Raw genomic sequence first — 576,716 nt, forward strand, 5'->3', positions numbered from 1 at the left:
CATGGAAAACTGAGTGAAGTAATGAAAATGCGATTAGTTCAATATTTTTGTATTGCATGATGTTAGTGTAACTGCGTTATGTCAAACAGTGGGAGTCTGACTGAGGCCTATGATGCAGAGCAATGACAAGACTCACTTGTCGGACATTACTCGCGGGTAACAGCACTTTGCTAAATGACATCATCATCACAGTGAGGTCACCATGGGCACACAGAGGTGCCATGATGTCCTTCTGTTTGTGCGGGGGAAAACCTGAACGGATGGACTGCAGAGACAGAGTTGGTGTGGGAAACGTGTTCATGCAGAACCAGTTTACAGTTTTTCTGAATAGGTTAACTTGGGGAAAGTGCATTAACTGTGTGACCACTTCATATAAAACAACATTATGGATTTTTATGGCATGTAGAAGTTGTGTTTTACACTCTTAATAATTGAACTATATGATCTACATTCAGTTTCCATAAGCTTAACAGGCATCACGTTCTCATGCATTTAACACTCTCACTGACTTGGCCTCTGTGTCAGTGCTGACAGCTACTGGGGAAGAAAACAGGCCCAGTTCATAGCTGCTTTAACTTCCAGATTTCCCCCTCTGCAGCTGCACAAAACCCTCAGCTCCTCAATGCAGCTCTACTATATATATAGAAGTTTTGTCATGAGTGAAAATGTCTGACATGTCTACAGATTAAATATTTACTTCAAATGGTTATGATTAATATTAGTAGTGTAGTTCAGTGACTAGCAGCAGCAGTGGTAGTTTCAACAGTGGTCGTCAGTGTAGTTATATAAATCATTGTTGTGTAGTAGCAGTGTAGTTTATAACTTCTTGAAGTTGTTAAGACTGCAATTATTCTTATCAATACTACTATTACAATGATCATAACTGTTATTTCTTAATAATTGGAATCTTGACTCTGATTTTCTTGGAGTAAATAAATCATCAAAGAGTTTAAAATCAGTCAGATAATTGTGACAACATCCTTGCAGATGTGAGCAGTGGTGAAAGATATGGCTTACACTTAAGTAGCTGTACCACCAAAGTAAGGGTAAAAGTATTTCATTGCAAATACAAGTCTCACTTAAGTAAAAGTACACATATCCATCCATCCATTTCCTGTACTCTATATCCTTATCAGGGTCGCGGTGGGTTGGAGACGGGGTACACCCTGGACAAGTCGTCAGTTCATCACAGGGCAGACACATTAAGACAAAAAAACACTCACATTCACACCTACATGCAATTTAGATTCACCAATTAACCTATTAAGTGTAAGTCTTTGGAGAACCCAAACAGACAGAGGGAGAAGATACAAACTCCAAGTACACACATGTTATCACTAAACTGTACTTAAAATGTCAAAGGTATGGTAATAATTATAGCTTTAGATTAAAATGAATGTAGCAATCTAAAATATTTCACTATTCAATGTGGTGAATAAAATACCTGAGCAGATGTACTTAGTTACTTTCCACCACTGGATGTAAAAAGCAGTGATACACAGTAGGTGGCGTGCTTCAGTCTCATATGTGACTTTAATATGAGGAGTTTTAATTGAAAGTACTTGCCAGGCCTGAGTAAGCTACAAGTACTCTCCACTAGATGTCGCTAACACGTTATCTTGCCTCAGCATCCAGAGGCTTCACATGTACCGTGTTTTGCCTCCTCCAGGCGAGTTATTAAAGTTTATGTTAGTATATGGGTATATTTGGGAATTAAACAATAAGGACTTAATATGTATTATATAACTGAAAGATGAGTCACTGGAGATAATCATGGATAATTACTTCACTACATTAAAATACCACAGAGCTTATACATTTCTCTAAAACAGACAAAAAAGTAAATAAATACTCCATGTATTCAGATCACACATATTGTGATTATACATGCAGATGAAGATGTCCAAAACAGGTTTGTAAGCATAGACTCAAAACATCACTGAAGAGCTGAATCCCAGCAATAGAATTAAACATTTAAGTTAAATAAATCGGTTCCAATCTAGTTATTGCAGCTTCATTAATATTCACAATTTAATTTGAATGTTTTTGTTGTTGTTGTCCCTTCAAACTACAACAGTGCACTAAAGCTTGATAAAACATTGTTTTTGTTTTTCTTACTATATTATCGAATAAATACTATTATTATATAGTCTACCAAACAGCAGTGTGTATTCATCTGATTCATTCCTGCGTTAATTTTAGAGTTGGTCTTTTTGTTCCTGCTGTACAAACCCGATTAGTCACTGATGTTGCACAACTAGCACAGCTCTTTTTTTTTTTTAATCATCAGGTAAGCATCAGTGCTTGTAAATGGAGAGACAGATCAGCTATCAACAGCCACTTGACAATGAGGAAAAGAAAAGACAGTCTGCCATTTAAACTCAGTGGTGCGGCCAATTTTATCGAATACTTTCGTTTGGGAATAAGAAGCAGCCTGACAGTTTGTCATGCCTGCAGCTTTAAAGCTGAGGCTGTGAACACAGCACAGTGCATGAAGTAAAAACATCCGAGGAAAAGAAAAACTTCCTTCATTAATATAATGCTCAAAGTGCGTCCTAATTTATGATCACAAGAACATTTACATCAGTTTTTGCTCTTTTAGAGTAAATCAAAAGAACACACAGGCAGCCTAAAAAGTTTATATTTGACATATTAAAGAATAAATAAATGCAATAGATGATCAAATAATTAGGGATTGCTTTGGAAACTTCTAATAGCAATTTATTTAGTTTATTGTTGATTCATCAGTCCGCAGATTAAATAAAAAAAAAACTTCTCAACTTCTAATTTTACATTCATGGCAAACAGGCACAAATAAAAGACTGCAGACCTTAATAATGGTCTCAAGCAATTCACACATATTTATTTCTGCATTTTAGAAGCTTCAAGCCAGGGAGTGAAATCCGGACAGGTTGTTATAGCTACGCAATCCACAGGGGTTCCGATGTCTATTTAAAACCCCTCAGACCCTCCCTCTCTCCTTTAAACAACATTATATATCACACACACTGCATGCTAATGCGACCAATTCTCAATGAGCACTAAAACACATCTTAAAATTAGCTCATTCTGCTGTCTGAGTTCAAACTGCCTGACAAGGCAACAGAGGGAACATATCATCAGAATTCCCCCTTTGGCAATACCTGCTGATTGGGTCCTAAAAAAAAAAAGCAAGCAGCTTTTAACTTTTAATATTTGGCTCCCGACTCCTGCCACGAGTAGTCGCGAAAGATAGATTCTCCCTCAATTGTTTTCTTTTTTTCTTTTCTCTTATTTTTTGTGGGATAGAAATAAAAAGAAAAATCATCAGCGCAGAATCGGGTTTTGTTCCTTCTTGCTCTTGAGTTAAAATCTCAGTGCGCGTAATGAGCGCGCATGCTGGCTTTCTACTGGAGAAGTTTTGTGAAACTTTAAGGATGATATACCTTGGATGTTTCCTGTTGCTCTGTGGGCTTACGCATGTCATGGCAAGTTATCCCATCTGGTGGTAAGTTTTCTTTTCATTATATCTCAAACGAAATGGCGACTTATTTGTGTGTCTGATGATCCGCTTCTGCCTCAGTTTGACTTGCTTTACTGTTCTTCTTATTTGGTTTCTGACAGCAGCAGCGGAACTTTTTTAGGTGCACTGATGGTTGAGTTGTTCCAGCTTGATTTCCGAGACGTTTGATATGAGTGTTAAAACTATCTGTGGTGCGAATAAACGCTTAATAATGAGAGAGGGAGAGGAAACACACGTGCGTAAATGACGCTTTTAATTGTAAAACAAAAAAGCAAAGAACAGACCTGTAGAAACCGAAACTAACCAACGAGAAAAAAAAATCACAATTTTAATGCAAATTTTTAATATTCTGACATTTACAACCATGAACGATGCAATTTGCCTCAGTGCAATTTTCATATTCAGAGTGTGCAGCAGGTGCAAAGTTTGTCTGCTCCCAAGTGTGTGTCTATATGTGTGTGTTCGCGCGCATCCACTCGTGTGTGTGTGTGTGTGTGTGTGTGTGTGTGTGTGTGTGTGTGTGTGTGTACCGGGGGGTCAAAGTGGCATAGAACAAATCTTACCCATGGTTGAGCCTTAATGCTTTGGGCAAACTGATAATGTAATATATACTGTATGTTATGCATAGCCTATTCTTGATGTCTTTTATATTACTTACGGTAATGTTATGAAAATAATAGGTATAAATCTTTTTGTTTTTCTTATCAAACCTCTTTCACTTTTAACTCAACATAACTGAAGCTCTAACAAACAGCAGCACACTGTGTTGGATTTCATAGGATATCAGTCTGATTCTTTTCCATCAGTTTATTCTAGGAAACTGGGGAGCCACATTTATTGTCACAATTTTATTTTTTGCATAAATGGACTCTGGAGATGTTCAGTGTTAATGCTTGATCTGTCAGCTACACACACACACACACAATCACAAATTATTAGCACTAAACGAACAAATGATGTCTGTCTTTATAATAAATCCTTCAATATTTGGGGTTGCTTAGATATTAGGTGTACCCTAATCTACTTCCCTTAATGGGTCCCCTGGTGGTAATACTGATGAGAAACTAATTACACGCACAGCTGGAAGGAAATCCTGATATAACAGTGGGCCCTCTCGACCCAGAGATGGAAAAAAAAAGCTGACCCAAATCAGGAGTTTCTAAAAGTTTGTGCATGCAGTTAAAATGATTCTTTACCAACTGAGTTGACGTTCAGTATAAATATATATATATTTTTTTTAACATTTGAAAAAGTTTGGAACTTTTTTTTTGTTAGATGTCAGTGTGTACAGTACCTGGTTGCTGTTGATTGACACACTCATACACACTGGCAAGGAATGCCCTTGAATTTCAATCTCCATAAGAGCTTCTTTTTTTTTTCATTTCTTTTTTGTGGAGCCAAGTATGAATGACACAATGGAAGGCAGGTTTCCATTCTGTCATAACAAAAATGCAACTAACTTCTTGTGTTGATGCTTTTGATGTTGGAGGGTGGGGAAGGTCTTTGATTGAAGAGTGCAAACTACAGAAGCCACGCAAGTAAACATAACGGAAGAGAAGTTTGCTGTATCACTCATACCTGATGTATTTTTTGTTTGTTTCATGGCAACTCATCCCAAGTCAAATAATGCAGCTCCTTTTGGACTGCGCTCAATAAGCCCGCATTGTCTCTCCGTTCTCAAACAGTATGTCGGCTATCTAAGAGCTATCGCTTCTGTGAAAAGCAACCTGTGATGTTTTTGCTGACAGACTCTGCTGAACTTGCGCTTGAAGTGGCCATCGGAGCTGCATCACGCTCAGTCTCTGCGCCACAGTAGTAGTCTCTGGGGATATGGATATGCACTAAGACAGGTTCATGTCTGTCTCTTCTCGACCTGCCATGACATAGCCTGGCTGCACCCGCCACCCCACCACCCCCTTCCCTAGTCCACCCCACCTTAGAAGATAAATACCTGGAGGTGAAAGCTTGCCGCACATTCCTTTTCCCAAACATATTCTCTTGATGTCAAAGTCGGCTCCAAGGCCCCAGGGCCCACGAGTAAAGTGGTAATTCTAAGGTACCCTGCTTGGGCTTGCTGAAATATGCATTAAACCTGCGCTGGATACACTTAGATGAGAGGGGGAAAGTCTGTACTGAGACAAAAATTGAATGTGATATATGTTTTGCTTAAGTATTTATTTATAGCCGTTTTTACTAAAGTGTTCATTTGACATCATAAACCTCAACACACAGTGTGTTTCTTTATCAATTATACTGAATATAAGATTCTTTGGAGGGCAGCTGGTGTGACAAGGATAAATCGATCTCTTAGTAGGAATTAGTAAAAATGAAAGCAAGAGCATGGAACAGATTTGTTGGATTTGGGATCCAACACTACAGTTTTCCTAACACAGGAAGAGGTGGCATGGATTACTCAGCTCCACTGAGACAGACACAGAGACGAGCGTGAGTGGAGCATCCTAAGCACACTGACTCATGATTGTTTTGCGTGACAAAGTTCAGGAAGATGACCTGGCAGAAATGTATGCAAAAAAAAGACCTTCACAGGTGTAGTCCTGATGAGTAATAAGGATAATTACAGACTCTGGCCAAAAGGAAACTCAAATGAGTTTTGTCCGTCCAAATCAGCAGATATTCTTGCCTTGATAAAAGGTCATTTGACCCTAATTCTGCTGTTTCCTGGTGCTGAGATGCATTTGCTGCTCATTCACAAATGCAAAAATCTTTTCAGTGATGGAGTTGATTTCAGAGAAGCCACATTCTTTTTCTGTAGAGGTAGTAGAGTAGTTTCAAGACCAGACTGACAGGGGACTTGTAAAACATGCAAGCCTGCAGAACCTGAATTGTCATACGTGGTTTTCTCAGCGTTTCACCTCTGCTTGTCATTCATGTTAGAGGCAAACCAAAAGTCTGCACCAGTCTGGGATGTGGATTCAAGTTTCTGCTGGGAATGATGTGCTTCAGGGTATATGGACTGACAGGGGACAAAGAGAGGTCAGCTTGTAATAGGATCACCCTTGTTTATTGATGGATGTTGCAGACAAACTGCGGCCAAATGCGATTTCCTCTGAAGTCATTTTCAACTTGCCATTGCTCGCTTACTGGATGTCTCATTCATGATTAACTAGAGCGGTCTAGTCTGTAGAAATTAGGCGAGGAATTCTATTAGAAACCAGCGTGACACGTAACGTTGACATTTGCTTTGGGGGAAATAACAGTGGTTCATCCACCGGGTCAACTGATGGCTTACACACACCTTGACACCTGACAGATAACATTAAAGTATCATATTGAAAATGAAATCAGCCTTTACATTTTGAAATATAATTGAGGTATTCACAGTCAACATGTTTTGCTGCCATCAGGACTTGTCAGCCAGGGGTCATTCAGCTGAGGAGATCATTTCTTGGGCTGTGAGGTTTGAAAGAAAGCAGCCTGAGGCCAGTGTCAGGAGTTTTGATAATCTTGTTGTGATCAGTGATTAGTCCTTGAACAACAGTGAACAGGTCAACAGATACTGAGCTTACTGAGTGGCAGAAGACTGCACACCTGCTCTGGCTCTGCCTTTGTGCAAAAGATACAGTAACTGTTATCAAGCCCATATCACTCAGGGGAGGATCAGTAGATTACTGCTGCCAGTGTTCAAGTCTTTAATAGACAGTTGAGGTGAAATGAAGTCTTGTCTCGATTGCCAACAACCTACTTTGTAGCTACTCTGCAGAGCATTTGCCAAAGATAATAGGGACTCTGCTATTAAATAATCAAGTACTCAAAATATTGCTGTTAGCTATGTTTCAGGTCAGCAGGTCATGCAATTATTAAGATGGTATTTGCTTATCTTATTTACCCATCACACGTTTACACAAGCTGCCTTTTATCAAAATCAAACGTTTATTGTCGCATTCACAATTTACAATACTATATAGAATAAGCCAGTATGATGAAGAAATACCTACAGAACGACTGACAAATGGCCATGTTAAAGCACAGTGCAACAAATGTTTCCTAAAATTGGCTAAATTGCACACTACACAGTGATACAATGGATAGCTCACTTCTATGATTACTAGTTACTAAAAGTCCTAATTGAGAAGACCCAGAAAATAAAGACAGAAAGACAGAGAGAAAGCAATAAAGGGAGCGAGACAGAGAGATGTAATCAGTGAACCAAGTTTGCACTTGTTGTATCCCAGAATACCTTCCTCAAAGGAAAAAGGGGGGGTTGGGTTCTGTGTTACACTTAATACACTCTCTGAAGTTTCAATGTAGGGTTTGCACTCTTATTACCCTAAGCTGAAGGCCTGTTAAGTATGCGGACAGTTAATAACAAGGTGTAGTTTTCAAGTTGTCAGCTTAAGGTCTATGAAGACCTCTAGATGCATTGTGGACTTTCATCTTAGACAGAAACATTGCCTGGTTCTGTTGTAGCAGGGCTGCAATTTCAATACACACAAAGGCCAGGTGTCTGCAGAGAGGGTAGTTGAAGGGATAAAGGATGGACGCCTAATGGTAGCATCTGATACAGCAAATAAACACAGACAATCAAACACACTCAGACGTAAAATTACACTGCACCTGGAGAGGGAAATTAGTCTACCGCTTGAGTGGTGTTAAATCAGTAAATAAAGACACAGACAAGCAGGCAAGATGCAATCATGAAAATGCTCTGACAATGTTGACTTCCTCTCTCCTTTTAGGTCACTAGCAGTGGGCCACCAGTACTCATCGTTGGGCACTCAACCTATCCTCTGTGGCAGCATCCCGGGTCTGGTGCCCAAGCAGCTGCGTTTCTGCCGGAACTACGTGGAAATTATGCCCAGTGTGGCTGAGGGGGTGAAGATTGGCATACAGGAGTGCCAGCACCAGTTCAGAGGCCGACGCTGGAACTGTACCACGGTCAACGACAATCTGGCTATTTTTGGGCCAGTGTTAGATAAAGGTAATGTTACAAAGCAAACAGTGAATTGTAATAAGATGTCACAATTGTGCACTTCCCTGTTCTTCATGCAAATAAGAGTGTACCTCAACACTCAACACAAAGTTTCCTGGTGTTTCCATTGCGCACCTTCTCTGGGGTTTACTTGACTCATTTGTGATTAGCAAATCATGTCAACCAAATTCACCTTTTCCAAAACGTTTTACCAGCTTTTAGAAGGTCAGACAAAACCAGTGTTTGGCCATAAACATCTACTTCCACATCTACATAAAAAAAACAAATGAATAGGCTTATTTTTTTCATGTACCAGCTTTTGTACAGACCGTCTAGTGTGTTTAATGGCTGCTAGTAAACTTATACTTTTACTGTGAGGAGGCTGTCTGACCTTAATGACCCCAAATTATGCTGCTATGTTTCTGGACATAATACCCCTCTCTGCTATAGCTAAAGTTCTTAGGAGGTCTTAGTTCTTCAAAGTACCTGCAAAAAGACTAGAACGTAAAAAAATGAAAGTGACTTATTGTACCTCTATGCTGATTAACTCTTCAGTTAACAATTCCATATTCTCTCCATCTTATATTTGCATTAGAAAAGCTGCACTCTGTGGTGCATCATCCATTATACTCATTCAAATCCTTGTTTAAATAGACATTGGACTCAACATGGTCTGTGCAGCCTGAATGCATGAAATAACGTAAACATATTAAGACGAGTGAGTTCTGTCTTGTTGAGTTTTCTTTAGGAGGGAATCCCCTGTGATTGTTCTGCTCTACAATCCTCTGAAGTGCCTTATACATAAGATAGTAATTGGAGTTATGGAGTTTTCCAAACTAGATTTTTCCCATTAGATTCTATAATGATGTATTGTGACTGTCAGACATATGTCAGTTCTGGTCTAATCATGGGCTCAGACTGCAGAAATCCCCACGGTACAATATGCAATTTAAAGGGGGAAAAAAACTCCCACAAATCCAAGAAAGAAAATTAGTTATAAATCCATATGTTAATGTATTCAGGAGCTGTTTAAGGAAGACATAATGTGAGTGCATGTAATGTGTAATGCACTTGAATGGCATGCATCTTAAAAGCAAGTTTGACGTTTTGGGAAATTCTTGCCCAGAGTTTGATGAGAAGATTGATACCACTCTTGCCATAAAAGTAATATTAATCTTCTCACCTGACTGTTGGCAAGAAAACAAATGATCATATTTCACAAAATGTTCAGAGTATTGCTTTGATGTCTTCAATGATTAGAGCAGATGCTTTTTATAATATAGTGTGCCAGGGCGCTCTTTTTGTAAGGTGTGTATTCATCATTTCTTGCTCACTCTAAAATGAGTTACAGGCTTCAAAATTGAGAATGAGTGGAAAACATAAAGGTTGAGGGTGTGGGATTTAAACCTGTCACCTAGTTTACGAGAGATTGATGCAAACGCAGGGGGTTGGAGGTTAGTCAGGGCAATTGCTTTTAATAAACTCCTGAGCCAGTTGATAGAAGGGGCTTGAGCTCAAGTAGGTGGCTAACGATAGGGGTTCTCAATCCGAGCCCCTTTGTGGTGCAAAATGCCACCACATCTCTCCCATTGCCTCCCCTCCCAGGCCTAAATTGCAGGGGTACTGAGTGGAAAGAGGAGGCAGCTACTGGGCTTTAGTGAATCATTTTGATTGGATTAAGGTCACTGAGGCCCTTAATAATGTGAGAGGTCAAAGTGGTTGGATTAAGTGCCTTTGTCAGAGGCCAAGGAGAGTGACTCAGGGGCTCACAGGCCTTTGATAGGGCTTAGTAGGAGAGGGCTTCCATTTCATTGGATTTGATTGATGCTGGTGTTTGTCTGTGCAACAGGGCCATTGTCCTCACTGGTGTCTGTTTGTCTGCGATTCAGACTGTTGTGTGTCGGTTTCCTCCTGCCTTTTTAGGGTCCGAAAGCTGAAAGGAAGAGTAGGCGCCTTTATAGGTTTCAGAGGCTTAGTTCCTATCAGTTAGCCCATCACTGTCCGTGTCCTCCTCACCTTCACTGAGGACATTAGAAGTTTGTTTTACAGAGGCGGATTAAGCAGAGTACTAGAGGAATGACATGGACCATTAAGGATGGAAAGAAGTTCTGTGAATTGAGTTGAGAATGCAGCTAAAGAATAAAAGTGTTTATAGTTTCTTAAATCACTTACAAGACCTCCTTTCAGATGCATATGCATTAACATACTCCAAACATCAGGCATCAATCTAAATGCCTACTGTCATGCATACTCATACCAACATCATGTACCAAAAAATAAATGAGTTAGAGTTACTCCTGCTCATAAAATGGACCCATGATTCTTCCATGTGCATGTTCTCTCTCCTTCACACATGGCCTGATCCTCTCTATGTTTCTCTCTCACTCCACACCCCAAATCACGAGCCCTACCTCTAGGCTATGTCTGCGTCAGCACTCATTAATTTACATTAACTAAAGTGTCAAAACATGCACTGCTGGAATCTGCCTGTGATGAAAGGTAATAGAAAGCTGTGCAGGTGTTCTTAGGCCACAGAGCCGATCCCAGAGTTGTTTCGGCATTCTTGATATTTACAGAACACCTACCTACTATATGAGTATAATCACACTCCAGTTTATGAGTCATATGATAGAATTATTGAGGGCAACTTTGCTACAATAAGTGGACAGTCACAATTTCACAGGTGTTACTAACCACACAGGTATAGACATGCAGGGTCATTTTTCAACTTGAAACCATTAAATTCGAATGAGGCTTATAGGAAATTCCTGTTACGTAATATGTAAAGCATGTGGAAGAGACAGCAAAGTTTCATACTATTGTATTTCTGACTTATCTAACCTATTCAGTCCCCGTAGGTTCCCCTTCCTTGCCCAAACACTCCATACCAGGAAATCCACCTAATAAATTAACCTAAATCATCAAGTCCCATCACATCTAACTAGGAAAAGGTCAGGGGATGTGGGTTACGACCTATGACCTGAGGATGAGAAAGTGTAACTATTTAGGATGAGCTAAGAGGTCTCTGCTTTTCATGAGACGTATGTCTCTCCATGCTGGGGGAGGGAAGCTAGCGCACCAGTATATCATTAACTCTGGGCAAGAAAGAAAGAAGGGGTGTGGTAAATGGAGTTGATGGGGGGACCTTAGCCCCACTCCCTGCTGGGCACTGCTCAGAGCACAATATCTTCGCAACCATGAGATTAAGCAGGAGAAAAAGTGCTTTTCCCCATTCACACGCCCTTTAGATTGTTTTATTAAACCATTTGAATAGGGATTTCCCCGTCTGCCGACAAGCGGGGTCCAGCCAATGCATAGTTCTCTGTTGCTATGACTTAACTTGGTCCCCACTAATCACTGGCCAGGGCAAATTTCATATAAAATATCTGGGGCCATTGTGGGACTAACACAGCGTGACAGTGGCAGCACAATAGGGGATTCAACCCCCCAGCAGGTTGTAGGGACCACTTGGCCTGCCAGGGTCTGGCAAAGTTTGGCGGAGGAGCATTGTCGGAGTAAAAGTGTCCTGAAATACCATAAATTGGTCATAAAACCAAGAAAAGCTGAGCAACTCATTGTAAGAGCTCGTGTTTACAGGTGGAGTAAATGCTATTGTAGGTATATATAGACCCAGAATGTCATGAAACATTAAGCTTGGTACCTAAGTAGTAGTTTGATAAAGTACTTTATCTTAAAATCTGGACACTATTTTTCCAACATAGAATAACTTTTGTTGGCTTTTTAATACAAGGTGTAATTACCTCAACCATATGTATCAAGAATATGCCATGAAATTGGTACCAATGTGGTGTTGAGTTGTATAGAGAGACTAAAACTCTTCTCATAAACCATCAGTGTTCTGTATTTCTTATTAGTTAGAATAAAAACAACCAATTATATCAACTAGTAAGTCACATAAGGATAAAGGCATTTGCACAGTTAGTAAGTATTTAAGTGTTTTATGGACAGTAGCTTGGCATAGTTTACCTGTTATGTGTTATCTGTCTCGTTAATGGTCCTGTAATGTACTGAACTTTGTTCCAGGCAGTTCATAGTCCCTGTATTTTCTTAAAAATCAAGGTATGCTATTAATGAGTGTTGGGCTATTACAAGATGTCTGTGACCTTAGAGACCTACTTAGCTTTTTTCTACTTTAGCCTGTCTACTCACACACAGAGACACCAGGACATATTTAATTTGCCCCAATCCTTCTCCTTTGCTCACTTTATCCCAAGATAATCCTCTTTTCCTCTCCCATTTAGACTCCTCCTCCCCCTTATGCTGTGCAGCATCAGCGCCAGTCATCCATAAGGTTACGTTTGTAAAGGAGTTCCCCAGGGTTTAGTTATAGGTCCACATTTCTTTACACTTTTTATAAATCAAGAGCGACAGTCTGTGACGCACTAAATTGAATTCTATTTTTATGCCGATGATACAATCTTTTATATGAGAGGATAATTGAATTAAACTGGCAAATTTAGGTTGAAATGCTTAAAATTGGTTGTATATCCAGCTAGAAGCTTTTATCCGGTTCCTCCCCTAAAATTACAAACATGAATTAATGACTGTCGGCAACTTGTTTGTAAAGAAAATTGTATAATGTTGATCTTTGGTGGGTGCAGTAGGTGGGATCTGAGGCAGGAGAGCAGAGGTTCAGATGTATTGTGAACACAGGTAACTTTGTGATCACACAACAGTAGTATGCAGTGGGTGGTTGAGGATGCCAAAAGACCTTTTCTCTTGCATCATTGTTCCTAATGCCCTTTAGTCCTCAAACTGGTTGGAACCTGCTGTAAGGGAGGAGCTCCTACTCCCTTTAGTTTTATACTCCTCCCTTCTTTCGTTTCTTTCTTTCCCTCCGTCGTTCTTGTTCTTCAAACAGAAGCATGCACTGCTTCTTTATCTATCTCATATGCACACATGCACACACAATCCCAAATTTCACAATTGATCTTTAACCCTCTATGTCTATTTCTTTGCTCTCTGCCGGTTCATGTTTACACCTGGTCTTTCACCTTTCTTTGTCTTCTTCTCTTTGTCTTTTTTCTTGTGATTATGCAAGACCATACAAGTACATATATTCAAGGCAACCTCCCTGTCATAATGAATTCTGTTACAGCAGGAATTGCAAACAATACCTCCCTGCCTATAACATTTAACGTTTTGCATATCTGGACACTACAGTCCCATCTCCATGTTGTGTCTATGATTTGTCCCCACAGTGTGAGGCAGTTTCCTAACCTTTCAAAAGCTTAATTGAGTCTCTTAATTATAGGCCTGTCAGGCTCGTCTCTTCCTCTCATCTCCCTGGAAGATCCTGATCCCTCTGAGTCATCAGTTAGCTATGCCAGATAGAGGCATAGAGGCCTTGCTGGCCTTATATAGAGACAGGACGATTGATGTCTGGGCTAAATGAACCCACACACTGATACGATATGTAAATACATGTAGTCAACAACACAAATGGACTTTATAGTATGTATAGTTTGTTTGATGTTGTCATGTTGGCTTGGATTGAGAAATATTTGCTTATGCAAGCATACAAGACAAACAGAAACTGATATCCAAAACAGGGGGTGATACGTTCTCTCGCAATTATAGCTACAACGTTTCTATAAATTTGATCCTGAAAATAATCATTAGTGTCACACACTCATTACTCAGGTGACAACCCATGATTATTTAATTCTGCTGAGGTGTTTCTCTGCAGGATGTTGCTTCCAATACTCTATGTCTTACAGATGTCTGAACTTCTCTTTTTCAGCAACTCGAGAGTCAGCATTTGTTCATGCTATCGCCTCGGCGGGAGTGGCATTTGCAGTGACCCGTGCCTGTGCTGAGGGTTCAGCCACCATATGCGGATGCGACACACGCCACAAGGGCCCCCCTGGTGAGGGATGGAAATGGGGTGGTTGCAGCGAGGACGTGGAGTTTGGGAGCATGGTGTCCCGAGAGTTTGCTGATGCAAGAGAGAATCGGCCTGATGCACGCTCAGCCATGAACCGCCATAACAATGAGGCAGGAAGAATGGTGGGTTTTCTGAAATCTCTTTTTGCTGATTGTGTTGTAGCAGTTTTTACAGTTTCAGTTTGTTGATTAACACATTTATATATTTTATCCTCAGTCACTCAATGACAACATGTTCCTGAAGTGTAAGTGCCATGGGCTCTCGGGCAGCTGCGAGGTCAAGACATGCTGGTGGTCTCAGCCTGACTTTAGAGTCATTGGTGACTACATGAAGGATAAGTATGACAGCGCATCAGAAATGGTGGTGGAGAAGCATAAGGAGTCCCGTGGATGGGTGGAGACCCTGAGACCCAAGTACAACTACTTCAAACCCCCGACAGAGCGTGACCTGGTTTATTATGAAAGCTCACCCAATTTCTGCGACCCCAACCCTGAGACCGGCTCCTTTGGCACCCGTGATCGTGTCTGCAACCTGACGTCCCATGGCATAGACGGGTGCGACCTCCTCTGCTGCGGCCGAGGTCACAATACCAGGACTGAGAAGAGAAAGGAGAAATGCCACTGCATTTTCCACTGGTGCTGCTATGTCAGCTGTCAGGAGTGTGTGAGAGTCTACGATGTACACACCTGCAAATAAAGACGTCTGGTTATCGCCTTTTCTCACCAAAATTTTAAAATCTTCAGTAGGCAGAAGAACAAATGCAGCTTATCTACAAGACATGAGAGACTGTGAAGCTGTCTGATCTGTTTATGGATACCAGTGGCAGACAAAACAGCCTTGTGTTGTTGTGCTGTGATGCTAAAAAGAGCCAGTCTCTGCCTCAATCAGCTGAAACAGTTAAGTAGATGTTGACATCACAAAAGCATCATCCATATGAACTGTGATGATGGCGATGATGACAACAATGTTGATATCTCTAGCGATGATGAAAGAGTTTTCATGTACTGACGTAGGAAAAGGAGAACTGTCGGCTAATTGACAAACACCATATTGGTGATTTTTTTTTTTTTTTGCTTTTATGTGTTCCATGTAGTTACTTTTGTTGAGAATAGTACAGCACTGCCAATGCTTTCAAGTCTGCGGGGCAAACAATGAAAATGTCACATTTTCACCAATGTTTAACCATCATTTGTTTTTGCCACAAGAAGCAATTGACACGATCAGACACTCAACAGCATGCATTCTCCTCAACATTAAGTATGTATGTGTATATCTGAAAACTAACATTATTGTCGTGTGAATGTGTTTTTTTTGTTGTTGTTTTTTTATAGTGTTAATATGTTACTGATGTTTGGGTAAGAATGCACTTGCACCTGAGTGAATGTAGTTATTATGCTGCAATGTGTTTACATATTCTCAAATTCTTAAGCTAACGAGTTAATATGTGCTTTAAATGACTAAGAGAGTAGACACGAGCCACATCAACTGAACATCGGCAAAACAAGAATATATACGGCCTGCACGTTTCCTGAAACACCTGAAAACACTGGACGCTTTTTCTTAGGAGTAACAATGCTTTGAACAACATCCAGTTATGACCAAAGACAAGAAAAGAAAACCTACTGTAAGTCTGTGGTGGTCAGAGAGAGCTGTAAACGAATCTGAAACGTCAGCACTTGTGTCCCGTTGAGAAATATGAAGCATGTTCTCCTTGTTTTTATCAGTATTAGCAGTGTCTCATGTGACCGGTTGTGGGGAAAACTGTTATTTATGAAAGGGGTATTCCCACTATATTTTTGTTTCATTTACACATATGATATTCTTTTATTTTGATATTTGATGAAATAGAGGTAAATTCTGTACTCCCCGGTAAAATAAAACACAAATCGCAAACTAAGCTGTATCATATAAGCTCTGTGTAATGCAGTAAAATTTGCAGTTTTAGTAAAATGATGACCAAAACCTGTGCATGTGATGACTCTCAGCTGTGGCTTCTTGTTCCCCAAACTAAACAACAAGCAGCATCACTGAAACTATCAATACTTCCCTTTTTTAATGCTGCTAAGTAAAGATAATATTTGTATGTATGTGTATGTGTGTGTGCATGTTTGTGTGTGTTTAGGTCCTTACATACAGTATGTCTTTGTCAATTTGTGTTATTTGTATATTCTTGCATGTATTGATTCTTTCTGTGAAAGAAATCTATTATATATAGTTTGGAAAAAATGTGAAGTTTTGACTAATTCTTCCATACAGTAATTCCCATTTTAACCAAATAGACCAAAATAGAGTTTATGTTATTTTAGTTGGTTTTGTAGTCATGCTAAACATCAGGGCAAAAATGATTCACATTGCTCTCCCTTAATTTGAGAAGAAATACAACACAGTATTTATTTATTTGGAAAGTGAAAAACTACTGAAAGCTGAGACAAGACGTCTAAACAAGAAACATAATGTTTATGAAAAAATGTGCGCACCATTTCACCGATAGCCTCGACTATGGAGAGATGAGTCACTGGTGAATTATTGTTTACAGCCATTGTAATGCTATGTCTCAGGCATGTATAGTTCTCAGATTTCAATCAAAATTGCCCACCTATGATTACTTTTCATCCTGACTGAAAATATTAATGAGCAGCCATAACCAGTTTCACATTTTAAGTCATCTTTAATAAACTACACAGCAATCATTATCAGTACAAGATCTGTCATCTCGCATTCATTACTGTACATTTTACATGTGATTTTTGCTTGTGTGGACAATTTGCTAATTTTTTTTGTTAAATCCAAAGTTTTGTACAAACTAGTTTTTTGTGTTTTTATGGATTTCTAAAAGTTGATGTTTTTTTATAATTATTTATTTCATGCTATGTACATATTAGTAAGTAAAAGTATATATTTGCAGAAATACATTTTTTAAACAGTGTTGTGACTTGTAACACTGTAGCCTTTTTACCTCATCTCTGTTTTTTCACTGACTGCACACAGGTACCGTTTGTCTTACTGCCTGTAGTAGATTTCTAAAGTTAACTCTGTAACACCAAAATAAAGCATCATAAACAACCAAACTGTCTATTTTCTGTGACTGAACTTTACATGTGATTAATTATTTTGTTGATTTCTTATTCATCATACAGCCAAAAATGGACTTGTGCCAACTGACCTCTGACCTCTGGGGGCTGAGCTGAGGGAAGGCTTGTGGACACAAGTACCAATTATCATACATATAACGTGTCTATATATGTAGCACTTGAATCTAAAGATGACAGCACAATGTGAAATAAATAAGTAACATTATTTTTAATCATGACTTGAAGGTGAAATAGTTGTGGTGATAGTAAGGTAAACTTACACACTGTAATTTTAGAAAACTCTTGCAAATAGACAAATTAGAAAAACATCTTCACCAGTTTGATGCACCAAAACTACCTGACGTCTCCTTAAACTAAAAGTTTTTGAGTTGAGCCTGTGCTGATACAAAAGACGTGCACAAAACACAACCAAATACAGGAAGGCTGCATTTTGAATCTAAAAAGTGATGCACATGGCTGGGACACACTTGTTATTGCCATGATTTGTGACTCATCAAGTTATTGTAAGTCAGTGTTTAGTGGTGTTGGGAAATGGGTTAATGAGTTTTCAGTGAGACAAGCATGACTCACCTGTTTATCACTTTTTATTGTTCCCTGGAAATAGATTTCGTTTCTGTGTAAAGGGTTTTGGTCTAAACGCTGCTCATGTGTTGTCAGATTGCTTAAGATGTTTTCTTAATCTGCTTGTGTTTTGTGTATTTGCATGTGTTTTCTAAAGTTGCAATGCTTTGAGCTCTCAGAGCCACTGTAGTAGGGAGATCCAAAGCATGATTGATCCAGGAGCAACCTAATTGATATACTCTTTGTGACAGTTCTGCAAGTAACAATAGTAGTAGTACTACTTGTCAACAAGAAAATATCAAAATAGAATATCTGTATTACAGACCACACTACTGTCACAAAACTCTCAATGACTCTCATGCAGGTACGCTTAGATACCACCATGTAAGGGCCAATGAATGAGCTGCAAGACTGCCTGATCTGCAGATGAAGGCACTGTTGCACCCAACCACAAATAATAGAGATGCTTTCCACTGATTTCTTTGGCGCAAAACGAAAAATCTAATCACAGTCACACACTTAGAATATGGACGAGCTGTCAGTCATGAAGACTAATAGATTTAGGCCATAATACCCAAACGTGGATTTGTCCTAGGACGAAAGAAGAAGAAAATAAAGCTGGATTAATAATTTGATTCCTTTGACAGAGTGCAGAAACCAGCTGTGCTTTTTGGAAAAACAATAATAACAGAAAAAAGAATCTCAGTGATGAGAGTTTAGAAATAGATGGAGCTTTGTTGAAGAGAAAGACCTGATCTCAAGATAGATTAGGGGTTGGATGTGAATAGAGCCCACCAGTGCTCCGGCTCAGCCGCTGGACCCCTGATAGTCTTTGAGCCCTGCAACAATGTCACCACCAGAGGCCAGGTCTCACTGCTATCTAACCCCATTATCTCACAGAAAGATTGATACACACCCCCTCCAGAGTGGAAGCACCACAAAAAGTGATACCCTTCCGTTCTCATTCATGTGGATTCATTAGTCTTGCCCACCCCCACATCAAACTATATTTTAAGCCGTCTTTCCTATGACTAAACCTCATTACTTAGACGTGCTTATTTTCCCAGACATACATAAAAATGCTATGGCATTTAAACCCTGCCTCGTGATGGGAAATGAATAAAGACTTGTTGAAGTGTATGAACTCCTGGGAGCCAGCCAGGTTCAGGTTTGGTTTAGTGACTGGGAGGCTGTCAGCAGCTCATTCCACACCTCGACCTTTGACACTTTTCACACCATCTGAATGGGAGAAAACAAGTACAAAACATGAAACAGATCACAGGATGGACAGAAACTCCGGCCCTGCAGCAACGCTGTCTTTTGGCTGAAGGAAATGGGCCCTTCCCTTCAACCAGACCCACCTAGCAGCTTTGTCACCCAAGTGAGATGAACATTGTTAGCAGATAGTTGCCAGAGGAGGCTACGGCGGCTCCAGTGAGGGAGATGGCATCCTGACTGTGAGAACTTCGACGCGACCAGACTGCAAGAGGCACCACCCAATAACCATATAAATGGGAGACAATGGGCCTAATTGCAATCAGTGTCCTCTTTTTATTTTATGTCCTGAGTTTCACCCTGACATTCACAAGAAGCCACTGCATGCATCTGAATAAAGCCATGCTGTTGTGGGCCAGACCGGAGCGACATATATACAGTGGAGTGGTGCAAAGGCCCACACTCAAATGACACGATGCAAATACTCCCACAGAAGTCACACTTTGGTTACAGCCAGCTTCTGTTTTGCTCTTCCTGAGGCCTTTTGATGTTTGGCTGAACACAAAAATCTAATGAAACAAGCTGGGATGATTAATGATACCTAATATGTTAAATTTTATGTTTTATCTGCATGGAAAAACTTGTAAAAGCAGAGTTTTAATGTCAAAAGATGATGGACTCAGCTGCTCTAATGATCAACACTTCAAAATGTGCCTTTAAAGAATGTGATTCTCAAAGCTCTTCTTGTTTATAGGTCATGCAAAGCAAAGGTGATGGACCAAAAATAAGGAGGGGAATGCAGTGTGTGGGCATTTTATTATGTAACTAACTTTGAAGCCAGTCTTTTGATGTCTTTGTGCTCTTCTGTCTGAAATTACATCACTCCCCTTGATTCAGTACATGTCTTTAACACACTGAATCCATTGGGAAGTCCAGGTCAAGATTAGTAAAATTGTTGTATGAATATTCCATGAAACATTGTCACTGCCACAGTTTGAACAAACTAACTATTATCCAAGTATTTTGCTTTATTAGTCCTGTTTTTATATGGCCTGTAAGTGATAATATTTCTCACTTCTATTTTCTAAATAAATAGATCCTGACAGCACTCACACCTTCACCCAACACTTCAGACACTAAATTCTAACTTAAGATTCACCATTGTGTTGTTTGTCACACAATACTAATCACGTTTTTGCCACTTTTGGATAAATATTAGACACAGACAAAATAATCTTCCACAGATAACTCAGTGCACTGACACAAAATAAACCTTTCTCTAATGGCTGTGTTGAAACATCTTAACATCTGCAGCAATCATGGCATTATGTTTTCTCTTTTACAGCCAGGGAGGGGAACGTGTGAAGTATGTCACCTGCCTTGAATGAGGATGATGGGTTATCTGCAAGATTTCTAAAGAGCACAACCATCATCAGAAGAGATGCGACACCTGTAAAGCAGCCTTATCCTCTTTTGAAGTGCCTGTTTGTATTGTTGAAGGCAACAAAGGAATTTTGCCACCTCTGTACTTACAAGAGAACATTAGTCAAACTGGGGAGATAACAAGGAGGGAAGGGGGGGTTGATATGGGAGACATACTAATGCACAGTCTACGTGTGTGTGTGTGTGTGTGTGTGTGTTTGCACATGTGTGTGTGTGCATTTGATTACCACACTGACTCTTCAGTTTAAGGAAGAGTTTCAGGGAAGCCCTCTGTGTTCAGGTATGCTTCTGTAAGATGTGGTCTGGTAGTGGTGGTGGTGGTGGTGGGGTGCTGAGCCTGGAGGTTGACAAGGGGTCATCATTCAGATCAATGTGGGCTGGGGTTGTAGAAGGGAGGAGGAGGCAGACATGATCACTCATTAGTCACCTTTTCACCTTTTTGTAGCTCAAAGCGGTTCAGCAGGTAGGATGAGCATGCACGTACTTCAAGAAGCAGTTTCAGTCAGATTCATTAATACTCCTATATTATAATATTAAAATTATTCTGACATCTCTCTGGTCTCTAATCTAAGTGATAAGGATTCAATATTTATTCTGCTCCTATGATATATGCTCCATGAAAACACTATTATATAATAGTTATATAGTATGCCTGAAAGCGCACAATATATGTTATCCACCACACTTCTTCCGCTTAATATTATTCTTACGACATTTTTTTGGCTCGCTTCTCCTCCCAGAGTTTTTGTAGCACAAACACAAAACAGGTATCAAAACGTGCGGCTCGGCCGAAAATCGCCAAAAACCACGGCAAAAAAATGAATGGGTGTGTATTGCGAGAATTTTCGAGAGCTAGAGTGAGTGATGTCATCGCTAGAGTGGAGAGGGAGAGGAAAATTTGTCTAAAAATAAATTCGTAAACTGCGATTGTGGCCACAAATGTCAAGCTACAGAAATCATTTATAGCTAGAAACGTAGGAAAATTTGTTGTCTCACTCACATTCGCCTGCTAAAGCTGTCAGATATATAGTTTTGGCGGGAGACGCAAAGATGCGGCAGCAACACCCATCGACAGCCTCATAGACTGCCATGTTAAAAAGGCGGAAAATTTTCTGGAGGAAAGCAGAAGTAACGTTTCTCTGAATTGCTGTAGATGGCACATTTCTTCATTTATCGACACAAAACGACTATGTAGACATTCAGGAAGGACTCAGGATGCTTAAAGTTAAGCCGGTTCAATGATTGGAAATACGGTTTGGCCAGAGATCCTTCCTGTTCGAGGGATGGTCTCAGCATTTTCTCTCTCTTTCTGTCAGCATTCCCAACCGACATTCTAACAGGTGCAGTAACTGCTCTGCTGATTAGAGTTGGTCCTGGTTGCTCGGCAACCTTAAGCCTGCCTGAAGGAGGATAGGGGGGAGGGGCCGGCAGGCAGAAGCCGAGCGGCGGCCATATTAGCAGTGATTGGCACTTAATTTGAACTTGTCTGTCTAAAATGACAGACAGAGACAGCAGAGCAGCTAGCGAAGGAGGGAAGGAAGTAAGTAAGTAAGTAAGGAAGGAAGGAAGAAAGGAAGGAAGGAAGGAAGGGAAAAAAAAACGATGGAAGGAAGGAAGGAAAAAATGACATGTTAAAAATGACTATTTGAGGTGTGCTTTTTGAATGACCTGACCTGCAGCTCACCCTGGTTGCTTGGCAACCTCAAGCCTGCCTTTGACTAACTTTTTTGAAATATCTGTATGATATCAATGACTATCAAGACTACATTTTCAATGTCGGCCCTTTTATCCTTGTCTCTCACAGACACAAACACAGACACATAGATAGAGAGACAGACAGACAGACAGACAGACAGACAGACAGACAGACAGACACACACAGACAGGACAAGCACACATGCATGCACACACACACAAACAGGACAAGTCTTTCAAAATAAGAGTCCCTTCAAAATAATTGAAAAAGCAATGATGACACAGCTTGTTGTATTAATACTGAATTTACTGAGCAGTGTCAGTAATAATGTATGGGGGCAACGAGGCCAGAGTCAGGCACACTCAAAATTTCTTTAGAAATTTTCTAGTTACGTGTTATTATTACAAACTTATGGGTAAGTTGCTCATGGACAGGGTCTGCCTGTGACTTCTTAGAGCCCTATAGAGAGATTTTATTGCATGGGTTCAAACCATGTTTTAAGTGTATTCAAATCTACATGACAATTCCTTAAACTGAAGGTTTTTAGAGTTGAGCCTGTGCTACTACACAAGACTCACAGTGAAGTAATCTATTTTTAATTTCTTGTTTTCTCCTAAAAAATCACCACTAAACCAATCAATGAAAAAATAATCATAGCATGGATGATAAATACTGAAATGGTCCGAATGACAACTTGACAACTTGACAAGTACATTCATTCAAGTATCACTAAGTATAACTTCGAGGCACTTGAGTTTTTCCATTTTATGCAACTTTATACTTTACAGCACTACATCTCAGAGGCAAGTATTGTACATTTTCAGATTACAGTTTTTCAAATCCTTCCTCTCCAGTAAAGTCAAGTATATCAAGTTTTCCTTGAGTTGAGATAATTCCCAACTTCCTAAGTAGCTGTTTAAAACTATTTAAAACCTCCTTATGGATTAGCTTTAAAATGTTGATTGTGACATTGTCACAAAGCTCCAAGAAAACAGGTCTGTTTTTCTGAGCTCATGGAAAGCTTACTCTTTTAGAGTACGCGGCTCTCAGCGGTATCAGTAGTGCTACAAAGATTTGAAGATCAAATAGAATATCATGTATCGCTGTACATTAAACTAGAATATATAAAACATTTCAAATTAACTCAACCTTAAACAACTACAGAAGTAAAGTACAGTATGTACAAAGATCATTTTTCTGCATAATGAGTACTTTTTAGATACTTTAAGTACATTTTGCTGATAATACTTACATATTTTTACTTAATTAAAGTTCTGAATGCAGAACTTTTACTTGTAGCTGAGTATTTTTACAAAGAGATATTAGTACTTTTACTTAAGCAAAAGATCTGAATACTTATTGCACTACTGAGTATTTCTGTGTAGCAGCAAGGGAAAGAGGTATTAAGAAGAATAGTGATGACTGACGGTGTCAGGACACAGTCAGCCTCAGTTCACACTCAGCATTTATGAAGTGTCAGTGTCAGTGTAATCATTATTTTATACATGTGCAGTCATCTGACCACCATTTTGATTGTCTGGTCTCTTCACTGTGAAACATTTTCAAATCAATCAAAAAATGTTCAAGTTAAACACTGAAAACAACAATGCCATTATTTGTTAGTTTGTCAGTCACATGTACTTTAATCATCTAAGCATATTCAAGCATCATCAGAGATGGAAAAATAAAACTTGCGAAACAGCTTAACAACAGAACTTGTGTGTTAATTGAGTAACACAGAACTATTCCACACTAATATTCTATTCCAATTTCCCATTTGGTTTCTATGCATTTTTCCATACAGTAGTTCAAATTGGGTAGGATCTCTCCTAGTATTTGGTTTAATGCAAATTGGTAAATGCTAGAATAAAATATTACCTTAATGTATGTGTTCACAAACTTTTTTTTATTGTGTATCCAGGTTTTTTTTTTTTAAGTTCCATTCCCGATGATCGAAAACATCGGCTTATTGTGGACAGAAGATCAAAATGAAGGTAGAAAAAAAAAAAGAAAGAAAGATGCATGTCCAAATTCATCCGCATTATTGTGGACATGTCCAGAGTGAGTGAGATTGGGTATATCAATTACAAGGTGGCTAGCAGGGGAGAGGAGCGGGGTTATCATTAGCAGGGACTGGCGCTGGCCTCTGGTAGTTCCAGTAATTACCTCACAAAGGGTGGTGCTTGCCTTCCCACTGCTTTTCCCACACTGCACTGCAGGCTCAGAATTCCAATCGGCCCCAGACCTGCAATCTCCTCGGTTTTAGACAGCAAATTACTGACAAGTCCCATTCTTCACAGCACTGTAATTGCTTTTTAGTGCTGTTTTTATTGAGGCAACCCCAACCCCCTTGCCCTTCCCTCAATAAAGCTAAGTCAGGGAAGGGGCGAAGGGTTAATATAGATAACATTAGTACCTAATTGGAAGGTCTCGGACCCCAGGAAAGTTCTGCCATTTTTTAAAAACTCTTAGCAGTTCTGGAGCGGACATAACTTTGTGTTTCTGTATTAGATCTATTTTGGAGTGATCAAGAAAGTTTTCTTTGAAATGTATAGCTAATTAGTTTCGATATTCGTTATGATGATACGTGCAAACTCTGCAATACTGCTTCCGCGTATGTCTGCTCCACAGACGTGATATCATTAAGGCTCTTCACATCCCATACAAAGAGAGGCACTGAGCATCTTGGCTACTCTACGACTTAAATCACTTCGTGTTGTCTTTCCCACCCCTGCGCATTACTCTCTCAATCTATTACTTTGTGGAAATCATTAGTCTCCATGTCAATACAAGCTCAGAGCAGAGAAAACATCTCATTATGGGACTTAAAGAGATCCGTAGCATTCTTGGCTCTGTCAAGCTGTTCTTCCTTTCTTCAATATAGTTACTTTCTTTTCACTCGGAGGACAAATTCTCAACGTTCCAATGCCGGACAACCAAACAGTTACCATTTGAAATGGGGAAAAAGAGAAAGAATGGAAAATGGCTGAGGGATTAGAGGATCTAAACAGGATAAAGGGATAGGAGATTCTTGGTGTGATCTAGTTTAGTTTGAAAGATGGAGAGTCTTAACAAGGATTTGAGACTTTAGAATTCATTGTGCCATTATTTCCATCCAGTGCAGTTTCAGCTAAATTGTTTGCCATTTTGTGGCCCTTTACAAGCCCATAGTTCTTCACATCTTTACATTAAAGTGTAGGCAAAATATTTATAATTATTGTGACATGATGTGATAATTAATTGATCATTTTATTCAGATGTATAACCATTCCAGTTTGTTTCCCAGATATATGTTGCTAGATTTTATCTGGATGTGCACAAAATGTATTTGAGCTGTGGGAAACATCATTGCAACTTCACCTTCAAGGGATTTTTTTCTTGTTTAAACCGAACACAAAGATATCATAAGGAAAATATCAAATAAAGAATAAAATGTATAATGCAAACATGAGTTAAATATGGTTTAAATGCTGCTCTACACACACTCCTGTTTTCTGTCCATGCATGAGACACGATTACATCCGGGCTTTATCAGCGGAGCAGCCCTAGGGCTACAACCTGCAATTGACTCGGGTAGCAACCTAATTCGCCTGTGCCTTTATGTGTCCATCTCCCTGTCAGTTTGAGCAGGTTGACACCTCTGACCCTGTCAGGGTGTCAAATAGCTTGTCAGAGGTCTTCAATAAAGTACAATGACAAGCCCTCTAATGCATCACCACACGAGTTCTAGCCAGAAATGAGAGGCTGTAGTCTTTCCAGCCTTAAGGCAGACAGGTGCGCTGTCAAGCAACACACACACCAAACACACACACCAATCACACACACACACAAAGAAGTCCTCCCTATCAAAGCAATGACCAGTAGTACAACAGTATAGTATAATATCGATGACACTGTTTACATGTTAAATATCCACGTGAACATTTTTGAAGTAAACAAAACAGCACGATATTAAGGAGGAATGATCAGTTGTCAGAATTCTCATCATGTTTCTTGGCCTGTGATGAACACACTTGGACGCAATGTTTAACATGCTTCCAAATTCATTATTGAATCACTTAAGGATTATCTTTGAGGGGCTTACGTAACCAAGAGAGATCAGTTGTCAGTAGCAATAAAAAACACCCTACCTGGACCACCTTGGGAGCATGTAAGGCCTGTCACCATTAGGGCCTCTCTAAAGGGCCCACAGGGCCACTTACAATCAACTTATCAATGTCATGGATGCCTGAATGTTGGAAGAATGAGACAAAACTGTGTTACAAATCCTTGGCATCAACATGACAAGTGAAAAATCCCAAATGCCAAATCTGGACACCTACCTGGTTTTGATGCCACTGGTTTTGGTTGGTGCTGGTTGTCCTCAAGGCCCTGCTTCGACATGCTGTGCATTCCAACCAATTATCTACCCCAAGGTGCAACAGGTTCACACTTTAATCTTTGATGCCTTTTCCAATGGGATATAGCTGGATTTAAAACAGGGAACAGGGGTGGGACAACCCTTAAAAACCTGTATACATAGCAAACATGAATCAACTTCAAACCAACCCACTGAGGGAAACAAAAAAGTCTTTCAAAGAAATACCTTTATCCTCACTATTGTTTCATCTTGCAATGGCTCGTCATAGCCCATGTGGATGGTTGAAGCAAGTTTCAAAGACAGAGGAGCCGATGTAGCATCAAATATTACACCTTCTATGAACCCAAAGGACATTTGGCTGGAGGAGGTGGTGAAATGCCCTAAATGTAGGTCATGTAAAGGGTGCTGAGAATTTGAAAAAATAGAGCATGGTAACCTCACGTCCAACCGAGTCATCCTTTACCAGGAAATCCAGTTCCCTGGCATGGACGTTGTGTTCTATGTGTACCCTTACACCTTGCCAGTATATCCACATCCTGCAAGTGAGCCATTCCCATTCTTAATGGATCCCCCCTTCCCACACCAGAGGCCCCCATGTCCTTTCTGAAGAAGTGCGTCCCTGAAGAGCTTGTCTCAACCATCTGTCACGGATGTCCCAGGACATCTCCCATCAACCCCAATGGCTCCCACATACACTAGAGCAGACGTCATTACAAGAGTTACTAGTATTTGAATTGCATCATATGTACAGTGGCACAATCTTCAATGTTTTTTGGCACCAACGATGATGAAATTTGTATTGCACAAGTCTGGTTAATGCAAAAGAGGCATGGCTTATGAACTACATCATCTTTCATTTTCTTGCTGTCCAAAGTTATGGTTTGCTATGCATTTCATACACTTAATTGCCATCCAATTTGATCACCTCATTGCCTTTGTTTCCATAAACCGTGCTGTCAAAATACATGAGAACCATCTTCATGCAGTAATGACTCAATATGGAATCAAACATTTCCGCATGTACCCGGGGCGGAGTGCAAAATGTTATGTAAATCCCCTTAACGACCTTTTCAGGCTGTCGACAATCACCATACAAAGGTGATTGGCAGCCGACACTGGTGCACATTTATCCTTTTGCCCCAGCCTGTCTCTCTCTGTAGCGCCCCCTACTGTGAGAGGCGTGGGGTAGGGTGCCCAATGGCACTTGTTGCCAATGGATAAAGCCAGCATGGATCCTCTCATGGCAACGATGCTGGTCGTTGTAATAATGTTCGGTTTGTTTCCTGCTTCACACCTCCTTTGGGATTTTGCCCGACCTATAATCCAGTACATGAGACGCAGAGGGAGGCATCCCATGCCTGTCCACCCGAGTTCCAGCACTGCTTAGCCCAAACCAGCCCCTTTGTACGATTCACACAGCAGTCTATTGGTTGCCTGTGGGCCATTTCATAATGTGAGTCTATTATCATGATTATTATGATTATTGAAACAACACACTATATACAGAAACTCCAATTTCCTCTAAAGTTCTTTAACATAATGTGAGGGCTCACAAAACTGAAGATAACACTTATTTCGTATACATACACACTTATGCGTACATTCGCATTCTCTCTCTCTCACACACACACACACGCACGCACACACACACACACACACACACCAGATCAGCATTCCCAAGCCCCTTACTGAGCGTTTTTATCCTTGCTAGGCCTCGTCTCAGAGGGGAGTAAGGCCCCTACTGAGAACCTTACCCACTTCCTACTGCGAAGCCTGTTTGGCTCCTTGGCAGGCCTCCTCCATTCACAAACTACAAGCCTCATCAGCCTTAAATTTACTTTGATTTGGGCATGACTGACTCAGCGACTTGGATAACATCTCTCAGGTGATAATGTAGTACGTATACATTGGCCATTGATTTTCCAAAAGCATATTTTACCTGCAGAAAAGGGGGTTACTTCTTTGAAAATCCCAAGAGTCCTACTGTAGCGGTCCCCTCTGGGGTCACAGCCCCTAGGTGGGGATAGGTGTTCTGGGGACACATTTAACACAAATAAAGAAGGGATTTAAAGAAAAAAAAGTGTGTCTGCGTGTGCGAATGTTTGTGCTTGTGTGGGAGAAAGTTGTTAAGCGTGTATACAAGCGGTGCCATCGCAATTTGTTTGTGTTTGTGTGTTTGTTCGTGTGTTTGGGGGGTGGGTGGGTGGGGGGGTGTAATATATACACCCCCTACTGTCCTATTTCTAGTCCTCTGTCCACACATCACAGCTGTCAGTATCTAGTGAGATATGAAGCCGAAAAGGGGAAAGGAAGAACGAGGAGAGCCCTTCAAATGGATATTACTGTTGCGTTTGCCTGTTGAGCATGGAAAGGTGGATTTAGCCTTACCCCTAGGATCGTAACTGTATCTTCGGCTCACTACAGGGTACGTTATGAATGTATATTATGATAATGTCAACCCAATAAAATCTGTTTTTTATTTATTTATTTTTTGCAAAGAAATTTTTTTTAAAATCTAAAAGGGAGTCAACTACTATAAGAGATATTCTTTATTGTGGAGATTATCCAGCAGATCACTGAGCATTATGTCGGTTTCATGTATCTCATTTGAGTTCAAAGTGAAAATCTTAGAGGAAAACAATAACAATTTGTCTACAAGGGTTTTCAGCCTGTGGGCATAATATTCCAGAAAAGGGATTATCTCAGATTTCAGATATGTGAACTGGCTACAGCAGAAGAAACGGCAGTTATAAAAGATGATTTTGACAGGTTTCATCGCACGTGTTTGCCCTAAAGAATGTGATTCTCAGCTCTTCTTTTTTTAATAAGTCATACACAGCAAAGGTGATGGACCAAAAATAAGGAGAGGAATGCAGTGTGTGGGCATTTTATTATGTAACTAACTTTGAAGCCAGTCTTTTGATATCTTTGTGCTCTTGTGTCAGAAATTACATCACTCCCCTTGATTCAGTACATGTCTTTAACACACTGAATCCATTGGGAAGTCCAGATCAAGATTAGTAAAATTGTTGTATGAATATTCCATGAAACATTGTCACTGCCACAGTTCAATTAAACTAACTATTATCCAATTATTTTGCTTTATTAGTCCTGTTTATATATGGCCTGTAAGTGATAATAGTTCTCACTTTTATTTTCTAAATAAATAGATCCTGACAGCACTCACACCTTCACCCAACACTTCAGACACTAAATTCTAACTTAAGATTCACCATTGTGTTGTTTGTCACACAATACTAATCACGTTTTTGCCACTTTTGGATAAACATTAGACACAGACAAAATAATATTCCACAGATAACTCAGTGCACTGACACAAAATAAACCTTTCTCTAACGGCTGTGTTGTCACATCTCAACACCTGCACCTGTGCTCTGTGCAAAGAGCAGCACTATGAGCGGGGGCGTACTGTTGATTCTTCCCAGCTGTATGAATGATCACCAAATAGTTTAGAGCTATAGTTAACTTCTTTTCTTGTTCAACTGTCTGTTTTTTTGTTTGTTTGTTTTGGTCGTTGTAGTATAGTTGTAGTATTTTGCATTGATTGGAGAATTACGGAACAGTGCCCATGTCTGCTTATGTTTTTCTGCAGTAATGTAACTGATACGGTTAAAACATAAAAGTAAAGATGTTCCAATGATGAGTGACAGATTTATAATAATAATAATGATATGAAAATAATAATGATAAACAATGTTTTGTTTTTATAAGTTGGTGTTACATTCCAGTATTTTAGGAGATATATTTGTTTTATATAATCAGAAGAATCAGATGTCACTTTCCAACCTTGTCAGTACTGCACAAACTTTGGCAAACGTCTAATTTACTAAACACTAGGTAGAGACAGACTGTACATACTGGTCTTCGTTTCTGAAAAGATAGAAACAGCCACAACTCAAGTGTAGATGTTGTGCTCTTCAAAATGCAACCTTTCCTAGAACTGACAAACTGTCTTGTCTTAAATTCACTACCCTTTTTTTAAATGTTGAATTGATTTTGAAACGGTTTTATGAACACATAAATTGCAGAAGTCAAACCATGATGTTCACTAAAACTGCATGTGTCAGACTTTTTCGCCTGAAGACATCTGAGGCTTTATGTAACTTTTCGTGCATATACAGGGTTTCCTTTTTTCTGTAGAAATCTTTTCTAAAGTTAAAACTATTTGTAATATACGTTTGGCAATGTACTCTAAGATCTTCTTCTCTAATTGTTTGAACAAAGTTATTTTGAGAGGATAAAGACAGAGAGAAAGACATACTATAGATGCTGAGAGCTTTGTGACAGTAAATCAGGATTGAAAAGGATCTATGTTTGATTGTAACACTGAATGAAAACTTGCATCAGTTTAGTATTGAAAACTGAGTTAAATGTGTGAATCTACTAGAATCTAAACAACTGCTACTCTGTAAACACCTTCCACACACACACACACACACACACACACACACACACACACACACACACACACACACACACACACACACACACACACAAAGACAGCAGTCGCTGTGCTGTGAAAATATGCTGAAAGTGATCTCTCAGGCATTTGGCAGGGCAAAACCACAAATTATGGTAGCAGGGTGAAGTAGCATTATGAGCCTTCACTGTGTGGTCCATCACCAACTATAGACCTTTCTCCCCTCTTGCTGTTCTCTTCTGCCCTTCCGCCCTCCTGCTGCCCCCTCTGCTGGGGGTAGCAGGCATAGTTGACCCTGGTTAAAATTCAACTGGTCCAACAATAACATGGTCAGACTCTTGCTTAATGACCAGGCCATGGATCAAAAGGAAGTGGAAGTTGTAGAGTTTGAAAACAAACACCTCTTTATATTTAAATGGACTTAACCTGTACAGTATGACAGATTACAGGGCATCACCAGGATGCTCCTTTGGTAATAAATGATTTCCACTTTATAAGCACCATCTAGAGTTTAGACAAGGAACGCACACCTATAATTCATTATGTTAAAGTATACCAGGAGCTTCCAGGACCCACTAAATTAATCCACATTAGACCTCAGATGCATGTAAACAGATTTAATTGTTCAAAAACCTAATTTTAGAAGTTTTAGATGTGTAGTTTATCTCTCTCTGTCATATATTCATTGAAATCGGAATATTATAGTGTTGCAAATTAGCTTCAGATATATATACAATCTATATCAATATATACAATGTGGGATTAGACTATTCAGTAAATAATCAGTAAATAATAATGTGTCAATAAGCATAAAATATCCTGAATTACGAAACTATGCAGCAAAACTATGAAGATGATGAAGAAGAAGTTTTTTGTTTGTTTATTTGTTCAGACTCACTTTTTGGGTTTGTTGTTATTTATTTAGTTAGTTAGTTAGTTAGTTAGTTAGTTAGTTAGTTAGTTAGTTAAAAGGTCTCCTGAATACTCTTTCACTCTCCATGACAAATAAGCACGAGGGCTATGATAATAATATAGTAATAATCGGACCTGGAGTTCAATATTTTATTAAATATTAACCTTCAAGATCAATATTAATAAGCCTTTGCAGATATTAAACCTGCTTGTGAATGAGTTGCTTATTGTCTATGTGTATAAATAATTAATCTAATATCTGTGAATACACTATGTGGAAGACGTCCTTCTGTGTGCAAACACATTGTGTTATACACAATTTATTTTATAATGATTTAATTTAATAATGGTAATTATCTCTTGAGACTGTGGTGGAGAGGAGGATGCTGAATAATATATATATGAAAAAGTTATCCATCATGGACAATGAGCAAAACCCTCTCCACCAGAACAGTGGACAGACAGCAGAGCACCTTCTCCCACAGGCTGCTACAACTCCGCTGTCGAATCTTTCCTGCCACATGCCATCACACTGTATATTTACAGCTAATAAAATAAATAAAATAAAAAATTCAGGTCATAATTTACAGTCACTGCACATTTCTCCTTTCTTACTTTGCACCAAATCAACACTGCCAATTTGCTGTATATACTTTTGTACAATATGTTTTATTTACTATTGCTATTTTGATATTTTATTATGTATAGTCTGTTCTTTATATTTTTATTCTTAAGTTGTCTATCATCACTGTGTGTAATGCAGCTGCTGCACTGTAATTTCCTAGCTTGGTATAAATAAAATCTATCTATCTATCTATCTATCTATCTATCTATCTATCTATCTCAAACAACGGATGCGTGTAATTCTCTCCTCGGCCACACGGGGCGACATCTCCCGGCGTGGCGATCACGGAAGTCTTGTCAAAGCGGAACCTCTGACGTGTCATGAAATCGCCATTTTCCTGAGGAAGGAAACGCCTTGAAGAAGGAAGCAAACACATCAACTGTGTACGTGAGTATGATACTCTTTAAATAAGACACCTTTATAGGCCGTTTTTACTGAATACAGTCGCACAAAAAGCTGCGTGTTTACAAAGCAAACCCGTGAGTGTGCCCGCGGCTCGGTTAGTCCGGAAGATGAAAGAGTGAGCACTCAACAGTGATTTTTGCTAAGAGACGGCTAACGCTAACTCCACCGATCAACTTATCTGACTTCTTCTGTTTTAGACTCGTTTAAGTTGGCATGAAACAAAAAGGGGCAACAAAAATCTAGTTTAAAACACTAAAGTTTCAGTAAACTGTCAATAAAAATCTGAACTGGTCGGACGAGTATTAGCATTGCACCTTTTAGGGAGCTAACGTTTGTTGATGCAAATGGGTCGGGCAACTTTTTTTTTTTTTTTTACCAAAATTGCCAAGTTTAGCGTCAAAGTGCTGCAGTGAGCCGCTTTTAAAAGGTAAAAGAGGTCTTACCTGTGTCTGCTTTTAAGATAACTAGTCCCATTTGTGACCGCAGCACTAAAATATAAACCAAGTTCGAGCATGATGCTTCAAATCCGGATTTAATCTTTATTTTGGTTATGAAAACTTAAAGAGACAGGTTTAAAATCAGCTGTTTTTCTGGTGCAGACTGAATGTTTTCTGTATATTCAATCAGAAAAGAGATGAGTGATGTTAAATGATCATGGGTATTTATTTATAAGGGGAAAAAACAGATATTTAGATGTATTATATGTGATATAATGAGTATTTTAGAAGCACTCGTGTACATTTTGGCATGTTACAGCAGGAAGCTCACAGGTGATGGCCACATTCCTCCCACAGGAGGTCATGCGACTGTGCTGCTGCTGCTGTCACTTGTTACTCTTATTGTCTCTGAGGTATCACTGTTTTATTATTATTATTTTTTTCTGTTGCGACAAGTCAAAATGTCTGTGCCGTGCAGCCGGTCTCATGCCAAAAACCCAATTGGCACGAGACCGGTTGCACAGCAACATTTCCACACACTTGACGTAAGTTGTGTTCCAGAATAGAAGAGGAGGAAACCTTCAACATTTTTTTTTTTAGTGGATGTAGAAACTGCATTGCCTTCAGGTGCAGCGGTTTAATGTCTCGTGTCATGTTTGACATGCTTTTTCCGTGTCATCCTAATTCCAACAATTGATTTGTTTTTCCACAGGTTTCTCTCTCTTTTTTTTTTGTTGCCAAAGGTAGGTTCCCATCACCGTTCGCCATGGGGAATATGTTCGCAGGGCTCTTTAAATTTTTCGGGAAAAAGGATATGCGGATCCTCATGGTGGGTCTGGACGCTGCTGGAAAGACGACGATTTTGTACAAGCTCAAACTCGGAGAGATTGTGACTACTATTCCCACAATAGGTACGGTAATGATGTTTTGCCTTGGGATTATTGCACGGCTGTGATGTGTTTACGTCACGCAATTTTCTTCTGTGTTCTGTGCCCTTATTGTTGTTATAGAGAACCTTTAAGCTCGTTTTTTAATGTTATTGTTTGTTTTTCTTTTAGGTTTTAATGTAGAGACCGTAGAATACAAGGGCATCAGTTTCACGGTATGGGATGTTGGTGGTCAAGACAAAATACGACCGCTGTGGCGTCATTACTTCCAGAACACACAGGGTACGTTCACTTGGGTCAAAACCTTAGTAGCTGCTACACAACTTCAAATTTCCTCTGCTTTAATTTAAAAGATACAACATACATCACACACACACTCATTTCTTCACGGTTTGCTCTTTCTCCAGGTCTCATCTTTGTTGTGGACAGCAACGACAGAGAGCGATGTGCGGAGGCCGCTGAGGAGCTTAAGAGAATGTTGTCAGAGGACGAGCTGCGTGATGCCGTCGTGCTAGTATTTGCCAACAAACAGGTATGAAAAACTTTGATATATCATTACCAACAAGTTTTTTCTTTTTTCTGTTGTGTTTACAGGGTTGCATTCTAATGTTTTCCTCGCTGTTTATTTGTAGGACCTTCCTAATGCTATGAATGCAGCAGAACTCACAGACAAGCTGGGCCTTCATGAATTACGTGGCAGAAACTGGTACATCCAGGCGACCTGTGCCACCACCGGGGATGGCCTCTATGAAGGACTTGATTGGTTGTCTCATCAGCTCAGGAATCTTTAATAATCTGCTATACATGACTTATTTACTCCATCCAGTCTCTGGCCTTGCTCTCTACTGGAAGCTGCCCTCACCTTTGCTTATTATTTTCACAAATACACAGGCCAGAGGTGGAGGTGATCTCTTCTTATAAATCTGTCAGTTTTTTTATTTTATTTTATTCTGTAAATATATTTGGTAATGGGGCAGCTTATTGCACTCTTACAAATGTTTTTTTTTTTCTTTTTCTGGTTGTTGCACAGCCATTTGTGTGCATTTATTTAAGAAAAGGGAAGAGAGGGAATCTGAATTTACCAGCAAATGTTGGCCCCAAGACCTCAATGCAACCTGATTACTTGTTATGATCCGGTCATATGTACTGTAGAGAAAGATCCACGAGGGGCTTTTCATTTTTTTTTTACTGAATTAAACACTGATGCACTACTTGCAGCTACTATAGTTACTTTAGTGACTACAAGTACCAGCACCACAAATTACAGATGATCATTTATTAAACACTGGCATTGATGATTTCTACTCTGTACTGGCATCACGTTGTCCATGTCTGTGAGCATTTACCAGCCTTTGTCATACAGTATGTTGGCTTTAATTGAGAAATGCTGCGATGATCTCACATATTCATGCTTTATGGTTGTTTCAGAGGTCTGTTGAGTCAGCGTTGGATTTTTGTATCTCAGAGTCTCAGGTTTATCATGTGCTGCCTTTGCAATATACTTCACAAAACTGCATCATGTGGTCTGTTGGTCTCTAAGGACATGCATATTTACTGGGTGTATCTCATTAGGCTTCACAGGTACTATTATACCCTACTGATTACTTATTCTTACGTCAGGTAATATTGACTAAAGGAGTTGCACACCACAATAGGCGTACTGTCTTCATGAAAACAAGTTACTCTTTATTTTAATCTGGGAAGTGGTGTTTTAATGGCAATACACAGTCTTGTTTAAGGTAATGCCAGTATTTCTTCCATTGCAGCACATTGTCCTTGGGGGTAAACAGGAAGCCTGACATATGCCGCCTTATCCAAGACGCGCGTTGCCTTTTGTTTTAAAGCTTCTTTTCTAAAAGGTGTGGGTGTTATCTTATTTTGCTCTGAAGATGTCTTGGAGATGCATTAAACATTTTTTTTGATTTATAATTGCTTAAATATATGAACATTATGTTAATCATGTACTTAGGTTTGTCTTTTTTTTTTAAATGTAAACATTTCATTTTGTGAGGAAATGAAACTGCAATTAAATTGATGGGATAAATGTTTGAGCAACTTGTTTTCTTCTTTCACTCTATGCAATAAAATTGCAAAATGTTATGGTGTGGGATTTTGTCATTTGGCAGGAACTCTCCTTTATGTGAACTTTATGTGCATCACTGCAGTACAAGGCTATCACTTACTGCACATCCACTCCATATTGTCATTTTTTATTCAGAATTTGCAACTTAAACATGCAAACAATCATATTACTTTTAAATATACCACAGTGCTGAGCTTAATCGTCACCCAACTGATAATTAAATAGAAATTTACTACATTTCCAGCCTCTCTCTTGTGTTACTTTTCTGTTGAACACGGTTGTAAAACATTCAGTCTAGCTAGAAAAATAAATGTTGGTTTTTGATCAGCTGTTGTGACAGAAACATTTGGAAGATGTCTCTTAAATGGACAGTTTATCTAATTATATGACTTTATCGACTCCATAAATATTAGGTTCAGTGATAAAATACCAAACTTTAACCACAAACCCCAAAACTGGTGTCATAGCAACCTGTTGGGGGCGTCACCCTTTGACCCACAGAGAAATGTAATGCCCCGAAGTGGTGTAAACCACCCAATGTTTGGGTTAAAGCAGTAATGTGAAGAGCACACCCTGTTTCACATTGTGTAGGGGTGGCAATCTAGGACAGCATTCTTGCAGGTTGATTAGGCTGCTATGGTTAATGCAGCCAAGCCTATAAAACATGGCAGGAGAGTATGGTGGTGGTGGAAAGGGAGGGAGTTCCGAGTCTTGGGTCCCTCATAGGGCTGCTTTGTGTGGCCTCCTCTCCTGCTGCTCCATCAGCTTGGTTTGTGTGTGGCGGTCTAACGGTACTCAGTCATATAAAAGGACCAGCCTGGTTTTTTGCACTCTTCTTTATGAATGCCTTGCTCTTTTTTAGTGCACCCCCCAGGTGCCAGCCAGCAGAATACCCTCTTTCAGACCAATTCAAGGCAAACGCAAACACTACACTCTATTATGACCAGTGGAGAGCATTCCAATGGTATCGCACCAGTCATGGAGCTGAACCTAGAACGGTGAGGGGATTAAGGAACGCTGGCGAGACTGAGAAAAGAAAAAGGGCCGGAGCTGCTGAGTAGTGCAAGAAGCACAGTGGGATGGAGGAGATGTGCAAAGACTTAAGTGGTATTGAGGAGCATCTTGGAAAAAACTCAAGAAAGGCGCTTGACTTCAAAATGTAGACTTATTTTTCCAAGAGACAGCTGTAGTGTGCTAAATGCTAAAAAAATACTGCAAGATGATACTTGATATGTTTCTATCAAGAATGACAATTCAATCTGTATCAGATTTTAAGATCTTTTACTGAAGATTTCCCAAACATTAACATCCACCAGGGCGAAATGTTTTATCCTGCATATTTTAAAATGTCCAGTGTGTAACATTTAGGAGGCTCTATTGGTAGAAATTAAATTAAATGTTCATAATTCATTATTCAGTCGTGTTTTTATTAGCTTAGAATGAGCCTCTCCCACATTTCTACCAAACTCTGGCTCTAGATAGGGCCTTTCATGGCCACTGTAGGTTTTACGTGCTTCAACAGGGGAAGGTGAAGCAAGCAGTACTGAGCTGGTCGCAATCCGCAACCTTGCCGCTAGATGCCACAAAATCCTACACACTGTAACTTTAATTATTGAGATAAAAACAGATCAGAATGTGTGACAATACAGAAAATATGAATGAAAAAAAAATTATTCAAAATCACAGAGTATCCCAACTGACCAACATACTGGGTAAAGAAGTTAAAACACAAGGCCTGTTAGACACGTCGAGCCGCCTCCATCCACGGTCCGTTTGGCCGTTCAGGGTAAATGAGGTCTTCAGGGGCAGTCAAGCTGCTGTAGAGCGTTCTGTCTGTGTTATAAGTCTTTGAATTGGGGGTGGGGTGGGGAGGACATTAGTCGTCCGAGTCTGTGTCGTGGCGCCGCCTGTGGCTTTGTGTGGCACCAGCAGGGGCCGTCTTGTGGCTGACAGGGTTACGGGGGACAGGAGACCCCCCATCAGAGGAGTCTGTGTCATGTCGCTGCTGCCGGTGATGGGGGTAGGAGGGCTGTCGCTCGGCCTTTGCACCCCCCCTTGAATGGCTGTCACGGGGTCTGGCTCCACTCTGACTATGGTATGATGGATTATGATGATGGTGGTCCTTTCTCTGCCTGAAGAGTAAAAAAGGAAACAAACAATTCATGACTGGGTCGCGGTGGATCGAGTAAAGGTGTTGTGAGGCTGGGGGACAAGACGCTGCTAGATGACAGCTGATAACTGGCTACTGTGTGGACACATTTCTGTACATTTAACAACATTCTGCACACTGCCATACAATCATACAATATGTTGTCACATCTAATCAGCACAAATTATATAATAATTACAAATGATTGAAGCACTTAAATTACTCAATCTGGTACTCTCATATACACCTGATTTACAGATTGTGTCTGAGTTCTTGTGATGAACACTAAGTTAAAGAAGGTAATACTTCAACATGCTGTGGTTGGGACAGTGCCTTGGTGCCCTCTAGTGCTGACAGAGGAAAGCTTTTGTTTCATAGCAAGCCTGTATATTTATAACTTCGGCTAAAATAGGAGGTGGACACAGTAACATGAGTAACATTTAAATCAATTTAAATACAAATAACTAATTAATGCAACCTCTAGGACTCTTGTGATAATTAATCTGGCTTGGAAACAGAGATGTTCTTCCAAATATGTATTCCTGATAGACATTAACAAACCTCTTTCTGTCGTCATCTGACTCTGATGATGATGACGAGTCTCGTCTTTGTCTTTTCTTCTTTTTTTCCTTCTTCTTTTTCTCCTTTTTGCTCTTTTTTTCTTTCTTTTTCTTTTTGCTCTCGTGTCTACAGAGTCAGAAAAAAGGTAGATGCAAAGATTATTATTAGGAAATAGGAAAACTGGATACAGGGTCACATTTTGTCCAGTAGTGGTTTATGTCATCTTTGTTTTGTCTGAAATAGTAGATATCTTAGTTGGTAACAAAATGCAAACTCACCGTTGTTCCACATCCCCTTTTTCTTCACTCTGAGATGTCTTTGTTGTTAGGGTTTCGGAACGAGCCTCTGTTTTGTGGTGCTGTGAAGAAAGCATTTCATTTATCTTTGCATCGAGTTGTAGATTCAATGAAATAACCTCTAAAGTCACCTTTGCACATTATCAGTCTTACAGAGTCTGTAACAGTTCAGCGACATTTGGAGGAGAAAACAAAAACTTACTGTGAAAACAGGCAATCCTATTTTAGCTGCCTCCTTTTCCTTTTGGGACAGCACCATTTTCCTTGACCCTACACTGTAGATGGAAACACTCATTTATAAACACTTGACAATCACAGAGCATTAAGAAAGGCTCTCTTGACCTAGATGTCAAGAGGGACATTTCAAGTACTTAACAGAACAAAAATAGAATGAGTGAAAGGCAGTTTGTTCTAAATGAAACAAGATAATCTTACAAACGTTACAGTATGACCTTAAAAAACACCAAATATAGCAGTTGTTAATGTTAGCATGTTCTGATTTTGTGATTGGGACTTTCCATGTAGATTTTTGTATATTCTCACATGTAAATTATGTATATTCAGTACAGGATTATTTTTATTTTACATTTCCAAAAGTTGACAATGTTCCTTAAGAAAAAAGAAAATCACCTGGAGCTTCCCAAGCCTGAGACACGGTCCACATTTCTCTCTTCGCCATCAGCCTCTTCCCTCCTGCAAACATCTGCAAGGTCCTGTTATGAAAATTGAAATCATTCAATCATCATCAATCATCATTAAAAAAAAAAGTTTTTTATTATATTTTCCAGCATAAACACAAACAACAGCACAATACAATACACTCAGAGAAAATCACCACATTAATACGCTTTGGGAGTATAACTATTGTTTTTCTTTAAGAAGAAATGTTCATACGTTTTTGAGTTCATAAACAAGACTAAACAAAGTGACATACCTCTTTGGTCAGACCGGTGGGTTGCCTCTTTATATTCTTGTGCCCTCTAGATGGCGAATGGAAAAGATAAATTGATTACATTTACTGGACAACACTTATCAAATATTTCTTTTACAGGAAGTTAGTTATACATACAGGGCAGCCATTAGTGCTTCGTGCTCTGCAGCCTTCACGGCGGCAAGTTCTTCTTCTTTGGTCAGAGGTCTGCTGCCTTTTTTATCTCTTGCGTACCATGTCAGATCTTTGCCTTTTTGCCATCGTCCTACTGGGGCCATCAAAGAGTTCCCTGAACACAAGACAGAAGAGTTGAGAAGTAAGTGTATGTGTAAGAAGTATGTGCAATATCCAATACCTGTGCATATATAGTATGTCATGTCTATTTATACAGCTCACTTCAAAGCCTGTTTATATGTATTAGAACACTTTCACACTTGCTTATATTCTATATTGGTATATTCTATATTTTAGTACATTTTTATTTTGTATTCCTATGTTGTTGCTTTTTACCTACAATTTTATAGCATTGTATTTTATTCTTCTGTAAAGTACTGTGACCCTGTTTACTGCTCTTATGCTGAGCTGACCAGTTCCTCTTGTCCAACACATTTCATTGTTTCGTTGACCCTGTGCTAAGATATTTAAACTTTTTTTTTTTTTTTTTAGATTTGAGAAACATTTTTGCTTGAAATTGTTTTTAAAGAAAGTCAAAACAGCCACCTCTCTCTTTTTTTGGTAGGTTTATTAATTATTGCAGCTCTATAATGATGTTGGTGTCTGTAGACAATCACTTGACTGTCCAAACTCACTGAAATTAAACTCATAACACGTGATTGAAATAGATTTTGGGCAATGATCTGTCATTATGAAAAAAAAAACCTAATCTGATCAGATTGGTCACCTGCTGAGTTCTCCATGTTTTAAAAGAAAAACTGTGCTGCTGTTGAGGTGACGAAAACTTTTTTAATGAACTCATACCACGTGTTTAGGAGACGTCACGTCCCCCCAAAAAATAATGACATTTGTTCGCGTTGTTTATTCTAGTTTATTTATTTTATGTAACAGCTGTGGACGCTACGTAGTCAGCGCATGCTGACATGTTGACATCGGAGTGGCTACGTGTGTCTGCCCAGCGCGTGGGGAGCACTGAACAGCAGGACCTGCTCTTTGAGGAGAGGACAACGGGACACAGCCCAGACACGGTGCGATGAGGGACTCGATAACAAAAGGTATGGGAAAGAAACAAGCGAGGCGCCGAAGCCACAGTGTGTAGTTTAAGTGTTTAAAAAACAAGTCTTGCTCTGGTGGTTGCAAGCCAGCTAACAGCTATTAGCAATGTCTCTACTCAGCGCCGATAACGGTAACTTAGCTGCTAACTTTTGAAGACTTACCGAGATAGTTTTCTCTGTGTTTATCTCCTTTCACGTCATCCCAGTTGAACTGGTCCTGTCCCCCCCTGACCCCTCCAGATCTCGAAGAACCAAACATCTTTTACGCCAGAGAAAAAGAGTCAGTCGCTTCAGTGGCAGTTAGCTCGCGTCGGTAGCCGTTAGCTCGCTTCGGTAGCCGTTAAGTCGCTTCGGTAACCGTTAGCTCGCTTCGGTAGCCGTTAAGTCGCTTCGGTAGCCCTTAGCTCGCCTCAGTAACCGTTAGCTCGCTTCGGTAGCCGTTAAGTCGCTTCAGTAGCAGTTAGCTCGCTTCGGTAGCCGTTAGCTCGCTTCGGTAGCCGTTAGCTCGCTTCGATAGCCGTTAGCTCGCTTCAGTGTCCGTTAGCTCGCTTCGATAGCCGTTAGCACAAGAGCAGCAGGCCTTCAGCTTTCAGTCATCCGCGGAGTGTTTAAGTTCCCTGTGCTGATCGTAACAACGTGTTCCCTGATAGTGTCTATGGTGGTGTTTACTTTGACTACTGCGACTAAACCCGCTCACTAGTTTGACTGTTTATTTCCACAAAGCGACAGAGGAGCAGCTGTTTTGTAGGCTATGCTACAACGCTAACGGCACTTTGAGGCCTAAAAAAACTTTAGTAATAAAGTATAATCTGTTAAGGAAGAAGCTCCAGCTACCAGCCTGTCACACACATATATATTTAAAACGAGCTGCGTGTGTGTCGCCTCCTCTCTTTTTTTGGCTAATGTTCATTAAAAAAAAAAACTCCACGTTTCTGTGTTTTTGTCGCGCGCATTGTCGACGCTCGCGAACGTAACGTGTTGATGTTTTGGCCCGCAGTGATGACGCAGGCAGCGTAAGTTTCCTTAATGGCTCTCTGAGCACAGAGCGGAGGAAGGAGCAAAGCCTCCGCAGACTGACCCGCAAAACTCCCGATGTACATGAGATATTTTTCCAGGCTATTGTCAGGTAGGAAGGAGGAGATTTGTCCTTTTTGTTTCTGTTGTTATTTTTTAAATCACGTGCCATCTTATTGCAGCTAATAAGTGCCATTCATTCCCAGCAGGGTGGTAGGGTTGTGATTGTTTCTGTTGCAGAAGGTTGTTGGTTGTTTTTAGCTGATGCAACGTTATTGCTGTAACACAGTGTTGTATGCTTTTTTTCCTATTGCTGTGCAGCAGTTTTAATGCCACCAACAGTATCTATTAATTTCTTGTAGATTGGAGCCATCAGTGATGATTGTTGTACTTCTAAGCCTTTAAAACAATCATTGTATCAGCCACTGTATATGAAGATAAATCAGAGCACCCACATATGCTCATTATGACCTGTAATGAGTTGTATAATTTATTTAAAACATTCACTCCTGCTGATTTTTTTTTTTGTTTACATGTAATTATAAAGTTATGCATAAATCCTGCTCATCAGACTCATATTTCCTTCATGAAATCTGTAGTCTACTTTGCATTTACTTCAGGTTTAAGGGCTACGTTATCGCTCCTGTTCAGTCAGTCAAAGTACACTTTGCAACGCCTGAGCTTTAGCTGTTAGATAATTATGGCACCAGATTGCAAACACTTGTGACACTCACTCTGCAATAATAAAACATGGAAAGTGCTACTCTGCATTTTGTCTGTGATATATTTGGATTGACAAATTAAGTTGAGCTGAAATAAGGATGAGAGTTGGTTGAAAATGTGTCCACACTATGGTCCAAATCATCTTTTTATTCAGGGGAAACTGACCTGACAACAGAAGAAATACTACTGCTACTTTACATGTTGTATTTTTCATGGCTGCAACAAATGTTTATTCTCACAGCTAACTAATCTGTCAGCTGTTATTTCTATTAATCAATAACCCTAATTGACTCATCGATTTATTGTTCCACCCCGCAGTCTGTATCGACCTCACATGATTTAAATCTTTGCTTCTAGCAAATATCAATCACGTGTGGTGTACTGCACATGGTTAAAGTTAAGCGCAGTGCAGCTTCCAATAAGTCTCTGATTGTAAACTCAAGTCTCTCATTTCCTGTCAGGCGGCTCAATGTCAAGAACGAATAGTCGACTCTTGTGTAGGCGTTTCAATTGTGTGTAGCTGCAAATGTCAAAAGCTTTTGTCAGCTAGTTAAATATTAACCTACTTTAAGAAAAGTTTACTTCCTCAGCCAAGACCTGGAACAGCTGATTGTTCTTGTACTTTCGCTTTGGCGTTGATAATGTTTCACACAGGCCTGCAGCTAACAACAGTTTCATTAAAAATCCGTCAATTTGTTGTTTTATTGTGTTGTTTGTTTTATGAATCATCATTCATAGTTATCTGTTGCCCAAAATGATTAATTAAAAGAGTATTTAGTATTTAGTCTGACAAGTTGTAACCTGTAAATAGATGCTATTATTTCCAACAATGCTAAGAATCAGGATTGATCAATGTTCCAGTACTAATTGTCATTGTTTAGGAGACCGTCTTTCTAAATCTTTGAAGCAGCGAACTTCTGACACTTTATTTAAATTTGTTTTTACTAATGAGTACACTTAGTGAATAATAAGCACTCCATGAAAATCATGGACATATGAATTAGTCAATTTTAGGTAATTTATCAAGCAACATTTTTATCTGGTTGCAGCTTCTCTGAGGTGTAAATAAGCATGTAATGTTCTGTTATTTAATATTGTAAATTAAATATCTTTGGGATGACAAAAGCAAGATGAAGTGGTCCTCTTTGGCTCTGGGACATTTTTCATTTTGATGTTTTATTGGGCCGTTAATTGAAACAGAAATCCACAGTGAACATGATCATTTGCTGCAGCCCTAATTGTTTCCACATGGTGACAGGAGGCTGCTGCAGGTTGCCCAAACAGAATGATGAAAAAAAATCTTCTAAAAATGTTTCTTCACTGGATTCTCCTGTGCCTTTAATTAGCCTTGTTAGCGTTCACAGGAAGCATTCAAGAGGTGATAGAGAATGCTTCTTGTCATTTGCACCTGGAAAGACCTCACTGTTTGTGGTTTGCCTGGAGACAAGAAGGCTGTGGTGTTATTCTTGGCTATAAAAAGAGTCTTGAGGCACAGTTTTACTAGATTACTAAGATGGAATAGAGCAGTATATAGATTTATTTTTTTTATTTGTAATTTGTCCTGATGTCTTATGGAATACCTCATTTTTGGACTGATTATCAATCTGTCTGATACCTGACATCGATGTAAGTCCGAAACCAGTAATTATGACTGATATCAGCTTTTCACTGTACTTCTATTAGCAGCTCAGTAGCACAGCTATAGCTGGTTTCACTTTGCAAATAAACAATGCTCAGAGATGTTAGATAAAACCAGCTGACTTCCAGTTAGACTGCATTTTTTTCTTCACCCATGGAAAATATCATATAAACATGGAACAATAGGGAGTTATTTCAGCCTTTGGACATTTTAAATCTATTTTTATCTTGGATGGACTGTGTAAAAGTGGCCCTGCCCTCTCTGTTTTACCTCCTCCCTCCTACATTTGCACACGGTGGCACCCTCTCTGTTTACTCACAGTTCCTGTTTGCTCGAGCTCTGTGTGTTTTCAGGAAAGGTAAGGAGGAACATTAGAAACATAACTTTGTTCTATAACACTTTATTCTCTAAAAACTGGTAATGAAGGAAACGTTATGTGGAGGTAGGTAAGATGTTGAAGTAGATATCAGTAGTAGTACTATGCTTGTATGTGTCTCTGTGATTTAAATGGATGCCTAATTTACATAAAGGGGGTTTTAAGTAGTTGTTTATTTGAATATGAGCCCACATCTCTATTTAAAAACTGTCTTTGCTCCCGTGTTTCTTGTATTTCTTAGCTGTTCTCTTCCTTTCTGCCATCACAAGCAGACTAGGGCTCTCCAATTAGTGAGTAATTGCTCCTCGACAGCACTATGGTAACCTTACGGCTTGCCAACCCGTTGCTTGCCTCTGCTCTTGTGGGAGATGTTTTATCCACATCATTTGATTCAAAAACTGCTGGCTTATCATTTTATCATGTTAATCCCACCGGAGCAATGCTTGTCTGAACGTGTTAGCTCACTGTATTTTTTTTTTTTTTTTTTAACTCTGTATACTCTACTCTAAATATGTGTGTGCACGGACAGATTTGGTCCTACTGTGACTCATGCCTTGAGATTCCAGTGGAGATGATGTGTTCCCTCCAACCTCGCCCTCTTGTTTTCTTTACTAAACCCTCCTCTCCGTCTCCGTCTTTCTCTCAGCTATGGCTGGACCCAGGCCTGTGGTGCTTAGCGGCCCATCGGGGGCAGGGAAGAGCACTCTGCTGAAGAAACTCATGAAGGAATACGACAGTGTCTTTGGCTTTAGCGTCTCCCGTAAGTGTGCCAGAGCGTCAAACGTTAAAGGTTCAGTGAGTGAGAATTATGAGGCTTTATTTACAAGCCTCTTATATTTCCAGATGCTGTGGGTGTTTCTACAATAGCCCAGAATTGGGACTTTCAGATACCACAGCACTGCTAGATGACACCAAATCTTACACGCTGCTCCTCTTTAACTTTGGTAGCGTTCTGACAAATTGTGATTCCTGTTATTGATGAGCATTGTCAAACCTGTAGGTCATCAAGTTTGTGTCACTCGTACAAACAAATGCAGTTTTTAAATACTCAAATACAGCTGTAACTTATGATAATTTATATTATTTTCTTAATTAATCAATTGATCCATAAAGTGGGTGATCTAAAACAGAGAAAAGCAGCAAATAGGTCCTTATACATTAAAAAATATGAACATCCTCTTGTTTCTCCCTGTCATATGAGATTTTGCTGTTTTATTGCTTTATAAGATTATAAAATGGAATACTGTTGCACTTTGGACTGCTAGTTTCAATAAAAACTTAGTAGGGTTGATCATTTTATAGACCAAGCGATTAATAAAAATTTTTTAAAAAAGTAAACAGGACACTGCTAAACAAATAAAATGATAGTTAGTTGAAGCCCTAAAATCGATGTATGAAAATTAATTAAATATTTCAGCTCTAGATTAAAATAAAGTACAGCCTTTCATCTCTTCTGATGTCTTATCTACCCTCAGATACAACAAGAAATCCTCGACCTGGAGAAGAGAATGGCAAAGGTACAACGAGCCTCTTCTTTCTACCAGCATGACCATGAATCACATTCTTTGAGGCAGCAGTGTTGTAACTCTATCTGTATTCTGTATTCTTTTTTTTGGGTTTCAGATTATCATTATGTCACACGGGAGGTGATGCAGAGAGGAATTGACAACGGTGATTTCATTGAGAACGCAGAGTTTTCTGGGAACATGTACGGGACGAGTAAAGCCGCTGTGCAAGACGTCCAGGCCAAGAACCTCATCTGTATACTTGACATCGACATGCAGGGTGTGAGGAACATCAAAACGACAGACCTCAATCCCATCTACATCTCTATCCAACCGCCATCCATGGAAATCCTGGTATGTACACAAGGAAGTGTGAATTGATACACTGTCCATTGTCTAGAGGTTTGTGTTTTTCCATCTGATATGACCTGGGTGTGACGTTTAGTTTTCATTGTACCATACAGACCTGGTCATACAGGTTTTGGATGCTCTCTTGTTTTGACTTCCTCCTGTTTGTATCATCACAGGAAAAACGTTTAAGAGACAGAAAAACAGAATCCGAGGAGAACCTCCAGAAGCGTTTAAACGCAGCCAAAGTGGATATGGAGTTTAGTGAGTATTTATTGTTTGCTGGCAAAAATGTAGGCGCATAAACTTTTAAAAACTCAGAACATAATTGTATCTTCTTCTAGGTAAAGAACCGGATATATTTGATGCTGTAATTGTCAACGATAACTTGGAGGACGCTTACGGGCAGTTAAAACATGCCCTTCTTGAGGTGAGTTACGAGCTCTCAACGTTACAGTCAAAATATAATCCTTTAATTAAAGATGGAAAGTTGAATTGACAGTCCACTAAATCCCTCCTGGATATAACAATTCCAGTAACGGTTTAGCAACCATAACTAAGCACAGCCGGTCTGACAAGCCGTACCCACGTGGGGTTGAGCGACCTCTAAAGACTTTCCAAAGCTAATTAAGTGTTAAAATGTCAGGAATGTGTTCAACCTTGTTTTTCTGCTCTAATGTTACCATGTCAGGTTACAGTAGTAACCCAGGATTGCCTCCAGGTAATCAAAAGTTAGCCTATCATTTGTTAATTACTTTATTTTGTGGGGTTAACATACAAGTAGAAAAAAAAAATGTTTATTAAGGATTATTTTGGCCTTGTATGGCCTGTCCAAAAGTGCTTAAAGTCGACCGTCGCCTACTAAAATTGAGTGGCGTGCTTTTGTCCACCTGAAATTAAATAGCCAGGTGCATCAGTCCTCATGGTTGTAAACTTCATATGTGCTGCGCGATAGGAAAGTTTGACACACATTGCGACAGTGTTTAAGAGTGGTGGTGCTTAATGAATGGATGATCCATTCTTAATAAACATGCTAAGTTTTAATACGTTCTGTGGTTTTTGCCTGCAGCTCTTCTTGGTCTGGTATGACCAGCAGCTTACTGTAGCTAATGTGAGCGAACTTCAGATCCAGATATAGATATCGCTGGTAACTAATGTTAATAAGTCGCCAGCTTGTATGACTTTACTCCTCGAGCTCCTGTTACAGTTAATTTTAGCATGTCACACTTAAACATGAAGTAACTGACAAGATAAATCCACATGTAATTACCACTTGTGACCACAGGGGGCGCTGTTTAACAGAAGTTATGTTGTATATTTGTATTTCCTGCTCAACATTACCTACTTGTTTCATATTTTCTTATATTTTCTTTCCTTTCTAGGAAATTAATAAGGTCAAGAAAATCAACATGTCTTCGTAGGAGACAGCAGCATCCTTTTTTTTTTTTTTTTTTTTTTTAAGACACATCCAGCCACTCCTCACCAAAACCGCAGACCTCCATTCCAGCCGTGAACATTCCCTCAGATGGTGGTCTGTGAACCTCAGACATCCCTCAGCAGTCACATGAATATGTAGGTTTTACAAGGTGTTTAGAAGTAGTTATCACCAAATGGCAACGTGCTGTAAAGTGGAACATTTTTTTTTTTTTTTACTGACAGGAAGCGCTTTCCATATTTCTATTTTTAGGATACTCCATTAATGCTTACTTGATATGTAACCTGTGTACAGGACGTCCTGTCGGAGGCAGTTTACTGAACACAAACCGCTTTGTCCTCGGCACCTAATACGAACATGGAGTAACATAACTTGTTCCATCGTGTGGATCAAACTGGTATTTCGAGGGTGTAACCAGCTTTTATTGATATATTGGTTAGCGGCGGTGAGTTACGTTAGAGAACAGAATGTGCTATCTCCATTAAAGTTTGTTTTTCTGGTTAACTATAAATATTGTTGTGTTTCAGCAGGATTAAATCCTGTGGTAGAGGTAGGAAATGTTGCTTAGAAAAATAAATAAGAATATAGCTTTTTTTATTTTTTGGGGGGTTATAACAGAACAATTTATTTTACAGTTGTAATTTTGTAAAACTTTTATACTGTCTCAAGTTGCAGCTTCACCTGTATAGTAAAGTGTCATTGAGTGGACTGTTTTGATTCTCAACTAAAGGAGAGGATTTCAACTTTAAAGGAAAATTAAATGGCACGTTATATTGCTTAGAACCAAGCACACAAATCTCCTTTTACTTGAAAACTGAGACTGATATTTATGACCCATCTGTAATTTGTTTTTCTCCCCACCACTGTTAAAAGTTTTACATTTTGAAGTGTGTATACAGTAATTAAAGGTTACATCGCACTCATTGAGACGCATGCAGTCTTCTGTTTTAACATTTAACCACCTCTTATTAAGATGTGCTTGTTGTGGAAAATATCTTTATGTATTCCATTAAACATCCAGCAGTACAACTATGTTATCTCTTAACTTAAATAAATGTTACAATACTGTAAAAAAGAATTATTAATTTCATTATTTGTATGTGTGCTGTGAAAGAATCTGACCATATCTATTATTTGCAGTACATTTATTTAATTCTGGTTGAACACAGAGTACTCAAACATGTTTCCAAAAACTACACATGTACAGTACAAGCAATTACAATTGGTTAGTGCTTTAAAATTAATACATAACATGATCTTTTTCAACCGACTAAAAGATCCTGAAAAACAACACAAACACCACCAAACTTATTCTGGATTTCTGTAATCTCACATTTCAAACAGGTAGTAAACTCTCTGAGCTCAGGTACTTTGCATTAAAGTTTACTCGCAGTCAAATACAACATTACAGCTCTGGTTACTCTGGAAGAACACATCTGCTTTGGAAAAGCAAATACATGCAGTCACTCTTCTAAATATCTATCACTTGCATATGCATATCCCTGCGATATCCTGTGACTTGACAGGTAATTGCACTGCATTAACAGTCTGAGCTGTCTGTAACAGTAGTAGATTTGTCTGTTTCACAATAATAAATGACATAAATGCAGTCAAATGCAGAGACCTGATGTCAAACAGGTCTGACTTTGCCAAACTGACTCTTACTTGGCTGCACATCTTCGATTTACCACAACAGTCAGCAATGTCTTGTTCATTTTACATAATCAGTGTTGCATATTCAAATGAAGAAGTTATAGAAATACTGAAGTAGAAACATGTAGACATGACTTCATTAACAGTCATTAACTCCCAACATTTGCTGCTCCAGGAATCGTAAGGCACTGCACAAGTGCAAAAGGCAACATCTCTTGAAAGGTACAAAAGTAAAATATATCAAGCTAAATATACCGTCAAATGTATTTAGCACGTCTCCACTAATGGTTAAATCAGTTAATATTGGTGGGTCAAGGTTCATGATTTCGTGCGAAAACCTTAATTTATTCATTTCTGCCCACTGTGTACATTGTACGACACACTGAGTGTGTCATAAAGCACTCGTAACACAGCAGTTTGGGTCTGATTTATAGTGACAAAGTTAAATCTACTTCCATCTTTTCCAACTCGCCTAGTCCAAAGAGACCATTTGTCAAGAAAAAGGCTCAAGAGGATGAGCCTGTTCTCTAATGGGCAGCTTCAAAATGGAATGGTTTGTCAAATGCAGTAAATATACTTCAGGTTAGGATATGTCTCATTCGTCATGTAAGTAAAAATGTCCCCATTTAAGACTAAGAGGATTTGTGGTACCAAATTAAAATCGTTTCTTACTGCTGGCTCTGATAAACGTTATCACTGATCTGAAGAGTGACCGGGTTGCCTACTGATGTGTAGCCATAGGTTTGAGTTGACACTTTGGTTTTAAAGCTCTGCGGCCCACCCTTGACTCTCTGCACCTCTGAACAGTACGACGGCTTCACTTCCAGCTTCGCGTGGCTCACTTGGATTGGAACGTGCCTTTCTGTCCTGGATCGGGCTCCACTTGCGTGGGGGACAGCAGATGAGAAAAGGCTGCTGGAGAGATGGTCCCTGAAGCGACTGAAGAAACTGCTCCTCTGCCTGGGGACCACCTCAGGATGCCCCACGTTGAGAAGTACCGGCTGTCCCACTGTGGACCCACCGATCTCCCTCTGCAGCACGGAGATCTCACAGGGCTTTTCTGCAACAGCGCTGTGAGCGTTGGAGGAGCCGTAGGTTTCTCCTTCTTCTGGGACGTAGTCCTCCAAGTCTTCGAGGGTTAGGACGCGGCCTCCTTGCGTCAGAATCTGAGGCTCCTGCTTTCTGATTGAGTTGTGATCATCGTCGTCATCATCGGGCTCAAAGATGACAGTTTGTTGATCATCCAGGTCGTCGCTGTCCTCTCCAGCTGGAGTAAGGACAGATGAGAGCTCATGTGGCTCTGCGGTGATTCCAGAGACAGAACCGGAGGCGACATTACCCTCCTCTTCCTCCCAGGGGAGCGGCTGGCTGCTGACGTCTCCCTGCAGCTGGGCCTGCTCTACCAGCTTGTTGTTGGAATTGTTAGCGTTTGGGTTTTCCGGTGGAGACCTTTTGGCTCTGGAGGGAGTTCCTGCACGATCAGACCCTGCCGGTGAGAAGCCTCTTCTCCTGGGCAGCCTGGGGGATTTATTGACCTTATACTCGATGACCTCCTCTACCTCAATCCACCTGGGTTTGCTCTCTGTGGTCCTGGCTTCAGCGCCCGCGGGTTCAGTAACATAGAGGGTCGGGATGGTCTTTCTTGGAGTGGGCATCCTCCTCGGCCTGGCTGTGGGCGGCTCTGGGGTGGAGGTCTCTGAGCGGTGGGCTCCTGTAAGTGTTAAGCCGGGGGACCTGTGCCTCCTCATGCGTGGATTCTTCACCACAGTGGTTATAGTTTCCTCACTGGCATAAAAAGACAGCACAGACATTATTAGATCTGCAGTAAGACGTGCTGGACTCAAATACAAAAGCTGTGTGAGCTGAAGCCGTCGGTTAAAGAAGACAACACCCTGGTGAAGACAGCCCATCCTTTCGTCATACTTGTGATAGAATCCTTTGCACTCAGGCTTTAAATAGTACACACCAATGCATACATGGGGCCCCAGACACACACACGAAAGAGCTTCACATTGCCCTTAAGTCCTTTTTATCTTTTAGTGGCCAAACTACAGAGGAAATCCATCCTAAAACAAATCCTGGCACTGACAAATGATCTCACGGTTAGATTAAAGCTGCAGTTACAAAAACATGTAATGCACAGAGGGATTGTCTACCAGTCAACCAGGTCAGACATGCTTCAGGCACAAGGATCATTTCAGCTTCTTCACACTTACATGATGATGGTTTTCTTTGGTATTCTAGTCTCCTGCTCAGTCACTAAGGGAAGAAACAGAATAAATTACATGTAATAGACAAAATAAGAGGATTAGCCTGAAAGCTAGAGTTGGAAATGTTGGAGATTATGAGCTGCATTAACTGATTATGCATCATTAAAACTCGATTAAAAGCATTATTATAAGGCTTAGCGTCTCTTTTTTGTAATTTTTTATCGTGTTCAGTGTTCATACCTTCAATTGTGATGGCCTGCTCACCAGTGCGAGCCAAAGCAGAGGCTGGAACTAAATCAGCAGCACACTTGGCAGTGCCCAGACGGTTGGACAGCTGGAAAAAGCAGAGAATATATTTTTAGAGTGTTAGAGGTTATTGCTAATTGATATCAAATGACTTGGACTCTTGGGTGCAAACACAATTATAACATCAAATTAAAATGATTGAGATTTGTATTGAATTTCTGCCCACGGGCAATGTTTTTGGCTCCCTCCTTTATGTCTGTTTAAATTCACGATAAGAAAAGTTGTGATTCAAGTGTCTTTATTGTCAACCAACCTCACACTCATAGTGTCCCAGGTCTCTCTCTGTCAGGTTTTTGATTACCAACACCACAACCCCACTACGGAGCTCACTGTAGGTCTGATACTTTTCCTGATCAGTCAGCAGCCGGCCATCTTTAAACCACCTTGAGCATGAACAGGAACACAAAGCCAGAGGAAGAGGAAGAGTTAACACACCGGGAAACTGAACGGAGTTAATATGTTTTAAATTTCATCGATGTGTGCGTACCTGATCTTGGGGGTGGGAGCGCTCTGTATGACGCAAGTGAACTGAGTGTCTTCACCAGCAACAAATACAGCATTCCTCATTTTATTCACAAAACGAGGAGGCACTACGAGAAATATGTCAAAAATATGTTTAAACAGCCTGTGCTTTAAAAAACTATTACATAATCCCCAAAAGACTTTAAATGTCAGCTACTTTTTTTCCATATTGCATTAAGTATAAGTGACACTATCACACTGTATGGCACTTACCCTGAACAGTGATCTTGCCAAGAGTGCTGGCATTCCCAGCTGAGCTTGTGGCAAAGCACATGTACTGGCCAGAATCATCTGCTGTCATGTTATCCAAGATCAGCGTGCAGGAACCATCAGGGTCCTCGATAATGATGTGATGAGGATCTGCCTCCACAGCACGTCCGTCTACATCCAACAAGTAAAACAATGCAACACATTTGGTCTCAGGTGCTGTTCGTATACAGATGTTAGTCTGTGGCATTGTACCATTACTCCCCATTAGTCTATTGTCTAATAGAGCAAATAGCTGAAATAAACATGTTGCAGATGACGTACCCTTGTACCAAGTGACTGTTGGTTTGGGTACTCCAGTGGCTTTGCAGGCCAGCTTAACAGTCTGTCCCAATTCTGCTGTGCAGTTTGCGAGAATTTCATCAAAGTCAGGAGGACCTGAAAAACGATGAATCATTAAAGGTTATGTTTGAAAGTAGTGTGAGAATATTAAAATAGATTCTGAGTGGTAAAAGCGTGTGTGTGTTTGTTCCACTCACTCCATGCAGGCATGCTGTATCGCTGCTGCAGTTCTCTGAAGTCTCTCAGCCACGAGTTCTTGATGGTAACAGTTCGGGCCTGCAAGGTGTATTTCCTCACAGAGTCCTCACGTTCATGCCAGATCTCAAAGGCACGGTCGTCACCCTCCACTGTCTCATTCACATCAATGTTATTCAGCTGCAACAGGGATGAAAAGATACAGAAAACACCATTTAGGCTGCTGATCAGGAAAGATGACAGTAAAGAAGGAAATATTAAACAGAAGAAAAATATTAAAGCCTTGCCTTCATCATGTTCTTAAAGACATATGTTTGTGTGTCAGTGTTGCTGTCTCTCTTGGGTTTGCAGATTATGCAGTAGTTCTTAAACAGGAAGACGTGGCGGTGGTGACCTCTAGTGGACGACCTAATTCCTGGAGCCCCTTCCCACACTTGGAAGGGTCCCTGGTTTTAAAAGCAAAACATAAATAAAAGAAACATACATAAACAATCAAACAAACAGAAATTCACACCTATGATTACCGGAATGCCGCAGTAAATGCACCCACCTGTCTAATTGGCTCTCCTAATACTTCCAGCGTAGCAGGATAGTTCTCGATCATGGAGACATGGTGTGTATTCTCAGAGCGCTGAGGGAGCGCAGACACCATGGCATACGCTTCTTCCAGTAGGCAGCAGTTCTGGCCGTTTCTTGCCTTGTTTCGAATGAGCTCCTGCAGATTTTGGAGAGGAGATTTTAATACCTTAGACATGATTCAAGCGATGTATTCCTCAGAGTTCATGCATACTTGTAGGTCAAAGCTGTCACCTTGAGGATGGCCTTGTACTTCTGAATCCTATCCAGTGGTTGTTGGAGGCTGGCGTTGATGCTGCGTACAGGGGGATCTGCAGGATCTGCACTGGCTTGCACTTTCTCTGTGTACTCCTACAAGGTAATGAAGGAAAATTCAGTAATTATATTGGTGATGAGTCCTTCCGCAGTCACTCTAATGTAGTGATGGGAATTTCGGCTCTTTTTGGAGAGCCGGTTCTTTTGGCTTTGCTTACTATAAGGAGCTCCCAAACGGCTCCCTTACATTTTATTAATTATTATTATTATTATTATTATTATTATTATTATTATTATTATTATTGTTATTATTATAATTTTATAATTTTCTATTTTTAAATGTTTTATTTTATTTTTGACATTGTAAAGCACTTTGGTCAGTGCATGCTGTGTAAAAATGTGCTATATAAATAAAACTTATTAACTATTTAATTAATTTACCAAAATAATGCAAAACTGCCTGAAAAAATGAATTACTAATGTAAAATACATACGTGACATCAAATGTTTATCCTTTATGGCTTTATTTTACAAACACACTCAACCTTGAAAAAATGCCACAAAATAAATTATAAAGTATAAAAATAAAGACCTAATTAGGCATGGCACCAGCGAGAGTGTCAGGGAGAGGAGACAGTGAGGCACTGTCGTTCATTTCAGAGAACCAGAGCTCTTAGAACCGGATCGTTCGCGACCGACACATCACTACCCTAATGACAAGTTTAAGCAAGGTAGCAAATACAGAAAGTAATAGTACATAGCAGTAAGATACTGAATAAATTAGGCTGGCAAAACAAACAAAACCCACCAGCAACAACAGATCTGGTGTTACCTTGAAGAAGCGGTGGACAGTCTTGTCGCTGACAGCAGATTCAGCCTGACCCTGACCAACAAGATACTGGAGGTACTTCTCAAAGCCCTCCTTGTTCTTCAGGAAGCACATGGCTACGTCATCGTCTGTGTCACAGTCGCTCAACTTCGGGAGGAATGCCCTAAAATAAATATTAAATGCATGCACTGAATCTTACCGTGAACCTTTCTCAGTGTCTTTTATGACAGAAACACATATTTACTTTCTTTTTTTTTAAAAGTCATCAAGAGGTGAGCTCACTTGCTATGGAAGGACTTGATGTCATCGATGTTCCTGAATATGGCGTCCTTCTGGCTGCTGACATCAGGCGGTACATCGGGGCTGTCGGCATGCTTCATGTGATGGGAGGTAAAGAACTCTACCTCTTTTACAAACTCTGATTCACCATTAATCAGGTCCTGGATCAGTTGGCTACGGACATGAAATATTAGTTATTAGTTATGATACATCCTTAAGTTCCAGAATTTGTTTGGAGGGTGTTGATGGTCATTACTTACAATAATTTCCTCTTGTATTCACCCTCAGACACCTCCTCTACACTTGTCTCTGGGAGGTCACCCGTATCAGCAGAGAGCTAGAAGAATACACAATTGAACTATTTAAGATGTTCATCCAGAGAATTCATTAATACTGGTGATAACAGTTTAGATGTTGGTGGATCAGCAGCTTCAGTTTTAAGACATACTTTGAGTTTCTTGTCCAGGTAGGCAGGTGAGACCCAGCCTTGGCGGGATGGTGTAGTTTTGGTGGGTTTGGTCCGGACTAACCATTTGAGTGGATGAGCTGAATCCAAAACCTCAACGTACTGTCCCTCTTTAAGAGAGATGGATTCTTTGCTCGCTATGGTGGGGTTGTAGTCAGCCGTTGCAACATAGATGTCAAACATCTGTGAAAATATGAAGAACACATGATTTCACAAAATCTATTCAAACATCTATGTGAAGCTAACATGAGGCTTTAGCAGTCTGAATTAGTTAAATCTGGCTACCTCTCCTCTGGCATCCCCCTCATCAGACTCAGAGGAGGAGTCAGCAATAAGGGAGGGAGGACGAGAGCGACCGTGATGAGGTGATGCAGAAGGGGTCTTGGTCTCGTCGTCACTGTCAACACCTGGTACACGTAATGAAGCTGGGGCAGCAAGATTGGAGGGAGGAAATCAGAGGAAGACCTGTCAGTAGTCCAAAGAACTAGACCATGTACCATTAAAATAATGTTATGTTATCACAAAGACAATGTTTCGGCAAAGGAAGGGATTATCATACTGTACTTTGATGAAATGAAATCAGTTTTTGTCTTGTATTTGGAGGCAGATATTAGTACCCACTCCACTCAGTTTGTCAGAGCTCGGATGAGGCAGGACCAGTCAGCTCAAAGTCACATTTCAAGGAGTAACTGACCTGAGCTCTGCTGGTATCTACCGGTGCTTTATTTACTTGGTAATGTTCCTTGAAGCATGGAAATCATTACCCCGGTGTATCTTTTGCTATGACTGTGTTAGTATTGTGACAACATGCAAGAAAAAGCTACAGTACAGACTACACAACACTGATCTGAGCTGTCCACATACATGTCTACATTTCTACATACATGTGTCAGTGAGCATGTATTCCAGCTAAAAGTTAGTGAGACTTCATAGTGATTTCAAAGTCAATGTAGAAAAGACTTGATTAATTAATGATGCATAAGGAGGTATGAAGGGGTACAGACAGCATGAAAAGGAAAAAGATGTTTTGACAAGATGGAACTGTTGTGACCTTAAAAAATAATACTTTTTTTTCTCTGTATGTAAAAGGAAAATTGTCTCCACAAGTCATCTGCCAATGCTACAAAAAATGGAAAAATGTATATTAATTGTGAAGCTGATGCACTTGGGATACATACTGGTAGCTTTGGGCCAAGATTTCATCCACTGGAGCACTTCGTGATTCTGTAAGCTGTCTGAATAACAAATTAATGATTGGATAAACATTTAATTGGTTGGGTTGCTAAACTGTTGGATGTAAAAGTGGTAAAGAAATGACGTCTGTAGGAAACAACGAAAGGGTTTTAAGTCATATAATATAAAGCAACACGTGCTGAACAACAAGCAGGGGAGGGACGCTCCTTTGTCAGGTTTGGTGTCATTTAAAATCTATAGGAAAGTGAATTCTTATTAAAGAAGTGAAGTGTTAAAGCATTCACAAAACAACACTTTAATTCTTGAATAATCCAATTGAATTCACTAAAATTCAACCAAACCTGACTGGCATGTAACAAAACAAGCAGTGTAATCAACATTATATGTGGATTATTTGTATACCTTGTGCATCTTTAGCATTAATAACTGGCAAAGCCATTCTTTATTTTTTTTTAATGCAGTATCAGAAAACTAATAAGTATAATTTAGTAAAGGCATGAACAACAGATAACAATAAACTACTGACAGGATGTTATCTGGTCATAGTTAGCTTGCTGCTTGTATGATGGTGACAGAATTGATTGTTTCACACTGAATAAAACAATCTGTCATTCTTCATCCCACCTCAACACTCAAAGATATCCAGTGCTGGATATTAGTTTGACATGCAGACTGAATGTTTACCGTTTATGTCCCACAGCTTTTCCCACCTTTTTTCATATTCTGAGCTAAATCTACTATTGTACTGGATATAAATTTGAACACCTAATTATTGTAATCCATTTATTTTTCCATCCATTTTTTTTTTAATTAGCCTAATTATGTTACTTTAAGCTTGGTTTGTAGAAACCATTAAAACTGAATTAACTCCTTTTAGTCTTTTTAGTGTTAATCCATCTTTTTTTTTATTCCCCCTGGACATATTCTTCCAAAGACAAAAAGGCAGTTTTTGCACCCACTTATAACCTCCCGTCACAGCCTAAAATACACACATTATTGTTGATATTGGATGTTCTGAGGGGAGCCTTGTGTGAACAAGCTGCTTTATGTGATGATGGATACACTTCCAACACCGCAGTGAATTATCATGCAGTTATGAGCTGCGCACTGTGTCAACTTTGTTTGATATATTTTGTTCTTTGGAAGGTATAATTGGGGGGGTTTGATTCCCTGTACCACAAAGGAGACCAGAAAATCATGTACATTTTGCTTTCTAATCACCCTGGACATATTCTAGCATTGCTCATTATTTCTGATAGAAAGTACTGACAACTGTAAGACCAATAACTGCATATGTAATTGCACAGACAGAATGGTCCGTAACATACACTTACCTTGTGTAAACTTTGCTGATACCATTTCAGTGATCTGGGAGGTGAGTTTCATGAGGAATTCTTCTGTACCCACTTCACCTAGGTAGGGCAGTTTACCCTCTAAAGGCACACGGAGATGAAAGTGAATCATAAATATTGCAGTATTTATCACTACAAATGATTTATGTTACTGTAAAATACAAGCAATATTACTATAATATATACGATGATATGTCTCACCTTTTTTTGTACTAGCCTCTTCTTCTGGAGGACTAACTGTAATTCCAAGAACCCTGAGGAAAAGTGTTTTTATTTTACACATACAGTATTTACATGTATTCAATATGTACTGTATGCACATGCCATTCTGTATATACAATCTCCAGAAAAGAAAAAAAACTTACTCTGAGGGTTTGGTCTCTTTCTTTGGTTGTGGTGCTGGGAAAGGGGACCACATGTACAATTACAATCAAATCCTGGAGACAAACTAAGGTGGTAAGAACTTTGCAACCTAGTTAGAGTTTCTGAATACACTCAAAGGTCAATATATTTTCTATATTAAGTGCTTAGATGACTTTCTTACTCTCATCGACCTCGAGGTGAGCAGTGCAGATGGACTGTCCTGCTCTGTTTGTTGCAATACAGGTGTAGGCTCCAGTGTATTCTGTGCCCACATCCATCAAGATGAGGCTGTGCTGGCGCCCCGAGCTTGCTATTTTGTATCCCTTGGTATCAGGCTTGATCCACAGCACATCTTCCACCTTCGACTCCTCCTTTAGCCAGGAGACCATAGGAGTGGGAGACCCTAGAAGCATAAAGGGGAGTATTAAGAGTTTTTAACAGAATATGTAACACACTTAAATGATTCGTGGTAAAGGATGTTACAACGATCACACAGCAAAGCAAACGAACCTTCTACTTTGACAGACAGAGTGATGCTGGCTCCTTGTTTCACCTTCCTGTTGCTGAACCTTTCAAGGAAGCGGGGTGGCACCAGGGGCTCCTTGGGGTCTGTGAAAATATGATGTAAATCAAAAGCACAGTCACTTATTATATACTCTTACAAAATAAGTTGCACACGTGAAAGATTTGTAGGATAAATGCCAAACTACCTCTTTTATCTTGAGGCATAATCTCTCCTGGACCTGTTACAAAACACAGTGCAATGTTACCAATAAACATCTTAACTGATCTCAAAGAAATTTAAATTACACAATCTCATGCTCTTTTAGAGTAGGCAGCTATTCAGGGATTTGATACATACTCAGGACCATCAGTCGGGCAGAGGAGTAAGCAGAACCAGCCGCATTGCTGATGTAGGCGGAGTACTCCCCCATGTCCTCTCTCTTTACCTTCAGGATCTCCAAGCAATGGACATCTCTCTCTGCTTTCAGCACAATCCTATCTGAAGATCGCACAGGGTGGCCATCTTTGAACCAGTATACTCTGGGTTTGGGGAAGCCTGGAAGACAAAGGGTATTTCAGAACAGCGACAAAAAAACTTTAGTCATAGACAACTGTGTGTCTGTTGCCTCAGATAAACCAACTAATATTGGTTTATAAACTTACCCTTTACTTTGAGCTGCATCTTAGCAAGAGGTGAACCTGGACTGACATGAACATCATGAAGCTCCTCCACAACTTGTGGTAGTTGATCATCTTCAGCTACAGACTCAAACGTCTCAGTTTCCCTGTAGAAGAAGAGAAGACCTCAAGAATTCAGTTTTCACTAATATAAACATACATAATAGAAATATTTATCTAAATATATTTTTTTGCCTTTGTATATATTTGTATATTGTATATTCACCTAGACATGTAGCCCTTGGCACTGATATAGGAAGATGTCTCAGTGGCATCAGCAGCAGTGTCATAATCTGAGCTGCAAGACACTGATGAAAAAGATGATGTACAGGATTATGTGGTGATCAGTGAAATCAGGGACAATGTATGTCTCAGTGTGTGATTGTAATGCTCACCGTCAACCCTGAGTTCAGCCTTAGTGGCTGCGATGCCGCTGCTGTTTTCAGCCGTGCAACGATAAACACCCATGTCAGTGGGCAGCACAGTGGTAATGATGAGTTGGTGGCAGCCCTCCTGGTCTTCGTTGATCATGTAATGGTCATTCTCCTCCAGCAGTTTGCCATCTTTATACCAGCGAACGGTGGGAGGGGGCTTGCCAATCACGACACAGTCAAAGCTGACTGGATAACCGTCTGGAACATCCTGACTTTGTAGTTCTGTCAAGAAGACTGGCGCAGCTGGTAAACAAAAGAATCAAAAAGGTTGAATTTGAGAGATATTTGTATCAGAATATTGATGATTTTAAAAGTGTTTAATCTCATACGTTACTTACCCAGGGATCCAGCCACCAATGCAGAATGCTGTCTATCTTGTGTGGGGGTCCGTGTGCCATCTTGCGTGTAGCCCATCTTTTTAATTCGCAGCTCCACTTTGAGATGCTCTGCATCCAAGATGGTGGTCTCCACAGGAACCCCATGGACTGTAAACATCTCCTGGAACCTCTTAGAGGCAACCTCAGCCTCTGTCCGTGAGTCAAAGCGAATGTAGATGTAATCGTCATCCTCCCGGTACGAGTGAGGATCTGGGGCACGCAGGTCTCCTTCATCTGCGCTGATGAATGGTTCTTCCTCGACATCTGGCGGGAGACGTGTGCGCAGCAGGCGCCGGAGACGTCTGCTTGCCTGCCTCAGTGACTCGTCCATCTCGCTGCCTGAGGAGCTCTCAGCTTCGCTGTCGGCGCTGTAGCCCACCGTCAGCGGTCGTCGCCCAGATGATTCTCTCACCGTTCCCACTGTGACCTTACCACTGTGAGAAGACACTCCAAACTTGTTGGTGACCTCGCATGTGTAAACACCGGTATCCTTTGTGGTGATGGCAGTGATGACCAGTGAGCAAGTACCGTCATTGTAGATATCGATATGGTGGTGCTTGCCATCCATCAGTGGTTCTCCATCCTTCAGCCACCGCACCTTATCAGGTTTACCTTCCGCCATACATTCTAGATGTATGGTGCCATTAGGTTCTTTGGTCTGGTCTTTGAAGGTCTCTTTAAAGACAGGGCGCATGTCTTTGCGGGCTTTGTAGCCCTTGAAGGCAGCTTGAATCTTAATAGCAGCCTCTCTGAGCTCAGGCTCATCTTCTTTACTGATCTCTATGATTTCAGTCTCCTCTGTTGCCTCCTGTTTTTTATCCGTCTGCTGAACTGTGGTTGTTTGCACTACAGTCTGCTGCACTGTTCTCTCCTCTGCCATCTGGAAATGTTTAAAGAACCTCTCAGTGGTCATAGCCTCTGCCTCGTTGGTGGTGGCTGTGACAGTAGTCTTACTGCTCTTCTTGAGGTAGGACACAAGTGATGGGGCCCCAGATCCAGACTCATCCTCGGAGCTGGTGTACAACTTGGACTCTGTCTGCTTCTTAGCCACAATGCCCTGCTCCTTCTCTGTTGATTTTATTTCCACTTTCTCTGACTCCTTCTGCACCTTCTGTTCCGATTTATTTTTATCACCTTTTTTGTCCTCTTCAGGTTGTTCAGAGATGGAATCCAGAGTGGGCTCTCGACTCATGCGTCGCTTCTTGGCTGATTCCTCCCACAGGTCATGGAGATCACCTTCTTCGGCAGCTTCTGGAGGCAGACTGGGCTGCCCCAGTATCTCACTCTCTACCTGTTTCGCCACTTTATCTATAACCACAAAGAAATTTTCAATGTTGCTATGTTGCTTTAAAAAGGAACTTGCAGGATAAATACCAAAAAAATCAAGACAACAAACAACACACAAACACAAAGTCTCACCTGGGCTAATAAGTGGCTGTGGGGCTGCCTCTGTGTAACAATGATAAAACAAACACACACATTGCATAGCAGTTTAAAAAAAAAGCTGTTTATATGACACCAAAAATGTAATAGTTTTAAATAATAATAGCACAATGATGCTTTACTATAAAGCCACTATAAAGTACTTTCTGTTTTTGATCTCAGCAACTCACAGCAACTAAACCACACATCCACTCACCAAGCTGCACAGTCTGAGGCAACTCAACAGGCTCTCCAGTCCCAGCGCTGTTGATGGCTGCCACTCTAAACCTGTAGGCACTCCCTGGGGTAAGATTTTCAACCAGAAACTCTGTGTTGCACACAAGTTCAGAATGACATGGGAGCCAGAGGGCACTGTCTACCAGACGCATCTCCACCCTGTAGCCCAGAATGGGACTCCCTCCATCGTGTAGAGGAGTGAACCAAGAGAGGCTGACAGACTGTTTAGTCTTACTGAGGACCTCAGGGTCCTCTGGAGGATCAGGTACAGCTGTTGAGATCGAAAAGAAACAGGAGTTAGATGATTTTTTCGAAGAATAATCATCAACTACATAGACTGCAATGTCACACTTACTGATGATGGTGAGTTTGGCCAAAGAGAGAGCATCTCTTGCAGCAAATGTAATTTCCTGCTGTGGCAAAAGAGGTGCCTGTCTCAGGACAAGGCGATATGAACAGCCGTCCACCCTCATACCCCAGAGGTCACTGGACTTGATCTCAACTCCATTAGCATACCAGGCTACTTCTGCTGCAGGGACAGGCTCGGTGAGCTCAACACAAAACTCAACCTTCTGTCCCACTGCAGCCACCTTGTCCTCCAGACCCTTCACAACGTCCAGCTGCCAGCCTTACGAGAGAAAATCCACAGAATGAAAATGTAAAAGTTGCATAATTCAGGCAAGATAGTTACGATTGACAGTTTCAAATTGTGGCCTCATTCGGATGACTCACCTTTGACAGAGAGCTGGGCAGATGTGGATGCTGTGCCAGCTTTGAAAGTCACTGTGCAACTGTCTTTCATACGTAGCTCTTTCAAGAGAAGCAGATGACGACGACCACTCTCAAATGTCACAATCTCAGCATTGGGGGATTCCTTCACTGGTTTTCCGTCAAGAAGCCAGCGGAAATCTTTGCCCTCAGGACGAGACAGGGCGCACTCAAACAACGCTTCGCCTCCATCAAAGGTCTCTATATTCTCCAGGCCCTGGACAATGTCAATGGGTTTGGCTGTTGAATACAAAAGAAAAATGAAGAAAGAGAGAGCACAAACAAAAAAGATTTTAAGAAGGCCGTAATGTTAAAGTCAAACAGCACGAAATTTGTGACGATCAGCAACTGATCAGTTTATTTGGCCCCATATGAAGGAGCAGAGGAGACTCCCTAAAGATTGGTGCTCTTTCCATGTGGAGGGAAGCTCACCTTCCACATGAAGTGAAGCGACCACGCAGGTCCCCTCTGCCTCACAGGAGTATGTGCCCCTGTCCTCAGAGGACACATGGCTAATGTACAAGCGAGCCACACTCCAGTCCTGCTCCACTACCACCCTTCGGCCATCAGGCTGCAATGGCTGCCCATTTTTCTTCCACTCAGCCTTGACTGGCCTTGAGAACTGGCAGATGAACTCAGCCGGTTGGTTTTCGAGCACCCGAAGGTCCTGCATCTCGTTCACCACTTCAACTGTGGGATCTGAGGTTGGGGTCAGGGGTCATAGAGTCAGGGATTGGCCATTAGATGTAAGGATAAGAACAGGACATGCCGAATGACTTATGGGCTTTATAACCCCCAAAACCACGTTGAAGTGACGCTCATATGTGCCTGATATTATATTATGGGTTCTCTGATACAAATTGTATGTGCCATGGTACAGTTAAGTATTTATCTCCACTGTGACCACTGTATGGTCCTATGTGACTCCTCTAAATGAATAGGGGGTCAAAAAGCCCAATGTCAAGGTTCGGGGTAATGGTCACAATCAAGGGCCAAGAAGTGCTGACAGATGTTGGGGTGATAAATGGATAGAAATGTCAAACTTGTAAGGTAGGTATAGGGGGGGTTAGAGGTTTTAGTGCTTGAAGGTTAGGGGACAGGGATGGATAGTGGAGGTTATTTAACAGCAGCCGGCCTGCAAGGATGGGTGGAGCAGCACTTTTCCTACCATAGCATTTCTGTTGTCACTGTTCAGTGGTTCACTAACTTTGTATAATAAAACTTGAATAAAACCTTAGCATCACCAAAACCAAGCCAACTATTCACTAAATCCAAATTTGTATATTCATCATTTACATTATCAAGAAACACATCAATCAGGGCTGCACCTTTAACCATATAATAATCACGATCATGCTTTTGGTTCCTCCTATTAAGCCTAAATAAATGCCACTTGGAAATTTAAGAGTCCATTTTCTGAAACAACGACTGGAGGGATCCCAAATCACAGATGCTGTGATTGACTCACCTCTTCTTCCTGCAGCTGCAGGTGATTAAATATTGAACAGCAATTAGCGAAACAACAGGGAGACGTCAATGACGTCAGTGTACGAGCAGCAACATCCACCAGGACTGCTAGCCTCAACAACAGAGATCTACTCAGCCATCAGGAAATCCTATCGTAAGGATGATTAAGACTTGATAAATGAAGATACAACTGAGTTTTAGTGCAAAGTTTGACACACAGATAGAGACAGACGGCCATTCACGGCCATCCTGATTGCACGTCACACCATATTTTGATGATAAGACGTGTACAATTAGAGCAAGCTTTATAATGTAACAGTGCAGGTAAAAGATTAAGGGCTACAAAACTACTTTGCTCCCAAAGATGGATGAATAGTTGAACAGTGAGAAACATAATCGTGATTATCATGATTTATCATTCAGCAGCCCAACATATAGCACACAGAGAATCCGAAAGAGGAGCAGAAATATCACAATTAATCATCAGTAACTCTAATAACTTTGCTGTGATGCTGCACCCAGTTGTATGTTTTGGTTATATCAAAGCATACAGCGTGGAACTCTCTACTGCCATTATTATTATTGATGGAATTAGAAACAATGCTGCTCATGCATGACAAAGCACTAGAATGTAAAAATATCCACGAATAATCTACTCGTGAAATTCAAACGTTTTCAGGAACCCTGCAGAATGCATCATAAGTCATGATATATTCATGACTCATATTCAGAAGAATTGCACCAAATTATATTTTGTTATTTGGCCAATCATTAACTAGAAAACAGAGGCTCTGAGGCCTACTATTTAATTCCGAATTATGATTAGTGTTGCACTGTATTAAATTGTAGTGACAACAACACAACCTTGGATTTAGAATACAAATATTGTTGTGAGACAGATAACAATTGTAAGAAATGTTTGTTCTGCAGTGTCTCAGTCTCTACTGACTGTCTTTACAATGTGATACCTTTGACTAAAAGCTTGGCTGTTGATGTTAAACTGCCAGTTTTGAACATGACAGTGCCAGAGTCATCTGTGGCCAGGTTCTTTAGGATGAGTGTGTAGATGTGGCCCTGGCTCATCCCTATCTCATTAAAGGAGCTGTTTTCCAGCAAGGTGCCATCCAGCCACCACTGCACCTTGCCTGGTGCCCTACCAGACAGCTGGCAGGAGAAGGTTGCCCATTCCCCAACAAAGACGTCGGTGGTCTTAAGACCACACACAATGAAGACTTCTTTCACTGTTGAGTGAAAAATACACATATGCATACACTGAGCCTCTAACGTACTCATTATCAGCATTACATACAATTTGACACAGCAACATATACAAGACAGACAGAAAATGACACCATGCAACAAGTTTACAAAGACGTAGGCCATTCCTAAAACAAACCTACTATTCTATTTGTCAAAATAGATATAAATCTAAGCATATAGTTAGAATTAAACTACTTGGCCTTAAGTTAACTTGAGGATAGACGCATAATATTAAGATAGGCTACCTTGCACCGCCAAAGAAGCTGTAGTGAGCTGGTCTCCTGCGTCACAGGTGTAATAGCCACTGTCTTCAGGCTCCAGGTTCCATATACAGAGCTTTTGAACGCACCCTTCCTGCCTCATCTCATATTTCTTACTGGGCTGGAGGACCATGCCTCCTTTCCTCCACTCAACACGAACAGCTGGCTTAGACAGCTTACAGCGCAGGGTAATATCATCACCCTCTATGGCATCCTGGTTCTTGAGCTCTTCGTGGAAGAACACTGGGGCACCTGGTAAGAATTTAAAATGGGAAAGTTTTGCATCAGCTGTTGAGATGCAAAGTTTAGGCATCAGATAGTTGAGATAACAAGACAAATATCTCTAAGTCTGTGGTTGAGAGAGTCGAAGTTCAAGAATATTTCAGCTGTTCATTTCAATTTCTTATCTCGGTCCACATTGTGGAGTCTGATCAACAGGAAAGGGACTGTTTTTTTTTAGAGGTGGCATCATTCTTTACCTTCCACAGTCAAGGTGACATCACACTGTGCATCTCCAGTGTCACATGTGTATGTTCCTGAGTCGTCAGGCACCAGGTTGTGGATATGAAGCTGGTGGAACGCTCCGTTGTTCCTGAGGTCATACTTGAGACCTGCTTTGATGGCCACATTGTTTCTGATCCAGGTGAGAGTGGCCTTGGGGTCAGAGATGGTGCAGGCCAGAGTGGCAGTTTCACCCTCTAACGCCACTGTGTTGTGTGGCTTCTCTAGTATTAGCACTGTAAATATGGGAAACCCAAAACTATATTTAACAATGGTGGCATTTATATGCTGCATTTTCCTTTTCCCTTTTTTTTTTAAAGCTCTGGCATCAATATTTTAAAAGCTCCAAAGACACATGCATGCAGTGATTATTCTATGCTATCACAAATACTGAATAAAGATCTAACAATTTCATCTGAAATATAACTAGGGTACTTTCAGGTTTGTAAAATCCAACAAAGAAACTAAGCTATAAAACTATAACGTTTAATAAATTGAGTACTGATTTTTATTTTTATTTTTTACAATATTTGTGTTAGCATTTTTATTGTTTCATTCATTTTTTTGTGCCAGCATATTTCCTTTTGCCAAGACAAAGCTGTTTGGTGGTTGATGGAGCTGGTGATGTCATCTCCTTTACCTTTGGGTTTATCCTCCACCAGAAGACAGGCCACACTCTTCTCTTCTCCCAGTACAAAGGCGACATCCCCTGATTCATCTGTTGTCACCATCTTTAGGGCTAAACGGTGCACTCTGCCATTGATGCTCATTTGATTCAGGTCGTTATTTTGGAGGTGGTTGTCTCCGAGCCACCATTCCCCGTTTGTCACGCCTGAGTGTGACAACTCAACCTCAAAGACAGCGTCTTGCCCAGTGATCACAGTGATATCGCAGAGTTCTCGGAGGATGCGCACATGCTCTGAGGGTGAGTGGGATGATGGGAGGTCAGTGATCAGATCTCAGCAGGGTTTCCAAAGGCATCAGTAAGAAGGTGACCAAGAATCTCATTTTAATAGTTACTTTATACTCAATGCCTCAAGTCATAGTGCATGTGGAAAACTAACTGTCAGTCTTCAGTAGTGCAAGATTTTAAAGAAAATACTAAACTAATCTATACCAAATAAAACAAATTGAACAGAAATGACTAAAGATAAATAGATGCTGAGCAGAAGATATGATCCAGGGCTTGTTAATGGAAAGGATGAGTGTAAAATGAACTTCAGGGGAGATTAAGACAAGAGGAGACAAGAGACATAGATGAGATGAAGCTGTGTTACCTTTCACAGTCAGGGTAGCAGTGCTTCTCTTGTCTCCTGTATCACAGGTATATTCTCCACTATCCTTCAGATTCAGCTTGTGTATGTCCAGGATATGAGTGGTAGCTCTCTGCTCAATACTGTACTTGTCTCCATGTGTGAGCACAGTTGAGCCCTTCAGCCAGGTCACCTTGCGGTCAGGGTTGGATGTCTCACAAGACAGGGTGGCCTTGTCTCCTTCAGTGGCCTCTTGACTTTCCAGCTCCTTCTTGAACAGTACAGGTGCGGCTGCCAGAAAGATCATCATAAATTAGGATGAATGAACGATTTCAAAAGTATTTTGGGTAAACATGGCCACCACAAAACACACTGTAACCACAAGGGACAATATATATGGTCTAATTCTACCAATTCTATACCACCAAGAAGCTTAAAACAGAGCATGAACAGTTCATTTAAAAGTTTGAGGTAAAACTCAGCAATCAAATCAATCAAGTAATATGTTCGTGGTCTGTGTGTGTGTCTGTGAGCACCATAAAACAACACAAAGGATTCATGAGTGTTAAAAAATAAAATACAAATACACTCTTGAAAATCAGAAGTAATTGTTTGGTTTATCTTTTGTTGGGGACAAAACAGAGGTGAATATGAGAGAGAAATGGTGGATGACATGCTACAAAAAATTCCTGGCAGAACTCAAATCAAAAGACCACAAGCCAAAAGCCACGACAAAAATGTTCAATTTCAATTACTGAATAATCTAAAGAGGTCAATCGCTTAGTGAATTTTGAGGACATGCGCAAAGTTATTTGAATAATGTGTACGGACAGTCAAGGAAGTCTATACTGCAGAAAACATGCTGTAGAGCAACAAGAATTACAGTTGATCAAGATGACCAATATGTGATTTGAATCATATAGTAGTTCAAGTTCAATGGACGAGAGAGTGAACATGCATATGTTGTAGGAAGTGGAAAGGATGTTAAAATAAAAAGTGAGACCACAAGCATCCATGTTTTAGGAAGATGAAGTAAGGATAGAGTGAAGTTGTGCCACAAGGAAGAAGAAATCATGGGTAGAAAAAGTCCAAATGTTACAAATAGAAGCAAAGTAAGTATTCATTCTCATTCCAAGAAAGAAAATGCTTAATATTTTACTAACCTCTGACTGTGAGAGAAGCAGTGGAAGTGTGGTTACCCACTGTGAAAGTGACTGTTCCTGAGTCCGCTTTGGTGACACCTCTGAGTGTGAGGCTGTGCACCGGGCCTTCGGTTTTGATAAGGTTCATTTCATTATTTTGTAGTGGGACATCTTGGAGTTTCCACTGGGCAAGAGGTGCCTCCTCATGAGAAACCAGACATTCAAAGCGGACGTCTTCTCCCTCGTATACAACACAGCTCTCCAGGAATTTCACTATGTTAACCTCAACCTCTGTTTGACAGATACATTCAAGCGGAATAGTTACATATTTGTCTGAAGTCACGTGCTCGACAAAGATACAGGTCTAGTTGTGCAGATTGTCATTCAAGTGGGATTAGATATATAAAGATTCATGTTGAGCTGTTATTGTGAGTACCAAGTGAAGAAAAAACACTATAGGGTGAATTAATGGTTGTGAAAAGAGACAGGCACAAATGATGAGATGAGATCAAGTGATCAAGCTCAACAGAAAAGTGATTGTGTGAATAACTACAAGTGCTTTGAAGACAGTGAACTGCAAAGAAAGAACACACGTGGGGTGAGACGAGAACATTTAGATGCAGTCAGGAAGACAGCAAAGATCTCCACATGAAAGGTTGATTCATGACATGCTCAAGTGTTGGAGTGACATAGGGCACGTAGAAAGACGTGGCTCCAAAGGGTGCATAAATAGGACTTAAATAGAAGAGTTCCTACCCTGCACAGTGAGGACAGCTGAAGTCTTCTGGCTGCCTGTATCGCAGGAGTATTCTCCTGAGTCAGCCCCCTGCAGTTTATAGATGACAAGCTCGACTACGGTTCCTTCCTGTTTCAGGTGATATTTGCTGCTGGATGTCAGTACTCTGTCATCGCACCTCCAAACCACAATTGCTCCGGGCTTTGTGGTCTCGCAGCGAAGGCTAGCGTTCTCCCCTGCCTCTCTTTCAAGGTTCTGCAGCTGTGTTTTGAAAAGCACAGGCTGGGCTGCAGGGGAGGAAATGGACCGAATTAGGGGGAAAAAAACTAAACCAGGAGTAGTCTGGCACAATTTATAGCCCCGCCACACACATAAATGTAAAAGTGAGTCATACACATCCAAGTCAGTCTCACATCTTAATCATCATCCAAGATGATATATGTATGCTTTTCATCAAACCCCGGTGTTACACAATAAAGCATTACAACCAACATTAACTGACTAATTATATAAGATAAAGGCTTATTTTTTCATAGAATTAATATAGAAAAAATATATTCAAGAATAAGTCTATTATTTTACAACTCAAGTATCTCCACTCGAAACAACAGTTTTAGCAAGCGTACCCTTCACAGCTAGTTGTGCAGTGCTTTGACGGTCACCAGTGTCACATGTGTAACTCCCAGAATCCTCTGGGTCTAAATCATTGATTATTAGTGTAGCCAGGTGTCCTGTTTGTCTGATTTCATACTTGGCACAAGGACAAAGACCAAGTTCTCCTTTCCTCCACTCCAGAGGAACACCAGGTTTAGAAAGCTCACAGTGCAGGGTTACACTGTCCCCCTCATCAGCCGTTAAAGAGCTTTCAAGCTCCTTTGTGAAAACAACTGGGGCAGCTGATGAAATGAAAAGAAGTTTATCAACAGTAAGGTCAAGAATGGTGGTGAAAAAATACAGTGAAATAAAAAAAAAGAGTGGATTTAAAAGACTGAAGACAAAAAAGAGATGATGACATGGTTCATCCTACCATTCACTACGAGAGAGGCTGAGCTTATTGTGTTCTCTGCACGGCATGAGTAGCTTCCTGTGTCCCCGGGTCTCAAATCACAGATGAGCAGCTCATAAGTGAATCCTGTTTGTTTGATTTGGTATTTTTCTCCACAACTCAGGACTTGAGTTTCCTTCTTCCACTCGACATGGAGTCCAGGTTTAGAAAGTTCGCAGTGCAGAGTGGCGCTACCTCCCTCCTCAGCCTCCTGGCTCTCCAGGTCTTGAATAACTACGACTGGACGAACTGGGGATTGAATCATTTTGATTAGATTCAATTTGTTTATGTGTGCTGTTCAAATTAGACACCAGATATTTCAAATTAGACACTATACATAAACTACAGTATGTTGTGTAAGGAAACAGCAGCACTGATGTACAGCCAATGATCCACACTCCACAGCTAAGTATCAAGTCTGTCATAGCCTTAATTATTCTGACCACGAGACAACAGAAATCCAGAAAAAAGCAAATCTGGCATTCATTAATGAATGAAAAAGTAAGCAACAACAAACAGGACTGATTAAACAGCACACACAAGTCAACATGGAAACCATGACAGAACTGAGGGGAATAAACAATGAGCGAGTGTCACAAAAACTTCTACCTTGTCCTTTCACTTTTTTGGGATGGCTTCAGGCGCCAAATGCTTTTCACTCTTTCTGCAGGTGTAATTAATTTAATAAGACTTTAAATATTTACTCTGCTAAAAACAAAGCAGCACAAAAGAGAGAATAACAGTGGAATTTTAGATGAATAAATCAATAAAGGATGTTGCCGAACTGATAAATTACACAAACAACAGCAATAATGAAACCAACAGAGAGGATTTATTGACTCCAACTAAATGCACTCACCAGTACAGAGTTTCCAACTAATCAGCCGACAAGAACGGATGTGCCAGGATGTTATGTCTCAAAATAACAGCTTTGAAGTGTAGCATCACAGCATGAAAAGGAAAAACTGAATAGTTTCTTTACAACACTTCTCTTTATACGTATCTCTTTTGGATACCTGCTTCTTAGGTGACTTCTCTGTTGCAATTATTTGTAGACATATAATGTAGGTTTAATTCACCTTACATAAACTGGAAATCTCCACCATTGTCTTGTTCGGTCACAAATGTGCCACACACGTTTTAGAGCCACAGTGTCCAGAACAAACAAAATACCATCAACACCTGACTGTTTTTCACTTGACTTGTCATACGATACAGAGTATTTATGTAATGTGCCCCAAGAAAAACACTATCTTAAAAAAAAAAAACGCACAGGCAGTCATGATCACTCCTTAGAGTGTAATGTCACATCTGCTGCAGCATTTGGAGTCTTAACCGCTGTGATAAAACATTTAAGCCTGATTATACCCTTAACCAGCAGCCACAAATTTGATGTTTAGAGTCTATTAATCCAGTGAGCATTTGTTGAGCATGTTCCAGCAACATATTATCATGATGCATTCCGCTTTCATCATCATCATTTATAAGTTTAACAGTATGGCATAAAAATAAACACGAACCGCACAGCACACCGATATACAGACTGAAGCATAAACATAGGGTCACAAGCCACAATATACAGCACGTCAAGCCAAACCAAACCAACAGGTCTTGAGTACCTCCTGTATCTTCTGTACAAATAATAACAGCTTCCAAATCTCTTATTTGAAACAATCATACCACTTCCAGGAGAAAACATAAGAAGCACAAACAATTAACAGACGGAAACACAAGGAACTGCTATCGCTTCACAGCTATGACCAGGCATTAAAAACAGCACCCAATGTAATCCAATATTTGTTACAACAATTAGGATTTATACTGGGGTTCAGATGTTTTGATTTTGCATGTCTCGTGCACTTCCCTTATTTGGACTGTGTTTTGCTGAGGATGGCAGGGAGAGATATCAGTAGTTCAAGGACAGGAGAGACAAGGACGTGAGAAACAGGCCTGAGAAGTGTCATTTTGATACATAATGTTCATTACTGAGCAGAAAACCAAAAAGGATTGTTACGATATTATCTGTATCAGGTGGGAGGTGTCCGAGACAGCCCATTTTTTAAAAATGTATAAGAACCAACTGTTAGAGCTCCTCAGGGAGCCTTTTCTCTGTAACCCACTGTTAAACACTCCTTCTTGTACAAGAATAATAAATTCAATTTAAACTTTAATACTTTGAATCTAGTCTTCCTTATTCAAGAGTTTTTCTACAATATTAAAGCCATCTATCCCTGTATCGTAGCCTTCTGTTACTCTAATCTTATAGGACCATGGGGTGTGTTTCATTCATCTGTTCGGAACTAGAGGAGTACCCTCAACATCTGTAGATATAAAGGCTCATTATGATTCATTAGTTATACACTAATGAAAACATAGTTGTGCGTATTATATTGAACATTAAATTAGTTGACCCTTTACAGCAGCCCCATACAACATGCTTGATACACCATAGACATAAGGAACATCAGTAGAGACACCCGCATTTGGCAACACAAAGACTGAGATGAATGTGGCAGGAGACAACGAGGACGGACACGGCCAATAAAGAGGATAAATATTTGCATACCTTCTATTGGCTCTTTGGTCCGCTGCCTCTGTGTATCTTGTTTGGCAGCTATTTCAGCAGCAATCATTTCAACTGGGATAAAACACAACATTAACCTCACAATCTTGCAGGGGTGAGTTCTATAAGAGGAAGATGACCAGAGCCAGTAAAGCACACAAATGACCCAGTACGCCCAGTCTACTGCCGCCTGTTTACAACTTACTGACAAATGTCCTTAGTGTCAAAATGAGGGTAAGTAACATCTGCGAGAACGGAGAGCAGTCAAAATCAATGAAGCTACAAGCAAAAACAATAAAGCCTCTCCGCTCATCATATCAATAATCCAACGCAAAGCAACAACCCAACACAGAACTGCCAAGAATGCAATTATAGCATCAAAATGTTTAAAACTCAAGACAGAAGAGGAGTAACCAAAGCATTAAAAAACAGAACAGCAACACAGACGAGGGCTGGCAGGTAAACAGCCACCTTTTTAATATATCTTACACATTCACCAGGCAACATAACCTACAGCACAGACAGTAAATCCAAAGTAAGCTGCCTCCATATTTATAGCACGTCTTTCTTGGTAAGTGTATTTTTCTGCAAGCTTGAAATTACATCCGACAAAAGAAGACCATGCGTACAGTATTGACAAATGTCATAGTGTCCGTTAAAAGCCATGCAAACGTGTCTCATTACCTTCACCTCCAACTTTAAGCTGTTGAGAATCTTTCTGAATCTCCTGTTTGAGTAGCTGTTGTTCAGGAGTCTGTCCAGTAGATGGCAGTGTCACTGCTATGAAATTGAACACAACATATGGACCCACATTTTAACCCACATTACCTTAGAATACCAGCACCAGCTGCATGTAATAACAGCATACCAATAAGTCAGCTTCCATGCAACAAAATGACCATAGAAATCCACAGATGTTGAGATTCGACCACAGTAGCACAAGGCCAACAGCTGACACAGATCACGTGACAGATGAATTAAAAAAAGCCACATTTAACAGCAGCCAGAAGAAATAGCCACAAGAAAACCATATTTAGTCTTGAAGCAAATTCTTGAAACAAGACACAATGTAAGCCAGTTCATGACCCAACAAGTTTCTGTCTCATAACAACCGTCAGCAGCCAAGACATGAGTGACAGTGTTAAGTACTGAATATCTTAATGTGTGTTTCTCACTTTTATTTTCCATTCAACAAAGCAATGCGTCGCACACATTGATAGCACATTAAAAGCCAAGAGTTTTCAGAGAATTACCTTCCACAGTCTCTTTTATCTCTTGCTTCTTGTGCTTGTCTTTAGCAGACAGAGCTTCAGGTGTCTTGGCTGAAATGTAAATATGATAGGGAAATAGAAATGTTGCTTAAAGTGTAATGACAGCAGCCAGTGACAATGCCAGACCAACACCAACACAGCTTGATTAACCCACAAATCCAAAGACCTTCAGTCTCGACAAACCACGCAAATGTCATGTAAAGGACAGTGAGCCATGCTACGCACAAGTAAATTATGCACATGTAAACTTCAGACAACGACAGATCTTTAAACCATCATCATGTTACGACCACAGTTAACACAAATACAAGGTTTCTTCTTCCTTCTTTCTAAATGAGCTGGCTATGCTACATATACTGGAATACAGCACTGAGAAAAAAGACCCAAGTGTAAAACACAAACGTACTATAAGAAGGAACAGTTGACACAACAGAGGCAAACAAAGCTGCTAAAAAATATGGTAAGCTATAAAGAAATAATGCCACTGGAATACATTTATCATAAGCTACATACGGCCAATATTTACAGGCACAATTTAAGGGCAAGTTGCACATGGCAACACAAAGGCCATTATCAGTATGGACAGAGCACATGAAGCTGAAAGTCAAGCCAGCACATTGCTATCTTTCTTCCATACCTTCCATTGTTTCTTTGGTCTCCTGCCTCTTAGATTCCACTTTAGTAGCTGAAGGGGAAGCTGGAAACAATTTGTTACATACTTGATCATCTACAGTGTTTAACTATAATAAGTGAAAACTAAATATAACCTGAAGAAATGGCTTACAACTTGTAAGTTTCAAATTTCAGAAATGAGAAAGCACTACACAACACAGCTGATAACTACAATACAACATGAACAGAGATGAATAGGTGTGTGTAAATAGACAAGAACAGTTAATGGACCTGCATACATTATCAATGTTCAACACTAGTATGAAAAAAAAGAAAGACAAAAGAGCAGCAAGAAGAAAGAGCTGCTAAAATGACAAATTGTGTGATGTAAAGAGAATTCGGCTTTTCTGTTTTGTAATTTCAAATGCACAGTAACAAAAAAGGAACAAAAAAAGGAATGAAAATCTTCAAAAGAAAAAAGATCAAAATTCAAACTCTGCAGCACAGCACAGAGCACACTGCAGAAAAGCAGTCCAGGCAGACATCCAACTGAATGATCCACCACATACAATGTGAAGGAAGCATCTGGTAAATCTCGTATTAGACACGCACAAGAATGCTGACATTTTATGAGCCAGCAGAGACAACAAGTGTGTGACAAAAAAGCAGTGACAAAAATAGCACAGCAAAAGCAAGCACCTCAGTCAAGACAAATTTAAAGTGTAGTAAAATATTCCTCTGATTAATTAAACAGATAGTTTGAAACCAGCTTACAATGAATCTCCTGCAGTGACAAAGATCACAAGTATATGGCACCATAACATGTATTTTTTGAATTAATACACCTAATACACTTTGCACATTTAAATTAAAAATCCTCCTACCCTTAATGTTGAGGCTGGCTGTGGTCTTCTGGTCTCCATACACACAGCTGTAGTCTCCACTGTCTCCAGGCACCACTTTGTTGATCAGGAGTTCATTCACAGAGGCCTTCTGCTTCATCTGATACTTTTCTCCAGACTTCAGGACCTGTGTTCCCTTCTTCCACTCCACTGGGACTCCAGGTTTGGAGATCTCACAGCGCAGAGTAATGTCAGCTCCCTCTTCAGCCTCCTGGCTCTCTAGCTTCTGTTTGAAGGTCACTGGTTGGGCTGAGCATGTATTAGTTGGTTAGCAATCAGTTGCATGCCATTACATAAAATATAAAAATATACAAAACAAAAAAAAGAAAAAACCCAAACTAAAATGACAATTTGCAATACACAATGACATGCAGACTCATAAACAAACATGCAATTTCTATAAAGTGCTCCATGAACCGACTCTTTGTAAATCCTCTTCCTACCCTTAATGTTGAGGCTGGCTGTGGTCTTCTGGTCTCCACACACACAGCTGTAGTCTCCACTGTCTTCAGGCACCACCTTGTTGATCAGGAGTTCATTCACAGAGGCCTTCTGCTTCATCTGATACTTTTCTCCAGACTTCAGGACCTGTGTTCCTTTCTTCCACTCCACTGGGACTCCAGGTTTGGAGATCTCACAGCGCAGAGTAATGTCAGCTCCCTCTTCAGCCTCCTGGCTCTCCAGCTTTTGTTTGAAGGTCACTGGTTGGGCTGAGTATTTATCAGTTGGTTAGCAACCGTTTGCAAGACATGAAAAGCAAGGTCACGCATTCATATATCACTGATGCAAAGCACCCAGAACCAGTCAAATCACCCAGTTGCAGAGCTGCTGTGCCAGCAGTTATAACAGTGCAGTTTTGGACTTGCAGTCCCAGTTCAACCTGAGCAAGAAAAGTACAACAGCAGCAGTTTAAAACTAAAGATGCAGCTATGGCCATGTGTGCCATTTACAGGCAATGAATGAAATTGCTGTGTCAACTTTGACATATGTACCACCTGTCTTTCCTTTGTCATAGTTGATGTTCATGTGTATGTTTAAGGTTTTCTATCAATCTTTAATGTGTATGAGGTGTTAACCCAAGCACACCAACTACTAAATCCTGTGTTCTTCAGGATAGTTCAGGAGGAAGGAAGATAAGTTTCAGAGGTTGAAAAGAAGTAAAGAAAATCTGATTTTGTGTATTTAGTCATAAAACCTCTAAAGCAAACACATGGTGTTCTACATCGATGACATACAATGTGTTTTCGTGTGGTTATGTAATAACCCGTGGAGGGTAGTGTGGTACAATGTTGGATGGCAGTAGGCAGCACTATGTGCTGGCACCATTGATTGCCTGCAGTTAGCATACATGTTAGAATTGCAGAAGCTATTACTTTCTTTGTCTTTGGGTTGTGACATTGCATATTTGCATCTATTAGACTAAACTGTTGCTGTTTTTACTCTTCTATAAGGGGCACAGGTTTGCATGTGCTGAACCGGTCTGACAATGAATGAACATCTCCCCTGATGTTTTACTTTCTGAGGTTAATGACATTACATGCCACCACCTCAAGGAGACTTTTACCTCAAAACAATACCAGATAGGGAAAAATGAAAATGTGCAACTTACTGTAGGGGCACTGACTCAGTTAGAACACAGTAATAACACGAAACAGAATACAAGAAATTTCCAAAATGAGGAGAAAGATACAGAACACAATAAAACGTTGACAAGATGCATGATGATAACATAATGCTGAAATCCTGCCTCTAAAACAAATATGAACATATGAAAATCTTTTGCATGCAGTTTCTATAAAGTGCTCCATGAACCGACTGTTTGTAAATCCTCTTCCTACCCTTAATGTTGAGGCTGGCTGTGGTCTTCTGGTCTCCACACACACAGCTGTAGTCTCCACTGTCTTCAGGCACCACCTTGTTGATTAAGAGTTCATTCACAGAGGCCTTCTGCTTCATCTGATACTTTTCTCCAGACTTCAGGACCTGTGTTCCTTTCTTCCACTCCACTGGGACTCCAGGTTTGGAGATCTCACAGCGCAGAGTAATGTCAGCTCCCTCTTCAGCCTCCTGGCTCTCTAACTTTAGTTTGAAGGTCACTGGTTGGGCTGAGCATGAATCCGTTGGTTAGCAATCAGTGGCATGCCATTACATAAAATATAAAAATATGAAACAAAAAAAAGAAAAAACCCAAACTAAAATGACAATTTGCAATACACAATGACATGCAGACTCGTAAACAAACATGTCTTAATATAAACATCTGAAAACCTGTTGCATGCAGTTTCTATAAAGTGCTCCATGAACCGACTCTTTGTAAATCCTCTTCCTACCCTTAATGTTGAGGCTGGCTGTGGTCTTCTGGTCTCCACACACACAGCTGTAGTCTCCACTGTCTTCAGGCACCACCTTGTTGATCAGGAGTTCATTCACAGAGGCCTTCTGCTTCATCTGATACTTTTCTCCAGACTTCAGGACCTGTGTTCCCTTCTTCCACTCCACTGGGACTCCAGGTTTGGAGATCTCACAGCGCAGAGTAATGTCAGCTCCCTCTTCAGCCTGCTGGCTCTCTAGCTTTTGTTTGAAGGTCACTGGTTGGGCTGAGCATTTAACAGTTGGTTAGCAGTCAGTGGCATGCCAGGATGTAAAACACACACATATATATATACAGTATATATATGTATGGAACACAAAAAACACTGACAATTTGCAATCCATGATGACATGCAATCTCCAAAGAAACATGTCTAAATACGCACATATAAAAAGACATTCTAGACAATTCTTTTAAGGATGTTAGTCAGACCGACTCTTTAATAATCCTCTTCCTACCCTTAATGTTGAGGCTGGCTGTGGTCTTCTGGTCTCCACACACACAGCTGTAGTCTCCACTGTCTTCAGGCACGACTTTGTTGATCAGGAGTTCATTCACAGAGGCCTTCTGCTTCATCTGATACTTTTCTCCAGACTTCAGGACCTGTGTTCCCTTCTTCCACTCCACTGGGACTCCAGGTTCGGAGATCTCACAGCGCAGAGTAATGTCAGCTCCCTCTTCAGCCTGCTGGCTCTCCAGCTTTTGTACGAAGGTTGGCGGCAATGCTGTACAACCAAGTTTTCATTATTTGTCAATGTCAGGTGAAATACAATTTAACGAAGGTGTTAGCAGAACATGATAAAAGCAACAGAAGTTTGGGGAAATACAACAAACACACATAAAACCTTTCCAAAACCTCATGAATCCATACCATTGACTTTTACAGTTGCAGATGTCTTGTTGTCCCCACACACGCAAGAGTACTCTCCACTATCTTCAATCTTCAAGTTCTTAATCTGGAGCTCACAAGACGTCTCCTTTTGCTTCATCTCGTACTTCTCTCCAGCTTTTAGAATTTCTGAGCCTTTCTTCCACTGAACGTCAGCCGCGGGTTTTGATAGCTTGCAGCAAAGCGTCACAGTCTCCCCTGTGTTTTTCTCTTGATTCTTGAGGTCCTCTTTAAAACTGGCAGGCAAAGCTAAAATAAAATGAACAGTGATTTGATTATATAAAAAAAGAGCATTTTGTTGGGTTGGGATGCTGGATGGACATTGATTAGAGGTAAAGATGACGTCTGAGTTGTCATGCTCCAGTCGTCCGAACCTTTTCCTTTCATGAAGGTTTAGTTACAACAATGAAGTTTATCTAAAAACAGAACAAACACTACAGAATGAAGTCCTTTTGAAATGCAACAAGGATTACCAAGAAAGGAAGCATTTGCTTTTACAGTGCACAGTTCTTGCATAACAAGACAATGCATTTGGGAACAGGTGACTCTGGAACATTTGCACATGCTGACTGATGTCATTCACAATTTGCGGATGTGCATCATACAGACCCCAAGACAGAGAATAGCGTAACAAAATGCCAACCGATCCTTCTTAATACACTCTCAACCCAAAATACTGAAAATTTCTATTCTTATCTGTGGTACTTTTGACAAATCTACACTAAGTAGACGTGTACATTTGACTATGAGTGGTGTCAAACACCTTTGACAACAAGGAATGCATATACTTTCTGATCCCCAGCAACCTCAGAGATTTTGTCCCTGAGAGTCCTCTCTATCAGTAAGAGAGCAGAAACCTCCCTCTAGAACATGAATCGTCAATCGAAGGCAACTAAAGGATTAACACAGAAAAAGCATGCAAAGGGAAAAGCTGTAGAGGGACACGAAGGCAGTGATTTTCCATTCATTAAATAACAAAATAACAGGGCTCTCATCATATAGACAAATATATTAAAGACAAACACCTTTAATAAAAACATTTAGATGCATGCATCGAGGGAGCTTTGTTGCAGGTATGATCTAAACACCGCTGTACATGAGGCAGATAAGTAGGACTGACACGACAAGCAAATTCTCAGACTGATTCTCCTTTAAAACCATTCACATCATGTGGTTTTTCCACTATAACCACCAACTGGCGTTCAAATTAAAACAAACCAATAAATTCAGCTTGGCATTCACACATTAACAGTGGAAATGTCTCAGGTTAATCGTTCAAAAGAATCAGTTTCAGGCGACAGATACTAATGGTGTATTCAACTAATGGATAAAAATAACGAGCACCTTACCAGCAATTATCATCGACCACACTGTACTCTATTTCACAGTATATCTTCTAACAGTAAGATGTACAGGACATTTAATATTCAAATAAATCTTCAAGCTCTGCAAGATCAAAACTTACCCCAAACTTGTATACATACATACTTAATTTCTTACCATGGACTGTCACCTTTGCCATGCACTTGGCAGTGCCGACGTCACAAGTGTAGATATCGGTGTCTTCCTCCTCCAGGTGTTTGATGGTGAGAGTTAAGACCCTCCCCTTCTGGGACATCTCATATAGGCCTCCAGCCTTGAGCTCTGTGTGACCTTTAAGCCATATTACATTGGACGGAGTTTGTGCGGTTTCACACTGCAAGGTTACGGAGCTCTTCTCCTTCGCTTCGCTGTCCTTCAGTACTTTTGTGAATTTATGGATTGGCTCTATAAAAAGAAGATAAGACATAGAGATGTTACAATTTTAGGTATAGTATTACATTGTTTTGTTTTGTGTTGTTTTATTTAGATGATAAAAAAGGGAATAAGGGAAAGAAAAGGGTTGGGAAACAGTTTTACACAGTCAAAGACAAAAAGTACAGTCAGATGGAAGAAGGTAAACACGTAATCTTCAGTCTCACCCTTGATCTCCAGCTTGGCTCTGGTGGTTGCACCTCCAACAACTTCACAGCTGTATTCTCCAGAGTCTTCAGCAGTGACATTATGGATGGTCAACTTCATGATCTTGCCCTCTTGACTAATGTCATACTTCAGGCTCTTTTTGATGGCTTTGCTTTCCTTCGCCCATTTTACAGTGTAACTAGCCTGTGTAACCTCACAAGTAAATAAAGCATCCTCCCCTTGAACAACACTAACATTCTGCAGTCCTTTGGACACAGACGAAGCTTTGCCTGCAACAAGGGATGATAACATGTTTATTTTTATACCTTAATGTTTTTGTCACACTTAAAAAAGAGATAAGATTTGTGTCTTACCTTCGACTGTTAATGTTGTTTTGGAGCTCAGGTCTTTAATGTTGAAGACCACCTCTCCAGCATCAGCAGGAGTGACATCCTGAATGGACAGCATGTACTTGCGTCCTTTACTGGTGACTTTGAAGCGGCCTCCATTTTTAATAGTTTGGCCATTGAGAGTCCAGGAACACTCATCTGTGCTCTCACGAGATAAGATGCATTCAAAGCTACATGTCTCTCCCTCATTCACTTCAGCTGACTTCAGCCATTTGGTAATTCCAATGCCAATCTCTACATTTGGGACAAGGATCATATGTTGGTGATGATGCCAAACAATACCATATGAATGAAAGCTAACACTGTAAAATTGTCTATCTCAAATAAAAGCACCAACCTCTTACGGTGACCTTTGCTTTAGAAACCTCAGTTCCAAGATCACAACTATAGTCTCCAGCATCTTCTTTTGTGACGTCCTTGATGATCAGACCCAAAGACTTGCCTGTGTGAAGGAGCTCATACTTTGGTCCAGCCTTCAACACTTTGCCTTCTTTTCTCCATGTGGGAGAAACCCTGGGCTTTGACGCCTCACAGGCTAGAGTTATCATGCCTTTCTCCTCTCCAATGACATCATCTAGAGACTTGAGGAACACAGCACGCTTCTCTGGAGGGGAATTGAGAAATTAAAGAACAATAAGGGAGAAATGTCCAAATGCTTGCATTAAGCATGACTTCCTGCCCTAACTAGATATTCATACAGTAATCTTTTTTTTTGTGTGCTTGTAAAGATAACACATGCCGATTCTTACCTTTAACCTCTAGTGTCACAGACTCTTTCACCTTGCGGACTTGAAAGGTGATAACCCCCCCATCCTGCGGTGCCAAGTTCTTCAGTGTGAGCTTGTGAACCTTCCCTTCATGAGTGATGGTGTTGACTTCATTGGTGAAGAGCACCTTGTCATTCAGAAGCCACTGTACCTCTTCATCAGCATAGTTAATCTCACTTGTGAAGACTGCATCGCAGTCTTCATCAACCACTGTGTCAGTCAAGTGCTTGGTGATCTTAATTTCACGTACTGGACAGAAGAAACAAGACAGAGTTAGTTTGTTGACAAAACCATTTAAAAACAGGTGGTGGTTTGCAGACTTGCTGTATTTTCAAAGGTCCATATCATACCTTCAACTGTAAGTACGCCTTTGGTCTTAGCAGGTCCGGACTGACAGGTGTATTCTCCACTGTCTTCCTCAGTCAACCCTTGAAGGGTAAGTTGAGCCCTTGTTGCATCTTGTTTAATGTTATACTTGTCCGATGCAGTCAGGGGTACCTGACCTTTGAACCACTTCACCGGCTCTTTGGGTGGGGCAGAGAATTTGCAGCTGAGTATGGCTGAGCTTTTCTCCTTCGCCTTCACATCTTTGATGGGCTCTGCAATCTCAAGCGGACGCTCTGAATGTGAGGAACAGTATGTGATTAGAGACATTTACTTACAACTCTTGTGGCCAACTGCTGTATAAATATGATTCAGCACATTTACCTTTGACTGTGAGCTGGGCTAAAGATTTGCTCTTTCCAGCTGTGAACTGCACAGGTCCTGTCATTGATGCTTTGGTCTTTTTGAATGTGAGACGGTGCATAGTGCCCTCCTTCTCCATTTCAACATCTGCACTCTCCTTCACAGCAACTCCATTCAGAGTCCATGCAGGAGGTTTTACCAGTTCCATACTGATTTCAACTTCAAAAACAGCTGCAAAAGGTTCTGTCACTTCAACTGAACTAAGCTCCCGCACAATGCTGATGGACTGCTCTGAAGGGGTCATAAAAAAAAAGAATGGTTAGAAGCCAACGATACAGTATGATTTCACAAAATAAATGCAGTGTTTATTTATAGTAGAGGGCCATACCAATGGTTTAAGCATTTTAAGATCCAAAACAAACTATCCTACTATCCTAAATCCTACTTTTCAGTACTGCATTAGTGCCCAGAACAAGAAAGATATTTTGTAATAATATTTTGTATACGCTGTAAAAAATTATCTTGCAGGAATTTAAACAAGGTTCATTGTATGCTTTGAAAATATTCAGTAGTAAAGTAATAAGTACAGTTTGACTGATACTGATTTTTGAGGCAAATACTGGATTTTGTGACTAGCAGGACTTTTTACAGTTAAAAAATAAACTTGCAGAGAGAGATAAGATAATATGGCAATAATAATAGCAACGATAATCCATTTATAGTTAGTTTACTAATACTTCATGCATGTATATATATGTAACTTCCTCCCATCTCACTGTTGATGTTTTTAAAACTTAAATATGAACTGGGGGACTTTGGTGAGCTATGTATGTAAATCAAGGTGTTTATTTTTAATACCATCTGCGACTGTGTTAATTCAATATTAGCAATATGTGATAATACAGTTGGTTTCAATTAAGCAAAAACTACAGATTATATATAAATTACATAGACAGGAATAACACTGTACAATGTAAATCCTCTACAAGGATAAATCAATTCATTCAAGTTCTTAAGGCCTCAAAGGGCAGCACACAAAATGACTTTTAATGGTAGGAAAGGCACAAGTGTTATTAATAAAATTAAAAACAATAACTCCTCTGTATTTAAGTGTGCCAGTTAAGATGACATGACAATTAGATTTTTCTACTGTGACATGTGCAAATATTTGTGTGTGTATGTATGTATGTATGTATGTATGTATGTATGTATGTATGACAGACGGGCGGACGATTGGACAGACGGACGGACGGACAGACAGATTTTCAGACAGTCTTATAGAGATATACACAAATACCTCATTGACTAGGAGTCTGATGGCGTGTTTGATGTAAATAGTTTGTAAATACTTTGTACCTGACATTAAGCTTACAATCAACCTTTGTCATCTTCCATCATGTTACCTTCCACAAGTAGTTTACAAGATGTCTTCTCATCAATGGCGTCACAGGTATACGTGTCTTCGTCATGCTCGTCCACGTCGTTGATTGTAAGTTTTCGGTACACATCTTCACTTTTGATCTCGTACTTCTTGCTGGGTTTGATCTCCATCTTGTTCTTGTACCACTTCACCTTTGCGCTGGCGCGTGACACTTGGCATTCAAGATGACCACGATGCTTATACATCGCTATCTTATCCCTGAGTCTCTTCACAAACTTGACAGGCAGCTCTATAGTAACAATAACATTAAATTAATAAAAAACTATCATGTATGCCACAAAGGAAGATTAAAGGCTATGAATGCCAAGGCCTTGCCCAAGCGCACCATAGGACAGGCAATGTTCATAATTCAAGTATGTAATAGTCAAAGCAAATGCGGCTCATTTTAATGAAACATTAATGCATCTGATGCACCATCAGTTTAACATTTTTGCCAAAGCTCAAGAAGATAAAGAATCTTGTAATGTAATTGTTTTTTGTTCATATATCAGCTGCTGTTAAATTGCAAACAGCGAGACACTGACATAGAAACAAGAAAATATGTGCATGTTAATGCAACTTAGAGCAATTTATGATCAACTGATAGCAAAGTATGCTAATATATCTCAGAATTTGAACCTCTAACTTCATTTTGAGATGTTTTTTTCTCACAGATTTACAATCATCAAATGACCCCAAAATGTTCAAGAATACTGAACAAATTGAGCCTTCTCTATAGACCGCTTCAATCAATCAACATAGAAAGCTATGGCTAATCTGATTCCTGAGGTAGGTCCTTTGCCATCAGGCCTCAATGAGGCACAACAATGTAAATCCATGTTGCAACTGGATTTTCTATCTCACCAATATTGTCAGAAAGATGTACCGAGTTTACTCTTTTAGCAAGACAACATTTCATCTAACTTTAGTGTGACCTTTTACATTTGACTCAGTAAACCAGCTGAAATGTTGAGGTCAGTTTATAAAATATTTCAAGAATCTTTTATGCAAATACTAATAATACAATAAAATAATTTGACTTCTGCATAAGAAGTAACTTTAAAATATGCAAAGAGGCAACTTTGTAACATCTTTTGACATAATGATTAGAAAGAATCCATTTGCAACTACAAATGAACATTGTAACATAATCGTGAGCTGATCCATGCAATACAATAAACAATAAACAGTATAAACTGTATTTACGCACACAAAACAGACTTGTTTACCTTTCACTTTAAGTTTTGCAGTTGAAGAGGCCTTGTCAGCTGTGAATTTAATCTCACCCATATCTTCTGGGGTGACAGACCTAAACAGCAGTACATAAGTTCTGCCTGGAATAAGAAATAAACATCTTGTAGTCATGAAAGCGATAAGTCAGCTAAATATTATAACATTACATGAATATAGGTCGTTAAATTACACTAGTTACTAATTTCTTGAGGCCTTACCCTCTTGTCTCATCTTGATGTTGTCACTGACTTTGAGTTTGGTACTTCCTTTGTACCACTGGCAGTCCACTTCATCATGGGAGATTTCACAGACAAATGCAGCACTCTCCTTCTCCATCACCTCCACATCCTCCAGCTTCTTAACAATCTTAATTTCTCTGGCTGTAGGGACAATATTTTTAGGATGTTTTATATACTGGAAATTCTTATACTGCACTCTAGGTAATAGTCTGATCTGTATGTTTCGTGACATGACTGATAATTACCATGAACTGTGAGCTTGGCAGAGGTGTTATCATCAGTAGTGCGACAAATGTAAGTGCCTGCATCTTCAGGTGTGCATTTGTTGATGACCAAAGAGCGCTTTCGGCCCAAGGAATGGATACCAAAGATCTTCCCTGGTTTAAGTTCCACATCGTCCTGCAGATTTAGCATTTTTCAAAATGTTACATATGTATTTTACACTTCTTAAATCTCTACTGTAATTTCAACAATAATTTCTCACCTTGAACCATTTAACATCTGCATTTGTTCTGGACACTTCACATTCAAAAGTAACCTTCTCCTTGTCAGGAACACTGATATCCAAAATGGGCGTGGATATCATAGCAGGAGGTTCTGTAGAATCAACACATGTTGGTCAAAAATTAAATAGACTATGACTCTTGTGGCAGAACAGGTGCTGTGAGTGGAAGAACACCTTACCTGTGACAATCAGTTTGCCAGAAACATGTACCGCTTCTGCTTGGAAGGCAATAGTTCCTGCATCCTCCCTCTTGAGATTGGACAACGTTAAGGCATGCTTCTTTCCCAGAACTGTGATACGGCAGTTTGCCCCTGGCTTTAACTTGGTCCCATCTCTGGTCCAGGAGCCTTCAACATCAGCCTGGCTGAGTTCTACCTCAAGAGTTACTGTCTCTGTCTCATGTGCCTTGGTTTCTGTTAGGCCTTTTATTACCTGGATCTTCTTCACTGAAGGGAGGAAGAGGAAGTGTTTGTGTGTTAACGTGCAAGCAGTGTTTCCTAGATAGTAACTCAAAATTTATACTGGACACAGAGGATGATATTCTCTTTCTAGAGTAAGAATGAATGAATGGTAAGTCTTGAGATGTGATTGAGGATCAGTCTTACTCTCCACGTTGAGTTTGGCCTGGGTTTTGTCATCCAGAGTTTCACAGGAGTAGACGCCCCGGTCAGCTTGTGTCACACTCTTGAAGACCAGAGCCTGCTTAGCTCCATTTACCCGAATTTCCATGTTTCCTGCAGGCTGCAAGACTACGCTGTTCTTCATCCACCTCACTTCATCTGACGGCTTACTGAGCTCCACTTCCAGCTTCACTTCACTCTGCTCCTCCACTGTCAGATTTTCTAACTTTGTCTTAAATGTCACAGGCTCATCTAAATGAGACACAAAGAAATGTCAAAGGTAATGAGACATCACTTAATACTTAATACTTGATATCACTTAACACATTAAGAACTGATATTTTGAAGAGAAATGTATGTTCTTACGTTGCACTTGAAGGGTGGCTTTACAGATTTTGCCTTCTGCATCAACACTGATCTCTCCAGCATCTTTCTGGGTGACAGAGGTGATGGTGAGTGCGTGACTCTGGCCACCATGCTCAATCTTATACTTAGGGCCAGCAGTGATAGGTATACTGTTGTGGAACCATCTCACGATGGCGTCCGCTGGGGTGACAGCACACTTGAAAATAGCGTCTTTTCCCTCCATTGCAGCCACATTGTTCAGTTTGGTGGTCAGTCGCACTAGTCTGGGTGCTGAAAGGAATGAGTCACATCAAATGAAGCAGACTAATATTCCCTAAATGTTTTGGGTTTAATAAAAATGATTAATTACCCTTTGAGGTGACTTTAGCAGAGGTCTTGTCATTTCTACATTCACAGCTGTATTCTCCTTCATCTTCTTTAGTCACACCAGTCACAGTGAGAACCCGCTTAGCACCATCTGTCTTCACACAGTTCCTGCCTCCAGGTTTAATCTCGCGACCATCACGCTGCCAGACAACATCCCCTGAGGCTTGATTCAGTTCACACACCAGACTCAGTGTACCTCCCAACTCCACTGAAGCAGGTTTCAAAGGTACGACAAACTTCAAAGCTGAATCTGAAATGAAAGTATGAAAGGTCAAAAACAAATATAGCATATGGCCTCTGAAGAGGTCCATACAACAAGTATCAGAACGTTATAAACAATGACTTGCCTTTGACTTGAACTTTAAACTCCAGTTTGTCATCAGCAGTTTGACAGGAGTATGTTCCACTGTCTTTGGATCCAGTGGATTTTACTATCAGGGTCCGAGAAAGGCCATCTTTTTTCATTTCATACTTGCTGCTCTCCTTGACCTCTACACCATCTCTGAACCATTTCACACTACCACTTTCTGCAGTCAGTTCAGTGGTCAAAACAATGTTTTCACCTGCTTGAACAACACATGTTTCCTTGACAGTTTTCTTCTGGAACTTCACAGCTACATCTAAAGAGAAATAAGAGCTTCTTTTGAGTGCTTTGTGCAGAGAATTATCAATCTTGTGGCAAAATGAATAAACTTCAAATATATTTTACCTGTCACCTGCAGCTTAAATACCAGCTTCTCCGTCCCAACCTCACATGTGTATTCTCCAGCATCTTTTTTCTCCATTTTTTCGATCACCAGCTCACGACTCTTGCCCTTTGACTCCATGTGGACTGCTTTGCTGGAAGTCAACAGCTTGCCGTCTTTGTACCATTTCACTTCTGTCTTAGAATCCGAAACCTCACAGCTCAGGGTGGCTTTCTGGGAGAGAGTGGCTTTCACCTCCTTCTGGACAGACTCCTTGTTGAAGAAGGCAGCTGGAGCTTCTGCAGAGCAAATGAAAAATTGGATGATAACAAATGACAACATCAGTCAATGGCAATGGATGAACAAACTCGATGTTTAAACATAAACAAGATGAGAACACATGCAAACATGCTTACACTTAGAAAATACTAGCAACATCTTTTTCATCCTACCTGCCACGTGCATCTTAAAAGCCAGCTTCTCAGTTCCAACCTCACAGGTGTACTGTCCAGCATCCTTCTTCTCCACACTGTCGATCACCAGTTGGCGACTCTTGCCCTTTGACTCAGTACGGATTGTCTTGCTGGAAGTGATCAGCTTGCCATCTTTGTACCATTTCACCTCTGTCTTGATATCAGTTACCTCACAGCTTATGGTGGCTTTCTGTAAAAGAGTGGCTTTCACCTCCTTCTGGACGGACTCCTTGTTCGAGAAGGCTGACTTGAGTTGAGTCTCTGCAAAAGTAATAATGAAGAATGTCACTGAACCCCTTTATTTTACTGTTTCAGCTTGATACAAGGCAAATTATGACCAGGAAATTTGCTTAAAATATCAAAATGAACAGATTTGAAATAAAGAGGACAAATGTGCAGCCAAGACCGGCAAACTGTCAAACCAACAAACTATTGTGTAGCTCCAAATATCTGTGATACTAACATACTACAGTGTTCACAATTCAACCCAGAACAGCAGATACACACAACTAAAAATCGCTGTTTTTGATCTATTTTCCCAAAGATTTTGAGAGAAGCCAACAAACACTGAAACCGAAACAAAACACACACATATCCAACATACTATTTCCTTTGATTCCTCATACCTGTCACCTGCACTTGAAATGCCAATCTTTCAGTTCCGACTTCACAGGCATATTCTCCAGCATCTTTCTTCTCTATGCTGTCAATCACCAGTTGACGGATCTTGCCCTTTGACTCCATGCGGACTGCTCTGCTGAAACTCAGCAGTTTGCCATCCTTGTACCATTTTACCTCTGTCTTGTTATCAACTACCTCACAGCTCAGGATGGCTTTCTGGGAGAGAGTAGCTTTAACTTCCCTCTGGACAGACTCTTTGTTGAGGAAAGCGGATTTAGCCCAGACTTCTGTAGAAGTAACTGTAAAGGAGTGTGGTAGCAGTACAATTACCCATACAAAAATGACTCCACAGCACAGGGCACAGCTTTGGATTTACTAGACAAACACAACCAAACCTTACAGATGCGACACACAGAGTAATATGCTATCAAAGCTTGTGAGACTGAGGGAGATGCAACATTGTACTTTGCAGTCATAAAGCAAAAGCAAACTGGGAATCTGCAAGTTGCCACAGAGAGGCACAATGAATACATAAAAAAACTATTCATTCAGAAAGAAAAAGACCAAATCCGTGACCAGGAACTGACAAACAACAGAGCCACAAGACACCAGAGCTGCCTCAGCAAAGAAATGCAACAAGAAATCAAAGCATAAAGCTCACTTGTGCACATAAGTGACCCATAAATTTCAAATGTCACATGGAACGCCAAGTCAGAATTGACTTAAGTTTGAGTAAATCATGTCAAATATCTCACAAATGAAGCGACCAACAGTTCAGCCAAGCACTGTGACATTTACTATCACTGAGCAGAGGAGACCACAGGCACAAATAGAAAAGCACAAAATATCCAGCAGTTTGACACAGTAAGTCTTTTTATATATTTATTTTAAAAAGCTTGCTTATACTGGACTTGGACTCAATAATAACTAAAGTAAATATTGTTTTATTCAAAATTTGACAGATTAATTAATGTAATTATGATTGCATCATTAAACTAAATATGTAAATAATAATAATAATAATAATAGAAGTTAATTTGGTATTCATTAAACATGCTGCATTCTCCTTACCTTCCACATATATTTTAAAGACCAGCTTCTCAGCCCCAGCCTCACAGATGTACTCTCCAGCATCCTTCTTTTCCACACTGTCGATCACCAGCTGCCGACTCTTGCCCTTTGACTCCATATGTATTGTCTTGCTGGTGGTCAGCAGTTTGCCTTCCTTGTACCATTTCACCTCTGTCTTGGTATCGGCTACCTCACAGCTCAGCGAGGCTTTCTGGGAGAGAGTGGCTTTAACTTCCCTCTGGACAGACTCTTTGTTAGAGAATCCAGACTGGACCTGTGCGTCTGTGGAGGAGACCATAAATATGGATGATGAAATGTGAACACATTTGATGACACCTGCAAGACCTATAAGGTAGATCAATCGACAAAAATGCTACAAGCCTGTTCTGTCCTTGCACCTACCTGCCACCTGTAGTTTGAAGACCAGCTTCTCAGTCCCAACCTCACAGATGTACTCTCCAGCATCTTTCTTCTCCACACTGTCTATAACCAGCTGGCGACTCTTGCCCTTTGACTCAGTATGGATTGTCCTGCTGGAAGTCAGCAGCTTGCCATCCTTGATCCATTTCACTTCTGTCTTGGTATCAGAAACCTCACAGCTCAGAGTGGCTTTCTGGGAGAGAATAGCTTTCACTTCTCTCTGGACTGACTCCTTGTTGAAGAATGCTGCCTGGGCCTCTGAGAATAACATCAAGGAGAAATGAGCATGAGTATAAGATCACCAATAACAAAAACATATTAAAGACATCTAACTGACACATTTTCAAAACTAGAAATATTTGTTATATATTCAATTAATCAATCGAGCAGTCCTACCTGTCACAGATATATTGTAGACCAGCCTATCCACTCCAGCTTCGCATGTATACTCTCCAGCATCGCTCTTCTCCACCTTTTCAAACACCAGCTGACGGGTACAGTCTTTTGCTTCTGAGTATATAGTCCGACTGGATACCAACAACTTGCCATCTTTATACCATTTCACTTCTGTCTTGCTATCCAAAACAGTGCAACTAAGAGTGGCTTTCTGGGAGAGAATAGCTTTCACCTGCTTCTGGACTGACTCCTTGTTGGAGAAGGCAGCTAGGGCTTGAGATTCTGAAAAAAAGAAGTTAAGAAATTTGGATATGTGACATGCAGTCAGCAAGTGTTGACCATTACTATAAATGTATCTTACAGTCTTACCTTTTATCTTGACCTGGAATGTGGCTTTGTCTGCTGCTGTCTCACAGGAATAATGCCCTTCGTCACTTTTCTTGGCACCCTTGATGATGAGCTTTCTTTGAGTCCCTTTGGAGATGATGGTACATCTTTGGTCCTCAGTGATCTCCACTTGATCTTTTCTCCACACAACGGGCGCGCTGGCAGGAGATACCTCACAGGTCAGCTCAAGATCTCCTTTAAGGCTCGATGACATTCCCACGGTACCTCTGGCTTTGTTCAGAAACTTGGCAGGTTCATCTTAGAGAAAACAAAAGACAAAAAGAGATATGACTTGAAATCCCTTTGACGACATGATGACAGATAGCTTTTTCCTCTGTTTGATGGCACATAAACATATTCTAGCAGCCATCAGAGCAGATCACATTTCAGCACATCACATGGTCTGAGACAAACTGTCAGCATTATGTGAGCTTGAGTCAGTACTGGGTTGCACATACTTAACCCAGTTCCCTTTCCAAAGTCATTTTCCTCCGACCATAGCAGACAGATTATTGAGTTTGCTCTGCGCTAAAAGTTTTGGTGAGCGTACCTTTAAGAGCGAGTTTCAGGGGCATTTTGTCATCAGCTAAAACACACTCGTAGATGCCAACATCTTCCTCTGTTACATTGTGTATCATCAGGATCCTCTTGCGGTCAGTGATCACATATTCATACTTCTTTCCTATCTTCACCTCCCGCCCGTTCCTCATCCAAACCACCTAAAGAAAAAACACAGAACAGATATAATTAGACATGAGTACTTGTGTTGACTGGTACTTTGGGTAGCATGAAATGGGAAATGTGGCATACTGTCTATATTCTGTGTGAATGCCTTTCCATATTAATATGTCCTACAATCCATAAATTCAATCCAAAGTGGTGACCATATTATATCCCCTGCCGTAATGTGGTACAATACCACATCATCCGAAAACAATTATTATATTTCGAATAGAATCAAATCAAGTACATTTTCCATCCCTGCACACTTGTAAAGTTAAGGGTACATTAAAAGAATTGGTGAAAAGCTAAACGTAAACTTGAAAACGATGCGTGCTCCCTTTACAGACCTGCGCATCGTAATCCGACACCTCAGCAGTCAGCTGAGCAGTGTCTTGGGCGCTGCAGGTCACCACCTCCAGCTGATCTGACTTGTTGGTGAACCTAACAGAGGCAGCTGAAAATAGAGTTGACAGGTAAGAAGCCATTATTAATAGCCTTTAATATCAAAAAGAATCTATAAAGTTGTAAAGCAGAAATAGTGGCGTAGTTGACAGTGCATACCTTTCACTGACAGGATGCAACTGCTTTGTGAGCCTCCACCCACAAACTTGACCTCAGCTCCATTCATTTCTATGGTCACAAAACGGATGAGCAGAGTGTGTATGTTCTTGGACCTGGTGATGAGGAAGTCAGATCCACTGCGCAGGAGGCGGCCTTTTAGAGACCAGAAGCCAGAACAAACAGCAGACAGCTCCACGGAGATAGAGAACTCTTCTCCAATGATTGCAGTGCTGTTCGTCAGACCTTTCCTGATTTCAGCAGAAGGTTCTAGAGACAACAGGCAAAGCAGACATGAAAACATCTGGATGCCCACTATAACAGATCATAAAAGATAAATGTCACAGAGACATCGGTCTTACCCAGGTAGAAGCTTCCAGGCACTTCCAGGTAGGGACTCTGGCCAAAGTCGTTCATAGCACAGATACGGAATTGGTAGCTGGCTTCTTCTATGAAGTTGGAGATGGTGATCTCTGTTGACACAATGGTTTCTCCAGCATTGCACCTCTGCCATGCTTGAGCACCAATCTTCCTCCTCTCTACACTGTAGCCCTTGATGGGCACAGGGCGGTCGCTGTCAGGAGGGGACCACTGAATGGTAATGGTTGATTCAGTCTTGTTCTGCACCACAGCATCGACTGGGGGATCGGGGGGATGCTTCCTTGCGGCTAGAGCAAAAAGAGTGATGATCAGATAAGTACTGAGGGATTTTGGTTTTACTTTCATATTTTGGCTATGATTCTTATCTTCTAGGCAAAAAACTACAATAAAACCGACGGAGGTGTTATCCTCACCAGTGACAGAGAATCGAGTGGAGGTCTTGCAGTCTCCAGCCACAAAGGCCACTTCTCCTGAGTCATCTGCCTGACAACCTCTTATTGTGAGTGTGTACTGTCTGAGCACACAGGCAATGGAAATACGTTTATCTTCCTTCAGCTTCTCGCCATTTCGGGTCCAGTAGGCATCTGAGCAGGGATGCTCCAGCTCCACACAGAAGATGACAGTGTCGCTGACAGGAACTACTGTCCTCCGGGGCAGTTTCTTAGTAATGTTGCCTGGAATATGAGAGGAAGTAGACGTTACATGAAGAAATGCATTTAGTAATATATTAGAAACATTGTTTCCTAACATTTAGTTGTATATTAAAAAGATTACATTAATTCCACAATAACATTTAACAAGAAATAAAGACAGAAAAACCTCAACCATACCCAGGACTGTGAGCTCAGCCACAGTTCGACTGCCTTCTTGCATCTCGCAGATATAAACACCGTCGTCGTTGGTGGTGACATTGTGTATGGTGAGACGACGTAGGGTGCCGTCCTCCTCCATGCGATATTTCACATTTTGCTCCAGCCTCGTCTCCTCCATGAACCAGCTTGCCTGAGTGGCACTAAGTGGCACCTCACACATCATTGTGGCTGATGCTTTCTCCTGTACCTCCACATCCTGCAGCTTCTTCTTGAATGGCACCTTAGGCTCTGACACAGTGAAAAATAGCAGAATCTTCAGGTTAGGCGACCGTATCCATGGTTTTGAACGATGGTTTTCAGTAACAAGTCACAGTATATCTTTGGTAATATTGTCAACCATTTTCCAAACAGTCTACATGCCTTTCTCTGGGATATAAGTTGTTCTTCAAGCTAGTGCAATATTAAAATCAAGGCAAAGAAACCCGCAATTTAGATAATCTATCACACTGGACATTTAATCTGTGTTATTTTTTTGTATGTTGTGTTTAAGGAAACTTCAGCACCAAAGATTTGAGGTTATTTAAGAACATTTTAAATAGCTAGTCAACAAGTCAAAAAATGTTTTTGGGTAGTAAAATGTGACATCTTCAACTTCTCAAAACTATTTTGGCTTGCAAGTAAGATAACATACTTTCTAAATTTAATGAGCTGACATATACAAAATGTTGTGTGCTGTAAAAATAATGTAACTGAAAATGGTTTGAACTAAAGGTTTCAATGTGCTCACTACACCCACTATTTCAATGGAGGAGCACATCTTGTATGTTTCCACTACGTCTCAGTTTTTCTTACTGAGCTCTGCAGTACAAACGAGGGTTACAGTTTCAAACTGTATCTATATCCATACTTTGGATCTGAGCCAAGAGTTTGTTGAAGTGTTGAAAATGTGGAACTCCACTTTGAGTTATGGGTCAGGTCCACTGGGATCAATAAATAACTCCAAAGTATCTGCGTAAAATATTTACAAGATTTCCTATAATGTACCTCGCAAAGACAAGTGAGCTGTTTTCATTTCGGCAGGCTGCACAAACACACTGGTCATACACTAAATCGAATCAAAGCTGGTGAGATACAGCTGCTAAACTCTGACTTTGACTTTTGGGGCTTTTGATATCTTTATTTTAAATAGTGACAGCCAGAGAGAGACAGGATATCTCTACAGGAATTTTAGCTTGTGATTTAGTCACATATACATACAGTACATACTAAACATTGATAACCTTTATTAGTTATATAATTTGTTATACAATACAGCTTTTTTATTTTGTTGAAAACTAATATCCCTCTTTTCATCCATTGACCATTGTTATTATATTGTTATTGTATAACAACAAATCACTATAGGTGTTGCATTTTGTGTATTATATATTGTATTATACATATCATTATATACAGTATATACAAAATTTGATAGATGGTATATTTTCCATTTCAAATTGTCACTTTAAATCCAACAAAATATCAGAAGGATCCAACACCGATAATCAGGTTGCAAAGCCATCAATAACGTACTGATTAACAACCAACAAAAATCTACAACTCCACAACTGTATCCCTTGGGAAATATTCTTCCCAAGGGAAGTCACACTAGCAGTGGTGCCGATATGCTCCAGTAAGTAAGTGCCCATCTTAGCAACTGCGAACTACTCATCACTAGCAGAAAATAGATGCAACACAACACCCTCCTTGAGTGGATGAGCCAGAATTCAACCTTGTTGTGAATAGCCAGGCACATTTTTAGAGTTTTAAATGAGGCTTTGGCATTGTAATTTGAAAAGTAGCACTTACTTAGCCCAGTTTCCAAGTGTGAGATAATCCTTATAACATGGTTTATCCCACTGTGCCAAATACTCCCATTATTATTGCTATTAAAAATACATAAATGAGCCCCACCGCTGCACTGGATGAGATGGTCCTCTATTGCGATGATCATAGACAGGCACTGTAGTTTATTTTGAGGAAATTACACATACTGTACAGCATCCTGGTGTTATAAATACAGACTTAAGCACCAAATGTGTATTAAATTGCAGCTCAAAATAGTCTCTGACAAATGGCTATTTATTCCTGTTTGATGAATGTTTGCTAATAACTACAGTGGCCGACTGGTTTGGGAATTATTTAGCCTGTATAGTTTATATTTGCAAGCTGTTTTTAAAGATTTATGTATTCAGTGGAGATTAACTGGCTTGGGGTCTTGAGGCTGGGTGCCTCAGATATGCAACATGGTAGAGATATAGAAAACTATTAGGAGACAGACTTATATATTGACATCTCTAATGATACTAAGAATTATCTTAAATGTGTACTTAAACATTATCAGTATGTAGCAAGTTTTTAAGACATGACCATCTTACCTTTCACTGTTACCAACACAGCACTGTAGGTCTGCCCAGCCATATTGGTTGCATTGCAGGTGTAGAGACCATTATCGCTCTGCCTGCAGTACAGGATCTTGAGGATGAAGTTCTCAGCTTGGTCCTCATAAATGACATGCCTGCGGCCCTCGCTGATGTTTATTCCATCCTTCCTCCAGATGATGTGGGGCTTAGGGTGACCCGTCACAAAGCAACTGAGCTTAGCATGCTTGCCTTCAGTCACCGTGCAGGTACGGGTGAACACACCTTTGGGCAGCCTTGCCAGCACTGATGCCCTCAGCTCATGTTCCAGACTCAGACCATCTCTTATGTTGGCTGTGGAGGAAGAAGAAACAGAGGAGCTGCTTTCTTCTGCGCGATAGATAGAGATGTCTTTCTTCATTTCCTCTTTGCGCTTTTGCAGGTGAGAAAGGAGGGAGGTGTTCTTGTCTACAGTAAGGTGACGGGAATCCTGGGCTTCTACAACAAGAGCTGCTGCAGCGTGTGCGCGGCCGACAGTGTTTTTGGCCCTGCAGGTGTAGGTGCCGCTGTCCAGGTTACGTACACTTTGGATCTTTAAGGTGCTGCTGTCAGTGTTGGAAACAATCTTGACGCGGTTAGACTCCCCCAAGTAGCGCCCATCTTTCTCCCAATCAAAGTTGGCTTGAGGAAAAGCTGCAACCTGGCAGAGAAAAACAACATCACCTCCCAAAACTACACGTGTAGAGGTAGGCTTAACCAGGAAAACAGGGGCCCTCTGAGCCATCTCTGTTGGCAGGGCCACATTCAGGGTTACAGCAGCATAAGCTTCCCCAACACTGTTTTTGGCCCGGCACATGTACTGGCCACTGTCCTCCAGTGTTAAATCATAGATGGTCAGGCGGTACACATTTCCATCCTCCACGGCCTTGAAGCGTCCTCCTGATGTCAGCCTCAGTTTATCCTTTTCCCAGGTGATCAGCGGGGTGGGGCTGCCCATGATAGTGCAGCTCAGTGTGGCATCCTTCCCTACGCACATCGAGAACGCCTTTGGGCGAGTGAGAAACCTGGGCACTCCTCCAAACAAGTTTGGATCCATGGTTTGTTCCTGTTAGAATAAAATAGGAAACAGTGTAGGATATTAGAATAAAGTATCAAGCCAAAAAGAAATTATGCAACATTAAACAGGATGGGTCACATTTGTTTAAGTCCTAATGATTGTCATAGCCTGCAAACGAGCAGGTAGTTTGTCATAGTTTTCCTATTAGCTACCAAACACCAAAATAATTTCTTAGTTACTAAACTGGGTAGAGTTCTGAATAAAATGGGAGTTTTATAAATGCATTTACTAATAATAACAAACAATTCAAAAACTGTAGAAAAAGGCTGTGTTGTTTTATTTATTGTATTTATTACTTTCTGAGCACACAATAAATCACATGCACCCAAACTATTGAGAGACGTGACAGTTTATTAAGTGTGCTCTGTTAATATGTTATGCAATGAAAATAGACATAAATCCAGCAGTTCAGATGGGCATATTTATGGCTGCCAGTTCCTGTCAACATCCCCCTTGTCCCAGCCCTGCAGACATTCATCAACACAAACACTTAAGATTTAAATCCCATGCAGCATTATTCAATTAGGAGATTGGTTTAATAAACTACAAAAAAAATGAACAAATTCCCCCGTGTAACAAGGTCAAACAGTGAAGATATGTGCCTTTCAAAGACTGACATTTACCAGCTTTGTCACCTCTTGTCGCTTGAACTGCCTGTCCCAAAAATAACCTCAGCTGTCAGACCCCGTCTCTGTCCATTGCCATTTGTAGAAGCGAAAGGGACATCAGCTGTTTGATAAAGCTCCCACTTCAGAAACACACTTCATTCTCTGTGCACTAAACTAACACATCTTAGATATAAAGTTGAAATTCAATTGCTCGTTTGTAAAACTGTGAAAACTGGAGCACATAACCCAAAGTGGAGCCCAACATCTGAACTGTTACAGGTGTGAACGTTTAGTATTTAGTTTTTCTTACCCACACAGTTTGTACTTTAGATTAATCATAAAACTGTTATAACTTCGGTAAAAATCACTAAATATCATTACTATTGAAACATTTTGTATTCTTGTTATTATTATTATTTATTAGTCTAACATTACTTTTTCACCTTGAGTCTTCAACCTCACAGGTAAAACGGTGAACGCTGAATCATGTGGGCTCACACAGTCAGTTGGCCGTCAAAGATTTCCGGATGATGGTTTATATAATCCAATATCAGTGTTTTAGAAATCCCCCCCTAAAAAAAAAGTCTTCTTTGTGCTCAAATATCCTTGAAATGATTGTAAATCCAGGATGGTGGAACATCCCCCAGTCTGCTACGGTGGGCGGTAGACTAGACTTATTTTTTCTTTCTTCTCCGGTACCTCATGATGCCAAATAGCTGACGTGCCTATTCTGGCGCAGCCTCCTTTCCAAAATAGATTTGTCATTTAACTGGGCAGATAGGAGATAGCCTGTTGGTGAGGTCGGGGAGGAGAGCACACTAGACTGGCCCCTGCAGGGCTGCACACTGCCGCAGGCTGCACACTACAACACGGTCGTAAACAAGTCATAATACTGAGTTTAAGTACCAAACTGGCTTACACCTGCAGAGTGGAAGCTTTCAGTAACTTTTATGTGTGATACAAATAAGTTAAATTTAATGCTCCGACCAAATCATATGATTAGGCACCATCCTGGTTGTTTTCTACTGCTTTATCATTAGATATATTGACATATAACCCAGTGTATTTGGATGTTTCATATTTAATCTATTCACATTTTCTGCATAAATGTATAATAAATACTTCTCCACACAATAAAACACAGAGCAAGGGAGATACTGAATTCTTTATTTTAATTTAATTTAATTTAATTTAATTTAATTTAATTTAATTTAATTTAATTTTATACATCAAATTCAGTTGGCAGATGCTTATGCAACTTACAAAAAGTTTATTCAAAACATGTATGAGCCAGATATCATTCATTATTTTTAATTAATTCAGGCTATGTGCTAGAGAGGGTTGGTGAGACGTAGTCTGAAACGGTGGCTTTATTTGTTTATTTACTGGCATAAAAGTAGCAAAATTGAAATAATAGTGAGTTTAAACTCACCAGATGTAGCATGCAGATTACCCAACATGTCATTGTTTCAGTTTAAATATGTCATTCCCCTCCAGAAAAATGTATAGCTTCTAACCCTAACCCTGCTTTTGTTTAAGTCAGCCTTAAATAAAGTGCTTTTAGAGTTTATTATATCTTTGCTCAGGGAGGTTGAGGTGATTTTTAACACACATTATGTATTCCATTTATGTAATTAAGGTGAGTTAAGGTCATTGAATACTCACTTGATTTGACTGGAGTAACATTATAGACCCACAGGCAGCTAGAAGTGCTGAAGATGTGTCTAGTATTGATGACTCTTGACACAACTTCCTACAAATCTGTCCTACAAATCAATCTCTGTCACCTCTCTCAGTATCTAATGATCCTTTGGCTCACCTTACTACAGGGTGTCGAGAGACCTGAGCCAAATTAAATGTGAAGTGCTTGGATGTGAAGTTAACTTTTGCACTGGAGTTGACCAACAACAGCTGGTCCCTATCATGTCTCATATCTAACACCTCATGAGGTTACCAGTTTGAGTGACTCTTGGAGTTGTTGTAACAATCTCTGTACTAAACGCACTGACATGAAATTGGTACCTGTCTTCTAATGTGGCAAATATGAATGTTTCCCAAAATATCAGCATTGCTTTGAAGTCTATGTTTTGTTCTTTTTGTTCTGTTGTCTCGCTAGGATCTCACCAGTGTGCAGTGGTGTATGATCTGTTATAATGTCACTTATTTTCTAAACTGATATTATTGTATTTTCTGTGAGTCTATGGTCATAACCTGATGACACTTTTTGTCTGTTTCCTCAGTGCCATTCTGTCCATATTCTTTCTTTCCTCTCTTGTTGGACATCATCTTCCATGTCAGCATCCACGTCTATATCCACATGTACATAGAAAGTATAAGTGTTAAGCCTTTATTTCGATTAAATGTAAATGTGATTGGTGTAACAGGAGAGATTTGCTGAAACTCCCCGCCCGGCACATTGTATTCCACAATCATCATGTTGACAGCTGCTTTCCCTGGCTGGTCAGCCCCATAATTAAGTTATGACTTCATAATGAACAAAAGCCTAAAATACAGTAATGTGTTAAATGTATCTGCCATGACACCTTCACACTGATGAAAACACTTTGCAATCGTTTAGATGACATAAGATACTTGTGATTATGTGTGCCAATTTCTACTTTGATCTACTTTATCACAGATTTAGAGACATAGTTATATATATTTTTTAAAATCTAATGCTTATAGTGTCTAAACAAGGGGCAGCAAGTGTTATCACTTTCTTCCCTATTCTTTGGCTTCCATGTTATTTTCTCGGCCTTTCAGAGTGGGCTTCCCCCCATTGCCAATGACTGACAGCAGCAGGTCGCCTGGACCCTGATTTAAACTCCCCCGAAACTCTAGCAGACGGTAATCCACTGTTGCTTGCTTGCCTCTGCTTCATCTTGTTCTGGCTACTGTGTTTGGTTTCCATACTCCTGAAAACATGCTGAAGAAAAGAGGAAAAAAAAAAATACAAGAAACTGACAGACAATTTTTTCATCTCTGTCCCACATTCATCCAAACCATTTAGCTCACATGAGTAATATATAAGAAAAGTAAATTAGTGTTTTCTATCAAATTTAATTGAACTTAACACTCCTTAAGATGCCAAAGCAGGTAGTAGCGTCAAATCACATCATGGAAGGTATTTCCACAACCTTTTGTAATCATCCAAAAAGTCACTCTCACAAGCAGTCACCTCCTCATGGCACCTGGGACACAATACAGAGGGCAGGAGACAGGCACGTTGCACCTGGCTACGTTTTAAGCAACTATAGAGTTGGGTTAGTAAAACATTCCTTTGTGATGAGACAATACTCACAAAAATAGTTGCAATGTATACTCACCAACATCTGACCTACATGGACCTGACCTCTTAGCCATTTCAAGAATAAGGTCACAGTTGTATCATGTTCACAGCTGAAACACATGGCTGTTATCTCGAAAGAACATGTTCATAGCAGATGATAAGTGAGACAAATGTGAGTCACACCGAGAGGACCAATAGCCAAGAATGAACAGCAGATGGCATTTATGTGCCTAAAACATTCTGCTGGAACTTGAACAATGAAAACAAGCAGCTAGATTAAAAACACAGATGAGGCAAAATATGTGTTGCAAAATAGAGGCATGTTGTGTTTATTTACAATACGGATAGCATTTACAGTATTGACAGAGTACCAAATGAGACAATAAAACAGCTCTAACCCACAAAATGAAACCAAACAAAGACATCTAACTAATATATTCAAATCATTTTCAAAATATTATAAAGGGAGGGACCCACTGTTAGACTTCACCTAGGATACCTCAATATTTACAGCTCCTTTGCACCATCAATCAACTTTTATTAAACGCAGTCTAAGCAAAGTACAGAGCAAATGTCCTTACATTTGGTGTCCAAACCAAAAAATAGACACCATTTCTGGTCTATTTCTGCCAGTGAGTGTTTACGCTGGTATGCGCAGGAGAAGTGGATCTAAACTCTGAGAGGAACCAGCTGATTACGATATCTGAAGAGAGGCAGTGAGCATGAGACACACAGCACAAAAAGAGATATGGCGTGCAGCAGTGTGAATGCGTCTTGAATACTTCGAGTCCATGTGCAACACTAAATTAAGTAATGAGAGCTTAAGAGGTATAAACTATGATGATTTGTTAGATTATATCGGAGACGTGTTTATGTATATTCTTTAACATCTCTTTTAGATGTCTGTCATTGGATATTAATAATTTTGTTGGTTTATTGTTCATGTTACACCTTCATTGTTGTCTACTATAGCCTTTTTTTTTTTTTTTTAAATGGTAGTTTTAAATACCACCACAGGGAGTTGCCAGAGTCCAATATTTCACAAAAAGGGGCTTTGAGTAACAACCTCTGAGTATTTTATGACATTTAAGACTCAGCCTGTCAGGCCTCAGATCCGCCTGTGTATGACAACATTAGTTAGCATTTGCCTCTAGATGGCATGTTAACATATAAACATCTGGATTTAGAGTTAACCAATCTGAAAGACGATGAATGTCTGTAGAAAATGTCATGGTATTCATTCCAACACTTATCAAGATACTTTCACTGTGGACCAAAATGTCGGACTGTCGGACTGGCATTGAGCCACGCTACATAAACACTTTCAGGAATCCATATTGTAATACAAAGCGCTTTTCAGTTCAGCCAATGGATCAGTGCCATTATCAGCGTCCATGCAGAGAAAATGTTTCACATTGTAATCTCATTAGCAATATAAAAACAGAGAGAAAATTAAAATATATTTTTATTTCAAATAAACAGAAATCAACCACACAAGAAATGATTAAATACACTCAAAATAAGATTTATTTGCCTCTCTACTCACTCACAGAAAACAACACATGTATTGTAAAGCTGTGCCGAAAAAGTTCTTTTGGCATGTTTCATTTTTCAGCTAGTGTTTCTTAATTTACAGAACAAAAAACAAACAAACAAAAACAAACAAACAAAAAAAAAAACAGACAGACAAACCTATGTAACAAAACAAAAAAAATGTCTTAAAACATAGTCAACATTTCAGGATGAAAACTTAGCACCTTGTTCCAGTCACTGTGATTCTTAGACTGGTGTATAGTGGATAACAAACCATAGTATGGTGAGAAGGTTGGCCATGATGACACTGCCAATTACAAGGCATACTCCTGCTTCTGTAGGACATCGAGGACAGTGCAATTTTAGACACCATGATAAGAAAGAGTGTGCCGTCAGATGCAACGGACTGACACAAGATCAGTCTGCAACTTCCAAGCTACATCCACAACTTCACTACATACTTGATGCTAGACACAATGACTTGCCAAATAAAATACTGTACATAGTATGTGCTGCTAACTCTGTGAAAGTAAATCCAATAGTTTACACGAGAATGGCTTCTATACAGAGCAAATACTAAACCTTAATACTAAGGCACTGCTGAAAATAAAATAAAAAATGACAAACCTAACAGTGAGGTGTAAATGTGGAGACTGTCAAAAGACATCAACTCTGTGCACAAAGCTGAGCTCCAGTGTCTCTACAATGATAAACTCACTGCACAAGTGGACAGTGGCCACAATATCTATGTAAGCATATTTAACAGTGTGACAGAAACACATAATCCCCCTACAGGGTGTTTTTTTTATTTTTATTTACTGACCAGAGGTAAGAGTGACCTTATGTGATTTGGCCACAGTGTTTCCAGGTGGCCTGCTGTGGACAACGACGATACAATACGTGCTGATGCTTTGCTTATATACAAACAATGAGAAGAGGTCACTCAGACTGACTCAGTGTCCCTTTTGAGACCTGCCCTTTCTAAACTGTTGTAAGTGATTTATTTTCTCTCAGTGCAAAAATTCATGTTAGCATAAATTACGCAGGTGTCAAAAAAAACGCATTCCTTCCACAGACACGCTCACAAAACAAAAGTGTAATACTTCCTAAACACACAGAGGGCAAAGACACGTGTGTGTGCCCTATGAAGTCTTGCAGTCGCGGATGATGATGATATATCTATATTGTTGTTTAGGATGCAATAAAAAGAAATGGGTAGAAAGATATTTTACGCACTGCATCAACAAGCAGATTTAGTCCAAGTTTATTTTAAGTGTAAATCACATTCAACATCATGCTGCTGGCCTTATCTTTTCATTAATAAATCTCAGAAATTCAGAATCACAATTTTTTTATTTTTTTTATAACTACTTTCAGTGGGGGGAGTGCATGCCTTTTTTTATTTTTTATTTTTTTTATTTAAATCAACAAGATCATATGCTTTTGTGAAAGTAAATGATTTGACAAAAACAATCAAAATATTTTCTTTTCAAATAAATATTACACAAATATCAATTAAATATCATTGGGGAAACGGGAAATAAATAAACCTAAAGCTAAGAAAGTATGCCGACTGTGGAAAGGCAGTTTTTTCTCTTTATGCTCTTACTTTTGAAAAGTATAAAGCCAACACTGAGAGGAACTGCTGCCTAAAAATCTTCAAAACCTAAACCTAAACAGTGCACGCTCTGAAATCAGCCCTTATAAGGAAGTTCCATTTTTATTGTGAGCATTTTGAGGGTAGCACATGAACTAAATAATGTGCACAACAACGATTTGTAAAAGCAATACACCCTGTTTTGTTCTAAAGATTTTTAGGACATCGACTCTGGACTCAAAAACATTTGCTGGGCAAGAAATATGAACAGAAAGTGAAAGTGATTCCATTTACACCTGCCATTAAAATCAAAATGCAGTTAAAAGATGCATCTGTACACTGCAAATAAACTTTTATGTACTGTATATATATTTACACAAGAGTAAATACACTGCAGAGGTATTGGTTGGAGTATTAGTTTTTCTTCACCACCACTGAGGTAATATGGAAAACCAGGATTTAAGTACATATGTTTTTTTTTTATATTGGTGTTAAGGCATAAAGCTGACTTCATGTCCAGCTTGAATAGACTTAAAAAGACATCTTATATCTGCATCAGATTTTGACGCCAAGTGTATTTGGGGCCCATGAATTCAGCTCTATTTTTGAGAAACAGTAATGTCTTGATACATCAGCTGTCTAAATATTAATACTGAATAAAATCTGTATTTAGGACTACTAAACACAGGCAGCAGCATTAAAGCATGTGTATATCTGGTTTAAAGACATGTTTTGTCAAGCCCAATAGGGTTTTCACCAGCTACACATGGTGTTTTAGTAGTACGGCTTCTGTACAGACGTTCTTTATCATAGCAATACTTGGTATCTTTTTCAAGGATTAGATCTGGTAGTAAAAATGTGGACCTTTAAAAGGATAAGTAAGATGGAAAAGTATATTTACACACCACCGGGGATCCAACAGCACAACTTGAAAGGTTGAGTTAATTATTTTCTTTCCAGGTGAAAAATTAAAATTGTTCAGGCAGCTACAATACAGTCTGCAGTCTTTGCAGATCACAGATCAAGACACCACTCTGTGAGAAAAGCACAAATGCTTGAATTGTGCACACACACAGGCTCAGCAGAAGTCACGACGAGCCTTTTTGCATTCCACAATAAAAATTGGCCACACCCACCATCACACAGTGATCCTATGAACGCACGCACTATCTCTCTGTCACTTCACACGCAGTTTTATCTGTACAGGTCAGTGACAAAAGTCAGGATGAGACGGACGGAAGACATATGGTTTCCCTGATGCCATAGTCTGCCTGATGTGACAGGATGAGGCGTGGAGGTGCAGAGACAGTGGTTATTCAATGACTCCTTCCTACAACAAACGCTGAACGATGTTTTTAAAAAGGTCCATGCTAAATTCTCCATGAAGATCATCTAAGGCCACAATGTTCATAGAAGAAAGAAAAATGTAAACACTATAAAAAAAAAGAGAGGAGAAATTATCATGGCGTTGTATCCCTTTGTAGGATAAAAGGCCATTTGTTATTAGTTTCAACAAACAAGAATGTCACAGGATAAAGAACCACGAAACATAGATCGCTGACATGTGTTTAAAAGAGAGCATATACCTTATGACATAAGGCACTTCAACAACTACTCCCAGCGCCCTGTTTTGGAGTAGATCCACTGTTAATCTCCTGATCGTTTTCATCCTCTTCTTCCTCTTCCTCCTCTTGCCATTGACCAAGGTGGACAGGCGTGGGCATGGAAATGCTGGAACTGAGGCCACTATGTGCCTGGAAACCTGATGAGAGTGTTCATATAAAAAGTCTGTCTTAGGTGTAGCCTACTTAATATGAGCTGTGTTTCTTGTTTTCAACGCTTCTGTCTTATCTCGCCTCTGAATTTAAATGATGCTAATTTTATGATTAGTGTGATTTTGGAATGTGTTTATATGTTAAAGCTTATAATAATGTATTTAATTCAGTGCAGTGATTTGCCATGTTTTAGCCCATTTACTACAAATGTTATACATTTACATACATTTTTTAAACCTTTTTAGCAGTCAGTGGTCTCCACTCTTTTCACTGTAGTTTTAAAATCAACTTGAAGAGATTTGAAACTTCTAATAAGTCACAGTGAGTTTCATATCTGCAGTTATGTTACTGTGCCAAATTATCAGCGCAGACTTGGTTTCTGTGCTTCATTACCATGTGGAATAACATAAGTTTGATAAATATTAAAAGCCACATAAATGCTTCTAAATCTATTTTAATTTAATCTAGAGTACTTTAAGCCTCTTCTCAGTGTGTTGTTCTGATCTGATTGGAGTATGTAATTAAGTGCTGCAGATTTGGGTCACAACTATGATTTCAACACTACATTGCAGTTATTTAATTCAATATAAACATCAAAAATATATAGAAATACAGGTCACTAATAAACGTAGAAGACAGAACTGACACTTGTTTTTCAGCTGTACTGTAGGCTGCAAGCTTGAAAATCGTTATGTGCATTTACCAGTATTTGTGTGCAGATCTCTCATTGGCACTGGGTTCTGCCACTGCCCAGATGCTCTCTGTGGGTGGGAGCTCTGCTGGTGGAGCTGGAGAGACAAACAGTTGTCAATGTACAGCAGAACAGAGTGGTGGAGATTCTGAAAAGTGTTACTCTGAGCACCAAATATACAAAATCTGTATGAGGATGTTTTGAAACTGGTCACCAGTGGAATCTTTTGTTATGGGTGCTATATAAAAACTGTGAAAGTATCAAATGATTCAATCTACGGAGAAATACGACAACTCTTCCTCAGAAACTGTTCTTTTAAACGAGGTGTCAGGACTTCTGTAAGGTTAAGTTGTCACAACTATACAGTCACTGCCCTCAGCAATGCTCCAATCCGTTACCTGTGGCTGACCTCACCGTGTGTCAAATAGCGGTCAACCAATCAGAAGAGGGGATCATTAATTTTAATGAGACAAAATGCAACACAAAACACCCTGCTTCTTGTTAGAGTGCCACAGAAAAGCACAAGAGAGGAGAGAAAATCTATATTGTTTTTTTGTATTTATCCCTCTGGGGTCCAAGCAATCGCCCACGATTGATAGGACCATTGACAGGACCCCAGAGGGTTAAAACCACAAATGTATCTTCTGATAGATATCAAAACTTAAAAAAAAAACAAAAAACAAAAAAAAACACACATAAAACGTAAAATATAGGACCTTTAGGGGGTGCATCTTTTATACTCAAGAGATACATTTTGGGGAGTATCACTTTAAATTCCAAAGAAAAGGAGGATAAATATATTAATGTCGACTGCTGTGCCTGGAGGCGGCAATTTGTGGTCAGGAAATTACCTCATGCAGATAGATTGCATGGAGACTCATCTCTGCCGAGGCAAACTCTGAGTGCAGTGTATTGCTCCGGATGCGAGAGTCACTGTTAGTCATACTGGAAAAAAAACAAAAAAACACAGTAAATATGTTAACCACAGCTAATAACAAAGGTTTGCATCTATTTATAATTTCCAATAGCTACAGCATGTAAATAATGAATGCATGTGTGTATGTAGTGTGTGATAAGTACCTGTCAATGATAGTGCGATCGCTGCGGTACATGGTGCTCTCGGGGTGGACGGATGAGGGCAGGAGGCCATGTGAGCGGCCGCGGCTGGGATGTGCAAGCTGCGATGTGGACAGAGAGGCCAGGACACTGGCAGCAGCAGAAGCAGTGGTGCTTGGTGGGATGAAGCGATGGTCTCGCCCTTGTAGTCCCGACGCAGTTAGAATGGGGTGGGCCAGTACACTGGCCAACAGATTATCAGTCTGGAAACAACAAAGGCACATCAGTACCGAGCCACTGAGTGAATAATTAATGAGGCTAATCTGAAAATATCCTGTGGTAATAAACATTCACTGTTAAAATGTATTACAGTTTCTTACATCAGCTGACTGATATCTTTAGTTCGTGTGGTACATAGTATCTGTGTGATTAACAAGGTCCTCAGGGTTTCTTACCCCAGTGGCAGACTCGTTGGACTGTAGTGAGGTGCAGAGAGGAGCCTGAGAGAGCAGCAATTGGGTGGAGGGGCCGCCCTGTGCATCGTGCTGCACCTTTTCCTTTAAGTGGCTGATGAACACTGAGCTCTCCTGAGGCGGCTGCCAGCGTGGGTTCTTAATGGTGAAATGCATGAGAGACAGCTCGGTCTTGCCGTTTTCAGCCTGTTGGTAAATGGAGGCCTCCGTCTGACCCTCAGACAACCACTGTTAAAAACGGTTAAAGATATATATATCAATTCAAGCAACATTCAAATAAATATTCACTACATTTTTTTTGCTCCTTGAGGGAAAATTGACTGGTTATGTAACAGAAGGAAGAAATCATACTGTTGGGTTTCCATGACGTCTGATGTCCATCTGCGCAAAGGAACAGATGTCTCCGACTCCAACCACCTCCACGGTGAAGTTCCTGAAGAAGTCAATGATCTCTAGTGATTTATTCCTCAGGAGGAAGATGAGGATGAAGGGTGTGACAATAGGGCTGAGCAACTCCTCCAAGATGAACACCTGATTTGGACAACGACAACACTGATTACATTTTACTGATTACAAGTCTTCATTCTCTCATTGACCAGGTGCCACATTAAAAATGTCATCAATCGCAGCAAAACCTCTCCCATATCTTTAGTCGGACGGTGACAAACGTGTTCCTATCCATGCCTCACCGCTTTGTACTGGAACAGCTGCGCCACCTCGTCACGGGTCTCGCTCTTGTTAGCATTGCCCCTCCAGTGGTCTGGCATGTAGTGAATGTGTGCCAGCATGCACTGCAGCAGCTGCTCTGGACACCACACCATATGCTCATCTGGGATGAAGGACCTGGAGCAGGACAGGTACAAAAATATGTACATTTTTCATCAGCACTGCTGTACCTGTATGTATGACATGAATTAGGAAAACAGCATCATTTTGTAGATCATAGTTTGATATCTTGAACAAAAATCTGTAGCCAATTAGGGACCTTAAAATTTCCCCATATTCATTAGTTAGTAATAAGGATGCAGGATGTCTACAGTGTTCTTTACAATTAACTTCCCCCCACAGCTTGAGAAAAGCTTCTACAGGCCAATAAAAGAAAACTGAAATGAATTACAACACCTACTGATAGCAATCCTGGAACGGCTCCAGGAGAGAAACCTGGCTCGGAAAGCTCACCTGGTGATAGTAATAACAACTCCCAGAACAGTGATAGCGGTAAGAATGTGCTGCACTGTCAGAACATCCTCATCATAGACTGTCAGTGCGATGAGCACAGCCAACACCGAGCCTGAGAAGAAGGCAATGTTCTTTGCCAGCACAGTCAGCAGTGGTGATGTAAAGGAGTTCATGTATTTGGAAGTGGGTTTGTAGCCACGGCCTAAGCGTCCGTATAGCTCATGGTTCAGCTCATTGAAATGCCGCAGGTATAGACGACCCCACAGGGACCAGCGTCGTGCACCCAGGCTTCCAGGTTCCCTGCGGATCACTTCGGTATAGCTGAAGAAAGCGTAGAGCACCTGCCACACCAGGATGAACGGACATAGCAGCAAGTTGGCCAAACCCATGAGCAGGATGACTCTACTGAGCTGCTGTGCGAGCTCCAGGCGGTTTCCACTCCGCTTGTACTTGGGGTGCAGGTTCCACTTATTCTGAAACAGAGAGCCGGGACCCCAGAAGAGGATGAGCTCAAAGTTGTACTTGAGGCCCTGGGTGAGGAACACCACATTGCCCAGCAGGGGGAGTTGCAGCTGCACTGGCAGCAGTGATTTGTTTATCATAGCCACCATGTAGTTCTTGAATCGCAGGATGCGGTGATAGATGTCAAGCTCTGTCAGCTCTTTCTTGTGTATGCACATTTGCTGTTCTCGTTGCAGGCTGATGAGCCGGCCCTGCACTTCCTGCCATGTGAAGTTGCATAGTTCGTCCTGGGATAAGGAGGCAAGGGGCACAAAGTAAACTCACTAATAGTACAGAGACGATGCATGAAAAATGACTCATCATTTTAGGCGTGTCATCATTTTATACGCACAAAATATTTGTCACAAGGTTGATTTGGATGAACTTTTTGCTGTATGTGATGTTCAGGTTTCATCACTCACCATTCTGATCTTCAGTGCTTTGATGTAGAACTGCCTGATCTCCCAGTAGCTCAGAACATTGCAAAAGACTTTGACAAGCCGATAGATCCAGAAGATGGCTGCCATGATGAGAAGGAATATAATCCAGCTATTGTCTTGAATTCTGAAGAGAAACGAAAGTCTCATTTAGACACAGTTTGCTGTTAAGTCATGGATTTTTGTCATTCAGACATGGGCGACCACAGACGCGTCAGTACAGCTGTATTCAAACATGACATTTACAGAAAGAACCACAATGCTCATGAGATATTTGAAAGTGTCTGAACACAGATTCAGAATTTCTGTAAAATTACAAACATCTAAAGTGACACTCTCTCCCCTCCTATGACATTATAAATGGATCTTTTCACAGTATTTACCTAATAATATGATAAGCAGATGAGAAAATGAGCAAATAACGCTCTCAGTATGTTTTGATCTCTTAAACTAACACTAAGCTCCTTTTTACAGCGTGTGGGACAGCCTGCTTCTTTCATTCTACAGTTAGGAAAATCTTCTGAGTGTTACATGTCAAAACGCAGAACACACTGGGCTATGGTCACCTATAAGTTAGCAGATATCAGTGCAATTACTGCTGCTCTTTTATATATTTCTGTATCATTTCACAAGAGGTCACTTTGAGATATCATAATCAAACGATCAGAGTGTTTTCAGGATCTGGCTTTACAGGGGAAATGAGAGACGTGCTATGAAGAGGACAGAGAGGATCCAAACTGAGGGACAAGATGTTCCCAAATTAGAATTCCAAGCAGTTGTGCGTCACTGACTTTCATATAACTGACTATTGAGCCACCGTCAGAACCAGGAGCAAATTGATGATAGGCCTATTACAGTAGCTGGAGAAAACAAGCAGGAGAAAAAAATATATGACAACATCGTGCTGGGGAGGGAAGGAGGGAGAGAGAGAGAGAGGGAGAGAGGGTCTGTCCCTTGTAGCCGGCTAGTGAGGTGTCATATGGTTGTCAGCTTGCTGGCCTAGCTGAGTTGTCAGTATTTCGACAGGCTAGTTTTACCTCGCCAAAGCTATCAGTTACATTGGCCTGTTCCCTAAAGTCAGTCCGAACACGGTACACAAATACCTTCCTCGATGTATCCATTAGTTGGAGGAATTTTGCAATTCAAAGCTACCAGTCTGAGGCAGGAATAAGTAAGAAAACTGAGAAAGAAATACATTTCATAGGAAGAGATGCCACTTGTAATTAGTTTGATTAAACCTTGTGCTATCACTGGCACCCTTTTCCAACATCAATTACTTTAATTTGGCAGAGGTCTTCAAAATGAACTGTAAAAACATTTAGAACTGGGTCCTGCTGTCATATTTTAGATGTGTGTTAAAGTTTCTAGCGACAGATATTCAGATCAGGTCAGCTAATAACTGAATGTTCCTGGTTTCAAATGATATAGATTAATTTGTGATACGACATAAAAGTCACCGCTCAGAGCACTGACAGTTTAAAAAAAAAAACAAGCTTGAAGAGTCACTGTCTTCCTGAGTCACTGTCTTCTGCTCAAAATACAAGAGAGTTCTCATGATTTTCTGGGGTGAATAAAGAAACCCACAGGGTACAGCTAAATAGGCTACTGTTCCATATTCCTTCCATGTGAATGTGTATGTCCTGCTGTCTGGTGGCTTCAGATCTGACACAAGCCAATAAGAAATTAAGACTGAAAGTCTGATTACAACTGTATTAAGCCAGACAAATTAAATCCCTCTGTAGGCCTGTCTCTAAAAGGGTTCTAATAATATCCAAGGCGATGTCTGCTTGAGAACAAAGTACCTAATCAAACTGACTGGAATGAAAGAACAGGCACATCACTTTATGTAAATGTAAAACCCTTTCGATTGATTTACCATGACTTTTCTACTCATTTCACGGCCGTCGGAAAAAAAAAAAGATACGAATGCGCTCCGTAATACTTTGTTAAACATGATTACCTCTGAGTGCACTGCTGGCTAGGTAAGATGGCATCTGGAAGAGTGACCTTGTTCCTGTCCAAAGGGTTCTGGCCCGGCCCGGTGTGGTTCACCGCTCGATTGGCAAACAAGACATCGTACTCCACACAGTTGACAAGGAACGTTGTGAATGTGACAACAAACAAAAACTGACTGTTAGGACGAGACAGAAAAAAGAAAAAAAGAGATTAGGCATCATACTTAATGTTCATCTCTTTTGTCATCATTATGTTTACTTGTGTTTTTACTGACACTGATAGATAGTATGGAGATGACCATATTTAATGCATAACCATCAAGCCACAGACAGTGCATTCAGCCTATACTGACAAGTGATTAATGTATAATAGTGCAGTTAAGACAGATCAACTGCAGTTACGTTAAATATGTTGAGAGGCTGAGATCTGTTTTGGGCTGTCATTGTGTGGACATATTTTCTTTAGATAATGGATAAAAGAGCCGTATATTAATAAGCCAACTGTAGCCAGATTCACACAAACATCAGACCAGCATCCAGCTTGTTAGCAGCAAAATAATGACCTCATATGGCAGGAAAATAAACAATATGTCGCACCGACACATTGGCCTGGTGACACGAGTAAGGCTGACAGAATAAATTATACCAGGAGAAGTTAAAATACATGCATTAGTGGAGAGATGTCAGAGTGATGGGGCTGATGTTGGGATTCAGTGACTTGTTCAAGGGCCCAAGAAGTAAACTGGCACACACACACACACACAATCTATAAAATGGTCCAAGCTGGGCTTGAACCGGCCACCCTCCAGTTAACAAGCAAAGTTCTTTACAGACTGAGTTAGTGCCACCCAGAAAGATATAAAAATAACAGTACTACATTAAACACTAAATAAAGAAATCATCAAAATTTCAGTGTTGTACAGCTATGAGTAAATTCACATGAGATTTTTAAACACAGCTGCTGTTGAAATCTGCCTGAACTCGTTCATGCTGAAGCCTGAGGCACACATGACTGTCACAACAACATGTAAAAAAATAATAACCAGTTACGTAAAAGAGGCCCAAGTCTTACTGAAACACTAAAAACACATCCCATTATAAAACACATTACTATATCCCATGATGTATTCAAGGCATCTGTTTTTTTTCTTAATACCATTTGATACTTACACAAGTTCAAAGAACTCTGACAACATCATACAAGCGAAGCCATTTTTTTGATGAAAATGATAGATGTGGACAGGCCGGTTAAGGAAAAACACAAACAATCTTCAAAACAATACCACATAATCAAACCCAAGACTCCCATGAGAAGTCACTCACCACGTGGTAACGCTGTAAAAGCATGCAGCAGTCAAGAAGTAAACATTGTGAAATCACTCTAAATATGACCACAGACATGCACCTTTAAAAGCATGTGTGTGTCAGCATAGCGTCATGCCAGTGACTTGCGCAATTGCAGTAGACTTCAGGGAGACCTGCTATTTAACTAGACTGCAATTATTATTATTATTTTTTAAAAAGGATATCCTTGTGAAGAAGTTATCCAGGTTCTTGATATGGTGCCATGAGTCTGCAACATAAACGAAAAGCATTAGATTCATGCACGACTTCAACCCGGCAGCTGCCAACGCATTTATTAGGCGAAACACTTTAAAACGTGTATTTAGTTAATAACATTCAAATATACTTTAATTTTAACGGCATGTTTACCTTTCAGGCCTTCGGGCACATGCACCAGTAAGTCCTCCTCCCCGGGTGGTGAGTCCTCCTCAAAGTCCTCGATTCTCTGATACTCCTGGTAAGCTTCAAAGTTAGCCATTGTGCTTCACATTCTTATGGTCGCTCCCGACTGACTGAGCTACTTAGTAGTTAAAAAAATAATAAACACTGAATGCAGGAGCTGAAACCTTCAGCACATTGTGCGAGCTAGCCCCCTCAGCAGTTCAAACCGGGGTAACGTTAGCAACGGCTAACGTTAGCCTGCTAACTCGCTAGCCCAACGGACAACGGTTTGTGGAACTCCGCCGCTGCTATGGTAACATGTAATATACTTGGCAGCGGTTGGGCATTAATACACACGATTAATCGGCGGGTTGGCTAATGAATGTCAGTTAACTTTATATATAATATTATAACCCAAGTGAACTGACAGCTGGCAGGTTAGCCTGTGAATGATTCAGCCTCTCCTGAAGTCCGGGGTGACACGGTTTGTTTTTGTTCCCGACTCGGTCCGTCCATCTGCTGATCTGGATCTGCTTTAAAAAAAAACATTAAAAAAAAAACAACAGAGTCCAAATCTTGACCGGAGTTTAAACACACACACCCGGCTTTGTTTTGATCGCGACACGGTGGCCTTCAAGTCTGTCCCCGAGGGGTCCCGTTTGTAGGTTTCCAAAAATACACCATCCTCCGTGTGTGTCCACTGTTTTTGTCTTTCACAAACAAATGTCAACAAAACGTCATTGACGTCACCTCCGGTTTAAACCCGTGCGTCATTTCCGAGTGTTAATTGTAGTTTTCTTGAGTTTTTCCTCAAAGAAACTCGTTTCTGTTTACTAATGTTGCACAAATCGCTTCACATGCACCCGTGTTTTTGCCTGTTGTGAAATAAATCATCAAAAACAGCAGTGACAGTAAAAAATGAACTCCTCTGCAGCTACAGAAATGCACTCTGGGTCAGAGTCAACATGGCAGCCTGCAGGTTGCTTGTGGATTACTGCAGGGCTTAGCGATTATTTTGATCTAATGAGCTTGTTATTACTGAAATAAGCGTAAAACATGTTTCAGCTACTCTGCTGTAGAGCGAGCATCAATGCTCCTGTGCGATCACTGTCGTTGCACCCGCGATGCAATAAAACAGCAGGCATATGGAAACTTTCACGGTAGGGGTAACGTGACCGGCACCTACTTTTAGTAAATGACAGCAGACCTGCATGAGCTATGTAAGCCATAGGTCAGTTAATCAACTCTGAGAGGCTTAGCCTACTTTGATTTTCTAAATAGTACATTTACAGGTCTGTAATCAGGAACAGACGATCCAAAAATCAACAATTTGCATGCTTATATTGTTTTTTTTTAAACTGTCAAACAAACAAAAACATCAGACATTTGCTGAATTTTGATTATGAATTAGTCACACGTCAGAAGGTTGAGAAAAGATTGATTAATAGTGATTAATTAGCAAATAATCATAAGATTAATCCCCTCTGTGCAGGGAGAGGAGGATACTCAATACTGACTCTTTCCCTGAATAAGCTGCACAATGCACATGTTTGCATCCTGTTACTGCACAGAGAGTTTATGTGTATATACTTTTGTATATTTTACATGGTTAGAACCACATGTTCTTCCTTCTCTCAGACTTTATTCTATTTATACCGTATCTACCTCATGCCTTTGTATATAACGTGTGCCTCTTTGTGTTTGTACTTTGTACGAAATCAGACTAACAACCCCAAATAAATATAGCCCCTGCAAAAGCTTTGTAATACTTGTTATTGAATGCCTGGTTATATCAATGTTCATGTCATGTCTTCATATCCAGGTTGTACTCATCTCCAGCATCTAACGCTTCCTCACAGCAGCCTGGAAATGCTGTTGGTCGTTTTTGGAGCCTCACTCAAAGAGCTGTCCGTCAGTCCACCACTCGAACATCTAAACCCCCAGGAGGGGCTCTGAAGTTCATCCTGGGGCCAGCAGTACTCACTGTCTCTGCACGACTGTTTTGTCACGTAGCTCACTGCGAGGCAGATGTGAATAACAACATCCCCGTGGAAGTTTTAGTCAAAAACCCTGTGCCTGAGTTCAAATGGCATATCCTGTGGGAATTTGTCAAACCTCAACTGTTTGCTCTGATCGGTGCTGTTGTGGTAAGCTTGAATCACTGCACTTAAATGTGATGTCAGTGTTTCTAAAATGAAATGTAATGTGACCAGTGGATAGAGTGGGATTTGGCAATTTGGCTAAAATTCTGAATAACCCTATGAGAATTTGCTGCTTTTATCATATTTATATAATCTAGAGGTTTTAGACTATTGGTCTGACAAATATGGAACCTAAAAACTGACATAGTCAAAATATAATTTAATACATTAATTAAAAAATAAAAGCTTTTCCTTTAAGCTCAAATCAGCTGATCAGTTGATCAAAAACAATTTATTTAATTCTAAGTCTTATATCCTAAGTCCTTCACTACTATTTATCTGTGTGGTGAGGGTTCACAAAGGTACCAAACACTGTATTTTAATTCCTGGATGTGACACACTGGTATGATTTATGCAACTAAATAGAGTATTTATCTTTTCAGCTTGCTTTTGGCGCAGCTATCTTGAATATCCAGATCCCCTTGATGCTTGGCGATCTGGTGAATGTTGTGGCACGTTTCCTGAGAGAACATACAACTAATTATGCCCAAGAGATAAGAGGACCTGCACTGAAATTACTTGGACTGTATGGTATCCAAGTAAGTACACAAAAAAATCAAAAGTCAATGTCCTGAGCAGTTGCACGACTTAATATGTGAGAGCTCTGACAAGAGCAAAGCACAATCAGCTATTGTTTTCTGTCTGTCAAATGTAGATATACAACATGTGTGATTGCCCAGTCAGGTGTTTTATTGACATTAAAATGTGTAGTTGTAATGTAAGAAAAAATAACAAGACATTTATTTCTCTGTTAATAACCTGAGAAGAAATGTAATGCAATAAAAGTAACACGCAAGCAATATAATGCATTCTCTGAACCACCTTTATGAAGCTTGTTATTGAATTACGTTATGAAGTGTAACTGTGGTGTTTCCTTTTAATAATTCTGTTCAGCGATGGTTTGCAGATCTCATTGTTTGAGAAAGTTCATTTTCTTTGAGTTATGATGCGTATTACCATAACATGTCTGAAAAAAAAAAGTACATTAAAACTTAGAAATGTCACGACTGTTTACTGGTAAATTACCTGTTGTTCCTCCTCCTATGTGCAGGGTCTGCTGACGAGTGGCTACATCATTCTACTTTCAAGGGTGGGGGAGAGAGTGGCCGCAGACATGAGGAAAACCCTTTTTGCATCCTTACTGAGGTAAATAATCACTCAGTGTTACATACAGTAAAAGCAATGGTCACAAGACAGGATGCTGTCCTTGTTCACTAATAAACTCATGGATGGACTACATCTACAGTCCAACAAACACTATTCACAGTGCCAGGTTTTTGTCTCAGGCAAGATGTGGCTTTCTTTGATGCCAATAAAACTGGACAGCTGGTGAATCGTTTGACTGCTGACATTCAGGAGTTCAAATCATCCTTCAAACTGGTCATCTCTCAGGTATGAAGCGCTGTATTTGCGTCGTAAACCTAATAAGTACTTCTCTATATAGCTTGAGCCTTCTAATTCCTGTGTTTGTTGTCTTGCATATTTGCAGGGCCTGCGGAGTTTTACGCAGACAGTTGGATGTTTTGTCTCTCTCTATATCATCTCCCCCAAACTCACAGGTTTGACTGTAGTTGTCCTCCCCTGTCTGGTGGGAGCAGGGGCTCTCATTGGCTCATTCCTCCGCAAACTATCCCGTTTGGCTCAAGAACAGGTGATGTAATGCTATCATTTTTTTGCTCTTGGCTTGTTTCTTGGAGACAGTTTGAGTTTTATTGCCAAAAAAACATGAACAGGCAGACTTTTTTTTTGAATGCGGCCAACTGTACAAATGTTCTTCTTGACTCCCTCTCTGACTCTCATCAACAGAGACATAAGTCTAGGTTAACATGTATATATTGTTAGACATGTTACTGACACTCCAATTAAGTCAGCAATGACAAATAAGTTGTTTTTTTTCAAATTGCTGACAGTTATGGGAAACAATCTTTGTACTGATGCCACTAGGCTTGAAGTATTTTATGACTCAACCTATTTAATTTCAGTATCTTGACTGTCGTGTGTACAATTTGATAGAACTTTTACAATTTACAAAATAAGTTTGATCTGTTGACTGTGTTTAATTTAAGGTGGCAAAAGCAACAGGAGTGGCGGATGAGGCACTCGGCAATGTGAGGACAGTGAAAGCTTTTGCGATGGAGGAGCGGGAGCTCCAGTAAGTCAAAGTATATTTTGATATACACATAGTGCTTGAAGAGCTGGAGTATGTTGTATGTCAGAGATAACATGCTTTAATATCCACAATCTTATATTCTCCCTAGATTATATGCATATGAAGTTGACAAATCATGTGAAATGAATGAAAATCTTGGTGCTGGAATCGCTGTTTTCCAAGGACTGTCCAACATTGCCCTGAACTGTGAGTGTGTTTAATTTATTTACGTTGAGCATTAGTAGTACTGTATCTCATGATATCCAGTATAATCATGCTTCTGTGTTGTGTGCTGTTAATACAGGCATTGTCCTAGGAACTATTTTTGCCGGAGGGACTTTAATTTCTAGCAATGAAATGTCCCCTGGAGAACTCATGTCTTTCCTGGTTGCTTCCCAGACAGTTCAGAGGTAAAATATATGGCTTGTTCCACAATCACTGCTCTTTGCTCTGCCCTAATGTTCAGTGTATATCATCTGTATTCTCTGTATGCTCAGGTCATTGGCCAGTATCTCTATTCTTTTTGGACAGGTGAGTAAGAAATGTGTCTATAACTGTGTGGCACACTTTATGAACACTTTTGTAGAAATCTGAAATATTATTCAAGGAGAAATCAAGGCAGTCTCTAACATTTGGTACAGATGGTGAGAGGATTGAGCTCTGGGGCTCGAGTTTTTGAATACCTGTCTTTGAAGCCCACCATTCCAATGTCTGGAGGAGGACGCATCCCGTACCATTCTCTGACAGGAAGAGTGGATTTCATGGACATTTCATTCAGGTTGATTCAACACAAATAGATTTCAAGACAAACATTAATTAAACATAAATATAAGAGGATACTGTTGATTTCATTTATTGTGTGTATTTATAGCTATCCAACAAGACCGGGCCATCAGATCTTGAAGAAGTTAAACTTAACGTTGCCGCCTGGTAAAACTGTGGCCATTGTTGGAGAATCTGGAGGAGGTAATGTCTCAGTTAATGATTCAGATTGTAAATAATAATGTAATGTGTTGGTGAGCCTCTAAATAAGTAATCCAATACATTTTAAGGAAAGTCCACTGTGGCGTCCTTACTGGAGCGTTTCTACGACCCGACTGGTGGTGTAGTCATGCTGGATGGACTTGACATCCGAACACTTGATCTGGCCTGGTTCAGGGGGCAAGTCATTGGATTTATCAATCAGGTAAAGACTGTTTATCATTAATTCACCCCACTTGATGAAACTATGATTTATATACATTTGTAGGTGTACCGTTTTCTACAGTATCTGCCACCCCATATCTTTGCAGGAGCCAGTTTTGTTCGGATCTTCTATCATGGAGAACATCCGCTTTGGGAAGCCCGGTGCCACAGAAGCTGAGGTCATTAACGCAGCCAAGCAAGCCAATGCTCACCGCTTCATTACAGGTTTCCCAGATGGCTATAACACCGTGGTCGGTATGTCTTTTCCTTTAGGCATTTATAAGATATTAAAGTTTGTGTGCCGTTTAAAGACTAAGCTCCATATTTCTAAATCCAGGTGAGCGAGGTGTGACATTATCAGGTGGCCAGAAACAACGCATCGCTATTGCCCGCGCCTTGATCAAGAATCCCAGCATCTTAGTGCTGGACGAAGCCACGAGTGCTCTGGATGCAGAATCAGAGCGAGTGGTGCAGGAGGCCCTGGACAGGGCCACAAGGGGTCGCACTGTGCTTATCATCGCCCACCGCCTGAGTACCATTCAAGGGGCTGACCTCATCTGTGTCATGAGCAATGGCCGCATTGTGGAGGTGAGGTAGCAGAGCGTTCAGAGAAATGGAGGTGGTCTTATCTCTTCTTAAAAGTCACGGCTAATTTATTAGACTACCTCGTAAGTTCAAAGAAGCACTGAAAATAATTGACTTCATACAGGTATATTGGTTGCTTCCATCTCAACGCACTGACTGTGTAATATAAGTCTTAATTATATCTAACAGCTTGCTCTTTTCTTTTAAGGCTGGGACTCACTTGGAGCTGCTGAGCAAAGGAGGACTTTATTCTGATCTAATCCGCAGGCAAAGAGCCGAGGGGCAGAAGTGAACACACTAAAACTCGATAACTGTAGATCTACAAGGAGACTACCACGAGTAATGGAATTTCTTTTTAATGAAATTCATAGGAAGGTCTTGCCTGAACAGATAAATTATGGAAATCATCCACTGTAAATTCACCAGATCTCTGTCTAGTTTTATGACAAACTCCCAGATTTATGTACTGTATGTAAATGTGAAAGCGGACCAACTGGATCAGCCTCTGATGATCAACAAAGCACACTACTGTACAGTATCAAACAACACTGGTTCTTTTATGTTGTATGTATGTGGTAGAAAAAAATAATAAAACTTTGTTTTTATTAGTGTATTCTTCCTTTTTTTATGGATCACAATACAGAGAATGTCCATGTGTTGTCACAAATACAGGGTTAAAGAAACACTGAGCCTAAATAATGAGCAGTATGTTTTGTGGATAGTCTTTTTCTTCTTCTAGCCCACTGAGGGATAGAGAAAGCAGAAATGTACTTTCCACTCTGTGCTCTCCACAATCATCCATTCTGTTTTTGTGACATCTGTGGAGGAACTGCTGTTTTTCCACCATTATTACCTCCCTTACTGCTAACTGCCTTTTAAACCTGCAGTTCCTCTGGATGTATGATTTTACTAACTATAAGTTAAATCTTTTGAGTAACGTTATGACACAGCTGCTGGAAGCTACAGACTTTTTTACAGCCACCTTTCAACTCTACAGAGTGTTTTATCTCATTCTGAAGTTTTTGGGTGTAGTATGCCTTTAATACCCCCTTTTTTAAATGTTTATTTTATCTGTCCCATGTGCGTCTAAATGCAGACATAAAGTCTTGCATGCTGGTGGATATTGTCCATCACTATTTATTTATTGTATCATAGACTCATTTACCAGATGGAAAAAGTGAAAAGCTCATTTATATCTCTTTTAAAAAAGTCTTTATATCATTAAACATACAAATTAGGCTGTCTGTACTGTTTAAATAAAAGTACACTGACATGTCGGCCTAATGCTTCCAAGGAGAATCCATATGTAGTTTGAAATTTGATTAAAAATGATCAATTTAAGCATTAAAAACACATTTGGGGCAGCAGTTTGAAGGTAGCTGAAGCCAACAGGATTAATAGATAGCCAGTGATGTTGTGGGGGTGCAGATGGATTCGCTGACTGTGGTGTTGGAAAGGAGGATGCTGTCTAAGGTGCGGGCTATTTTGGACAATGACTCCCACCCACTCCATGAGGTGCTGGACAGACTCAGGAGCACCTTCAGCCAGAGAGACACAAGAAGTCTTTCCTACCTGTGAGCATCAGCCTCTACAACTCCTCCCTCAAAATATCAGACACTCCAAGTCAAATCCAGTAGCCATTGAACTGGCTTGTGCAAGCAATTTTCTCATGCATGCATACTGCACTTTAACAATCAGTGTCTATTCTCTGTACAGTCTCTCAAACATTAAATTCTTTTATAAGGTTTTAGTTTTATATATTGTATAGTTTACTGTTACTTGGCTTTTATCTTACTGTTATTGGTTTTATTTATCCTATATAGTGTTAAATTGTATATCTTATAGGTGTATAGTGGTAAAGTTTTTTCTCGGGCTGTTATGTTTTTTGTTTTTTCTTTCTATTACTTACTATCTAACTTACCGTTTGGGAGCTGCTGTAACAAACACAATTTACCTGCGGGGATTAATAAAGTATTTCTGATACTGATTCTGATTTAAGAGGGTTCCTTTTTGCCTTTTCTTATTTTTATGAATAACATGAATATACAAATGCCTGGGAACAGATAAGTTACCAATACCTCTACAGAATGGCTTGAATCTTGTACCACAGCTGGGATGGTGACCATGTTTTATAACTCTACCTTAAACTGTCTTTTTAATTTTATTTTATTGTATACTTTTTCATTTTTATATAATGTATTTTATGTATTTTTAATTATGAGTATTATTATTATTATCTATTTATTTTTCTTTTCTTATGGACTTAATTACCTTTTTTCCTCCGAGAGAACTGTTGGTTATGAGAGGGTGAGAAGGGATTGGAAGGTTTGTTATTGTTTGTTGTGTTCATTATGTATTGTTTATTGAAAATGACCAAAACTCAATGAATAAAGTTTTGAAAAAGACTTTATTACTTTTATATATATCATATAGGCTACAGCAAGTATACACATCCTGTACAGCTTTGTAGTTTGCCTTCTTCTTACAGTCAACGTGTTAGTTTGCCTTCTTCTTACAGTCAAAGTGTGCCATAAAATGTCTTTAAAGAGAAGAACAAAGTGCTGGGCATGCAGTGATATTTTCGGATCACAGGTCTGAGTCTTCAGTGTGTTGCAGTTCATGTGTCGGCCTGTAGAGGCGCAGCAGCAGGAGAAGCTGCAGACCGAGCAGGAGCAGCAAGCAAAGTGCAGATAGCTCAAAGCTAACGCCAGCTATCACAACATTATAAACCCCCGGCTGGGGCTTTAATAAATCACCGGTTTGCTGGCTTGTTCAAAGCTGGCTTCACTGAGCAAACATGCAGAAGTATGAAAAGCTTGAAAAAATCGGAGAGGGTAAGTCACATACGCGTTTTCTTCTTTTTAAATAAAGTTAATATCAGCTACCTTCACTAGCATTCATGTATGTGCAGCGTTAGCCTAGCCGTGTGGTAAAAGCTTTGTATCTGCGTCAAATAAACTCCCAGTTAACCAAACGTGAAGCTTTATGTGCCTTCTTTACTCATACTAACATGTGTTAGTGACAAGATTTGTCAGATTGATTTATAGCTGCCAGCTTTTTTTACGATATCACCGCCGGCTAGTTAGCGAGCTAATGCTAAGGACTTGGTTTACGATGCTGTGCCATTCATCGATGATCTGCTCACACAGGCACGTACGGGACAGTGTTCAAGGCTAAAAACAGAGAAACGCACGAAATTGTGGCTTTGAAACGGGTCAGGTTGGACGATGACGACGAGGTTTGTTTTTCGGGAATAATAACATTTCATTAGCTGCTGGCATGTTGTTAGCAGGCAGTGCTAATCGAGCTGTTATTTATTTATTTTAATTTTTTAAAGGGGGTGCCAAGTTCAGCTCTGAGAGAAATCTGTCTCCTGAAGGAGCTAAAGCATAAAAACATTGTCAGGTCAGTCTGCTGGGAAATGTAGTTTTTAAAAAAACAGTTTGCCACATGATTGGTTTGTGTTCAACCCTGATCTCTCCTCTGCAGACTACATGATGTTTTGCACAGTGACAAGAAGTTAACCTTGGTTTTTGAATATTGTGATCAGGTGAGATCATCCCAAACCTACAGCTTTAAAAAAAAAAAAAATGTTTTAACATGTACTTTTTCTGAAGCTAATGTGTGTTTTTTTTTATCAACTCCAAGGATTTGAAGAAGTATTTTGACAGCTGCAACGGGGACCTAGATCCTGAAACTGTGAAGGTAAGAGACAGAGAAACATCAAGTCAACTTTATTATCAATACTGCTACATGTACAGGACAGTGTTACGACCCGGCTGGTTTGGTGAGCAGTAACATAGAAAGGGATGAGAAATGAAATAACAACATACAGAAAATTGAAATAGCGTTTCCCTCTTATTCCGGTGCAAACAGCACTAAACATGAAATATAAAATACAAAATACAAGTGATGATGTAAAAATAAAAAGATATAAAATAAAAATATATACAAGCTAAAAGACATCCGAGAATAGAAAAGACAAGCAAGTCTGGAGATATAAATAGTATAAATATGCCAATATTCTCTGTACAGACTAAATTCTTTATAAGGTTTTAGATTTGTATATTGCATAGTTCACTGTTACTTGTTTTATTTTATTGTTACTGGTTTTATTTAACTGTTATTTATACATGTGTATGTAGTGTTTATATAGTGTTAAAATAGGATATCGTATAGGTGTATATTGTTAAATTTTTGTTAAAGTATTGTTAAATATTGTTAAAGTTTTACCATTTGGGAGCTGCTGTAACAAAAACAATTTCCCCAGGGGGATTAATAAAGTATTTCTGATACTGATTGGAATTGGAATGAACAGTATAAACAGAATTATCAATATAAATATAATTATGGCAGTATGGGCAGAATATACAGTATAAACAGGTCTATAAGAAAATGAAATATGTATGTTTTTAAGTATTGCATTTTTTTTGAGTTAGTAAAAAAGTGGCTGGTGCCATTTGGTTTTTGGGGGAGGGGGCGTCAGCAGTGTCCGGAGTTTGTGGGGGCAGCGGGCAGAGAAGGAAGGGAGTTCAGCATCCTGATGCATGAAGCTGTCATGAAGATGTCAAACATCCTGAAAGACACATGAGGAGACCAAGCTCTTCTACTCTACATTGTCATCAGTGTGTCTGTGACATCTTGTGAAACTGCTATGATTTATCTCTGAACTCTGTGTGTTTCTCTCTCTCTCTGACGCAGTCGTTCATGTACCAGCTGTTGAAAGGCCTCGCTTTCTGTCACAGTCGAAACGTTCTTCACAGAGATCTGAAGCCGCAGAATCTCCTCATAAACAGAGTGAGTGTTTTTTTTTTGTTGGACTTTGACTTGGAAGGCTGGTAAATAATCTGTAATGTTAAATCCAAAAGCAAGCTATGGCTGGTAAATAATCTGTAATGTTAAATCCAAAAGCAAGCTATGCAAACACTGGAATCTGATGTGCCGTAGTGACTTGTGTCTCTGTCTATAGAATGGGGAGCTGAAGCTGGCTGACTTTGGGCTGGCTCGAGCTTTTGGCATTCCTGTGAGGTGTTACTCAGCAGAGGTAAGGTGTACTTCACAGCAGGCGCTAATAGTTGACTGCTTCCATCTTAAAAGGTATAACCTGAGTGACCTTCACATTGATTTCTGGCACCTTTTTTAAATATCTAATGAGAAACCAAGTCAGAAACTCATTTCTGAATGTTTCGGCTGCCACTGAGGGACTTTTAAATCACAAAATGAAGACATTTGTGCTCTTTAATCCAGGCTTTCGTAGAAGTTATGATACAGCCGTGTTGCCACAGATCTGGTGTTTTTAAAAAAAAAATCCAATCCTAGTTTTAAAACCAAATAAAATCTCATCAATAAGTTAAAAGCTTTCAGGCTTTTTTTTACTGATCTTCAACAGTAGCAGATATGTGCCCTCTCTCCACTCATTTGTACTGTTGTTATTTGGGTGAATGCTCAATGACCTCAATTTGTTTCTCTGAGATCCTGAAGCTGTTCATTTAATGACAGAGAGAGAGAGAGAGAGAGAGAGAGAGAGTAGAACACACAGCAGCATGTGGTCTTTATTTCTTGCTTTTTATTTTTATTTTGCTGATTCCATCAGAGAAATGACAGGCAGGCGAGTAGGCAAGTCTGAAATACGTTTAGTGGTTTGTGGTTGGATGACCTAAGGGCCCAACAAGCCCTCATCTCATGAGGGCGGCACTTGACCCAGGGTGACATCACAGATCGGACAATGTAATAAACAGAAAACCTTAGACGGGAACAGAGTTTGAAGTTAGGTCAGTTTCAGCAAGAAGAGATGAACAGTCCGACACTTATTTCACACCACATTTATATGCTGGATGTAATACATGCAGTATAAATAAAATATGAAGTTACTGAAGTTCTTATCATGATAGTGTGGGGATTCAGGACCTGTGGACTTGGTGGGAGTTTAGTATTTTCTGTTGACCATTGCACTATTCATTATCACGTTGCGCATCATATCGTATAGTTTAGTTTGTCACGTTATGCCAATTTCAGTTTGCTTTCATGCTTTTTGGTTAATAAACATCATAACACTCACAAAGTGGATTGTTTTTCGAGGGTCACGCTTCACAGCAGGAGCTCACTCAGCCTCTTGGCATCCGTTTTTAATGGAAAGTTGCCGCTACACAAGGAAATGGTTCAGAGCAGAACTGATCAGTGTTCTCTTTTTCTTTGTCGACCCAGAGTTGACGTGAAGCAGTAGCAGAGGTATTATTCAGCTGCATAAGTATTTTATATGCAGAGTTCCCCACACGAAAGGTATTCTACTCTGTAAAACAGTTGGCAGCTTAAAGTACAATTATGTAATTCCGGTTGGAGGATTCGCAAATATTACTTCTTTTTTTTTTTTCCTCTGTTACGTTGACTTGTTAGAAGTTGTTAGTGATCCTGTAGCAGGTGGTCACATAATTAACGTCTATATCCAACTGAACTTTTAAACTTTTGAAGCTGGAACACCACCAACTACTTTCAGTCAGCCCACACATTCTCTGCGTGAAACAGAACTTTTGTATAATTAAATTTTTTCTTCTTCTTTTTTTTTTAACTCTGTTCTGTCGGTGCACTTCACCAAACACATTTTCATACAACCTGGAAAAAAAAGGAGACACTTGACAAAGCAGCAGTTTGTTAAAATTGTCATGAAGGTGTAGTGGGAACCAGATGGCTGATGTGAGTTGACTAGTGTTAGTGACGGTGCCTCTAAATCTCTTTCTTTGTCAGATCAGTGTCAGCACATAGAGACACCCTCCACAGAGAACGAACATTACACTAAATGTCTGAATGTGTTAACGCCAGTTTGACTGTGATAATTGATGTAATCAATCTAATTCTCACACTTTACTCTGTGATTTGTACGTAGGTGGTGACATTGTGGTACCGGCCTCCAGATGTGCTGTTTGGTGCTAAACTTTATTCTACCTCAATCGACATGTGGTCCGCTGGATGCATATTTGCAGGTTTGTTTAATAAATGAGGACATGAGTCTCCTTTCTTACTTTGTTTTGTTACATAGCGTGACAAGAATACAGTTAAAACCAATAATAAAAAAATCATACTCCATCCTTGTAAGTATTTGGGCATACAGGAGAGACATTGCCAACGAGATATGGTACCTTTTGGAGCTGGTTGTGTGGCTAAAATGTGAAACAGCTCAACAGATGTTGTGAGATGGGATGTGGAATATTATTTTTCTTAAATGAGATGGACAGAGGAGAGATGAGTTTGGAGAAGCCCAGGACCACTTTGCAAATAAATCATTAACTATTAGTGTTTTTATCCTGTCATGCTTCAGATTTATGCATAACGTGTTATTTTATGTTGTTTATATATGTTGGATTGAGTAGGTAGGTTCTTTTAGAGCCAAATCATGTATAAAATATTAACCATAGTTCATTTTTATTCCATTCAGAGCTGGCTAATGCTGGAAGGCCTTTATTCCCCGGGAACGATGTGGACGACCAGTTGAAAAGAATCTTCAGATATCTTTTTTTTTTTTACTTATTTAGTAGTTATTTGGAAACATTGGTCTCCTGCTCATACAGTCTGGTGTGTAGGACCACAGTGGTTTGACTCTGTGATGAATGATTTACAAACAGTAAGTCTTACCTCTCTGTTGCAAGAAGTTTTTCTTTAACCGCTCGGTAAATTGTTGGGTACACCAACCGAAGAACAGTGGCAGACAATGACGAAACTTCCCGATTACAAGGTGAGTTATTACCCACAGTATACGCTGCGTGTTACTGATTTTCTTTCCCTACCAAACTATTATTCTTTTCCTACCTGCAGCCATATCCCATGTATCCAGCCACCACCTCCCTGGTGAATGTGGTCCCCAAACTTAGTAGCACAGGACGGGATCTACTCCAGGTACTTTAAATAAATGTTTAGCTTTCATGATGCACCCACTCATCCATTCAAATATCATTTTACATGTGGTCTTTTATTGTTCATGCAAAATAGTTCAGTAAGTTCAGCTAAAATAACTCAGCAGTTGTTGCAAATGCAGTTTTCTTTGCTGCTCACTTATTAAAATGTTTCCTTTTGATCTCACCCAGAACCTGTTGAAATGTAATCCTGTTCAGAGGATCTCGGCAGAAGAGGCCTTGCAGCACCCTTATTTCGCTGATTTCTGCCCACCCTAAATGCTAAATTGGCTCTTGCTTGAACCTCCAGCCTCCAGAATCAATCATCCTTCACTCTGCGGGGTCATTAGGACCAGTCTCAACAAGGCAAATCCCCCTCACCGGTTTTCAAACACTCCCCTGCTTTAATTCTGCTGTCTCACTACGTGGAACAAAATCCTAGTGGCTCTACAAGGTTTTAGGTTCTTTTTTTAAGTTGCAAGCCTGTTTAATGTGGTACATATTCACCTCCCAGTTAATTAGCACTAACGGGAGAGGGTGCAATATGTGTTGCATTTAATACATTTTATACCTGTGGAAATGGTTGTCAACAAGAAACTCCTCTGCTCCACAAGACTGAAATTAACACATGCAGTTTATCCCTCTTTAATGGTTGATGGTAAATGAAAATGGGCCCTCATTTGGTGAATTAGTTTGGGATACCTAAAATTCAAAGTGCTACCACACACTGCGTCAGTTACTCAAACAGCCTTTATAATGTTACGGCTTCTGTTCTTATTGTAATGTGTTTTTCAAAGCAGCTTTGACAATTTGCTTCCATTAGTAGAAGTCTTAAATTCACTGTAACCCCACCGAATACTGACGTTTGAGAGTTTAGAAAACGTAACAATGTATCGGCCAATTTTTCCCCCATACACCTAAGCATAGACTAATATTTTATCACTTAAATTAGGTTATTAAAGGATTGTGATTGATTGATTATATGTGGACCGACTATGTGATGGTGACACTGTTCCTAAATTATCAAACTAATTTGTGTGTAACAGGTTAATATCCGCAGATACATTGGCTCTAGTGGTGCCCTCAGATTCCTGGGGCAGCTAATGCTACAATGTCGCTTAATTAAACCTATCGATTTGTCAGTTTTAGAGCCACAAACGAGAATTGTAAAAGCTTAAGTCGATGTTTGTTTCTTTTCACGATTGGATGTTATTTTTGCAACACCTTTTTAAGTCTGTAATTAGGAATATATAACTACTGGATGTCATTTGGAACTAATTATTGGTACTAATTTCTTTCTTTGAAAGAACTTCTCCAGTTAAAAGTTGGAGTTTATATTCATAAGTTATTCATTTATTATTGGAAAACTTTATTTTCCGTATATTAAAAATTGTTTGTGTGAAAACAAACTTCAAATTTTTGCATGTTCATTTGATCATTTGCACTAGCTCTAAGGTTTGAGGTCACACTGGCTGTTAATTAGAAATGATTAATTAGAAATGTACCAATTGGACACAGTCTGTACTTTCCCTGTAATTAGTACCAAATCGCATGCCTCTTTTCCTGGAAACTTCCCATGAAATTATCAGGCAATTACAGACCTCTACAATACCCAGTTTTGTTTTTGTTTGTTTTTTCTTTACTTTTCTAGACCAGAACCGACTATAGACTTGTTAAACTGATGTTCCACATAATCAACAGAACAACTCTTTGTTCCACTACCTATTATGAGATTTTTTAATAGCATGGGAAGATAATTTATCTTTTTTTTTTTCCTCAGGCTTTTTATTTCTCCTCTTGTATTTGTCTTTTGTGCACTTTGTAACAGTTAAGTTTTATTTTAAATTGTTTAGTTATCAATATTATTAAATATGTTGAACACTGACAGCCAGGATTATAGCCGGTTATCAATTAAATGGGCCAATATATATATTTATATATATTTACATGTTAATGACTAATGGACCATTAGTGACACTTTTTTTTGTTTGTTTTTTTGACACTTCATTATTGTACTAATGTCTTTTAGCTTTTTTTTAAAAATGCTTTTGTAATAGTTAAATTAGAGATGACAAAATCCACTGATAATCTGTATTTTTATGATTGTTTTGCACCATTAGCTGTTTCCATTTTGGTTTCTTATATTAACGTGGCTAACAGCTTGCAGTGTTATTTTACTCCAGATTGTTACAGCGATACTCGACGCATAAAAAAAGCCAACGTAATGAGTTTGTTTGAAGTAACTGTGTCAATAGGGAATGGATTTATTTTCATTTTTCTGATGTAAGACAAGATAATGGATGCATGTATTTATTAATGATGGAATGTCTGCTCATGTTTTTTGCATTCGTTTAAATGTAGCACAACTTCATTTGGTACAGAAACTCTCCTTTTTGAATGATTTAAAGATACTCGGCTCACCAGCGTTTAGCAGGCTCTTTTTTTAGGATTTCAAATGTTTGAAGGTTGTGTGTGTGTGTGTGTGTGGATTAAGTTATAATGAAAAAAACAAACAACAAAAGCATATGCTCTCAGTATTTCATTATCTTGTGTAGACAGGACATTTAATACCAACTGCTGTAGAGTTATTTTATACAGCTTAAATTTTAATTTTGGATGAAGAGTGGATTTTGCACTTTGTTAGTATATTTGCTTTTATTGGTAGAACTTGGGACAGATGACTCTTTGTGTATATTTCAGCCAATACGACATAAATACATGTTTGCTTTTGAAACTGGAGGTTTGTTCTTGACCTTGGAGACGATAGTTGACAAATCTTCCTTTTGATTACATCACATGATCTTCCCCATCAGATGGTACATGCCTAGCTGTCATGGGAATGTAGATTTTCTCGTTCATGTTGTCTTAAAAGTTAAGAAAAACAATCTTGCCACAAGGCTCAATTATTTAGTAGCTGCTGTGAAGCTTTCGATTGTAACTGGGCAAACTAAATCTGATGGGAAAAGATTTTACGAAACGATTGAAAGCTCTAGAACAGCTACTAAATAGACCCTCATGGTGAGATTCATTCATAAATCACCATGACGATTTCAGGTTTAATTAAGCTGGGTGTCAACTTCGTGTAAAGCCCTTGAAAACTTGGTTTAGGGTATACTTTTCTCAGTAACAACAAAAAAAGTCTGAATAAGAACCAGTTAAGATTTTAGAATTAGAAACGCATTATTTGGTATTATAAGTGTGAGTTTAACACTAAAACTCATTTAAATCTCATAAAAACTCATTTAAATTAGCTCCATCAGGACTTAACTGTCGCTTGATTCGTATTTAAAGTCTGCGTGAAGGCAATTCCGAGATTTCTTTCAAAATACATTCAATATGTTGGAAAATAGTTGCTAAAACATGCAAAAAGGATCTATTACTGAAATGTGGAGTTAGAGGTTAAAACAGTTTTTCACCAGTTTTCAGTCCAGGATTTTGTGGGCGGTCCTACAGGGTGGCTTGATGACACGCTGAGGCCACCCGAGCATACCCCTGCACCCCTATCAGAGAGATAGAAATTAATTAATCTCACTCAGTGTTTCAAAGTTAGTCATGTCATTTTCTGACCTCATCTGACACGTTTTAGTCGCTTCAAAATTGCTGCTTGTCTGCTCCCATGAGTGGGCGGTGCTTAAGCACATTCAGTGGACATGCCCCCACTGGAGCTGAGTATACTGCTCGTTTTTGCCTCATTTTAACACTTAATTTCATAAACTTGTTAATATTTTTAATAATTTAAATTTGGTTGGGTGGTTAATAACACTTTCTTCTTTGGTCTGACAAACTCAGAGCACAAATTTATTCTTGCTTTACACAGACTTTAAATGTTGCAAGCAAAATTCAGATTGGTTCATGGAAGTCTGTGACATCACCCTGTACCAGGTGAGCCACGTGTACCTCTAACTAGTGAGAGACCCAAAAAACAAAACAAATACAAAAATCTCTTGCATCGAATAACCCCCATAAACTGTTCTAATTTTACAGGATTGTTTTTTTGTTCATGGCAGATTGTATCGCTCACAGTAAGAAGATGACAAAGACGTTTGAAGTCGGCAAACTGCTGACTTAAGACTGATTACGTTACACATAGTTAAGTGTGTATTAACTATTTAATGTACAGTATTCAGAGTTAAAATCACATATCTACAATAAAATGCACATAAAGCATGTAGAGCCAGATGAAGCAAGTTCAGTTCCCCCAGATGTTTGTGCGCATGAAAATCTTGATGTTACCTGTAAGAACCAGTCTTGAAGGCACATTTTAGTTTCGCTTCAAGCCACATTATGTTTATTTAATCCACAAAACTTAATAGAAAGATGTTGCAGTTTTTTCCACATCAGCACAATATCTTACTTTTTGAAGTATTGCACGATCCCAAGCCTGGTTTGAGGAGGATTTTTTTTTTTTTTTTTTTAATGTTATAAAGATTCAAGATGTATCACATGACGTGGAGAATACCATTTTGATTCATCTGGCTCCAAAAATACATTTTGGACCATACAAAGTGGATAGCATGGCTAAGATTACATTAAGAGACCAGAGATATAGGAATACACAATGGTCATGCAAGGAAGAAAATGGGGTGATGTGACATAAATTATTTACTGCAAGAATAAAATAGTTCAAATCTAGGTGTTGGAAATGTATATAATACTGTTTTCTACTTGGCCATAACTATGTGGTAAATATCAGTTAAAGACTACTTAATGAGCACAAACAGTTCAGTAATAGTTTCTGCCAGTTCACATACACTCTGCTGTTCTTTGACTGGTAGTAAGGCAGGGGGTGGGGAACGAGAGGTAAAGACCCAGGACATTTTCACAAATCCTTCATCCACAGTTTGCGGTAAATGCTGGGTCTTTTTTATTTTATTTTATGCTTTTTAACCCAACAACATGACACACACACTCAAAATCATCATGGTAATGCAGCATCATCAGAATAGCATCATTGTGTAATATGAATTGGCATTTGTGTCCCTTTTTATTTGGCTAATGATGGTTAACATACAATCGTCATATCATACATCTGTGTTGCAGTTGGCAGCTGTTCAGTCTACATCCATTCCAGCTGTTGAATAAGTCATGAATTGAAAATCGAGATCCCAAATTGTTATATTTTTTTTTATGTCAATTTGCTAAGAGTTGTATTTGATTCAATGTACTTATTGCTCATGACACAACACCACCGATTCACCTTTTTTCTGTTTCCTGAAAAAGTAAAATCTCCATTGGGATAAAGTCTCTTCAAAAGGTGATGTCTGGCTCCTTTTTAGAGTATACTCTTATTCCCGTTATGCTGGAGCAGTGAACACACCATGTGTAACAGTGTGTGCAGTTAAAACTAGAGCCACAAAAGGTAGTCACAACCATAGACGTCCAGTCATTGGCTTTCAAGTGATGGCTGATCTCCAAGGGTTTGTGCTTCACATCAACAGTCATCTAATACACAGAGTAATAAAGCTACAGTGTTATGAACACCATTTACTTGATTGGCATTATACTTGAAAGTTTCACATAATAATAATAAAAAAAACTTCTCTGAATTTTCAGTATTTATAGTGAGGTTATGTACCTACAAGTCCATAACTGTAGTGTCAAGGATTTAAATAACAGTGAACATTAACAATAGAGGAAGTAGACTCACACGGAGATAAGAAGGAAAAGTTGTGTACGTGAGTAAGATGGGTAAATATAGAGTTTATTATACTTGATCATTTATACATCACAAACTGTTATTTGTGACTTATTACATGTTCTGGAGTAATAATAATAATAATAATAATGATAATAAAAGGACACAATGGTAAAATTGTACAATGCATTTCTGTTATAAATCAAGTGAACTGAACGGGGCTGAGGTGCATGGTGGTTTTGATGTTTTGAGGCAATTCTCTTGTATCTAATAAAGTCTGTTTAGTTGTCAGTCATGTTATAATCGCCAGAAACTCAAAGACACTTATGGCCCACCCAGATGGAAAGTCCAAATTCCTTCTGGTGTAAGAACAGATGAAAAAAAAAAAAAACACTTTTTAAATTTATATATATATATTTGACCAATGTCTCACGAGAATTTCTTCATGGCATTTCATTGCGGGTATTTACAAATTTCTGTCAAAGTTTAGGAATGTCACCAACAAGCCTTTTAAAAGTACTTATGTTCCATAGAGAATAGATTACTATCACAGGGGATTGTGCTGATGAACACCTTTTAAGACACAGTAATGAAAATAACATAGCTGAGAATTATTAAAAAGGCAAAAATGAAAGGCTGATTGCTTCTCTTCTAATGAATTCAATGTAAATAAGGGCCAACTTTTAGAGCAAGCTGCATGCTAGCATTTTTGTTTTGTTTTTTGGGTGACAGCAGAGCAACACTATCCCCAACAATGGGAAAACAATGAAAATTGAAATGTCAGCTATATAAAGATAAAAAGATACAATCAACAGCCTTTCTTCGGCCTCCTGGTTCTCTTTTTATTACCCTTACTGTGTGTAAAAAGTGACCTAAGTTAACAAAAACATCCAATTCAGTAGTTTATATCATCCTGGGATCCACATGGAACAAAACTAGATACTTGCATATATACAAATAATCAAGTTCCTCTTCTGTTTTTAATTCGAATAAGCACAGTTGTCTAATTAATGAGACAATTCAAAGCCTCACAGTAGCAAAAGGCAACATTGAACACTCGTTTGGTGTTTTGATTGTGAGCAGCTCTTTTAACCAACAATCAGCTCATTAAAGTCGAACATATTTCTAAAAAGGCTCTACTGTTCAAACTGATGACAAGTATAAGGTCACTCAATACAGCATTGGTTAGATGCTGGAGACGTAACACTGATAAGAAACTCCAACGCTACACATACCAATCCATATTTGTTTTTGTTTTCTGGATTGATGTACAACCAAAACTAGCACAACAGTACTATGTGACTCATCTCAACACAGGTCAGAAACCTAATTTTGGACACATTTATCTTCACTGGTTTTTATACTCTCAAGTGGCCGCGTACGAAAAACAAATCCGCAGGATGAAACACGAATAAATTAACACTGATGCCTTGACATGGCAGTTAAACCTGAGTTCTGTTTTGGAAGTGGTCTCTTTTTCTTCTGATGATAGTATTCTATTTCTATTCAGGCATTGATAAACTCTACTATACGTTTTTTTGAGTTATACACTCGACCGTTTTCTGTTAAATACATACATTATTTCACAGTTTGCTGTCATGTTCCCAGATGTGCCACCCCACCCCCAACCCCTACTTTATGTTGTCAACAAGCAAACTCCTCAAAGTTTCCTAGAGTCGGGTGACGAGGTAACATGTTCGGCGTGAATCCGAGACTGTCCGAGTGACTCCGGAGGGTGTCACAGGTGCTCTGCAAAACAGAGGGAAGGGAAGGAGGGAAGACGAGTTCAACCGGGGGTTAAGGGAGGGGTGATGAAGGGAGCGATGATGACGGTGATGTGGGAAAGAAATGAGCCACAGGTAAAATGAGAGCGACCAGAACAATGAAGGGACACGGAGGAAATAAAAAAATATGCATGTGGTGATGAGAAATTGAGCAAAAATGGGGAAAAAAATGATTAACGCAGAATGATATAATGTATGTATATATCAAGGACGATGAATGACAGAAACATATGTGGACAATGATGAGGTAATGAACACAACAGATTTGGAAGTTCCAAGATCAGCCACATCGCATATGTTTCACAGGTAGTGAGAAGAGAGTTTGAAGAAAAGTCAGGGGAATGTGGGGAAAAGATAAATGAAAAGAGGGAGAAGAGAAAGAAAACATCATATTTTTAGTCCTGTTTTTTTTTTTTTTAACACTAGCATGTTAAATTGTTATATTTACGGAAATTAAAACATCCACATATGTCTGCATTTCCCTGTATGTGCTTCAATAGTAGATAACTACTGATATGTGGATAACAACAACCGGTAGTCTCATTGGCAAAAATGGCTATTCCAGCAGACATAGAACCATTTACGTTGTGTGTAAATTCACTGCATGCAGACCTGTGATAACATCACAAAGTAATGCGTCTAGTGATGTTATCTGGCATGAGCCTCAAATGCATTGCCTCTAAATGGACCTCTGTGCTGCAGGGAAACAAATAGATGTCATGTGCTTCAGCTTTTTGTACAACAATTCAATAAATACGTAATCTGTTTTCACAGGAGTACTGCGCTTTATCCTACGGGGGAAAAAAGCATCATTATTCAGTGGAAGGAGAATGATTTTGCATAGTGCAGAGAGTCAGATCATTATGCACTTGGAGAATCCAACCAACTCATGCCTTCTGTTGAGCCGATAAGTACAGAAACACACCAAACTGACCTATGACCTGATGTTAAAATGCTCACTGCAGTTGGATAATCACCCCTCTTTTGGTTGACTGTCTACTAAAGCCAACCAAATCATTTGTAGCCACTGAGGAAATGATGTATGAGATGGTATTAGGTATGTATGAAAGAGAGGGACAGCATGGGAGGGAGCATCTATTATCAATGGGGTGTGCTACCTGGGGGCATGATTAGGCGTGACACCAGGGCTGGTTGGGTTCTCTGGAAACTCCTGGAATAGACATGATGAAAAGAAAGATGGGTGAGGGTGACTGAAATGAAAATAAAACACAATGCAAATGCTAGTACTTAAAAAAAAACTAGCGAGGGAATACTAAAAGAGGGTGTTTTACCCTCAGTGATATCTGAAGTACTGTAGGAGGATGGAGTTTTTATAATAAGCAGGGAAAACAAAAGACAATTACTGTCAACCATTAGTGTTGACCATTATTAAAGGAGAATGACAGTTAAACTTATAGATAGAGAGTCTAAAAAACCACTATTATGACTGATTATACTTTATTGTCGGGTTGTTTTAGTGGAGATGTGATAATGGACTAGTTGAAAAACGGTTATTGAATATGAGAGAAAGGAAGTACAAAATGATGGTTTATTGTAAGCAGGTGAAAATATGACATGAATGGGGCAGAATACAGTAAATATCACACTATGTAAGGCGCCATCAAAAGCATGACATACTATAAATATCAGCCCACTAAATAAATGCTTCTTGTACTGCCACTTTTAATTTAGAAAAACTGATCTTCCTAAAAACCAGACTGACTAAAATAACCTCCTTCATAACTGTGCTGCCTTAAATTAACATATTTCCACTTCTACAAAAGAGAATAAACAACTTCTTTGAATCTGTTCCTCCAAGTCAGCCATCAAACCAAATCCTGAACCTGAGGCAACTGAGCATGCAAGAACAAAATCCACATGCAGAGACAAACCCATGGCTTTTTCACCAAATTAAAATAAGGAGATCTTTTCTTTCTTTTCACATAATGTTGAAAAAGTCTTGGGCTTGCGTGACACACAACAAAGAATTAGAGCTTGCAAGATTCTGCCAATAAGACTGGATGCAAATTGGTAGATACGGTATAATGTGGGACAAAAGGAACTGTCTGCACTTAACAAAAATCTGCTTAAATGCTTTTAATTTAAACAGCATCAAAAAAGAGTAAAACTTTCCCTTTTTTCTTTGTGCTTTCAACCCTACAATGAGCTGCAGAGGGGGATTAATGGCTTTAGCTCTTATTTGGCCTAGAGACAGGACCAGAGGTCCCCATGTGTTAAAGAGAACTGGATGTGGAAGTGGTAATTACAGTTTATACTTTGCAAAGAAAGTTTAGTTAGTATTTGATACATTTGATGCTATTTATATTGGTATAGTTAGACACCCGATTAAACACCTTTCAAGATAATGGTGGTTAGCATATTTCAGACAGAAGAAGCTCTACAGAGAACATTTCTCATCATGCAATTTGTTTGGAAACATGGCACTGTCAGGCAATGTGTTACACCTATGACAAAAAACTGTTTTATTATCATAGGTTCTGACCCACAAAGACAGGTTTTAACCAGCCTGCACAGTTGTTCAATGTCAATGTATTTTTACAGCATGTCTTGGACAGACACTAGGCAAAATATGAAAGTGACTAATCATCACCCACATGATAGACATTTGCTTGAAACGTGCCCTGATGATCAGACAGTAAATTAACTCCCGTGCCCCGTCAGCTGTTCAAGAGACAAATTAAGCTGAGTAACACTATTACTTCAAGTATTAATACATTTAGCTTTAGCTCAGTTCCTTGCTGATTATTTTTCATACATTTAATATTTTGTATGTAGTTCAACATGTGCAGTACAATTAAGCTACGTTAAGGAGACTGTCTACATACATCTAAAACTAAATGAGCGGTTTTGAAAACTAAAAGTGGAAAATAAGAGTGGAACCGAGCAACTTCCCTGTGGGACTCCTCAGCAGTTATCTATCTAGAAAAAATCTGAGAGGAGCTGATTTTTAAGCATTGCACTATAATCAAGGATATCAGTTCAAAATTTGACTAATGAAAGCACTCAAGTATTTTCCTCAGCACAGGGAGTATAATAACGGTTCCATAACTGCAGACTTTCCATCTTTTGGTAAAGGTTTGATTCAGCAGTATGTGCTGAACATTTGCTGATTACTGATATTAAGAAGGTGCATTTAAGATATAAATAATTTCTTAACTGCTCCATATAAAGCTTACATAAGAGTCTGCAGGGGAAGTGGAGGTGCCTCCGAGACGCAGTGTTAAACCACTGGGCTCGACAAAATGCAGTGATTTAGAGCAGAAATGCCTCGCATTACTCTGGGTTTCATTTTGAAGTTAAAATGGGTTTTATTGCCTTGAAGGCTCTGAAAATGAGTTGATCATGAAATGTTAATAAAAGCTCCAGACCTTCTTAAACATGTTCTGCTTTCAGGTCATTATTCTGCTCTCACATGAATCTGTTCTGAATTTGTTTTGATCATACTGCCAGACACAAAGTAGTGAAACCTGAGTAAAAAACATTTTTTCCTGCTCTAAGTGAACCATAATTACATGACTGAGCGTGACATCGAAAAGCTACTGTGCTGCATATTGTATAAACACTGAAAAGTGGGTTGTGTGTGGATCAACTAAGGAGATCATAAACTGAATGGTAAGGGCAGTTTATGAGTCATGATGAAAAGTTCATCGAGACCAGTCAGACAATTCACGTCTAGTTATCCATGCGCTGTGAACACAAACCAAAACAAAGCTCTGAAAATAAGCTTGCAAAATTCAGTGTTCTCCTCGGAAATACTCATCTGTATTCCATCTGTAAAACTATTGTAGATTTTCGTCACAACAAGGAATAATTTGTGCTGATTCTCCATAATATTCAATATGTAAATAAAGAGTACTGTATGTGTATACTATTAGAATACACTGATTGTGTATTCATACAGTGCAATGAAAACAGCATTTATGTATTATTAATGATTGTGTTTGCGAGCACAATACATCTTTTCTGCATGGGGAAATTGAAACTAATGATGACATAATGTGTCGCGGCTTTGTTTTCTCTCTGGTGCTGTTCATTAAAAGCATTTCCAGTGTTAGCAGACATTTTTTTTGTTGTTATTGTTGTTTCCAAGCTCATCTAATATCACATCACACTCATTTGATTCATTAAAATGCATTCTGAGAGGCTAAAATTACCAGATTGTCGCTCTGACAACGCTGTGGTCGTTTCTTGCGTAGGAAGTAACCCAAAACCTTATCCTTAAACACCTAAATGCAAAAAACATCAGACACCAATTATTAACACATGGAATACAACATGGTCAGTGACATTAAGACCAAACGTTAGCAGTACAGACATATTTAGATATTCTTGTTTGAGAGTCAGATGAGATAATTGATACCACTTCCATATCTGTACAGTAAATATGAAGCTACAGCCAGTAGTTAGCAGAAAGACTGCAAGCAGCAACCTCTCTGGCTGTGAAGTAAAGCCAATGGAGAAGTGCCAAAAACTGCAGTTCCTCAAACAGCCACTTGAGGCTGGCTACAGAACGAGTCAGTCTCCATAGGTCCCCATGTTAAAATATCTTGGTACAAAAAACTGTTTTGCTCTCTATGGCTAATTTTGCCTCTTTGTGACAACTGTACTGAGTCTGAATTTATATATAACTCAAATGTTCAAATTATAATAAGGCTTAAAGTTATGCATAATTAACACCATGACCGCTTTGATTAACAGGATTAACAGCTTGTTTGAGCATATCTGTATTTACACTGTCCATGCTTTTTAAAACTTAATTTATCCATGCAAAAACTGGAGTACAAGTAGTACTAGTTGTGGTTTAGCTGGATGTTATTTGCTGGACTATTTCTTTGGCTGAGGCAGGTTTTTACTACTCCTAGCACATTTTTTACACTTGCACATTTTTATATGGCTGAACCAAGTAGGTAGGTAGTTCGACTTTATTAGCTCCAGACAGCTAACTGTTCCAAGTCTTTAGACTAAGCTAAGTAAGCGGCTTTAGCTTCATATTTACTAGGCCAGACACAAGAGTCTAAATAACTTTCTTTCGAACTACTCCTTTAAGACTAAACACAAGCAGTACAAATATATTCAAAGGTTAGCTATGACTTATTTAACCAGGTATAAAACCTCAAATAATTAGCTGGTAGTTTAATAAATAAGTAATTATTTACCTTAATATACATAAAGACAAGAATGAACTAAATTAGTGTTTGAACCGTCACATTACCTCATATAGGTAGTCAAATATTTCCAGTATTGTTAAAACACTGGCTCCGATAAACAGCCCCATCTGACCTCCAATGTCACCTAGAAAAAGAGAGATTAACAGATATGGGCAGGTACAGTGACTGAACAATGGCGTGTGAAACAATTCCCTACGCTGTCACTTCCAACTCAGCATCACGCCGAGTAATCTGAGCAAAATTGTCAAAAGTGTCCATCTAGCTCCAGCTTCTCATCAGACCCAACCCGAGTGCCCTTGCAAGAGCATCAGATTATGAAAATGTGTTCAGCCTGTTTCACAAGTTCAAAGAGGAAACCTCAAAGCACCAGGCGTGAACACGCCATGTGAAATGTGCAGCGGGGGACCGCTGAGAGTGCTGATACAGATTTGAACCACAATTTTTCTGTCACAATGAACCTGCAAACTGCGAGAATCTTACCGAGAAGCCCTGCAATTTCATAGGCCTTCTTCTGCTCAATCTTCTCATAATTCAGAGCTTCAAAGAAGATGTCCAGGACCAATATATTTTCTCTGGAGAGAGGATAGACAAGAGTACACCCAAGAGAGTTTATTTCTGGTGATATTACACAACACCAAATGATATCTCACATTTCCTGTATAACTATCTTTCATTATTGTTACATTGAAGGTGAACGATGGAGACCCAGGTCATACTATGCAACAGTACATCCATCCAACAACAGAAAAAAGAAAAAAAGGCTGATATCTATATAACTGACTGCTACCAAAATAATACTTACCCAATATATTGCTCAGTTTTGTTGAATTTCTTAGCCAGATATTTAGCAGATGCCTTACTGGGGATCTTAACCATGGACAGCTCCTTGCCATAGCGAGTCATGTTGCAGGGGGTCTGACACACACAGTAATCGTTGTCTTTCTCTACCAAAAAGTCTGTGGATGATCAAAGTCATTTAAAAATGTTGTGATCACTGCGAAGAATCAAACAAACCTGCATACAGAGGCTCTCAGTTTCTGTTAAAAATGATCTCCAGACACAACAGTAAAAAGCTACATGCGCTGCCATCGTTCACTTTCCATGAAAGCAAATAATGACTGAAGCTATGATACAAAGGGAGGGGAAAAAAAAGCTCCATGGGATTTATTTGATATCAGCGAAGCATAGACACATCACAAATCTTCCTAATGGAATTTTTAAACAATAATTTTACTTTATTATTTTTGCTTCAGCACTGTCTGAGATTAAAGCAATTTCAAGTTAAAGCTACAGAGATATTACGTAAAGGATGGAGTAGTCTCATGGCTCTGCTGCTGAACTCAGACATTAATGCAAAACTGTCACACTAACATTTCATACTTAAGCAGTAAAGTGTGTGGGCTCACCTAGAGCTGGGTCAGCACAGTCTTTGTACTGCTCAGGTGTGCAAACTGTTGAGGTTCCTGTTTGAAATAGCAGTCAAAACAATTAAACACATAATATACACATATATATATATATATATATTAAAAATAAAAATAAAACGACACCAAGGCACGTTTTAACTGGTCAAGCCTAGCTGAAATCATACCAGGCATGTGAACCATCCTGCAGTTGCAATTTTCCAGCAGGTACCGGGTTTCACAGTCAATGCGGCAGGCTGTAATGCTGTACGTGGAGAAGAATTCAGAGTCTATGGGGGTAGACTTGCAATCTCCCCAAGGTGGTGGGAGGTACTGAAGCTGAAAGAGCAAACAGCACATGTTTTCCCCTCAGTATAGCAATGCACAGGGTTACAACGGAAAACATAATGCAAGCCCAAGTACAGCAAGAGTTACAAACAAGCTGACAAAACTGAACACAAATGTCATAAGACAAACCAAAAAAAAGAAATAAATCAAATATAGAAGCCTTTAAATGAAATGTGCACTGAGACATTATTGGCACAAAATGTACAGTTGGACCAACATTATTGCCCATGTATAGCAGCAAGCAGGCATCATGCAAAACATGATGACTGATGTAAGTAGTCTAGTCTAGCAGAATACCATGGGAATAAAGACAAGCGAAGAGAGAAATCTGTAAAATACACAGTTTCAGACAGGACACCACAATCAATGGACACTTTTGTACAACCCCCGAGAACAAAACTCAAAACAATAAACAGTTTACAGATTTTTAATGAACAAATCAATGAACTGGACTGAATTCAACAGACATTATACAGAGCATCACATCCTATTTTGTAGTAAATATAGATGAATACATTCTAATGAATAAAAAACTCTCCAGAAGCTTATAAAAAAGCCTTTTTTTACTGCTGATTAACTATTTAAATATTGTAATCCGAGCCCATGAGAGTTTATTACAAAACCAACCCTGACTGCATATCGCTGCGAATCCAACAAAGAAGTGAAAATGTAGTGTATAGTCAGCTTGCAGTCTCATTAGAGGTAAAACTCTCATTAAAAGGTGAATAGCAGGTCATTACATTTATGAGTATCTCAGGGAACCCACTAATGAAGAATGTTTAATGCCTGAATTTTAAGGTTTTGGTTCACACACATTAGAGACAAGCTGCTCCTCTTAGCAAGCAATGTGCCCCATGTGTGTACGTGTGCAATCTGTTCAGAGATCTCTTTTTTTAAAGGAACCGAACACACTGACGTTTCACCACCAACAAGACCTTCTGTCCACTTTTAAGGTCTTGTTTCAAACAATGTATGGTAATGAGTACCTACTACTCATTTTCATGACAAAAACTAACCAATTATTTATGAAGGCCACTGATGCTTGATTGGGACATTTCAGCATGAAGCTGCTAATTGCAGTCAACAATCAATGCTAAAGGTTCCTTCCTGACAAAGTTCTCAGGGAAATGACGACGCTGTTGTCACATTAAGGCTCACTGTAATTCCCAATCATCTCCACGAGCTCTAACTAGGCTTACCTTGACAATCTGATGGTCATTTAGTCAATAAAGAGTGACAGAGATTGAGTGAAATTCTCTGAAGGAGTGGACTTAATCTGGTAAACAGGATTAAGTCTTTATTGAACTTCATTTCTAGCCCACAGTCTCTCATAACGGGAGATAAAACCTTAGTGCAATAAATGCTGGACTTCAAACTGATGCCAGAGTCCTCATGGGTAATAAAACCTAATGAATCACATTGTCTGGTCCTTTCAGATGACATTAAGTAGCGGTCCAGTGGATCGCCCCGGGAATACATAAAAGCAAAACAGAAAAAAAAACGTGAAATGTGAAAAGAACTGTACATGTTAGTGAAAGGGCAAAGCCATACAGCAGCTTTGATGAAGATACAGATGGATTAAAGCTGGAATGAAACACGTTAGTTGCTTTTTACTGTTAGTGCTTAAACAGAGAAGACAATGGCGACACGGAGAGACTGCAGATGCTGTTGCATGTTGTTGCTTCAGCTGCACAGAGGAACAGATGGATCCATTCCTCGGGGAGGGAAGGTGGGGGCAAGCAGATGAAAGTGTGGAACGTGATCATGGGTGTGTAGCTGTTTGACAATACATTATCTGTGGCATGCAGCAAGCCTAGACAGTCATACGCTACCCTCTGCACTTGGGTGGAAACGAACGTTTGGAAGCCGGGGGCGACCCCGAAGCCCAGCTCATGGAGGAAAGGAGGCTCTGACTGAGTGTGAAGTTGTACCTTTATGCCGGCCTCATAGGACGTCTCATCTAGGGCGAGGGGTGAGGGAACACAGCCCACATCATTATCAAAATAATAAGAGGAGTAACAGTAAGGCAAAGGGACAGAAAGTGGTCGAGACCTCCGGGCAGAAAGAAAGACTGTTGTCAGTATAACAATGAAAAAGCTACAGCTCCCAGTGGGTGCGTGAGGACTTGAAGTATTGGTGTAGTGGTGGGATGTCATTCAGCCATTCTCTTCTTACATCCGCTCAAGTTTGAGTGAGGACACAGATCCGTTTTCAGCCATGACGTCAGTGGAGTCGAGAATTTGGTGGTGTAGTCTTCATAGCTCATGGTTATAGCCCCCTATCAAAGATTTAATTCTTCTGACAGAAGCTTAACAAATAAAACAATCTTGAAATCCTAAGTGTTTCAGCCAGCTGTCTATTATTACACTGAGAGCCGTGTCACTGTACTCGTTGGAGACTGACTGAAATTAATACTGGCCCGACTTTAATGACAGGCGAATTAATTCAGCCCATTTTTTAGGCCATAAACACGTCTTTTAGCTGTCACTGATGTCGGCCTTATTGTCATGATTATAAATGACAATTCACGCATATTTGCTTTCACACGGAAACTTTGTGCTGGTGATTAATAGAGATCAGATTCACTTCTCGGAGATGGTTGAACGATGATACACTTGGAGCATTTTACAACTTTGTACAGAGAAAGAGAAAGAGAGTGAGACAGAGACATTACATGTTTCAAAACCGCTTCCCATAAACAACATTTATCATGTTTGTGGTGTCCAAGTGTCTGTTTTAGGAGAACAAACCCTGCCTCAATCATCCCATGTTATTCTGCTAAGACAAGGGTGGAAGATTTTATGTGATCATTAATCTCATGCTCATGAATTGACCAAAGACCATTAACTTTAGGAGCAAAATCATTTAAATTAGGCTTGATTAATTGCTAAAATAATGAATTTGATTAGCTGCTGGAGTATTCATTACTTGGAGACTTCACAAAGTGAAGAATATGCGGCGGAAATTTGAATGAGCCTGCAGCACAAGACAAAAATACACTTGATCTCAAAGGTAATCATTGCAAAAATCTTAAATCCTTTGTGGCTCAGGCGCCATTTTCTTGCGACTTACTATAATATTTCCCCACTCTGTCGTTGTCTCTGGACGTGTGTGCTATTGTAGCTCAGACAAAAGTATTTCAATTTGTTGTCTTGGCAACGTCACATAACTGCTTACAGTTTCATTAAATTTGGAGAGGAAATCCATGTGAGCTCAGTGGTTATGACCTTGCGCATAGGCTTCCCGATCAATTCTTACTTTTCATCCTTCACGGACGGCAGCGAGGGGATATTTGAGGACTAGGAAATCATTTTAGAGTTTCCGCTTCCCTTGATATTACGTGCTACAACAGTAATTTTACCGTGTCCCTAAATCATAGTAAAATATCTCTTCAAAATAGCTGTGGGTCATCTTTTTCATCTAATGGCGCATCCCTTTAATGTCGGGAAGTGAACGAATATGCTGACAGGAGCTTTTAGTCCACTTTAACATAAAAAACATGATAATTTTAACATCTTTCCCCCCGAGACACAGTCAGTCTTCAGAGGTCAGTTATTTATTTTAAGTGAATCTTTAAAGCCATCTGTTGGCATCAGCGTTTAGACCTCATTTATTACATTTAATATCACTTACTAACAGTTTCTTTAAAGGGTGTTAATTATAAGAAATTGTTCATTCTCTCTTCAGACACTTCTTTAATTCTTGCTCCGATCCTTAAAGCCTGCTAACCATGGCTGAGTCTGAATCTTCCTCACAGTTTTTTTTCTGCATTCTCTTTGAAATCGCCACTAGAGACCATTTTCACAGCATTCAAATACGCTGTATTCCTCCCGCCCGATGCTAAAAGTAGTGAAGACTCGATATGAAAAGTAAAACAAACACTCTGAGCTGCCAGATATTTTTGCATGCTCTGTAGTCTGAGTGTCTTTTGGCTCTGACAAGCACACCGTGCTTTGTATGCTTGCATTCAATCATTACTTGGCCCTGCACTGTCAATATTCTTTTGGCTGCTATAATTCTTGTTTTTCTAAAACTGGGTGTTTATTTAACACCTTAACCGCACATTTCCCTCACACGGTAAATCAAACATCTGATTTTGCTCCAGGGCTCTGTGACACAGAGGTAATGGGCACTGGCTTGGAGAGGATTTGGGGACAAACACAGAATGAAAGTGGAGCAAAAAAGGTCGAGGTTGGAGGGGAAGAGGCTGAACATTAGGTACCAGTTGCTGCTGACATGACACAAAAGTTTGAAAACCAGGGGCCACACCAAATCCCAGTTGGTCAATGAAGGGCGGTTCGTCCTGGCTGTGGATCTGAACCTTGATGCCTGCTTCGTAGGAGGTCTCATCTGTGGATACAGCACGCCAGAAAATATAACAACAAGTACGGTCGCTGATGGAAACCTGCTTTTTTGATCTGGCACTGATACCGAGTGCTTCCAAACCCCATGCTGAAAGCTAATATCAGAGAGATACTCATATGTTAGTGTGGTGGACGGGTATTTAACAGATTTACAACCAATGATTAATTACATGCTGTATACTTTCTGAATGTACGCTTCACTGGCGTTGTTGTCTGCCATAAAGTGAAGGCAATATGTCAACGAATGCATTTTATTAGACAGGATGTCAGTTGCAGACGTGGACGAACATATCAAGATAATATGCTATTAAATATGCCAGTACATCACTTCTGTTGTGCAAACATTTAGCAGAAAAGCGAACGAGAAGACCTGTGAAAATCTTTCTTTTTGTTATCTATATCAAACGATGCATCCACATTTTATAAAAAAAAAAGAGAGTAGGTGGGTTTTCCCAACAAGATGGAAGGAAAGGGTCATACAAGTTACAATGTTACCATAAATGTCTGCACTGACCTGTCTCTCCCCAAACAGGCAGGTATTCATCCTGCTGAATATCCAACATGATCTCCAAGCCGTTCCCCGTGCCGCCTTTTAACGTCGTCAGCAAAGGGTTGCCGTCTAATCCCGAGTTGAACGTGTAGCATTTTCCATAACGTGTGTAAATCTGTAAAAAAAAAATAAATAAATAAATAGAACACACACAAAAAAACAACAGCGTGAATGAAAAGTCAAACCCTTTCCTTTGTGCCGTGGTAAATTGTGCACCTGTACGAGATGTATTACATGCCAGAATGTAATTGTGCAGGACAGCTAATCATTGCAGAGGTTTTTGTGATTATCAGAGAAAGCAGCACCGGCTTTAAACAGGCACCTGGCTCTGATTTGAGAAATTAATGAGCTTTGCTTAGCAGCAGCAGTAGCTATCAATCCTTATCCAATTTCACTCCAAATTTCCCCTGAGTAACTTAGTGTGAATGTACTAGTTTGCCATCATTAAATAAGAAACATCTGAGGTGGAAGCTCTCGGAGCACACAAACACACTCGGAATTGGGTTTGTAAAAGACATTTGTATGTCTTGACTTACAAACTGAACCTGTGCCAGTTAGACTCAGCAGTACTTAACGCTTGATGTGCAATCACTACAGTAGGTCTGCTCACACCAAACTCCTTTCTGATTTAATTAATCCAGTTGGCTTGAGTTATTTATTTACAGCTTTTGCTTCAGCACCCACCGCTCACGGAGACATTTTTCTTTCGGTTTATTGGTTTTCCTGTACGATTGGAAAATTCTCTATTCTCTGCAAAACAAGTGAAAATAATTCTATATCACGATTAGAAATTGTGATATTTTAAATTGGGTCTCCAGTTTGGCTAAAGAAAGCTTAAAATTCTGAATACACCTTGAGGGGGCTGTGTAAATAAAGATAACTCTAGCATTTTGAAATTAAACTATGAAACTGCAGAACTGATGAACTGCAACTCAGAGGAGCATGTAATGCAATGTCTGTTTCTTATATTTATTGTTCATGCATTTCATCAGAATATAAAAATCTGCTGTATTAAAAACTGCTACAAACAGCTGCCATATTAGTTGCATATAGCTTTTAAAGTTCTGACAACAACTAAGTATGGTTTACAAAAAGTCACACACAAGTTCATCAAATTACATATGCAACATGTTTGTCTTCCCAGCAAACACCTACATATTTAACTACATATAAGTGTAAACGTGTCATGACTGTAGTGGAAAATGATAAATCCCCCCCAAAAAAACTACGGAAGATTTTGATTTTACCAGCAACTGAATTGTGAAATGTAGTCACTTCATATTACAGGGTTGCCCACTTTAAAATTTAAAGCTTCAAAGTTTCACTTTCTAAGCTTCACAAATTCCAATAAAATAAAAATAAAAAAAATATATTGAAGTTGCTTCAAGTCAGTTGATCATTTTTGGATTTCAATGCTAAGAACAAAAACAGGTTGTTCAAATTGAAGTGGTTATGTTTCAGACACCAAAATGAAAATTTGAAAATTGAAAAAAAAAAACCATCTGCGAAATTAAGCGTGAATGATTACGAAATCCAAAATTACCTTCTGAAAATTTCAAAAAAAGGGAATTTCGAACCACACAAATTCCGATATATGGTTTCTGAACTATGTAATAAATTCAGTTGTAATTTCAACATGAATTATTAATGGTTAACTGGCTATTAAAATGCTCATAAAAGAAAACGATTCTGACCTTTTTTGCTCTCATATAAAGCCCTTACTGTAAAGGTTAAAAGAATAATTTTCTACATTAAGCCACACTTCCTACATTAATGAACATGGTTGTCCAAACATTCACTTTCAAACAGAAAGAGGTCATGCACACACTGGAACACTCGGACATTGTGACTGCTGGGATGGTGTTTTTGCTGTCTGACTCAACAATCTGTCTGTCTGCGTCTGTCCTCACTAGACATACACAACAAGTATCACAGTGAAGGGAGGAGATGTCATCTGATGGTTCATTTTCACCATCCACTGTGACGAGGTCGTAGTAAGGGGGCTGCTGGCAAGAAACTCAGCCAGTATTGCAAAGCTGATCTCAAGAGATCAAAGTCAGTGTTCCATGTCCAGACTCATAGAGACTTAGGTGCAGCTCAGACAGATAAAACAGCTCTTTGGTCCTTTCCCCCCTGCTGGCTATATAATGAGGTCTGCAAAGTAACTAGAAACCTATTTTTAAAGATTCAGATTAAAGTTAAGATAAAAACAGGAGCTTCCTTCAGGCACATTTGCTTAAGATGTGAGCACACAACACAGTTCAAATCCCAAATGATCCCAGTCTTCTGTTCTTTAAGGTTGTGGAGGCTCTGCTCTGAGACGCCAGCATGGACAGCTGTCATCTTATATGAAGGACTTTTTGTATTTCACACTGCCTCAAGATGAATTGAAGTTATCACACATTTTTCTTCTGGACTTAAATCGAGATTCTCAGATCTACAGCAGGCAAGTGGTTAGACGTGATGCCAGTAAGAGGTTAGTGTTTTAAATCTACAAAGGTCTCCCAAGATTTAAATTATTCTCAGTCAATAAATGATTCACTCTGCATGCACACTTCTCACTGCAGGAGTTCCTCCTTTTTTCTCGGCTTTTCTGGTGTTATTAGCGGCAGGTTTATGTTTGATTTGATGGAAATATTCGGAACGATTTGCAAGCATCCTCCACTTCCTCCATGCAGCATTCAGTGCTTACTCACAAATTAATGGGTGTAATAGTCTTATGTCTGGTGTTTTAAATGGGGAAACTCAGCTGCATTTCTCAAACGAGTCCATACAATGCCACACACTGATGCATGTTTAATTAGAGAAGCTTAAAATTTTAATTCAAACTGATTTACGACATGTGAATTAATAATGGCCCTAATCTTTCTTCCTTAATATTGCTGTCACAGGTTGTAAAGCAAAAAGGTGTGAAAGCAAGTCAGGAACTCGTCGGGGTGAATATAACCAAATGAGAAACAAAGACACACACAATGAAGTCACTGATCATGACATGACATTGATTTTCCACCACAACATGACGGTAACAGATGCATTTGTTTGCTTCAGTGACTGTTTTGAAGACAGCAAGTTTAATGAGGAAAAAATCTGTCATGTCTGAGAGTTAAAAACAGCGCAGGCTTGTTTGCAGCTTTCAAACGTCAACACCTTAAAAAACACCCTGCTGGAGGGTGTGTCGTCAAATGCTTACATGAATTATTAATACCACTTGCAAACAACATTCAAATCCACACCTGACAAACACCATCTTTCTTTTCTTGTACATACAGTGCTGAAGTTTTTGTAGGTGCAGGTTTCCCCACGGAACCTGCACTCCAGGAGCATGTCCTCCAACTGGTGACCGAGGCGTCCCATCATCTCGGTGGTGTTGATGCGATAATCGGGGTGCGGATTGTAGTTGTTGAAGTCCAGCAGGCTCAGGAGACTCTGCTTGTGGCTGTCTTTAAGGATGGACAGGCTCCTCTCCATCACTGTGTGATTAGGATACATGAGGTCCATCCAGTAGCCGCTGTGATACAGGTCATCCTTGGTCAGAGTGGATACGCGGAACACATTTTTGTTGCAGATGGTAACAGCTGGGAAGGACATGTTGTGAGCCCACACCATGTAGATCTTCGTGATAGCCGGGTAGGACATCAGGTACAGGATTCGATTCCAGGACCAAGTGACGAGGAGACTGAAGCAAACGAAGAAGGCCATGATCCAGATGACCCGTTGCGGTTTCGACTTGTCCGGAGAGAAGACAAACTTTAAGCCATGGATCTTTGTCCTCATTATGAAATTCACTGTGATCTCTTTCCATGTTGGCTTAAGCGAGCTGGACTCAGTGTTTTTCAGAGGGGTCTCTTGGGCATCATTTTGTCTGTGTGGCCCCAGGGCGACTGACTCAGATGTGGGTGCTTCAACCATGATTACTTGTGGCAAGCCTTTTACTAACTGCTGTGTCCTAGTAGCCCGCACTAGGCATCCCCAATTTACACACAGTGGCTTCCTCCACAACCATCTCCAGGTTTGTGTATCACAAATTGCAGGTAGCAGCGACAGTCCTAGTCCTAATTTGCAGCTGTCCCACTGTTCAGGCTTGAAAATCCTTTGCCGTGAAGATATAAACAAAAAGCAACTGATCTCCTTTGGGGAGGCAAAACTGATTTACATAATGATTCCTTTATGAGAAAAACAGCTGAATCACTCCATTAACAAAATCCATCAAGCGTAACCATCACTTTCACCTTCATCAATGGATAAATGGACATGATAATTGCAGATGTAAGCGACGACTTCACTCCCAGAGGCAATCACTTTGAAAATCCGGAGAGGCTTACCCCTGTTGCTCAGATCTTTCACTCCTCCATCTCTCCTCTCCAGTGCCAGACAATACTTGCAGATTTCGGTGGTTTTCCCTCTTTGTGCAGTAGCTGCCCAGAACCCAACTCCTCCCTTTTTCCACAGATTGAAGAGATTCTTTTTAGTCTGTTGACTTGCAGCCTGCAGAAAGGAATATAAAGCTTGTTGCCTCCCCTACACACTCTCTCTACAGTCGAATGGAGAATGAGGTGGAGCCAGTGGATGAAATTGTTTTCCTCCGGTGATGGAGACCTCCAATGGTATAGAGAGGCGGGGGGAACGTATCAATCAAAGTAGAAACAATTGTGATGAAGAAATTCTGCAACAGGGAAAACGATGAAGTCTTTAATACTGAAGAATCTGCAGCTTGCTCGTAGATCAATATATCTATATAATTGATAACTTAAAGGAGCCAGCCAGTTGGAGAAAACACTGAAAAATCCCCTTACAGACACGTAATATCCATTGTAACACAGTTTCTAGATCTTCTTTTGTGCCAGTATCAAATATAATTCCACAAATGCAGTGTAACAAGGGTTGATATCCTGCTGCATGTAGATGTGTCTCTGGCTGATATTAAAGGTGCTTTGCTCCATTTATGTGAGACTATCACAGGATTCGGCTTGGCAGGCTCAGCTCTACACTGAGACGAATTTTTCATTCATTATGTTAGCTGAAATCTTTTTCACTCTGTAATGTGAGTTTTGGCCGAGTAACCGGATCACAGCTGCGTCGGTATATGGTGGTAAAAAAAAAAAAAAGATTCTGAAAAGTGAAAAATAGCTTTAAATGTTCTATTATTACATGTACTTGGAGGAGACGGTATAATTTGCAAGTTTAGAAGGGATGAATCGAGCTAAAATAATTAGATTCGAGCTAGTTTAAATACAGAACACAGAGCAGAGAGGGGTGGAAATGACTCATGGGCATCATGGGGTCCCTGTCTCACTGAGTGATGCAGAGATGTGAACTAACTGCCAATTTTGAATCTACCATCATGTTTTGTTCTCCCCATTTCCACTGGAAAATATATAGTCATGAGTATTGAAGTGAAAAAGGAAGTTTTATTTGAGCAAGTGCAACATTTTGGGGAATAAACGTCTTGGGGAAGATTGACACTCACTTTCAGATGTGTACTACATACTGAATATGTTATCTTAGCATAGACTGGAAGCAGCAGGAGTTACTGTACCTTTCTGTAGTTACCTCAATGCATCTGTATAGTATACTACAGTACATTTTTATACTTTCTTTTATGTATTTAACAGGAAACTTTTAGTTGTTTTGTTTCCACCTAAGGTTTCTGCTGTTCAATAACTATAAAGCCTGCTTTAAGATGTCCAAAATGACAATGATATTCTTTTTTTATTTACATACATTACCTTTTTAATTACCTTTTACTGAGCTATAGTGTAAATACCCAGGTTTTTGTAGGTAGTCAAAAGAAAAAAGAAGAAAAAAATAATTATGAATAAGATAAAAGTTGCTTTGATTACGGCACAAAATGTAATTGAATGTACAAAGTGTGACCTTCACACTAAGATCACACTGTTATTCAGTCTTGTAGGCAAACCTTTTTTAAATATGTGACACAGATTTCTTGTCTTTATTCAATAGAAATACCAAAAAGGTCAAACTGTAGACTTTAATTATGCACTGGGAGTCTCTTTCTCTTCCTACCAGCACATTTGTTATTTAACTAACATTTGTTACGGTATTTAACTGCAAACCTTAATTTAGTACAAAGATCATTTCAAGACCTTTAATATTATCTCCAGCCAATTCAATTATAGCCAAAAGTTATTAATTCATAACAAAGAGAGGATGAAACTATGCAGAGCAGTTTTTTTTCTGTGTTCAAAAGTTGTGGTAATAACAGTCTGAAAACTGAAAAATAAGGGGGAGCAAAAGTACCAGCTCCAATACTGTTAAATAGTTATTTTCCCTCCGTGTGCTTTCAGGCGTTTCCGGCAGCAAAACAACTAAATTGATTGCCTGGATCCAGCTCTGCCGGCAGCTACTGTATGTCATCTCAACACCACGCCTATTTTTTTCTGGCTACAAGGCAAGACAAATGCCTGCCTTCTTTCTTTTTAGCCTTAAGCTCAAACCTTTTTATTCCTAGAAAACAACTGGATAGGATTATTATCTCTTTTTTTTCGTTAGGGACGAAAGACCCAATAAAAGTGAAGTTTCTATTTTGGCATCAACAGGGATAACTACCTCAGACCCCGAAAACAAAGCAAAACAAAGAGGAGAAAGATGCTGCATGTGTGGCAGGCAAGCAAATTACTCCAACAATACCACCATCAGGGTTATAGCTGACAGCCTGGTTTCTCCGCTGGCTGACCAGCTGCATTGATTTCCTTTATTCTTGATTTCTTTGGAAACATGTCTATAGATATGAGGCACAATTAACTGCTGTGTTAAATGCTTGAGCTCATTTGTTCTATACAGGCTCTGTGTGGAAGCGAACGTGTCTCCTAGTCTCTGTGAATCGTCCCTCGTCAGCAGTTTGATCCAAAGCTCAATTTCATTAAGCTCCAGAGGTTACACAGGCCATGCATGACAATCATCATTAGTCTTTCCAACATTTGCTTTCTGTCTTTAACAGTGCCTCTCCACCAATAGACACTAATGTCAGCCTTTTACTGTGTGGTGGTTTGTTTCCATGGCACCAAGTATGCATCGTTTCACTGGAGCCATTTCTTTAATTTTACATTTTTGTTTATGTATACACATTTTGTGTGACTGGCCATGTTTCTGTGTCTTCTCTCTGTATATTTATCTAAAATTTACTTCATAAAAACAATCGGTCAACTGATTAGACGATTGAGCTGTGCACACAACACTGACGTTTTATCACCCTTAAGGTTGAAGGTGGGGAACTTGTTAGCAAACATCATTTAGAGTGATTCATGTGAACTACTTTGCACCCCAAAAATGCAACACTGACATATTATTAATTCATAAAATCGATGTAAGAAGAGTTTCCTATTTACACCTCCAGCAGACAATATATTAGCATTGGAGCTACAGTGTATTTGCATTCATTTGAAGTGATGTTTGTGTCCCATATTTCTTCTCCTTTGAGCTCCATTTTTGGTGTTTACCAAGAAAGAAAAGCATCTTTCTTTAGCTGCTAAATGATCATCACTAATTTTGCCTGCTGCCGCTGCTGGGAATGAGGTAGATGAACGAATGAGATAGAGTGAACTGAATCAGTTAAAGGTCCAGTGTGTAAGCTAAAGCTATATTTTCATATGTCATATGCATAACTATATTTTCATTAGTGTATAATCACCTGAAAATCTTTTTTGTTTTTATTGCTTTAAAATGCTTTAAAAACAGACAAACTCTACAGGGCCTTTTCGCTTTTCACCACTGTCATTTCGCTGTCACACTAGTAAGGAGAGGCTGAGGCGAGGAGATTGTAATGCAGCATTTACACCACGTGATGCTACTAAATCCTGCACACTGGTCCTTTAAGTTGTGGGCCTGAAAACCAAACATGATAAACTGAAATGTGCTCAAACACTGCCAAAACGATCAGGTGATAATTCTCTGTGGGTTCATCACTAATAATCATTAAGTGACTCTTTTCACATCACACAATAATTTTTCTACTGTTAATATAGCAATATTGACGACTGCAGAGTTAGTTATACATTTTGTTTTCAGCAGAATCGATAATGCATTGAGCTAGAGACAAAAGAACAAAGCAGTGGCTGCAGAAAATCTGTATCTACCCTGCACCTGTGTTACTGGAAATGAAACCTGACCGTATAGAGTATTTCCAATTTACGGTATGAAACAAAAGCTTTGAAAACTGGTGTAACAATCCCCTTTCTGCACTGCGTTGTTTCAGAACTTTCCCTAACGTGACTTACACACTTACTGTGACTAACTTTCTTAAACTATGTTTATTTGTAAAATCATTTCACAAAATCATTAATTTAATTAAAAATAAACCCTCCAAGGCTGTGCGGAAATCACTCCAGAATAAAAGCGCTCCGGGCAAAAGTTAATGATTTTTCTTCTGTAAAAATTGCTATCATCCTTATTGAAATCACATTTCTGCTGCTCACACATTTCCATTGTTATCTTCCTGGGGATGCAAACACATTTCATCTTTGTCTCAGCATTCAAGCATGTAATTAGAGGATCATGGTGTAATAACATTTGCCAAACTGAAATGAGCAGATGATTGCTGTTTTGATGGAAAAGAAACTAACTATCTGAATGACATATTTGTAGATATATTGCCCAGTTTTAATGGTACTATATGTAAGAACTGAGACAACTTTCCACCTGTCAGATTTACACCGGCTCTGACCACGACTCTAACTCCAGGGACGACAAAGACATGGAGTTCAGACAGGGACAGGAGAGGCATCATGCTCAGGAGGAGCAAGAGGAAGGTTGGACATCAGAGCAGCAGTGGCAGCATTTAATATTTTCACATCTAACTCGATGCATTAAGGATTTATTTTGACCAAACCAGAGTTGGTGATTGTTGGAACAGTGCAAAAACTAACTAAGATGGTTTCGGATCTAACATATTGCACCTTTAAGACAGCTCAGTGATCCTGGAGACAGTCAGGGAATGACACTAACCAACCTCTTTCATGTCAAATCCCAAGCTGAGCCCCAGCGGTCTCATTAGAGGAGGAGCAGAGTTTTGAGTGAGTACAGGGAAAAGCTCCTTCAAGGGCCAGTAAGAATGTTCAGCACCAAATGAAATACTGGCAGCAATTAGATGCACATCAGAAAGGCACACGGCACCGATAGAGACAGACGAAAATGAAAACACCCAACATTACTGTCTGGTTACTGGAGAGCCAGACTGATTAGGTGATCAGCTGATTAGTAGACACAAATTTAAAAAAAATTAAGATTATGTAAGTATAGATGCCGAAATTCAATTGTCTCTACCATCTCAACTGTATTTAATATTGTGAATATATTTCTTTATATTTCTGCTAAATAATTATTTAATTGAGAGAATAATTGATCAATAATTAAAATAATTGCAGTGTTTAGGATTTCTCTCTCCCTGCTAGCATGAAGTAGAAACCACGGTGCCTACTAGACGTCCTGTCTAAAGCCGGTGTTTAGTTTGTCCATTCTGAGCTACCGTAGAAACATGTGGTTCAACATGGCCCCCTCTGTGGAAGAGGACCCGCAGCATCTGTAAATATAAAAGACTCATTCAAAGAAAACAAAACAAAACTATTCTTAATTTCATGTGATTAGTGAGGTGAGGGTTAGGGTTCGTTAACTTTTGGGCTCTGTTAATAATATTATATAAGTGAGAAGTGTCAAGAGACAACTTCTGTGACAACGTGGTGCTATAAATAAATAAATTAATGAGAACATATCATATATAACTTATGCATATCATATTCCATTGTAGCCTCTTAAATCTGGACACTGGATCTATAAGTTACTGCTCACTGAACACACATAAAAATAGAGCTGCAATTAATGATAATTTTCATTATTTATGAAATAATTTTGAATATTTCAAATTCCTTCAGTCCAACATATTTAGTTTAATATAAATTCAACTAATTAGCATTTAAAACAATCAACAATCAATTAAATAAAATTCATATTTTAGTTTCATATAGAAATATTCCCTTTGTTGGCTTTGTACTGTATTTTACATTGACAGTAATACATTTGATCAATCTATTCAATACATTTAAGTTTGAATGGATTGACCAAATAAAAATAATTTACATACAGTACATGTAGTATCCCTTCCTAGCCTTGAGAATTTTAGACCAAGATCTATGAAGTTCTGTAATATTTAAAGCTTGAATAAATAAAGCTGATTTGTTCAGTATCAGGGAAATATTCCTCATATATTACACCAGAGTTTCTCAACCATGAGTTCAGGATCATTACTTGATATGCAGCATGTCACACAGCTCGCCCTCTCAGAGAATTTCCAGACCTATCCCTTAGTCCTGTGTTACTCTGTAATTCAAAATGACACACAAACAAATGCAAATCTGGAAGACACAGACGGTCAGAGGAAGAAGCATTTGCAATCAGAGACGTCACTCTGGTGGACGGGCGGCTTCTTTAGCAAAGGGAGACATCTTGTGGCCTGCCTCTAAATGAAACAAACCTTTTACTGCCTTGAAATGTAACACAGCCACTCTGTATGCAGCTCAAGTAAAGCAGAGGAAGCAAGAATGGATTTTTTAGCTAAGGGGGAAGCTTGTACTTGCTTCATATGCTTCATATAAAATGCATCAAAAGGGAAAACATTGGCATGTACTTTATGAAAAAACAAAAACAAAGCTGGTTTGGAGGTAAACTGTAAATTTTATTGGTCATAAATCGCTGTAGCAGGTGTTTTCAGCTTCAGTAAAGGTAAATGCAGCTTATATGAAATGTACAATAATGTACAATCTCTGACGCAGCACATATATACAGCACCCCACCCTGGCAGACCAGGTGGAGGGCAGATGCAGTCTGTATCAATGAAAAACAGATGCTGCTGGCCTGTCATCTTGTTTGCCTTCATGGCAGAATCCAACTAAAAAAAAGAAACATTAGTTCACTGTCACTCAAGCTTTCAGTTTGAAGCCCCGCAGTCACACTTTGATAAACTCACTCCTCAAATTCTCTCACTGCTGCCTTCATTTGCGAGGTTAATCTTGTGATTTTTTTTTTTTTTGTGCATGTTCTCATCTTGTTTGGTCAGCTGGAGGCTTTTGGTATCCGTTCCTGAATCCATTTTGCCCGCTTGCCCAGAAATTAAGCCAAGTAAGCGTTTGCCAGAGGCCTAAAAGTGCCATTGAGTAACAGCATCCCATCAGGAATTTCCCCTGTGTCAGGTGAATATATTATAAATTCAAATCATACCCCTAAACATCTGCAAGGCTGCACAGACTATATCTCAATCTGACTTTCAAAGGAATGTTATTACAGAATCTAAATGTAAAGGATTTCTTTTTTACATTTGAAAGTGGATTTGAACAGTCATACTTCCGAAAATAAATGATCTGTTGTTTCCAGCAATCTGTCATACCTGGCTTCCCCTGTAGAATGACTTGCAGTGTCGAGGGGGAATCTCAGTTTACTTGAAAGACGATAGCGATAGAATACTTTAGGAGGTGCGAGGCTTTGCTTTTATTGGCTAAGAGAGCACGATATAGATCCCAGAGGCCATTAGTGGAAACTAAAGCTAAATATGAACATGGAAGTAATCTAAGATCAAACAGACATGTGATATGAAACCATGAGTCATTTTTTGGACTTGTAAAACATGAAAATCTGGACATACAAAGACCTAACGCATGCTTTTCTTTGGATATCAAATAATGCCAGAAGGTTGGTAAGCTACAACATAACATAATGGCAGTATTGGTTTTGGACAGAGCCATACACGTGTCCAGTGTCTCCACCTAACAAGCTCATTTACTAAAGAGGTTTTGTCAACTGGCACCTCCAATGTCTGCCTCTGGTAGTATCTGTTCCCCAGTGTGCAAGTCAGCAAAAAAAGCACGCCCCCCCCTGTTATGAATTCCTTCACTATTCCTCATCAGAGCCATTGATCAGACTGCCAATACTGCACTTACAGTAACAGTGGCTCCCACACTGGCCTTTACTGACACGGAGTAATGGAACAAACATATTACGTATTTGCTTTTTGGCCTGTCATCCACGCTCATCGCCTCAGATTTGTTTATTTCAGTGTTTGCACTTTGGAGCTTTATTTTATCTCTCCACTCCATTTTCATGCTCCAGGCAGCACGATAATTTTGTGCTCCTTCACACACCTCTTCCCTTCATCTCTCCTAATGCTTCCAGTTGTGCATCGCGGCGCTGGCTCAGCTCCAAAAACAGGCTGAATCACAATGATGGTGTCAGTCCTCAGCTCAGTCCCAGTCCCACCTCAATCTAAGGACAGCACAGCTTCCTCTTCGTCTTTCTCTCTCTCTCTCTGCTGCTGCTGCTTTCTCTTTTGTTTCCACTCTGTCATTGCTCTCTCCTTCGATTCTTGCTTTTCTCCATCTCTCTTGTATAAGCTCCTACTTTTCTCTTTCCCACACTGCCTCTGCCTACAGCCGGACTCATTGTTTTTGAACAGGTCTAACACTCGAACACTGCCTTTTCTTTGACCTCCAAAACCAACTTCACTCTCCAGACTGTACTGCAGTGGATGAAGCAAAGCACCACACATCCTGCTTCTGTTTTGGCAGACCCTGAACAAATCCACAAACACCACAGACAGACCATAATGTAATATATATATGAAAAGGCTCCTGGTTTTGTTTCAACACAAGCGGATACCTCAACAGGAAGTTCAATTTCAACACGAGAGATCAACAGTAAAAAGATAAGTGTGTTAGAATCAAGTCTCCGCATTGGCGCAAGCGAGCTTAAGGGCTAAGCTGGTTATCGATTGAAATGATATCACTCCAACATTCAGCATGCATCCTGCATATACACACTGACAGATGATTTATTTAGTCAGCACCAATCTTCTGGGCTTAATCCACAGCAGTGAGTTGTGCTGTGTGTTGGGGTGCTTACGCTTTTGAGTATTAATGAGGCAATCAATCACACACCGGTTCACAGACAGCGTGTGAGGCAACAAGATGGAGGCATGAGATTAATTTTTAATAATAATTAAATAAATCCTCCACTAAGAAACGTATTTGGCCCGGTTTTCTTTAATAAAACGTTGAGTGAAATACAAAAATGTATACATTTCATACACACGGAGGCGTGCAGAAGCACAGACATCCTCAAGTGTAATATGAAGAAATGTTATTACCAGTTCACTCGCAGATTGATACAGGGACATTCAAGGCTATGTTTCTGTATATATTTATAGCACTGGGAAGAAAATTTTCAGCATGTACCATCTGCCAGCCTTTTAATATCTGAGACTTGTTCTCCTCTAGTGAATTACAGCACCCCCCCCCCAAAAAAAAATATTTCATTACTTTATGCAGAGGGAATAATTGCACTTGGGGGCCCTGATATTTCCTCTCCAAGATTTCTCAATACCACTGCACCCATATCCAGCTCATTAGTTGAAACATCTGGTCTTTCCTGTCACTGAGTTTCTTCAGCCACTGTTTCTTTGCCTCTGACTTTGACACAAAGACGCAGGCGTAGCACACCAACACATGTGCGTGTACACACGTATAAAAGAATGCCTAAAAAATAAGTATCATACAGGAAATGTTAAATAGGAATATATAATAGTGTATTTATTCTCATTGTCTACTGTTTTTGTGCCATATAAACACTCAGAAGTCAAATTTATGAGCAGAGGCATTTGAAGGATTTCGTGCATATATTTTCCACATACGGAGAGCTAATTGTCAGCTGTTGACCTTGTGTGAGTCATCGTGCGGTGATGTTGCTGAAGTATATAATGGGTGATCTCAGCTCCATCGCATCTCATCTTCTGTGGAGAGAACCTGCCTCTGAGCCTCCCACAGTAAGATCAGCAGGCCGAGGAAGGGGAATTCAGGCAGCTCCATGAATCTTTAATTAGTCCCCTCTATACTTAGGCCCTCGGAGCATCTCCAGTTTCTGACATTTAGCTGGAATTTGCCCTTTGTGTGTGGGGATGAGAAAGAGCCAAGGTCACCTGACTGACCACAGCGATATCAAAATCTGCCTTTATAAGCTTACATGTGCCGTTTTGTTTTCGGAGCGGCAGATCAAGTCTGGCGCGCCGTTCTCATAGAAAGTCCGTCTGAAGCGCCGGGTTTGGTGTGGGTCAAAAAGACAAACCTCATCTTTCAATTGTCTCTCACACAAAATAACAGTATTGCCACTGTAGAATTACTAAGCAATTAATATAAATCATTTGCCTTTGTTTCACTGCTGCTGGTTTGCAAAGAAATTGTGCAGCATGACAAGCCTATCTTGGTGCTAGGCTTTCATCACTCAAATCAATGGCCCATTTCATCGAAATACAATCCTTCCCCTGTCTCTGCAGCAGGACGATTAAGTTCCATTCAAATTCTGCTGACGTGATTTTATCTCTGTGGTAGAGGCCTGAGAATTGAGGTGAAAAAAATGGATTTCACAAAAAAACAAAAGCACATCATTTAGGAGAGAAAATATTTTTTCGTTGCAAAAGCCGTGCTGTTCTGTTTCGGCGACATTATGTGCTTTTGGTTTTGTATAGATGAGAAAAAAATACACCCGAACATTTGGTGCCATTGCTACTAAGATCATTCTTATGAGGCGCTTACAAAAAACAATGACGTATGAAAAACGCTACTGGTCTTGAAAACAGCATATGTTTGCTTCATAATGCATGATGCATGATGTCAGCAGAGATTTGTTGAACCATATGGCACCTCGGCACTTTACATTTTTCTGAAGGACACGTTAAAGGAAGTAACTCACATTTCTCCTTCAAGAAAAACAACTATTAATAGGCGTCACGAAATGAAGAATTGGACATAGTATAAATATTGGCATCACCATAAAAAGGCCATGAAATATCTGTCTGCTTTTGATGCCAGTCCTTGTAAACAAAAACAAAGCATTACTTCATTAGTATTCCTCAGAAATCTTTACTGTCTTACACCTCCATACCTGTTGTTTTCCCTAGAGCTACTTCATCTTTCCAACAAGCATGCAATTAATTATTTAAAAATGGAGGATTATGGGACCATTACTGAAAAAACAATTAAGGAATGACAACATAATTTGAATGTAAATGACGTCTCTCTCCTTAATGATATCTGATGTGTATTTGTGCGTCTCATCATGACAATGCTCATTTTATAAAAAGAATGACTCTCTTAGAGCAGATCTCTGCTGTAATGTCTTCTGGTGTTCATAAACATAAAATACTTAAGAGTGTTTCATTTCACCGTGGGCAGCATGAAGCATTCAAACTCTAGCATTGTAATGACAACTTAATAACAGAACAGTTGTTGGCATTGTTGCCAAAGGCATCTGCATATGTTCAAATCTGGCCTTTGATTAGATTTTCCTTCAGTACATAGTTTTACATTTTTTGACAAATATTTAGTCGAAATATTTATGGTAGTACTTCTTCACTGTCTCACAGCCCACCACCTCAGAATCAGTGTTTTTTCTATAATGAGTGACGCAGTTTACACTTATTTCAACCGATGCGAACCCACAGGAGGAGCCATACTTACTGTAGTAAAGTTCTCTGCACCGCAGTCCTTGCCTCTATATTTGCAGTCAAGCAGCATCTCATCTATGTTGTGGCTAGTCCTCTGCACAAACTCCAGCATGTTGAAGGTCTTGCTGGGGAAAAATTTACTGTTGTCTGTGGGCTGACCCAAAGCGGCCATGAAGTCATCAAAGTCCCCTTGCTCCACACCCAAGAGCCCAGCCATCCAGAAGATGTCATTTCGACGGATCTGGGATTTTCGAAAGCTGTTGTAGTTGCAGAGGGTGATGGCTGGGAAATACATTGAAGGACTGTCCATTTCATCCAGGATGGTGACATGAGGGTACTGGTAGTATTCGATCACACGGTCAGCCACTTGGAGAAGGAAGATGGAAAGGGAGGAGCTGAATGCGGCGGCCCAAAGCAGCCGTCGGATAGTCACTCCACCCGGCAGGAAGATGTGGCTGAGGCCATGGAGGGTACAGTTGGCCCCAAACACTGTAATGTCTGATGGCGGACGAGGTGCTTCCTCCTCTGCGGTTCCCATTGTCACCAAAGAGTTTTGGACTTAAGCTCTGTGATTGCTGGATGTTGTCTTGCCGCAGTGGTGACCCGCTGAATACTGCTGCTAACAGGGAGGTTCACCTAAACTAAACGTAAAAGGGAGGCAGGATGAGACAGGGTCTAGTTTCCTCTTTGCACCCGCGGGAGGGGAAGGGATTGGATATCTGGAGCAGGAAAGTAGCGATTGACTGTTATATCAACCAATCCTGAATGAGATCTTAGAGGGCACATTGAATTTAAGAGATCCGGTTTCATTTGGGAAGTAAGACCTGATCCCACAGCGGGTAGTGGTGGATGCATCAGACAGGGATACACCAGAGAAGCAAAGATGAAAACTGAAGCACATTCAATTTAGTGACCTTTATTGGACCTGAATTATTTCTTCTTTTATAGGAGTCACATATTCAGGGAGAGTTTTTGGACACACATCAATGTTAATGTGTGCAAAATACCTCGTAATGCCAACATCAACTTTATTGTTTTACCATCAGAATAACCCAATACTTGTTAAGCTGTGATAAATAACACAGTGACCCAGCCCAAACCCATTGGAGACATCTCAAATGCGTGGTCACGAAGCTAAAAACAAGGCTGTTCTTAGTTCCTGAAAAGTTGACATTTTGCGGATACAAAATGTCAGCAATTCCCAATTAGCATCACATTTAGTTACAGCAGCACACACAAAGCTTGAGCTGCCATGTACAACCACAATAATCTATTGTTAGCCACTGGAAGCTACACTGGGGAAATGGTTTAGTGCTTTCCTTAATGAAACCTTAACGGACATTGTTGTGAAATGCCAGAGTATTACTCATTCATAGTTCCAATTAAGCTTATTGCAGCTGTATTCAAACCTGGCACACTTCTTAATCACACACTCACATTTATAATCTTTAGTCTAGAACTTGGAGATTTCCTGTAATGATTAGACAGTCACTCATTCATCTTCCGATTCTCAATAACTGCTTTAAAACCATTAAAAGGATCAAAAAACAAATGAAGGTGTAGTCAATACAGCCATAGCTGATCCCTTAAGTTTGCAGCACACATCATCTTCTATCTTGCTGCAGCCTCCATATCATGTGTTTTGTAACAGCATCAATTATTAATGCGTTCTCCTGCATACATTTCAACTCATGGACAGAGGTGTATATTCGCAGAATGCAGGCCTGAGGTTATTTCAGTACATCCCGATGAGCATCTGTCTCGACTGATATTGATTTTCTCAGAGCAGCATTCATTTAAAATTGAGTATAAAAGTTAACTGATGTTGGGAGCAAAGCAAACACCTCAGCCACACCTCAAATGTCCTCCCAGGACTATTTCAAATATACATGATTAACCCATTCTCTCCTGTTTATCTTAGCTTTCTTTGTCCACCCATCGATCTTTTATGTACACCTCTTCCCTCTTACCTATATCCCCTTATCTAACCTACTGCACATACCATTCCTCCTCTCATCCCCCTCCGACCTCCTTAATTCAAATCTGTGCACTCCTCTCTCTCATTCTGACTTCTTTGGTTACCCTGAGGCTTCCGAATGTGTATTTTATTGATTAGAGATTTCCTTGAGTTGTGTTGTGTTGCATTTGTTATATTCGATCCTCAACAATGCTGTGAATGACAATGTGGAAACACTGACAATATGAAAGAGGTCGCTTGTAGTGATGAACCTACAGAGAATCATCTGCCGGATATGCAGCTCCATTCTTTACAGAGCTTTATGGAGAGTTCCAGTTCATTGTTCAGCTGTCAGACTTGCAACTTTACTGTTGCGGTTCACTCTCACCCCCCTCGTAGCATTCAGCTGCAGCAGGCAGCTGGTAAGCATAGCGGAGCAGCTAAAAAAGCAAGACACAGTATTTCCCTCAGGAGACCAACAACAGGGCTAAAAAGGAGTGAACAGTGGACTTACTTTCATTAGGTGAATAATAATGTATCTCCATAAAGTAACTGCTGGATGTGTACATAAGCAATTGTTTGCTAACAAGTAAATACTTCTTTGTGTGCAGGTCGAGTACAGTGGGGTGAAACTGAATCAAAACATTAAACTGCTGGGCATAACACCAAAACAATAAGCTGAAAGATGCTAAAATGCTCCAGAGAGCAGAGCGAAAACTGCAAGTTGATCATATTATGTTGGTAACTCACTACAACCTCCTCTTTCATGTTACATGTAGTCTTTTCATCCATTGTTAATGTTAAAATATTGATTGGAGCGGCTTCGACAGCTCTAACATTACCAGAGGGATGGTCATTGTGTGTCTGCACTAAACACTGACTCAGCCCTCAATCAATCACTTAATTCATGCCAGCAAGAAAAGCCACATGAAGAGTAGGTCACACCATAAAAAAATATTACACACTCACCACTTGTCACACTGTCATGTGACAGGCTTTTATTTTGCTGACACTGTCAAGGCTGCACTATATTCTGACTTTGTATACAAAGTGAAAATCAAGGGCCATATTTATCAGCCACGTAAGGCCAGTGGTTTGATAAGGAAATAAAAAAATTGTTCCAAACAAGCAATATCCCACAATGCTTATAAATCTTCTTGGATCTGCAACAAAAACTACTAATCGCTTGTTCCTTGGCTAATGTCCTACTGTAACTTTCCACCAAATGCCGTTAAAATCTGTTTACTATTTGGGATAACCTAATACACAAGACAAGCAGGACAGAAAATGTGCATTAAGCTCCTTGGTAATGGTAGTAACTTCAAGAGCAAGTTCAGAAAATACAAATATTACGCTACAGCTGCAGTATACTTCAGCTGGGTGTTTAGGTGCAGCTGGGGAAGAACACAAAGCCAGACAAATCTAAAATATGACTTTCAAGATAGGAAATTCAAACCTTTCCCTCAGCGAATATGTCAAGATGATGAGAAAATGTATTTGGGGAATGTTCAGCAAAGGCACCCAAACTACAAAAGTAAAAGTAAAAAAAAAAAAAAAAGACAAAGCAACAGACAGACAGAGCAACTTAAGAAACATGCAGCTTCAAACTTTGATGTGGAGGCACTGTAGTAGTAGTTCTCTTTGTTTAGGTGTAAGTAAATTCATTCAAAAGCTTTTCACTATGCTCACAGTTAATTGAGCATCAATGCCCCGTGAGTACAATTCTCTGTCACCGGTGGGTAAAACTGAGTAATCTTTCTTCAACTACAGCAAATGGAAAAGTGGTCAAAGCACATTTCTGTAATTAATAGGTGCACTCTGAGCGAAGTGCAAGCCACTACTCAATCAATAGACTGTGGAGTTTTTCCAGATGCTTTAAGTTAGTTGTACTGTTTAATGCACTGCCGTAACAAATCAGCAGTTCAGTGCATCATGGCTTCTCCGTGGCCTGAAAACACGTTTCTACACTCTACAGTGAGAAGAAGCAGAGGCTGCATTCACACGTGTCTGGATTACTGATATCTACAGAGACTAAGTGCTCTTTCTCATCAGCCACTTTGTATCCTGACTGTGTCGAGAATGTCAGAGTTGCTGGATCTGACGGCAGACATGTTACGAAAAGCTACAAGAATGTCATTTTCATAATCCCGAAAGGTCATTTAAATACTGAGTAAAAGGTTTCAACCTGTCCCTCTGCTCCTCAATTTCTAATTACCTTCCCCCACCTTGCCACTTTTTGAGATATGAAAACTGCTTGGCCTCTTCAGCAGGAAGGTCAGAGGTCAAGAGCAGAGGCGTGTCCCTGCAGCTGGGAGGGATATCCTGATGTCCTGTGCAAGGACACTTCAAGTTACAGATGCTTCCTCCCAATGCACAGTCCTAATTTCTTTCTCCACATGTAGAGAGGGTCTTTCATGTACTTCCAAAATCAAAACAGAGAGAAGGAGCCAAGTTCTAAAGTGCTGAGCTGATATGTTAATGTAACGACACATTTCACATCAATAAGCCTCCCTGAGATAATGATGACTCATTAAAATGCAAGGACAGAGCAGGATGCTGGGATTCACTTCAAAACTCTTGAGCTCCAAGGTTCACCCAAGAATTAATTTCTTAAACCACCCAAAGGTGACAAATGCTAAATAAATAATAATTGTCATTAAAGTTCAATTTTGACCTTGGACTTATTTCAACAGGGGAAAAAAAACAGCATTGCATTAAACTGAGCAAACTCCATCTGCTGAGAAAATGGGAGTGAAATTATTGTTTTCATTATAGATTAATCTGCTATCTCCTCAATTATGTCACACAAATTAATATTTTTAAATCATAAAACAAGGCAGGGACTAATCTTTACATTATTGTTTTGTCTGACAAATCAAAGATATTAAACTTTCCATCATAGAAGGTTAAAACACTAACAGATATTCAAAGATACAAGGCAGGGTTTTAAAGTGACTGATTTAGTTCTAAGCTCCAGATAAACTAGTACACTGACTTTTAATCCAAGATAGAAATGTTTTGGATTTCCTCTGACTTGCAACTTCATGTTTGTGCCAAAATGTGACTGCAAATGCAAATGACTTCTACCAACAAACTCTGTTTAAAAGCATCATGAAATACATGATGACTGATCAACACATTTTAATACCAGCGCAGTATCTGCTGCTATCCGTCCTCTCATCCACATTCACTTCATAAAAACAGATTTTAAAAAAGCCAATAATCAGAATCTGGGACTTCACTGAATATAGACTGCAGCTGGTTTCTCTTATGGTGAGCAGGAAATGGGCAACGGATAATGAGGAAATTCAATATTGCAGTATTGACCCTCACATGAGAATCCTTGATAAATTGGGCCATCATAATAGCAAAGGGAGGATGCGTTAGTCGTTGTTTGCCCAGCAGTGGTGTATATTGTTTAGCTTCACAAGGAGTATGGTCTATAACTTTGTCAGAATCCCTCCCCGGTTTGATTTAATGACTAACGCCATGCTGACAGTTACTCATCAGGCACAAGCAGAGGACTTTGCACAGCTGCCAAAGTAATCACATGGAATATAAAAGGCAAAAACGCTTTACTGTGGGTACTTCAAAGGACCTTTCAAAAATTAATTTCTGTCCATCTAAGACAGCAATTAGCTGTAAGTACAGGAATAACAGGGGAATAAAAGGTGAGTTTTCCCCCATCCATTTAGGAAAGAAGTTTGGAAACAAGACTGCTGAGAAGAAAATCTGACATTCACATATCATCCGTGTCCTCGCACACTGCGGAGACTGTGAAATCTTTAGAGAGAAAACCTTTGAGAAATGTATTTTAATTTTAATTTCACAGGTTTGTCTCAGTGTCGGGGGAACATTGCCGAAGCACCTTGTCCACAATGGAACCGATATTATATGATTTTAGACCACTTAGTCAATGTCAAATATCATAGGTGCCAAAAATAGAGACAAGTTGGCTGAGCATCTAATTTGTGATGTCATTAGGAGACAAACGTTTAAGTCTGAGGAATGACCGATCGCTCCACCTTGGAGATGGTGGAAGAATAACCCTGGTAATTCGTAATGGAAGCACTTTAATGCTCAGACTACTGAAGATGGAACATAAATGAAATGTCTACCTTAAAATTGAATTAATGGTCAATGTTACCAGTACCTTGGATGATCCTTGACTTGAGATAATGATCACTTTTCTCCTGGGCTATCCAGATAATAGAGGCTCTGATTTTCCTGACTTTGTATTATACCGTCTTGTTGGAGCGTTTATTCCCAAATCAATGTTGTTGCCATTTAGTATGAACCGGAACAAGTCTGCAGAAAATTAGAACGTCAGTGACCAAAGTTCACCTGCTCACTTAACAGAAAAAAATCATACTTGAGTCTCTGTATTGTCTCTAGGTTTGATAGAAATGTCTATATGACAGGAATCATTGAGTCCAAGTGTACATCTTGCCAACATTGCAGCAGAATGAATCAAGGCCCCAGTGCTTCATTCAACCTGTGAGGGCTCATTTTACAATAATGAACACCTCTCTCGATATATGATTACAGTTATCAAGACGACACCACCACACAGCAAAATGGCCCTCTGAAGGTTAACCCACTGCTTGCAATATATTGCTTACAATAATAAACCTTATGCATTAAAGTGAACTCCCAGAATTCCACTGACATCGCGCCTATAAACTGTAAAGTGTGCAATCTTGCACGCAACATTATTTGTGACTTTGATAACATAAACACTTTGAGGTGCAGACCAGTCTAAGCTTCAATGCTCACACTGCTCTCACACTTTAAGATGAATATGGTAAAGTATATATTTTTTAAAAGTTGGTTGTGATACTGTATGTTTTTATAGTTTTAGCCAGTTATAACATTTCTCTAGGCACTAAGAGTAAATAATGTATTTTGTGAAAAGTATTTCAGAAACATAATGGTAATGTTTTGTGAACTGACTGTATTACAGTACCTGTGGTGATAAATATCACAAGACTGATCGATGGAGTGTAGAAACAATCTCAGATTTATGAAGTAAAGATGTTTTAAATTTTATGGACTTCATGGCAGCTTTATGAGGGCTGCATGTTATTCTGACACCCCAACAGTCCAAAAAATCTCCCACTGGACAGAAAGCTGATTTGTCCAGCAGTCTGTTATCCTGAAAACAAAAATCCACTGCTCCAAAAGCCATTTCTTTCCCCCCAAAGTTACACACTAACTGGAGTTTTGGAACATCCAGGAAAGGAAAAAGGGTCTGGAGACAGCATGGTCACCTTGGTCGTCATGGCAACAACAACAGATATGACGTCTACGTTTTTAAACCGTCACAGTTTGGTTAAGTTTAGGGCATCAAAACGAGTTGGTTAGGTTCAGGAAAAGATAAAAATAGTATGTTAAGTGCGAGGAATGACCGACCTCTCCAACTCCATCACTCACATCAATTTGTTACATACATACGTTGATGATACCGGAGTATTTATTTCTGTATTTGGTCCAATTGGACTATTGGGGTTTTGGAATAATGAGCCATTGGAACAACTGCACAGCACTGACTTTATATAATGAGAAGCAAAGAAACTTAAATTAATGACTCCAACTTTCAGAGTTAATAGTAAAAAAATAAGTTTTAATCTTTCACCTTTTCTAGCTGAAGAAGTAAACCCAATCAATACCAGAATATTTTCATGTCCAGTCTTCATCTGCTGTTGGAGGCTGCAGAGCTAAAGCTAGAAAATTATTCAAAAGAGCTTTTACATAAAACTCTTCCTCGGCCTGCTTAAAAATAGTCACGAATCAATAAAGTGTTTGTTGATTGATGGGATCCATTAGATCTTTTATCGCTAATCATCACAGCTAAGTAGTCTGATCCCTTTAGTCAATATGAGGAGTTTTAGAGGAATGCTGATATGATTAAATAGACTAGAGTATTTAAGCAGCTCTACAGTATAATGTCTTCCTGCTTGCCCTGACTTTGCACTGATGTACAAAGTCAGCTAACTGGATTAGCAATGACAGTCGAAAAGAGGCACTGGACAGTTTTTGTCAATAAAGAATTACTCCTTCTTCTCATTTATGCCTGGGTGTAAAGTTTGGACACAAGCTTGCTTCCGATCCACTCCCACGGCCATTAATTACGGAGGCTATAAATTGCTTCGGACCAATTAATATACAACTAGAGGGAGCTTGATTGTTTTGATAGCTGTCTGAAAGACGTCTGGAAAATGAAACTGAGGAGGCAGGCAGAATAACTGTGTGACAGCCCTGTAGTGCTGCCTGGTCCTGTCTGCTGTCTCCCTTAGGGAGATTGGCATGGAGTCCATCAGAGGAATGGCTGACACCTGTGCTGGCTGGATCCTCAGCTTTATAAGCTGGAGAGGCAGTCCGTCACTGTCTCGCTCCCCTGGTATTTGGTTTGTTGTTTTGGTTATAGGTTTAGACGTGTCTTTACTTATACATTGCAAACCATTCCCCACTGTATCAGTCCTTACAGAAAGCAGGTAAACAAGTTATTTCTTCCTGCTAAATAAAAAAGGACATTTCTTTTTGGCAACAAGGAGGAACGACTTAAAAGTTAATCCTCACCTTGATCCAGGCTATAAAATACTAAAGGCCACGTTAGACATCTTGATGTTTTAATGGATGTCAGCTTCCAGGCCACTGCCGACCGAGGCAATATGTAAAATCATTCTTTATATATAAAATATATAGCGTTGTCCATACAAGATGTGGAGAACCTGATTGATGCTCTGCTTCAGGATGAATACTTATTACTGCTGCAAATTAATACAGTAGTACATGTTTAATCCTTGCTTGTGGTTAGTTACAGAATACATTTTAAAGTGTTGCTGATATTTTAGAAATCTTCTAATGACCCCAAAACAATATTTACAACATTTCTGAGGTGTATGAATATAAATAGGTAAGACAGTAAAGTTCTGATGTAACTTATTTACATATTTGAGAACATCTTTGTGTTTGGTTTAATAAACCTTATGTGTGGTCGTCTCCTCTGAGCCGTGCTGCGATAAGAACGTTGTGTGTGTGTGAGAGAGAGAAACACACCCAAACCAATTACCTTCTTTCTGTACATCTGACAGGGAGCCTTAAACATAAGTCGCCTCAGGAATCAATGGCATTAAAGTCTGTATTTGTACTGATTGCAAGGCTCTTTCCTTATTACGTCTGATCGTTTGGTGTGGCAGAGAACTGTCACTGGGCTGCAAGCTTGAGTTAACTAATCAGGCTATCTTCAGCCTTTAATGGTTGTGTATGAAGCATGAGGAATTCAATTAAATTGGGCAAGTAAACATTCACTCAGCTACAACCTGTGACATTAATCCATGAGAACACCCTGCCGAGCCCTACTTCCCTCATTCCCCTGGGATTAACTTAAATCTTTCTGATGGTTAACCAAGCAGGCCAGAAGAAAGGCCACCAAGGCTTATACATATGAAACATTTCATACACTTCACACACAATCAATAGTTTCTGAAACTTGCTTTGGATGTGTTACAAATTACGCATCGCAGAGACAACTAGCCATTGTTCTGGGGGAATAAACAACAGTGCCTTGACCTCTCTTGCTGTACTGTTGCTTGGTTATTACCTCCACTACTTTACAGCTTTTTTCTGTCTTTTAACTCTCCAGACGATGTGTACAGAACCTGTCTATGAAGCTATGTAAACTGTAGACTGTGAAGACCAACTTTTCATCTCAGCAGTGGAGAGGTGTTGCTTCCCTGGCTTCAGAGAAAAAAAAAAACATGTTGGCAGTTGCTACAGGCCTATATGATTGTCTTTTTGGGAGGGGAGGCTTACATACAGTACCGTGGGCCTATTGTATTGAGTGTACATCTATTCTTGGAGCAGATTTATTTATTTATTTATTTATTTTTCATTTTGTCTGGGCCCTTTAGCAGACAGTGAAGTGAGAAGCTTCCATTATCCTTTTCAGCTGCCTCCTTAACAAGCTCTCCTGTGTGCCTCAGAGCTATCTGCTACGCATCTCCACTGTTCATCCACCAAACACTCCCTACCGACACAGTCCCCACAAACGGTCTTACGCCGCAGGTAGTACAGTCTTCGAGACCTCATCCCCGCGTCTCCAACAGAGACAGACTTTTATATTCAAACAGCTGCATCGCCTGTATGACTGATCCTTAAGCCACAATGCCAAATGCTTGTTGATACAGCTGAAGATGCATTGAAAGGATTTGTGCTCCCCAAGGTTCAATGTTTCTCAAAGTCAATTAAGTGATCTATTTGGTTGTGACAGCGAAATGAAATGTCAGTCAATACACCGACACAGTAAAAAAAGAAAAGTGTTTCAAGAAATCTTTTTTTTTGTGTGTGTGTCTTGATTCAATTAATAGAGGCTGGCAGCAGGTGGCAATGTTTATTTATCCAGAGATATAGTATTGTCCTATTGTGTCTGAAACAGTGATTTGTTTTATCCTTTGATTTTGTTGTACAATGGTTATTGTTTTTTGCAGGTGAAATCTTCGTACGTCTTGTCAGCTTTCCAGACTTTGGAAAGCACCTTGTGCTTGAAGAAAGCTCCAATTAAAACTATTATTAGTTACTGTTAGAGACTTATTCATCTAACAACATCTGTGTTTATAATTGAAGTTGTAGTCTGCAGTGGGTGTTGAACTGGACTGCATTTTTTATTGAGAGCTGTCTGTCCTGCCCACGTCACTGACAAAAACGAGGGGGTATAACATGAGAAATACATTTCAAAACAATGCAGTGCAGAACAACACCACCACTACCTATGACCTGGGTAATAAACATAATGCTGCATTAACACCCTTCAGGAGGGTTTAACAAAAACTGTTCATCATAAGCTCTTGTACTGGTCTGTATAGGTGTAGATAATAATGTGCAGGTTGTATACATTGTCATCTGCATTCAAAAGCAGTAATTACACAATGGACTAAACTCTTCATACATCATAGATACAGCTGGCAGATCAATGTACACTAATGAAAACAGAGTAATACACACCTAACCCAGTAGCGCCACTAACAGCTTAGCAACTCAGACCTGGGAAACAAGCGACTAATAAAGTGATGAATATCATACCGGTAAATCCTAATAACAATTTGTGAGGCACACACACAGAAATGGTGTGTACTCCATCAGAGAGCAACTACCGAGCGACAAATCATTCTGTTAGCGTAGACAAACAAGCCATTTATCTATCCTAGTCCAGATCTGCTCCCGTCAGCAGAGGCGAGTCTTCAGATTAGGTCTCGAAGGAGACTTGTGAAGTCTGTGCTCTGTGAAATTTGATTTTTTTTTTTTTCATTCTCACGGATGTCACATTCAGTTGCTATCATTTCGAAATGACTCAAGCCTCCAAATTCAAACAAAATGTAATCACATGAATGCACAGCTGAACATTAATAAATGATGGCTGTCATTCATCTTGCTCTGAGGCGTCTACACCTGACACCTGATTTATCTAATATGAAGGAAAATTTATCCCCTTGTAAAATATAACATTTGCACCTAAGGGCAAAAAAACAACAAGTGCCTATAAGTAGTGAGACTAGTGGTTGCAGAAGGGTGCTCATACATTTCTGACACCTGAGAATTTCAATTTAAGTTAAGTTCACTCGTGTGAGAGATTACAGTGAGTCTAGTTGCCTGTGAGAGCTGCTGGTACATGGCAGTAGAAGAGGACTTGGCTTTCCACCTATTACTCTCAAGCCTCCATGACCAATAGCATACAGGAAGGCAAACATGTCTGTCCAACCATGATAAATGCTCTTAGGGAAAATCTGTTGGGTGACAGAAAAGCTGGTGACATGCGCTGCCATTTGTCCTCATGAACACAGTCTATAATTTAAGGACAATCATTTTCCCCAGACACCGAGATCACATCTAGTGAACTGTGAGTAAAGAAAAAGAGCGGTTTTGATCTTGGTGATTATGTTAGCTACATCACTTCAAGTACACGGTGTACTGGTGTAATCTCGGGACAATTATGCACATAATCATCGGTGTCTAAAGAGTATATAGATTCCTTTGTACACAAAACAGATGTTCAATCAGTCAGAAGTTAGAGAAAGGCTGTTATTTTAGTGATCAATTGGTCTTTAGATTGCTTTGTCCCCTTGCACTAATAATGCAGCAGTGTGTCATCAGGGTGCGAGAAGGAAGAAACACAAGATCAACTCTATTTCAATACGGACTGGTCCAATGATGGGCATGTTTTGATGGATGGGAAGGGGCGACTTTGGTTTCAGGGCTGCAGCTTTTTAATTTGTGAAGGATCATTAGCTGGAGAAGGCTCCTGCTTGTAGCTCTGGGGGGGTGGGGGAATCAAATAGATGCAGCACAAAGAGGCACCTCTTCATCCATCTAGTTGCTGTTGTAGCTATCATAGCTGGTAAGAAGAGGATATTATTCATGCATTACAATGCAACACCACTGAAGACTATAAGCTGTACATGGCTGGTCTTGGCATGAAAACTACCTTTCTGTGTGAATTATGTGGCTTTTGAAATACACAGGAATACCAAGTGAGCTTGAGTCAAGCACTATATATCCTGGACTTGTCATCCAATCCCCCTCCTACACACACAGCAATGTGTGTGGGCATGGAGTGTCAGGCTGGGGTCTCATTTACTGCCGCAGTCACTATGTAAAGGCAATTCATATATGCAAACAGTGTACACAACCGATTCAGATTTGCCCACAGGGTAAAAATAGATGTCCGCAACTTGTCTATTTTGCACCATTAACAGCACTACAGTGCAAATTTTGGCTTTATCATCAAATTTCGCCTGAAAGACAAGGTTAGGATTAGGCACTCACAAAGTTCAGTCATGATATAATACAGGGCTCATGATGATCAATATGTCTTGTGCATTTTGCAATCAACTGCTCTGCCAGCCACAGAGAAAAACCGACACTTAGGGCACAAATACTATAATTTTCATACAGTGCTCATACCGCGAGGTGCTGTTTTCTGTGGTTAAGTAGGGGTTAAATACGCTTTTTCCTTATGCTTTCTGTGTTTTCGAAGTATAAACACTCTGCGGCATATGATGTGTTTTTTATCCTCAAGCCTACTCATATGTTGGCTTTTGATTCCCCACCACCACCACCACCCAAATCAATTGAAAGGAAACAATACAATCAAGTGCCTGAGGCAGACCACTCATTCTATTGAACACATGTCTAAGTCATGATTGCTCAAGGAGACGGAGTATAATCATAGCACACCCAACATTTTCCTGTTTTCTTTGCGTTTTTAAAAAAATGGACACTGAAAAGAAAGAAATAACGACTAAACTCTTTCAAGTATCTTATTTAAGAAAGTATATCGTTGTGTTAGAGCATGAAGGACACCATTTCCAATTGAAAAACAAACAAATAATCTTTACTCATCACTAATGTACACACATTTGTTCGTATTAGTAGATTTATAAAATGGTCAATATGTCATCAAACTAAACGGATAAAGCCGTGTGCTCCATAAAAAACACCCTGCGACGTTAATAATAATATAACGCAGAGGAAAACAAAGGTTAAGCTTATGCTGCTCTGTGTTTTTCTACACATCATTCTGACCAAATGCGATCATGTCGCGCATGACTGAACTCATTTACTGTATACCTCCTTTCCAAAGAAAAGGGCGATGGGGCAGTTAGTTAATTAGCATGAGACATTCTTGTTATTAATTGTAAGGGAGGTATGTGCCCGTGTCGTGTAGTTTTGCCATCCTGCCATCAGCGCAAAGGCATCGCTAATAAAAACCGAGCAGGCTATTTATAGAAACACGTCGATGGGCAGGTCGGGTGATTTAAAGCAGCATAGTGCAGGGATCCTTGGAGAGGATTTACTACGTTTTTTTCTAAAGGATTTTCTCTGCAAATGGGAAGGGGAGGGTTTTGCTGTGTCAGTCAAATTAGATGTAAATTGAAAATATGATGGCAAACAATAAAAGCACTTAAGTGAAAAGATGAATGGATGAGTAGTAATCTTTAATGGTTTCGGCCTCAATGACTACTTTTTAACGCCGCGGCTACATATGAATAGAGACACGCTTTAAAGAGAAACTACCTAAGCAGCCAACATGAAGAGTGCTGTTTCTAAATGAGATAGAATACATTATATTTTTTTCATTTATAAAAGCAAGACTGTTGCATCATTGGAGCACCTCAGTGGGTTGAGGATGTGTCTCATGATAAGTTAAATAGTTTCATACTTTCCACACTGCAATGAGACGAAACGCTTTGTGGATATAAACAATTTAGTCTTTTCAGGAATCTTTTGGTCTATGACCAATTAATTCTTACAACAAGGTAAATTAGATATTCATGAGGAAGAAAATGTTCCCCCTTGTCGATAACACTTCCATCGTTAAGTGATTATGCAAAATTCATGATTCATTAAATTGACAGCGCAATTTTCACTGCTCTTCTGTCTTTTCCATAAACTGCCAGTTCTCGCCTTTACATCTCCTGAACTTATCAAGTTTAGGCTGTTATCTCTCATTTCTCCAGGCATCCGTATAATGAGCATCTAATCTTGTCATCATTAGCTTAATTATGGTTAACAGCGTGATCATCCTCACCTGAAAATGGATGGATTGTATCATGTTGGTAGATAACTTGTCACAATTGTGTAATTGCATGATTCTAACAGTACAAAGTCTCCCAAGACCAACAATTATTTTCTAGATGTTGATTAAATATCCAACAAACGGTATCTATCTCACATCATAACTCCCACTTCCCCAGCATGTTTTATTTCAACTGAATGGTGGCTGCTGCAGATTTTTTGCACAGTTAGACATACAGACACACCAATGCTCAACCAATACAAGACAGCAGAACTGATCTCATCAAACTTAAAATGGAGAAACTGCTGACTAGTTTGACATGCCACAAATCACTGCCAGAGTGTGACCGGCAAATGAAAACAGCAGAAACAATATTAGAGGAAATTAAAGCAGTTATCCTTCATGATTTTTTTTTAAATTAACACATCATTAAGGATCAATGTGGCAACCAATCTCAACCAAAAAAATTTAAGGGCTCAACAACAACAGCAGGCAACTACGTGACGGTCGACTGCACGCTCTCGATGTCTGTCAGTACATAATACCTGTATTTCCATCATCTGTAGCAGTCATGAAGAATGAAATACTACTCTCTGCACCATCGTGGATTGATTTCAGTGTCTATATGAATTGATGGGGGATGTTACTAAGATTGGACTGAATGTGACAACTTCAGAGACGTGCAATCAAGTTTTCAACAGATTTTCTTTGGTCAAGAAATAGAATTGTCTGAAAAAGGGCAAAGAACATCATTCAGGCCATTGCACTGAACAATACACTGGGGCAAATGAATGCATGCTATATATTATATTATTTATAGATGATAGGAACTGTAATTTACTCTAAAAACATATATTTGTCGAGGTGGTAGTCATAAAAACAATCAAATCAGCAGAGTATTCTCCTGAACAGGAAAGATCCAAACTACTTGTTTGCAATAGTAAAAGCATTTGTCAGCTAACAGGTTCGTAAGGTTGCGCCTGCCCTGGGTGAAAATACCAAAGAAGTCTGTTAAAACATCAAAATCATAACACGAGCAATATCACGCTGCAGTTGGTGGCAAAAACCAGGGCATTCCTGATATTGAGTGCAATAGGTTAGGGTAATATACTGCAGGCTATTTATAAAGGGGACTAATGTAGTTTCTTCACTGAGCCATTTATAGAGTTTATTTACCTAGATGTCTAGTAACACATACCATAATAGTTATTATATTTGGGCAACATTCTTTTCTCTATCTGATATTTTTCTTGAATTTTAATCACGGATCATTGGCAGAGAAACATAAAATACTTTTACAGAGTAGGTATGAAAAAGGGCAATGTTATCTCAAACACCCTCTAGCCACATCTACAAGCCCTAATTCTACGGAGATGTTATTCCTGGTGTAACGTAGGGTATTGCTGGAAGTAAGAAAGAAGTGAAATGGACTGGTACCGAAATATATAACTAACAGGAAGACAAACAAAAACAGAAGATTCAGGAAAGGTCCTGAACTTGTTTGAGTTACAAACAGAATAGCACATCTTTTCTAGGCAGGGCATTATATCCCTTAACTACTGAATGCACATCCCCTTATCTCAGCTGTATCACACACCTAGCATTTTGTTGGACTCTCCAGTGGTACCAGAAATGGGCGACCAACGGGTTGGGCTCTAATTCAAAATTAAGAATGAGGGGACAAGGTTTGGAAAACATCTCTCCGGTATTTTTTTCAGGCTGTGACACATCTGAAACAAAACATGTGTATAAGTGAAGCCCCACCACAACATCCTTTAAAAGCTGCTGTAGACACTGTAATGAACAGTAGACGATACATTGTCAGAGTACAAGTGAAGCATAGTGGCAATTGTGCATTTTTTTTTTTTAAATTCTTTCCTTACAAATCATTCATAAACTCTACTCATTAATCCATTCCCTTACAAATAATTACTAAAGGACAGTTGTCTGGTTCCACCATGTTGTGCAGCACTGTACGCCTGTGTACCTGGATAATGGCCGCCTGTTTGAAAGGCTTCATCAGAGAACTCTGTCTCGCTCTGGCACCTGATGCAGAGATATTTGGCTGCTTTCTCTCCCCTTCCTCTGGTCGTTATATCCCTTCATGCTCTTTTGTGGTGATGATGTTTATGTGTTTTAGAGGGTTTGTGATATTGCCACCATATCATCCAGACTTTTGAAACCACATTTGGCCTCAGAAGCGTTTTTTTTTTTTTTTTTACTACCCTTTCTTCTGTCTGGCTTTATCTGTCTGTATGTTTCTCAGAGGGACTTTGATAGTTTTCATTACATTCAATGCTGTCAAGGGCAGAAAGGTCAATACAAAAGGGAAAAATAATTTAAGAAATTAAGAAAGACTCAAAAACGCTGGCTTAATTTATACAGTTCTGATGCAAATCCACTTGATATAATCAACAAGATCAACAAGAATCAGTTAATACATCTGTAATAAATAAATAAATGTGGCTGCCAAACAATTCTGGTTTTCTTTTCTTTTTTTCACTCCATGCTGCAATAAGCCTCTTCATACCACAAACAAACACAAGAATTGTTTAAATCAGGCATTACAGGGGCTGAAGATGTGTTTTCTTCTGTCATCTGCAAGTCGTCCTTGAGCTTTCATAATCAGCCCCAGAGCAGCTTCTATATCCTGAGGTTTCATCTCAGAACAGTTGTGATAATGTGGCCTTTGCATTTCTAATAAACACATACAAACTGAACACATATCAGTAGGCACCTATGTAAATATATTCAGGAAAACACTATGGAAGGCATTGCTGTTATTTAAACCTCATTACAGTCATTATTTCAGCAGCACCAGTGAAATTGTTTTTTGAGCCCTTCCTAATTATGAGGCTGGTCTCGTCGTGTCTTGCCGACTCTCTCAGCATTCATGATTGAAGGTTCAGCAAAGAATGGAAGCACATTTTCTGATACAACCTAATATGGTGCATCCATTTGTTCCTCTGTATTGAGGGAAAGCAGTGGTTTAATCAGGTCTGTTGTAATTAAATGTCGAAATTTAACATTTTGTCTAGTCTTGCAAAAAAAAAAAAAGGGATTTCATTTGTTTTTCTATTGGCTCGAACGGAAACGAGACATGGTTTCAGGTGTGTCTACAGAAAAGCCTGAAAAGTCCTGCTCCACTAGAGCAGAAATATTAAGCCAGGAAGTTCTTTTGGCTTCAATCCTTGCTGCAGAAAGACATTTCTGAAAATTTCCACTGCACCACACTCTTATTAAATGCAAAGCTTCAAACAAGCTGTTTAATGTTAAATGACAATTTCATGCTAAAATTACCTGAAGGTCTAATGTCTGCAGCCCTGCTAGTTGGAGGGCTGCAGACAAAACATTAATAAAATATTTAAATGAGTTTACCTGGTGTCGACTAGTGAAGGTCGACTAAACGCACACATTCCTACTTTGTCCTACAGGAAACTTTTTAATATTTTTTGGACATTTTTAAGGCTAAATGTTGATTTTATCTAATTACTTGGTAAGACTAAAAGAGCTATATCACTAGTACTGGATGACAGGTTTCATAATACTGAAGTGGCTGAAGTGGTGTAGTGCTGGATTAGAAGAAACATTTTGTAGATGCCCCCACAGCACATACTTGAGGTCAGACTTAACGCAGTAAGTGTTAAGTCTGACCTCTTAGTTAGAACACTGTTGGCGTTACAAAGTGCAAAGCTGCTGGGCACCGCACTGAAAAGAGAGTAACAGTGAAGCAATCATTTATAATGAATTCTTAATTACCAGCTGTACTGAGCTGTCAGTGGTCATGAGTCACAGGGTTTATAATTATTGGACTATAGGTGTCTCGGTGATGTATGCATATGACAATTTTAAAAAGCAATCTTAAGAACACAAAAGGTTTCCCCCAAAGAAGATAATCAGTGATACATGTGGGCTGCAATTACCAGTAGGGTGAAGGTTTACAGGTGGCTATCAAGATTTGTCAAATCATTACAACATGTGACTAATACGGCAGTCCATGCGGAGCAGATTCAGAATCAGTTCTCTTATTTTCTGGGCTGATGAGTGCTGAATCATATGCTGTGTATAAGGTAGTCTCTAAAGCTGTTGATCAGGTGTTTTGAGCTTAAATTATTCTGAGGGAAAAAATATCAGTGAGGAGGAGGATGACTCAATGTACCTTCCAGGGTAGTGAATATGATGCGCAAACACAGGTCTTGCAAATGAAGATGATCATGAACATTCTGTATGATTATAAATTGGTATTTTTCACAGTGCCGTCACGGATATTCCACCTTTTTTAGAAGCAAACAAAATATGTTTCTCAATCTGCAGAAACTGCAACATCCCAGGCCTGATGCTCCATCTTCATTTCTGCACTGCACTGTCACATGTAATCAAATAAAATAGACAGCATTTGATGAAACAATGTCCTTTTTATTGGTTTATTTATCTCTATTTCTAAAATGTTGTTTATCATCTCTGTTTTTACTGCACTGATGAGAGATGAATCAGTTAGTGTGATGGGTCATGGTTAAAGCTGGGTAGCTTTTACCAATACTGATGCTTTGGTACTGATGTCTGAACTCCTTTTTCGATTACTTTATTTTAAAAAGTTTAGTTTTTTACAAATATTTTCTTAGATGTATAATAAAATTCTAACATGGGAACAAGTCATTAGTTTAAATTTCTTTTGCATTTTAAATAGTTCAGTTCAAAACAAAGTTGCTTGTGTTAAATTCCCACTTCTATACACTTGAGACCTTGAGTCTTACAGGGTCTTACACAGCAGTTCGACTCTATTTCTGGCTGTTTTGAGCTGTCTCTTTTTTCAGATCTTCCCCCAATTAAAACAGTGTCAGTGAAAGAGCACATTTGAATCTCTAAGAGGAGTGTGTTGAATTTCCACAGGGCAGATCCAGAAATTGAAGAAGTCGTTTTAACAGTCCAAACATTACACTGCAAAAATCAGGAATATGAAGCACTTATCATAGACAATCAAATCTTACTTTGATACCTTGCAAATCATAGCTCCCACTCCATTAACTGTGAGTGTGATTTCACCCCATGGAACTCTATAAAATGGTTGCAAACTCAATGGAAGCAGTCCACAACCCTGATCTTCCATCTCATACAGGAAGAAACTCATCTGTAATACTGTTTTCCTTACCCTGAGGACGGAGGAGTTTGTATTAGTTACACTAAGTTAAACATTTAGTGCTGAAAGCCATGGAGAGCAACAAGGAGATTTTGCAATGTCACACCGATGTGCAGCTGTAAAAAGAAAACTAAAGTGGTCTAACAGTGACTGGATTTTCTCGTATTCTGGGTGCACTTTCTGTTTAGTACTGATAGTGCTGCTATGGTACACATAAAGACGTAAAGCTCATCTGGAAAATGCAAATGTAAACAAAGATTGGCCAAGTCTTCAAAATCTGCCTTGTGTAATGCCAAAGGAGCAGTTCTACACTCACATAAAAGATTACAGTCTTGTTTTTCCGGGTTGTTCATGGTCACAATAGAGACTGAACTCTCGCAGTGAGGTTCAGGCTTATTATAAGTCAATGAGCTCCTGAGTTAGAGATTTTTCAAGCATTAAATGATCACTGAATAAAACCACCCACTCTGAAAATACCTTTCTCTGCTATGATTTTCATGCTGGAATATTTGATTTCCAGTATTCACTGCTGGAAAAATACATCTTTTAAGCATATTCAAAAGGTAGGAACCACACTTTGACCTTGAAAACATAAACTCTTCAACCAAGGGCAAACATTTTTCTTTGACATAATGTTTCCTGTACGAGACGACCTTGCGGTAAAGGGCCCGTAACTTGCGTTGATATAAAGTCTTGAGTCATTCAGGGTGACTGTTTCTGCTTAAAATGAGGAGCTGTAGCTGCTAGAGTAGACAGACGTCAGTAAGGCATGAAATGAGCTATCCCTACGGAGGCGTTCTACCCAAGTGTACAGCAGGTACCTCTATTTTTCACTGCACGACACCAGCCTGCTGTGCAGCTTGCTTGCACTAACCTGCACATATCAGCAAAGCTGCCCTGATGTTCATTATAATTAAAAAAGAACAATAATCATATTCCCAGGGTTGGTGTTCAATAGTATATGATCAAATCGAATCCACTCATGAAATCACTTAAAAAAATCAGCTGTGATCACTGATAATGAGATGAGCAGCATTAGATATGATATATTTTTTTAACTAAAATAGCAGGTGTAGCCTACCTACTTTTATATCTAGTTTTTACTATACTTGAGATCCATATGCAGAAATATTGAGGTAATAATTTTAAAGTATGGACATAGTATGGTTTGAGAGTTTAGAAGTCATATTCTCCTGAAATTTATGTGACTTTCCTGAGAAATGTTGCCACTCTTGATCCTGTTGAACTACAAAAACACACAGTTCTCTTGTGGTTGTAGAGCGGTGTGAGAATAATGTTTGTTTTTCTTTCCAAAGCAATCCTTAGCGGAGCACAGATCAAACTTCCATTCAAAAAAACAAAAACAAAAAACAGCTCAAATTTTTATTTATTTGAGAAAATCTGCCAATGAATGCACGTTTAGGGTGTTTGAGTTGTTTGTTGAGATATTGTTTAGTTATTAAATGAGTGCCAGTCAAACCTCAATTGGTGAAATATGATGTAGAAAACATGATATAATATGGTATTAATGTTGTTCTTCAGTGGATATTTTAGTCACATGCATGTCATAATAACCCTTTTTCCATTGCACTTTTACACATTTTTCTTTTATAGACACACAAATGTTTGTGTAACAACTTTTTTTTCCCAACTCTAAGCATTTCCACTTTTTTATGCTCAAATTGAGAATGTGCATAAAAGCAGGCCGATGGAAACCCATCTACTGGCTTGCAGAGAACACTTTAACCAGACAACAACTATATTTAACTGTTCTATTTTAGCTGTTAAGGTTAATGAGCTAAAGTGGTTTTGGTTAATGTCTGTCATGTTTGTCATTTTTAACGGGTGAAAGCAACCGGCAGTGACGGCTCAAAATGAGAGGCGCCCTACCAAAATGTTTTTGATGTTGTATTCTTGGTGATTTGTTGGTGTCAGTCGGAAAATTTGGCGTTTTTGCGGACTGCAAACTGGATCCAAATTTAAACTTACTACTGGAATCCAAACCTAGACCTAAACCTCCAATATTACACCCAAGAACACGACAAATCTAGGTGTGCAGCTTGTTGCAGGTAGTACTGATATTTCTTCTTTGCACTCTGTCACTTTAACTTCCAATAAACATGAACCTAAATTCTAGTGGGGTATCATCAAAAAGACTAACCTGGGGTGTAAAACATTTCAGTAAATCCTGCCATTTCCCTAAAGCCAATCCACCAAAACATGCGCCTCAAGTCATAATGAGGAGGAAAAATGTGATGGGAAACAACTGCGAAGCCACTGTGTGAGTGGGGAACATGGGCCAGCTGCTCACTAGATCAGCTTCAGCAGGGGTATCTCACTCCATCACCACCGCATCAGTGAACACATCACATAGAGGGAGAGAAGCTGCATCAATCAAACACCACACCACGGGGGAACTCAAGCTTTCAGCCCCTTGGGGAAAACTTTGGAGACGGTGTCGACACACAACAAAATATCAACAAATGAGCCTTGGGTAAGAGCACATTTTGAGTGTAGGAATAAAAAATATCTACAGACTTCCTGCTGATACCGACGGGTGCATTTCTTTCCCGTGCTTAATCCATACTTAAACAACCAGGTACATTCTGAAGGAGGAAAACAAAATGTCCAGAGAGCGTAGGGATCAGAAGGAAGAAGGAGAATGGGAGATGACTAAGAATAGTAGAATAAACAAGTCTTGGTTTATTTCCAACAGGGGTCAGTGCACCGACTCAAGATTGTTTGTGTGGATGTGTCAGCAACAAATGGCTGATGAGGAAATAATTCTGATATGCAGAGATTACAGATACAGCTGCCTGGCCTTTCAGCACTAGGAATACAAAGGTTGGTTCAGCTGAGGAAGAAATGAAGCTGAAAACACGCTACACAAAACATAAATGTATCCGTAGCATCACAAAATTGGGTCACAAAATATAATTGTGCAGGCTACTTGGATCTAGTTGTCATGGAGCTTGATACAGCTCAGGAAATAAATACGAAATGTAAATGTTTTTCATCATACTAGAGAAGAAAGCAGAATGTACATGCACAGACACAGCGAAGAAGAGTCGAGGGCTACATGCCAAGTGAGGAGGATAGAATGGTTGAGGAGATGTGAGCTGTGCTGTATGTATTTGTTCTGCAAAGAACTGGAGGTAAATTATGAAGCTGAAATAATTAAGTCCAATCAAACAAGCAGGCTACACCATGCCTTTTTTCTGATGTAGTACTGCTGCAGAGCAACTTCTCACTCCCAATTACTGCTCACCATTCTCCGTTTTAGTCTTGTCTCACATTGCAGGAGCATTTGTAGATCAAAACATGTTAAAGAATATACTTTATTTATTATTCTTTGACTGCCTTTCGTATGTAAGTACTTACAATTCTATTCAGTACAATGATACTGCAGCATTTTTCTTTTCCAAAAGAGGATGTAACTGTTTTTGGACATATTTGTGAACAACTCTATAAACCTCTGAGGTGTTTTACTTGACAGCTGTTGAGTGACAACTGCCAGCCAGAGTTGGTAGGAGACACTGTGGTACGCTACTGACTGCAGCTTGTCATGTATAGACTTCAAAAGTTAATACAAGCTGGTTTTGCATCCCTTTTTGTGTTGTTAGCTATAGGAGTGGTTCTCAACCTGGGGAATCATTTTCAGGGGTCACCAAAGGATTGTGGAGAAGAAAATAACAGAGACAGGAAGCAGCTCTCAGCTTTTAAAAGGGTTTAAAGGTAATTATGATTGTATAGACGATGATTTTTAACCTGAACCTTATTTTTGGTTGTTTTTTTTTTGTTGTTGTGTCCAAGTGTCAAAGTAACAATTGTAGAAAGTGGTCCAGTATTGAGTGAGAGCACTGCAGCCAGCAGCACCAAAACACGCTACGACATAATCCTCACAGCAAAATGTGCACTGTCAATATACATCCAGTGAAAGTCCTTGTTTTTGCTACTGTCTGCTCAGATTATTGTGAGTGTCTGGAAATATTATGGAAAGGACCCTGCAGAGAAAAGTAATGTTTTCTGTATCATTTGTTTGATCCGGTCAGTGAAATCTCCTCTGTGGACTGAGCTTCACAGCCTTGAAGCAGCTGGTTCACCCTCCTCCGCCTCCCTCTCTCTCTCTCTCTCTCTCCCTCCCTTAATAAATCAGACAGTGATGGTGTCAGACTGATGGTGGATAGGCTTTTTTTTTCCTACCAAAAATGTTTCCGCTTGTCAGAGGGTACTTGGCTGAAAAAATATTTCAAAGGGGGTATATTATTGCCAAAAGTTTGAGAATCACCTTTGAAGATTCGGGAAGATCCATCGTGTTGTCAGGGGTTGCTTTGCACTCAGGAAGTTGAAGTTAGTTAGTCTAGCTTACCAACAGTAGAGCCTGTGTGGTGAAATTCAAGTAACAGAACAAATAGTTTTTAGTATCCACCCACAGAGATATTACCAAAACCCCTTTTTGTTCTGAGTTTGCATGTTCTCCTGGTGTTTGCGTGGGTTCTGTCCGGATACTTCCTCCCACAGTCTAAAGACAGGCAGGTTAACTGGTGACTAACTGGTGACTCTGTCAGCACCCAAAGTGTGAATATGAGTGTGAATAGTTGTTTATCTCTATGTGAGCCCTGTGATGAGCTAGTGCCCTGTCTGGGGTGTACCCCACCTCTTGCTCAATGTCAGTCGGGATTGGATCCAGCCCCCATGCGACCCTGATGGGGATAAGCAGTTATGGAAGATGGATAGAGAGAGACAGAGAGAGAAATATATGTCTCAGCAAAAATTTTATTATATCCATTTTAATTTCAGTTTGATGTTATGTAATATACCTTAAATGTTAGATGTGACAGTGTAGTTGAATATATTGCCGTACCCTTTAAGCTCGTAGTTGTTCCTGCATATAAAACATCCTCAGAACATTTGAATTTCATCAGAAAAGATATTTTCCCCATTGCAACCAAAAAAAAAAAAAGACAAAATCGTGACCTCTGGATTAAATCGGGACTCACCTTCTGTCAATGTATAGGACAAGCAGCAAAATGATAAATGGGGAGCCAATCAGAAAAGATGCCAGTTGCTTCATATTCAGTACAAAGGTTGTCAGCTGGGACCTATTACTGCATGAGTGCCATTTACCAAATCAAGACATATTGTGCTTTTGTCAGTTATGTATCTTAATATGCTACATTAAAGCATTAAATATAGTGGAATGTCATTCAAACCGACTGTGGGAATATAAAGGAGAGATTTTGTCAAAGCCGGTTGAATAATAACGGCAATTCATCGTATTATGCAACTGTTTCAAAAGAAAATCATTATGCTGCTCACAAGACGCACACAAAATGCTCCCTAAGCAGATCGGAGTTTAAAATACTGAACTGGGCTCAAACTTTAAACATCAAAAGAACTTATGGCACCTTCCTCTTGTCATTGACGCGCAAGCATGCGCGCACACGTACATGAACACCAACACGGCCTCGTGAAATAATTAAAAGGAGATAATGAAAGTACGGGCCTGAATGCTCAATTACTTCCCTATTTTATTTTGTAAAGACCAGCCGAGCTTCCTTTTAACTCCCAGGGAGAAGAAGTGAAGGTTCAAAAGACTTAAAAGGCAGGTTGGATTTAATACAAATGCTCAGGACGTGATGTGCTTCATGGTATGTGTGTGTGTGTGTGTGAGATATGATTTCTATGCTGGGTGCATGCAGTATATTTATATGTGTGGGAGGCCACACTGTTGTGTATCTGTGTGTACAAACGAGTGGGCGGATAAGTGCATGCATGGGAATGTGTTTCGGTCTGTCAGAGTGAGTCTGTGTGTATACACAAACATTTATTTGCTTTTCCAGGTCTTGTCTTGAACGTACACCGGCTGAATTTGACCTTTAAGCATCGTCCAAAACTCCAAACAGGCAAAAGATCATGAAAACTGTGACAGAGATCAATTCTCTCATTTCCCCTTCTTATTGTCTCTTGGGTTTCCTGCTTGGCCCTTTTCTCTCTGACCTAAAACAGAATTAATTGACCTGCGCTGAGAAACTTCTCCACTCCAAACTTTACCCCATCATCAAAAGTATAATGAAGAGACTGATAATTAATTAATGCAGCCCCTCCCTGCGTTAACACTACAGGCCTCGGCCGAGTAGATAATACTCACATCTCTATCTGTATTAAGGAGACACACTTCAGTGCGTGTGATAATGTCCAGAGAAAACAGTAGGTGACTGTCTGGCAGAAGCACAGCCTGCTGGTTGTAAATATAACACGAGGAGAGTTCTGCAACCCTCCTCCCCTCTACATTTCTGCACTCCTACACCAGAATGACATCTAGTCATCAGGTTATTCACACGTTCTTTATTTTAAAAGAGTTGTTTGTTGTCATTTTCTGTGTCTGTTTCAACTTGCTAAAGCATGTCTGAACTAATTTTTGTTCATGTTACATAAGTCGGTTCTGTTTTAAGTAATTGCTCGCCGATTGAATGTTTAGGGATGCTTAACTCTTAGGTTTCAGACCTGTGAACTGCTGCTTGTATCTCAGACTTCTTCAGTGCGTTAAATATGTCCGGTGTTGTGCTCACTGATGGCTGCTTCCCTCGTTGGACAAACAACCGAGAGCTTTGTAGGCGTGATTAAGAAAATGGATAAACAGAAAAGTGATTGAGAAGATCGACGATGTAACTGTATAAGCTTTTTACATTTAACTGCAACAATAACTTTTAAAATGGCATATTTCTTTGAGCAATATGACAAACATAAAGGTAGGTGCTCATAGCAACTGCTACTGCAGCATTTGTGCTGTGCTGTGAGCATGATGTCTGGACTGAGTGGTTAGACCGCACTTTAAGACTCTATAATAAGGCGAGGGCAAGTCAGTGAAATAATTAGTTGGTCAATAAATTACTCAAATGACAGAAAATCACCTTTTTTGAACAATTAAAAAAATTATTCTCAAGCAAAAATGCCCCAAATTTGCAGCTTTCACTTTCTCAGATGAGAGTCAACTGAATATCTAACAAAGCTCTTCAAGGACGTTGCTATGTGCTGTGGAAGACTGTGATGGGAATATTTGACTATTTTCTGACCATTTTATGAACCACACGATTAATTAATCAGGAAAACAATTATCAGATCGATAATCATCACGGCCACGTTTCGAGAAAACAATCTCGACACGTGGCCCTAATTTAGTCTCGATTATCAGGCTCACCATGATATTTGTCTTATACTGACAATTCAACAGCTACTTAGACTTAATCATGACAGGCTTATAGAGCAACAAACTACAGCAATACAGATATTATTCTTCAGCACTTGGACAAAACTAGTGTACTCATAAAATGCAAATATACTGCTTGCATCTTGTTAATACTTAGAATTTGGCTTCACACCAAGAGAACAAACACACCGTGAAGTCAAGTGTGCTGAAATATCCCTATCACAACATCACAGCTAAAACAGTATTGATTAAGCAGAAAGAAATAATATATAGTGTATTCAATTTTTCCTTGGCACTCCACAGCAGCATTATGTGTGTGGGACTGGCTATGGTTGATAATAATGCCCCTGTGAAACCTGTATGCATTAATAATGAGCTCAACGCAGCCTTCCACCTCCCTATCAGCTGCTCATTTAGTTAAAGAGGATAAACAAACCTCAGACAGACTACACATATGACCTTTTAAACTTCAGCTTCAGCTGAGCAACTATCACTCTCTCTCATTGAACACTCAGTTATATTTTCAGGCACTGGGAAACCTTTATCTGAAGGAGGCATTAAAAGATTCAACACAAGTGTTTTAATACGTAGGTTGTTTGAAGAGGCTCAGTCAATATTCCACTTGGCTTTATCTAAACTTCCCGAATGTCTTGGGCTGATTGATAGTCCTATTTTATCTACTGAAAGCAATTCAAGCCAAGTTGCACAGAATCTGGACTCAAGGACGGTCAAACAACGAGCGCTAGAAACTAAATTACAACAGATTTTTTTTGGAGAGTTGCTTCTTTAAATTCTGTGCACAAGTAACAGCTGTCAGTAGGCGAAATAATCTCTCACACACTTACCAAAAACCAACCTAATAGATCCCCATGCACAAGCAGACACGTCTCTCTCAGCTGTCAATCTGATGCCAGGAGAGAAATAATAAGAATACAAAGGAAATGTTTTACTTTTTAATTTTCCTTACAGCAGGGCAACAAAATAAAGATAACATTTCTGGATTTCCGTCTGTCTGCTCGACTGCAGCTGATGGTTTCACAGTAACATCTTAAACCACAATCTAAAACTGCCCTCTCAGCACTTGTTTGTGAGAGCAGGAGACAGCCCCGTCCTAAAGAGAGAGGAATAGCAAGGAGGCATATGTGGCAACAGAATTGGCTGCCACATGAGACGCCAAATTCCTGGTGTGTTTTAAACCACCAGCAGGGAATAAACAAAGTGATATCATGGCGACATCTGATAGAATGATCTAAAGAAGGCTTCTCCTTTCATCTCCTAAAGAAGACGTTTTTTTTCTTTTTTGTTTGTGAGTCATGTGATCGTGCAAGTACGGATCTCACTCCAAGTGTTTCTATTTTGGTTCTATCAAAAAATGTGTCACTAAATAAAAGGCAGACAGAGCTTTTAAGTTAGAGACATTTGTAATGCCAAGAAAGCTCCCTTCCCTTTAATTCAGGGAATTTAACCGATATAGACAAGCTGTAAACAACAGTGGAGAGAACATAGTGACATTATTTAATTTTCATTTGGTGTGATGCAGAACTTAGAGATTGCATGACTGGTAGGATTTTTTTTTTACTTTAACACTACTAGGGTTGCAAAATTCTGGGAATTTTCAAAGCTGGAAATTTACCATGGAAATTAACAGGAATTTATGGGAATAAACAGGGAATTTACAACAGGAAACACACACATTTGATGATATTAAGGGGTAAATATATTTGATTTATTAAATGAATGTTTAAAAACTGTTTAACAAATAGCACACGAAAATGTATTCATACAGTAGACAGCTAGCTAAGTTAGATGGACATTGACCATTTATGAGCTTATCTTATCAGGATGCTTGCTTACCCCCAATTTGCAGTTAATTCCCATATTTTTCATGGAAAGTTTCCAATTTGGAAATTTCAATGTTAAGTTTCTGGAAATTATCTGAAAATTGAGCAGAAATTTTCCACCCCTTTGCAACACTAAATACAAGTAAATAGTTACCTACAGTACAACTAGAAACAGACTGTCAGTCCACACTGCCATTTGAATATGTGAAATCTTTTCACTATTTTATGTTGTTGAAGCTACCATAGACACATTTTATTACATTTTTTTAACACCCATTTATTTATCTATTTATTTATACGGACACCTGTCACCAATTACAAATGAACTATTAACCTATTATAACATCTCCTATAAAGGCAGATTTTATATCATTACAACTATGTTGTACATTATTGTCATTTATTATCTGTTTATACACCGGCATCCACTTAAGGGTGCCCACCGGAGGAGTTCTAGTTGAAATACATTACTGAACACTTAAATCTGCTTACAGCTACAATTAAGTGTTTAGTTTAGGGTTTTTTTTCACAGTTTATACTGCTTGGAAATGTTAAACAGTCCCCTCTACCTCCAGCACCATAAATTTCGCCCACACTAAGTGTTTACTTTACTGGAACACAACTCTGAACACTTCCTCACCTCATGACCCATGATTCTTCCACCCCTACAGTCTTGGATCTGTTAAAAAAAAAAGTCTTCTTGCTTTGTATCGTCTTCAAGCATTTTCTTAAACTGCCCAAACACAATCAACTATTTTTAGTTCAACGTTAAATGTTTCTTATTTGTTTTTTTCCCTGCACAGGTAGTGAACTTTGTTTTGGAGGACAAGCACTATCTGTACATTTGTCTGTTTGACAGCAGTATTGAACCATCCAACTACTGTGTGTGACCATGCGTTACAGCTTCATCTTGTACAACAGCAAAAGTGCTACAACTTTGAGCTTGCACACTATTTTCTATTCGCAGCAATTAGCTGAGCGCCCTGCTGGGCTAACTGCTTTACAAGTCTAAACCTCACACTTAAATACTGCTGACAAAATATTTCACCACGTGAAAAACATTAAAGTTAAATAATGGCTGTGGTCTGCAGTATGTCTGCTTTACAGCTACAGAAGGGAAAAAACATTTTTTTTACTCTAGATACAAAATCCTTTGAAACATGTGTAGCTCTCAAGATTATTATTCATTGATCCCTGGTCTGCACACAAAGTATTTTAACCGGCATAAAGCAAACAGCTCAACATCGACCTACAAAAGGTGAAACAGCCAGTCCAGTTTCTTGCCAAAAAACAGCAGGGAAGGAAGCCCAAAAAATGATGCATTGTGCCTTCAGAATATACTCGGAAACACAACTGGCTGATGTGAGAATAGATTCGACTGCTATGCGATATAAAATGATTGTACAGCAGAGTGGTTTGCAAGTGTTTTCACGGTCTTGGCGTCACATCCACAGTCTCCGCCTGAGGGCTGCAACAACAACAATCAACAAGAAGACGAAATTGGTATTAGAAACAACCTTACACTCTATCACGTCAGGTAGACTCACACGCTGGAAAAAAAGTGAAAAGCTTTTAGTCAAAGGAATCTTGTAGGTCGACTACATCTACTGTAGCTATCATATCACATATGCTGTATGCTGTATGCTGTATGCTGGAAGAATCTCTGAAACCTTGAATTCAGAAAGCAGTGAGAGAAAATGGACTGATGAAGAATTGGCCCCAAAGGACAATAATAAGGCAATTTGGTATGATTGAGTCTTTTTGCCTCCTCCTTTTTCATTGTTTCCCGTCATTCCCGTCTCTCTCTGTTTGTGTGTGCTGCTGGGAGTTGCCTTTAGTTTCCCTCTCACGGCTTCCTACCTGCTGGATCTAAACGACGGGCTCAACTTCCCAGACTCTGCCTGATCATTGAGTCTCCCTCATGGTAACAAACGCTACGGCCTCCTCAGTGTTTTTTGAACCTCGTCTTTCTTTAACTGACCCCACAGCCCTTTGTACTATCACCATCTCAGACCCGATCTCTGAGGATTGTGCTGAAACTACACATCTGATTGCTTCAATAAACCATTGAACTGATTCTAGTCTCCAGGGTCCGACACAGTTCTGTGAGATTAGACACAACAGACTTGACTCTTTAACTCAGTGTAAATCTGTGACTGATACTAAATATCTGGTTACATACACAGGGTATACTGATATAAATGTATATCCCATGCAACTCCCACCTTGAGTAATGTGGCAGTTAAATGTGGCATATTAATGTATGCAGGGAGATAGAGCTGCCGGATTGTTTGTTATAAAAACACTCTTTGTACTGACAAGCGTCCAGTTTTTACCCAGTGTCAATGTGTACAGACACAGGCCATATTTACATATTATTCAAGCCATCTGTCCACAGCTGTACAATCATCTAGTCCGGTAGCCAGCAAATTCCCACATTACCACTTGACCACAGATGCCCCTCGCACATAAAGCACAGTGTGAACCTTGCAGGACCGGAGGAACCTTTGCGAAATCACAACAAAAAATCCTCCCTGACATAGTCGGGTCAGTGTGTCTTGGTGCTCTGTAAACAGAGCGAACCTTCAGGTCAGGATGACAGAACAGATGCAACCATTACTGAGCCTGGGTGTGTCACAACCTCACATAAATATCTCCACTGCACCACAGTCAGACGGGAGAGAGTGTGTACAGAGTGCATAAACTGCAGTAACACTCAGATTTGACTGTCTTTGATTTCCCATAACCCGTGCAGACTTCTAATGCTCCATACACGCACACACACACACGGACTCAGAGTGATGCTGCAATTGCCACTGTTCTCAATGTAATCACTAAAGCCTGGGTTTGTCTCTGCTCTTGTATTCCCTTTTGCCATACGCACCATTTTAATTCTGTTCCTAATCCCACCTACAGAGGCCCAGGTAATATGTTCAACACCAGTCCGCGCTGCAATATAGCAAGAGACTTGGAGGAGGAAAAAAAAGCTCCAGCGGCTCCGAGCACAGTCTCTGTTTGTGCTTCACTACGGAACAAAGGGACAATGCAGCTGCCTTGTCATTTGCTCACTCATGTTGCTTTCTGTCTGACAGTGTTCGTGGACAATGACGGTAGCAGATACAATGAGCTTCCCCGGGAGTCTCACTCTCATATGGGACTATGCTCTCTGGCTGATCTTTGATTTCTGACAATGACACAGGCTTGGGGCGCAGTGGGTTTAGCTGGATATTGATTTCTGTGACAGTGCAGCTGTGTTTGCAATTTAAGCACATTTGGAGTAAAAATAGAAGCAATAGATTAGTGGGCTTGATAAAGGCATAGGACAAGATAAAGGCACTCTGTGTTAAAACAGTTCCATGGGATAAAGCCAACAACAACAACAACAAAAAAAACAGCAAAACATTCCTAAAGACCCTGATATGGTGCAATTTGTTCTGAAATGTGAGGTACATAAAGACCTTTATTAGGCACCCAGCTACTCCATTAATCAAGGAAGTGTGCTTACATCCAGCTGAGGCTGGCTGGATAGCTGATCGTCGTAGCTCTGTGATGGATTGTGTGTATACTGTGTTCCCCGAGCTAGAAGCGGTGCTCCCTATGCCGGGCCAGCCCCAGTGGCACAAAGCCATGAGAAATTAGCTGAGTGTGCCCGACATTTTTCTGCCTTGACATGAATTTGCAGATCCACTCAGGTCAACATAACACACAGCCTGGGCTGGGAGGAGAAGATTGTGGTGACTCATCGTTTCATCTTGTGGGGACCCTTGGCATGGTTAATCTATGGAGTAGTGTACATGTTCCCATCCAGCTGCCTTTGAATATCTGCCTGAGAGAAAATACACAGCCTACTCTACAACTAAACTGTTTACAGGTGAGAAGTAAGGAAAGTCACTCTTTGAAATATGGGTGGGGAGAAAAATCAATTCACTTACAGCAGCTATAATTGATATTTTCATTTCAACAGTATATCAAATGACAATGATAAACTCGTTGTTTGGAGGTCCAGCCCGCAATTTAACTGTTTTGATTCATTTTCACTGCTCTCATACCTACGTTTTTGGTAGTTTTCAGCTCCAAAACCTGCACCAAACAGCAGATGGATCCAGTTAGAGATCCACAGTTTTCCTTTGGAGACGGTAGAGACCAAAAACAGAGCTAAAAGCGTGAATACTGGACTCACATTCTCCATGTAGACATAAACACAAATCCAAATGACTGTCCAACTGTATGCAGCTTAAATCAGCTTAAAAAGTGATATGTTAATGTTGTGTCGCCTTAAACGGATATTGAAGACAATTAAAAATCAAATATTGATATTGTGTTAACAATACACAAATGATTGGGTCACATCTGTAACATCGGGTAAATGATCCAGCACCTCTTTCAGATCATTTCCAGTTCTTTCTGTACACACTTTGTGGTTCACAATCCAACATTGCAGGTGGCAGCAATGAATCTTAAAGCTGGCTGTCAGTGTTACACTTGAGTATGAAAAGAGACAAAGCACACGATAAAAGTTAAAGATGAATTTAAATGATAGCATTATTATTTTTTCAGATTTCCTACAGATATTGCGACAACATCCTTACTGTTAAATCTTTAAGCCACGGCAGTTATGTCCTGCAAATATGATTTAGTTCACAACTTTCCAAATGCCCCCCCAAAAAATCAATTACTACAGGTTTAAGAACTGCAAGTCTTTTATTTCGACCTGCACCAGCATTGTAGATATGGTGGGTTTTCTGTACAACGGAGATGATGTTTTCCACTGCTGGACACGTTAGTTCATCATCTCATACTTCATCAACAACAATTAGCTTCAGTGCCAGTTAGTTTTCATATTGTAACTCAGTGGACTGGTGTGAATGGTTTGGTTTGGTTTAAATCTTTGAAAGTAATCACCTCTTTTCTGTTTATTGAATTAAGAATTGATTCAGAATCATTTATGTTTACTATGAAATGACTTAATGACTGTGGATGGGCAATTTGATTATATTAAATTAAAAGCTTTGATTAATAAGTTATTAGACATTCACTCACAGCAATCACGGCCGGTTCAATTACTGATTTAAATGAGATTCTCTGTGAATAAATTGATAAATTGTGAATCATCAGCAACAGTTGGGAGGACAGGAGTCCCTGACAGCAGCCTCGTCACCTCTAAGCAAACAGGTAATGTGCTGTGTTCTCACCACAGACAGCAGGACAAATTACAAACACTAATCAAGAGCACGCTTTTAACATGCTGCCGATGAAGGCGACCTGCCTTGGGCAATGACTATTTGATTTAGGCAAATGTTATGGCTGTTTAAATATCACAAACAATTTGTATTCACCATTCGCACAATGCAACAAAGAGGCAGAGAAACGGTAGGTGGAGGGGAACAGGGCAGGGAATTTGCTTGGTGCTTGACGTTTGCTGAATCAATGAGATAAACATAAGGGCTCTGAATGTCAGAGTTTACATCTACAAGATTGAAGACCTAAATTTGGTCACTGGCGGCTGCTCTTAGGGAATATTCCATTTAAAAAGGTCAGCCTCAACCTTCCTCATACTGAATAACTAAATGTCTGGGTCCCTGTGCGGCTCCAGCGTCCAGTATCAAATGCAAGTGACTTACATCTCATTGCCTTTGTTTAATGAAATCACCCATTTCTAGAAACCGCAGAAATTTGCTGCTCCTTTACTTTAATTCTTTCATTGTTTACGATTGAGGATATCAGAATTATAACAAACCTTTCTTTATTTAAAAAGCGGTCTCATTGATGAGCACATTGCTCTCATCCACGACTACCATAGCTGATCAAAACATTTGTGGGGATCACATAAAAAAAATCAACAATTCATTTTCTGCTTGTTCAATCCTGTAATTCAATCATGCCGAAATAAAGAAGATTAGTTAAACACTTGGCACTGTTGCTTAGTTATCCATACGAGTTGTTGCCAAGGGTCCTCGCTGAGGTCTGATGGTGGGACTACAGCTTCATAGAGAAACCTGGCTGCCTTATGGATGAGTCTCTGGCTGGGATTAGGCTTACAACAGAAGACCAGGTGGCAGTGCAGTAGGACGCTCTTGGCAGGAGGTGGTTTTGCGAGACTGGAGGGGAGGAGAATGTTATCCTGCTGGCTGAGGGAGCTGTTTCTCACCCCCTGGTACAAGCCGAGCACCCCGCTGCCAGAACACGCCTGTGGCGTGTGGGACTTTCACCAAGTCTTGAAGGGAGAAGCTGAACTGCAGAATTATGAAGTTCCAGCAAGAATTTATAGTTTATTTTCTATTTTAAATGGCTGTGATTTTACTGATAGCTGTCAAGATAGGTTCTCGTGTTTTTGTCCCTGCAGAAGAGTTTGTTGATCTACACACAGGTCTTTTAAACAGCTAGGTGTTCGAGAGTAAAAACTCTGTGCTGCACAGCTTGTGACCGATGCAGCAATTGTTTGGAGTACATAATAATAAGTACTCAGCACTTAGCATGAACAGCAATAACCACCATGTCTAAACACAGCAGACAAAGAAAAAAACAAAAAACTAAAGAAAAAAACACATAATTTATGAATTGACGAGGAAATGCAGTGCACAAACACCACAGCAGTAAAAGCAGAGTATGAACGCTCTTACACCTTAACACAAAGTGTTAGATTGGAGACCAGAATGCGTATTCATGTACAGTTATCACATGCAGAGTTCACAGTGACGTTTTGGTGCCAGGCCAGGCGTTGCTTTCATGTTCCACACATGTCAGGGACTGTGCCCTCACATTCACATTCACAAGAGACAAGAACATGGCATTTTTCACATTGGTTCTGCTTTGCAGACATGAGAGGAAATTGGTCTAGTAAATGTGATTGGGTGTTGGCTCTGAGTGAAGGGGGCAGAAAGCAGAGAGAGCTGGAGAGTTTGAGTGAAATGCTCTTTAAAAAGGAACTGGAGGAAAGATAGTCTGTGACAAGCCTGAATGGGGACGGGCCTAACCTAGCAAATTAGGAGGAACAGCAGTCTAAGTGAGCATTGCCCCTGCTCAGACACTGACTCAAGCAGAAATGCCTCTGGTAATAGGTTAAAGAAACAACAACAACAACATAGGTCTCAAATGAGATGCATACCAATGAGTAATACTGCATAATCTGCAACCAAGCACTATCTGCCTGCAACTCTTTTTGTGCCCTCCTTTTCCCTTGTAGAGACAGACTTTTTTCTCCCTCTGATTTCAAAGCCAGTGGAGATTTTTTGAATGTCCTCTGGGGATTTACCCAGCACTCAAAAATCTGTCCAAACCAATGTGAAGCCCTCTTAACCCTTCCACGTGTGGCTTGTCCTGATAATCCCCGGTTTGAATCGCTAGCATAACTGTTGTTCCCAAACTTCTTATGAGCAGCTTCCCGTAGATCTAGCTAATCCTGTCACATGTTCCATTTCTCTGATTGAACTAATTTCATTTTCATCATTTTCCGGTTTCAATAATTCACGAGTAAGAGAAGGGAAGATTAAATCAGCACTTATGAAACTGTAATCACATCTACAATGGCAACATGGCAATTAAATTGCTTGGAAAAAAGAGTTACTGTACCAATAACTATGGCTGTGTAGCCTCAGGATGCTACAGTGTTCCATAGAAATATAAAATAAAAATTAACTGGTGGGAAAATATCACTTTGTCAACAGGGGACAATCAGTTGTGCCAACTGGGGACAATTATCAGAGCCATAATGAGTTCATTAGGATAATGGAAGGGCCAAGGCTGATTCTCTATTCTGCATCTTAAACCCTTGAATTAGGTTCTCCATTAATAATTTAGATTAGCAAACCCAAACACAGGCTCAAAAACACATTGTGCGGATAAGACACTGCTGTTGCAGAACACACAGAGGTTACAAAACACACGCATCCAAAATAGAGAGGTAAGAATGAGCTGGATGAGCAGAGAAAACTCTATTTGGAAAGTGACACATTTTATTGTGCCGGTTCTGTATTTCAGGCATCGGTTTCACTGAAATATTTCAGACTGTAGCCTGACCGAGTTTTGACAGAACACAGTAACAGGTTGGAAATATACAGCATCGTCAGTCTTTTTCGTTTGTCCAACTAAACTATCCTGAGCTCGGTGCCGCATTAAGAAGTCACAGCATCTCAGCTCTGCTACAGGTCTGCACAGCTTAGGGATTTCATGCTACTCAAAAGTTTTTTGTTCCAGTCTTTGCTGAATTTCCACAGTAAAATGTCTGTGTAGCTGCTGAATCTTTCCAGACAGTACCAGACTAGCTTGCTGGAGTGAAGGGGGGTGAGAGTTTTGAGACATTTGCTCGGTCAGCTATGTTTTTTTTTTTTTAGGTTAAATTTAGCCAGAATGGCAAATAGTTCTACTTAAAGTAGTCAAAAATTAAACAGGTTTGTGCAACAGATGAATTCAGACCTCTATCTGAAGTCTATTACTTACATCTAACACATAGTCAAAGTCTCTCTCTGTCTTTGTGACTCTATCTCCACCTCATTCTTCTCATCCATCTCTATGAGGATCAGCTCATCCGGAGTCTCAGGGGTCACCACCACCACCACATAACCCTGTCTAGAGTCCAGTACGTTGGTGTAACATTGAATTTGAATCAAACAATAACACTGAGCTCTAAGTTATAACCTTCAGCTTCAAATGACCCACACGGTTCAATTACACTGGATGATCTGCTCAGGATGCTGCTCGGATTTATGTGATGTTAAAAAAAAAAAACTAATAAAAACTGTATGGGCCAATAGGAATTATAACATGTTAACTAATAACTAAAAACTCACTATGTCCATAACTAACTAATGGACGCAGTGAGAGAAATGTCAATGACCCCTAGTTTGTAACTGCACAGTCCAAACAAGACATCAGGCAACATAAGTGTAAACACTTGTGTGGATTAGGAACTTTCATTTGTGGCTGTTTGCACCCATATCAGATGAAAATTGTAAGAACTCCAGCCCTTTTGAGTCCTAAAATTGAGGGACTATGTATAATAAGAATAACTAGTCCTACATTTTTCACCCAATACGGAGGTGATATGTAACACCCTCAAATAATCTTAGTTATTGTTCTATTTTAAATCCAATATGCTGGACGAGAAAAACAACTGATAATGTGTCATCACTGAAATACATATGGGCCTCATTGTGCACAGGATGCTGGTGTGTAAGTGCTAATTATAATATGACTCAAAAAAAAAAAATAACCTGGATGAAAAATAGAGCCTTTGGTAAGATCCATTTTGTGAGTCACAAATCCATTATCCAATCTTTTCAAAATGTGACACACACGCGTTCGGTGCCTTATGTTGTGATGGTAAATAAAAGGTGTTGCTCTGGAACGGTAATGAAAGCATGGCAAAAACAAAATGGCAATGAATCACTGATCATTCATTTGCGACGCTTCCCATAAATTCATGGCGGTGGTCGTTACTCATCCTCAGCTTGAAGCATACGAATGAGGTCGACGCTCCCATCATTAGCCTCTGTGAAATAAGCACCACCTCTCAGTGAGAAGTTTGAAACAGCACTCGGCAGCAGAGCAGATAATAAAGCATGGACAAGGCTATCTGCTTTAATTTATATGCAGGCAGACAGTGATCTGCCTCCGGCGTGTTAGGCCTGACTAAGCAGAGTGAGTGAGACATTGACTTGTCTGCAGAGAGCCTTCCCACGATCCACTGAAGAGAAACACATCTCCTTCGGCTCTGGCAGCGGTGCTACACTGACGTCTGGAGACCCTAATGCCTTCGCATGAACATGATCTTGAATGGACCTCACAGCTACCATATGGTATAGTCTTGTAGAGTAAATGGAGGTGTGGAGGGGAGGGGGGTCTATAAGAATCTCGACAAACGCAGCATTATCAAGACGTCTGGGGAACATGTAGCCTTAAAGCAGCCATTAAGGAGAGCTAGTTCAGCTACCAAAGCAGCAGTTTCTTAATAACAATTACTGTTTTAAGTGTTCAGTGTGAAGTGTCTTCAAAAAGGAATGTTCCCCTGTGGCAGACAAAGAAGCTCCTAATAGACTTTATCTGCAGATATGAGAGAGAAGTAGAGACAGAGAGGAAGATGGAGATGAAACAAAAGGAGGGATGAGGAAAACATGAGGACAGAGAGGAAAGATTCCCTTGGCGTTCCGGGGGTACATAAATGATCTAACTGCTGCATTTGTTAAATGCAAAAAAAGATACAGTAAGTGCAGAGCTGTATTATTTTAGCATTTACTGTATCCTAAAGTACCAAATGATCACTAAAATAACTCATGTGAGAACATTTCATAACAAAGCTATTCGGAGCATATGTATTTACAGCCAAAAGAAGCTGAGAAGCGTCCGTTTGAGCTAATGATGAGTGTAAACTGCTAAAAAAAAAAACACGACACACATACATGCACAGATTTTTAAGGTAGACAATAATAATACAGGTATTAAGTACGCACTTGTGACAAAAAAAATGCTGTTTTTCTGTTTGTTTAACTGACACCACAGCAAGAAATTAACATTTTCTGATCAACACAGTCACAGCTGCGGTTTGTGTTGAATCGGGCAAAGTGTGAATCAGCAGCAGCAGCAGCAGCAGCAGCAGCAAAGGTTTACTAATCCGCAGATGCAGAGGCAGAGACGGGAGACAGGAAGGTACGAACTGTGCTGCAGAATAGAGACACTTTGAGATAAGCACAGTTACAGAAAATGCAAACTAGATGAGTCACCACTCCTCCTCCTCGCACGTATCAGAACAACACATTTCAGGTAAGGTCATTACAATTACAGATAACAATATAGTGCCAGAATTCAGCGCTGTGGTAACTGTGTGATTGTGTTTCACTGTCTCTTGCAGGTTTGCAGTTCTGTCAGTGTCCTCCCCATAACCCCTCCAGCTCACTTTGCGGGAGCTTTGGTTCTCGCTTATTGCGCTATTGTCGAAAACCACTGCAAATCTAAAGATTGGCATGGTGATGATACAGACACTGTCTGATTCATGGCGCTTTTCTCAACATTAGCAGGAGTGCAAGCTGAGAGAGCACATTCACAACACCTACGGTGTCTTTCTGGCTGTGTTCTACAATAACACAATGCCCACTTTCGATTGCCCTCCATTAAAATCCGCAGGTGGCATGTAGGCTTCCAATCAAAGCCATTAATAAATGAGAGCTATTGTCATTTTGAATTACACTAAACTTTGAACTCAGTTCCAGTCACATTTGGATATCCATGACAACAGTCGATTTAACACTTCTGAAGGGTGTGACCGTGAACACACACTTGGCATTTCAGTGTCCACACTGCGACAGCCCAGCACCTTCACAAAACAAAACAAGCAAACACACACGGGATGGAAGCTTTACATTCCAAAAAACAATGTGTTTCTGGTGAGAATCATGTCCCCAGTGAAACCATTATTTCATATCCTCCAGTTCCACAACCATAATGAGTCCCAGGGGATTACAGTGCATAGTAATAACAAGCATCTTTCTCAAAACAAAAAAGGAAGACAGGAAAGGCTAATAAATTGGAACTTGTTACACTTGTCAAGTTGTGGATCAATAACCAAACAAGTGTACACAGGAAACCTTATACCAAAACAGTCCGTTATATTACTCCGCTGTGTGAAATGTAAATGTACAGTCACTACAGAGGGCTGTCACTTCAATCAAGAACGAGTGAGAACTAACATAAAATGTATTCACATTTGTTTGAATGCAACCCAAACTGCCTAACAAGAGTGAATAGGCAGTGTGCACAAAGAAGAAGGACACTGAATCCTACAAAGCAGCTAACTAGATGCTATGAACTACAAATGTAAATAATTACAACATGTTTTTGGCCTCCCTGAGCCCCAGAACAAGCAAAAGTTGTGCACTACTTCCAATAAAAACTCTGAACTTAAATTACTAGTGTGACAAAAGAGCATATGCATGTGTCCTCGAGTAGGACACACAAACAGAAGCGCTAACTGTGGTCTCTTTAAGGTTAAATGAGTGAATGAAATATCAACATATCTAACAGAAGATTAAAAAAAAAAAAAAGAATAACTGTGATATTTGAAGACTGAGGAAACATGACGTACATATTTTTGAGTAGAATTCAAATTATTCTTAGTGTTTTCTCTCAAAATATTCTGGAGGGAAAGAAAAAGGATCTCATTGTGCTCATGCTCACATATTGATTCTCTTAAGTGAAGAGTGCCACCTTCAGTATGCCGTAATGTTCGCCGATCCAATATATTGATCAGCAGGGTAATGAGATGTCATTTTGGTGTCAGCATTGTCAAATGTTGGTGATCCACTGTGCTCTGCATAAAGAGGTGCTTTGGAACAAATACGAAAGGGCAAAGAAGATATAGGATATAGGGCTGAATTTACATTAAACCCCATGTAAACTGTGCTGTTGCACTCTAAGAGCTGGTTAGATGAGTCGGGTAATTGTGCTGAACGTAGAGTAATGCAATCCATGATAACAGCATAGGAGCATGCCTCACAGACGACTGCCATGGCAACAGACTGGCCCAAGGTAGTGAGGGGCTAGATTTTATTTTCTGTTCCCACTGAAATGAGAAAACAGATTCATCATGAACCAACACATCGAGGTCTGATCTATTTAAGCTGTGAACAATCAAAGACTCAAGCGTTAACACAGGCAGGTTATCATCTATGATTATAAGTGAGATCTGATTAAAAAATCCATGTGAATGGATTGGCACGGGACTGCTAATGGCACTTCAGTCATTGCAGAGCATAGGAAATATAGGCTCAATGTTTTTGTTCTTTATTCATTTGAAGCTAGCAAGTCCTAATCAATCACGGCAATTAACAGTTTGTTCATCAACAGCTATAATCCTGTTAACGATTTAGATTTAGACATTCAATAGTTTCACATATTGCAGCAGATATGATGGTCTGGAGAATCAGCTGTTTAACTGCCGTGTAATAACCCCATAGCTGGGCCCAGTATAGGGGGACAAAAATGATTTTGATCCAATGAGTTTTCAAAGGGCAGACACTGTACTCCCCTGTCAATGTAACAACTTCCCCTTTGGCTACATCCTTTGAAATCGTGGCGGATGGAAAGAGATTAAAAAAGAAGAATAAGCAGGACGGGCTGTTGAATCATGATGTAATATATTTCATACAGAGCACTCACCCGTCAATCAAAGCAGCCACACATCATGCATAACTTTAAGCCTTAATATAATTTGAACAGGTGTGTTAAAATCAGACTCAGTACAGTTGTCATGAACAAGGAAATAATTAAAGAGACTGCAAACAGGTTGGACATTTTAACATGGGTGCTTATGGAGAATCGTTCTGTAGGCAGCCTCAAGTGGAAGTTTGAAGAACTGCAGTTTTTGGCACTTGAGGACTGGTTTCATTTCATAGCCACAGAGGTCTGACTGACTTACTGTGTTGTCACTCCTCATGCTTCAACCTGACCAATTTAAGCCAACTATGGCTACAAATAGTAGCCAATCAGATTCAGAGTTGGCAGGTCCTGGGCAGTTGATTTCCACGGATGTAACGTTAGCCAGAGCTAGCTAAATGTCAGCAATTTGACTGATTGTCAAATTAGATAATGGAAAGTTTTATGACATCCATTCTCTGTAGATAGATAAGTATAGAAAATAATACTTTATATATTTTAAACACAGTTTTATGGCATCAGTATTCGGTATTGGACGATACGCAGTAATATAATAATAAGTATAATAGGTCAGGTATCTGAATCTGTATCGGGAACAACAATAAAACAAATATTCAGTTAATTATGGTTGCTGTCTTGCTGAGAAGAGCATACCACCTTTCTTGGATAAATGAGGTTCAACTAAATGAATACAGTCACAAATTCAAACAATGATTCAAATGTCAGCTCAGATGGTTACACACAGAGAAGTCTGGGGAATGTTGAAGTGGTCTGTTACTCTCATAGCAGAAGTGTGACCTTCTGTCTGGCCATAGACCGCGGGCTATCACATCATCTAAAAGCTTTCTATCTGAAACTGCAGCATGTTCTGCAACTGCAGAGACTATAACAGTGTGTAGAAATAAACTTACTGCCAAGCCTGTTGGTGATGGTGTCTCTATTCCTGGCCACGGCACTGGAAGATTGGATTTTCGCAAGTACCGAAGTGTTTGAGGGCCATTGACCTACTATGTATTACTCAACATATTTCAGCTGACACTGTGAAAGGCAGCACAGATGATGCTACACAATATGTAATACACAAGCTGTCAGAATAAGAACAACAGCACATAATACTGCCACCCATGTGTGAAATAAAGGATGTTGTGGATTTAGCATTAAGTACAAAATAAAGGATTTTGAAACATAATTGTGTTGTGTGTCTATGGTTGTTAAAGGACAAATGAAAAGGACAAATCATGACAGAGCACGTTATGTACCAAGAGCAAACTAAGTGCTTTTAATGAAGAAAAAAGCCACCAATATTAAGCTGAAGGGGGCACACCAACCTCTCTAAAATGAATTTCATTAAAGAGCAGTAATTCAAGACTGCAAGCCATCAAAGAAAACGCACAATAAACAAATTTTTCAGCAATTTAGGATAAAATATTCCCAAAATCCTTCTGGGAACAAATCCTGTTATTCCTGCATATTTATTATTAATACAAAACTTGAGTGAGTGGAAACATTTTGTTTCCCATAAACAAACAGGAGCAGTGCAATGAACTCTGTCATAAACAGAGCTTATACAATACAGAGGGACATATTGACAATTTGGCCTTTATATAAACTAATCCAGTCTCAGTGAAGATAACCGAACCACCACAGCCCATTAATGTAAATGAGTTAAGGAATGCAGCTCTATTTATGATGGTGCGACACTGGTCACAATCAAGGTAATGACAGGTGAAATGATTTCCAGCACAGTTCTGTCTGTGTGATTAGTGGTTCAATGAACTCAAATGTAAGGAACTCAAGACGCCGCCTGTTTTCAAGCTCTGGGCAAAATTTGGTGGGAATTAATAAACATTCTGAACATGTAGCAGGCAGAATCGATTTACTCAGAGACATATTCATTTGTGGTTCCTCATTGTGTTGCTGTACTTTAATGGAAAAAGCGCTCATGCAAATAGAAGGTGCAAAATGCTCATTGTGCCTGAGCAACACCAGAAAAAATAAAAATAAATTTAGGGGTGCCTGTTTTTCAAAAGCAACATCATCTGTTGTTCTATACTAGCAAGTCATAAACATAATTTTAACTGCATTAACCTTTGCTTACAGTGTAAATGACTTGTGCTCAATAACATAGTTGGACAAACAATTTAATCAAGTGATAACTTAACCTGAGGTCATGCAGATCACAAATTCATAACGGTAACACTCTCAAGAGGACTGAGTGAGTCATGTGCTCCTTCCTATTTGCGAATATAATAGAGGCAATGGACCAACACATGTCTTACACTTACACTTTCTACTGATCCACGAGCTTCCTGATGTGAAGCCCTGAAACTATGAACAATTTGTACTTTTTCATTTTTGTAGCATTTAATTTTAAATTCTCTCTTGATGTTTGAAATACAATTATTATCCTCAGTTTCATTTTACTGGGCCCTGGTTACTTTTATCATGTAAAATTAGGACTGGGGCTATGGTTGTATTATACTCAGTTATGAATAAAAACATCACAGAACAAAATGTATTTAGTCAGATCATTGGTTTGAAACACTGACTTGTTTTGACCTAACAGGGTCTTCTTCGGACCAGAAAAAGTAAAATCCTTGTTAAAACGACAAGTAAATTGTATTTTTTATAAAACTGGTTTATCACTAATTAATCTCAGAGGGGTTTATAATCTGTACAACGTGCAGCACCCTCTATAATAAGTGTTCAGCCAGTGATTGAAAATTTCCCCTTAAGAAAAACTCATCAGGAAATATTTTAAGATTATTGATTATTTTGTTCCACTAAATGTTCTTGCATGATAATAGTGAATTGTTTATTGGAAAGTGTCACTGTTTGTACTTAAGGTTAATGTTCATCATCTCTATTTTGTGGTATGTCTACTGTACTCTGTGTTTCAAGTGTTGGAGCTAAAGGGGCACCTTTTGACATCTGGCAGGCTGATAAAAGGACGGCTAACAATAAATAAAGAGCCAGAGTTTCATCCAATAATTGCAGCCAAATACAAATACATGAAAAAATGTAATGGCTCGGCTGAAATACAAATGAGCTCTTCCAACTAATGATCTCTATATCCATAAATATTGATTGTCTCTGCATGCAGCTGTGCATGAGTTTGAGATTTTATGAATGTTTTAGATATCTTAGTAAATATAGCCACATTTTGATAGTGAGACTGCTGTTATTGCACTAATTACAACTGCTGTGATAATTAGTACAATATTAACTTTCCCCGTACCACCCACATATATTTCTGACCAAGGTTTGAAGCAAGCCAGGAAAAGTAATACCTGTCAAAGACAAGCACAGAGATATGCAGAGACCATGGCTGTAGTTATTTATATTATTTTGTACTGATGATCAAAACACTAATAAGCTTGTTTTCTTGTGATCAGAATAATCTCTACATATCCAAAGCTGTCTTTTCATGACCATTAGATAAAAATGTCCAATGGCTACCATGTAGTAATCATCACCAGTCACTGCAAACTTACTTTTGATCACCACACTGTCAGTCCCTGTGGGAATATTTTAGGGATATTACCGCAGACCTGTGGTTTGATTGCAGCAGCAGTAGGCTGTAATAACTAACGCTGTTATCTGCTGATGTCAAATGTTGTGTGGCGACGTACAGTAAGGCAATCTCAGGCAGAGATTAGACTCATCCGAAACACCCTGACTGGAATGCAGACGAGAGAAGTCAGTCTAGGTTGGGGGGGGAATGATAAAAACTGCAGTCAAGTTGGACATTCAGCCTTTCTGAGATGACACTGAAAGTCACTAAAATATCTGACATACTGAGAAAATGTCACTGCTGATGTTGGGGAGGTTATAAGACAAAAAAAAGTGTCTTGCTCAAATAGATAGCATGGATTTAACATCTTGTCAGTCTCCAGTTAGTGTTGTTTGAATAATGTAGCTTTGCTGCTTCATGTCCCTATTAAATAAACAATTTGAATATGATGGGACAGCATGCTAACTTCTCACCCAGCTTGTTAGGTCAAGATCACAAGGTAATTATTCAGTGATTATGACAAAACAAACCATAAAAATAATTTCTCCTGAACTGACCTGTAGTCAGTGCTGTAGTGGGTTTTTTTGTTGTTTATCAACCTGCTACCAGTGTTTAACCCCCCCTACGTTGCGGGTCAGAAAATGACAACAACGTGTGCGCTTCTGCCCAGGGCAGTACACTACCTGGATGAAAGCATTGCCTTAAAGGCTAAAATCTGGGAACAACAAGTCTCCCATGAGCAGTTAAAACCATAAAACTCATGAAAGATTGTAACATGATTGGTTTGCAGCCTTGCTCTGTAAAAAACGGACAGTGTTTCACAGAACACATTTCTCTATTTTCAGGTAGGTCATCAGTAAATCCTTCTACACAGAGGTAGGTACACACTGTATACCTTCATATAGTAAATTTTAGGAGGCGTTTCACTCAAACTACGCTAGCTGAACATTACTGAACTCCAATGTAACTGCCTTTTTTCACGCCCGCCTTTTATCGTAAATCTATTTTTAGATCTGGTTTGATACTCATGAACGTAGCGTAGCGGAGAAAAACAGGCCCCTATACTTTTCTGTAACCACTCTTCTCTCCCTGAGACATAGTGTTGTTTACCACACAGAAATTCTCTCCCTCTGTGTCTCTGTCATGCCCTGCTCTAAGTAATGGAGACCTCAGTGTTACAGGTAAGGCTGTAAACATTAGCAAGGGACTGGTGAATCCACGAGAAGTTGTAATTTTAAAAGGACTAAGGACTGTAGCGGTTTCAGCTCTAAAACATGTCTTGCAGTAAATGTGACAAAGGGTCCTCCATTCTGAGACCACAGGTCCAAGTGTCAGCAAACACATTTGCTTATAAATGCTGTTAATTTCTGAACACTTTGGCTTGTGTGCATGCACATCAGGAACCTGCACCACTGAGTGAGTCACTCTTTAACCCAGTAAATCGTTTAAATCCTTTCAACCGCTGTTAGAGCGAGGGCAAGGACACATTTGATTTTGTCGGCTATGAAAAATATAAAGCAGTCCCAGATATTTCATTTGAAAAATACATCTCACCTGATCTCTATTTGTAGTAAATATATTTATTTGTAAGCTATCTTACTTGCCAGATCTAGCCATGCTCTCATGTTTTTCCCTCTGTTACTGATTTTATACAGAGTACGACTGCTACACTCTGCTAAGTTCACACAACTCATCACCTCTGGAAAAAACTGATGAAATATTATTCAGTGGAGCGTCTTGTTTTCTTCCTTCCCTGACACTCTCCAATGTTGCTTCCCTTCACCGTGTTCACATATCAATTGCTGTTGCCAAGCAGCTGGTAGTACAGCACAGACCCATTCTTTTTTTTATATACATTTTTTAAATAAAACTGATCAGCTCAATGATGCAAATTTAGTTCGCACCAGCTGAACTCTGAGGATAGCTTTGTTCCATTAAGTCAGCCCAAATTTCTGCTTTCCAAACCCAAATGACTACAGCGGGCTTATACGGTGACTGTTGGAGCATTTTGTGGATTTCACCGCTGCATTTCATGAGAAGTAGCTTTGTGAAGTGTTCTCACCTGTATGTGTGTACATAAGGCTGTGTCAGCTGCCATGCTCCTGTCTGCAGGCATGCCTCTGTGTATTGTGCCTGCCTATGTCTATGTACAAATGGTAAGAAGATGTGTCAACAAAAGTTTGAGCATGTGCATCGATAATACCCTGACAGATGCTGGGTTTTGGCAGCGAATGCAAATATTTGGGAGTACAAATGCGCCAACAACAACATACAGACTTTTTCTGATAGAAGATAAAGCTGGAAAAGCACATGTGTAACGAAAAACTTTAAAGCCATACTAATCAATATTTTTGTAATGGATCAAGTAAACAGGTAGCTGTTGTTAGTGAAAAGGCTAAACAGACAGACTGTGCAAATATAAGCCCGGCAGAGTGGCAGAGAGACAAAGTTGGAGACTAGCTGGTGAACATTGTGGAGCATGTAGCAGCTTAGGAGTCAGATAGGACTTGGTGGAGACCATAACAGAGCAAACAGAAGAGGGAAGACACACAACACAAAACAGGTAACAGTTTGCAAACACATTTTGCCAGAAACAACGTTACCAGTGTGTCAAACAACACACTAGTGATGCTACTTCAGTGATGGGTCCATTCTGTAGGTTGCAGATTCCAACTAAATCCAGCTGTTATTAATGTTATTACTTACGCCTGGGTTTGACAAGTCAATATGTGCTCTGTCAGAAAGATCTACTGGCTGATATACATGAAATGACAAAGGACAAAGACATATTTTACAGGCTTTCCTTCAGCTGATCATTATAGTTATTATTACCAGAATCTGCATCACCATCTGCACAACTGTGATATTTTACTCTGCTGTCTCTGCTGCCGCAGTGTTGTCAACACAAGAACCTACTCTGCAAACACTAAAATTATGACTTAAAGTGCGATTCACTGCACTATATAATCTTATTTGTGCAAATCAGCCAACATATACACCACTGCTGACATACGGTATCTGTGATAAGACAACAATAATAAGGGCTATAGAAATATATCATCTGGCAATAGAATCAGTCGATTCAGAGAGGAAATGTTAGGAATCTAGAAGCATAAAACTATCCAATGTGTAGGTCCACAAGTCATTTTGTGTCAATCAGCCACGTCTCAACTGTAGCCATGTTTCATCCTTCCTTGGCACCTGCTGTCATGTGGATGATAACATGAAAGACAACTCACATCTTAAAGACTGAGCTTCGGCAATCTGTGATGCTGAATACTGATTTTTAACACTGAAATGGGCAGAAATGTAGCCCAGAGGGACTTGTCATGACCTGTCAAGACTTAAGAATGGAGCGCTACATCCACACTATCAGATTATGATAATCAGCCTCTTGTTCACTTGCTGCAGTATATCATCGACTGAGGTGCCATTTACATACTGTGTTAGTCATAGGCTACTCATGCGGTTTTTTAAAGCCACAGCAAAGTCAATAAATACAAATTGATAAAGGTCATTTTGTTGACAGGAACACTGTCATTGAAGCTCAAATACCGCCTTAGAAATATGCATGTGTTGTACGAATAATAATTAACCCAAGCAAGTCAAATTCAACTATTTAGGTGGATTACTGTTTGACAAAATGCCAAAATTAAAGTCTGGTTAATCCCACTCTGATCTTTGAATAAAAAAGAATTACTATATTATAGGCTACTATTACTGTGGGGATGAAATAATAGCTTTTGTGACATTTCAGGAGAAGATTCAAACTCACTTTATACTGGAACCAAAGAGATTGTGTTAAATGTAACTGTGAAAGCAATTCAAGCATATGAATCCAGAGGTTGGAGAATATCATCTCACTGAAAGACCACGATATTATAGAGATTTTTAAAAAAGAAAGACGGTCCCAAAAAAAATGCTGATTTAAACAAATAAAACAGCCTGACCTGACATAGGAACAAGGTTTCTGACAAGCTCAAATGGCTATTTTGAATTTTAACTGGTGGTACAAATACATTCTTAAATTAGGGCCATGATCCACAAGAAAAAATTCTATCTTTCATGACAGTGATAACATACGTATGCATAAACATAAAATCAATAAGTGGGATTAAAGCGGTTAATGCCACTGAAATCACAAATTGCCATTCTCCCCTTGGCCACCCGTCCATTACGACGCATAACATTTTGAATGCTTTGTTTCCCCAACTGCATCATAACCCAGACTTAATGGAATTTTTCCTTCATTTATTCAAGGTCAAAGCTCATCACTCCCACAGTCCTTTGCATTGTAAATCTTCCTCTCAACATGTCTGTGGGGGGGATTGGGTAATTGAAAATTTCCTGTAGTCGTCGTCTAAATATCAGCGTTATGCCAGTGAATAGTGATTCTTTGTTTGGAAAGGAAAACAACATGAAAACATATTAGCAGACAAAGTCACAAAAGACAACCTGGTATATTAGAAACATACCATGATTTCGTGTTTTCTACTGGAGAGTTCTGATAAACAGTAGCCGAGATGTTTTTTTCCACCCACTGAACTCAGTTACTCCATTAGTGAGCCTCTGTGTTCAGTAGTTAGAGATTATTATCAGATACAAAACCAAACACTCTGCTGGATGGGTATGGTAGACTGGCACTCATCCAAGTCCTGACAAACACATTTCTGTCCATTGAGAGCATAATGCAGTGTGGTATGGCACTGCTTCAAACACTTCGAATACAACTCACTACAATGATGGATGGGTATCAACAAGTAATTTATGGTTGGGTTAAAGTTCTCAGTTTGCTGGACCACCAAATGTGCCTCCTCCCGAGACCCGCAAAAAAGACAAGTAAACAAGCAGCAAAATCATATTCATGAACTGTTTCTACCAGCTCATTTGATGGTGCAAGCATTTTCAATCAAGCAAAACAACGGCAATTAGCTTCCCATGAATGATTTGTTTGTCAAGAAACTCTTCAGTGCTGCTTGGAAATAAACATGTAAATGGATATATTCCCAGTTCTCAGTATTCGTGAAACAAATGGAGAACAAATGAGAATGAAAACCAATATTAAATTAGCGTTCTTTCTCCTACAGCAGAGAGGAGTTTTGATCAATTCTGAAGATTATAGAGTCAGTCACTTAAAAACTGGCCATCCGCTGGGATTTCGGCCAGGGTTGATTTAAGATACAACGTAGATAAGAATCGTATTTTTCAGAATGGATAGACCCAATTCAGAGATAAGTTAGTTGTTACTCCATCAAACCTGCACTTTAGGAGATGAGATACAGGATAAAGACACAGTGAGAATAATAAAATGTCTTAAAATAAGAGTGGAAAGTCAAACAGAAACAAGTGATATTGCAGTGCTGCCTATCCCTAGGCTGCACTTTTATTATTTCTGTTCCTTTTTGACCAATATAGACAGTACTGTACTCATGTTTGCATGAAATAATGGGCAAACCAGACAAAGGCGAGGTGAGATTTCTGAGCATTGGCTAATAGCAATGAAATAAACTTTTATTCCTGCACTGGAAAGCAGTGAGAGTCGAACGAAAGGTTTGGAGTGATATCATAATGCACAGAAGTTTCAGATAAACTACTGTGAAATAACAACAAAAACAATAATATAATCATACTTTCTTGCTTGATATTTTTCATGATGCTGATATAATTGTCGCACTAATTTAACCCTTTAAAGTAAGGTCACTGCTTTACTCTTTTGGATACATTTTTTTCCATAAAAATACATACTATACGACCAGCCTTTACATTAACTCTATGTGCAAATGCCACGTTTTAAAAATATACTGCCACATCTCATGTGGAGTGTATTTGCAGCTGCAGTACATGTGGGTGTAAAGATCTTTATAAGGATATATTGTCTGATGTCATCCTTGATCCAGATCTCTTATATAACTAACCCATTACTGCTAATCAACACATGAAACAGGTGTGGGGCAAACTACTTTTCAATTTAATACTCTGTCATTAAATGGGCATGTATTATCAGCTATGAGAAATGTCTATTAGATGAATGAGGATTTATTGTTGACCCGACAAACTAAACCATTTGCTGAACTTCATTCATGCTGTGTGGTGAATGAAGAGTTCTGCTTGTATGACTGCTTGGTGCACCGTAACAACTCTTCTGAATGATCCCTAAAATAATCTTTCCAGAAGTGTTTAGACATTTAAAAGCACAACAAACATTATATTGATCATAATCACTGAATAATAAGAAATAACTGAAACAGAGTGCTAATATTTGAATGATCAGAATAAACAAATCTAGGACAATAATGACAGCACACTGACACCAGCCTCAACAAGAATCAGTTAGGAACAAAGTTATTGAAGCATGTTCAAACCATCGATTTGACCTTAGTACAATACAGAGTTTTTATACAGGACACCTAACAACAATAATTACCTTCTCCTTTAAACTTCAGAGATCATTAAGTGAGTCAGTAATGGCACAAAAAGGGAAATCTTTGCAGCATTTCACCTCAGGACTCAGGACTTTACCCTTATCACAAGTTTTATGCACAGCACAAGCATCGACTACAGTGCACAATGCAACACCTACAACAACAACTTTGGTATGCACTGATAACACATACGAAATAACAAATACAACATTAACAGTGGACTGTATGAATGTACCAAATGCATTAAAGCCAGGCATCTGTTGCAAATAAATTGCTCAAGCAACACTGAAACTCAGTCTAAGCATCTGAATGATTGAAAAATCTGTCGGGTCTGACAGCAAACAGAACAGCCATCATACTGCAGGATTACGGCATGTTAAGATAAGAGAGCATGTGCAGATGAATACTCACTGTGGTGAAGTTCACCGGGTAGCAATCCTCTCCTCGAAAGGTGCATTGCAGTAGCATGTCATTGATGTCATGACCTGTTCGGTTATAGAAATCAGTCATGTTGAACAGTTTGGGCTTGAAGTTCTGGAAGTTTGCCTTATCCTTTAGGGCAGCCAGAACTTCGGGCTCAGCCAAGTGCGGGTTGGCTATTTGGTAGTTATTATTGAGGAGGGCCAGGAGCTCTCCTACATGATAGAGGTCATTTCGGGTGATTCTGGAGAAGCGGAACTCATTGAGGTTACAGAAAGTAACAGCTGGGAAGGTGAGGTTAGTTGCTGCCACCTCGTCCAGCTTGGTGACGTGAGGATACTCCAGGTAATAGGACACTCGATCCATGCAGACCAGCATCAATAAGCCTAGTGAACCAAGGAAGGAAAGAGTCCAAAGAAACCGACGGAATGTCATGTGCCCATAGGCGAATATGTGACTCATGCCATGTAGGGTGGATATGTTAGCAAAAGCTTGCAGGTTGGAGGGCCTGATGCTTTCAATGCTTTCCTCTGAGCTTCCTTTCATGGCTGTAGAGGGATGTTCAATACTGTCTCCCCAAGAACTTCAGGTTAAAGACTTTGCTTAGCAACAGCAATAGCAGAATCCAACCGGCAGTGTTGGCTTGTCACACTGCTTCTTTATTCTCTCAAGAAGTGGTAATGGTCTCAATAAATAAATACCTTAAAATGGTTGTCAGTCTCTGTAACAGTTTTCTTTTCATCACAATTCACCTTCCAGTTGTTGTCTGCTGTTCCTGTAGTCCCAGGTCCCCCTCTTTTCTTTCAGGCTGCTTTTTTATTATCTCCAAAGCTGTCTCTCTCACTCCCTGCTCAGCTGTCCTTTGTAGCGGCACCAAACACAATGACAGCTCCAGAAACACCCACTTCTACCACAACGCAATGCCTTCTGATTCCTGAGTGGTGTGAAAAGGGACAAGAATACAAGGGGCAAGAAAAGAGAGAAGAACAGAGAAAATAGCAGACGTAAGGATAGAGGCGAAGGATGAGTGGAGGAGGGGGGGGCTGCAATGAAAAGGGCTAGCGTTTGGAGAGAGGTGCTAAGCCTCAGCAGTCAATGGGACCCTTCCTCCTCTAATCGGAGAGAATGCCTCTACATCGCTGTGATAATGGGATGCAATGGTTTTGTGAATGGAGGTAATAAAGAGAGAAATGGCTCACTGGTCCCTCGCTGCCACCTTCCTTTTTCTCTCGTGTCTCTTTTGCTCTTCTCTTTTCTTCCAGAGACGAAAATGAGGGGGGTCACAGACCTCCGACCAGCCCACCACTGTGCTTGACAACCGGCGTTCACAGCTTCCACGGGTTCCACTTCCTTATTCGAACAGATCCTCAGTTAATAGGGAAGACCACCTCTTGATGCTTTATGGCCACCCCCCAACAGCATAACCACTAAAGCCGCTTCGAGACCTCCAGCTTTGGTCCTGTTAACATACAGATTTATATTCTGCCGTGTGGAGCCTTTCACTCTCTTTTTCGCTTCCTCTCTCTCTCTCTCCCACCACTCCCCCATTTCTTGCACTCTCTCTCTCTCTCTCTCTCTCTCTCTCCCTCCTTCAGTCTCCCTCTCTCTCCCTCTCCCTCTTTAGTAGTCAGGATCCATCCTACTGCTGAATGGCTGCTTTGCCTGCGTGTGTGTGTCTGTGCTCACAGGAGAAGTCTCTCAATCTGGACACCAGCTTCACTGTGTTATTATTCTCCTATCTACTCCAACTGCCTCCGCCAACATATCTGCTTGCATGCAAGAATGCCACAGGTTGCATGATTATTGCACGGACATATGTAATAGAGAAATGTCCATATTTAAACCTTTTTAGAACAATGCAAACAAATAAAGCATGCAAATAAATGACCCAAACCATCAGGTTCAACGTTTTCTTCATTATTGCATTTGATTCATTAATTATCTGATTTAATTATGTTTTCTCTTTCTTGTGACAGCAGGGTTAAATAAAATCTTTTCTTTTTTTTTTGTAGTTTTAAGCAATGTACTAATCCCAAAAGAATTTCCCAGTCTGGCTCTATCAGTGCAAGGATGTGGCTGACTGTGCGTGTGACTACATGAGAGTTTCAGGCTTGACCATCAATGGAGTTGGTCGTTTTTATTGGGGTTAAAATGTCAGCACACCATTCTGAAGAACCTTTTCATTTCTCATAGGACCAAACAAGATTATCACTCATTGGCTACCCAGGGATGTCTTATTATCATAACAAAAGGGTGAACCGCCAAGGATATGACCACAGCCCTTAAGGATTAAATCAATATTCTACCCTAGTAACCAAGCAGGGACACCATAGCAACCATTACCCACAACACTATGGAAGCAATTCAGATGAAACCATTTCATCCGTTAACTTTGGAAAATGCAATGTCAAACATACATTGTCACAGTTGAGATGCAATTTAAAAAATGCCCACAGAAGGAAATGCAACATGATGCCTGAAGTGATATGACGGTCTTTTCACCTGACGGGGTATGCTAAGACTTAGATTAGGTCTACCAGAACAATGTCTGAGGTATTGCAATATCCAAACTACAAGACAGCAGCCTTTTATTCTTCGTCCTTCCAACCAAAAGCTGTAAAAGCTCAAATCAAAACAGCACCGGGCCACTTTTAATAACTCATGACACCTTAGATATATCAGGTACTATTCCCTGTCAAAATGTCACTGCATTGAGGAAGACGTTTGAATTTACAAGTGGTCGATGCCTGACTCAAGGCTAACTAATCCTCTCCTATACTTTAAAATGTATAACATTCAGCGGCACTCCTTTGTATTCACAGTCATGACTGATAATGATTAACGTGCTGAGAAACACTTAACAGTGATGAACGATGCTGTGCCCTTCTACCATACGAGACCTTCGCTGAGTTTTCTTCATTCACAAACAGTGCCAGGTATGTCAATGTTGCTGACAAACATTGGCAAACTAAAATCCTTCAATAAGGAGTCACATTTGAATACAAGTATAACATGTATAACATGCAACAAGCTAACAGCAGCAACTGTCTGCAGGATGATCTCCAAATACTGGACCTGTTTGTGAAGGGTGGTGGACCTGATCTAATGTGCCAATCGTATCAAATCATCTCATCAGAACTAACCTAAACCATTATGAGAGAGACAACAAACACTGAAGTAAAATCCTGTGACTACGCCAGTGCACACATAGTTTCACAGCGACTGAATGATTTAAAACCTGATTAAAAAGTAGATTGTGATAAATAACTGAACTGTCAACAAACATACAAACATTTATTCACATCTTGATAAATAATCCCTATTAGAGTATTGTGATTTTAATCATCATTGTTGCATAAATCTGCATTTGACATTAAATTTCCATATTCAGTCTAAGAATGCAAATACTCTTCACGCTGCATTCATTTGCATTCTCTGTACGTTTTTGGCACGTTGTCCTGTGTAAAGATTAGCAAACTTAAAATCCAAATTCCTACTGGCAGGCATGCCTGTTGCTGCAGATTGCGGGATGAAATTGCTGGACTTTTCAACAGTAATTCAAGTGGATGGTAGGATGCACAGCATAATGCAGTGAATATTAATAAGGAGAGGTAACATTTGAGGTGCTGCTAAGCACTGCACTCTCTCTTTTTTGGAGGCCTTTGAGTTTGAATTGCAACTATAAACTGATATTCTGAAGAAGAAAAAAACTCCCTGGCCTATCACATCTCTATTTTATAGACTAGTAGCCCGTCTGTTTCCTCATAACTGACATAATGTCATAACTGTGCATGTTAAATAGCCCAGCACTAAATATAATTCAGCTCTCAACCATAATCAATACTCTTCCTTGGACCTTTATATTTAATCACACTTTGTTTAAATGCTAGACAGTTTACAGTTCCATGTTGAGCACATGTCAGAAGTCTTTTGCAGAAGCGATGGATGGGATAATGCACATTCGATTAAAAGCCACTGTATGGAACATTACCTGAAACCAGGATAGTTATTTCATGGTGGTTTAGGTTGGTGGTTTATAATGCAAAGTCGCAATCCATACTGCTGTTCTGCTATGGTGTCCAAAAGCCTTGACAACATACTCAAATAAAACAAAAGTTAGTGTTTCATCTTCAATTTTTGGGCATCTGTGTTACTTTTGAACTACAATTCTACAAGTGCCCTTAATCTGGCCATGGTTGGCCCAAAAATATGATTCAAGTTGAGTTTCTAATGCTACATTTTTTTTATATCATTACTTCTAAAGCACTGGACCACATATTTTTTGGTTTTCTGTGAAGATGCACTTACAGTGGTGATCACTTCCTTGCTGTGGTGGTGCACCACTCCAAATTGAATACAGCGGAAATGCTGAATGTTTAACCTGATTTGACAAGTAAACATCTTAATTAAGTGAAAACGGTACAGCAGCACTGTTGCCACTGCCACTGTGTGGATCTAAACGATGTTGGCTATTAAGTAATGTGCTGTAATTGCTACAGGTCAGCGAAAATTCCTATGACAAGCAAACTGCCCTGATATGATGTAGAGCTAAAAAGGAGCAATTATGGTAAGTCATTCTTTGTGATGCTGAAGTTATGCAGATTTGGCAGGCACCTCAGAGGACAGATTACCCTGTTAGGAACTGAACCCTGCACTAAAGCAGTCGACATTTAAGAGCACATATATCATGAAGTTAAAGAAGGGATGCAGCAGAGATGCAACACAGCACTAAAAAGAGCAGTGCCAGGAGGAGGGAACAAAAACGCAACCTGAAAGTGTTTTACTATGTCCAATGTTCAGCAGCTTACACATGCACACTGCAAGTATACCAAAGTGGTAACACTTTATGGTAACGATAAATGGATTAACTGATTCATGTAGTACTTCATGAACTAACAAGAATGTACAGGAATAAAAAGTATCTTACGAAAAGGGACAATATATAATAAGTAATTATTATGAATTCTTCATATTTAAGCCTGCAGTTAAAGGGACAGGACAAAAAACTAACCAGCCACAGCAGTGTATGTATTCTGTCGAATATCAACTGACAAACTAAGAAAGACCTCTTGATGACTTTATCATGTTTCTGCCCCTTAAAATAAAGCAGTGCTCTATCAACATAGATGAAAACATATGATTAATTGTGGTATGATTGTGAATTCACATGTATTATGGATTTGTGCCAATGCATATGTGACGCATACACATCTTTTCCTAGGTAAATAATTGATCACTGATATTGAGTCTTAAATTTTTTATTTTTTTTTTCTAATTTGCATTTGTAATTTTTTCAATATACAATACATAATGTTTAAATATAAAGAAGAGATGACTTTATGTGAAGGACCACAGACATGTTGAAGTCCTGAAAAAGTTAGATTACAGTAGTTTATCACATGCACTGTCGTGTCTGGTCAGTTTTTTTGTCCCAACATCATCAATAACTCAGATATCATGAAGACTAAAATACCTTAGTTGTTGCATTAATTAACGTATTGTCCCTCTATTAAGTCTTTTGTGAGGTACTGTTAATTTGTGTACATTCCTGCTGAAGAACTAAATGAATGCATGCATGCTTCTATCCTTACTATTAAGTGTTTCAAATAAAGTCAATTAACTATTTGAGTGTAAATGCAAGTCTACAGTAGTTTAGATGTGGTAGCCCGTATCAGAAATAAAAAACAACAACTACTTTGTTCCCTTTTTCATCTGTACTTGCTAATATATGGTAGATGGGGTTCTGTCCTTAAGGTTGTGAATTGCTCGTTCAATAACAGACAAAATTATGAAGCTCTAACATTTGCTTGAGTTTGGACTGGATATATTCACAGAAACACAAACTGGTATATTTGTATGCAAGACTGTGAAACAACTTGTGCATTTGGCAACTGCAGAGTAATCACTGCGGGTATCGGGCTAAGCTTTGTTCTATTAAGCTGCAAACTCTGTAGAAAAGAAATAAATAAAACACACACTCGACATAGCCTTCAGCAATATGTTGATATGAAAAGCATGTGATAAACAGAACAGGAAACATTTTTCTTTTTCTGTGTATGTCAGACAGACGTAGCGAAGGTAACAGATGTGAGCACACTCACCTTTTTTTCCCCCCCATCTTGCCTTCACAGATGAAACCAGCAAACAGCAGAAATCTGCCAGACAACAGAGAAAAAGATGGCCTTCACAATGCAGTCAACCAATGGCTGCTATTCAATGTGTGTGGCAGTTGCTGCAAATGACCTTGCTTAAATGCTGTCTGAGATAAGGGCCTATTCAAATGAAATCTACTGCTCTATATCTGCTGTGAGCTTGATGGAGAACAAAACTGAGAGGGAAGAAAAAAGTCCAAGTCCTTGGACACAGAAATTGTGTCCAACGCAATGTACTACAAAGAGATTTGGCAGGAATTATATACTGAAACTGCAACACTAATGTGTCGTTCATCGATACAAATGTACCCATTTCTTATTGAAGAAGAAATAAAAGCAGATATTTTAGAGAAAGAGAATATGAAAGAGTCAGGGAAGTTTAATAGCAGATGTTTTTTCATGTGAAATAGAGAAGGATACGTATTTTAAATATTAAAACTGCAACCTGCTAAAGGTTTAAAGTAATCAGTCCAGAGCTATTTAAAGCCCAGAAAGAGTTCCTGACAAAGGTGTTATTGCTGCAGCTTCACTGCATATTAGAGCTCACAAATGTTTAGTGCTTAACACTACTGTCAATTTACGTCACACTACACAACTTAAATAGCCTACTTGATAGAGCGATGTTGCAGTAACTTTCTCACATTCACTGCTTACATGTTAGAGGATTATTTATGTTATTTATGCATCTCAAAATCGAGTCCGACCTCAGTCGCATGTATAAAGCCAATACAGATGTGTCGAGCTTTGGTAAGATAGTAATGAATGGACATGATAAAGTGCTTTATCATTCAGAGAGATGTGTTTGTGTGATGAGAGATGCAATTTATGTTCGGTTCATTCCTAATGCATTGGATCTCATCAATCAAACAAATAAAATGTCTGTGATATAAGATATAGGACCAACAGTATGCGCACACACAAGCCAGACACATCAGACATCGCAGATATATTTTGAATTGTGTTAGTGGCTCATGTTAGGAAATATCCTACTGATATATTTATGTCTGAAAAATGGTCAAAGTCGGTAGAAGTTGACATGTTTTATCATCAAACCGGGATGTACTTTTGCTATTTTTGCTACTAAATGACTCGAAACAATCGCACACGGAGGACCAATTTAGATGCTAAACTTTTCAACTCAAATAAACCGAGAGTATCTAATCAAAGAAACACAGGCCTGGAGCGGAAACATTTCTATTCCAATTATCAGCATGAAAATCTTGCATTTATCAAGATGTTCTATTCACAAAAGTGTCCAGGATACAAGGTTAGTTATGTAAACACATCATTACTGAACAAACAAAACAAAACATATAACAATCAGACGCCATAGTAATGCCAACTGAGAGAGAAATACATTACAGACAAACCCACTAGGGGGTCTTAGAGCTGTACCACTGTGCACTCACTGATGCAATGTTATTGTAAATTGTAGTCTGTGAATATTTGTGGTATCTGAATGTAAATAGAGGATAATGTTGAGAATATGCCCAGATTATAATTTGCCAAGGGAACCAAAAACCAATGGCTAGCACAAAGCTGAAATACTCCTGGGCCTTTACAAATGAGTCACAATTAGTGGTTTACTTGAACAAAACTTTAAATGATTTAACACCAAGCTCCACTATATAGAAAGAAAGACACAAGACCACAAGTGAATAGTGCAAATTCTCATGTGGCTGCACAGTAAATAAAGACAAAATGACCCTGAAGTTTTTGGGACTCGGGGGTCCGGGCCTTAATCCAACCTTGCTCATAATACCTGACTATATATATATATATATATATATATATATATATACACACACATCTAAAAAAAAAAAAAAAGAAGAAGAATACCATCAGTGTTTGTTAATCTATCTGAAAACACTGCAGGCCTAGATGTAATTCAGTAATAGTAGGGTGAGCTTACTTACTTAACACTGAATGTGACTACAGTTGCAACTCAGAGGTGTTTTCCTATAAATGCTATGGTATCTAAACAACCCTTAGGTCTAAAACAGTTAGTAAACTACAGGCTGCATCGAAGATTACAGTGGATTACAGTGAAATCCACTACAGGGATAACACAACTCCACTCCAACATGAGTCTATACAAACTAAACACTGGTGCAAGTGTGCCACCCAGTGGACACTACTGCTATGTGCAATGAAATAATTCAGTATGTCTATTAAATTACAGCTGTGCAGACAATAACAAAAACACTACCAACTTTAATAAACGTACATGTTTCCGAGGCCTTAAAGAAGGTACAGCATTATGTTTTATTTCTTGTCGTTCGTATTGATTTTAGCAGTAATTAGCTCAGGTCTGTCCTCTAAAAACAAAACAGGTGAGCTAAATTAGTCACTAATTAACGCACGCTACATAAACAGCTGCCCGCGAGGCAGAAAACTGGGATAATTACTCCTTAAACTACTCGATACAAACACAATTCAAACATCTGACACCGTTTTCAACAATGTCTAATGACATATCTAAAAAGAAAGGGAAGAGTTCGAGTGAGAAAAAGACGAAAAGAAAGGCTAAAAGAAGAGAGACTTACGCGATGTACATCTACAAAGTTTTGAAACAGGTGGGTGGCCGAGCTTGAGTTAAAAAAAAAAAAAACTTCTTCGGTTTTTCCCTGACTTAAAAAATGAACCTCCCCCACCTCCATTCACAAGGTTCATCCGGACACGGGGATTTCAAGCAGAGCCATGAGCATCATGAACTCCTTCGTCAATGACCTGTTTGAGAGGATTTCTACAGAAGCGTCCCGGCTGGCTCAGTACAATAAACGCTCCACCATCACCAGCAGAGAGGTGCAAACTGCAGTGAGGCTGCTGCTGCCCGGGGAGCTGGCAAAACACGCCGTGTCTGAGGGCACCAAGGCGGTCACGAAGTACACCAGCTCCAAATGAAGACCTCCAGCACGCTCCAAGCTGCTATGACCAAGATTTCAACCATGTGTATTAGTGGCTTTGTAAGGCTGGTTGATTTCTATAAATGCATTAAAAAGATATTATTTTTGTTTCCTTTATTTTTATTTAGAGCACATGTTAGTATCAACCACTAGATGTCGCAATTGTATATGTCATATTAGAGGCATACCAGAGAGTGTCTTTGATAAACAGACCTAAAAATGAGATATGACATGCATAGAGAAGAACTCTATCAGATGTAGTTTGTGTTTCAGTAAAAAAAATAAAAAAAGCTCTGTACATATATAACTTTAGTTAAATAGATCCATCAGGCCAGTATGATGCTGCATTTCATTTGATTTGCGATTATGTTATTAGATTATATTTAGCTATCAGATTATGATTTTACTGTCTGACAACACACCAAAAAAATGTTTTGAATCAAGTAAGTCAATTCCATATCGTCACATTATGACAGGTTTATCTGATCTAATTATTACAACTGACCTTACACAGTAAGCATAAAAGAAAAATGAGAAGATCACAACAGCTGTAACTCTATCAGTACGTGTTTTAAAGCCTAAGTGCAGGGTCTGAGTCTTGGCTGCTATAGTTGCTCAATTCCTAGACGCCTGTGGGATCATGATTATGTTATTCGATCCCATACAGAAACAACTCAGCCGAGATCATAATATTGCTGTTTGACATAAGTTCAGATTACAAGGAAATACATAAATCCAGGTCTTTCCTAAGGCACAAGGTGGGAAAAGTGTAACATTATTCAAAAAACTATGTATCTCTGAACTCTTTCACCAAAGCCTGCCTCCCACTTTTAAAACCTCTGGCCTGGTAGATACTGATCACAATATACCAGAGAAAATATGATACATTATTTCTGATTACAGAAAAAATAGTTGATAATATCTTTGTTTTGATGTGTATGTGATGATCATACACTCTTAGCAATCCAAAAGCAAAGACACCTGTGTCTCTTGAAGAGACACAAATAAATGAGGATGCAGTCAGAGCACACCAGCACAGACAGGTGTGTGTGAAGCTTTGTTTATACTTGGGCATATTTTAAGCAGGTGGCTTCAACCGGTGTATCGGTTTAATGAGCGACCCTGTTAACTGGTGACCGTCAACCGAATGCGTCAGTGGTTGTCGTCGTTATTTATGACACTAATAATATGCAGAACTAGAGACGAACCAGGTATGTTTTCTGTCACTGTAACGTTAATGAAAAAAAACACTAAGCAATAAATAAATAAATAAATATTAAATAAAAGGAGGCATTCACGAGGACAGCTAAGTATCTTCCCGTTTACAACAACTGACGTAACCACGACAACCCCGAACGCGGTCGGCCGATGGGCGCAAGTTAACAGGGTCGCTCGTTAAACCGAAACACCATAGCTAACATAGTTCGGCAAAGAAGAGTCAACTGATACGTGTCAGCAAAAGTTGACTTGGCTTTGAAACACTTACAGATGTTTAGAAGACATTCTTCAAGGCTCAATCCAGCTGAAACAAAACAAATGCCCCGCCAGCAACAAGTTTTTAAAAACTCACTGAAGTTGCAACCGTTAAATTCAAGATGGCAACCGGAAGTGCCATCACTTGCTTGTTTGTTTGGCTGTAACAGCTCAGATACAAATACAGATACAGATACAAATACAGATACAGATACATATATACATATGTATATATGTCTATGGTCTATATTAACTTATTGTTTGACTTCAGCTGCTGCTCTCTGTCACTTGGTTTGTCCAGAGAAATGTCCCCACTCTTTGGTGAACACCTTGTTTGTGATTGCATGGATGCAGGTATGTACATGTTGGCAGCTGCTGTGAATTCTCGCTTGTTAAATGATTTAAATGATGAAAAACAACATGAATATAGATAAATTAACTGATGATAAAAACTTTATTTTTGTTGATGTGTTTTACAGGACAAAAAAGGGAAAAAACAGCCACAACAACCATTAGAAACTGATCAAAAATCACATTCACAGAATATTTTTGTGCCGGCTGGATAGACAAGTCATTGAAGGATCTACAAAAGTCTTCAAAACAAGGGTAAGTATTAAAACAGTTATTTAAAGTTTGCTTTTTTTATGTTTGAGAAAAACAGGTGACTTGCAATCATTCTTTATCTGACACCAAAAACAACAAATAAATGAGAGATACAAACTGTTTATTGTACTTATTATTTTATTTCAAAATACCACAATGGTCTGTTTTTAAAAGTAATTTTATTCACCTTTGATGCATTCATACAAACCCTGACAAGATCCATTATTCAGTTAGCTTTAAAAATGGACATATTTATAAATTGACAGAGGAAATAATGCAACATTGTATCCTTGTTATGTATTCTAATCAGGTTTTTAAAAGACGACTCTGTCAACTGAATAGTACTTGATTACAGGATAATCACACTAGCGTTTGCACCAGTCCAATCTGCATAAAATGCAGGAACTGATAAAGGTCTCTCTAATTAGGATGGTGTTTACATCAGGCTTTACATACATCTATTAGGCGACCCTTGTCAACATCCTACAAAGCCAGGCTCACTGTGATAATGCACTTGAATGTGACTCCCACCACTGACTGTTATTGTTGAGATACCCATTTTAGATGTTTCCCAGTATTCTTGGTAATGATATGAAATCTACAGATGTTATTATGAGGGTGATACAGTCTCTGATGGCAGTGACTTTGTTCACGATTATCATAGCCATTTAGGTTTTGTATCTTGCACCCTTCCCCATATCCCCTTTCATGCCCATGCCAAGCGGTAGTCATCGCTGTCTCCTTTAGGCAGACTGCTATGAACACATTATGGATGGGTGCATTAGTGAGTGATGCAGAGCACGGGCTGGCTTGCCTTGTTTTCGTGTGAGAGTGCATCATTAGAAAATGTTCCACTTGGCAGGGAAGCGCGTATTAACTGCAACTGCAATGAAATGAGGTTGTGATAGATGGTTAAAGTTATACAGGACTATTAGGTTGAAATATGAACCTCTCAATTGTCATGATGAAACAGAGGGCTATTTGCGTGGTGATCAGTGCATTGAGAGACAATTGGAATCTGCAAAGACCGATACAATACATTATAGGTAGTGGGCTCAGAGCTGAAAGAGTACAGAAAAAGTAATCATGCTTCCACAGAATAGTTTGGAGCTACTGTTCAATTCAAGGCTCCATAAATTCATTTAGGTTCTCCACCAACATCTCAAGCATTGTGATGAGACCTGGGGGAGATTTGCAAACAGGGCACCCTGTCTAAGCCCTGTTGTTGACTCTGATGAGCCATATATATGGAGGTAAACCAGCGTTGATTGGCTATCAGAGGTGCTTTAATGGCATCAACGACTTAAAGCAGACTGTGTGTGTCTACCATAATGTGTCCATATGGAGCTTCAGAGTCAATATGATATTAAGAAAATTAGAACAGGCCGAGAACCAGTATACGAATGCAGTAACTAGCTTCCCTTTAGATAATGTCGCTAGCCAATTAAGCATGCTCATTATCTCTTATCACGTTTCCATGGTGACCTCCTAGTTATTCCACCACTGGAATACAAACTTCAGTCCCTATGTCTCTTTAACTCCCTAGATGTGAACTGAAATATGTAAATTGCATATTAATTGCCCACTTACCAGCACAGAATTGCCCATATGCCAGACACGATCTGGCTTCCTCTGATAGGAATAACAATAAGTAACGCATAAATCATTAAAATAAGAAACACCTGATGGATAATTGAGTGTGCTGATGTCATGGTGACGCGCTCTCTAAACTTAGACTTTCTTTGGGTGCACTGACTCTGTCTTAAACTAACAACAGATCCAATTGCAAACCCATTAGCATTTAATATTACTGTAATTACTGTGTACATTTCATTATGTTCTCAGTATATTAAATGACTGCTCAGTGTGGAGGGAGGGCTATAGTTTAATCTCTTTCTGTATTACTGTGTGCCACAGTACTCAAAACAGCATTAAGAGGCACATAATCAGAGGGAACTAATTGCCTATGATTGCATAAATGAAGTGCTTCACTCTCATCAGGCCTGTTGCTGATGTCCAGCCTCTTACCGCCTTGGGAGAGGAAGGTGGTTGACCACAATGCAGAAAACCTTGGAGAGACAGCTACTGGTGGGTAATGTGAGGAAACCAAAGATTTAATATGTCCACGGGGGGCTGTGAGGGCAGGGGGTGTTACTACTGCTGATGTTTTTTTGTTTTTTTTGTTGCCATCAGAGTTGCTGCCGCTTCACAGAGGAAAAAAAGGGGGAGGAGGGGGAAACATGAATGCCCACCATTTGAGAAATGAATTTATCGAAGTCGCTGTCTTTTTCCCCATTAGTAAGTGTTTAGTTCAGCGTTTTAAATAATTGCGTTACCAGGAATGATATTTAAAATACATTTGGGAGTCAATGAGGCGGGAAAGTGCCTACATGTTTTGCTGATGACACCCGGGCCATTTGGAAGACATCAAAGTAGAGAGGAGGTAGCCCAGATGCATATTATAAACTCATTATGTATATCATTTAAAAGGATGTACTCCAGCCGCAAAAACAATATTCCTAGTCTCTCTCTGGTAATGTGTGTTTTCAAAGTTGAAACTCTTACTCGCCTTCAGTTTAATGTGGCATCTATTACCAAACTGTAACATAAAATAAATGACCTTGATTTCCATAGCAGAGCAGTCGTTAAGGTATAGATGAGATGCAGCGATGCTTCTGTTTTCAAAAGGCGAAAGAAGGTAAAACCTCCCCACAAATATCATGTATTTCTCCACCTGTGGTGCAGACCTTGTTTTCCACAGAGCTTACATGCACCTTGATTGACTCCAACAAAGAGGTGGATAAACAGACATTAAAATATGTGCCGATTAAATACATGTGTGTGTCAAATACAGCAAAGTCTAATCAGAGCTTAAAGGAATCAGTCTCAGTCTAAAAACTCAAAGGTAATTCCAAAATGTCCTTGTCAGCCATGAAAACCTGTCCCAAGAGAGTTAAAAATATCCGATCAGTTTTGCTACTGAGTAGAATTTCTAGCAGCTTTGGAAAATGGCGTCCCATCAGTCAAAAGAGATGTTTGTCAGAAGCTTAGCGAGTAGGCTTAAGAGGCTTAATTATGCGCCGTCCTTCCACCATCAGAACACTACACGTGGGGCAGAGTGACACAGCGGTTGCCAGTCATTCAGCCTAATGTTCTAATGGAGGGAGCCATGTGGATACATAAAATCCATTAAGGCTCTTGGAAAAAAAAAAGAAAGAAAAATACTGAGCAGAAAAATACATTTTGCAAACACGCACACTCACAGGGGCTTGAAGATAGGGCATTCCTGTTTGCTCTTCCTCTAAAAAAAAACATTTGACCTTAAAGGTTGCCTTAATGTTTAAGTTCAGGTCAGTTCAGAGTATAACAGTGAAAGGTTTACATGGAGGACAGGCTAAATGAAGTTATTTTTATGTGCTGACCTTTAAAATCTGTAAATGTAATGTCACCTAATACCTCCCCATTTCTGCTGATTAAAGTTTAGTCTAATAGCATACTTAAAAAAAATTCCATCACCAAAATAACAGCATATATTGCAGTCACAAAACATGAGTTTATTCAGTTCATTTGATACTTGTGGCCTGACAGACAGACGCTTCATGGCTGTAACTTTGCTGAAGGCAAATAGGAGAGGCTCGAGTGGCTGCATGTGAGACATAAAAATAGCATTACTTGTCACACTGCAGGGAGGGTCTCATACCAAATATCAAAACAACTCTGTGAACCAACCCTGTGAACAGCCAGCAGGCATATAGTGGACATTAGCCAGAGAGGGGAGGAAACAACAACAGGAGAAACTGGAAGACAGGCCTTTTTTTAGACGGCCTTCCTTACTTAATCATACACATCTTAGACAACCACTTTTCTCAGTGAGAGGCAAGCTATTCAACATGTCGCAACGCAGCTTTGTCTTCACCCCCATGGCCTTGCGCTCTCTTGAACTTGATGAGGACATGCTGCAGAGATACAAGTACAAGAAGCAGCTGACCGTCCATCACCTCAACAGTTATATGCTGAGGAAAGAGGTCAGGGATAGGGAACTGTTGAGGTCCAGTGCTGTCCGTCCAGCAGCCATCTGTCACGACGTGGTCGTCCAGAATGCTCTGTATACGGGAGACCTCGAGGCAATGCAGCGCCTCTTTCCCAGAGGATCCACAGCATCCCTCATCATTGAGCCACAAGGAGGGGACATGCGCTGGGTTGCCACAGGGGAAGGTAGGAGACGACATCTGTCTTCATCAGGAATTAATTTAGAAATTCATATGATTTGGCACAGTTAAGTAGTTTTATTGTATTTCCTGGAGATTAGCATAAAAAATTAGGAATTTTAAAAAGTAGTTTTTGCTTTCACAGAAGTTGCATGCATTATCTGTTTTGTTATGGAAAGGAGAAAGGGCAATAAATCATTGCTTTAAAATTATTTTAATATGCGTCTAAGAGCAATATGGAACTGGTACATCTCACTCTGAGATGGTATTTAAAGACACATTGATGCAATATTTATAGAAATAGAGCACAAGGCAATATTTATAGAGCCCATCATATGTCCACCACCATACATTCAAATACGACCTTTGACTGAAGACAAAACAAGCAGTTTGCTTTTTTATTTTGTGCAATAGTGATTGTTACCAAAAAATTTTATGTTTCTGAGTTTGTTGAATGCAACACAGTATTGTTCCTTGACATAAGTGGCTTGTCTAAATCAGTAAGGCAGGTGACTTGTCATTGGCACCCATACCACTGCACTGGCGAATTTCACTGGGTCAACCAAAATATCACATAACAGCATCCTGAAATAGCCCTGCCTGCACAAACAACATGCATTAGTGCTTATTTCACGGAGGAGAAACCACTCTACTTTCATAAACAATATAGTTAGCTACAGCATGGCTTATGTAGCACCTAAGATTAAATGGCGCAAACAAAAAGCATACCGCAGCGACGTGATCGCCACAGCAAAGGCCACAGGTTGTGTCCTGCAGTTCTGGAACAGCCTGCTCGTGGGTGATGACCTGACAATTCTCAGCATCGTGGACGATGACGAGTATGAGTACCTTATTGATGCCATTTATGACACCAGCAACCTGGAAGAATGGAAGAACTTTAGGTTTAACTACAGATGCCTGAGTAAGTTTATCAAAATGTTGATTTTGAGGTATGGTCTGACTTTTCTTCAAGGTATCAGGGTCTTTTGGTGAGTCATGCAATCACTAATACGTTGAAATTGTTCTAACTGACAGCAAAAAACTCTTGAATTTGACATTTGACATGTCTGCTTATTTATTTTGATCCTAAAGACTGACCTCAAAGTTGACATTATGCCAACTGTGCTCCCTCCTGGCAGGACTATGGTCGCTGACTTATGAGCAGGAGCTGACCACACCACTTCATATCACAGCCAGCCGAGGCTTCGCGGACTGCCTGAGACTCCTGTTGCAGCGCGGGGCCGATGTAGACCTGGCACCTGGTGGTACCACTGCCCTGCATGAGTCCTGCGAAAGCTGCCAGCCAGAATGTACGAAATTGCTGCTGGTCCATGGCGCCAACGCCAATGCTGTCTCTGAAGATGGCGTCATGCCTTTGCACGTTTGTACAAGCCCTGAATCTTTTGAGTGAGTAAAGCAGAACAAACTTTGAAGAGTTTAATCCCTTGAGTTAGTAAAGCAACACAAAAGTAAATACAGTTCGATAAAATAGATATTGGGGGATGGTATTTAGCAGCCACTGTGGTTGCAATAGACAGTTGCAGGATAAAGATAAATGCTGAAACATTAGCTGATGTAACTAGCATAAAAAAGCACATTCAACAAATCAGTGAATTGATGCAGTTATGTCAGTTGTCACATTTTTGCTTATCATTTTTCAAATGTTCTAACATTAGCTGACAAAGTAGCAAAACCCCCGAGTGAGCAAGAGTCAGTTCATTGCTAAGGAACTCAACTACGACTACACATGGGGATACAACTTGTTATACAAAACAGTGTTCTGTAATTCTGCCTGCAGATGTGCCAAGTATCTCCTTCAGTACGGTGCAGCAATCAATGGCCGCAGTATAGAGGAAGAGGATACTCCTTTACATGTGGCAGCAAAGAATGGCCTCCCGGACCACACTGAGCTCTACCTGCGCTACGGAGCTGCTGTGGACAAAAAGAACTACGAGGGTCTCACACCCCTGAACGCTGCTTGTTCACAACGCCAGGAGGCGGAGGAACTACAGCGTTACTTCAAGGTGTGCCAGATTCTGACGGGAGCAGGGGCCGACATCCACATTACGGACCAGGACAGACACAGTCCTTTGCACATGGCCTGTAAGAATGCAAATCCAGACGTTGTGGATCTGCTGCTGGCTAATGGTGCCTGTGTTAACGACATGGACTATGGTGGAGAAGCTCCCATGCACAACATCTTGAAGGTGGTGTGCTTCAAGATTCCCCATCAGCCTGAGAGGATTGTCCGTGCTCTGCTCAACCATGGTTCCATTCGGGTGTGGCCTGGAGCTCTGCCCGTGGTAAGAAATGAAAAGCTACGTGTAATCTAAAAATACTGAAGGATGAAATATGTGCACATGCATTCCAGATTGGTTTGTAGTAGTACATTGTTTTTGCAGTAAAAACAAATTATTCATCAAGGTGGCTCATTTTGCATAATTAGCAAGTACTGCACATGTAACACTAAACTGTTCCTTGCAATATTCAGACTTCACAACTTCACATTCAAATCATTCCCATTTCATGACACAACATGAAGTGTTGCACTCTCTGCGGGAAACAGACTACAACTATCAGTGAACCCACGTGCACTAGACAAAATGCCTGGTTCCTAATTAGGCAAGTGTTAATAGGAGATTAATTAGCACTAATTGCATAATTTCCAGTTAAACCCCTGGAGGGAAGACCAATCTGTTCATTTCACAAGTGTTTAATTACTTTATTTCTTCAGTTCTATGGAGTCACAAGCTCGCTCATGAACTTCAATGACGATTATATGAATCTTATTGCTTTGCTCTGTTTTGTGGTGATCCCTTTTAGGTTTTGAAGCACTGCTCCGAATCTCCGCGCACCATCGAGGTTCTTTTGAATGCCTACAGCCACCTCAAAGTCACAGACACCTGGGTTGAGTCTGTGCCACCGGAGTTGTTAAAGGCAAGCTCATTAAATAAATAATGAATTCATGAGTAGGGTGTGAGTGTTTTTTATATATTCTGCCAATATTTTGCCAATAGTGGCATGTTTTGGACACATTATTTGGACAGCTCCAAGGCCACGAAAACTCTAAAATCAATGCTGATTAAATTAGTTTTGATAGTTTAACAGCTCTTACACTTGAGGTGACCCACTACAAATACTTATTGGTAGCAGAAATTGTGAGATATGGCCTTCAAAAATGAAATGAATTCATAAAGACATGATGATGATTATGAATAGATCAAAATGTGCAAAAAAAGAAAATGTCTTTAGCAGATTGTGCAGGATGCTTATAGCTACTGGCTGATATTTGATATTCATAAGAGCTACTATCTACAGTAGGCCATAGCTTAAGTGTTTATTAAATTATTACTAGGTATTCATTTTAAAATACGTCTATGAATTACTGTTAAGTGATACAAATAATATTGTTTCACCAAATTATCTCCTGTTTATCTGTTTTTATTCAACCAGGAGCACAAAGCTTTCTTTGAGTCGGTCTTCTCTTTGGCACTGACTCCTCGCTCCCTGCAGCACTTGGCACGCTGCAAAGTCAGAGATTTCCTGAAGGAAAGGGTACACAAGGTCGTCCCTAAACTACAACTGCCCACCTTCATCAGGAACTACCTGCTCCTGGAGTACAGAGGCTTCATCCACTGAAAGCACTTTGAGTAGTCTGTAGTTAGTGTGAGTCCTGATGAAGATTGAGCGCTGCTCTGCGTGAGAAAGAAGCGGCTGTTCGCAATATGATCCGCTCATAATTCAGGTGTCATACACAACACAGCAGCACACTTCATGTTTAGGAGAAAGAAGCAACTGCTTGTTCTGTCACATCTATTCCAGATCAGTCTTTGAGCACAGTCACGTTTGATTTTGCACCACAAGAGGGCGCTATAGACTAGAGTTGAGTATAATAGCAGGTGTGCAACTGTATGTTTTATATTTTATTTATTTTATTTGTCACATCTTTTTTTTTTTTTTTTTTTACTTATGCACTTGATAGTAAATATGCTGAGATGCTTGTATTTTTTTTATACGTAATTATCATTGTAGTTTGATATTAATGTGCATAGTGATGTGTTGTATATTGAGGATTGCCACAAAATATTTGCATACATAATTATTCCCACCGGTATGATTGTAATTAGGCGTTTTATATCAAAAATATGCTTGATATAAAATAAACTAATTCACCATGGTTGTGCAATCTAGTCAGTGTTGTTTTATTTTTTTTCCTGATGTCTGTTCTCTTTCTTCTTTGGTTTGCAGTCTGATATTAATGACAGAAAATTCATTTTAGAGAGTCACATTAAGGCTTTTTTGAAAAAAAAAAAAATTAAGAGATAAGTAGAACGGTCAACATTAAAAACAAGTTTAAATGGTGTTAATTACATTTGGACCGGTTGTTATTTGTGCTTTTATCAGGAGGTTCTGATGAGATTATTCTTTAATTTGGGACATCTGATTCGGAAATGAATGACAAGCTTTGACACGAAGGCGAAACGAGAAACAGAATTCAGTAAGTTGCACCTGCCATCCATCAGTCATCTGCGGGGAGGGGGTAAAGTTACCTTGGAGGGATCATTATAGTCACATTTAGCAAAATGACATTTATCTGTAGACTTTATTATTATTATTATTTTTAAATGTGCCATATATTGAAATTGAAAAAAAAAAACAGTTTACATGTTTAAGTTTTTAACATGTAGACTTGTGTTGTCACAGCATTTATCAGGCCTGTAATACAAAACAAAGCAAAAAATAATAAATATTCTATATGATTGTATTTTTTGATTTGGTGACTGTCTCTAAAGATGTGTAAAGAGGAGCTGTGTAATATCAGAAATCCTCTCTAAAAAGAAAAGGGGAGAGTGAAGCTCGGCAAATGGTTTCAATAGATCAAAGAGAGGTGCTGCTGAAGTCACTTGCAATTATAAGAATTAGCCTGGCCTGGCCCTCCACTGCTAATCAGAGTCGGTGGTGATATGTTTATGTCCTCATGCAATCAGACGACCAGTTGGAGAGCCCGGGCACCCAGGACTCAATAGGGCTAATCATCATCAGTTCCCATTGCCATTTAAAAGGTGAAATGATCTGCGATTAAACTAGTGCTTAAAGAAAAGAGAAAAGCGATTTTTTTTTCTCCCCCCTCTCTCTCCTCCACCACATGCATTTCTGATCAGGGAAGAATTACAACTCCCAGTGCGCAAAGCAAAATGTGCGTTATTTAATTCATAAAACCCTTTCGGGGATGATTTAGTTGACATATGATCTGTAAGAGACGTTAAAGTTTATAATTCACAGCTTCTTTTTTTTTTTTTTAAAATACCCCTCCCTACTTCCTTCCTCCTCCTCTTCTTGAGTTCAAACAAATTTGACTTTGGCCACTATGAGTGCGTGTCCACACACTGCAGTTGACCTCGCATAAACGTCTTTTATCTGAATCTAATTTCGCACAGAGTATCTCTCTCCAGGGAACAATTGTTGCAGCACTTCTTTTTTTTTTCTTTCTTTTTTTTTCTGGAGCCCAAACGCATTGTTTTATAGCCGCGGAGAATAGGACAGAGAGCGGGGAAACATCTGCCTCTCCCCTCCCTCCTGACTCTGATGCCCATCGGCCCCAATATTTCAACAAAAGCCACCGTTGTTTTACGCTGTCCCTTGCATCCAGAGTAATTACTTGTCATCAATCAAAATTAATAATAGCTGATTGGGTTGGTGTGGTCAACGATTATAGAAGGGGAAGGGCTGGAACAGTCTCTCACACCGTTTTGCAGTCAATGGTGAAACCTGGCAAAAGAGGAGGAGGAGGGCTGGAGAGAGAGAGAGGAGGGGGGTTGGTGGTGGTGGTGGTGGTGGTGGTGGTGCGACCCGTCTATTTGGTCTCCACTGGGAAACTACCGCCTCTCAAGACGGCCAAAAAGTCAGAGGCTGAATAAGGAAATGAAGCGTAATTTGAGGAAGATGGATGAGCCCCCAGGGAAACACCCCCTTTTCATTCCTCTTGTATTGCAGATGATAACCAATGCGCTCTCGCCCTCTCTCTCTCTCTCTCTCTCTCTCTCTCTCTCTCTCTCTGCGCACGCACACACACACACACACACACACGGTGCATCGGAGAGGGGCGGAGGGAGGAGTTGCAAAGAGGGGAGAGGTAGATAGATAGAGAGAGCGTGTGTTTATGTCTCAGTGTGTGACAAATAAGAGGGAAAAGGTAGCGGCAGGGCACACAACAAAGCGCCCAACTGACTGACGCATATAGAGTGCAGAGATCCGGAGAAGCAGTCCACTCCAATACGGGATGACAACACGGCAGAGGATCTACTTTCAATTCACTCTGTCTTTGCACTGAAAGTTTTGCGCGTCGCCGAGGAGAGGACACCTGCTTTCAAGTTTCCACCAAAATAAAAGTGTTTGCCTGCAAAATGCAGAGACCAGGCGGCCAAGGGACGGCGTTTTCTATCGATTCGCTGATAGGGACCCCTCAACCCAGACCGGGACACCTGCTCTACACGGGTTATCCTATGTTCATGCCGTACAGACCTTTGGTTATTCCACAAGCTTTATCCCACTCGCCTTTATCGTCTGGTATACCTCCACTCGCGCCTTTGGCTTCTTTTGCGGGACGGCTCACTAACACGTTCTGTGCCAGTTTGGGACAAGGGGTGCCATCCATGGTTGCGCTCACCACGACGATGCCGAGTTTCTCGGATCCTCCGGACAGTTTCTACCCGCCACAAGAACTCCCAGGTCCCCGTTTAAGTGCCGCCGATCCCGGTGCGAGAAGGCAGGAAAGTCCGCACTCTGACGAGCTGCACAGCCGGGACAAGAGCTCCGAGCTGCTGAACTTCTCGGAAACTTTTCAAACAATATCAGGTAAGCTCGGCCTTGTTACTTTTTTAAAAATGCTATCTTTTTTTTTTCTTTTTTCTTTTTTTTAAAAATAATTATTTATCAAATCCAAAACTAAATCTGTTGCGTAAAATTGGGCCACTGTGCGTAAATGCCTTAAAGTAGAGAGAGTGTATGCTTGGTGTCATATCAGAAAGCAAAAATATTAATGATACATTTATTATGGTCCAAGTTCTTGGAGATGCAACCTGATGACACATGAGCTATAAAATCATTTAATATAAAGGTCATTTCAGATAATAGATGTTTTTAAAGAACACGCTATAATTGAAATTATTTCTTAATTATTCCATGATGATAAATAACTGAAGAGCACTCTTGGCCACATTTTAAGGAGCTGAGATGGGAGATGAAAATAAACATAGTCTAAGTTGCCAAAAACGTACCAATGAGCTTCATTGAAAACTTGGAAAACAACTCAGTGTTTACACACAGGACAGCTCCAGTGGCCTAAAATGACTTCAGTTATTGTTGCTGCTTGTAAAACAAAACATTTGAATTGTTTTTCAGCCATTCTATTCATGACTATTATCTCTACCAGCCTCCCCAAAAAGGCAATGATTGATGTCTAATGTTGTGAGACGTTGCGTAATGGTCTTCTTTGGCTTCCAGGCTCATGAAGTGACTCAATGTTGAATGTGTTTCTTTACATTTTTAGGTGAGACCAAACTGTACAGCTCAGACGACGAGAAGCTGGACCTAAAATCAGCAGACACAGTATGCAGTGACCGGGAGGACAGCTCCGCAGACAGCGAGAACGAAAGTTTCTCAGACGGGAACAACTGTGGCTCCCTGTCCCAGAAGAGCAAACTAAAAACCGGCTCACAGGAGGCGCTACCGACCGGCAGCTCAGCGGGGAAGAGCCGGAGGAGACGAACAGCTTTTACCAGCGAACAGCTGCTCGAACTTGAAAAGGAGTTTCACTGTAAAAAGTACCTTTCTCTGACTGAACGCTCCCAGATCGCACACGCACTTAAACTGAGCGAGGTGCAGGTGAAGATCTGGTTTCAGAACCGCAGGGCCAAATGGAAACGGATCAAAGCCGGCAACGTGAACAACCGGTCAGGAGAACCAGTGAGAAATCCCAAAATTGTGGTGCCCATCCCTGTGCACGTCAACAGGTTTGCTGTGAGGAGTCAGCATCAACAAATAGAACAAGGGACCAGGCCATGAACTCTAATGAAAAATCCAAAATATGATGATAATAATTATAAAAATGAAAAAAAACAAACACTTACATTGACTCTTATGTTCCGCTGATTTGTTGAACGCATGAAGCACAAAAAGGAGGATCCGATTATTTTGTCTGAGAGGTGAGACTGAGCAGAGGAGAAGATTTGCTCGCAGACAAATCAATTATTTGGCAATATGCTGTCATTTTTATTTATTGTCCTGTGAATATGTAAATATAAATGGGTAAAAATTGGTACAAATGGGCACTATGAGATGAGACTGTAAAGATTTTTTTAAGTATTTATATGTAGGGCCAAAATGTTCTGTTGGTTATGTGCATGTCCTCATTTGGTGAAGCTGAATTATTTTTTTTGTTTTGTGTTTCGTACAATTTGTTGACTACATTTGCATGTAAAGACGTTTTTACATTTTTTGTTTGTTTGTTTGTTTGTTTGGCGATTGTAGGAATCACATTTGACAGCTATTTGTGGAAAAAAAAAAGAAAAGATGTGAAGGAAACAATGACCAAACAAGGGACAAGTGTAAAGTATATTGACCTAATAAATCGCTTTATACGAAAGTTGGAATCCAGATTGAATCATTGTTGTTCAGAGAGTAGAGTAACAATGTTTTTGTGATCGCGAAAAATCTCTGGGGATTATTTTTATTCTGCTAAACTGAAAAATAAAATTAAAAATGTGGCCTGAAATTTCGAAACAAAGCGATTCAGTCTGAATAATACGAGGGCAAACTGCAGTTAGGCGACTATTGTGATATGAGCACAATTAAAGTAAAAAATATCACGTTTTTTTAAATCATTAGGACATCATTTCAATTTTATAGTAACACTATTTATATGTAATTTCTAAATTTATGAATGCTTTCACTTAAAAAAATATCTTTCACGTTTCAGCGTTGCAACTTTTCAGATGTTTTCAGTGATGCAACGTCGCAGCTGCAGCTTCTGCACATTTGATGTTACTAATATTTTTTTTATTATTATCCTGAAACAGATCATGACCTGAAACGTAGATGGCTCTTCTTCTTCTTTTTTTTTTTTTTTAAACAGAGGCAGTGATTGATTTCTCTTTAGGAGGCCATGTTGTCTCAAGTGGACTGATGGATCCTCATTAGACTGGGCACATTCAACACACTGTAATGAACTTATCTATCAGTCACTGCAAAGAGAGACAGAGAGAACCAAACCTACAGCAGCTGTCACTAATCTGAGAGCTAAGCTATTTCATTTTGGTAAAACAATAAAAAATAGACTCTAGCATAAATAAAAATCCCAACATGAAGAAGAGCATAGAGAAGAAATGTGATGTTTCTGTGACATATTGCAACAGACACAAGAATTTCCTGAAATAATGTGTCATCTTTACTCAGAAATATTGACACCTGTGGAGAACTCTTAAAAAATAAAACTGCAAAATAATGATTTGAATGCTCCAATGAGAGAATATTTCACAATACCACTGTAAAAGAGGCAACACATCACCTGAAAAAAAAGGTATAATGAATAAAATGATCTCCTACAGCTTCATAACTATTAACACTAACAGACCTCATCTGCAGGACTATAGTGACAAGCAAAGAAATGCGACAGCTTGCTCACTCAGACCAAATATGGAAACTTACATGGCAATGCAAAATTACAGAGCAGCACTATTAAAATAATCTGCAACTTCAAATAATGTCTGGCCACATAGCTATCCGGTTACAGGAAAAGGGAAAACAGGACTTGATGTTTTATGCAAACTTTCATATGCACGGTTTCTCTGAACTGTTTCCAGCAAAGACTCATGTTGGAATAATTTCACTTCACCTCAGATGAGAGAAAGTGATTGGTTTTCCTGTTTCCAAAATAGACTCACGCCTCAAGCTATGTTTAACCAATTGCAGCAGCAGCACCTGTTGAAGTATGATGATAGGGCGAGATTCTTCAAATATTTTATTAGCATTAATATTTTATTAAATTCACCTTCTTGAATACAGCAGGAAACACGTTACTATCTTCCCTCTCATAGATGCACACACCAAAAATGATTTTTATCTCAGCTTGACCTCAGAGCACAAATAGACATTTCATGACCTGGGCATCCATGAGTAGTAAAGTTTATTTCACCATCCACCTCATACATCAAGACTGTGACACTTGGATGGGGATTCAAGGAGTGATGAGGGAGCAGTGGAAGTTTTATTATGGCCTAAGAGCTGACTAATATAGACGGTCAATTCCACGACATTGTGCCAGAGAGCAACAGCTATTTCTGTCCCCATGAGCTGCACGGTGGAGGTGATGATGAGGAGCCATGACACAGCTCAGACACTAAGTTCATGTTGGTTTGTTATTATCAAGATCCTGCGAGTGGGACTATTTTATTTCAGTTTTATTGTTTCTCTGCTGTTTTGTGCAGGGGAAACAATTATCAGTCAGATTATTAACTAAATATGTGACATCTTATAAGATTGTTTATTCAAAACACTTTCAATTAACATCAGGTCATTTTATTTGGCTTGAACAGATGTGTAATTTTTTGAATAAAGCACTTGTAAATTTGGTAATCCTTTATGAGCTTTAATGATGTTACACCTAAAGTGAACACCAGTCTCTGAAGACAGTACCTGTATCATTCTGTCATACTTGGATCACAAATTGAAATATCAGAAGTTCTCTCCAGCAAAGACATTAAACCATTTCCACATTTCCCACCTGGAGAGAGAGAGACAGAGAGAGAGAGGGAGAGGGAGAGGAAAGCGAGGGATCTCATTATTTGCTAGTTGTGTGAGTGCAGACTGCTCAGCGCCGACTGGAGGCCTGACTTCTTGGGAGGGTCCGGACGGTCGTGGCTACAGTGATGTATGGGCAGATGCATCAAATCGCACAAGATAAACAAGCGATGAGTTTCATCAGGGCCATCATAGCTTTAATTTGGCTGCCTAATGAGTCAGATCTAGTGGCGGAGATAAGAGTTGTCAGAGGCCCAGCTCTAATGAATTTCTTGCCACTTGTAATCAAGGTTGCCTGTCTGAGGGGGGATGATTAATGGAACCCTGGAGGATTCCCTCGGCCCTCAGCCTTCATTACAGCTAATGCATTCTCAGGCAAATTAACAGAGAAATGCAGGCAAAAGCCAACGGGGAAGCGGAGAGAAAGAGAGAGGGAAGAGGAGAGAGAAGGGGAGAGAATGGGCGAGGGCGATGGGAACAGAGCGTTTATGTAAGACAAAGGAGAGAGAGGAGGGTGAAGAGGACGATAGCGTGGTGGGTATGAAACAGCCAGGTTGGCAGCAGAGGAGAGGACGAGACAGAGAGGCAGGGGTGAGCTGAAATCCTCTGATTAGCGAAGAGGTTCAAGGATATGGAAATGAGAATGGAGACATGAGTTCGGAGCAGTCGGAGGAGAGGGCAGAGTGCAACATAGATGTACTGGTCAGACATGATGGAGCTGAAATTGATAAATGGATGTTCAGTCAGGTCTGGGGAGGATTCAAGAAAGGAGAGATGGTCAAATGGAAGGAGCAGAGTGGATATAATTACTGGTTAAAGAGGTTAAAGGGGTTAAGGGGGGAGGAAACCGGGAGCAACAGTATCCAAATTAAGACAGGCTGACACACACACGTAAGACAAACCACCTTATAGAAACATTTATGTTACGACGGGGCACATCACTGACTGCTTGCTAACAGGCTGTTAAAGTGGCCTGTGGCCAAGCAGCTCCTACATGTTATGGAAATACAGATTTAATGTTTGCAAATATGGTCTCGTCAGGTCTTTGTGTACCCATCCATCAGCCTCAGACCCACCTCTGCAATCCTGGAGGCAATTTGTCTGAGAAGAGGTGGGCGGCAGAGAGCCCTCCTCACTGTTTAGCAGGCCCTGATGAAATATCAAAACACACAGCAGTGCAAGCATGCGCTGCTCCAGTCTCACCACAACAAACACAAGTGGCCGCGGTCTGCGTGAGGCATGATCATAAATTACAGGATACATTCTTTTGGTGATATTTCTCAAGAGATGTGGCATGACTACGATTGGGATTTAATTTAAGCAACGCTTTGAAATTTGAACATCTAAAGTTCCTGAAGGCTAAAGCCGCTACAATCAATATTTTTATATTAACACTGGATCCCTTTAATATGTGAAAGGGGTCGCTTATAGTGATGAACTCACAAAGAATGATCGTCAGACGCTGCAGTTTCCCTCAGACCTGAACCTTGTGTTTTTTAGCCTTTATCTCATTGGTTTAGTTTTCCGTTTTCTGCTTTAGAGTCGTTCCTGCAGAAAAGAAAGCTTTAAAAACTCACCGGACAACACCTGTCGAGCACAACACGGACAGACAGACAAAGTTAGTGACTAGCTGATAAACTCAGTGGAGAATTTCGAAGCTAAAGAGTCACATATTTCCTTCTGGAGTTGGTGGAGACCACAAATGGAGCTAAAAGGAGATGATGTGTCAATGCTCAAATGTGAACATTAACCCTGGATAATTCAAACAAATAAGCAACAATCAAAGTTTAAAAGATTTTTATTATTATTAATAGTTAAACAGTATTAAAAAAAAAAAACTCAGCTAATCTGCTTGTACGTATGCGTGTTAATGTGAGATTTCATTCACGGCAACAAAACAACCCACCAACTGTCTTTAGACTCTGATTCAGATAGAAAATCATGTGAGCCCATAAGGAAGTTGATTGATGACAGAAGTTTTAAGGGCATTTAAGCATGTCTCGGTGCATTGTGGCTCCATGTCGAGCCTGTTCCAGGGGAGGAAGAGGAAACACTGAAGAGAAACCAGGTGATAAAGCTCAAACAATGCCGGCCAACAGAGAGAGGAAGGGGATGAAGATATGCTGAGACAAGATTAGCAGGAAATAAGAAGTGGATTAGTGAGGGCTTGACTCCTCTGAACACTGAGACCTTTCACTTTTCCCCACGGTGTTGTGCTGCCTGACACTAAGCCCGGCTCTTTATCTTAATCCTCTTTCAGCGACTGTTGGGGGGTCCCACAAGCAGGAAGTGGAGAGGTTGGTTTACTTACCTCAAGACAGGCTTGACTGAGTTGTCTTAAACACATTAACAGGACTGAGTCTGTTCCAGTGATGTTGAATTTCCCCACGAGGTTTGATGATGGAAACACGCAAAAGGCAAGAACATGAAATGGCAGTACTTGTTAAAGTGGTAGGGAGACCTTTTTTTTTTTGAAAGAGAGTCTCACCTTGTCAGTTAGCCGTCAGCAGGTCATGTACAGAAGTGACAGGAACATGATGGATGACGAATGAACAACACATACACGAGACAAATGTGTCGATTTCCCTAAATGCAGGGAAGGCTACATTGTTTTATTTGAGTGTTTATTAATAGGTCAACAGTCAGCCAAGCATCCAAGCATACAACATGTTACTCTTTAGCTTTTGCCTTGTTTCACGTTCTGAACGTAAAAGAATTACAATAGGAAAATTAACTTGAACAAAAACAAAACAAAACAAAAAAGATATTTACATACTGCATTATAAATATGTCAAATGTACATCATTATACACAAGTACCAAAGATGGCCGGTTAATGTCGAGACCAAACAGAAGTACCTTAAAAATATGCCTAAAGAGAAACAAAGACAACATATCAAAATATGGTTTATGGGTCAAAGGGACTGTTGACCTGAAACCGGATTAGTTCGTTTCTCTAGGAGGAGCTTTTCTCCAGATAAAAGCATTAAGCTAATATGTACACTTCATGTTGGTTGAGGAGAAAAAACAGGCAGGTTTCTAGTTTTTTTTTTTTTTCAGCTTCTACAATATGTAAATAAGGGTTCAGGTAATCACTATACACATTAAACTCCTCTCAGTAATCTCCTTGGACACTGAAATGTACTTATTAAAATAAGTTGGTCAAGTAGAAATCAGAAATAAGGCCAGTACCACTGTACAGTACAAGTAAATTTAAAAAGGTATCTGGTTGAATTTGTGGCCAGATTTGGGATGTCTTGAAGAAATCATTTAACAATATTCTTATTCACTTTCTTTCTGAGAGAAGATTGATACTATTCTTGCGTCTGTGCATTAAGTATGGAGCTAGAGAAGCTGTTTAGCTTAGCTAACACTCTCTTGTAGTTTGGAAGTTTGGAAATTTGCGCACCAGTACCTCTTAAGTTTATAAATTAACATTTCATATCTTGTTTGTTTGATTCATATAAAAATGGAAACCTTAAAATGATATATTTGTGTAACTTCTTTTGCTTTGCTTTTTTTTGCTAAGCCAAGTTGGCTCCAGCTTCATACTTTTACAGACACAAGAGTGTTATTGATCTTCTGATCAAACTTCTAAATCAAGAAAGCAAATATTCTTATTCTCTTGCTGAGAGTTAGATGAGAGGATTGATACCAGCCTCGCGTCTGTGCGTTAAGTACGAAGCAAGAGTTGGGAAGCTTGTTAGCTTAGCTAGCATAAGGGACAGAGTTAGCCTGGCTCGCTTCAAAGTTTGCATCCCTAAAAACTTACAAACTAACATAATATATCTTGTTTGTTTGATTCACATAAAAATGGAAACATTAAAATGACAATTTGTGTTTTTATAGGGAGTTTGGTGGTGTAACTTTTTGTTAAGCCAAGCTAACTTTTTACTAGGCTAATCAACCCCTGACTCCAGTTAGGCACTTATTGCGCAGACACAAGGGTGGTATTGATCTTCTGATCAAACTTCTGATCAAGAAGTGTATTTACAAACATGCCAAACTGTTCCCTTATGATATCGCTGTCTCCTGAATTTAGAAACATCCTCTTTTGACCACATATTCATTCACCGTGGGCTCTGAAAACAGGACTACTGTAAAGCAACAACGTGGAAATCGTGAAGATAAGGTACCAAGTTAATAACTTGCTCTGTAAACATACATCCTGCCTTTGTAAACGCATAAAAATCAAGACGTTTTAAAACCTTAAAAATGGCAGTTGAGTAAAAGGGAGTACTGTAGACATTGTTTAAACTACCTGAATTAATTTCTTACCCAAGTCCTAATTAACATAAATGATTTGGCTTATCATGTCTGTGGAATACTGTACATTTGTATTAATGCAAAGAGAGTCAAACTAATTATGCTTCCCTCTATGAACTTCTTTGCTCATTTTAATCCCTAAATGTCGCTCTAACTTGAATGTAGTTTGTTAACTACCTGCTTTTAGACGGACAGGTTCTCAGGAAAGGGGGAGCGCACATAGGTTGAAGTAAAGGGTTGTTTTTTTTAAATGCTAAAAGTCAGAGTTAGTTCAAACTGTTCTTATAAGGAATAAGGTGAAGGAATGAGAACTACTTTTTTTTTTACAGATGTCTGTACATTAAGAGACAGTTATGTCCCCATATCTTCACTGTAGGTCTCTTCTCTCCAGTGTCCTTTCTCCAATGTTTATGAACATAAATTCCCAGTCGCTCTCTGCTGCACACGGTTACAGACGGCGACGTAAAGCACACACGTATCATACAGTTATGTATGGACGCACACACACACACACACACACACACACAGCACCATATATGTATTTCACAGCAACAAAAGAGGAAATGCTCTCGAGAGTACCAATTTTACAGCCGTTGGCTACAGGAGGTGTATGGATATTCCAATACGCTTATGGTTTTTAAATTGTGTGAATCTCTTGTCAAACAATTATTGAGACAATCTGGTCAATCGGAAAATTACTCCAACAAAGACATCGTAATGGTACAATTTCACTGTTTCAATCAAATCCTTTGAATCTGAATGAATTCTGATTGAAGAGGCACGCTTACAAAGCCGTGTAGCTCAATGGTCATAAAACATTAAGCCCCTTAATTCCTTCGTAGTCATGGACACTTTTACTGGAGGATCACGACAAGGGTGGCAAAGGAAATGACTTACTTTCACCCCAAAAGGAATTCTGCAATCAACTCCTTTATGATGATCCGAACCCATTTTCCTGTGAATTAAGTATCTAAATCATTTGGACTCTTCAACTATAATTGCTTTGCCTTTGTATATGAATAATATATCAAGAGTTTGATAGCTGTGTTGAAGACATGCATCATTACTAAAGCTGTAACAGCCCCTGATATCATAGAAGATTTAGTTTCTTCCCTACATCATTGTTTTGTCACTTGTAAAACTATTCCTCACAGTTTCATGTTATTATGCTTAGGCTTGGAAATTTGAAGGAAGTTTCTCATTCACGTTCATTATAAAATCAGTTCACGTAGCAGAAGGGGAAGACATAAACGGAAATGTTCAAGCATTAAGGAAATGCTTTTCGTAGGGTAGGTATGAATGCCAAAGTAAGTCATTTGTTTGGTTGACGCTTAAAAAACAAAAAGCTTAAAGCTGATCATGATCTTTTCAGACCAAGATTGAATGAATTAAACAAACAAAACAAATATAAAATAATAATATAAAACAAACAATGTACAATGTCCAAACCCCACAAACGCCCACTTATTTTGGCATAGTGGAATATCAACAATGAGTCCCTCCTGATCTCTCTCCATTGGTACTGATTCTGGGTTACACAGTGTAAAACAGAGGAGGAAGTACTGGGAAGAGACAGGGGTGGGTCCGGGGTTTTGTGTTTGCCTGCGCCTGCTCTCCGGTCCCTACATGATGCTGATACTACGGTTGAGCTCACACTGGGCATTGTTGTTGTTGATGTTGGGATTGGGGTTGCGGCGGCTCATGTTGGGCGTGGGCACGGACGTCAGGCTGCTCGTATCATTAGGGCAACCGTGCTGAAGTAAGATGTCTGCGCACTCCTGGCTGCCGGCTCGTCGAGCGTAGGACAGCGTGGTCTGGCCACGTGCGTCCCGACTCTTCACGTCGACGCCGTACTGTAGGAGAACGTGACAGGTATGGAAGGCAGATCAGATATAAGATTTTACATATTTTAGGAAAATTCCAGGGAATTTCCAGGCATTTATCAATAATTAAACTGCAAATAAAAAAAAAATAACGGTGTGACAAGAGGATTTAAAAAACACCAGATGCGATGCAAGTTTTCCCCAGTTTTCTTGTCACTTGCTACAACAAGAAGCATTTTCAGAGCTCTGTTTATTGCCAGAGGTCTTTATTTACTGTAAACTACAATGGTCACTGTCTTCTTGGAACAGGCAATGCAACAACTTTTGGTTGACCATCAGATCAAATCGATCTCCTTTTGAAAACTGTATGTTTTATTGAAAACATTTGAACAATGAGCCTTATGTGTTTTGTGTATGATTTTTTTCTCTTTACATTTTCTTGAAGTATCGAAGTATCGAAGGATTTTAGTTACAAATCCTCAGAGGAATTTTCTTATTTATCCTTACTTACTTTAAATAAAACTTGCAGAGAAAATATTTAAACAGCTGCATCTGAAAGATTGGTAAAGAATTGGTTATATAATAACAACTCTGAATTCACTTGCCCAAACACTAAATGCCTTTAATAACAACGTACATCCACCTCTGACTCACCCAGATGAGAAGCTGCGTGATGACCACATTGGCCATTGCGCAAGAGAGGTGCAGAGCTGTGCGCCCATCTCCGTCCCCGTAGGTCTCGTTAACCTCCTCCTTGGTACCGTGGGCCAACAGCACCACCACCAACCTCAGGTCATCTTCCACCACCGCCCGAAGCAGCTGCTGACCCAGAGGCACGTCCGACTGGGGAAGTCCTACCAGGAACAGCTTCTGCTCATACTTGGCTCGGATCCAGCGCTCCTTCTCCTCCCTGGAGAGAAGGAAATGACAGGGACGCTACAGGTCAGGCGGGGTAAAACATGGCAAACATGCGCAATGAGCAATTTAGCACCTAAGTTAAAGAACTTTCAATGCATAGCTCATAATTCAGACGCAGTGATTTGAAGACAAAGCCAAGTGCGAAAGGTAGAATGTAGACACACAAGGGAAGTATTACAGTAATTGGCCTAAGAGTCACTGGTGTAAAGTGACATTTCAAAATTATTAGAGCACAGGCAAGTCACTAGCCTTCACTATCACAGTGGGAAATAATACAGTGAGATTGGCTACAGAGATGAGAGAATGCCAAAGGGTATGATGCTCTGGGCAATATTCCACTTTCTAGTGATTACGGCCGACAGCAAGACGGTTAGAGCCTGGCCAGCTTTCTAAAGGTTACACATCTTGAACAGCATGTCTGCTGCGGACAATACAGGAAGGAGGGGGATGTATTTTTATCAGTGCTGTCGGCTGTCAGTCTGAACTGGTGGATCCCCTCCACAAAAGAAGCAGTGTGTCTCCGAGCCCGGTCTCCCTTGGGGTGGCTGGGCCCTGAGTCAGATCGATGGGGCTGAATGGCAGCCAGAGAGGGACGGTGGGATGTGGGGCTCCTTCACTCTTAGCCTGGAGCAGAGAATAGAGACTGAGAGGAGGCTCCATCCTCTATCGCCGGGCAGAATTCTATCTATTGCTCTCCATCTTGACCCCCCCCACGCTTTATTCTGTGCCCACATACAAAATGTCCAAATAAGAAAGAAAAAAAAAATCAATATCAATATGTGAATGACTGAGCATGCCCAGTGTGGTACTAACCCTGTGACCCTGTCAGCCGGTGTGATAAGGGAAGCAGAAAGAGGCTGTTGTTTGGATTTGTGGGTGAGTGACAGAAAGGAGAAGGTTTGGACGGATAAGTTGAAGCTGCGACGCTGGCCAGAGTGACAAGGCTCTCGGGGGACTCTCTATCAACGGGCCAGGGCTTGGCAACAAGTAGAAACTGACAATCTAATCCACTTAAATTCTATTTCATCATAATCACAGTGACAACTAACTGAAACAGTACAAGTTAATTACCAAAATCAACCTTTCAGAGGAGCAACGGAGCAGCACATGTGTACATTACATTATACTTTTATTATGTTTGTTTAATCCAAATTACAAAAGTAGAATTTTCATACATTTGTTTTTTTTTCTATTTTTATTCTCGTTTCCAGCTCAATACGATAGAAATGAATGGAATTTCATTTGTGGTTCCTAAAATAATATTCAAGGGATGAAGACAATCTCATGAAAGGAACAAAACAAGCAACGTGTCTGCCCTTCCTGCTGCGGCTCCTTTCATGTAAATCCACTTAAACAGCCCACAAAAATACAGATTTTAAGGTGATACTCAGCATTACTCAAACTGGAGTGAATATTACATTTGTTGGAAACTATTTTCAGGTACAGACAAATACAGATACACTGATGTGTTTTAATTGTTTCTAGATAACAATGAAGGTCTGTGGCACAGAGAATTAAACGCCAGGTTTTGTCTACACAGAGTAATACTTGTTAGTAGGATCAATTCATTTCCTGAAACAATGTCATGGTTATAATACATAACTCACAGATATCTAGCTATCTCAAGACAGAAACTAACTGCACACTAAAATACCCACAAAGATGAAAGAGAAAATATTTTCTTTTGTAATTTGTGTAAACTGATCTCATATATGTCCCTGAATAAACAATTTTCAATGACAGCAGCGGTTTTAACAATAGTAACCAGTTCACCATTAGTCACTCTCCTTTATTACGACCTTAGCGGATAGGTGTCAGGGCTGCCAACTTACTACAGACAGCAACCATTTTCAGACTCATATGTCAGCTGCCAGGCTCACTTCACAAAGCAGTCTGTCTTGCACAGAGGAGCCTGGCACTGGCCCAAACTACTGGAGTTAAGGGATGTGATGGAAGACGGACATGTCTTTATCAGAGCCCAAGCACAGTTCGATTTACTGCATTAACACCACCAGAAGCTCATAAAGCAACTGAACCCACATCTTAACATAATCTTAAAGCTATTGCGTCTCTAAGCATATGGCTACATTTATGTTATGACCTCAGAGAAAATGTAGAGGAGAGGAGAAAGTCCTTCACCCTACTAAACCATAAGAAAATCTTTTCTTAAGGATGAGGGTATTATGTGAGTAACAATACAGCCCTAATGGCAGGCAATTGCAGTGGCTCAGAGTTTTATGGTGTAAGACCTCCATCAATCCCTACTCAGTCATTATGTGCGGACAACCCTGTTAGCAAATCAATTGGCCTTAGAACCAGTGGACTGCTCAGAACAGGAAGGGGCTGTCCTCCCCTCCCCTCTTATTTCCGGTGGAATCTTTGAAAACAAGTGTATTTTTTTTTATTGCCAAAGAGGATAAAGTATGTCTGAAAAGTCTATAAGCAACTGTAATCCTCAAGGCAAAAAAAATCTACAACCTTTAACAAAAAAAAAAGAAAATCTGTGCACGGTTAAAAACAATCACTGGGAGCTGTTGTCCAAAGTTTGTTTCAGAAAGCTAGACCATGAATGAGATGCTCATTCTGTAGAGCCCAGTGAATTGATATGAGCTAAATGAGGCAGAAAGTTAGCACCAAGATGTGAAACAAAAAGGCTGAGGAGAGCCATTAAGAAGACGTCAACGTCTCAGAAAGGAGCCCTGAGGACACTTTGTTATCCTCCGCTACAAAATCAGCCCCGAAGACCTGCAGGAAAAGGCCTCACTCACTGCTGATGCTGAGCTCTAAATTCAACCACAGTTCTCTTTACAAAAAAAAAAGAAAAAGCAAAAGCAGCCAGGCAGTGGTTTTTAAAAATTCCTAAGCTGCTGCCACTTGAAAGACAGAGTGTGAAAGGAAGTGAAATGGTAATCCCGCCTCTGTCTTTTGTTTGAAATAGAAAAACAATCCAAACAGAGGTAGGGTTTAGACAGTCAGGGGGAAAACTGAGACCCTTGAAAAGGACACTTCCTCACCGCAGGAGGAAGAAAAATAAAATCAGCAGATTTAGCATGTCAAAGTGCCAGGACAGAGAAGCCGGGGAGGTGGAGAGGGAAAGGAGAGTGAATTTTCACAGCATGGGGGGATATTGAGGAAATTGAACTGATGGTTACTTTTATACACACACGCACACACATCCAGGCATGGGCACCAACAGACAACAATTTCCCCACCCTTGCTTAGGCACATACTTGCTCTAAATTTCTCTGTTGCTTAGGGGACAGAGGGGAGCTTAAGGTTCCCAATAAAAATGCCTGTGTCTCTTTTAACTTAAAAAAAAAAAAAAAACAAGCGGCGCTTGCTTCGCCACAAACATCCTTCATCATTCAGAGTTATCTCTCAGCTGATCATCATTGTTTAACTTCACATTTTTTGTGAAAGGAATCTTGGGGGAAAACATCAAAATGAGAGAGAGAGTCTAAAGTGGAAACAGTCTCCTGTCCAGAGCTGGTGTCCCCTTTCATTTGCCTACGCTGAGCCCACCTAGATAAAAGGCAACTTTAACAGTAGAGAAAGGCCTCTTTTATAATTCTATTAGAGCTCTGTCCTTTCAACTCTCCGTTGAGCAATGGATCCTGACCCTGACTTAATTAAGTGGCAAATGGCGGAATGATTCTCCTAAACCCAGCCCACGGAGTCAAGAACACATGACTGAATTCAAATAAAGAGGGACAAACAAGGATAATTAGTCAAGCCTGAAAGACAAAGGCGAATGGGAATTTATAGGAAGGGAAGAGAAACTGAGACGGTGGGGGTGGAGCCAGTGGTGGAGTAGCCACAGAATGACCAATCTGACTGCCCGCAATAAAGGTGCATTGGTCCATAGGAAGAGGAGGATGTCCGTCCCACCACTCACACATTTTTCAAACACATACTGAGTCCTCCTAAACAATCAAAGCTTCTTCAGCTCCTCCTACTCTTCCCCGAGGATCCAACTTCACGGACACATCAAATAGACGCAGTGAAGGGGAGAAATGGTGGTGGTGGTGGTGGTGTTGGAGGGAGGGGGTGGAGGGGGTCTTGGGGTTTGACCAGCCTGAACAGACCTCACAGTGGGGGTGGGCAACTTGTATGGGACCGATTCCCATGCAGCCAGCAGCTTCACTTCCACAAACCGAGGGGAGGGAAGAGACAGAGAGTGAGGAAGAGGGACAGCAGCAGAAAGACAGAGAGGGGGCTCGGAGGGAAACGACAGAGATGAAAAAAAGCGCACACAACGGGGAAAGAAAGCTGGGCCCCAAAGCATCAAAGGTTGCTATGGGCGAGAAATGAAGGAGCAACACAGTAAACCCCGCAGCAAAAGTGCTAAATAAGGCCCCCTATGGTCCAGCGGGTACAGTGTAGACACGGTATGCTCTGCTCTGAGAAGAACAGCTGCAAAAGAATTAAGACAAATATTTTTACAAGTGGAATGGATGCCACTTTTCTTGCTTCCAGAGCGCGGCCTGAACAGATGACCAGAATTCAAAAGGTTGTTGTGTTGAGCTCTATAGAAAAGGCCAATAGGAGAGCATCTGGGTGCCGTAGGCAGGCAGAGGGATGAGTTGAATATATTGTGACATTAATGAGGTTGTCAGACTCCTCGTGATGGAGTGGCTGTGTTTTTGTGCCAGCAAGACTAACACCCTTAAATGCTCATGCTGTTAACCCCTGCTGAACCCTCGCCTCTCATACAAAGCTGAGGGGACGATAACACATGCCCTGCTTATGTATGCAGCCTGCTTCACGCATGTACACATTTCAAAATTGCGATCACATAAAGGGATCGTCTTGGATCCGTTTTCTTTCACGACATCAGAGCTTTTTGTTAAGATTTTGTAATGCTAACAATATTGCAACTCAATTGCACGGTTAAGTGGACTGCGTCATAATGAATCATTCCTCTACCTCTACCTGGCTATGGAAACCCAGTGGCATGTGGGCAATTAGTGGCTGTGGTACCACTTCTCCCACACAGGGCTAATTACTGACCTGTGGGTTTCATTTAGAGAGAGAGGGCGAAAGAGAGAGAGAGAGAGAGGGAGGACATGGGAAGACCCAGTCATTCATTTGTCTTAATTAATTACTCTTCCTCCACCAGGGCTCCTGGCAAGGCCGGCTATTCTAAAAGCTCTTTTGAGAGTTGGCGTTCCAGCACTCCTAACCTGTGAGTAGCCTGGAAGCTTCGCTCTGTGTTTTGGAAGCCAACGTGGAGGACTTAGGCCACTGTGGACCAATCCTAGACCAGGATACTATTGGCCACAGAGCCGAAGCTGTGAACGCAACAAAACAGCCAGGGAGGACGAGCCAAGATGCCACTGCTGGAGCAGAGGGGGTTAAAAATGAGGCAGCGGTGCCAGGTTTGGAGAGGTTAGCGGTGTGATTCATTTTTATTACCACGCAGCCCCTGCAGGCGGCAGGAGTGGCAAATTATTTCTGAAACAAAGTGGAGGGCTCTCATCAGAGCTATTACCTGCCTGTGGCCGAGGGCGGCGCGGAGCCTACAGAGGGTGACAGTGAGAGGCCCGCGTCAGTGAGGGATAGCCGTCCACATCCGTCCACGCTCCAGGACATCTCCCCCAAATGAGAAGTGGTGTCTGTGTATGTGTGTGTGTTTGTGTGTGTGTGTGTGTGTTTGTGTGTGGTGTGTGTGTGAGTGCTAGTAGAAGATGAGGGTAAAGTTAGCTGTTGGACCTCCCCCACAGTATCCGTCAAAATAGTCTGCGGTGTTTTCTATCACGAACATGCCAAGCAATTAGAGGTGACGTGCAAAACACAACATCTCCCAGGTGCTAATTAAAAGAACAACTCCCCTCCAATATGCTGACTGCAGAGATCAGCCATGATGCAGGGTTTGCACAAATTTATTATCAGGGATGTAACTGTAGCCTAGCCAGGCCTGACTTCCACTTTGAATGTATTCTATATTATTTAGGCCTTTATGAAAGGGTTATAAATGATTACAAATGGCTTTATCGATGGTTAATAAATCATACAGTCGTTATAGATCAGTTATAAACCATGAATAAAACGACAGGTTGTGAAAAATCACTGTGGCTGTTTGAAACATCTGATTTCAGGAAATGGGCTGCAGACGATCTCAATCCAAATCAATCCATATTAAACAAAATATTAAACACTTTCGACTGCAGACTTCACGATCAAACGTCTTTATAAAACAGCTTATTAACCTTTAGAGCTTCAGGCTCCATGGCTGATTAGAAAGACACATTTAATAATGGATTAACAAGATTTTTAACTGCAGTCATACTAAATAGAAAGGACACTAGCCAAAGGAACGTTTTACAGCCTGGAAATCCAAAATTTGTAACAGTAAATAATGTATTACCAGTTATAAGTAGTAAGTATATAAGGTGCCTTATTAGAATGTGCTACCATGCATTCTTCTACTACTCTCTTATCTAAAAACAGGTGACATAAATACATACAGTATATGCATGTATGCAGATATTTAAACATGCTTCCCATTATGATGCCTGTAATCAGTCTGGTCTACACCAGTAATTTTCGGTGTTGCTGTGCGGCTCTGCGTACGACAAATCTATATATTGTGTTCTTTCGATCCAGAATATCATAAGCTAAACCAATCTTGTGGATGAATGCTTTTAAGTTAAATCTCAAAAATGCAAGGGATAAAACTAGTCTTGCAGGAGACATTCAGTCAGACGCCGAGTTGATATTCAGGTAGTTACTGAATCGTTTAGATTAGGTGTCACTAATGTTTAGTGGGACTCGGGAGCCATACACTGCCTGCCTGGGTGCCATCACAAAGCTGCTACATGTCACCGATGTGACACAATTAAAATCCTCTCATATATGCTCCGCTCAAGTTAAGAGGAGCATACGCAGGCAGAGAGTCAGGTCAGGATTTATGGTGTTAAAAGAAAGAAAGAAAAAAAAAGAGCTACATCCCATTAAGTTGGTTATAATTCATCACTCATGATAAAGCAAAAATAATTTTGCAACGTTTACCCCACAAGGGTACATTGTTCTATCAGCAACAAAATCATCAGCATCTCAATAACCAGTGGCCATATGTGATATTTACAACTGCTGTTTTTTGTCTGAAGATTACTTATGCTGCAAATGAGATTTATTGTTTGACAGTGAAAACTAATGGAGATGCTGCTGCGGGATAAGATCGGATTTTTTCAGACAATGAAGAACCTTCCTGCTTGAGGCGACGTGGGACTGACAGTGGTAGGGAGAGGAATCAACATCAATAATCTTTCATCAAGTCCACAGTGGAGCACTTTAGCGCAGATACCATTCAATAAATAACTGTAGGCCATCATTCAGTTCTGAACTGGCCAGAGAAAGCAGGGTGGATTTAAGAGGATGGAGGCATGAGACTATCGAAGAATGAAGATGAAAAACCGCCCAATTACGACCTGAAAAAAGTATTTTAAATGAATATTTTACGTGAAAAGATCCCTCATAATGTACCGTTTTACCAGTACTGGTTATGTTGAGGTGCACTGTGAAACTGCATGAATTATAGTGCTACAAGTCCTAAACCATAAAATATACTCTGTTCCTGAGAAAATCGATACTGCCATAACCAGAGCCATGTGTTAGTGTGACTGTGACAAAGCAGATTTGGGAAAAGGCCAAACTCATCCCACATGTCTCTGGTAATGGATGATGTAGGTAAAAGCCCACAAAAACAAATTATGGAATATGAATTAGGGTTGGATTTGGCCAATACTTGCCACAAGTTAGTCATTTTGTCCACTGCTAGCTGTTAGTAATCTATCGGCATCAAACAGTTATGGTGGGTAAGTGTTAGAAACCCTGCCTTCAAGAGCTACAAACCCTCACTCTTTAGTACACTATGGGATACAGCTCACAATTTACAAGCTACGACCAGCACGCATTTTAATAAATGACTTAAATGATTAATCATTTATCAAAACTGTTGATGATTCATTGTTTTTTGGGTTACTTGTACTATTAGTTTATCTAGTTTTTCAGTAATACATGTCTTATTTATGATTAGGGACAATAAAGTGTTCTATTACACTAATTCACTAAATGTTTCAGCACTGACTTGTATTCACAATATAACAACAAGAAAGCAAATACAGAATGTATATTTCCACTAAGGCTGCACAATGCACTAAATTGAAATTCATCACTTGTTCTTGGGCCCAACTTTTGACAGATTTCAGTAAAATTTGGTGTTTCAAATAAACATGACAGAGACACAGACCTGCTGCTTATACTGCCAAAACACATCAACTTTAGCCAGCAACACAACGCGCTTCTTAGTGAAGCCTTAAAGATAATATATATTATATTTGTATTATTTTGTAGCCATAAACGCAGCAGCAGTTGTAGTAGTAGTAGTAGTAGTAGTAGTAGTAGTAGAAACTCTGTTTCTCTGTTGGTATGTCACTTTCTGTAACAAAGTTACAAAGCTGTGATGTTAAAACAGTCTAATGCCACCAGGGAGACCCTACAGACAGTCTTTGCTGTGACAGACAGAGTGATGACCTGGCCCTGTGTGATGGATATGTGACACGGCAGCTTGGGGCCCGAGGGCCTGGCTCTTGGGGTGGGGTTTAGCCATAATGGTGTGCTTAATTACCTGCACAGCCACACAGCAGGTCATTAGTCAGACTGGGACGCTAGGTCTCACCTGTCACCAAGAGATAAACAATCCTCCTACCAGATCTGGGTACCTCAGAGGAAAGCGAACAGATAGTCGTCGGGTAAGTTGGGGCAGGGCAGTACGGGGTAAGTGGAAAAGTATAATTTAAGAGATACATATTAAAAAGATAGAAAACTCTGGTTAAAGAAGTTGTAAAAGTTCAGAACAATTTTTCATTCCTACTTACTGTTAAACTCATCTGTGTGTGCTGATATCGAGCAGGAACAAAGAGCCTGGCCTGGTTTCAGATGTGGTTTACGTTAAAAGATCTTCTCTTGTTTAGCTCTTACATGTCAAGTGACAAACATGATGGATTTGGAGCTAGTCAGGGTATTTATCAGGTAATTGCAAAACGACGTCACGCAACCCTTCCATGAATTATGGTTTTCAAGTCAAGTTAGTAGAGGGACAGACGTAGAAGACAACAGATAAAAAAACAAAACAGATATTATATCCTGAAATAAAGACACAGGGATATAGATGCCAACAAAAGAACTGATGCAAATAAATCAGAGGCATTGTGATCAGTGTGTAAAGGATGGGCCGATGCTCAAACATAAAATACTACACTCTTGGCTCAGCAGACTGACTTTTATGAACCCGCGGTGCTTCTTATGGCGCATTTTGTGGTGTGAACTGCCTGTGCTGAAATGTGGGTGGCTAATAAACGGCAGCTAATGGAGAGAAGACAGTGTTGCCTTCTTGTACTATAATCTCTGCATGCTTCATTAAGCAGCACCTTTATTTGTGTAAGGACACTAACCTGGTGCTATCGCTCCCAGGCTTGGTGTAGCCTTCCAAAGCTCCCTCCCACACGCTGTTGGCCATTGTGTTGCCGATGGCCGTCATCACCATGCTGAGCTCCACTGGCCAGTCGTCCAGGTCCAGGGAGCGGACACGAGACAGGTGGGTGCCCAAGTTTCTGTGGATCCCGGAGCACTCAATGCACATCAAGGCGCCCAGGTTCAGACTGGCCCAGTCTGGGTCTGCGTGATAGAAGAAGAAGATATAAATGTATTGACAACTTGATTTGAGCGTTAACCTTGGATCTTTGTAGAGTTTTGAACATCTTATATTTGTGATTATGTTGCTAGATATACTATGGATAAGGCTAGAACAAGCAGTGTGCATCATGGCTGCATGTTAAAGATCCCGTAAAGGTAGCTAGACACTTTACCATAGCTTGAGGTAAATGGTGTCCATCAGCACAGAGAATGTATACAGTAAGACCCAGTTTTATACTGCTGCCGTGGGCGTAATATTCCTGATTAAGTTTGACTAATGTGTTACCGCCTGTTGCAACGCAGTGGAAAAATAAAATGCAATCATAACCGAGAAGAAAAAAAAAATCAAACAGTCCTAATTATACTTATATAGAATCATGTGTAATAAAGTTACAGAGTATAAAATCAACACTGACAGAAACATGAGGTACCACAGGAGCATTTTTATTACTGATTATCTATACCAATGTACTATATTTGAAAAGTTTACAGTTTTCAAAAGGAGTTAGGGTCTCAATGTTGATGTTTCTTCTAATTAGAAAGGAAAGACTAAAATAGGGAATAAGTTGAGGTATGCTTGGGAGCAAACCTTGTTTCCCATTAATGAAAGGTGCTGCAGCCAATCAGACACATCGGTTGCTGTTTGTTCATCCAACTTCAGCTCTACTTAGTTGCCCAAATTTGGATTTTCTGTCTTTAGTAACAATGGCAGTGAACCATTTGAACTGAAATCCAAACCCAATTTCACATTATTTTGCAAATAAATGTATTCTAAATGTAGTGAGTTGAACTGAACAATTGAGTCAATGTCCGAAACATGACATCACCATCACCAAAGTAGTAATCAGGTTTAGTTGTATTGCACTGGCTGGAGATACAGTAGTTTATAACTGTAATTTTTAATGCAATAACTTCATAAAGCCACTCACAACACAAATGCTCATATGAAACACTTTGTTTCCTACTATACAAGGTCTTTATCTATGTGTTGAATTAAGATACTCACTAGGTGCATCACAGTCCACACAGAAGCTGTTCCCCCTCACGTTTCGTATGGACTGAATGGCCATTGCGTCACTTTGGCTGCCTAACCGAGACTGTAAGAAAACAAGGGAGAGAACAAGTCAGCAGGAACTAATTATTGCAAGAGTAAGAGAAGGCAAACAATTACAGCCGGACTCAAATCATAGACAACCAGGGATGGAGATGGAGGGAAGGTTTTTTTTTTTCAAAGTCTTAGGAAAAGAATGAGGCAGAGAAAATATGAATATGAAAATGAGGCCGTGTCTCCCCAGTATGCTGACACAAGCCGTGTTCTATCTCTGATGTCTGTCAGTTCTAATAAGAGATCCCCCACTCTGCGGTGCACCTGTCTGACAACCTCCCACATGTGACAGCTTGAAGTGGGTGAGGAGGGGCGATGGAGGGGGGAGTGCGCAATACAGGTTGGAAAGAAGGGAAAAAGGGAGAATGTTAATGAAGCAGCAGAACTGTAGGGCGATGACGATGCTGTGATTGGACAGTAATCGCCAATCCTGACGTGATATTGCTCATCTTCCATGACCTACTGTACCTTGTTCTTTATGCTCTCACAAGACTGCAGGCTGGCAAAGATCTGGCTCTCAATCGCTTGGACCCACAGTTCCCTCTCCTCGTATGTAGACGCTTCAAAGTTCCACGTCTGACCCGTCAACGACACGATGATGAACTCAAAGGAGTCTTCTTGCTCTGGAAAACACAAATAAACAATAAATTGGTACTTCGGCAACACGTATGTCGCCCGTGGAATCTGACTCTGCAAGTCAGTGGCACAGCTCAGTGATTGAGGCCCATCCATGCAGGAATGAACGATGGAATAGGCTTCTGTTGAACACTCAAGTGATTTCCTGGCACATCCTGTGGTCCCTCCGACTGCTGTTTTATTTGATGATGCCTCAAAATCTCCAACTCATAAATGCCAAGACACGTTTTAGTTCCTCTCTGCTGGATGGAGTCAAATGACTTATTTTGATGTTTTAAGTATTAAACTCACACTTATCCCAAAGTTATAAAACTCTATGAACTCCTTGACTGTACATACTAAACAGGGAAAAAATGAAACTTAAACTTCTGACCACCATTTTGGCATGGCAGACAGGTGTAAATACTACAATGCCCAAGAGCCGCAGGTCGGCATTGCCATATAGAAGAAGGCGATCAGATTGATAAATTTAAAACATGTCATTGTTAAATTTGTGATCAAAATATGGCACCAGAGTCACTGACTAAGTCTGGAAATTTCCAGAATCTCAAAGTAAATGAATTCAAGATGCAGCTCTATTCTCTCTACACTACACCACTGTTACTGATACACAAAACAGAATTTTAAGGTTTGTAATTGGATATTGTTTGTTGAAATGTACCTCAAGAATCATAGTTAAACCCCAAAGCCTTTATCTTCACATGCTTGTACCTTCGACTTATCAAGGAGTTGTTAATCTTTCATAATGATACATTACCGATATAATTCATAATTTTATAGAATATTAGCAAGAAATTTAACTTAAATGGAGCCTTTTGATATTTTGTCTTTCAGCATACTGGACAAGGCTCAGGATTGGGATCTGATTGAAGATCTTAGCTGTTTCACTGCATCGTCCTTGTCAAAAACTGTTTCACTAAGACTTATCATGACTTAAACATGTTCCTCTGTAAAAGTGTCCTAATGATAATTATTCAGTGGCATGAAGTACTGAATAAAGGTAATCTTGGTTTCCATTAGTATGTAGTACATTAGTGTCTGATGGAAGAAGACAATAAAGAGTCTAATGATGTCCAACATCAATTAACTTTGTTTACACCCCACGTCTTGTATATGTTTATTTTCTGAAATGCATTTGTTGTTGTTTTTTTTAATATAATGAACATATATTTCATATAACCGGCTTTGAAAATCGTGAATCGGCAGTGTTTTGTTTTTTTCCCCCGCTCTTTGTGTTTAACTAAGATTTATGAAAATGTCACCTGTCGAGGTCTGACACAACATATGTTCCAACACATGCTATAATGCCTCTGCTGTTCAGAAGCAATTCATTAACTCCGTACTGTACAATGCGACTCGTGTAACATCTATGGTCTGTGCACATGCTTGAGCTCATAGCCAAATGATTTGTAATTACCTAATTATGTCTATGCAAATAGTCATCTCATTTGCATAAACCATGTTTGGAGGACTGGAGGCAAGTAGACACAAGGGGAATGTTTTTTTCTGCGTGGCTTTATCATCATTTTTTAATAGAAGTTACATTAAAAAGAAAAATGTGTTAAATGTACAAAATATATTTATACTCCTAATGTAATCCTTTGACATTTGATGCGTGAGGTGTTTAATATTAAATTAACTCTATGAGTTATAAAATGATGGCAATCTGATAATGATAGGATCATGAGACAAATCATCGAATCAAAAGGATTACTACACTTTATAATCAATTCACCCTCCTTGGTGCGAGACACACGCCCTGTGCTGTTAAATGACAGATGTCTGACAGACGCCACTAATGTAGCAATCCCTGTGCTGCGGTGGATGACCATCTCTTCGGGGAGAAAGCAATAATCCAATTAGCTCGACACCGACTTCAATTATCTGATTTAGTTTGTGCAATCGACTACAGGTCACAGAGAATCAATAAGGACTTGGAGGCCTCTTTATTTAGACTTGAGTGGAAAAAAATGTCTTTGTGTGGGATGTTTTAAAGCACCGGTGGAGATTAAAATATAAAAATCTATTTTTGATGGAATCAAAATGGGTCAGCTTAAAGGTGACAGAGAATAAAAGCAGCAATAAAATGTGGAAACACAAGCAAAAAGCTTGATTATTTGGAACAGATACAGTAGAAATCAATTTTGTCCTGTCCAATATAACTTCAGGTACAATAACTAATGCATTTGATTATAATTTGTGGTTTCCCAGATTCAAATGTTGTTGTACTGGTGTTTTCATCTTTTTAAAAAACCTGAACAAAGCTAATTATTCTGTTGGCTGCCCAGGCAATAAATTGGAGGCATTAAAACACTTTCATTATGGAGATTAAAAAAGCAACGGATGGCTGGATTCTTAAACTGATGAGCATACAAGGGAAAACAAATCTAATTCTCCATGCATAGTAATGCACATGCGAGACATACTGTAACCACTAAAGAGACAGAGCAGCATGTGCAGCAAGAACCTTTATGTGTGACACAGGTATTGTCATTACATGCAGCTCCAGCACACTGATATTACTTTTTAATGCCGTCCACAGTGCGGCAATTCAGCTCCATGAGCCAAAGCAATTCTGCTCCATGTAAGTATGATGCTGAGGTCAAAGTGGTCTTCTCAGAGACGGTAAATCTGCACATGAACAATGTGTCAAAGGCATCACCGCTATCTTACAGGCACCTGCCAAGATGAGCTTGTAAAAGGGTCATTAGTGCTTCTGTTATTACTCAGTGGTTGCAGTTAGCACATGGCTAGCAGAGGAACGATCACCTTGTCACATTAACACGAGCATTAACCTCCTGACCAAATCTATCCGCGTGCCTACAATCAACAAGTTCTTGCCAATTAGAAATAAATTAACACGGCTCTGCTAGTGGGCGGACAAGAAAGAACACAATTTAAAGCCAACGGAGGAGCCAACTGTGAAGAATGAGCAAAATATGAATTTCCTTAATTAACATGGCATAATAAAAAGGAAATTAGAATGTAATGGCCATAGAGCTACAAAGAGGAGGGAACAGATAAAGATACACATCTTCGTCCACCATTTACATGGATCATAAAACTGTTTGGGAAGCTCTCAGTTACAGATGTTCTTCATCACATACTTGATGGCTTCTAGCCAGGAACACTTTAATAAGAACAAGATGCAAGAAAAATAGATGGTAAATGCATTTCTTTTATACATCTTTGTACTTTTTACTCCACTATATTTATAACAGTTATAGTTACTAGTTAGTTTTCAGATGAGCTTATAAAACACAAATCATTGTAAAGGTTGAGACCAATGCTTCCCAACCTTTTTTTTGGTTTATAAAATATGTCTGATTGGGGCTCCTTGTCACATTTCAGATGTCTATGAGATATTAGCATTTCTACCAAAGACTGACTTCACCTTTAATCCGCCTTTTTAATGCAAACTGTTAAAATAAAACAAACTATTTAAGTCCTGAAGAGGTCAATCTATCAGATACATCACAGAGAGAGCAATGTTAGAAAAATTAATACTAATTTGTGCAGCAGAACTTTATTTTTTCTCCTTTTCTAACCATTAAACATCATGAGATTCCCCGGATTTATCTTGGGACACTTTGGCAGGGACCCACACCCTGTGCTGTGAACTACTGGACTGTATGTAAAGTGCTACAACAGTAACGTAATATTTGATGCATCAATATTATCAATCGGATATTTTCATATAGAATTACTTTGATAAGCTGATAATACATCTCTGCATTCACTTAAGTTGGCCTCTGAACACAGGACTTTTACTTGCGATTGAGTATTTTCACATTGTTGTATTAGTACTTTTGTAAGTGTTGGGGTGCCTACGTCTTCATTAAAAGAAAGTCTTCCCTCTTTTAAACATGTTCAGGTCCTCTGCGTCACATTTTAAGAACCCTTAAAGGTGTTTGTTTGACCTGGAAATCAAAGTGGAACCTGAAAGAACAGAGGGTGACCTGAAGTGCCGCAGATGCATGCTGAGGACCTGTGGACCAGATTAGCACCTGGGGGGGTTTGATACTGAGCCCAGCTGTGCTGTCTTTACGACAGGCAGCATCTATTCTGTCTAAGCCTCTCAAAGACCTCTGGAGACCAGTGTGACGAACCCTTAGAGAGGACTTAACAAACAGCTCATAGCTTTGAGGACTCCTTTTTTTTTATCCATTTGTGTGAACACTTGGCTGAAATGATGACAAGGTGCAGAGGTACACAAGGTGAGCTATTGTTTTGGTGTGCAGGACGTGTTGTGTTGTGTCGTATGCATGCATCAGGCAGTCACTTAAAGAAGTGCTTGCCGTTCCCGTGAATTAACGAGCAGTTGGGAAGAACAGGCCAAGGCGGTGCCATCTGTAAATGTCACAGGCACTGCTTGCTCATTTTACACATCATTAAAGCCAATATTCCTAACCTGTATCAGAGCAATCAGGAGCAGGCCATTACTGCGACAGGGGCCCCAGGGGAACCACGACCAAACTCAGAAAGAAGAGAACAGGGAGGGAGAGAGAGATAGAGCACACTCTTTATCTATCTGACACACACACACACACACACACGCTCGTGCACACACACGCACTTCTGCACGTGCACGTGCTCAAACAAACAAGGAGCCCAACACACCTTCCAACAATAAACAAACACATGAAATCAGCACCAGTACCACTACCCTAATAGCTAGTGCGTTTAACAACAGAGCAGAATGAAAACAGGGCCAATTATACATGTATCTGTGGGCAGTGTGTATGGAGCCCAAATGAGAATCTTGTTATTCCTTTCCCTCCATACTGTGGCGCTCAGAAAGCTAAGCCATTACAAGAGTGGAGGCTCCAGGGACAGCTTTCGGAAATGAGAGCGAGTCGGGGAGTGACAAAACAAAGTATTGAGATAAACACCCACCATTAGCACAGGCAGTTAAACCTCCATTTCCTAATCCTCAGCTGGACTCCAGAGGATATTAACCCTTAGTTTACTAAAAGGTGCAGGACAAAAGGATAGTGGATTAAGTTGGACAGACAATATGCAATAACTTAAAACTATGTGATCCCTTGTTTGAGTCGATCTGTAGATGAGCCAGGAGCGATGCGACTCCAGCAAACATTGTTTTTCTCCTGATCTAACCCTGCAGAAGGCGTGTCGTGTGTCAGACAGTCAAAAGTCTGAATGATGAAGGAGGAAGAAAAATCTGAAACTGGTTCAATAACCAGTGTTGTTAAGGCATTCAAATGATTTCTCCACCTTTAAAGCCTGTTAGTTAAGATGCTGTGTACTCTTTACATTACAATTCAACACTGCAAATTGGTTTTAAGAATATAACACATGCCCATTTTTCTATTATTGCAACTGATTCATCACAATTCTTCACTGTCCAGTTACTTGTAACTATGCTCCCAGTGGAGCCACATTATTATTTTGCATGTGATACTCCCCAGCCTTATCCAATGGTAAATGATCTTTTCCTGATAGCTTCCATATTGTGTACTCCTGATGAAGAACATGCTGGTTTTTCTATTAAAGACAAACTAGGACACGTTTCATTTACATTAACATGCATGCAGCATGGTGTGATATTTATTCATTAAACGGTCAAAGCGTATACGCACATGTGTTCAAATGTGTACAGTACACGTGTTTTTAGTCAAATATCGCTCACTGAAGTGTTACGTTCACATTCCGACAGAGTTCCTCCTACTACAAGTATGCATTAGTGCAAACATTTCGTTTGTATTGAGCCAATTAGTCATTACTTTTACATTTCATTTTCAGGACAGAGCGCATACAGCTCAGCTACTATGTGACAAAAATGCTCTAGCACCTTCCTTTTGGATTCAATTTAGGAGTCTAAACATAAAAGTGATTTCCCTATTATCCTCTAATTGCTGATATAATCCAGCAGAGGGGCCCTTTCAGCCACTTTAAATTCAATCAATTTTAAAATAAAACTACTTGATTTAAAATCCATTATTAAATCTTTAATGAAATAATAAGGTTATAAACCAATTTAAGATAGATTTGATTAAAAAATGGAATTCATTCAAATAAAGTGAATTGACCCGTCTTTTTGTTCCAAACACAACAGTGCTCTGCAGCACATTTGGGTTTTATTGTAGTTTATAGAGCACATCATGAGCAATGTTTTCTTCTAGTCTTTTAAAACTGGAGGCATGCTGTGCAAAAACGCAGGTAAGGTTTTGTGTGATTTGGTCAGATTTGATGTTGATGATGGAAATGTAAATTAAGGCTTTAAACACCGTCTTTACATTTAAAGTATCCAGACAAACACTTAGCTCTTGTTTTCTCCTTGATTTCTGTGACCTTAGCACTCGCAAATACCTTCATCCATAAAAGTGGAAGAATCAGGAAGGAAACTCTCGTCACAATTTCTCTCCATTCCTGCCCCTCCCTTTCTGCTCACGTTGGACAAGCTAAAAACCCCAAAACAATGAGCATTTGATACACTTTCTTTAAAAGAGAAATACATTAATGATGCTCCCTGACAGTCTGCATTAATCAGAGGGGGCTCCCCCTGAACACAACTCTTTATCGGCCATCGATTTTCCAGTGGGTTTATGGCGAGCGACACACCGAGAAAGCTCGTCGCCGGGCAGCTGCTGGGAAACACATTACGGGGCTGTCAGTTGTCTCGCCATGCATCCTGCATCATTCTTTAAGCACATGAGAAGTTCATTACACCACACAGCTCTGACAGTGCATAGGATATTAGGGACTGTGTCCGTTGTGCATATCCTTGGTGGAAAGTACAGCTCCATAAACGTAAGAGAAAATTCTTACATGATCTAAATGTAGCTTTGAATTGATTAGAAATAATTATGACTTTTCATTGATTTGAAGTAAACGCATTTCACAGCCAATATAAGACTTCAAAAGCTCGACTAAAGCCTATGTAAGTGTCCTGAAAAGATTTCATGTCTGTAAAATTATAAATAATCATATAGCCTTTTATAATAATAGTAATAAACCCCAGGTTTTAAAAAATGTGTAAGATGTTCTCCTACTTCAGCAGCCATGTAGAAAAGTCTTGCTAAGTACCCTAGTACTGTATTTGAAAATGATGGTGCAGCAACAGTTTCTCCAGGCTCCCTCCTACATCCTACATGTCCCATGTTGACCAAAATGATTTCTCACCTTAAGACGTGCAACGCTGTTTTGATTTATGATGCTTCACAACTACTAAAATTCAATTTCAGCCTGCATTGCACACTTCTGATTGCCCCGTAAATGAGATAAACTGATGGCAATTTATTCAAGGATCCCACCTCTCCTCTCCTTTCCTTGCTTCTCCTCTCTTCTTTCAAAAAAGGAGACACAACTCACATCCCAGACTTGGCTGAATCCAATATTTAAGCGATATGTCTGTATTCCAGAGCATTCAGCAGAACAGACAAGGTGATGCTAATAGAAAACCTTGCAGAGAACCATGAGAGATAGAAAACAATGTGCGTGTTTGATGACGTGAGAAACATTCAGAATCTGCCTCCCGCAGTCTGATTAGTCTTTAGATGTCCTCCTCGGAAAGTCCAAGAGTAATCGGACTTCAATTATTCCTGTGTAGGGCATTTATCTATGAGATTTGATGATGTTTAATAATGCAAGCCATCACTCATTCAAGGCTTTAATGAGACTGTGTAACGCTGCCAAGAGGTTCCCATTAAGAGCTAAGTAATGTCAAATAAAACAGAAGTAATGGACACTACACTTAAAAACTATGCTGTGAGCTGGTGACTGCTTCTGTACATGCAGAGCAACTTTAAGTGACTGTCCAAAATCTAACAGAATGATCAGATTTGAGATTAACTTTCACCTCAGACTACACCAACAACAAACACAACGCCACTTATCTCACACCACTTATCTCCGAGGTGCTCATGATATTCACTCTAAACAACAATGTGGTCAACAGACCCATTCAGACTTTAAAGAGAAGCTGTCAGAGACCATGATAAAAAAGTATAATGATTATAAATGCTTAGCCCCATTTAGGAGGCGTCAATGCCATTGTTGTTGTTATCCAGCGTATCAATCTTGTTGATTGATCATCCCACTCTGGTGACATCAGTTTTATGGCCTCTGAAATGCGTCGCAGTGTTTTCACAATGCCATCCAATTAGGGTACTCCATTCATCATTGGGCTGGAGAATCATTATTAATTGGGTGGAGAGCCGACTGCCACTCCCCTGCTGAGAAGGGCCATGGCTTCTGGAGATCGGGCCATTCAGACTACGGTAAAAGAAATTGGGGCTGTGAGGGTGCACTGTGCAGGGGGCCACATAGAGACACAAAACGACACACACCTCTATGTACTCCATAGGCTCATTCAGTCAGAACATAGAACATTACATGCTCTTATTTTCATAATGACTGGAGCAATCTTTGAAATCCAAATGGATATCTTTAATTCAATAACAAATGAGTAAATGCATAGAAAATAGAGAGAGAGAGAGCTTAATGCTCACTGCTACGTAGGAATACGCACAAACACAAACAACCAGGAGTTGTTTGTGCACCTCCAAAGACATGATCCCTCACTGGCTTCCCAACAGCATAACATGCTAATTGTGGTAAGTGGTGGTGAAGTTTTACTCCTCTTGTCTTGGACATTGGAACTTCTAATAAACTAACTGTTTTTTTTTATAGGTGCATTACCAGAAAATGAACCATGGCCTCTACTTTGTGCAGGTTTCCATCCTAAAGTGTGAACCAAGTTTCCCGAAAATCAGTAAGAGAAAATATAAATGAATCTGCATTTCCAACTACTACAGTTATTATTATAAGAAATATAACAATTATATAAGTATGAGGAGTTAGTTCATTAGCAGCATTAAATAGTCAGTCTGGTGTCATTAAACCATCGCAGAAGAAGAGAGCACAACAAGATGACGCAATTAAAAAAACTATGTAGAAAAATTATGTAGAAAACCAGACATAAATATGCCATCTTTTTGTTTCATGTTTCAAAACGATCCACACAGATCTGATGTTTTCATTTGCTGCTATTTTTAGTCTTGATTTTTTTTTGTGTGTTTCAGAAGATTTGGTCAATTCAAAACTGTTGCTATAATGTGACTGTGTTGTACCTTCATTGCCTGTAGATAAGCCGTCCGGCTTGGTGATGCCCGTGCTCTTTTTCCGCCTGTGTTTCTTGCGGTTGGCGTGTGGCGAAGGAGGTGGCTCAAGTTTAGGACTTGTTGCACTGCCGACACTGGAAGTCGCAGGATCATTCATCCCATTGGCTGAAAAAAAAAAACACATACAGAAAAAAAGATGTTAGATCATTAGGTTAAGTTTACAGTTCACTGTCAGCTTCAGCTCGGTATAGTTCCACACTGACTGGGTGAAACTCCACAATCTTCAATGACATTAAAACACACTAAAGCACTTATGATCCTACACAATGTAGGATCATCTAAAGTATAGCTCTCTTTAAATGCTAACCTGTCCCATTGGAGAGTCATTATTATAAGGATGTTATGTTTTTTAGAGCCACCAAGTTCTTGTCCGGCAGATTGTTTTTAGAGTTCAAACAGTAAAACATGTTTTAGGTTTACATTGAATTTTTTACACATTTACAAAGAAACTATGTAGACCATGATGCAGAGAATATAACATTTTCAAATGTGCAGTCACAAAAATTTGATAATTTGCCAATTATACAGTGTGCATTATGTTTATACAGATAGAGAAGTACAGAAGATGGATGAAGAGCAAGTGTCAAGTGTCCAAGCATCAGCATCATGTTGGCACTGGATGAAAATTTCTTTGGGCTTAATGGAGACTGTTAGTCTGATATTAATTGCTCACAGATGAAGCTGCATTATGATCAAGACAAAAAAAAACAAACAACAAAAAACACTGTGTGTTACATGGGCATGTTTGAAAAATGTGACACTGTTCCTTTAGAGATGTCAGCTTCAGTGAAATGCAAAGAAGGTTAGTATCAGGTGTATGACTCTGTACACAGTAAAATGACTCTGAGCAATAAATGACATTATCAGCCTTACTGAAAGCTTCATGTAAAGTGGAGGCAGACTTGTCACAACCTTAAAAGTGTGTCTCCAGCAGTAAGAGTTGGAAAAAGGGCTCTGAGTGCTCCAAAAGTAACTGTGTGGCTCCGGCTTTAGACAGAGTGAAGGACAGGTGTGGGGCTATCATTGAACAAATGGTTACCTAAGTTAGCCCGCGGCAGAGATCTCTATATGACTGTCTGAGAGTGACAGGGGGCTAAGAGCCGGCTTTGTTTCTTGTAAGTGATTTTATAAATGTGATATTAACCTGTGCTACCGTTGGGCAAAGGGATAGGAGGGATGGGACGATAGGAGGGGGTTGTCAGCTTGCCATCCTTCTGATTTCCTGACATTTGACATCACTTTCCCTTCTTTCCCCCTCCGGATGCCATTATGACTCTGGGAGTGGGGGCCAGGGGCCTGGGGGAAGCAGGGAGGGAGAGCCGGTAGATGGGCCCCACATTGCTCTCCTCTTACCACCCTGTGTGGTGCTGGCAGCCTCCTCCATTGTCTCCCATCAAAAGCTCATTGTAGTGTAGCAAACTCCATTCATTTCCCTGTGCACCGTCCCAGCCCCAGGGGTGGAGTGCAGGAGGACAAGGGGCTCAGGGATTATTGCTGTTGTCGTTGCCAGTTGCACATGCTATAATGTGCGGCACTGTGCCATTAGCCAGTGTACAACATTAGGCCTAATTCGGTCATTACCTTTAGGGAGATGGGGCTGTCTTAGTGGAGTAAGATGGGCTCAGCGGGGGATTGAAGATGCTAACGTTGGGGGAGAGCGGAGCTCAGAGGGCCCGGGGATGCATTGTTTGAGCGTGGGCAAAATGTAGGAGACAACACCTGAGACACACATTGTTATGTCTGCACTCGACTTAATAGATTAATCTTGATGAGAGTTGATGTATACAAACAAGAACGTCATTACCGGGAAAAAAAATAAAGAAGCTATAACCACCGGTATCTTTAATTTGTTAGAAGATAAGGGACCGTCCTCAGAGGTAGTATTAATATTTCTGCATAAATAGCAAAGTGGAAAATAATAATAGTGATTATATGCCATCACATTAATAAACATAACATTGGTGCTCGTGCTGGACTACATACATTAAGCTCTCTGGTGTTTTGAATGGCAGCACGCAGCCACACATGTAGCAGCTCCTAGTCGAGGCGTCTGTTTCAATTTCCCTGCTCTCTTACAACAGCCCCCCTGAGACAAGTCATTAGCTGGCTCAGACAGCTGGGGGCACAGGGGTCCTCCATGTGCACCCCCCCCCGCTTCCTCCTCCCTCTCCATCCCAACGTCTGTCCCGCCAGCACAGCTCCGTATGGCGGGTGGAAGACTTGAGCTCCAACCTGCTTCCGACGTGACAGCCAGCATTTGTTTAATGTCGCTTGAGGTTAAAGGGGAGGGCTGCCCCTCAGGGGCCCCAAACGTGTCATAAACACCTCTAATTATCAATTTCTGCCCCTAATGTTGTGGAAAATGACCCTGGCCCTGCTCATCCTGCACCTGAAACATATACGGGGGTGATACACCTCCCTTTGTTTGCAGCAATCAGTCTTTAAGAAGTCTATAACATGAAGGTGTAGAGGCAGGAAATGGATAAAAACAGTACAAGTCGCTGAGCAATAATATCAAAGCACCTGAAATATAATGCTTTTATATAATGTAAGTCTCCTGCCTTTAAGTGCTTCTCAGCTCCAAACTACGCATGACTGGTAGATTACATTTCTTAAATTGAGATTCCTGAAGTCAGAATTGGACTGATCCTGCAGTCACCGTGGCGTTATTAGTTAGCTGTTAGTGTGTACGAGGGCCATCAGGACGAAGCTGGTTAATGAAGCACACTGGGGATCAGAGTCTCTCTCCCACTCAGCCAAGATCACCTGGGCAGCAGAATAGGTACCAGCCTAACCTGTGATTACAGTGTATTACACTCCCACCACGGAGATGACAGTTTAAACATGCTTCAGGATGAAGACCATGGGTGAGACAAAGAGGGGGCTGCTAACAGCTTCCTGCCTTTACCAATGTCACACTGAGAATGAATGAGAATGAAAAAAGGGTGAGAGAGAGAGGCAGAGAGAGAGATGAAGAGGAGGTGGGGGGGAGTCATTTCATTGTTATTCAAGAGGCTCCGGGTGAGGAGCACTATGATTCCGCCAGGCCCCTTGACATGGCAGCCCTGCCTGTCCTCAATCAAAGCCAACGGCTGCAATTAATGGCAAAAATTAGAAACAATCACCGCCTCCCCCTTATTATCCTCAATTAGAGCGTACTAATCAAGGCCTGATCGCGCTCTGCTGCTCTCTCCAAACTAAATGTCAAACTTCATTACGGCCTGGCGTAGAAATCAAACGCCCCACATGCTATCACCCTCGCATCGGGAGGCCAAGGTATAAAACACAGTGCCACAGGAAAAGGCTATCTGTGCATTAACTACCTGTGTCCTGATATGCAAAGTTAAAGCATTAAAGCATAGAAATTACAACATAGCAGAACAGAGTCGAGGCATAAACGTCGACGGAAAGACATAAAGCGATCAAACTTTGAGGGCTCCGGTGGGCAGCATGGATTAAAATAATATTGTGATAATTAACACAGAATTATCAACCTAAAATGATATTTTTTATGAAAACTCTCATGATAAACAGATAAAATATCGCTCTTCCCATTAGGACTGTAATTAAGTATCGCCCAGTAATTATTATTTTTTCTACAAATTTTATTTTCAGATAAAATGTAAGGAAATTATTAGAAATGATTATTTCCCGCAGCCTAAAATTATTAGTTGCTTTTTGTCAGACCAACAAAAAAATATTAAATTTTACAATCACATGACAAAGAAAAATAACAAGTTCTCACACTCGAGAAGCGCTGGATACGTGTCTAAATTGTTGCCTCTTAATTTTCTGTTCATCAACTTAACTATTAATTGACACATTTATTCAAGTGTGCTAACTAGTACGTATTTTTTTTGTGTTTTAATAGAACAAAGTTGGATAATTTTATTCCACCGTGAGAGCTGTGACGATTTCTCAGTCCTCTAACGATAAGGTAATATTAATTAATAATTAAATCATTACTCATGGAGGGTTCTGATCTACTGTAATCTTTTGCCTTTGGAATCGTAACATTACTCACACTTTGACCATGACTTAAGTTACTGTCATCAGTGAGCCCATCACATTGCTCAGATGACTGTTTGAGCCTTTTGCTTTTAATTCAAGCTCAAAGATTGAGGTGTACGAAGGAGAGCGGGATCTAAACAAGCATCCGGTGCATTAAGAATGAGTGTCTTTATGAATGCAAGCAATAGAAAAATTGGGCCGGGATTTAATCAAAAATCTTCACTCAATATTCAAGAGACGTTACTACCTCTGCTTCTGCCGTTGCTCAATAGGTTTACAAATGAGGACATTCTTTAAATAATATGGAAATGGTTACCTGGCTAAGATGCATTCATTCGCCAGTGAATCATCAATCTACTGTTTTTGCATCTCAGAATCACATTTTATGTTAACCCGCAACCTTCACCAAGGATAATGGAGTGATTGGGCTTGGTTCAAGTCAATACAAATGGCAAAACATGAGCACCCTTCACTGTGGAACACCCTCTATTGATTATTGAAGGCACATTAGGATGAAAGATAAGAAGGTCGCGTTTCAATCAAGTATATGTTTTCTGATAGTCCAGTCACATTTTACACTATTCTGCCGCTGCAATTCAAAGTCTTAAATTGTACAGAGACATAAAAACAAGATATTCAGAGAAAGTTTTCGAGCTACAGAGATGTTGCAGCTAGTATATGAGCCTTAAACCGTCTGCACTGATTACAGAGACACTCCTTACCCATGGACGAGCAACATATCTATCATTTGACGCAACGTTTCTACTATTATTTTCAGATCATTTGCCTCATTCAAGCTCATTTGTAGTTACCTTAAGAGTAGCATGAAAATAATTGAAGAAAATAAAATAATGGAGCAAATTGTGGATCTGATTTAGTTGAAGACTGGATGCTGGTTAATGAGCTATGTTAATATTGAGGGCTTTTCAGTTTACCAAACACGAAAATGGGAAAATTCTCGACCTCCTTATTTTCTCAACGCAACGTTTAGTAAGTTTCTATTTGTCCTCGGCAGACCAGCCGCTAAAAACTCACAATCGCAAACATCCAGTATGAAGGGTTTTCTCTCCCCAACACACACATTGTAATACAGATGCAAACATGCTCCGTGGAAAAAACTCACATACAAACAGCTACAGAAAAAAAAAAAATCAGTGAGAGCACACACACACACACACATATATATATACACAACACACACTCGTGCTCATTTATTTGAGGACCCCACGAATCTAAGTAATTCTGCTTTGGGCATGCTGCTGATGGGAGACAGGGGTAGGGGGTGATGGAAGTGCCTGCGTCCAGGCAGAATTGATCGTTTGGCAGCTCCAAATGAGAGACAGGCTTGTCTGCGGAACCACGAGGGCCGTGCAGTTGGACTCCAGCAGCGCTCGTAAAGTGCGCTCTTTAAACTGCCGGGGCCCCTGGGAGCCCATAGGGAGGGGGGGAGCCGCCGCCGTGCTAATGAGAACTACCAGAGTGCAAACATGCATGGAAATGACTGTTATTCTGTTGATGTGCATTTAAGTGCTTTTTTACTGCCAACCACAAAGAGAGGGAAATAACTGGTGATGAATGGTACCCCCAAAAAGCATTCATTTTCCTCTTCGGAAGAAAAGAGAGCAAAACAGACGAAGGAGGAGGAGGAGGAAGAGGGGGTGGTGGGGGGATAAGAGTAAGATGGAAGGTAAAGACAGGATGGGGGGGTAGTGTAGACATGCATGGTGAATATATTATCTTACTTCACTCAAGTACAGTGACATGGTGCAATGTGACACAGAGGCAGTAAGTGGAGATGCATCGATGGCAGAAAGTTAACCTTCACCGCTCCTCTCCTCTGAACACGCCGCTTCTATCAAAGAGCAGCAGCCAAAAAGGTCACAGCGATCACAGTCCTGATCACCTAATTATGAAAATGAGGCTCGTTCCACCTGTCTAAGAAACTCAGGAAATTGCATCTCCATCACATCGCACCTCTAGATCAGATTCCTTCATTTTGTTTTTGATTCGCTCATGTTTTTTGTGGTATAATATGTTTGTTTCCCCCCCGAACACAGTAAGAAGGACTTTAAGGGGATGAGAATGTAGAAGGTGGAGGTCTTACGGGCTCCGCTGCTTGTACTGGTGTTGATGGCTTCATTCCACTGGTCGGCGCTGGACACGGAGAAGGAGCGTTGGTGCATGCCATCTTTACTGCCGCCAAACACCGACCCGCCCGTCTGGAGGGAAGTGCTACTGTTGGAGTGAGGAGCGCCTGGAAAATAAGTGACAGACACGAGAAAATGAATCCTGATTTCTTGTGTTCTCTACAGCTGTTTGAATGCAAAAGTTATTCTGGTAGGACTGTTTTCTTTAAAAACAAAAAAGAAGTCAAGCCAAGAAGTGATAATGGTATAATTGAGTTAACAGTTTTTGGTACTTTCTACTGCACTGCAATGCTGCTGCCACCTTATTTGTGCACATCCCTCTGTCAAACAACCCCCCTTCACACAGGCACACACACGAATCCCCTCTCCCTCCGCCTTTGCCTCTAATTAGCCCTTAATTAACAAGATACACTCTGAACGCTAATTATCTCGCCTCATCCCTCTGACTGCCACATCGATCTCCACTGGCGTCAGCAGGCGTTCTCTCCCTAACTTCCAATCAGGCGAGCCACGGACGCCTGGCTCTCTTTACTAATTCATGGGTTAGGCTGCGCCATGTGGGGTCCTTTCCTCCTGTTCGCGAGCAGTCGCTACAACACGTCCTAACTACTCTGAAAAACTCATCGATTCACTTTGAACCACGTGAAGGGGAGTCAGATTACCTCCTTAAGCTTTGAAATGCATCAAACTGAAAAGAGCTGTATGATGCAAAACAAGAATTTGCTACAAAATTGTATGCTGTTATTCAGAAAAAAATCATTTAACCGAAATAAAGGTAGAATTACACAAATAAGAACATATTTTATATGACTTACAGGAAAAGATGGGAGGCTTATAAATAGATTTAGCCATCAGGAAAGTAAATTTTCACCCTTAAAGTTGACACAATAACTCATTTATAGACCCTTCTATATATTGTCTTGACATCCAAAAGTTAAAATTTTACAGGTTTTGTTTTGGAAAACAAGCCCATATCTCTAATCTTCTCAACAATGCTTTCTCATCTTACAGGTATCACACATCAAGGCCTTTTATCCAATAATTACAAGAGAATATCAGTTTCTGATTGAGGTGACAATAACAGAAAATATAGAGTGTGGGTCGTGTGTAAAGTAAACTAAGCGGCACGGGTGCTTGTTAGGATAATATGTCCTACTCATTATCTAGAGTAATAAGTGTATCAAATTCACATAATCATGTCTAATTAGTATCAGTAATTATCTTGTTGGGCCCAGGAATATTAATCTTCAGGTCCCAGAGGGGAGGGAGCAGAATCGCAGCAAGAATGGGAGAGAGAGCGAGGGAATCATGCTGAGGAGCACTGACTAAATTAGCATGCTGAAATCAGAGCAGGAGGAGGAGGAGGTGGAGGAGAAGGAGGAGGAGGAGACGGAGCTGAGGAGTGGGGGGGACTGGAAAGAAAATGTGAAACTTTGTTTTTTAAAAAGTGACGAGTAAATTACACATAAAATAGAACATTACATCTATAAAAATGGTTACTTTTAACATTACAGAATTTAAAAAAATATAAATATATATAATTTACAATGTGATACTTTCTTACTACAAAATTAAACATTTATTTATTTCCAATGTGTGAAGTTTGACTATTTGATGCCTTAAAAAAGAGAAAAAAAGAAGAAAAAAAAAGAAGATAACTACAAGGCAACTTCGATTGATATTTAAAATTCAACAATCATGTCTAATTGTCAAATTGGATGCTAATGATGAATGAATTATACATGGCTGTATCCATTAGTCCCCAGAGACCACTCCTGCATAAAGGGGAGGATAATGTAATTACAGTGGAGAAATAATCAGCTTGTGGCATTAAAAAGAGCACTGTACTCGCAGCTCCAGCCAGGCCTGAACTCCAGCACGCTTTAGCAGTGGAGCTATGGCAGACTGACAGTGACGAACCTGACAGCTGCAAACTGAGGTCCGAATGATGCGATTGAATACTGAATATTACTGACTTTAGTGATTGTACGACTGATTGAATGTCAACTACAAACACATCAAGCTTTATCTCATTTTGATGCATTAGATATTTCAAATAATTAAAAACTAGGATGCAATAGAACATTTTAGTAGTAATAAAGTAAAGACTGTTTCATAAAAGCTCCCTGCAAAACAGAAACATCCATTTTGACAATTTCCTGACATTTTTTGAAAACACTGAACTTTTATTTTGTCTCTTCTCCATTATTATTTTTGTGCGATCGAGACATTTATTGTGAAATTGCACGCATGTAGAGAGTGATACAAAGCAGTACATTTACTTGATTACAAGGGTACTTTATGCGAGTATTTCTATTTTCTGCTCCTTTCTACTTCTACTCCACTACATTTCAGAGTGTAATATCATACTTTTTACTCTACCACATTTATTTGACAGCTTTAGTTACAGGCTAGTTTGCAAGGTAAGAGTTTAAGTAGAAATAAAAAAAACTAAAATATATATTGTTTTTCAATTTTAAATGTACGTGTTTTTCAAGTTTAATATATATTTTTATAGATTAAACTAACTTAACGTAGTAAAAGTAGTAAAACTAGCTCCACCACAGTGAGCTATATCATTAAAATACTTCTTAAACCACCAGTAATAACAGTATAATATTTAATAATAGCCAGTTGGTTGCACGAGGATAGTAATACACCTGTATTTCTAGTTATGTACAATTTAAATTTTGATGAAGGTCTTTTACTTTTAAGTTTTTTTACATCGAGATATTTCTACTTTTATTTAACTAAAAAAACTCTTAATACTTAATTTACAACTGCATCTAGATAATAATTAAAAAAAACATCATTAGCAAAGAGAAACATCCTGTTCAACTAAATTCCAAATGATACTTTTCTTATCTTGCTACACACACACATACTTCTAAATCAAAGCATTTCATTGTTTACTGCTGTGTAATTCTTTTTTATTTATTTATTTTATTAAAATTAATGAAAACTTAAAAGTACAAAGCACCATTATGAATATTTCTTGCTGACTGTATCGCCACGTGTATAAAGAAATAACAAAAAGCCATACAGTGTGTTCTGCAGGCTATTCAGGGCTGGGGTGTTAAGTAGAGGCGATGGATTAGCGGGGAGCAGCGCTGCCTTGCTTCTCATTTCTCTTTAGGCCGGGCCGTCAGTGGGTTGATGAGCCGTGACGAGGCCTGACCCCTCCGTGGAGTTGTTGCCATTATGTACAAGTAGTGGGATAATGAAGCATTCATGGTAATGTGGGCCGGGCAGCACATCATCTGCGGCTGTGTGTAATCCACCAGCATCATCCTGACCAATGCCCAGATGTCCCCCTCCTCCGCCCGCGCTACGGCTGCTGTTGTCAGTCCCCACACAAGCCACTCAGACGTTCAGATTCATACAAATACATTGTGTGATTGTACTTTATTAAAACAATTTTCACTCAAAATGATTTCATTTTCTGTACTTCTTTGGATATCTTGCTTTTTGAAAAAAAAAAAAATTCTTTAAATCATCATTTAGGCCTCATAAAGTGGTGATATTGCATATTTCCAGCTCATGACTGCTCCAGTTTGATGACATTTCCTCCTGATACTTACTACTGATACTAATTTAAATAAACACAAAAATAAAATTGAAGACGGAACAAACATACTCCAAACTATGAGTCTAAGGCAGGTACATGTACCCCAGGAGGTACTTCTACAGTTGTCAGGGAAAGATTGACGAGTAGCTCAGCTAATTTAAATAAACAGAAATTGTGAAACTGGACAGCTGAAAGTGCTGGACAAATTGTTAAAACATCTACCACTGTAAGGGGGAGCAGTAGAAACTCAAACATCACCTGATACCACCTCTGTCCAGTCTTAAACTTGTATCAAAAATCTTGTAAGAATATTGAGTTTTAGTTATAGATTAGTTCAAAACTGAGACATTATGAGCATGACGGGTGGTGTTGATGATGCTTGTCTAATATGACACATCAGACAATAAAAGCTGGTGATCACTAGTTACCTAAAAGAGGTCAGAAAGTCTCGTGTTGGGGGTTGGCAGGGCCTGCTGGTCAGTATGTGTCTACTGGTGCTGTAGTGCTATAGATTAAAGCTGGAGACAAATTATGGTAGAGAGTGAGGAGGGAATGAACTAAACACCTCCCTGAGATCTCCACCTCTTCCACATGCGTCTCTCTCTCTCTCTCTCTCCCTCTCCCACAGGATTGATTCAAAGTGACTGAGCCCATTAATACTTTGACACAATGTATCTGTCGCCGGTGACACGGCAGGATGCGTGTTAACAGGGAGGATCATATTTAAAATGGTTCCGCTCAGCAACCAGCAAAGGAATTAAACCTGGCCCGCTTGGCAAACTCGTTGGCGCATGCGTTCTCTCATTTACTCTCTGTCTTCTCAGCCTCTCCTCTTCATCTTCCCATCTTCCCCCATCCACTCCGCCCCCCCACCCTCCGTTGCTATCCCTCTTCTCCCAGTGATTATAAAGGTCTTTAGATCTAAGGAATGAATGAATTACCAAAGGCACAGACAAGGCTTGTGATTTGGACGCTGTGAATGAAAAATTACCCCTTTGTTCCCTTCATCAATTGCACGTCTAATGAAATCAAAATCCCGATCACATAATCATAAGAGGGTCCTCCACCCAGAGAGAGACCTGATGTGATTTGTAACCTTTCTTTTCCTAAATGGAGATTAAGGCAAATCTCCCTCACATTGTTCCCTGATGCACAAATGGATGGCAACTGAAAATCTTGGGAATTTGTCACTGAGGTCTCCTCCAAGTAACGAACAACAGGAGAAGACAATATTGTTCAGTTTTTTTGTTTTTTTTTTTAAAAAGAAGAAGAAAAAATGAGCTGGTGCTGTTTTCCCAAAGCCTGGTCTGGCCTGTTTTTCAAGGCCCTTTGTCTGCCCCAATGACTCCCCTTAACCCAGCACTCAAGGTTAACAGTCTGTGGGATGGAACAACCTCGATCCAATGTCCTCTGCTCTGTAAACTCCTACATCTTTCCACTTTTGACTGATTAACCCGTTCAGCAGAGGCAGCACTTTGGCCAGGTTTAACAGTAACCTGCCTGGACAGTGCTAATGGTCCCTGCCGACCCGTCTTTGGCTCTGAACCCACTCTCCCGCCAGTTAGCTTTAGCCTGAGTAATGAAAACACTGTGCCCATTTCACAGCCGATGAAGGACCCCGCCTCCCTCTGGGGATCACTTTGCTAATTAGTATTAATTACTCTTAATCCTAACCCCTAAATCCAATCACTGGCTTCCCCTCTATACGCCTGCCAGACTCTCTGCAGCCTCCGGTGGCGCAGCTCGCTGGGAGAAGAGCTCTATTTTTAAACTTGAAAGGTGGAGAAACCCTGGCCCGATGCTCAGGACCAAACTGTTTTTCTGTTGCTATGACCCCACAATTACCTTCCAGATGAAAAATAAGGTCAGCATCAGCGTGGCAAAGGCATAAACAAACCCTTTTTGTGAGATTTCCTTAAACATGGGCATGATATTTAAACACAATTTCTAATTCCCTCTTGAATACTTTAGAGAATTAATAGATTTCTCGTAGACTCTCATTAAGTCATCATTGTGTATACTATGAGGCAGCTAATTTGCATGAATGAACCATACAGAAAGCAGATAATTAACCTGTTGGGACCCATTTTTATGATTAATCACAAATTGAAGACACAGAAAATGAGTACAGTAATAAAATACTAATTCAGTCACAATTACCTTTTATACCTGTGATTTGTTTTCCCTTTTGGGTAGTAGAAATATGTACCAACCATGTCTATCCTTTAAAATTTAACAATATAAGTGAATTTTATTGTTATTATTATTATGTGGTATTCATTTTTAAAACAACAACTACAAGTAAAAAAAGACACGACAGAACCGGAGGTGTTGAATGAACATGACGTCGAAAAAAGGTGTTTGTGTCAGTGAAAATACAATCCAGGATATTTTATTAACTTTGAAGAGAGGAACAAGTTTCATCAGCTCACAGAAAGGTATTTTGTATTTTGTGTGTTGTTGTTTTTTTTTTATATGACACTTGCACTGATTATAATAAATTGTCTCAAGTCAAGCCTCTAATTATGACACAAACTGTTGTATTCACATCTTTAGAAAAACGCTTTGTGTAGCCACGTTATGTTTTTGACCGCAACTATAAGACTTGAAGCTAAAACAGCAAGCAAATGTACCAATCATACTCCAGGAGAATCGCTCAATCCAGAAGTGTTAGAACATAAATATTGTAAATTGTCCATTAATGTGTGTGTCTTTTATTCCCCTGACCTTTAGCCTCATATTAAAGTAAGACGTACCTGTGTTTCCTATTCCTAGCTGCAAGGTGCTGCGGTCCTTGGTCATCCCGTTGGTTTTGGGGCTAGCAGTGGGGGCCACGGTGGCCACCGCTCTCGGGGGTCGCTTCCCGGGAATCTTGACCGTTGTCCTCAGCAAGTCTATCTCTTTCCCATGTACGTTCTGCATGTAGTCCTATAGAAAGTGGGGGAGAAAAAAGATGACAGTAGTTGTAAATGGTCTGCAGATTACTCAAGCAAGAGTCCAGATAATTCCAAATATTTGCCTCAGTTCAGGGAACTGATTATACACAGCAGACCAACAAGAATCCAGGAATTATGGAAGAAAAACAAATTAAAAGGCTATTCAATTTCCATCCCCATTAGTCACAACCCATCTCAGACCTTCCACTAAGGGTGTGTGATAGTGGAAAAATGATTGTAAAGCCATTATACATCACCTGTGCCCACGCCGTCTCTCCAAATAGCGAGATGTTAGGCTTAATGAATGCAAACAGTCTCATTCTCTTTCAATTTGGGCATTTGATTTGGTTTAAAGCGACTACTGCCCAAATGTGGGAAGCCAAGGTGAAAATCATTGGGCTCAGCAGAAAAAGACCCAGATAGAGGCGAGCTCGGCCTTTGCCGTCCCCCCACCGGCTCCTCTGCTTTATTACCGTGTCATAAAGCACTCATTTCTTTCCCAAGCCTCCTCGCTAATTACCCAGTGAGCGCTCTCATTTCATTTTATTGCTGGAATTAACAGCCAGATCGAAGCGTGCAAAGCTATTAAGATGTGTGATTAAGCCACATTCAATTAGTTTCTACAAACAATTTAATTGATGTAGCAGATAGAATTAACAGAAGGTGATTGTGTGGATGGCTTGGCTGACTGCGAAATTAAAGGTTCCCCTCTTCCACTCTCTCAGTCTGCCTCCCTCCCTCTTTCTTCCTCTCTCCCTCCCTCTCTCTCTCTCTTTCTTCCCTTTTTCCCTTTCTTACTCCTTCTCTGCTCCACTGCTCAAAATGAGCTCGAGCTGTTTGCCGCGTTAATGTAACTGTCTCCCTTACTTCACCTCCCGTCTGTAAGTCAACAGATTCATACATTCATAGATTGCCCTGATGACCTGTAATAGCTGTAATGATCAAGAGATAGCCTGTTCAGTCAATTACATACATCACTGTAGCACAGCACTGCTCGACTAATAACCGCTTGTAAATTAAACCGCTAACACACTGTCAGTGCAAACAAGGCCACACACAAGGTTCACGTCTAACTGTTGAGCTTGTGTTCAAACTTTGAGACGCAAAGTGTTGCTATTATCTTTTTTTTATTTTAGTTTGCCCGAATTACCTTAAAGCATCTCAAACACAAGAATCACATAGTGATGGGAGGAACTGAAGAGGAAGACGGGCATTTCTGACAGTGGCACCGGGCTCCTGAGCTGTCTGCTGCCAGCCAGCCGAGTGTTTAAGAGGTATTAGGAGCCCAGCAGGATTCTGACAAAGATGGATGTGGGAGGCTGGTCAGGCTCTGCTGCCATGCAGTGAGAACCATTATAAATACAAGCCAGCGTGGAGTCTGAGCGCGGCAGGCACGCAGCAGCACAGCCATGTCTCCATTAGCTGGCACCGGGGATGGGCACCGCAGGGGGGGGCAGAGATGACCACTAGGGCACCCTGTTTCTTAAAACCGAGCTTCATGTCACAGGGTTAGCTAATATAGCTGTTACACACATCCATACATCTCTGTAGAAGTCATGAGCCGGTATGGATGTAATCCTGTTCACTACAGCGGTGGGGGTAAATGTAATCGCATCAGGAGAAAAAAAGTCCCACATTAAAACCTCCAGCAGCACCCTCGAGTACAAACAGTAGTGTAACAAACACATAAAGCCAATTGGAAAAGAAATGGAAAGGGAAGAAGGGGAGGGGGGGTTGAGACTCACATGTAAACTGGGGTGGTAAGTAAGGACGCCATTATCACACAGCGTGACATATTTCTTTTTCCACTCCTTGTTGAGGGATTTGCCACTTCGCTTCAGAAGGATTCCCTGTAAGAGACAAGGCATCACGGTGAGCATATGCTCTTCTCAAAGCAGCATGGTGGATGATATGAGCCATTATGGATGTTAAATACCATAAAACAGCATTATTATTGTCATGGCGGTTACATTTTTTTCAATAAGTCATAAAGTAAACAAACATCAGTGACAATTACCAAACAGTATGGAAGTGATTAGCTATATTGAAAACACACAATGTACAATTAAATCCCCTTAAAGTTTCATTCTTTATTCTAATTTATTGTCTGACTGGTTTAATGATATGTTTTTTTTTTCTATTGTGACCATTTGATCCTCCAAAGTTGGCCCGAGTTCCTCTGGCACAGAGACCATTCAGAGAGAGAGAGAGACAATCCAATTTGCCAGACCTCCTCCCTGCATTCATACACATAACATGCTGAACTCTGGAAGACCTTTCAATCCAGGGATTAGGGAGTGTGATCTCCCCTCTTCAAAGCCCACTCAGCTCTTATTCTATTCTACTTTATCTTCTGGGGCCTTTTAGGGCCTCAGATGGTTTCCTTATCTGTTGAGTAAATCCACTGGTAAACAATGCAGTTCCTCTGCTGGAGGTGACCAAACGCTGCTGAGTGCAAGGGCCAGGAGGCTCTCTGGGGTTAAATAGTGAGGAGGGGCACGCTTAATTAGGGGATTAAGCAGGGGCAATGTTTGTGCTTTTACAGCCAGGGCCTGTGTGTGTGTGTGTGTGTGTGTGTGTGTGTATGTGTGAGCTAAAAAGGGAGGGGGATTGAAGGGGTAGTGTATTTTGCTACCCAGGCCCATCCTGCGGGCTTTAATCCTGATTAACACATCAGGCAGAGCTGACCCTCGGTGACCTGGGCACCAGGCTGTTTGCCGACAATCATCTTAATCCGAACCCCGACTCATCTAAGGGTGGGGGCGAGTACTGACTGTTGGCTGCATGCTGGGACTGAAGTTGGTTTTATTCATATCTTACCAATATACCTGTTTATAGCTTCTATGTTGAGCTGGACCTCAAATATTTTGTATTAAAATGACTAAATCTACTAAAATCATTAAATTACAGTAGAGTATAGAATAATTTCTTGGGCCACTGAGAAAACAGACCAGCATCAATGATGTCTACGAGTAGCTGAAGCTTAATAAAAAAATATCTACTAAATAATTAGTAATAAAATAAAAGTCTGTTGTCCTTGTGGGTGAGAAGGGGAGGCAAAGGAGGCAAAAAAAAAGTGTTGAACATGTTGTAGATACTCTGATAATTATTGCTTCATAAATTCACTGTGCTCAAAAGCAAAAGTCATACAATTAAATAAAATATAATTGTTTATTTTAATACCAGGAAGCCTTGGTTATCCATTTTGTAATTATTGATACTTCCGATGATCTTTCAGGAAGAAACATTGCGTCGTTCAGATCGATAAGTTGCTGACTGCCCAGACTCTTCTCAATTTAGTCAATAAAAGGACTGTAAACACTTTTTAAATGGTTCTCTAATCATACAAAGTAAATGAAGCAGTCAAAGGGCCTCTGGCAACTTTATAATACATGTTTTACAAGCAAATATGTCTCATCTCGCGGCCCTAGTGAGGCATAAATAAATCTATACACGCAATCAGTGTGGAGCTTCATATATTTATCAGAGCTGTGAAGCAGATCAATAAAGATACTGAAACAATAACGTGAAAATCTTTACACGCACAGACTAATTTTTCAGTTATTTTATTTGAGCGGTTGTTGTCCATCACGGCTGCGGTATATCTTTCATAAAGCACGTCACTTTCAGTAATTGGAAGCTTGACAAATGATTTGAGATATATCATCATAATTGTTTAATAATCGTTCACCACGTTGGATTGAGCAGTGCACTCTTTATGTGATAGTTTGACACCACCATGGAAGCATGTGTGCAGCCCTGTGCTTCCTTACAACACTGACACACACACACACACACACACACACACACACACAAAGAGATGAGTGTGTTCAGCCTGTGCGACATAAGGAAACAGGCAGATCGTCAGACGTGCTCCTCTGTGTCCACACAATTGTCATATCTACACAGAGGAGATAGTGTCTTTGCCTCTTTTGTCAGACGACCAGCAGAGAAGCTGCATCCTGCCACTGTGGCTGACTGATAGGTCGGCCCTTTGTGACAGGCCGTGGAGAAGAGGAGGGGGGGACGGGACTGTGTGTTGGTGTCTGTTGGGTTGGGTTGGGTAAGGGGAGGGGGTCGATGATGGGGCAAGAATGCACTCACTGCTGAGGAGTCGCCAACAGCTCCTGAGTGCATTGTTATCCTCACTCAGTATTTTTATAGATGGGAGGGGGGTCAGAGCAGAGGGGAGAGGAGGTGGAGGTGAAGGTGGAGGGGGGGCATGTGTGTAATTTGGCCCGGGTGGGGGGGGGCGAGTGGTAATTAAGCACACATTGACGCTTTGATCTCCTTGATTGTGCATTTGACTGGGCTGGAGATCAGCTAGTCACACCACTAATCCCCCCCCACCTCACTCCATCCCTCCCTCCACATCACATTATAGCCAAACTCCCCGCCCCCTCCAAAAAGAAATCCTTTGTAGATAAAGAGGGGCTGGTTTATCTTGTCAAAAGTTGCCATGATACTCGGGGAAACTGGTTCTGGACTTTAGAGGGGAGCTCCCTATCATGTGTTTGGATAAGAATGGGAGCGTTTTACAGTAAACATCACCCAGAGGAGGAGGGGTTTTCTAATCTTTAAATAAAAAAATAAAAAAAGGGCTCACCTGCACTCATCAGATTTGTCAGCTTCTGCTGGGAGTTACACTAATCTACATAAAAACCAAGGGCTTTACAGAGATTAAATAAAAATGATGTTTGTAGACTGTAGAACGTTTTTTAAAGGTATTTTGCGCACAAATAAAAATAATTTAATCTAATCTTCTGTTGTGTTAATTAAGTACAGCCTAAAAGAAATGTCACAAGACTTATTTTTATTTCATAATATCATGAAACGTTTGCATCTATTACACGATCCTCTGCTATCAGTGGCAGGCAGATAGATGACTGATAGACCCTGTACCTGTTAAACCGGTTTTCCCAAAGCGTTATTTTCTGATTGAGTGAGGGGGATTGGAAGCATCACCCTGCCATTATTTCAGATGGACCAAAGCATATGCAATTTTCTTTCAAAGGGAATGAGAAGGTCTGGTTCAACACTTTCAAAAAAAAAAGAAAGAAAGGACATTATCTTCCATCATTTGCAGGTAAAGAGGATAATATAAGGATGCTGACCCATTTTCGAAAGCCCTTGTATAATCATGAGTGATTACTAATCAATGTGTCAATTACTTCTCGTTCGGTTACAGTCGGACCTTTAGAAAAGATCCTTACTCAAATGTGTAATTCAGTGTTTGGTAACCTAAACTGGTCCTTTAAAGCAATGCATGAATACATAAAAAAAGAAAAATAATATAAAATTACAATAAGAATAAAAATGGCAGCAAAAAGACTGGAAAAAAATCTAACTATGCTAAAATACAAATCTCTCTGATGTCAGTGAGTATTTAATGTAGCACCACGAAACAGATTTTGAAATTACCTAAAAAAAATAGTTTAAAGAAAATTATGTCTTTTGGGATATCTAATGAAAATTTCAGCTAATAACAGCTGTCAAAGTTGATTATATGGATATGTATGAATGAAAATTTATTCAAAAATATGCTACCGCCACACACAATTATGAGCAATAATAATAAGTAACATTTCCACTGGGAATGTTCATATTATATTAAAAAAGGCGCAATCCATGATGCAAATGCAAGATTATTATCACAAATGATCACAGGAATCTAACCCTACATAATAATGTTAAAAAGTCCACTGACATTTTTATGTTTTCTGAAGCTGTTATTAGTTTGTTTACATTGGTAGCATTTGTAAACACACAATTAAAACAGGCCAATATTTTTCAGTCAGAAACACACAAATACTTGTTTATTTTCAATATATATAAGACGTGATATGTCAATTTCCCCTGAAATTTCTGAGATCAGAAATTAGCTGATTGTTGCTTATAATATCTATATATAGATATATATTTTAATCTGATAGTTAATCTATACAAACAAACAGGAACGTTTCTTTGCAAATAACCTTTCTGATGTTATGTCTTTGCCCTCAGCTCTTGTACTTGTGCTGAGCTACACTTGTACTGGCTTGTTATGTTGTGTTATGTCGCCATCTAGTGGTTGGAGTTACACATGGCTTTACCCAAACCCCGCAGGTTAACTGGCCTATCTATTGTGTGAATCTTTAAACATCTAATGACACAGAAAGGGATCATACTTACCCAGGGACCTATGAGAAATGTAGGGTAAAAATGAGGAAAACTGCTTACCTGTTTGATAGGTATGGCCCTTCCACTGCCTATGCTGTCTGTTTTACTGTCAACGCTCTTTGCCTGTTCACTGGCTTTCCGTGACTGCAAGAAAACAAGAAAGTCAGTCAACAACTGAAGCGACACACTGACGGCAAAGCAAAGAGTGGGAGTTGTGGGGTTGTGAGGTGAGGGTCTTTATTTTTTTGGGGCGTGGTTGTGTATGTTGAGGTGTGTGTGTGAAGGAGTGAGAAAGAGAGACTGCGGGTCAGAAGAGGGGGGAAGTGAGGATTTGTGTTTTGAGCATTTGTGGAGAAACTCGACGTTGCAAAATAAAAGTCTCAAAAGAAGCTCAAAATTAACAGACAAGCAGACCAGCGGAAACAAACAGCAGTAACACTGACGTGCAAGTTCAAAAGAAAAAATTAAAAGAGAGACCAAACCAAGACCACACTAGACACATCTCAACACAGAGGAGACCAAGGACGACCACACATTGAGTCATGACTCAGCCCTGAAACTCTTTGGGGGATCCTTCCCTCTGTTTGAGACCCAGAGTGGGCCCTTAGTGGACCTGCAGTCCAACTGCTGCTACACCAGTGTAGCCTCAGCTGTGCCTTTAGCATAGTTGCACAGATAAGGGCTTTTGTAACACGTGAAATAGTCAAAAGTTCATCACAGGTTAAAGGGAGAGAAGGGAAAATGGTTATTTTTATAAAAGACATGTAGCTTCCTCCGATCTTTGACCTGCAAAACCTGGTGGGACATAAAATTATTTTGCAAATATCACACTTCAAGCGTCAAATAAGTAAGAAAAACCCATGAACATGTTAAGTTTCTGGTCATGCCTGTGTAGGGACAAATGGTTAGACAGTAAATATTACCTCACATGGAAATAGATCATTTAAAAACCTTCCCACCCCAAAACAAATAAAGAGATGAGATACAGGCAGGGACAGACATGAGTGTGTATGGTCTCACTCAGAACATGAGAAATGTCCAGTCACCAATGGAGAAGAGGTAGAGTCTGAGTTCAAGTAAACCAACTCTGGTGTTTATATTTTTTCCAACATTTTATTTTTTTTAATGATGACTTGTTTAGCTTCTATACAGACACCATACAAAGCAAGTCACAAATTCACTTCAAAATATTCAACAGATTGAGCCAAACATTGCAGTTCCCACAAAATATAGGATGAACAATAAAGGCATTATTTCATATACTCCTTATATGTATGTACTTTTTATAGAGTACCATTGTAAATAAAATACAATACAAGATATACAGCAGTCTATATTTTCGTCAATCCGTTCATGATAGAAAAGCGATTATGCAAGAGTTCATAATCTCTGTACCAAACCTAAACTGAGAAAAAATAAAATAAATAAATGAATAAAAAACAAGTGAATGTGCAAAAATAAATAACTCAAAATAAATAAAAGGAAAACAAACGTTAAGTTTAACTACATTCATACAAGTCGGTGCAACCCAGTTTCATTTGTTGGCAACTTTCAGTGTAATATCTCTCTGTAATACCTCAAAAACCCCACACACTCTACCCTGATTTTTATGAAGGCCTTCATAAAATTACCCAAAGTTTCTCTGATCTAAAATACCTCTATTATAATACATTTATACCACATTTTCAATTCCATTCAATACTTCAATACTCGCTGAAAAATGAGAAGGAATCAAATAAAAACGTACCAAATGAATGTAGGAAAATCTAAAAGGAAGAACAAAAAACAACTTGGCACCTCTAGTCCTTGAGTCCTCATTTATGGCAAAAGGCAGTGTGATGTCATGTAAGGAAAGGTTGAGTCCTTTGGGCGGCTGGATAACAGTTCCAAGAGTGACTTGACTGTACAGCGTGTGTTTTTTTTTGTATGAGATGTCTGAATGAGAGTTTGGGGGCGGGGAGGTTGGGGGTGGACGGGGCATTTCCAGAAGAGTCCCTACAGTCTGTCTCACTTCGTGATATTTGTCAGTCTACTTTGAGTGCACTCAAACACTCAAATGGACTCGACTTTAGGCAGCGTTTGACGCAAAGTCCTATGGTTTCCGTATAGTGCAACTTCTATGCATTACCCTAAATGCAGTAAAGCACCCAGGGTAACGCAGCGACAAGCTGTAAGTCCTCAATAAATAATCTCTTCTCTATCAGGATTGGCAAAGCAGGGGGACTCTTTTTTTTTTTTTTTAAACCATCATGCTCTTCTAATTCGGAAGGAGTTGGAAAGCCCTTTTTGTTGAAGAAAGGTTGGAAACAGAAGCACAAATCTGCAAATATTGAAAAACAGTGTCAAATGGTTATTTTTTTGTTTGTTTGTTTGTTTGTTTGTTTTGGTTATGTTTCGTTTCATACGTGGAGATCGAGTAACAAGTCAAGGGACTAAAAACATGAAATGGCCAACACCAAATGGCAGACATTAATAAATGGATTAAACGATTATGAAGGAATGAGTGGGATGGAATTAAGTATAAAAAATGCCGTAGTATTCATCTAAATTCCTAAACCGTGTGCTTTTCAACACAAATAGAGACAGACAGCCTGAAGACTTCAGGACACTACAGACAGATTACAAAACAGATCGTTTATTGACCATGGAAGCACTAGGAAAGAATAATGTGTACTGTGCTGACACCTAGTGGCCGAGGACAGTTATGGTAAATTCTGGCTTGAAATGATTGTGGTTGGTGAAATTGATTTGTGAGAGGTGAAAAGATGGAGTGATACGATTTCTTTGTAGTAAAGCTTTGAGTTTTATTTACTTACTTAAAAAAAAAAAGAAGTCAGATATTTTAAGGGGTCTTTTCTAGTAAACTACTTAATATTTTTGTAATCAGACTTAATTTGGGCCAATAATTCTGAACCAAATTTATTTTTACTTAGTAAACTACACATATCAAAAGGATTTTTTTCTTCTTTTCAAGAGTCCCAATGCCAGTGCCACAAACGTGACAAATGTTACTTTTATATCTGATTACAAGTGGACTAGATTATATTTATATTAGAACAAAATAGCTCGTTTGTAATGACTAAAGTGAGCCTGATTTTGATCCATCAAAGCTTGTCTACTGATGACATTAAGGCATATTTTCTTTCATTGAGTACTTCTATTGAAATTCCCCAAATCAACATAAAGTGAACTACTTACAAGAGTATGGGTAAAAAACACGACAGGCTTTCTGAATGGCAGCCTGCTGTCTATCAGTGAGTAGCAGGACTTTTAGAGAACTAACACAGATTTTATTTTTTAAACGGACAAGGCTCGGAAAGGGACATCCTCGATATTGTTGTGTGGATGAAATATTTTCTCTTTCTTGTTGTTTTGTAAAATGGCAAAAAAAGGTTTGGCACTGCGAGTCTTCCTCTCCTTAGCCCATCGCACTCTTCAAGTGTCACTGAAGAAATGTCGACATCGCCCTGTTAACTTTCCGTCCCCTCCTCCTCCTCCTCCTCTGCTTCCTCCTCCTCCTCCTTCTTTCCTCCCTCGCCCTCCCTCCTCCCACCCTCGGCTCGCTGCTCCTCAGAAGGTCATGAGCTGAAACTCCCGCTCGGCTTGCCACTCCGGCACCCACACTGGGTAGGTGGCGTGCTTCGGCATCTCCATGACGCGGACGGGGAGAGGCTCATTTCTCTGGTGGACATGGTTAGTCACTACCTAGCAGGGGGGAAGGGAGACAACAAGGGGAGCTAGCACACAGCCTGTACTGCTCAGAGGCCACAAAGCCTGCAGCTTCCACAGCAGCTGGGGTAACAGGGTGAAGGCAGTAGGAGGAAACAGAGGAGGAGGAGGAGGAAGAGGAGGGGGTAGATAGGGAGGTTAGAGAAGGAGTTAGTTAGAAAGAGATGGGGGAGAAGGAAGCAGACGGGGAAGAAGACAACAGGGAAAGAGCTGAAGCAGAGGAAGACAGGTGGATGAGAGGGGACATTTTAGAGGTGGGGGAGGGCGGATGTACCAGGGAGGAGAGATGTAATCTCACATGGCCTGACCTCCGTCTCATGAAGCTCACAAAGTTCTGGAGAAAACTTTCAGATAACCGAACCTTTGGAAAAGCTGACTCAGCCATTAAGTTAGTTTGAAAACACACGCTGACTCTTTTGGAGATACAAACAGGCTCTCTGTGGAATTATTACATTGATTTGAAGAATAACAACTCCATTTTTGGCAGAATTTCTCCAGACCTCCCTAAGCTTGAAGAGGCCGAGGTCTGGCTACATGAGATTAGGAAAGGCTTAGCAGCAAAGAAGAAGGCTGGTGTAGGAGGGGAGAGAGAGGAGGAAAGGGGGGAGCAGGCTGGGTAGAAGAAGAGGGCAGAGGCTACAAGTAAAAGACAAGTTTAGGACAGCTAAGGAAATTAGAGTGGTTAGTGCACACATATGCTATTGGTTAGAGCAAAGGGCAAATACGACAGGACACGGGGTAAAGAGGAGGCAGACAGGGGTTGGGATACTGGTGTCGTAGTGAATCTTGGTGGTTGAGATCGGATTTGGGCCAGAGTAGAAGTAAGTGGGATGAGGACTTGGACTGGGAGTTATCTAGATTCAGCAAGATGGTTTCGTGGCTGGGAGAGCGTTTCTATCTGGAACGTTGGAGTGTTGGAGGGTGCGGGGCATGCGTTATTAGCAGCGTGTAAACAGGGCATTGGCTGGCTCGGACTTTTAGTTTAGCTTGGTCGGGCAGGAGAGGTGGCATTGGCGGTTTGTCGCTGCCGTCTCCTCCCCGAAAGGGATGTCACTGCAAAGAAAGGATCTAGTAAAAATAAGAGGGGTGGGGGAAGGTGGGGAGGGGGGGTCAAAGATTTAGACAGTGCAGAGGGCCTAGTTTGCCATGGGTGAGATGAGAAACTTAATCCATGTGCACTACATCCAATTAGAAAAAGGAAAAGGACATGAAAAGAGTTGACGTTATTTTTTCCACAGTGCTTATCTTTGATATTTGCTTCGAACGAAGGGTTAGCTTTTTTCTCTTTTTTTTTTTTGGAGCATTTCGGGGATCTAATATAATTTCTATTTAGTCTTTTTCTCCTTTGCCCATTGTGCTGTGTGAACATGACGCTTTCTTTGCCTGCATCGGAGGCAGGAGAGGTGGCTTTGATTGCATTTCGAGCTACCTGTCTCCCTCTGGTGGACAAAGTGTTTTTGGCAACATGCCTTCTAGTAGTGTGAGTGGGTGTTGCTTTGCATCAGCTGTCGCATACTTACTGTGAAAATGTTGGAGCGGCGCTTTGACTGCTTGCGGATGGGCGTGGGTGTGTTGGAGGCGGCGATGGTCTCAATGCGCATCTCCCGCTGACTTATGCTGGGGGTGGAGGGAACAGAGGAGGAGTAGTCGCTGAATGCACCCCCACCATTGGCCGCCTGGGGAAGGAGAGAGATTAAGAGGGACCGACGGAAACAAAAGGAAAGGACGACGAGAGAGAGAATGAAAGGCAGAAAAGGAGAGGGAATAAAAACAATAAAACAAGCAGGTAAATTTAGGAGACTGTGAATATGATGTGGTGATTTGATTCCTCTTTCTAATAAAAGAAGTTATGATCATGCAAAGAGTTACATAAACTCTGTGTGTGTGTGTGTGTGTGTGTGTGTGTGTGTGTGTGTGTGTGCGCGCGCGCTGGAGACTTCTTTACATAACAGTTAATAAAGTAACTACAGGTTCAGTAAGTAAAACTGTCTTGGATGATTTGGCTCTCACCTGGTTAATGTGAACAGAGGGGATAGACGCAGCGGGGACTGATGAGTGGCTGGGAGAGTTAGGGAGAGATTTGCATGGACCAATAGAGAGCTGCTGCTTTTTCCTCATGGCCACAACCTTCTGGGCAACTGGAGAGGAGAATGACAAAGACACAGTAACAGACTGTTCATTAATCCTGTTAAATGCTCATATAAATTATTTCCAGTAAAAGGACTGGTTGGGGGACTGGTTCATTAAGCAAAGAGAACGTAGAAACCAGAATCACCAGAATAATGTGGCTCCATTTTGACTTTGTTGAGTGAAAGTGGATAAAGTTACCTAAAATAAGCTACAATAATTTCATTTGAATAATTTTCCTTCAGTATCTCCGTTTACAAAAGACTTGGACTATGACTTAGATGACTTAGTGCAGTTAATAATCAATACACAGTAGATAAACTGGTGGTCGTTCAACTAATATGTAAAAGGCACCTTTCTATAATAGTTCCAAATAATAAAAAATAAAATAGAGATATTTGTGAGATTTAAAAAAATAACATATTTAAACAATTTCTATTAACTAGCCATGCAGACAGATTGCTTTGGTTTTATTTGCAAATATTATGTTAAGAGTCCTGCCGCTCATGTTAGAGAATGATAAGTTACAGGTAAAATATTAGCACATGCTTTCAGAAAATATGTGGGTGACCCTTTAATAGTATTTTGTGTTTGCATGAAGGACTTGTGTAAAGCATCTACACACAGATGATGTTCACAGTTAGAAGAAAAACAAGTTATGGACATGCATATATATCGAATAATAGCTCTTGATGAGCTTTTTCTTACCCTTGAAAGGGTGAATTAGTTGAGTTATTAAAAAAAAAAACCCACACAAAACACTGAACTATTCAGGGCTAAGTGGACCTAAGTGCACTTACAAGATGTTCAATAAATGTCGAAATATTGCTCATAAAGCTTCATAAGCATGTAAATGGCAATATAGTTAAACATTAAAGACTGAATTTAATTAACATATACAGGACAAAGTATGGTAAGTTGGTCAAATGTTATTTATGCCCCCCTCTTTAGCATTTTAAGCTGTTTAATTTTCAAAGTTTTCACGTTCACTTGAGATACTGTCAAAATTTCTACCTTCATTTAGGACTGCTGTAAATGTGGGTGCACACAACTAAGGGCGACTACAGCTGCAAGTTTACACATATACATGAACATTAAGACATGTCCATAAAGTCTTTATAATGTGCTAAAAACAGAGAAAGAATGTATTTATAAACAGAAAAGTAACAGTATATAAATCAAATGAAGCTCAACAAAGTAAGCAAAGTTAATTCCAGCCAGACGAAGAGGCATATATGAGGAAATTATCACAACAACCTTGGACTATTTGTTTTCCAGTCAGGTAATAAGCAACATACTGCAAGCTGGATTATACATATCTCCTGGGAGAAAAAAAAAAAAAGCAACCTCTATTTTCAAGGAAAGTAATCAAACAAAATGATACTTGCAATTTTTTCCCTATCATTCACTGAGCTCTACAGAGTGATGTTAGCCAAATGAGAACGTTGTCGCCATCTGAACAACCTGATTTGCCATGCAATTGGTGCAGCCCGTCATTTAATTCGCAGCACACACGAGTGAGAGGCTAGGTGGAGCGGGAGAGAGGGAAGGAGGGAGGGAGGGAGGGAGGTGATGTTCACGGCTGTGTGACGTGAATTAGCACTGAGGGAAAGAGAAATGATTTGAAGTTGCGCTGACAGCTGGGACCATAACGCCCGGCTGCCTGCTACAGCATGGCAAATAGAGAAAGAAGGCAGGAGTGATACAGAGCGACTTCTCCAGGCAGCCAGCACTCCTTCATCTCTTTTAATTATTTCAAATTGGGCTTCAGGAAGCAATTAAGGCAGAGAGGAAAGACAACGTGCCTGTGCATCAAGTCAATGAAATGCAAAGTGAACGTTGTGTTACATATTCAGATGTTTTGTGAAGGGATGACAGGCTTTCAAAAGGAGTTGCAGCCTTAGGGGATAATGTGCCTAGGATGAAGCAGCCAAGTTTCCAAATGACAGTTTCATGACTTCAATTATGGATTCAGGGGAAAAAACTCAAGACTTTCCAAATACTTCTGAGAAACATTAAGAGGGCATTTCAGCATTTATATACAACTGGAAATTAACTGGTCTCTAGCTTAGAGCTGCACATTTATATGAAATCCTACTTCATGATATTAGCTTCCATGATGAATAATTGACAATTGCGTTTATTTCATCCAACATGCACGTTGCATCATTAATTGAAGTGAGCCTGTTAATGTGCATTGCCAATAATAGCAACTGAGCGCACAGCATAAAGAACATTACTGTAATTAATAATAATATATAATTAATATAATAAAACACTCTACATGCATGTTGCTAGCAATAACTCATGAACAGCATGAATCACTTTACAATTAGCAGAGAGTGAAGAGAAAAACAAAACATCATAATTAGTCAGTTTCGGCACAAATTCTGCTCGTTCAACAGAGCGAACACACTGAAGTTTTCAAAAAAAGACGTTGATCTAAAATTATCGAGTTGACCTAATGTTTTGTCAGAAGATATGACTGATGAATGACCTCGTAGTTTTGAACATAATTAAGTTAGACATAAGACATTATTTGACCCTGAATCATTGTTCATATAAATGCTGCAAGAAATTGTCAAGAAATCCTGCTGCCTTTTCGTCCAACTTTGCTGAAGCTGTTCATTTAAACTGTGTCTAGATTCTGAACACAGCCTTTGGGGTTTGCTTTGTTTTACTGAGGCATGATAATATGGAAATAAGGCAAAAATGAGAGCTGCAACCAACAACAATTAACTAAAGGTTAATTTGTTTGTTATTATTCCTTTCTCTGTCAGAATAGTCACAATGACTAGTTGACATTTTGAAATTGGTTATGTGTGACAAAATATTCACCTTGAGAAATTCAAACAGGAGAATTTTGTTGTTTTACAAATTACTTACAAACAATTGATCAATTATAAAAAATAATTCCATGTCATGCCACTCGGCTCGACAGATGTTTTTACTTACAAAAGGAACAAATACAGTTCAGCACAGCCAAGTTATCAACTATGTCTCATGTAGCAGTAGGTGGTAAACCAGTGAAGTGTGCTGCACTCTAAACCATCATCAACATATCAAATGTACACCTTGTACTTCCTGTCTAACCCATCTCCACTTTTTTTGACACCCCTCTCACCGTCCTGGAAGACTCTCTCCACGTTCAGGCCATAGGTGGAGCAGGTCTCATAATATGTGCAGCGCTTCAAGTCGTTTGACAACTTTCTAGCCCGCGAGTCATCAATCACTCTGGGGTTGGCAGCACTGATTGCATCTAAGAGGGTGAGAAAACATATTACTCAAACATTTAATAACAGGTGATGTTCTGTAATTTGTTACTGTTAATACATTTCACCAAAAAAACAACACTGAACAGGCTTAATCATTCCCGGAAACAGCTGGGCACTGGAGTCTTGAACAAACTTTAACAAACATTTGTTGGGGACTATCCGGCTGTATGTAAAATAAACTACAGTGCCTCATTGTAATGAAAGAACATGTCACCAACAGTGTGAGAGATCTATTACACACAGAGATAAGGTACTGAATTTCAGGTTTTGGTTACACATACAATATGTACTGGAAAGATTCATTAATTTTTAGTTTTGGTAGTGGGATTTGTTGACATTACAATAATATTCTCTAAGAGTAAAGACAATTTAACAACAGAGTTCTTCTTGTGTAAAGTGTGACGTTCCAGTATGGAGAAAGCAATAACTTAACAAAACATATATACAGTATATAAGATGTAGGGCAAGTACCTTGTGTTCCAACGAGGACCATGGGGACCTCAGCTGTGTTCCTGTAGCTGGATAGGCGCAAGAAGTAATTGTAGACTGTCTGGAAGCTGATCTCATCCTCCAGGCTAAAGACGAAAACCACCGCATCAACCCAGGCGGCAAACTGAGGACAGAGCAGAGGTGGTATAATATGTTGAAGCACTGTGAAATATGAGCAGCCTCATTATTGCATATGAAAATTCAGACAACTGTTTTGTTTTTCTTCTTCTTTCAGTCATAGGCTGCACCTGGAACAAAAATACTATTTTGCTTATTGTTACTTTATTTGGATGTTTGAGCTTCACTGTCCAGAATGATGTGCGTGCAGAGTTTGACACTGGAAGTTTGAGACGTGTCCAAACTACGTCACAAGTAGCCAATCATGATCTAAATATGCATTGTATAAGTTTCATTTAACATTTTCTGTGGAGTATTTAAACTCTTAACAATGAGCATATTCATAGATTCTTAGTTCTTTAATGAGGGATGTAAATTAAGTTGTGTTTTCAACAAGGTAATTGAACTTTTTTTGTGGGAAAACTACGAGACACAATTTATTTTAAATATTTTTATGTCCTAAAACATGTTTTAAATGAAGACTGCTTGTAATGTGTCCCTGAAATAGGCCATGTTGTTGCTTTTTGGGGCTGATGTTCACATCTAAGGACAGTAGGGGGCAGTGTAGCAACAGCCATAGTACACAAAGTGTGTTGTTTTCAGACAAGATAGCAGTACATGACAGTGAATGATCAAACACTACTACTATATTCTTATCTGTATTCCCACTGCTATCATAATCTAGGAATCTTTGTATTTGCTGCACCATATACATTCATAATATCTGTGTAGTTTATGATCAAACCGAGGAGAAATGTTTCCCTTGAGTGGAGGAAATCAATCCTAATCACCATCCATTGTAGGAGAGAAGCTAAGCAGAACTCACAGTAGTAGTAACAGTGACAATGAAGTGATAACTATTCCCTTGTATCGCCCTCTTCTTCATTCAGCTTTCAGATCTCGCTTAGACCCCCAAAGGGAATGAATGAATGGCAAATCAAGCCTCCAAGCCACAACTCTACTTAGCCTCCTGTGAGTGTGAACATAATGGAGGCCTTTAATTATGCCACTAATTATACAGGCAGCTGACAACTGAGCAGAACGCATTTCTATTCCCTAATCTTACTGAGCGTAATGCAAACGTAAATCAGAGCTTTGCCAGGCCAGGTATGAGTAGATTCTAATAGGAACGCATGGGAAATTCACCCTGAGCTTACATGTGACCAGAAACATTAAATCTTGTGAATGAAGCCACAAGCGAGGTTTGTATTCTCAGGTGTTTGGGTATAGTTTGTTTTATTGAATCTAGATTCCAGATTCTTGCGTTTCTGCTTCATTGATAGTGACTGTCAAGTCAGACAGGAGACACAGGGGAAGTGAAAGGTGCAAGGGCCTGGGCTGAATTTAAACACAGTCCTCTATGGTAAAGACTCAGCCTTGATACATGGTACACGCTCTGTAAAGGTTAGCTACTAGGGCACCCCCCATTTAAGTTTAGTTTCAGCAGCTACAAAAGACTTTATATTTAAGAAATAAAACTCCAAGAGTGACACTAAAAAAGACTCTAATCCTACACTACTACTACATATTTGCATGTCAATTAAAGTGCTAAGCAAAGTGAATCCACTGACATTACTGTTTGCTAATAAAAAGAAAGGGTGTTTGTAGCGGTGGAAAGTAACTAAAGGACATTTACTCAAGTAATATTCTTCATTCTGCATTTCTACTTGCAGCCAAAACAAACCCAACACATCAACGGTACCATCCGACAAATGTAAGCCCAATATTCAGTCGCCTTTTAACCCCATTTTGGTCTCCTGATGGAAATATCTGTCTCTGTAATGACTAAATGTTCCACTATTTTTCACCGGCTAGTCGCTACAGTTTGTTTTTATCACAGCTTCTTGCTGAAAAAAGCCATCTGTAGCATCCGGAGATGAGGCTGCTGAACCAAAACTGTAACGTCATAAAAACAAAACAATGAGCTAAAAGATGCTAAAACGCTTCAGCTGAGCTGAAGAAGGTCATAACCCTCTGTGAAAATAGCAATATCTCCGTGACAATATCACTTGATCCATTGTTAATATAAAAACACTGCAAACATTAAAAACAGGAGGAGATACTTGTGCTTTTACTTTATGCTACTTTGTGTTTAAATTGTAACATTGCAGATTAAGATACAAAACATGATTAACAAATAAAATATGATCCATTGTTCTAGTCTGAAACCATCAATTGGTACACAGTATATAAGACAACTTGAAAACAGGATGATCCAGATACCGTCCAATCATGAATAATGCTCCTATGAATCACTGACTGTTCGGAAAACCCCGACTGGAAGAAGTAGTATGAGACACAGATGCTCTATCTTAAATAAATCCTTTAAGAGCTGTAAACGGGAGGTAAAACCCAATTCTGTCTAGTAAAACAAGCACCAGGGAAAACTGAAGACAAGAGACTGATTCTGCTCTGTTGTTGCACAAGGCTTGACGACCAAGAAGAACTTCTTTTGGAAAAACACGAAAGAGTGACAAGTCAAGTCTCAGTATCAGAATATCACCTGGCATGTTCTCTGATGAAACTGCACTACTCTTCATAGTAATAGAGCGATTAGGAGCAGTGTTGTCCCTTTGACCACAAAAATGATTTTGGCTGGGATTACTCATTGATCTGTTGCTGCTGTCCCTTAAGTGCTTTTGCTAGAACAACCACAGAGTGCTGTCACAAAGCTCCAAACAGACCAGCAGAGATGTAATGGTCTGTCTCAGTTCCTGTCTGCATGACAGTTTTTGTTTGGACACATCTTACTTCATCTTTTTTTGGATCCAGAACATTCTTACCTGCAGTTCTGGAGGCCCTCCTTCATCTCTGATCAGAAGTAGGTAGCTCTGTCCATCCACCACTATTTCTTTCTTGAACCGTCCGCCTGAAGAAAAAGAAGAAGAAGAAGACAACATTAATTCAAATTTAGTTTTTGTTCCATTCTTACAAAACAAGTCAACTTTTTCTTCAGATAATAACTGACCACCAGGGGTTTGCAGACACATTTCACACTCACTGATCACAAAAACAACGAGGATGTTCCGGATTTAATATCAAAACACAGCTTGACATGGCTCATAAAAGTTTGATGAGATGCGTCCAAGTTTAAGTATAATTCTCAGTTTAGCCCTCCTGAATATGTTGCTGTTAGGATCGCATGTCGACAGGAAACCAGGTCTCTTTGGAGCCAATTACGTGGGCGAGAAATTGCCATTTAGCGTGTCTAACGCACAGCTGCTGAGGGAACCAGTTGAGCGCCACTGTCACTGCACTGCCACAAGTCCTGGAAAAGCCCAACAAACATTATCAGACTGCAAGTTCAGTCTTCATCACTTCACTGCATGAGTAGTCGGTTCAAAGTTTGGTTTTCACAGCATTAACGGCGTAAGTCATTACACTTTGCAAGAAAATGATAAGTCAAGGATAATAATTAAAGCAAAAAGACTAAAAGAGTAGAAAGGAAGCGATGAGAGATAAAATCAGAGACAAGAAAAATGTAAAAAATCATTTTTATTCTGAGCTAGCGTGCCTCAGGTCATATCACGTCTACAGGATAGTAGTGAGAAAACACTTAGCCCCCATGCAGCCTTGAGTCTCTCTCCCCTTTCTTCATTTTTTTCTAATACAAATGCATATTCCTTGCTGCTAGCAAAACTGGCTGCAGATAAAGAAGAGACCAATGGGAGAACTACGCACTAAATTAGATTTTGCATATTATTTGAATGGTTTGTGATCCAGTGGAGATTAAAAACATTCAAATGAGAAAGTTGTGAGGGTAAAGATGTCCCTTGGAGTGAAATCAGTGTCTTATGAATACGAAAGCAATTTGACGAAATTGAATAACGGGACAAAATTGAAGGTCTAGGAATGATGCTACAAAAAAACTGATGCCGGAGACAGAACATGTGCCCGCAGAATGAAGCTACACCTGTTACACTTATCATATAAAAAGCTTAGCTAACATATCTGCTTATGAAACTTCCCGGAAATCTGATTAGATAATAGAGCAGAGGAGATCATGCTTTTCAACCAGCATGATCTCCTCTGCCAGCAAGAACTACAGATCTTACATCACAGAAGAGCCATGAGGGCCATACAGTAGCCGGGCTCTGTAATTTTTAAGAGGCAGACAGTATTCCTGTCTCAGCAAGCAGTACATATCCACTTGAGCCACACTTCCACCCAGTTAAGTCCACTTCAGCCCGCCTGGCAAACAGGGGATTCTCCCAGCCTAGCTGAGCTATGATGGTTTTGTAACAGAGAGAGAGATTCATGCATCACCAGCCAGCTTTTTTCTTAAAAACAAAAACAAATCAAAGTCACAAAGCTTTGGAGATCCAGACAAAGGACTAAGAAACTATGTGTCTCTGTGTCTCCGAATCGTGTTTGAAAAGAGGGAGAATCTCATTACACTAGACAGCGAGACTGGATCTGAAAAACCAGATTCATCAGAATTTTAAATTTGTACGGAGCTTGGCAGCATGTACATACAGTACGCCACAACAGACTATGGAAAGTCTCTCTGAAACAAAGCATACGGCCGTGGTGAAAACATCGAATTTGAAGTAAACATTTCAGTTACATAATCATCCGGGAAGATGCTGTTGTCTTTATTTAGAGCTGAGCCGATATAATGCATCCAAAGAAAAAAAGCCTGTGAATAAATGAGGTGGAGTACTGCATTAAAACACACTCCTTTATCTCGATGGAAAGTAATTATGAATTATTTCAATGTGTAGCTCAGCCTCCCCATTAAAGAGAGGCGACAAATAACCTTGCAGGCAGCCTACAGAGAGAGGGTGAGTTGGTAGGCATGGTTAACACGCAGTAAGCATACTCTGCTTACACGGAGGCTTAGACCTTGACACAGAGCCACAATCCAACGGAGCTCCATCCGGCGTTGGCATGGCAACACACCCCAGTACCTTTTTTCAGATATCATAGAGAAAAGCCCAGGAACAAAACGCTGAAGAAAACAGCAATCGCTGAACCTTCGTCTGCTGGGCGACGCTTTCTGCAATGTAAATATCCAATCTAGAGCAAAGCCGGCGTTAAAAGCACATCGAAGAAAAGAAGAAAAAAAAAAAGGGGGCCGGAGCAGATGCTAATTATGAGACAGGTATGTTGTATTACAGCGATGTGAGGGAACACACACACACATACACACACATATCTGAGCCGACATGTTTCCTTGATTACAGCAACAATGCTTGTTGTGTTTTCTACAGAATTTCCGCCATTGATTTCTCAAGAACTAATTAAGCTATGAGGCTTTTTTCTCCCTCGGTGCAGCAAAATGCCAGAAACTAATTATGCGCTTCGTGTCTCATCGTCACTATAATTACACTAAAATGAAACACTGCAAACCCCTTGAAGATCATCAGTTAACTCTGGGTTTGCCAACATTTTTTTGGTGGAGTTCTGAGAGGAGGGTTTACAATTCAGGCCAGAAGGGGGCATTCTCATTATGATTTTCCTGATAAACTGAAGAACATCTGATTTTCAAATCTCTCAGAGTGAATTAAAAAAGACGAGGGGTCTCTCTCCGTTCTCATATAGACCCTACCAAACATGATAAACTGTCTCGTTCTCCACCAGGACTTCCAGGAAGTAAATGGTTTATGATTGTGATAAAAACATTTACAGTCCCAGAGAAATGATGGGGTTCAGTTTTACTCTCATGAATAATCTCCACAGCGGTGATTTACTGGAAATGTTGTGCTTTGTTATTATCTTGCCAGTTTTATTGGAGGAGGAAACGGAAATTTATAAAAAATTTACTCAGCCAAATATCAAATCTGGCATCCAGAAGCTTGATATAATCAAGCACAAAGCATTTTAATTCAAACTAATCAGAAAAAGGCAATGCAGCATCACGCTTCATGTAAATATACTAATATATTATCTATTTTTAGCAGTCAAGGTCAACATAGTTGGTTGATTGAACGCTTCTCTTAATTTGCCACTATGGAAAATAGTATTTTCTGATAGCAGTGACCTTAAGGCCATCAGAGTGAGAGTAAACATGCTTCAATGATGACTTTCTTTGATTATCTGACATGTTTATAATGACATTCTGACCCACATCTCCTCCAACACCAGACTCTTACCTTCAGGAGACTCCTCCTGCACATATGTGCCTGTCAAGTACCGGTGGACCAAGGCTGACTTCCCACTGGACAGATTTCCCACAATGCCCTGCAAGGTCAAGAGTGAAAATACTGTGATTATTACTGACGGGCAGAATATGACAGGAACAAAACGCAAACATATGTAGACTTAAAGGACCTGACAAGAAGTACTCAGCACAAGGTTCTTGTACCCTGTATGTGTGTGTAAGAGAAGCTTTCAACCTTGCTCAGCAGCCACATCCGCCAAGACATGAAATGTGCTTGAAAGCTTTAGAAAGTATAAACGTTAATGGACCTCGTGTGGCGAACCTTTTGGTCAAGCTGCTGTTTTCAGTGTCAAGAATGAACCTTCAGGCTCAGTCATAATCGTGGTTTTAAACAATTATCTACAAACTGCTTTTTATAACAGCCAACAATAAAACTGCACCGAGAGAACATTTACCATGGAACAGTGTGAAAACAATAACAGAAATGTGGTAATTTCTTTTATTTACAAAGGTTGCTGTTTGGCTGACATGTATCAAATCTTAGTTGTACGAGTTTCCTTGAATGTACCACCCAGAAAATGTTCATGCTCACAGCAGCGATCATTATCATTAGAGTCAAACAGACATTTTGGTTCATTACTTTATTACAAATACTGACATATATTTAAGACTTGTTGCACAAAGAAGAAGTATTTAGGATACTTTGAAAAGGCGGATCTTTACTAGTTTGCCCACCAGTAAGAAATTTCCTGCTCAGTCCATATCACAGCTCTTTAATAACCAAATTAAGGGTGGGCAATCTGGCCAAAAATTTATATCACAATCTATTTAATCGCAATCATGATCTACAATCTAAACTGTGATTGTTTTATTCAATTTTGAAATGCCCTCTGGACTAGCCAGACCTGATGAGCCTATGAATTTCTCAATTTGCAACATCAAGACACAATATTGCATTAAAGATCCAAAATGTGATTAAAGCAGAAGCCAAACGATAAAATAATCATACAATAATCACAATCCAATTGCACTGTTTACAATGTGTTACCTAAAGAGGAGCCACGTGAATTAACGTGAAGCAAAGCCTCTACATCACTCTACATCAAACTATTGGCTTGTTTATGTAGCAAGGATCCACTATCCACTGAGTTTATGTGAAATAAAAACAGAAGTAAGAGGAGATTAAATACAGCAATCTGTATGACATACATTAGATCACGATCTATCACAAACCATCCTGACCAAATCTAAGGGGTTCTTAAATTTAACGGTTTTATGTTGCGTGTATAATTTATAAAATGAATATTGGCCTCATTCTTTTGAACTATATTATATTAGCATCTGTCTGAAACATGCAATATTGTTTGGGCTGTATTTACCATCAAACCACAAAAGTTCATATGGTTTGTCGTTAAGGAACAAAACCCTAAAAAACGCTATTTGATGCTTTACACAGGCCGTTTGAGGCTTAAAAAAATTACGAGGAAAGTCCTCATAACATACTTTCTGTTCGGTTGCAGTCTTCCCCCCGCTTCCTCTCCCTAGTGTCTAGACCAGACCTAACTACAGCGCCTTCAGGGTGATGCATGGCAGAGGGTGGGCTGATGATGCCAGCATGTCTGGGAAGAACAAAGGCTGCAACATGCCTCATCTCCTCCCTCTCGTCGTCCTCCTCCTCTACCCACCATCGCCCTCTTCTTCTTCAGATCATTAGTGGGTGTTAGAGTCAGGTATGGTTCTAATTATAGGGACTTTTGAGGCGCAAGAGAAAAGATCTGTTTAAGGCCTTTCCCAGCCTACCCTCTCTATAATTGAAGTATATATATACACACACACACACACACACACACACACACACATGCACACACATGCACACACCATGAGGTACCCCAGAAAAATAAAGTATGAATAAGCTTTAAGTTAGCAAAAGTTGTAGGCTGTGTGTGGTGAAAGCTATGAGTCAACAAAAATCGACTTTGAAAGTACCACTGAACCAGAGCTCCTGCTGTTTTAACTGTTCAGCTTTGTGACCTGCTGGTATATAGCCTTCATGAAACCATACAGCTGTATCAGCACTGTTCCAGCACACATCCTTTACTCTTCTTTGTAGATTTGATTTGGGAATATTAAAAACAAAAAAAAAAAGTGCTTTTTAAAAAAAATCAAAAGACGGCCATGAAATCTCACCACAGTTTAGTTGCCATTGCAAAATGACAACAGCAGAGTACAGCTCACAGACGGTTTCTCACAATTTAACTGATCTGCAGGAAGTGTTTTGAACCCATTATCACTGTAGCATGTAAAACGTAACCTGATTTTGCAATCATATCAAAAAGGCTCCTTTCCAGTGTGACCTTGTTGCTGAACTGCAGTTTGTTGAACATTTTTTGAAAGAAGCAAAATCTAATTCAGACTTTCTGGGTCCATTTAACAACCCCCTGTGTGGAAGCTGCCAATTAACACCTTAGAAACATTTAAAAAAAGGAAAAAGACATGTTTAAAGTGTTTGAAGCAAAAAAAGAGAGAGAGAAAAAATGTTCTTGAGCTCCCGGTGAATTCTCTTCCTTTCATTTCATTGAAGTTTTTCTCTCTTTTGCAAGGCGCCACAACAATGAATTCACCTAACATGGAAATATTATATCAACTGTCAGAAATGTGGAGTGCACTTTTTCAAGGCGGCTAGTCTTGTGTGGAAGGCATTAAATCATGTGAGGATGTTAGTTGTGCATTTGGCAGTGGCTGTGCGTGTGCTGTGGGATCAGAGCCAGGATGTGTCACTAGTCTAGCCCAAAACTGTCACTCATCTCGCGTCCTGCTGCAAGCCACCCTGCATCTCCATGCCAACGCATCTCATTAAAAATCACCCTCTACGTGCCAGGGAAAAGTCCGGCCAATTTCTCAACTGTTCTCTCTCATGTAAAATGCAAAAGCCGGTATTACATGGGCAGGACATGCTTTCTCACTGACATTTAAATCTATCAGTAAGATGAGAACTAATAAACATACAGTAGGTAGTCTTAGAAGTTACTCACCACTTTCAGCTCCGGCACTGACCGACTCAATGTCCATTCTTGACTGTTGACGAAAGAGTCTAAAAAGGAAAAAGATTAAAAAATTAAAAAAAGAAATTAAGTCAAGCAGCACTGAGAAATAAATCCATATGTTTTTGTCCCATTTTAACCCAGCTCCAGATAATTAAGAGCATTTCACATAAGATGATGACAAAGTGACTTTACAGCTACAGTTTATAGATTGTAAAATGTGCAATAAGTTTTATGATGGATTGTTCGGCTGTTATATAGATAAGTCTCTCTACAATCTGCTCAGGTATTTACAGTTTGACCTATAGCAGGATCGATTTTTGTGATCGTTTTAAAAAGGATTGTTCAGTGTCGTTTCACCTGTTTCTTCATCATCGTCTTCATTTATTTCCTGCACAGTTAACCAGCGTCAAACTTTTATGGAGTTCAGTGCAGATGTACAGAGTGAAGCTAAAAGGGGTCACATGGTCAGAGAGATATAGCTTTCAGACTGGCAGTTCGTTTTGTATTTTTTCACTGCACGTTGTTCCCAAATCAAACAACATGACCAGAAGACACATTTCAGCTGCAACAATTAGTCTATTTATCGATTAGTTATTAACAGTCAGGAGCAAAAGGACTAAAAATAACTGCTTTCATCTCATGAAATGAGCTGGGGGTTTTTTTGTACTTTCCTATGATAATAAACTAAACATTTCTGAATGTATGGACATTTGTTTGAACATGAGCAATTTGAAGAACTCAGTTTTGTTTATGCATTTACAATTTCTAAAACACATAACTGAGTTGGGAGCTACCTGTGCAGGATATAGATTTCAACAGAGTGAAACCTCTGAATGGGATTTTAGCTAATCCATTTTAAAAGGCAGCCATTATCAGGCTTGATTCAACTTGTTTGGCTTTCCAGTGACACTGGGAGACTTTGACTCGATAATCACGCTTTGAAAAAGGGCATTGGGAAAGAGCACTATGAAGGACAATACAAACTAAAAAACACAAATGACAAACTCCACAAGCTGTGCCTGTTTCCCACAAAGTAAACAACTATGTGTCATAACAGCTATTAGAACAAAGACCACCTTCCTGTTTTGGATCATGGCGTTCTCATCACCTGAGCCCCCCCCCCCAGCAACGAACAGATACCATCTCTAACACAGGAGTGTAGACTGCCTGTCTCCAGGCAACAAGGTGTGTAATGCCAGGTGAACTCCCGCACTCCCTCCCCATGCCTAAACCATAACAATTAAACTGTTCACACACCAAACAGGGAGTCATTCTTACAGTGAACCTGTTTACTGTAGCAATAGTGGTTTCCCTTTGTGCCCAAGGCGATTCTAATATGAGAAGAATGACAGCATAAACATCAAGGCAAACACTGTCACTAAAAGACACATTTCTATTTTCTTTCCAAAATGTATGCTGAGAGAGCATATGATTCATAAGCTGAGCAGACCTGAGCCAAAATGCCTTTGTCTACTACAATTAGAGTAAGCTAAAATGTTTACTTATTTCTGACCTCCATTTACAAAGAGCCTCGTGCTGCTCTGGATGTCTCACTTGTTGTGGGAGAGGAGAAAAGTGCATCCCTAACAGAAGGGCCTTTCATCGAGCATTGTGTGGAGTGGAGTAGTCTTTAAACAGCACGCCTCATGTTAAGCCCTCTCAGTGTGGGTTTAACATGTCAGAACACGAACCAAGACACCCAACTAATTCAGTTTTTCCAGTGCTGGAAACTGAACGCAGGTCACAACTCTGGTAGATGGTATCAAATGAGGTTGTTGCCTCATTTTCTTGGATTTCCTGTCATTTTGTACAGACCTGTTATTTTCAGATGCATTCTTTGTACTTCATATGATGATTTCTATTTATATTATGTTATTTTTCACATAATTGGAGGGTTGATAAAAGGTAACAAGCCACAACTACCAATTAAGACAAACACATTGAAAGCTCCCAGTCTTTACCGTTTGCTGCAGTGACCCAGCATCAACAACGTATTAATGAATAGAGAAATAAACACAGACAACTGGCAGTCAAATTTTATAAAATATAAAATAAGCAGAAAAAAAAAGCAGCCAAAGTTTTTCCTCACATTTGCCAAAAACACATAATCAAACTTTCAGAGAGGAACACATTTAAACAAAGGCCAGTCCATAGATAACAATACAGGCAAATTAGGTCTGATCAAAGGCCAGCATAGAAATGGAGCTGCTGGCTGCTGATGAGCGCTGCATTTATGGAACAGCTCATTCCTTTATTGTTGACCATAACACCACTTATGCTTTCAAGGACGCGAAAACATTGGAAAGAGGAAGTTAAGAGCTTTTACGCGGAATTGGACAGGACCTAGCACCCGTTCATTTTTCACAACTAACAAACAAAAAGGGAAAAAAAAGGAAATCATCTAGTGTATTTCCTCTCACGAACACACCCATAACAAATTACAACACAGAGACGATGCCCGACTTTTGGTATCCTTGGAACACATACAGTACAACCAGTTTGGTATCTTGAAAAAAAAAAGAGCAGCCCAAATTGAATCCATGTGCTCTGTGTTACGTCATTCTTTAAAAATGAGCATCCCTACATTACCGTGTCCCAGAATGCCTATGGAAACAGGCATTCGGGATGTTTAGAGAGGACACCAGTGTCTTTGTCTCTGCGAGGGTAAAACTGTGTTGCCAGCTTGTTTGTTAGGTTTTTCACTTCACTGCTCATGTCTACTCAAATAAAAATGGCCATTCAGTCTGAGGGGAGCGAAGCACAATCATCCCCCTCCCCACTTATTTTCGTTTCATGAGAAAAGAAAATGCAATGAGAGCAAAAAACCCCCCGTGCATATACGGTTGTTATGTTATGAGTAAGTGTGTGTATGTGCATACATGGGAGCATTTCTACATGCAGTGAATCTGAAGTGGTTTTTGGAATGAGAGAGGACAACCTTGAGGTCTAAATTTCCACTCTAGCTCTTACTGACTTTCCAACCATGCTTTCCCACCGTCATAAATTACAGAGTGAGAATTTAGCTAGCAATTAGTATTTCTACTTCCCTTATTTGCCGACCTCACAACCAACCGACATTCCCGGACTACTTTTATCATGCCCGTCTTGAGAAAATGGTCCCGCATCATCCTCCTTTTTGTGTGCTGCTCTCCAGAGCCATTTATACAGCGAACAACCAAGTCACAGCTCTGAGCTCTGCTTTTCTGAGCTTCACAAACACACGCCTCTTATTTCTATCAAAAAGAGCGGAGGGTAGTGACAAACGCAATCAGCACAGAACAAGGTAAAAATCTTTATGCCATGTCAAGTCTAATGCAGTCCGGATGATCTGCCCTACTTAAAGCTCTTAACGCCTTGCGTTGTCTGCAGACAGGCATTGATCACTTCCCGGAAAATAAATTGGACATCCTGGTTCAAACAGGATTCTCATTCAACATGAGATCTGCAAATTAGGTTTTGAGACATCTTGCAATGCAATGTCGGGGCTGATTGACTCAATTTGTAGAGTTAAGAGAGGAATGTGTCAGATCTAGCTCATCTTTTATTCCTCCCTACACAAAGCATTGCAAGTAAACAAACAGATGGAAACAATCAACCATGAATTAAGGAGGAAGACTGCATACGACGTGATAAACGACATACAAACTGCAGACCCTCACTCAAACTTTGAACAAACAACAGTTTGTAGACTTGTTGGTGAGATGCTAACCATTGCTAGAGCCTTGCAGGATGCTGCTCACCTCCTCAACCACAATCCTGAGGAACAAAATGTACCCTAGCGGAGATTAACAATGGCAAATATGAATATGAGGTATATTCAGTTATTAACAAATTTCCCTCTGCTCATGCATCACTGAGTGATTATTCAATATCATGCTGTCTCCCGCAGCAGGTGAGAGGGCATTTTCACACTGTTACTGTTTGTCCCAATTTCCTTTAAAGTGTCTATTTGTCTTGAACATAATTACCTTCTGGTAGCCTGGCTCACTCACCCCTGCTGGTATAAATGAAATAAGCTAATGCATCTTTTAAATTAATTTTCAATCTGCAGATTTTGAAGCAGGCAGATTAATTCCACCAGCAAGGTGGAAATTTATATTGTTGGCAGGAATTCACAGGAAGTGGTATTAAAGGGAACTCCATCCTCAATGTCAGATAAAGCATCACACACACATGGTGTCAATAGGTAATGGCAAATCAAGGCAAGTCCGAATTAATCCGCATCAGTGAGCCCTTTTTTGTCTACTGGATCTTTCTGACACCTTATACCCAGTTCTATCTACAGTCCCAATATTTCAACCTTCACTAGATAAATGCATCGCTGACCACCTATGACTCATGATCAGCCACCCCTCCTCCAACCCAAAGACCCTAAGTGAGCCCCCATGTCAGCACATGGTTCACCGATCACTCATTCCTCCACGGGCACGACAGAGTGGCTTTGTTCATCCACAGGTGGGGGTGGGGACACACACTCTACACACCTCAAACCCCCCCTTTACCATGTATCTCCCTTCCCCCAAACCTCACTAGCACACAAGATTTAGGAGTTATCGTCAGGAAACGAAGGAAGTGAGTGTGCATGTGTTTAGTTTTAGGGGCGGGACTTCAGCTTTCTGGATTTAATTTAGGAGCAAACACTTAGGCAGGTAGCAACAGGCGGCGAGTCCCTCCCAGGGCATTGAACACCTAACTTTACTCAGGCTGATCGGCACACCTACATTCCTAATGCCTGACTGACTGACTGCAGTGGAATAAATGGACAAGTACAACTTGTCACTCCACCACAGTAATAGGTATCCTTGGTAACATATCATGCAAGAATACAAATAGACCGCCAAGCTCAATATGGTTGACCTCACAACCCATAACGAGGATTACACTAGCATGAGAATGAAATATCTGCTTTGTCGGTTCAAAGGTTGGCTTAATGAGAAAGAATACAGAATACGTGTGACCTGACATTAGTAAAAAAAAGGAATGAAGTTGTCAAGGACGACTAATTAGGTTGTCATGTGAAGCTGTGAAACTGGAGCTCAAAGCACAAAAACACAGCAAATCACAGCTATTAATTCAGATAGTTACAAATATTTGCCTCTCTCTTCTCGCTCTTCCAGGCAACTGGACAAACACACTCCACTGTCAGAGTTAACCTTTAAACACAGTGCTTAAGTCGTCTTCTCCTCTCCCCATCATTATAGCATGTAAGCCCTCTTAATTTAGCCCTGCTAGGCTGCCAAACGCATCCCCATTACAGCCACTAACTGCTTTAATGCTGCTGCTTTAAGCTGTGTCTCTATGAGGCCAACAGACAGCATTATCAAGACTGCCATGTCCTGTGTCTGGGTAACACAGAGACAGTACAGGGACTGTGTTATACCACGGATAAACCACTGTAAAACAAGCTATTATAATGTGTTCTTTTCGGTCACTGGTGATTTCAGTTAACGGTACTTACCTATTCATTTACTGAACTTTTATAGGGCAAATGTATTGCTGTGTAAGGGCATGCACACAGGCAGTTCACACATGAAAAACACTGGAGAAATAAAGTACCCAAAATAGAAATTCCAAAAGGACTCTCTGAAACCAGACGTTTTTGAATGCCATCCAAACTCACAATTCCCCATGTGTTTTTCATTTGCCTGTCCTTCTAAAAAAAAAAAAAAAGAAAAAAGTGCACTTCCGTGTTTCTCTTGAGCTCTAACTTTCTCTGCAGTGAGGAGGGGCTAAAAAAAGGAGAACTGAGCCGAGGAATAAATTCAGCAATCTTGCAGGTCTTACCTTGACCTTTGTGGGAGTCAATGCCTGCCAGAATCTCTATGGTGACTGGCTGTGAGTTATTATTCCCAGCCAGGGGATACTGGCCTGTGTCTTTGCTCTGGGACAGCTGGGATTCACATTTGCCACTGTATGGCTGCTCCTTCCTCCTGAAACGATTGGCTATGAGCTGCCATATGCTTTGTTCTTCCTGAACTGGTTTGGAAGACAGTTTTGTTGGACAGAGGGGTACCTCCATTACCTTGACCTTCCCCTTGCTGTGATACTGAATGTACTGTACTCCATCCTCAGTGTGCTCACTGGGAGTTGGAAGCATTCTTCCTGTGAGGTATGAGAAAGGTCGAGGAGGCATTGTCGTTTCCTCAGATGTACTTTTAGTCCGAGAACGCTGCTTTGACTCCGCTTCAGACCCTGAAGAAACTTTGTCCCGGGGCCTAGTCCTTCTGATTCGCAGACTGAGGCTCCGTCTTAAAGAGCTCAGTGTACTTTTTGGAGCATCAGATTTGTTCAATTTAGGAGAAGATTTTGCATCTTTGTCATCTTCCCTCTCTTTGCTCTTATCCGGAGATCCTTTGCCAAAAAGCCTCCACCGGAAGCCTCCTTTGAGAAAGCCTCCATCACCGCTTGTGTTGCTCCTCCGGCTATCTAGCTCATCATCAGATCCCGGCTTTCTTAGCTCCAGTACTGTCATACTGACAGGCCTGGGCTTCCAGCTCCTCTGGTGTCTGGGGGTCACCTCTGCATGGGCCAAAGGCCGCTGCACCACAGCAGGATCGAGGCCATCAACAGCCCTCAACTCAGCCTTCCTGCTCCTGTGCTGCTGGTTGTTTTCAAAAGTACCTGCCCTCCTGAGGGGATGCTGGTTCTGGGTCTCCGACAGGACTGGGACTGGGCCTGCCAGCATGCACACGCTCCTGGGCCTCCGGAGCCGTCTTTCTTGTTCAGGTTGAGAATCTCTTTGTTGCTTAATTGAGTCGCCATACATGCTCACGGTTTTCCTACCGAGCGGAGCTTCATCCTGACGTGGCCTTCGCAACACGACCCGGGGCAGAGTGCTGTGTCCGGCAACATGTTCCCCAAAGACAAGCCCTCTAGCGTGGACAGTGACAGAGCGTAATGTTGAGCTCCGAATGCGTTGCTCCTTGGCGTCTGTCTTATCAGCTAACTCTGCCACGTCTCGCTGTGAAGAATTACCTGAGTTCTTAGAGGGCTGTTTCAAAAACCTGTCTGTCTTCATTTCTCCCACCTCCTCCAGCTCCTCCTCGTTCTCCTCCACAACTACTTCCTCTCTTTGCCTCCTAGCCCTACCTGTGCTGCTCAGGGAGGGCCACCTGTTGAGCTCCTGTCTTGCCCTGCCCAGCCTGGGGCTGTTCTCCATTGGCATGACACTAATTATCTCTCCTCCTGATTGGCAATTCTCCACCAGGGTGTGAGTGACTTGGCCCACTCCCAGATCTGACACCGAAGCATCTTCCTCTGTTTCTTTCAGGATTACAGAGATGTGGTAAACGGTTTTCCCCTGCTGCTGTTGACCAATAGCTGTACTCCTTGGGGTCGCATCCACGGTCCCACTGCTAAGGAATAGCATGGCACTTCACTAACACTGATTTACACAGACATCCTCGTTCGTCCACAAATACAACCATGTAGGCACAAGCCAGTGCTCACATTCTGCCCGCGAAGTTGTTGAGATTCAGCCCATAAAATCCTTCATTTGAAGACTAAATTCCTATGCCAGGCATAATCCTTCACCTTTGACATGGGGAAAAAAAACTTCAAACAAGTTAGAGCAAAGCTCTGCTGCCACCTGCATCATCTGGCTCCGTTACTGAGCAGACTCACACAGGCATTTCGATGGTAGCTGCTCCCGCCCCCCAAAACTTTGTACTTCTACCTGACCCGAACGGGCAGATGAACACAAGGAAAACAGGTTATCAGCTGCTTGTTTTGCAATAAAGTCGTATCAGTAAGAGTTGCAAAAGTTGCAACTCTTTCAAAAAAAAAAAAAAAAAACCAAAAAAAACAAAAAACACTGAATCATCCTTCTTCTTTGGCAAGTTACGAACTGTGAGCAATCCTTGTTGTTGGCGGTGAAGACAAACCCCTTAATCTCTCAGCTCTTGCCATGCAGAGCATGAGGGAGTGAGTCTCTGTTTGAACTTTCAGCTGCCTTCCAACCCCCAGGGACACATGGAAAACAAGGAGCGGATCCCACAGGCATTAAACACGCCCTCCTCATTTCTCCAGAGCTGCTAGTAGCCCCCACAAGACATGGACAGACAAAAGTGAACATGAGATTGAGAGAAGACTGTTGATTACAGTCGTGTGTAATCAGCTCAAGGACTATAAGCCATGAATGGACGCTTTGTGTTACTGACCCGTGGAAAAAACTAAACTAAAAGAGGGGGATACTTTCCCCCATGTTTAACGGAAGAAGAGACAATCATCAAGTACTTTGTTAATTATTCCACTTTTTGGTGACCACCGGCTTGTATTTTATTTAAAGGTCTAGTCGTAGTTACACTGCATTGCAGTTTGATCAGATATATTTTGATAGGGGAAAACTCCCACGTTATAAAAAGAATGCCGAGCTGCCTCTCACTACACTATCTCTGAGAAAACAAATACCTGTGTTAGTAACACGGAGTATTCACGAAACTACACACCACACTGGCTCCCACTACACAGCCTACGCACACAGTGGGAGAACTTAAGCTTAATGGACCAAACATCCTTTACAATTTCCTACGTTTTCATGTTCCATCTCCTCGTTTTCAGACTTGTGGTGCTTTGTGGTGCATTAGTGAACTGAAATGGAGCCATCAAATATAGGGGCATTATACTATAAAGACCATTATCTGAATCGAGAGAGATTTTACCTGCTCAACTCACTGCAGCACTCTGGTTACAGTTTTGGTTAAGAACACTACCCCCTTGTGGCCAAAAAGGGAGAAGTGTTGGTAGAAATGGGGAAACTATGGAGTTCATATCAATTTAGTTAACATTAACGTTGGTATAATTTGCCTAAACAATGTTTTCATGACACAATATCTCTACCAACCCTCTCTATATTTGAATATTATATAAAAACATATCCATATAACATGTCCTATATTACTTACAAACCCCAAAACAGGTGCATGACCAGAATTTAGCATTCCAGCTGAAGAGGATTTTTGGCAGAGAGAATGATGTGAAAATGGCAGCAGTGGAGTGCGTCACTGAGGGAAATCCAGTACAACCACGACCGTGTCACTTTGGGAGTAAAGCTGGAAGTTGCGGCCCCACTGTTGTCACAGCAGCTTTGTGCCAGAAAACAGTTGATTAAAACCATTTTTTTCATAAAAACGCCAGAAAACAGTTGATTAAAACCATTTTTTTCATAAAAACAACCACCGTAAGGCCCTCTAAAGGCTGAAATGTTGAACATTTCACCAGGATGAAGAAAAAGCTGTAAAAAGACATCGGTTTAAAGCCATTTCATATCATTTACAGTGTGTGTGATATTGCAGGTGTTTCTTAGTGGGTGCATTTTTTTACCCTTTGTGTTCTTATCAGTAGACTGAGCGGTGAATGAAGACAAACATTTCAAGTATTGCTCCGGGTAACCCGGTTTAAGCACGTTAAGCACGCACTGATACCACACATTATGCATGCATGGGCAATCAGGGGAATTTTTAAGTTTCCCATGAGAGAAAGTACGGAGTAGCAAAATGTCAAGATACCAAGAGAGTGAAGTTAGAGCTCATGTTAAGCTGCCAAAGCTCCCTGTGTTGGCCTTTACCTGATTCTTGGAAGCACGGGTTGGGAATCAACTGAGGGTCATCATCAAGCAAACAGTCTTTTTCATTCCATTGATTCTGGTGGTGTCCACCTCGTCTACGACCCCCAAAGCACAGCAACATGGTCTTCCTATAACCTCAAAGGGATACTGGCATGACTCTTGATATAACTTGTCAAAAAGAAAACATCCAGGTGAAATAACGTGCGTCAGTCCAAATTGCTGGTCATCTTTTCATTTTCCTCTCCTCGTGGGTTTCGTTGTTTTCTTTTGCTTCTATATCACACATGGTTGTGAAAATCTCTCCACAGCTCATCTCTTAGCTCGGCATGTCACTATTTTCCCACAAAATCGCTCTTCTGTCAGCTGCATCACGCTGTGGCAATGATGTGCCTTCCACACAGACCTGATAATGTGGTTACCAGCACCAACCCGACCTGTTGCTGGACAGTCTAAGGAAATGACCCAGAGAGGCCATGTGTGATGGTTCACTTGGGAGTCGTTTCCTCGTCGTAAGTCTTAATGCAGGTGTTGGTTAACAGGAACCTACATAAAAAAAAACACTGATAGGATTTAAAGTTAATCCACTGTCCTGCTGTCTTTGTTGCGGTTTGGTCCTGGAGGAAACCTGTGCTGTGGCAAATCCTGAGATTTCAGAGCGCTGACAAGGTAACAGAGCTTCTCTTGTGTGCCCCCTCTCTCCTCCCCTGTCCCACAGCTAAATGTTTCACCTTCTTGTAACCGTATCTTGATGGCAGCTGGGAGGGTTTTTCAGAAAAACTGGATTAGCATGTTTTGGAGGTTCCTGAATTACCCTCCGCCTCTGTATCTCTCTATGTGGCTGAGCACACATCTGCCTGACTGCGAGCAGACATCACACTGCGTTTCTTGGCCATTTATCTGTTCATCTGTGTGCGTCACTGGTAAAAACGTGAGTGTACTGCTGTTGTTTTGCCAACACGGCTCTGACCTCACTTTGCCCTTTAGGCCTCAGACTACATTTAGAGTCCTTACCAACACAAAAGGTGTCAACTCTAGCAGGAGTCTTTGTCATAAACATGGATTTTGTTGAAATATCCCAAAGGGCTTTTGAAAATTTTCCAGTATTCTTGAAATACGACACTACATATTCAAATGCACCACACATACAGTACATATAAGTATATCTTAAATAAGTTCAACTAAAAGACGGTAAATGTTTGTTATCTAAGGGAAAACATCACCCATTTCATTTATTCAGAGCATCTATAGTTTTATTGGGGAAAAAAACTCACTGCAGTCTATAATTATTTTGTCTCATCTTATAAACTGAATTTAATTATAGCTTGTTCAATAGTATTTGTATTTTCAGTTGAGATAATGTGACACTATATACTTCTCACTTCCAGCGGGTGGCAGTCACATCACTAAGAAACTGATTTGAAGGTTGCACTTTTTTTTTTTTTTAAAGGGACTTTTAAAAGCACAAAAAAAAACACTCCTGTCAAAGTTTGAGCCAACTTTCAAAGTTTAACAACTTCACTCCGATGCTGCAGTCACTTACTGTAAGCCTGGAGATAGGGAGCTGCTGAACTGGGAATGATTTTCACATCATCAGTTACTTTCAGGGCTTAAGTAATTACAGGGGGTGTGATACCTTTTGTATGCACATTAGCAGGAACCACAGGACGAATACGTTTGAACAGCAGACGTGACAGACGGGCAGCACTGGTGTATTTATATAAGGACGCACACAGACACTATGCGCGACAAGCGCTGGTGTTGTCTAGCAGATAGCATGGTGCATCCAAGCCCTATGAGTAAAGCTTACTAACCCCTCGTCAGTATTAGAACATGAGTCAGTGTGAGGAAGACAGCCGTGCAGACGTACAGTATTTCATGAGGGCAGTATGCTTCCTCTGGCAAACAGGGCAAACAGTTGGTGAAGGCGGATCCCTGACTTGATTTTGAGCATTAGGCTGGTAGGTGGTTTTAGTCAAATTTATTTATTCATTTTTTTTTTCTGTCAGTAAGGTGTCGCTGACCTCATTCACACATGCACAACCACAGCACGACTCACACCTGACGAGCTTCCAGCATTCTCCAAGACAAAACCTCTGGTGTTGATCTGATTACCGAGAGCTCAAACATACCCATGTCATCTGCTGAATTCAGAGGTGTTTGGTGAGAGCTCTGCATGACAAATCAGTGTCAAAGCCTGCGGCAGTGACTCACAAGGTTTAATGAGAGCAAAAATATTCACGACTCCTCACAGGTATTGATGTCATGCTTTTAAATAGCCTTGTGTGAATATAAATGAATTTATTAAACTGGAGCCCAACGTGAAAAAAACAGAGGAAATTATTCACAGCTATCCAAAAAAAAAAAGTCCTTGATTGAAGAGACGTCTGACCTCACTGGACAGTCATAGCTATTAGCATCATCACAGAGCAGACACATGAGCTTTGAATTGCTAATCGACCCTGTGCGACATTCTGCCGGAGGCTTTAACATATCAAATGACTCCTGGTGCCACCTTTTGGATTTTTAATTTTAGCTGGATGCCAGCACAAAATGAAAGTGGGCGTGCTCCTTTTAGGCAAAAGACGGGAAACCGTTGAGACATAGTTCAATGTTCAGCATTTCTAAAAAATATGTAGATATACAGTATGTCTGAGTTTAAATCAATATAATGTTAATTTTATATCTCAAAGGCTAAAAAAAATGTTAAGTTTTAACTAGAGCTCCTTGACATGATCATGGTTGCTGAATTAAAGCACTCGGGTTTGAGCTTGTTATGCTGCAAGTTACTTTGTTTTGAATGAAAATGAACGTGACCAGGCTGGGTGTTGAAGTTTCCTCAGGGGCCGCTCATTAAAGCATTTGCAGGGAGCTTTAACCAAACATACCAAGATGAGAAAAATTAGGTCAGTCCATGCCTCCATGAATGTCCACGGTACATTTTTCCTGGTCTAAAAGTATTTTCCTGTAATTTTAAGGTCCTTGCCTCTCTAATTATTTTACTTCTTTCAGTCACTGTGATAAAGCCATGTTAAGCCACATGCCTTACTGGTGTCTACAGCCATTAAGCCATTATGAACCACTATCAGTACAATGGCTTATAGCATATTATGCAAAGCATATACAGTAAAATGCTGTGTCTGAAATAACTCCCTATTAAATACGCAGTGCACTACATATATAGGCCGCCCCTCAAAGCTTCCACAGTGGAACAAAAAAGAAGTATCCATCAATTAACAATCCCACAATGCTCTACATTTTATAGATGCAAAAAATACTGTCCAACAGCTGGCAGCCACGATGTAAAATGATGATGATTAGTAAACAATTGAGTGTCTATAGGGAGTGGTGAACAGACGTAGAAAAAACATCATGTTTCGCTGAAATTATTCAGCTTAATTCAATTAATAGATTAGTCAAACATCAGGAAAAACATTAATAGTTGGGATATAAGTGCCAAATATCTTCTAATATAACTGTTCATTGCAGCTATGGTGGTTTAACTTGCATGCTATAAACTTTTACTGAAGTGGTCTTAAAAATGTGTCATGTTATGTTAGGGTTTCTTAGGTGTGTGCTACAGTTCCACACTTGTGATGGAGTTTCATAACACCCAGGTATTCCCTGACTGATCATGCCACTGTGGATCCAACTAGGGAAAAAAAATAACTAAAATTAAAAATCTGTCACTACATCTTTAAGAAAAAAAAGGGGGGGAATAAATTATCACAGTTAATTATAAGTGTGGGCAGTCACGAGAGAGTCCCTCTGGAACACTGATGTTTTCCTGGGTGCAACTATTGAGCTCTCTGTGGTACAATTAAAACAGTGTGCCAACCCCCATCAAAAAAATAAAAGCCTTAGAAACAGGTCTGTCGAACTTGCAAATTCCCTTTGAAAGATGTGAATTATAATTTGATAAAGGAGCACACAAACCGAGGTACAGCAGTATTTATTCCCAAACGCCACAATGAAACTCGCTCAGAGACATAAGGTAAACAAATTGTAGTCTGGGTGTGACGAGAGCCAATCTATTCATCTGTGCATGCAGGGACACACATACCGGAAAAAGCAAAAACATGCAGTGAAAATATGCAAACATGTGCTTTTGATTCCCCCACACCCAGGTGATCACACGCAGCACCAGTTATTAGACTATAACCTACCAATTTTCTAGCACACTTAAATCTCACCCTCCCCTTTCAGCATCGACACTGAATTCATGTCTGCAAGTCAGGAGAATCATACACAGAGACAGAAGGGCTACAGACGGCAAGGAAAGTTTATGATAATTATGCTTGCAGTAGTGGTATTCAGCGTGGGTGTAGAGCTTTTTAAAATTCAGCTGCACTAGCGATGAGCATACGTCACCATTGCTCCACTGCAGAGAAAATGATAGGTTCGAGGATGTCTGTGGGAGGTTGTGAAAAAATTCCAGACGCTTCTTTCTCTAAAATTCAGGTTTTGAGAGAGAGCAGCACATTTGTACAGCGTTGTGTGTGAGAGAGAGAAAGACAGAGACGGAGAATGTATGAGATTGAATGGAAGAGAGAGAGACAGCGACGGAGTGTGTACTCGTTGCGTAACCTAAGCTGTATAAACAGCATGAAGCCCCCTTGTTAAAATGTTGCTAAAAGATGCTCACTGCTAATTTTCATCCTCTGACAGAAAATAATACTAAACATAAAGTGCCATGGATTAACATGCATTTGCTGCGTGTGTGTACCCGCAAATGTTCTGTACATGCATGGGTGGTAAAATAGGTGGGAGGCTTGACTTTTTGACTATTGATTCCTGCAACCATCACAACCAACCTGCCAGCCAATATGTTACTACTCGACTGAAGTGTCAGATGAAGGAATTCAAGGTGCAGAAAACTGTGGATGAAGCTGCAAACCTGCTGTGAGAGAGAAAGGAACAACTGAACACGGAAAAGGTCAGAGTGAATTTCAATCACTGGGAATAGGCAGGGAAACACAGAGGTTTGTAGAAGATGACAAAATGACCAGTGAGGGAATGTAGGAGGAAGCTGCGGAGAGATGCACAGTTTTTACAGGCAGGTTTGTGTGGGCTGGTGGCTCCCAGTCCTCATCCTCCTCTACACATTAGTTTGCAAACCCCCGGCTTACTTCTGGTGTCATCTTTTCAAAAACTTGCCTCCAAATTCATGTTTATGCAACAGCTCTGATGTGAAATTGCACTCTGTTATCCCTATTATAATGTAGGAGTAGTAGTAATATCAAGATTATTTTTGGTGTTATACAAGAACACAGAGAAACATCTGAAAGATCATCATCAGGGAGTGGGGATGTTTGATTTTAGTAAATCAATCCACTGAAAAGTATGACCAGTCTTTGCTATAATGTGCTATAAAATGAAGCTGGACATCAGAGGTAGGGCTAAGTTTGTGAGGCGCCATTTAAAGAGAACAGAATCACATTAATCAGGCTTGTCAGAGAAAAGTTTTGAGTGATGAAAGAACTAGTTGCAGCTTTGCATGCATAACTATCTTGCTCGCTAATATCTTGTATACCCTTCGAGCGATCATGCTAGCCGAATCACATCTCCATCTTCTAATAGCGACATGTAATTTGTCATGCACCATCTGGCCTTCAGTTGCATTCTTGTATCTCTACCCCATTCTGTTGTAACAATCCTGACGCTGTTAAAATAAATGGAACCGCCAATCAGCGGACCACAAACCGACAACTGTGACATAAAAAAAAAAGATAGAAAAAAACATATCACAACATAAGACACCATCAAGGTTCTTTTAGGGTGCATTTCTATAGATGGAGCAACAAATCTACATAATATTTTCTAATTCTGTTCAGCCGTCTACTTTTCACTCCTTTCAAGGTTTTTCTTTCCGTGCCGTTCCAAAAAGAAGGCCAAGAATAGCGACACATTTGGGCACAAGCTCCCATGTAATTTCCCACGCCTTTTGTCTCCGTTCCTGTGCCGCCCCTGCACGCTGAGACAATAAGCTAGGAGCTTCGTTATGAAGCTGACAACACCATTTTACAAAGAAGTCAGGAGGAATGCCATCATTCCTACCAATGCACCCCCTTCCCCACCACCAGTGCTAATAACATGCAGACCTATGGAGCATCTGCTGTCTGATCTAACACAAGAGTATTTATTTGTTTCTAGCGAGCTGACACAGTTCATGAATTTCAGGTTTACTAAATAAAAAGATTCAGTGTTCCTCCCTTGATACTCTGCCATTTACGTGATGCAAACAGTTATGCAATCAGTTTTCAAGAGATAATGGCTCCAGGATAGTGACGCATCATCAATTCTGTGTTCATTGTGGGATTAATTGTTGTTATGTTCATTTAACTAGCATATCTGTGACTGATGAAAATCTCAAACCCTCAGCCTGTGAAATAGCTCTGGGAGATTTAGTTCCACAGGTGACTGACAATTAAGTCACGCTCCAACAGATCAAGTTAAGTGGCGCTCAGCAGGACTGGCATCATGGTAACTTGGTTAAATGGTAAATGGACTGTACTTATATAGCGCCTTTCTAGTCTTCCGACCACTCAAAGCGCTTTAAAGTACGTATCTCATTCACACACATCCATACACTGATGGCATTGGCTGCCAAGTGCTCATGAGATTTTTCTAACCATTCATACACATTCAAACACCGATGGCGCAGCCTTCAGGAGCAATTTAGGGTTCAGTATCTTGCCCAAGGACACTTCGACATGCAGACTGGAGGGGATCGAACCGCCGATCTTCTGATTAGTGGATGACCCACTCTGTCTCCGAGCCACAGCCGCCCAAATTAACATAGGGGCATTGAGAGTGAAGGCCACAACAGGGAAGACAGTGGAGCAAACACATAAAAATCTTTCCCAGGAAAAACAAATCTATTTACTTATAATATCTCTATATCAAAAACAACAAATTGACAGATACAGATTCCTTCCCTGAAGCTTGCACAGGCCTGAAATCTCCCCGAGGCTTCAAGAGTGGGGCTTTTGCGTGAAATTGAACAGCTTTAAATTGATTTAAAGTAAACGCCGTGAAGCTCTATCAGAAATGACATGCCATCAGTATTCTGGATGAGAACATGTCCACATTCAGACAGCCAGACACAGAAGCTTAGTTCCAGCTCAGTCGTCGTCTACAGTGGCTGGATGACAGAGATGTCCAGGCTGGAGAGGCCAGCCCAAACATCTGTATCCTAATTGGTGAAGTTTCATGACAGCTCTATTTGTCAAAGTCAATATGGAGCGGTTATGTTACACACTGCTCGTGACATTTTTAGGTGCCCTTAACATAATGACATATCATCCTGTCCCTGCCAGGTACATCGGAGAAGGAAACATTTCATCATGCTCATTGCTTCAGTCCAGTGAGATGTGGGCATGAGCAGCAGGTCGAGGTGAACCAGAAAAACCTGGATGTGATTAAACCGGACGTGGAGACACTGAGTGATGGTGTCCGACTAGTATTTCCTGCAATTTGGCTTTCGAGAAATGAGGCCTGCTGGAGGGCTTTTGTTATAATGTCAACCAAGTGCCAGCACTGAGATGGACTATTATGAAACAAACACAACACCTTCACATACTCACAAACACAAAAGTAATATATAAACATAAGCTCATCATTGTTGGGTTTTTTTTCCCTTAAATGTGAGAATCAAAACTGCTGATCAGAAGATCTGTAGGGCACCAGAGTGTGCTGAATAAGCAGTTACTGAGACTCCATCTGATATTTTTACCGCACGGTCTTTGTCGGGTTTTGACACTGACAACTGAAAGATGTAAAAACACTAAACAGAACATTTGGTCATTAAATCTCCCTTTAAAAAAAAACAAAAAAAACCTGCGCCTTTGTAATCAGACAGAATCGGAGAAAAAAAAATTGACAGAAACTTCAAAAACAAAAAAATCCCGTGAGGCATCACGTAAAGAGAAAGTTCTTTGTATTCAACCCGAAGGGAAAACGAGGAAAAAAATGTACTTGGAACTTATATTAACTGATATCCATCTAAAGTCTTTTACTTGAGAAGCTCAAATTGTTCAGACTTAACATCCAGCCTGAAGATTGAGTTCATCCAAATGCTGACGAAACATCTTTGTGAGACAAAAGGGAGTTCTCCCTTCGGAAAGTGTCAGAATCTTGTCAATTTAATGTAGGTCCATATCTGCTATACCAAGGAGGTTTATTTAATAACTTCCGCAGCTCTGTGGAGAGTATCCAAGCAGGCAGCCGCCGTACAAGTACAGTTAAGACCTTCAAGCAAACATCCATGGGAATGATGGAGTCATCATCTCTGCATTTTTACTGATGAAATGTCACATTTCTGTGCGTCACAGAAGCAGAAAATTGCTGATGTCAGGCTTAGGTTGCATTAATTTCAGTAAATGAGCAATATGCCGAACATCTCATCACCTTTCCACCTGAAACAAATCATAGGCAGCGAAGAAAATGACATCTAAATTGCAATAAAGAGACATTTAATGAGCAACAGTGAAATTTGCAGAACTCGAGGCCTCTTGAATGAAAATTGTTGTATGCAGAGAATGTACGGCGTGAATTATTATTCAAAATTACTGCCTCATTGAGATCTGAAGTGTCATAACCTCCTACACCTCCAATCCATGTTAACTTTTCAGCAATTGATTTTTTTCCCCCTGCCACCGAGGTTGTTTGAATATGATGCACAAAATTGCGTGCACACACACAAGACACAAACACACACTGTAATCCAAAGTGAAATAAGCTGCCTAATGAGCTGAGAATGTTGGTTTGGGCTACTGGAAAACAATCCTTAGCAGCAGAAATGACACAAGAACGTGATCTCCTCCAGGTTCTCCTCCTCCTCCTCCTCCTCATCCTCATCCTCGCTCCTTGTGCGTCTCTTCATCTTTAACTCGATCCCATCCGCCCACAACCCCTCCACCCTCCCCGTGTTTGCTGAACACTGCATCAGTAGCAGCATCCCCAGGAGAAGGGAGACCTGTTCTTTAACTAGACCATTACAAATAACTGCCACTTCAAAAACCGTCAGGATGGAGCGGCCTCATCTGCTCCCACACCTTCTGGGAAGACGCAGTTCTATAATGTGATTCTCTGTTACGTAACCCTGCATGATAAATATCTGCAGACACTCTGAGATTAATGATATTCAGGGGGAAGTCCCCCCCACACTGCCTGATCTACAGTACTAGGAGGAGATGACTGTTCTGCTATTTTTACTCAGGCATCTCCATAGGTACTACTTTCTGAGGTCACATGGTTGCACGCCCCTCGGAGAAGCACACTGCTGCAGTGCACTATTTCTGGGCTCCTGGCAGGAAGAGACAGGTGTGAGCTCTTGTGGAGGGAGAAAACCTGCTGAAAGGTGCTACAGCACTCCACTGCTTCAGGAGTGATGGTGCATGGTGCAAAAAATAACTACGATCCACCACCCTTCCCCTACCTCTAGTGTGACCGAGGTAGCTTAAAAACTGTTGAGAGTCAAGGTCAGTGTTTGGGGATCAAAAAGGTAAAGGCTTGCGTGGCTGTTATTTTTGACTGATAGGCCCTTTTGTCTGTACTGAGTCTGAACCGGCTCGCATGGCCGCTGCTGCTGCTGCTGCTGCATGCCAATGAGATCAGCACAGCAGTGTCAGTTTTGCGCCTCATCACAGTGACAGCTGCAGGATGGCCGACATTATGTCGACATCGGTCTCTCTCTCATAACACAAGCCTTGACTATCTAGTGAAACAGGAATGGTATTCAGAGGGCCGAGAAAGAACCATATGAACGATGATACTAAAAAGGTATCAGAGTAGGCTGTTTATGATAAAATCTCAGCTACTCGTTGTATGAATACCAATGAAATCCTGGACTCAAGAGGAGTGGAGCAGAAAAATATTTGACACACAGTATAGAGCTTATGTTATGTTTCAGGGGAGAGGGTACACAATCTTTTTGACTAATGTTCCTTGTTGATTAACCTGTAGATTTTTTTGATTAACCAATTTTTTGTTTGGTCCATCAATTTACAGATTTTTGTTGTCCCAAAACCCAAGATGACATCCTCTGATTTTAGTCACCAACTATTTTGTTAACAGTTCAACGCAAGAATACTTTCTTAACTTTTAGAGGCTTGGGTGGGTACAATTATCACAAGAAAATAAGCAAACATTAGAAGAAAATCTAAAATAACAATTTTATTCAGCCACAATCTTTTTTCGTCTGTTGTCCTTTCTTTTCCCCCCTCAGATATTTATCCTGCAAGCTGTGGATGCTGAAAAAAAACCAACTGTTTGTTTGAGGGCATGAAACCGACTCTTCTTAAAGCTACCAGTTAAATCATTTTAAATACTTAAATACGCACGTCTTTATGCAAGAAAATGCATAAAGGTCAGAATATTAAATAGGTGAAAACTAGATGAATCCTTGTGCGAGGCATGGTTCAAATAAAAAGCATACAGTCTCGGGTTTCAGGACAGTTTGGGAAATGATGTAACAGGAAACAAACATAATGAAAACTGAATGAGTTTTACCGAAATGAGGCAAATCAGGTTTTCCCAAGACTGCAACAAACAAGTCCACGTCCTTTGATGTTATTCCTTTTGTGCCAGTATGCAGTCAGAAGCAGGGTAGACTACCCAATGCACTGGGTGCCAATGAGCAGGATCAAACAGATGATTTAAGTCCCAGAAATCTAATAAAACCACTCAAGTTTAAATTTAAAACAAGTGGAAACAGGGTCGTTCCTAAAGGAAGGAAGAAGGAGACACACACTCTTCAGTAGATGATGCTTATTTCATATTTCATCATCAGCCGAGCGCCACTCGAACATCTACATGCATGTATCCCGGTGACATCACTGCTTTAATCTTGCACCGATGTCGCCCTAATGTGTGCTGGGAGACAAAGTCTGACGAAGTTACCCTCAAAGTGAGTGATTATTTCAAGGCTCATCACCTTCACCGGTTACACTACAGCGGAGAGGTGATCAGATAAAATCAAAATTGATTTCAATCTAATGCAGAAATTAAAGGAGTGATGAGCGTGTGGGCTTCTTAAGCTGCCGGATATGAATTCACTCTTTACTGAAGATGCTGGAGACAGCAAGTCTGTCAGTAATGGAAATGTTATTTTACAGTCCACCGCAGTTGCAAAAAGTTATTTGATTCAAGACTTTCAGAAAAGGTATAAAAATACACCGTCTTGATTTACCACTAATCAAAACCCGGCACGATAAAGTGTGCGAGACAAGCGACGAGACTGTGATTGTGTGTAGTGTCAATCTTGATAGTAATTTCCTGCTACTCAAATGGCAAATTAACTTCCAGTGTAAACTGTAAGGAGGTAAATACATGTTTGCTTATGAAATACTTGACAGATAAGCAGCTGCTCTTGGGATTCAGTCTGATTTGCGCTGGCTTTCACTTCCTCGGTGCTAAGTAGACTTAGCTTTGAGGGCACACACTGAAAAAGTCATGACACATGCACATTCGGCATGAAACAAACACCACTGAGAATACCGAACATACACCGAGGCCGTACTTGCTAGGATCCTGCAGGGCACTGGCCGTGAATAAACTCTCTTGACTATTCTAATGTCTGTTCTAATAATAAAAAATATGTGGGAGAAGGATTGCTAATTATCCTCTTCACATGTAAATAGCCGCTGTAATCCTGTTGGTGTCTCCATATCTTCTAATGGTCCAGCAATGACTCATGCTGCAACAGATCTAGAGGCCTAGAGAAACATGTATCCATCTATCAAGGTATTCAAGAAGCTTAGTCATGAGTACAGTTACCAGGTGCTTTGATGCATGTAAAGTCACATGTTCCTGCATATTTTATGGCTTATTGACAGAGGAAATCATCACATATTTCAAAACTAATACATGTCATGCCTATTAGAGGTGCAGCTTGAATTTATTTAGATGTGGGTCCATTTTCTGTTGATTTAATTGAGCTCCATTATTGTGCGAAAAGCTCTTCTGAATGAGAATCACCAGCAGCATAGTCATGTCCCTTTAAAGCTAAGGCTTCTGTAGTGTTCATGAATTTCCCTTCCCCAGAAAACGTAATTGAAATAACACCACCGCAGAGTAAAAATCAGGATATAAGAACATGAGTAAAAGACATACAGGTCACTTGGGGGGAAAAGTACCTCAACTGTCTGGGCTCACTCAAGCAAAGACATAAAATAAATGAGAAATATGGTCAGTCAAGTGATAAGGATAGAGTCTGACACACTGGCCTTTTTCAGATACCCCAGATAGACTCCCGGTTTCCACAGATAATAACCAAAACATAATAGCATCTGTGAATAGCCCCTGGAGAAGATACAGCTGCAGAGAGTAAACAAATAGCTAATCTGACTTTAGCCAACAACTGAGCACGGCGCCTTGACACAATAAACGGAGGAGATCCATCTAAATCCCAACATAAGCTCAGCCCACGTACATGCGTACGAGACGGGCATAACACAACAAGACATCCTCTATTTCTGCATCCCCCCGGTGCTCATCGGTAATAGCATTTGTTGCCGTGACTCCTTTTGTAGCCTCACTTCAATCTGATCCGGTGTGTACCTACTTAGTTCCTCTGTTAGGTTTCACATCTGAGGTCAAAAAGAATGCTGTCCTGGTGTGTATGTGGTGGCAGAGCATCACCACAGGGGGTCACTGTTGCTGTATAAAATTGCTTTAATACATTTAGGCAGATAAAGTACTATATATTTTTTTAGTCTTTTCTGCAGCAATAGGCCTCTTTTGCTATATGCACTGAAAGGGAATCTGATGATACATGACTTTTTTAAATGCATATTTCCACCAACCATCTAAAGCCTGCTTATAGTTTCTAAAATCCTGATAAAAGATACAAAAGATCTGTTCTCCAAACCCTCCCTAAGTTTTATAAGCATATAGTTTAACTTCCATGGATCTTAAATATTAACCATAGCCACACAAGACTAAGATCTGCCAGCTTGTGCTCACTATGGACAATCCACCACCAGCATGCACTGAGAGGCTTGGAAGACGGATATTACATAAGAAGCTCATCAGTGGGGTAGTGGCCCACGCACTTGCATCCTCTGTGGAATCTCTCACTGTTGATCGGCCTCTCACTCAAAGTAAGAACAAAATGGCTGAGGTGACTGGCTGTGGGGGGAAAATGCAGCAGAGAGGCTGCAAATTTATGTGAATAATTATCCATTAAACAGCCGCTGCTGGATGGAAATGAAGTAGGCGTGTATATGATTTTGGAGAAATGGCAGCCGACGTCCCAACTCGCTCAACATATTTACACACAAGATCAAAAGCTACAGGCAGGGAGCGTTAATTAGGCTCTTACAGAAAAACAAACATTATTCATGCATTGCATTAATAAATGTATGGATTTCCATGTTTACTCATCGCCTTTTATGTTAAGGATGTCACGTGTAAAAAGCAGACTGTGGTCAGTGGTGTCTTCATTGTGGTTGGAGTGAGTACTAATGTGACAACCACAAAATCCTTGACCTTTAATACAAGGCTGCATTTTTACTATACATTAGTTTTCATGGGAGTTCGAGCTCTCAAGAGCGCTCTACTTATAAAGGTGAGTGTCTGTGAAAGAGCAAACTGGTTGTAGTGAACATTTTGTTTGCATGCAAATCCCTCTGCATGCTGTGATGGGTAACAGTATAACATACAGAGTACAGCTGAGCTTAATGTTATTTTTAATATTTATTAATCTGCCTGTTTTATCTATTTTCTCCAATAGTTAATGAATCATTTGGTCGATGAAATGTGAATGAATAAAAAGACAAAAAAACTGTGAAAAGTCTCCACGTTAACGTCTTTAGCCGTTTCGTCTGACTAGAAGTCTAAGTCAGTTTAGAGCTGAAACTTACAGTTGATTAACGATTAAGTTTACAAACAGAAAATGAATTTGCAGCTATTTTGATGATCAATTTATTATTTAAGTAGTTTTTCAGTTAAACATTCAGGTTTGCTTCTCGAATATTTTAATTTTAAGACTTATCTTTGTCCTATCTGAATTTTGTTGGGTTTTGGACTGTTGGTTGAATGAAACATGATGAAGTAATTGAAATATTTCACACTGTGCTACTAGAACTTATAATGGCAATTTCAGTTCAGAAAATACAACCTTTACAGTTCAGAAGCTGGAATCAAATAAATATTTGGCATTTTTGCTTTTATAATGACCTAAATTGATTGATGATTGTTGATTATCTAATCATTTTTGTCAACTAATCGTCTCAGCACTAACTGTAAGGCAACTCTCTGCTCATGACAAACAAGCCTGGTGTGGCACATGACCTTCTACACGTCACATCCACAAAACACAATCATCTACGTGTCAACAGCAGCTGAAGAACGGACAAATCCTCTCCCATCCAGGTGCTCCCTGACTGTCATGTTTTCACAAACCGCTGTCAGTGGTCGATCTGCGGCACGCCACAAAAGGTAGGGGTGTGAGATGTTGTGACCCTCCTCAATTCCCAGCAGATGGACGGGGGTCAACACCGCTGTCAGATCATCAGCATCAAGCCTCCGTGCAGCATGTGCTGTGTGCCAATTGCCTGCCTCCGCTCTCACCGGCCCACAAACCCCTGTTGACTCCACGCCCACTTGCCCATCCATTGCACAGGCAACCAGTTGCCTAGGCAACCTCGAAGCGCTCGCGCCTGTTTAAGTGTCAAGACGAATCCTATTTTACATTTCACTTGCACAACAGTTCGTTTTTCATTCATCCAGTCATTCATGAATTTATTTCTGCATCTGCCAGTCTGTTTCTGTGAGCAAACCCGATGCTCAAATTTTAACTCAGCATTACAGTTTCCAAATCAAACTGTAACCTGACATGTGAAATCAGGGAACTCAGCCTCACACGGTTTTTCTGTCAGTCCTACAGATGATCAGAACGACTAAAACTGCCACAGTCTTCCATCTTCACAAAGTAGGCCACGGGCAGTGAAAAAAACTGATACAGATCATTTTCAAATAGCTCTGAGAGATGAGTATAAATTTAAATTCAAATTACTGTGTGCTATTTCCACCAAAGAGATTTGTATGCGTAGGAATGAATGTGAAATGAAACACAGAAAACGTATACTAAGTAAGCATAATATCACCAAGTGGCATAATTTCAGTTACATAACAGGAGATGGTTTTTAGGAGACTGACCTGCTGCACAACTTACCTGTTAAGAAACTGTAATGAATGCACCAAAATCAAGTGTCCATGGACTGTTAGACATCTGATAGGTGACCGAACTGGCTTTCAGATAAATCAATTCAAAAACTTAAATTACCATAATGCAGCAACAGTCCATTTTAGAAGCATTTCATGCAGCCATTCGCATATTAATCCAGTCTAAAGTGATTTTTTTTTGCAGAGTCACCCATCACCCAGCAATCAAAGGCAGCCTCGACTCTACACCCAGTTTGACTGCTGCGCAGCCATCACACTAGCCAGCACTATTTCCTCCCTCTATCAGAAAAAAACATTGGATCAGGAAATTGGAAAAATGTCTTTCTGCTGTTTGGTTTTGTGTCAGAGAGAAAGGATGCAGAAAAAGAAAGAAGAAAAAAAAACACACACACACAACAGAAACATAATCACAAATAACATTCAGTTCACCCCAGCTGCTGTTGCATTCATCAATGCCAACGCTCTGTCAAAGGAAGGGGGGTGGCACACACAGGCAAACTCACTATGAAACACATGCGCGCACAACCCGCAAACACGCAACCACAAACACACAACACACACGGCTGGAGGCTGATGCTGTGCTCATCAGTGTCACTGCTGCCGAGCCCCTTGCTGCACAAATCACAGCAAGAGTGCAGACACTGGAAGGAAGAGGATGCTTACATAAAGGCGAACATAGAAACAAAGGCTTTATGGGATACAAACATCCCCTGGCGTGAAACTTAGACAACATGTAGAGTACGATAGAGAAGAAAAAATACACACAAAATAACTTCCAATTAAAAAAAAAAAAGTCTGGCAATAACCCTTTTGAAGTCTAACACGCAAACACCACAAAATGGTGGCTCGACGAAACTATAAGCTCAACAATTGCACAGCCTTAAAGACAAACAAGCACCTTTATCAAGACCAGCTCAGTGTTTCCATGGGTGTTGTATTTCTTTATTCCTCATTCTACATTCAACAGAGCACTGCTGTCATGCTCTGTACAGCCGCCCACGTTCACCCTTGCAGAGTGTGAGAGAAAAAGAGAGAGAGGAAGAGAGGGACAGAAAGAGAGAGAGAGAGAGAGAGAGAGAGAGAGAGAGAGAGTGGGAGGGAGGTAGAAGAGAAAACCTTGATTTCACAGTGAGAGACCAACGATACATTATGGGAGGGCAAACCATATTGCTCCATGCTGTTTTTCTTACAAATCACTACATGACCAAACAATACGCTCACATATTGTACGATTCCAAGGAGGCATGCCAGGCCTTGATTACTAAAGCCAAGGTTGCACAGCTGAACAAAGCCGAAAGGAAATACGCGCTAGCTAAATAAGCACAAGTTTGTGGTTACCAACATGTTTACCCTTCCTAAACCTCAACAATTTACTAGCAAATTGAAATTAAATGGGAGAAAAATGCTCTTTTTATTTGATAATTAAACAGCGAAGATTCAGGTACTGTTTATCCCTCAGGTCAGAGCAACATTGATTTTTATGGAAGGAAAGAACAACTCCCGCTTCAGTTATTTCTAATACACATACAATAAAATACTAAATACTCCTGTGCCTCTGTCTAGACACGATTTTAAATTTTAAATCATGAATACTGCAGCGCCATTAGGAAAACGGTGTTTACAAAATACAGCTTTCATGATTAAGGGGCAGAGAAATGCAAACTAAGTGCAGTTATGTTGTCAGACCAACAATTTTCCATGCTATAAGCTCAAGATCTTTAAATTGTATAATGGTAGAGGTGGAGACACACACTGGACAGGGCATTAGGTCATGTTCTCTGTGTTTTTTTGTGAATTTGGACTGCAATTAACTCATATGCAGAATATTTTAATCGCCACTATTTAGATTCATATTGGGGAACGCAGCTCGCAATGTTGTTTGGTACAAGGGTGGTGTGTAGTAGTTTACACACTGTAGAGGCTGCTGACAACAAAATGATACCAGTCCGAATGAAATGGGAATCGTGTTGGACTTGACTGATCCGTGTTAGGATGTGAACATCCCTTATGGCCGTGACCCCCGTAATACTGTGATGTGGAGGAAATCCATCAGAGGCAGTTCATCAGTGAGGCTCAGCTCCTCTCCAGGGACGAGACTCATGGCTCATATTCAATGGCACTCATTTGTGAGAATACACAAACATCGCCCTCCCCTTCTCAGTCCACCCCCAAACAGCCTATTATAACTTCCTGCCCTCGTCTCCTCTCCCAGCAGACCACTGAGCTGACAGGATATGAAAGGTGAAAGCAAAGCAGTGGCCACCAGTTTAATACAACTTGTCTGACTGGTTGCTATGAAGGAAAAGAGGTGTGAAAAAGGAGATAATCAGATGTTTTGGCACCAGCAGTCCGCTGAGTGAACTAAAATTATTTCTCCATGCAGCCTGAATTCCATCTGTGTTACCAACCACACTGTCAGAGACAAAATGTTCCATATTTAGCTTGCTATAAGCACAGAACCTCGTAATAATGGAGAGGAGATTACTTCATTCTCCATCTTTGCTCAGTTCACCAATTATCCATCCCTATATTGAATCAAATGACAAGAGGGTCAAAGCTGGCAGTATCTGGTGCACGCTCTATCCACAGCATGAATAGCATTATTAATAGAGTGTAGCACATGCCAGCCAATATATAAAGTACAGCACACAGTATGAACACATGCTCAGCGCATCTTTGGGCTCCTCATCTCTGCAGCCAGGTATTAGGTACCTCATTACTTGGAGAAAGATAGCTCTGTGCAGTTCAGTGCTCTCCAGGGGAATAAGGCTTGGAAAGAGACTACGCACCTCTGCCTTAACTGCTTTATTTAGGTGGTTACCACAAGAGGAGAGGGAGGAAAGAAAGCCCTTTTTATACTATTAAATTAAACCTGCACAGCAAAAAAAAAATATATAAAAAGATTACAGAATAACTGCATTGATCTAGGGGTGCTGCTTGACTGCAATACGGCCCCAAAGAGATGCTTCTCTGCAGCCTGTGCCTGATCCATAATCATGGGCATGTTTTGGATGCCAGATGAGCTAGATGTTGTCTTGTTGAGAGGCAGGGCAGCCTACGTCAGCACTTTCAGGCCACTGGCCAACAGCACTGAGCGAGGACGTAGGACAGACAAGCATGATCTGCAAAAAGGCCTTTTCCCTCCAGGATTTTCCTCTCGAGCCTGGCAGTGCTCTGAGCCTGTGAGTCTAATTCTGCTACTAGGCCAGTCCCTGGCATCCTCTCCAGATGGTGGTGAACAGGGGGGTGAACAGGGAGATTAGGAAGAGAGTGATGACTGGTTCCTGACTACACATCCGGTGGCTGAGTCCCATTCTCCTCCTCCTCCTGCCGTCATATGCCAGGCACGGCCACGGAGACCGGATGCTCCCATGTCTTTGTGTTTGAGCGAGGTGTTAAGCTGTTTATTAGTAACATGACATGATGCTGTGTGTAAGTCAACATAATACAAATACTAATAGAGGCCACATAAAGCCGAGAGAACAAAATGGAGTGCAGTACTGCAAAATAATGATTTATTCGCTTCTGCACAGCCATTGTTCTGTTTCATTGGATAAATACTGAATATTTACGTGTAAAACCAGACAGAAAAATTACGTACGGATGTAATTTGTAATTACAATTAGATTCTATTGGAGCAAAACACTAACTGCGCCGGTTAACAGCTTTCAAATCATTGCTTCACAAAAAACATCCCCCTTTTTTTTGCATCATAAGAGCTAACTTAAACTTTATTATTGTGAAACAGAAGTGAAAACTAAAACATGGAAATAACTTTGGGCCCGAGAATGAGACAATCTGTGTGAGAGAGAACGAGAGACAGACGGGGAGGATGAGGGGAAAAAGTGATGTAGAGAGTGGAGCAGAATGAATGAAGGACGGCAAGCAAAAGACCATAAGAGACCGTCACAGCGAATTTCACACTCCCGAGGCTGGCAAAGCGAATCGTCTGGCCCAAAATGGTAAATTCAACTAGCGTGGAAAGAGTTGCATCAGCTTCTATTTTCTCAAACTTCTGGATAACTTTCAAAAGATGCTCCCGCCAAACTCCTGCTATGTGATGCTGAAAGAATGCTAGAAAACAGTAGGAAAACAAAGAATCGGAGACTTCCCCCCTTTGTTCGGAAAAGTTGATGATACAGAAAAGTGGCAACTCTTGCAAAAAAAAAAAGAAGAAGAGAAGTGGTGGCGCTACAGAGGAAAGGATGTTGCATATTTTGTCATTTTTACCCAAATTGCTATCATTACCAATATGCATAATCTCAAAGCCCTAAAGACAGTTATGAATCATCAAAACCGGTCGTCTTGCTAGTTGCTACTATCATCTCCCTCTTATTTCTATCTTCTACATATTGCATAAAAGGAAAGAGGACAAAGAGGAAGAAGAGATGAGGAGCAATCAGGGGAACTAACGCAAAAGTTGCTGCGTTGTTGTGACTGTGCAGGTTGATTTATGAGGCTGCAGATCTTACATAACTCCATTGATATAGAGAAGCCATGAGCCACACCACAGGGTGGCAATGAAAGATTCCTGCACTGCCTGTACCCATGTCACGTCCCTTGATTTTACGGAAACATGGGAGGAAATGCAGAAAAGAAAGGAACCGTCTGGATCACAAAAGCCGGATCATCTGATGCCGATGTCGACGCTCAGGTGTTCAAGCCAGTTACAACACGTACAGCATGTAATGTGACCAAAAAACATCCAAAATCACATGAAAGCACACATGGTCATTTTCTCCTTTGATCTGACACACCATACCATTATGATGTGTATTTTAGTAAATGAGGTCATTTTCACAAATACTGCTGAAAGAGCTAAAACAAAATTATAAATGTCGGGTGATTACAGGCAGTGTGGTGGTGTGACCATAAACACGTTTCTCCCAAAGCTGGAATCAAAAGAGCAAAAAATACACCTGGTTATGACACACAGGAACGACTGAAAAGCGAGGAATGAGTTTTATGGACGTGCGGATGGAGAGCTGCGGTCTTGTTAAATGGTTATTTCTGAGGGTACCATAATTACATATTGTCATGGGTTTTAAGATATCGACAGTTTAAACCTTGGAAATGTGTATTCATGGAGGTGTGACTAGTTTATCCCAGTCATTACCAGAGAAGAAAATGACACTGTGTTCATTTGGGCAGCAGTCAGCCGATTCATTACAAACAAATTGATCAATGGTGCTTAAATTTGCCAACCACGAATACGCCACTCAGCGTCTGAGGCGGCACAGTTTATCTGTAGCCTCATATATCCAACATGGGACTTGAAATAAGCCGGTTAAGCAGTAATGTTATGAGATTGTTAGTATGCTGAGGGCATGGGAATACATGCCGTATATAATTATTATACTTAGTGCCTTTACATTAGCATTTAGCTTAAAGCACCACATATGGTGATATGGCTATTTTGTTTGTCTATGAATGCATATACAATATATTTTGTCTCTTTGTCTTGACTTAGCAACCACACATATTTGTCTCTAGCCAGAAGCCACTATCCAGTTTTTTAGTTGTGCATCACGTTATTTAATATGTATCACACACGCCCTTTTAAAATGTTTGTGTGGCCACACTGTCCATGTCAATATGATGATTAGGCGATGTAAACAAAGTCCATATCACTCTGAAGGTGCCAAGTGGAAACCGCTCCAACCACAGACTCTCACCCCCGACTGCAGCACGACCATAGGGAGCTCTGTCACGCCGTAAAAATCAGAGCTAAAGGGACGTGGGTGTTGTATTTCGACTGACACACCACCATGAGTCAGTGCACATGTTAAATGATAAATACTGAGACCAGTGCAAGTAAGGAATGATAAATAGCAAAGTGTGGACTGCACTTAAAAACTCAGTTAGCATAAATCAATGCTATGAGACATAAAACAAGTTGTATTCTGAGGTCTTGTGGTTATTATTAATCAAAAAAAAGGACTGAGATATATGAATGTGCTGGCGAGTTTATACAGTTATCAGGAATGACAGATGAACAAATCACCCACAGGGTTAGATCCATTAATGATATATGATGGGTTCTTATTTAAATGTAAAGTGACTACTACTTTCTAATGTCCCATTTTCACCAGCTCAGTACATCAAGCTAAGCTCATATGTATACCCAAGATACATGAGATTTGAGTACTTCTGTGTAATGTAGACTCTATAGTTTGGTGTTTTTTTCCTCACTACTTTCATGATAGCAGCGTCACTGTCAGCACCGTGCCATTCCCGTCACTTGTGCCATGCCAGGCTCTGACCACAATTGCTCATGAAACAGCATGAGAGTCCCAACCATATGGAAATTCTGCATAAGGAGTGTCTTCCACTGCAGAATAGCTGAAATGTACACAATAATTACATGGCTGGCTTAGCAAGAGAAGAGGCGCAGGCGGATTGGACAAATTGCTACATGTTATAAGTGGGAAGGAAGTAGGCCAGCTGAGAGGATGGCATCCCCATCTGGGATCCTCTCTCTGGAGGTTATTACTATGAGCAATCCCCCCCATGCTTCACAAAGGGATCCAGAAACTCTTGTGTTCCTAAGACCTTTAATTCATCATCAGTACTGCTCTGCTTATAACCTGCCCTAGGCCATATGCTCCTTTTCTTTCACAGAGCATATGTCAGAAATAATAATATTGGAAATGTATTCAGTACAGAACCCAAAGGTTAATGTATCCCCCCTTTTTGCACTCGATTTTCAACAGATTAGAAAGGCAAATCAGCCAAGGTAACATTAGGACATTGCACATTGAGATTACTACTCTCATATCTACTAAAAGAGTAAAACTCTTTGGGCATTCCAGCTCATGAAAACCAAATATTTTTGGTACTTTGTATTTAATTCCTTAGTGAGTCCCCTGATCCTCAGTTTACCTGCTGTCACACACAACGTCCAGATGGCCGTGTCCACAGAGCACAGCCTTACTGATACATAGCTACTGTTACACCCGATGTAACAGCTGGCTTTTAAAACTACTGAGGGTGAAAGGGCAAGGAGTCACAGCTTTGCCTCTTTCAGGTCCACAGAGCAGACGGTCAAACTCAGGATCGGCCGTGTATGGCATTCATCCTGGTTCATCATCAAGCTGTATATGTTTATATCTAACAGTGCTTATGAGTGGTTGTGTTCATAATGGCGCGTGAGACTCACCTGCAGAGTTGCATGATGTTTGGGAATCCATCAAGGTAGACCAAAGGCGGCGAGGGCATGAGGGAGAGGAAACAAAAGGAAATCAATGAGAAGTTCAATAGGTGTTAAGTTGAAAATAAATCAGTTTGTCAGATCCTAAGTGGGTTACTCAATAAGGCAGTGTCTTCCATTATGAATTAATTATATCCGTTTGCCTATATCACTGGTTCTCAAACTATGGCACCTGTACATCTGGTGGTACACAACCTCCTTGTAGTGGTACTTGGAGGATCGCTGGAATGTAATTTAAAATGAATCTTTGCATTCCTTGAATTTTTTTGTTTTGATATCATCCTGTCAACGTTCATGCATGTAGTGGGCATCCATCCATGAATAGTTAGTTGGTTCTGTTCACGATTCAACACCAAATCATTTTAGTATTTGAAATAAACCTGCCTCCTGCATAAACTTTCCGTAGCTGAAAAGGGTCGGCCACATTTCTGTATCTTAACGTGTCAAAATGGTGGTACTTTTTTATTTTCTGAGGTGGTACATGGTGTAAAAAGAGAAACACTGGCATGTATAAATATATATACACCCCCTAATCTAGTAGTACGTGACCCTTAAGCCTCACCCATGGATATGTGGCAATGCACAAGCCATGATATAATGATATTCTGCTAAATTTGGGTGTGCTGTCAATAAATTCAAGTTAATATGATCCCAGGTTTGACACCTTTCAGAATAAATTGTCAACCAGCCAAGTTAGTTTGGTTTTGTTTCTCTTGTGATGTGTTCAGTTGACAGTTTAGCGTGTTGACAGTTGGTGGATGCGCGCTTATAACACCGCTGCAATCTGTTAAAAGGTAACTCAATAAAGAAGTTGAATAATGTAGCTCAAGATATTAAATGAATAATTCATGAAATAATCGCAAAAAGACACAAGTTATCAGTACAAGTCTGCATATGGCTGATATTTTCACACTTCCATAAAACCTCAAAAATAAGTAAAAAGAAGCCAGATGTCAACGCTCAGTGAGAGACTTATTATTGCAGACAGCATCGGCTTCATGTGGTTATGTGTCATATCTGAATTGCAGCATTTAAACCCTAATATGTAGTTATTTACATATCTGATGACATTCCTGTTCAGTGTCATCAAGTCAAAGTAACCACAAAAATCAGAGATGCTCCTTATTGAGTTTAGGTAATTATGGTTTGGGCTGTTCGATCTCCAGTAGACAAAATCTGCTGACGACCAGATGCTTAATTAAGTTATTTGACTCTGCATCTACCCAGGCCTCTCTCCCGTCTGCTTCTATCTGTCCTGATAGCAACAGACATAAAAAAGAAATCACAGAGAAATGCCACTGAACAGACATTATGTCAAGAAAAACTTTTTTTTTGCCACAGCCCTGCATTTAGTAATTTTCTGTCCATTCTCGAGCCATCTAGGTCAGACAGTATGAACCCAGCAAAAGTTCAATGCAACCTTTATCTAAACAAACCTCACCAGGAGCTCAGCTTCCCATAAAAAAGCAAACATTACTTCTCTACTGCATGAATTTGCAGAATATGATTAATATTAGGCAACATGTGAAGCGTTTTTAACATTTCATAATAATTCTGAACATAAAACATGTGAAATCTCCTCCATAAAAGCTTTTCATAAGCAAGGGATCCAACAAAAATGTCAGTTAGAGTGGGTGTTATTTTCTCCAGATGGACACAAGAGGACAAATTATCCAGGATGTTCAAGTAAGGCTCTGTAGAAACAACCAAACAAACCAAACTGCTTCTATGTTGAGGACAAATTAATATGTTTAGTGCTTCTTCGTGGTTGGACTCTATGTCCAATAACTCATAGTCATCAAAAAACACTCCATGTTTGGCTTTGCAGTAGCAAATCCCCGTCCTTGAGTCAGTGCAGGCTGAAGTGTTGCATTGCTCAGCACGGGTCATATGCAACCAGAAGAATTTTCAGTGACTCATCAGCATACCAGTTAATTCACACAGTGCATCATATAATAGCTTGCTCAGTTCTTCCAGCAGTCACACAACTAGATGTGTTTTGAGACACTCTTACCAACAAGACACGTGTACAAGAAAAAATAAAGCAACATGCCCTGAAGTAAAAGTAAAACTAAAACACGAGGTGGTTTGAAGTGCTTTATCAACTAATTGCCAAAAGAGCAAAAAATGTCCATTATAATTGCCCAGAGCTCAAGATGGCATCTTCAAATTCACTGTCTTACCCCAACATCAGCCCAAAACATAAAAATATTCAATATACTATAATATAAACACAACTAAACAGTTTCAGAATAGTGAAAAAAAAAAAATCATGTTTAAGGGTGAATGAAAGGTTCAAATTTCTCGTTTGATTACACAAATCCTGCATACAAACGTGTGTAGATGTGTTGGAGAACAAAGACTGTGCTGAATTATTCCATCTATCCAAATATGGATAGATGGAATAATTCAGCACAGGTCAACCCGTCCTTTGGGGGCTCTATCTGATGAGATCTGATCCCTTTTTTGTCAGAAATCGGGATGTCTAGTCCTGGACGAGTTGCAGACAAAAGGGTCTGAGCCAGCGGTCAATGTGATATAGGGACAATTATCTGCACAGAGGCTTCAGAGATATCGAAGAGGATGGAGTGGAGAAAAAAAAAAGATGGGTTATAATCCCAGAAAATGATTTAGATTGATTCAGTCAGACAAGTAGTGTTAAGAGGCTTCCTAGACAGCAGACTCACCCTCACTACCCCAATTCCTGACCCTCCATCACAACATGACACCACTACAATACCTTGTCCCTAACCCCTCCTCGACAAAACTCCCATTACATCCATCTCCTCTGGGCATTGCACTCAACTGACACCCATCCAAGCAGGGGCAAAGGCCTGCGTGTGGGGAAATTCACACATTCAGAGAGTACCACACATACACACTCGCACAGATCTACTCCAGCCACCTACTTGTATTACATAACACATGCCACTGCCTACCCATCCACCACCAGATCTGCACTCCACTCAGCCACCGACGGAGATGCATCACCAGAGCTCTTACACGCTGCAGAAGTATAGCAATGCACCTCATATTTCTCTGCTTGGAAGACTCGTATCACGACACAAGCACACGTCTTCTGGGCTGCTGATGCTAAATGACCTCTGTCTGTCCTGACCGTGTCAAACTGAGATTTGAGTCAGATGGACTTTTACCAAAACGTGACATCTGACAGTCCATGAGTAAGCGTGTGGCCAGAGGATTTGTTTTAAATGTTTACCACTAATCATGCCCAAGTTCTCATTCTCCAGCCCACTAAAGGTACGGTCCTGTTTACTAAAAGCCCTATTGGCATAAAGGAGACCAAAGAAAGATTTGTTTTAATGGGGAAACAGACAAAATGTAGCTTTGAATTAGCCTGGGCCAAGATGAGCTGCCAGTTTTCAGCCAGATTTCATGCCAGATTCTGACACAACAAAAGATACCTTTTTTCTTTTGAAAGGTCTCTGGAAATATTTATACTACTAACTAGTGGCTTTTCACATATTTGGCTTCAAGAGAGGCCTACACAAACATGACTAAAATGAGTTACCCTTTGTCTTTAAACATGTTTTTTTGTGCAAGTACTTGCAACCGGACAAATAACACAGAGGTCTGTAAGTCAACAGCACAGTACTCTTAAGAAACCGATTTGCAGAGGAAATAAATGTCCTCTAAATGTCTTGCAAAGGATACAAATGGCTCACTATGCTTTAACACGGCAGCAGGGTGCATCTCTAGACACCAGTTGGTCCAATTTCACAACAGAATGGGTCCAAGAGCACAGCAGCGCCCGAGATGTACTGTGCGGCAATACAAGTGTCATAATTCCTCCTTTTTAACTGTACAGTCATTTATTTGAGGCCAGCAGTTCGTTCCAGTGTGCGAATAGAAAATCGAGGGGAGAGCTCATCTTCTGAGAACAGTGTCAGGCTGCTGAACGGTGCACTTTTCACGCCAGACTCCTCAATGAGGAAAATCTCATCATCCAAACCAAAGCTCTTGAGAAACTGCAGTGACACAGCCCTGAGCGAGACTCTGAATGGCTTTTACCAAAAAAACAGAGAGAGAGGGTCGGCACAGTCGCTCAGTTTACAACACTGTCTTAGAAACACTGCATTTTTTTAAAAAAACGAACCAAATGGTGCTCGGCAAACACTGTAGCATTCTGGTAACCTTTTTCTTCCAAATCTCCATAGTAACATCGCTCCTAACTGGCAAGCCGTTGAGAATATGACTCTTATGAATGATTTCTTCAGATTTTATTCACTTTTGGCTTCTGATGTTTGCCGTTGGCCTCTTGTGTCCTGAGCCTGCTATAATTTTGGCTGAACCCGGAGATAAATGTGTTGCCTTGGTGCCAGAGGCTCCACTTTTTTTTTTTTTCTTTTAACACAGGGCAACCCTCCTTACGCTCTCTCTCATGATTTATGCATATGTATACAAATACTGCAGCAATGAAGTCATTAAGCTCGCTACACACAAAAAGATATTAACTATTTTGCCCCTAGAAAAGTTAGAAAATGAAGACTGAGTGTGCACCGCTAAAGTTAGACCCCTAAAACCACATGGGTATGATGCATTATGGTTATGATTTGTGCTCACCACGAGTCATTATTTTCTTGCGAAATGGAAAAGAAAATGTTTTAATGCTTTAAAATGTTCCACAGCTCTGAACTATTATCTAATTAATAATGCAGTTCTCAGTTACGGGCAGCGTTTGGTGTATGCACCACTAACAATAGGGTCCATTCAAACCTAAATGTTAAAGCTATAGTTTAAAAATCCCATAAGGGAAACAAAAACAAATGCAGACATGAAAAGAGTGGATGACATTCAAAGCCTAGGAGTGCCACAGGAAGTAGATCCTGACAGCTTGGAGCCAAAGTCCTGTCCTAATGGAAGTTGTTCTGAAAACCCCCTCAGATGTCGGGTCCAAAATGGGAACTGTGATTGTGTTCCTCGAGGGGTTGTTGTACATGCACATGTACATGCAGTTCACATACCCCACCACATGACACGAGTCCTGGGTCATGGCCAGGGGGATTCAGCAGTGGAACAACTTTAGGTTATTCCAGTCGGGGGAGGCAGGAAACGGGGGTATAAACAGTAAATGGGGGTCACGTTACATTTCCTCTCCAGTGATTCCCACAGAAATAAAACAGCTCTTCACAACAAACCCTCCTTAGTGTTTAGTTATGATTCACGAAACAAGTCACCAAAATATCACTGCTGATCCAGACTTAAGCTGAGTAACAGATGCTTCAGCACAGATTCAAACTATGTTTTATTAAAACCAACTGTCCACTGCAGCCTGTCCCCCCCCTCCACCCACCCCAATTGTTACAACTACCGCCATGTATTTTCCCCACAATCAGCAAGAAAATAAACTGGAAAACAAGCAGCTGGCATGTTGCCTGAGTGAGCTTCTTTGAAGACAGTGAACACAAGGCCAGAGGACATGTCAGAACACCATCAAAACAGTGACATCTGCAACAGGAATGTAGGACCTGAGTGATAACGCTCAGCTGGCCTATGTTAAACATGCTGTACTGACAAGAGGGTTAACTTCTGACAATGCTTACGCTATTCTCAGTCCGATGAAAATAAACTAAGAAGAAGTTTATACAGAAAACGATATTCTATTTACAGCCAAGTGTGAGAGCAAATGTCAAACTGCATACACATCTAGTCTTAACTTCTATGAATACGCCACACGATCCTACCTTTAGGGTGGCTCAAGCAAGAGTTAAGTCGAACTGATTTTATCCTCACAAAAAAAGGTGTATATGTCATTTTTGGGGTGGTTTTACATTCTGTCTGTGGCCTGAAGGATGGGAAACGACAGAAGCATTTCAACCTTTTGCCCCACGGGATTAATTCACACAACAAAACAGCAACTTTCATGAAAGAAACTCCACCAACCTCATATACACAAACTCAAATATGCCCTTGAAGATTGACTGACACATGTCCTTGACCTGTTAAGGGAATTACATTGAATTTCCACAGGCCTAAAACCTTTAAATAGCACATTCTCAATTACAGGAGTAACTGACTTCTAACACCAAAGCTATAACTAGCATAGACTGTCATACTCTGCAGTGCTATGGCCTCACATACTGACGGCCACACTTCCTTTATCCGGCATTTTCCTCCTCAGTGAAGAAAATGTGCTCCCTGAGGGAAAGAAAAGTGCCTGTATGAGGTTTCTCTTCAAAAGAGAAAAGCCAACTGAGCTTCTTTTCCTAAATAACTGAATAACTAAAACAAGATCACTTCCTGCATTTCTAAATGGCATCTTATAAAAAAAATGCTCCTGCGGTCCAGGTTGATTCTTTGCCATGATTCTCCATTCATCCCCAATTAAATGAGATCTGAATCCGCCCACAGTTGAATTTCCATAGACAAAACTGTTCTCAGATAACCATTTCTATTCTAAGGACACTTCATTCTTCACCATGATCCTCTATCCATCCCCAACCTGGATGAGGCCAGGATCTTCCCACAGTTAGTCACGGGACTGCTGGCAGGCTGAGGGGACTTGAAGGCATATGCGCCTTTCCATCTGTTGCTCACTCACTGCTTTCCAAACCCCTTCCTCTGTCAGCAGCCATCTGCTTCCAGCCCTACCCCACTGGCAGGAAACATGAGCACTTCCACCGTAGGATATGGACGACGCACAAATTGAAAAAAAAAAAAAAAGAGGAGCCTATGGTAAATTTAATCGACCGCTGTCTCAGACTTTAAACATAACAAGATAATGTTGATAGAAGGAATCATAAATACCACAAGACAATACAGCCTTAGATGAAGGACCGCTACCAGAGGGATTATTTCCATTACGCATTAATCTGGCTTTTTTTCTGGAATAAATAATTAATAGTAAAGCTGCAGTGATTAGTCAATCGACAGAAAGTGAATCTGCAACTATTTTCCAGCTTCTCAAATGTGAAGATTTGATGCTTTTATTTGATAGTACACTGAATATCCTCAAGTTTTGGACAGTTTGTCTGGCAAACCAAGACATCTGAAGGCTTTGGGTTGTGGGAAATCAGACTTTTTTTTCTAAAATCTTTCATTTTCATCTGCAGAATAATTAGCAATTGAATCAATAATCAAAATAATTGTTATAGTGTCAGAAAACAGTGAAAAACTCCCAATCGCAATTTCATAATTATCAATAAAGAGAGAAAAACAGCAAATTCTCACAACTGAGCTGATGAAATTAGAATATTTTTCTATTCTTGCTTGAAATTATGACTCAAATGAATTCATACTTAATGGACTACGTAGATGGTTCAGCTCTACTCTATGGTTCTGGTGTGCGATGTTTCACTACGGTGAATTAAAGAGTGTACTGCATATTATTGCTTATCTTATCACCATATCATATAAGCATATGGAAATTGGTCATACTAGTTATAGCTAACTAGAAAATATCAACCATATCACATTACTTTATATCCAACATAAACTGTTTATCTTTCATTTAAATCTGACAAAGCTGTGTAACGCTGAACACCCACAGCTTCATGTATGTTTGGGAAACACATCTCTTGTTCTGCAGTGATTCACAATGAACTCAGCTCAGAAATTCAATTGCTCTCCTCGTCAATAAAACATTAGATCAGAACTACTCCACACTATCCATTAACAATGTCAGAATAAAAGAAACAACCCTCTACTCTCTGCTCATAACAGATTAGGATGAGCATACTCATACATAATAAATTTTCCTTTAAAAAAAAAAAAAAAAGGGAGGAATAAAAAAAAAGTCGTAACCAGCTCACCCCCGCCCTTCCACATTCACAACAAGAAAAAAAATTAGCTGTCCATCAATGGGAGAGAGAGAGCCTTTGTTCAATAGCACAATGGAAGACATTCTGCTGTGGAGGATAGCGTCACATTCAATAAGCCAATGCTGAGGTGCTGCAGCAGAGAGAGGACAGCGGGGCTGATGCAGAAATTACACTCTGACCCTGCAGACCTCCCAGGCCTTCAGACCGAGCCTCTGTTTACAGCTCACCAGTTCAGCTCATCGCCGCTGACCCACGGTCAAAAGTCGGGCGCAGTGTTAAAATCCATTTCAATGGGGCTGCAATGAGCGTCAGATGAGAGAAACTGTATAGGCTAATCGCCAAACAGGGAGTCTTTTGATTGTGAGGCATGTGCAAACCCTGTTATCTGCTGTGCATCTGTTAGGGGTGAAGTCTGTTACTACTATACACCCGAGAATAAACCTATGACGTAAACTTGATGTGAAGTGTTTTCTCAACACTGCTCTCAAGAATTAAACAGGGCTGAAACCTGATACTTTTCATGCTTGACACAGAGGTGGTTCGGTTGCAACAGATGCTACACTCTGAAAATGTCTTCAAGAGAATGGGAAATCAAAAGCAGCTTATACTTTTATTAATGTCCGATTGAGGGACATGGGAGCTGCATGCAACGCAAATTAACCTACGTTACATCACATCAAAAGGCTCAACCGAGAGTGTGACAGTGGTGTTGTAGACCCCTGAGGCATGAGGCAAAGCAAAGACGATTGTTTCTCCTACAGATATAGGATCCTACAGGAGCATTCTCTCAACACAATGTGTATTTTCTAGGTAATTTGTGTTTGCTTTAACATTCACTGGTTGCACATCCTAGAGATCCACACAGAGATTGATAACATTATCATTTCTGTATAGACCTGGAATCAGGAGGCTTATAAATTTGAGGTTTCACGAGGAGTCGTGTGTTGTAACAGTTTTTTGGTAAATAAAAGTCAGGGGCAATGACTTCCTGGAGTCTTGTTGTCACCACAAACTGACATTTTTAACTTTATGTTTGTGTACAGAAGAAACAAATGATATATAGAACAATTTAAAAGGTTTATTGGCTTGAGTTATTGTAGGTGTAAGGCAGCTTAGAACAAGTAAATGTAATGTCAAATACTGTTGATAATTCAATGAAAATATTACTTCCTATTTGTATTTACAGACCTGATAGGCTCGTTCAAGCAGATTTGTATTGAAAATACATGCACAAACAGTATCTGTAGATCCTGTATTATGAGTTATTTTAATTTTTTATACTGCTCACAAAATTCCAAACATGAGGTGTTCGAATAAATGCGTCAGAATAATGTGAAACTAATTCATATCTACAGCTTTCTAGAGATACAGATCTCCATTTGAACAGTGTTTAATTGGTGTGTCCTCTGTGACTCTGTAAGGAAAAACAAAAACAGGCCACGGCTGGGCCTGGTCCATGCTTCACAGATGTATTTATGCGAGCCTTTATTTAGGCACAAATTCTACAAGTAGTAAATACTTACCGAGCTAGTCTATAAACACCAGCATTCCACATTAACAGCAATTTACATTGACATACCATGTAGGAGACACAGCTGGCGCTATTGACTGACATTTCTAACTCTACAGCGGTTTCTAATCCATATCCACAGATACAGTTTTGAAATATAATGAGCACATTGTGAAGATTTCACTTGCCAGAAGAAGCAACGGTATTTCCCTGACACAGATGGCCCACAGTGACAACTGTAAGCCCAGTTCCTGAAACCAAATTCAAACCTCTCAACCACACACACACACACACAAACGTCTCAACCTTTAAACTGTTACTCGATAAAAAACCAGCATGTATTGTTGTGTTTTACACATTTTAAAGAATGATTGTTCATCCCTAGATTAAAACTACAAAAAAGGCATTATAGGGCAGCATGACAGCATGTGGTCAATAAAAATAATGTTAATTAAGATATTTCAGTGTTTTTTTAATCTCAGTGAAGAAAATAAAATCGGCAGCGATAAAAATATGCGTTATCATCATTCTCTGCGTGTGATTAGCAGTTGAGCACTCTGCTCGTGCTCTCCTTGGCAGTTGTCTAGAAGAGAGATGCAGTGTGTACCAGGGAGCTGCTTAGGTGACACACAATGCCAGCAGAGAGCTCTGAGGCTTCAGTCTGTGTGCTTTTTGTATCTCTCTGTGTCGTCCCTATTGCTATCTGAGCACACAATGTCCCATTGTGCAGGCTTATTAGTCCTTTCTTGAAATCCCAAGCACCCCTCTTGAGTAGCAGTGGATTTAGGTGACTGCCCTTGCTCTGACATTGGACTCTCAGTTGGATGCATGAACGTCAGCGTGAGCTTTTGTCGTTTTATGATATACAGAAAACAATGTAAAATAACACTTGGCTCAAGGAAATCCCTTCAAAATACACACAGGTCAGCATCCTGGAGTCAAAGCCGTCTGTTGAGATAGTGTGATGCCACCTTGAGGCTAAAAAAAAAGAAAAAGAAAAGAAAATCAAGGAGTCAAACATTTACGTCAGCCTGTCCATCACTGACCTGTGCTGCTCCTGCCCTTTGCTTCATTCCAGTCCTGTCACACGGTCTGTAGGTGCTTCACACACCTAAATCATAACCCGCTCAACACCCCTAGAAAATTAAAGAACATTAAATAAAAGTATTCCCAAGGCATAGGCTTGTTAATGGAACACTCCCCCACAAATGAATAGCTAAAAATATAGCTGAAATCACATCACAGATGCCATCTCTGCAGCTGTCTCCATCTTAGTGATCTGGATTTTATTCTACTTACAAACCCGCACATATTTATTACCACCCAAATCAAATCCCTGACCGAACCCAGACTCCAACTGTAGTCTCAGGGGAAACAGCACTACACTCCAATCAAGTTTTGAGTTAGTAAAAATCACATTTATAAAAATAATATTAGTTTGTTCCTCTGAATAAATGAACCTATCTGCTATGTCAAACAATTAATTATGCAGCAAGGACATGGTATCAAATGTCTTGCCAGATGACTATTTAGTATTCATTAGCTTGGCTATGTGAACTCTGGTATATTAAAAGGACTGCTGAGGTCAAACTTTCCAGTTGAACTAAGTACAAATTGACAGGGATGTGCACAATACATGTTGTGTAACACAGGTGGCAAACTATTACCGTTTATTTCCTTTATTCTCTCTGTGACAGTGTATGACTCGACAGATTACTGGATGAAGTCTAACCTGCTAGATCATTGCTGCAATGGTGCAATCCTCAGTTGGATTTGACTTTCTTGGCTGACAGCTAAAAACTTTGCTCTGAAACAAACTTCAACTTTCTGCTGTATCATCATTGTTACTTCACGACAGGCTTAAAGACAGTAACAAGAAGACTGGGCAGTGAGTATTACGACAATTAAAATAATATAAATAGAATCAACACATAATACTGTCAATGAAAAGTGCAGAGTAAACACTCATCGGCCAAGTTGAGATGTTGATTCAACATGTATTGCAGATTGCATGTAATTATACTCATTTTTTTCATGTATATATTAATTTTTCCACACATTGTATCAATGATTGTGGTCTGTTCTGTCCTGAACTGAACTGTAGCAAATGTTTTTAGCTTTAGCAGCATCCTGAAGTTGTCAGGACGTCCGAAAAGTTCCACAAACTACTGAACATGTTCCATGATTGACATGATTGCCTATGAGTGGGTTGCTCTCATGGAGATGAAGCCGAGTCCTAGGCTGCGGTCGAATAGTCAAAGTTTTTTTTTGACACTTTTCTTTGAACATCATAAAGGTCAAGGAACAATGTGAAGGAGAATTCAATAACACCGTAAAAGACGAATGTTATTGACACAAGGAATTGTAAGTGGACTGTACCTACAGTATATAGCAATCCAGCCACTCAAGGTGCTTTAACACTACACATCACATTCACCCATTCATACACTGACAACCAAGGAACTAAGGAGCTAGAAACTAATCCCATTCACAAATGCTCACATACCAATGACACAGCCTTCTGGAGCAATTGGGGGTTCAGTATCTTATCCAAGAACAATTCAATATGACATTTTGGAGCCAGGAATCAAATCACAGATCTTCTGATTAGTGGACGACCCACTCTACCTCCTGAGCCATAGCCCCCCGCTATGTGGGATAGCATCATCCCCTTTTGCTTTTGCTTTTTGAAGGATGGCCCAGTGTACCCAGTGCTTAAGGAGATAAGAAAGGGAGCACTGGAGTACCTTGACTAGCTTGTCATTGCTGCTAATTCAGGAGCATTTCACTCAGTTAGGAACCTTCCTAAGCAAAAATATTATTTGACCAACAGCCTTATAGTTATTCCCAGATTAAAGACAAAGGTAAACTTAAACATCCATTAAAAACCTCTTACAGATTACGTCAAATCATTGTCCAGGACACTGCACTTTTTTAGCCTGGTTAATGATTGAAGTGCTGGTTTACCACACTAGCAACTCAGTCTAATCCTGAGAGATTTAGAGGAATTTTAGCAATCTGTCAGTGAAGGGTTCTCAGTCATTCTGGCCACAGGTCAAAGACATCTCAGGTGTCTTTTGCTTTTTAGTAATTTGATCACTTGCAAATTTGTTTGATCGAATTACCACAAACTGACATAGAGAAAACCAGGAGCCAGGTAGTTTTCCAGTATAGGAGGACTGATTGGTTTCTAGGCTATTGTGCAAAATACAATGAAGCTTCCATTTTTATGTGCTATGTGTACTATACTTTATGGGAAACAGCAAACAAGTTATCCAGGCATACATATTCAAATCTAATGGATTAGTAGCGAAACATCCTTAAGACTTTAACAGTGAATCCATTTGGTACTATATATTATGTCATTTGGCTTGCACATTTCCTGGCAAGGTCATTCTCGCAGTTAGTCACAGATTAAATGCTAATTAATTTAGATCAGCTTCTGTTGACATGCGTTTTTAAAAAAGACAAAAGAGAATGTTGAAAATGTTATTTGGAATTGCAATAGGAATTGGCTCACAGGAAACCGAGCAGCACACTGAATATCAATCACTGCAAAAGGAACAATGTGAGGCAAAAGACTTGCACAGAAACCAGCGTGGTGTGCCATCATCGTAAAAAAGGTCTTACTAATCAACAAAACTACAGGCAAACCCTAGTAACAATGGGAATTCATTTTGTAAAGGGTATAAGGCTGTAATTTCTATTCACTCTATCTTCAGCATGTTCAGCTAAATGCATGAGCCACTGGTTCCTTAGCAACAGACTCTGCAATGATGCAAGATTGAAGAGAAACAGCTCTGCAGTTCCACAGTGCAGGTGAAGACTAGTCGGCCAAATGTCTCCTGTTGCAGCTCTTCAAAGCCTCTTGAAGTTACAGTTATTAAGGCAACTGCATCTCATTTAACAGTATGAAAAAGCACCAGAGTGTACATCAAAGCAAATGCAATTATTTTGTACAGGACACCAAAATATGTTATGCCTTTTGACATATGGTGTTTGCTGAGGAATATCAATTCGACACCATTTTTCCATGCAGATAATGACAAGGTTTACCACCAAGCATGTTAATGTGCTATACAGATTCATAAATAAACAGTTACAGGGAGTATACTTTGTATTTCTGTACCCATTTTGTTGTTTAGCATTGGATTTTTTTTGCTTTGGGGTTAAATATTTCCCATTTCATTCCATTTTAACATTTAAGCCTGCAGGTGTGGACACAACGCCACAACCATCACAGTCTTGTTTTTATTCTCAAGAATGCATAGCCAAATACAGACAATGTGATATCCTACGGAGAGATTTCTAGTCTCAAAAAAACAAGCATCTGGTTTAGCATGCAGCACAGAAAGCAAGGGCTTGGTTCTTTTTGCTAATGTTTAACTATGACAGAGAGAAAAACATGTCACAGACACACCAGTTTGGCCACCAATGGACAATAGGGCAGTCCATGTGTCGTGTTTTAAGAACAATAAAAAGGCACAGTGGACCACAGACCTGACCCAATATTCTTGACTTGTTGGCTAGCTAGTGCCAACGATCTTAAATTTAATTCAGCAGTCTTATTTTGAGGGTTGTTAAAGGGCATTCTGGGATGAAAAACTCTATAACTGATGTAGACACAACATCAACTTGAAGTTAAACACCACAAAATTGCTTTTTAAAATAGCTGAAAGCTGAGGGAGGGGTTTTCCTTTGGGTTTAGGATTTGCTCATCTTTAAGAGAGAGGAAACAAACTATTTGCATCTAAACAGATTTGTGAATGAAGCAAGTGAAGCTACAACTGTTTTTAAGGGGTATCTCATAAAAAGGATCCAGTGTGGTCCTGTCAAGATACAGAATAAAGACATGCCTTTATTTAGAAAATTATGCATCCTGTCCTATCCTGAGACATCAAGGAAACCATCTTTTCCTCCTTGAACTTAAACACTACCTACCAGTTGATCACTTATTATCAGAGGATGGCCATTTCAGCCATTTCACTCCACGACACTAAGTTTTAAGGGCGGCGATCATTATGTTGTGCGATGCGAATCACAGCAAATATCAAAAGCCAAAACTTTGTTCAACAATCTACCATTTACCTTCAGCATTTATTGTTTTAGCATTCAACTACATTTCCCATGAATCTTTGCCATTGTCGCACTGCCATCACCTCCTGGGAACTGTAGTTGCTGAATGCTGACAATCTAACCATTTGTTAAAATTATGTAATTTTCAAATTGCACCGCCCAGTACAGTAAAATACTGAACAAAAACACTGTTGAATGTCAACTCAAGAATTTCTGCCAAAAACCCAACTAGCGACTGGCAAATATATCTCAGAATCTACAAACAAAATATATAAAAACTGCATGCTGGTGTATTTTAATCACTTCTGTGAGTGTTGCTTTCAAAATAAACTATAACTTGATACATTTTATTTGACCAAATGTATCTAAATCAAGATAGTGCCACCAAAGATGGTGTGGGAACCAATGGTGCAAACGTGTACATTTAAGACAGTTGCTATAATACTCCTCCAGACATGACAGTTGACTCTCATGGACAGCACACTGACTGCTATGTCACACAGCTATTGATCGGATACATGGGCGGGTGAATAGCAGGGGAGAAACCGCTACCATAATTTAAAACGTTCACATCTGATAGTGCATCACTCTCACTCTCGAGTTTGACAAGCTGCTGTAGTTTCCCACATAGTCGACCAGGCAATGATCATTCTTCTCTGGTCAGGTAATAACATTTGGACTTTATTTCTAGTGTGACAAAGAATATATACGCACTGAGTGGCTTCATAACCAACTCCATTATATCCATCATGCCATTTCTAGTAGTACATCATTATTTTCCCTGCTCTCTCTCTCTCTGTGCCTCTGCATTGTTCAGGGTAGTTCTGTGTAACATGTGACTTCACATTGATAGCCTCTGCTCCCATGGACAATACATAAATCTCAGACACTCACTTGAAGTCAGACTTCAGTGCATGAGATGTGAAAACTGCATTCGCTTCAGCAGATGCCATTAAGAAGCAGAAACTATCGGTGTGAGCTGATTTCATTTGCACAGACTCTCTCTCTTGAACGTTTTATTGTTAACACTGCAGTGTATGGGGGCAATTCATGCTTTGAGCAGGACTATGAGATCGACTACGCCCCCAGCTTCAAAGTGTGATTGTTGACACTGTGCTGTGCGCCCATGACAATGTGTACATAAAAGGAAGGGAATGGAGACCCCCCCTCAAAACAGACACACATCACCCCCCTCTACCCCCTCGACCCTTCAATGAATGAGAGACACCAAACGACAGTGAAAAACTAGTATGATCGCCCTCCTCCTCCTACTCCTTCCTCCTCCTTCACTCACCTTCAATGGAGATTACATGCTCTCGGATCTGGTTCTGCAGGGCCAGGTCATCGATGCGCTCGATCAGGTCGTAGATTGCGTAAATGTTCGGGTGGACAGACTCGAACCGATGGATCTCTGCTCTGATGGCCGCTGAGTTGGACAAAACAAACTGCGAGCCCGCCGAGCCGGGTTGGGCTGCCTGGCCTGAAACAGTCCCAGAACCGAACTGACCAGCCCCTGAGCTTGCAGACGATCCGGATCCGAACTGGGACGGGATGGACTGGGGCACTGGGACGGGAACTGCCACCGGGACCGTGCCTGGAGTGGGCATGGCTGGCTGAGACTGCTGCGAGATACCGGACATAGGGACGCTCGACTGGAAATTCATTTTTTTTTTTTTTTTTTTTTTTGGGGTGGGTGGTGGGGGGGGGGGGGGGGGCGACTAACTCTTTTTTTTTCTTCTTTTTTCTTTTTTTTAACAACGGCAACACAAATCTGCAGACTAGAAATTAGGATTGAAGCGATGCGAACAAAAGAAGTCCGCGCGGAATGATGGTCTGGAAAACGATCGGCGCAGAAGCATCAATAGTTGGTCGCCAATTGCAACAAAACGCGGCTCTTGTTCATATTATTAAAACTTGACTGTAATTCATTTTCCGTTATTGGCCAGATCTATCCAGGGCCCCCTCTTTTTTTCTCTTCTCTGTGGCTTACAAACCCGCAATGCCTACCACTTGGACACTCCTTTATGGGCTACACCGCTGTTTTTGGTCAAAGCCGTTTTCCTTAGTTGCTCTGTTTGGAGAGGAGACAATGGGCTAGGCTTTCAGCAAGGCGCCCTGGTCCACTGCCTTGAATGCGTTGTTTCTGCGCTGAAATGAAATAGCGTTTAGTCCTCTTTGGTCCAAGTGGTCCCTGCCCAGCGCCCTCCTCCGCATGCTGAAACGTCACCCATCACGTAATTGTACTTGAGATGGGGGAGGGTGTGATTGGATTTGGTGGAGGGGGAGAAACTCGCAACGTGCACATCATTATAATAACCTACCTGACTGTTATGCAACCGCAGGAAGAAAAAAAAAATTGGCTACCGCAAGATACAAGCGTAGATGCTGAAATGACATTAATATTTTGTTGTTAGCTGTTATTGTCACGATTAAAACACCCGCTCCCCTCCCTCTCTGAGCTATTATATCCCATGTAGGCCTACACATTCACACTTTCACACATGCATAGACTGCAATAAAGGACTTCTTTGCAGCAAATGTTTGTCCTCTTTTAACTCCAAAAATCTCTTTATATCTTATAATAGATTGTAGGTATATTTATGGCACATGAGCCGACTAAATATGGTGATGTGGTGCCATACACGTACACATATGTGTTTGTCAATAGCAAAATAAATATATATATATTTTTTATATATTTTTACAGTGAGCAATCCTTTAAAAAATGCAGTGATACACCAGATTTTGGTCTCAAACACATACCTGGATGTGATATTCTTCTCAACATGCGTGATCAAATATCACTGCACGTTTGAGAGGCTCTTACATGATGGAAGATCATAAAAAAGTGCTATGATATGGATCATATTGGCTCTTGTCTCACTGGAAAAAGGAAGAGGCAGAGCCACCTGCTGGTTTGAATGCATCTTTACAACAACAGCTGTTCAAGGCCAGATGACTGTTACAATCAGTCAAGGTTCTGTCCTGGTTTTGGTGCAGGAGTGTGTTGGTGGTGGTGGTGGAGATAGTGACTGATCAAACACAGCTAGAAACACAATTTAAAAAAAAGCATAAATGTGTTTTGTATGTTTGTAACATGTCATCATTTCTGGTCAAGTGTCTTGACTTTTTGATGCAGGAAACAAGAGCGTAACTGTGCCAAGATGAAAAAGTTGTGTATGAAAAATTCATCGAAATATAATGGAGGATAAATTAATGCATTACAGTTTCTGGACTCCCAGGCAGCCTGCAGCGTTTCTCACACATGAATAATATAAAGTGCAATAACCATTTTTTATTATTCTTCCTCTCAGTATTACAGTTGGAAACACAACTTCAAGATTAATATTGTTTGTTTTTTTTGGTTTTTTAGCACAGAGTGATTTCCAGGGGATGTAAACATAGATAATTCAGAAAATACTCATCTTAGCATTTTTGTTTGGACATTATCAGATGCCAATGCTTTCTAATAGAGTCTAAAAGGTTGCCACTTAACTTAATGCTGATGAAAGTCTCTTTTTCTTTCAGATGTTTCTCTAATTTATTATGCAACCAAACCTGTTGTGACAGCGGGGATGATAATGCACATCTCTGCACAGCTGCAATATGACACATAACTTTTTATTATTTGTGTTTGAGCAATTATAAATTCAGTAGCAAGTAAAACCTGCTGTTTTGGAGATAATTATCATTATTTAATATTGTCATGAATTAATGACCAAGTAGGCCAAAAAACAACTCACAACATGACTGTGTCTTCATTTTGGGCTTCTGCTTGTGATGAAGGAGATCAATCCGAAAGCCACTATTATGAAGCTGATGCCTTTTATGACACATTTAAATGTAATAAAACATTATTTTCTGGATTCAGACATGCATGTTTCTCTTTATGTAACAATGAACTACTTCTGAGACACACTCCACAGTTTGTGTGTGCGTTATCGTCAGCCTTCTGCCACCATCTGTTGACCAAATGTGGAACTTCCCCTGAAGAAATCACATTACCATGCTCATCCTGTTGCACTCCATTTTAGTGTGAACGACATTCATAAGCAACGGTGATTGTTTAATCTGCCTATAAAGGGTTTGTCACTTTCAGGTTTGTTTCATAGCAAAGTTCCACAAATTTAATTTGGTGGGTTTCAAAATAACTTAATCTCCAGATATGACTCCCTACCCTTTGCAATAACTCTCAGCTTGTAGGCCCTTAATCAGAGTTTCATGCTCTGTTCACTTACATGAATTGTCTGGTTCATTTAGTATGCATAATCATGCATTATAACAATGAACTTAATTTATATAGCACCTTTCAAAACACAGTTACAAAGTGCTTTACAGTGAAGCAAACAAACCAGAATAACAACAATAACAATAAGTTAAAATCAATACAAATTAGGACAAAGCGTCAAATAAAAAGATCTACTAAAGCCCCTTTATAAAAGTGCGTTTTTAAAAATTGACACAGAGTTTGCAGCCCTGATTTCCTCTGGCAGGTTAGTTCCCAGTCTCTGAGCCCTGACTGTAAAGGCTCTGTCACTCTGTATATGTAAAAATCTGGAGTGAGGAACAACCAGCAACCCATCTGAGGATCTCCGGAATTCAGAAGGCACATATGACACTGACAGATCAGCTTAATAACGTGGGACACGACCCCTCATTGCGTTATAAGTATCCAATAAAATCTTTAAATCAACTCTGTAAGGTGCCAGAATAGAAGGAAGCCAGAATAGGTGTGATGTGTGGGCGCTGATGTTATAGACCACCTTTTCATCCAGGTTGAAATAAAAGATGTGACACAGAAGAATACGGTACAGAACATCAGTGTCCTGTAATCTAAGCCATTTCTCACAGAACTATATTCCAGAAAATGTAGAATATTCAAAATTATTTAAAAGAAAAGTCATCTTAACCACATTCTGAGGCACTAACAGAAAGAAAAAGAGAATGAAGACTTTGTGTTTAATCAGGATTAACACTTCATCAGTTTCAATAAATTTCATTATTTGAAATGATTAAAATAATACGTTAAAGTCTAAACTGCACAATGACCTCAGTAAGTTGAACGTTATATTTCCCATTTGACTCATCTTGCGCCAAATGATCTGCAAGAGCCTCTGAGAACCACCTCAGGACCCCAGTGGTCGCCATGAATACTTAAGGAGTTAAGATTCTTTTACACACTGAGAGAAAAAAAAACGTTGGAGAGCGATGTTTATGAAACCTTTCTGAATTATTGATTCTCATTTTAACTTGCAGAGATGAGGACAAGCGGTTTATCCTCCCCTCCATCTTAATACTGTAAGTCCTTGCCTTGTGGCCAAAAACCTTCATGTGAATCTTCACAAAGGCTTCACTATAAAGCCATTTCGGACCGAGTATATCCTGAACTTGAACTCTAATCACATTGCTTTTCTGAAGACAAGATGGAGCCAGTCTCAAATTAATGCATGTGGTCCCCAGAAAAACACATTTTGGAAATTCCCCATGCATACTCAATAAAATGAAGTTGCATTCCCATTGATCAGATAATTGTATATAATCCCCACAGGAAGCTGAGCACTGGAATCAAAGGAAAACTTCATGTACTTCCATTTAAGATTAACTAATTTTCAATAATTTTGCTCATTTAGAACAAAACAGGCAGTCATATCATGTCATAATGTATATAAATCATTATAAATATGTGGGTAGGTTTGCATGTGAAGGCCGAGTCACATGTATGTTAAGTGAATAGGTTGTGTTGTGCTTCTCTGCCCCTCATGTGACCTCTAATGTGTCATTAACACTCACAGTAGCCACATACAGGACAAACAATGACACCCTGTTTCATATATCACACTGACTTTTTTTTAATCATTAGTTATGAGTTTCCTGAGTTAGTTTCCATCTTTTCTGGCTATATATGTCCTAATGTGGCTTCCTCCACCTCCACATAGTGCAAATTATTGTTTCCTGTGTGTATATAATTGTGTGCTTTCATTAATTTGGTCAATGCTTTCACTCTGTATGTCTCACTATTTTAAAATCTGAACCCTAATGCAGAACAGAGCCAGACAGGCAAATAATCCTGAGACAGGCAAAATAGGTACGAGTCACACGGACAGGCAGGCAAACGAACTAACTAGACGGGTACAGAAATAAACTAGCTTCTAAACAGGAAGCACAAAAACAAACACTGAGTTAAAAATACTTATTGGCCAGGAGCAACTCGTGTTCAAGCAAAAAAAAAAAAAAAATTCACTCAAAGTTAAATGAATGTCACACAATACGAGTTCTGCTCTGTTTTTATGTGATTCTAATTTCACCACATTTGTACTGTGTAATGTAACACCAGTTATTGTCATCTGTTAAGCGTGGTCATACAGTTATTGAAGTGATTTATCTTTCATGTCTGGGTAAACCAAATCCAGAATATGCACAGTGTGTCTCGTGCTTGACTCGCTAGTTCCAGGCTTCCTTTGAGTATTTCCATTCTATGCAGCTTTATACTTCTACTCCACTAAATCTGTCTGATCGTTTTAGTTACTAGTTACTTTTGCTTACAATTTTACATACAAATGAAGTCTATGTATGGTCATATTTCTTACCCGAAATAAGCAATAATACAAATATTATCACAGCACAGTGACTCTATGATTTTCCTATAGTATATGATGCATTGTGGTGTATAAAGTAGTTAGTACAACAGAATAGAACATACATATTAATGCATCAGTAATATTACATTTTAAAAAACTGACAGGGACAATTTATTTGCACAATTCTACTGATGCAGGACCTTTACTTGTAGTTGAGTATTTTCAGTGTGGTATTAGTACTTTTATTTATGTAAAGGATCTGAATACTTCTTAAACCAATCAAATTATCTGATGCTTGCTAGACAATTAAATAAATACATTGCAAACACCATAAACATTTCAAACATTCATTTATGAGCCAAAAGAGAAAACTGGCAGCTTCATGAAAGACAAAATATCTCAGGGCAAAATCAGACTTACTTGCAATGCACAAGAGACAGCATCATGTCATGAGCAAACTGAACTAGTAGTGCAGAAGGAAGAGATCGGTCTCTATTGATTCTCTTTTATATTTAGGCACCGTAGCGTGCCATCCAGACACTTCAGCTTAAGCTACCATCTAAGGATGTAACCAGTGCACAGTACACAGAGCCAATGGCCTTCACAAGAGCCTCTCTGAGATTTCAGATAGCTGTCCCTGGATCAGGCCACTGAACTTGCTGGCTGTTATGACAGAGTTCCTCACTCTACTTCTCTTTCTCACATTTAAGTAATTTTAAAAACATTCTGTGCAAAACTGAATGAAGCAAGGTCATCTTTGTGCACTTCAATGGAGCTTATTTTTTATTAAAAACTGTTACAGCTTTCCTTTATGTTTCTCAGGGGGATGTTTTTTCATTTTCAAGGCCATTCTGAGTATTTTATTACAGCAGACCTGAGAACAGGTAACTCATTTCTGTGTGATTAAATGTTAATTGACTTACCAGTGTCATGTTCTGGTTCATAAGATGCACTGATTTAGTTATAGCACCTATTAGCATCCCCAAATCATTGACTTTTCACAGACTGTGAGCTCACTGTTGAGTCTAAATGAACATAAAAAGACATTTGGACACATAAAATCATAAAATTACCAGAAACTATTACTGAACAGTCTCACATAAAGATTTCAAAATATTCCTATAGAATTTAATTTCATTTAAGCTTGTGTACACACGATGGATAAGAAATTACTCATCAATAAGAAATATATAGAAGAAACTCATGAAGTCATGCTGGTGTTAAAGAGTCTGACAGCTGAAGGACCTGTGGTAGCGCTCCTTCTTACTTGGTGGGAGCAGCAGTCTGTTGCTGAAGGAGCTGTCTAACGCCTCCACATGTCTCATGCAGGAGGTGAGAGCAGTTGTTCATGATTGATGTCAGCTTTGCTAACATCCTCCTCTCCCATCACTTCCACTATGGAGTCTCAGTCCAGGACATAGTGCCATAGAAAGTCTTTAACAGAGACACGTTTGATGAATAAACATGCACATAGATAACAGTCACTGTAAGTGGTCTGTTTAGTGTCCTGGAGGACCTGTATCTAACGGCTCAAAAACATACCTAACATTGCATTATTACCTTGATTTGTCATAACTCCTAATTGATGAATTCCTTATAAACATGATTTTGAGCTTGCTTCAGATGTCTACTGCAGAAAATGATAAATGATAGAGATGCACATGAACTTTGTCAAACATTATATTAACTATATTTCTATTTCTCTTCATACTGTTTGTACTGTACATGTACCATACAAGAGCTCTCTAGGGATACTAACTGTTCTAACTGTAGAATTCTGCAGAGAAGGAGTAGGAATATATACACGTATACTTCCTCCTACTCTTTTTTGAACGTGTAAGATTTAATTTGTGTTTTCACAGTAAAACACAGTCATATTTCAGGGCGAAATCTTTATCTGTATGACATTTTTATGGCGGAATTTACACAGAATAAAGTAGAACAACAATAAAAAAAATAATGAAGTGATATATGACGTGTGAGAGGAAGAGATTAGAGGAAGAAAACTCCTGTTTGTTTCCATTTGATATCTTTGGGTGGAATAATATGATAAAGAGGCCCGCAGATAATATTATTGCGATACAGTGACCTCTAGGGGGAATTTTGTTTATAAAACATTACAAGGATTAAAAGGTTAGTTAATCTAAAGGATAATTAACAAACAAACAGAAATGATCATGCAGCGATAATGCTCCATGGCTATGCCATACACATTTTGTTCCACAAACATGCCCTCTCAATTACATCTTATTTACACTGCACACAACTGATGGCCGATAGTGGAATTAGTCATCATTTTGATTAACTAACTCCTGATGGTTAGATTTGTTTAATTTAAAATATGATGTACAAAAAGTACAGAGATTACCTCATCATCCACCCTGGGAACCTTGTATTGGTTCCTCAAAGAACCATTTATTATCAAGTTCTCCTAGACATTAGTGGAAATAGTATTTGCAATTGTGTTCATTAAAGGTGCAACATATAATAATTTGAATTAAAATGTTTTTTATAAATACAACACTGTGTAAATTACTTTAAAAAGGACATTCAGTAAAGTTATTTATTACTTCTCATCATTACTAATTGCTCTCTATATAATTATTAAAATAATAAAATAATTTCTACACACAGTTATAAGTTAGTCTATAGGTAAGGCATATAGCAGCCATTAGTTAGAGCCATACATACTTCAGGTTCACAATAAGGCTGTTTAATTGTGTTCAAAAGGTCTCTTTGTTTTTTTGTTTTTTTTTATCATAACCAGCTCACATTGCTGCAAACTTAAAGCTCTTAAAAGGAACCAGTTTTTCTTGCAGTGTATATTAAAATCAGCACAGCTGTCTTTGATTAGTCATAGTATTAATGATTATACTATAATTTATGACAGTCTTTGTAAAGAGCATTCAGGGTGGGATACAAAAGAAAGGAGATGAATGACAACAGCCTGCGTGCATTGATTGTGGTCTTCAGTAATAAAAATACACTAAGGGTAAAATGTATTGATTGTTTGTTTGGCTGGATGTCAGATATTTGTATTAATGTACCTTCTTCTTTCTTTTTTACATTGACCACAGCAAATGAAAATCAGATGCTGCAACTTTGCACATATGTGATTTATTTATTAATTTACAGTTTGAATCATATTTCCTCTCCTTTAAATGTCTTCAAAGATGCTTAATAAGGGGGGAAAAAAACGATGAATAACAAGTTTTAATTTAAAAAAAAATCAGCTTGAGCTGCCGGAAAATCCCCCAAACTAACTACCCTCTGCAGCAATATTGGATCATCCACACACTGCAGCCTCACATTAGCCACACCCCTTCTCATGTTGCAGCAAAACACTCCACAGCGTTTTTTTCCTCTTATTTTCCCAGCATACACCTGGAGGAGTACAGTGACGAACACACACACGAATGGGCAGTTTGACTCTGCTGTAAGAACCGATTCTTTTGAATCTGTTCAGTGGGACGCACATCTTTTATTTGTTAATTTAACTCCAGTTGGCTTATAGGTCATGTAACCAAAAGAAACAACAACTATTAAAGAATAAAATTATGTTTATATGAATAAAAATATGTGTTAGTTTAGATTATATCTGATTATGATTTTGAAATACTGATGAAAATTATTTGATTTTATTCTGAAGGTAGTAAAAATAGCAATATGTATGCATATAAATTCAGAATAAAAAGGTACAGCTCCTAACTTTCTAAAAATATATATGAAATGATGTACAAATGCACAAATGATTTTGAAATATTGATGAAAATTATTTGATTTTATTCTGAAGGTAGTATTATGGCAAGCCAAAGGAAATGAATGAATGAATGGAAGTGAATAAATATCAGAATCTTTTATTAAATAAATAAATATATACATTTATTGAAGATCAAGAGATTAGTGTTTAAATGTAGCCCTTATTAAGGTAGCAAAGTAAAAGCTTCATTCGTCCTTCATGACAGCTATATTTAAATATAAAACTTATATAATTCGACATATGTAGTCTGACAAAACCTTTTAAAAAGTCTGCTAAAGGACACTCAGCTCTGTAGCCACTGACATTGTGTGTGTATGTTATGTGCTATTGTGTGTAACTTTGTGATTTGTATTATGTGTCCTGTGTGTTTTTTGCTTTGTACTGTTTGTTATTGTGCTGTAATATGTTTTAATTGTGTCTGCCGAAGGGACTGCAGATGGAAAGTAGCTCTCTTAATACTGTACATGGTCCCATTAAATAAATAAATTGATAGATTGAAGTGTTTATTTCGAATATGCAAAAAATAGAAATAAGGCAAAACATTTAAACATAGAAATATATGGAAGAATTATCCTGTCTTTATTCAAGAGCGCACATTTTCAGTTTGAGAGCATGATTTCTCCTTCTCGTGCTCAGATTTATTGTCCTCGTGCTCATATTTTGTGCTCGCACTCAAATCTAATGTGCTCGCGCTCAAAACACGCTTTTTGGGCGCCTCGCAGAGGCGGGTATATGGTCTGTTTGTAAAACTGCCTCTCTTAAAAATACAGTTCACCATACTAGCCAGCTATGTTAATGTTATCCTCAAGTCATTATCATCATAGCTTATTTTATATTATACCTTTTTAATCACGTAGCCTAGCCTATTCACTCATCATCTCTTGTTAAACGTTACAATAAGAGAATTACACGGATTCTATTACGGTAACAGTCATCAATTAATTTTATTTTAAAATCATAATATGACATGCAGCAAGAGGGCAACGGCCGGGATGCGAACCGGCATCCCATGGTTCAAAACACAACAGGTGGGGCAGTACTTAACCACTCAGCTACTTAACACAGGTAAGTTGTCAGTTGCAAGTTTCCTTGCAACTTGTTTAAATATTCCTGATACTTATAGATAACTAGAATATATGTGTATGAATAAGCTCCTATAATTTTAGATGTAGCCTACTGAAATAATGCAATATGTATGCCTATAAATTCAACTCCTAACTTTCCAAATATATATGAAAGTTGCAAGTTGACCTAACTAAAATAACAACAAAACAGATAGGTTAAGGTAGCAAAGTAAGAGCTTCATTCATCCTTCATGACAGCTATATTTAAATATAAAATGTGTATAATTAAACACATGTAGTCTGACAAAACCCTTTATAAGCTCCTATAATTTTAGATGTAGCCTACTGAAATAATGCAGATATGTATGCATATAAAATCAGAATAAAAAGGTACAGCTCCTTAATTCTTAAAATATATATATGAAAGTTGCAAGTTGACCTAACTAAACTAACTGAGTTTCCTGTGGATGTCCACTGAACGGATCGTTCACGGGCCGCCCATCAGCAGATGACAACAACAAAACAGACAGAGCTACTGAGAGGGTGTTAGCGTAGCTAGCGTTAGCTACCTGAGATAAACAACTGGTGGTTTTGTCCGTGTGTCACACCATCTCGACCGGGGGTTTGCCAAATTAGAAATTCACGTGACAGCGATGTGGTCAGTCTGTACAAGTAACCATGGCTGTCAGTTGTTTTAATCTAGTTTAGTCTGGCTGACGTTAGGCTCAGCTAAGCTAGCTCTATGTATGCCAAGCTAAAACAGGTTAGCTAGCTAGCTCGGTTGCTAGCCTGTGAGCTAGCCACAACTCGCCTAGGTTGAGGTGGAGACCAAGAGCAGGGAGATGCGAGCAAAGTGAGGTAAGACCAACGAAATCACCCTTTTAATCAATTCGCCGTGGGTTAACATCCTTACACCAATGTGAATCTAAACATCTTATTTGTTATTTTTGCCACATTTGTCAAATTCATCGACGTTAGACGGCGCTATCCTGCGCTAGCCTGACAACTGTTTTAGCTGGTAGCCAGTTAGCGCAGTCAGCGGGTTATTATTGACCACTGTACCCATGATTAACCCCGGAGGCCTCGAGATGAATATCAACGGACAAGTGTCAGTGTTGTCAGTGCCTAAAGACGGCAAATATAAGCAGTTTGTACCCGGGTATGATGAAGAGGCCCGCAGACAGGTATTAACGGCAATTAGCACAGTCTGTGATAGCGAGTTAGCTGGTGAGGAGGTGTTTTCATGTTGTCACGCTAACAACAGTTAACAGTAAGTGGTTAGTTAGATTGGATATACTTTATTCATCCCACCACGGGGAAATGTACTTGTTACAGCAGCAGAAGAAAGTGTAGCATACACTACATAATTAGAAAAAAAGTAGAAAAGGCAAAAAAACAACACAATAAACAGACAGAAATATCTATAACCTACACAATAAACACGAAGAACAATCAACCTTCAAAACAGACAAGTACTGAGGATAAAAGTGGCATGATATATAAAAAGAGTATTGTAATGTAAAGTGACCATAGTGTAAAAAGTAGTGTAAAGTGACCATAGTGTAAAGTGACCATAGTGTACGAAGTAATGTAAAGTGACCATAGTGTAAGAAGTAATGTAAAGTGACCATAGTGTAAGAAGTAATGTAAAGTGACCATAGTGTAAGACGTAGTGTAGTTAACGCTAGTTTGTAACGTCTTTTAACTTGGTGTGTTTGTGTCAGTGCAGACTTCTGGCTTGCCTCTCTCCAGATAAACGTCAACAAACGTGAAGTCTCTACTTCTTCTTCTTCTTTAGGCAGTTTTTTAATGTGTGTCTTTGTCTTACATTAGACTCACATATTGGATGACTGCTTACATGTGAAAGCACCTGACAGTAGCCAGTGACTCAGCTAATAAGCTGATCATTTAGTCAGTAGTAGTTGTAGTAGTAGTAGCAGAAGAAGAAGAAGTTGTTTATACAAGTTTATGTGGAATAATAATACATTTATTTCATAGGCGCCTTTCTGTCACCTTACAATAAATGAGAGTAGACAGCAAATAACAGAAACAAACAAAAATAACGATAAAAGTATATCAAATTACAAGAATACAACATTAAAAACAGGTTAAAATAGGACAATGCAATTGAATCAGATAGAAAAAGGCTATTTTAAACAGGTGGGTTTTAAGTGCAGACTTGAATTGTGAGAGTGAGTTGATGTTCCTTATGACGGGGGGTAAAGAGACAAAAGACAAAGACATGTTGGCCTTTTGTTGAACTGTTATATAAATCATCTAAAGACACACACTGTAATTGCACATAATTATACTTTGTGTATTAATCAAGCGGCTTTGTGGCATTGTGGTTTGAGTAGCGTCACCTCGCACTTGTTTAACAATAAAAAATACTTCATAAACTGACATTATTGAATATCTTATGTTCACATTTATGTTTTTTTTTCCCCCCACAGTGTCTTGAATGACTAAATGAGCAAGACAGGCAAGCGCGAAGTTCAACATGAAGTTATATGTGTTCCAGGTCAACAATGGCAGCACATTGACATTTGACACTGACCTTGCTGTCCAAACGTAAGAACCCAGTATTTTGCCTATTTTAGTCCGAGATATTTGTCAGCACATCTCAGCTGTTGTGATCTAAATAAAGTCTCCCTTTGTCTTAGTGTTCTAGAGCTTAAACATGCCATCCAAGCCAAATACAAGATTGCAACTCAACATCAAGTCCTTGTCGTCAATGGAGGGGAATGTATGGCTGCAGAGCGCCGTGTCTGCAGCTACAGTGCTGGCACTGTGAGTTCATACAGTTTGTTTGTTTTTGTGTCATATAGAGGCTGCCTACATGATGTTCTGATTGCTAACGTCCTACCATTGATTTTTAGGAAACCAACCCCATATTCCTGTTCAACAAAGAGATGATCCTGTGTGACCGGGATCCAACAATCCCCAAAACCACCTTCTCGATCGAGAGTGAGATTCAGGTTAAGGTGGAGGAGTCTCTACTAATGCCAGCCGTCTTTCACACTGTTGCCTCACGAACACAACTTGCTCTGGTAGTTATCTATTTATATTTTATTTTTTAAAAGTTGACCTTCTTTGCAGCACCTGTGACATTGCTTTTTGTACACAACCTTTTTACGAGATTAACACATTTTTACTTGACTTAAATATCTTTACGTATAATATAAAATCATAGTAACTAATCTATTGAATATGTAATGTTCCTAAGTTGCTCTGACATTGTTGTTTTTTTGCTCCTCCAGGAAATGTTTGAAGTTGCCAATAAACTTAGCTCTTTTTGTGAACGTTTGGTTCATGATGAACACCTTCAACACCAAGGCTGGGCTGCTATTATGGCTAATCTGGATGACTGCACTCTGTCTTATCAGAAGTTGCTCATGAAATTTGACACTGCATATGTAAATTATCAACGTGACCTGGAAGAAATTAAGGCGAAACTCTCAAAGTAAGTGCAGAGAACACAGAGAACGTGATATTTTGTACTTGTTTTATGCTAAAGTATTAACTTGATGTCTTGGTTACAGGTTAGGGACAGCAGTTTCCGTGATGGCCAGGATACCTCTGCTGGAGTGTTTGACCAGACACAGTTACAGAGAGAGCATGGAGAAGTCCAGCTCGACCCCAGAAAAGGATTCAGATGAGACTGAAGAAGAGAAGTCCACTGACTCTGTGCTCTACACCGCCGGTGCGCAGAGGCCTTCTAAGTTATCGCCATCCTTCTCTGCTTCGGGGACAGCAGCCACACATGAACCAGCTGGAGACCAGGAAACAAATGAAATGACTGACAGCGGTGGACTCAGAGCTGCGCTTTTGGATGACGACACTCCAGAGTTCGCCAACCCGTCCTGCTTCAACGTCACGCTGTTAGACTGGATCAACGTGCAAGACAGACCCAACGATGTGGAATCAGTTGTGAGGAAATGCTTTGACTCTATCAATAGGGTGAGTCACCGGTATATGAATAAACATGCCCGTAGTGCTGGAAAAATGTTGTCACAAAGTGTCGTGGAAACAAATCTTTAATGAAATGTTTCTTTCAGCTTGACCCTCGGATCATTCAGCCCTTCTTGACGGATTGTCGCGACACAATTGGCAAGCTAGATAATCAAAACATGAAGGCCATCAAGGGGCTGGAGGACAGGTTGTACGCTCTAGACCAAATGATTGCAAGCTGTAAAAAGTTGGTGAATGAACAGAAAGAACTTGCTCAGGTATGTAGTGTAGTAAGAGACTAACACTATCAAATTACACTCACTTCTATTTTCTTTTTATGATTTGTGCTTACATGTTATCTCTTGCAGGGATTTTTGGCCAATCAGAAGCGGGCTGAAAACCTGAAGGATACGTCTGTTCTGCCTGACTTGTGTCTGAGTCACACCAACCAGCTGATGATCATGCTGAACAACCACAGGAAGCTGCTGGACATCAAAAAGAAGTGCACCACTGCCAAACAAGAACTCGCAAACAACCTTCAAGTCCGACTGAAGTAAAAACACTTTGTCCCAGATATTTAATGCTTCATAACTCACTGCTTTCTGTAAAATTTCTGTTGAATTTACGCTTATTGGTTTAAAAAAAATATCAGTCAAGAGAGATACGTTTGCATCTTTAACGCTGCTCATAATTTTGCATTAGATGGTGCTGCTACGTGATGCTCCACGCAGACCAGGATGGAGAGAAGCTTCAGGCTCTACTCAGACTCCTGACAGAGCTAATGGAAAGAGTTAGGGTGGTGGAGGCCCTCAGTACCGTGCCCCAGATGTACTGCTTGGCAGTGGTGGAAGTCGTCAGGAGAAAAATGTTTATGCGCCACTACAGAGAGGTCAGTGCTAAAAATACAATTATTGGACATTAATTACATGTTCAGATGCAAATACTTTGTGTTTCACTGGTGTTCCGGTCCTGTGTCTTTGCTGGAACTGATCTTGATGCTCTTTCATGTGGGACATCCTATTCCACATGCTCATGAAAGACCACAATGTGGTTTGGAAGTTGTGTGATTGGTGGCCTCTCCCATCACATTAGCATAAGGCCAAAACTTTTATCAGCTCTGTAAATCTTTCCAAGATCCCCTGTGTACATATTACGCTTCAGTGGCTCTCTTCTGTCTTTGTATTGCAATATCTAAATGTGAGTAAGAGTGGGAGTTGATTTTTATCATATCTGTCTGCTTTTATTGAGCTGATTTTATTTTTCCGTTGTTGTATTTCCGTGTGCACCCTTTTTTTTTTTGCTTTTGCGTTCTACTTTTCGAAATCTAATCTTATCTTAAACCAACTCGACTTCCTTCTCTTGTGTCATCACTATAATCCGACATTGACTGTGCAGTGAACGTGCATGAAACAAACAGTTTTGACATTTAAAATCTGAATAGAAAACCGCTTTTGTAGCTGCAACATTAAAAAACATGCGTAGGAATGTCCTGAAAGTGCACATTGACAGAAACACAATTATCACTTTGTTGTTGTACAATCTTTACTATTATTCTTTTCAGTGGGCGTACGCACTTGTGAAGGATGGAAAACTACTGTACGAGGCGGAGAAGTTCAAAAGGGAATCCTTTGGGAAACTCTTTAGTAAGTGTTTTGTTTTTTGTTTTTAAAGCTGATGACATTTGAGTTGTCACCGTTGAGCAATGTGCTTTTGAAACAACAACAACGTTCAAACCGAGATCAGAGTTTTGATCTTTTTGCTTATTTCCTTTCAGGGAAGTCTTTCCTCAGAAATCGTTTGTTTAGAGGACTCGATTCATGGCCTCCAACATCATTTTGTGTAAGTTAGAATCAAAGCCCATTTTGACAAAGTGTATGTTATCATTATTTGCCCGGTATTTTAAGGCGTCTCTTCTTTTGCTCTGTTAAATTATTGTTTGTAGACTCGAAAGCCCAGAAGGTTTGACGATGAACTTCCAGACATCTCTGTGGAGGACCTTCAGTACTTGAAATCTTGTTGTCCTCTCGAGGTGCAGCCTTTCCTTATGTAAGTCACTGTCCTCAGTTAGAGAAGTCAACACGGCCAGAACAACTTGTGAAACTAAATATATATATTAATAATCATAATATCGATGGTGATAATGATAAAAAATTAATCAGAGAAAACAATAATCCCAGTCTTCTTCACATTGAGTGTTTAAACACTACTAGATAATCGGTCAAGTCAACATAGATTAGCCCTAAAATTTAGTGAGATCATAGTCTGGGTATGTCTGGTGAGTAAAGGCTGTGCTACAGGACACTGTGCATGAAATGCATTTGATATACAGACTGTTTTTTTTATGTTAAAGCTCTAAATTACCTAATATTTATAAAATAGTATTGATTACTTTATAGCCTGATCCTGTCAAGTGGAAATTGGCCTGACACCTAGCCATTGTAGCACTATGTTGTAGACCTCTGCCCTCAGACTGTTGGTACTAAGAGATCTAAAACATCTTAATCTAGTTTTGAAGTTTCCTAATGTGTTTTTTCTGCAGGGTTCCCACAATGTGTGACTTCGAGCCCTTAAACCGCCACGTAGAGACACTTCACCAGCTGGTCCAAGCTGCACAGAGTGTGGATGAGATGTCTCAAACTATTACTGACCTGCTAAATGAACAAAGGGTAATGAATGCTTCATTATTTGTGGTATTTAAGTATAAATATAGATATGGTGCTTACTGTTCTTACACATAGCATGATTTTGGTCTTCTCATTTATTTATGTAGTAACTATGTCCCCTCTCTCCTTTCATCTGTTCTGTCTTTGCAGGCATCCTATAGTCGGAGCACTCACAGATCATCTGTGTTTACCCCACAGTCCGAAAGCATACCAGGGACCACAACACCGATGTCCTCCAAAACCCCATCCTCTCTTAACCTTCAGGGACCCAGCTGCCAGCCTCTACATGTTCCCGTCCCAGCTCCTCTAGAGGACTTATCCCCAGACAGCATAGATGCACAGACATTTGACTTTGAAACCATCGGTCATCCGAACATGGATCCAGTCCTGCAGCAGGGATCCCTTGACTTGGATTCTTTAGCAGAGAGTCCTGAATCCGACTTCATGTCTGCTGTTAACGAATTTGTGATTGAAGAGAACCTGACCTCTCCAAACCCCATCAGTGACCCTACCAGTCCTGAAATGATGGTGGAGTCACTGTACTCTTCAGTCATCAACGCCATTGACAACAAGCGAATGCAAGATACCACAACACTAGAAAGGGAGAACTCAAGGATCACCGTCCTCAAACAAGTTATTGACAAGTACCAGTCAGCTGCAGAGGAGTCTCATTCCAACTTAAAGAGTGTAAAGGAAGACCTCTATCACTTAAGAGGCATGGTGTTAAAAGAACAAAATGACTTTGGCTTTGTCTTACGGAGTGTGACCACAGAGGTGCGCAACATTGTGGACAATATCTGCCAGACCCGCGACCTGGAACAGAAGGAGCAGCATCAAAGTGAGCTTCTCTCCCTTCGACAAGAGCTGGAGAAGCAAATTCAGACACTAACAGAGGAAAACCAAGTTAACCAGAATATTGTCCGAGATGTCCAACGTGCAATGCTGGAGCTGGAGGGGCTTATGGAGCGCAAAGAGAAAGAGCTAACTCAGCTCGAGAATGAGAAAGAGAGGTGGGTTGAGACAGAGAGTAACCAGATAGATAGGATCAGAAACCTGGAGCAGATGATCAGTGAACAAGCTGAGGAGATCAAGACACTCTCAGATGTGAGAGATTCTCTGACCAGCCAGCTTCAGAATCTGCACTTTGAGATTGAACGTAGCCAGCAGAAGATTCGGCAGGAGCTGGAAGCTGCTGAGCAGTCCCACTTAAAGGAGCTGGAGGACAGAATGAAGCAGGAACACAAGGCAGGACTGGAGAGTCTTACCGAGGAGAACCAGAAAGCTCTGGAACAACTGGCTGCAGAAAATGGTGCAAAGTTAAGCGAGGCAGCTGATCACTATGCCACTGCACTTAAAGAGAAGGACAACCAAATGAAGGACTTGGAGGCTCGTAGTACTGAGCTTGCAGAACTCCGTTGCAAACTAGAGGTGGAGCTAGCCCTGAAAGAGTCAGAGACCGAGGAGGTGAGGCTCTTATTTGAGGAGGCTAAGGTTCAGCAGGCAGAGGCTGTGAAGTCCCAGGTTGAGGCTGAGACCAAAGTCCTTAGTGAAGAGCTGGCAATTATCAAGAAACAGCTTCAGGTAAAAAATGAGGAGTATGAAGTGGATCTAGCGGAGCTGAGGACTCTCATGAGGATCGAGAAGGATCACTGCATCTCAGAGCTGGTGGACAGGCATGAGGAGGAGACTATTTTGTTGCGCAACGAGCTCTCCTCTCTGCAGCACCAAGCCCAGGATGCTGAGAAGAACCACGCTGACCTGCAACAGAAACTTAAGCTGGAAGTGGACCAGCAAGTGGCTGCTCTGACTGAAGAGAAAGAAAAGCAGTTGAGGAGTTTTCAAGAACTGGAGCAGGAGTTGAGGACTGTTATCAGCAATTTGCAGGCAGAAAATGACCTGCTCTCCATAAAACTAGAGCAGGACAGACAAGCAGTCGAGAAAGAAGACGCCTCTAATGTTGCATCACCAGATGCCTTTAAAGAGTTACAGCAGCAGAAGGAGGAGATGGAGAAGAGACTCTTAGACAGAATTAAACAACTTGAAAGTGAGCTTCATGAGAGACAGTCCTCAAAAAGGTAAGTGTTGGAACATTTTAATCTGCTTACATTCAAAAGTTACACTTATCTATGTCCATATTACATCACTTCTTTGTCATAATTATGTATTTTTTTTTGTCTCATAGTGATGAAGGGTCGCTGCTTCATGCTGAGGAGGGCGCAGAAGCCGGAGCACCTCTGTCTCTGGACTCTGCGCTACAAGAGCAGCTCCAGCAGGAGAGGGCCTCCCTGCAGTCCCAGCTGGAGCTCCTGGAGAAGAAGAAGAACGAGGAGATACAGAACGTCAAGACGTCACTGATCGCGGAGCAGCAGGTTTGTGTTTGGGCTGTAAACAGGCATCTTTGTGATGCGTAGTGGTAACAAAGCTTTATTTAAGTTTCTCGCAAGACAAATGTATCGTGGATCGTTGCCATAACTGATGACATATCGCACATAAAATACAGCTATGCATCAGTATCCACTTAGCTCTTAGGATACTATTAATTTGTCCTTCCCATTATCTATGAGGGAAGACTAAATATTTAAAAACACATTTCAGTATAACCTACTACAATTCAACAGCACGTTAAGCTGCAGGCTCCAAAACGACTATAACATTTAACCAACGCGTGTCTGGCTGCGGCGGTGCTGGCTGTCACTCGAATCAGTCAAAACTTCCACAGTCAGCCTGAAATATCACCGAAACTGAGACTTTCCATGTGGATTCATGTATCAAACTCTGATGCTCCACCTGTTCTTTTCTGGCTTTGTTTATTTTATGTAGCCAGCTACTAAATCTGTGTCTGGCTCAGTTTACGTTGCAAAATAGTTTTATTTGCTTTATGTCCGATGGTTACACCCCAAACACACCGCCTGAAAGTAGCTTGTGTTGCGGCTGTTGTACTAAACCGCTGTAGTTTTAGCGAGGCGTACCAAATAAACTGACAACTGAGTGTATGTAGTGCCGTGTGAATGCTCTCTGAATCACATTTAAGCACCATCTAGTCAACTTTAAACAGAGTAACGATTTGCTTTGTAACGCAATCCAATATAGCAGTGCCCACTTTGCGAAGCCTTTTTAATTTTTAATCGTTATTGACAGTGTCACTCTCAGACAGCTGCATTCAAGCCTCACATCAACAGATCCGTCTCAGATTCATTCGTCCGGCACATTCATTTTTTCTACTCTTCCGTGGTCCGTCGGATCACTTTACACCGAGAGATGCCCAAAGGGCAGCAACATTTCACAAATTGCTCTCTTGCTCCACGTTGCAGAGATTTCTGTGAATCTCTGGAGATATTGGACCCCCCTCCTCTCTCTCTCTCTGTGTGTTGCACCACCCTTCATAGTTTAAGCTGATAAGAATTTTGTTTTGCACAAAATCAGATGTAATTATGTGGGCTTAAATGTTATTTCAGATAACAGAAAGTACAGCTTAATTATATTTAATTTGTGTTTTTTGTTACTGGGTGTGATAAAGAGATCAGATATGGAACAAATCAAACAAACAACTGTAACTCCCATGGGTGCGAGCCGATCTGCACGGTTAGAACTTCCCCTCAGATCATTTGTGCTTCGGTTTAAATCCTCTGTTGTGACTGAAATGGATGTTGAGCTTGCTAAAACTCTAAATTGTTTATTTTTTCTGTGTGTCTAGACTAATTTCAACACTGTTCTAACTCGCGAGAAGCTGAAGAAGGAGCAGATCATCAATGAGCTCACAGAGAAGTTGCGAAAAGTTACCCAGCAGCAAGAGAAGGACAAAGGTGAGTGCTGTAAAAACTGAGCTTTCTTCAACCATAAGCTGGTAATGTTAATGTTATACCTAATAAAGCATTGTATGTGAGCCAGCATGTCGCGTGTTTCTTATTTATCTTAATTTATTGCAGGTCTGATAGAGACTCTCTCTGAGGACCGAGCTAGTGTCATGCAGGAGAAAAAACACTTGGAAGAAGAGCTCAACCGCCTGCGCAGCACTGCACTGGTCTCCTCTGCCTTCTTCACTCCTAACCCCTCAGCTCAGGAGCTCTCAGAGGCTGGGGCAGCAGCAGCTAGAGCTCTGCCTCTTGTTGGGGCTTGTTCTTCTGAATCCATGGCTGATACTGACAGACTGGCCTCTGTAGCAGCCATACGAGATGACGAACACGTCGATTCAGCAGTGGATGCCAGCATGGTGACAGTCCAGTAAGCATCCTCTCTGGAATAAACGTGTTTGTGTTGATAGTTTGAGATGTATATTTTGTGTGATGATATAGTTTCATGTTTACATGCACACAAGAGACAAGGTTACTGGGAAGGAGTCAGGTTAAGCCGACACATTCACATGCATTACTTAACCAGATTATGGCCTGTGTCCTTTTTTATGTGTAGATTAAACTTTTAATACTCCATGTTGGGGGGAAAGCGCCACTGTAGCAGTTAATAAAACAAAAGAACACCAAACGAAGGAATAGACAGCAATTAATTTAATTTGTCATAATGATTACAGAGAAATAAAATCAGCTTTTAATGAGATTTTCTTCTATGATTTATCATAAAAGCACACCTTATTTTTTCAACCAAGACTGACACTTCATACTCTCTCTGTTGAATAATATGTGACACCAAAGCCAAAAGGGATTTTCCAAATCCCTGACAGGACAGTCTGTGTAGAGAAACACACAATTTTTCCTTACAGTGTATACATGTCTGAATTTTATTAATAATCCACTGATCAACTGTGGAAACTGAGTTACTTAGATTCAGGTTTCATTTTCAGGTGGTCTTAAAATTTAAAATAGTAATTTAAATACTATACTAATACAAATCTTACTGTGATAATTCTGTTTGTCAAGTACACGTTCTCCCCTTCAGACATCCGTTACACGGTGTGTACACAAAAAAAATCAGATTTCTTCAGCAGTGATGGAGCTCATGTTTCTTGTTTACATGACACTAACGCGATCAGGTTACTGGAGAAACACGACAATAAACAGGTCACTGTTATGGATTCAAACTTATTGCGTGTTTGAATCCATAACAATTGCTCGTCTCTTCTGTACAATCAAAAGGTTAACGTCACTCAAATGCAGCAGTTTCACCATCAGTGCAGTGCAGTGTAGTTTTCTCGTCACACTACGCTGCCAGTCTCTAATCTGTGATTTAGCTTGACCTGTCAACAGTGAAAACTAATTTGAAAAGATTACAATAGACATACTTTGTTCATTATATTTTCTGCATCATAATATGATTGCTCTTTTTAAGAATGGAGGCAGCAAAGATCAAACAACTACATTTTTAATGTTATCCATCACCGTATTATGTCAGTATTCTTCTTTATAAAGTATACAGCAGCAGCAAACGTACAGCAGACCTCAAAGAGGCTGCATTCGTACACAGTCACTGACAGACAGAGGTGTTTGCATCCTTGAAGAAGGATTTCAAAAGACCGATGTGTAAAATAAGAATGGATGGACAGAACAGTGGAACAAAGGCAGGCTAAGATCAGACAGTGTAAGTTTTTCCATTTATTACTATTGAGATTAATAGTAGTAACAAGACTAAAGATGATCAGTTTTATTTTTTCTACATAATACATAGATCTTTTGCTGACATTTTTCTGAGGACGTTTATCAATAATCTGATGTTTTGTCTCTAGTGATAACATCCTGATGTCAGAGGAGAAACAGCGGATACTCTTACTCGAGAGGGTAAATAGACACTCTGTATCTATCACGTTGCATTTCAGAGCACACGACACAATGTTTCTGGATATTTCTGTGTTTTTAATCAATTCAATATTTGTTTCAGACTTTACACATGAAGGAAGAAGAAAACAAGCGCCTCAGTCAAAGACTGGTCAGTTATTCATTATCTCTGTGGGCTATGTAACACCTGCTCCACTAGGTGGCAGTAGCATCAAAGAGTAAAATCCTGACCCAGGAGGCCAAAGAGCTCTGAAGGAAAAATATTTTTTTGTGTGTGTAGAGGGATGAATATTAGTAAAATTGTATGCTCAAAACAAAAAAATATGTGTTCTTATTTAAAATATATGCATTTGTGATTTGAAAAATTAAATTAACCAGCCCGAAGTGATTCACAAAATAAGATAAAACAGAAATTATATTGGGGTATAATTGTGTAAATAAAAGGTAAAGGTGCTAATAATGATTACAAAGCCCAATAAGACAAATGTTAGAAGTCGTCTGTATCCAGTGTTGTTAACCCTTCAACATGAACATGTGTAACGTTGTCCTAATCTTTTTCTTTGTAGATGTCTCAAAGCATGTCGTCTGTGTCATCACGGCATTCAGACAAAATCGCCATCAGAGAGTAAGTGGGGGAGAAAAAAAAATAACACATGGGCTTTTTTTTGTTTCTGGCTAAAACTCTGTCCGCCATTACATACAGTGTAATTATACACGTTATTGAGTAATTACGATTCATGTATTTTTTGTTGTTGTTGTTAACAGTTTGCAGAACTCTGTCGTCATGCATTTATCTCTCTGTCCTTTCTTTTTATGTTTCAGTTTCCAGGTAGGCGATTTGGTCCTAATCATCCTGGATGAAAGGCATGACAACTATGTGCTGTTCACAGTCGGTCCCACCCTCTACTTCCTCCACTCAGAGTCTCTCACTGCACTGGACCTCAAACCAGGTCAGCTCTCGGCACAGACCTTGAATTTCTGAATTTTTACAAATAAAATAAATACACGTCAGTGAAAGCTGTTAGAACAATGACACTGTATAATGTATGTACATGTGGGTGTTTTGTGCTTTATTTTTTTATGCTACACATGAGCGTTTATCTGTGGTTTGCTGAGCGTTCAGCGAGTATCTGTTTAACACGTCCATTTGTTTTGCTGTTTAGCATCAGGGACCTCAAGACGGCCGTGGGTACTTGGAAAGGTGATGGAGAAGGAATACTGTCAGGCAAAAAAGGTACTAAATTCACCAATCAGTGTTTTTATTGATTATATAACAACTTATGTATATACTGACATAAATGAAGTGTGATCCAGGGAGTATTTATTTTTTGTGACGATTTCCACACTGAGTATGGATTAATTTTTTTGGACGTGTCTTGATCCATGTCAGCAATGCTGTTACGTTTGTGTGTGCATGGTTTGAACCTTCTTTCTGTCTCACAAAGCTTTCTTCTTTTTCTTTTTTTTTTCTAGGCCCAGAACAGATTCAAGGTTCCCTTAGGAACCAAGTTCTACAGAGTGAAAGCTGTTCCATGGAACAGAAAAGTATAATAGCCAAGTAATGAGCTAAAATGTATATTTATATTGCTTAATTTTTGAACAGAAACTTCACATCATAATTCATAACTCAAAAAATCGAAAGACCTTAAAAATGGAAAGAATTAAGATCGTCATCATGCTACTTTTTGAGTTTTCAGTTCAAAATCCCACCTGCTACCACTTTTTTTTGTTTGTTTTCTTTTAAAACCCAGATTTGTTATTGTGGACCAAATGCTATTAACTTTATTAGGGCATGGCCCTATACACTGTGGCATTACGCCATTTGACCTGTGTGTAAAATTGAGCAAAATTTGGATGTTACATATTAGTTCTCATTATCAGCATTTGTCCTTTTGTGGAAAATACTGTGTCATTATCAACATAATTAAATAAAAAAAATATACATTTATTATAAATGTTTATGGAGGAATGTTCATGGCATGCATATTGATATATTTTCTTTGATTTTACTTATCCAGATAAATGTTGTAGTTGGAAATGTAGTTAATGCTGTTTGTTACTCACAAAGCAGTGTGGCCCTCTGTCAATACTGAAATGTACATTTACGGCTGACTGATGGAAACAGTCGTCTTTGCAATCCTTGAAATGCACTTTCAAAAAACAATGCTTTTGTTGATTTGAAAAGGGAAGTTTAATTGAGCTGTCAGAACTAAGTAAATATATCAGCACAAACTTCTCACTATCATAGATTATTGATATGTAGAAAGGAATACTTTGTGACTGTGTTTCATTATCAGAAGAAGACATTGTACATTACCCATCAAATCACACATGTAACAATAAATGACTGTATTGTAAAAGATAGAGTTTTGAAACAATAAAGGATTGATCCCGAGCATATTCTGCCGTTTTTATTGTTGTTCTATATTTGGGAATTATATGTGAAAGATGAGTACATGATGCTGTTGCACTCGTTCATCATGGGGTTCAAAGTTTTCCTGGTTCATGGACAAAAACTCAGTAGACAATTGCTTATTTCCACTAAGGATCAGTCGCCTGATTATAGTTTATTATTAAATAAAATACAAAAAAACAAAACATTTAGCACACAGTAAAGCATTTTAATGATGCTTTTATAATTTTCTGGGTGGATTCAACGTGGAATAGCACAGTGTAGTTTATCCATTTGATTTAGCATTTTTTGCTTTTGTGGAAACATTAATGTTGGCACGCTGCTGCAGGAAACAGACTTCAAAAAGGCTTCAAATCGGGGCCCAAGAACGATGCGGCCCTCATGGAGAAGGAAGCCCACCAACATCACTTTCCCAGTTCACAGCGGGGAGCATAGCAGCTCTCCGCCGAGCACTCTCTACCATGTGGGTCTAGGGGTGTTTTAACAATGTTTAGCTCTATTTTCTCCATTTAGCATAAGCCTGTTGTCACATTTGGATGGCTCCTTCATAAATTGATGGTGTGATTCCTACAATTTCGGGACAGGCCTGAATGACAAAATATGCAACACAACATTCGATACCGAGGTGGCTGGCAAGCACCAACCATGTGCACTGGACAGGCTCTTAGTGTAAATGTTTACAACCCCCCACTGAGCTCAGTGCTGCTGGGAGTCACTCTCATCAGGCTGAATGGGATTTAACATTGCCATGTGTAGTCTGTAGCTAGTTCCTCCATTAAAACTGCTTTTGACTTGCTGTCAAACTTCTTTCAGTGACACTTTATAACTACTTATCTCCAGTACTGTATCGCACAATTTGATGCTGTTAATCTGCATGCTATGTGGTGTGAATCTCTGTTTCAAATCTATAATTTATTTAACAGAAAAAGCAACAGCAGAACTATTATATATAAAACACTACATGTTACAAGAGTTTTCTGTGGTATAAATAATTGAGTTTTTTTTATGTAGCTCTTATCAAATATAGAGATTACAGAGTGCTTTACGAGGAAATAAGACAAAAAAATACATGTACAAATTCATAATAGTAAGCCACAAAAAATCACAGACAGACATAAAGTCACTGACACATACACATAAAAACATATAACTTAAAGCCTTTTGATGAAAATACAAGAGGCAATTTATGATAAATATCTGTTCAAATGGACGAGATAATAACAAGTTGAACTTCTTGTACAGAGTTGATTGTACTGAGCGACTCTAAAATAAACAATATATTTACTTATTATTTATTTATAGAGCCTCTTACCATTTCCTGACTTCACTAGCAATATATCTTACACACATACACAAATAAATTCAAATTAATTTATTTTATCACTATCATAAAGTTCAAAAGCAAACTGAACTTTTCTTCTTTTTTTTTTTACGTACCAAAGCATTAAATTAATCACTTCAATAATAATAGAAAAAGACAGGTGTATTAATGCAGCTTTCAAATGCCATCAGCTGAAATTCAAAGACACATTATGATGGGCTTTCTCTGCATGTCAACATATGCTGGAGGCACTAAATTAAGGTCGAGATGAGTAAATGTGAAATATCAAAATGATGTCAGAGACAACTCACAAAGAATGCCATACAGTCTCAGATCTCGCCCTTTGTCACTGATATCCTCTGTATTTGCAGATAATACACAAGTTGTATTTGATTTTCCAATATCTCTGACTCTATACTAGATCGACGAAAGCCGCAAATAAACAAGCATTATTTGTCGAGTAAATATATGCATGAACTTCAAATGATGGATAAATGAAAATAAATAGGAAAGCCTTAACATAACATTTTTATTTTCGAAATCTAAATGGAACGAGTGTGTTGAAGAAGAGCCAAGAGGCATTAAGGCTGAAACTGCAAACCAAGGAGTAAATCGACTTAATGCCATCACATTTCCACCCTATTCATGCCTAAGAAAAGGGTTAGGGAAAGAGATTAGGTTATATATCTGCTGTCAGGGACTGAAGAGACCAAGAAGAGAACTTCACCTAAACAGAATGATGATCAAACAGACATGCTTTAACAGACATGCTTCATAATCTCATCCGTTATTGTCCCCTCTCTGCCTTGACTACAGGTTCAGGAGAAAATCTTAGACAGGGGCAGATTAAATGTGTGATGAAATGTCTGAGAAATATGTGAGAATGCGCAATATAAGGATGGTTGATTTTCTACCCACATGACGAACATAATCACTATTAGTAACACATATCCACATAAATATGATAATTCAAAATTTAAACACATTTATTGGGTTCATATTGGAAATCATCACCATCTGATGGCATAGTTTTATGGATAATTACCGCCATAGAGATAATACAGCATATGAAAGGAAAGCTTTGAGGCTTCTCCACTCACTGGGAGGAGAGTGCGTAGGTTTAGTTGTGCATCTGAGCTGTACCCAAAAGGCAAATATGTGGAAAGTTTGGTGACAAGGATTCAGGCGTGTGGTTAACAAGATTGCATCTGCTGAGCAGGAAGTGTAGGATATAACTTAACTACGTATTTAAAGGGCAAATTATTTTCACATTAAGTTCAATGCCATCAGTAATCCTTCCAAATATAGACAGAACTATTTCATTTCCAGTGGAAAAAATAATTATTCAAATACCCTATAGTGCAAATCCCATTAATTTAGTGCATGACACAGTTTTTGATTTCCTACCACAAGACAAAACGGAAAAGAATCCAGTAAACATTAAAATCTGTTGTCTTATTTTGGTAATCTGGCTGCTTACTGACAAGTAAATAATCAATACAAATAGTTCTGAAGTGTCTGAAAATAGACAGGCGATTTAAACTGTAACTAACAGCCATGCATTTTCCAGCTGCAGTGCAGTATTGAGGAAATGACACCAGCTTTGATGGGTTGTATAGCTTTTGAGATGAGCCTCTTTATGCCGCTTGCAGTTCCATTATGGCTTTGTTCGAAAGCTTGTTTACCTGCTGATAACATACACTGGTGGATTCAGGAGCACCGATCCAAAATCTGCTGCCAAAGTCACTCAAGTCTCATTGTACTGCAGGAGGGGAAGAATGAAATGTTTATGCGGAGGGGAATGCAAATGCTAAATGTGAAATCAAACTATGGGACCAATAAGGGATCAGAATAACTTTGCCAGGTTTTATTTTTAGCCCAGTTGCAATGCTAGCTTTGTGGAACACTCTTCAGTTTAGCCTCTGTGCATCTGTGTGCTTAGGTTTTACTCAGTGGAGAAATGCTGTTCCAATTTTACAAAAACAACAACTAAAAAAAATAAAAAAAACGTTAAAACTGTAGATTGTTATTATTCAAACAGGCAGAAGGGAACATAATCTGATTTAATCATGCTGCCTATTACTTTAATTAAACACAAATAACCTACCTGGTCGAAGAAAATACCTGGATATAGTACTGTTTGTCTCTCTCCGATAATATTCAGTATCAAATAACCAGCGCATCAAAAACTGCGCATCAAATTTCATGGTTGTACATCACTTGAATGTTTTTGGATTTCACTGTTAGAAAAGCTATGGTCTCAGGTCAAAGGAATAGCCCCTCGGTTTGCATATTAAAGAGGATTTGCTAGACCTCTGTTAGCCATGCATCCCCATGCAGGCAGGTCTCCAGGGGGCCAGCAGGGCCCCACAGACGGGCAACTAGGGGGCCAGGTGACCCTGTCTCTGAGGTTAGCAGGAAACACTAAAGAGGGATGGGCAGGGAGCTGAGGAGCCACTGAGTGCGAGTGTGCAAGGCTGGTGATGGCAGCTGTCAATGGTTTGGAAGGAGAAGCAGACAGATTGTGCGTTCTGTTGGTGCAGCCAGTTCGCCACCTGGCAGGCTTTTCCTTGTTAGAACTTCTTGCTGTTTCTGTTCTCATCAGAGAAATGTTTTTCCTCTTATCCTCTGTGTTCAGGGGAAGTTAAATTTGTCAAAATGTTTAAAGATGTTCAGTGAAATGCAATTGTTTAAAGTACACGCTGTGCATTCTGAATTCAGAATTTCTGCTGCTCTGCTTTGTGATTAAATGCGGTACAAAAAAAATAAATAAGGAAGCTGCATTTACGAAATATAATTGATTTAGATGATGATGATCATGATTAAATTCTTTATAAATGACAACATACAAAATGTAGAGGATGTGTTTTGTGAGTGTTGACCTTGTCCTACGTCATTTAACTGCGTATTTAAGAATTGGTGTGTGTTTTTTAAAGGGTAGGATTTACTTACAAAACATAATCTGTAACTTTCAAATCCCATCATAGCCATAAATACTGCTCTGTGTTGTTCAGTTGAAAAAAATGCAAACATAAACCATGAACAGCTTAAAAGTACATTTAAAAATCAAATTTGGCAGTCAGTCCTTGTTCCAACAGGATTAAAAAAAAAAAAAAAAGTCTTTCATTTGATATAAATATATGCAAAGAGAATGGTGTGGTGATCTGGGTGCCAGAGGTGGCGCTTTACTCTGGATATTCTGGCTTGGGCCTGTAAGGGACATAAATTAACATGAATTAACACATGCATGCAATAAGAAAATAATTAATTCAAGTTATCAGTCACCTCTTCCATTCCAGGAATCTGATTGACAAGATAAAGTAATGTGCAAACTGCTTTTCAAAGCTAACAGCCTGGAGCACCCCTCCTATTAGTTAGTCATTCCCTCAGTATCACACCCGGAATCTGTCATTTCACAATTTTCTCCTATAATGCATATGTGCCGCTCTCACCACTCCACTACAGCAACTGCCATCTAACAAGTTGACACAGAGAATGATACAATTCACGTCCAGTATTCAGTTCCATATACAGCAAGCATCTGAGGCAGACGGGTCAAGAATATGGTACATTCTGTTCTCTCTCAAAATTGCATTTCTAGGACTCCAGAGAAGCTAGATAAAGCTCCCATGATATCCATCAAACACCTAAGATGAGTTTTTTTTTACGATTTAAAACATTCATCAGGTGTAAAAATAGTTTGAATTAATGAAATCATGTGTACCTCCTCTATGACGATACATACCTGTCTACAAAGTTTTCATTTTACTCCAACCAGAGATGCATTACATGAAATAAATGTACATTCACTGATAGCATATGCGTAACATTCACAGTCGGGTAAGACATTCGAGGCATGAACAGGAATGACTGTTTAAAACAGTTACATTCTGCATTAAGCGTGTTTTTAATGTGGCGTTTAAATGCCTGATATGGATGTTGTGTTTCCAAATAAAATATTTCACGTACAAACTCAGAGTCTGTTGTATGAAACGGCACTTTTACCAAGAAAGCACCTATAGCAAATAAGTTTGGCTACATTATTGGGGAAGCCCTGTGGTTGTTGTGTGTTTTTGACGCAACATAACGCCATTTAAAATGTTCCTAAAGATGAATTTGATTATAAAACACAAAAAGTTCAGTCTATACTTGAACAGCCTTTGATAAATAGGTCGGTTAAGGATTTTCATCTTCTTTAAATGTTGTCTTCTATGTTAGCTTGTAGCCTAAAAATTTGAACAATTTGAACAGCCATGAGTAAAAACTATGTTAGCAAGCTCAAGCTTGTTGCTTAAGTGTATCCTACTTGGTGTTCTTCTACACTTGGTTTCATTCAAATAGACTTTTAGGATTTATTTAATCATTTTGCTATAGTTCGTTTAAAGCAATTCTTGACTTTACGCCAAGTTAAATTAAGCTAGTGAGCAAGCCTAGCTAGCATATTTCTGTTAGTGAGCATAATATTAAATTCAACTAGGCATTACATTTTTACTAAACCTAAATTTGTATCATCATTTGTGTCTTTATTTGCAGTAGGTGGGTCTGTACTGGAATAACAAGTTGAATATTGGGCCAAACTCTTTACAATGCAAATGACTCATTTGAATTGTTTAGCTTGCTGTGTGCTAATGTTTTAGTATGATGATAATAATGTACCACTGTTTAAAGAGTATTAATTTGTTGTTAAATTAGTTTGCAGGGAGTATTAGTCTGTCAAATTAGCCAGCATATCTATGTAGTATGACCAAACAGACTGAGGGACAGCAAGCTAACAAACTAAAAAGCACACTAGTCCAATTTGGGTAGAAAGAAAAAAAAAACTCCAGAGGAGGATAGTGTACACAAAAGTTGTTCTGTTGCCCGTGAGTGTGGTGTCAGCCGGTCCCAGGCCCTACGGCCCTCACCGTACACTGTGCACAGGCCTGACGGAAACTGACTGCAGCTCAGGACATGGCCTCGTTTGTTCACGGTCCCCCCTCTCTGAAAAGAGTTATGCTGTCTGTTTTGAATGGACAGCGTTTTTCTTTGTGTGCTCGATCAAAACAGAGGGCAAAGTTAGTCAGCAAGTTGCATAGCTTCTGCATTCTGATTCTTCAAGCCTCTTTTGTATGAAGTTTAACACAATGTTTTACACTGTGTTTGACCTGAATGGCGTGCTGGAGGTAGGAGCAATTTTTTTTTCCTCCAAACTACAAAATAGAAAGGGCTAGAATGTACTTTTGCTATCAAATATTACTCATTCATGTTTATTTGTACTGTAGAACTGAAGTAAAATGATCATATGGGGTTAAAAACAAAATGACAGTGTAGTGTTGCTGAAATATTTATGTGCTTTTATCTGATCTATTTCCTAACCACAAGGTATTTGCCTGTGAATCCCTGGCACTTTTGATATTACCTGAAGGCAAATGGTATATAGATTTATACAAGTTATTTACAACAACAGCCAAGCCATTCCTCTGGAAACTAGGCTGCAGATCAAAGGATTGTTTTGATCTCTACTTAGCATATTTGTTTAACCTAGCCAGTGATTCTGAAAAGTGCACAAGCTTTTCGGTGATATGCAGAGCACCCTTTATCCGTCTTTTTCTTCTGTTAGCTCTGGATTTAAGTACTTTCTGTATTTAGGAGACAACTGGATTTGCCAGCTTTTGAAATTTAGTTGCCCACTGCTAGCAGTCTTGGCACTCAGAAATAGATAACTAGGTATGTTCTACTGCTAATCCTGATCGGCCTTGTAATAGTATTTGCGGACTGTACAGCACTCAATTAGGGCATAATGTGCTATTTTTATTTCCTTTAAGTTGGATTAAATGTGAAAACATGTTTGTTTTTTTTTCAGTTTCCATCGACTGTGTTTACTGTGTGGGTACTTACTAAAGTATTGTTTTATACAGTTTCAATCAGTAGCACTCTCTCCACACTGAATTACAGAATGTCAGGAGAAAAACAATGTCCAAACGCTGTCTAAAAAAAGATGCCAGGGCAATCAGGAAATTTTCTGGAATGCTTAAGAGAATGCATATGCACACAATGCCCTAATTCTCCCTTACTTTGGGTTTGGGAAAGATGAGCCCAGGTTTATTGAGAGCCAAAAAAGGGGGCAGATGGCTCACAAGAGGGATAAACCTGGGAAGTCATGCTGTAAATGTGTTTTACAGAAAACAATGAAAGGAGCGGACAAAGCGATTGTGGCAAAGTCCTTTGGAAAATGGAAAAGCAGCTCTCTAAGGTCCAGGACCATGGAGAAGCCGGATGAGCCGTCCGAGGAGAGTAAGGAGGAGAGCCTTTCCAACTGCACCTGTGAAGCCCCCCAACTCGGCAAGAAACCAGTTGGTAAAAGTACCTTATTTTCTTATTTCAAGTCCATTCATACTGCTGTGTCTTTCAGCTTATATTTTTTTTCCTCTTCTTGTGGCAATGTTAATTATTACTGTGGTGACTTTTTTTTTTTTCCATTTGACTCTCTGGCCTGCCATATCCGGTGAACAAACAAACCACATTGTTGGGCAGGAGAATTCCTTTTGAGAGAAAGTGTGTCTCCGATGATACAGTGTTGCCAGAAAAAGACAAAGCAAAAAATAGCAAACACAAAAACAGTCACAGGTGCATGGGAAAAAGAGAGAACCGAGTGAATGGTCACTGCGGTCCCCAGGAGGTCTTTCAGTGTTAGCCAGTGCGGTGGGTGGACTTCTGACAAGGACGTTGGTTAGCAGCCAGGTGGAGTGTGTAACTGAGAATGCCTCTGTTTATTCTTTTCACATGCTAATGTGGCTCCTATGTGACTTTAATGCGGCAAAACTTTTTCTTGGAGTTAACATTTTTTGTTGTTTCAATACCTGCTCTTGTATCACAGTAGTGAGACTGATTCAAAGGCTTCACACTCTTTTATATGGACTTGGGAGTGTGCCAGGGATAGAGATATATGTGCTGTACTGTACGTAAAGACAGATTGTGAAACTGGTGGAATATTTTCAGTGCAAACAGGTACAAATCTACGTTTATTTACATTAAAACTATGATTACGAGACCTGTGTTTTTTACATTTAAATCATGTACATTAACTCACTACGGAGGCATTTATGGTGGTTTATGTACAAAAGAGACGTTGCAGCATCTTATTTGCAGCCTTTTAGCTATATACAGTATTAAATGTAGACTGCAGTATCAAAATTAGGCCTCTGACACTGCAATGAAAGACTACACAAGGGCCCACGTTCTGAGCAAATGCACCCCTATGTGGACAAAGTAAGAACAGTGTCTGTGCAGACCATACCTCATCACCATTTCCTATTATACTATCTAACTTATAGATATAGATGTATATTAGTCTGTCAATATGGCAGTAAACACACTTTAAAGCTTTTATTAGTGGTTCATGAGCCAGTCTAATATCAAATCCGGGAGCACAGAAGAGCAATATGGCCTCACACTATGGGTCTTTCTATACCTTGTAGTGTACAATCCTTAAATAGCTTAAAAGGCATTGCATCTGCCATCTGCACTTCTAGGAACTCTTCTGCATAGCCATTAAAACAAGCTGTCTCAGAGGACATCATTCGTATTTCAGCCTCAACCCTGAATTACTGTGTGTTCATTATAATTATAAGGGAGGAGTGTTGCCAGGCTAGCCTGCAGAATGCCAGGTGCACACTTCCATAATCTACCATTTTAAACAACTCAGAGCATTAACAACAGTATCTACATGCTATTCAGCCATTAGTTCACTTTGGCTTTCATGCTAAAACTCACATCAGTCAATCCGAGCATTTTGTATGCCGCAACACACATACAGGAAGAAAGTGCAATACTTTGTAGTGTTCCATTTTCCTAAGCCTGCTTAGGTTATGTGACTGAGCCATGCCGCTGTGTGAAATTTTATCCCGATACTGGCACTGTATCCTTGTGAGGGAGTCTTGTAAAATAGGTTTACTTAGCGCCTTTGCTGGCATTTTCCGAAGATAGCAAATGCACAAACACTGTCCATGATCGGATTAACTGTTCAACAAAATGATGTAACTCTTTGTCTTTCTTGTGTGGCATAGGTTTCTCTGCTTTAGTTTAGTGGTCATCCACAAGAGAATAGAAATATTTGAAATCCAGTCACATCGTTATAATCCATATATTGTGAATATATAATAGATGGCAGCCCTGGTTAGTCATCCTTTGTCACCTAAACGTGACATGCGAGTGAGACACTCACCTAAAGATACACCAGATTCTTCCTGATACTGCCTCAAACTGCACGACAACAGTCCTTAATTAACACACAAGTCTTAATTTGTAAGGTATTTAATTTTGAACTTAGCCTGATGTTCCTCTCCAGTGTTGAGGCACAGGATTTAAATTGCATGTGATAAGTGTGAATAATTTTTTAAAGCATCCATGTACAGTATAAAGTACGCTATGCCAAGTACACAGAGAACATGAATTTGCACCTGAGGACATATAGCTATGCATCCAAAGTCACAAGGTGTGTCAAGACAAAATGTTAATTACACAATTTATGACAGGAATCAGTTGAAATATCTCCATAGATCTTGCTTATTTACATTTTAATTACTACTATTACTTATTCTTATATTTTGGATGTGACCATAGCAAGCCCAATTCCTCCCCTACACTAGAAAGAAGCAAAATGACTGTTTTCCACTGGAGGTTTAGATGCTTGTTTATCACTTTTAAATACCATCATCTTTGCTGAAATCCCCTCTCAAAAGAACCTTTCACTTGCTGGAATAAATTCAAATTAAAATTTAAATCCCTCTTTGCATTTCTTCAGCCTTTTTTAAAATAGCTGCCTCCTTTTAGAAAGCTGTTTATGTAGTGATCTGTTCATAATCCAGTTTGTTTCTCAACAGCGAAAAACACAGAAATCGTATTATCACTATCTTGGAGAGATGATGCGAGAAATCAGGAAGTATAAATGTCTGGATCTGTGGAAGTTTTCAAAGTTGTAAAGCTGAAGAATGTGGCAAAAGCCTTTCAATAAAGTATTCTGTAACACTGCAATTTGACTTGCAAATGTACATACAAATATAAAGTACATTGTGCTACGATAAGTCACAAACATTTCACCAACCTTTAGCAAAGCTAATGTGGAGATAGACAATGTGTGCTCATTCAACAAATACACCATATTTTGGGGTGTTTCAGACAGCATGTAGACAATATTTCACGTAAACTGTAGATACATGGCTCATCAGAAATGTTGATTTGTGTGACATACAGCTATTGAAGTCAGAATTGGAAGATTAACCCTTGGCGCCGCGGCTGACAAGTCATGCAGATCTCTGTAAACAGCTCTTTCTAATCTTAGGAGGCGCTCACCTTCCAATACACTGAGAAAAACAATATCTAATCAGAAATGTAACAAATATAAACAGAAAAAAAACAGACATTTACATGCAATGCCTTTTGATAACAATCCATTTCAGATGTAAAATGACGCAGAAGAGGCCATAGGGAAATTTAATTTGCTCAAGCTAGATTGGATTTATTGTTTGGAAACAAATTATAATTGTGTCTCCAGAAAGTTAACCAAGATCTAAACAAAAGGAAATCAATGACCCACCCCCATTAATCACTCAAAGCCAGCTACTTGTGCTGAAGAAACTTACTTCATAATCAATTTCTTTGTTTTCCTCAAAGGCCATTTGCATTTTAGTTCATGTCAGCAAGCTTCCTGTATCTGGCGCAATCAAAAATTGCAAGCCATCCACATTAATGGAGTTTTTTCTATTTATTCAAGTGCATATCTCTGAATACTCAAGATGATTTTAGCTTATTATGCAAACTACCCTACAAATATTTTAAAGACAGAAAACAATCCTGTTGCGTGGCAGACTTAACTTTTCTGATTCTTCTACCAGTGTCACAGCACAACATTTTTTCTGTATTCTGTGTGATCTAATATGTTTTTCTTTTAGTTTTAATGACTAACAACAAACCAATATCTGCTTCTTAGGATCTTGCAGTTGAGCCCCCACAGGACTTCTGAGACCAGACAGAAATGCCTCCTGTTAGTTGTGTCTAGACATACTATTACGGCCACCAAGGTCATTATCAAAGCACGCATTATACACACCTGTTACCATTGTTTAAATGCTCGCTTTTGGCTGAACATCCAAGCTCCTATCTGGCCATTTATAGGCGTGTCTGCTTCATTGTCTGCCCGACTGAGTAGAAAAGATGGGCAGGGACCCCCAGAGACGCCCAGATCTGGACCTAACCTCTCAATGACACAACACAATGAGTGCACGGCCTGTGAACTACAAAAGCCAGACATCGACTGACCAGTTGTGCATTGATTTCTTTGATATAAGCAATCATATGAGCTCATTTGAGGGCAGAGGACGTTAGGAACCAGTAGTGACCACGAATGACTGATGCCGCTGATAAGGAGGAGGATTTAAACACACAGTTTTATAGCTAATTTAATATTTTTCTGGATCCATATGGTTTTAAATTCACTTTTATTTCAATACAGATAATGCAGAGCTATAATTGTGATTTTTACACTGCAAATATTAAAGTTTGGTCGCTTTTCACAGCCTGTAAAACTGGATCTTTGACCAGTTAGTCCTGATCATATGCTCTCATCTGAGGGCAGTGATTGCAGAGAACAAGTAGCGACCACTAGTGACTGATGCTTCTCAGTGTTACTGATAAGGGTAAATTATTTAGACCTGCAATTAATTAGATAATCATGAAAGGCAACACTATTTGTGGAACCACAAGGATTTAGGAATTGCAATTAGACTTAAAAAAAAAAACTTTATCATTAGCCAGTCAGTCATTTTATCAGGTTATACTTCATGAGAGGAAGAGACTTTGGACCACAGGCTCAAATACGACAGAGCCCTAGTTACAAAGGCGGATAACGAAAGCATCCTATATTTGTCCATAAAACATTTGAAATGTTATTGAAGTGTCTTCAAAGGACACTGAATAAACATATTGTAAGGTTGCCCACGGTCACACACACAAATCACCCCAAAGGGGATTGCTGTGAAGTAATCTAATCATTTCTTTTAACTGAGACACAGTGACACGCAGTGTAGATAATGATCCCCATGAAAAATGTACTGTATTTTCAAAAGAATATTCCCTGTCTGCTGACATTAACATAAAGATAGTTCTACATCCTGGAGCCATATCAACAACATGTACTTATGTTTGCTTCCTTGTATTTGCATATGCAAATACATTTTTTAAATTTTAATTCAGTCCTTTTATGTGACTTTCTGTGTGATGAACAAGCGGCATCAAGTGGTTGCACAATGAGGGTTCAGTACCACCAAGAAGAAGCATTTGTGTCATTTTAGACCAGGCTTAAAGCATTAAAGCTGAAATTAACCACAGTTTAATATAGATTTTTACACGTCTATCATATTCAGTGGCACAGTGTGAATATGCATTGTTGTTTGGGTGTACGGGCTGCCATGCAAAATTAGTCGCGTTGCTTTGTCGAAAATATGGGGCGGGGTGCTGAGTGAGGGGGTTTGTTGAAGTTATACTGCTGACATTTTGATCCCACAGTGCATTAGAAGAATTCAGTTAAATATATTTGTGTAGGTTTCACAGGAGGAAGGTATAGTGCTCAAAACAACAGGGTGTTGTGACCCTTCACTTTGCTTACATAATTTGCAGCAGAACGCGAAAAGCTTTTAGACACAGATGTGACCCATTGTAATACCCTTCTAAATGCAATCAAACACTTTCTACAAATATGAGCAGGACTTTTTAAATGTGAACCCTTGTTTGACATGTAATTTTGTCCAACCCACTCCTCTTTCATTTCTCCATCAGCTCTCTCCAGTTATGCCCACATTTTCAGTTGATGAAATAGCTTGACAAAACACTAGTTTATGTTCTATGCCTGCTCTGAATGAGGTCTGTTTTTTTTGTTTGTTTTTTTTAAAAACAGATTTGAACAGATGTTAGGGCCAGAAAATGTTAGATTTTGTAATGGCGATGCAGCTCTCTCAGTTAGTCAAGATTGCTTTACATGACTTGATTCTTTTTGTGTGTTTTCTTCTTCCATCAGCACCGATGTCTAGCTCAGGACATGAAATAATCATCCCTTGAACAAGCTTGTCGTGTCCCCCACAGCAAGATTGTCTGCGACAGCAAACAAAGAACATGTTATTTGATAACATGCTTAGATAGATGATTCTTTACTTCCATGTGTTTGTATGGTTATCACGCACAAATGGTGAAAACAGGGCAAAAAAAACGGAGCAGGTCTACTCTCCTTTGTATGTCTCTTTCACCGTGTACCATGAATTGGCTCTTGAAGACAGTTAGAAATTAGACTTTCAAATGAGGCATTAAACAAGGTGATGATCAACTGCCAAACCTTAAGTAATGATATTCTCCATCCTCAAGTCCCCAGCCTTGCATAACCAAATGCACAAATCACAGAAAAAAGAACTGAAAATACATTATTATTACATATTGTGTTCACACGTCAGTCCCCGGGGACCAGGGGGGGACATCACCGACAGATAAGCATGTTTGGGTGGCCCCTACCATCAGCTGGGGAAGGGCTACGCTTGGATCTTGAGAGAAAGGGTGGGGGTCCCCTCATGGGTATCACTTATTTTAAATCCTGAACCACACCATCCCACCCCCCTCTTTTGCCCCTCTCGCCCCAGGCTCCACCCAGAAGTGTGGTTGCCTTTGTCATTGTAATCTGGCCCTGTTTGCTAAACGCTTCCACTGTTTACTCTCTGCTATAGGGGCTTGTATGAACAGGAGTCAGCAGGACGCAGGGTGACATCACTTTGGCTGGGGGGGTGTTTGAAAAGCTGCATTTGTGATTTCTCGGGGCCCCCTTTCTTCCTTTATTCTTCCCTGTCTCTATCCAGGCCTGTCGAACGCATGAGCTAACTCAGGAGGCTAACATGGCCTACAGGGAGGAATTACACCTAATTACTTGAATAACTGCTAGGCAGCAGCCTCCCATAGTCACCAAAAATCATTTCCAGGTCTCTGCCTTTTACTGATAGGCAGACTTCTGGTGACAGAAAAAAAACCTCGGACAAAGCTTTTACATTCAAATGGTCCAGGAGAAATGAAACAGACTGACAGGTACAAACATTAAAAAGGGGAGAAATCAAATTAACAGACAAGGATTTCATATCATCTATTTTTGTTGTTGCCGTAGCGATAAAGTCGCAGACATTGAAACTGGTCTGTTGAGCCATTGTTATCATCCCTGGCCATCTGCTGCTGAGGAGTGACATTCCCTCTCATTTGCATGATGAGTGATGTATGAGGAGCTTGGGAGGGCATATGCCCCGGTCTTATGACAAAGCAAGTGAAAGTTAAAAAAAAAAAAAAAAAAAAAAAAAAAAAAAAAAAAAAAAAAAAAAGATAGAATAAGGATCGATATATGGAAAAAGGCTTGATGGGGGGAGGTTTAAAAAAAAAGAGAGAGAGGAAAAAAAAAGGAATAAATCACCTGTGAGTGCATATGTGTGTACACGTGTGTGTTCGCTTGCATATATGTTGCATTTTCACCCAGCGCACACAAATCTGTGGTGTCTGTGCATGTGTCTGTGCGAGTGTACGCGCGCATGAGTAGAGGCTAGTGCGCGCATCTGCCTTCTTGTGTGCCTGTTTGTGTGTTTTGCGGATGTGGGAGTAGAGCGAGGAGGGGGGTTGGTGGCTGTTGATGTGCAAATGTGCATCATGTTGAAGGGCTGTGAATGGGGAGGTGTGACGTAAAAAGGGACCCGAACGCAGGTGCTTATCTCGAGGCTGTCAAAGGCACAGTATGTCATATTCCTGGGGACTACCTTTCAAAGCCACAGCACCAGCTCAGCTATCAAGAGACTGGGAGAAAATCAAACTTTTTGGATCACAGCACTAGGTTGGTGTCAAAGTTCTTTTTATTTAATATACTGTCAGTTTGGTCAGCATTTATCATCAGTGATACTCTGTATCGCATATGTGAACGACAAGCCTTTTAGCTCATGCTGTTAGATGCTGTCATGTGAGGAGCTGAAACGTACAAGTGTTAGAAACTTACTCAGATTTACAGAGATTTACTCAGCAGCGTAACTTGTGTTCTGTGGATTTTGCGAGATTATGTGAAATAGTTATTATGCTGGCAATTGTTTTGAACTGTGTCAGGGAGCATTTTGGAAAATATTGCACTGGTGCTTGAACATTGTTTCTTTGATAGAAAACCGGTGTTGTTAAAAATCGAGCGCAGCTTCTGTCCAGGTTTCAGACAGTTTGAGAGGAGATTAAATGGCTCAAACTGTTTTTAGAGAGGCATGACCTATTTTTGATCATCCAGATAGCATGAGATACTGTCTATCTAGATTAAATTCACAGCGTTTGTGTGGAGTATAAGCTTGTCTTAGGAGAGCACATGTTCGTATTGTGTGTAGAGACAAAGCATTGTCAGGTTGCCTGTGGCTTTGACAGTGACAGCTGTACATACAAGACCACAGAGCCTAATGCACTTAAACATTGACTCTGTGTTCCAATAACATATTTGAACAGCCAGTGAAGTATTTTATTGCATCCTGTTCTGGCTTTCTATAATTCGCAATCTAAGTCTGGTAAAGTTTGAAAACTATATGCTAATGTTGAATATAGTATAACAGTAAAAAAAAAAATGTCTACAAATCAGCTTTTGTGTTATACTTTGTGGACAAGTTTTAGATTTAAAGAAATTCAGCGGGGCCAAAGAATTACATTCTGTGCTGAAATTTTTTTGCAATTATTTGCACTGTAATGGTGGCAGAGTTCAAAAACTATATGCTAATGCTGAATGTAGTGTGATAGTAACGCGGTCTACAAGTGAACTTTTGTGTTGTACGTGGGCAAGTCTTAGCTTTGAACAAATTCAGAGGGGGCAAAGCACTCGACAGTCTCCAGAGCAACTATTGATTTAGGAGGATGGATGCTGGTTAGAAAAGTTCATCATTTACTAGTAGTAACTTGCGGCACACTAATGGCTCAGAATCTGCCTGATGATCCAACTTTAAGTTGATCACTGTTCAACAAAAGTAGGATTTTTTTTAAAACGTTTAGGAGTTTAGTGGATAAACTTACTGTCCTCCTGAACTTTAATGTATTTTTAGATTTTGTTCTTTATCCTAAAGAACAGCAGGGAATAAAGATTTCAGCCTGGAGTCAAAAATATTTGTGTAAACTAACATCTGCCAGTCATATCTATCGACATGTCTTTCAGAGACATTATACTCCGTGTGAATGTGGCATTAAATCATTTTTGGTTTGGAGAATTTCAGTGGAAAATTTGTAAATTTTCAGTGGTGAAATAAATTGAAATGCCGGTTGTCATTCTGCCTGTGTGTTTGCCTCAATTTAATCAGAACTCCATCAGCTTATTAAAGTCGGCTCGCATCTCTCTCGACAAACAAGAAAAGAGCAACAAAAGACATTAGATAACACATCATCGTGTAACAGTGTCACATCTCGTTAATCCTCTGAGAAGTTTGCCAAGTCATCTAAATCAAGACAGGGTCTGTAAGCAAGGTTATAAAGTTGCACCTCTACTCTTTGTTTTAATTACAAAAGCAGCACAGGCTAAAGCAGGCGTGTGTGGTAAAGCAGTGATAAGTAAGAGCCATTATTCCTTTCTACTCCCCACCCTCCGCTTCAAAGCAGGATGTTAGTTGCTACACAACACATTAATGTAACCTCTGTTCGCCTCCAGGAACTGTCCATGGTACCTGCTGTCCAACTAAACTGGATTTACAAACTTATTTTCAAACGTGCGATACACACTGAACTTCTGCAGTGGAAATAATCGTTTTCCTTTATTTCCATCATGCAGAAATAAAAATATAAAGTTACTCAGTCTTTCTGATAGTTTGATTTCTGATTGCTTGTTTTTAATTATAAGTCAACAGCCGTCGGGTGCAAACAATATAAACGATAAAATCACCCAGCATACACATAATGTGTTACCTGTTTGTTTTTTTGTTTTTTTCTTACCCTATTCAAACTTCAGTTAGTTAATCCAGGAAAATGAATTATGTGGATTTAATTCAACAAGGTCTCAGAAATGATCCATCTGCTGTTGAGCAGCTGGTGAAAGGATAAATGTAATTAATTACTTAACTTTTGAACAGTATTACAGAAAAAAAAGAAAAAAAATGTGCTGTTTTGTGTGTCCTTCTGGAAGAAATGTAAAGCAACAGTGTGATCTATACATTTCAAATGATTATTTCATGTCATATTATGTGTCACATATATAACACGCATAAAAAATATATGTTATATTTCCATTTTGCCTCTAATATTATTTTTTAGAATTGCTCTTGTGTAAATGTGTAATCCATATATCTTCATGAATTTGTCAGAATGGCAATACATCACCTTGAAATATTATTAGTGATATTGCATAAATTAGAGATCTGTGAATTAAATATTATAATATATAATTAAGTGTGTAGAATAAAAGTAATCATTATTATATAAGTAGTTTGAATTATTTTTTCTGCTTGTTCTTTTAGAAGTAGACTGATCCTAACCAGACTGTCTAAAACTAACTAAGACATTTAATGATTGTTATATATGTTTTATATATGTTTTGAAAATGTTGCTAAATGTTAGTTGTGTTTAAAGAGCAGACATATTTATATTTTTTTATAGCTTGGTTCTAGTTTACAGTGAAACCATCTAAAAATGTTAACAAGGTTGAATCAAGGGGGGATTTTTCTAAACGACATAATAAAACACCAGAAAAAGCCTTTTAGTGAATAGTTATATTTGCTTAACAGGGCAAGACTATGAAATGTTTCCAATTAATATTACATGGGATTTTTTTCTGCCTCTATTTAAAAAAAAATACATTTCAGAATTTACCTTGATTGTAACGTACCTCATTGGCTGTGGTTTTGTTTGTTGGCCTAACTATAAAGGATCTGCTTATACCCTTGTGGGTTGGGAAGAATTAGGATTTATGAATTTATTTCCTCTGTTGTATTGTTTAAACAGCTTTGGTTTAGTTCTGATCCCTTCCTCTTGCCTTTGAGGCTGTTCCACGGTGTCAGCTGTTGACTGATAGTAAGAGAACTGCCTCACAGTGTGAATGAAAGAAAACTAGCGGTTGGTAAACACTGATAAGGGATAAATAGAAAGCGGTCAGGCAGAGATAGTTCTGTGGGAGCCCAGATTGTGTGCGGTCTGTTAAAATGAGATTCTGAGCCTGTCCTTTTTATTCTTCCTCCCCTCCCCTCCCCTGTGCAGCGTTTGTCTGGAAAATCTCCAGTGACCCGGCTCGGCAGTCCCAGGCTGCAGTATTCTCTTTTTGTATTTGTTTTGTTTTCTAACAAGGGTCAAGTTGGCCAATAGACATGTCCCTGATGCTTATAGACAGCTGTCATGACTTCAAGTACTTACAATAGTTACATTTTACATGTATTCAGGGTTTTGCACCAACAAGCACTGCAGCGAGAGATTTGCTTTAAAAAAAAACACCCAATTTTGAAACAAACATTGTTTTTTGTTTGTGTTTATTACTTACCGTCATAATTTACCTCTAGGTTTTTTAAAAGCTGAGCAGCAGCACATCCATTCATGCTTTCTTTCCTATTTTACCCTAAGTGTAATTATCAAGAATTAAAATAATTACTGTCACATAATTATACATGTACATTCTCTTCACTATAGACCCTTAGGAATATAAATTGCTCAATTGAAATCACTCTAAATGACTGTCTTATTCGGTTCTTTTTAGTAGCAGTCTGTTCTTTACAGTAATCATTGATTTTTTTTCTGGGGTGAATCTATCTTTTATGTGATTAAAAAGACCTTCAGAGGTCTTACCTTGAGGATCACCATGTGGTGTATTTGCACAGAAAATAATTCACCCCATTGTAGCCCAGCAGCTAATGAGATTGGTTGTTAAGTGAATGACACAAAGGCTACAAGAAGAAGAAGGGAAAAAAAAAAAAAGCTTAGCGTTTCGGGTGAATATCACAGTGTCCCTGAACACACACACACACACACACATACACACATACACCAACCAAACACACTCTCTCAGCAGCGAGACTCTGGACTACCCTGTACCCCACCTCGATATCCTTCTGCTCGGTCTCCTCCCCGACGTCACTATGAGATGCAAAACAAAGGCTAAAGGGGGCATGGTAAGTCGAGCTCGCGATTCTGCCCTGTCGGACATGTTAACATGAGTGCATTAAGATGCAGGAGACAAGTGATTCTGTTTGTCTGTGTGAGGATGTGCTGTGCTGTGTAAGCCTCAGGCTCAGATAAGTAGCTTCATGGAAGGGTCAATAACAGTGATGCTGTTTTATGTGACTCAGAATAAGATCTCCACATTTTTTACTTGACCATTCTTAACTTCTGAATCGCTGCTGAAAACTTTTCTCTCCATTTCTCTCTGTAAGCCACTCTCTTGCCTTGCACTTGATGTTGTGTGCACTTTATGCTAGATTGTATCGGAGCTGTGCCTTGGTTTTTATTCACAAAAGTATAAAGGTTCATTTTTTGTCTGTGTTACTCAGAGGTGGTTCTTTGCTGTTGATCCTTGAGTAAAGCTTGACTCAGTGTTGTGCAAGGATTTATTTAAAAATCACTGAAATGTATAATAGAGCATGACAGCACAAGAGAGGATCTTGTTAAGCACCCAGACTCGGTTTGTATCGATTGCTGAACTGTTAAAATACTCTCTCAAAAGTGAATAGCTGCTGTTTCAACACATTTTGAGCACTGTGCAGATTTCTTGTACCTCCCCTCGGACTCCTCTCTTTTTGATCTCTGAATAGTGGCACTGGAGCATCATTAGTGATTGCTGTAATACAAAAATTTAAGTGCATTAGCTTATCATGCTCTACTGTCAGGCTGGAAAGTGGGTTAAAGTCCATCGCGTATATTAAACCCTAGACTTAAGTCAAATTTACATTTTGTTAAAGATTACTCCTTTTATTGATGCATATAATCATATTCATGGACCATCTGCTGATTTGGCAAGCATGGATCAAACTCACAAAACAGCCCTGCTAACCTTTTAAGTACAAAATAGTCTGGCTTAACTCTGCTCGCCCAGAAGTGTGTGTGCGTATGTATGTGTGAGAGATTGTATGGATATTGGATAATACTTAATTTAGATCCTCCAGGCTGCTCATGCCATATTTTATTTTATCATGATCGCTTTGGTAGCAGACCAGGGCTTGTGTTTGAACAACTGAGCAAATAATGTTTGTCTGACAATAAGCAAAGCAGAATCTTGGTATAAGGAATCTGATTAAACTCTTGACCACAGCGTACAGCTCTCAGTTTATGTCCGTCACCATGGTTACGTGGATTTCACAGTGCAGCATCGCACACTTCCACCTGGCTGTGATCGGACACGCGGGTCTCCTTACCTCTTGAGTGTAATAAAACACAGCTTAAGGCTTTTTCTAGTTAGTCTTATGACTAATTTAGCCCTGAACTATCTCCCTGTGTGCGTTTCACAGAAATAGGAATTCACCATCGGGCATCCTTACTGCACAAAATACTTATGTTTGACTCATTCCAAACAAAGCTTACGCAGATTGAGAATTCATATGCCAGAGGTAAATCCGAGTTAACACGGATTTATACTGGCATGAGTTAAAGGACTAGAGTTTGTAATCCAGGTGGCCAAGGGATTTTACCATACAGTGGCAAAAATCACTTAAAACTCCCCCAACATCCTAAGCCACTGAGCTCAGTAAGCAGACAGATTGTTCAGAATTGATGACAGCACAACTATATCAGAGCTGGACTCTGTGTTTGTGTGGGTATCCGTGTGTTTTTGTGCGTACGCCTGTGTTTGTGTGTGCACATATGTGAACATGTTTGCCTCCTATATATACTCAATTAGTACGAAAGGGGCTGTTTAGAATGAGACCTTGACAGATTGGTATTATTTTGCTTCAACAGGGTAGGGGAGGTGTATTGGGAATACTGCTGTCTATCTGCATAAACATCACTAGCATAAATAAAAAGACAGCAACCTCCATTTCAATGGTCTGCGACTGACTAGCAAAGTGATCAAAGTCGCTATAATATCCATGTTTTAATAGTCTTTTGCACCTTATCACCTTATCCAACGCTTTATAAAAAATACTGGACGAAAGACAAAGGTGGGTTTCTATATGTGTGTGGGTTAGTGTGTGTGTGTGTGTGAACGTGCACACCCGCGTGCACATGTGCACATGTGTGTGGAGGACAGAGGAGCAGAGATAGAGTGGAGTTGTTTAATGACAGGAACAGCTGACTCATTTAGAGAGAGCAGTGAAAGGTAATTAACCCTGGGAAAACTACAGCTGCCATGCGAGCTGTTCACTTCAGCGCAATCTGATTAGGAATCACTGCTCGAGTCCCTGACTCCTTTCAGACACTGTGTGTTCGAGGTAAACTTTTCCCTTTGCCCGGGAGAGCCCCGGAGCACTGGAGACCTGCCTTTTGTGACGGGGGGATTAGCTGGAACGGTTACTACGTTTCTCCAAATTGCAGACCACCTGGTAGCATTCATGCAACCTCCTCCATGAAAGGGCCTCCTTGGGCAGGAACAATGAGCAGGATTACTCTGCTCATTGTTACACCAGGGCTGGAACTTCTTTTTCCCCAAACACCTGTCCCCAAATTAGACAGGTTTGAAAAACCATGTTCATGACAGAATTCAAAGATTCAAACTAACATGAGAGTGGTTTGACAGACTGGAGACTCGCCAACGGATGAATTGTCTGCCACTCCGTTTATTATGCTATTGATTCATAGTGTGGTGTGAGAAGATACTCATTTTATTTGTCTCAATATTTTGGTGTTCTTAATTGGATTGAAATCCACAAATAAAATAGCATATCATCTAGCCCCCTTTCATACGATAAGGGAACTAAAAGCACCAGAAATTTGGTCAAAAACAGAAATTGGCTCTTTGATGTCAGAAGAAACAATCTGGACTTGGTGCCTCTGTGTGGTCCGGCTCCAGATGAACTCAATTTAGAGGGAAGGCTTTGGGATGACTTTGGAAAGCGATTACAAGATTCATAAATCACCTCGGCAAAGGTGTCACCATCTGACTCTTTTATGGGACTCTTGCTAACTCCGTCCAATAACAAGTTTCCCCTGTAGTTATGCCATCATAACAAATCATTGAAGCAATAGTGGCTAGCCAGGCTCCTAATTGTCTGTTAAGAATTCTGTGAGCTGTGTTCTTTTATTGAAGCATCTCTGTCTTGGAGAAGTGATAAGATGCCAATACGCTCCTCTATAAAAGTACTCTTTGGCAAAAGGCACAAACACTTTGCTTGGCCGTCAGGGTAGCTGTGAGGCTGTTATATCTGAAATCGCAGTTGACTTCAAGATTTTTTACTGTGTCTACATGAATCCAGAAACCTCTATCAGGCAGAGGAATGCTCATAAAGTGCCCGCAGAATAATTTTCTTCCGCATACAGTATATATATCTCTTTTTTTTTTTTTGTTATTTATAAAAGGCCATATACATACACAGCACATATAAAAACCTGATATTTTGCTTTCAGTGAAATGTAGATTATAATAAATAAACAAATCTTAATATTTAAAGCACAATTTTAAAACACAGTTTAGTATCTTATGCCTCTTTATGCAGGTGAAAAAATAATAATTTTCTTATAAACAAAGCAAATTTTCCAGTGCAGCTAGATGTCAATTACCTATCAATTTTATTATGAAGGTAACTAAACATTGTGAAATTCAAAAAACAAGCTCCAGTTTTAGACAGAAATTAGACCTCCTAGACCTCGTGTGTCCCCTCCCCCCTCCTAAATATATCTCAGCTATTATTCTAATGTCCAGCTGGTATTTTAGGGACAGGGCGTCTGATGGCTCCCTGGCCACCTCACAAAAAAAGACCCAAAAAAAAAAAAAAAAGAAAAGTTGTTTATCTAAATACTCTCTGAACAGAAGTTGATTTTAATCTCTGAGCCGAGCTTAATTTACGCACCACGATCCCATTTGCATCTCAATGAAAAATGGCAAAAGCAATCGTCTAATTTCTGTATACAATTTCACCTGCTTCCCAAAGAAGAGGTGTGAGCACTTTTCAAGCAGGTACGTTCCTGCCAGCTCACCTTTTCCTCCATCGTGACTGGCTTTATGTTTATCTGGTTCTCTGCACACCTCAGCCCTCCTATAGGGGAAATATAAATTGCGATCAGTTCACTATATCCTCATTACAAGGAAATATGAAAGTAAAAGGTGCTATCTCCCGCCGTTTGCTCTTTATTATACATAAACAGAAAACACTTAGCATGTAAAATTAATGTGAAAATTATTCCCGGGGTAAACTATAAACACAGAAGTTACCCCGCACATTTACCCTTTTTTTCTCCTTCCCCTAGATCAGAGTGTAATTGCCAGTAATCAGGTCTGTTTGCTGCTGATAAAACCACTCTGAATGCGAGGAACCCTCTTTGTGTGATGACTCAATTATGCCAGAAGTGGCTCATCAAACCTGGCCCATCAGCTGCTTTAATAAATAAGGAGGAAAACTTGCTGCAGGCGCATTATAATTCCATTCATTCCATAATTAAATCCATTCCAGTTTTAACCCTTCACTCAGTGTGCTTCTGGAAGAGGAAACAAAAACAAGGAGAGAGAGAGAGGGAGAGGAGGAGAGGGGGGTTGAATACACACCAGACAGTGACCTTGCACAGAGCACCCATCCGTTCCCTATAATTCAAAATGATACTGTTGAAGAAAGGTTAAGAGAAAAAGGCTCGTGGAGAAAAGGATGGGAATCAGTTAAGACGCGGCTTCTGTCTTTTATATATGCATTGTTTCCACACACACAGCCTAAGACAGTAATTATATTAAAAGAGTAATCTAATCATAAGAGTTGGTTGGTTGGTTGAGTGTGCAGCACTGACATTTTGAAATCTTATTTTGTGTAATCTCATTTGCCTCTATCATCTCGCCTGTACCCCCTATCTAAAGGAAATGTAAATAATGTAATTAATTTTATGGTCTCCAGAATCTTACTTTGCTACTCTGGCCTGCTTTATTGGTTCCAAGATGAGGTATCAGCACAGTACCAGTGAGTTTTTTTACTCCATCACAATAATGTCTGTGTTAATTACATGAGAGCGTCCCAAGTGCACGGATAAGCTGGGAACAAGGGGACACAAAGACTCAAGGTCAGTGATGAATATCCACAGCAGCTGCACGGTATTAATAAGGCATTATATGAAAATAATCATAATAGCATCACTTACAACAAAATAGCGAGAGTGTTGTTAGAGTAATGTCTGAAGCGTCTGGGTGTTTTACAGATATTTCCTCTCCACCATCTCAGCTTGGATCCAGCCTTTCTGATAATGGTGCGAGGCAATGGTTATTCATGATTGCTGGATTGGGAAGGTCTCTCTCTTTTTCTACCCCCAGTTGCAGCCCATTCTCTCCTCTGTGGTGGGAATGCTAGCAGATGGGGTTAGGGGGGAATGGGCTGGGCTCAAGGACAGCTAGCAGCCAGATTAACACATAGAAAATCTCATAGACCCTAAGCATCAGGCTGCCTCCTTTCCCCCTGAGAAATCTGCCCTAGACGCAGGGAAATAGTCCTCAGAGAAACATTATTTGTGTTGGACTTGGGGTGTGTGCATGAGGGTGAAGGGTGGAGAGGGGGGGGGTGCATAAATATGATTCAGCAGATGACGAACCAGCTCAAATAGTAGTGAGTCTTTTTTCATATGCTAATGAAACTGAGTGAATAACCCTCCCTCACCTCCCCGCGCCCTCCCTTCTTTTTTTTTCCCCGAGTTTTGTTTTTCTGGGGAAGCGCTCTGTGAGCTATAATTAAGAAGATGTTGTTTTTTCTCTCTCTCTCTCTCTCTCTCTCTCTCTCTCTCTCTCTCTCAAAGCTAACAGAAATAAATAATTCCATAATAAGATCTGTGAAGTGAAGAGGCTTAATGTACTCATTGTGTTCATCCTTGTTTTCCCTCTTGGATGTGTTGTATTAATTAGAAGCAAGCAATTTGATCTCTGTCAAGCAATCAATTTGCATCGTGTTCCTTATTCCATGTGAGGTATTAATATGCTCTTTCCACCTCTTTCTGACTGCATGTTCACACCCTTGTCTCTAGATTAGGAAAATGTACCAGTAAAAACCTTCAGAAAAATGGTTTAGAGACGTATAATTGATTTCACTTACAGATTTCTTTTACATACTGTACATGTGTCTGTTTTTTCCTGTCCTAGATAATGAACTACATGATCACCTCCTGAAAGATAACACGTGTGGAAGCATCAACCAGAGTGGACAGTGTGGATCTGGCATCTTATCCTACAGAGGGCTCAGACAACTACAATCAAAGGTAAATAATCTGACGGGATACAGACAAAGCTTAAATCACATACAAAGTGGGAATAACTTTTGTTAGGGACAATAAGTCTGTGTTGTCTAAGTTGTGTAACAGTGTTTTGGATAAGTAGCATGCTAAGTGGTGGAGTGTCATTGCTCCTTTGACCACAGTGATCACAAACTCAGATTGTTTTTTACTTATGCAGAGCTGTGGGAGGCTGGCAGATATTACACTCTTTAAAAGGTACTCCTGAGTCAGCTTTCTCTAAAGCAGCGGTTGCCTTTAGTTGTCAGGTTGTCTCAGCTGGATTTGTACCTGATAAAAACTCCTTTGAAACCATAACAGAGAGTTTAGAGAGATCTGTTACGAGGTTTGAAAGACCTCTGTTTTAAGTTTAGATTAATAAAAGCAGGCATAATGTAAGCTGTGATGAATGAAACACATTAAACCAGCTTTCAAATATAAGACTCTCTGCTGCACAAAAGTGGCCTTATTTCTGTGTGCTGCTGACTTTTGGAAAAGTGATCCTACAACAATCCCAACTGCTTCTTTGCAACATTTTACATGAGGAGTTGGCAACTATACAACATTTAATGTCAGCGAACAGGCTGAGATAGCCGGGGAACAAGGAATTTAGATGGAAACAGATGTCACAACGTGACATTATTTTTAAGTAAGGGACTAAAAAACAGAATAAAATCACTGAAAAACATTAAAAGTATGTTATATTTAAACTATTATACAGTTAGCTATTATAGTTTATTATAGTTTAAAATGTCATATTTTGCTTTTCTTTTTATTTCTAACAACAACTTTTTCTATAAAGAGATACTTTATATAATTACATTAGCTCATTTTATTGTCATTTATTATCTGTTTTTTGAACTAGCCTCCACTCTTATATATTCTTTCTTTAATCTTCACCTGATAACCCTCTGTATAAAAACATATTATACATTACATGCATACCATAATAATGAAATGGTAAATTATATAAAGTTCTCAACCAGATTGTGCAGGGAATCTCAAATAAAAGCTCCCATTTGACCCTGAATGAATCTATTTGTTCTGCTTTTGTAAACACTCAGCGTCACATGTTTGTCCATGTTGTTGCCATGCCAGGACTACCTGTTTCGTGCACCAGAGCATCTGCGGAGGCCTTCCTTGTTGTTCCTTGTTGCTTGTCACTCCTTGTTATGTGAATTAGACGTACAGTAGCTTCGGCTTTGTCAAAATCCGTTTTTGTCATAATTATGTCAGAAAAACACGTGACGCACTGTACAAAGCAGTGCTGACGAGGTTTCTGCCCGTCAGGCTCAAACTTATATAATAGGTGAAACTGGATACGCAGTGAAAGTCAGACTTACACTACAGTGTAGTTGTGTTTCACAGATTTAAATTTTACTCATTTTGAGGTGATTCCCGTACTATTAGGGTTTTTTTTTTAAGGTTGGTAATAATAATTTATCCATAAAAATAAAAAAATAAAAAAGTAAAATATCTAAAATACACAGCCTAAAATAAATCCTGTTTTTTTTTAAACATCTGCATGTAAGGGGTACTACTAAAATTTCAAATAAAGTTAAAAAAAAAGAAGAAGAAAAAAACGCTGTGGCAATAAACATGTGTGAGTCATTGGTGATATTTTAGTACACTGATAACATCATTTGAACTTTGATTAATGTCCATGTTACAATCTCAGGTTGCAGGATGTAAGAGCATTTTGCCTTCAAAACAACAAATTTATACAAAATGTTGAAGCATGTCTGTGTGGAAAAGTGTTACAAACTAATGAGGTACATTCATTTTTACAGAATGTAATCTATAGTGTTTGGGAGTTGTTTGTCTCAATAGGCTGTAGTAATCAAAAGTAATGAACCTATTATGAGCAGGACCTCTGAGGGCCCGGCGTGGCATTAAGAGTGTGGCACATAAAAGGTTTATTAAAGGAAATTAAGGTCCATCACTGCCACACCTGCTCCCCTATTATAAATGTATGACAGGTCAGTGCCTTCAATCACAACAGCAAACGAGAGAGAGGAGTCATGTTTCCCATTACCAGGGAAAAGTAACAGCATATCCTATGACTCACAGATTTCACTGGCCTGTGACCACTATACGCCACCATCAGCCTGGAATAATTATGTTTAATAGGTTTTATTTGGGGCCCACAAGCAACACCACCGAGAGTGGATGGATTTTAGCAACTATTTTTGTCTAAACACACACAGCGAGGTGCTGTCCGTACTTTAACGTCATTATTTAGTGTCATTACATTTTTACTCACCTTTGAAACTTTTTTTTTCCTCCCCCCCCTCACATCATACTTTATGTGTTTGCATATTACTGATGTTTTAGGAGCTCTTTGTGATGTTGTTGTGCACACAAATTGTTTTTAAGGCTCGCTGGCTCTGGTTGACTGACAAAAATCACAAATACTCTCTGAAGTGTTGGAGCCTTTTTTTCTGTTTCACATCATAGAAAATGAATAAAAGCGATAAATTAAATGCAATCTGTCTGTTTAGATGCTCATTTGTATATTTGTATTTTTTTATCTACAGATGGATTCTGAAGGCGAGGAGCAAACCCTGAATACATGTACGAGTAGCACAGGTGAGTGCAGCGTTCAGTTTTAGTTTGCTTTTTTAACTAAACACGCATGCACGCATGCACACAGACACACATATTCCACTTACCGCCATGGGTTAGGGGTATCAGTTCAACAATCCAACTTTATAACTGTCAATTTTATGTATTATCTTACCGGTCTGAAGAGCACTGCACTGCCATTTCATTATTCAGAGGGGAATAACTTCATTAAATTGGAACACTGGCTAAAATTAGTTAAGGAGTGTGTATATATTGTGTGATTGAAAACCTCTAGACTGGATATGTCATTATGCAAGTGTTCAGGGCCTCTGAGGCCTGCCTGTGCATGCTGGAGCTATTACTACATCTGGGGAAATTCATGAAAAGTGTTATTATTGGTTTTGCTTCATGGGAGTAGGGGCAGAACTTGTGAATGAGATTTACGCAGGCCTCTGGGAAAATTGATTTAGCCTTTTAGATCATGTTGTCAGTGCTGTCAAAGGATGAGCTACTGTTGGTGTCCCAGAGAATGAAGCAGACTGAATGAAAAGCTTTTCAGATCAATGAAGAGACCACTTCTCTATCCTTATGCTGATTATACCCAATGGCATTGTAAAAAGAGTATAAAATCTATGGTAAAAGGCTGCGTAAAGCAGTTTTAGCCCGCACGTGCTGTTCTTGAAACATTATCTACAAAACAAATATTTACAGAACATTGTAAAAATGTTATTAGCCAAAAAAGTACCTTTGAAGATGAATATGTTGACAGATGTTGTGCTACTGTAGTGGAAATGTAAACACGACTTTTTATGTTTTGTTTCGGCCTTTTATTTCACAGGGCTGGCCGACTGCATCGCTGAGACTCACAGGTGAAAAACACTTTTTTTTTTTTTTTTTCAATTTTTACATCCTCACAAGAAAATATCTTTTTTCCAGATTATATTTGTGATTCGTTACAAATGTTTTAACTCCATCCGAAAAAAAATAAATTCTAAAATTGTAATAGCTGGACCTTTAAAATGAACCAAACTGAGTCCTTTGTTGACCCTGCTGTGCTTTTTGTCCGTTCCCTCTTGCCTCCAGCACATATGGGTCCATGGCGAGGAAGAGGAGTGCTCAGGAAGGGGTGCAGGGCGCCCCCGTCAACAAGAGAAAGTCCCTGCTGATGAAGCCCCGCCACTACAGCCCCAGCGAGGCATGTGAAGAGGAGAGCGAGGACCTGGCACCGCCACAGGACAAAGAAGAGCTGAGGAACATTGACACTCCAGCAGGTAAACAGATGTCCTGTTGTTTTGTCTGTTTTGATGAACAATTGACGCTGAATTTTAAAATCCCATCTGTTGCATTCATATTTCCCTCCCTCTGCCATCAGCCAGCAGCCGCAGTCATTGTGCAGTGGAAGTGAAAGACTACACTGCTGGGTCCACATTAGTTGTGTCTCACGTCCACAAATTGAAGTTTTGACAGCTGATCTGCCATGATATTTCTGGCGTGGCTTTACCCTCTTTTGATGAGGCCAGATTTCAGACCCCTCATCTGTCCTTTTTCAATAGCCAGTCCAAACCCATTGAATCCATAGAATGAAAAAACTGAATGGGGGAGTGCACCAGTTCACTTTGATTTAAATTAAACTTCTTCCATTCTTTGAAACTGAATTTTCATTGAAGTTCCCTATTGTGAAAAACAAACGAGGCATCAACTCTGCTTGGCTGATGTTCTCACGTTTTGTTGTTTTATTATCGCAAAAAAAGAAAAGAAAAAAAGAAACCACCGTTAGAAATTGTTTATTCTCACTTATGCCACTGTCCTTTTCGGGATCGAAAATGTTTTCTTTTTTCCTAATGAATTGAATTTTGTGCATTTTGGCAACAATGCTCGTGGTGTACATGTGCATTCTCGCCCACTATAATCTGCACTGATTTGGTATATTTTTAACGATGTAACTAAGCAACAAACGTAATTGTCCCTTTCAAAAGCTTTTGTTAGGCCCTCTAACACAGTCTAATACATAATTAGGCATAATGTCTACAGCTCATTATAGTACACATGTGTGTAGTTAAATGGACCAGGAGAGTAGCTCACTGAATTGTGTGGATTCATTGGAAATGGAATTTATTTGTTTCCTGGGTTCATATTACATTACAATTATCTAAGTAATTCACTGTGCATCATCAGTTTTTCCTTTTGTTGTTCTATATTCTATTTACTTTTCCTTTTTATCATCCAACATTGATCGACTGCTCTATATTTCTCATATTTGAGCCTGATGTTCAGTGGACTGTCTTTAAAAAATAAAACAAAATACCACCAGAATTTAAAAAAGGAAGAGAGAGAACGTGGATATTGATAAACAATTTCAGAGCATATTTCACTGTTTTGTATTTTGGGGGGCTATTTTCTGTGGAAAAAAAACAAAAATTGGAAAAGTAGAACCGGAGGCAGTAAGAATTTTTGCAGCGGAAAGCTGGTCATATCTGCATTTTAACAAAAAGGGAGAAAAATAAGCCTCTCGTTTGGTCGAGCCACACTGCGTTCAACTCCAGCCAACTGCAGCCCTGCTGCAGAGTGCTGGTAATGGCTATTCTGGAGTACAAACTGTTCACCTGTTCCAACACACAAACCACCGGAGGGATCCAAGTTTTTTTCCTCCATCTCTTTCCTTTTTTTTTTTTTTTTTTTTTTTTTCTACTTTTTTTTTTCTTTTTTTTTTTTTTTTTTTTTTTTTTGACTGCACTACTGTGTGTCTCTGTGTTTGTATGTGTGTGCGCTTGTCTAACTGTATGCGGCTGTGTCAGGCCGGGGAGTCCATCTGGATGAAAAACAAAACCCTTGTTGCTCGCCTCATAAATGTAAATACGTGTAACTGGCTTTTATTTTTCATTCAACAGGGTTTGTCTTTAGACACCTCTTTTTAAATATATTCCACAGCAGGGAACAGAAAGTAACACGTTGTAACGTTGCTTCAGCACCAACGCATATGAAACCAGGCATGTCACATTTAATAATGATACAAAATCATATATTTACAAACAGTTTGTCTTTTTATTAGCGCTACATAATTCCTGTTAAAGCTCTTTTGGTGAGGATTAAGTTTTTGTGCTGCTCCCATTAATAAGTCGTAGCTATCTGATAATGCCTGTATCTGTATCATCCTCGACAGTGTGTGATCTGATTCTCACAATCCGTCTCTATCTCAACTTATCGAATCCTACTTTTGGGTCTGATGTCTAGCCACTTAAGAGGATATGGGCCCACAGTCCAACCTACTGAACGTAAAAACCCACACAGTTTAAAGAGCCTTAATCGAGCATAAGTTTGAACGGTTTTGTAGGATCAAGAGAGATTTTGTTGATTCAATCCAGATGATAGCTTTCCATTGTTAATCACTGACCATGACTTAATGTAATCAGCGGTGTTAATAAAGTGTAGCTTCAGATGCATTTTGTGAGATAACCCTCTTTGTCTCTGGATTTATACTAAAAGATAGATGGCAAAAGGTCAAGGCAAATTAAATTATTGAGAGCACTCACACAAATAAAGCTGGAGAAAAGGTATTATACGAAAAGAGTGTGAACATTTAAGATGAAATGTATTTATATATTTTTTATTCATCTGCAAGAACAGTACTTCTCTTATCTTATGGTGTCTTATCACACTTGCAAGGATTTTAAAACTCAAAAGACAGAATATTTGTGAGTCATCTTCAAAAGCAGTGACATTACTTTATTAGAAAAGCTTCTCTAAGACTCTAATTTGATAAAACATTCAGTAAAATGACCTGAGTTGTCTATATTTTTACACAAAAATGTGATCATCCGGGACTTTTAAACACATTCAATGAGCAAGATGCACTTTACGACATTATAAAAACACAGAACAGAAAATAGAAAGAAACATTTAAACTATTTTTCTGTATTCATGGACACTGATAGACAAGTTACTTTTTAAATCAAATGTAAAGCTTAAGAAAACTGCAGGTGAATTTAAAATACGAATTATTAGCTAAATTAATCAAAATCTTTGTATTATTCAGCAGTTTTGGTTCATGTGCACCAAGAGAGTCACTCATTTCTGTGGGCACTGTTAGCTGTTGTGCTGTTAAAATTTATTGTCAGTTTTTTTTTTGACTGAGGTGTATGGTTGGCTTCTTATAAGCTACGTCCTGCCACACCGACAGCAGCAGTCTTTCATCTTCATGTTTGTGGTTTCCTCCATCTGTGTTTTCAGGAATCCTCTTCACTTTCCCTGTTCTCCTCCCTAAAAACAACAATTATGTGTTTCTAAATCAGTTTTTGTGCAGATGACAACATGTTGCTGCTTAGCCTGCCCTTAAAAATACACATAACTAATTAAAAAACTGATGTTTATTGTCCACCACACAGTAAATCCCTCCATAATCTTGTTCTCCATATTGGGTTGTTGCTCCAGTTGGAGACACAGAAGAAGAAGAGAACAATCGTGTTTCTCATCTACAGGTTTCATGTTCAACTAGCAGAAAGAAGGGTCCTATATGTCCTCTAAAATATACTTGAATTACATGGGAATCTTGCAATATCTTTTCTGTTTCATGTGTCCTTATTAATCCTCTAGAAGGTTATAAAAACATGTTTGTCTCAAGATATTATTTGTAGAAAAGTAAGACACAATCTAAAATCCTTTAAAGGATTTGGAGATTATCAAGGACACACAATTCTTGTCCTGTATGTGACTGAGGGGTTGCAAAAGAATGTGTTGGGTCAGGTTTTGAAAACATATAAAATAATATGTGTTTTCTTGTTGTTTTAGATGGAAACTTAAGTGCAATCAATGGAGTTGCCAACAAGAATGGCTCCTATGACGTAGCAGCAAAGTCCAGTGATTCTCTCGGATGGTCAGAAGTTACATCTAATGGCTCTCCACAGTGTGAGCCAGACACATCTGAACATCTGATGGATGAAGACGACGAGGAGCTCCTTAATAATGAAGAAGAAGACCAAAGTCAAGACAGGATGAGCGGCACATCATCACCACAGACTCCATACGAAGACATGCGGGAGGCTGAGTGGGAGCCTCTGTCACTGTCTGCCAAGGTGAACGGCTCAGGCTGCAGTCCCTCCAGAGCCTCCGAAGATCTTTCAGGCAGGAACGGCCACATGAAAGAAGAGCCTCACTCTGAATTAGCTGGTCTGATGGGTAGTAGGGCGAGTATTTTTCAGGCTGAGGCTCTAAGATACAGGCCGCTCCCTACAGAGGAGGACAGTGAGGGGGAGGCGGAGGCGGAGAGGCCACCCCGGCTGGACGGCTGGGCTCTGGGCCTCCACGAGAGAGGCCTGGAAATGAGCCGAGGGAGGTTGAACTTCAGCCTGTTGGAGCAGGCTATAGCTCTGCAGACAGAGCAAAGACAGGTCCTACACCATGCCTACAGGGAGATGGACCGGTTCCTCATGGAGCAGATGACCAATGATAGAAGGCACCATAGAATGATGGACATGGACAGTAGACTCAACTATCATGGGGGGAAAGGTAACAACACAGATATAAAATAAATTCTTAACAATCAAAAATGATCAGTACGAGAACGCAGAGCGTAGATAGACCACTTTGATTTGGATGATTGGACGCTCAAAAAAAAAACATTAAAAGGGAATAAAAGAAGCATACGCAGGGGGGGAAATCAGAGGGAGGAAATCCTCTTAAGTATTAAAACATTTTGGCAACAAGTGAAGTAATAAATAAACAGACTAAAATAAAGAAGAACAAAATTTTCTGATGGAATTGCTACTACTCAGAATATTGGATTTTGATAGGAATCAACTGGATATTTAACCATGACCATAAGTCTTAAATCCTCCTAAAGTACCTCTCATGTTTCCCTCTGATTCTTCAAATGACTGCAGCTAAATGTGTAATCCTAGATGTAATCTTTCGATGGATGGGCATTAAGAAGTGAATGCTCTGTGTTGAACTGCAGCCTTAACTAAAATGACAGATTAATAGATGCATTTTGTGAAAAAAGTCTCTAGCTTTGCATGATATTTCAATCTGTTGACTTACAGGAAAGCACAAGTGAATTATCTCTATGTTTCACTCAGTTCTACATTTCTTATAAGAACACAGAGGAGATTTGGTGGATTCAGGCAGCAGTTCAGATTCAGTATTATATTTATTTATTGTGAAATCTTGTCTTTCTGTGTCCACAGATTCTCCACGTACAGATAAAAAGGATATAAAGTGCCCAACCCCTGGCTGCGATGGCACCGGTCACGTGACCGGCCTGTACCCACACCACAGGAGTTTGTCTGGGTGTCCTCATAAAGTCCGAGTTCCTCCGGAGAGTGAGTCACACAAGCAGTTCTGTGTACACATGCTGGATAATGGATGATTTATGCTAGAGAAAGTTTCAGGATTTACAATCAGTCACAGTCAAAAAGAACAGTAGAAATCCTCTCAGCACGGACAAGAAAGAGAATAGCTTATACGTTTAGTTCAATTCAAAGATGGGCATAAAACTTTTCAAATACATTTAAAGGATTTTCTGCCTCTCTCTTTCTCGTAGTTTTGTAATGTGTGAATATTGAATTCTTTTTTTTTTCTCCCCTCCCCTCACATTGGCGATTGTTAAGTCATTTCAATATAACTCAACAAACATTCGACATTAAACAGTAATGTTACAAAAGGAACAGAAAAAGTAATTAACTTTTTCAAAAAAGCGCGTGCTCTTAGACTGGAGGCAGTATTTGCAAATCAAAGGGCTAGCTAGCGCAGCATTCAAAAATAAATAGACAACTCCAACAAACTAATTGGAGAATATGTACAGAGAAGAAGTTTCTAAGGATACAGAGCGGACCTTTAACGACGCGTTTGTTTTGAAGAATATAATCAGCTGTCTTGGTACGCTCCTCTTTGCACTAAGCTATTTACATTTCAGCCACATTACAGCATTCCTCACAATGAGAAAGCCTTTTGCTTTTTTCTTCTGTTTTCTGTCTCTGTAGGATCTTTGCTCTATAGGCACTAATGTACCAACCAGTTACATAAATCATCATTTAATGTACGAAAATGCATTTGTTTTATTTCCACATCAGTCACTATATATGTACGTATTTACCATCTTATAATCTTTAAGCTTGATTGTGTCTTACATGTTGAATTATGTTCCTCTTTCTGAGCTTATCTCCTCTCTCTGTCCTCATCCCCTCAGTCCTCGCCATGCATGAGAACGTCCTCAAGTGCCCTACACCCGGGTGCACAGGAAGAGGCCATGTCAACAGCAACCGTAGCACCCACCGGAGGTACATCCACAAGAGAAAGCCATTAGAAAATCTGCACACTGTTCATAGATGAGTTACGGTATTAAGCTAATGTGTTTGATTTCCTCCCCAACCAGTCTCTCAGGCTGCCCCATCGCTGCTGCAGTCAAGGTCTCCAAACCTCAGGACGAGAGCCTGAAATGCAGACAAACACCTGACCGCTCACCAAGGTACACCGCCAGATAACGTTGTTGATTTTCACTGCTATCCACGTGGTGACACACGCAGCACAATAATTACAATAAGCATCCAGAAATCATATCGAGCTCTGTAGTGGACTGGAGTTGTAAAAACGTAACTGAGGTTATGGAAAAAAAGTGATAAACACTATTATTATTGAGGGGGGTGTTGGATATTTTTATTCACTGATCCCAGCAGAATGAACAGTCTATTTCGAGCTTTCCAAGCAGACATAAGCAACGGTTGCTGGTCCTGTGAGTTCCTCTCTATTAGAGATGATAAAAGAGCAGAACTCTTTGTTCCCTGTGGATATATCATGGGCAGGATGCCCACTCCTACTATATTAATTAGTCTGGCAACCTGGCTGTGGATCTACAACACACATCAGATCCCAGACTCTATGTGTACAAAAGCACTGGCATCCCTGAACGGTTTAAAACAATGTCTATGCTTAACTGCTTAATATGAGCTTGTTAGGCACTTGTTATTTCACAATTTTTTTTATAATAAAATATATATTTTTTTTACGATTTGTCTCTTTGTAGGGCCATCGGCTTGATAAAGAAGTTCGAGATGAACCAGATGAACTACAGGCTCTCTCATCCAGTAGCAGCCTTGCAAACAAGCCTCACAAAAGACATGGACAAGTACAGCAGAATCCGCTTTGATTACGCCAGCTTTGATGCACAGGTCTTCGGCAAACAGCCTCTGATGGGGAACAGCCAGGACCAGGAAATGTCACATTTCCCTGACTGTGAGTCTCATACATTATATTTGATGCAAAAATGTTATTTGTAAGATTACATGATACTGAGGGTCAATAAATTGCCACATCTTAAGTATGAAGATTAGTCCACAGCAACCATAAATCTGCATGAATCAAATCTTTTTTTTTGTATCAGTGGGTTCCTCCTAAATCCACAACAACTTCTGTCTTGTTTTGTATGTATTATTAAGTTTGGATAGAACACCTGCTGTCTTAGTAACTAAATTATTCGCTAATTATTTGTCTTTTAGCACCTCAGCAGTATCCTGGCTTCCTCGGTGCTCCAGGTGGCCGCTTGCCCACCTCTGGTCAGCACAGCCCTCCGAGTCAATTTAAAAAAGAAGACGGCCTCCAAGCCACAGCGGCGACCGCCGCCATCCTTAACCTCTCCACTCGCTACCGGAAGAACATGGAGGCTGTCGCCGGTCGGCCCTTGGCAACCTCCACAAAGGTAATCAAATTAGACCACTTGGAAAGGTATTTAATGTGGTCATTTTAAAGGAACTCTGATTTGTGTATAAAAAGGGAAGACATCAAAAGACAGAATTTGGCAAAGGGTGCCTGGCACACTGGTGGCAGACAAACAAGGAGGTTTCCACTCTATAAAGCTTTAATGTACACAAATGAAAATTTGTGTAATCACATCAAAAGAAGAAATACAATCAGCCTTCTTTCCCAATTACAACTACCCGCATATTTTTTTAATAAAACATGTGGCAGTGTATTTTGTTTCGACATCAGCTGGCATGTAAAAACCCTGAACTGTTGTCTGAAACTGCATCTTGCCCACTGCAGATGGCAGAGGATATTTTGCTTAGTTATATGATCCAGCATAGGCTGTGTGTCTACACCAGATAGTCTTTAAAAGCATTTTAACGGATTAAGCCAATCAGCTAAAGGAGTTAACATCTGAAAAGTTTAATTCACACAAAATCCAAACTCTTCTTGGAAACGTGTGCAGATCCAAAATCTCTTCTGCTGTCATTATCTCCAACGCGGCATTGTGTTCAGCTTTTTCCAAACTCACTTCATGATTAATATTGATCACATTCTGTGGGTTACATACGTGCACACTGTACTGTAGATGATTCAAGGTTTCCACACCTACACAGCACAGATCCTTGTCTCCCAGCTTGTTGAGCTGAGAATGTGGCCTTGTACCAGGTACCAGCCCACTGAATGAATAAAACAGTGTTAGCAAGTTAATCATCTGTTCTCATTTACAGCTTAGTTGTCTTGGAGAGACGTACAAAATAAAGAACAGCTTTCAGGTCTGAAAAAAAAGGGGGCCATATTTAGAGTGTTATATGCTTTAACTTATCTGCATATGTATATTACACGTTGAAATATCACACGCAAAAAAGCACCAAAGAACTGGCCTTTAAAGCGTGAATACAACCTGATTTTTGTTTATTTCACAATGTGAGACGCTCAATGTACATCATTAATTAATAAATAATAGCAAAATAAAGGACAAACGCCTGATTTTTAGTTTTTAAAAACGACATTAAAACAAAATAAATCACAAAAAGCCTTAACACTAGTGTTGTTTCGATTAGGTACACACATCATCAAATGGCTGGATAATTAAAGTGGACAGCCACATCCGATGTTCATGTAAATTATCCCCTTTAATTAATTTGAAAAGCTCCCCTTTTGTTACGAAAAAATATAATGATGTATAGGGTTTAATGAAACATATGCGTTGAATAATTGGTTTCATTTATGGAAAAGGATTTCAGCATTTAATGAGGTAAAACTTTTAATACCATAAAACAGCCATAAGTCATCATGCTATTGCGTTTCAGCGCAGAAACGAACAAACACATCTGTCAGCGGGGAAACTTATGCCACATTAAGCTTTTTAATTTTTTGCTATAATAATGATGACCTAAAACCAGCAACCCCCACCCCCCCAGCTGCCATCTTGGTTGTGTGTCCTAGAAAACAGATGACACAGCTGTCACTGAAAAACTACACACCAGTGATTATTTTTTTTGTGTTCAGCAGAATTAACGCTGGCTTAGTTTGGTACTTTGTATGGTGTGAGATAACCACTGTATGTATTATTTAAATACACAGTTTGTTTGCTCTGCGTTTCAAGTCATTTTTCATGTTTACAGAGAAATGTTGCTGCTGGGTTCAAGTTTATCATATCACTGCTGTCGTATTAACGAGACATTTTATTTACCTTCTTTTTAGTGTAATTAGAAAAATAGGTCCTATTTTTATCCCTTGATTCTTTTGTTTTCGTATATTCGCACAAACTGTGATGATATGTAAGGTATGTTTAATTTATTGTATCCTTCTATATGTTGTAATATTTATTAATTTATTAAATATTTCACTTATTTGCCTTTAGGACATGCTCATAGAGGTGGATGAAAATGGCACCCTGGATTTGAGTATGAAGAAGTGCAAGGAAAATGTCAAATCCCAGACAAAAACACCTTTGGACGACCCGCTGTCCCCTTCTGAGTCCACTATGGCCAAAGGCGGGAGCGTGCTCATCAGCCCCGCCTTCTACCAGCCGCTGTGTGAGAGAGACAGCTGGGAGAGCCCCATCCCCATCAACTTCAGCAAACAACACGTTTTACAGGACGCAGAGGTAAAAAAAAATAAATACTGACAACTGACACTTCAGATGGAATCTAAAAACGTGAGATGTAAATGGTGATGGGTGATTACGTTACGGTGTACAGTCTGTGGTGCGTTACCATGTCTGCAAACAAGTCATTTCAGTTATACATAAGTGCAAATGAAATGATGACATTCAGCATCATAGTGATAGAGTAAAAGTAAAAGTACCCCAAGACCCCTTTTTCTAAATTTATTCAGAATCTTTCAAGCAAGTGGATTTTTTGGTATTCATTCGTTCAGTTTCGCTCTGCATATATATTTCTTTCCAAGTTCCTTCTGAAATAACTAATTATAGTTCGGTATTATTTCTATCATCCCTATGATTGTTACCAGGTTGCGTAGTTCTTTTCAAGAAACTTAATTTATTTCATTTCCCAGCATGAAGCTTGAACTGTCATTTCAAAGCTCACTGACAGGAACGAAAGAAATGCTGAGATATCTGTGTTTATTTTCTTCATTAGCTTATTTTTTTTGTCTCAAAATAGTTCAAGTAATCTAATTTGGTTTAAAAATACGCCAGTAAGCCTAAAATGTTTTGTCAATTTTGAATATAAAATCCCTCCAGTTTCTAAAATCCAGAACTAAAAAAATACAGACAAGAACATTTAACAGCAGCTCCTCCAGGACCTGAGTACTCTGTATTTGACAGGTGGTATTCGTTTGTAGCTGATATCAGGACTTTTCTCGTTTGACCTGCTTTTAAATCAAACACAACATCTGGTGACTGTCTGTGAAAAAAAAAAAGGAAATCCACACGTCATGTCTATACATCATAAATACTATGAGGATTAAGAGTGACTTTAAATGGATGTATGGTTTACTACAGTTTAAGTATCCTTGAGTATAATCTCTTTGCCTTGCACTCTCTAACCTACAGGCCTTGTGTTTTAAGAGTATTATACAGAGCTTTTCATTAATTATTCACTTTTAGGTCATGGCAGAACATGATCAGGTTTGATACTTTGGACCATGTTTTTTTCAAACTTTTTATTTCTTTTCGCAGGAGGATTACGATCATGTCTCCTTGGAGGATCAACACTATCAAGGAGACGGCAGCATGTTGAGTCCCAAAGCCAAGCTGCTATTACGAGATTCAAAGAAAGAGCTTTTGAGGTATGTTACGTTAAAGAATGAAACGTCTCGAGGCATTCATTCAGTCAAGTGTGAATAATGTGAGCTTCCCTTTTTTAGTTGGCAGACGGTCAGCATTAACAATAAAAACTGTGACACCAAACCATACCTTTGTTTAAGTAGGACAGTCTGATATAAGTGAGTCAAAACACACTGAAACTCGCCGTGTTACCCATCATTGTAACTGGTATGTCTGCAGGTTCATGCGGAGCAGAAATGTATCTATTTGAAAGTGAGTTTTCTCCCCGTATATATCCTGTACAAGCTTACAACTCTTGACTCTTGTAGTTAGAGTGCATGCTCTGCTGGGTCTCCTCTTGAGAATCACACCATGTGAACAGTAGGATCCTCTAGTTTCCGCAGCACAGCACCCCTTCAGTGACATTCAGAGATATTATCAAACTGAATGTTCAACAATCGAATAAATATTTCTCTACTAAACTTCCCGCAGTACTAACTCCATGTAAAGGTTTTTTTTAGTGTAAACTAAAGATTCAGTTCAAGCTTGGCAAAGTCTGTGGGAAGTAGAATAATCTGTGCATTAAGTTGTTTGTGCTCTCCTGCAGCTGTCCGACCCCAGGCTGTGACGGCAGCGGCCATGTGACGGGGAATTATGCATCACATCGGAGGTACTGCAATTAATTATGCCCTCATTAGCACCAGCTAGCAGATATATAGACTAAGGGAAACAGTGTTGATTGTTAAATTATGTTGATTATTACAGTTGAAAACTCATCACATTGTTTGAATTAGATTTTATATCGTATGTCATTTTTAAAAAACTAAAAAAAAAAACAGGTTGACGTGCTTTCACGTGAAGAGGAAGTGGAACTGTGTTTTGTATAAATATGCATTGAGACATTGTATTAAGATTATTCAATTCAGCTGTGATCAAAGAGTGCATTAAAATGACTGTTAGCTCTTTATCCTCTCTAGTGTGTCTGGATGTCCCCTGGCTGACAAAACACTCAAATCACTGATGGCAGCCAACTCTCAGGAACTAAAGTATGTGTTTGTGTTTTGTCATTGTTGCTAAAGGGATTTTTCACATCGAACTAGGCAGCTTGTTTTCTGCCTTAGCTCGGGTCAATGCACTCCTTTCCCTTTCCTTTCCTTTCTACTACACATTATGCATGATTTCTGTGTACTCTACTTGAAGTTGTTTGGTATTTGTACTACCTTTTCCTGCATATTAGCATGAATCCACTACTCTGCTCGCAGTCTTTTGCTGTAAAAAGCACCTGGTCTCTGTGTCTCTCAACCTGCAGGTGCCCAACACCTGGTTGTGATGGATCTGGACATGTGACTGGGAACTATGCTTCGCACAGAAGGTAGCAGAGAAAAATCATCATCGCAACTGAGCATCAAATACATTTGTCAGATGCATGACATTCAAACAGATGGTGAAAGTCTCACTTTATGCTGCAAACAAGCTGCACTTTTTGAATTTTTGTGTTTATTGATTTATTTGGCTGCCTCTTCATCTATCTATGCATTTATGTATCGTTATAACATTCATGTTATGTGCAGATGCAGAGTGCAGCTTTTCACGATGATTAAACATTGATTTATTTCGATTTATAGATTCAGATTAGCTTGAACTCGAATAAATAGATTTCCTTCATGTTAACCCCGTACTCGTCTCCAATCATTTGTAGCTTGTCAGGATGTCCACGTGCCAGAAAGGGAGGTTTGAAGCTCACACCAAGCAAGGATGACAAGGATGAGCAAGAGCTTAAGTAAGAGATTTTTGTTTATTTCTCATCCAGTGCTGTCATGTTTTTTGTTTCAGAAATAAAACAAGAAAACATTATGAAAATGCGTCATGCTTTTGTGCCAGGGGCATTATACCTGGAGGCCATTAAGTTAAACAAAGAAAATAATACTTTTCACGTTGTAACATTAGTGAATTATTTTCTAAGGATTAATAGCGTGTTTTTGTGGGATTTTTATCAGGGTTTTGTATTTTTCCTATTTTCTGAATGGAATATCTGGCTTGTTACTCTTCACTGAGTGCTTTCTTTATAATTATAGTATATTAAGAAAATGTTGAATTGCCCGCTCTGATGGCAGAGCACTCATTTGCAGCTTAATCATTGTCTGTGAAAGTGTTATTGGAAAAAAAAATAATGTAATTGATTTGCAGTTTAAATCCAAAGTCAGACATATGAGCCCTTGTTTACTTATACATCTGGACACAGATTTTTTTTTTTCTTTTTAATTACTAATGCAAGGGCATGAGCTTAGGAATTACACTGGAATATATCTCATACACATTAAGAGGGAAAGGGAGAGAAAGGGGGAGGGTAGCAAATGTCCCTAGATTATTGTAAATAGTGGGCCATATGGCATGCCTCCATTGTCCTGGTGCCTTGCATCAAGCCACCTACCTGTGGTAGTTGTAAGTAATGGGAGTGGTGTTGTTTTGTCCTCTAAGTGCTGCTGTGCTGTCGAGTAACAAAATGCTGAAACAGGCTTTTTGCAGGAGCAGCACTCTGCAGCATGTGTGCCATTTGTATCATATCAGGTGACCTTTCACCTTTATCAATAAGGGAAAGGGTTAGCAACCTCCAAATTACATTCTTTCGGATGAGGGGATACACGACAATTATCTGTAATTCATGTCACTCCATTACTGACCTGCAGACAAACAGTCGTGAATTCCAGCTGACAAACTCTTAATGACATTCACTGTGAGTTGTGCTTATGTTTTCCAGCACAAATATCAGCAACCTCAGAATATATGCTTCGAACAGAGCACTCGTCCTGCCTCAAGTTTTAGCGGATTAGTAACTTATAGTTAATGCAATTATTTCTAGTTTTGGCGACTCTATTTTTTAATCAGCATTTGGCTGGATTAATCAGCTTAATGGTTAACAAATCTTCCGGTCTAGTTATTGAAAGAGATTTTTTTTTTTTTAATGATGCGGTTGTTATTTCATGAGCAGTTAAATGTCTCTTTTTTTGTCTGTAGCAGAGACAACAATGTTGAAATGAAATGCAAGTCAGTCAGATTTTTCCCTGTGTGAATCAGCAGTGTTTGCAGGTTTACAACATGTACGACTCACTGTTTGTTTCTCTGGTAGGTGTCCAGTAATTGGATGTGACGGACAGGGCCATATATCGGGAAAATACACATCCCATCGCAGTGCAGGCAGTTGTCCACTTGCTGCCAAAAGACAGAAGGAGTCGTCCATCAATGGGCTGCCCTTTGCCTGGAAGGCCAATAAACAGGAACTGCCCCATTGTCCCTTGCCTGGCTGCAATGGCCTTGGACATGCCAATAATGTGTTTGCCACTCACAGAAGGTAAGGTCGCCTGTCCTCCATTTTATCTCTAAACAATGCTGCTGGTCGACATGTTGCATACTTACAATGGCTTCACTCTCGTTCATAATCAATCTATCTGATGAAGTTTGTCTGTTTTGTGATATTCTCCCACCTAAAATGTGTCATTCGTCACCTGCTAAACTAGCTTGTCGGGTTGCCCACTGAACGCACAGAGCATCAAGAAAAAGCACTCAGAAGAAGAGATGATGACTATCAAACTGAAAGCCAGCAGTGGTAAGCTACTCTGACACGCCGTGTGGTATGGAAATACTTACATGTTTCTTGGAAACATCAATGTTTTCAGTTTGAACGTGATAAATTGGATGATTTGCTTCAACTCAGGTGTTGAAAACAAAGAAGACATTCAACATTTGGATCATGAAATTGAGGAACTGAATGAATCTAACATGAAAATAGAAGCAGATATGATGCAACTTCAAACCCAGGTAAATATCCACTCCGACGCGTTTATTTCGAGGACAAAAGCTGCGAGATCTCCGCTCGCTCATTTTGACGACTTTCCGTTGTTTGTTCTTTTGTACTCGAAAGCAGATATCGTCTATGGAATGTAACCTGAAGACAATTGAAGAGGAGAACAAGATGATCGAACAGCACAACGACAGCCTTCTGAAGGAGCTCGCCCGCCTTAGCCAAGCTCTCATTAACAGTCTAACAGACATTCAGCTGCCTCAAATGGTACAGTAAGCCTTGACCATAGACTCCAACACAACTCATTATGTCTAACCTATCCTGGAAGAAATCATTTTCTATGAATTGTCATTTCTGCTGTGCTGTTTTCACTAATAGTCAAACATGTTTTTGTTGCAGGGACCCATCAGTGAGCATAATTTTGAAGCCTATGTGAACACATTAACTGATATGTACAACAACTCGGAGCATGAATACTCTCCAGAGTGCAAGGCCCTCTTGGATAATATCAAACAGGCTATTAAGGGCATCCATGTTTAAGCTGTAGAGCTACCAAGAGGTTTCTTTGACTTGGGATAATGGCACTAGATAGCTCTATTTTACTGAAGAGTGCTGGCTGACTGCATGTATAAGACGAGGCTTTTGGAAATGTGTTTGGCATTTCCCGGTAAATACACTGCACTGAGAAAATTACCAGCCAGATTTGTAATGCTTTTACTGTTTCTGCATTCACTTGATATGTTTATCCTGGTGAGATTTTTACCCCTCTTGCACTTAATTATTTTGTATGGTTTGCTTGATTTTAATCTGTATGTGTTCATGTCATTCTTATATTATCGCTATTTATTATTATATTTGCTCATCAGTGTATTTATTTCCTCGATTTTTATTTATTTCTAGAATTGTAAATGCTTAATATTTGAGAAATCTGTTTGACTTTCTGCACATTGTAAATTACATAGAAGCACATTCCAATTTCATGGCATACTTTCGCCATCTAGTGTTGAAAAGCGTATATTATTATTAGACCATAAGTTGGATCTCCCTTCAAAGTAAAAACCTACCAAAACGACTAAGCATCAATATTTTTAAGCATTGCTTTTGCTTTGTTTATTGGAAACTGAATGTATGGAAAAGACAAAGTGAACACTGAGATCAAAAAAATGCAATGCATCAGTACTGTACCTTTTTTCTTCTTAACCAATAACAGCTGAATGCAACCAGGAAGTGACACTGAGCAAAAATGCAACATCATTCGGTGAACTGAATGTCAGATTCTGCTTTGCATAGCGTGCCACAAGAGGAGTGCAACAAAAATCAAAAATCCACTTTGTCAAGATGTCTTTTTTTTAAATATAGATATTAAACTGCCTTCTGTGCACACACTTTGAAGTGTGCATATAGTATGTGCCTAAATGTATATGAATCCATAAAAATATACGAGTACTATGTTTTGTGGTAGGACAGTATTATGTGGATGGTGTCTAATTTATGATACAGTACAATTATTTTCATAGGAGGAACTGTTCCTGATGACTGTTTAAATACCGTTGTCTCAGTAGCTGTAATCTCAGAGTCAGGTTTTGAAATATCAACGACTGAGATTGAAAAGTCTGGTGTTTATTTTAACTTTTGCTAGCATGGAGAGGGGAAAAATGAATGAAGGAGTGAAGTAAAAAAGAAAAAAAAAAGAAAAGAAACATCTGCTCCTGTTTTAACTGCTTACAAGCCTTAACATTTCAACCAGTCTTACAGTTTGAATATTCTTGTAACGCTTGGGGCAGATTTGAATAGTAGCTATTTCAAAACCGAGCTGACTACCACTACAACTCATGTTTCAGTTTCAATCGTTAAACACAACAAAAAAAGAGAAAAAAAAGAAAAAAAGAAATGAAAACATAGACAAATGATAGTTGTTGGCTAATCAGTTGTTTGTTTGCATCAATTGCACTTTTGTATTTTGAATTATTTTGTATTATTAGTTCACCACACTGCCCTTGACTTCAATAAAAAAAGAAAAGACAGACTGTAGTCGCATCACTATACTAACAGGTCTCAATTTTACATGAAGTTAATCCCAAGAGAAAAAAAAATGACACAGTAATTCATTTGAGCAATACATTTTTCATTTCTGCAAAAAAAAAAAGAAGTCAAAGACATGTAGCCGAGGACATTTTGAAGAAACAAAAAAAATGTAACAGCAAAAGAGCCAAATTCCAGAAAAATAAGACCCTATTTTATCCAAATACTCGATATGTTTTAAAGAATTTTAATCTTTAAAAAAAAAATTGAATCACATTCTTTAAACCTAACAATCCTTTATTTATCATTTCTTATATTTAATTCCTATACCACACATTGTTTGCTCAGGAAGTTTTGTGAATAATATTTATTTTTCCCTGTTAGTATTTGATGTTTTGTATTGTGAAATGCTTTTTTGTGGAACGATATTAGTATGATATGAAATTGTATTGTATTTTCTTTTCTTTTACATTAAAATGTAATGCTTTTTTTTCAGTTGAAGTAGTTTGTAAATTCAAACTTCCTATTACTTTTACTATTTCATAATAAACAGATATGCGCTGTGTTGTACAGTTTGTGTATGGTAGAAATAAACTTTTCAAATGGTTGTGTGGTTTCTCAGAGCTTCACTAAACTCAGTTACCCCACAAGTATCAAGTCAGCTATCAGGTTTCACGGGGCATTAGCACCACCTTGTGGTCATTTCTAGGTATTACACGCAGAGTAACAGGGAGCGGCCAGTGTAGTCAAGATACTGTACTGATCGTTAAAGCTGCACACCAACAGCTGTTGGGGTGAGATATCAAAATAAAAGGGTGTAATGGTGACCGACATAGTGATTATATCACCCCACATCTCTCTCCAAGAAATAATAAATCTTCTTCTTCAGTGTATTCAGTTCAGGACTCCAACTATCAATTTATCAATTAATCATTTTCTGGATTAACCGTTTAACCTTTTTTAAAGAAAATGAAAAATATTGATTACAATTTACTAAAGAATTGTAAATTATTTTGTCCAACAACTGATCCAAAGATATTTGGTTTACTACGACATGACCCAAAGACTTAACATTGTGTTATTTGTACTTAGATAACATACTAAACTTTCACTCACTTATCAAAATAGCTGCTAATAGAATTTTTGTCACTCGACTAATCAGTTAATTGGTCCATTTCTTACTTAGATCATTTAATTCATCTACAGTCAGAAAGAGGGTATTAGTGTAACCCATGGTTAGGCACTAAAGTAAAAAATAATAATAAAAGACCAAATTTGGTACAACCAAGACAGGTCAATGAAAATGAAATAAAACCTTTTTAAAAAATCATTAAAACATCAACAGTACTTACTAGTCATGTCAAAAAAATAGCCATATCTCAATTACTTAAGTATTATTTTACAGCTATGAGCACGAAAGCTCTTCTTGGCATCCTAAACTGATCGCTCAGCACACATACAAAACAAATGAAACCACCCAAAAGTGGAATGACCTTCAAACTGAAGCACGGTTTGTGTTTTTCTCCCACCAAAACATCTTCTAATGAATCAGCCGCTTTAATAAACCTTATAATCATGTTTCTCTCGTCAGCATTAATGCTGTTATGATAAAGGTGAAATGTCTTTCTATGTTCATGTATTCACTGGCTTTCATTCAAGGGAGAAATAAGTCATCATATGCGAGCTGCCGCTGAAACAAAGGCAGCGTGTCACCCAAATAATAAACCAAAGTTTAATTTGTGGTGCAGCAACAACACAGCTTTCAAAACATGAGGCTGTTGTCTCGTCGCTACCACAAACACACATTTCCGTCATGCCTCACAGGGCCATGACTTCCTGTAATGCATATGCTGTGTGTGCAGACTGTGGTGGGGTGCACATATATAAATTAGCTTGACAGTCACATACGGTCTTTAGGGGGATGACCTCGGCCAAACTCTGTCTGTTTACATTTAGCTATTAAAACAGATGGCTGCAAAATATTGGGTTTCATGGAAGAAGCAGATGGTTTTATGTGATACATTACAGTTGTATAAGTTATATATATGTTAGGCCTAAGCTACCTTTGAGGACACTGAGGTCATGTCCTCATTCAGTACTATGTTGACCTGAGGAGGAGTTTAGACAAATTGCTGTACACATGATATGTTTTCTTAGCTTACTGTGATTTGAAAGTCAGCATCTTTACATTTCTAGATGTAAAAAAAAATGCATTTAATAATTAAAATAAACTAGAGGAGCTTAGTATTTATTCATTCGCATTGTATTCTTGGCAGTGTGAATAAGGTACATGACTATTAATATGAACATAATGCAAAATCAGAAATGTTACGACCTTCTTTTGGTGGTTAGTCTTCAAACTGGGTGAGACTCCTGACCTCAGTGTTTCAAAACACCTGGCTACAACCCTGGTTTCATGTATTACATACTAATTATGACACTAAAAACAGGCCATACTCGGAGGGGAGATGCTGTCTGTCCTGTTATGGTCATGCATGACATGACCTGGGCAAGGAAGGTGTAGTATTAAATGACTAAAAACTTGAATGAACCCATGTTCAACAATCTGAAATGTTGTGTACCTTTTGTGGTTATGTAAGAAGGCCGCAATATCTTTGTGTTACGCAATGAAACCACAGACTGAGGAAGTAAACAAACACTTCACCTTAGAGGACGACCTGCAGTTGAACAACCCGCTCACACTGCAGAGAGTGTTCACATAGATCGGCACAAAAACATTTACAGTAAAATAAAGTGAAACAAAGACATTTCACTATGAATGTTGACGGATTTGGGGAGCTCTCATACTCTACCAGTCACTTTGGCAACTAATCAACCAGAATGTTTTGAGCAGATAATTCATCCTCTGTATAAAATCCTTGTTATGAATGTAGAAAATTGCCCTTTAATATTAACCTCCATAGCTTGGGCAGAGAAAATTGGATACATGCAGCTCTGGTTTGAAAGTTTTCTTGCACTCACAGTACACTCTGCATACAAAAACTTCCTCCTAAAATTAAGTAAGTATCATCAAAAGATGAGGTGAAGCGAGGTCTCTGAAACTTCAGCCCAGACCTGCGTGTGCATGCTGACCATGACTGCTTCCTTATTAAACCTGGTGATCATCCATTCTCACCCTTCCAGAACAGGCTAGAAACCAGCTGCAGGCTAAATTTAGGCCTTTCCTTTAGGGAACTGTGTGAGGTTACAAGGTGGGTGAAGCTTTCCACGAACTTTCCAATTTTATACTAGTTAAAGGAAATGATAATGAGCAGGGCTGTCACACTGGGCCAGCCGGATTATTCATTAACTATTTCTTACCTTGTTTGTCATCAAACTTTATCTGCAGATAGATAGATAGATAGATAGATAGATAGATAGATAGATAGATGAAAGAAGTCAAACGCGATTGTTTTAAGTGGAAAATTGCTAAATAAACTGCACAAAGTAAAGCCACTTTTCATCTTTCATTGTCTCATTTCCATACTAATTTCCAATCTGACAACAACAACATTTGTTCTCTGTAATGGATGTCATTTTCTCTGTAGTGCAGTAACACCACTTCATTAAAAACATCTAATTGACTACACCTGAGTCTAAAGTGGAGCACATGTACTCAAGTAAAAGAGGCTTTGATACTGTCGAAATCAAGATGTTAACAATAAATGCCTTCATGGATGTGCAGATTGATTGAAAGAAGTCAAAGTATATTTGTATTTGAATCAATCAGTGCACTGCCACTGTACCAGCCTGGATATTTCTTTGTGCAACACTTGTCACTTTACAATCAGTATTCCAATAGTGTAATACATCCTATTGATATAGTATGTTCATATCTATGTATACAGTCAGGGGCGCCGCCAGGAATTTTAGGCCCCATGACAAAAAAATCAAATTGGGCCCCCTCTGCGCAGCTGGTGTCCCCACATCTCTAGGACCTAACTATCCAATCAAAAGCTTTACATAACTCTGATTAAAGGCTTGCAACTGTTTTGCATAATGTAGTTCAATACTAGTACTAGCACAATATTTACTGCTGGTGATTTGTACATGCAAGTCTGTATACAGCATATGCAGTGCAGTTCACTATTTGATGCAAGATTAAAAGCCACCATAAAAATGTGCTAAAGGCCATTTTAATTTTACTTTTACTGCCCAAAACACATAAAAACAAAAAGATAATGAATTTCATTATTATATTTGAAATATATATACTCAACAATGATGGTTTGCCCCTGTATACAGTAATACTTATCTGACAACAACATGTGTCCTCACTGATGGATGTCATTTTACTCAAGTAAAAGAGTCTTTAATATTGTATGAAAATGAATAAAATAAAAACAAACAAGAGATTAGTATAGTAAATAATACATGTCTTCATGGATATAAAGATTGATTGGAAGAAGTCAAAGTACATCCCGTCAATACTTCAAAAAGTATGTGACTGATTAAGTCCAAAAAAGTGCAGTAAAGGCAGATAGATGTTGTCTTTTAAGATAGATAGATAGATAGATAGATAGATAGATAGATAGATAGATAGATAGATAGATAGATAGATAGATAGATAGATAGCAACAGTGCTTCCCTCTATCGACAACACTGCTAAACCACGTGACCTGTGTTTACATCCTCTTCTCAGCTGTTTCTTTCTTCCTCCACTTCGGCAGCACGGCTCTCTCCGTCACTACTTTACCTTTTCAACCCAACTAGCCACTCGTCTCCGGGGGGTTAAGTAGCCCGTCAGTCAGCCCGTGAGAGGAGGCTCAAAGTCAGCGAACGTCGCATTGCACATCCACGTTAACAAGGAGCGAGTTAATGCGACACGGCATTGTGAGTATTTTTTTTTTGTAAGTTTATTTTTAACCTTTTGTTTGAGAGTTAGCTCCGTTTGTGTCGCCTGCGGCTTCGTGTGAATTTAATTGGTTTGTTTTTAAACGTGGACACGCTGTGTGCGTTGTTTGTGTTTTGCTGTCTGTGTAACGGAAGGATAAAGAGGCGAGCTTACCTAACCTGCTTTGTCTCTCTCTCTCTCTCTCTCTGTGTGTGTGTTTTGATGATGGCGCACTCAGGCCCACCACAAAAAAAAAAAAAGAAAGAAAGAAACAAGAAGCTAACGTTAGCTCGGTTCATTGGCAACTCGAGTAAACGACGGTTACCGTTACAGTTAGCTCGCGCGTTAGACGTTAGATTTAAAGCCGTTGTTTAACTTGTCAGCGCCGAACGGACGACGGTTGGAAATTTCACACATTTCTGCGCACGTCGTCTTCGCTCGCGCTCTGTGTACATGAGGAGACTTCTTTTTTTTTCTGTCACAGCCGTTGGCGTCCTCAGACGGCAGAAGCTCCGTTAAATCATTTATATTTGTGTGTTATATTTATTTTTTTAATAGGACTAGCTACTGAACCCTCCCTCCCAGGGGGGTTGATATTATTCCAGCGTTTTCTTAACAAACCGGTCGAGCTAGTCGTTTGCTAAAGATTGAGGTTAATCGCACTGCAGAGACCTGGCAAAGAACTGCGTGTTGGTCGACAAGTGGGGGACAAAAAGCTGCATGAAAGCACACAAACACAGAGAGACTCTGTTAGTGTTTGTCGGCCTGTGTCGTGGGTTTTTATCTTGTACACATGTACACAGGCAGGATTATGACACAAGACGTGATTAATAGCGCTTGAGAAACATTTCATGAAGACGCTGTTGTTGTTTTGCTCCATCGTCACACGCAGTGCGAAGAAAGTGTTCCGGCAGCTGATTGGCCGACAGGCCGCCATCTGTGTGGCAACTGCAACACGTGACCAGGAAGAGCGCTGATTGGCTGCTTCAGGTGTCAGTTGTGGGGATTTAAAGCACATCTGTGAACGCCACTGCGTGAAACACCAGGAAAACACATACACCATGTTACACCAGGGCCTTCATTTAGGCTGGCCGCAGGGCTGGGAGAAGTACTCTGAAGTAAAAGTACTGTACCACAGTGTAGAGCAAGAAGAACTATGAAATAAAAGTATTATACCACAGCATAGAACAAGAAGTAAGTACAATACCACAGCATAGAGGAAGAGGTACTCTGAAGTAAAAGTACTGTACTACAGTGTAGAGCAAGAAGTACTCAGAAGTAAAAGTACTGTACCACAGTGTAGAGCAAGAAGTACTCAGAAGTAAAAGTGTTATACCACAGCACAGAGCAAGAAGTAAGTACAATACCACAGCATAGAAGAAGAGGTACTCAGAAGTAAAAGTACTATACCACAGCACAGAGCAAGAAGTACTCTGAAGTAAAAGTACTATACCACAGTGTAGAGCAAGAAGCACTCTGAAGTAAAAGTACTATACCACAGCACAGAGCAAGAAGTAAAAGTACTATACCCCAGCATAGAGGAAGAGATACTCAGAAGTAAAAGTGCTATACCACAGTGTAGAGCAAGAAGTAAAAGTACAGTACCACAGCATAGAGGAAAAGGTACTCAGAAGTAAAAGTACAATACAACAGTGTAGAGCAAGAAGTACAAGTATAATACCACAGCATAGAGCAAGAAGTACTCAGAAGTAAAAGTACTATACCACAGTGTAGAAGTACTAGGAAGTAAAAGTACAGTACCACAGTGTAAGTTCACAAGTAAAAGTACAGTGTCACAGTGTAGAGCAAGAAGTACTCAGAAGTAAATGTACAACACCCCAGTGTAGACTAAGAAGTACTCTAGAATACTACAGTGTACAATGCCACAATGTAGAGCAAAAAGTACTCAGAAGTAAAAGTAGAAATACTACAGTGTAGCACACAAATTTCTTAAGTAAAAGTACTATACCACAGTGTAGACTAAGAAGTACTCAGAAGTAAAAGTACTATGCCACAGTGTAGAGAAAGACGTTCTCAGAAGTAAAAGTACAATACCACAGCATAGAACAAGAAGTACTCTAAAAGTAAATAAAACAACTTTTGCATCAAAGTATACTCACAGTTCCCAAAGTACTCATGATGCAGAATCCATCATTTGTCATAGTCATTTATATTAAATGCCCAGTGTGTGAGATCTAAGGGCTCTATTTGAAAATTGAATATAATATGCATAACTGTGTTTTCATCAGTGTATAATCACCTGAAAATAACAATTATGTTTTTGACAGGGCTGAATAAACTCTGCTGGGAATCAGGTGCAAGAACAGTTAAGAAGACTCGGGGTGCAACTAATGATTATTGTCGGGATGAATTTTATCTGCAGATTAATTTTCCGTTTGGTCTTTAAATTGTATGAAAATAGTGAAAATCTCAAATCTTTGGCATCATATCGCTTGTTTTGTCCTATCAGCAGTTCAAAAGCTGAAGAAATTGACTTAATCGCCATACAAGACAAAGAAATACAACTGAAAAGCTGAAATCATTATTTCTGAACCATCTACATGATAGAAAATCCTAATGACTAGGATTGAAACTAAGAATTATCAAACAATGCACTGTTCATTATCCAGAGTAATAGTTTTGTCTATAAAAGGTCAGAAAATTGTAAATAAATACCCATTCCAATTTCCCAACGCTCATAGGGACATCTTCAGATGTCATGTTACGTCCTTCCGTCATTTCAAAACTCAATTAGTCTCGAAGAAAAGCAGCAAACACTCACATTTCATTAGAACCAATGGATGTTTGCTTCAAAAGCTTCAGCTCCGATTGAATGCACACCAACATGACAACAATTAACAATACTTTTTCTATTACCTCACTGGCTGCTCTGTGATGGTATCATTCTCATTACACATCAGTCAAAAAAATGTTTGCTGTTTTAAAGATGTGAAGTAAATACATTCAAATGGTTGCAGGTTCATGTAGATGCCACAAATTGAGGGAAAAACAGATAATTTGACTTAAGAATTCACGCTGATCTGCAAACTGTATGACTTCTTTTAATGAATATGCAGAGATGAACGCGTGTGAGGATCCAGAGGAGAATAAGTTCGCATGAAGTCACTTCCTGTTGTTAGCATCTACTGTCACGTCCCTCGGCTGTTTGTGGTTCATAAACACAGTCCAGTGGTCAAAGTTGCATTAATAAAAAGGGATGTGAATACACTTAATTCTGGATGCGCCATAAGATCTCTAACGCTAGCCTGGGGAAGAGTCAGAAGAAAAGCCATATTGTTGCTTAAATGAAAAGGTTCTCATCTTCACTGCTGAGCATGAATATGTTCTGAGGTTTGCTGAGGGTGAGACTAAAGGCAGGTTCATTATGGTGAGGAGTTGTGGAAATTAAAAAATAATTATTTATACTTAAGACTCTTTAAGTATTGTACAAATGTGTACAACCATAGAGGAAGACAGCAGTGTAAGGATGAAGTAGAAACTGGTTTTAAGTAGTGCATTTAAAAGAATAACAGACAATTGAATCATATCTGTGTGTTTCAAAAGTACATGGCTGTTTGAACACACAGCAACATCGAATAAAGAATAAAACCATACATCTTTAATAAAAGGTCATGATAGGGTCAAAGAAATGTGCCATTGGGAGCATAAACGTCTGCCCTGTAGAATATGTAAAGATGAAGATTATGTGCTAGACAGTAGAGGAGGGGTCAGTAGGTCGTCGAAATCCAATGGATGTAACATCCGAAGAGCACTAACATATTCATCGCATCCCACTGTTCAGATTTTAAGGTATATTATGTAAAATTGGATAATAAAATTTCAATGTGGTGCAAGAAAAGAGGTCATTGGGTGACCAAAGTCAGTATGATTTATCTTCTGTGCTCCACGGATACCCACAACAGAGTTAATGGGAAGTAGGTCATTAGCTTATGAAATAAAGTGTGACAATGTGACCTGCTTGTGGCACTAGAAGAGGCGGTCACCTAATTCATTCGGAAAAAGATGGACGACAGACGAATTAGCACAGAGCGTAATATTTATTACAATCTACAAATGTTTTATATTTTTCATTTTACACTTCCTTTAAGTTGTGTCCTTGCATGGAGGAATACTTATAAGTCTTCAGTAAATTATTCTTTAAAAAAAAATCTCTAAGCCCCTTTTATTAACATTTGTGCAAATATGCCTTATTGTATTATATAATACATTTGACATCACAGAGAAAATAGTCGCTGAATTGATTTCCCACACAGTCAGAGCTCATTAACTACACCATCTCAAGTCTTTTGTCTGGTTACTTATCCTTCAGTGACAACCTAACATGCTCACATGTTTACCGGAGTTAACAGGGGAGTTAACACACCGACTTCAGGAAATGTAAATTCACAGGCAGGATTTCGTATGAAAAGATATGCTAATTCTTAATCAAAAATGTATTTTTCACGTCCATTGTCACTTTGAAACACAAGTCATTACAAATGTAATGCTGTAATCTTTCACTACAACAGCACAACAAATATTATGCACAGTCTACGTGGCAAACGACTTGTGACTAGATTTATTAAGAGATTTATTGATACACGTGATTATTTTCTACTTGCACAAATTATATCGCTCTGTGCTTTTTGCCACAGAGGTATGGACATAATTGTTTATGCTGATATAGTTGCAAATCTGTCTGAATTTACACTATAAATGCTGTTAACTATATGGATTATCAGTTTACTTCACACTGTCTGCACACGCTGCTGTGTACAACCTTGGTGTGTGCTGCCTAGACAGGCCTTTGGTATTTAGTTACAGCACTAGACTTGAACTTGTTTTGCCAGAGGATCTGTTACATGTTTCGTCATCCTGCATGGTTCAGTGAGTTGACCCTAACCGGGTCATAGCAGGCAGTCATGACCTGAGATGGCGCCGATGTACTTTCCATACACACCGAGAGTCAACCCAGGACGCCCTGTGTGTGTATTTATCAGTGGATGGATGTTTATAGAGGCTTTTTTCCTTATACAGCTTCACTATTACAATAAATGGTATTACCTAGCTGGTCCTTTTTGATTTGTCTTAAAGGAGTGTGTGAAAAATGACCCCTGTTTTAAGACTTGTCATCATTTGTTTGACTGTACAGTGCTAGCAAAAAGCAATTTGCTTGCAAAGTACTTCGCCTGACCCATTTTCCTAGATTTTCTCTCAACTGCGGACAAACTCAAAGGACTATGCATTACAGACAGGGTAGAAGGGGAAAAAAGGATGAAAAATACACTTCCGTACAATCAGTGAATCAATGATTCTTTTTGCCTACGTGAAAGAGCCAGTGGAAAATTACCTTACCAGGCCTCCCACTACAAAGTCACCTCTGAATTTAATCTGTATTAGCTGAGTCAGATGTGGAGATGCTGAGAAGGCAGAGGGAGAATTCAAGACTTGTCTCCCTCGGCTGCTTCTCCAACGATACCCTTTCACTCGGTGCCAGTGTGGGGTATTTTAGTTATCAAAGCGTCTATAAAACATTTAAAGACCACCATGTGTCAGGAATTTCCTCTTTTACTGCTACAATGTGGTACTTAACAGTACAGCATGGTGTAGTAAAGTCAGTGGCTCGGTACTTACAGTGTAAGTAACTTTCAGATTACCATAGATCAGTCGTAATTGACCCCTTCTTCAGATGCTGCTCTGTAGCAGTGCTCTTTAGCTTGTGTACCCTTAAGATGACGGGAAATGTCCCAGCATCACGAATCAGTAAATCACTTAAGTCATTAAAATCACCAAAACTGTTTTCAGGAACTCACATGTGATAATCTGCTGCTTGTCATGGTCTTCTTGGTCTGGTGAAGGGAATATTATTCATTTTTTGGACTATTGGACAAAACAAGACATGTTAGGACATCACCTTGTGCACTAGGATACTATGATGGACATCACTATTTTCACTACTTTTTGGTCTTCTGTAGATTAAATGATGTATCAAGAAAAAGTTGCAGCCTTATGAGGGATTTTTAGCCAGAATTACATAAAGTAGTCAGTATTTGCTTGATTGTAAACTATCTGAGACCAACTTTGTCACATCTACTTATCTCTGTGTACATTACGTTCATTGATTTCATCCAAAGCTTTGCCTTTGGATGAAGTTGGATTTTTTTAAAGACTTGCATGTACAGTAAAGGATGATATATATTGTGGGAAAACATTTTTGCAGTACTGCTTCTGGTATCTAATTCTTTATTATCTTGTGTTTTAGTCTTGGTAGATTCTTCAGAAACAATAATATGACAATAAATATTGTAATGTAAAATTATTTGTGACATGGTGGAGGGTTTTATCCTTATTGCCCACCCTTAATGTCAATTATCTATTACCTAGAAATACACAGCAGGCACATAAGTATACTTGGGCTAACAGTGTAGTCGAAACATTATCTAAAACAGGTAGTAAATTCAATTTGCTCCTACAAATCGTACAGCTGCGAATAATGATTATTTTTATTAGTGATTTATCTGCCAATTAATTTCTCAGTTAATTGTTTTTCAGGTCAGAAAATTGTTTTAAAATGTCCAGGATATCATCCTTAAATTGCTTTTTTTTTATCTAAAACATAAAGATATTCAGTTCAGGCATCTAATAAAAACCAACAAATATTCACATTTTAGAAGCTGGAAGCAGTGAATTTTTCCATATTTGTTTTTGTGCTTCATTCATATACAGCACATTACACTGTACATGCAGGATGTCTATCTGTGTTGGATTTATTGCAACACATTCTGAAAATACTACTTCATTTTGTACAAGCTCTTTAACATTCAGAGCAGATATTTTTTTGTGGAAAATCACAGGTGTAACAAATTACATTCATGATGGCTCTTTTCCATTAAGTGTGCCAGTAAGCCGTGCACATGAGCCAGCATGTATTATACCAGGGCCCTTGAACCTAAATTGAAAGTAGGTTATTAATTACACCCGTGCTCTCCCTGTGTCAAAATGTCTGCTGTGAAAAAGGAGTGTATACATACAAATTAGCATAAAAAAACTTGAAGTTGAAGTTTGTGTTTTGGTGTTATTCTCTGTGAAGTGGAGGTAATATGGCGTGGCAAAATAATAACTTTAATGATGCCTAAATGTTGTATTATTGTTTTTTTTAAACATGGCATTTTGGTGAATATACTGTTTGAGATACTGCTACAGTATTTCATCAAGTCTTTTAGAAAGGCGTTGCAATGCATAAATTGTTGATGTTTTCATCCTGAAGGGAGTTAATTTGGAAAATCACTGTTTATAGCCTAAAACTTTCATTCATTCCTCAGCTGTCAGTTTCTCTCACAGTTGTTAATCTTTCATCAAAAAGACAATCCCAGAGTATTAATACATTTTCTCACTTTAGTCGTAGATTTAACCAGACGCTGTATTCGCCTGCAGGCATATTGACATAACGTGTTTTATATCATTTCTCTCAGGTCACTTGCCGCCTGGACATGACCGTTGTCTGAACCGACGTTTGAGGAGAGTCACAGCGGCAGCATCCTTCAGCCAGCCGTTCATCTCCATGCCACTCTGAGGAGGAATAACTCATCCTGAGTACGAGTTCGGCCCTTGAGTTTCTCTTCTCTTTTTCACCATGGGGGGAGCCGTGAGCGCTGGGGAGGACAATGACGACCTCATTGATAATCTGAAGGAGGCTCAGTACATTCGCACAGAAAAAGTTGAACATGCTTTTCGGGCCATAGACCGCGGGGACTACTATCTGGATGGCTACCGGGACAGTGCCTACAAAGACTTGGCATGGAAGCATGGCAACATACACCTGTCTGCTCCGTGTATATACTCTGAGGTGATGGAGGCTCTCAAACTACAGCCAGGACTTTCTTTCCTCAACCTGGGCAGCGGAACCGGCTATCTGAGCACAATGGTTGGCCTTATCATTGGTAAGCAGAGCGTGCTCTATTTTTTTAAGGCAGTGTTTTTTCATGTGTGGGAAGTGCTCAGATGTTCTGTAAATTCTAGGTAAACATACACTATGAAAGTACAGTGTGTGCCTACAAACTGATAATCGGACTGCAATGATTAATCTGCTGTTTATTTTCCTTTGTTTAGTCTATGAAATGTCATATTTAAACCATAGAAATATTAAAAGATGCCCTTCACAATTTCCTAAAGCACAAGGGATTGTCTACAAATTGCTTCTTTTGTTTGTCCAACAGTCCAAAACCTTAAGAACATTCAGTTTACAATCACAGAAACATACAAAAGCAGCAGCTCTGCGTGTTAATATGACAGTAGTAGTAGATAAAGCTATTAAAAATATTGTTCCTGTTGTGTTTTCTTTCTAAGGGCCATTTGGTGTGAACCATGGAGTTGAGCTCCATAAGGACGTTGTTGAATATGCCAGAGAGAAACTGGATGACTTCATAAAGAATAGTGACAGCTTTGATAAGTAAGTACAAGCTTTAAGGTAATGTTTCATTCAGTAACAGATTCTCACTAAAACTAACTGATGATATATCTCATTTCTTTACTTTGGACAAAGAGTGTAAAAACAATTATTAAACAAAGATGACAGGTTGATTAGTGAGGTTAGAGGTGTGCTGGGAGACAGATTCTGTCTCGCAAGTAAATACATTTAAATCGCTCTAATTCTCCCCATCTAATTTGCATAATTCTGTCACAGCTCACAAATGTGATGATATGCGTGAAAGGAGGGGAAAAAAACATGTTTTGTAGCATTGTTTAATGTATTTTATTCACTGTACTTATTATTTTTTCACAGGTTTGAATTCTGTGAACCCGTCTTTGTGGTGGGGAATTGCCTTGAAATCTCAACAGACAGCCACCAATACGATCGTATTTATTGCGGTGCGGGAGTGCAGAAGGACCATGAAAATTACATGAAAGTGCTGCTCAAAATTGGAGGCATTCTGGTGATGCCTATAGAGGATCAGGTAAGTCCTACAGGCCGTCAGAATGATACAGAATCAACACATCATGATTACTATTCAAAATGCTAACACATGAGGGAAAACGAGGTAAAATAGCTTTGATCTACAAGACTGGTTATGCAACTTTCACATGCATTATTGAGCCACAACTGCCCCTGGATTTGAGCAGCGGTGCAAGGAGCACACATAGGGCTGTATAAATAAATGTTTTATTTAAAATGTTGGACGTGTGAGTGGACAGACTGTGGGAGTATAAAAGGGCATTAAGAATATTTTGGGAAGTTGGTGGAGAAAATGGTTGGCAGGAACCTTTTTTCAGGGTAAAGATCTTGACAGATTCATGGTCAAGGGTGGCAGTTTAAGGTATTAAAGGAAAAAGGAGCCATAGTGAATAAAAGTTTGACTAAAATTAGATACTGTGACCCACAATTTGAATCTTTTATGTCCTCAGTTATTTAACCAAGGTCTCAGTGTTACCAGGGCATGAGAGAATACAATATACTTTAAAAGATGTTTTAAAAGATGCCCAAAGCATTCGTAAGAATGAAAAACAGCCTACACAAGTATGAATCACGGTGGAGAAAATAATTAAACATCGTTTTGATCAAACATGTTTGTAAGATCGAAACAGCCTGAGAGCCACATCCACTCAGGCCATATCTACACATGAATATGAATAATGTTCAAAACATCTTTTCTCTTTCTCTTCTTTGTTGTGGCCTTTCATCAGCACAAAGCCAGTGCTCTCCACCTCCAAAAAAAACAAACAAACAGAAAATCTTTTTAAAGGGTGGACACGCATGAAAAAAACATGAGGAGAACAGAGCTTTTTGAAATTACTGACATGCTGTATGAACATCTTCATGGCGGCAACATTAAAAAAACTATCTCTGTCATCTGTACCTCATCTTTCTTATGTGATATAACATACTATCTTTATGTTTACCTGTATTGTGGCTATATTGAAAGAAGAGTAATCCAATGGTGACTTTGTGATATGACAGTGAGTATTATCCTGGTGAATTAAGTATATTAAAGATGGCGTCCACAGTATCTGTTTGTATTAATGGACCTGTTGTGCGCCACTTGAATGCCCCCAAACAATTACACCTCCCCCTACACTCACATTATCACCATGCGCGGTGCGTACAAAGCCTTGTTTAATGTGTTTTCATAACTGTCATACTGTGGACTAATAATTACTTGTTGTGGTCTGAGTCACACCAGCAGACATTTTGATCACATGTCTGGTAGAGGTGAGTGACAGGATGATGTGCTATGTACTATTACTGCCACAATTTGTTGACAAAAGTAATTAGCTACTTTAATAATAATCATTTAATAATCGTTCAAGGCTCCAACTTCTCAAATGTCAGAATTTGCCATTTGAAGACACCTTTAGGGAACACTGTTTTTTTAAATTGTTTTATAGACCAAACATTTAGCTGAGAAAATAAATAATTACTGAGGAAAATAATCATTAGTTGGAGCAATTTTACATCTTATCGGGCCATTGTGGGAAGTTTTGCAAATCATGAGCAGCACTGATTGCAATATTATTATTTCACAAAGGACTTTAAGTTTGCTATAGAGAACAAACCTGTTTTTTTTGTACCAGGCTGTAAACATGTTTTAATATAATTTAAACATGGAGGCTTATGGAGATTGTTCTGCCTCGAGTGGCTGTTTGAGAAACTGCAGTTTTTGGCACTTCGGTATCAGCTTCACTTCACTCACACAGTCACAGAGGTTGCTGCTTGGTTAAAACATGGCAGACTGCCCCTTTTTAAAAAATTAAGAGCTCATTCTAAGGTAACAAGGTAAAACACAGCTGTGTTATATTATATTCTTCCATATTGTGCCACTCTTACACGCTGGACCATATAATAATATCAGAATTGTTTGCATACAGAGTAAGGGTGGAAATGGAGTTAATGTGTCATGAACCTATTTGGTAGCAGCGTGTATGCAAATGTAAAGGAGGGCCTATTTCTTCTCCACGGGCATGGCTCATATTTCTCTGGGTACACAGTGTACGCACATCTGCCAGCCATAATGAACATGTGGATTTGGAGTAAGCTCATTGGTGTGTGAATGTTATTTAATAAGTAAATACTGTGTGTGTATATATGTGTATGTTGTATACACAGAGATAATTGCAACAGTATATAGCTTGTGTCTGGAGAGAAGATGCATTCCCATGAAAATCGCACAATAAGCAATGTGTGTAAAAACACTCACCAACATAAAAAAAAAGATATATTTTGAAGAAACTGTGCTGACCTTCAGTCCTCGCTCCGTAATGCTGCACAGTATTTCTTATTTTTATAAATGTGCAAGTGTTGAGCTCAGGTTTTGTCTCTTTATACAGCTGACCCAGATAACCAGGACTGGCCAGTGCACTTGGGAGAGCAAAAACATCTTGGCGGTGTCCTTTGCCCCCTTAGTCCAGCAGAACAGAGCTGATGGAGAGAAGCCTGACACTGTCCAGCTGCGTGAGTTCTCCAGCCTCCGCCTAAAACAAAAACAAAACAAAAAAAATCACAGTCTTTGTCTTTTATTGTGCCTAACTAGTCTTGATGTGCAAAACAGGCAATATTAAGTCAGACTGTAGATCCTATGTGATGTGATGAGACGGCAATTTTTGCTTTGACATATGAAGCTCGCCTTGCAGCTGCTCCATAGAGTCAGTTGTTTTTTTTCCTTGAAACACTGAGACACAGTTTTCTCTTTGACTGCCTCTCTTGTTTATGCTGACCTAGTTGAAGGACTGGTGCAGTTGTATAGATTATTCTTATTTTTTGTGTCGCATTGCCCTAAAGGACTGTGTCATCTCACTTTGTCCTCAGCTCCGGTGACTGTCCGCAGCCTTCAGGATCTGTCTCGGATCTACATACGCCGCACCCTCAGAAATCTTACCAACGAAGACAGTCAGGGGAAGGGGATGGTGCAAAGAGTTCCCCAGAAGCGCAAACGCAGACGCTGCAGACGGCGACGCATCAACACCTACGTTTTTGTAGGCAACCAGCTGATCCCCCAAATGGGGGAGAGCGAGGAGGAGGAGCACCCAGAGGAAGCGCACACAGAAGTGGTGGTGGAGGAGGAGGAAAAAGACATTGGCGACATTGAAATCCTCAAGCAAGTGAACATGTTGAGAGACCAAATAATGGCTTTACCGCTGCCTGAATCACTGAAAGCATATTTGCTGTATTACAGAGAGAAATGACTGATTCACACAATACCCACTCTTCACGGGTGCAGCGCCTGCTGAAATGCTTTTCTTCACCTTTCTCAGTGCAAATGTAGCATTATTTCCATTAAATCTTGATGGCAAAACTGTAACAGAAAAAGACGTCATAGATATTATTGGATAATAATGTTATGATTGTCATGAATTGTTAGTTTTTGTTGACATTTTCTTTTGATTTGTATATCGAAAAAAAACAAACCAATGTAAAAAGTATACTAAATAGTTTCAGAAACCCATTTTGAGATTCAGATTTTATCACAATGTGAGGATTTCTGCAGGGTGCAGATTAAAAATTGTATAAAAAACAAAACAAAGTTCTTACTATATTTGTTAAAAAATGATCATGCTAAGATGAAGTCTTTTATTGCAGCTTTTTTAGAAGCTTTAACTTACTATCAGTGTTGGGGCAATTTAATGATGCCGAAAGGAGCAAAAGACACTGAAAGACAAATAAGGCCACATCCCATTTTGAGTTCAAGAGTAAGACATTCTTGCGTAATCATGAATGAGACACTTATGTCGTTACTCTTCTTGATATTTTATTTTCAACGTGTTTTGTACCTTCCTATTACAAGAGATCATTCAGAGACTAGATTGGTTCATGATTTTTTCTACAGGGCACCTTTTAATGAAACTTTTTCTACAGGGTGCTTACATACTTGTGTTTTCTCACTTTGCGTATGAGTAGCTGACATCCTACTTGATATGATAAGGTGTTGTAGGCCCTCCCCTCTCCATGATATTCCTTACATTGTTGATGCAAATATAATAGTATAAAAAAAAAATCATATCAGAGTTTTTAAAATAATGGTGAAGCTCAGTGGTGATTCACGTTTTCAGCTGTTTTTTTTAAAGAGGGAACTGTTAAAGGGGAGATGTTAGTCATTAATGAGTACATGCATGAATATACTGTATACGTGTTGGGTGTTCCTGACTTTGCTTCACATCTTATGATTGGTCACTGGAGGTGATGTCCCAGGTGATCTAGTCCAGAAATGTTTTCACATAAAAAATAAAATAAAGATTTTAAAGGATATTAATCAGTTAGATGGCCTTGAGACAAATCTCAAATTCTGTATAGTGCTGCGTTTTTGTTTTGTTTTTTTGTTTTTTGACAACAATGCAAATCAGAATCGCTGAGGATTTTGAAGCCTTTTGTATTCTGGACTGTAGAAGTGTCCAGCAAAGCACCTTATTCTGCAGTCCTCAAGCAAAAAAACAAACAAACAAAAAAAAAAGGGGCCATTTTTTTTTTTTTTGGCTTAATTTGTATTGTGGACTGATTACTTGTAATGTAAATCCTGTTTAATCAAAGTACAATTTGCTTGCAGAACTCCCCTGATAGTGATGGCTTCTAAGTGCCAACGTACCCCATCACATTGGGACTTCTGTGAGTTTGCTGGCACAGTAAAAATTACCGAAAACAAATGGCGTATTTCTACAAAAACATTCCATGGTGGGAAAAAAAAGAAAACGGCACATCATCACAGATAGATGTCACACTTTTTTCTTCATGCTTTTTACGGTCACAGACTTGGAAATTTCCTTCATCTTACTTTGAATGCATAATTTAGTATTCCAAAAGCTGAGCTGAATGTTGTTGATATTAATTCTATTCAATATAAAAGTGATATATATGTATATTTATCATGATTCTGCATACAGTTTAATTTGCATTTGGTTTGTTGTAGCACCCTCTTGCTGTACTGTATCTTGACACTGGGACTCTGTAGATCAAAACTCCACTGCTGTCTGTTAAATAGATAAGATATATTAGTGCTATCAGTCTTCATTTTGTTCTGGTGTAATGAAAAATGTTTTGTTTGAAAATGGGGGTGATTATTCTATTAGTAGTTTTTTGTGTGTGTGAAGAGGTAACATTTATTTTATGTAAGGTTTTTTTTTTACATTCATCAGAAAGCTTTGCAAGTAAGCAATAATGGAATAATTTCTCAGCTTATAATTACCAATAACAACATAGTCCCATTTGATTTACGTAGTATCCATTAATTCACATGACCAATTACAGGCATGAAACAGTTCATATACCATTATCTAAAATGTAATTGCTAATTAGAGAGCACATTAAGTATTGAAAGCAGGGGACCTACAACCTCGACTCTCAGGTCACGCCTTGCACCAAAGTTAATGGGACAGCTGTGATTACGTCTAATGTGGACGAGAGTCGGCTACAAAAATGGCACCCGGTAAAGACCAAGTCATAACCAATTCTGTGCTTTTATATTAAATTAATTTGTCAAGAGCCAAAAACAGTTCTGTTACTGTTTTATCAGGCCTAGGTTGATTTCTGGTGTGCAGTTCATTTTGAAAATGTGTTGTTTCTCCGTAAATGTTTGGCACAAAAATAAAGGTCACAATCACATTGAGCCTCCTCTAATCATTGTAACTGCTCTTTTTAGTGTCTTATTTGATTCCACAAGTATGTCCGACGTGGTCAAGTAGTCAAATGAACTGTCACTGCATGAGGATGTGAGGTACAAACAGTAGTAAAAGTGCCACTCTGGCATCCTTGGCACGCTCGAGATGACCTTTTTTTTGTTTTTGTCACTGTTTGAACTGATGAACACAGAGGAAGAGTTTTCTTCTTCCATCTCATGTCTGGCTTTTTGTTTTAATTGTATTTTGGGCATTTTCTCTTTTATTAGATAGTGACAAGCAGAGTGACGGTCGGGACATGACGTGCAGCAAAGGGCCCAGGCTGGAATTAAACCTGCTCCACTTTGGTAAAGACCAGGTGAGCTACCCTGCATCCTGTTTTTGTCTTTTCTGGCACATTTATGGACGATGCATTTTCTGTTTTAAAGTTTGTGATGATCAATGAAAATAATTAATGACATGTTGTGTGAGGGCAGCGTTAACTTGCTCAACAACAAATTACAAATTCATAGATAATATACTTGATGTTTGTTTGGCCATAGACTGCGGGAGATGTAACATGGGTACAAGATGTTGATGGCAACAGAAGCCGCTGTTTAAAATCCTATTTTTGTTTCTTAAATTTAATGGAAAACATTTTATTTTCTGAAATATAAAACTGTAAAGTTACTGTGTCGGACAAAGAATTCACTAAAGTCACTCCAGCAGATTTTGATTGCACTCCTGTGAAGTTGGAGATGTCACAAAGAGATTTAAAATAGAATGGAAACAGCAGAGAAAAGTGTGGGTCAAACAAAAACAGTTATTCTTACAATATTTCATAACAGCTACTTTTTAATGAAAGAGCAGCTGTTATTAGATGCATGTTTCAAGCTCTTTTGCCTAATGAATTAATGATGTATGATTAGTACATCTTATATCATCGCATATACTTGACTAATCTAAAGTGCATTTCACTGTGCTATTCTGAAAAAGCCCTTAAGTTGTATTTAATTACACTTTCTGGAGTTTTGCCATGCATACTTAGATTACATGACCATACTGTTTGAATATATTTAAAAGCAACATTAAACACAGTACAAGTACTTATTTAGTATGATTTAAAGTTGTAAAAGTCATACCTACAATAATAATTTGAGTATTATATTTTAAGTGTGCCTATTCTGGGTAAATTGAAGTCTATTTAAATAAAGGTGGGGTAAGTCATTGTAAGTAATGTGATTCTGGTCCAGTACAAATTTAACAATGTCTCCTCACAGTCCAGTGGCTTTAAGCTCAATGTGTGCTGAAATGTAACGGTTGTACGCAGGCCTGAGTCTGTAAATGGGAAACAAACAACACTAACTTGTAATTCCAGCCAGGATCAGGTCATGTTAAATGATTTATCCACAGACATTCATCTTACTTTCTTGTCTGCCTTGACATGCTTTTGTGGTGGTGTTAGCTATAGTAGCAGGAGAGATGCGAATATTGATGTCTGGAGCTGGTATGCTCACTCTGGGAAACTGTTTCATCCTCTCTAAATGTTGTAAAGCAGCAACTTTAGCAGCAGTTAATCCACAACAATATATATCACAGAGCTTGTTATGGTACTGGATTTATCCAGAATAATTTAGCCCACCTTTAATTATAATTAAAGGTGTATCAAAATAGCACAATCAAGGGCGGTGAAGTTCTTTTTAAATGTACTGTTTACATGGCATTAAGGGAATCGTTGTCAAAACATGATTGATTTACTTTCTTACAAAGAAGATCGATACCACTCTCATGTCTGCATAGCTTAGCATAAAGACTGGAAACAGCTTGTAAACTGTCATTTGGACGCTTCAGTTTTGGCATGGCTCAAACAAAAGTGATGTAACATGTTAATGTGTGAACTTTAGAGGTGCTGGTAGGAAGATTTTGTTACTTTGTTACAGAGCCGGGCTAGCTGTTTCCCCCCCGGTTTCCAGTCGTTGTGCTGTAATCAGTATGTTGGAAATAGCAGAAATCATGCACACTTTCCAACCAAGACATTTTGTTCACATGCAAAGAACATTTGAAAATCAGCTTTGATTTGAGTACTGACGTGAACTGAACTTTCCATGTGTTAAAATGCACCGCACATGGGTAAAATGGGTGGAATAACCACACACGACAAATAAAACTGACCACAAGTGAGCCATGTTATAAAAGTTCTTATTTATTAATTTATTACACAGCATATTTGTTAATAAAACATCTGCAAAAAAATAAAATAAACCTCACTCTCTAGATCCTGTGTTATAAGGGTAAGCAACCAAGATAATTTTAAAGCACAAAAGCATCACTCAGACTTTCTTTGCATAGACTGCACAACCATTAGCCTCCATCAGACACTCATGTCAGCTTAACAAGCACCGAGCACTTTACTGACCTCATTTAATTTACTATCCTCTAGAGTTTACTTACCCATGGGTCCTTCTGTTTGGGTACTACTTTGTAAATGGAAGGTAAGAGCATTACTAATTGCACTAATTGACCTGAACTCTTTTTGAATATGATAGTTTAGTTGTCACTTTGCTGCATTTATAAACAGTTTAATACAAAGTGAAGTTTAAAGGGGCATCTCGAACCTTTAGAGTCCATGACGCTACATATTTCTAGTTTCCTCGTGGTGTGTTTTCTCATCATAAATGAAAAGTTATTATATTTACAAGCTGAATTCAAACAAACCAAAAAAAAAAAAGATAGAATATTTCAAAAATACACCATAGTTGATTTTATTCTAAATTGGTCCATAGATAAATGATGAAGAGAGCACGAGGTTATGAGCTATCGACCTAGTCATCTCTGGTGCACATCAAATTAATAAATGCCATAATCCCTACAAGTAATCCCTCAAGTAATCGCCATAATTCATAATTCTTCGAGTTCATTTGAACGTCAGTGTTTATTTACATAATCAAAAAAAATTGAAGCATGATGGAAGGTGTTCCTAATCATGTTTAGAGCAATGTTGTCAGATTGTGTGGATGGTGAACCTGATTATCAAAGTGTCGTTCTTCTTCCATACAATAAAAACTACACTTTCATACAGCTTTTCTATCCAAGAAATCCAAAAAAAAGTATATATTCTGACCTCAGCCTGTGGGTATATGTCATATACAGAGAAAAGAAATGAGGTTACTCAGTATATTCGGACACAGGCCGATCAAAAGCATCCATATTGAGCAGCAATGCTGCCAGTGAACCTCTTTCGGATTCAGAGCAGATTGGTGTTGCCATTTAGCTTTTAGTTTGTCTCAAGTGGAAATTAAATTTTACTGCTAATTGGTGTAGGTAAAAGTTTTCATCTCAAGAACACTCATAAAAATGAAATATAGAAAGCGTCATCATACTACATCATCATATCCTGTGTCCAGACAAATCCTTGCAGAACTTCAAGTGATGTACCGTCTGATGTGGAACAAAAAAAAAGGCTAATCTGTGATTTGTTAGAATCCAAATCTTCAAAACTTGGATAAAATTACATAAAAAAGACGACTACGTTGGGAAAAGAACTGCATTTTCTTTCATGATGTTGAGTATAAGGATGTCTGAGGATCAAGAGAAGGACAAATTCACTTAAAAACATTTTTAAATGGCACGTTTTGTGTCCATTTGGAGTCCTTTTAGGGAAGGTGAGGTTCATGTTTAGGTCCACAATTATTCCAGGAATCCCAGAAATCAAGTATGTCAAGTATATCACTCCCAAAGAGATCTTTTATTCCACCCCTGTATACAGCTGTCCTCCTTACTTACTTGTTCAGTTCTCCTCTTTGACCGTTTTAGGCCACAGTCGCATACTAAGTGCAGCATCCTTTTACTTTTAGGTGTCTGTGGAGAGCAGCGCCTGTCAAGTGGCGTATTTGAGTTTAGGTGTCTGTGAATTACATGAGATACTGGAAAGAGAAGGAAACCCAGTGGTAGTCGCGTTGCCTTGGCTCTCCACAAACATCGGGTCCAGGCAAGCAACTTTGGCAGCAAAGAAAGCATGAATACAATGAAGCACGGCGAAGAGGTTTGAAAACTCCAGCTCCTGAAAGAGAGAGAGAGAGAGAGAGAGAGAGAGAGAGAGAGAGAGAGAATCAATACACAAGTCATATGAAATTAATTTCTTCTATAACCTTATTGGTTTTTCCTTGACACGCAGCATTAGATATGTCTCGAAGGGATTCACCTTTGCTTCGATAGATTTGGAGTCTTGATTTTGGAACAAAAACTTGATCTTGCTTTTTCCATCATCGGATGATCCTTTCAGTTGGGAGAACTTGTACCTCCACAGTACGGCCTGAAATTACAAAAATCATGAGTCTAATTTTAAACTTTAGACAACTTTAAATACAACTGTTTTATTTACTGCAATCTGATTTGCGAATTCCTACTTGTGTCGGCATTCTCATGAAAAATTCATGTTTAAACTCCACGTGGAACCGGTGAGAAATGGGGCACGTCAGCAGATCAACCAGATATCAGTCGTTGTGAGATATAAACTTGTTATTTTTGCCATTGGGAAATTTAACAAGCCACAGCAATTTCACCTGAAATAGCAGAGCTTCCTTCGGTGATTCAATTAGTGTTGAACTGAATAAACAAAAGCAGCACAGTGAGCCAGACGACAGTCACTTTCCAGACGGACTGCTCAGGTAGACAGCTGGCCACGCTTCACATGAATATGTATCTGTTCAGGACATACTGCAATGCTGTGCTAACTCTTCCCGCCACTGTAGGAATTACTATAACACCCATCTGATTAACTATGGCATAGGAAACCATGTTTAACACATCCTACGCCAGAAATCCTAAAAAATGAGAATGAGAAAAGTGAAAGCAGATATTCATGAGTGTAACAGGACGAGTGTTACTCCTCCAACGTGCTCACCATGACGGAGGTGATGGTATCACCATCTGCCCCATGTCAATCACAGGCACCTAATATTATATGTGTTTGTATTGTGACCTGCATGGAAATACTCTGTTAAATCCGTTTCCACATCCTCATGAGACTCGATGTCTGCGGTGTTATTTTTGTCAGTTTGTCGTTATTGTTGTGAAATAATGCAGCGCTGGCATGTAACTAATTAAATTAGTTTCTACTTCACTACGTTTCAGACGGAAATATGTTGCTTTATATTTCACTCCTTTACAGTTATGACAGCATTTACAGCTGTAGATACTAGTTACCAGTGCAGAAAGTACCTTAAGTACAAATTTCACATACTTTTTCATGCACTTTTTACTTAACTACATTTATCTCACATACTTTTTCATGCACTTTTTACTTAACTACATTTATCTCACAGCAGTTATTAGTTATTTGAGTTAAATTCCTATGTTCTTCATGTAAAAACATGTGAAGAGTTTATAAAATATAATACTGGCATGATGATTATCATTTCAGTCATTTCTCATGCAAAAACATGTGAAAAGTTCATGGTTTGAGCTTCTTAGATTTGAGGATTTGCTGCTGATTACTTTATGTTTCAGTGATTTTGAGGTTCAGATTGCCGGAGGGATAAAAACACTGTGAATGTGTCGCTTTGTGGATAACTGTAACAACATTTCTCACCATTCTCTCAATCAAGAAAATAATTAGCAAATTAATCCATTATGAAAATAATCATTAATTTCCATCATAAATTTACAAAATAGTTCAAAATTTGTTCCACCTCAACCAACTACTGCAGAAAAATCCTGCTTTTAAATTAATGCATGAGTCATAATAATACAATATATAATAGTAACAGTTTTCCTCTGCATTAAGTTCTTTTAATGTAACACTATTAAAAATAAATTTTCCTGAAAAATTACTAACAATACTTAAGTAGCATTTTCAATGACTATTTGAGTCGAGTATTTTTACAGTGTGCCACTGGTACTTTTACTTAAGTAAAGGATCTGATCATTCGTGCTCATACATTCATTCATTAATTATTTGTGCGTTGTATCAATCTATATCAAGTTTACATTAATGCTGACTTGTTTGTTTGCTGTTTCTCTCTTTAGTTTGTGTATCTCAAAATTTAGCTTGTTAATCCAACCGCTCACCAGAAGATGAATCCTAGAACATAACACCATCATTTTTTCTATGTGTTACTTTATTTACCACCTCAGTACAGTACGTTTTTTTAATCAAATTATCCACTACACATCTGAGGTCACTGGTGTCACAGAGTTTCTTCCTACATGCTGGACAGGTGGCCGATCTACACCTGCAGCTATTTAGAGTCTCTGGTTAACCAAACTGACAGTTGGCGGACACTACAGGCATGGCAAGAACATGCATGCACGCACACACACACACACACACACACACACACACACACACACACAGGAAACCAGCTGAGCCCTACTTTTTTTATTTAATATACAGTAAGCGCAGAGAACAGGTGTGGTTGTCAAACTCAGAGCTTTCTTGCTGTGAGGCACCAGTGGTATTCGCTACACAGCTGTTCTGTGTTTAATTGTGCAAGACAATATACGTCTTGGTACTGTCATCCTTTGTTCTATATGTCCCAATTATGATTTTGCTAATTGTGCTTTATACGTGAATGTTACCGCTTCTGGTGGAACATCTAACTGAGTCCCTGAACCAGCAGATTACAGCTCAACTTGTCATTCTATTTGTGCCGTTTCTGAATGAAACTAATTCTAACATGGTTTTTGACATTTGCCAATAGCAGCTTTTAATTACAGAGTAATCCCACCCAGTGTATTGTCTGTGATTGAAGTGTACATATGGATTGTGTTTTGTGCATTTCTCTCTGTAAACAATACGCTGGCAACATTTTTCGCCTCCTTGGGGAACATTGTTGCTTCACATTGTGGGAATTAGGGCCAAAATCTTAGAGAACAATATGGCAGAGCTCGTGTCCTGCTCATCCACATAATATGCACCAGTGGAGTAGTCTGTGTGGCTCTCAGACTTGGGGTAAGGCCAAAATGAATTGCAGGCAGGAGTGAGATATTTGAGCTTGGGGGAAATCAGCCGTCAAAACAAATGTGCTCATACTCCCAAATTGCACACAGTGCAGAATAAGTTAGTAGCACCAAAAGAAAAAAAGAAGAAGGAAAGCCGAGGAATTGTGATTAGTCTCATCAAGCTGTGTACAATACAATTGTTGAAAGTCCCCCACTGAAAGCATGTCTTCGCCTTAGTTTTTCTGATGATAACGGACCGTCCTACACCCACCTTTGAGGCCGCATCAAAGCACACAAAGCCCATGCTGAAGTCAACTGTCAGTCCCATGAGGTGGCTCTCCATGATACAGGCATACGTTTTACACTACAGAATAGGAGAAGAAGATGTTACAAGAGCTCACGCAAGGACACAAAAGATGCTTTTGCTCTGCTGAAAATGTCATCTGAGCATTATCAATCCTTGTACTAAAACGACTGAGCTGGAACCATGTGCTAGATTAAAATCATCACAATTCCCTGCACGTTGCCTACTGTTCAGGTGCAGACCTGTATCCTCTCCACTTCCAGAAAAGTGGCCATCTGAAAAGCCTTTTCCCAGATCAGCAGCTCGCAATCCAGTTCCACGCTGAAGAACATGTCCTCCCCGCTCTCTGTCTGGACGCTGAAGCAGTGCTTCCTCTTGTCCAGAAGGTCATTATCCTAAGATAAGACAGTACGGCTGCCATGCTGATCAGGTACAGACGGGCAGAGTGACGTGGAGATAAAACAAAGCAACAGCAATGCAGTTTCCTGAAGCTAGGGGGAGTTTTCTTTACTCTGGCAACAGAGTAAAGACCGTAGACTGCAGCTTTAAAAGCACTTTTTTCTATATCCTCAAAACTTACATGAAGATAAAGCATATGCAAGTTTTACCCAAATGTGTCCCAATCGGCACAGTGTAAGCAATGCAATGTAGCTCAACTTACTTACTTAAATATGTGAATCAGCATGAATTAAATTTGCCATAATGAGTTCCGAGATAATGAATCGCAGATAAATTCTCAATCAAATTCAAAGTGACCTCGAACTTGCAGAGAGTTAACAATACAATCTAAACCTTAAACCCACTTTATATTCTGTCAGTGAAGGTTGAAATAGAAAAAAAAAGATGCTTTACCTTTAAAATCTTGCACATTATCTCGTACACAGTAAAGCTTTTCTCTGCTCTGGTCCAGTCCCATGTTGTCACCTGTAAAATGTCACATAAAATTTATACAGTTTGTTTTGAAGCTTAGCTCAATGCTAACACTAAAACTCCATGTAGAAGACAGCAGCATCGATCATGTAATGCAGGGTAGAGATTCAGTCTTAGTATTATATTATTTATGAATAATATACTGTAATATCATAAATAAAAATGTAATTAAAATATTTGTTCTCTAACTTGGAAGATTAACGCATGCTTTTTTTTGGCGTTTTCAGTCTGATTTACTTTTACAAGAGTAAAAAGGACAAAGAATAACCGATGAATTTGGCAAAAGCAACAGATCTAATGCAGTCCGCTTTGGCTGCAGTTGCTGTGGAGTAAATTTTCACAAACCAAATAAAAAGCAAGAGAGACTCTAAAAACTGTGATATACTGTACTAGCACCTTGGCTCCCACACAGTGAAGTTTTTTTTGTTTTGTTTTTTACTCCTAACACAGTTAACCTGTAATAAGTTAAGCCAATGACATTCCCTTTTTCTCTGGAAACAACATTTCCAAAGAAAGACAGGAAGCAAGTTAACTTCATCAACCAACCTGGCTGTGAAATAAAGCCAAAAAACTGCAGTTACTCAATGGGCCACTTGAGCCTGGTTAAAATGCTGGTTAAAACATTATGGCAGAATTAAACAGGAAAAGTGCATGTGGAAAATCCACACCTTGACAGACCTGTCAGTGTCTAGTTGTGGTTGTAAGCTATGATTGGACGATTAGCGAACTGTCATTTCTTAATGATTTAAATTGCCACATAGGAAAATATTGCTTATAGGTAACTAGTCTTCAGTAATGAAGAAGCTTGTCACACCGTCTATAGGCTATAGGCTCCTATATTCCACCATCCACTCACATTAGCATATTCCATTTACATCAGCATATTCAAGTTGAGCAGGCAATTTGAGTTATCTATCAATCTTTTCCCATCTCCAGTACCATCGACAGCTTATCCCTCTTGTCATAATCACTTAAGTGGCTGGCAGAATGCAAACAGATTTAATGATCATCATCAATCAAGAGGAAGATCGATGCAAGTGCAAATGTTTATGAGTGAGCTGCTTCCTTATTTTCCAACAGGAAAGCATTTTCTCCTTCAACAATACATTAACGTCAAATGAAAAATCTCTCGCGGAGTTGAATGACATCAATTCAAATGCAAAAGTTTGATGGTTTAAAGGAGTTGGGGGAAAACAAACGAGGACCCAAGTGAAAACTTACAGGAGGTGCTGAAAACTTGAAGAGTGAGGAACCCCTCAAAGCGAGGAACTTTGGTGAATACATTCGGTCCTGAACGGAGTCCTGCTCCTTCTCGTCAACCCAGCCCATGTAGATGATCTATTGAACAAGGAAAAAGAGACATATTGAGGAAGGATGTGACTGGATCTATAGCTAAAGTATCAATAACACTGAGGATGTGACTGGATCTATAGCTAAAGTATCAATAACACTGATAACAAGTCTTGTTTTGAGTATTATATATTAGTATTAGACAACAGGATCAATAAAAAGTGCATGATCTCATGTTAGATCATGTTTGTCACAGTTTGATTTTAGTGATTCTGGTCGTGGTATTACTCTGTATCAGACTTTGTTGTATCATTCACCTCCAGTTTATATCTCCAGTTATCTCACATGAGATTTCTGTATTTGTATTTCTAGGTGGTGCTCGGAGTTGAACTACTTTTGTATGAAACTTTGATGGCAGCTGTGGGGTTGTTTTCTTACTTTGCAAAGCCTCTGTCAATATAATTTAATCAAATTACACCCAGAGTGTATTAAACTATGAATAAATAAAATCTAATGATGTTTTTATCCTAATTTTAATTTGGATTTTTGCTCATTTAGTCATGAATTTTTTATTTTACTGAGAAATACTCAAGATGAGAAACCAAGTTCTCAGGTTCTTTAAAGATTAACCATGCAGGTACATCCATTTTTTTTGGTTCATCAACCAGATTAAATACCAAACAAATCAAAGTACTCCATCACATTAATACAAAAATCATAAAAATCCAATATTATCATTCAGTACTATTGCTCATTGATTTGTAACATTGCACACAATGGTCTAATGCACACAGAGGTACTTAAGATGTAGATGAAATGGTATTAACGTAAGGAAAAATCTCCTTGTGTCACAGTATTATCATATTGCCAACCAATACATGAAGCCAAAAGGTATAAAATTAAGTATTCAAGAGTAAAAAAAAAAGAGGTTAGACCAACAGGGAGACAAAGAACAAAAAGCAAAGCTTCTACTGCAAATGTTCTAAGACATCATTTCAGACTTGAACTGTATCCCAACATCAGTACTCATTAAAGTCAGGATGATTGCAACCAAAGTAAAATGTGTTCTTGCTTTTTTTTTTTTTGATGGATGAGAAAACAAGCCAGTGAAAGATTCGGGACATGCGGTGGTGTCTCATGCTATTTTATTCCTTAAATGAATTGTCAAGTGAATTCACACAATTTCGTGAGAGAACCCAGAACAACAACAAAAAGAAAAGGAATGAAAAAGCACCCCACTGTCGCATTTACTCCCCCATGTTTAGACTGAAAGATGACTCTCTTGAGTTAACTGACTGAAGGCACTTAAGTTGTTTTCTGATCATTTCTCAGTGGATCGACGTTAGTGATGCAAACACCCTCCTCGTGTTGCAATAGTCTGCAAGACAGGACTGTCCTCTCTCTGACTGGCTGACCTGGTTAGATTTATTTCTTGATGTTTTAAGAGGAGGATAAAATTCATGTCAGTCAAAGCAAAAAGAAGATCTAAACAAGGCAGCAGGAGCTGCTCGCTCTCCTGCTGCCTGGAGAAACATCTTACCTGCTGGTTGACTGGAAAATTTCGGTTAATCTTCTTCACCTGTTCAATTCAACAAGAAGATCAATAACTCATTAAAAACAGCTCCTGCTAACAATCATACAAATTACAGGGAGAATTTAAAGTAGTTAGTACTCAGTGACAATACATCCAAGAACAAATAAACTATGAACCACAGCATCTGTGCTAACATATTAACCACAGCACTGAAGGAAAACTGTTAGAGCTACTTCATTTATCCAATGCATGCAAATTACAAAATGAGATAGAGTCATTTCCACAAGGACCCGAGGCTCTTCCTAAAAAAAAAAAAATCCATTTAAAAAAATCTATTCTCTCTGTGATAATAAAAGCAGGGGAAACTACTGAGAGAGCAGTGAGGCTTTAAATTAAAACATTCTGCTCACATCACAGGTATCACTCGCTCCTAATCCACACTATACTATCAATATAACTCTTTCTTAGCAGCACAACACCAAATTAAGTCGTCCAGACTTGAGCCGGTCCTCCTATAGAGAGAGGACAGCTGCTACTAAAGTCTGGGCTGAGGGAGGAAACACAATGTGTTTGTTTGTTTGGAGGGACTGAAAGGAAGCAGCCAAGAAAACACTGTCAAGGTGTGAGCTGGGTTTTTAGATATATGTGAACAGTGACAGTGGGTTTGTTCAGACTCAGCTGTGGCTTGTTGTGACCAGTCAATGTGACTGCAGGTCTAATGCACCACACTGCAAAACACGGCTGTGGGGTCCGGTTCTTTCACTCTAACTTTCAGTGAAGTTTATGTGTGCCCCAGAGGTAAGAAAGCACCTAAAGTAACAGGGAATGATTATTCTACAAGTGCTGTACTGTCGAATTTTACGTGGGGGACTTAATATTTCTCTGAAATGTTCTAAAATAACTGTGCTTGAAATACCTATTTTACACCACTATTGTGACAATTTGTTACCAGACAGCTGCAGTTATTGTGACATAAATGCACCTCTCTGTTGCTTATACAATAATCTACAACATCATACTCCCCTGCAGTTAACTCCTATTCTGTTTTATCTTAGCCACTGTTTTTATCTGAGCCACTTGTTATTATAACCTTTTACCTCTTAATCCTTTGAGTGACGTTAATATTAATGTTTAAGGGAAACCTGAGGACAAGGAAAATACACTGCACTGACACTGAAAAAACAACAATACACAGATCAGGCTGAATACAAACAGAACAAACAGAATAAAGAAATAAACAGTTGCAACAATTAGATTTAAAAAATGTTCCTAAAATGCCCCACTGGTATCATACCATCTCCGTATACACTTCCTGTGTGTACAGTTTATGTGCAAATGTTTATTTTATTTCACTATGTGTGTGTGTATATCTTATTTTATGGTATACTGAGCATCTTTCTTATATGACCAGAGTTACTAGTTAAGTTGAAGATTAACATTTTACATTTGTAGACCGCAGACAGAGTGGTTTCCCTCCTCCATCATCGCTCAGAGAGCTGGAGGAGTGTTTTTTTTTTTCATGACGAATAGTGCAATATTTGACTACAAACAGCTCATTTCAGCTAAAAGACAGATATCCACGAAGCAAACGATGACCCTTCTCTATATTAGCTCCTTGATTATTCACATGTTTTTAGATGTTTGTGTTATTTTGTCCACTTGAACAACTCATTTGTAAGGTTTCCTGTTTAATAGGTAAGGCTTGTTAATTATTTCTTTTTTTTAGGTCTATCTATGAATATTTAGTTTGGCTTTTCAAAAAACAGATGCAAATTTGATAACACAAGGCCCATAAATACATGTTCTAGTTCTGCAGTTTATTAGGTTTTTTTAAAAGGTCTTTGTGGAAATCCTCAGCATGATCAATTAAACTTTGTGTCCCAAAAGAGCACTGAACAAGTGAAATAAAAACAAAGCACATAAACACATCATACAAAGTGTTAAAAAAATGGTTGTAAATTATTACTATTAATTATTATCTATTTTAAAAGCAGCTAAATTAATAAGCTCAAGAGTAAAAGTATTAAATGTGTTATAATTTAAACCTTGTTTGGCGTATTATCTGTTTTCACGGCACACTGAAAGTGTGGCTCTAAGTCCAACACTTTGGTTCTGACATAAACATCTCAACAGTTCTTGGATGCAGCAGCTTCCTCAGCTGCTATTTTCACAATGCCAATGGTCCCTACACTTCCGCTACATAGCCAAAATGGCAGCCACTGCGGGAGAAAACCGTCCAGTGTTCCTCCGTTAACTTTTTGACCTTTGACTGCACCATCCAGGTACTTACAGTACGCTGCGTTTTGCCATAACTGACTTGCTTGTGCTCAACATAGCACGTGTAACTATGGAAGTATGTGAATTGAGACACAGCACTGTAGCATTGAGTGAAACATCTTCTTGTCTAATACTTCTGTTTATGATCAAAAACGTGCAAAGCATTCCCATTATACTGTGTGTATTACATCTGCTAAACATCAGCACTGTCATTGTTCGCATGTTATCATGTTGACATACATCAGCACTGTCATTGTTCGCATGTTATCATGTTGACATGAGCATTTAGCTAAAGGCAGAGCTGATGATATCTCTGATAAATAAGGTGAAAATCATTCAGTATTTTACAAATAAACCTCTATTGTTTTAGCAGTCTAGTGAGTCTCGTAGCTCACTCACACACCTCTGTAAATGTCAAGGCCAGAGCAGGAAACACACTCTCTAATGTTGAGGCCATTCACTTCGTCCACTCCAATTAACCAGGGCTCCATTATTCCCCGGAGACTCTCACACACACAGCCATCACTCACTCACTTGAACACACACACACTCACACACACACACACTAACGGACATATTATAATCACAAATCCCTGTTTCACTGCCGCACACTCTATAACATATTAACATCATGTGAAGAGGCAGCACTGCTGTCTGGTTGCATCTTTCTATAAATACATAAATATATAAATATGTAGTTTACTGCATGGAAAGTGGAAGAAAATACACCTTAATATGCTGATGAATCTGTCAAAATGTGACATTTTTTTGTCAGGTGTGAGACACCACACACGATAGCGCTTGTTAGAAGTATTTGTATCCGACCCCTGCTGAGCATCATCCACAGAAACGTACATCGTATTTTGAGCTCACAATAAGATAATTTTTTTTGTTTCTTGCAGCCTCTTGCTATCATTATTCCATAATGTTTCATGGTGAATTATAGATAATAAGCACATGGGTTTGGCTGGGGGGGGGGGCTAAGTGTAGTGCAGTGCAATTGCTGCTGTGACCCCAGGCTCTTTGAAATAAGTGTGTACTCTACTCATAGTGTGAAAAGACATTAGTACGTGTCTACTTAATGCCGTGACATTTGCAAATAGACTGTTAGACGGTCAGCAAATTGAAACTCTGTTGCATTAACACCCAACCCAGTGTCTCATTGGTTAACATGGGGGTGACTGCAAGAGACAGCAGAGCTAACAAGTCTTTCAGTTTCATACTCACATTGTGCTTGGTGAGGCTGGAAATGTTGCTCGCTATTGCCTGAAGCCAGTCCAAGCAGTCTTCTACTGTGGGAAACTGTATAACACCACTGCAAACTCCGTCCACAGCTATAACCTGGAAAGCATTTTTCCTGAAGAGAAAAAAAAAGATTATGATTGATTTACATTTGAGAAATTTGTTAGTTTCTACTGATATCTGTAGGGGATGAGAAACACCTTGCAAAGACTGTAAACCCATTTATATTTTCAGTTGGTAAACGTTTATTTAAATTAGATGATTAGATTTAGATTATCAGAAGCCATTGTTTCATTTTATTTGATCCCAGCAGGAGCAAAATCTTTGAAAACTTTTCCTTTCCTCACTCAACACTTCTAATCTAACATCTCGTCACAATTCCTCAAAGTATTCCTTTAAACCTGCATTAACAGTTGTTGTTTGTTTTTTTTGGGCTACATGGGGTCAGTGGGGAAAAAAGGAGAAAAATGTTATCGTCACTCATCTTTAATTTGATGTGGTAAGCAAATGTTTGAGAGAACTATCTGTCTCTTTAGTTGTTAATTGGTATGTTCAACAGTTAGTTGCTAACTTCTGTCCGCCTGCAGTTTGATGTTGAGCAGGTGGAGAAAAGTGGGATTTTTCTTTGGAACAGTGAACATGAAACAAAACAGTAGGTATAAAAAGGTATTTAAAGTTAATTGCCTGCTACTGTTTTGCACATTATAAAAATAGTGACCGTACAGTAGATGCTGACCTGTTTTGTCTGAAGCGATATGTAAAGTTGATCTTCATCGTCTTAAAATAAACTTCCCACTACCATGGATACCATCAATATAAAACCTATGCTATACTTGTGCAATTTTCAGTTAATGGGCTAAAACATGCCAGACCATAAGTGTGGTCCATTAAGAGTCAATCCACATGATTACAGCTTCTATCATCCACAGAGCAGTAAAATGGAAATCTCTTTATTGCCAGCTTAATGGCTTATTACGTGAAGCATCCAGTACTCTTAGGTCTGTCCTGAAGTAAACACACAGAACTGTTTCGCTTATTTAATTGTGTTCAAAGGGTTTATGCTATGCATATTTTTACAGATGGCTCCATTTTAAAACCCCAAAGCATTTCAGAAGTAAGACATCTTGGCACTACCGCCTTGCAGAGCCTTTTAGGGAGATACCAGCCCTGCAAGTGAGACTTTCAAGACGAAGTCCCGCAGCTCACCTGCAGGCGTCAGAGCCTGGGATGTACTGCGACAGGCGTGAGTGTAGCAGTGGAATAAGGCGCAGGTCCACCCATCTCTTCTCCCAGCGAAGTCCCGGCGACGTGGGCCAGGACGAGCAGGACAAAGTGTCCTGCAGAAGTTTGAAACGCAATTTAGGAGAACTCGTCTTTTCCCACCTCTCACATTTCAAACAGGTGACATGTCAAGAGCTTGACTCCTGCTGCTGCTAATGCTGCTGCTGCTGCTGCTGTTGTTGCTGCAGGTGTGCAGGCAGGCTGAGTGAGCAAGAGCTGCAGAGGAAAAGCTGATTCACCCTCCTCAAAAGATAAAGATAGAGCATCCCGGTTATCAGCGAGCAGTGACAGTTGCATGGAAACAACTTTCTGGCACCGGGAATGCTGCTGCATGGTTACAGAGGGACAGTTATAGAACTGGTCAGTAAAATAAGAGGCTTATGAAAAGAGTACCGTGTTGTTAGGATGGTAGTTTAAGTGTAGGCCGCTATCACACAGAGGAGAGGAAGTCCCACTGCTCTGGTCACTGGGGATGCCTAAAGTACAGCAGGGACACACACACAAAAGGCAATAAACCCTCCAAACTCAAAGCAACACCTGCATCTATTTCAAGGTTTCCAACTGCAGTGAATCACGTTATTCTCCTCCACTGTAGGCTCCTGCTTTGTGCCAATTTGTATTCAGTTGACTGGGTGGATGGCCAGTCAACCTGCCCTATATACACGTATGAAAGGATTTTATAAAAGCTTTCATGTCTGATGACAGGCAGGAGGTTTCCCATGGAAGAGCAGTCAATTGCAACCACAATGAGCAATGTCAATTCTTTCAGTTTAATATTTAACATCTTTTGTCAAGCTGGAGATGCGCCCTGTCCTCTTTTTTTCCCCCCATTTTCTTGAGAAAAGTTCATTTTGTGCTTGTCAAAACAAACCAAAGTCCAAGAAGTGAAGCAAATGATTTTTTTTTACTTATTTATTTTTCTGAAAGTGTCTCCTCTGGCTCGAGTTTATAGCCACCAGGACAACCAATCAGTGACAGAAAATAACACCTTGCAGTAATGGTGATTTCTATACTTCAATTAAAGAGAGTGTGTGTAGAGCTTTCTTACATGTGCAGTCCTCACATAGGGGCAGTTTCAGAAAGGCTGGAGTCTTCTTTAGGAAAGATACAGTAAGAGTCACTTCTTCACCAGCATTTCTCAAAACTTGGACCTGGAAAGTAAAAAAAAACGTCAGGAATATTTTTATTGCACGAGCTGTAAACTGTGAGGTTTTTCTGCCGGTTGCTTGCTGTGATGAAACATGTTGTGCTAATGTCTAACTAAGAATGGAAAGCCAAGATAAGAGATTTACACAGACAAAGAAGTTATGCTCCTCGTGCACATATTTTATGCAGTTACATTTAAGAAAAGGACGAAATAGAAACAAGTTACATGTCAAAAAAGATACAAATCAGAAAGCGAGACAAGATATTAAGCTGTTGCAGTGTAAGAAAATATGAGATATGAGCTGACAGCTTACCACTTCCTCATGGCGATAACTTCTAACGTTTATTCCATTTATCTGGAAACAACAGTAACAGGGTTACCCTAAATAATATTATACACTGACATCGTATCACTGTAGCTCTATCTTCAGAATGATTAATGAGGCAAGCACAATAACTGCTATGGCATCTGCGCTGAAAACTGTAAACAGGAGAGTCACATTTGCAGTTGCCATGAATACAGCACGCCTTTGGCTGCCTTGTAGATGTTTCCTCTGCATCATATGAGCTGAGAGAGATGAGATGTGGGAGAGATTTCTTTTTTTTTACTGATATATGTAACAAATGGAAAAACTTGGGATGTGACATTTACCTATAGGGATGCATCATTATTCAACACAGTATTGTAGACATGAATTATTTAAGATACAGTACGTGTTATTTTAGGAGGATGAGATGTGTAAACAGGCATTAATTTGAGATTTGGCATTTTACCTGAAGGATGCCGTCACCGATAAAGAGTAGCCCAGAGAGTTCAGCTGGAAACAAATAAAAAAATCACTTCAGTAAACTACGAGAATAAAAAAGAAGGACTTGTAAAAGCAACAGAAGCAATATAATACCTTTTTGTTCTTTTGATATTTTTGATATCACAACAGGGATTTTATGCTCTGCTCCACCCTGAGGAGGCAAATGAAATGAAACTGTCTTATAAAGGTATCGCACATACAGAATGAGACACTCAAGAGCGGCTCGGTGAATCCCACAGCCGACGCCGTTAGCAGCCGTTTGACAAGAAAATGATCAATAACACTTGTTCAGACTTCATTTAAAGAAGTTAGGAGGAGCAGCCTCATCAGTCTGGATCTCAATTACCTTGATGCTCAGGCCAAACCCTCCAATTGTCTGCCTCCTGATCGTTACAGTCCTCTCCTGGAAGACATGCAGTTAGAACCAAGAAATTAGTTCAGACCGATGCTGAACCTCTGGGAGCTCTTACAACAGAACAAGTGGAAAAGATATGGCTTTTGTCAGAGCTAAAATTATATCCGAATAAAGTAACAATGGTGCAAGATAAAAGATCCTTATTTGTTTCTGTAAGGCACATTTAAAAGTATCAGTGTATAATAATAGTTACACATAGTGATACTTAGTGACACAGTGACCATATGTTCTAAAAATAAATGAGCAATGAATATTATTATTATTAACTCCAGAAAGTCATTCGGCTGGCTGGCTCTTGTTAAAGCAACAAATTCTGTACTGCCTGTAATACCACATTTTTACATTTTTACATTTCTTGCTTGTTAAAAAAACTTTAGAGGTGGTGGTTAAGTGTATTTTTAAAAGTTTGGATAGAACCAGGCTAACTCTTTCCCCCTGTTTCCACTCTTTATGCTAAGCTAGGCTAATTGCCTCCTGGCTCCAGAACAGTGCACAGACGTGATGATACAGACTTCTGATTTTTCGGAGAGTAAGCGTACTTTTAAAAGTTTTGAGTTGTTTCATCACACAGCTCATCCTTTTAATATGCAGTAGGTTCATCAATCTTGATGTTATTTTTTTATACATCTGCAATATCATGACATAACCCTGATGATAGTTTCAGCCCCATCACACAGATCAAACTACACAAGCACACTCATTTTTTTCACATTATTTATACCCATCCAAAACTATCTGAATCAACATTTTAAACTTTTTTTCCCCCCACAGACTAGTGGTGGGTAAATGTAAAATGACACCTGATAGACAGGTGTGAAGAAAAATAAAATCATGCAAAAAGTGTTGGACTGCAGCAAACTGTCACCTATTGAAAACGCAACATTTCAGTCACGCTGTAGACCATCGCCAGGCAGCCAATTCCCAACATAAGACATCATCTTAATTTTAAAGCTACATGTATTAATCATGAAGACCTGCGACAATATTATTTCAAGTTTCGATATGAAATTTGGACTGGTTGTTGTCCAAACATTCTCCTCCGTTTATTCATTAAAATCACTTTCAGCGCATTGTCCGTCGTGTTCTGTTGTTTCTGTTGGATTCTGTGGATCTTGAGATATATTGTTTATCTGCCTTTTTTATTGCTATTGATGCTGTAGTCGTCTCAGGTGTGATTTGACATCTTTTTCTATGGGTTGTTACAGCCTCTGGCTCGAGTTTAAAGATCTTGTTTCATATTGGGAATCTGCCAGTCACTGCATTTTCAATATGACGGCGTGCGGGACAGTTAAATTGGTCACTGAGACGAAAATGTCTGCAGTCATCCTGACATACTATAGTTGTGTGCATGCCCATGTCTTCGACCTTTCCATTAATTGGTAATCATGTTTCAGAAGACATGAGTATTTCCTCCATTTGTCTTTGACAGCTAGATGTTATGGAATGAATAATGCCTTTCTGAGAAAGGTCATAGACTCAGGCCTCTGTGCGGTGTTTTCATGAGAAGCAGTGAACTTATTAATGTGAAGAAAAAGTTGTCAGATATGATGACAAGCGAGGCCCAAATATTACACTCTATACACAACGATCCGGTAGGTGAATCACTATTTAATCACCACATTTGATTTATGAGAAATAGAGTAACTGATGTAGATTTCTCATTGACATTCACGGCGTTCTCAGTATCTTTGTGCTGTAACCTTCATTTATTGTGCTCTACACGTTACTGATTTCAATGTGAAACGTGAAGCAACCGACTGGATTACTTACGCTTGAATAAAAAGGCTCTCCGGACACACAGATGACATCTTGTTCTTGAATGGTCAGAATATCTTTGGCCAAGTGTAGTCGAATATTAAACGGCTCCTCATTACCTTCTTGCATCAAATAAATCCCAGTCTTTGTCTGCGAACAGTCAGAAAGATAAAATCATTCATCATCCCTCCCTGACTAAATTAACTGGCCATGAAATGAAATGTCATTGAGAATACTTGATGCAGGATGAACATGGAAATTAGGACTTTTGGCAATGTCTGTTACTTTCTTTTTTTAGTTTTCTTGTTAATATTTGATTTAATAATTGAGCCCTCTTGGTAATAAACACATTTAGACACACAAAAAAACCCACAAAACAACTGCTGATTTGTGATGAGCAGACTCTGTCAGAAACAGTTTTTTTTGAGTCGTGATAAAGTTGTGTGCCCTCTGTTTGCTTGGTATACATCCACACTCAGAGGGGAAAAAAGAAAAGCTCAAATCATATCATCTCATTTACTGTCGTGAAAGGCTGATGATGATGATGACAGACTAAGAACCTGTGAAATTAAGTGACTGGAACCAAAGCTCAGCCTCTACATTTGAATCTCACTGTGTGAAGACTGTGTCTGTCTCCAATTTAAAACATGCTAATCCACATAAATTTGCATTCTGCATATGCTTCCTCCTCCCTGGCTAATTGTGATGCCTGCCCTGTCCTTGACTTAAAAAGGTCTAAATAAAAGAAGCACCTTCACCTGACAAGACTGCTAATATAAAAATAAAAAAACCCCAACAATGTCAGCATCCTTGTCACCCGGGATACGTCGCTGATCAGTTAACAAGACAGCCGGCTGCACGTCTGCTATTCTTAGAGATCGAGTATCTCGACTGCAGGTCAAACTTGAATCAAAGTCAGTTTATGGAACATATTATATTTCACCCATAATGAGGAATGTGAGAAATGAGCCTTCGCATGCAGAAGCTGCAGCGTGAGAAATGAAACGAGGGATGCATTAATTCACATTATTTGAGGTAATATGTGTGCGAGAGTCATTAGCCGAGCAAAATGAGGGCAGTAGTGCCATAACTGTACATAGCTGGTTCAAACAGCATCAGCATGTAGATGTTGACCTGCTGTAGCGCTTGGATTGTACCTAATTAGCCTTATCTCTGATCCTGTTTTATGTTTCTCTATAATTCCTCCGTTATTATCTACATCATGATCAAACCAGATGTGCAAGGACATCTCGTTCTCCTCCTGTGGTGAGGGGAGTGGAACTAAGGGTCCCAACAGAGAGAGGGCCCTCAAAAAGTCAGGTAGTACAAAATCTGCAACTGTTGGCTTTGATTTTAAAAATTAAAAATTAAAGTAGTTAATTAAATCAGTCTACCAGAAGGAAAAAGAAAGCCAAGAGAAAAAAGAGGTAGGGTTTGGCAATCGTTTCTTTTTTCATATCCTCCAAATGTGGTTTCTCAAGACTGAGGTTGGATAACCAGGGGTCAGTGGAATAGGACAGGGAAATGCCAGGATGGACGACTTACTCTTGGTGTCAAAGAAAAACACAATATCTTTGTATTTGTCTCCTCTAATGCAGGGTGTCAGATCCATGAAAAAGAGACGGCATTTATAAATATATAAAATGCCGCTTCAACAGAAACATTTCTAAATGCACAGTAAGGTGCTAACATCTTAGTTCTAATAGTGAGTTTGTTAAAATCGCCTTAATATCAGCATGCATCGATCATCCTTTCAATCATCGATATACAATCCAATCGCCCATCTGCACAAGCCCATGGAAGTATTGGTGTATAACGTGTCTAGTGGATATTATAACAGTTAGCTTGCTGACTTAAGTTTGAGAAAGAGCAAATTTACTGCAGATCCATCATCACCATCAAACTAGGGATGTGAGTTCATAAAGTTTACTGCAGTTTGCTGAGCAACAGTGACGTCAAGAAGTGGCTTTTATTGGATATGTTTAGTTGTTGATTCAAGTATGTATGTATGTATAGAAACAGGGAGGGGGTGTCAGAAGCTGTATACTGTATGCACAGATTTATGTGCTATGCTGCTGTTTAAGCCACATGCTTTCAGGCACTTGAAAATGCCAAGGCTGTTTCTATAATCACAGTCAATTCACTGTCAAAATGTTGCATTGATTGAATCCTACAAACCTCTTCATTTGAAGTCTTGAAATCCATGTGCTACTATGCAGTGAGGGATACTGCAATGGAGAAAAACAAGATCGAGTTAGACTGTGGAGGCAAATGGCAAATGCTTAATGACATGACCGACTCGCTGCAGCAAAACCGTACTGCTGATTTAAACTAGCATTGTTACCGGGATAGCCTTCTATCTTTCATTACAGTTCTCCGTTAAACATTGGCGAGAAATAGATTTTTCATTGAAATGTGCCTCTTTTAAACTCAACACAACTGGGCACAAAATAAAATCCCCATTGTGCGATCTGGGAGGAAACCAGAGACCATTAAGCAGTAATGAATAATTCATTAGCAAAGGTAAGAAGCCAGGTATTCTAATAAATCCTTCAATATCGAATGCAGTGCGCCCAGAAATGAACTGTTACCATATTTGATGACTTGTCAGAGAGACCATAAAGCTGTCCCACATTAAGAGAAAATGCCACAATAAAAGTACCACAACCTGAGTGGTATTGTGGTTTAAAAAGGAAAAGGAGTGACACTAACTACCACGTACTTTTCAGAAATCAGGTGACATGCTTTGTATAATTACACAAGCAGTCTTGAGGAATGTTTTTGCGAGTCTCATTTACATAAACCAGTTCCTCTCAGTTATAATCAGACATGACTGCCACTTGACTCGACAAAACGAGTACAAAAGACAAATGGCTCACACTTGAATTATAGAACATGTGCCGCAGAGAGAGAGTTAGAGTTTTACCTCAGTAGAAAGGCCCCCAGCTCTTTGTACGGTAAGATCTAGCCATCGAGCAGCGTGCTGATCCCTGATCTGAGCCGTAGCAGAGGGCCTTCCCGAATCATGGCTGTCAGACTTGGGTGGTGGGGAAGCAGTGCTGTCACCTCTCCTGGCTGGCTGTAGGTGTTGCAGGATTATTCCCAGTAGAGCTGATGCTGAAGAGCAGAATGAGGCTATCACGTAGTGAGGTTTCACTCCTGATCGGTGCTGCAGTAACAGGAGGAGGATGTGGTTAAGGTATCATTCTGATACTCAACCCAGATGCAGGTAAGGAGCTGCTGTTCAACACAAGAGCTGGAACAAACAAACAAACAGACAAAAAAGAAATACATTTAAGTATTCAAATTCAGAAAAAGAGCTGGATTTTGTTGATGAAATGCTTCTGACTATGATTGAAAACATGTAATCTACAAATGTCAGCAACACAGAGAAGTGAATATATCTGCTGCACGTATGTGGGATGCTGAATTAGATGCAAATCTCCCAAACAAGCAACCTTGCACAAAGAAAAAGAGATTCAAAAGAAACTATGAATCTGATTCCTCAGCCTGTGATGAAAAACCCCTCTCAAGTACAAATGCCAAAATGCAATTAATTCACATTCTTCCATTTTCTTGGATCTTTATATGCCAAGCGCAAATGACTCTTTAAAAGTGTTTATTAAGTTCTGACAGCACACCCTTGAGAAATCCTCCTTGTTAGTGTGCATTGTTGGCTCTATGGCACCTTTTTGTTGAGCAGCTATGATCATTGTTCTACCAAATAAAATAAAAAAAACTTACAGTATATACATTTCAAGCTACATTTCATGCATAAATCATTAACTCCTGATTATACAGTAAGAGAAGCCTCAATTAAACTTGCAAATTTGTTAAAGCACCGAGAGGGAACAGAGCAATTCATTAATATTGTGTTACAGTCAATGCAGAAACTCAAGAAATCTTCTTTTTGATCAGATCATAACTTTACGTAGAAGAAAAATGTTGTCCATGTCAAACAAAATGAGTTGAGCCGAGGCAATTTGAGACTTAAAACTTTGCAATTATGTGCGGTATATTACAGTATGAGTTTTTCAAAGGTATGGTTATCTGATGGTTTTATTGAATGTCATGTTGTGCACAATTAAGCTCTAAAGGTCTGCTTGTTATTAGAAAGGTATTATTAACGAGGCACTCTGACAGTGACTCTCACCCTCCACCCCCCAGAGCAATCATGTTTTAATAATAATGTAGGGTCTACTGACTGTTTGCATGACATTAATACACACCTTTTATTAACATCTTTTGGATTACTTCATCTTGCACATTTAAATATTCTGCATACTGTCAGCTTTTGCACACTACCCGACGAGTAACTGCACATTTAAGCACAAAACATTTCATTTTAACATATGACACATATAATTATATCTTCTAGTACTGGATGGATTTTTATCTTTCTTATATTTTTACTTAATGTTTGTTATGCACCAAAAGACCAAGAGAATTTCTTGTATGTGAAAACCTACTTGGCAATGACTGACTAATGTGGTTGAATACGACAATAAATCCTACACTCATGAAGGTTATAATGTTCAACTTCAGCTTCATGGTCATTTTGGAGGCTGCAGTTATTGAATTATACTGAGAGACAATTTTAATAGGCCTGTGATGAGCTGGCGACTTGTCCAGGTTTGTACCCCGCCTCTCGCCCAAAGACAGCTGGAATCGGCTCCATCCCCACCGTGACCCTGATGAGGATAAGCGGTTACAGATAATGGTTGGATGGATATTTTTAATATTTTGTCCACCTCGTCTTTATGTGTGAAATTAGATATATTATGCTTCGTTTTAACTACATCTACCTATGAAATGAGGGTATATTTGTAGTGAGGACTATAACAGTGTACAGAAAATATAATAATACTGCTAATTTGATACAGACTTTTAACAGTCGATGTGTTGATTGACAGATCACTCATCTGTAAAAAAATCCAGATAATCAATTCATTGTGTAAGTCATCATCGATGTCTGTCAGTTCTAGCTTCTAAAGATTTTCAGCTTTTCTTTGTCTTACTGTATCTGTCTGAAAATTGTATCATCATTGGGTCAGAACTGTTGAAGTTTGGTGTGCATTTTTTAGAATTATCTGATATTTTATAGATCCAACCAAAGGCAAAGAGTTTGGCAGGCTTTTTTTTTTTTTAAATCATTAGTTGGGGCTCCAGTTTAATCCATCCATCTATTTTCTGTAACCGCTTATCCTCATCAGGGTCGCGAGGCGCTGGAGCCTATCCCAGCTGACATTGGGAAAGAGCCGAGGTACACTCTGGTGCGATTCGCCAATTTATCACAGGTCTGACACATAGAGACAAACACCTTGAAACCTGGCCGATTCTGAGTCACCAATTAACCTGCATGTCTTTGGACAGTGGGAGGAACAGAGAGAACATGCAAACTCCACACAAACCAGCAACCTGCAGTGAGGGGACAGTGCTAACCACTGCACTACTGTGTCACCCCACCCCAGTTAAATATAGTAAGATGTAGCTATAATGTTAATATATGTATTCATTTATGTACTTTATGTGAATAATAAAAGGGGGTGACGCACTGTGATATATTTTAGAAAGAGAGTTTATATACTTGTGTGTGCAGGAAATGTCATGTTTTTTTAATAACATAAAAACTTTATGTAGGTCACATTCTTGTACATCTATGATTTTGTTTTTCAATATATGTCAATATATGTATGTTCCAAAGATTTATCATTGAAGTTTTATTGACTTTACACATTTGATTTGGCATTTAATACCACAGTTTTCATCTTCAACCTTTGTCCACACCACACACGGAGCTGTCTGCATCAGAGACGACTCCGCTCTGTAATGGATGTGAGAGAAATCCTGACATCATTTGTGGACCTGCTTTAAAAATGAATGTCTTCACGTGGTCAGCTTAAAAACGTGTCTGCAGCTCTGAGATGAGCACTCTGTCTTCAGCGGTGCCCCCCTCTACAACCCGTCAGAAGCCAGCACTTCCCTTTTTTTCAGTGAGAATCCAAAGATTAAACCTTTTGTGCCTTTTAAGTCGAGTCAGCGTAACTCATTTTACAAACCCCGCCATCAGATATTTTCAGCCCTACCAATTTGCCAAGCAATGTTTTCCGAATAATGCTCGTCTTTGACACAATGGCTGCAAACGCACAGAGAGAGAGGAGCTAGGAGTTAGATTGCCTGCATGATGTGGAGATGTAACGTGACATCTCCATCTCTTAGACCTGAGGACAGCTGTGGCCCATGCAGGATGATGAATGGCCGTTTGTGCGTGCAGGTGGAGCAGCTGTGTGCAGAGTGCTCCGGCAAATGTAGTTTTACTACACGAAAATTGAGATGGGTTTCACTTACTGTATGTTCACTTGTTCTGCGACCTGGAACATATGGTCCCTGAGAGTGCAGCTTTTTAATTTGGCGATTGATGAGTGCAGATATTATGTTGCTTATATATTATGGCATCCCAAAAGAGTCCTGCTCAACATCGACAGCGTTAAACTGACAGATTTCAGAATCTGCCCCGCTCATGTTAAAAAAACATCTCTGTTGCAAGCTGCCAGCAGTGCACACCTTCCTGTACCTGTAGCCTTTAAACATACTCTTCAATTTGTGTGTAGAAACAGAGAATGAATACTAATGATGATTACTTCTTTATTTTTTTACCTTGTTATCTTGAGAGAAAAACAATCGTCCAGCACTCAGAGAGAAATCAACTCCAGAGAGGCAAAACTGTGAGTATTTTTTATTTTTTTATTTTTATTTTAAGATTGTTGAAGCTCCTTTTCTTTCATATTTGGAAGTTTTTCAGTTATGAGGACTCGAAGATTTATCTAAATCTGGAGGACGCGCTCGACTGTTTGGCACATTTTGTTCTAGGATTCAAGATGTAGTTGGTTTGTGCTCTTCCTGTGACAACTTGATATAATGTGTTCTCTCTGTTTTCACTTGTCATTAATTGTTACTAGTTTTGCTGAGTGTTGGACTGTTACATGTGGAGGATTTAAATAGATACTACTTATATAGCACCTTTCTGACTACTCAAGGCGCTTTTACACTATAAACATATTGATCATGAGCTTTTGAGAGCTAACGATAGCAGCCTTCGGGAGTAATTTGGGGTTCAGTATCTTGTTGCTCAAGGACACTTCGACATGCAGACTGGAGGAGCGGGGGATCGAACCACCAATCATCTGATTAGTGGATGTCCCGCTCCTGAGCCTCCTTCTGAGTACGCTTGTAGACTACAACACCAACACCTCTCCCTCGTAGCACAAAGGAGAAACAACTGTTACAACTAGAGCCAGTGTTGTCCTTTCTGTGCTACTGTAGAAACATGCTGCTTTAACATGAAGAAGACCTACATTTGGCTACGTAATTAGTCTCCTGAATGGGTATTGTGTTACACTAAATGAGAGTGGCATTGGTTGGGAGTTGGATTTTACATCATGCTATGAGGTAAGATTGTTCTTTTGTTTTGTGCATATCATCACATTTCATTTAATAAAACTATAGATATGCTCATTCTAAATAAGAAAAAAGCACAACAGTTCTTAAATCCAGGTGATTATACAAAAATGAAAAACAGTCATAAATATATTATATTCCATTTATGTGAATAAAACCCACTAAATCTGACACACCGGACCTTTAAAGTCAGTGTTTGTAAGCTTCATGGTCTCTTAAATGTGAGAGCTGTAGCTGCCTCGTGTTTTTGCCTTTGTGTTTTTCTTTGTTTTAGGTAGGTGTATAATTGGTATGGATTAAAATGGAAGTTTTAATTAAAGTGCAGCGATGCACATGTTTTTGTATCTCCAGAGTCTAAACTATGCAAAAATGAGTGAGAAAAAAAAAAGAGAAAATGTTTGTTTTTACTATTCCTCACTCAGGGCTGAGGCTAGAAATTGCTTTCATTATTGATTAATCTGCAGATGTTTTTCTCCATCAATTGGCTGCAGGTTTGATCTATAAGATGTCAGAAAATAATGAAAAATGTTGATCACATATTCCCAGAGCCCAAGGTGACAAAGACAGATCGCTTGTTTTGTCTGACAAATAAAATAATTCAAAGATATTCAATTTACTTTCATAGGAGACTAAAAAACAATAAATATTTACATTTTAGAAGCTGGACTCAGTGTTTGTTTGTTTGTTTGTTTGTCTGTTTTTTTGCATTTTGCTTATTATCTTTTCAATAAATTATAGAGATTATTTAATTTAAAAGTTGCAAAAGTTCTTGTATTAAGCGGTGCCTGTTCTGTGTGCGGCTACTTCTCCATCTTTTCTTTCAGATTATGTTCAAGACATATCGTCAGGCAAGATAGAAAAAGTATCTCATCGTGTTTTTAATTCTTTCAGAGCATTTGTCAAAAAATAAAAAATAAAGTCTTTCATCACCTCGTAAGTCAATATCTGAGCTCCGTTAGCAGCCAGCGGTGCTCTCTATGCCAGATGCTCGTGAATGATAGGTAGAGGAGTAAATTAGTGATGGACACATTTATAGACTGAGCTCTTGACCTTCCTGACTATGATGTATGTTTTTTGGCAACAGGGAGCCACCAGATATCAGGTGGGTGCCAAGTTATATCAGCGAGAATCATTTCACAAACTGGTTCCCTGTTATATCACTGGATATCAGAGAGCAAAAATAGACATAGGCGGGATAATGAACTATAGCTAGAAGAAACTGGTCCTGCAGCATGTTTCCCACTGACAGATTCCTTAATGGGATTGTAATCTTTTTTTTTTTCTTTAACATGAGATATTATGCTGCATCGCCCGTGGATAAATGGATTGGGAAAGTCAAGCATGTTATCTTACATGAGGCTCTTAATTAGGCTCAACACAGAGTCTTTATACTACATTGAATTACCAATGAACAGCCATTCACTCTCCTAATTATATCATATATTTATAAATATATATGCAGTTAGTTATTTTTGTGTTTCAACCAATGAGGCCTTGCAGGGAAAAAACTTGGGGGCCTGCTGTGTGTGTAGAGTACATGAAAGGATTAAAAAGCTCAGCATATTGCCGAAGGCTAGGCTACAATGAAATGAAGCTACACAGTCAAGGGACACATCTGCTCACTTACTAAATATAAAGCAGGGAAATATAGCACTATCTCTCAATTGCTCCGGCAAATTATTTATGAATTCAAACTGCGTGACAAAGAAACAAATTACCGTCATAGGTTTATATATTAAGTTCTGCACATCTTCGTATGTGGACTTTATTTCCTAAAAATAAAAGAAAATTCAAATGTGACCTATGCACCTGACAACGGCCTACAAATTGTGACTACATATATGAAGGTCTACAACTGATGAACATTTTTATTAGCGACCATTCTTGTTGATTACTTTTTTGATTGGTAGTTAAACCATTTCAATCTATAAAATATAAGAAAGCAGTGAAAAACATAGATCACAAGAACTCAGAAATTAGTTGGAACAAGTGCAAATATATCAACTTCCTCTGACATACAGCAGAGTAAAATCTTGCATTGAGAGCTTGAATAAAACAAACTCAATGATTCATCCATTATCATAGTAGTTGACATTTAAGTTTCTGTCTCTCGGCTGATAGTTTCTGCCCTACATAAACGCCTGTGTGCTCGTGACAATGTTACACTTGTCAGAGTAAACAGAAACTATATGACATCCATACAGTCTGTTTTGCTATCATAAGCAAAAACTGTAAAGCGGGTTAATTGCTGCTTGGTTGCTGTTTTACTATTCACAGGTTGGACGGATTGCAAATGTTCCATGGAAACGCAATAATGCAATTTACAGTACAAGACTGCCTTCCATCAGGGTTGAGCTGCTACTGTGGCGGGGCTGTCAAGGCAGCAGTGCTTAACGAATAAGCAGACTCTCCACATTAATCAAATGTGACCTAAAATTGTCCTATACCTGGGCCACATACACGTTGTAAAACATAAAGGAAATGCTGCTTGCTCGCGACAGAACTCCAGTATCGGATGTATGGATGTTATCTCAGCATGTTAGTATTATGAATCATTACGTATAATCTAACCCCTCATTGCTTTTCTTGGGGTAGTTATCATCTACGTGTAGCTTTCAGTGCCTTGATCTGTGTTGCAGTCCTGAACCTCTAAATCAGATGGGCTGGTATATGAGGCGCATATAAATGAGAGTTGTGTCTTGTGTCTTCCCCCACCATGAGAGTTTGGTGTGCATTCGCTTCATTAGCCATCAGTCTCCGCTAAGCCAGACTAATGGTTTTCTTGTTGCATGACAGTGACTCCGTGACACAGACCAGTAATATGTTTTTCCCCACTCTCTGAAAAAGATATCTACAGTTTCTTTTATTTGCGCTGCTCATACATCACACCACAATAAAAGCATATGGCTTGTCCTCCTGTGAATTTAACATCTGGAGCCGTTTGTATGGATGGTCGACCAAACAGTTGCTATAAAAGCCCCACAGAAACAGCAGGAGTGATACATTTTTCTCTCTGCTGCCAGGCTCTGGGGCTAGATCGTAATGAAGATGTCCAGCCTTACAGTGACATAGTGTGGACTCTCCCAGCTGCCCTTTAGATAGAACAATCTTTGAAAATGTTAAAAGGATCGCTCCATTTCAAGGAAACAAACTGTTTTCTCCAGATATGCAAAAATATGCAAAATCCTGCTTCAGTTTTTTATCATTTACTTTCCATAAAGTCACTCCTACTTTCTTTTATTTTCCTCTGGAATCTTGTCAAGTTTTTTTTTTCATTTTCAGCACAGCACTCCTTTTTTATGGTCAAAATAGGTCACTGAATAAAAGCCACACGGCATTAAAAAAAATGAAATGCTGCAGCACTGGGTGCTGAAAGAGTATCCCTTGAATATTCAGAACAACTGTGTTACATATCGAGCTACTCGGTGATGCTGCAGGAGTGAAACTGCATTTTGAATGTGTTAACATGCATAATTAATGTCAAAGTGTACATTTATTGCTTATAGTAAAATGCCTTAGGACAACCTATCCCGCTTGTACATTTATACGTTTAACCAGTTCGGATTTTTAAATGACCCACTGGGATCCAGTTGCGGGAGAAACGGCAAGTTATTGATCACTTAAGTAGGGAGGATGGAGTGTGGGGAAACTCTTTCATGTGCAGTGTAGACATTGTTTCTAGATGTGGATTGATGCCAGTTGCCAGCTTATGATTGTGTTGGGTTTAACTTTGTGACAGTCTCCTTTTGATTCTGACTGTCATACAGTATGGAGCATTCAAACAAGTTGTTTCTTTCTCTCTCTCCTGGTTGACATATTGACCAGATGTGACTGACAGCATTTCACTCAGGCCACATTTTCTGCCAGTGTAGCTCTGTCACTTGGCCAAACTGCTTTTTGATTTAGGACATAAGCAGAAATAGGAAGGAGAGGAAGATGGGGGGACATGTGGGCATAAAATCATCAATGACATGTCAACATCTGTCCTCCTGTAGGAAGTGAGACCTCCAGTACATCATACAGATTGCTCCTGACCTATGACCAGCGAATGGACCAGCTCTGCTCATGCCGCTTCCTATGCAGAAGTCTGATTTCTACATCTCAGTGGGGTTTTTTTAGACAGAAACTGCACTGTCGCCTTACAGCCTATAATGAGGACAAACAAACCACACAAGTTTATTAGTTAAAGAAGCAACATAAATTTTGTGAAACACTGGAGGCTTCAGGATCTTTCTGCCAGGCTAATAAAACACACTGGAGCAGCAGCAGCAGCAGCAGCAGCAGCAGGAGGAGGCTGTGCTGAAATACTCCTCAGGTTTATCACAAATGGATGTTGCCTTAATGCTTTTTTTTCCAAGAAGAAGCTGCGGATGAGCGATTTGTGAATAGTTTAGTGACGTTTACGACACAGGACGAGCTATTTAAAGAAGAAAACTAGGTATGGTGACGATTATTGGCATCCAGTGCAGAGAGAGAGCACTTGAAGGCTGCTGAATAGCAGCACTATGGATGAAAAGAGGTCTGCTTGCCACTGCACTGGCTGGAGCAAACTGCGGGTGCTGCTTGTGTACCTGCACTGAGGCGATGTTAAGGTTTCTGCAAGCCCACATATCCACTGCAAATTACAAAATAATAAAAAAGGGAGCTTAATCATGAGGCCCATCATAAGTGAACTGCTCAGCTCAGTGCATCACCCCCCCTCAAATGTGACTGTTAGAGGATGTGGTGCTTTATTATCCATCGGATCATATAGGTGATTGGTACATAAATCTTGGTGCGCAGCATTAAGGCATATTACATCTCAAAAAAGTGCATTGTAATTGGATTAATGCTTCGTTTCATGGATGTTTGGCATGATAATTAACTACCTACGTTCGTCGTGCACTGTGTTAGGAGGCACTGTAGCTGTAAAAGCGAAATAAAATAAATAAATACACATCTCTGTGAGGCTTACCTGATTTTCTAGTAACAGGTGGTGATGTCTTATTAGACTCCAATCCCTCATGTGACGGGTTGTTCTTATTTTAATTTATGCAAACGGTTGCTAAAACATCTCTGCGAAAATCACAATGTATCCCTTGTGGCAGGCAGCATCGCCCACACGGCATCCTGGTCCACTTACTCTGTAGCGAAACACCGACAGAAAAACAGCCCGCACTCGCACACAAAACGAGATTTGTCCATATTTCCTGGGTCCAGCAGGCGGTTTGTTTTTCTGTTTTCTTTTTTTCTTTTCAGGGATTCCTCTCCGTCGACATCTCTGGCAGAGGGTCCGGTTTCACAGCTCCGTGTCCGTCTCTCCCTCGCATCGTGCTGCCAAAATGACTGAAGCTGGAAATCACATGCGGGGCTGGTTTTTAACGCGCGCGTCAATCGTTTACCCAAGGCTCCCGCACAAACTCCGGATCCATAAATATTACATGATTCTACTTTGCCACTGTTTCCAAAGACGTCTGCTGAGCTCTCCAAAAGCACACTCGTGTTAAAAACACGCAAACATCTCACAAAGCGGGTTTTTTTTCCTCTTTGCCAATTACATGTGCGTGCACTGCGGTTTCTCTGCGTGCGTGGAAAGAGAGAGAGAGAGAGACAGAGAATTCACTCGGGATTCATACCGGGGGTTTGCCAGCTTACAGATGAGATCTGCGGCAAAAGACAAAAGAGTGTTTGATTTGTTTCAAAGTTATTCTCACATTAAAGGTGTGTGTGGGTTACAACTTCCACGAGCGAAATGGCATTTAAAAGGGTGGATTCTCGTGTACAGTCAGACTCTCATGACTCAGTTTGTGTTGTCAATGAACACACACACGCACTGTGATCTACATATGTGTTCAGTCACTCAGTAGTATTTGGACTCTTTCCCCAAGGCCCATGCGTAAGCAGCTGCGCGGGGCTGGCCAGGTGCACTTCATTTTCCATGCTGTCATCATGCCAGCTGAAGACACCCCGCTGTTTTTTTCCCCCCCACATGATGCAAGTTAATTCTTCTGACGTTTCATGTTGCCTACCAACCTGAACTGCACGTCACACACAGCTCCTATTCATAAAAACGAGAAGCACGTGGGTATTCTCAAGTGTGGGAACACAGATCAGGTGTTTTATTCTGAAAGGGTTGCTGATTAAAGAGTCACAAACCTTAAACCTGCAGCTTTATAGGACCAGTATGAGTCCTGAAGGTTATCTGTTGACTCTCAATCACAGTTCACTTTACAACCTCTGAGTGTCTTCCACTGTGAGGCTTTCCATCCCTGTCCTCCCTAATGGCTTAACTGTGAGCCATTAGCACATCAAAGATAATTCACACCCGGATTATGGCTCTTGTATAGCCTTCAGGTCTCACCAGAGGCCTTGTAAGAGTTCTGCATTTGATCTTATTGCACCTGTAACCCATCTGACCTCCCTCTACCTGTCTCGGGGATGTCTGGGACTGCACCAAGCTGGATCAAGATGAGCACAAATACTTGAAGCTTGAATCAAGTCAATCAAGCCAGTGATGTAGCTGATGAGCTGTTAGAAGTCATTGCATTAATTAAGCCATAACTGCTGAGTCAGTGTCTTGGCAATGTTTCTATAGAGTGAGATAAATACATTTGGTGAGGAGGGAGCATGTATGGATACTGATATTGATACTTTGGTTGAGGTAGGTTAGTGGTACAGTTGAGTTGTCGAAATTGGCATCACAAACAATAATGGTTGCATCATTTGTCTGGCAGGTTTGCCTACTAAACATATTTTGGCCTTCAGCTTCTCACTATGAGTGACAGCGTCATGTAATACCAAAAATCACCTGCTAAAGGTGGATCCGCTTCGCTTGTTTCACAAGCGATACGTCCAAGCTTTTCTCACTGGTTTAAAGGTCCAGTGTGAAGGCTTTATTGGCATCTAGCAGTGAAGTTGCAGATTGCAATCAGCTGAATAACCCCTTGTCTCACATTCCCCTTCCAAGTGCAATAGAGAAACTATGGTGGCTATGAAAGTCACAAAAACTTAAAAAGGCCATCTCTAGAGTCAGTGTTTGTTTTGTCTGTTATGGGCTAGTGTAAAAAAAATGGCATTGCAATATGACTCCGTAGAAAGGATCTGCTCCCTCTGTAGATATGAAGGTTGTTAATAAGGTAACAAAAACATCTTATTTTCCGGTGATCAAACATCAATGACGACATACTTGTGAATATTATGTTCAATTTCAATAAATCTACCAAAATCTTATGCACTTGACCTTTAAGCGGGCGGGGCTCAGTTGGAAAAAGGTGACCTCCTGTACACACTGTACACCTTTTATAGACTATTTATTTGTTCACACTATGATTAAACGTATGATATGAAGACATTCCCATAGATATGAATAGACACACTTGTACTGACAAAGATTCACATATTGTATAGGTGGATTATAAGTTAATAAAAGGCTGCGCAGAAGAGGTAGAAAAGGAAAAGCTTACAGAGACACTCCTATGAAGGTCAAGGCACAATAAGCAGGATTACAATGAATAAAAATAATGAATAACAAAGACATATAAACATATAGAAATTGTGTATATTGTTCATCAGTCAACACTGGCATGTTGGTGTTCAATTAAGATGTTTTTAAAAGAAGATGATGAATGATGGACAATATGCAAGTCTGAATTCAGCATCTAACAATTAAACCACATGTTGGAACATAAAGATGACATTGCATACTGTGTGTTGCACTCAGAAGCTGCTGCTGCCTCTCTGTGCTTGAATCAAAATCATATTCATCTTCACATTTTTTACCTGTGTTACACTGTCCCCTCTATAACACAATGCAGGGCCAAGGATACACAGCTTCCTCTCTGTTAATTAATTTCGAGCTCATAAACAACAGCCTCCGCTCTTCCACAATTAGTGATATGATGATGATGTGAGTCGGCACATGCATTCTTTCCCTGCCTCTTCACTCCTGTCAGTGGAGCAGCATCCACATGCTCTGAATGCAGAGAACAGTACTGAAGCATGAGAGCCACAAGAAGACATTTTACACCTGGCCGTGCATGGTCTGCTCCTCTTGGATATGGGTTAGGTTGGTGGCAAATACTTGATTTCAGAGCATTATCTTCTCACGGTGCATGTTTTCTGCTGGATCACCACCACTCCTCACCCAACCAGCCATACAGAGCGCCGAATGTGTGACAGTGGCTGGGAGTTATTATGCACAGATAACCTTACCTTCCCTTTATAATCCAAGCATGCACAATGGGAAACTATTCATGATCTGCAATTATGTTTTCTAGATAAGATAAGCAGTGCACAATTAACTTAAGGCTTGCCCCAGACATAAGGAGCTTTTCATATCTGCTGACCTAGCCAATCAAACTGCTCCTGGAGCTGCTTTACAATCCCAATCCATAGCTAAAGCTTTTGTCTTTGTGTGTTTCTTTTCTCTTGCCTTGTTTTACTTGTAGATGTTCGGCTCAACACCCCTCACAGGAGCACTGAGTTGAACACAAGGGGGCGTAGACTGCTAAGTTTGCCTCTCCTTGTCCAATTCAGGAGCAGCAGCAGCAGCAGCAGGAGGGATAAATTTGATTATGTTGTCACGTCTGACCTTGAGAGGGAACTCTACTTAAATTTACATTTCAAGGAGGAATGCCTTATTGCATTATTGGCAAGGAAACGTGTTGGGTTTCTCCACGCACAACTGCATTAGGAACCTGCCACTCTTTGACAAAGCCACAGAGTGGAAATGTGGATGGCAAGCAGGCAGGTTATTGGTCCAGTTGTTGGATCACGATTTCAGAGATTTGGATAGAAAATGTTTGTACATACAGATGATAAACCATCAGTCAAGTCATTATCATCATCATTAGCAGTGCTGGTGTTTGGTGGGAGTATTCTCCAATTCAAATATGCCACCCATACAGGATAATCAAGTCCCCAGAGATTTGTAACACAACAATCAGCAGCAGCAGCACAGTGCATAGTCTGTGCAGTGATTGCATTAGCAATTGCATTTTAAGTAATCCTGTCTGTCTCCGCCTGTAGCTCTTGTTCTTCTTCTTGTCCTTGCTCTTCACTCTTTTATCATCTCTCTGTAGTTGAAAGAATAAAAAGTTTTTCTTGTCACCCTGGATATGCCAACTGTATGATGCCATGTACACTTGCATCCTTGAACACACACACACATACACAAGGCACCTGTCTGAGTGGAGTAAACGGCAGTGGTCCAGCCCCTCAAGGGGTTACGCGCTCCTATAGGCTAAAAGCGCATTTTTAAGGCTCCGTGGTAAAAGCGAGATTTAATTGGTTTGAGCTCTCAGTATATGTAGATGGCAGCGGATGGCTCCTCCCATGCACCTGATAGGGAGTATTTACAGCTCTTTACAGCTACCCAGTGCAGTTTCCAAGAGCGCAGCGCTGCACCATGACTCTCCACTGGACTTAAGCAATAAGGATTTCCGTCTTCACACAGTAAACTGACGCTCCACCGCTATATTTTCAAAGAGAGAGAGAGAGAGAGAGAGAGAGAGATTAAAAAAAAAAAGTTTGCCAAAAGTTTGTCCACTTGTTTTCCAAGATGCCACGCTCTTTTCTGGTCAAGAAACACATAAACTCCGCAAAGAAGCCAAATTATAGTGAGCTGGAGAGCCCAACAGGTAAAGTTTTTAAAAACTTAAAGGACATATTCAACTTTATAAACTTTTACAAAGTTTTGTGTTTCTTTCATGCAGTCGCGTTTTTGTTTTTTGACTTTGCAGAAGTTTCTGTCTGCTTCTCTGAATCTTGCGCTCCTCACTCAAAGCGATGACAGGCAGACATGTGATCACTCATTTCATTTTTTGCTTTCTTTATTTTCAGTGTTCTTCACGCCGCACATATACAGGGGCCTTCCTCTGCCCGTCATCCCCCAGCCGGAGATCCTGAGCCCGGCAGCGTACAGCCCAATCACAGTGTGGACTACCAGCAACTTGCCGCTGTCTCCGCTCCCCAGTGACCTCTCCCCCATCTCTGGATACCCTTCATCGCTCTCCGACACCTCCTCTAAAGACCACAGCGGCTCTGAAAGCCCGAGGAGTGATGAAGATGAGCAGATGCTACCCAAGCTGACAGACCCTCACGGGGTGGAGGCAGAGAAATTCCAATGTAGTTTGTGTAGCAAGTCCTACTCCACGTACTCTGGACTGCTCAAGCATAAACAGCTGCACTGCGACGCCCAAACGAGGAAATCCTTCAGTTGTAAATACTGCGAGAAGGAGTATGTGAGCCTGGGAGCTCTCAAAATGCACATCAGGACTCATACTTTGCCTTGTGTTTGCAAAATATGCGGAAAAGCTTTCTCCAGACCATGGCTGCTCCAAGGACACATCAGGACGCACACCGGTGAGTGAATGGGGCCCTCTGATTGAGGAGGCTGAATAGTTGTTGTGGGTTTTGTGGGTTTGTTTTTTTGCAGGCACAGACTAATTATGTTCAACTTGTTATATGATTTAATAGCTTTTACAGTAACAGTAGACTCTGTAAACACAGTTTTGTTGACAGGCTGATACTGTGGTGGAAAAATATGAACACTCCGAATACTTCGGCTTTCTATTAGTGGTGTGTTGAAAAGAAAAAATCTGACTTTTTTCTTGACAAACGTCACGTTACAATGAACCAGCAACATTGTCTGCTCAGCAGAGTGCTTTTCGTTTGTTGCAACCTGCCAAAAATAACAGACCAAGATGCCTCTGTAACTCCATTTCTATTCAAATATGTCTGTTCTATCTCTGACAGTGTCTTCTTTCTCATTTCTCTTAACAGGAGAGAAGCCATTCTCCTGCCCTCACTGCAACAGGGCTTTTGCAGACAGGTCCAATCTCAGGGCTCACCTACAGACCCATTCGGATGTGAAAAAATACCAATGCAAGAACTGCTCCAAAACCTTCTCCAGGATGTCTCTTCTGCACAAGCATGAGGAATCTGGTTGTTGTGTAGCACACTGAACTGGGATACTTTTCCACGAACAGACAAAAAGAAAGAAAAAAAAAAAAACTCTGGTGCTTCTTTATTTTTCCAAAGCCCAGGAGAACTGTCAGGGAATCACATCGAGGGGGTTTGTTCCCAAAGACTTTTTTTTTCTCTCTTCTTCTTCTACGAGCGGTCAATTTCATTTCAGAGTGAGAAATAGCTCTGTGCTCACGTGCTTCTCGTCTCAAGCAGTGTTTTCTGTGATTGCAATCAGTGCCGAGCTTTGTCATACCATGTACTCACCTACCTGTGCTATTCATGCACTTTTCTGCATGTCTAGAATGTTTTATATGCCTTCACAATGTTATCTGCAGTGTTTGTACCAATGTCTCTCGATGGCTGTTAATGACAGTCCTCCACTCTTTTAAAAATGAACCACACAAACGATACCAAAGGGCGCATTATGAATGACAGTATAAATACAACTAGAGGAATGCTGAAGCCATTGTTACTTAGGGAACAAGTGCAAACTTAGTTTTTAGGGTGAAATTATTTTAATTTTTGCACAGTCATTAGAAACAGTTTGCCAGCACTCAAACAGCAAAACAAAAAATTCTCAAGTGCCTCAGTTTTACTTGGCAATAATATGTATGTTTCCTTTTATATTTTTATATATTGAATGTAAGCGTGACTGAGATGATTGTATATTAACAGTGAAAACTGTGATGCTGAATGATTTTGATATTTTCATATTCTCATGACACTTTTAAAAATAAAGTTTCATGACATTTTGTATAATTCCTGGCATCCTTCAAGTTGCTTTTCATCTGTGAAGCCTTCTGTTCAGCTTTTCTGGGTGTGCGAGCAGCTCCTTCAGCAGGGACTCACTGATTGTCACACGCTTCAAACTAGCACAAAAAAAAGTAAATGATATTTAATCCGGCTTGCACCATCTCATGTTATGGAGATGTAAAAAAAAAAAATGAGGAGAGAGGTGACTCAGCTCTGAATCAGGCCTGAACCTGTTCCCTGTGAACCTGTCCAGACATCAAACAATCTTGAAATTTAACACATACTAGCTATATTGATCTGCACTCACTTGTTATACCCTTTGAGGGCCCATGACGCTCTCTTTGCCCAAGTGTGTGTAAAGTTTAAATACAAGGGTGTTGTTCTTTTTTAGAAAGTAATCCTAATTTTGAAACTCATCATAACCCAAACTTCAGAAAAAAATGTTTCTTCTGGCTCAATCACTGCAAGGTCACAGGCCACTCAGATATCTAGATTTTAACTTAGCTTTCCACAAAAAGCTAAAAATTTGCATTCAATTTGACATCCTCTTTGAATTTCTGGGATGCTTGCCATCAAGGATTAAATAGACTTCCTCAGGGCTACATTTTTTTGTCTTTTACCATATGCTGTCTACTTGCAGCAGAGAGAGATTAGAGTACAAAAAAGTGCAATGCCTCAAGGGATACAGTCAAAGTTGAACTCTTTCTAACAAACCCCACACTGTGTTCCCGTTTGCCCTAATGCCCGAAAGCTGCTGACCTGAAAGATGTGATCCGACAAATAGACACTTGTTGTTCTCGCTGTGAGGGGCTGAACGCCCCTGTAGGTAGATTCTCCTCGTTGTGAGTCATCATCAAGCTATTCCAGGTGCTCGACGCCAGTACTTTGGATTGGACTAGACCAGGTGGCTCAAGGGGCTCTCCAGCAACCCTCGCTGAAAAGCAGGTGCAACCAGGGAGGGTTCAAAAACCACAACAGTAACAGGTCCACTGATAGTGTAGAAAGTTCAGCTATGACCTAATGTGGAAACCTTACAAGCAGCAGGTCCTATTATTCAGATCATTTGCCTCATAAAAGGAAAGTACCATCGAGAGGGCCCTCTAAACTCTATGAATGAGACACTGAAGCTGTTCTTTGAGGAATCTAATATCTTTCTTTCCATAGGCAACGTTTTATCATACTGGTGTCAGAGAGGAAAAAACAATGAATTCATGATGCCAATTAGCTTCATAATCGTGCAAGATTTCTATTTTAACAACAACAATTAACTGCATGACCGATTTCTCAGATAACAACAACGTGTTAAAGGCTTTCCCCCTCCAACATGAATATTTGATGATGTGATGATAGTAGGAGGAGAGGGGGGAGGAGAAGGAGCAGGAACTCATTTGTTTTGAAGCATATGGCTATTAGAGGATGTGTTAAAGAATGTGAGATCAAATATTTGTTAGGTGTGGAGACTGTTACTAGTCACACTGTCGCATTTAAGTTGCAAATCCCGTAGACGCCAAATGTAGGTAGACGCCCTGTGGGTGTTTTTTTGTAATTAGATAAAAAAAGAAGAATCTCTGTGCTGAAATATTGTGCAGATAAATTTCATTTGTTTATTCCTAAGAGTCAATTAGAATGAAAATATCTGAGGCCTGAATTAAGTCATTAATCATTTTCAGTGCAGATAAAATATGATTTTGCACACAGCCTACTTTACTTTAGCCGCGCATTCATTTCATTTGTTCTCTCCCAAAAGTCAACAGGAATGAACATATTTGAGACCTTTATTAAGTAATATATCATATTCAGTAGATATTCTTTTTCATTTTAGACTATATATTAAAAAACAAAACTAAATTAAAATAGGGAAGTGACTTTACAAACCTAGAGCACTACCTATAGGAAAGTGTGTCGAAGCACTACATTAGGGCTGCAACTATATTTCATTATTGATTAATTGGCTATTCATTTTCTAAATGAATTGGGTTTTTTTTCTTTTTGTCCATAAAAGACAAAGATAACTGTAAAAAAACACCAGTTATCATATTCCTTAACCCTAAAGTGATGTTTTCAAATTGCTTATTTTATTCAACCATCAGTCCCAAACCCAAATATTCAGTTTACTTTCATGTACGACAAAGAAAAGCATGATATCTTTACATTTGACATGCTGGATCCAAAGACTGTTTGGTCTTTTTGCTTGAAAAATTATTACCAATTATAAAAATAGTTGCAGATCTGATTTTTTATTACTATTTATTGGCGCTTTAGTGGAAAACTATAGGATTCTGACACTACTATTAACACCTGAAATCATAAAACTCTTTATGTTATCATGTACATTATATCACATGTAAAATAAATGTTCTTACTCTGCACATATAAGCGCACAGGGTGACATAAAACTCAGAGCAGCCTCAGAGAGCTCCATGTTAGATGTAAAGCTCTCCAAAACCTGCTGACTTTATGGTAAATCAACGAGTATGATTCCTTTATGACCATCAAGTGGAACAAACAACGTTAAAGGTATCCTCTGAGGGCTGATTGTCCTCGCCGGGAAGTGATCCCCAGCCCTCCTCTAACCCCGCCACATCAGAAAGGAGATGATTGTGTATTCCCCGTTACTCCATGCGCCTGGAGGAATGTTTGTCTGTTTATTGAGCTCCCGCTTCTTGTTAAAAACTATTCTCTTTAATTTCAGTTGTCTCCACAAGTGACTGGGTAGCTACTTAGAATGGCACTGCTTTTCAGCTGGAGGTGCATATTCTCCAGATAATACTGTTTGCCTCTAATTGTATAGCGTCCTTTGCATCTGCGCTCTATTTGTTGATAAATTGGATTCATGCAGATCGAGCGAGCATAATTTAATCACCAGGGAAGATGAATTCTTTTGAAGTTTTGCTGTGTATTACAGTCTTATTTATTTATCTTATTAAAGTAAAATAGTTAACGTAAAGGGGCAAAAACTGTTATTGGAAGAAAAGAAAATGCATTTTAATTAGTAAAAATACCAAGCTGACCAGCTGTTTGATGTGCAGCAGGCTGCAGACATGTGACCCTCGATATAGGTCGGATTTTTTTTTTCTGTGTCCTTATGAGCGCTGAAGTGAAAGAGTCCAGCAGAGACAGACGAGTCTGTGTTGTCTTAATTAATAGCTCTGTGGTCTCTTTTTGTTGCCTTCTTATTGAGCCAAGGTCAGCTGTCAAAAGATCCTGTGATCATATTGACTTGATTTGTATTTCCTCCTAATCTTCAACCTACTATACCCCATGATCCCAGCTGTAAAAGATCATCTCTGTAAACAGCATGCTCCTCTTGTGACCACAGATGATTTGACAGATTGAAGGTTGACTTTTCACTCTCTATAACAGCTTAAAAGATAAATTAGTGACAATTTAAACCTCCGATTTTCATTTATAAATGTACTTAATAAATAGTTTATAATATAGCACCCTTTATAAATGTACTTAATAAATAGTTTATAATATAGCACCCAGAAGACTAGGCATATTAGATTGGAGCTGTAAATGGAGATTAGCTTTTTCAGTGAAGTTAGTTATTTAAGTTAAATGTAGGCCTATCTGTGTTTTGCTAGGAGGTGTCTGTCTGTTTACTGTTAGTATCATAATATGACTGCTTGTTTGGGACATAATTATCACACAAAACATGTCTTTTCTCGTGATAACTGAGCTAAAGCCAGCCGCCTATGAAGGCCATGAGGCGTAGCCAAAAACTGCAGTTCCTCAAACTGCCACTTAAGGCTGGCTGCAGAACATGTCAATCTCCTTAAGCCCTCATACTGAAATGTCTAACTTCACAGCAGAAATAAAGATGTTTGCAGTTTTGATCTCTATAGCTAATTTCCCATGTTCATTTTTTTACTCACACCTTCAAATTATATTAAGCTTAAAGTTCTGCATAATGACCACTTTGCCTCACAAGGTCCAAGGACAACTACTGTTGTAAAAAAAAAACATGAAGCTACATGTTTAATGAGTTTTCAACAGCTTTAAATTAATATGAATGAATGATAACCACATGTTCATAAACATAACAAATGTTTTAAATACTGCAATGACTTGTTAATGTGTAAAATGTATCATTGAATATGATAACAGCAATGTTAAACTCTATTATTAATCATTCATTGACTGTATACTCACCTCTATCTGCTTATAACTACATTCTAGTGTGTTATAAGCGATTTACTTAAAACATGTAAGCATGTCCCTTGTGGACATTTTTTGAAGCATTTTCTGAACTGACTTTTATCATTTCTCGTGATATTATGATCATTTATATTTCACTTGGATAGTCTGGATCTTGGTTATGCCTTTACAAGTTTAAATTCAAAAGAATCCCTTCAACCTTCAGAGAATATTTCCAAAACTAAATATTCAGTACAATCTCAAAGTATGCAAGATGAGTTGTGTTATGCATATAGATATTTTAAGATGGTGACCAGCACATAGGCACATGATTTGCTGCCAATGACACAGATGGCAATTCATTTGGATTTTTATCTCCTTGAGCATGCAGCTCTCCAGAGTCGAGTCTTGAGTCCCTTTCCTCTGAGGGAATAGAGTCCATTCAGGCGAGCAATGTTTTTACAGAGTCCTCTCCTTCACTGCATTTTCAGGACAAGCTGATGCCAGACAGACATCAGAGTTATCAAAAAATATACTGACAAGGACCTCTGAATGGTTGTCAGTTTCACAAAGTGATGCAGGAGACTCGGTTGTTTGATGTGAAGTGGCTGTCACACTAAGTGGGGAGAACCTGCTTTTAATTTGAATAACGATGATGTCATGCTTTGAAAAGTGCATGCAGCAAATTGCTCAGTTTTTAATCCTTTTAGACCTCACAGCTGCCTTTGACACCGTTGATCATCCAATTTAAATTTGAACGCCGTAAGCCCTGGGTGGTATTACCTGCCCCCCGCTTGACTGATTCATCTCCAGCCAGAAACTTTTATTTCACTGGTGGAAATTCATCTTTCTCTTGAGTGAACATCATATTTGGAGTTCCTCAGGGCACGATTTGTGGACCAACCATTTTCTGCTGGGCCATATAATTTGTAAACAGGTTTAATATTGTTGCTACGATAATGATTTGTTGCTTTACTTTCTATTAAATCCTAATTATCCTAATGGCCTTGTTACATGAAACAAATGCCCTGAAGTCTTCAGGTAGTGGACGTGTTTTTTTTAAGCTTTTAATACATGGCGATGGTGATCTGTTTGTTGTGCCACCACATACTGTATCTCAGATATTGAATGGACACAGGATGAGTCCTAGTGACTTTATTAATCATAATTTTTCTCTAACACCACAAGCAGGTCAAAGTCTTCACTTATCCAGTGAAATATCTCAACTTCTCTACTGAATACATTAACATCAACTTTAGTACAAAGATTCATGCCCCTGATAAGATGAAAAGTAAGACCTTTAGTGATCTCCTGACTTTAAATCTAGCACAATCCTCAGGCCCAGATTTTCATTTAATCATGACCAAATACCTGCAAAGCCAATAACATTCCCTGGAGCCTCAGTTGTACTTTGTGTTGAGTACTAATCCGAAAACGCATGTATGCCAACACACTAAACAAAGATAATTAACACGTATAACTATACATCAACATGTTAGCATTGTCACTGTCAGCATGGAGATGTTAACATATAGCACACAGTACTACTATTACTATAGTACAGCCTCACAGTTTCACTACAGCATTCATTTAGTAGGTGTTCTGGAGCTTTTGATTTTCTCATGATCTTCATTTTTTAATTTGAATTGCAGAAGGAAAATTCAGGATAAAACCAAGGTCATATCCACACTTGAACAGATTAAGAGTCTTCTAACGTCAGCGTTTACAACCACAAAAAATGTATTTTTTCAAAACGCTCTTCAAAGTGGATAAACTTGAAAAGACGTTTGCATTGTCGTGTCAACAGGGAAAAGTCAGCTTTCCCAAACATCAGAAGTTATATGGTGCTCAGCGTAACAAACTTTCAGAAAAAAAATAATATCAAGGTTAAATAAAGTTGAATAAGATGTTTTTCTTTACCGTCATAATCACCATTACTTGTGTGGCACCTATGCCTCTTTATTACTTTAAATAGATCATGCGGATTTCATTTCACATTCACGACTTGAAGGATGTTTTGATCGTTATTTTCAGCAGCAGCATTTTCAGAAACATTAAATATTAATATCTTCCTCATTTAGTAAAACAACAGAAATCTCAGTATTTTTCTTTGAGAGGATGTTTTGACAGCCGTCAGAAGTTACAAGTAAATTGATCCCACTGGAGCTTCCAATATACCGTCTGAGTTCACACAGGATGGTAGTTTGTCAGTAATTGGTTATCATAATGAATTTTAAGCACCAATAGTTCCTTTGTCTTTTACCAAATTAGAAAAAAAAGCACACACTATCAGCTAATGGCAGAGATATAAGAGGATAAAAGACAGTAATGAGAATTTAGTGAGATAATAAGCTTCAGAGCCTTTAAACAAACAGAGCTGGTAAATGTTTACTTTAATTATGGCACACATGGTTGTTTGTCCTCCAGGATCTTTAAGGTAACTCTATCCAGCTTGTGTTGCTACAGGCTGAAACATCACATCCTCACACCGGATCAACACTTTTAGAGGTTATTATGCTATTTCGCAATCAATTCTGCTCTGAGCAACAAATTAACAGTGGGGTAGGTCTCGGTCAATTGCATATTTACCAGCTGTTTGGATCCAATCGCAACTGTGGCTGCGTTCATTCTCATCCTGATAAGGAGGAGAAATTACAAACCAGAGTGCACCGGACTTTTTAAGACAAATAATCATCATGGAAATGAGATTCACTTTCTAATCATACTATGTCCCAAGTCATTTATTTAAATTAATAACCTCACTGTGTTTACTTGTTGTGGGAAGCGCTGTGCATCTTAATGTACCTTCTATCCATCACATACTCTGAATATAGACAATATTACGTGGCACTTTTCATGACGTCCATTGATGAGGTGACGTGAGGTAAAAGCCATTATCCTTAAGTGATTTCACTCCCCGACTCGACAGACAAAGAGCAGCAGATGAGTGGGAGAAGGATGCACAAGACAATAAGTAGACATGGATTATGCTAAAAGAAGACTGCAGGGTAAATACGAGGGGGACTACTGTACTTTCACGGCATATTATTTTGATCACTGATTATCTCTGAGCAACATCGGCTGTGGTGTATGTGAGAGTGTGAGATGATCCCTGAGAGGCCAGCAGACCGAGTCAGTGACCTAATTATGATGAATCAGGGCTGGGGAAAAGCTGTCTGGCCACCAGCCTTTTCTAAGTGGTTTCACACTACAAAGCAACAGCATGAACAGCCTCAACAAAGCAACAAAACACAAAAGGGTGCAGCAGCATGTATGTCACTTCACACATGTTCGTATTGTATGAGCTGAAAATGGAGGGAGAGGAACTCCTGTATATTTCTGAATCTCTGCTACTACTGTCATGAATGGACTGTATGCACTGGAAGATAACAAACAACTGCTGATTAGCTTAGCTTAGCATAAATATTTGAAACAAGGGAAAACAGCTAGCCTGGGAGGGGTGGGTGTCATGTCCGGGATCTCTTGGTCAGGTGCAGTGACTTCCTGTGGTCTCCCTGCTGGTTGCCGATTGTGACAAACTCCAGGAAGTCACTGCTCCTTGCCCAAGAAACATAACATAAGACATAACGCCCTGCAAAACCACAACCTGGTGTTTTTATTCTGTGGTTTTTGTACAGATTAAAGAAACAAGATACAACATGTTGATTACTGAGCTTTAAACGCTTTTTGGATTTTTTTAATTGACAGATCCAAACGGTCTTATCATCTAACTTAATAGCAAATGTTAAACCATTAAGGCAAAAAAAAAACTGGATCCAAATTGTCATAGAAATATGCATATCCCTGTAGAGTCCCAGGTACCGACATCAAAGAGCAGCTGTTCGGGGACGCACACATTACTGCATGACCTCTCTTAACTTATGGGTAAATAGTGAAACAAAATACTCTGGGGGCTTGAGAAAGGCTCGCCCTGTAGTTTGGCATGACATCGGACCTCTGAGTGGTTTTAGATGCCATCCACAACACATTTAAGACTTGAATATGTAGCTTTGAGGATTTAAAAAAATATATATATTTCTTAGATGGATGTGTTAGCCCCAAACCATGACGCAGTATGAAATCAGTCCACAATATCCACTGAGACACATTCTGCAAAGAGCCATACCTCTAGAGATAGTTTGGATTTTTTTCCTTTCCTGTCTAGTGGTTATCTGATCATCAGTCAAGGGAAAAGGTGAGTGTGGAGCGCAAACAAAAGGTGCTTGAATAAACTAGCTCCCGGCCACATTATTCAGACTCTGGGTATTGTACTCTGCTGACAAGCCTCAACAGGACGTGAACCTTCAGAGAAGCTTCTCTGGGAATGGGTTGGACTCCTTATGCTTAACAAGGATCTCAGCGGATTAAAGAAAAAAAAGAAAAAAAGAAAAATGTATGTAGATAGTCTGTATCTTTACTGCTGTAAGTAACAAATCAAAACTGTTGTACGGCATACAATTAGAAATCCAGAAACACCTGTAAGATATTGTGCAACACAATACAGCAGCCCTGCAGGGAATGCTAGACTACATTAGTTGTTTCTGTGTTGACTTAGTGCTGCGATACATTTAGAGGCTGTACTTTATGCTTTTATTTTATATTTAAAGGTGTTTCCAATATTCTGTCCACTTTGTTGTAAGAACAAACACCCGACAATACAATGCAATCAATCCAACAACGGCAAAAACTACTACTCAGACTTTAATGATTGAGCTGACACCACGTAAACAGCAATTAAAATTCAGTTTCACAAGAGCAGTACTCAATATAGATTATAATACAACATGCAGGCATTTGTATTTTACTTATTACTCTCTGTATTTTGTAACAAGTTTACTTTAAATATGTTTCGATTGTAAAAACTTAACACTTCTTTGGTGTCATTTAATCAGTGGTTTTATATTTTTTTCAGCTCTTTAAGATTAAGATGTGTTCACTTGGGACGCCACATCGGATGTTGAATATCCCTCTAAGACTGGTATATTTGAATAGTTTCTAAAGGCCCAAAGAAAAATCATCCAGTAATTCACCTGTAAAGACATGTTCCGTTACCTTTTCTATCATGGTAATCACTTCTTGACCTCTTTGTGTGGTCTAAGTGTGGGAACCAATGGTTTAGATATATAAGCATATTATCAATAAACAAAATACAATCTCTAAAAGGCTGGAACTGCAAAAGAACAACAGATATTTCTTTGCCCTCCACTATTGGAGATCACACAGTCAACACAGTCAGTCAGTCAGTTTGTCTGACACTTTTGATCAGACGTAAATGTCTTCATAGCTATGAGCCGTGAAATGTGATTATGGATAATCACGGTTTGAAGAGGGTAATTCTATCAGAGCCATCAGGTCGAAATGTACTTTTTAACAAACCTTTCCTTTGTGATAAAATATAAAAATGCCAAAGGCCACATTTTCATGACGTTAGCTGTTCATTCTTCCCAAAGTACGAAGCCATCAATTTTGGACCCTATTTGAGCACCAAGAATATAAAATACATGGGATGTCTTAGAGCAGGAAGATCTCTTCTAATATTTATAGTTACTAAAGGATGAACCCCTGATTGTAGCGACCTGTTCTCTTGCCAAAATGTCCACGTCAAGATGTAAACTTAATAGGCATATCATCATGGGACTTACTGAACACTTTCAGTTTCAGTTTGCCGTTAAGTTACTCATTTAGTCTTCGTGCTTTATGGTCCCTGTTATCAGTTTGATGAGCTAAGAAGCCAAGGCTTTGAGCAGTGAACCAGGGCCAAAGTTACAAAAGTTTATCACATGATAAATTATTCTGTAGACTGATATCGTTTATAGTTGCTTCACAGTGTGAAGTCTGTTCTTATTCTAATTGCCTGAGAAAGATCAAACTGATTTATAAATGAGAGCTTTTACTCTTGTGCAAGTAACTGTAGTGTTCGATTTTGGTGCTATCTCCCACAAAATAATGAATCTAGAGTGGTGAAACATCTTGATGTACATCATGAAATACCGGCTACACATATAACATAATATAATATACAAAAAAATGGCAGAACATCAGTCATTTAAAAAAAAAAACAGTTTCAGTATGACTAGTGTTTCACAATTCTCTGTGATCACTGGAACAGAATAGATACAATAATGTTTACAAAATTGTCCACAGTGAGCTGGAAACTCCTCCAGGACTGCCATTTTTTATTTATGTTGAACTGAACTCGCTATTGCTGTTTTCCTGTTTTTCAAGAGGACTCGGAAATATTTCAACGCTATTAAGATTTCAAACATAATCCACCAGGCAGCTGAATACTTATACGGAGTGATATTTTGCAATTATGTGTCTTATAAACACTGCATCAATATTACAATCCCCCTCCGAGAAAATGGATTGTTTGTCTTTCCAAGCTAGTAGTCACAGTCTTCTCTGCCATAAATATTTTCTGTCACTGGTGCATTCCTCTGCCTTCACCGCAGCCTTTGAGTATTTTTGGCGATTGCCTGGTCTGCACCGATGCTTTCATTCCAGTGGACTGATCACAGGAGACCTGATCCAGCTGTGTCATGAGTCGCAAAGAAAACCACGGCTGATAAGAAACCAAGACACTGAGTGATGTGGGATAAGGCGTGACTTTAAAGGCAACAAGCAGCATTTGGATTGTATTAGGAGATAATGCTAATGATATTGGGATTAGGGCTAATTTAGGCCTCTGTGATTGAAGTAACAGTAAAAAAATAAACTTCTGGCTTGAGATCACTGGTGATAGCGTTAATATGAGACATGCCACTGAGCGCAGGGATGGATATGAATCAAGGGCCTGTAGGGGCAGACACGTCATCATCCCACAACAGCAGTGTTAGTTGCCACAGACAGCTGGAATGTTCCACTGGGATGACAGAAGGTGTGTCCTATCACGCAACAACATCCCCCCACCTCTCTCAACACAACGTTTCCCCCATCAACATGCCTTCCACCAGCTCTAATCCCCCCGGTCCGAGCTAACCGGTCAGTTGAGACAAATGGCGGGGAGCTTCTCGGTGGTGAAGACGCAGCAGGTGCTGCGCTGTCAAAGGCCACTTCACACCTCCTCTCTCCCTCTCTCACACCACAGCCACTATCAGTTCTGGCCCCCGCCCCCCCCCATGTGAGGCCTGGCCATCTTCTCAATGGGAGGGGAGAAGGGGACTCTCCAGGGTCTGCTTTGTTATCAGCATGCTCCAGCTTTGAAGTGAGCTAGGCCAGAATCTGGACTGTGTTTACTTGAAGGCATCTCCCTTGTTGTGTGTGTCAGCCTGAGGTAATTATGGCTCAGCGAGTAGCCCTGACCGTGATGACACGGTGGGGTAGGTGTGGAGAAGTAGGCAGGGCCGGGAGTACATCAGCGTCTGAGGCTGCTCTTACTCACTGGGATGTGGTGTAGACAAGGGAGCTCCCAAGTGGGGTCTGCTTGCATGGACACGATTTGTTAAAATAAGCAATGACCATGGCCAATAATGTCCTATAATTGTATTGTTATCATAAAGTACAGACCCGTTGTGCTTTTTTTCTCAGTGGGGTGTCACATCAAAGACTTCTTAAGCAATGCAATACATTTGGAAGTACAATTTTTGTAGCATAATTCAAAATGAAAGTACGTTTACGTTGTTATTTTACCATAGTAATGTATGGTAATGTATTTTATATTCATTCTGGTGATTTAAGACTTAAAAGCAGTGGGTTTACTTTTGCTTCTTGAAGTTTGCAAATGTCATTGTAAGTTAAATAGTTCAATGTTTAGGGGTTTTTTTTTAAATAAAATGTGTTTTTCTGCTTTCTTGCCAAGAGTTGCGAGAGGAGAGGATTGATATCACTCTCATTTTTGTAAAAATAAATATGAAACTACAGCTGCTTAGCTTAGCTTAGCTTAGCTCAACATAAAGACTGGAAACAGATGGAAACAGCTAGCCTGGCTCTGTCCAAAGAAAATAATCCACCTACCAGCATCTGAAAATCTTCATAATCAATATGCATAACCAAAGTGTGAAAATGATATGTTGTGGTTTTACGGGAGGTTATGTGACGTGTATTTCTTGGCTGGATGTTAAATATTCTCATCTAACTCTTGGCAACAAAATGAATGAGGTCCAAAATGTCAAAGTATTCTTTTAAAGCAAAAGGTGGGCGATATTTAACAACAATTTCAAGACACGGTGACATCCAACAATGTGTTTAAATGTGCACTACTTTCTATTCAGAAGATGCAGAAGATGTAAATCTTTAAACACAAGTCATAAATATCTATCTAAAAGGCTAAATAAGTTCCTAAAATATCTGGGCACTGTAGTTTTTAGGTAAACAATACTAAAACAGGAGTAAATATTTGTTGGGGACTATTTTCAGCTGCTGATTAAACACACATTTGATGCTCTAGTGAGTATTTGTGGCAGCAGAACAGTGTATGTGGGATTGAAAATAAACCCATCTTCATGGTAACATGTCTCATTTTTGGGTTTTTGGACAACAACGGAGGTCTATGGCACAGAGAAATAATCTACAGTGTCAGACTTTCAGTACACAGACAGTGCTAATACTGAGATCAATTCATTGTTGGTTTTGGTCTTTTCATGGGATTTGTTGACAATGACAAAATATAGAATATCATCAGATATATCCTTTAATCCTTTATGCAGAATAGTTTCATAACATGTCTGTCATTTTTGGATATAGCCCTGTAACACTGAGTTCCAGCTGTCCATCAGAAATGTGCTCAATATGGAAACGAACAGAGAATTAGTTGCTGATTTTGGATTGCCAATTATATTCAGCAGTTGTACTTTTATTAGAGGACTTGAAAAACACGCCAAATCTCTCAGCGTCATTCCAAAAGCACAATTCACACATTGCACAAGCTCACTGGTGAGAGTTTGATAATGAGATTTTCCCTCCCTTCAGCTTGCTCAGTAGCTAAAGCATGATTTCTGTGGATACCAATTAAACCGCAAAAGCCTTGGGACTATATGAAAACCAGTATTAGTCAGATCTAAATGTCAAAACACATGACACTGGTGTTGTAAACAGATTACGTCTTAACAATCCTGTTTCTCCGGCTCCAAACATGTTGATGATGTCTGTCTTAGCATAAAGTCAAAGGTCAGATTCCACATAATGTTGCTGAAGCCAGCCTCACACATGATGGCACACAGACTGGATGTAGTCTGGTACTATATGACGCTGCATTGCAAAAGGCCAAACACCCCCCAGTAGGTCGGTTGTCAAGGAAGATGTGTAAGCACTCTGTCAGAGTATTACCATGGAAAATAAGTCTTGCATCATCTGTAATATCCTGTGAGGTGTATAATCGTACGCCTCATTTGAACGCATTACAGAGTGACATATTATGAAATCCTGGGCTCTCTGTGCTGACTAGACTCTCTTTTTTTTCCTGTTATTTTACAGAGGCACATCTTAAAAACAAATCTAAGCACAATTAGGATATTTATCATGTCACTCTTTCTTTTAACTTACTGCAATTCATTTTGACTGTTATCCAGATTTAATAGATGTTCTCACTTGTGAAAGAATAATTGCCTGTCGGCTTTTGTACAGCACTGGAGCACGAAGCTAATTTGAAAAAATGTAAATCAATTTCTCTTTAATGAATAAAAGCTTTCTTTTTTTAAAAAAAACAAAAAAAAAACAGCATAAATTCCTACACAGACCAAGGTGACGAATCACATATGGCAGAGAGTTAATGTGACAGTGAAAGCTTTTTCAGAGCAAGTACTAGTGAATACACACAGATTAGGGAGGATCTACAAAGTCTATCGCAATCTGATAAGACTTCTGGTGTTTTCATTGGTGAGTGTCTCTGCTTTTATCTTCTACAACTGCTGAGCTTCTCTTATCATGTGCAGCACAGCCTGGAATGTCAGCCTCTGATAATTGTCTCGTAATCTTTGGTTACCCAAGCAAAGAGTTAACACGGATCCTAACATATTTCACAAAATTTACCTGTAAGTCACTAAGACTGCCACGATTTTAGCCGAGCAATATCTATCCGGTAAGCGGTTGGAAATTGAGTTTGGCTATAACGGAGGAGCTATGAAGGGAGTGCATACAGCCTCAATTTTTGTAGTAGGCACAGCCTGATGCAGTTCACAGTGCTTCATTGACTGGATTTCTCTAAAGTTAAAGGAATGGTTCAACATTTTGGGGGAAATATGCTTATTTGCTTTCTTGTCGAGTGATGAGGAAATTGATTTCACTCTCAAGTCTGTAAAGCAAACATGAAGCTACCGCCAGCAGATGGTTAGCTTAGCTCAGATTAAAAACTGGCAGCAGGGGGAAATAGCTATAGTGGCTCTCTTTTAAGTCAGGCTATCACAATATCAGCCATGAATTACTGCATGTGAATTAATAAAAATAATCTAGAATAATCATATGATATATAAATATACAGAATTTGAAGAAAATGGTATCAGTGGGAGGCAAAGAGTCTGCAACCATGACTGTACAAAAGTGCACAAATAGAGAACATATAGAAATGGAAATTATTTAAAAGGTGCCGGATGAATTACTAATATAATCATATGTGTATTGCATGTTGATACATGATATCGATTATTTAATTCTTTGAATAACACAGTTATTGGCAATACTAGTATATTGTGACACCCTTAGTATGAAGCTAACAAAGCCTGCCTACAGGCAAGTCTAAAGCTCACTAAATAAAGCAACATGGTGTAAAATAACATAAGACATTTTTAAATTATTTTGATGCTACGTTGGTGTATAATGTGGTGAATGGGGAGAGCAGATCCGGTGTTGTGCCAGAACAGGAGCTAGGCAAACGGGCGATGTAACCGAGTCCAGCAGAGGATATTGACAGAAGTAGATAAGAAGAAAAAAAGGAGAATGTCAATGAGCAATAATAAATAAAAATGAAAATACTGAGAAATACTGTTATTCCTTTCCATATAATAAAAACCTCAGGGAGCCACTGGAGATCAGCTAAAGAGCCTCATGTGGCTCCGGATCCACAGGTTGCCTACGCCTACGATGAGGCTCTGACAGTTAAAATAGACACTGTGATGAACAGCTTTATCATTATCTCTAAATACATCACATTGTAATACCAATGTTGATGTTTGAAGCAGCTGCCCCTCTCCCACTCACCCCCAGCCTTTTCATTTCTGTCGCGCTGTCCTCCATCTCAAGTTTTAATGTTATGTTTTCATTTGATAAGAAAACCAATCAACAGAGTTTTAAAAATTGCCGTAATAACTGAGAAGCGCTGCTGTGAAAAAAAAAATGTTTTAAAGTTTTTATTTTTCATCTCTAGCAGCAAAATAAACTGACCGACGAGAAGACTGGAGGAATACAAGTTGAGGGTGAGGTAAAGCTCCTCTGCCTTGATGCCAAGAGAAAGCAGAGGCAATGGTTGACCTTGTCCTTCTTTGCTGTTGGTCTGTGGGTTTGGGCCAGGGACAGGAACTCCCTGTACAGACACTGTGTCTGCGATTGCTGAAACTACTCCACAGTAGAACGCTTTGTTCACTGCCACCAAGGAAAACCTAGACAACAAAAACACACACATTCTGGAAAAATGAACACTTGAGAGGGGTCGTTTTCTCCTCAAAACGTCTTGCTTGGGTTTCAGCGGTAAATAATATTCCCTCCAGAAGGGGAAAATCATGCAGCTTTACAAAAATGCCCCGAGATAATACATACATGACCTGTTGTTATCAAACCATTAATCTAAATTTACAAGTAGTGAAAGGCTATGATGTGTTGTGCAGCACAAAAAAAGAGCGTATAACCACATTGTGACCCAAGACTTAAGTTGTTTAACTGTGTGGGAGGGGGTTTAGGGGGTGTGACTGGGCTGGAAGCTCATAACTCTGAAAATTAAACAGTTTAGAGGTTATGTGGTTATTTGTATTACTCAGAAAAATCTTAGCATGAGCCACCCAATAAAAATAATGATGTTATTTTTAGTTGAAAAAATCAAATGGATGATTTGATTTGAGCAGCTTAATCCAATACACATCTAACGCTCAATGACTCTTGTCACAGTATATATGAAGACAAGATGTTTCGTGACCACATGCTAATAAAAGATTAATTCAAACAGCAACGCTCGGTGCTTCGCAGAGGCGAAGAGCTACTTGGCATTTTTCATTCACTTCCAATTCAGCCGACCAAATATCACTGGCAAATAGTGTCACTTCAATCACGGTGCCCCCAAAACTGATAGGTTATCCAATTATGTGCGTTGATGCATTTCCTGTGAAGCTAGAACATTGCTCATGACCTTTTCTTGATAGAAATGAAATTTTCTTCCCCTCAGGCTAAACAAAATCTCACAGCACTCCACCCTTAGAGTGAGTCATGCTGGGATAGTCAAACAAGCCTACACGATGAATCTACAGATATTACTCGTGGAGAAGAGCTGTTTAGAAACCAGCCACCGTGCTTGCTGCTTTGTCACTCCTTGTATTTGCAAGTCTCAGGCTTTTAGAGAGGTGTCGACGAGGGGTGGAAAGTCCTCCGCCGCTCTTTGCTCTGTCTCTCAGAGCAGGTTATCTCTCCCTGCAGCAAGCCGGCACGCGCCTATTGCACCTGATTGTCTCATCGGCACATTCCAGGTGAGAGGGCTCGACAGGCCAGGACAGAGCACCCAGACAGTGATACACTTGTTCGGCAGCCGCAGGTGTAGCTGCCCTCTTTTTCTGCGCTCTCCCAGAGGTATTAGTGGAGGAGTAATCTGAAGGCGAGGCAAGGAAAAATCAATGACAAATGACTTGGCTTTTTTTCCTACAGAGCACAGCAAGAAAAGAACTGCCATTTTTATGTGGTCATCTTATTGACCTACATCCCTGTCCATCATTCAAAGTAGACTCAGGAGAGAAAATACAATAAAGTAATATACTGAGTGGTGAAAACAGCCAGCACAAGTCATTATAAAAAGGAATTTTTCAATATATACATTGATTCAACCCCCAGTTCTTTAACTGGGCCAAACATTGTGAGTGTATTTAGTCTAGAAATTGGCTCACAGTCGACTATAAGGACAGGCATATACAGAGGGGTAAACAAAACAGCAGAAATAAGACAGTTAAATCTATTTCAATGCGACAAAGTTTAACCTCTATCCTACTTGGAAGTTGCTCGTCATCTTCTTTAATCCTATTCTTTATGTGCGTGTCTGTACTATAAATGCATTTTAATTACTTTTTTTAATTGTCTCGGGCTTACAAGACAAATGTACACATTTTCAAACAATACAACAAAGGAAAGAAGAACATTAATTTCAATATTTTTCATCTCGTTTTCAAACATTCATGTCTGTGGCAATTTATAAATCACTGACGAAGCATGCACTGTGTAATTACTTGAGGTTATACTGGAGAAATCAACATAAATACAAATTGAAAAAAACATCTTCTGTTTAACAGCCAGCCTAGTATATACTGTGCATTGTCTTCTATTCTAATGGGATATAGACCACAGACCACTTCTCTGTTGCTCTTCCTGAGGTTTCTTCTTCTGAGGTTTGTTTTTTGCTTGACTGAATCAAGAGTTAAGGAGTAATAGGTGATTGAGGAAAATTTGTGATTTTATACGTTGTTTATTTTCATTTTCAATCGATCTACAGGTTGTTTTCATGATTATTAAAAGAGCTGTCTGGTGTATAAAATGTAGAGATGTAAAATATCTAAATCCTGTGTTGACAGTCGTTACTTTGTCCACCATCTGTACATTATAAGTACGCCGCAACACAGAATCAACTCTAAACGGCTCCTGATTATGAATTTCATTCCACCCTTCAGAGCAGAATAATGCTCTCATGCTCTAGTACATACTGTATCTCTCAGACATTAATAACTCCCCTTCATCCATTCAGACGTACACTAGTATGCGCGCCATCTAAATTTATGCCTTTGTGGTACTGTTCGACTACCACTGAGGGGTGATCAGCCATTCAAGGCAGGGAGGAAACAGGAACTGAAGCATTTTGATGATGTAATTGGCAGCAGATGCGGAGGAAGATGGAGATAAAGGAGAAGGAATTCAAAATAATATCTGTTTGGGCATGCATCAGGGGGGTTATCATGAGCACAGAGGGATCATGTTTTGACTTTTGTCTCACTGATTCACTGTTGCTAAAGTGCTTTCATTTTACAGTGGTCTGAGCTATGGAAATCTGACATTTCAGTGCAACAGCAGTAGCAATATTGTGGAGGAAGATTGTGGCAACTGTTAATGGCTCCAATAAAACTAAAGCTATCCCCACCTGATCAGAGAGGCTCACGGGGCCAGTACAGAAGACAAATTGGATATGCTAATATAGAAGACACATTGTGAGCTGCTTGTAAACAGTATTATCAACCCTACTGTGAGCCACAACATCAACTGGGAGGATTTCAGCTTCTCCAGCAAAGCTTCCTAATGCTGGAAACAATCCAACAGTTCTTTCAGAATAAAAAGTTATCCTCTCATGTGAAAGTCATGGCAAAAGAAAGCGGCCAAAAATGGTCAAGTGCACACTTTTTCCTGTCTTCCTTGTGGTCTGACAATAAGGCGCTAAGAACAACAAGGCAGGGCTGAGTAAGAGGATGCAGGGGATGGGGTGAGGGGTGGATGCAGGCTGGGACCTGCTTCAGCATTAAGTTATGCCTTTGTAAGGCAGAAGCACTTGCCTGTGGCAGGTGCAGGTAGCAGACATGACGCTGCTGAGGTGTTTCTATTGAGAAGTACCCAACCTGCCGAGTTGTCGGGACAAGTTGGAGGACTCAGTCACCACCCTGCTCTGAAAAGCTAACCAGATCCGCATACTATGACTTGCACATCTAAAGATGTGATGGAGGAACTGGAAAATCCCATGGCTCGAACATAAAATTATAGGATTGTTGTGATGCTTGTCATGGAGGCTAATGTGGAAGATAATACACGAAAACAGCAATTACAATCCCAGGGATTGTCTCTTTTATGTTCCACCCCTAAAAAGACACTAAAAGCATTTACAGACTTTACAGTGAAGTCATATATCATTCAAAAAGCGCTTCAGCAGTTATATTTAAAATTCACAATGTTAGTTTTTATGGGAGTGGACTAATCCTAAAGCTAGCATTTAAAAGGGTGCATAATAACTGGGGCCTTACATCAGATGATTCTCATTTTCCACCGAGGAGTTCCTCAGAAATGTGTCTGTATTTATTAATAAAACCATCCTTTCTGTTCATTAAGCCCTCCCATGAATTAAGCCTTCTGCTGCTCAAGGACGAACTGGTTAAAACTCCTCCCTCCCTCGCCTCCTCTTGTGTTTACGCCACAGAGGCACCTGTAGCTACAGTGCAGCGAATCACCAGCTTGCAAGTCCAGCCATGTCACGGGATTCCTGTCATCACAGTGCAACAGTAATCATCCTCACTGTGAAGAGTCTGAGTGAGGTAGAAAGCGAATGAAAAGGCTCAGTGTGAAAAATGCAAAGAAGAATCTTCTGAAGGAAATGTGACTCACCATGTGATACACGCTCAAAACTTTTTCTTGTTGGAGGAGTGGCATTGGATGGCCCGAGGCAATCATTTTACAGGTTCAAAGATGTTTGATGCAAACTTATTTCTGACATACTGCAGAGAGAAGGCAGCTACCTTATGGTGGTGTTTAGCGAGAACTTATCAATCCAGAGCCTGTTTCAGCCTGTGTTGTAAAGGAAAAAAAACCCAGAGTGAGATGATATGAAAGATATTTAGCCCTCATGCTGGTTTGAAAAATCAAAGACTACGTCAATGCCCACCAACATGGAGTCAGGGGAATTTAAATATACCTATTTAAGCCCTCTTTAAGCCTCCTAGCCTGGAGCGTTTTATCAGCAGGTAGTTTGAGAGTGGACTTAAAATACATGCTGCTATTACAATTTTGATGGTATTCACAGCAGCATGTTGAGCAAATGTAATGATATGGATCTAAAAACACAAAGTTTATCTGCACTTATTACCTCGGACGCCTCAAGGAGTGGAGTTTTTAACAATGAGGACAGAGCAAAATGATCTGTCTTCCCTTCCTCTGTTTGCTTTGCCTGAATGAACAGCAGATCCACCAGCATGGCAGTGTCAGAATAGATTAGCACCACGGTCCATCTCCCTGGCTTCACAAAATGAAATCCTCTTAAAAGCAGGGGATGTCACTCAATCTCCTGAGACATGTACTTGCATGGTGTACTTAGGAGCCCTCACTATTGGGAAATATACCTGCACAAATAGAGGAAGTTTAAAACGAAAGTGAGCTGCAAAATAGGTGTTTGCCAAGGTATATAAAATCTCCCATATTCCTCTTAGACAGTAATGCACGAGTTATTAAACACAGTTTTAAATGCAATCAAAGAATAAAGCATTATAGAACTACAGATGGTGATTATCTTTAACGTCTGACGTCCACTTTGTCATTTATTAAGACGTACTGGATGTTAAGCCTCGAGGAGGACAGGTTCAAGTAGCTCTTATCTTAAAAGTATCTTCATATGGCCCCTCAGCTAGCTGTTATTTTTCTAATCACAGCCCAGGGCTGAGAGTAAAAGAGGGCTTTTTCAAACCCATTCAGAGTTTTCAATCCGTGTAACTAAGAAAACAACAGGAAGTTCCTCTGTGAAGAGCCCAAAGGCAGAGGTTAAGAGTTCATCGCTCACGAAATCACTCCATGACTCGACTCTCCTTCCAAAGAAAAAGTTTTTTAAAATGAGTAACGTGCTAACTTGAACGTGCTTTATTTATCAAACACACAATATTATATGCTGAGATTACATGATGTTATCTAAAGGAGAAAATACAGAAACACAGGTACAGTTATATGACACAATAATTATCACCATTTTTTCCTAAATGCAAATTGATTGATTTTATTAGTTCATTAATTATCTGATAAATGAAGTTGAGCCAGAGGGAGCTCAGCAGGTGACTTTTTATCTGCTGCCCCGTTAAACATTCAAACAGCACCCTAAAGCAGAAAAGGCATCAGTCATGTAGTTATGAATAATTAGACGGTTGTCATTGAGCTTGATTATGTTAATGTTAAATTTGTGTTTTGTGCTGTTTTGCATGCATTTTTTATACAAGCCACTTTCGTATCTCAATTAAACATCTATCTATCTATCTATCTATCTATCTATCTATCTATCTATCTATCTATCTATCTATGCAAATGACTTATCTTACCCTGTGTTTGACGCTGACTAAACTAAACTATAGGCTATAAATGCTGTGGTATGTGGATCTGGTCCATCCTCTATACTTGTTTCTATGGTGCTACATTTTATCACTAAATAATGCAAATTACCTGCGGCGGTCACTTTCTCTCTTTTTTTTTGTTTTCCACAAAAAATAGTCCAGGTGACGCTCTTCTTCTACTGTTGTTTCCTGCAGCATAAGAAACCAACCAACCCACACGCCTCTATTTCTTTAGGTGGTATGAACAGCAGCAGCAACATCAATTCCATTCTGAAATCTATATAATATACTTTTCAATATCTTACACATAATTCAACTGTGTCTCCTTAAAGCACCGATCTGCTTCTCTCGCTTTCGTGATGATAATACACAGAGAAAAGAGATGATGCAGATTGCCCTCTGAGATATCCGGGGACGGTGACCTGTAAGGTGAGTTACCTGTGCGGGAAGGAGACACAGTGTTGGCCTGTCAGCTTATTGCCCACAGCAACTTCAAATTCTGTCAGAACGATCATGTCAGTGCAAACGCTCACACATTATGTAGATGTGGATTATATAAGTGCATGTGCACTCTCTCAATGCAAACATTTCTTTGCTCCTGTCACAGGAGCTGCAGAGAAGTCGATGTTTGTTTTTTTACCAGAGCTTCTATGAAAGATCAGCTGTCATTTGAGGTGAGGATGTAATAGTCTACATTTTCAGCAGAGCGGCATGTATCTCTCCTCAAATTGATTGGAATCACTTTCTGTACCGCAACAAGAATCCTCTCCCCTCTCCTTTTCATCTCGTAGTCTCATTGATCATTGGCGCTTCTGAGATACAGAGAAAAGGTGTGATCATCATCCTAATGCATCTTCTGTGAGAATGTGTGTGTATGTAGATGTGTTTTGGTGTGTGTGTGTGTGTGTGGAGCACAGCTAACATTTCGATGAATGCACTCTGGTGTGGTCTGAATGAATGTTGGCACAACATCGTAGATTTATTTCAGCTCAAAACACTTTCCAGTGATGATTTTCATCATTCCGTAATATCATGTTGTGAAGGTTTTTTGGCTAAATCTAGCCTGGGCAAAAGTGTACAATGCAATACCTTACACCATTTGTGTACACATGTTTATGTGTGCATGTGCGTGCATGCACGTATATGTGTGTTTGTGTCAACTCTGGCATAATGATAGACTGACAGTGGGAGCGACAGCACCACCCCAAGCAAGCAGAAAAGCCCTGCATTCCTGGGCTGCGAGCTGTGAATCTGAGCACTGAGATTACAAGTTAAAACATGCACCCAGGAGCCACCACTGTTTTAGTAAATACTTTCAGAGCCAGTGTTTAGAGATCATAGCTTTAGGACAAGGGTGGGATTGATTTCCCAAACAAGGATTGGGTGTTGTGGTCATCCGGTTTTATTGAAGGGTGAAAATGGAAAATCGGCTTCACCTGCTGAGGAAAGGGTCCTTCAAGGTTTATAGATGCTTTCAGGCAACAGTTCAGCGTTTGGGGAAATGTGCCTTTTTAGGTTTCTTGACAAGAGTTAAATAATACCCATCTTATGCTTAGCTTAGCACAAATAGAAGGAAACAGGTTGTGCTAGGATAAGCCAACTAGCTGCTTGTTGTAGCTTAATATTTATTACACAAGATTCAGAGCAATACTAATCTTTCTTAGCAACGAAGAAAGTAAGTGTATATTTCCCAAAATGTGGAACTATTTGTAAAACTTGAGGTCGTCCAGTGTAGAGGGTTTAGGGAGCTCTATTTACAGAAATTAAATATAATATGGGGACTATGTTCTCATTAGTGTATAACCTAAAAATAAGGATTGTTTTTTGTTTTGCTGAGACTTTTTTTTTTTTATCAACAGATCCTATTTTTCTATTGAGTCCTCCATTTTTTACACACTGGCTCTAAATACGACCTTTCACGGTTTTCACACTCTTCACAGCCACTGTAGTTTCTCCTTCATGAGGCGAGAGGTATGCAATCAACACATTTCTAGATGTCACTATATTCAACACACGTGTACTTTAAAGCACAGGGTCATGAAATAGGTTTGTATATAACCACCCAGTAAAACAACAACCTCTTGTTTTTGTATGGATTAGACAAAGATATGTTAATTAGTAAGACAAATATATTAGCAGATTTCATTACTATCAGACAAACCAGGTTAGCTGCATGTCTCTCGTTATTTCCAGTCCCAAAATGTAAAGCCATTCCTAAAAATTAACACATATGTTCTATTTTTTATGAATTTCTATGTAACATAAACGTGTGTAGTTTCTTCTCACAAGTGCTGTTAAATAAAACCTACAATCCAGAAGTGTCTTCCTTTCTATTCTTGCATGCTGTAGTAAAAAAAATTATGGATTTATCCAGTGGTTCACTGTGGCTGCATAGATCTGCATAGATCACCACCTGCCACTCAAATCTGAAACACCTGCTTCCTCCACAGTGTCCACCGCCAGCTGGCTCGCTGCAGAAAACACTAAAATAGCCATAAAAAAAAAACCCTAACTCAGCCCAGAATCAAAACGCTACCTTTCCCACATCAGAGCTTAAACATTTAATCCTATACACATTCATAACATTTCACAGCTCCTGTATATTCCCCACTCTTCTAATATTTATTGCCCTCTCTCTTAACCATGCTCTTTTTTCCACTCTCATTCCAGCTGTCCAGGGGTTGATTGAGCTATGAGAGGAACTTTCCTGAATTCCCGTCCAACACAATCAAACAGAAAATGTTTCTAATAATAATACCCACTCTACTCTAAGCATCTACTCAGTAATCTTTCCCCTCTTTCCTTTCTTTAATTAAAACATTCAGCTTTGCTGGTGGGACTATGTAGAGCTCAATATTCCCAGGTAATAAAGAGAAGGACTGGTGCTTACAGGCGGACAGATCAGTGTGATTTACATGGCGGACGGATGATCATGCTTGGTGGGAACATACAGGAAGGAGGATCCACTCCACCTACAGGATCGCACGGGACATAACAGAGTGCATCTCCACTCGGCTGTATTAGCTCTGCCCAGCATGCTCTGCTGAATCCCTTCAACTTGACTTGATAACAAGCGTATTTGGCTGCTCCTGTGCCCGTCTCACTCTGCCTCGCCGCCTCTCTCGTTGTAATTCCCTGCCGTTGTTCAACATTTCTGACCTGCTCTGTTGCATACAGCTCTTTCTGATGCGTGTGGCTCATTTGTCCACTTTTCACATCTTCAACATGAGGTGCATACAGATTCTTATGCTGTTTTTCTCGTTCCAGACAGCAGCTTTTAGTTTGATTATTTTGTGGAAGAATTATTGAGATCTGAGAAGTAAAAGTAGCAATATCTCATTAAGTATTTACATTTGTTGCCACTTTATAAATCTACTTAACTACATTTTGGGGGGAGATATTGTGTACTCCAGAACATTTATCTGACAGATAGAGTTATAGTTACTTCAAATCCATTCGATTTTACATTCAAAATATGGCAAGCTTATAAAATATGATGCATTGTTGTAGATTAGGCAAGCATGCAAAGTTAGAGCTCAACAATCAGTCAGTCAACAGAAAATGAGTCCGCAGCCCTATTTTGATAACTGATTAAGTCATTTTTATGCATCCAGCTTCTGATATTTAACCACATCCTGCTTTTCTTTATGATACATGACAGTAAATAAATATATTTGGGTTTTTTAATCATTGTTTTTTAAGTTCCAGGAAATGAAACTTAGTTAGATTACTGGTGTAAACATACTTGCCAACACATGTTTATACAGTATATTAAAACCGGCATCAAAAGGATGCTCTCTATGCTGTGTTGCAGCTGAATATACCTTTTAGTTAAACTGGTATTTAATGGATGAATTGGAAGAATAAATCCTTTCAGCCTGAACAGTCAAAATCCTGGATGCTGCATGTCAAACAAAGCTGCTGCAGCTTGTCCAATTCGAATGACGCAAACCCACCGAGTGGAGGATTTCCAGGAGAATGTCAGACCTGCTTCAAACTTGAACTGACTGGATGAATTTCAACAATTGTTTACAGACGGATGTCAATTAAGTCCAAGCCCGACGGTGATGCATTGACTGCCTAAAGTTGCCTGTTTTTTTTGTTGAAAAAAGAAAAGAAAGTCTAACAATGCCAGCATGAAACCATCTTTGATCAGACAGTACATTGCAGAATTGCTGTAATGAGGCTCTTTTAACTCACTGAACGGTGGTTAAATAAATGAAGTGAAGTGATTACAGTAACTTTATTTTGTGACTATTTTCAGAGCTAAATAAGAAACAGTTAGAGTCTAATAAAATGCCTAATGCTTATTCACAAAGGGACATTTAACCGTTTAAACTCTAATGGTAGAGTGTTGGGGCATAGATGTTTATCATATTGCCTGTAGCTAACTAAATAGCATCCTATTATGACTCAGACAGACCTGCATGGTGCAGGAGTGTGGTTGTTACACCTGATGAAATAAGGGTCTGTTGCCACCAGCTGGAGCAGAGCTGCAGTGCATCATCACCTGCAGGGAACACCTGGATCCAAACAGACAGGTGTGTTCATTCACTCTAATGAGGTTGTGCAGTTTACACACACATACATACACATGTTGGTTGGTCAGAGTGGCATGTTGGATGGAAAAGGTGAAATTAATGTGAGAAACTCGTCTGAATTCTGCAGAGGTTGCTCATTAGAGACAAAAACAAGCCTTTTAATTAAGAGCAATCACCCCAGAACCACGGCTGTGATGTGTTTAGTGACTCTGTGTGATACTGATGAGCATGGCATCTAGCTGATAACGTTTCATGTGAAACCTGAGTGGTTTTTGCCTCATGTTACAGCATGTGGCTGGAAAATGGTTTGAAACGTAGGATATGAGGCACGCTGAGTGCCACGAGCAATCATTCACAGGGTTGTTAGTGATTATCTGAAGGAGGATTAGTCAGAATTAGTGAAAGAAGTACACAAATCCTTTGTGTGAGTAAAAGTGTCAATACCACAATGCAAGTCAAATGATTTAACTGATTATTTAGGTAAAAGTATGCAAGTATTTTCATACATAAAATACATGTTATGCTGTGTAGCCCAGTAGCTCAGTCTTATACTTTGAGATATGCAACACAAAGCATGAAACTCTGTACTAATCACGTAACAGTCATATTGCACATTAAATTAAACAGGAGAAACTCTGCTACAAGCACATATAAGTCATATTCACACACACCAAACGCAACTCCAACAGCAAGTAAATTAATGATCTAACATCAAAATCTGTATAGCATCATAAAGTCAACCCACTCACCACATTCCCATTACTAGTGCTCCGACACTTCATGCTACCCAGACAAACGGTGTGTCATATGAAAGCTGAGACTGTGACGATTCCAACAGTTACCATCAGTGTCGCTCTATTATGAAAACTCAGTAAACCAGTAGCCAAAGAATATTTATTTATTGATTTATTATGACACCAAAATTATTCAAATAGACCCTGTAGTTGCAGAGATATACTCTATTCATTTGGGGTATGTCATCTTCGAGTAGAGGCCTAAAAAAGAAGCTGGGGCTTAAGAGGTTAATGACCTATTCACATATTATATGCTTGAATTTATTATTTCTATTTATCCAGTAGAAATTAATGAGAGACGGAGCGAGTATTCTTAGACCAGAAGTGTAATAAGGCTAAGCCTAGATAAGTTCAACCACATAGGTGTTTTCCTGTTGCTTAATTAAACCTCTTCTCATGACAGTGTGGACACGTACAGACAGAGTTTTGATTGACATTTTTTGCAAAAGTACTCTGCCAATTTAGCTTTGCACTCCTCATGCATTGTCTCACTCCAAAACTGGATCAAAATCGATGCAACAGAGCGGGGGGACTTTATTCCAGGCATTTTTCTTCCTTTTCAAAGCGCAATGTCTACATTACCCACAGCACATCTTGACTGCCGACAATTCGGTTGGAGATTCTGGTGGTTCGAGTAGCAGCTTATGTAGTTTCAAGCCTCAAGCAGAGATGAGCAGCATGCTACAGAGATCTGGTAAGCTCCACTCCCCAAGATTGTTTTCACCTTCAAACCCAACCAACGCTCACTTCACACAGCTGCCTCTGGAGCCACAAAAGTCTTTATACAACTTTTTTTCCACAGATGTTGTAGTATTTCCCAAGACCTGTAAACAGACTTTTATGTGGGAAAAAATAGTGGAATTCCCCCCTTTAAGGAGTAAACCTGATCTTGTTATCATCCTGATCAGTACATCACACTATTCAAACCATAGCTCCACCAAAGTTACTCTTAATTTGTGGTCTAATCAGTCAGAGTAATAAGTAAAAAAAAGTGCAATATTTTCCTTTGAAATGAGGTGGAAGTGTGGAAGTGTTCAAGTAAAGTACAAGTATCTCAAAATATATTTAAGTAAAGTACTTAGTTACATTCCACCATTATTCAACAGGCCTGTCAGCGGAAGCAAATCTCCAAAGATCAATGGTCAGTGAAACAATGGCATTGCGAGTGAATGTAACAAGTGGCTCTGAATCAAATTCCAGTTTGTGCAGGAAGCTGTAGAAAACCAGGAAGGACACTGCCCTCACTCTTCCTCTGCTACGTCAAAAATACACCAGCTCCAGGCAACAGACGCTGCCCGCACAGGATCCTGTTTTCACTCTTTTTTTTTTTTTTCTGTTCCACATTTAAAGTTAACGAAAAGGAGAAGGGTTGATGTGTAACACAAACACGAGCTGGTTGTCGTACATGTGACCAAACGCGGCCGCTATTGCATGTCAAGGAGGCTATAATTTCCTAACTGTCTAATTTTAGAGGAAGCATATGACCCAGAGGAAATAACTGATGGATAATCATATATAGACGCTGTAGATATGCAGAGGTTTAAACGTTTTTGCTTTATGAGGAAGTGATTATTGCAGCACTCTGATGATTCACCGAACTTCTGAATCCATGTCACAATATCAAAGTGATTCATAGGTCACTTGACATTATTTAAACAGTCTGGAAAACTCAAGCTTTTCTTTCTGACCTTTAAGTTGAGCTATGTCCTGTATATTTCAGTTTTCAAACAGTGTGTAAATGAGCTAGGCTTGTGCAGTAGTGATATATTATAATATTGTATATATATATAGCAATTTTTCCCTGCATACTTATATCGGACCACATTTCATCTCCTCATTATGAGCAAACAGCTATGAAGCATGCAATAAAGTATGATAGAAATTGTTTGCAGCGGCAATACAGCTGAGATTTCTAATCAGGTCACAGAAACACCTGTTTCCAGCTCTTGTAGTGAGTCATGATTACAAAAGAGGGACTTAGTGCTTTTACATAGAAATCATTTCACATTTAATAAGCTTCTAAAATAGAAGATTGTTAAAGATCAAACCAGCGTTTCCAGACAGTTTTGGCTTGTCTAGTTGGGGCTTCTTGGAAGTTTCAGGTGTTTGAGTCAGGAGAGGAAAGAGAAACAAAGTAAAGATGTTTATGAAAACATATGATATGTGATGATTAAGTCCTGACAAAAGACTTAATCATCACACAAGATAAATCCTTCCATGGGGTCCAGACACTGGTAATGGTGGGGGGTGATGACTCTGCCCAGACTGATGGCGGGTGCAATGATGAAGCTGATGAATCTGCACGGAGAGGGAGGAGATGGGGGAAGAGCATACAGAAGGCTGAGAGAGAGAGAGAGAGAGAGAGAGAGAGTCATATTTAAAGAGGCGAGCAAACACAATAGGCTGACAATGCAGGTGTGTCTTTGCGCCATTGGATAGATGTGACCAGTTGATGGGAACAGCTGATATCGCGATCGACGGCTCAGATAAAGACGGCAAGGAAATTAGTGTGAGCATGCCTGAGAGGAGTGAATGGTAAGATGGATAGAGAAATTAACTGCAGGCTTATATGCAAGAGAATATCCTCGCCGAGTGAACTTTCTTTGGAGCTTCATTTGTTAGCGGTTCCCCCAAAGTGACATTTCAACCTTTAAACTTCTCAAAGGGTTTCATTCAAATAAGTGCTCAAGGCTCAAAGAAGTAAAAATATCTAGAATTTCATTTTTTTTTAAAAAGCAAAGATCACAGAAATGCCATTAATTTGCAGAAGCCGAACTTTGTTGGTTTTTCTTAGGCTCTCTTCCATTAATCATCTCACGGCCGTTCTGACTTATTTTTTGACCCTTTGGAGGGGTCATGTTCTTTTAGGTTGGGCACAAGCGGCAACCTCCGTGGCTGTGAAATGAAGCCAATGCCAAAAAGTGCCAAAAACCTGCAGTTCCTCAAACGTCCACCTGAGGCTGGCTACAGAATGAGTCAGTCTCCGTAAGCCCCCATGTTTACAGCCTGGTACAAAAAACGGTTTTGCTCTCTATAGCTCATTTTCCCGTTCACAAAAACTGTACTGAATCTGAACTTCTATATAACTCACCTGTTCAAGTTATATTAAGGTTTAATGCGCTGTTACAAATGGCTTGTTTAAGCACCCAGACGTCATTCAGCCCACCTCAGGTCCACCAATGATTCATGTTTTTGCTGATTTTTAGATCAGCTGGGAGGCGTCAGAGGCGGACTGCCAACATTGTGGCGGCCAGAGACACCACACTGAGCTTCAAACGGCACTTCAGAGACCTGTGTGTGACGTCACGGATATGACATCTATTCTTTATACTGTCATTAGTTGGGAACCACTGGAGGAAGCTACATGTATGTGAAGTACACCTCAACAAGCTTTAAAAAAACACTGATCCATCAGTATTAAAAGTAATGATGTAATATATAACACATGGTTTGTATAAGTACCGACTGTATGCTTTAACTTGTAATGGAGTATACTGTCGCTTACATAGAGAATCTGAATGCTTCTTCCACCACTGGGAACACAGGAGCAGCTTGGCCAACGACATAAGTAATGAAACAGAAATGGGAAAGTACCATGTAATGTAGTATCTGTATTCAATCTCCATCTCCCTCCTTGTTAAACTATAGCTGCTGAGCTGCACTCCTGCTAAGCACAGAGGCTGGACTTCCAGCTGGAAATGTTCTATTGGGCTTTGGGCCCATTTCCTATAATCTTTGCTAATTAAAAGCAGCCCCTCCTGCTTTATTCACATGCTCTGTGCAACAGAATACCATAAATCCTTGTAAAAGACCGAATGTGCGAGAGAGAGGGAGAGCGAGAGGGAGAGAGGAAAGGGGGGAGACTGAGCAATTATTCAGCATCATTATTATTGTTAGATGAGATTTGTTTTTTTGCAAAGATTTATTTTGTAGATTCTTATTCCTGTGTTTATTGGGAGAGTTTGCACAGTTTAATTAATTGAAACTACACATACAGCATATATTGTATAATATTCTGTATTGTCTAGATAGAGAATATGGTGCACCTTGCCAGTGATGTTAGTAGTGGTTCGAAGAAGCTAGTTTTATCCACATTAATTCATTAACTATCAGCTTTATAGTTAACACTAAGAGTTTTATCATCGTCATTCATTGTCCTCTTAATTATTGGCTCCCTGAAGCAAGATAGGAACAATACTCCATATACCGGATTCTTCATTTGTGGGAGTAACTGCAGGACAAACACCATCAACAAAATGTGAATCATGTACGTTTTCATTACTTGATATATGGCTCTGATATTTGCCAGTAATGAATTGGTGCTGGGATTTTCTTTTTTATAATCAGATCCGTGCACAATCAAGCTTTTGGGGCTTTTCTGTTGGTCCGTGTGAGAAATGAATAGAACCTTTCGAACAGGAAAAACATGCGCCGTTAATTAATCTTTTGAGGTATTTTATTAATATTGACACTAGACCATGGAAATCCATTTACAACATCACAACGAGGGAAATCTGACTTTTTTATTTGCTGTGATGTGCATAAATTACATTGCAAATGAATGCTAATAAATGAAATGCATTTAATGAATTGAATCGCATGTTTGTGTAAACTCAAACGCTTGTTTGTCCATTATGAGTTGCTGTCACGACAGTCGTTGCACTGATTTAGTGAAGGCTGAGAGGAACCAAGCGATGTAGACAAGAGATCAATAACGTCATGATCTGAAGTGACCTCCAGGTCACTCCCTGTTCTTTTGCAAGGGAAACCCCTTTTCTGGGCTGTCACCAAGCTGAATCAGACGCTCTGCAGCATTTTGGTGTTACACAGGCACAGTTAGGGTATTTCTAAAAGTTATTTATGGTAACAAAATAAAAAGAAGAGGTTAAACGTCCAAAAAAAATCTTACCCAACTATTTTTCCCCCCCTTTTCCTTTTATTGTTTTTCTTTTTCAAAGGCGTTTTCTAATTTTAGATTTTTTACGTTGGCACTTTTCACGAGCATGAGTCAACATGTGGAAGGAGGTTATGGGAGCCGGTTTCCTTAAATAAAAAGCGAGGTGCAAGTCATGCCATGGACAATGAAAAAAAAAAAAAAGATCAATAAATTTTGTTTGTTTGTTCGTGTGGGTGGCTGCGTGTGTCCGAACCGTCTGTGAGAACAAAAAAAACGAACCAAAAAAAAAGTCATAAAATACAAAAATAGAGACTCCAGATGAAAAAAGGCTACATAATACTGAAAGTGTAAGTGTCTGTGTGATAATAGTGCGAAGGTTTTTTGTGTAGCACTGAGTTCGCATTTTCTCTAACAAGGGTCTGGCGTCCCCACAGCCGTCAGTGGGATCCACGCTGGGCCCTTTCGCAGTAATCAGCCAGACTGTCTTGCTCTAATTGTTTCCAGATTTGTGTGGGAGGTCAGAGCCCCGGAGTGCTGATCCTTGCCAAGTTTATAAACAGAGCAGTGTTTCCAGATGGCCACTGGCTCCAGACTGGCTAGCAGGTTGATTGGGACCAGAATAATAACAGGTGGAGAACAGACAATGAATTCCTTGACACTTCTTACCTCGCACACACTCACAGACGCGCCGACACTCTCTCAAAACACACAGTAACACACTTTCAATATGGTGAGCAGGAGAGACTCCTGACGCCGTCTCTGTGGTTTGAGCTCAGCAACAACCAGATCTGAGAGTAATACCGGCAGGATGTAGAGCACATTATTGGAGCTGAACATAGCCTGTTTTTAAGGTTTTACACATGAGAATAAAATATAACAATCTAGAAAATGTGGGTTATGAATTTAAAAGAATTTTAACCTTATGCTGTGACAAAAAAAGTTAAATTAGTGACCTTACTGAGTCTTGGGAAAATCTTAAAAAAGAAGACAGTTGCAGACTGAACTTCTCCTTTGTGCTGAGTGACATTTTGACTTTTTACAGTGACTTTTTTCCTGACTTGGCCTGGTCCCAGCTTCATGAAACCTTTTTCCTTTTTGTGAGGAACAATGTCAGCCGTGAATTGCAAAAGAACAGATTACAAAATATGAAGCTCCAACAGGAAGCCAGCAGCTCTCTTATGTTGTTTTTGGATGCCATGTGAATTTGTGAAATCATTCCGAAATCTCCAAGGCCGTCTAATTATTAATGTTTTCACATTGTGTAAGTTTGTATTTTTAGTCACGTCTAAAAGCCAATAAAAAATGAATTCCCAGGAAATGTAAAGAAAATAAATGTGTCACATATAATTTATGTATTATTCAAATCGGTCCATCGTTTTTTCTTTTCTTTTTTTTTTCTTTAAAGTTGTCAGTTTTGGAAGTGTTCCTTTTGCAGACTTTGTCAAAAGGTTCTGACGGTTCAATGTTTTTCCAAGAATGTGTTCGCCCCAGCACACACACACACACACACACACACACACACACAAAGTTACACTTTCAAAGTGAGATTTCAGCAGCTCCGGTGAAGACATTCCCACCACAATCACATCATTAGCTCCACCATGTCTCTTAATGCCTCTCTCAAGTTTTTGTTTACAGAATCCAGTCCTTCCAAGGTCTTTGTAATAGCTTGAGAGATCTGGGCTCTGGAGCTGGAGGTGGGGGGGTTGAAGATGTGTGTGTGTGCGTGTTGTGTCCTGTGTGTGTTGTGTGTGTGTGTGTGTGTTGCATGAGGGAGGAGGAGGAGGAGGAGGAGGAGGAAGAGGGGGGCTGCCTTTCATCGGTTTTGCTCTGCTACACTTGTTTGGGCCAAGGTTGGCCCCTGTTTTTCAGTAAGCGTACTCCACTCCAGATGTGCGGCGGCTCCAGAGTGGCTGCCATGTACAGTAAATCGGCATCTGAGGGCTCGTCAATCTGTGGGGTAGAGCGCTGCGGTGTCGTCAGCCCCAGCCACTGGTATAAACGGAAATTTGTACTGCTGAGCTCCCATGAGGCCTTGGGGGGGGGAGGTGGTGAGGAGGGAGAGAGGGAGGGGGGGGGGGGCGGGGTGAGGAGTGGGCGGGGCGCGGCGGTGGGGGGGTTCGGGGTTGGGGGCGGTGGGGGGGGGGGGGGGGGGGTTGTAGAGAAGAGAAAAAAAAGCGTGGTGTGGGGGGAGGCAGGGGAGGATATTTGGAAGTGAGAACTCAAAACTGATGAGTAGCAGGGGACAGAGACTGTTAACGCGCACAAAAGGTGCAACAAATGTCTGAATATTCTTGTCCAAAGGGATAATGAGCTCAGTTGGCTCGGCGTCGGGGACGGCAGGAGAATGACGTCGACATGAGAATAAATGATGACTTTCGCAGAGAAATGTATCCACTGCTTAAAAAAAAATGGAGACATGAGTGTGGAAGCAGGTCAGAGTCGGGGTATATCAGCATGCTTTAAATCAAATCATCCGGGCTACAAGTAGATAAAATAATACAAGTTCATAAAACGAGAGACGATTCAACAAGCTTTGAAATAAAACAGGCCAACACAAGGAGACGTTACAGATCTGCTACTGTTTAGAAGTAGTTAGTAACTGGTGATCAGGAGGAGACAGAAGAGCCCAAAGCACAATATGAAAACAGAAATAGTGGGTTAAAAATATAACATCGCTCATAGTTAACGTAAATACACGAGGCCTGAGTCATATTATAGACAAAGCTCTTTTCGTAGAGAGGACACAGAGCAGACTCTGGAGTGCCATCAGGGCAGACAGCGTTTCCCCCGCACATTCCTCCCTTTTACATTTTCCCATGCTCAGAGCTCAGGCTCTGACTCAGCGCCATTATCACTGGGACCAAGTCATAGGAAAGCTGCTGATGACTTACAGAGTGAAGCCCTCATGTCCAGACTAATGTTTTAGCTCCGTCCTCGATTCCTCCCATCTGATGTTATTAAAGGTCACCCATGTTTTTGTGACCCTGAACAGTCTGAGGCATGAGAAAGCGACGAAAACGAAAGAACTAAGAGATAACTGATCATTTTTTTTGTTTTAACTGTCACCTGGTTAAAAGCTTTATTGTGTGTTTACACTTTAAATTACCGGATTATGGCCTTTTTACACTTTGGGAGAGACGCCGTGAGAGAAACATGGTGAAATCTTGGTCTCTGATCATACCGAGTCATTTAGCATCAACAGCGCACATAAAACATATACAGTCTTACTCACTTATATGAACATATGTGTATTATATGATTTCTTAAACGTCACAGGTCACCCGGCATCCATAACCAGGGCGGATTACCTCATTTCCCCAGGAAGCGCTGATTTCTTGATCATGCAACTCTAATCTAGTAATGTATGCATGTCCATGACAAAGACTTAAGACAGCAGGATGAAAGGAGGGATCACTAGACATAGATACATTCTGATATTCAAATTAATTCTGTCCTAAAACTATACTGGATCGTGTGAGTGTTGTTATCCTTCTGTTGGCATGCCCATATCATGACCTTTTCCTCTTCGAAAGACAGACCCACTGCGCGACCCCTGTCCCTAGTTTCCTTTGGGATCCCCCACACTCAACTTTGGGTTTCCCCCCCCTTTGCCCAGTAACGAGGCAAGGCGTCAGAGGCCTGATTATTTGCACTGACCCAGGTCTGTCTCCTCAGGGCGGCTGCCTCGGCACAGTCGCACTGGATCCCATTGACACGGTGAGAGGGAGAAGAAGGGGGGAAGAAAACAGACCCTGGCTCCAGTCAGTCGGCCCTCCTCGGCAGGTTGATGAATGTCCAGGACTTCACGATCTTTGCCACCCAAGCCAGTGGAGTCAGGCTACAATGAGTTACAGTCTCTCGGTTAGAAAACCCTCCTGCCCGCCACCACCGCCACCACCTCACTCCCCCTCCCCACTCCCTCCCAGCCAGCCCACGAGCCCCACAGTCCCCCCAGAACCCGAGCTGGCCGGCCTCCCTCCCTGCACAAACACTGGAGGTCTATCCTTGACTGCTCCGCGCCGCACTTCTGCCACCACCTCCCTCGCCCTTTCAACTCTCGGCCCTGACTGCGTCGATTCTAAGCGGCATCACACACTCACAGGTCCAACCACAAGCTGGCACGGGTCACCTCAGCATGCCTTTTCATTCCACGCCGAGCTGCTTATGTCAGGTTGCTGCAGCATCGATGCATTCATGAACCTGTCACCTGACCTGTTTGAAAATATACGATGATGTGCATAATATAGTTTCCCCAGCAACGCAAACTACAAATAGAATATTTTTCCCTCCTGAAGGCCGAACGCTGCCACTAAAACAACACTAAATAATAAATGCGATAAATATTTTAGCGTCTTTGTCTTTCTTTACTCCTTACACCACGTCTCCACCAGCTATGTACCTAGTAAATGCAAAACAGAGGCGAAAACGTGTGCTTAGGATGGCCGTAAAACTGAACCGCAATGGCAGGAGGAAAACAACAGCATTGTTAAGGTCGACCCCCTGCTGCTGCAGCTAATTGTGCTCCAGTCATGGGCTATTCACTGTCACAGCTAGCTGGAGGCAACTATCAACTGACTGAGAAACTCTTGTTCAAGTGTTTCTCTCATCATTTGTGCTTGAATAATGGAGAGTGGGCTGATGATAGTGGTTCTGCAGAAGGATGCTGTGTATCGTGACACTTAACTGTCTCATGTGAATATGATTGTCTCAACAGGCTGAAAGGTTTCTGATAAGACTGAATCAACAGTAGGAACAAAAAAAACAGTGGGAGGTATGATGAAACTAAACTATATAGAGCTGAAGACAAATATGCCACACCATTAGAATTGCAATTATTCGTTATTACAGCAAAGCACGCTCATTATGTTACCCTACAATTGAGACTGGCAGCACTCGTGGTAATTTGATGACGCACAAGTCGTGGTGCTTTTGGCCGCGGAGAGCGAGTCTGAGTGTTTCACGCCATTTTTCCATCTTCAGCCAGAAATCCAGACTGACCTCTTTAATCACCTCAGAGTTTTCCTTTTCTTTTTCTCCTGTAGCCTTATGAGCATTTGTTTAATGTGAAAACACAATAATTCTACCAAATAGTAATGAGGTGTCATCGTAAATATGAGCATGATATTGACAAATTTATTAGACATAATAACATAAAACCTAATCTAGAGTACTGACTGATCTAAGGACAGTTTCTGTGTACATGTAAATACAGATACTGTGTATATTGTGTATACTTGTAGATGTGTAAAGATGTGAATGTAACCCTCGTCACTCTTCTGTTTTGTGCTTACTTTTGTGCTGGGAATTGTTGGACCTCAGTAAATAATAAAGAGTACTGTGTGGACCTGCTCTATATGAAAGTGTCATGAGATAACTTGTGTTGTGATTCGGCACTATACAACTAATACTTATATAATTTTGGTGGTGAATGAGTGAATGGGTCCATCATAGTCGTTATTTGGCCCATATGGAAGATAGAGTAAACTAGCTTGTATAAAAAGTGAAAACAAATCTTTTTATTTATAATGTTGTCTGTTTCAATCAGTTTTTTTTTTAAGAATTTTTATTTTTTTTTGCCTTTTTGGGCTTTATTTGACAGAGACAGCTTGAAGAGTGACAGGAAATGTGGCGAGAGAGAGATGGGGAATGACATGTGGGAAAGAGCTCACTCACCTGTCAATCAAAGCGGCCACACTGCTTATTGTGCATAACTTTAAGCCTTAATATAATATGAACAGATGAAATCAACATTTTTAAAAATCACCCTTGGTACAGTTGTCATGCCAAATTAGCTAAAGAGACCAAAACAGTTTTTTGTATCAGGCTGTAAACATGTTCATTTCTGTTGTGAAACTGGACATTTTTAACATTCGGGCTTATGAAGACTGACTCCTTCTGTAGCCAGCCTCAAGTGGACGTTTGAGGAACTGCAGTTTTTAGGTTTCATTTTAAAGCCTTTGAGGTTGCTGCTTAAGCTAAGCTAACTGGCTGCTGGCTTCTGTTTCATATTTTAAAAAACAAACAAACACGAGAGTGCTATTAATCATTCTTATAAACACATTTCCCAAATGTCTAGTTATTCTTTTAAAGGATCACTGTGTAGGATTTAGTGGCTTTTAGGCTTCACTTCACAGTCAAGTGAAAGTAAAACTAAATAAAAATTAAAAGAACTGATTATATTCAATGGCTCCTTTTAGAATAATATATTATTGTATTATTATTACTAACACATAAACAGCATGTTATGTGCTGATAGTTTAATCATGTATTGTTCATATTTTGTATGTACAATCTGAATAGTACAATATTAATTTCTGAAATTGACTGGAGATATTAAAGTACCTAAAGTTCTACTTAAGCACAATACTACTGAGTATTTTATTGTGGTGTCAGTGGTTGGTGGGCTTCAGCACATTAGACACCAGAGAAAAGAGTCAAAGGACTTGTTATCAGCTGACGCAGTCGCTGTCAAAGGATTCTTTGAATGGCTTTTCAAAGGAAACACTGTCCGCACACGGTTCATCCGTCTGTTCCCTTTAAACCACATCTAACTTCCGTTCAACCCCCCCCCCAATGGTGCAGGAGACATTCCTCACAAGATGGTTGAATGGCAGCCCTGTTGCAGGTCAGCCTAGGCGGCAGCAACAGGCGATTTACAGGGTCCCTGCTGTGTGGAGCTGTGACCTGGCCTCAGAGCAGTGCTCCCAGGTGACAAATAAAACACTAGCCCTCACAGGAACGCGACTTCAGGCTCCACAATGCTAATTCAATACAATGCGTCTAATTGTAGCCTATTTCAGAGAGGCTAGCTAGATGCTCTGCCAGCCATTCAGAGGATTACTGCTAATTGGGAAATAAACGTGTGGTAAAACATTGTGGGATGAGGTAGTTAATGTAGAACCCTCTTAATGGACACTTAGAGCTTATTAGTTTTATTCTCACAAAGCATTGTTTGATCAGAAAGGCTCCTTTATTTTCTCTTTATGGCGTTCCATTAGGTTTGGTGTTTTTCTTGAAATACAATGATTGTTTTGTGAGGCGCCACCAAAAGACGTTATGCAGTGTTGCTGCTAAATATCAGCTCAATTATCTTGGTAATTTTATGTCAGACATTAAAGCATAATTCATACAAAAGCATATTTTAGTAATGGTCATGGGTAACTGTAGATATGGACCACTCACTACCAAACCCAGATACCAGACGGCTACAGTGCTTATCAGCGATTGCTTCATTTGATATTTTGTAGAGCTGCTCCACTGAGAGCAGATGCCATGGACTCAAAGAGCTTATTAGAGCTTGTATACCTAAATAAACCTGGCTTTATAGTGCTACCAATGCCTTGAACCTGAATACCAATATTCCTGGATAAAGTAGTCTACAAATTGCAATTATGTGTTGTTGTGTAAAACCCTGTTGGGTACCATTGGTTTTTTGGTTGGTAATTTGTCTGAAGTGCTGTCCATAGCTGTACTGTATCTGACTGTATATTTACACTCATGTAGCTTCTGCTTTAACAGACTGCATCAGCAACTGGTGGAGCTGTAAATTGTGTCTGCATCAATCCTGTTTGAGAAAGTTCTTGGAGATGTTTTTAAAAGCAATATCTAATCCATCCGAATGGTTGATTTCAGTGGAAATTGAGCTCATAGTTGAAGACATTTTCTGCGACGAAATGATTGCCATTACTGTCCAACTTAAGTAACAGTTACTTTGGGAAGTGTTACTTTCTTTCCAAGCAAAGATCTGTTTCTCATTGTGTTTTACGGGACTGGAGTAGCATAGCCATAGTAGCCTTATTAAAAATAAGGCAAGCATTTATCGCCTAAGTTAATAAGAAAGCATCTTTTATAATATTCAGTTAATATTCAGTATATCAGTAACTAAAACGTACATGTCCACCACAATGTTGTCAGCTTTCAGTCCAGCACTGTGCATTAAATCATCTTGACTTCAAATGATTTATAGCTTCGGCTTCATGTATTTTTAAAATGAATAGTTTCCAGCATGACCGAGAAGGGATCTTGACCCAGATACAGCTGTCCCATATGTAAAAAAATAAATTCTATTGGCACCATTTTGGAGGCAATACGTCTTGTTGAAGTAACACCTATCTGTTGTGCCCTTCAAGGTATGTGACATCAAATTAAGGGCTTCGACATTTTGGGTCATCAATAAGACTCAATCTGAAGCACTGCTGCATCACATTGTGATGCATCACAGTGCATCTCATTGTGGAGCTAGACACAAAACAGGGTTTTTTTTTGTTTGGTTTGTCACAATTAATACGGCGAAAAGACTTTCAGAGGTTAGAAGGATACCAAAACTTCTTTGGCCCATGACAAAATATATTGTTGTTTCAGTAGCTGATAAGATGGACTCTCATTTACTTACTCCAAAGTTATGTTGTGTTCTTGCAGACTCAAACAAATTCCAGGTTTTAAAAAGGGGTTTTGGTTGTCAACATGACAAATGTCCTGTGTTACAAACTGGTCAGAGTCTAAATATACTGATTAGATTATTATGATTACTCTTGCCATAGGCTAAATCTGATACAAAGAGTTACATAACCTTACATTTTTTTAAGGTTTTAACATACCGCAAACTGAACACAGCTCCTTGCTGTACTGCAGGAGATAGTTCATTTGTAACTTTTACTGACCTTTACATTTTTAATAAGCTGATGCTTAGTTTTAGTCTAAAGGTCACACTGGTGGTTTTGCATAAAAGTCACATATACTTTACATTCTGCTGACCATTTTTCAAAGCTATCCAAAGCTTATAGATTTTTCAGCGTGCTAATGTTTTCAGAAATAAGCAAACTTTTTTGATTGATTTAATCTACCAAAGTGAATATTTTTATGTTAATGTTGCACGGTAATATAAATTGTAAGCATGTGCTGATTTATTTGCCAGTATGGTGCATTCATGTGCTGTTGGGAAGCTGTGACATCCAACACTTTGAGTCAAATGCTAAACATGGAAAGTTGTAATAAAAGTAGCTTCCAAATGCGTATTATCCTTTTTACAACATCCTTTGCCTTTTGTTTGTCCAAAGAAAGCAGACAAAGCTTATTTTGATTTAAGACGTCTGCATTGCATTACTACACAACAGTAACACAACCCTGTTCACTGTCATGCATTATATAAACTGAATTTCATATTGGAATAAGTGGAAACCAATGAGTGCCTGTAAAATAGTAGCAGTGTAAAGTATACATATGTAGTAAACATGCACAAACATTATCGACCAGCAGTCAGCGGAAGGCTGGGGGAGATCAAAGAGGCCTAAAAGACTGATCTTTGAACAGACAATCTCTGTATGACCACATGTGACCAAAGGTCTGTATTTAGGTCATACAGTGACAACTGAGCCATGTCCCTGACAAAAGGGCAAACTACATCAGCTGATGAAGACCATGAGATGCAGCCGAAAATCTAGTTAGTGAACGATGGTTAAGATTTTGTTAAGACTTTCCAAAAAGACACTTTTAATATCAAATGTATCAGGAAAGGGGTTACCACTTACTAATAAGGCACGTTGTAGCAACATTTTCAACTGAGGACAGGGAGGATTGTTGAATAAAATGTTTATTAGAGACTTATTACACATTTCTAGCTGTAGACCTGGTGGCATTATTGAAAGTGAAGAACCCATGAGTATTTATTACTGCATCATTTATCAAATTAAAAAGATTGGCATCAGCTGGGGGATTTCTTTCATAACTTTGTAACAGAAGAAGAAGAATTAAATGTAATTTATTGACCTCCAATAAATAAATAAATTAGCTATTACTTATAAATCCTTCATAATGGCTCATATGCGTTACTATTAGATTTCTTTATACCAGTAAATCAAGCTCTAGATGCCTCTACTCAGACATAAAACTTCAGTAGTAAGTAACTCAACTGACTGATTTTTCTTTCTTTCTTTATTTCTCTCTCTGTTTTTTTTTTTGATGAATTATCTAACAAAGGAAAAAAATCCATCAGATTACATCAAATATGAAGACATTTTGATGCTTTTTTTCCACCCCTAATAATCATCCACACTATACCCACAATGGGAGTTCCCACCAGTTCACCCAGAAAGTCTTTTACGAGCACATCACAGAGCCTGAGAGTCTGTCCTGCCTTTTGTAAAACACAGAAAGTGACTTGTCATGTTTATAAATTCTCCCTTGTCTCCCCTAGATTACACAAGAAGTGTTGTCTGTGTACCATAACTGCTAGATGACATTACCTACCACACTTAACTATAATCATGACATCTAAGCCAGACCATTAAATACGCATTTAATGTAGCTATTCTTTATGGAAAGACGTGTGTTGTTGTGTGTCTGTACTTTCTTTTTTAGGCTGGCTATCAATATGGATTTATGGAGAAGGAGAAGAAAACATGTACATGGTTATCTACAGGATTATAAATGAACTTTTCTTTGATAATCTACTGGATGACACCAGCTGTAAAACAGTCCAGAGCGAGCTGTCTCCCGGATCAAATGGGCAGGTTCTCAGCATGCTATCAGCACTGTTAACTCTGGCTGTAAACCAAACCTCCCAGGAGGTCAGAGGTCAAAATGTTTGGGCTTCAGAGAGACGCCATACGCTGAGCATGGTCAGGATTTAATATGAAGTCTGACATAAAGTTACTGCCTGTGAATTAGTGACCTTTCCATCCACCTTAATATACTGTAGGAAGACAATACAGAGGAAGTCCAGATGTAGATCATCCAGACATTAGGCGCAGGTTATTATGAGGGTAAACTCAGACTTTATTTATGGATAATACTATATTTTCTAGTTTTATATATAAACAGAGGTTTGTATGGTATGCTAAGTACTACCTCATTGTTTTTAGCTGCGCTAGTTGCATGGCTTTGTTCAAGACTGAAATATCTCAACAAATGTCAGATGGATTGCCCTGAAATTTTGAGTTTATATAACATTCATGATCCCCAGAGGATGAATCCTAGTGAATTTGATGATCCTCAAATCCTGATTTTTTCTTTTGTGCAATCACGAGGTAGACATTTTTAGTTTTTAGTGAAATGTCTTAGCTCTAGTGCCACAGTCAGGTCAAAATCTAATACATTTGTTGATCAAATACTTGAAAGAATGCAAGTACAACTAGCCTCAGCTGTACTTTATGTTTAGTGCGAATTCTGAAATCTGAAATGTGTCATTTTATTTTTTGGTGAAGTATGGGGGGTGTTATGATGGTTTATGATTATGGTTATGATTATCTAACAAGCAAAATCCTGTTTTACTTGAACAAAGACTGCTGCTAACTGTTCTTCTAAAATAATAATTACCACAGAAAATAAGGTGGCAAACATATATTGGACAAAATAAAATAGGATTATGTGAGTAAATCACAGTAATAATTAACTTAATTCATACACTTGACTAATCAGGTCTCTTCCTTTGGACATAAAAGGACATAAATGGTTAATTTTGTACCTCATAAAACCAGATGATACATTTGTTCTGATGCGTAAGAAGCCAGTCAGAAAGGTGACACTGGTTGAATGAGCATTATATCACATCAGCAGAGTGGAAATGTGGCTCATCTGTGAGGTGTGCGTTTGGATTAACCCTGTTCAACCAGACTGGAGCAAGTGTGTCATATTGAGCTGCATGGAGGAGGAGGAGGGAGGGGGGGCTGTGTTGCTTTCAGGCAAACTGAGGTAGAAAGCAAGAACAGTCAATGATATAACAAAGATTTCAAAGAGGTAAATCTGATTTTAGTGACAGTACATATAAGTCTAAATCTAGAAGGTTCACTGAAGTTGTCTCCATAGCGACAATAGATAAATAGCAGCCCACTCATGAAGCAGACATAAACAATATGCCTGAGTTGTTTTATGAATGCCAAGAAAGCAATTTGGGAAGTGAAAACAATAGATAACAAGCTTATAATTCCTTTTCATAAATTTAAAGTTACACTGGAGCGTCGCCAGACAGAGATACAGTCAGCTGAGAGGATCATATTAATTTAAAGCACATTTTTTTCTGTCTCAGATACTCACATGATAAGGTGGACACACGAAAGTGTCTTAATGCTGCAGTCAAAAGACGACACTTTTCTGTGGACAGTCTAATTGAAGGTTACTTCAAATGAATTATTTCAATAACATGCAGATAAGAGACTTAGAGCACCCTTGCCCTGCTTCCCCTTCTTGATCTTCATTTGGCATGCATTTTGGCAGGCACCTCAATGCATTTGCACTCCATGGTGGTACAGATGATAAAGGGAGTGAGAGAGGCAGAGAGGGAGAAGGGTAGGGAACTCGTGGTGGGGAGGGGAAAATGGTCTGTTATCAGGAGCTGGGAGCAGCAGCCTTTACCTGAGACGTGCACCTGCTGGATCAGTGTGTTCTCATGGAGGACAAACCCCCCACAATGGTACATCTGGATACACTTGGAACATGGAGGCTAATTACTGGAGTATTAAAGTGTTCTTGTCTGGTATCATAGAGATTTGTCTGCACAGCATTCTGCAATGGTACAACGCCTAATTTTCACACATTTGGAGGTCAACCAAACTAAGCACAAGACATCCAGCTACATGTGCAATGAGACATTAACTGTGGAGCAATAAAGTTATAAATGAGAATGACTGATTTTATATTGTTACAAAAGATTCACATTTTGGAAAATGAGTGTATTCCCATTCTTGCAGAGAGAAGATCATTAACACTCTCATATTTGTGCGGTAAATGTTTAGATGGAGCCAGCAGCTGATTAGCTTATTTTAACATAATGACTGGAAACAGGGGAAACAGCTAGCCTGGTTCTGTCTGAAGGTAACAAAATCACCCTACCGGCACCTCTAAAGCTCAGTAATTAACACATATGTTGTATATTTAATCTGTACAAAGACTCGAGTGTGACTATTTCTTGGCTAAGAACAGAAACTCTCCTGTAAATGCGCAAATTGTTGTTTTTACAATTTGTATTTCATTTTATTTTTTTGTTAACTGGATTAAACAAACCAAATATAAAAAAGTTTAACATTTTAAGAAATGTGTTTATTTCCTTTTTTGCCTGTGCATTAAATGACAATAATGTGTCGTGGCAGGTTAGCTGCTTCTCCCTGTTTCCAATCTTTATGCTAAGCTATGCTAACAGGCTGCTGGCACCAAAAACAAAACAAATAAAACAAAACACATAACAGCTGGTGATTATACACTAATGAAAACATAGTTATGTATATTATAATCCATTTATGCCATGTCTGTAAATAGAACCACCTACATAAATCTGACACACTGGACCTTTAAGTAATTTTATCTCTTAGTCAACTTTACTTAAAAGTTAGTTAATAAGTTCTTCATATGTCTCAGTATCAAATGATATTTCTGTAGGGACTGATTGCCCTCTTGTTCCTCCTGTGCGACTGAGCCCAAGATGAGAGCTATTGTAGGGAGCGTTAATACAAACCAGATGTTAAACTTGTGTCCTCAAAATGAATGGGCCTATTGGGAAACCAAGGCGAGTCTCAGGGGACATTCCACTGGAGGCTAAGCTGATTGGTTCATATTGAAACAACATGGCCAAGATAAACTGGGATTTCAAGAAAGGGGGTCTCTGGACGCTGGAGTCTAAAATAAATCGTTAGGGCTAAAGGAGGAGCTTAGCTCATCCTCTAAGGAAAACAGTGAGTTTTGCAAGTGACTGACACACATGATGACTGTGGCGCCAGGCAACCTCGGTCTACGGCCCAGTTGTGGGCTGCATGGGAAGTGGAGAGCATCAGGGGCCATGCTTCTTTTGTGCTGATGTCACAAAGCTGCAGGGTATTACTTTTTCCAAATTGTTGTATTTATTTTCCCCTCACGATTTGACTGTTTTTGGCAGGGGAAAACTAGAGCTGAAATGGTCTTGTAAAGACAAAGATTACTCTTATGATCACAAATTTAAATGCTGCTCATTTGTTTAATCTTGCATAAAGACATCAAAGGTATCATGTGTGACTTGACTGTGCAAAAAACAGCTACATCTTGATCTATTTACTGTTTTAGCACAATTTAGTCTCATTTAGTTCATGTGGCTTAGATAATGCAATGCAAAACATATCAGTTGTAATCAATATTGTTCATTTGCTTTCTTCCCAACTGATTATCTTTTAATACAGTTTAATATCAAAGCTTTTACTTTTGTATTTTCAAGATTCAAAAAGATTGCTGTGTCACATACAGGGTTGTACACAGAATAATGTGCAGTGAAATGTTTGATTACCATCTCTGTTGACTGAGCACAGGGAAAGAAAGATTGAATGGAGAGGAAAAATACATAGACGTAGAAAAACTGGAACATTTTAAACAAGCAAATGTTGGACGGAGCCAGGCTAGGAGTTTCCCATAATTCCAACCATTGTGCTAAGCTAAGCTAAGCTACGGCACAGCGTATCCATGACGTTACTCATCTGTAACGGCACCCACCTGTCAATCAAAACGGCCCTGCTGTTATTATGTATAACTTTAAGTCTTACGTTAAATAAAAATTCAGACTTAGCACAGTTGTCATGAACGTAGAAATTAGCTATAGAGACCAAAAATGTTTTTTGTACCAGGCTGTAAACATGTTTATTTCTGCTGTGAAGTTGGACATTTGAACATTGGGGCATATAGAGAGTGACTCATTCTGTAGCCAGCCTCAAGTGGCTGTTTGAGGAACTGCAGTTTTTGGCACTTACACATTGGCTTCACTTCAAAGCCACGGAGGTTGCCACTTAAGCTAAGCTAACTGGCTGCTGGCTCCTGTTTCATATTTTTTTTAAACAGACATGAGAGTGGTATCAATCATTCTCATGACAAAAACGCACATTGAGAGTATTTTTCCAAAATGTCTAGTCATTCCTTTAAAGGACCAGTGTGTTGGATTTAGTGGCATCTAGCTGCCAGGTTGCATATTGCAGCCAACTGAATACCCTTCACTTCAACCTACCCTTTGAAACATGTAGGAGAACCTATGTTGGGTGTGAAACCAGAGACTCGTGGTCTCTATAGACTCTTTCTAAGGTAACGAAAACTATAACTTATTTTCAGGTGATTATACACTAATGCTAACTTTTTTTGTCTTTGTGTATTTTATTTCATTTCTGCCATTTTCTATCTATCTAAATCTTACACACTGGACCTTTAAGATGTCACAAGCCAAAACAGCTGATGGTAGCCTTGAGAATTATATGAGCATAAAAACACAGTACACCTCATCTTGCATGACAACAGACTGTTCTAACACGTTCCAGTAAGGGTAAGAGGATATTTTATTTCACTTTTATGAATCAGTGGGGATGTTAATTCTCATAAAAGCCTGTCCGTATCAGCAGTGAAGAGATAATCTCAAGAGCAGCTCTGTGGCCACATGGTTTTGTCAGCACAACAAGGCATCGAGTGGAAGTACGGTTGTTTGGACCTCCTGTGGGATAAAAAACAAAACTCTCAAGGTCACAATAGTGCCATTTTAATTACCATCAGCCAGCCACGGAGGTAATTGCTGGTGCCATGTCCTTCAGTACTGACATGTCAGGCTTTACAAAGAAAGATCTAAAAAGAGAAGCACGCTTCCACACAATAGCTGGAAAGCAGGAGTGCGGCGGTGCTTTCCTCTGTCAGTGGGCTGGTCGGCCTGTTTTGTAAGCACTTCCATCCTGTGAAAGCCCCTGGTAGACCTCCACCTGCTAGCTCACTACTAGTCTGGTGCAACTTCTCAGAGAGAAGCGAGCCAGCCTCTCCCCCTCATTTCACTGGCGCCAGCGCTCAATGGGCCCTGCACTTTGATTATTTGTGTTAACAGTTAATTTAGCACCACAGACACATGTGCCAAAGCTGGCTTCACTTCCTCATGCATCACCAACAAATGTGACTTTTATGAGTTCCTTTTCACAGGGCCACCCCCCTCTCTGGTAAGTTCTCGCCTCTCGACTCAGTCTCCTAACCCTCTATGGACTCCCCACACACACACACACACACACGCACACACACACACTCACCCTTGCAGACACCATCTCCTCACCTCCTCTTACCTCTCCTCTTTCTCTCCTCCCCCATCTCCATTTTCCAAACCTCCCACCTCCCTCGCTCGCTTATTTCGTTGGTTAGGCCTTAATCTCTTCCACATCTTTGCCTGCGAGAGTTATTTCTGGCTCCTCTGTTCCCAATGTTTGCATTATCAGGAATACATTTCATGTCAATTTATTCGTTGGTTAAATACCACAAGAGAGTCACTCTCTGGGAGATTTGAACTGCAGTTGAAAAGAATGCTTATCCCCCAAAAGAGCGTCCTCGCAACGTTTTCTGACAACTTTTTCCATTTGGATCCGAGCTAATACAAATAACTACTAAGAGGGAATTAAAGAAATAAGTGTTTCGTACAGTAAGCTCACTTAAAAAGACATTAGAGACCGCAAAGAATGCATACCTTATGTATATCATCCAGACTCCTGGTCAAGGATGAACTTTACAGAGGAAAGTGTTCCAGATATTGAGTCAAACCGGAGAGCATGACCTGCACTTTTTCAGTATTAGGTGACACAAAGATATAATCTGCCTTTATGAAAACCTCTACCCTCAATACCAAGTGGAGCCACAGTCTAGTGGGTAGTGGGAAAGGGAGCTCAGAGGACTTTGTCAATGCCTAGTTAGCTTCGACATTGATACTTACAGACTGGGAAAGAACAGTGCTGAGGGAGCACAAACTAGCCGCACACCGATGAGCTCATGCCAGGACTATGCAAGCAGAAGGCCACAGGAGCCATGGAAATATTTGGACATCTATTTTGCTCCCCCGCTTGTCTGTAGTGCAATCCAGTGCATCATCTTTTGTGGTTGAGAGACACGTTTTCAAGTGGCCAGAGGCAGAACCTTAAAAGGTTGGTCTTGCTGTTTTTTTTATTGTGTGACTGCATTTCAGCCACTCAGCAGGAGCAAATTGCGACCACATCCCAACACCGCAGATTCTTCTTCATTAATTCTCCATCCATGCCATGTAGTCTATCACTGCTAGAGCATTGATTCATGCACAGTGGTCCATAATAGCACGGCCTGTTTTCAGTCAGACAGAAATGGCCACTGCTGTTATCCCGAAAGCAGCGTTATATGTGGTGAAACTGCTTGTGGAAACATGAGAAAATCTTATGTAATTGCTTTTGCCTTAACATGAGCACACGGGGTCTGGGTCTCGACAGTCAGGCAGCTCACTGAGCTCACAGAGGTGTCATAAAATCTTTCATTTGGATTATATTTCATCTCTTAAGAGGTTCAGGACTCAGGTTTTTAAACCAACAGCAGGTGAATTACAGCACTTTATATTATCTTGGCATTTCTAAGCAGTATATAAATGATTAACAAAATGCTTTATAGTGTTATAAACTATTTAAAAGCAGTATATAAATGATTAATAAATTGTTTATAACACTATAATGTAGTTGTAAACAGCCACGGGTATTTTCTAGCTATGTCGGCAGTGTGGCTCTAGGGATGGAAATGTTGGTCTATCCGTCTGGGAAATATCTTAACAACTACTGGATGGATTGCTGTTTTGTACAGACATTCGTCGTGCCCAGAGGATGAATCATCCTGATGCTGGTGATTCCCTGACGTCTCCTCTGGTGTCACCATAAGGTTGACAGATGTGGTTTTTTGACATCTATTGGATGGCTTCCCTTAAATACCTGCAAAACTAATGACATCCCCATCAGCTGTACTTTGTGTTTAGTGCTATTTAATAATTGTTGATGTGTAACAATGTCCTTATTTCTCTTAATAACTACATTATAGTGTGTTATAAATCATTACCTAAGGGGTTTTATGCAGCTTCTAAATGTTAAATTGGGTTGGTTAAAATAAGGTGCTTCTGTGAATTCTACTGACACCAACCAAATGGAGTTATCACGTCTTAAATGAAGAATGAAAAAAGCTGAAGGAACTCGACTTCATTCTCATTGCCTTCACATACAAAAGGTGAGAGGATGACAAAGTCTATCCTCGGGGGAAGAGAAGGGGGAAGAAGTCACAGAGGAATGCTCTCAGAGACACTCGGCTGACCGGGCTTCTGCACACAGCTCCGGGATTCCCTCCTCTTCCTTCCCAGTATTGTCTCACATCCTGCAGGGCCCGACTCTCCTCTTGCAACCACCGTTGCCACAATAGCAGGCAGCGGGCAGCGGGCACCGAGGGGTGACCAGAGGGACACCAGCAGTCAGCCTGACAGGATGTGACACACTTCTCTCAACAATTAATGAGTACAAAAGGAACGGCTGACACGACATGACAGCTTAGTGCGGCACTTCAGGCCTTAATGGCTCGCTGAGTGGCATCTTCACACCCTGCCATCACACTCGGAAACAAAAATGGCCAATGATGGCAACATGGAACAGACTTGCTGGAATGTTGTATTTAAGAGGTCGCGCTCTTGAAAAACTGACACAGCAGGAGGATGAAAAAATGATAAAAGAACTCAGTGGTGCAAAGTGTAAATGTAATTTAATCTACAACAACTCTGAGGTCAAGCTTTTTTGAGTATTTCCACTTTATGGTATTCTATACTTTGATATTGATAAGATATTGCACTTTTTTCTCCACTACATGTATTTAACAGCTTCGCCTTAACACTATAACATTAAATACTGCATGATAATCCAATATTATAATCCATACATCCATTTCCTGTAACCGCTTATCCTTATTGGGGTCGTGGGGTGCTGGAGGCAGTCCCAGATGGCACTGGGCGAGATGGGGGGTACACCCTGGACAAGTCCCAATATTATAATATATATGATATAATATAACACTTACAGAGGACATTCTGCTCCTGAATTAGTGCTTTTACTTTGAAACTTTAAGTGCATTTTGCTGAATATACTTCCCTGTAGCTGTAAGGAGAATTACTGCAACGTCTTCCAAATATCACAAAATAGCCACACACAAAAAAAAGAGAGCACTGCTATCACTAATTTTAAAGCAAAGATGGTTATTTGTCATCATATTTGTCAGGAAGAAGTTTGAGATAAAAACTCAACAAACTAGTATTGATATCCTCTATTCCCAAGTGACTTCTCTGGTCTTGCAAAAGAGCTGAATTTCTGCCTCCTCTGGCGTTTGCTGACTGTGAACAGCAGCTTTCTCAATATTAATAATAATATTACCGATGGCACCAGTGAAAGAGAGGGATTAGTGCTCATACTGCTGAATGAGAAGTCACTGCTTGGCTGGTATACATGTGGGATTTGACTTGACTTTTCTTTAAACACAGCAAATGGGAAGCCAAAAATCTTTTTCATTTAAGAGCAATTAAGTGGATCCCAGAATCACTGGCTCCAGCACGCCGCCGAGGCTTTTTTTTTTTTTTTTTTTCTTCTCCTGGTTTTATTACCCATTTCCTCTCCCTTGCGCCAGCAGAAGGAATGCTCACTTTTCTCTCACAAAGCCACATTTCCAACGCCAGAATCACACAGGGACCACCATGATTAAGTGCAAGCCAGTGCTTCCCTAAACATGTGAGACATTATAGACCCCCCTCCTCCTCCTCCAAACACTGGAGAAGTGTTGTGTTCCAACATTTATGTGAAGTAATTAAAAACATCCACCAGTAATTTAATAGTTCTCACCAAGTAGAGACATGAAGTCTACACAGTTTTTTCTCTCTGTATAAATAACCTGGAATGCAGTGAGTACACAGACAGACGATTTGGTCTTTTTTTTTCTCTCTTCCTGCTTTTTTTTTTTCTCTCTCTCAACATTTTGTAAGAAGCCCTGTTCTGTGTCACTTTGACCCGAGATGAGGTTGCGCAGTAACAAGCGACATGCTGACTTTTAAATTCATGTTCCAGACACAGTGATCCATACATCACACGCCGACACTCAAATCAAAGCTTTTCTTTAACTTGAGACTGTCACTCTGCGAGTCATATAGTCTGACACATTGAGCATTAAAATGACCTCAGGCGCTCGCTGCTGCTGCTGCTGCTGCTACAGCGGCGTATCCGAATGTGGATGTCTCTGTGAAGTGCATGTCAATAGCCCCAGAGAGAGCCAGTAGTGCAACGGACATGTGTTTTCAATCTGTCTCTTTTCTCACAGCAAGAGACGAGGCCATTCATTTATCTCACTGTAAATACAGCACTTAAACACTCAACAGACACACGGTTTTCCAAGCCCACCCCCCGCCAAAAAAGTTCAAATGGGTAATTAGTTTAAACAATGTTATTGTTATTAATAATACATTGATCAAACTTAGTCTCTGTAGCTTCAAAAAGCTAAATCAGCTAAATTCAACACGTTTCTACCAAATCCTCTATTAGTTGTCCAAGATGCTTTTTTGGCTGATAAAATTGAATTTAATTAATAAGGGACCTTTAAGTTTGATTACTTAATCTGTCTGTGGTTTGAGGCTGAGGGATAAAACACTTCATCATTCTCTATGTTAGCACTGGGTCAAAAAACTACTAGGTTACATAATATATATAAATGAGATCACACACAGAGAAGTGGGTCACAGTTCCCTTTAGTTCTACAGTGCGTTTTAGCACCTTTCAGCTCCCTGTTTTGGGTTTTTATTACCACACAACATAGCTGTGGTTCACACAGCGGAGCATTTAGCAGATAAATAGCAGCGCTATTCTCTCTGGAGTAGGTGGAGACCAAAACAGAGCTAAAAGAGAGCGAATATTGGCACAGAAACACCAACACCAAATGTCTGTTGGATGTGTAAATACGACTGTTTGCAAACATGTTTGCCAGATCAACTTGTACTAAATAATATATTCATGAGTTTGTTCCGCGGCACCCCACAAGAAGCCAAAAACAATCACTATCACTCCGAACAACTTCAGTCAGGAGTACGATGGGTTTGGATCCAAGAGCACATGCTGGCAAACAGCAATACCAACAGTTCAGCTGGCTACCATTGAAGGACAGAGCTGTAAAATTACAACTCAGTTCAGTACATAATATTCATAACAGAGCCCCAGAGTATCTCAAAGACCAGTATCTTTTATGGTTGAGAGAACTCACCAGACTAAAGAGCCAGTGTTTAATCCCAATAGTAGTACTTGTCCCTTTGGTTCTGCGGTGTCAGTATTAAGTTACCTTTGCACATTAAAAATAAGACACCACCACATTTTTAATTTAAGAATGTCAAATTATGGATATGGGAACAGATTTAATGTGCGCCCTCTCATGTTAACTCAAACCTTTTGTTCTATTTGGTTTTATTTTTCATTCTGACCAAAAGCCACAGATGATGTGAGCTCCTTTCTTTATAAAGCTCCAGTGGTTTAGTTATGACAAGGACTTTAAGGACGGTAACAAATGGGCTTTCTCAGGAACACTGACACATTCTCCCTTCAGTGGCTATAAAGAAGACAAAGCTTTTTACAGTATCAACAGACGCAAGACGCGACCTTTTGGCCTCTCGGGGCAAAAGGTGAGCTCTCTGGGAGCAGAGGCCTGGTTCCAGCAGTCTGCAGGCAGACGAGACGTATGTCCTCCTCACCACATTCCTTCCCTTCTTAGATCACTGAGCTGCTCTCTCCGGCTTTCTGCCTTCAGTGCCTTCCCACCCTGAAGCAATATAACTCTTTTACTTTTTTGTTTTTCTATAACCTGGATGGCACCTTATAAAAGGAACCAAAATGAACGGGGCAGCGGTACAAGCGTTATATGCTCAGCGAGTTTCCAGTGCCGCTTCAGCTGGTGCTTTTTTTGTGCAGGTGCCTGAGTTTGAAATTCAGATTAGTCTGATGGGGCTGGAGGTTAAATAGTCAAGTAAGGATTTTCTACTTCCATTCAAATGAGATTCTCAAGAAAAAAAAAGAAGTGCAGTCATCACGAGCAACGGTTCGGAGGAGTCTGCTCTGGAAATACATGTGGAGAATATGGGAATAAGCATGTGTAACCTGGGGCTGTGTCTTTTACATTTTTATATTTGGCTGACTGAACCGGCTGCAACACAAACAGCTTCTGATTTTATATTCATGATTTCGGAGAAGAGTGAGGGGTGGGGGAGAGGGAGAAAAAAAAACAATACAGCGAGTATAGCTGATGGAAGCTAGGCCCCATATACTAACTGTCACATCTAGAAAGTCAAATCTCATCTCTCTCAGATTGAGGAAGAGCGAGGTCATCCTCCGCAGCAAACACTGACTCATCTCACGCCCACACGCGAACACAAACTGAAATAAGAAATCTTGCTTTGTGCTGGAGATCTAATGGCTTCATAGTACAAACTCTGCTTTAGTTATCTATCAATGTGCACAAACTCAATAGCCCCCGCGAGGACACACACAGGGACACCAAATGAGAAGCCTTTGTGACAGTGGCTTACAAACAGCCGGGGCTGTAGTTCCCTACAGCAAACTGCAAAACACGTCACTTTTCTAAAGAATAATGACAGCATGCACGAACGGAGCCTGCAAGCATCACAGAGGCGCTGCCTTTAAAGACAAGTCATGTCCTCTAAAACAGAAGCCCACTTCACAGAGCCCTGCCAAGGACATACATGAGTGTAGTGCGCCCTCTAGGGGACAGAGCTCTGAGTTGACTGGACATCAAAGCTCACCCTATGCAAATGCAGCTTTAAATTAGGAATAAACAATGTGACTTTTGATATGCAAATGTTGCACAAATTGTTGATTAATTCCTTTTATTCGCAATCCAAGCATGTTTTTTTTTGTGTCAGTATTATATGTTGGGCTCATGCAAATGTTTAATTTATATGCTTATAAGTAAAACATACTGAGACAAGATGCCTTTGTGGTTCTTTTTATCTTTATGCAAGTCAGCTGTGTCAGGATTACAGATACAGATACAGTATGTGACCCCCACCCCCCCTCTGGTAAAATCGTGTTTTTTTTTTTTTTTTCTTTTGAGAATTTTTGAATCATCACCAACGTGGAGCTCTTGCCATGCCACGATGACAGTGTTACTGAGCGTGGGGTTCAATGTGGCCGACAGACGTGCCCTCATCACGGCCCCGGGATAAGACGAGCTGCCAGGAGTCAGCCGCGGCTGCAGCGAAGGGAGGGAGGAAGATATGTGGCCGGGAGGTCACTCAGGTCAAATGTGGAAGCCACCAACAGTTCGTCATTTTTAGATGTTACACACAGTCGCACCGTCTAGAGGACAGATTTGTAAACGCTCACGAGGGCACGTTCAAAATGAAACATTCATTGTTAAGGGTTTTTCACAATATTGAGTCAATGTCACAAGCTCTGAGGGCAATGAATCGAATAATTTGACTGATTGTTTGTAGCTAGACCATCAAATATGAGTCCTTCCAAAACAAGATGTGTGCCAGTGGGTAATGGGAATGTAAACTGCCTGTAACCCCCCAAAATACACTATTAACCCTCCCTCACAGACCAACTGTCATTGCTGGAGAAGAAAAATGTGGTTTTGTTTAATTTTCCTGCTAAAATAGGGGTTTAAAAAATGAAATCCAAAGATGTGTCAGCATCTGAATGTTTAAGTAATTTAAGCAGATAAACAAACTGATTGTACTAAAATGGTGGACAATTATACCATCTCCAGTGAATTACCTTTAAACGTCCATTTGGTTAATTAAACTTTATGAATAATCAAACAGCTGAAAAGCAACAAAAGGTCACATTCTCAGGAGGGAACAGTACCCTCGCTTCTCACTACCACACTGGATATCTACTCCCATCTACTGTGCGCAGTGTTTCACGCCGAAACAAGAATTACTGCGCAGCACAACGAGGTTCGGATGGGCTGTCAATCATTAGGAAACAGGCTTGTTCGTCTAATAAAACGTGCCACTAAATGAGAACTGCAGTGTATAATAAATGGCGTTTTGATTATATCATTCTAATGAGCACGAGTCGCATATCAAATATCTGTGGCGTGGTGTCACCCAGCAGTTTCATTAACCTGGTTTCCATTACATGGCCCAACAGGGACAGCGAGAGCTTACTCACAACATAATGTATGACTCGTGCTCGCTCGTTGCCAACAGAAGTCAACTTGTCAGCTAAGGCCCCCTTGTGGTGGGAAAACGTGCAACTGTAGGTAGGAAGGTGCAGGCGAGGAGTCAAATAAAAAAACTTCAACTTTGGGATTTTGGTTTGTTTTGTTGTTGTTTTTTTTCGCAGACAGTGATTTTAATTTCAGAAAATCACAAGTTCATACACCTGCCATTTTCACTAGAAGTTAAATGCGAGGGTTTTGAGAACAGAGAACAGGCTTCAACGTCTGTTACATGTCAAAGAGCTGCAGAACAGAAACATTGGTATCGTGTCTCATATATATTTATATATGAAAAATCTTTCTTACCTTGTGACACTACTTTTAGACTACAACCACAGTTCAATATTCAGCATATTTCAATGAACCTGCTAAATTTGACTAACAACTCCCAAAATAAAAAAAAAAAAGAAATAAAAAAAGTGGCTTCTCTTTGACTAGGTATTAGTTACAGAACATGCCTTCATACACACATCTTGCTGTTTGCTTCAGTGATCAGTCTTTTGAACATAAAACTATTGGGAATCTGGTACAGCCTCTGCGTGGCGTCATGCTTCCCTCTTCAAGCCCTCTCAAGCTGGAACAAGTCGAACATAATTATTGTCAAAGTAACTTTATTAAAGGCGGATAACTGTGGTCTCGTAGTCTTTTTTTAAACTATCTATTCAGTGCTTAACTGCAGGGACATTTTCTTTTTCAATGAGCTATGTAATAAGAAAGTCCAATCTTGCTCTTGCAGACGATATTGTTGATGTGCGAAGTGAGCCTCTTGATGATTTTACACAATATTTCTAAGAGAGTAAGGTTTAAGACAGAGGGTCGAAACAATCCATTACAATTAAGTGCTGTAGGTTTGTCCTTCTGGTGGTTGTGGAAGCTTCATATTTTCTTTGGCCATCATTAGACGCCTTAACTCTTGAAGAACAATTTTAATGCTATAAGAATTCTGCCATTTTGCTAATATTGGTACGCTACGTGAATCCACCTGCAAGACAAAGAAAGAAAGAAAAACAGCAAATCAGTCATCGTGACAGGAGTGCTGACAGCGAGTTATTGCACGCGCTGCACAAAAACTGCCACGCAGAACAGTGTCAGAGCTCAGCCAACGCGACGCAGAGCAACACTCATACATAACTTTGGCGGTTTGTGATGACACTTACCGTCCCGTTGGAACTATTTATCCCATTCATGTTAATTTTTGTTACAAATCTAACAGTCGGGGCCGCCTCTGGGTATCTGGATCCACATTCCACTTTCAGACTGTATATCCTGTTCTCATAATTGGTCTGAAAACAAAAAAACAAACAAACAAATACACAGAGAGATATTAAAACACAGGATCAGTCACAGGATCTATGTTTTCGGACTGTGTCGGGAGTTTGTTCCGCTTACTCTTGCTGGTCCAATGATCATGCCTGTCCACCGTGTGAGAGTCATGTCTTCGTCATCCTCGAGGCCCCAGCTGACTGTGCCATCGCCTTCGCCCTTCTGCCCCTCTTCAAGCTCCTCCAACAAGCGAAAATTGCGTGGAACTTTAACTCCTGAAACAGCAGAAGCAGAATATGGGTGTTGTTGATGTTCCTACTGTTAAGAAATCCAATAAAACCAACATTAAATTGATTCTGCTGACAGTATTATGTGTTTGTGTGTGTGGCTAAAGCCTGATATGGCTTGTTCCTCTGTTCTGTGGACGTCAGCTATTAAAAACACGTCGATACGCCACGGTGTTGCACGGGGTGACATGTTCCTTCATCATGATGAACATGGGCATTGTAATTTATTTCGAGTCGATCCCACGGCAGCGTCCTGCTGCAGGTTAATACTAAATGTTGTATTAACCTGCTGCTGAGAAGCAAAGCTCTCTGCAAATACACCATTTCCACCTCTTTGAATAGCTTTAGCTAAAATCTACAGTTCCTGAGAACTGAATGAGCTTTTAATAAAAAGGGAAAGTATATATTTAGATAGTTAGATAAATTGATAGCTTCAAGAGCTGCTTCTGAAGCGGACTGCGGTGCTTCTGGTGGGGTTTGAAACATTAGACTAGAAAGGCTGCAGCGCACAGGGAAAATGTTGCGCCTGTGCCTGCTGGTATTTGACCATAAGGAAAGTACTGTAAGAGGACGAACTAACACGTTGTTAGTTTTGGTCTTTTTGTGAACAATTAAAAGTAAACAACACAAATAAAGACATGTCATAATGAAACTTGTCTTTAAATATCATGGAAAAATGTCACATTAACTTGTTTTTAAATCTTCGCAATTTAGATTTTTGAACAGAAAAACTATTTTATACAAAACAAGGCAAGTGATCAAGAAATGCTATCATTTTTTTTACAATTCACTGATGTTTTGAAACTAAACGATGAATAAATAAGTAGGAAAAAAGAGCCCCGATCATAAATAACTGTTACCTGCGAGCCTAAAATAGTTTCGAATTGACAGTTTTCCTCTAAACAGGAAACCGCAACATCACTATCAAAGTGTTTTGTCTGTGTTGGTGCTCCGGCTGTGCACAGTTTCATGGAAACTGATGCAGACGCACGTTGGTATGTCTCTATTTACAGAGGAGCAATGCATGCAAAGGAGCGGGAGTGGCAAACGTGAGAAATGACTCGACGCATTAATTCACTGCGAGCACATGACCGCAGCACATCCTGATCTACCTACTGTGGGGCTGCATTTAATTCGATACCTTGTTCATAAGACGTTTTACTGAAAGGCATCTGATGCTGCTGAGCATTGAAGGGTGATTTAAAAACTGGAGGCAGTCATGAGATTTGCAAGCACATGGGCCCATACTGCTGATTTTTTTAAACCAAATGATTCATCCACTCATCTCATGACCAACGTCGTAACAGCTGACTTGATAATAACATCTTTCCAAACTAGTCAATCAAAGTGTTCGGCTGCGGGGGGAAATGTTCTCAGACGCTGGCATTACACGCAGGCTGACAGGCACTCAAGGAGGTGTAAATGATTAACCAATTACAGCTCATGACTGGAGGAGCGCTGGAAGCCGAGGGGACCACACTTAAGCAAAAGTACTGCTGTTCATAATTACGACCTGAAGACGAATTCACGGGGAGGGGAAGTGAGAAAGGCTGAGACAGGAGACACAGTGGAAACATTCAAATTCATCCCTGTCGCTTATTTCAGCTCCTCTAATCTCAGACGACATTAATCACAGCCAGCGTTCATAAAAAAAAAAAAAAGATCAATATTTCACATCTGGCGTGCAGTGGCCACGATGAAGGATCGACTCTTAAGTGGCACACTCCCATTTGCTTAAAAGGCGTTTGCTCAGGAGTCAAGACGACAAACGCCGGTAAAGAGACCAATGTTACCGGCTAATTTTAGCTCGCCACAGAGTTACCGGTACGAGCATATAGCCCGCTTTATGTCAGCTGCTAAGTAACAAGAAACTGCAGCACAGGAATACTAAAGAGGCTGCAGCCGTTACTAACATTATCAATTCAGCTTTTCGTTGAACTATAAACCTAGAAAAAAGGTACGAAGACAGTGACAAACTAAAAGGCCAACAAAACCCTAAAGACAATCAGTTTACATTCTCACTTTGACAGGCTGAAAAGCATCAAATGTTCTCAATCTATGCTCGACAAATCAAAAGATTTGCCGGTTTATTTCAGTCTGATCATTAATTCGGTTTGGTCTCTACATTTCCAGCAAAGTTTAGTCTTAAATTTGACCTTTACATCTGCTCCAAGTGTTACCGATCTATAAGAGAGAGTCAGAGTCTTATCTGACTTTTAAAAACTTGCAATGCAAGTTGCTGCACAATGAGGAAATGGATACCTCTAAAAACGAGTTGCTGATCTTGTCTTAATGTCGGTGCAAAATGTGCTTAGCAAAGGCCTACACGAGAAGAAATCGGTATGGTCAGGATCAGCCACAGTTTGTCCCTCTCGTGTGTATTTATTGCTGCACGTTTTTTTATTTCTTTTTAATGTGCGTCGTGTGGCTGTGTTACTCTTCTTTAGGTCCTCAGCGTTGTTACTGATGAGGAATGGGATAAATTTACATTGAGCTGCTAATGATGAAACAAAAGAGGCGTGAATATTTACTGATTACATAAAGTCAAATTAGTGACTTGCCCAACTCTAAAAATCTTATTTTAAACCTTCACCTTGATTAAATTTCAGTAGGTATAACTGTATTTGCAGGCCTGTCCTTGTAAACTCATGTCATCTGTGTCTCCAGATACTTAAACCTCGCTGCTTTACGTCGCAAACTAGTTTCGATTATGAAGTTACTTCCCTGTTTGTCCACTTTTATGAAGACACAACGCTTTTGTAAAGACGTTGTGTTTGATTAAACTGAAGCAGAACTAAAATAAATAATAATAATTAAACCGTGTGAGTGTTTTAATCTGACCTGTATTATTTTTATTTTTTTATCGCTTTCCTGTAAATTCAGACTTTATTTTGCAAGTTTGCGGACCACGCTTCCTGCTGAGCGGGCTCCGGCTATTTCCTGAAACAAAGCGTGCCAACCTACAGCATTTAAAGTCAGTCACCACCCAACAATACTAAACATTAACCTTGTGATTAAAGACGCTGTTATTCCCTGTATCTATTCCCGGGAGTTAAAGAGTGTAAATCTTGTTTTTAATCTGACTAACGTTAGCTACCGACAGCAACACTAAACATCACCGTCACCTTTATGCTGTTGCGGCGTTTCACAGAGCGGCTCAAAATTACCTCGTTACACCAGTTTCTGTTTCACTGCTGCAGCTCAGTACAGATTTATGCACATAAAAAGACGTGTAGCTGATGATGGTTGGTAGAAATACAGCAGGTTTATCCCGATCCAGCGGCTCGCTGGTCGGACACAAACAGGACCGACACCCGCCGCCGCCGCGCGGTGCTGGAATATTCCAGCCGCTAAGCTAGCGAGCGCTTCCTGCGGTTGTTTATATCGTCGCATTAAAACAAAAAGCAACTCACACGTCTGCTTAAACGTCTGAATCACATTACAGTAGCTGTGATAGGTTTTATTCGTGACGCGTTGCGGCGTTAGCGGCAAATACCGACGCTGATTTCTGACACCTTGTGCCATTTCAGCTAACTCACGGGGGCAAGCTCCGTGTGATAGACGGGCCCCCGCGGAGCTCCCAGCCTCACCGAGGGGCGAAATTAAAGACCAAACCCGCGACACGGAGCGGCTCCACGCAGATGTTTAAAGAGAGAAAGCGGTCACGTTTGCCGAGCTGAGTGAAACAGCGCGAAGCCCGGCTCCGTCTACACTTTGTGTCGCTGGATGTGTTAGTTTGAAGGCACACAAACCTGAGGAGGCCGCCATCTTCTTCAGCCGAGTCCAGAAGCACACACAGGAGTGTGACGTCACAGCGGTTAAACCCGACAGCAGCACGCGCACGCACGCACGCACGCTAACACACACACACACACACACACACCCCACTGCACTGCAAGCTGCCCTGTTCACACTCAACTCTGCTTTTTTTTTTTACTGTTCACTGTTTCATGCCTGAAACACACATTATTTACACCCGGGGTCACATTAACTCACTCTTAAACCTGATGGTATCCTAATGTTTTACCTTTAAAGTCAACAAAACAGAGTGTATTTTTATCAGGTGTGTCCACACACCTGGAATCTGACTCCGGTTCACTGTGCTCTCAAGTGTACGTACAGGTACAGGACATACAGTTTTTAGAACATAAGGAAGGAAGGAGCAGGTTGGCACAGACATGAACATAAAACACATAAACATGAATAAAAGTAGACAGCAAATAACAGAAACAAACAAATAGAACCATAAAAGTATACCAAATTACAAGAATACAACATTAAAAACTGGTTAAAATAGGACAATGCAATTGAATCAGTCAGAAGGAAAAGGCAGTTTTAAACAGATTGGTTTTGAGTGCGGACTTGAATTGTGAGAGTGAGTTGATGTTCCAATATGATGGGGGGGGTAAAGAGTTCCAGAGCTGGGGTGTGTGTGTGTGTGTGTGCATCTATAGACACTGACAGACATTTGTAGACTGGGTAAAGAACTGGTGATGGTGCAATGAAATGAAATGAAATCAAATTTTATTTGTATAGCCCAAAGTCAAAAAGTACATTTTGTACAGGGAGTGACACCCTCTGTCCTTAGACCCTCGGTTTGAGTGAGGAAAAACTTGCCCACAAAAAACCCTTTTAACAAAAAAAGGAAAAAAAGTGGAAGAAACCTCAGGAAGAGCCACAGAGGATGGATCCTTCTCCCAGGGCGGACAGACGTGCAATAGATGTCATGTGTACAGAACAAATCCACACAAACATATTGTACAATTACAATGAATGATAAAATGATTACAGTAACAATGCAAATGTGTTATGTACATGCGGTATGTGGATACGACAGTATATACATATCTATGTACAACAGACTGACATTTCCAATTCAAAATGTGCTTTTTACATCACTTCATCACAGCTTTTAAAGCCTACACCATTTCATCAGATGAAAATTCAGGTTTTCACCTAACTATATGTGTAATTACATAGCACAACCATGTCCTGACTACACTTCTAATAAAGACTGAAGACAGGAGTCGGCCTTAACTGGACAACAAACTCAATAATAGTGATTATAAATCATAAAAAGATGAGGTATATTGATTATAACTTCTTGGTTTAACTATTGTAGCACTAACAAGGCAAACTGGATTCACAACAAACCAGGTGTTACACACCCAGGAAGAAACACTTTGCTTGAGCCCAAAACTACTACACTAATTATTTGTTTTTATGACACTTCCTATACACAATCTGCTTTTTCCATCGCTTCATTGAAGCTTTTTTGTCTTTTAATGGTACAACATGTCCTGACAACACTTAAAGGTTGAATACAGGAGTCGGCCTTAACTGGACAACAAACTCAATAATAGTGATTATAAATCATGAAAAGATGAGGTATCGTAACTATTCGGTTTAACTATCGTACCACTAACCAGGTAAACAGGATTGACAACAAACCAGGTGTCACAGGTGTTATATAATTGGAAGATACATTTTGCTTGAGGCCCAAACATGTCAGACTTTTAACATTTCCAATTCACAAGCTGCTTTTTACATTACTTCATTGAAGCTTTTTTTGTGTTTTGATGGTACAACATAACCGTTTGGTTTAATTATTTAGCACTCTGGATTCACAACAAACCAGGTGTTACACACACAGGAAGAAACACTTTGCTTAAGGGCAAAACCAGTCAGACTTTTAAAGATCATTTAAGGCCCACAGAACACAATACTAAATAATATACATAACAGTTAGCTACTTATTAACAATAGGTTAGTTTCAAATAAATAATATGGGCTTATAGTATAAATAGTAGTAGCAGTATAAATAACTTCATTGTCAGACCAACACATTTGAACTTGGCCCAAAAAGATGAGACACCATGTACAGTAGTTTGAAGTTAGTGTATAATAGGAACTATCTTAGCCTAGTTTAGTAAACTGACTATGAAACTTCACCATGTAGAAGGGGGAAAAGTCTAAAGAGCACAAACCTCCATCTTCACTTGCAGTATATACAATCTATTGTCAGACCATCACAACTGGGCTTGGTCAAAGGCATAACTTGCAGTAACACACCGGAAAGAAACTGGTTTAACAACAACAAGCAAGTCAAATGAGTTGCCAACAAGCTGAAACCTGCTGGACAAGCCCAAATGTATTGGTCTGACAATAAAGTTGCTGGAGTTTTGACACCACAATCACAAGACACCTTATAACTTAGTAAGTAATTAATGCTCCAACGAGGGCATTTGGGGAGCAGGTAAAAGTTTAAAAGAGTGAGTGCATGGTCACAAATTAAACAAACCGGTCGACGTGATGTAACAAAGTTATGTCAGTTAAACTGCAACCACAATATGGAGCTGTGCCAGTACCAGTTGCTGTGGCAACAGATTGTTCAAATGAAACCAACTGCTGGTGACAGAGTAGAGCTCTTTCAGCAAAAATGCAACAAAGACGTCAGTGAGCCCGAGGCACGCTGAATGATGCCTGTGAGCTCAAACCTGTAATGTCAACCACCTGTACATGCTGTTAATTATGCATAACCTTCATACAACTTGAAAAATTCACTCAGTACAGTCGTCATGAATGTGGAAATTAGCTATAGAGACTAAAACAGTTTTTTTTGTACCAGGCTGTAAACATGTTTATTTCTGCCGTGGTGTGTTTTTACATGGGGACTTATGGAGAATGACTTTTTCTGTAGCTAGCCTCAACTAGACTGCAGCTTTTGGCACTTCCACATCAACTTCACAGCCTCAGAGGTTTGAATAAATAAAAAGACAAAAGATGGAGCCCACAGATGAAAAGGTTCAGTCAGACATTTGCGGTCTACTCTGGTAAAAGTACCTTCAGTGGAGGAATCTATATTTTTTAATTAAAGAAAAAATAATACAATCAATACTAGAAGAATTTGAATAAGAATACTTAAACTGCTACTATCCTGTAATGATTTGTTTCAATATCATCCTTCTCCATAGTCCCATCATGTTCATGCAGGTAGTACATAGCGTAAATACATCCATGATTAGTTAAAGCTAAAATGTCTGTATGACTCCAAATGGGAACTATAAGGAAGAGAAATGTGGATCAGAAGTACCCCTTTCCCATTAAAGTAGCTCTGATTCTTGAATTGAGATGGTACGCGGTGTAAAAAGTTTGAGAAACTGTAGATAGCTTCTCCCAGAATGAGTTTAAAGGACTCAGTGTCTCACAATAAGTCTCTTATTCCCATCTTTAAGCTCTTCAACCCCCCCGTTGGTTTATCAGTATAAAAGCACGTTATAGCCTAACCCTCAAACATAATTTGAAATTCTTGTGGCGAACCCAAACTTTCCAAGTATGCGGGCTGAATTATGAGGTATTGTGCATAAAGTGGCAGATATCTAGAATAACATGAAGTCTCGGGTTTACTTCGTATAGCTTCGGTGAAGAGCTGGAACAGGCTGGTGTAGAAAATTACATATTGCACATATGATAGTGCCAAAGAGTACAGATTAATTTGATTTAAACTACTTTTAATATACTCAGGGGGAAAATATGACGGTAAAACATTTAATTCAACTAAAACTCAACCACTGGAAAAAAAAAAAAGAAACCGGCCGAGCGTTTTCAGTGAGCAACATTTTATTTTTTTCTCTATTAACAAGTCGTAAATTCAAACTACAAGGACAATTCAACACTGGAAATAATTTGTCACTGACATGACTCAGTGATTACAATGTACAAGTCAAAAGAAAAGAGCTTTTTACCACAACAGAGCAGAAAAACAGGAAGAGCATTACTTCAAAAACAGGTAAACAAATGAAGTACTTTAAATATTAGCTCTATTAATATACCTTTTGTTTATCTTTTTTTTTAGCACCACAGGACATTAAAGGTTCGAATGAGTCATGTGGTTTTTCTGAATCATCGAAATCCAAAAAAAAAAAAAAAGGATATTCAAACATCTAATATAGCCGGAAAACATATGGTGGTTCAATTATACAGAAAATATTTTACAGCACGAGAGAAAGAAGTCGCCATGGGAGAGGGTTTAAAATTAAAAAGGACTGTACATAATTGCAGGGTGTGCCTTAGGCGAGGAGACGAACAGTCTTTCCAGTGACTGTCAAGTAATCCTCGTCGGCCAGCGCTCGGAGCGCCTCGTCAAACAGCTCCCTGGTGATCGCCTGAAAACAAAACGACAAAAAGAGGAAGTCAAAACAGGACGTGAGGGTGGATACATTTAAAAAAACCCATCACCTTTAATTTCAAATACTGTCATAGATTTTATTCATTGGTTGAACATATTGCCATCTTAAATATCATCTGAACTTTAAAACTGCTGAAAACTGGCAGGCCAATATAATATATTGATTTCATAAAAAGGTCAAATAAAATATTTACAGTTTCAGACTGTCCTCTAAGGTCATCGAGCAGCTGCTGGTATTTCATGGCAGGCGTCTTTCCTTTGGCCTGGATCAGTTTCTTCAGGGCTTGGGCGACCTCTTCCTTGCGCTTGCGGGCGGTGGCGCTCATACCTGGAATCACAAATGAACACACTCAAACACGCCGCAGGGCCGCTGCTGATGATCGTTTTAAAAATCATAGATTTATCTGCAGTTTATTTTGCTTGCTTGTCACATAAAACCAGGAAGGTTTTTAAATCCCATAATTTAGATTATACCTAGCCTCATATATTATTTAAAAATACAAGTAGTTAATACTGAAGAGTCCCCGTGTTGCATACCTGTCGTGAGAATAGAGATGTCAACAAATCCTGTTCTGGGGTCAGTGGCCGACTGTTTGAGGGCCTCTCTGTGCAGCCGCTTGGCCTCCTCCACGTCGATGGTTTCCACCTTCTCGGAGAAGCGCACCTTGGCGTGGGCCTCTGCCAAGCGGATCAGGGACTCCAGCTGTCTGGGGTAGGCGGACACCATCCCCCGACCGCTGCCGATCTTCCTCATGTCCACGTAAGCCTAGGGACAAAAAAACGTGCACGAGATCAGTTGAGGGGCCTTATCTTCCAGCAGCAAATTACTCGACATAAGGCAAGAAGAAAAACAAACCTCAATGAGAGCCTGGCTGGCTTCCTCGCTCAGCCTTGGATTGATGTATGTTCGTGCATATGCAATGTAGTCCCTCAGCACAGCCATGTCGAGGAACTCTTCCTCCATCTGCTCCTCGCTCTGGTAGTACAGCGACACCAGGTGGTGGGCCAGCCTGCGGTCGTAAGCCTCGTCTTGAGGATCCAGCATCAGGAAGATGAGGTCGAATCTGATGGAGCACGTTAACGCAATGTTAAAAAAACACTTTAGAGAAGGCATCAAAAATGCTGGACCAAAAAGGGTTGAATTTCAGAACAGATACATCAGTTCTGAGCCCGTTTCTCATTTTACTTTCAGTTCATGTTGTTACTGATTCATGTGCACCCTCTGAACCTGAGTTCATGCTGCTTTAGAAACTCGCACGGTGCCAAAGTGCTGATTGGCAGACCCCGTTTTAGAGCTGTTAAACTGCTGCTGCCAATCTGCAAAATGACCAACCTTTTCAGCAAGATTTTAACTGCGATCAAGGGAGCGAAAATCAATTTCTATCAGGTGTTTTCGGCGTGACGGTGCTGACTGATGATATTCACCTGGATAGCAGTGTGTGAGGCAGCTGAATGTTCTCAATCGTGGTCTTTTTGGGGTTCCACTGAGATTCAATAGGGTTAGCAGCAGCCAACACGGCGGTACGGGCGTTCAACTGGCAGATGATCCCGGCCTGCAGACGAGAAAGAAAAAGTGAGAATCATCGGCCAACTTAAAACGTTTCCTATTCTGCCCCTACATGTTGAAACCATGTCAAACATACCTTGGCGATGGAGAGAGTCTGCTGCTCCATGACCTCGTGCAGCACGGAGCGCGTGCTGTCGCTCATCTTGTCGAACTCGTCGATGCAGCATATGCCGTTGTCGCTGAGCACCAGAGCTCCGGTCTGCAGGACCAGCTGCCTGGTCTCCGGGTCCTTCATCACGTAGGCGGTGAGACCCACGGCGCTGGAGCCCTTTCCCGACGTGTACTGGCCGCGGGGCACCAGGTTGAAGACGTACTGCAGCAGCTGGGACTTACTGGTGCCAGGGTCTCCGCAGAGCAGGATGTTCACCTCGGCGCGGAAGTTGCCTCGGCCGGTCTGACTGAAGTCTTTACGACTGCCGCCAAAGAGCTGCAGCAAAATGCCCTGGAACCAGCAGCGAGGGAAATAAATACAAAAATCACTATATGGATGCATAATTTAATCTAGGAGTAAGGATACCGTGATTCACTGTTGACTTTTTCTGTTTTAAAAAGTTGCAAAACATTTTACTGAACTTATTAAAGCGAACAGAGACAGACTTTTTGCCAAAGTAGGAAAACTTCAGGTGGAACTGACTGACCCAGACGCTGCTGTCGCCTTCATTTTCATCGTTTTACTTCAATAAATTTGATTTCTTCTCTCTAAATTTTTCTGAATATTCTCAAAAAGGTGAACAGCTGCATTTGTTTTCTTATTGACGTGTCCTTTAGAAGACTCTCAAACACGCTGTGATGAACGTGTCGGCAGGTTTATTAGGTAATTAATTAAAACCACAAAAAAACCCACGATGAACGAACTTTGGGAGCGATGCCTTCTTCCAGACTGTGTTTAACAAACGGCCCTAAATAATGCCAGATGATACGCGTTATAAAAAGTTTTTAAACTCATGAAATATGATACATAATACGTGTTAATACAACTTGTCTTTGCTCTGCCTCGAGAAGCCAAAGAACTTTAATGTGACCATTAAAATGACGGTGTTTGATTCTGCCAAGCGCAGACTCAGCGATACATCATTGTACTTCTTAATTTGGGTGAACGCCTCATTAACTAGATCTCTACCTGACCTTAATTTGACTCACCACAGCAGGAAACACAGGTGGGACTAATTATGTGAAATGATTGATCCAGTGATATTAAAACAGACTTTTTCAGATGGCAGATGTTTCCACTGTTCAGAGCAGGAAAACATCTTTTATGTTCTATCAAATGTCCCATTTTGATTATTGACAAACCATAACTTCAGTGTTTACTCCGGTTACTAGGTGCTTGTACAGAGAAACATGTTTTGGCTCAGATCCCTTCTCTCTCTCTCTCTATCACACACCTTTTTGATGTCCTCATGCTCGTAGATGCTCGGTGCGAGGGCGGAGGAGAGGCGTTCGTAGACGTCTGGTTTGGCTGCCAGTTCCTTCAGAGTCTGCACGCGGTCTTCGGTGAAGAGCTTCTGTTCGGCGTCCTCGTCCAAACCGTGCAGGCGCTTCTCGTCGGTTTTACGGAAGTGGATGGCGTCGATGTGAGTCTTGTACACGGACTTCACGCTGCTCTGGATGGGGCTCACGCGCATGGGGACCGCTCTGTAGATACCTGCAGGGACATTTGAGAAGCCGTCATGATGATTGATGAATGACAACACTGAACTGATTCACTGAAGAGCTCTAGAGAGGAGATCAGTGTCGGAACAATAAAAATCATTGAATGAACATCGACAGAAAACCACCAAAATGTGAAGGATTGATAGTTTTCTGTGCTTTATATCGCTGCAATAAGAATATATTTAATTTTCGTTTACACAAGTGGGCACTAGTGAGCTGGCAATAAGACGTGTTGTGCTGAGCTCCTGCCTAACTTTTCAAAAATTCTTATTTTAAAGTGCACCTCCTGCAAATTTGTTGGAAATATCATCTGCTAACGTATCCGAGATAAATTGGAGCATGTTTGATCTTTACAGACCAAGCTCCGTAAATATAAATACAGTCGTCCTACAAGCACTAGGCCTGAAACTGCCACCAGCGCTGCTCACAGTTGCAAGGATAGCAGTGAGCAGACCTGAAAGCAATGAAGGCAGACATGTCCGTTATCATCAGGTCAGAGCTAAAGAATGCACTGACTGCCGACTTTAACTTCCTTCATTTCTTACACAAAACAAGAAATATGAAGATGCCACGTTGGGATTTGATCAACAATGTTTGGTCTGTTGCTAGAAATCAAATGTGCAACTGTTCAAATAACATTTTTCAAGCAAAATTTGGAAATATTCTCCAAATATTTAACATTTTTCAAGCAAAATTTGGAAATATTCTCCAAATATTCACTGGCCTTTAACCCAGCATGAGACTGTTTCGGTTTTTGGTTTATTATTATTTTAACATTGTTTTATCGTTTATTATTGTTTTTATATTGTTCTTTGTTTTATATGTCTTATTTCATGTTCTATTTTATGTACAGCACTTTGTGTCGGCTGCGGCTGTCTTTAAAAGAGCTTTATAAATAAAGTTGAGTTGAGTTGAATTGAGAGTTTCAGCCTCGCATTTGTTAAAAATCTCTGAATATGAAATGTTTCTGGGATTTTGGGGTTGCTGGTTCGACAAATAAAAACAAGAAACGAAACCTCGGCAGCCAATTTTCACTAATTTGAGGCATTTTATTGAGCAATGTATTAATATGTATAAAATAACAGGCAGATTAATAGATCATTAGTACTTACCGGTGATGTTTATGCGGTCTCCTGGCTGCACTTTATCAACCAGGTCATTGTGACCGTACACAACAGTTGTGTGAGGCGTCTGACCAGCTGGCATGTCCTCTGGAGACTCTTGAATTTTGATCTGTTATCAAATAAGATCAATAGACGAACAGATGTCATGACCTCAACAGTAACACATCACTAATTACCACCTAACATATTCTGAGATTAGGTGTCGTTCACTGTAAGCAATCTGCCCCTCACCCCCCCCATGTAACTCTCACCATCTGTTTGTCTGAAAAGACTGAGCGATTGTGAACGAGCGCCAGGCTGTGGGTGGTGTTGCAGTGGCGACACACAGCCGGCTCAGCGATGCGCCCGCGATCCACCTCCACACGGGTGCTGTAAGCGCACACCTGGCACTGGAAGAAAGCCTCCTGCATCTCGGGGATGAGCTGCGAGGTGCGGATCACCATGCCGCTGATGGTGATCAGCTGATCGATGTCTGTGGGGAGGCGACGCAGAAGCTTTTAGCCCCGAAAGCTGATACCTCACATTTTAAATCAAAGCATTCAACAATATTCGCAAAACTCCCACACCAAATATGGGGTGGGATATCTCAGTATGGTCAGCTTAATAAGTGTGATTTCACTTTGTGCGGAGCTGGTGACACGAGCTGGGGAAACGAATACACACACACACACACACACACACACACACACCTTCTGGGTTCAGGCTCCTCATGTTTCTGGTTTTCAGGGCGTTGTAGGGGCGGACTTGGATCTGGTACTCCAGGATGGAGTCTGGGAAACGCTCAAAGAAAAGCTCGTTGACTGCCATGTCGAAGGTTGGGATGACTTCCTGCAAAGGGGAACATATTACTCATCTATTAGCATGAATACGTTTATTAGACAGACATTTCAGAAACAGAGTTTACCAATAGTTTATTCCCAATGCATTCAGACAGTGTGGCTTGTTTATGAATTAACACGGTGGCACAATAAGCTCTGGCTTCATCTTACATATTTATAATCTGAGATTAACTTCTGTTCAGTTCTTATTAGTTAATTTTAACTTTAAGAACAAAAGGTCGAACGTAGTGGAGGAAAATATTTGTCCAAAGCTGACTCTGTAAAGCACATGAGCTAATCAAAACGTTAAAACTATATTTTTATAGTTACCTGTGGGTAGCAGATGAGCTGCCTGTAAAGTTCTGCATCAAAGGACTGCACATGCAGACAATTCACACTCAGCACCGGATCGCCGACGACACTGATCTGCGAGACAAAAAAAGATTAAAGAGTTAGAGCTGAGATTTCCGGTTAATGGTTTGTTTCCATGTCCTCCTTCCTCTGACCCGAACAGTACCACCTAACGTGAAACAAACAGATTAACAAGTACGCTACCTCTTCCAGCTTCTGCATGTATAAAGGCTCGTTCAGGTCCAGACCGGCGTTCTCATCTTCTTTAGAGGTCGGGTCGATGAATCTCTGCAGGAACCTCTGAAAACAAAAGTGACCCAAAGCATGCAGACATTTAACTCTCCTCTTAAGGGTTAGGGAATATCTTAGAAGAGATGAAGTGTAATATTTCGTACCTGAAACTTCTCCTTGCAGGTCCCAACGTTGACATCAGTCCCCCAGATCACCAGTCTCTGGCCTGCATTCGGCTCGCTGGCTACAGCGCCGTCAGTACTTGGCTGCAAAAAAACAAAAACAAATGTGTTACCCAATGAGACTTCAGGTTTGTCATTAATATTCATTTAGTCTGAACAGTTTAATGCTAAAAGTCTTATCCTGGCTTAAATCATTCTTGATTCTTCCACTGACCGGCTCAGACTGAAGATCGACTTGTGGTGCCTTCCTGACTGACCCCAGATCAGGACGCTGTCTGGCCGGGGTGCCCCGCACTCCACTGCGTGGGGTCCCTTCAACCCTGGAGCTTGGTGTCCCGTACATCAGAGGGGAGCTCATGTCCACTTCATTGGGTGGGACTGTTAAAAAAGAAAAGAAACGTCACTAAATACGGCTTAGTAAAACAAAATAAGTTATATCCAAGCACACTTCCTGTGGTTCGCACCTGAGGGACGAGGGCTGGAGAACAGAGAAGTGTCCTGAGGTGCTGCTGGACTGAGCATGTCGGTGGCCGGGGAGGTGGGCATCGGCATCAGGTCCCCGGCGGAGGAGTCCTGGCCTTTGCGGCGCTGAGAGGGAGGTGATGTGGGGCCCTCGCTGCTGGCTGAGGATACACAAGACACAGAGACAAAGTTAATAACAGCAAACACACAAACAGTCACAGCACTAGAAATATGTTAATTAACTTACGGGTGGCCGGGTTGGAGCTCCGTCCTCGTTTGCGGCCACCGGGAGTTGATGTTGGGGAAGACATTGTTGCCGAGATATCTAAAAAGATCAAATAGATTCAAGTTAACACATTTATTTTTATCCAAGTGAATGTACTGACTTCTACAGCTTTAAGTACTTGTGGATACAGTTTAACCACCTGCCAAGTGACTTCAGAAAGTCTGTAGGCGTGTTTATTCTCTGCTGGAGGACAGAGACGGTGATAACTTCAGTTTTCAGTGAGCAGTTTTTGCGTCTGTTGCAGATAGTTTGTAGAAAACTGTATTTCAGCAAAGCGGTGATTCTCAAATGTTTTCTTGTCATGTTTTTTCGTTTACTCTCTCACCGTTAGATCAGTGTGCTCAGCCTTGCAGGGCGTGTAGATGAAGATACTCTTTTTTTTGGAAATGTTTTCAGTTCCACTTTCATAGTTGATTAAACTTATTAAACATAATCCTCAAAGTGACACCACGAGCAGATTTAAGGTTTGATGCTTCAGTTACCTCAGGTTAGATTTGAGGCCTCTTGATGTTTTGTTAAAGTCCTTTAGAAATTGTGTTATTTTATTGTAATAAACTTGTTTCGAGCACACATTATATTTCCCATTTATCTGATGCTGATATGACCTTTACAGTTCACCAATACTGTTGTTTAATATCTGCATTATGTCTCACTTTAAGTCACCATTTGTACCCAGCACACTGATCTGACTCCTGTAGTTACTCTGCAAAGTAACAAACAGTGAACTTGATTATTGATTATTGCCGCAGTTTAAACTGGAATAAAACTCATCCAGCATCACTGAGACAGCAGTCCAAGTTAAAACAGGCCTTTGCTGTCAATAAGTTCACTCTTAACTTAATACCCCGCATTGATATGTGTACTTACATTTATTAAACTTGAACACACTGCTGTGATGCCGCTTTTGTGTTTATTTATGTGTTTACTACCATTTTATATTAAATTATGCCGGTCAGTTAACAATGCCTGCTCCACCATCTGACATGTGGCTGCAGAGGAAACAATGAGCTGAAAGTGATGAGCACCGTCTGACCTGATTAAACACTGAAAACTGATCACGTAAATAAAAATATAATATCAGTGATGTTGATGCACATTAGAACAAACGTGTGTGTCAAAAGAAACTTTGACTAAATCAATATAATCGATGAATAACTGAAGGAAATGAAGTGTTTTCTTACCTCCTCTTGTGTGTACGTACGAGATGCTGCAGATCTGGCGCGAAACTGCCAGTGACGTTATTTTCGCGGGGAACTTTGGACCAATAGCAGGCCAGGATCGGCGAGCTTTTTCCGGCCGAGTCCATCACAGCAGAGGGGTGTTCGTGTCGAGGTTCACCTGTTATAACTTAAATTAAACATCATGAAATGATTAAATAAACTCAGGCTAAAATATATACATATAAAAAAATACACACTTGTGTACATGAGACTTAATACATTATATTTAACATATGCGAGCGGACTTTTCTTCTTTGACCCCTCAGATGATTTGGTTTTGTCCAAATCATTTTTTTATTTTCTTTATCTTTATTGAAACAGTTTACAATAAAAAATACAAAAAAATGAAAAAGTAGAAAACATTTTAAAGTGCAAATCTCTAAAAACAATAAAAAAATAATATAAAATGGGAAATTAATACATACATGTAAATATAAATAATATTTACTCCACTTACTGTGGAGACAGAGGCGCTTCAGAGTGTGCAGGACTCTATATAACACTGTGGTGGCAAGTGGAGAGAGACAGGAAAAGACACAAACAACAACAACAACAACTCCATAGAGGAAGCATGACTTCATGAGTTTCTTCTATATATGTCTTATTAATGAGTAATTTCATATCCATGTTGTGTATGTAAGCTGCTGTGAAGGTGTGGGATCATTAAAATCTATCTTATCTTAAATTATCTTAAATAAAGACAAATAATGTATACATGAACGTACACATTACTCATTTTTTATATAAAATTGGATTTTTAAAAATGATTTTTCTACCAGGAAACTAAATCTGGCTTGAAATTCACTAATTTCAACAGATGAGTTTAAAACTTTCCAAGAAGGCACAGATGTTTGGTGGCACTGGAAATAATATTTACTTAAATGAAATGAATAATATGTTTGTTATGTGTTTTAATCAGTTAAGTTAAAAAAAAAATCCTCTAAAAGTGGTGTGATCCTCTCTGTTGCAAAATGGAAAAATAAATTTCCAAATTAAAATCTGATTAATAACACTAATCTTTTCTGATGTTTCATTTTTTTTGGCCTTTAATTTTTATTGGAGGGTAACACAAAGTTTTTTCTTGCTAAAAATATATGACTTTATCTCGCAGGTACATTTATTGGCCACCATGTGGCGCAGTTTCCATTTCAAACATGGCTTTGTCAGAGGAAAAGTACTGCACACTTCCTCTATGGCAAACACAGGAGCGTTTCCGAGAAGTGTCAGCACATGCGTCCCTGAAGGGGAGGGGTTTCATCAAATTGTACAATAAAGGGAATAATGTTAATAACTTGTGATTAAAGGGTCAATTAAAGTTTTACGTCACGCTTTACGTCGTGAATACAGACCACCACTTCATTACCATACATTAGTGCATAAGAAGACTTTATATAATGTAGAGTGAACATCAAATCAACCAACTTTGTATTTAGATGAACTTATTGTCCATACAATAATCTCTGTTTAGGTGTGTGTCCTGGTTTCTACGAGTAAATGTGAGAGCTAATAAGAACATTTGTCACACTCCCTGCATGTGTTCACTAGAGTTAGAGGTAAAGATGTCTTTATTATTGATTAATCTGCTGATTATTGTTTGTGACACCTTGAAATTGCTGCTCCAAATCAAAACATGTTCACTTTACAGTCTTACATGACAAAGAAAAGCAGCAAATCCTCAGATTAGAGAAGCTGACACCAACAAATGTTTGGCACAAAATAATCTGACTGATTTATTAGCATTCATTATAATCAAATTAGCTGTCATACAACTAATTAAATAATCGCTCTAGTGCCATCATACTTGTCTAATGAGATTAAGAAATACTTTTAAATCAGTGCTCATTTGTCTTAATAAGTACATCAGTGTGGTAGCGTTTGCCATTTCAAGTTATGAATGTAACGAGAGCCTAAAAAAGGAGATATGTTGCTTCTGTTTTTGGGGGGTTTTCCCTCCACAGCAACACTTTTACCGCACACTATTTTGTACATTGAACCACATATGAGACAGACGTTTATAGGCCTGCTGACAGGTGACAAATTACACCGAATCCCAAATGAGACATAAACAACATAATGGCACTCAAAAAAACATAACTGAGTCTAAATCTGGACTAAAACCTAAGAGAAGGACGTATGTTGTTGGTGCCAGTCTACAAGTAGATACTTCATATTGTCTTGTATAAGTACGACATAACTGTAGAAGTACCACACAAACACACACACACTTAAATGTGGAAAGATGGTGGCGCTTTTGTAAAAAAAAAATCATAAACTATTTTATATATTTGACCACTTTTGAGACAAGTGGTGGAAAGTACATTTACTAAAGTACAGTTGTGAGATACTGGTACTTTAATTGAGTAATTCCATTTACTCCACTACATTGATCATACATGCTGTGGTTACTTTGTTACTGTTCAGGTTAAGACTGCGAGAGGAGGAGGTGATGAATTTATAAAAATTTGATGTAATCTTATAGAATAAACTTCCCAACAGTTTATATAGTAGTTGTATTGAGCTTCACTTTGACCAGCTACACTATTTATATAGTAGTTGTATTGAGCTTCACTTTGACCAGCTACACTATAGATAGACAGACAGACAGACAGACAGACAGACAGACAGATAGATAGATAGATAGATAGATAGATAGATAGATAGATAGATAGATAGATAGATAGATAGATAGATAGAAAAAGGCATCAGGTAGATAAGTTTAAAGTAACACTTACATACTGACACATTAGTAATAAAAGTCCAATGATATAATAATAAACTGTTACATAAAAAGGGACTTTTAGTTTTGACACCTGGTGTGAACTTTGCTGATAAACCCTCTGCACTTTACCGTAAATACTCGTACTTTGACTTAAATAACTGATGTTCCAGATATTCATGACGTCTGACTAATGAATCTTAATCCCAAACACCCACAGCCTACAGTACAGTGTGTAAACAACTCGGAGCCATTCATACAATCGTAGTAAAAAAGAGAGAGGGGGTGTCAGGGAGGAGCACGCCCCTCTCTTCCTCAAATGGGAAGTTAACACTGCCCACGTGACCTCCGTTTTGCCTTGACTGGCTCGTGAGAGGGCGGTGCGGTGTGACGTCAGCGGGGTACAACGATACAAAACACTCCGCGAAAGTAGAGATGCCTCAGAGAAGTGTTTGAGTGTTTTCATTGACAGGACCCTGACAGTCAAGACCCAGGGATCAAATTAAACAAAACAAAAAAACAACCAAAGAAGATTTTTAAAGCACAGGTAGAGAGGCGCGTGCAGACAGGTGTAGTCACTGCAGGGTTTTTGTGCTGTCACACCTGTGGGTCGCTTTTTTTACACCTTTATTTCCTTCCTAAACCCACGTGGACAAGTCACCAGAGTTCATGTGTGACATATACAGCCTGGACTCTCATTGCGTGTCTCCACAATGCAATATGAGTTGGGCGATGGAGCCTGCTAACTTCTACGAGAGCACCAAGCTGGGGGGTCCGCAGCAGGGGGTCTGCAAGCCGGGCAGCAGGAGCGACGGCTCCTCGGGCGAGGACGGCACCATGGTGGAGCTGAGCACCGCCCCTGCCATGTACGACGACGAGAGTGCCATCGACTTCAGCCAGTACATCGAGTCCATGACAGCCGTGCCCAACCTGGAGCTGTGCAACGACGAGCTCTTCCTCGACCTGTTCAACACCGTGAAGCAGGAGAAGGTGGATTTCTACAACATGCAGAGCTCCCTGCAGCCCGGCGGCGCGCAGCAGCAGCTGTCAGCCGCCTACACGGCGGAGAGGAAAGCGGACAGCTTGCTGGACAAGGGGGCGTTTAGTGCGCCTATCAAGCAGGAGTCCGACTGGAGTGACAGCGACATGTCCTCATCTCTTCCGTCCCAGATCGAGACCTGCGCCCAGACCAATGTCAGCCTCACCACGGGGCAGCCGACACCACCCACCACCCCGGAGCCCGTCTCCAGCGTGAGCTCGGCCAAATCCTCCCCGCGTAAGATCGGGAGGGAAAAGGGGAAGAAGACGGTGGACAGGTACAGCGTGGAGTACCGACAGAGGCGAGAGAGGAATAACATTGCAGTGAGGAAAAGTAGGGACAAAGCCAAGATGCGCAACTTGGAGATGCAGCAGAAGATGATTGAACTGGGCGCCGAGAACGACAGGCTTCATAAAACTATCGAGCAGCTAACCAGAGAGCTCACCGGGCTCAGAGATTTCTTCAAGCATATGCCCAACTCCACCTTTGTGAGCTCCTCGGGTGCAGAGAGCCGGTGACACACTCATTATCCTATGAACTGAGTTTAAGGAGACATTACCTCAAAAGACATTTCGTTTTTTTACCATCTGTACCAGATGTATTTTAAGCTTACCATAATGGCACTGGAAAATATATGATGTTGCTGCCATATTTTTTGTGGGATTTTCTCTGTATTAAATTATTTTACCACTGCATTTACATGATGTTATACCTGATATGGTACATGTTTTATAATTCCAAACTTTGTATAAGAGCCAGAGCATGATCTTTTCTATAGTTTGTATGAAACCTTGAAAACATTTTTGTTTATGGAAATCTCTATAATAAAAATCGCTGATAAAAAAAAAAAGGTGCAGAAAAATATCCTGGTCTGTGAGTGCTCTCTTTGCATGTAATGGTTAAATAGTGAGGGAGTGTGTTCTCACACAAGAAGTCAAAAAAAAAAAAGCAACAGGAAATCGAAAGTTAAGTCAGCAAAAATACTTTTATTGACAGAGGTAGATGAGTTGAAAGGAGGGGGGAAAAGGTTTTTTAGGTCACTTAAAGAATATTTACAGCCTGTGCAGAAAGTCACAAACCAGGTTGATGAACCACGTGTGCTGCTTTGACAGACTGCATGCCACTGATCTACCCTTGGGCTGTCAACTCCTGGCTCCACAGGATCACATATCATTAACACAAACAAGACCTTGTCTTCTTGCAGCCCTGTTTGCTTCGGCACAGCCTCAAGCTGTCAGGGAGGCCCTTCAGAGGGGGTGGGGGCGTGGGGGGGTGGGAAGAGAGGAGGCTAAACTGGCTCAGACCAAGGCCTAGTGTGCAGATCCTTGGAGCCAGCTGAAGCCTGAGGATTGATATCATTAGCTTGCTTGCCCTGACAGCCTCACAGGCAGATTTCTTCCAGGCCCATGCAGAGGGAAGGTTTCCTGGTGACGACCCGAACATAGACGGCGAGCGGGCCCACCTCTTTTCCCAAGACATTCTCCACATCGTAACCTGGGAACTAAAAGACACACAACTTCACACTTTAGTCACTCTTTGTTGATACTATTTTAGGCTGACAACTCATCTTGATTTAAAAAAAAAAAAAAAAAAAAAAAAAAATCGCTTCCTGCACATGAAAAAAAATAAAAACTTTTAATCCGATTATGCTGCATTACGCTAGAACATTGAAGTGTACATGAGGCCCTGACCTTTGCACACTGCTCAGCACTATTTATGTTGATCTAACAATTATTTCTGCACTCATGATCTCCCTTGGTAAAGAGCATTAATGTGTTCAAAGCATATAACACTGGATTTGCAAGATTAAGAAAGTTCTGGCAGTATTTTGGTAGCAAATTCCTTCAGCTGTATCACTGATCGGCATGACTCATGCATTGTTCAGATCAGGCGTTATCTCCCTGACATGAACAGATGACTGTGCTTTCAGGACATATTGACAGGAGATCAATGCCCCGTGCGGCTCAGCCCATGGTTATGTAACTGTCTGTAAAACACACACCCCACCTTATCACCCTCCAGTGCCGCCGTGTTTAGGATGGACATGATCGTCTTTTGCTGCAGCTGTCGGAGAGATAGAAAAAGGTGAGGGGGAGCCATTAATGTATTTTTAATCGTCACCTTGATGAATGCTGCGCTGACACACTGTGCTGCTCACTGGTGATAGTAGGGGTTAGAATATGAGCTGGCTGATAAGGAAACTGATAATTCTTTATCAGTTTGGCTCACTTTGGTTTTCAGATTACAGAGTCACAGCAGGTTCTTCATCATAAAAAAAACGCCATATTGCAGATGCAACATACAATGAAGGGTTTGGTTTCTGCAACCTTTTGTAGTGCAGTATATCAATTTTATCTTTATGAGTCTCATTGTAGGGTTAAATCCAGTCTGCACACTCGGAGGATAAGCTCTCTGATCACTACTTTTTTAGCTTAGCTCAGCAAAAAGACTGCAAACAAGGGGGAAACAGCTAGCCTAGCTTTGTCCAAATGTAACTAAATCTGCCTACATGAGCGAAAGGAAACCAGTGAAGACCCCCATAAATTGGTCTCAACCAAGAAATAATCTGACATATAACCCTTGCATAAACGAATAATATATATATCACCTTTGCACTTTGGCTTTTGTACTGAAATGCATACTTAAAACTCACTAACACTGTCACTCACCTTCACCTTCAAAGTGCAGTTACTTAATGAGGAGCTCAGGAACACTTCCAGTTGAATCTTTGTGTCCGGCTTGTCAACCACTGACTTACAAGAAACGCAGTGGAAGTTTTCACTGTGGAAACAAAACAAAAACTACAGTTATGACTTTTCATGATGATTTACAGGAAGCTAATTTGGTAAATAACTTAGGAACTTACGGCCTTTCGGCTAACACCTCTAAGTTATCACTTCCACAGTGGTTGCAGGAAGGCCAGGAATAAGCGGTGTTCTCATCCACACCAACTATCACTCCTGCAGACAGAAACTGAGCTGTTAAAACTGAATATTAACACACCAAATCATCTTCTATGCCCATAAAATGTTTATTTCTCTCAAGTTTTCGTTCACAAATGTGTTAAAATCCATGTGAGCACTTCTCCTTTGCCAGGATAATCCATCCAGGTGTCAACCCTGACAGCTGTGGCATGTCAAACTGTAAAAACTGTACAAACATTGCACAGGTGTGTCTTGTGTTGGTCAAAATGGCACTATAAATGTGCGGTTTAATCTTGAAAACAGTCATTTATTAGGACCTGAACTATTTATATTTCACAAAGTGTTAGATATGCATTCTTTGCAGGGTGGGGGGGGGACCAGTCAGTATCTGGCTGACACATTTCCTCCATATTGAGTTGATAAAGTTGTTGATTGTGGCCCACTCCTCTTCTTGGCGGTGCTAACTTAATGAATATTGGCAGCTCAGAAAAGCTTCCAACGCTAAAATGCTCCCGTGCTCAAATCGATTATGACTAACGACGAACTGCAGATGAGCTTTGCCGAAATTCTTTTGGTTTTGCAAACCGTTTGTGTAAGAAGCTGGATGTGGAGGTCCTGGCTTGGCTACATTCAGTTTACATGCAACAGCTCTGGTGGACATTCCTGCAGCCAGCATGGCGCTCGCACGCTCCCTAAAAAACTGACATTTCTGCAGTGACCATTCCAAGGCATGCACCTGTGCAATAATCATGCTGTGTAAGTAGCATCTTTTTACCCCACACGTGTCAGGCGGATGGATTATCTTTGCAAAGAAAACACTAACGCAGATTTTAACACGTTTTTATGAACATTTGAGAGAATAAAAACGTCGCGTCGAACAAATCTTAGATCTTTTACTTCAACTCATGGAAAATGGGAGGGAATTCAAAAGTGTTCAGATTTTTGTCACGCGTACATGACAAGCGTATTTTTAACATCCGTTCACATTACAAGTTATACTCGTGATTACTGAAGCAAAAATATTGACACCTAACTAGAAGATACACTGATAAATGATCTATGCATCGGTTTCAAAGTGTATGTATGTTTGTGACAGGGTGTGAGAGATAAACACATCCCTTTTCATTTTTATCTCAGATTGTACTGATAAACGCAGCAGGGTTCTCCCTGCTCACTTAACCAAAAGCTGCTGCTCCATAAACATACACAGGACCTTAAATAAGATACTGAATTTGACGTTGATAATTCGCTCTCGTACGTTCCGATCTAAGCCTGTTTTTTTCCACTGGTAATTTCTACAAGATAGTATCCAAGCATGAGTGCAGAAGATAATAAGTTTGTTTGATTTTTTTTCCACCACCTGACCAAACATGTACGGCTAGAGGGGCCTGAAACAAGAGGGTTCACAGTTTGATCTTTGCCCTCAACTGTGACACAAAGTCAACAGATGCAGATTATTATCTGATTTGAGCTGCTCTTTTCTGCACCACATTCCCGCAACAGAAAATAATCGAAAAAAAAACTAAGCAGTACTTCACAACAAGAGCTGTTAGTTGATACGTTAAGTCTCAGCTGTAGCAATCCCATCTGATGGTACTAAACAGTTAAAAGTTTAAAAATGTAAATAAGTGCAAAGTATGCAAGATTGATTTGTAGTAAACAATGCAATGTTCCTTCAGGCTTATTTCTAAAACATTATTGCACCCTCATTTGAAATCTAAAGCCTTATGGGGACTACAAAATGACATGGGAATTGACAGAAATCCAACAAAATTTTATGTGTTTGTCTTTCACTAAGTCCCAAACAATGACAGCCTGAGGACAGTGGGTAACAAATAACAGAAAGTGATGCCTTAAAGCCACATCAAGGCCTCTTGCTGAGCTGTAAACTTGCATACCAAAAAAAAAACACAAGTGGTTTTCTTCCCCCCTGAGACGAAAACATACTGAGCATGCTCTGCAGGAATCACTTCAGATGAAACGACTCACAGGGAAACCACAGGATTCGGTGAAAGAGGGGGGCGAAACTGACCTGTGAGAGAGCAGAGGCAGTTGGGCGTGATCTCAGGACTCAGGGGATCCAGTCTCACAGGTTGGGACAGGGTGTTTTCCTTGGGCTCACACAGAGAGTGTGAAAGTGACTCTGACCCTGTTGTGGAGGACTCAAGTCTGCCCTCAGGATCCACAGAGCACATCTCAACGACTGACTGCTCCACACAAAGGAGAACACCTAGATTTGGAAAATGAAATGTTATCATCACAAAGGAAATATGCGCAAACAATTGAGAGTGCCGATTCAGTCATTCACAAAACTAACAGACTAGTTAGGGCGCAGCGGAGGAAGTAAAAGTACAACATTATTTAAATATTTAGTTACTACTACTTAAAAGGAGTACTCCACTCATTTAGCATTGCACACTGACGGACTCGGGTTAGGGTTCTTCTTCTTGGTCAAAACCTGGTGCCTACATTATCCACAATGCAACGCAATCGACAAAAGTTAGTTAATTGCGAATTTAAGACTGATCAGTGTGTAAACAGCATTTTACTGTCGCAGCTGATTGAGATTGAGATATCGCTTTATAAATAGTTCAATAGTTCAGTCCAGGGGGTCCAAACATAAAGGTCGGGCCCCTCCAAAGGGTCACATGATCAATCTTTGTGGTCATGAGATGATTAATGGGGCTGGAAAAAAGAAAAAGCAAAGTGCTGCTACTCCTTCTTCTCTGAACTGGTTCTTTTGTCCGCTTGGCCAAACAAGTTGTAAACAAAACATTGACAGTGACATATTATCGCCTTCTAAGTTGACATGGCTAACTTGTAAGCAAACACTTGCTTATTTACACGTCCAGTAATGTCCAATAATAACTCTCTTTTAGCTCTATTTTTGGTCTCCACCGACTCCAGAGGAAAATATTTGTCTGTTTAGCTGCTAAATGTGTTGCTATGTTTGTCTCTAACTGTGTTTATGTGCTGTTTGGTGCTGAGCAGGTAAGTCTACGCTGAGCTTTTAGCACTTTTGAACAATGTAAGTGAGAACAGTGAGAGTGAACCACAAGAATAAGGTTGCAGTCGGACAGTTTCACCTCAGACAACGAGCCGAATCTCACTATAAAGCTCTGTAAAGTCGACAGGGGCTGCAGATTCAGGTGAGAATTCTCTGTAGTTTCATCACTACATGCGACCCTGTTCATATTTTTATTTCATAGATAATCATTATATAAATAAATTATAGCCAATCAAACAATATAATGTATATAACAATGTACTACTTGAACTTTTACTGCACAACTACTTTCACTTTGATACTTTTGGTACATAAAGCTGATGATACCACTTGAAATGAAGCATAAATCGAGGTATAAAGTGTCAGAAAATGGAAATACCCAAGTACCTCAGAATTGCACTTGAGTAAATGCCCTGACGTTAGCATGTGTGCACACTCCTATAAAGATAAAACACCTTATAAGATAATGATTGAATCGCATGTCGGGTCTACCGTGTTCTTTGATGGAATCTCTGAATGACATGCGACAGACAGCCGGGGAGTTTAGTGCTTCGAGGACAGAGGAAGTGAGCACACAGGAAGTGTTCACACACAGGGCCACTGTTCGCCTGCACGGCCTCTCGGGCTGCTCCTCCTGAAGACTGGGGTCTGTGAGCACCAACCAAACCTCACCCTGGCCTACATCACTGCTCTAAAAAACAAACAGAAAGGTAGACAACGACACAAAAGAGCAGAATTACTTGGAAACAGATTGACCTAGAAACAGCTTAAAGGAAATATTACATAACAAAAGCGTACAAAGCTTAAATTAGATTTAAATCGTCATTCCTGACAGCTTTGATGAGATTATTCACTTAACAGCCTACACACAATGGTGGCGACTAGTACAACATAAAAAAAAGTGTAGCTGCGTTTCAGTGGTGTGAGCATGTGGCAAAGTCCACCACTTTGTTCTGAGCTGCTATCTCATCTTGGTCAAAGTTTAAAGGTCTCGCCAATCAATGGTTAAAGAGGGCCTGGACCTCACACAGATTGTCATACCCACAGCGATATGAGCGCTGCTCTCTACGTCAGAACTCAATCTTATCAGTTCGTAGGTTCTAATGATCTCAAAAGGATGACAGGAACGCTACAAGACACAATCTTTATTATGTTCTTTTGACTTGAAGTCAAATTCAATCAGTTTTACAATAAAAGACAGACGTACCTGCATTATTCTCTTGTGTATAACTGTGGCAACAAAGCTGCAGCGACAGGTTTTAAGGTCACTCTAAAAAGAAAGAAAGAAAAAAAAAACGTGCTTGAGATCGACCCACTGAAGATGGGTTATCACAATGTGCAGCAAATTCTGTTTTTCTGTTTGTGTGTGTGAGACTGTTCACCTGCAGTATGTCTCGTAAGGTTAGTTTTGTTGGGGGAAGGTAAAGTGAGGACAAAGTCTTCCCATCTGCATGTTCAACCGAGCTCTCCTGACCAGACAACAGGTAGCAGAAACTCGGAGCTGGACCTGCAGGTCTACTCTCCTATAAAAACAAGACGTGTGAATGCCATCTTCATTTTTAGGAGTAATTATGCACAAAATGAGCTTTTATTCTTCTTCAGATACACAGATATACTTTGTTATGTTTGCCCTGAGAGCTCCACGTGCTGCAACTAAAGAAAACACATGGATGTTTTTCTGAATTTGTCTGTTTTCTGTATTTGCAGCACGTGTTGTTGTGCTTAATATGTGTTGTCGACTTAGTGAATTTGTCAAGTTTGCCCATGTTTTATTTCTTTGCAGCATTTTTCGTGGTTGAATGGGTGAAAATATTTTCTTTGTTTTATTGTCTTTTGTCTGTTTTCATGTGTTGTAAAAGTTACAGTGTGTTGTGCTCTCAGTGCTACCATACTTAACATAACACTTTAGTTGCTTTCAGTCTCTGAATGTGCGAACAGTAAAAACAAAAAAAAACAAAATGAAAGGTGCCCTGTTGATTTTCTTGTTACATTTACATTAAGTGTAAGTACACCAAAACATATTGTGTGTCTCCTTTACATCTAACAAACCAGATTTTTCTTCAAATTCCTTTGCATTAGTGTTTACTTGTGAGCAGTCTTCTTCTTTGGTGTATTTCTGTGTATTTTGGTGCATTACTGCCACCTGTCGATCAGTATAAAAACACTGGCTGGACTGTTTATTGCATCACGTCTGTGTGCATGTCCATGCATGAGACAAAAAAAAAAAAACAGTGAACCACCCATAAATTGAAAACAAACGGTTGAAACAATGTTAGCCTGTTTCAATCGCTGCCCATATATCAGCTTTGTTAAGTGAGTTATGGAGGTGTGGTGTTTTCTGCGATTACAGAGACAGTCGACCAATCAGAGCTTTATAGGCGTGAATAAGAGCGAGGATGTCATCTTTCTACAAAGCTAGGTAATTATGCAGCTACAATTATGAAAACTAGAAACATGGAAATAGCAACAATCACTGATCATTGATACATCACTTGTTCCGACTGGTTAGGGCAAAACAGAATAAAACAAAACAATGAGAGATCAGCTAACATGAACGTGAGGCTGAATGAATAAAGTAAAACGTGGAAAGTAATTCAGTCTGACTGTCAGGATAAAACAATATTCTTTTTAATTGAATGGAGTTACATTCATATTAGAGGTGAAAAGACAGTCAATCAACTGATTAGTTGATTGACAGAAGAATAATCAGAAACTGTAATAATTTAGGGGGGGGAATGCTAAATATTGTCTGCTTTCTTTGTCTAAGGTGATCTGGAAGAAGCAATTTCAATCATTACCTTGTGCTTCAGGAAAGTCTGATGTGCATTTATCAACAAATAATTAATCTTTCACAGAAGTAGTCACTATATCACTTGTCTTTTTGAGCTGAAGTTAAGACAGGAAACTGAGGAAAGAGAGGGGATGACATGCAGCAAAGCACGTTTGTTGGTTGGAATCGAAATAGCCCTAATTCATTTTATAAAGATGAAAATATATTCCCAAACTAAACCCTCATTTGGTGAAGATGCATGATTGCTGCTGTGGTAAGAACTTACACTGGGTGTGTTTCCATGATCTTTAAGAGGCATCACTGGGGGCCACAGACTGTCTATCAAGCTGAAAAGCCTGGTGCGCCTGAGAGTGAAACAAACAAACAAAAAAAAAGGAGGGAGAAGTAAGGAGGTGGGGTACTGAAGAGGAGGAGGAGGGAGAGACTTGTGAATACGGGAAGATAGAGAGCTTTCACAGCCAGTTTCACTTCCACTGAAACACAAATCTGTTAAGACAGAGCTCGTTTTAACGTCACCAAGAATTGGCGGAGAACATGCTCGGGCTGGCAGAGCAGACGCACAAAAACAGTTTTTACAAGCAGGTTTTGAGATACTGAAGGGTGGGAAAACAGTTCACACCCTATGTAAATCACAATGTCATTGTAGTGCAAAATAAACAGGGTTTAGAGAACCAATTACAGGTGATTTTAACCGCTGTATCTTTAATGCTGTCGTCTCTCACCGCACTCTTAATCTCAGTAATGACAGATTAAAATCAGATCATACTTGATGGGCTCTAATGATGTTTCATTTGCGTCAGACTACTTAAAGCATTGATGGTTAAATAATTCAAGTGTCAAGCAGAAACTCCGTCAGGGCACACCAGTGTCTTGATTCATTGTTATTTTTCAAAGAAGTACTTGTTTAGTTCAGGGTAGCCAGGTCAGTGTTACTTATTCTTCCATGTGTGCACTGTCATATCAGCCCATGGTTAAAACCTGTTAGTCAGCCTGTAATCACAGGGTTTCTTTGTGTGGAACTGGTTCTGCAGCCCATTCAAGCCCAGTGAGGCTTACTCAAGGATGAGTAACAACATAGCTAACAGGACTCATTCAGCTCATTGTGATTTTGATACTGAGCACGTATACTTGTGTAGTAAACACTTATGAGCCTTTTTTTGAAACACTTTAAAAGGTTGCAGTTTGTTGTTAGTCCTCCTAAGAGCTGAGGTGTTGATCGGTTTATTAAATAAATACATATATGTATATGTGCATTTTCTTTTTAGTCGATTCAGGAAGAGAAAAACCTGACGAGACTGACAGGTCACGCTATTCACACAGGTGCAATTGCGGCCTCCGCGTGTTTGTTTAGAAACAACACACCCCTCAAAGACTTAGAATAATAAGGAACTAGTTTGACATCTCTGGAAATTTGCTTATTCATTATCTTGCTGAAGGTTAGACGAGAAGATGGATACCACATTTACATCCGTCTTTTATGGGGCACTACAGTTTGCTTAGCTTAGCATAAAGACTTGAAACAGAGGGAGACAGCTAGCCTGAATCAGTCCAGAGGTAACAATATCCAGCAGCACCACCCTATCCTCAAAATGTCAACCTATTCCTTGAAAGCGCAGATTATTATGATGTGCTTACAAGTTCAATATTTACTGGTTCTAAGAAACAGGGGAGAAAACCCCCATAAATGCCTAATTAATGCCAAGCAGGCCCTCGTGTTTTTCCACTTGAGCTAATAAGATAGGCCATGTGCGAGCCCTGAAGATAGCCCATCCATCATAGGCTCACCACAGACAACCTCCAGAGACATTATAGGCTGTGGTGGCATTGAAAATACCAAAGATGTAAACATACCCCCAGCCAGTCTCTAAATGTTCCCATGTCAGTTCTTCTAACTGCTTCTAATCTGGGATCCTGACTATGGAAACTCACAGGGGACACAGAGTGTGCACCTCGGTATCAATTTACATGTAAACACAGTTGCACTGCTGGCAGTGCAGCGTAATCAGGTTCATATGAGCTACAATCATTAAACTGACATTGTACTGTAAATGTTGGTGTTGATGTTTGAGAAGGGCATTCAAGGATAAAATTTGCTGCGGTTTGTAATCCTGCACATTCACACATAAAGCGCTAAACCCAACCATGTGTGGTGGTTTAACTCAAGGCTCAGTGCCTTTACAGCGCAAGGTCCTGAAGCTACTTCCCTAGCATTTCATATCAGGTCCTGTCTCCCACAGGCATTTACTCAGGGCTGTTGTTCCAGATGGCTAAGGAGTGAGATAAGATAACCTCTTGTATAGCAGAAGTCCATATCACAAACTGGTATTGGTCACAGGTTGAAGTTTACCCATGGCTGCGATCTGAAATTTAGGTGAAAAGCTACACAGGCTTAGAGGTGTAGCATGTGGGTCTAACCTTTCTCTAGTGACCCGCTGCACCACTTTGATGTCCCTCAGCACACAGGTCCTCCCCTGCCACATGTGGCAGTACTCGTGGAGGTCATCCTTGCAGGGCAGGAGGTGGAGCTGGACGGCGCTGAACATCCCGTAGCTGTCCTGGACGAGCACACAAAGCCTGAAGGGGGGGAAAACAACAAAACAGCAAAACACCACATGCATAAACAAAATTAGACTTGACATTTAATCATGTGATCAAAATTGTTATTTTTCATGACTCATCTTTCACTGATGGGCAGTTACATAAATATGTATCTAAACAACTGTGATGTGACACTCGAGACGACTTCCCCTTTGACATGTGAGTCACAACAGTCGTGATGACAGAGTCAGAAAAGCCGCAGTGGAAGTTATGTGTGTTTGGATTTTGAAAAAAAAAAAGAATATTGCTGAAGTCTTATCTATTAATTTCTGTGTGCTATCCTCCTCCTCATGATCCAAACACGCGGGTTAAGGTCCTGTACAGCTCTGTATCACCCTGTATTTGCTGAGCCACACCCTGTTTGAGCAATGCAGATCTCTCTCTTAACCAAAGCCTGCACATATATTCTGTTAAACAACATTTCACTGAAAAACACTTTGGATTTTTCCAAAGAAGCAGATAAAAGTTGTGGTCATTTTCATTGTGCGAAGCAAAAAATAAAAAGTGGCACTGAGTATGGAAAGCTACTCAAAAATGTAACGAGGCAGCGTTTTGACCTTTTAAGAACTGAATGTCAAAAAAGTTAACTTTTAAGCCAACGTGGACGAGAGGTCCTCAACATCTACGGTTTTATGGCAAATGAGTAAACTCATGTGGAACAAACAAGTGGTCGTTGAGTCGAGTCGTATTGGGGGTCATTTTGCACTGCTTGATGTGCAGGGTTCATCTCTTTTTCCTTTATCCTGCCTGCATGTGTATCCTACTTGAGCTCGATATGCAAGGGCAACATATGAGTAATGTACGAGTAACTCTAAATTAATGAATCAATCACGAATAAATGGCTGAAGTGCACATATTTGTCTTGAAAATACAAGTGCAATAATCAGACATCCACCCAAATTGTTGCATTTAAACATGAAAGGCTCAGAAACACGACTGCTCCCAGTGACACACCAATGATACAGTTAAGGCTTCGTACTGACATTTGTTTGGTTTTAATACCGGTGGCTGGTTTGACAGTCAGCCGCTGACAGTAAAGCCCTTTGGCCTAAAAACTTGTGAGGCAGTGAACTGCTGTGTATTCCTGCACGCTGCTGCTCCCAGTGAGCGAGGTGCTGAAACTGCTATAGGCTCCAGTATCGCAGTTAGTCAAGCCCAGACACAGCCCTGTACCAACCCTGAGAGTAAACAGTAGAGTTCACATCCCATGGTTAGACAAGCAACAGCCAGGGAAGGAGAGGAGGAGGAGGAGGAGGAGGAGGACTGTCAGCGTGCCCATCATGCATGTGCATGCATGCGCATATCCCAGACATTGGGAAAGTTTGGAGACTGTTTTCAACCACCTGATGGGGTCTATAAATGTCTTCTGTTGGTAAATACGGGGTCTGTCTGTGTTTGTTTTCAGAGACCTGGAAATAGATATCTAAATAACATTCCTGACATGACTCTTGGTGGTGACGGCCAACATTTTAACCAAGATTATTCTCAGTTGTTTGCTTTATTCACAATCCCAAATCAGACCTATGCTACATCTTGTTAAAACAACAAGAAATGTTGAAGTGAGACAAATGATGTTTTCTGTTGGTTTATGGGGCTCTAAAGACTCCATCCCAAAGCTATGTATTGATCAAAGCAAGGACATGTCAAGTTAGACAAAGTCTATAAAACGCCTCGGGAGAAATGTAATTCCTGAAAAAAGGCAAACTGTTTCACATTCTTTCAAAACATGAAAATAACAGTCAGGGGCTACTGTCCTTCGATGAACCCTGTCACAAAAAAAACAAACTTAGATACCAAAAAGCTACAACTAACAGTTACTTCCACTATTGACTGATCCATTCATTTGCTTTTTTAAACATTTGAAATCAAGCGTTTATCTGTGTTGAAAAACCCAAAGACATCAAGTGATGTCAAACAGAGAAAAGCAGGAAATCTTTACATTTGAAGATCTTGAATCAGCAAAAAATAAATGGCTCACAAATAGCTGTCAAAATGTTGGAAACTTCTGAAGACTGACAACATATCTTATTGACTAATCATTTCAGCGCTAGTCAATGAGGAGGTGCTGACTAATGCTGCTAAAACTTTTGGTGGAAGTTACAGTATGTCAACATCGGTCACGCGACATACAGCCGAGGGTGAAAAGCACGTTTCTGATAGTATGTCACAAATATATATGTTTGTTTTCAAAGAAAAGGTTGAATAGTTCCTTAAATCATCTGGACACAGTGTTGTTTACCACAAACACACAAACACACACACACACACACACACACACAGGAAGAAAACAGCACATTTGTTTGGGACTATTTTTAAACTGTGGATTAATACAAATAGGGTGTTCTAGTGAGCAGAATTGTGCTTGTGGCTCAACAATGTGGCTCATTGATCAGTTTGTAAGGATTTTTGGAACAACAATGGAAGAATGTTCAGGATGATTAGAGGACTAAGGTATATCAGCATTCGGCTACACGGGAAATATTTGTTAAAGGATCAATTCACTGTTGTTGTTGTTTTTTTTTTTCATGGGATTTGTTGACAACAACAAAAATAAAGAATAACAACAGACTTATCATTTAACTCCAGGCACATATTGCAAAATATTGCATATAAATAAGAGTTTACAACTTACTGTAACTTCAATCGATGAATCAATATTTGACTTTGCCTGCAGTATGAATACAGGCTGCAAGAGCCACATTTGGTGGGGATATATAAACACTTTCACTTTAGTGGAACTTGTCTGAGCGTGCAAAACCGTAGTATGAAATCTGATATGACACTTGACAGATAGAGAAGGGTGATGAGACACTTGGTGGTACAAGCTTTCACATAAACAACCACCTCCTCACTCACTCACTCACTCAGTCCTCTCCTTTTAGCCATTCACAGCTACACTTCCTCAAACAGCAACCCCTCACTCCCTTAAAAAAAAAAAAAAAAACTCTCTCTGCCATTGGCCGCCCAGTCGCAGGGCCGTTTTCAGGAATTTGTTATTGTGAGTGATCACAGAATTCTCAGCAACTCAGGTTTTCTTCCAGGAACTACGATCCACTGAGCCTGTGCAAACACACACACATGCTCCTTCACACACACACACACACACACAGAGTCACACTGTGTGCGCATGCTAGCCCACGCACATGCACATTACTTGGCAACACGCTAAGTAAGTGACCCACACATTAAGAATACAGCAGAGAGGCCTCATTGGTAGGGGGGGTGGACAGGCGGGATTCCTTCCTATGTGTTGTCCACCAATCAGTGCAGGCAGAGTGATAAACACGGTTGTAACAGGATCCTTGCAGCACATTGTGTTCCCTCTCCACCAGAAGGGGGAAAAAAAAAACAAAAAAACTAGCCTCTCCTCACTTCCTGCAAACAGTTAATCTTCTTGTTTATTCTATTCTGAATTTACGGGAACTTAACATCTTCTTCAGGCATAAATATCATACTGGCGTCTCTCCCGTGTGTGTGTGTTAACA

General features: G+C 39.8%; 22 protein-coding genes across 59 annotated transcripts in view; 13 read left to right on the top strand and 9 right to left on the bottom strand.

Moving 5' to 3' along the window:
• Positions 1-2,878: 2,878 nt before the first annotated feature.
• On the top strand, positions 2,879-17,400 carry wnt3a (wingless-type MMTV integration site family, member 3A). The gene is made up of 4 exons (XM_019273227.2): positions 2,879-3,487; positions 8,200-8,441; positions 14,197-14,462; positions 14,557-17,400. Exons 1-4 carry the CDS (start codon positions 3,366-3,368, stop codon positions 15,034-15,036), a joined length of 1,110 nt encoding a protein of 369 aa, XP_019128772.1. The 5' UTR covers positions 2,879-3,365; the 3' UTR covers positions 15,037-17,400.
• A 15,539-nt stretch (positions 17,401-32,939) lies between these two features.
• arf1 (ADP-ribosylation factor 1) lies at positions 32,940-36,462 on the top strand. Of its 5 annotated transcripts, none has more exons than XM_010729202.3 (5): positions 32,940-33,068; positions 34,240-34,438; positions 34,586-34,696; positions 34,822-34,946; positions 35,047-36,462. In XM_010729202.3, exons 2-5 carry the CDS (start codon positions 34,294-34,296, stop codon positions 35,203-35,205), a joined length of 540 nt encoding a protein of 179 aa, XP_010727504.1. In that variant the 5' UTR covers positions 32,940-33,068; positions 34,240-34,293; the 3' UTR covers positions 35,206-36,462. The 5 variants fall into 5 exon arrangements, with proteins under 5 accessions (XP_010727504.1, XP_010727503.1, XP_027146531.1 ...); XM_010729201.3 differs by having other exon boundaries at positions 32,966-33,072; XM_027290730.1 differs by having other exon boundaries at positions 32,996-33,073; positions 34,250-34,438.
• Positions 36,463-37,761: 1,299 nt separating this feature from the next.
• Positions 37,762-42,654, bottom strand: ciih1orf35 (chromosome II C1orf35 homolog). The gene is made up of 8 exons (XM_010729197.3): positions 41,826-42,654; positions 40,573-40,723; positions 40,438-40,483; positions 40,134-40,216; positions 39,706-39,778; positions 39,486-39,565; positions 39,208-39,333; positions 37,762-38,629 (listed from the first exon to the last, which is right to left on the bottom strand). Exons 1-8 carry the CDS (start codon positions 41,920-41,922, stop codon positions 38,374-38,376), a joined length of 912 nt encoding a protein of 303 aa, XP_010727499.2. The 5' UTR covers positions 41,923-42,654; the 3' UTR covers positions 37,762-38,373.
• guk1a (guanylate kinase 1a) lies at positions 41,368-48,720 on the top strand. Of its 4 annotated transcripts, XM_027290693.1 has the most exons (9): positions 41,368-41,382; positions 41,500-41,663; positions 42,661-42,789; positions 46,062-46,175; positions 46,891-46,932; positions 47,039-47,274; positions 47,448-47,532; positions 47,613-47,698; positions 48,651-48,720. In XM_027290693.1, exons 3-9 carry the CDS (start codon positions 42,756-42,758, stop codon positions 48,687-48,689), a joined length of 636 nt encoding a protein of 211 aa, XP_027146494.1. In that variant the 5' UTR covers positions 41,368-41,382; positions 41,500-41,663; positions 42,661-42,755; the 3' UTR covers positions 48,690-48,720. The 4 variants fall into 4 exon arrangements, with proteins under 4 accessions (XP_027146494.1, XP_027146489.1, XP_019128764.1 ...); XM_027290688.1 differs by lacking the exon at positions 41,368-41,382 and having other exon boundaries at positions 41,413-41,663; XM_019273219.2 differs by lacking the exons at positions 41,368-41,382; positions 42,661-42,789 and having other exon boundaries at positions 41,415-41,663.
• Positions 48,705-100,039, bottom strand: obscnb (obscurin, cytoskeletal calmodulin and titin-interacting RhoGEF b). 13 transcript variants are annotated; one of them, XM_027290525.1, is made up of 82 exons: positions 99,786-100,039; positions 97,644-98,730; positions 95,245-95,514; positions 94,828-95,088; positions 94,396-94,701; positions 94,037-94,303; positions 93,823-93,929; positions 93,303-93,471; positions 92,735-93,010; positions 92,366-92,647; positions 91,952-92,227; positions 91,550-91,831; positions 90,484-90,777; positions 89,837-90,118; positions 89,408-89,683; positions 89,046-89,318; positions 88,682-88,948; positions 88,333-88,602; positions 87,952-88,218; positions 87,526-87,792; positions 87,326-87,438; positions 87,087-87,240; positions 86,821-86,982; positions 86,599-86,703; positions 85,353-85,619; positions 83,971-84,240; positions 83,613-83,882; positions 83,245-83,511; positions 82,833-83,099; positions 82,460-82,729; positions 82,106-82,375; positions 81,645-81,911; positions 80,127-80,393; positions 79,714-79,980; positions 79,215-79,481; positions 78,723-78,989; positions 77,328-77,594; positions 76,867-77,133; positions 76,008-76,067; positions 75,353-75,421; positions 74,784-74,879; positions 74,103-74,174; positions 70,512-70,778; positions 69,777-70,046; positions 68,638-68,904; positions 68,001-68,279; positions 67,339-67,596; positions 66,845-67,111; positions 66,308-66,580; positions 64,305-64,571; positions 63,837-64,112; positions 63,460-63,732; positions 63,085-63,375; positions 62,865-62,894; positions 61,407-62,753; positions 61,030-61,311; positions 60,861-60,942; positions 60,620-60,741; positions 60,315-60,512; positions 60,163-60,195; positions 59,963-60,061; positions 59,634-59,855; positions 59,455-59,488; positions 59,291-59,343; positions 59,072-59,170; positions 57,722-57,778; positions 56,829-56,968; positions 56,526-56,726; positions 56,338-56,414; positions 56,081-56,251; positions 55,802-55,961; positions 54,949-55,065; positions 54,689-54,853; positions 54,426-54,584; positions 54,141-54,318; positions 53,926-54,039; positions 53,608-53,775; positions 53,360-53,462; positions 53,126-53,255; positions 52,807-52,900; positions 52,573-52,615; positions 48,705-52,141 (listed from the first exon to the last, which is right to left on the bottom strand). In XM_027290525.1, exons 2-82 carry the CDS (start codon positions 98,719-98,721, stop codon positions 51,025-51,027), a joined length of 19,134 nt encoding a protein of 6,377 aa, XP_027146326.1. In that variant the 5' UTR covers positions 98,722-98,730; positions 99,786-100,039; the 3' UTR covers positions 48,705-51,024. The 13 variants fall into 13 exon arrangements, with proteins under 13 accessions (XP_027146326.1, XP_027146328.1, XP_027146333.1 ...); XM_027290527.1 differs by lacking the exons at positions 69,777-70,046; positions 70,512-70,778 and having other exon boundaries at positions 99,794-100,039; XM_027290532.1 differs by lacking the exons at positions 67,339-67,596; positions 68,001-68,279 and having other exon boundaries at positions 99,794-100,039.
• A 4,105-nt stretch (positions 100,040-104,144) lies between these two features.
• Positions 104,145-116,301, bottom strand: atg9b (autophagy related 9B). Of its 3 annotated transcripts, none has more exons than XM_027288861.1 (14): positions 115,550-116,301; positions 115,366-115,409; positions 115,007-115,071; positions 113,842-114,012; positions 111,867-112,008; positions 111,552-111,692; positions 110,944-111,416; positions 110,454-110,607; positions 110,116-110,295; positions 109,747-109,992; positions 109,316-109,554; positions 109,087-109,180; positions 108,248-108,332; positions 104,145-107,531 (listed from the first exon to the last, which is right to left on the bottom strand). In XM_027288861.1, the coding sequence occupies exons 1-14, from the start codon at positions 115,656-115,658 to the stop codon at positions 107,374-107,376; spliced, it is 2,301 nt and encodes a 766-aa protein (XP_027144662.1). In that variant the 5' UTR covers positions 115,659-116,301; the 3' UTR covers positions 104,145-107,373. The 3 variants fall into 3 exon arrangements, with proteins under 3 accessions (XP_027144662.1, XP_010727497.2, XP_019128804.1); XM_010729195.3 differs by having other exon boundaries at positions 104,145-107,202; positions 107,356-107,531; positions 110,944-111,692; XM_019273259.2 differs by having other exon boundaries at positions 110,944-111,692.
• A 115-nt stretch (positions 116,302-116,416) lies between these two features.
• abcb8 (ATP-binding cassette, sub-family B (MDR/TAP), member 8) lies at positions 116,417-122,291 on the top strand. Its single transcript, XM_019273203.2, has 16 exons — positions 116,417-116,721; positions 117,384-117,708; positions 118,146-118,301; positions 118,814-118,908; positions 119,049-119,154; positions 119,252-119,413; positions 119,829-119,914; positions 120,021-120,118; positions 120,216-120,321; positions 120,409-120,442; positions 120,553-120,689; positions 120,783-120,877; positions 120,964-121,097; positions 121,204-121,351; positions 121,434-121,684; positions 121,890-122,291. The coding sequence occupies exons 1-16, from the start codon at positions 116,618-116,620 to the stop codon at positions 121,971-121,973; spliced, it is 2,121 nt and encodes a 706-aa protein (XP_019128748.1). The 5' UTR covers positions 116,417-116,617; the 3' UTR covers positions 121,974-122,291.
• A 1,958-nt stretch (positions 122,292-124,249) lies between these two features.
• On the top strand, positions 124,250-132,298 carry cdk5 (cyclin dependent kinase 5). The gene is made up of 12 exons (XM_019273272.2): positions 124,250-124,515; positions 124,831-124,919; positions 125,019-125,086; positions 125,171-125,231; positions 125,330-125,386; positions 126,383-126,478; positions 126,651-126,725; positions 128,562-128,658; positions 129,111-129,180; positions 129,347-129,407; positions 129,488-129,568; positions 129,757-132,298. Exons 1-12 carry the CDS (start codon positions 124,479-124,481, stop codon positions 129,841-129,843), a joined length of 879 nt encoding a protein of 292 aa, XP_019128817.1. The 5' UTR covers positions 124,250-124,478; the 3' UTR covers positions 129,844-132,298.
• A 1,662-nt stretch (positions 132,299-133,960) lies between these two features.
• Positions 133,961-218,253, bottom strand: asic1c (acid-sensing (proton-gated) ion channel 1c). Of its 7 annotated transcripts, none has more exons than XM_019273268.2 (12): positions 216,543-218,253; positions 148,802-148,952; positions 145,756-145,883; positions 143,764-143,914; positions 143,579-143,635; positions 142,975-143,128; positions 142,653-142,744; positions 142,217-142,296; positions 141,159-141,230; positions 138,441-138,479; positions 138,102-138,154; positions 133,961-136,948 (listed from the first exon to the last, which is right to left on the bottom strand). In XM_019273268.2, the coding sequence occupies exons 1-12, from the start codon at positions 217,095-217,097 to the stop codon at positions 136,870-136,872; spliced, it is 1,611 nt and encodes a 536-aa protein (XP_019128813.2). In that variant the 5' UTR covers positions 217,098-218,253; the 3' UTR covers positions 133,961-136,869. The 7 variants fall into 7 exon arrangements, with proteins under 7 accessions (XP_019128813.2, XP_019128812.2, XP_019128814.2 ...); XM_019273267.2 differs by lacking the exon at positions 145,756-145,883 and adding an exon at positions 148,146-148,273 and having other exon boundaries at positions 216,543-218,242; XM_019273269.2 differs by lacking the exons at positions 145,756-145,883; positions 216,543-218,253 and adding exons at positions 148,146-148,273; positions 164,347-164,976.
• Positions 218,254-225,088: 6,835 nt separating this feature from the next.
• h2bk1 (H2B.K variant histone 1) lies at positions 225,089-225,849 on the top strand. Its single transcript, XM_010729191.3, has 2 exons — positions 225,089-225,279; positions 225,371-225,849. The coding sequence occupies exons 1-2, from the start codon at positions 225,166-225,168 to the stop codon at positions 225,605-225,607; spliced, it is 351 nt and encodes a 116-aa protein (XP_010727493.1). The 5' UTR covers positions 225,089-225,165; the 3' UTR covers positions 225,608-225,849.
• A 1,420-nt stretch (positions 225,850-227,269) lies between these two features.
• On the top strand, positions 227,270-236,070 carry asb10 (ankyrin repeat and SOCS box containing 10). 3 transcript variants are annotated; one of them, XM_027288200.1, is made up of 7 exons: positions 227,270-227,436; positions 227,562-227,688; positions 229,687-229,773; positions 233,033-233,300; positions 233,692-234,196; positions 234,717-234,830; positions 235,347-236,070. In XM_027288200.1, the coding sequence occupies exons 3-7, from the start codon at positions 229,698-229,700 to the stop codon at positions 235,530-235,532; spliced, it is 1,149 nt and encodes a 382-aa protein (XP_027144001.1). In that variant the 5' UTR covers positions 227,270-227,436; positions 227,562-227,688; positions 229,687-229,697; the 3' UTR covers positions 235,533-236,070. The 3 variants fall into 3 exon arrangements, with proteins under 3 accessions (XP_027144001.1, XP_010727492.3, XP_019128749.2); XM_010729190.3 differs by lacking the exons at positions 227,270-227,436; positions 227,562-227,688; positions 229,687-229,773 and adding an exon at positions 231,342-231,900; XM_019273204.2 differs by lacking the exons at positions 227,270-227,436; positions 227,562-227,688; positions 229,687-229,773 and adding an exon at positions 231,945-232,815.
• A 1,948-nt stretch (positions 236,071-238,018) lies between these two features.
• gbx1 (gastrulation brain homeobox 1) lies at positions 238,019-240,675 on the top strand. The gene is made up of 2 exons (XM_010729189.3): positions 238,019-238,748; positions 239,443-240,675. The coding sequence occupies exons 1-2, from the start codon at positions 238,298-238,300 to the stop codon at positions 239,955-239,957; spliced, it is 966 nt and encodes a 321-aa protein (XP_010727491.1). The 5' UTR covers positions 238,019-238,297; the 3' UTR covers positions 239,958-240,675.
• Positions 240,676-245,267: 4,592 nt separating this feature from the next.
• On the bottom strand, positions 245,268-355,998 carry agap3 (ArfGAP with GTPase domain, ankyrin repeat and PH domain 3). 2 transcript variants are annotated; one of them, XM_027287835.1, is made up of 18 exons: positions 355,604-355,998; positions 307,970-308,028; positions 304,930-305,017; positions 301,618-301,703; positions 298,700-298,841; positions 298,078-298,212; positions 294,837-294,964; positions 294,347-294,502; positions 289,158-289,241; positions 284,684-284,788; positions 282,759-282,930; positions 276,392-276,541; positions 270,226-270,381; positions 260,966-261,120; positions 260,399-260,489; positions 259,152-259,374; positions 249,433-249,688; positions 245,268-248,808 (listed from the first exon to the last, which is right to left on the bottom strand). In XM_027287835.1, exons 1-18 carry the CDS (start codon positions 355,971-355,973, stop codon positions 248,578-248,580), a joined length of 2,787 nt encoding a protein of 928 aa, XP_027143636.1. In that variant the 5' UTR covers positions 355,974-355,998; the 3' UTR covers positions 245,268-248,577. The 2 variants fall into 2 exon arrangements, with proteins under 2 accessions (XP_027143636.1, XP_019128777.1); XM_019273232.2 differs by lacking the exon at positions 355,604-355,998 and adding an exon at positions 313,766-315,621.
• Positions 355,999-365,598: 9,600 nt separating this feature from the next.
• Positions 365,599-380,446, top strand: rb1cc1 (RB1-inducible coiled-coil 1). 2 transcript variants are annotated; one of them, XM_027289292.1, is made up of 23 exons: positions 365,599-365,712; positions 368,165-368,282; positions 368,375-368,501; positions 368,591-368,761; positions 368,972-369,174; positions 369,254-369,671; positions 369,770-369,940; positions 370,031-370,215; positions 370,365-370,551; positions 371,224-371,305; positions 371,437-371,501; positions 371,605-371,708; positions 372,202-372,328; positions 372,476-374,400; positions 374,508-374,694; positions 376,020-376,128; positions 376,252-376,546; positions 378,000-378,051; positions 378,152-378,199; positions 378,615-378,673; positions 378,871-378,998; positions 379,212-379,282; positions 379,522-380,446. In XM_027289292.1, the coding sequence occupies exons 2-23, from the start codon at positions 368,212-368,214 to the stop codon at positions 379,597-379,599; spliced, it is 4,863 nt and encodes a 1,620-aa protein (XP_027145093.1). In that variant the 5' UTR covers positions 365,599-365,712; positions 368,165-368,211; the 3' UTR covers positions 379,600-380,446. The 2 variants fall into 2 exon arrangements, with proteins under 2 accessions (XP_027145093.1, XP_010727488.3); XM_010729186.3 differs by lacking the exon at positions 365,599-365,712 and adding an exon at positions 366,210-366,569.
• A 6,157-nt stretch (positions 380,447-386,603) lies between these two features.
• Positions 386,604-426,341, top strand: st18 (ST18 C2H2C-type zinc finger transcription factor). Of its 4 annotated transcripts, none has more exons than XM_019264883.2 (23): positions 386,604-386,944; positions 387,944-388,118; positions 406,006-406,121; positions 408,671-408,722; positions 409,537-409,567; positions 409,782-409,969; positions 413,484-414,200; positions 414,878-415,012; positions 415,879-415,969; positions 416,065-416,157; positions 416,713-416,921; positions 417,185-417,384; positions 419,296-419,541; positions 420,577-420,686; positions 421,271-421,333; positions 421,641-421,709; positions 421,973-422,035; positions 422,363-422,443; positions 423,791-424,012; positions 424,179-424,267; positions 424,376-424,479; positions 424,586-424,729; positions 424,862-426,341. In XM_019264883.2, exons 1-23 carry the CDS (start codon positions 386,891-386,893, stop codon positions 425,000-425,002), a joined length of 3,393 nt encoding a protein of 1,130 aa, XP_019120428.1. In that variant the 5' UTR covers positions 386,604-386,890; the 3' UTR covers positions 425,003-426,341. The 4 variants fall into 4 exon arrangements, with proteins under 4 accessions (XP_019120428.1, XP_019120427.1, XP_027144688.1 ...); XM_019264882.2 differs by having other exon boundaries at positions 386,609-386,944; positions 424,583-424,729; XM_027288887.1 differs by lacking the exon at positions 386,604-386,944 and having other exon boundaries at positions 388,012-388,114; positions 424,583-424,729.
• A 4,742-nt stretch (positions 426,342-431,083) lies between these two features.
• pcmtd1 (protein-L-isoaspartate (D-aspartate) O-methyltransferase domain containing 1) lies at positions 431,084-445,902 on the top strand. The gene is made up of 6 exons (XM_010729184.3): positions 431,084-431,317; positions 438,791-439,258; positions 439,665-439,767; positions 440,101-440,272; positions 442,641-442,764; positions 443,119-445,902. Exons 2-6 carry the CDS (start codon positions 438,952-438,954, stop codon positions 443,493-443,495), a joined length of 1,083 nt encoding a protein of 360 aa, XP_010727486.1. The 5' UTR covers positions 431,084-431,317; positions 438,791-438,951; the 3' UTR covers positions 443,496-445,902.
• A 2,079-nt stretch (positions 445,903-447,981) lies between these two features.
• sntg1 (syntrophin, gamma 1) lies at positions 447,982-478,838 on the bottom strand. Of its 4 annotated transcripts, none has more exons than XM_027287601.1 (19): positions 478,401-478,838; positions 468,747-468,989; positions 467,999-468,048; positions 465,836-465,970; positions 463,997-464,053; positions 463,744-463,801; positions 463,616-463,659; positions 463,156-463,197; positions 462,744-462,846; positions 462,089-462,171; positions 461,621-461,751; positions 460,400-460,529; positions 456,902-456,940; positions 455,293-455,409; positions 453,994-454,065; positions 453,384-453,536; positions 453,109-453,201; positions 450,097-450,207; positions 447,982-449,955 (listed from the first exon to the last, which is right to left on the bottom strand). In XM_027287601.1, exons 3-19 carry the CDS (start codon positions 468,023-468,025, stop codon positions 449,773-449,775), a joined length of 1,578 nt encoding a protein of 525 aa, XP_027143402.1. In that variant the 5' UTR covers positions 468,026-468,048; positions 468,747-468,989; positions 478,401-478,838; the 3' UTR covers positions 447,982-449,772. The 4 variants fall into 4 exon arrangements, with proteins under 4 accessions (XP_027143402.1, XP_027143392.1, XP_019120418.1 ...); XM_027287591.1 differs by having other exon boundaries at positions 468,747-469,076; XM_019264873.2 differs by having other exon boundaries at positions 478,233-478,838.
• A 3,763-nt stretch (positions 478,839-482,601) lies between these two features.
• On the top strand, positions 482,602-484,978 carry snai2 (snail family zinc finger 2). Its single transcript, XM_010729183.3, has 3 exons — positions 482,602-482,895; positions 483,098-483,619; positions 484,040-484,978. The coding sequence occupies exons 1-3, from the start codon at positions 482,817-482,819 to the stop codon at positions 484,219-484,221; spliced, it is 783 nt and encodes a 260-aa protein (XP_010727485.1). The 5' UTR covers positions 482,602-482,816; the 3' UTR covers positions 484,222-484,978.
• A 54,406-nt stretch (positions 484,979-539,384) lies between these two features.
• ube2v2 (ubiquitin-conjugating enzyme E2 variant 2) lies at positions 539,385-549,302 on the bottom strand. The gene is made up of 5 exons (XM_027291720.1): positions 549,283-549,302; positions 545,827-545,966; positions 541,914-542,062; positions 541,682-541,807; positions 539,385-541,506 (listed from the first exon to the last, which is right to left on the bottom strand). Exons 1-5 carry the CDS (start codon positions 549,300-549,302, stop codon positions 541,360-541,362), a joined length of 582 nt encoding a protein of 193 aa, XP_027147521.1. The 3' UTR covers positions 539,385-541,359.
• Positions 549,303-549,672: 370 nt separating this feature from the next.
• mcm4 (minichromosome maintenance complex component 4) lies at positions 549,673-558,220 on the bottom strand. The gene is made up of 17 exons (XM_010729181.3): positions 558,118-558,220; positions 556,898-556,975; positions 556,653-556,811; positions 556,403-556,566; positions 556,171-556,272; positions 555,980-556,075; positions 555,755-555,850; positions 555,296-555,434; positions 554,858-555,078; positions 554,595-554,715; positions 553,215-553,474; positions 551,906-552,271; positions 551,688-551,815; positions 551,119-551,326; positions 550,800-551,028; positions 550,457-550,590; positions 549,673-550,239 (listed from the first exon to the last, which is right to left on the bottom strand). The coding sequence occupies exons 2-17, from the start codon at positions 556,959-556,961 to the stop codon at positions 550,144-550,146; spliced, it is 2,583 nt and encodes an 860-aa protein (XP_010727483.2). The 5' UTR covers positions 556,962-556,975; positions 558,118-558,220; the 3' UTR covers positions 549,673-550,143.
• A 3,079-nt stretch (positions 558,221-561,299) lies between these two features.
• cebpd (CCAAT enhancer binding protein delta) lies at positions 561,300-562,775 on the top strand. The gene has a single exon (XM_010729180.3). It carries the CDS (start codon positions 561,542-561,544, stop codon positions 562,427-562,429), a length of 888 nt encoding a protein of 295 aa, XP_010727482.2. The 5' UTR covers positions 561,300-561,541; the 3' UTR covers positions 562,430-562,775.
• Positions 562,776-562,877: 102 nt separating this feature from the next.
• Positions 562,878-576,716, bottom strand: part of spidr (scaffold protein involved in DNA repair) — a 32,728-nt gene continuing 18,889 nt past the window's right edge. The window contains exons 11-20 of the mRNA XM_027288390.1: positions 573,049-573,207; positions 570,899-570,977; positions 569,225-569,365; positions 569,050-569,112; positions 568,335-568,533; positions 566,868-567,065; positions 564,778-564,871; positions 564,581-564,692; positions 563,919-563,975; positions 562,878-563,412 (exon numbers count right to left, since the gene is read on the bottom strand). Coding sequence (XP_027144191.1) covers positions 563,293-563,412; positions 563,919-563,975; positions 564,581-564,692; positions 564,778-564,871; positions 566,868-567,065; positions 568,335-568,533; positions 569,050-569,112; positions 569,225-569,365; positions 570,899-570,977; positions 573,049-573,207 — 1,222 coding nt within the window. The 3' untranslated portion in view covers positions 562,878-563,292. The remainder of the gene's footprint in view (positions 563,413-563,918; positions 563,976-564,580; positions 564,693-564,777; positions 564,872-566,867; positions 567,066-568,334; positions 568,534-569,049; positions 569,113-569,224; positions 569,366-570,898; positions 570,978-573,048; positions 573,208-576,716) is intronic.

This window comes from Larimichthys crocea, chromosome II (assembly GCF_000972845.2).
Source record: "Larimichthys crocea isolate SSNF chromosome II, L_crocea_2.0, whole genome shotgun sequence".
Taxonomy (NCBI): domain Eukaryota; kingdom Metazoa; phylum Chordata; class Actinopteri; family Sciaenidae; genus Larimichthys; species Larimichthys crocea.

Excerpts from the sequence above, each read along its gene's own strand:
- guk1a (XM_027290693.1), top strand. The coding sequence starts at position 42,756 with ATGTACATGAGATATTTTTCCAGGCTATTGTCAG. Across the intron at positions 42,790-46,061 it reads TTTTTCCAGGCTATTGTCAG|CTATGGCTGGACCCAGGCCT; the intron begins GTAGGAAGGAGG and ends TCTTTCTCTCAG. Across the intron at positions 47,533-47,612 it reads CAAAGTGGATATGGAGTTTA|GTAAAGAACCGGATATATTT; the intron begins GTGAGTATTTAT and ends ATCTTCTTCTAG.
- abcb8 (XM_019273203.2), top strand. The coding sequence starts at position 116,618 with ATGTTTCAGCTACTCTGCTGTAGAGCGAGCATCAATGCTCCTGTGCGA. Across the intron at positions 117,709-118,145 it reads CTCTGATCGGTGCTGTTGTG|CTTGCTTTTGGCGCAGCTAT; the intron begins GTAAGCTTGAAT and ends TTATCTTTTCAG. Across the intron at positions 119,155-119,251 it reads TCAAACTGGTCATCTCTCAG|GGCCTGCGGAGTTTTACGCA; the intron begins GTATGAAGCGCT and ends GCATATTTGCAG.
- asb10 (XM_010729190.3), top strand. The coding sequence starts at position 231,576 with ATGTCGCAACGCAGCTTTGTCTTCACCCCCATGGCCTTGCGCTCTCTT. Across the intron at positions 231,901-233,032 it reads CTGGGTTGCCACAGGGGAAG|GACTATGGTCGCTGACTTAT; the intron begins GTAGGAGACGAC and ends CCCTCCTGGCAG. Across the intron at positions 234,197-234,716 it reads GGCCTGGAGCTCTGCCCGTG|GTTTTGAAGCACTGCTCCGA; the intron begins GTAAGAAATGAA and ends GATCCCTTTTAG.
- cebpd (XM_010729180.3), top strand. The coding sequence starts at position 561,542 with ATGTGTGACATATACAGCCTGGACTCTCATTGCGTGTCTCCACAATGC.
- mcm4 (XM_010729181.3), bottom strand. The coding sequence starts at position 556,961 with ATGTCTTCCCCAACATCAACTCCCGGTGGCCGCAAACGAGGACGGAGC. Across the intron at positions 556,273-556,402 it reads TCGATCTTCAGTCTGAGCCG|CCAAGTACTGACGGCGCTGT; the intron begins GTCAGTGGAAGA and ends GTTTTTTTGCAG. Across the intron at positions 550,591-550,799 it reads CATCTCTATTCTCACGACAG|GTATGAGCGCCACCGCCCGC; the intron begins GTATGCAACACG and ends TTGTGATTCCAG.
- arf1 (XM_010729202.3), top strand. The coding sequence starts at position 34,294 with ATGGGGAATATGTTCGCAGGGCTCTTTAAATTTTTCGGGAAAAAGGAT. Across the intron at positions 34,697-34,821 it reads TTACTTCCAGAACACACAGG|GTCTCATCTTTGTTGTGGAC; the intron begins GTACGTTCACTT and ends CTCTTTCTCCAG. Across the intron at positions 34,947-35,046 it reads TAGTATTTGCCAACAAACAG|GACCTTCCTAATGCTATGAA; the intron begins GTATGAAAAACT and ends GTTTATTTGTAG.
- obscnb (XM_027290525.1), bottom strand. The coding sequence starts at position 98,721 with ATGGATCCAAACTTGTTTGGAGGAGTGCCCAGGTTTCTCACTCGCCCA. Across the intron at positions 90,119-90,483 it reads ATTTCAAGTGCAGGTGACAG|AGACTCAACTCAAGTCAGCC; the intron begins GTATGAGGAATC and ends TTACTTTTGCAG. Across the intron at positions 56,969-57,721 it reads ATCTTGGCCCAAAGCTACCA|CTTCATTACGTGTACCAGGT; the intron begins GTATGTATCCCA and ends TTGCTGCCCCAG.
- snai2 (XM_010729183.3), top strand. The coding sequence starts at position 482,817 with ATGCCACGCTCTTTTCTGGTCAAGAAACACATAAACTCCGCAAAGAAG. Across the intron at positions 482,896-483,097 it reads TGAGCTGGAGAGCCCAACAG|TGTTCTTCACGCCGCACATA; the intron begins GTAAAGTTTTTA and ends CTTTATTTTCAG. Across the intron at positions 483,620-484,039 it reads ACACATCAGGACGCACACCG|GAGAGAAGCCATTCTCCTGC; the intron begins GTGAGTGAATGG and ends TTCTCTTAACAG.
- asic1c (XM_019273264.2), bottom strand. The coding sequence starts at position 152,746 with ATGGTTGAAGCACCCACATCTGAGTCAGTCGCCCTGGGGCCACACAGA. Across the intron at positions 143,636-143,763 it reads CAGGATGGTTCACATGCCTG|GAACCTCAACAGTTTGCACA; the intron begins GTATGATTTCAG and ends TATTTCAAACAG. Across the intron at positions 142,297-142,652 it reads TGAAATTGCAGGGCTTCTCG|GTGACATTGGAGGTCAGATG; the intron begins GTAAGATTCTCG and ends CTCTTTTTCTAG.
- agap3 (XM_019273232.2), bottom strand. The coding sequence starts at position 315,350 with ATGCTATTCCTTAGCAGTGGGACCGTGGATGCGACCCCAAGGAGTACA. Across the intron at positions 294,503-294,836 it reads CCTCTGTTCACATTAACCAG|GCGGCCAATGGTGGGGGTGC; the intron begins GTGAGAGCCAAA and ends CTCCTTCCCCAG. Across the intron at positions 270,382-276,391 it reads CAGTACAAGCAGCGGAGCCC|CCAATGGGATGAATGATCCT; the intron begins GTAAGACCTCCA and ends TTTTTTTTTCAG.
- ube2v2 (XM_027291720.1), bottom strand. The coding sequence starts at position 549,302 with ATGGGAATAAGAGACTTATT. Across the intron at positions 541,808-541,913 it reads TGATCATTGGACCAGCAAGA|ACCAATTATGAGAACAGGAT; the intron begins GTAAGCGGAACA and ends TTTTGTTTTCAG. Across the intron at positions 541,507-541,681 it reads TAAATAGTTCCAACGGGACG|GTGGATTCACGTAGCGTACC; the intron begins GTAAGTGTCATC and ends TTTGTCTTGCAG.
- pcmtd1 (XM_010729184.3), top strand. The coding sequence starts at position 438,952 with ATGGGGGGAGCCGTGAGCGCTGGGGAGGACAATGACGACCTCATTGAT. Across the intron at positions 439,768-440,100 it reads AATAGTGACAGCTTTGATAA|GTTTGAATTCTGTGAACCCG; the intron begins GTAAGTACAAGC and ends ATTTTTTCACAG. Across the intron at positions 440,273-442,640 it reads TGATGCCTATAGAGGATCAG|CTGACCCAGATAACCAGGAC; the intron begins GTAAGTCCTACA and ends CTCTTTATACAG.
- cdk5 (XM_019273272.2), top strand. The coding sequence starts at position 124,479 with ATGCAGAAGTATGAAAAGCTTGAAAAAATCGGAGAGG. Across the intron at positions 124,516-124,830 it reads GCTTGAAAAAATCGGAGAGG|GCACGTACGGGACAGTGTTC; the intron begins GTAAGTCACATA and ends CTGCTCACACAG. Across the intron at positions 126,479-126,650 it reads AGAATCTCCTCATAAACAGA|AATGGGGAGCTGAAGCTGGC; the intron begins GTGAGTGTTTTT and ends CTCTGTCTATAG.
- rb1cc1 (XM_027289292.1), top strand. The coding sequence starts at position 368,212 with ATGAAGTTATATGTGTTCCAGGTCAACAATGGCAGCACATTGACATTT. Across the intron at positions 369,672-369,769 it reads GCTTTGACTCTATCAATAGG|CTTGACCCTCGGATCATTCA; the intron begins GTGAGTCACCGG and ends TGTTTCTTTCAG. Across the intron at positions 378,200-378,614 it reads AGCGCCTCAGTCAAAGACTG|ATGTCTCAAAGCATGTCGTC; the intron begins GTCAGTTATTCA and ends TTTTCTTTGTAG.
- atg9b (XM_010729195.3), bottom strand. The coding sequence starts at position 115,658 with ATGGCTAACTTTGAAGCTTACCAGGAGTATCAGAGAATCGAGGACTTT. Across the intron at positions 111,693-111,866 it reads AAGCACTGAAGATCAGAATG|GACGAACTATGCAACTTCAC; the intron begins GTGAGTGATGAA and ends TCCTTATCCCAG. Across the intron at positions 109,181-109,315 it reads GATCGCACTATCATTGACAG|TATGACTAACAGTGACTCTC; the intron begins GTACTTATCACA and ends TTTTTTTTCCAG.
- h2bk1 (XM_010729191.3), top strand. The coding sequence starts at position 225,166 with ATGTCTAATGACATATCTAAAAAGAAAGGGAAGAGTTCGAGTGAGAAA. Across the intron at positions 225,280-225,370 it reads TCTACAAAGTTTTGAAACAG|GTTCATCCGGACACGGGGAT; the intron begins GTGGGTGGCCGA and ends TCCATTCACAAG.
- st18 (XM_019264882.2), top strand. The coding sequence starts at position 386,891 with ATGAAGTTTAACACAATGTTTTACACTGTGTTTGACCTGAATGGCGTG. Across the intron at positions 417,385-419,295 it reads CCTTGGCAACCTCCACAAAG|GACATGCTCATAGAGGTGGA; the intron begins GTAATCAAATTA and ends ATTTGCCTTTAG. Across the intron at positions 424,480-424,582 it reads TGATGCAACTTCAAACCCAG|CAGATATCGTCTATGGAATG; the intron begins GTAAATATCCAC and ends TGTACTCGAAAG.
- gbx1 (XM_010729189.3), top strand. The coding sequence starts at position 238,298 with ATGCAGAGACCAGGCGGCCAAGGGACGGCGTTTTCTATCGATTCGCTG. Across the intron at positions 238,749-239,442 it reads AACTTTTCAAACAATATCAG|GTGAGACCAAACTGTACAGC; the intron begins GTAAGCTCGGCC and ends TTACATTTTTAG.
- wnt3a (XM_019273227.2), top strand. The coding sequence starts at position 3,366 with ATGAGCGCGCATGCTGGCTTTCTACTGGAGAAGTTTTGTGAAACTTTA. Across the intron at positions 3,488-8,199 it reads GCAAGTTATCCCATCTGGTG|GTCACTAGCAGTGGGCCACC; the intron begins GTAAGTTTTCTT and ends CTCTCCTTTTAG. Across the intron at positions 14,463-14,556 it reads ACAATGAGGCAGGAAGAATG|TCACTCAATGACAACATGTT; the intron begins GTGGGTTTTCTG and ends TTTTATCCTCAG.
- ciih1orf35 (XM_010729197.3), bottom strand. The coding sequence starts at position 41,922 with ATGTTTGGTTCTTCGAGATCTGGAGGGGTCAGGGGGGGACAGGACCAG. Across the intron at positions 40,724-41,825 it reads ACACAGAGAAAACTATCTCG|GGAACTCTTTGATGGCCCCA; the intron begins GTAAGTCTTCAA and ends TCTTGTGTTCAG. Across the intron at positions 38,630-39,207 it reads TCAGATGACGACAGAAAGAG|GCAGAGAAAGGACCACCATC; the intron begins GTTTGTTAATGT and ends TTTACTCTTCAG.
- sntg1 (XM_027287601.1), bottom strand. The coding sequence starts at position 468,025 with ATGGATTTCAAGACTTCAAATGAAGAG. Across the intron at positions 463,802-463,996 it reads GGTTTGGCCTGAGCATCAAG|GGTGGAGCAGAGCATAAAAT; the intron begins GTAATTGAGATC and ends TTGCCTCCTCAG. Across the intron at positions 463,198-463,615 it reads TCGGTGACGGCATCCTTCAG|ATAAATGGAATAAACGTTAG; the intron begins GTAAAATGCCAA and ends TGTTGTTTCCAG.